Here is a 576,716-nt window from a genome sequence, read left to right as displayed (position 1 = left end):
TCCTTGCCCATGCCTATGTCCTGAATGGTATTGCTTAGGTTTTCTTCTAGGGTTTTTATGGTTTTAGGACTAACATGTAAGTCTTTAATCCGTCTTGAATTAATTTTTGTATAAAGTGTAAGGAAGGGATCCAGTTTCAGCTTTCTACATATGGCTAGCCAGTTTTCCCAGCACCATTTATTAAATAGGGAATCCTTTCCCCATTTCTTGTTTTTGTCAGGTTTGTCAAAGATCAGATGGTTGTAGACATGTGGTATTATTTCTGAGGGCTCTATTCTGTTCCATTGGCCTATATCTCTGTTCTTGTACCAGTACCATGCTATTTTGGTTACTGTAGCCTTGTAGTATAGTTTGAAGTCAGGTAGCATGATGCCTCCAGCTTTGTTCTTTTTGCTTAGGATTGTCTTGGCAATGCGGGCTCTTTTTTGGTTCCATATGAACTTTAAAGTAGTTTTTCCAATTCTGTGAAGAAAGTCATTGGTAGATTGATGGGGATGGCATTGAATCTATAAATTACCTTGGGCAGTATGGCCATTTTCATGATATTGATTCTTCCTATCTATAAGCTTTGTGTCCTCTTTTATTTTGTTGAGCAGTGGTTTGTAATTCTCCCTGAAAAGGTCCTTCACATCCCTTGTAAGTTGGATTCCTTGGTATTTTATTCTCTTTGAAGTAATTGTGAATGGGTGTTCACTCATGATTTGGCTGTTTGTCTGTTATTGGTGTATAGGAATGCTTGTGATTTTTGCACATTGGTTTTGTATCTTGAGACTTTGCTGAAGTTGTTTATCAGCTTAAGGAGATTTTGGGCTGAGATGATGGGGTTTTCTAAATATATAATCATGTCATCTGCAAACAGGGACAATTTGACTTCCTCTTTTCCTAATTGAATACCCTTTGTTTCTTTCTCCTGCCTGATTGCCCTGGCCAGAACTTTCAACACTATGTTGAATAGGAGCGGTGAGAGAAGGCATCCCTGTCTTGTGCCAGTGTTCAAAGGGAATGCTTCCAGTTTTTGCCCATTCAGTATGATATTGGCTGTGGGTTTGTCATAAATAGCTCTTACTATTTTGAGATACATCCCATCAATACCGAATTTATTGAGAGTTTTTAGCATGAAGTCCTGTTGAATTTTGTCAAAGGCCTTTTCTGCATCTATTGAGATAATCATGTGGTTTTTGTCTTTGGTTCTGTTTATATGATGGATTACGTTTATTGATTTGCATATGTTGAAGCAGCCTTGCATCCCAGGGATGAAGCCCACTTGATTAGGGTGGACAAGCTTTTTGATGTGCTGCTGGATTTGGTTTGCCAGTATTTTATTAAGGATTTTTGCATCGATGTTCATCATGGATGTTGGTCTAAAATTCTCTTTTTTTTGTTGTGTCTCCGCCAGGCATTGGTATCAGGATGATGCTGGCCTCATCAAATGAGTTAGGGAGGATTCCCTCTTTTTCTATTGATTGGAATAGTTTCAGAAGGAATGTTACCAACTCCTCTTTGTACCTCTGGTAGAATTCAGCTGTGAATCTGTCTGGTCCTGGACTTTTTTTGGTTGGTAGGCTCTTAATTATTGCCTTAATTTCAGAACCTGTTATTGGTCTATTCAGGGATTCAACTTCTTCCTGATTTAGTCTTGGGAGGGTGCATGTGTCCAGGAATTTATCCATTTCTTCTAGATTTTCTAGTTTATTTGTGTAGAGGTGTTATTCTCTGATGGTAGTTTGTATCTCTGGGGGATTGGTGGTGGTATCCCCTTTATCATTTTTTATTGCATCTATTTGATTCTTCTCTCATTTCTTCTTTATTAGTCTTGCTAGTGGTCTATCAATTTTGTTGATCTTTTCAAAAAACCAGCTCCTGGACTCATTGATTTTTTTGAAGGTTTTTTTGTGTCTCTATCTCCTTCAGTTCTGCTCTGATCTTAGTTATTTCTTGCCTTCTGCTAGCTTTTGAATGTATTTGCTCTTGCTTTTCTAGTTCGTTTAATTGTGATGTTAGGGTGTCAATTTTAGATCTTTCCTGCTTTCTCTTGTGGGCACTTAGTGCTATAAATTTCCCTCTACACACTGCTTTAAATGTGTCACAGAGATTCTAGTATGTTGTGTCTTTGTTCTCATTGGTTTCAAAGAACATCTTTATTTCTGCCTTCATCGCATTATGTACCCAGTAGTCATTCAGGAGCAGGTTGTTCAGTTTCCATGTAGTTGAGTGGTTTTGAATGAGTTTCTTAATCCCAACTTCTACTTTGCACTGTGGTCTGAGAGAAAATTTGTTATAATTTCTGTTCTATTACATTTGCTGAGGAGTGCTTTACTTCCAACTATGTGGTCAGTTTTGGAATAACTGTGATGTGGTGCTGAGAAGAATGTATGTTCTGTTGATTTGGGGTGGAGAGTTCTGTAGATGTCTATTAGGTCCGCTTGTTGCAGAGCTGAGTTCAATTCCTGGATATCCTTGTTAATTTTCTGTCTCGTTGATCTGTCTAATGTTGACAGTGGGGTGTTAAAGTCTCCCATTATTATTGTGTAGAAGTCTAAGTCTCTTAGTAGGTCTCTAAGGACTTGCTTTATGAATCTGGGTGCTCCTGTATTGGGTGCATATATATTTAGGATAGTTAGCTCTTCTTGTTGAATTGATCCCTTTACCATTTTGTAATGGCCTTCTTTGTCTCTTCTGATCTTTGTTGGTTTAAAGTCTGTTTTATCAGAGACTAGGATTGCAACCCCTGCTTTTTTTTGTTTTCTATTTGCTTGGTAGATCTTCCTCCATCCCTTTATTTTGAGCCTATGTGTCTCTCTGCATGTGAGATGGGTCTCCTGAATACAGCGCACTGATGGGTCTTGACTCTTTATCCAATTTGCTAGTCTGTGTTTTTTAATTGGAACATTTAGCCCATTTACATATAAGGTTAATATTGTTATGTGGGAATTTGATCCTGTCTTTATGATGTTAGCTGGTTATTTTGCCCATTAGTTGATGCAGTTTCTTCCTAGCCTTGATGGTCTTTACAATTTGGCATGTTTTTGCAGTAGCTGGTACTGGTTGTTCCTTTCCATGTTTAGTGCTTCCTTCAGGAGCTCTTGTAAGGCAGGCCTGGTGGTGACAAAATCTCAGCATTTGCTTGTCTGTAAAGGATTTTATTTCTCCTTCACCTGTGAAGCTTAGTTTGGCTGGGTATGAAATTCTGAGTTGAAAATTCTTTCCTTTAAGAATGTTGAATATTGGCCCCCACTCTCTTCTGGCTTATAGAGTTTCTGCTGAGAGATCAGCTGTAAGTCTGATGGGCTTCCCTTTGTGGGTAACCCGACCTTTCTCTCTGGCTGCCCTTAACATTTTTTCCTTCATTTCAACTTTGGTGAATCTGACAATTATGTGTCTTGGAGTTGCTCTTCTTGAGGAGTATCTTCGTGGCATTCTCTGTATTTCTGGAATTTGAATGTTGGCCTGCCTTGCTAGGTTGGGGAATTTCTCCTGGATAATATCCTGCAGAGTGTTTTCCAACTTGGTTCCATTCTCCCATCACTTTCAGGTACACCAATCAGATGTAGATTTGGTCTTTTCACATAGTCCCATATTTCTTGGAGGCTTTGTTCATTTATTTTTACTCTTTTTTCTCTAAACTTCTCTTCTTGCTTCATTTCATTCATTTCATTCATTTCATCTTCAATCACTGATACCCTTTCTTCCAGTTGATGGAATTGGCTACTGAAACTTGTGAATGCATCATGTAGTTCTCATGCCATGGTTTTCAGCTCCATCAGGTCATTTAAGGTCTTCTCTATGCTGGTTATTCTAGTTAGCCATTTGTCTAATCTTTTTTCAAGGTTTTTAGCTTCTTTGCGATGGGTTTGAACATCCTCCTTTAGCTCGGAAAAGTTTATTACCCATCGTCTGAAGCCTTCTTCTCTCAGCTTGTCAAAGTCATTCTCTGTCCAGCTTTGTTCCGTTGCTGGTGAGGAGCTGCATTCCTTTGGAGGAGAAGAGGAGCTCTGATTTTTAGAACTTTCAGCTTTTCTGCTCTGGTTTCTCCCCATCTTTGTGGTTTTATCTACCTTTGGTCTTTGATGATGGTGACGTACATATGGGGTTTTGGTGTGGATGCCCTTTCTGTTTGTTAGTTTTCCTTCTAACAGTCAGGACCCTCAGCTGTGGGTCTGTTCGAGTTTGCTGGAGGTCCACTCCAGACCCTGTTTGCCTGGGTATCACCAGCAGAGGCTGCCGAACCGCAAATATTGCAGAACGGCAAATGTAGCTACCTGATCCTTCCTCTGGAAGCTTCATCTCAGAGGGGCATCTGGCTGTATGAGGTGTCAGTTGGCCCCTACTGGGAGGTGCCTCCCAGTTAGGCTACTCGGGGGTCAGGGACCCGCTTGAGGAAGCAGTGTGTCCATTCTCAGATCTCAAACTTCATGCTGGGAGATCCACTACTCTTTTCAAAGCTCAGTTGGAAATGCAGAAATCACCCGTCTTCTGCATCACTCATGCTGGGAGCAGTAGACTGGAGCTGTTCCTATTTGGCCATCTTGGAACCTCCCCCAGCTATACCTACTTTATTGGATTTTTGTGTCTCCATCAGCTGACATGGTACTTACAGCCTAGAATGAGCATACAAAGGATACTCATTCGCTATTCGATGATGACTGACAAACAGTCTCCCAGGATCACCATGAAATAACTAAACTGAGTTTGATTTATTTAAAAATCAGGTCCAGGTAACAAACTGCACCTGTCCCCTTGAATTGATACAAATAAAAATAAAACAAAAAAGGACAATATTTTACTTTATGGAACTTTTTATTACAAAGAATTAAAAAAAAATAAAATAATAATACTTAAAAGAATACTTTGACTATTATTTTATCACCTAAAGGCTTCTCTTATTATTTTATTTTTGGAGACAGAATCTCTGTCACCCCGGCTGGAGTGCAGTGGCGCGATCTCAGCTCACTGCAACTTCTGCCTCCCGGGCTCAAGCAATTCTCCTGCCTCAGCCTCCCGAGTAGCTGGGATTACATGAGTGCACCACCACACCCTGCTAATTTTTTGTATTTTTAGTAGAGACAGGGTTTCACCATATTGCCGAGGCTGATCTCAAACTCCTGAGCTCAGGCAATCTGCCTGCCTCGGCCTCCTAAAGTGCTAGGATTACAGGCATGAGCCACAGCGCCCTGCCAACCTAAAGGCTTTTCACAACTGGGAATTCACTGAATGTTGTATCATTAAAGCTAATGTGGACCTTGGATAACTGTATGCCTGTTTTCTGGGAAATAATGGTGGAGCTCTTTGAAAGGGTAAAAATGGTGTTTTATCATACATAACTATGCCTGAGGTTTTTGTTTTGCATTTATCTTTGGGCAAAGTTGTAAAGTTAAGCAAATCTGGAATTGAAATAATTTGATAACATCAGCTAATATTTTTCAAAGTTAGATTTTTGAGGTATAATTTACATAAGAGTTACTCTTTCTAGAGGTATAGTTGAATGCATTTTCACAAATGTGTACAATTGGATAACCACCACCATAATCTAGATATATAGGTAATGTGTAATTATAATATATATGTACTATATAATATAGGATATTTATACCACCCAAAAAGTTTTCTCTTGCTTTTTATAGTCATTCCCCAAACCCCACGTCCAGTGCTGATTGTCCCTATGGTTTTGCCTTGCCAGAATGAATAATACATTAAAGATATAGCCTTTTGTGAATGGCTTCTTTCACTTACAATACTTTTGAGTTTTGAGTTGAATTATAAGTTTCACTTATAATACATTTTGTGTTATTGCATCTATTGGTAATTTGTTTCATTTTATTGCTTTTTAGTATTTCATTTTTTTCCAGTATGTCATTTTATGGACACAATTTGTTTACCCATTCACCAGTTGACTGATATCTGAACTGTTTCTGGGTTTCTGCTATAGAGAGTTGCTATAAACATTTTCATATAGGTCTTTATATAGACATATGTTTTCATTTCTCATGGGTAGATACTTAGAAGTAGGATTGCTGGGTCATATGGTCACTCTACTTTTTAACTTTATAAGAAACTGTCAAACCTTTTTCCAAAGTTTCTATACCATTTTGCATTCTCACTAGCAATGTATGAGAATTTAATTTGCTCTGCATCCAGGCCAGCATTTTGTATTGTTTGTATTTTGTATTTTATACATTCTAGTAAGTATGTAGTGTGGCATCTCACTGTGGTTTTACTTTTTGTTTCCCTAATGTCTAATGATGGTCATGGATCTTTTCACATGCTTATTGATCTTTTTGATTCTTATGAAGTGTTTGTTTGTTCAAATCTTTTGACCATCTTTTCACTGGATTGTCCTCTTATTGTGTTGTAAAGATTTTTTAAAAAATAATTTCTGGATACAAGTCCTTTATTTGATATGCATTTTGTACATATTCCCTTCTCAAGTCTGTGGCTTGTTGTTCTGTTTTCTTAACAGTTTTTTTCAAAGAGAAATTTGGTAAAGTCCAGTATACCATTTTTTATTTTATGCTTCATGCTTTTGTGGTTTAAGAAATCTTTGCCTAACGCAAGATCACAACTACTTTCTACTGTGTTTTCTTCTAGAAGTTCTTTAGTTTTAGATTTTACATTTAGTTCTATGATTCATTTCAAGTAGATGTTAGTGTGGTGCAGGATAAAGGTTGAAGTTTCTTGTTTTATGAGTGGATGCTCAATTGTTCAAGCATTCTTTGTTGAAAAGAATATCATTTCTCTTTTATAGCTCAAATTTTATTACTTAAAATTATTTTAAGATGCACATATTAAAGTGATATGTGTAAAAGATTATATATTTCTGGAAGCATGCCTATTTACACTAGTTATTATTACTTTAGGAGACAGATATTCTCTTTGTTTAAATTGTTTCCACAAAGCATACCACGAAGTACAGAGGGGACATTAGTAACTATTTTATGATGATTATGGTATTCATTTAGGCCAATTTAAGTGAATTGGAGATCCTAATTTTCTCTATAAGGAGACAATACTTTTTCATACAAGATTATTTTTGTGGAGGCTTCATTTATGTGAAGTTTTTGCACCCATTTATTGTCATGATTATTCTTCAGTGAAACAAAAGTCTGTAGTAGATATGCTGCTGCTGCTGGTTTTAGGTAAATTGACTAAATAGTTATACAAAACTCTGTCTCTACCATATATGAATTCAAACTGTATCAACAATTACAGAATACTATGCTAACATCTAATAAGAGAGTTAGCCCATGTAGAAGAGAAATATAAATACAGCTATCAGATCAGTCTCATGTTATTTCAGCTTCAAGGAGCCTCTTAGCAAAAATGGTTTCCTTTCTCCATACATGTTGCAGGTGTTTACTATTTTAAATGAGACTTTTTTGTTAAAAAAAAATTAAAATAAGATCATTTAGAGAACGATTCTCAGCTTGTTCAGATGATTATTTGGTTTTAAAAAAGCAGCCTGGAGTTCCTCTTAATCTCAAATCTCCATAAAACTTACAAGAGATGTTTTCATTTACTGAAAGGAATAGTTTTTTCTTAATCAAATGTAGAGCCATTATCACTAGAGGGCAGTAAATACAAACAGATTTAGTGGATTTACTGGCACTAACGATGTTTTCAGAATACTAGCATTAATCAAAGAAAGTATAGTTTTTATAATATGAAAATACATGTAACATTCTGTTATGTAAAATATTGGTTATGAATCAATTCTAGATTATTGTCTGCCTCTAAAATATTTTTAAGGCATTTGAAAGCAAAGGGAGGCTGAGAAACACTAGTTTTCTGTGGCTATTCTGTTTAATACTTGAAGTTTAACTTTGCCTCAGAATTCTTCAAGGGACATTTAAAAATTAGATTTGCATTTGTTCAAGCTGAACAGTACTGGATATATGAGAGACCACGTTATATAGATTTGCTTCTTGATTAATAACTACCACGACTTTTAATTTTAAGGTGAAAGGTGTAAAATAAATGTAGATTGATTATAGGATAAAATATTTTCCAATAATGTAAGTCCTACTGCAAACAGTGCTACTGCCTGGAAAACTCCTTATGTTGGAGAGGTCCAAGAGCTAATACACTTATTTTAAACAATATTTCTTAAATATTTCAAACACAGTAATATAATATACAGCTTAGAATTGATTATATTAACGGATCTATTATGTAGGCTCTAGGCTAAATATAAAATAATGCCTGAAATAGTTTTCTTTTTTTGGCAATTTAGAGTACTCTGAAACCAGACAGTCTGGGTTCAAATCCTGGCCCTGTTACTTACTACTGGCTTTGTGACCTTGAGCAAGACAACTTGACCTCTCTGAGCCTTAGTTTCCCCATAATTTAGTTTTGTTTTTCCCTATTCAAAAATGCATCTTTTCTCTCTTGACCTCTGTTACAAAGTCAATAATGACAGCATGTGTTAATGTATCAGCAGTTCAGCTCCATCAGCAGAATTTCAAATATCCTGAAATGTACTGAAATAGTTCAAAAAGATTGTTAATTGCTTGGGTATCTGGTAAGGACTGAGAAAACAAGGAATAGCAGGGAAGTGGCCTCTAGAAATTCTGAGGGGTATTTCTAGGAAAAGTCTGAAAAAGAGAACTAACTGAACATTATGGGAATTTTTTTTTTCTTTTTTGAGACAAGGTCTTGCTCTGTCATCCAGGCTGGAGTACAGTGGTGCAATCATAGCTCACTGCAGCCTTAAACTCCTGGCCTCAAGCCATCCTCCCACCTCAGCACCTCCCACCTCCCACCTCAGTAGTATCTGGAACTACAAGCACATGCCACCACACCTGGCTAATTTTTAAATTTTTTGTAGAGACGGTGGTTTCTCTATGTTGCCCAGGCTGGTCTCGACCTCCTGGCCTCAAGCAATCCTCCCGCATTGGCCTCCCAAAATGTTGGGATTACAGGCATGAGGCACTTCACCAGGCCAAGAAACTATTTTTTCTATTTCAACAAACACACTTGCATATATGTATATAAAATCATTTGGGCATTTGAGAGCAGTGGATTACAGATAAGAAACCTGAGCTCTAGCTGTAACGCTGTCCCTCAAGTTGTGTTGTCAGAACTTTTCTGGACCTCAGTTCCTTGTCTGAATGTGTCGTCATCATTACATCTGCATATGAGGGCAGCTGTGTGTTGTTCACATAGCGCTCCCAAACATAAGCGTGTCTCACTATATGGCAGGGCTGTCTGCCTGTGGGCACCTGCTTCCTCACCCTGTCCAGAGATCTGACCATGGTGATAGTAACCATGATTCTTTAATTCAAGGCACTGTAAAGTTAGCAAAAAGATTGAGGATAAACAAATCCACTCCTAGATTCATACTGTTTATCATAGAGTTTGCATCAGCCTAATTATATGATGAGCTGTCATACACCATTAAGAGCAAGGACTGGGTTTGCATTTCAATCCTGTCACCTATGGAGCAAGTTATTGAATATGTAAGAAGGTCCATCTTTTCATGTTAAAATAGGGATAATATTTATCTTATCAGAATGTTGCCAAGATTAGAAATGAGGTATGTAAAGTTCTTTGTGCATAGTAGGTGCCTAGTAAATGTTGTAACTTATTAAAGTTTCTTCATTAAATTTGGTGAAGCCAAGTCTGACTATAAGAATTGTATCTCTCTGGCTCTATTCAAATTTCTCTTCTAAATTATCTAGATTCTCTCTGCAGATAGCAGCTACCGTGGCAATAGGAAGGAGATTCTAGTCTCCTAGAAATGGAGATTAGGGAAAATGAAATGAATTTTAATTTGGCTCAGAGATTTTTGAAAAGATTTCTTATTCCCTAGAAATATGGAAACTTTCCTTGGTACTTTTTACTCAATATGATTAAATAATCTCCCTTATTGCAGCAAATTAGGGACTTATTTGAATAAGTTAAATCCTTTCACATCCAGCACCTATTAGAATGCCTGGCACATAATAGTTGCCAAATAGAAGTCTGTTGAATGAAGGGACCATCACTCACATTCAGCAGGGAGAAGAGGCTGCAGATTTTAGAGGGAAGGGAAACTGTATGTGTGTTTCTGCATAATGTTTTAAGACAAGGAGTATTATCTACTATATGTAATCTGTTTTAAATGTTTTTGATGATTTTGCTGAGGGTGAAAACCCTTGTCCTTTCCTGTCACCTATAATCAGTATAAAAATATTGATGTTTTGCATCTGCATCAGCCAACAATCTTTTTGTGGCAATAGTACACTACCTTGAGAAATACAGGGACATAATAAGATACTTTTCTGGCCTCAAAGATCCTCCACCCTGGATGAGGAGTCAAAGTTGAAGACAGTTGAAAAAAATAGAACAGTGATTCTTAACACTGGGGAACATTCAGGAAATTTCAGGGGACAGTGACTGGGGAGTACTCCTGGTGCTTGGTGGGCAGAGGCCAGGGAGGCTAGATGTCCTGGGATACATGGGACAGCCTTTCACCAGGGAGGTTTGCTGTGTGTCCCACACAACTTCCAAAAAGTCCCAGCAGCTATTCACATAGGTGAAAAAACAAAATGCATTTATAATTCTCTGAGCCTAGAACCCAACTACTTTTTACGTATAAGTATTAAATATTTTTACATGGTTTTAATCCACACCAAATTTTCTAGTAATGCAGCAATAGTGTATATTGTGAAGATGGCACTTTGTTACATTTGAAACCTTTCAAAGAATCATTCATCATATCAGGAAAAAGGAAAATTTTTCTAACATAACACCCCTGTATTCATTTTCATGCTACTGTTACTTTTGTGGTAATTCTCCCCATAAGAGAAATCATAGCAAACCCTTAGATAGCACTTACTGTTCTAAGAGCCTTATGTATATGCACTAATTTAATCCTCACAACAACCCTGTAAGGTAGAAACTATTATTCTCATTTTCCATGTGAGTAAACTGAAGTATGGGAAATTTAAATAGCTTCCCCAAGGTCACACAGCTAATCAGTTATAGTAGTTTTTGACTACTTTTTAAAATGTAGTTGTGTACAAGTATTTATATTTTGTAGTATTTGATAGAAATTACTCATTTCTCCTTTATTTCACTGATAAGCCATTATACTGATTTTTTTTTTAAATCTATGTAGGGAGTATTTAGCCTATATGTATTCAGTACAGTATTATGAAGGAAGTGTATTTAGGAATTTCATTTCAGGATGAATACTTGTTATAAAAAGTAAAAAGTAACTGAGTCTTAAGTTTGTCAAAGAATAAAATTGATGGATGGATGGATTTTTTTTTTTTTAAAGGAGGGGGAAGGCAGTGAGCCTGACTGCAGAGTGTAATTTGCATTTAAATGACAAGTGGTATGACACTTCCACCTGTTCTTCAGGGAGCCTCACCAAGTATGTTTTGCCTCGAGGCCTTTGCTTTTGCCATTCCTCACTTGGTTTTCCCTTCTCTACCCTACCTCTCACCCCGCAATCCACATGGCTTGTTTCCTTTCTTCAGATCTCCTGGTATACGTCATCTCATCAGAGGGGCTTTCCATGATCACCTTATAGCAACCTCTATCCGTAATCCTTATCCCTTCTTTCTCTCCATTGTGCTTATCACCCCATGACGTATTATGTATTTATTAACTTAGTTTTGGAATATAAGCTGCAGGTGAGAAAGCTTTGTTTCTCTTTCTCAGGCAGTGCCTGACATAGAGTAGGAGCTTAATAAATATTGAATGAAGGGGCAGATGTAGAATCGTTAGAATTTGGAAAAAGGCTGGAATATTTGGTCCTAAGATGTACTTTGAATGATTTAAATCTGACTGAGAAAACCAGTTTGAGGTTGGCAGAGTAGAAGAAGGAGGGTATTTTAGGCCGAGAATTTGGTAAGACAGAGATGGGATTGTCAGCTGTATGGTGAAGGTGGAGGAGTACTAGTCTTTCAGGAACAGAGCAAATGTAATAGAGCAGCTGAAAATAGGCTTGGCGTTGGGGATTAAGGTCAGATATGGCAGTCTGGAATTTACAGAGGGATGTGATGAAGCAGGCATTACTAGCTTTGAAGTAACAGGCTGCGGCTGGATTTGAGGAAAATTGATCTGGCAGTAGAGGTCAATATGAGACTAGAAGGGGAAAAGCCAGGGGCAAGAAGATGAGCTAAGAAGCAATTACAGCATTTTGGCCCTGAGACATGGAGTGCTGTGATGCAATTGAAAGGAAATATAACATATATATTTTAAAAACAAATGACAAACCAGAGAATTTTTTTAAATATTAGTATAATAGAATGATTATCATAATGATCATTGTCACTGTCATCTTTACTGTCTGATACCTACTTATCTTCAACTTTGTACCATTTGTTGTTTTAAGTGCTTTGCATATATGGTCTCATTTAATCCTCATATGTATCTGTTCTGGTTATTTATTGCTATGTAAGAAATCACTTCAAACCTAATACTTTGAAATATGAATGTATTTTTATTAGTTTTCATGGCTTTGTGGGTTAACTGGTCTTGGCTAGACATTCTTGCTTGGCATTCCTCATATGGTTGCAGCCCAGTGGGTAGCTATCTGAAAGCTGAACTGGCTGGATGGCTAGGATGGCTTCTTGCCCCTCAGGTCTGGCTCTGGGCTGGGGTGGCTGGCATTGCTGAAGACTGGCCAGGCATGTGTGCTCTTTCTTGTGCAAGTGCTCTCTTGCGCTTTCTCTCTTCACTGTCTGTGAAGTTAACATGGACTTCTTGTAGCATAGCCTCTCAGAGTAGTCAGACCTTTTTTTTTTTCAACCTAATGGCTTAGGGGTCCCAATAGCACATTCAAAGAAAGCAGGATGAGAGCTGCAAGATTTCTTATGACTTAGCCTCAGCAGTCATGCACCATCACTTGTTGGTTACACAAGCCAACTCAGATTCAGTGTAGGACAGTGTGGCTCATTAAGAGTATCTTTGGAGACTAGCTGCCACAGTAATCCACTTTACAGATGAGGAAGCTGACACACTAAAAAGATTATTTGTCAGTGATTGTGCACAAAAGATTTAAACTTGCAATTCTTGTTCTCAGTACCAGAGTGAACCTGGGAAAATCATTTTTTCTCTCTAGGTCTCAACTTTATGTGGAAATGAGGGAGTTAGAGGGGGTGATATTAAAGTTACTTTCTATTTCTCTCAGTCTTTTAAATATTTGGATTCAGATTACGGGAGGGGTAATGGTAAGGAATAAACTGAAAGAAACAGCTCTGGATAAAAGATAGGGCTTGCTAACAAAGTTGAATGAAGGAGGGAAGGTGATGCCGTATAGGGGAACATGCCGGGTTACTCAAGGATTCAGCTAGATGGTTTATATTAAACACCTGACAGTGTCTGACGCACATGAAACACCTGTTGAATGGTAGGAAAGAGTCATAGATTCCATCTGAGATACTGGAAGAAATATAGGCTCACTGACTGAAATGGAAGTAATTATACTAAGAACTACTTTAAATAGAAAAATGTCTCACAGTTTTGAAAAAGTTTGTCGTGACTAGCAGGGCATTCGAGAGGAGAATCTTGTATTCAGAAATATGGCACTGAAGTTCAAGTTAGAAGTGGTCATTGAAGATTGTGGGCCTAGGGAAAATTAAAGAAGTTCAGGATCCTGGGAGTTGAGGGAGAGTAGTAGGAATGATCAAACATGTGGAACACTTCAGAGAAGTAGGGAGACCAGAGAAAAGGAGGACCTTAGTATTCCTCTGGGGGTAGCTTTAGTGGAATGTTGGAGCTTTAATTTCTTCCTTTTGTAGAGGAGTAAGAGTGATGGAAATGAATACAACAGATGTTAACAAAAGCAGAGGACTGTAGCAGCTAAAGGCCAATAGAAACTCAGAGAGACACAGTGTTACAGGAGTGCTTATCAGAGAGCATGCTCTCTAAGACAGACATGCCACATGTGGAAATAGTTAAATGTCAGGAAGACTGCAGAGTAGCCATACCAGCAAGTTAAAGCACAGAGTAGTAAGCACAGGCTTTGAGATGGAGAGGAGGTAAAATGCACAGAATTATATGCTAAAATCAACTAAAACCTAGTTTTTCCTTGTTTCTCACCCACAAGACCTCTTTAGTATTAAAGTTACAGGGTAATACTACACCAAACCAAATAGAAAATGCTGTTTTTCTAGAAAGAACTTTGATTTCTCATTTAACCCTCCTCGTAAAATGTCTGATTACTCTTGAGCTCAATTCTGGATTCCTAAGAGCCACTCATTCCTTTCTTAACTTTGTGTACAGTTATTAAAATGTTCTGTTCTGGCTGGGCACGTTGGCTCACACCTGTAATCCCAGCACTTTGGGAGGCTGAGGTGGGCAGATCCCCTGAGGTCAGGAGTTTGAGACCAGCCTGGCCAACATGGTGAAATCCCGTCTCTGCTAAAAATACAAAAATTAGCCAGGCGTGGTGGTGGGCGCCTGTAATCCCAGCTTCTCGGGAGGCTGAGGCAGGAGAATCGCTTGAACCCGGGAGGCAGAGGTGACAGTGAGCCAAGATCGCACTACTGCACTCTAGCCTGGGCGACAGCGAGACTCTGTCTCTAAATAAATAAATAAAATATTCTCTTCTGATCAAAATACAGATCCTGAGTTCTATATACAAAACACTGCATTCCTTATGCATACACAGTGCCCTAGCTTTCACATTTCCCTCCCCCCAGAATTGCAAGTGGTCCCACCCCTAGATTTTGAAGGTTTTAGAACTCTGTCATACATAACAATAGAAACAAAAGGAGCTGAGAGCAGCCATGGCACACAGGTGAGGGAATGTGTCATTGCCATCTGTGCCATCTGTGAATTCTGGACATTAGTCGTATTGTTTAATCCCTATGCTTTTATGTTGGATGAGGGGAGAACTACAGTCATTTCTACATCACCAGGGAGCCACTTGTTTTGGATTTGAGAGAGGGAAGCAATTAAAATGCTCGATTGCCATTTTTGGAGCAGTTTTTATTTGGAAGGAAGGGAAGCCAGAGGACATTAAAATTCATAGAAAATGCCCTCCAAAAGGATGGGCAATTCTTAAGAATGAACTACGAATTTTGAGGAGTTTTATGGTCATTATTCATCACTGCAAGAGGGAAGCCCCGTTCATCTTTTCTCAGGGTGGCCTCAGAGCTGCAGGGATACCATTATTCAATGGCGTTTGTCGGGTGAGGAGAAAGCCTCCCCAGAGGCTGGCCCTTGCCAACCAATCCCAAAGCAGCCTGCACCGAGGCCACACCCCCTCGCCTTATAGGCTAAGAGCTGGAATGCAATTGGTGCAGAGTTGGGGTTTTATGGGAGGGGCTTCTTGTCACTCTTCCCGGCTTCCCTGCAGTTCCTTATTTGGTAGCTTTTGACAGGACTAGCCTTTCTTGCAACTAAGCATCTTGACATACATTATTCATTAAGCCCTGGAGCTCGGGAGAGAAAGATGCAGACCCTTAGATCTTTAGATATTCCTTTATCACGTGGATTTTCTTTATTCAGAATAGTTGCTGAATTTTGTGCCATTCTGGAGTCTTACAAATGGCATGTATTCGATGGGAAGACGGCTGGATGGGATTTAATGCGAGGCTTTCTTATGTATACTTAATTACCAAAAATCTTTAAAAACTCATACTCTGCGTGGCTTGTGGAGGTTGTTAAAGTGTCGAGATTTTGAAGCTAAATACATTTTAGAGCTTACTATATATATACATATATATATATATACATATAATCAATCAAAAATGCCTGAAGCAAACTATTTACTGTCAGTGTCTTGGGGCTACATAAAGGTAAGACTTACTTAGCTTTTGAAAACTCCTTACTCTGATTACAAAATTATTTAGAAAGCTTAGACTCTACTGTAATTTGTTCAAACTATCAGTTATGTATTCTTTCCTTACACATGAACTAGGAAGAAATACGTGTTAATAGTGGTCAAGATAAGATTGTATAACTTTCATCAGTTGTAGTTTGAGTGTTAAAATAGCTTTTTTAGATACGCAGTAGTTCTTCTGTTTGTCATGTGGTATATGTTTGAATTGTGCTTGAAAAATATATGGTAATTAAATACATTCATTGCAAATAAATTATTGGGCCAAATTACTTATACTGATTTATGGATTCCAGTTAGTATGTTGCACATAAAGTTTATAAAATTAATTTGTGGCTGTTTCTAAAAATCTATACTACTTTAACCTGACGAGGAATACGTTTTTTTCACCTTTAGCTATAAAGCCCTAGGTGACATTAAAAATTGACATTACTTAACTATGTAAGTGATACTAAAGTGAAAACTTGATTGTCTATTATACTTGCAAAACTGAACAAAGTTTTTATTACACTGTTTTGTGAATCTCAAGAAATGAATTAATAAACAATTCAATAAGATTGTGTCCATGCTTGGCAGGCTTTTTCCATGCCCTGTGGTAACATTAGCATTGTGATCCTGTCTCCACAATAGAAGGAGGTAGAAAAACCTTATTCAGTCCTAAATGAAACATCACTTCACAGATTTTTGGTATTTGAGCCACTCGCTTGAACCTGGGAGCCAATCACAACACATTTTAAAAGATTCATTTTCTGTTACTCTGAGGATTTTTCAGATTGGAGTGTTTGTCGTTTGCTTTGTTTCTTTCTTTTTGAAGGACAAGTTCCCCTTTGTTTTAGAGATTTACTTGAATTCTAAAAAAATTAGAAAACTTATTTCAGTCTTGGTTGTCCAAGTAGTCATGATTCCTTACCTCCCTTTAAATCTGTGGATGATTCAGATTTTTAAAAATGTTTTTAAAATATATAGACTTCCATTATTTGAATTTTGTTAGCCATTTCTTGGCTAAAAATCTTCAGAAATGCAGAAAAGTATAGAGAGTAAATATAAGAAGCCCTCATTATCCGCCAGAATTCAGCTCCTAGCTTTTAGCCAGCTCACAACTGATGTTATTTTTGAAGGGCTTCACATTTGTACTGTGATTATGAACCATTTGTACTATGATTATGAACAATATTGCCAAGAATCTACATATAGAATTTTAGTACGTTTCTTTTTGAGGAAAATTTTTCCTGGACAGCTTTATGTTTAATACTGTACCTTTAAAAACATGTAAAAATAGCAAATATAGATATATTTGGTCTTATGCATTTTGAAGGTTTTATTTTTATACCATCAATGGAGTATTTGTTTAAATAACTTTGAATACTGATATCTACCAAACTTGTAATGCATCACAGTGCAGCATATTCAAATGATTTTTAGCAGAATATTGTCAGGAAAAAATAAGAAAATTTTCTTACTATTGGACCCATACCACCTCCTTAAATATATATTGGGAGGATATATAATATACCCAGTAGCACACTGGCGTGATGTAGAAGTAAAGGAGATTACATTTAAGGACATTTTGTTTTATTATTTTAGTTTGCTTCCTGAACAATCTTAAATGCCTAATGTAAATTGAAGAATTGCAGTTCTGAAAAGCAAAATACAGTATTGAGATTCAACTGCATTTTTACTTTCCTTTATGCCTTAACTGCTGTACACAGACATTCTGATGTATAATGAGAACAAAGGATTCAAAAGCATTCACTTAGAAATCCTCCCGTTTTTTTAGTTGCAACCCTAAATCTGTGTATTGTTTTCAGACTACTTAGGCCAAAAACAATTAGAAATTCATCAATGGAAAATATTTAGAGGTCACTTAAAAAAATAAACTAAATGCTTAAATGGTTCTGCATTTTACAATCGGTTCGTTTCAAACAGCAGTTTAATGTTTTGTCCCTTCTAAATATATTAATTGAGAAATATGATGGGATTTCCCAGAAGAATACATTGTATTAGCTTTAAATCAGTCCTTCCCCCTTTGGTAATTTTATGTAGTTATCTTAGTAAATATTATATAATTATTTTTAGATGAGAGAAGTATCACATTTTTAAATGTTTGTTGAATGATCTAGTGCATTTTTTTAGTACATCTAGCTATGCACTCCAAAACCAATTTGTGAGATCAACTACCAGTTGAGAAAGCACTTATGGTAATTTTTGTGGTTATTCATTTAGCTTTGCTGGACTGAAACTTTTATATGGATAGCAAAAAAGGAAAACAATGTTAATTCCTTTTAGAAAATACCCTTGTGTTATAACTTAATGTACGCTTCAGAATTATCTTTAGGAAATTCCTTAGACCGTCTTCCTAGAGTAGAGAAGTAATTGCTTCAAATATTGTCTTTTATAATTATGTTAAAATGAAATGTTGACTTCCTTGGAGTCCCTTATAAGCCTTGGTAGGGAGGTGGGCATGTGATGGAGGATTTCTCCAATCCATGTTTTTGTGTTTTAAACAAAGGCTGGAAAGTACTCTGGGAATAATGTATATGACCAGAAAGATGAACATGCAGGATGTCACTTATCTAGTCTGTACAATATTTAGATTCCTTTCACTGGCTTTTTTCTTCAGTTATCTGTACTAACTGGCTATTTTGGTGAATTGTTTAAGCAAACTGCCAGGAAAATTATACTTCGTTCTTTATATTCTTTTAGAAAAATCCAATAATATATGTAGCATATCTGCAGGTAGCATCCACATGTTCTCTTTGGGCAACATAATCCTTATACTAGTTTGTGTACAAGTTAGAAGATAAACCTGTGATAACTGGGTCTCTATCTATCTTTATCAATCACTCCCAGAAGGCTTCCCTTGTTTTGCTTTATTGAGAGAAGTGCAAGGAGGGCAGCAGTTCCTGTATAGACTGCTGAGATTCTAGCAATGGTGAAAGCTTTGCCTCATCTCCTATCTTTTATGAAAAAAAAGACTTTGTCATGACCAGGTAGTTCTTAATAGCAACTTTTAGCTCATAACATGAACAATTTTAGGTCAAAGAGATATTTCATTGAATGTGTGTTTAAAATGTTTAGCAGACTCTTTTCTTTGGAATATGCTTTGCCTAATGAGTATATTTTTCCAAGTGTGAATTTATCTGTAAAGCAAATTTTTTTTAATTATTATACTTTAAGTTCTGGTATACATGTGCAGAACGTGCAGGTTTGTTACATAGGTATATACATGCCATGGTCGTTTGCTGCACCCATCAACCTGTCATCTACATTAGGTATTTTGCCTAATGCTGTCCTTCCCCTCCCTACCCGCTCATAGGCCCTGGTGTGTGATGTTCCCCTCCCTGTGTCCATGTGTTCTCATTGTTCAACTCCCACTTATGAGTGAGAACATGTGGTGTTTGGTTTTCTGTTGCTGTGTTAGTTTGCTGAGAATGATGGTTTCCAGCTTCATCCATGTCCCTGCAAAGGACGTGAACTCATCCCTTTTTATGGCTACGTAGTATTCCATGGTATATATGTGCCACATTTTCTTAATCCAGTCTATCACTGATGGACATTTGGGTTGGCTCCAAGTCTTAAGCAAAGAGTTTTTTAAACCTGTGTATGCATGACATTTTAGCTGTGCTTTTGAGACATAGCTATGGTTTCCCATACTAATGCTATTCCAAATTCTTTATGGGATTTGAGAAAGAGGAGCTAGCTATTTAAGTAACTATTTTTATGGTTATAACTACAGTCAAATCCTTCATCTGTCTGACCTGCAATGATAAAAATCAGCTATTACTTTAAAAGGCCCAAAAGTTATGGACCAAGTGCCAGAAAGTGAGCTGGGAGAAAGAACTCAAATAATATTGAGCATCTACTATGTGCCAGGCTAAATAGAAGACACTTCTATATTAGCTCATTAAATTATATGATAGCCCATAATTTACTCAAGAAAATATAACTTTGTAAAGAGGGACAGAAAAAATTTTGAACTCTATTATAAATGTCTACAAATATTCTTAGAAGGCCCAAAGTTTATTTTTTTCAGTAGGTTATAAGATATAATGCTGAGTGAACACAAGCAGTAACCTATGTTCTGTATACCACCTGATGCCAGTTTTAAAAATATGTATTCACATACAAGGGTAGAAAAAAGGCATAAAAGGAAATTTAACAAATTATCTGTGGTTATCTTCCAGCAGTGGGGATTTACATTATTTTCTTTTTTTTGGTATAGCTTTCTACATTTTCTATAGCACATGTACATTTTATAATTAGAAAGGAGTTATAAAAACATATGAACAAAGAAGTGAATTTAGTGTTCCTGAGTTTGAGACTAAGCTTTCTAGACCAGTAATTTAACAACCAGAATTTGTACTGGTCATGCCAGTTCTTTGTTTTTTTGTTTGTTTGTTTGTTTTTTCCCCAGCATTTATTTTATTTTTATTATACTTTAAGTTCTAGGGTACATGTGGGAATTGAACAATGAGAACACTTGGGCACAGGAAGGGGAACATCACACATTGGGGCTTGTTGTGGGGTGGGGGGAGGGGGGAGGGAAAGCATTAGGAGATACACCCAATGTAAATGACGAGTTCTTTGTTTTTGACTACGCTGGCATGCGAATACACATTTCTCTCATCCAACAGTCCATTGAAATGGTTGAGGGTTTTTTGTTTGTTTTGATAACAGTTAAATGCGGAGTTAAAACTTAATCTAGATGGTCTATAAGATTGACTTTGGAAGTTATTTAGCAAACGGTATAGAGTTAGGCCATCTTGGTATGAATTATGCAGAGAAGCAAAATAATTCTAAATAATTAAATACTAAGAATTATATTTCAAACATCACTAAAATATACATTCAACACTTACCTTCATACTTAAATGAGAATTTATGGTGAAATTTCAAATTTTAAAGGCTAATCTGATGATTAGAGTAAATGCATCTGACTTTTTTTTGTCAAGTATCTAATAGCAGTTACTCTATGTGTAGAAAAAATACATTGTTTCTGTATATTAAGGCAAATATTAAAGGCTTATTAAAAGGCCTCGTCGGGTTGTTTTCAGAGTCAAAGGACTCTGAAATGCTTAATGCTTAAGAAACAGCTGATGGGGGTGGGAGAAGTGTAAAATCTTTGGGAGATTTGGATACTGGTAATGCCATGTGGTGTTGGTAGGTTAATTCCAGTGTTTCTTTCAATGAAATAGGCACTATGGCATCAGTAATAAAAACTGTGAAGTAGATTGTTGAAAATTGACCTGTTTCCTATTTAGTGACTTGGGAAAATGGTAAATTTTGTGGATGTTGAGAAACAATAAGTGTTATACTCTTACTTGAAAAACAACTTTTAAAAGGAAACATTATACAGTATTTATTTAAATATTTTACTTCTCCATAGTCCTGGAAGAGTACTCAAGTCTATTAAGTTTTGCTTTGGAGTAAAAGACTAAATTTTGAGCCCTTGATCAGTATATATATTCATTTCTGCTAATGATAAATTAATTGAAGAAAGCATTCCATGTTTTATTGTATGGCAACACTTTTATGTGCTATAAATTAGTTTCTCTCTTCTCTAAATAACTAATAATACATCTTAATTTTTAATTCCCTTTTCTTTGCTTATTTCTCCTGATTTTCCCTTCAGCCCTTGGGAGTCTAAATTTGTGCTGGTCAGTCTGGTGGCCATGAGCCACATGTGATTATTTAAATTAAAAGTAGTTAAAATTAAATAAAATTCAAAATTTGGTTTCTCATTTGCACTAGCCACATTTCAAATGCTTAGTAACCACCTGTGGCTAGTGACTGCTATAATTGGCAGCACCGATTATGGTGTTTTCCCCTCATTGAAGAAAGTTCTGCTGGAAGGCACTGTTCTAAATTGTCAGGACAACTTAAAAATTCTTTGGGCATATCTTCCTGTATCTCAGAGTATGCATATATATTTCACTTAAATTTTCCTCTTCTATTATTTCATTTTACTTTTCTGTTTTTCAGTTTAAAAGGATGCTTAATCGGGAGCTCACCCATCTCTCTGAAATGAGTCGGTCTGGAAATCAAGTGTCAGAGTTTATATCAAACACATTCTTAGGTGAGAATAACAACATGCAATTAAATTTTTTTCTTCAGTTGTTTGCTTGTTTGTTTTTGTAGGAGGATTGGGGTGCCAACTCATTTTGGAAACCAAACAAGTGTTAGAAGTTCTATTTGTTTTCATTCGTCATATTAATAATTCGACACTATCCGCCTCTGAGTTTTAGAGTTGCAGGTGACAAGGTACATTTTCTTAGTTTTATTTAGGACTTTAGGAATTCTTGAATTAAGATTATATATTGCCATTTTTTCATAGTACCAAACTGTAAAATATATTTTATAGAGAGATCTATTCATATCTTCAACAAATTCTTATTAAATGCCAGCCATTGTTGGGCAATAGGTGTTTAATGATAAATTAGAAATGATTCCTGCCCTCGATGAATTTACCGTCTTGTGTACATCAAGCCTAGTAAACTGGTGGGCAGATAAAATACAATTGCTAAATAAAAGTTTGCTAATAATAGCTGAGTTTGGTGTCCTGGGACAACTCTTGTACCTCATCCACAGAAAGAAAATGCAGTAAATAAAGGTCAGTAATTTGAATGTATCCTGGACTTACTTTCAAAACAAAATTGCTGTTATATATAGTTAACATTTATTAAACACTTAGAATATGTTCTATATATAAGGATGAGTTAGAGTTGCTCATCACTGCCTTGAAATCGTGGATGAAAGTAAGAAGATATCTTAGGTCTTTTACTATAGAACACAATTAGCTTATGTACGTATTCACTTATCAGGTAATATTTATGATTCTCTATGCTCCCATAAAACCTGGGGATTTAACCCTTATCTCACTATCATACAGAAATAAAAAGTAGCAGAATTAATCTAAGTCATCCAAAACCTGCTGTTTCAGCTCCCACAGTGTTACCCATTTCAGTTAGCTGTTAGTTTTATATACTGCTGTTTTCATGACATTTGCGTATAAAGTTTCTACCATTTCAAAGTATGTATTGAAACTGTAGTCCTTAGTTGGCAAGAACAATATTCAGTTCATTAAGTCAGTTTCACAAAGGAATGGAATTGAACAGTGGAAATAACCACCTGTTGTGTATTCTGAGTCTGCTGTCATGCTAAGTCTTGCAGCATTTTTTATTAGGACATTGTATCAAAGAGGTAACCATGGAATACATTTGATATTATTATTTTGTAATGGAACTTATTTGCTTAATTTTGTGTTTGAAGACATCAAATTAAGTCCAATTCAAATGTAAATACTGAACTCTCTAAAAGGAAACTTTTTAGTTGGAAACATTTCCTGGAATATATAATGATCAATTATAATCCTTCCAATTATGCATATGATATAAAACAGATAGAATTAATAATAAATATAGAACATTTTCTAAATTTCTCAAGATAAGCAACATGAAGTGGAAATTCCTTCTCCAACTCAGAAGGAAAAGGAGAAAAAGAAAAGACCAATGTCTCAGATCAGTGGAGTCAAGAAATTGATGCACAGCTCTAGTCTGACTAATTCAAGTATCCCAAGGTTTGGAGTTAAAACTGAACAAGAAGATGTCCTTGCCAAGGTATGATGATTTCAAAGATCAGGATCATAAATATTAAATGATGCCCTTTCATGAATTTTCACTTCTAGTCTTTTAAATGGATAGAAAAGTTTATTAATTGGGGTTTTTTTTTTTTCTTTTTTTGAAGATGGGAAGGCATTTTATAAAGCTCCTTTTAAAGTGCCTTAGACAGGTGGTTTGGTATGTTTTAGGGGTTTGGGGGGTGATTATTTGCATCTTCATTTCATTGTTTGGCCTTAAAGAGTTAGAAATCTGTCATGTCTTCTGGGTTTTAGGAAAACAGTTAAGGTTTTGTGAATAGATTTTATCCATTAAAGAAGTGCTTTGTGATTGATACTTAAAAAGTACATAAATGTGTTGTAATGTCAAAGTCACAAGGTTAAGCCATACTGTTCAATTTTCAGTACATTTAAGTAAATGTGCCTAAAGTTTGCCTATGCTTACATGGTGTGTCTGTTAACATTTAAAATGAATCATTGTTTAAAACAATCTAACAATCTTTACACTGAAGTCTGTTTTGTTTTGTTTTGTTTTGTTTGTTTTGAGACATAGTCTCGCCCTGTCACCCAGGTTGGATTGCAGAATGCAGTGGCGCGATCTTGGCTCACTACAACCTCTGCCTCCTGGGTTCAAGCAATTCTCCTGCCTCAGCCTCCCAAGTAGCTGGGATTACAGGCACACACCACCACACCTGACTAATTTTTTTTATTTTTAGTGGAGATGGGGTTTCACCATGTTGGGCAGGCTGGTTTCAAACTCCTGACCTCAAGTGATCTGCCCGCCTCAGCCTCCCAAAGTTCTGGGATTACAGGCTTGAGCCTCTATGCCCGGCCACCTAAGGTCTGTAATTTTTAAATGATTGTGTTCATTGAGTCATATTTTACTCCACTTTCTAATATTTTAGTATCTTTTTTTTTTTTTCACTCCAGGAACTAGAAGATGTGAACAAATGGGGTCTTCATGTTTTCAGAATAGCAGAGTTGTCTGGTAACCGGCCCTTGACTGTTATCATGCACACCATTTTTCAGGTAAGGTGGTTGAGTTCTATTACATTTATTTTATTTAGGAACTTAATGTCCAGTCTGTAGCTTATGCATACATTTTGTCTTTTTTAATATTCCCCACCTTTTGCTTATTTTTATACTTTTATCCTTATTTGCTCCTTTGCCAAGGGACAAGTAAAGATACAGAAAGGTGGAGTGTGGATAAACCACAAATAACATCAATTTTGTTATTTTTTTTGCATTTAAGAAAAAGATGTGATATAGCCAAATTGAAGCAATTTATTAAAATAATAATTTAGACATCATCTTAGTCATCTGAACCTGACTGCATAGAGAATGGAGTACTAACTTAAAAAAAATGAATAAAGCCCCTGCTGGCTACTAACCTTAGAATATAGTTTTTTCAGTCACTTTCTTGTGTCCTGCTTCTTTCTTCATATCCATTTCTCTCTCTTATTGACCCTTTGCTCCAGCTTAGGGTGGGATTTAAATGAGAAGTTGAGGCTGCTGTAGATATCTCGGGACCGAAATGGGAAACTTCAGCCCTAGAGAGGACGTTGATTTTTAGTTGGTGTGATGCAGGGGTTGAGTTAATAGTGCTTGACTGGAGCTGCCTCCATGATAATGGGACATAGAAACTTTTAGAGTTGGCACCTCATTCCTGACACCATACAGCTAGGGCGTAGTATTCTTGGGTTCCAGCAGGACAACCCAACTCTGGTTTTGTCCCAGAGTCCCTGGATCTTCTCAGAGGTTCCCATTTTCCTCACTAGACATGTGAGAGTGCAGTTGCCATTTCCAGGTTATCCACTGGCAACACTGGTGTGTGATTTTTTTTTTTAAACATACTCTATGGAGAAATTTTTCACATAAAGACAAAAATGTTAAGATGATTTTTTTTCCTACAGGAACGGGATTTATTAAAAACATTTAAAATTCCAGTAGATACTTTAATTACATATCTTATGACTCTCGAAGACCATTACCATGCTGATGTGGCCTATCACAACAATATCCATGCTGCAGATGTTGTCCAGTCTACTCATGTGCTATTATCTACACCTGCTTTGGAGGTAAATCTGTTTCTGAAATTTCAAGAACACTAACTTGCCACTCATAAAGGTCTATTAAACTTTTATCTGAAGGGTTTTCAATGGAGAAGATAATTGGATTCATTGGAAGTATAACTTATTGACTTATGGGGGAAAATGCTATAGTTAATAGACAATCAAGTCTTTGATGGATTTTGCTTATGAAAGTTGGTCACAGATTTAGTGATTGATCTGTTTATGATATTGCTTCTTTGAAATGATCCACTGAACATTTCATAAAGCACATCTGGCTTACTCACTTTTTGTTCATTTGTTTTCTTGAAATCTAGTCTGACGGCTTTTATTTATAGGCCAAAGAACGTTTTATAAAACATAAGCAATATATTGATATTTTTTCATAGAATATATTAGAAGGACATACTTTAATTTTTCTAAATCCTAAGAAGTTATTTCATTAGTTGTTTACTAAAGCAATTTGATTTTCTTAAGAAATATATTTTATAATTCAGTTTGTTTTCATTATAAAATTATGTTAATACCTCATCATATGGGTGAGTGATTCTCAACTGGAGATGGTTTCTCTTCCCCTTTCTTTCCCTCCTGCCACCACCAGGGACATTTGGCAATGTCTGGAGGCATTTTTGGTTGTCACAACTATCACATTTTTAGTTGTACATGATACTGGCATCTTGTTGGTAGAGGCCAGGAATTCTGCTAAAAATCCTACAATGCACAGGACAGCCTCCCACGCAAAGAGTTATTGGGCCCAAAATGTCAATAGTGCTGAAGTTGAGAAACCCTGGTTTCGATGAAAGAAAATAATTGCTAATGTCTTACTAATTTTATGTACATTTTCAGAATATTCTTAGACATCTTAAATATTTAGAAAATAAACTATTATTTTCTTTTAAAATAATTTCAGAGTTTTAAAATAATATTTTAAAAAATACAGTGAATGGAAAACATTTGATCATGAGATGTAATAAAATTAGATAAAATATTTTCTTCCAAGATTATACTTTAAAAGTTCACAAGTATCTAAGACTCTCCCTTGACACATTGTAACACATTTTGAAGCTTCATTTTGTTTTCCATTTAAATTCTAGAGATTTCTTATTTGTTTATACTTTTAATTCATATCATTGTAGAATAGTAATATTATCTATATTGTCTGATTTTCCAGGCTGTGTTTACAGATTTGGAGATTCTTGCAGCAATTTTTGCCAGTGCAATACATGATGTAGATCATCCTGGTGTGTCCAATCAATTTCTGATCAATACAAGTAAGTAAACTTTATTTTTTCAGAACACATTTTTCCCTTGTACATTTTAGAATGACTAAGGGTCTTTATAAACTCAGAGTCTTCCAGAGCCATAATGTTCTTTTGAGATGTGTATATATGTGTTTTAGTGATAGTTCATGTTAATGTAATTTAACTGAAAATTATCATTATATCCCTTGAGGCATGTGATATTTGAAAAATGTGTTCCAGTTCTCTTTAAAAGTAATATATTGCTGTGTTACTAGACAAGGGTAATTAAAAATGAAAGTGTGCAGAAAGATTTAGAAAGTTGTATTGGCCCTAAAGTTTTAAATTAAAAAAAAAGTTATGAGAATTAATGGTAAGTGTTCCTCACTTTATGTAGGTCATCATTTAATCCTCTTCAGAGGCCATAGCTTCCCTTCCTCCTCCATGCCCAACCCCTGTTCTTTCCTTTTTAAAATCTTCTAATAAGGGTAACAGGAACTTCTTAATATTTTTTCAACCATTTGGTTTTTTCTCACTGTTAACATCTCACCTTATAAGAAGTCATCACTGAATTTGGAAATATAAGGAATAGTAGAGACTGTTTAATATGGAGCATCTCTGACATTGCCGCACAGAAAGCCTGTGTAGGGAATGTTTAGGTAATGCTTGAGCTATCCCTTGGTAAAGAGATTTAGGTTTATAGAAATTCTATTTGGTACTTGAAGTTAATTGGTAAGTGATTTAAGTGAACTATGACTTAATTCCCTCCCATATGGTAGATTATAAATTATGGTAGATTATAAAATCATAAATTCACTTTTATATATAAAAAATATGCAAAGTTGTTGAAAATGTTGTATGCTTAAGAATCCACCTTTCTTTCATTTTTGCTTGAGGCTATGAATAATAGTCTTCTCGTGCCTATAGCAATCTAGCTATAGAATTATTTATGAATTCACCATTCATTTCCTGTACTTTGCTGTAGCCAGATTTAAAGAAGGAATGTAGAGGTAACCTTGCTTTGAGAGATTTAATTCAGAGCTTTAGGATTATTTACCTATTTTTATATCTTATAATGGCCTCTGGACTATCCTATAGCAAAATATACTCTAATGACTCATCCATGTAGAGGACTGGAAAAGTCAGGGATTTCCTGAGATGTGTGGTTAGTCAAGTATTTTTTTACAAGTTTAGTTTAGGAACTTATTTATCCAGATTAGACAGGATAACATTTCATGTTCTACCTACCTATGAGCACCTATAATGAGGTACTTTTAGAACTCATCAAAGCATACATACAAATATTAATATACATTGGATGCAGCTCCCTGCATTTACATGGTATCAGTGGGGAGGTATCAGTGGGGAGGGTTCATTATGTCCTTTCTAAGAAGAGCAGGGAGGTCATGCAATACAGTGCATGCTGGCACTTTACATGAGCCTGGCCTGATTTATTTTGATGCTTATGAATGTCTTGAGATATTCTGAATTTTATCAATTTTTAGTAAATACATAAAATGTATTTTTACATAAAATTTTTGTGTTAAAGGTATATATATATATCTATCTTAAACACCAAACATTCAAACTGGTATGTTTTCTTTGCATTCTGTTATATAGCATATTATATGTTCCCTTAGAATTAAGAGTAGATTTAGAAGACAAATTAAAACAACTGATAGAAAGGTCACTGTCTTCCAAGTACTCTGATACATTTTTTAAGGGTAATGAGGACCTGCTCTATTCTTCATTCTTTTGAGCCCTTAAAGCAGCAGTCTCCAATGTTTTTGGCACCAGGCACCAGGTTTTATGGAAGACAATTTTTCCATAAACTGGGGGCGCAGGGAGAGAATGGTTTTGGGATGAAACTGTTCCATCTCAGATCATCAGGCATTAGTTAGATTCTCATAAGGAACGCACAACCTAGATCCCTTGCATGAGCAGTTCACAGTAGGGTTCACGCTCCTAGGAGAATCTAATGTCCCTGCTGATCTGACAGGAGGCGGAGCTCAGGCAGTACTGATGCGGGCTTGCCTGCTGCTCACCTCCTGCTGTGCAGCCCAGTTCCTGACAGGCCACGGACCGATATTGGTCCACAGCCGATGGATGGATCGGGGACCCCTGCTTTAAAGGGCACTTGGGCTTTGACTGGCACCTGGAGGACCCTGGCATCAGGGTCCCTGTGCAGTCTGCCATTTAAGCTAACAAGGCCTCAGTCTACAGATGAATCTGATACTCTAAAGTTTGAGAACCAATGAAATAGTGGAGGAAACTGAAGAAGATAATTTTATCTCCTTAGGATGTCTGTTTAAAGTCATTTTGCTGGTGACCTGCCTGGGATGGAAGGATAACTAATCCTGCCGCTGCAAATTCTTTCTTTGTTATTTAGTAATATTGCAATGATCTCCTTTCTGTGTGACCACAGCGACATAGGGAAGTTCACAGTTGCCAGAGTAGCTTTGGATTGCTAAAGTTTTTTTGACGATGAGGTGTGATGAGGCTGTGTTATTCCTGAGGGAATGAATCAGCATTGTCACTTTGTACAGGAAAGTATCCCAGGGTTGTTCCGGGCCCCAGGGCATTATCAAAATTACAGCCTTAGTTAGTTTGGTTTGGCTAGGGATCATGTAAGAGAATTATCTTCCCAGCATGCAGTAAAGGAATCCTTCTAATAACTTGTAAACTTGTGATATGTAGCTTCGTGAAATATTTTATCAAAATTTGTGCTTATTTTTAGTTTGCAGTAAACCTTTTTTAAAATTTGACTTTTTATATTTTATGGATGGCTTGAGCATCCATGTGTCAAGCCAGCACATTCTCAGCTCTTGCCTCAGAGCTGGAGCTGCCATCCTGTCCAAAGCCTGCAGCTGAATCCATATTTCTCATAATAAAGAATTCTAAAGACCTCTGATTATCAAATTTATAAACCCATAGTTGGTTACTTGTCTTACTTTAAGGAAGCTACGGAAGCACTGAGAGCTTAAGGCACATGGGGGGCGCTGGGGATTCCCTTGGCTGGTTCCCAGGGCAGTTAATCCTCCTGCTTCTTACATGTGCTCTTCGTTTTTCTTAATTATTTCAGTTGTTTTAGCTTTAGGTGCCAAATGATTTTATACTAATTGTATTTACACTCGTTGAAAGCATGCTGGAGGTTCTGCAAGCAGAGAGAACAATTCTACCTGGTAGAGTTGGTTAAGCTATAATAAATGATTTGAGTGTGGGTACTGTGAACAGGATTTAGAGAAATTGAAATTTCAGGCAGGAAGCTGCGTAAATATTTTTAAAGGATGATGCATATAAATAAATCCATAGGCCAGGTGCAGTGGCTCACTCCTATAATCCCAGCACTTTGGGAGGTCAAGATGGGTGAATCACTGACGTCAGGAGTTCGGAGACCAGCCTGGCCAACAAGGTGAAACCCTGTCTTTACAAAAAAAAATACAAAAAAATTAGCCAGGTGTGGTGGCGCATGCCTGTATTCCCAGCCACTCAGGTGGCTGAGGCAGGAGAATTGCTTGAACCTGGGAGGTAGAGGTTGCAGTGAGCCGAGATCATACCATCACACTCCAGCCTGGACAAGAGTGAAACTCCATCTCAAATAAATAAATAAATAAATAAATCCATAAAATGTAAATAGCAGCATGAACTTTTGAATATAAAATGCTGGAGGGTATATTTAACTTAGCTTTATTTTCTGAAAAAAAGTATCAAAAGTACAGAATATAGCATTAAATTTTACTTGGCAAATGAATTATTTTTGTTAATAGCAAAGATGCCTAAGTTTGGGGCAGAAAGATTTATTCACATTAGTGATGCATTCAAAGCATGCGGTTTTTGGTTTCCAAGAGCAGAGGCATTTCATTATATTAAGGTTAAGATGTATCTAGCTGTCAGTATACACTTTTTTATTTCTCTACTTTTATTTTGAAATTAAAATTTTCATAGCTACACTAGTAGATTGTATGTAGAATTTTATTTTTCTGTATAAACCCACACCTTCAAAATAAGGATAAATTCATGTTTATCAAATGTGATTATATAGATATAGCTACAGAGATTATTTTATTCAACAAAAATGTACTGCAAGCCTACTAAATGTTATAATAAATATTATTTCAGGCACTTAGGACACATGGGTGGACAAGACAAGACAAATCCCTGGCTCTTAAGAGCTGGCATTCTGCTAGAAAAGGTGGAGCATAATAAGTGAATTTATGGCATGTGATGGTACTAAGTGCTATGGAGGAAAATAATGCAGGGTGAGGGCATAGAGAGTGGAGTGATGAATGAGGCAGTTTTCTTGACAACTGAATATTAAGTTAAAACCACCACTTCCCTCTGTCATTTCATGGAGAAATGTTTGTTTCTGAAGTCCTTTTGAAGATTTATGTTTATTTCAGTTGTAACTTAGAGACATGGTGTAGCATGCTGTCATTTTCTAACTAACTCAAGGCTAAGCCTAGTAAAGCTGTAAGAACAGTGAGTGTAAGTCTTACTTACAGGATACATATCTATAGTGTCTGCCCCAGTCTTAACTGTTTCAGCTCCAGGTCTTAATATTGGCTCTGATCTGCCATGTGGACTCCATCATAAGACACAAAAAGGCACAATACCTAGTGGACTTAGTTGGATTTGGGAGGCAATGTATTCCTTCTTTGTGTGTGTTACTCTGGCCCATTTACTAAGTGATCTGAAAAGCTGCTAGTTTAGATGGGGCACAGAACAAGAGAGTGTCACAAAAACTGCTAGTTTTGAGTGGGGCTCTACAACAGGTCCAGCCTGCTGTGCAAGCTGCTCTGCACATGGGCCACATGATCCAGCAGATTTAATGGTGCTTGAAATGTCAGTGGCAGATAGGAATGTTGTTTGGAGCCTTTGACAGAGCCCTCTGTGTGAATCACAGCACAGACTCTGGAGCAAGACCCTGCCATCATCCAAAGAAAGATAACTAACTACTCTCCTTTTGAAAGAAAGATATAGGCCTGCTGCTGGGCCTTAGGAGATACTGACTGACTATGGGCCACCAAGTTTCCATGTGGTTTAAGCTGTCTGCCCATCATTAATAGGGTATTATCTAACGCGCCAAGCCATATGTTGGGCATGTACGACATTTCATCATCAAATAAAAGTAGTGTAATACACGATCTATCAGGTCCGAGCAGACACTAAAGGCACAAATTACATAAAGAAGTGGCCCTAATGCCACTCCTATTAATTACACTGCCTTCTTTCTCCCAGCCTACACATGTGGTCGCATGGAAAGTTCCCTGCAAGTAGTTGACAGAGGGCCTGGTTTACGGATGGTTCTGCGTGATACGCAGGTACCACCGGAAGTATACAGCTGCAGCACTACTGCCCCTCTCTGGGACATCTCTGAAGGATGGTGGTGAAGGGGAGTCTTTCCAGTGGGAAGAACTTTAGGCAAGGTGACTCGTTGTTCACTTTGCTTGGAAGAGGGAATGGCCATATGTGCAATTATATACCAGTTCATGGGCCGTAGCCAATGATTTGTCTGGATAGTGAGGGACTTAGAAGGAATATGATTGGAAAACTGGTGAGAAAGAAATTTGGGGAAGAGATATGTGAATGATCTCTCTGAATGGACAAAAAAGGAATGCTCACCAAAGTGTGACCTTGGCAGAGGAGGATTTTAATAACCAAGTGAATAGGATGACCCATTCTGTAGATACTAGTCAACTTGGTTCCCTAGCCACCCCTGTCATCACCCAACATGCTAAGAACAAAGTGGCCATGGTGGCAGGGATGGAGGTGGCAGGATGTGCTTAGAAACATGGACTTCCACTCACCAAGGCTGACCTGGCTATGACTATTGCTAAGTGCGCAATCCACCAGCAGCATAAACCAACACTGAACCCCCATATAACACCATTTTGGGGGGATCAGCCAGCTACCTGATGGCTGGTTGATTACATTGGACCACTTCCATGGTGGAAAGGGTAGCATTTTGTCCTTAGTGGAAAAGGCACTTTCTCTGGAAACAGATGTGCCTTCCCTGCAGTTTTTCTGCCAAAACTATGGTATTCCATACAGCATTGCCTCTAACCAGGAACTCACCTTACTGGCAAAGAAGAGCTGCACTGGGCTCATGCCCATGGAAGTCCCTAGTCTTACCATATTCCCTAACATCCTGAATCAGCTGGCTTGATAAATTGGTAGAATGGCCTTTTGAAGACTCAGTTACTCAGCTAGGAGGCAAGACCTTGCAGGGCTGGGGCAAGGTTCTCCAGAAGGCCATAAAGGCCATATATGCTCTGAATCAGCATCCAATATGTGGTGCTATTTCTCGCATAACCAGAATTCATGGGTCCAGGAATCATTGGATAGAAATGGGACTGTTACGACTCATAATTACCCCCAGTGACCCACTAGCAAAGTTTGCTTCCTGTTCCTGCAAATTTATGTGCTGCTAGCTAGAGGTCTTAGTTTCAGAAGGAGGAATGCTTCTATCAGGAGACACAACAGTGATTCCGTTGAACTGGAAGTTAAGACCTAGCCACTTTGAGCTCCTTATGCATCTGATTCAATCATCCAAGAAGGGCATTACAGTGTTGACTGGGGTGACTGATCCTGACTACCAAGGGGAAATTGGGTTACTACTCCACAATGAAGGTAAGGAAGAGTATGTGTGGAATAAGGAGATCCCTTAGGGCATCCCTTAGTATTAACCATGCCCTGTAATTAAGGTCAGCACAAAATAACCCAATCCAGGCAGGACCACTAATAACCCATACCCTTCACGAATGAAGGTTTCGGTCACCCCACCAGGTAAAGAATCATGACCAGCTGAGGTGCTTGCTGAGGGAAAAGGGAATACAGAATGAGTAGTAAAAGAAGGTAATTACAAATACCAGCTATGACCATATGACCAGTTATAGAAATAAGGACTATAATTGTCATGAGTATTTTCTTATGAATGCATTTATATGTATATATACATATATTAAGCATATATCTTCATTTTCTTTTTCTTATTCCCTTATATAACATAAGAGGTATTAACTTATCTTCATTTTCTTTTTCTTATTCCCTTATATAACATAAGAGGTATTAACTTTATATTAGTATTTAAGTATTTATTTTATATCATAGTATTTAAGTTATAGGCTATCAGGATAAGAGTAAACATTACTCAAAAACTTTACTTTCACTTCTGGGGAATGTGTTAGTGTGCTTTTAGTTGTATGCAGGATAGTTGTAGCCTGTTTGGTAGAATTATGGCCTTATGGAGATTAAATATGGTTAAAGGAGATGCTTATGGGTACCAGGGTGACAAGGGGCAGAATTTGTAATGGTTAATTTTATGTGTCAGCTTGACTAGGCTAAGGGATGCCCAGATAGCTGGTAAAACACTATTTTGGGGTGCGTCTGTGAGAGTGTTCCTGGAAGAGATTAGATTAGCATTTGAATTGGTAGACTGATTAAAGAAGATTGCCCTTACCATTGTTGGCAGGGATCAGTCAATCCATTGAGGACCTCAAAGAGAAGAACAAAACATTGGGGGAAGGGCAATTTGCTTTCTCGGAGCCTGGACATACATATTCTCCTGCCTCTAACATCAGGGTTCCTGGTTGATTCTCTGGCCTTTGGACTTGCTTTCCTGGTTCACCTTTGCAGACATGGGACTTCTTGGACTCCATAATTGCCTGAGCCAATTCCTATAATAAATAAATGTGTCTTTTTCTCACATACACACACACACTCATACATATGTCTATTCTATTTCTCTGGAGAACCATGATTAATACAGAGAGAGAAAAGATTAGCACAGATGAAGTACATGTTCTCAGTTATGTGGTAGTACCTGCCCACCCTTCCCCCCATTTCATTAGCACTCAGAAGAGAGGGACACAAAAGTGGTCTTCCTGCCTTCAGTAGTAGCATATGTTGGGCATAATTTAATTTATTCTTGATGATCCAGGGTAGTTGTAACAAATGAGCACAATTGATCTATATATAATAAAATGATGGCTTTGAGTTTGTAAAGGTATGCATGGCCTCTCAATAAAAAATAAATACTTACAAAGTTGTCTTTATAAATGTGTGCCAGGCACTGAGTGGACTGTGTTGATTTCCTGGTTCATGTTTAGTGTTCACTGCTCAGGTTTTCACCTCTATAAGGTACTTGTAATCATAGTCAGTATAAGGTGAGGGCTCTAGAAACTGCCTGGTTTTAAGTGCTGGCCCCAGCACTTACTGGCTAGGTGATGTTGGCAAAGTTACCTACCTTCTCTGAGGTACATTTTCTTCATTTGTACAGGATTATATGAGTATGTCTATGTAAATATTTATGTGTATAAAAGATGTCCCCAAGGGACATTTTCTATCCCCCAGCCTATCCCAAGGACACAAAGACTTACTTCCCACCTATATGGCTCCATGCCATCCATGAATGGAACATAGCCTTAAAATGTCGATAACAACAGTATCTTCCTAAAAGAGTTATGAGGATTAAATGAGATGATTCACATAAACCATTTAACACAATGGCACCTAAATCCTCTAAATGTTGTGCCTTGCTGTATTCCTGTTTGTACTTTGTAAGTTTGAAATAATTGAAGTGCCTAGGGGAAGCCAGATAACCAAACATATTAAATTAATAACCTTTAATATTTTGTAGGGGCTTAAGTCTCTAAGTAGGTTGGGAGGGTTTGGGGAGGAACGATTAAAAGATTTGTAGAGATAAAGACAAAAAAGGTAGAATGCGATACATGCTAAATGGGTGGTACAAAGTAGTATAGAAGTTTACAGGAGAAAGTGGGCAGTTTCATCTGGTAATTAAGAAAGACTTGATGGAAGAGGTAACTTATATTGGGCTTGAAGATGAAAGGGTTTCAACAAAAATGTTATATAAGCTAACCTCTTTGCCCCTCTGTGCTGTGCACTGTACCATCCTGACAGCAACTTTCTGATCATTCCTGAACCTTCAAGGACTCTACTTACAAGTAATGGATTAGTGTCTTTGATGAAAATCTGCTGAGGAGCTGCAGACTCCTACCTCCCAATTTAAATGTGACCATATGCCTTCAGTCCTAAAGAAGAGTAGAAAGTTAAATAACTTCCTTGAGATTCAGTTTCTTAAATGCTAACATTTGTTCATTTAAAAATCAACAGTCACCACCACTTTCCTGTAACAGCATCTGAGATGGAAGAGGCTATGGAGGCCTGCCAGTCCACTAAGGCATCCTTTCCTGGCTTTTCTAGCCAATCTGGACTCTTTAAGTGTCAGGAGATAACCACTCTCCAAGACAGGCCTTGCCAGTATTCTTGGACATCTGCCCTACATGAAAGGCCCTACTTATATCCAGTAGAACTCAGACTCTTTGTTGCACCTTCCATACAACAGATCACCCTTTTCCTTGAAGGAAGAGCTCATCATCTTATTCTTTTGCAGGGTCAACAGCCTTAATTTCCTTCACCTTCAGCTTCATATAAGCCAATTAGGGTTTTTGTAAGGCTAAGTCAATTCTGTTAACACTGCTTGTCTACATGCATATTTCCTTCCTTAAACGAACTCTAATAATTATCCAGTATCTAATAATTATGCCTTCCTTTCAATATATGTTTGTTTATTTGATTCCACTGTAGAAATACAATAATATGTGCTAAGAACCTATATAGTTTTAAATTTTTCATTTCTATATGCTTACCTATCTGTAGATAAAGGTTCATAAAGGCATTTATAGACACTATAAAAGTTCACCAGAAACTGCCTTTTAAAAGATAAACACTATTGTTTTATCTAAAGAAAACAAAAAATAACAAAAAAATACTGTACAAACCTACTCCCTACTAGTCTAAACAGCTCTGCTCCTGTAGTTTGGGAGCAGAAATTTAAGTGTGCAAATTTGTATTTCTATAGTTCCGATAAAATAATAGAATTTCTCAGTTGAAAATGTCTTAAGCCTCTCCTCTCCTTCCTAGCTCCATTAAAATAGCCATTGAATAGTATTGGGTATTTCTTTCTTAAAAAAAGATATATATTTCCAAATATATTTTCTATGCATTCGTTATATATTTTCTATGCATTCGTTAGAAAAAAGATCAAATACCTGTGCTTTTAACCTTTTTCTTTTCTTTTCTTTTCTTTTTGAAACAGAGTCTTGCTCTGTTGCCTAGTTTGGAGTGCAGTGGCACGATATAATGGCTCACTGCAGCCTTGAACTCCTGGGCTCAAGCAATCCTCCTACCTCAGCATCCCAAGTAGCTGGGACTACAGGCACGCCCTACCATCCCCAGATAATTTTTTATTATTTGTCGAGATGAGGTCTCCCTATGTTGACCAGGCTGGTCTTGAACTCCTGGGCTTAAGCAATCCTCCTGCCTCGGATTTGCTTTTAGTCTTTACAGTGATTAAGTGGAAAGAGAATAAAGCATCAAAAGTTTTTTAATGATTATCTTGTAGCTCTGGGTCTGCTATTTACAAGAAGTAGGAGAGAGGCAGAATCTCTCCCTGCCTAAAATTCACAGGTCTAGGGCAGTAGGGAGAGAGTGGCAGAATCTTCACCAGAGGGTATACAGACAGCCAAACACAACATCACTGTGAAGCTGTGAGCAAGCAGGCAGGAAGAGCAATATCCCTGTACAGTATACAATGACTGCCACGATACTTGGAAAAGAAAATGGAAAACAATGAATAAAGCTTGGACTTTCAGAGCTATACATGAGCAAATGAGCAAATCTAAACTTGTTCATATGATTCCTTATTGTTCTTGTACCCTCTTTGAGTACAAACAATCCTGTAACACAGGATCCTCACTTTATATAGTGCAGGGTAGGTAATTCACAGTTATCAGGAATACAAAACCTTATGCTCTGGATGTGTTATAGATACTAAGAATAATGTCATATTCTGCTGAGCTCATGGCAACTCTAGAGGAGAGGTTAAAGATCCAATTCTTTCACTTTAGAGAAAGCTGAGACCTACAGAGTGAAATGACCTGCCACATGTTAGTAGCATTAGAATTCACTCCCCAAGATTCATTCCAGTGTTGTTCCTGCTCTTATGTTATCTGATTTATTCTCTCCTGGATATTGTCAGGTAATGATAAGGGCAGCAGAGAAGTTTAGGGGAAATTACATCCTAAATCCAGAATTTTAAGAATCAGATAAACTTCTCACAAACAGTTTTGCTGATCTTTGGCCTTTTGTCTTTTTTACAGACTCTGAACTTGCCTTGATGTACAATGATTCCTCAGTCTTAGAGAACCATCATTTGGCTGTGGGCTTTAAATTGCTTCAGGAAGAAAACTGTGACATTTTCCAGAATTTGACCAAAAAACAAAGACAATCTTTAAGGAAAATGGTCATTGACATCGTAAGTAGCTGATAAAAGCCAAAGAAGAGAACTGTGATGCAAGTTGTTTATAATTTAGACATAAGAACAAGATGAGTATTAGGTAAAAGGAACTGCATTTCAAAACATATTATGGCCCTTTATGTTATAGAAGCTGCCCGTGATGCTGGCTGTGATGTTCTGTAATAGGTTTTTCACTTCTAGCAGTTTGGACTTGAGAATAATGTCAGCTCACCCTCATCATTTATTTTCTGGGCCCCTCCAGTCTGGTGGCGGGCAGAGAAAAATGACTAACAAAAGCAGATTGTGTGGGCCACAGCTCAAATGGATTTTTTCCCCACCTTTTCTCATCAGTAGACAGTGCCATTTAGACATCCATGACTTTACTCTTTTTTCTATGCATCTTATTCAGTGATTATGAGACACAGGAAAATCTCTAGCTTTCAAAAACTTATAAACTTGTGATGATGTCTTATCCATGGAGATGTCACCCATTTTTCACCATGAAAGTGGTTGTCAGTGCCTAGCATTTCTGTATATTACACACATTTATCTGGGCTTTGGGAAAACTTGATAGCAAAGGGGAAAAGACTCTGCCCCCAAGGAGTAGTAAGGATTTTCCACTGTCATTAAAAGGCATAGTGTTGTTTTATTCCTTTTTCATTCTTATATTCTGCGTAATATTTTCATGTGTAAATTCTGTTTTCTCTGAACTTAATAATATACTCTATATTTTAAGGTACTTGCAACAGATATGTCAAAACACATGAATCTACTGGCTGATTTGAAGACTATGGTTGAAACTAAGAAAGTGACAAGCTCTGGAGTTCTTCTTCTTGATAATTATTCCGATAGGATTCAGGTAAAGCCTTGTTTGAGTTTGCTCTGTGTGTGTGTGTCTGTGCACATGTGCACATGTCTGCGTGTTCAGCTTTGATAAGATGTATTTCTTCCTTCTCCCACCTTATACTTTCAGCAATTGTAGGCAGGATTTTTATCCAAATTTTTATTCCTGAGAATTAACCAGGTAAAATTCTACTGGTCTTTCTGTTTGCATCTACATTAATTAAAAAAACTAACAAACAAACACCCCACAGAACCAGCCACTTAAGCAGCTCTGAATCTAGTCAGCCATGCACATAAACAGTTTCTCTTAAGCTATTTAGATGCAGTAGAAGTGGCATAATTTGGAACTATTAATACAAGTGTGAACTATACACAGACACATCATGGTTGAGCTGTTTGGAATAAATCTTACACTACGTGTATTTTTAAGTGTTGCAGTCATCCAATGTGAATTTCTAGTTTTTTTTGTTTTTTTTTTTAAAAAAAAGGAACAGGAGTGAATAGAGAATGCATCCATCTATTTTAGGTTCTTCAGAATATGGTGCACTGTGCAGATCTGAGCAACCCAACAAAGCCTCTCCAGCTGTACCGCCAGTGGACGGACCGGATAATGGAGGAGTTCTTCCGCCAAGGAGACCGAGAGAGGGAACGTGGCATGGAGATAAGCCCCATGTGTGACAAGCACAATGCTTCCGTGGAAAAATCACAGGTAATGCATGAAGTGTATAGCTTTCAGAGAGAACAGAGCTACCGCTTTAGCATTTGGTTACTTTGTATTACATATGATAGTATTTTACTGGATTTTTAAAATTACTTTGTTTTTGACAAGCTCAATTTCACCTTAGTATTTATGATCCAAAGAACTTTCATTCTTATGACTTACATTCATATAGTCATATATATATTCTAAAGACATATTCATTTATTATGACTATATTCATTTAATATATTCATATACATAGAGCACATGGCATTATTTCAGTTATCTGGATTCACCTACAAATTGGTGATTGTAAAATAAGCCCTACCATGTCAACAACTGGAAAATTTTTTATGCTATAGAACATGCTCTTTAACCAAAGGTTCTAGAAGCTAATTTTGACCAGCTAGTAGCAATACTTTACTTTAAATGGTCTGTTGTTGTTGAAAATAGTGACAATTTTACCAAACTAAGTTTAGTAGTCTTCTGTTCAGTGTTTTATTTGTGGGCCATGATCTAATTAAGCTTTTCCATTGTTTCTTAGTCCCAAGTCCTCTACTCATACTGGATTTTTTTCTTAACTAGGTGGGCTTCATAGACTATATTGTTCATCCCCTCTGGGAGACATGGGCAGACCTCGTCCACCCTGACGCCCAGGATATTTTGGACACTTTGGAGGACAATCGTGAATGGTACCAGAGCACAATCCCTCAGAGCCCCTCTCCTGCACCTGATGACCCAGAGGAGGGCCGGCAGGGTCAAACTGAGAAATTCCAGTTTGAACTAACTTTAGAGGAAGATGGTGAGTCAGACACGGAAAAGGACAGTGGCAGTCAAGTGGAAGAAGACACTAGCTGCAGTGACTCCAAGACTCTTTGTACTCAAGACTCAGAGTCTACTGAAATTCCCCTTGATGAACAGGTTGAAGAGGAGGCAGTAGGGGAAGAAGAGGAAAGCCAGCCTGAAGCCTGTGTCATAGATGATCGTTCTCCTGACACGTAACAGTGCAAAAACTTTCATGCCTTTTTTTTTTTTAAGTAGAAAAATTGTTTCCAAAGTGCATGTCACATGCCACAACCACGGTCACACCTCACTGTCATCTGCCAGGACGTTTGTTGAACAAAACTGACCTTGACTACTCAGTCCAGCGCTCAGGAATATCGTAACCAGTTTTTTCACCTCCATGTCATCCGAGCAAGGTGGACATCTTCACGAACAGCGTTTTTAACAAGATTTCAGCTTGGTAGAGCTGACAAAGCAGATAAAATCTACTCCAAATTATTTTCAAGAGAGTGTGACTCATCAGGCAGCCCAAAAGTTTATTGGACTTGGGGTTTCTATTCCTTTTTATTTGTTTGCAATATTTTCAGAAGAAAGGCATTGCACAGAGTGAACTTAATGGACGAAGCAACAAATATGTCAAGAACAGGACATAGCACGAATCTGTTACCAGTAGGAGGAGGATGAGCCACAGAAATTGCATAATTTTCTAATTTCAAGTCTTCCTGATACATGACTGAATAGTGTGGTTCAGTGAGCTGCACTGACCTCTACATTTTGTATGATATGTAAAACAGATTTTTTGTAGAGCTTACTTTTATTATTAAATGTATTGAGGTATTATATTTAAAAAAAACTATGTTCAGAACTTCATCTGCCACTGGTTATTTTTTTCTAAGGAGTAACTTGCAAGTTTTCAGTACAAATCTGTGCTACACTGGATAAAAATCTAATTTATGAATTTTACTTGCACCTTATAGTTCATAGCAATTAACTGATTTGTAGTGATTCATTGTTTGTTTTATATACCAATGACTTCCATATTTTAAAAGAGAAAAACAACTTTATGTTGCAGGAAACCCTTTTTGTAAGTCTTTATTATTTACTTTGCATTTTGTTTCACTCTTTCCAGATAAGCAGAGTTGCTCTTCACCAGTGTTTTTCTTCATGTGCAAAGTGACTATTTGTTCTATAATACTTTTATGTGTGTTATATCAAATGTGTCTTAAGCTTCATGCAAACTCAGTCATCAGTTCGTGTTGTCTGAAGCAAGTGGGAGATATATAAATACCCAGTAGCTAAAATGGTCAGTCTTTTTTAGATGTTTTCCTACTTAGTATCTCCTAATAACGTTTTGCTGTGTCACTAGATGTTCATTTCACAAGTGCATGTCTTTCTAATAATCCACACATTTCATGCTCTAATAATCCACACATTTCATGCTCATTTTTATTGTTTTTACAGCCAGTTATAGTAAGAAAAAGGTTTTTCCCCTTGTGCTGCTTTATAATTTAGCGTGTGTCTGAACCTTATCCATGTTTGCTAGATGAGGTCTTGTCAAATATATCACTACCATTGTCACCGGTGAAAAGAAACAGGTAGTTAAGTTAGGGTTAACATTCATTTCAACCACGAGGTTGTATATCATGACTAGCTTTTACTCTTGGTTTACAGAGAAAAGTTAAACAGCCAACTAGGCAGTTTTTAAGAATATTAACAATATATTAACAAACACCAATACAACTAATCCTATTTGGTTTTAATGATTTCACCATGGGATTAAGAACTATATCAGGAACATCCCTGAGAAACGGTTTTAAGTGTAGCAACTACTCTTCCTTAATGGACAGCCACATAACGTGTAGGAAGTCCTTTATCACTTATCCTCGATCCATAAGCATATCTTGCAGAGGGGAACTACTTCTTTAAACACATGGAGGGAAAGAAGATGATGCCACTGGCACCAGAGGGTTAGTACTGTGATGCATCCTAAAATATTTATTATATTGGTAAAAATTCTGGTTAAATAAAAAATTAGAGATCACTCTTGGCTGATTTCAGCACCAGGAACTGTATTACAGTTTTAGAGATTAATTCCTAGTGTTTACCTGATTATAGCAGTTGGCATCATGGGGCATTTAATTCTGACTTTATCCCCACGTCAGCCTTAATAAAGTCTTCTTTACCTTCTCTATGAAGACTTTAAAGCCCAAATAATCATTTTTCACATTGATATTCAAGAATTGAGATAGATAGAAGCCAAAGTGGGTATCTGACAAGTGGAAAATCAAACGTTTAAGAAGAATTACAACTCTGAAAAGCATTTATATGTGGAACTTCTCAAGGAGCCTCCTGGGGACTGGAAAGTAAGTCATCAGCCAGGCAAATGACTCATGCTGAAGAGAGTCCCCATTTCAGTCCCCTGAGATCTAGCTGATGCTTAGATCCTTTGAAATAAAAATTATGTCTTTATAACTCTGATCTTTTACATAAAGCAGAAGAGGAATCAACTAGTTAATTGCAAGGTTTCTACTCTGTTTCCTCTGTAAAGATCAGATGGTAATCTTTCAAATAAGAAAAAAATAAAGACGTATGTTTGACCAAGTAGTTTCACAAGAATATTTGGGAACTTGTTTCTTTTAATTTTATTTGTCCCTGAGTGAAGTCTAGAAAGAAAGGTAAAGAGTCTAGAGTTTATTCCTCTTTCCAAAACATTCTCATTCCTCTCCTCCCTACACTTAGTATTTCCCCCACAGAGTGCCTAGAATCTTAATAATGAATAAAATAAAAAGCAGCAATATGTCATTAACAAATCCAGACCTGAAAGGGTAAAGGGTTTATAACTGCACTAATAAAGAGAGGCTCTTTTTTTTTCTTCCAGTTTGTTGGTTTTTAATGGTACCGTGTTGTAAAGATACCCACTAATGGACAATCAAATTGCAGAAAAGGCTCAATATCCAAGAGACAGGGACTAATGCACTGTACAATCTGCTTATCCTTGCCCTTCTCTCTTGCCAAAGTGTGCTTCAGAAATATATACTGCTTTAAAAAAGAATAAAAGAATATCCTTTTACAAGTGGCTTTACATTTCCTAAAATGCCATAAGAAAATGCAATATCTGGGTACTGTATGGGGAAAAAAATGTCCAAGTTTGTGTAAAACCAGTGCATTTCAGCTTGCAAGTTACTGAACACAATAATGCTGTTTTAATTTTGTTTTATATCAGTTAAAATTCACAATAATGTAGATAGAACAAATTACAGACAAGGAAAGAAAAAACTTGAATGAAATGGATTTTACAGAAAGCTTTATGATAATTTTTGAATGCATTATTTATTTTTTGTGCCATGCATTTTTTTTCTCACCAAATGACCTTACCTGTAATACAGTCTTGTTTGTCTGTTTACAACCATGTATTTATTGCAATGTACATACTGTAATGTTAATTGTAAATTATCTGTTCTTATTAAAACATCATCCCATGATGGGATGGTGTTGATATATTTGGAAACTCTTGGTGAGAGAATGAATGGTGTGTATACATACTCTGTACATTTTTCTTTTCTCCTGTAATATAGTCTTGTCACCTTAGAGCTTGTTTATGGAAGATTCAAGAAAACTATAAAATACTTAAAGATATATAAATTTAAAAAAACATAGCTGCAGGTCTTTGGTCCCAGGGCTGTGCCTTAACTTTAACCAATATTTTCTTCTGTTTTGCTGCATTTGAAAGGTAACAGTGGAGCTAGGGCTGGGCATTTTACATCCAGGCTTTTAATTGATTAGAATTCTGCCAATAGGTGGATTTTACAAAACCACAGACAACCTCTGAAAGATTCTGAGACCCTTTTGAGACAGAAGCTCTTAAGTACTTCTTGCCAGGGAGCAGCACTGCATGTGTGATGGTTGTTTGCCATCTGTTGATCAGGAACTACTTCAGCTACTTGCATTTGATTATTTCCTTTTTTTTTTTTTTTAACTCGGAAACACAACTGGGGAAATATATTCTTTCCCAGTGATTATAAACAATCTTTTTCTTTTTTTTAAGTCCTTTTGGCTTCTAGAGCTCATAGGAAAATGGACTTGATTTGAAATTGGAGCCAGAGTTTACTCGTGTTGGTTATCTATTCATCAGCTTCCTGACATGTTAAGAGAATACATTAAAGAGAAAATACTGTTTTTTAATCCTAAAATTTTTCTTCCACTAAGATAAACCAAATGTCCTTACATATATGTAAACCCATCTATTTAAACGCAAAGGTGGGTTGATGTCAGTTTACATAGCAGAAAGCATTCACTATCCTCTAAGATTTGTTTCTGCAAAACTTTCATTGCTTTAGAATTTTAAAATTTCACCTTGTACAATGGCCAGCCCCTAAAGCAGGAAACATTTATAATGGATTATATGGAAACATCCTCCCAGTACTTGCCCAGCCCTTGAATCATGTGGCTTTTCAGTGAAAGGAAAGATTCTTTTTCTAGGAAAAATGAGCCTATTTTATTTTATTTTATTTTATTTTTTGACACAAACTGTAGATTTTAGCAGCCCTGGCCCAAAGGAATTTGATTACTTTTGTTTTAAACAGTACAAAGGGGACACTATAATTACAAAAACATCCTTAACTGATTTGAGTTGTTTTTATTTCTTTGGATATATTTTCAGAGTGGTAAATTGTGTGTGAGAATTACAAATGATTATTCTTTTAGTGGTTTCTTAGCCTCTCTTACAGCCCACGGGGATAGTACTGTACATCAATACCTTCATATGAAATTTTTATATGCAATGAAAATAAAAGCATGGGTTGATTCTGCCTATTTATGACTCAATCTTTTACAAATAAAAGATTATTCATTTTAAATTATAGTTCAATCAGCATGTCTCTTAGGATACTGAACGTGGTTGAAATGAAAGGATAGTGACATCATAAGTTAGTACTGATATTCATAACCAAATAAAGCCAACTTGAGTAATTTTGCTACATTAAAAATTACCAAAATTACTTAGATGGCCTATAAGATTAAGCATGGTGTTTTCTAAGCAAGCTTTGAAAGGGGCCTTCCATACTTACTTAATTGAATATTCTGGGATATTGAAAATTATTCAGATACTTGACAATTATTTTTGGTTACCTACTCCGCAAACTACAAAGTTTTAAGGACTCAACAATAAGTTAATGAGACACAGTGTTTGCTTTCATGGAGCTTACAGTCTGGAGGGGACAAAGGCTTAAACAATACTCATATAATTATATATGTGATCAGTACAATGAAGGAGCTCAGTGGGGTAAATAAGCAGGAACCTGAACTTGATCTGTTCCGGAGGGCCACAGAAGGCTTCCTTGAGGCCTTGAGAAAGTGATTTGCATCTGAGTTCTGAAGGATTGTAAGAGGTAACTAGGGAAAAAGTTGACAGGAAGAGGAAGGGGATCCAGACAAGAAACATTTGCAAAGATCTTGAGGCATAAATGAGCTTGAGACATCTGGAGAAACTGAGGAAAAGTGAGAGAGTAGGCAGGGCCTGGAGCCGCAGAGCCATTGCTAACCATCCTGTGTGAGATATCCCCCATTCTGTAGCTTTATTCTCATAACCCTGCTCAATTTTCTTTATAACACTTCTCACAGATTTATATACGTGTTTGTTTTTGTTATCTGTCTCTCCCACCAGACCACAGCTCCATGAGAGCAAGGTCTTTGCTTACCAATATATCACTAGCACTTAAAACTATGCCTGGTACACAGTAGGTTCTTAATATGTGTTGAATATAGCCATCAAATTGATATTGGATATAATTCAATCTGATAAGATATTTTGAGATATTAAAGAGTTTTTAACTTGATACCATAAAAACTTTGTTTGTTTTTTGTTTTTGAGCTTACTAAGATCCTGGATAAAGAGTTTAGAGTTTCCTATCTCTTTGCTAACTAAAAACTCTGTTTGCTTATTCCTCACAAATTCTACTTTTTTCTAAATGACAATCCATTTGTCATGATAATGAGAGTAAAGAAATCAGCACAAATTTAATCCCCAGATCATCCCCAGACCATGCCAGCAGAATAAGGGTAATTAAACAGAGCATCTATGCTTAGCCTCTCCACCATTTCTCCTGCCACAACAGTCCTGACAGCCAACAGGTGCCAAATTTGTGCCTTCCTGGGAATAACTGTTTTAAACTCAAGCTCCCTTCCCCAAAGCCATGACCCCAAAGTGACACTATGGAACTAAGGAAGCAACTCCCTTCTTTTCCTGACTTGCCACGCTTGCTGATTTAGGCTAATTTGGGTGGTGGTGGGCCTGAACTCACATTAAAATCTCTGACCTGGAAACCTTTCCTCAGGCACACGGCTTTGGACCCACAACAGCAACATTCCACCAAAAAACAAACCAAAACCAAAAACATTCCCTGTTGCTAGAGAGTACCACCTGTCTACCAAGGGGAAAACAACCTTGTGTCAGGGGAATCATACCAGGGCTTTCCCATCCTTCTGATTTGGGTCCTGCATCCCACCCAGCTACTCCGAGAGCTCCAAATACTCTAGGTCAAACTCAGTGCTATGGGTATAAATCTTGAATTTGTACACATAGGAAATACTACTTTATTTCCTTTAAATCAATTAATCTGGACTCGGGGCTCCAGCCAATCACACTATTGGAAATTCCCATCTCTCATTACTGCCACAGCTCCTCTCTCTCCCAACATAAAATTTATCTTATCTCCAATATAATCTGAGTATCAGGCCTCTGTGTTGTTCCAGCAGAGGTTCCTTACAGTCCCTCAGCTATTAGCTTCCTGGTCACATGTGGTGTACCAGGAATATATGCTGGTTTGGGGCCCTGCTTCCACACAGTGTGTGCATCAAAAGAGCCTATCCTTCTGGTGTTTTATTACACCTTGCTGTGGTCTGAATGTCTGTGTTGAAATGCTAACCCCTAGGTGATGCTATTAGGAGATGGGGGCCCTTTGGGAGATAATTAGGTTATGAAGGCAGAGTCCTCATGAATGGGATCAGCGCCCTTATAAAAGAGGCCCAAGGGACCTTGTTCAACCTGGCCACCATGTGAGGACTCAGCTAGAAGGTGCCATCTGTGAAAATGAAAGCAGGTCCTCACCAGGCACCAAATCTGCCAGAACCTTGATGTTGGACTTCCCAGCCTCTAGACTGTGAGAAGTAAGTGTGTTGTTTATAAGCCACCCACTTTATGGTATTTTCTTATAGAAGTCTAAGGAGACTAAGACATACCTACTGAAATTACTACAAAAAAAAGCAGTTCTCTTCTTTTCCTAATTCTCAACATATTCTCCTTCTTCTCTCTCCTTCCTTCTTTTGCTCTCCAATGAGATCAGGCTTAAAAACAAAAACGAAACAGACTAGAGGTAGTTCTGACTTCCATTTGCTTCTGCTCTCCACTCTGCAAAAACCCTGGCTATTATTTGAAATATGGAGACGAAAAAAGATATTGGAAGAGCATACATTAAATAATAGTCCATTAACCTTCCACACATGGTTGGCAACATCTAGATCCAACAATGTTCACTGAACATTTTGAGATGTGGGAAGTTGAGGAAGTTGTCTCCAAGAGGAAGTCATCAGGAACTCCCATACTTCCTATGTGGGAACACAGGGAAAGAGGCATTTTTTCCTGAAGTCTCTGTGTTCCAGTGCTATCCCTGAATGTCTATTCCCAGCTCTCGCTTAGCTGTTTCAATGACAAGATATAGCACTTGAAAATTTTATAAAGTGAGAGTCATATTTGCTCCCTGCTGCAAGCCCCCACCCTGCCATTCCAGGACCCTGCTATGGTCCACAATTGGCATTATGATTCCCTCTATTTTGCAGCTATGAAAAGTGAGGCCCAAGAAGGTTAATTGACTTGGCTAAGATTATTCACAGGCTAAATACTGAGATTAATGATTTGCAAACTACAGATTTGACAGAAGTCCTAATGCTATCTCTACATCCTATTTCTGTTGAGGACCAAAATTGACTGTTGCATTGCCTTTGATTTCCTTTGACCATCCTTCATTACAGATTTCAGTAATTTTTATGGTCCAAAGCTAGGTGACAGATATTACATCATATGCATTTGTTAACTCACCCTATGTCTGCATAGCCTTGCTATATGGTCAGAATTCTCCAGATTGACTGGGGAACTTGGAGTTAAAGAGCCCCTGACCCCCTAAAAAATTATAGAAAATGAAAGAAGCTGTCAAGAAAGTAAGGAGCAGAGATAAGAGCAGAGATGGGAGCGTGCCTCTGCCCGGCAGAGACTCACAACATGAGGCAAGACAGATCTTAGCTGAACTTCTTGCAGGATGTATGCCTCAATGAAAGGAATGGAGCACGGGCAGCATCCGGCTTAGGCTGGAGCCCCTTCAACCATCATGGCTGTTTTAGCAGGGTGTTTGCCAGCTGCTTACAAATCCCAAGCCAACAGACATGGTTTCAGGACCTGAATCATGCAAACATATTTTCTGAAAGGTTCTATCACCTGAGAATTGCTTTTCCTTCGCTCCTTGTTTTTGAACCAAAAAGCCGACCAAATGTATAGTGGCAAACACTTGCTCAGCACCCATCCATGCAAGGCACTGTTTTACCACCAGGCTGCATCAGTTAGAGAACCAAGCCGTCTCTCACCTTGCAGCTTCTTCACACTTTGCTCATTTTCTCTCTAACACTGATGGTTTCTGTTTCCTGCTATTCAGTTACAGCATCTGGGAAGAGAGTGGCAGAGAACGCCAGGCAACTGCACCCTGCCACAGTGGGTCAAGCGGAGGCTGGGTGGTGACACCCGTCTCTACCCAGCAGAAGTCAGTGGTTCATGGGTGGAGAACAAAGCTCAGGACAGCTGCTGCAGTCCAGGGAACTGTCCACCATAGAAGACTCTTGGGAAGCAGCCCCTGACCCCAACCCCCTGTGCTTTTTGAAGCCGTGTCTGGTATCACATGGAATTATGCAGTAGTCATAGAATATCTTTGAAAACTTATATTCTAAAAATAATTGCTGAGATCAGCGATTAAAATATCTAATAAATGGACTGGAAAAGTTGAAAACAAGCAAAGGTGAGAGAAAACAATTGAGGAAAACTGGGAGAAAGTGAAGGAAGTTGGACCCTTTGTACTACAGCATCCAAGGACAGTGATGATATCTTCTGTTCCCCACAGGACCAGGTTCCTGGTGCTTAACGTAACACATAAGGCCCTTAAGGATCTAATCAAACTAAATCATCCCCAACTCCTCCCATCAACCCCACATAGATATCCCTGTGCCTCAGCTAAATGCTGCCTTTACACCTTGCCTTTACATCTCTCTGCCTGGAAAACAGCTCATCCCTCTTGATCCAGTTTAAATACACCTTTGTCTGGAAAGCCTTTCCCATTAGTATTTTATACACAACCCTATAATAAATATTTCCCCTAATATGTTGTATTTTTTAAAAAAATTCTTTCTCTCACTAGATTGTGAGATTTTTAATTTTTATTTTTTTAGACAGTCTCACTCTGTCACCTAGGCTGAAATACAGTGGCGCAATGTTGGCTCACTGCAATCTCTGCCTCCTGAGTTCAAGTGATTCTCCTGCCTCAGCCTCCTGAGTAGCTGGGATTACAGGCATGCATCACCACGTCCAGCTAATTTTTGTAATTTTTTAGTAGAGATGGGGTTTCGCTATGTTGGCCAGGCTGGTCTCGAATCCTGACCTCAGGTGATCCGCCCACCTTGGCCTACCAAAGTGCTAGGATTACAGGCGTGAGCCACCACGCCTGGCCTAGATAGTGCAATTTTTAAACATCAATGTATTCCTTTTTGCCTGCTAGTAAGGAATTAAGTCCGGATATTAACATTTGACTATTCTTTCCCCTCTAACACCAACTCTTCTCAAAATGTGGTCCTTGAGCTGACATTAACGTCAACTAGGATCTTGTTAGATTATAATCTAGCCCCAGACCAAGGCTCCAGGAAAAGACTCTCTAGGGGTGGACCCTAGAACCTGTGTTTTAACAAGGACTCCAGGTGATAAGTATGCTCCATAAAGTTTGAGAAACACTGTTCAAGACATCATGGAGGTGTTTTTCTATTTCTGTTTTTTTTAAGAAGCAAGTTAATAATCTCAACCACCTTTCTAATGTATTTCATTTAATCAAAGGGATACTTGTTGCTACAGGAGTTACAACAGATGACCTAGTGAGGGCCACAGGCAGTCTGAGGAACAGTAGGATCCCATGTTTGGCCAATGTCTATCAAGCAAGAAAGGAATAGTGAAGCCAGCTATTAGCTCCCTTCAGCAGAGGAAACCTGGGATTAGGAGTCGCCATCAGGCATCATGGCATCACAAGCAGGCATGGGTTAAAGATTTAAATGTTGCAAAAAGAGAGAAGAACCAGAAGGAAATTACGTCCACATTATCCCTGCAAGACCATTAATGTAATGAACAGAAATCAAACACCTTTTCAGTCTTCAAGTGCCGCATTCAGGTTCACTCTGCTAATCACACAGCTGAGTGGCCCTCTGCTTTCATAACTGGGTGAAACCACACATCCCACCCCAAGATGGCTTGGGATCTACCATCACAAGGGGCCACCAAAGGGCCAAATAACACAACCCCGAAATTCAGTGGTGGTAACTCTCCATGGGGTTAACTTTGATTACTGGGAAACTAGAAATGGGAAGGAGCCAGTAAATTAATTTCTTCTCTCCCAAGACTATTCTGAGGCATAGCCTCCCCCTTGAAGCCCATCAGGATGATCCTGCAGTTCCATGTCAGCAAGAGCGCCCTACCAAGTGACCTGCAGTGTCTCTTGGCTGCTCCTTGTGAGTCAGTAGCCAGCAGAGAAATGTTTTCCCTACTTTCCTTTATTTCTTTGTTCTTACTTGCTTCATTTTGCCTTGACCTTTTTTTCCTCACCCCTACTACCCAAAGGCATGTACTTCCCAAATAAAGTCTGTCACTCTGATCCCTCCCTCAGACTGTTTCCAGGGATGCTGAGCACCCTGTACATTCAGAAAAGCAGATGTCAAATTTCTGTATATATATTGGAGTGCACTAAGTATTTAAAATCAACCTTTGGCTATTAGAGGTAGGGACTGTGCCTTATGCATCATTGTTTTTCCAGGGCTTAGTTCAGTGTCTGCCATATAGCAAGTATTCATTTAACAGGAAAAGAGAAAGACAAGTGGGTAAGTAATTGCCTGAATGAATGAGGTTGATGGTGAAGAATGGGTGGGAAGGGCATGAATTGGCCTAGAATAGATTAGACATTAAGTAAGCAGGAGTCGAGACAGTTAAGGGGCCAAAGGCAGCTGAAAAGAATATGGAACAGGAATACAAGTTGAAGGAATCAGGCATTCTCCCTAGAAACAAAGGGTACGGGAAGGGTAAGAGACAGACACTTCACTGTCTGGGAATTTTCATCCATACTCGTTATTAAAGACACACTTGGTTGCCTACTTAATTATTACCAACCCTCCACCCCCACTTTATTCCTGGCATACATAAGTGGGATTTTGTTCAGGTCGTGTGAAGTCAAGTCTTCCAGGGAGATCCAGCCTCTCCTCAGTTCTGTAGGCTAATTCTGAGCCTTTTATGGTAATTCCTCTACCCTTGCCAGTGATTAGGTTAGGACAGGCTTGCCGTGCTGCAATAGTAGACAGTGAGACACAGGTTGACTTCTGGGAAAATATCCCCAACTCTTACAAAGAAAAGAGAGAACAGAACATTTTTTCTTCGGGGCTTTGGAAATTATTTTCAAAGATGTCATGGTTAGGCTATTATCTTGAGGCCACGAAAGGAACTATCTGAATACACAGACAACATACTGAAAATGGCAAAGCAGAAGTTAGATAGCACATGAGTCTTTGAAGATGTGTTTGAGCTGCTGAACTAATCAGCCCTACTTTGAAACTTATTAAGATAATAACTAGTTATTATTTAAGCCATTTTAGTTGAACCTGCTATTATTTGCCCCTGAAACAATCCTAACTAATATACTGTTAGTCCATTTGTATCGTTATAAAGGAATACCTGATGCTGGGTAATTTATAAAGAAAGGAGGTTTATTTGGCTCAGAGTTCTTCAGGCTGTACAGGAAGCATGCACGGCTCTACAGCTGCCTGGCTTCTGGTGAGGCCTCAGGAAGCTTTAACTCATGGCAGAAACAAGGGGAGCTGGCGTATCACATAGTGGGAGGAGGTGGCAAGTAGGCAGGGAGGAGGTGCCATGCTGTTAAACAACCAGCTCCTTCATGAATAGAGTGAAAACTTATACATTACTGCAAGGACAGCACCAAGTGGATCATGAAGGATCGTGACCCAAACACTTCCCAATAGGCCCCACCTTGAATATTGGGGGATCAATTTCAACATGAGACTTGGAGAATACAAATATCCAAACTATATCATACACCCACTCTTTGTTCCAACAATGTGCTGGTGAGTCTGGGCTGGGAGTGGGGGAGAAAGGTACCTGGCACAGTGGAAATGTTGGAAATTTGACCCCAAATTAGCTGGGTGACCTTAGGCATGTTAATTCATCTCTACTTTCTTTCATTTTAAATAGGGGAATTATAATATTGGAATCTTCTCTACATTCTTCACAGTATTAGAGCAAATGAATTTATAAATGTAAACTCAGTGTAAACTTTAGATAAAATTTTTCAAACACTAAGCTTGTGACCCAGAGTAGATAATAAAGTCAAAAGATGGTTGCCATGAGCACTAACCGTGAATTAAAATAGAATAGAGAATATCACTGTGTGCTGCACATAAGTTTCATTTTCTGAAATTGCTTCATTTACATGCATGCATGGGTGCACTTGTGTGCTTGCACACACATGCAAATGTTGCCAAGTAAACTATTTTTAAAAGCATACGAAGCATGGATTTAGAACAAAGTCAACACCAGAGACAACTAGAGGAACCTAAGTCTCTCACCAACCCCCACCCCTGCCAATTTACCTGTCATCCATGATTCAAAAATGGTTTCTAAAGGGAAATAAAAATTGATTCAAAAGGGAGACCTAATGAGTAACATAATAGGGAGCCATTGATTGTTTTAGAGTGGTATGACGGAGCAGTGGGTAAGTAGATCACTCAACACTGGTATTTCAGACTGCCAAGAGAGGAGAAAACAGACACAAAGTGATTTCTGGGCTTTTGACAACTTTTTTTTTCTCAAAGTAGATTGACAATATTATGTGTCATCTTATATATATTAATAGACAAAGGCAATATCTACACTTGGGAATACTTCATGGAAGGCTTGGCTGGAAACTAAAAACTGGACTATAAACTTCTTGGGGGTTAGATACGTATCTTAAGACTTCCTTGTGTCTTGAATTGTGCCTAGCCTAGTGCTGCATAGATATGTAAGCCACTCATTCTTGTGCAATTACCTATTGTAGAATTTTCAGACTAATATATTTCCTTTTCCTTGTTTTGATCCTCTGCTGAATCATGAGAATAGTTCTCAGGTGAACAGCAGTGATGTACAGTGTCTCACTGGAAAAGCAGGAAAATAATCAGATGTACCCCAGAACCTTAGGATATGGGAGGCTCTTCTACTGGCCACTCCATGGGAAACTCGCTTGCTTTGGGGGACAGTTTGCTTTGCTCTATTTTGTGGGCACAGGGTTTTGCCTTATTTTTCTACTCCCTTATTCCCAGCAAACATCCTAAAAAGATGTGGGTAAAAGAAAAAGAGAATAAATTTTGCAATTCTACTCACTGGCTAGAAACAGACAGAGACACATGAGTAGAGGCGGAGTTTACCATCACCCTTAATCATCCTGGGGCCCATGTGTGTATAAAAGGCAAGAAAAGAGCCATTACCAGGAGGCACTCACCTTCACAGTTTCCACCGCATAATTCCACCCCTCTGTATCAAACTACCCAAATTGCTACACCAATCACAACTGCCCTCTTGTTCAAAGAAAATAATATCATGGATTTCTTTCCTGGCAGTTCTGCTATTGATTGTTTTTGTTCTTTTAATAAGCAAGGTGAGAAGGTTAGAAAAAAATTATTCAGATAATTCACCTGGGAGTAGGGTAGGAACTTGAGGCATGCAGAGAGAATGGCAAATTCAAAATCAACTAAGCCATAACTGCCTATCCTACTGACCACTGTGCCAGGTACCTCAAAAGAGTAGGACTTGATTCTTCCTTTTGAGGAGGTTTCAGTTTGGTTGGAAAGGAATGGGGGAGGGGCCAAGTACAGTGGCTCACACCTGTAATAGCAGCACTTTGGGAGGCCGAGGTGGGTGAATTGCTTGAGCCCAGGCATTTGAAACCAGCCTGGGCAACATGGCAAGACCCCACATCTACAAAAAATACAAAAATTAGCTAAGCATGATGGTGTGCACCTGTAGTCCCAGCTACTCGGGAGGATGAGGTGGGAGAATCACTTGAGCCCAGGAGGTTGAGGCTACAGTGAGCTGTGAACATGCTTCTGTGCTCCAGTCTGGACTACAGAGCAAGACTCTGCCTCAGATAATAAAAAAATAAAAAAGGAAAAAAAAAAAAGAAATGGGGAATGGAAGAGGAAGGAATCCAGGGGAAGAATGATCACTAAGACTGCATCACACCTTTTGCTATCTCATTTCAACTCTACATCAACCCAATATTCCCTTCATTTAACAGAGAGGTCAAAAGAGGCTGGAAGGATAAGGTTGTCCAGTAAAAATGTCAAGGCTGATATGGGAACATAGCCAGTTTGTCTCTAAAGTGCCCTGTGTCCCTTGGGGAAGAGAATATTTAACTTGATTGTTGCTTCAGTTTTTTATTCTATGTCAGCTATCAGTTTGCAAGGCATTATTTAGGGGATTTCCTTTACTTTCTTTTTTTTTAAATCTCAAATTTCCCTCTCATTTAGTAACTGTAATTTCAGTGCCTAACATGTAGGACAAAATACTTTCCATATTTTTTTTTCAAAATTTTTGCACTGACTGTAGTCCCCTCACTGGAACAGCTTTATTTCCCTAAATAATATACAATGAACTTGTTCATATCGAAGACGTATGCCAATATTAAATACAAACAGCTCAGCTGGGCGTGGTGGCTCATGCCTGTAATCCCAGCACTTTGGGAGACTGAGGCAGGTGGATCACCTGAGGTCAGGAGTTCAAGACCAGCCTGGCTAACATGGAGAAACCCTGTCTCTAATAAAAATACAAAAATTACCCAGGTGTGGTGGCACATGCCTGTAATCCCAGCTACTCAGGAGGCTGAGGCAGGAGAATCACTTGAACCCAGGAGGTGGAGGCTGCAGTGATCCGAGATTGTGCCACTGCACTCCAGCCTGGGTGACAGAGCAAGACTCTATCTCAAAAAAAAAAAAAAAAAAAAAAAGGTGGCTGACCAGATGGCCAAAAGGAACAGCTCCAGTCTGCAGCTCCCAGCAAGATCAATGCAAAAGGTGGGTGATTTTTGCATTTCCAACTGAGGTACCCAGCTTATCTCATTGGGACTGGTTAGACAGTGGGTGCAGCGCATGGAGGGCGAGCCGAAGGAGGGTGGGCCATTGCCTCACCCAGGAAGTGCAAGGGGTCAAGGAATTCCCTCCCCTAGCCAAGGGAAGCCATGTGGGACTGTGCCTTGAAGAACAGTGCACTTCGGCCCAGACTACACTTTTCCCACAGTCTTCGCAACCCACAGACCAGGAAGTTCCCTTGGGTGACTATGCCACCAGGGCCCTGGGTATCAAGCACAAAACTGGGCAGCTGTTTGGGCAGACACCAAGCTAGCTGCAAGAGTATTTTTCATACCCCAGTGGCACCTGGAATGCCAGCGAGACAGAACAGTTCATTCCCCTGGAAAGGGGGCTGAAGCCAGGGATCCAAGTGGTCTAGCTCAGCGGACCCCAACCCCACAGAGCCCAGCAAGCTAAGATTCACTGGCTTGAAATTCTCACTGCCACCACAGCAGTCTGAAGTCAACCTGGGGCACTCGGGCTTGGTGGGGGGAGGGGTGTCTGCCATTACTGAAGCTTGAGTAGACTGTTTTCCCCTCACAGTGTAAACAAAGCCAAGGGGAAGTTCCAACTTGGTGGATCCCTCCGCAGCTCAGCAAAGCCATTGAAGCCAGACTGCCTCTCTAGATTGCTCCTCTCTGAGCAGGACATCTCTGAAAAAAAAGGCAGCAGCCCCAGTCAGGGACTTATAGATAAAAACCCCCATCTCCCTGGGACAGAGCACCCAGGGGAAGCAGCGGTGGGCACAGCTTCAGCAGACTTAAACATCCCTGCCTGCTGGGTCTGAAGAGAGCAGCAGATCTCCCAGGACAGCGTTCAAGCTCTGTTAAGGGTCAGACTGCCTCCTCAAGTGGGTCCCTAACCCCCATTGTAGCCTGACTGGGAGACACCACCCAGCAAGGGTTGACAGACACCTCATAGAGGAGACCTCTCGCTGGCATCTGGCGGGTGACCCTCAGGGACAAAGCTTCCAGAGGAAGGAGCAGGCAGCAATTTTTGCTGTTCTGCAGCCTCCGCTGGTGATATAGGTAAACAGGGTCTGGAGTGGGCCTCCAGCAAACTCCAGCAGACCTGCAGAAGAGGGGCCTGACTGTTAGAAGCAAAACTAACAAACAGAAAGGAACAGCAATGACATCAACCAAAAGGATGTCCACACAAAAACTCCATTCGAAGCTTACCAACATCAAAGACCCAAGGTAGATAAATCCATGAAGATGAGAAAAAAATCAATGCACAAAGGCTGAAAATTCCAAAAACCAGAATGCCTCTTCTCCTCCAAAGGAACAGAACTCCTCAACAGCAAGGGAACAAAACTGGATGGAGAATGAGTTTGACGAATTGATAGAAGTAGGCTTTAGAAGGTGGGTAATAACAAACTCCTCTGAGCTAAAGGAGCATGTTCTAACCCAATGCAAGGAAGCCAAGAACGTTGAAAAAAGGTTAGATGAATTGCTAACTGGAATAACCAGTTTAAAGAAGAACATAAATGACCTGATGGAGCTGAAAAACACAGCATGGGAACTTTGTGAAGCATATGCAAGTATCAATAGCCAAATAGATCAAACCAAAGAAAGGATATCAGAGATTGAAGATCAACTTACTGAAATAAAGCATGAAGACAAGATTAGAGAAAAAAGAAGGAAAGGAAACAAAGCCTCCAAGAAATATGAGACTATGCGAAAAGAACAAACCTACATTTGACTGGTGTACCTAAAAGTGATGGGGAGAATGGAACCAAAAGTTGGAAAACACTCTTCAGGATATTATCCAAGAGAACTTCCACAACCTAGCAAGTCAGGCCAACATTCAAATTCAGGAAATTCAGAGAACACCACAAAGATACTCCTTGAGAAGAGCAACCCTAAGACACATAATCGTCACATTCACCAATGTTGAAATGAAGAAAAAAATGTTAAGGGCAACCAGAGAGAAAGGTTAGGTTACCCACAAAGGAAAGCCCATCAGACTAACAGTGGATCTCTCTGCAGAAACCCTACAAGACAGAAGAGAGTGGGGGCCAATATTCAACTTTCTTAAAGAAAAGAATTTTCAACCCAGAATTTCATATCCAGCCAAACTAAGCTTCAAAAGTGAAGAAGAAATAAAATCCTTTACAGACAAGCAAATGCTGAGAGATTTTGTCACCACCAGGCTTGCCTTACAAGAGCTCCTAAAGGAAGCACTAAACATGGAAAGGAAAAACCAGTACCAGCCACTGCAAAAACATACCAAATTGTAAAGACCATCAACACTATGAAGAAACTGCATCAACAGGCAAAATAACCAGCTAGCATCATAATGACAGAATCAAATTCACACATAACAATATTAACCTTACATGTAAATGGACTAAATGCCCCAATTAAAAGAAACAGACTGGCAAATTAGATAGAGTCAAGAAGCAACGGTGTGCTGTATTCAGGAGACCGATCTCACGTGCAAAGACACACATAGACTCAAAATAAAGGATTGGAGGAATATTTACCAAGTAAATGGAAAGCAAAAAAAGCAGGGGTTGCAATCCTAATATCTGATAAAACAGACTTTAAACCAACAAAGATCAAAAAAGACAAAGAAGGGCTTTACATAATGGTAAAGGGATTGATGCAACAAAAAGAGCTAACTATGCTAACTCTCCTAAATATATATGCACCCAATACAGGACCACCCAGATTCAAAAGGCAAGTTATTAGAGACCCACAAAGAGACTTCAACTCCCATACAATAATAGTGGGAGACTTTAACGACCCACTGTCAATATTAGACAGATCAATGGGACAGAAAATTAATAAGGATATTCAGGACTTGAACTCAGTTCTGGACCAAGCAGACCTAATAGACATCTACAGAACTCTCCACCCCAAATTCATAGAATATACATTCTTCTCAGCACCACATCACACTTATTCTAAAATTGACCAACAGAATTGGAAGTAAAATACTCCTCAGCAAATGCAAAAGAATGGAAATCATAACAAACAGTATCTCAAACCACAGTGCATCAAATTAGAACTCAGGATTAAGAAACTGACCCAAAACTGCACAACTACATGGAAATTGAACAACCTACTCCTGAATGACTACTGGGTAAATAATAAAATTAAGGCAGAAAATAAGTTCTTTGAAACCAATGAGAACAAAGGCACAACATACCAGAATCTCTGGTACATACCCAAAATAGTGTTTAAAGGGAAATTTATAGCACTGAATGGCCACAAGAGAAAGCAGGAAAGATCTAAAATCGACACCCTAACATCACAATGAAAAGAACTAGAGAAGCGAGAGCAAACACATTCAAAAGCTAACAGAAGACAAGAAATAACTAAGATCAGAGCAGAACTGAAGTAAACGGAGACACGAAAAATCCTTCAAAAAAAAAAAATCAATGAACCCACGAGCTGGTTTTTTGAAAAGATCAACAAAATAGACCACTAGCCAGACTAATAAAGAAGAAAACAGAGAAGAATCAAATAGACACAATAAAAAATGATAAAGGGGATATCACCACTGGTCCCACAGAAATATAAACTACCATCAGAGAATACTATAAACACCTCTCTGCAAATAAATTAGAAAATCTAAAAGAAATGGATAAATTCCTGGACACATACATACACCCTCCCAAATCTAAATCAGGAAGAAGTTGAATCCCTGAAGAGACCAATAACAAGTTCTGAAATTGAGACAGCAATTAATAGCCTACCAACCAGAAAAAGTCCAGGACCAAACAGATTCACAACAGAATTCTACTTGAGGTACAAAGAGCTGGTACCATTCCTTCTGAAACTATTCCAAACAATAGAAAAAGAGGGACTCCTACCTAACTCAATTTATGAGGCCAGCATCTTCCTGATACCACAACCTGGCAGAGACACACACACACACACAAAAGAAAATTTCAGGCCAATATCCCTGGTGAACATTGATGCGAAAATCCTCAATAAAATACTGGCAAACCAAATCCAGCAGCACATCAAAAACCTTATCCACCATGATCAAGTAGGCTTCATCTCTGGGATGCAAGGCTAGTTCAACATATGCAAATCAATAAACATAATCCATCATATAAACAGAACCAATGACAAAAACCGCATGATTATCTCAACAGATGCAGAAAAAGCCTTCGATAAAATTCAACACCCCTTCACGCTAAAAACTCTCAATAAACTAGGTATTGATGGAAGGTATCTCAAAATAATAAGAGCTATTTATGACAAACCCACAGCCAATGTCATACTGAATGGGCAAAAGCTGGAAGCTTTCCCTTTGAAAACCAGAACAAGACAAGGATACCCTCTCTCTCTATTCCTATTCAACACAGTATTGGAAGTTCTGGCCAGGGCAATCAGGCAAGAGAAAGAAATAAAGGGTATTCAGATAGGAAGAGAGGAAGTCATATTGTCTCTGTTTGCAGATGACATGATTGTATATTTAGAAAACTCATCATCTCAGCCCAAAATCTCCTTAAGCTGATAAGCAACTTCAGCAAAGTCTCAGGATACAAAATCAATGTGCAAAAATCACAAACATCCCTATACACCAGTAACAGACAAACAGCCAAATCATGTGTGAACTCTCATTCATAATTGCTACGAAGAGAATAAAATACCTAGGAATACAACTTACAAGGGATGTGAAGGACCTCCTCAAGGAGAACTACAAACCACTGCTCAAGGAAATAAGAGAGGACACAAATGGAAAAGCATTCCATACTCATGGATAGGACGAATCAATATCATGAAAATGGCAAAATGGCCATACTGCCCAAAGTTATTTATAGATTCAATGCTATCCCCATCAAGCTACCGTTGACTTTCTTCACAGAATTAGAAAAAACTACTTTAAACTTCATATGGAACCAAAAAAGAGTCTGTATAGCCAAGAAAATCCTAAGCAAAAAAAATTAAAGCTGGAGGCATCACATTACCTGACTTCAAACTATACTACAAGGCTACAGTAACAAATATAGCATGATACTGGTACCAAAACAGAGATATAGACCAATGGAACAGAACAGAGGCCTCAGAAATCACACCACCCATCTACAACCATCTGATCTTTCACAAACCTGAGAAAAACAAGCAATGGGGAAAGGATTCCCTATTTAATAAATGGTGTTAGGAAAACTGGCTAGTCATATGCAGAAAACTGAAAATGGACACCTTCCTTATACCTTATGCAAAAATTAACTCAGGATGGATTAAAGACTTAAATGTAAGACCTAAAACCATAAAAACTCTAGAAGAAAACCTAGGCAATACCATTCAGGACATAGGCATGGGCAAAGATTTCATGACTAAAACACCAAAAGCAATGGCAACAAAAGCCAAAATTTACAAATGGGATCTAATTAAACTAAAGAGCTTCTGCACAGCAAAAGAAACTATCATCAGAGTGAACAGGCAACCTACAGTGGGAGAAAAGTTTTGCAATCTATTCACCTGACAAAGGGCTACTATCCAGAATCTACAAAGAAATTAAACAAGTTTGCAAGGTAAAAAACAACCTCATCAAAAAGTGGGTGAAGGATAAAAACAGACACTTCTCAAAGAAGACATTTATGGAGCCAACAAACATATGAAAAAAAGCTCTTCATCACTGGTCATTAGAGAAATGCAAATCAAAACCACAACGAGATACCATCTCATGCCAGTTAGAATAATGATCATTAAAAAGTCAGGAAACAACAGATGCTGGAGAGGATGTGGAGAAACAGGAACACTTTTACACTGTTGGTGGGAGTGTAAATTAGTTAAACCATTGTGCAAGACAGTGTGGCAATTCCTCAAGGATCTAGAACAAGAAATACCATTTGACCCAGCAATCCCATAACTGGGTATATACCCAAAGGATTATAAATCATTCAACTATAAAGACACATGCACACGTATGTTTATTGCAGCACTGTTCACAATAGCAAAGACTTGGAACCAACACAAATGCCCACCAAGGATAGACTGGATAAAGAAAATGTGGCACATATACACCATGGAATACTATGCAGCCATAAAAAGGATGAGTTCATGTCCTTTGCAGGGACATGGATGAAGCTGGAAACCATCATTCTCAGCAAACACAAGAACAGAAAACCAAACACTGCATATTCTCACTCATATGTGGGAGTTGAACAATGAGAACACATGGACACAGGGAGGGGAACATCACACACTGGGGACTGTCGAGGGGTGGGGGGCTGTGGGAGGGATAGCATTAAGGAGAAATACCTAATATAGATGATGGGTTGATGTGTGTAGCAAACCACCATGGCATGTGTATACCTATGTAACAAACCTGCACGTTCTGCACATGTATCTCAGAACTTAAAGTATAATAAAAACTCAAACAGCTCTACATTGTTATTTATTTAAAACTTCAATTTACTTGCTAAGAATTATCTTTTTTTTTTCATTCTCTCTTCACTTCTCTCACCAGCAATGGCATTTGGGTTTTTTTAAGGCCACTTTAAAAGACATTGAAAATAATACCTGTTTGTTTTCATTCTATTATTCTTATTACATTCATTTGTCTTTGAATGTTCCCAAGTTTTCTGGTATGACACTACGAATCTAAGTTATTCCAGACTTCTCTATTCTTTCATGTATTTAGAATACATTTTTCAAAATTCCTAGGCTGAGGTATTAATAACTTGCCCAAATTACCTTTCAAAATGTATTTACCATCCCTGTATTACTCAGTACAAAAATTTGATTTTTTGGAGACATATTTGTACATATTTATGGGATACATGTAGTATTTTGTTACATGCACAGAACATGTAATGATCAAGTCAGGCTATTTGGGCTATTCATCACCTCCATTATTGATTATACCTATATGTTGAGAACATCTTAAGTCCTCTTTTATAGTAAGTTTGAAACATATAATACTATACTATAGTCACCCTACTCTGTTATTGCATATTAGAATTTTTTCCTTCTGTGTGTTTGTACCCATTAACCAACCTCTACTTCATTCACCCCCCACCACCCACACACCCTTCCAATCCTCTGGTGTCTATCATTCTATTCTCTACTTCCATAAGATCCACTTTTTTAGCTCTTACATATGAGTGAGAACATGTGATATTCTTCTTTCTGTGACTGGCTTATGTCACTTAAGATAATGACCCTTCAGTTCTATCCAAGTTGCTGTAAATGCCATCATGTTAGTCTTGTTTATGGCTGAATAGTATTCCATTGTGTATATATATATATTCTTTAACCATTCATCCATGATGGATACTTACGTTGATTCCTTATCTTTGCAATTGTGAATGGTGCTGCAATAAACATGGGCTGCAGGTATTCCTTTGATATATTAATTTCCTTTCCTTTGGATAAATACTAGTTAGATTACTGGACTGTATGGTAGCTGTTTTTAGTTTTTTGAGAAATCTCCATACTGTTTTCCAAAATGGCTGTACTAGTTTACATTCCCACCAACTCCCACCAACAAGAATTCCCTTTTTTCTGCATCCTCACCAGCATCTATATTTCGTCTTCATCTTCTCCTTCTCCTTCTTTGACAGGGTCTTGCTCTGTTGCCTGTTTCCCAGGCTGAAGAACAGTGGTGATTCACAGGTGCAATCAGGATGCACTGCAGCCTTGAACTCCTAGCCTTAAGCAATACTCCTGCCTCAGCCTCATGCGTAGCTGAGACTACAGGCATCAGACTTTTGTCTTTTTAGTAATAGTCATTTTAACTGGAGTATGATGCTATCTCATTGTGATTTTAATTTGCAGTTTCCCGATGATTACTGATGTTGAGCATTTTTTAATATGCCCATTTGTCTTTTTTTGAGAAATATCTATTCATGTCCTTTGCCCATTTTTCTTCTTAGGCAGAGTCTCATTCTGTTGCTCAAACTGGAGTGCAGTGGTGAAATCGTGGCTCACAGCAACTTCTGCCTCCTAGGCTCAAGCAATTCTCCTGCCTCCCCTCCCCAGTGGCTGGGATTACAGGCGCCCACCACCATGCCCAGCTAATTTTTGTATTTTAGTAGAGACGGGGTTTCACCATGTTGGCCAGGCTGGTCTCAAACTTCTGGTTTCAAGTGATCCACCTGCCTCAGCCTCCCACAGTGCTGGGATTACAGGTGTAAGCCACTGCACCTGGCCCTTTACCCACTTTTTAGTAGGATGATTTGTGGTCTTTTACTGTTGAGTTGTTTGAGTTCCTTGTATATTCTGGATACTAGTCCCTTGTTGGATAAATATCTTGTAAATATTTTCTCCCATTCAACAAGCTGTATCTTCAGTCTGTTGGTTTCTTGTGTAGAAGAATTTTTAGTTTAATATAGTCCCATTTGTCTATTTTTCTTTTTGGTGCCTGTGATCTAGAGATCTTAGCTATAAAATCTTTGGTCAGACTGATGTCCTGAATTGTTTTCCCTATGTTTTCTTGTAGTAGTTCATAATTTTGGGTCTTATGTTTAAGTCCTTAACTGATTTGAGTTGATTTTTGTACAGGGTGAGAGATGGGTCCAGTTTCATTCTTCTGCATATGGATATCCAGTTTTTTCTATTCCATTTAGTGAAGAAAGTGTCCTTTCCTCAGTGTATATACTTGGCACCTTTATAGAAAATCAGTTGGTGGTAAATGTGGTATATGCTGGCATCAGTGTTAGTGTGTCCAGGCGGGCTGATCTGGGGGCTTCCAGTCAGCTTGCTGAGGTGCTGGCAATGGCAGCTGTGGGCCAGGTGGATGGGCAGGTCCATAGGCCCTGGGCATCAGGCATGGTGTGGGTGATGGCAGTTGCAGTGGCAGGACAATCCTCTGGTACCCAAGTAGTCCCAACTGATTTTCAAGGTGGCTGCAGGCCATTTCCCAGGCCCACAGGTGGTTCATGTCTGTGGGTGGGGGGTGTATGCTGGCTGTGATGGTAGTGGCAGGTTGGGTGAACCCATCTCCAGGCCTTCAGGATGAGTGCTCAGGCGCCAACAGGAATAGATGGGGCTGAGCAATCCCCAGGCCCCTGCATGGGCACTAGGGAGAAGGGAGACAGAGGTGAGCCTCAGGCCCCCCGATGGTATATATAGGCACTAGCTATGGTAGGCAGGGGCATGGTGATTTCCAGGCCCTCAGTGGAATGCTTGGATGGGAGGACCAGCAGCTACACCCTAGCCATGTTGCTGGGGTTGCTTTCATTGGCAGAAGCCTTAGGAGGGCCACTGGGAGCACACACTTTGGCCCCAGGTGGTAGTTGCTGGTGGGGTAGCCTGTTCTCAGGGTGCTTCTAAATGTACGGTACCCTGCTGATGGGGATGGTGGGTAGCTTCCAGTGGCCCCCACATTGGATATGGAGGCAGCAGCCAGCAGCAGCAGGGTCTGCGTTAGGGGGAGGTCAATGGGGCTCAAGGAATCTGGAGTTGCAAGGTCTGTGGGGTCCCAGGGTAGGATGCAGTCTGCTGGGCTTTCAAAATGGTACCTTGCTGGAGTGCCTTAAGAGTGGGGTAAGAGGGAGGGTGGGTGGGGTGACCCAGTGTGAGCTCCCCATATGAAGCAATGCCATCATGGGGTCTCCAGCCAGTGCCCTATGTCCTAGCAATTCATTCTTTGCGCTCCTGGCATTCTCAAATGTTTTGTAGATGCCTTCTTGTAGCAGCCAGTCTCGTCCCTTTTCTTGAAGTCAATGAGCATCAAATGTGTTCAGGATTCATGAAATAATTCTGACAATAATTAGTATTTTTTATAGGAATTGGAACATGGTTTATTGCAGTATACCGCAGTGTTTGTCAGCTCTAGAACTTACGAAGAAGAGGAAGAGGAGAACAAGTTTGACTCCTGTGAACGTTTTTCCTTTTTTCTCAGGGCTTGTGTGGGTCAAAGGACTCTCCAGTGGCTAGGATTGCAGGAGTCCATGGTAGGAAGGTGGGCCACTGGGGGCTACTCACCTACTCTTTCCTCACATTAGGGAGCCCCTCCAGACTCCCTGCTAATCCCAGCTGAGCAGGCTACTTCACTTTCCTCTTGTTTTTCATGCTAGGTGTCACTTCCGTGTTGAATTCCAGCCTTCTCTCTTAGGTGATCTATTTTTATTTTACAAGTTAGAAATATAAGTGCAGAGAAGTTAAAACAGCAAATCTGTGGCTTCCAAGAGTGGCAAAGCAGTTTCTAGCCTATGTTGGCTGAGTTTTGACCAAGCCTCTGATATGCATACACATATATACATGTTCATGTACGTGTACTTAAAACATTTTTATTCCCATGTTTAAGGCTAGTTGAATAGGGGTGAACACAGAAAATCCTAGCAATTCATTCTTTGCACTCCTGGCATTCTCAAATGTTTTGTAGATGCCTTCTTGTAGCAGCCAGTCTCGTCCCTTTTCTTGAAGTCAATGAGCATCAAATGTGTTCAGGATTCATGAAATAATTCTGACAATAATTAGTATTTTTTATAGGAATTGGAACATGGTTTATTGCAGTATACCCCAGTGTTTGTCAGCTCTAGAACTTACGAAGAAGAGGAAGAGGAGAACAAGTTTGACTCCTGTGAACATTTTCCTTTTTTCTATAATTTACGCATATGCTAACAAGCAGCTAGTTTCAAAACACAAACTTACCTTGACAGGAACTAGGTCTCACTGTTGAGAATGTAGTCTCCTCTCTCCCCACATAGCCCTAGGGTTATTCAGGATGAAGGAGAAGAAAAAACATACCCAAGAGCATTTTATAATTCCATCCTTCCTTCTTGTTATGCTAAGGTTACTAGTACCATGACCTATGTGAACTCGTTTTCTTGAATAAGAAGAATAAAAGCGTTCCGTCCATCAAGGAAGACCTCAAGAGAAATTCCAGGTTCAGGTCTCATGGTACAAGAGCCAAGTGTTTCTTCCTGAATCATTCCCAGGCCTGCTTTTGATCTGAGCAGTGGCTTTCAAAAAATATGCTGATGAGATTGCTCTCTCACTTAAGAACTTAAGAAAGAGTTGAAGTTCTTCAATGTATATCCCCAGCCTGAAACTTGTCTTGAGGAAGATTTGTAGTAGTAATGAAGGGTGACAGTAACCTAAGGGTGAAGAATGTAGAGAGATTTTTCCCAAGAGCAATCCAAGATACTGCTTGAAACATCCGGGGTCCACTGACATGCCCCTTGGACTCCAGGAGAAATCTGGAAATGTCTGGACCTGCAATGAGACACACCCAGCTTCAAATGTGTCACTCTGGGCATATTCTTTAATCTGAGCTCCAATTTTCTTTCTTGTAAGAGTCATTACACATGGCTGTTTTATTTACTAATTCGTTTTTTAAATTAAAGAAATAAATTTGTAGGAGTAATATAGTTACATTGTTTACAAGTCAAATTCTTACATGGCTCATTTCCATCCATTTCATGGATGTGTTACCTTCTGGTATTTATTAGAATTTGCTTTAGACTTTCTGTTGCTCACCTCACAGTTCTTGTGTCATCTTAGTTTCTTTTCTGTTTTTTGGTCTTTTATGCGAGAGGTTTTCCTCACATTGTCTGATAATCCTTGGCAGTCAGTTCGTATTGAAGAGTTAGACATTAGAAAGCCAAGTGAAAATCCTGTGTGTGTACAAGGTTTGTTGACTGGAAAGCTTCATGGGGATATTCTTGCTTGGACATTTCACTGAAGGACATCCAAAAACCTGTTGCCGTTTTTAGATTTTTTTTCTTGGATTGTTGGTTTTCCTGGTGATCTTACTCCAATCTCTTTGGTGCCATAATTCTACCAGCTGAGTATGAGAAGGAGCTGGGGTTTCTCAATGCAGAATATGTACTTGGTTCTAATATGGTAGTCTGGTTCTAATATTGTAGCCTTTTTCTCAGCAATGGTTGCCACATCTGAGTCCTGAATCCCTTTGGAATCAGCCTCTCCAGAGGGTGTATGTTTAGAACCGGCGTGAGTGAAAGGTAGTCATCCAATGACATGAGGTGGGTGAAAATATTTTAACTGCTTTATTTATAAATTTTCAACTGACCCTCCTGTTTTTGAAACCCACCAGTGTCCCCACTTCCATAAGTCCCTGGATCCTCAATTTTCCAAGTCTTCCTGGAATTCTATGGAGTAAATTAGCTTACTGATGCATTTCCCTTACTTGCCTTAGGTTTCTGCTCACTCTGTTCCCAAGTCAATTATGACCTACCTGGCTGCTTCCAGTTTCTGAAATGTTGTGTGTCAGCTTCTTTTCCATTGCCTTTGTCCTTGCAAGCTTATGCCATTTTAAAAAATTCTTTTGCTGTCGTTTTTGTGGAGAAATAGAAAAATATGTACATTCAATCCCCATGTTTAAGTGGAAGTCCCTCATAAAATTATATTAGAAATTTATTAGAAATATATACACACATATGAATATAGATAGATATACACTCTCTTTTTTAGCATACATAGTGCCTGTTATTTAGCAGGTACTAAAAAATAATATGTATATGTATATACATGTAGCAGAAGGCTAACAGGAACTTAGATACACTCAGGAATATATGATAGCATGGAAGGTTGGAACGGTGGGCCTGTGCACAATCAAGTCATGAGGACTTAGAAAAAGACGGAACCATGGCTGGGTGCGGAGGCTCATACCTGTAATCCCAGCACTTTGGGAGGCCGAGGCCAGTGGATTACCTGAGGTCAGGAGTTCAGGACCAGCTTGGCCAACATGGTAAAACTCTGTCTCTTAAAAAAAAAAAAAAAAAAAAAAAAAAAATACAAAAATTAGCCAGGCATAGTGGCAGGCGCCTGTAATCCCATCTACTCGGGAGGCTGAGGCGGAGGTTGCTGTGAGCCAAGATCGCGCCATTGCAGTCCAGCCTGGGCAACAAGAGCAAAACTCAGTCTAAAAAAAAAAAAAAAAAAAAAGAAAGAAAGAAAAGAGAAAAAGAAAAAGAGAACCTGGCAGGATTCAGTAATTAAGCCAGAGTCAGAAGGAGAAGTACTTCTCAATACAGCATGGTATCTTCTGTTTTTTAGACACGGCTCTACCCAGCTCAATTGATTCATGACTGTGTGGGTGTATTTTGTTTTGTTTTTTCTTTTTCAGACTTTGTCAACAGGAAGTAGGTGCCCATGTTGTTGATAGAAAAGCTTGTAAGTAGGACTGCACAGACTTGGTTTTGGTTCAGCATTTGGCAATAATCAGTCTTTCTGCTTCAGCCTTCAGAGAGCCCACTTCATCATTCTTTCTGGCATCCCTGTGATCATATGATTACATATCTAATCAGTGTAACAACAACAGCTACTTAAAGAAGGCATGCCATTAAAGATATTGTTAATATCTCTACATTGCCTTTCAAACATATGTAAGCATTCTAACTTGGAGTGAAATCTTCTTAGGTGCTTTATATGTTGAAATTCTACCAGTCAGCTGAGGAAGAAATGTATACGGCTTATCCCCAAAATAAGATATTCCAACAAATAATGTTTATGAGAGCTGTTAATTTATGTTAAAAAAAAAAGCTATTAATAAAATGTTTAAGTAATTAAATTTGGGAGCTTGATTGGCAGTAGGAATATTAAGAGGATTAGCTAGATAACTAATGTAGAAAATAATATAATTGTATTGAGTCAACAAAAGCTTATATAGATTTAATTACTATGATGATATTAGATTACTTCATAATTAGAATCTTTGTAGAATTGTTTTGGTATAATTGCATTCACAATACTCAAAAAGTAAGCTTAAAGAATGATATTTTTAATTATTTAATTCCAGTAAGTCATAAGTCTTATTTTTTGCATTATATGAGGCTGAATTAAAAGCAGAATGCCATCTGACATTTCAAAATTTCATGGAGAGAAATGTATCTGAAATCATATACACCAAAAAGATAAGTAAAATTTGATAGAAAAAAATGAATGTATTTTAGCTGAGTTCTGACATGCATTTTATTCACAAATCAAACTTCAGAACACAGAAGACAATTTCTTATTTTGAATTTATAGAGACTATTCTAATATTAAATTGATTTTTACAAGCTAGCAAATATTTTCAATAGTTGAAGCTTCGGAGTTTCTCATTTATCTAAGCTATGTAAATGCATGCAAAGTTTCTTCTAGAAAACAAATTACTGAAAGACATTTTCCTGATTTGTATTTGGCTGTGTTATTCCCCAGAAGGTGAAATTATTAAACATGCCATTCGAAAGCCAGTAACTCCTTAGTACAGGTTGAACATCCCTAATCTGAAAATCTGAAATCTGAAATGCTCCAAAATCTGAAACTTTTTCAATGCCAACATGATGCCACAAGTAGAAAATTTTACACCTGATCTCATGTGATGGGTACCAATCAAAACTTTGCTTCATGAACAAAACTATTTTAAAATATGTATAAAATTATCTTCAGGCTATTTGTTAGGAAATAAAAATAAAACTCTAAGTCCCTCCGACTGACCCAGCGGATTCTCTCTTGGCCAAGGGAACCCCAGCAAAACCTTGGAAGCTGAATTCATGGCTATGATGGGATGGGAGATTTGGCATATGCCTCATTATATCCCCACCCTCGCTAACAGTCGTTAGGTTTTCTTCCTTAACAGCTAAACAGAAACCAGCCTTTCCAAAAGACTACTAGCTTATCTTCCCAGATACGTAACAGTCCAGATGAGATTCATTATGTTCACCTTATTTTATGTAAGATGTAGATTTACCAGGCACTAACTAAAGTTTTACAAGTATGTAATCATTTGTCTCACTGCTGCCCCACCACCTCCCCTGCCTTTTAAGGAAAATATATAAATACTAAACCTCCTAAGAACCTCTTTGGAAAAAACAGTCACACATGCTTCTGTGACTCTCTATTTTCCCAGGTATGCCTTCAAGCTGGCTCAACAAAGCTTGATGCTTTGAAACTTATGCTTCAATTACTCATTTCAGTTGTCAGTGTAAAAGGTGTATATGAAATAGAAAAGAATTCTGTGTTTAGACAGTTCTCATCAGTGAGATATCTCATTGTGTATATCCCAAAATATTTCAAAAAAATGAAATCCAAAACACTTCCAGTTCCAAGCATTTAGGACAAGGGATATTCAATCTGTATCAGAAACATGCGATGGTGACCACAAAAGGAATCTGGCAGCTGAAAATTCTGAGTCACTATCATGTCAAACTATAAAAATTTTATACAACTTAAAAAAAAAACCTGCACTAATCATTAATTTATATTATTGTTAAAATTATCATACAGTAAAATTGATTTTTTTTCCTTTTGATGTACAGTTCTGAAACCACCTTTGCAAAAATTGCAACACTGAGAAAACTTTGACAGTGAAAGAAATTTGACCTAACCAACTCCACATTGCCTTTAACCTCCAAACTGCCCTTCATTCCTGGGCATGGCCTAAGCTAACTTTGGGAGAAATTTAGGTTATAGTTTAAATGATAATAGCTCTTTCCAAAACTAAACTGCCTTTGTAAAACTAATGAAAGGCCACCAGTTTACGAAGATAGGAGGGCCTGAATTCTGCTAAGATATAGGCATAGTTAAGTGATTACCAGCCATTATTCCAGAGGTCACAAGATTTTCAACTTCCTCAATTACTCCTGTAAATAACGTTACTATTGTAGAACCTAAAATTACTATTGTAGAACCTAAAGTTGACCTTTTGAGATGTCTTGTCAGGCTTTTGCATTTCTGATGACCCAGTGTCCTGAACCAGTGACTCCTCTGTGGACCCTTACTGGAAGCTGACTCAGGGCACACGAGGACCATTTTCCACACCCATATGATTGCATCCCCAACCAATCAGCAGCACCCATTCCTTTGCCCACCAAATTACTCTTGAAAAACTCTAGCCTCCAAATTTTCAGGGAGGCTGATTTGGGTAATAATAAAACTCTGGTCTCCTGTTTAGCTGGCTCTATTTGTATTAAACTCTTTCTCTACTGCAATTGCCCTATCTTGATAAATCAGCTTTATCTGAGCAGCAGGCAAGAAGAACCCATTAGACAGTTACAGTTCTGTAAATTTTAACACAAACATTGTTCATGTAACCACCAGTAGGATCACCATCTGGATCAGTTTCACCACCTAAAAAGCTTCCTCATAATACCCTACTCCATGACACTAGGAACAGCTACTAGTTCTCCATCCCAATTGTTTCATCTTTTGAGAAGTTTATATAAATGGAATTGTATAGTATAATCATCAATTTTAAAATAAAATTTCAGATGTATTCACATTCCATAAGTGTACTCTATGATGCTGATATTTATCTTTAGCCTCAGCTTATGCCAAACTACGCCTTTCCATATATGGCCAAAATGTGTATTCAATATACCTCTAACTGGGAGGATCAATTGAAAGTGTTGTTTTACTAAACTCTATAACACAAAGGAATTCAAGGATACCATAGGGATCATTCAACTGATTATAACACAAAATGGGGAGAGCCAATTTCCCTGTCCCCAGAGACCTCTGGGCAGCTCTAGCTCCCTGAGGGAGCCAGCACAACAGTGGTCCCTTTCTCAGGAGATACCTGGGACACCAGGCAGTTCCTCTTAGACCTTCTGGGAGAGGGGTTCCCAGCAGACGCTGGATAGGAGCAATAGCACTGAGAAGGGGTAGCAGAAGCAGCAGTGGCCTTGACTTGTGTATGTGCACATATGCAAGGAGCCCTTGCGAGACTCCCTTCTCCCCAGGTAGTAGGGTCTTGCTTGCCTTGCTAGTGGCAAGAACCACTAAAGTTTAGTTGTTACTGTTAACGTAACCCTATTTCTACTTACAATGTGGTGAGGCCTTGGAAAACCCAAGTTATATAAACATTTGTCTTAGTTCATTTAGGCTGCTTTAACAAAAATACCATAAACTGGGTGGTTTATAAACAACGAACATTTATTTCTCACAGTTCTGGAGGCTGAGAAGTCCGAGATCATGCTGCCAGCAGATTCACTGTCTGGTGTGGTCCCATCCCTACACAGTGAAAGCAGCAAGGTCACTTTCTGTGCCTGATTTATAAGGACACTAATCCCGATCATGAGGACTCAACCCTCATGACCTAATCACCTATCAAAAAGCCCCATCACCTTAGGGTTTAGGATTTCAAAATATGAATTTTGGGTAGACACAAACATTCAGACTGCAGCAACATTCAATAGAGGCAACTCACCTACCAGGAGGCAACTTTTCATTCTGATGCCCAGGTATGACAGACCTCAAATCTGTTACCGTCCCATGAACCAGGAATTATACAAAGGGTAGAGGGGCATAGCTCTGGGTGAAGAGCTGCACTCTGTTCACTCTGGGCTCTGTGTGGTGGTGTCCCAGGTAGTGTCAGTCCAGCTGTTAAGTCCAGTGAGGCTCAGAAAGGTGATGTCATTTGTTCAAATCTTCCAGCTAGTTTGTTGGTCAGATCATAACCAGACCCTATGAAGTCTAATCATACCCAGTTCTGTAGGCTTTCCTCTTCAATAGGTCCATTCTTATCTCTAACTGAGACCACCTGCATCCTCATAGCTTAACTATCAGTATGGAAAACAAACCATCTGTGTCACTATGACTTTACTATTTGTTCAAGAAAATTCTTGTCCAGGAAGATAAGACGGTGTACAATAAATAACATCAATGTTTACTTCAGAAAATTTCTGAAAACCAATTTATTCAGATGATAGATTGCTCATTTGAAAAAATAAACCCCTTTTCAGGACAACAGATTCCTCTCCAAGTCTAATAACTTGTTTATCAAAGATCTATTTTTCAGGACTTCAAGACCCTCTTATCACAATGTCCACCAATTCTAAACTATAATATCATGAACTTTGCCGAATTTCCACCAGATTTCTTCCTTGAAAGGCCTGACTTTAAACCACTTGAGCTCAGACCCTTAATGTTTATAAATATCTACCTGTGACCTCTCCCTTTTGAGAATTATAAGGACTTTTTCAAGGTGTTGCACTCTCTTACTGCAGGTTAATAAACTTAGCTTTGTTTGATCAATAGTTTATTCTGATGGTCTTCTTTGAAAGTCAGCAATCAACAGTTCTGGGGCCTCAGTAGGATTCACTCAATAATTTCTGCTCCTGCAGTTTAAGAACCTTAGCCCTAAACAGTGTGTTCTTCTGAAGTTTGCCATTTGGAAGCCTCCCCCACTGCAGTGTTAAGGTAAGTCTCTCATTGGATTTGAGTCCCGGTGTCCTTTCCATAAAGCTCTTAAATTGTTTATTTTTCTTCCTAGAAATAAGAAACTTTTAAGAAATTCCTGGATTATCTGATCAGATTTGAAAATGTTTATTCTTTGTGGAAATGTTTTATTACTAGTAACATTACTCTTTTTGTCTTTTATCCTATTTGTTGTGAGTCTATGAGAAGAAGCTCACAGGGAAGAAGACAGCCGTAGACCTGGCAATTTTGTCCTCAAACTGGCTCAAAGATACAATAATATCAGCGGGTCTCATCAAACTGGCATTCTTATAGAATAAACTTTGCTCTGGGTCACTTACTAATATCTTACAGAAAATTTATAGCAGCAGTTGTATATTGAGGGTGTGAATAAAAACCACCAGAGAAGCTTTTTGAAAAAATACTATGAATAGATTTCTGCTTCTGGCCAAAATGAAGAAACAGGGACCAGATTTACTCTCCAGTAAACCAGTGGAAAAAAAAACAGACACAATATTGAAAAATAAAAAGATTTTTCAAGACATCAGGCAATGAAGAATAGTGATCCAAGAGAAACAAGAAACAAGATGAATCTTATGTTCGCCACAGCTTACTGTCTGGAGTGAGTATCAAGACTGTGGTACAGAAAGGGAAAACCCAGATGGAACCCTGCCATCTCCCTAAGTGGAGTCTGGGGAGGGCAAAGTGAGTAGAGTTTGCAAGGAAAGATATGGGAAAGGAGACAGCTGTGCAGAGAGAACACTGGGGATCTGTACAGGGTCTTCAGCTGAGCATGAGTCAGCATATGCATGTGAGGAAACTACCCATGACTGGGGAAAGAATCAGCTGGAATGATTACGGGGTATAGAATCCAGGGCTCAGAATCATTCCTGTTTCTATAGGAAATGGGCATTGAGTAGCATACTTGGAAGAATTTTTGCTTCAGTCATGCAGTAACATAGAACTTAGACTAAATACTACTCTGATACCACATAATGAAACTCAAAATAAGACCCAAAAGAATCAAACTGTTTATAAGTAACTGAGTTTCAAAATAAAGTTCAAGAATATTTATAGAAATACCATCTAACAAAGCACAAAATTAAGATAAAGGGTCAAACTATTTGCAAGTAATTTTAAGTGTGTTCTAGAACAAAGTTCAAAAGTATTTATAGAAATACAAAAGGATCCAAAAACTGTCCACAAAAATATGACCCATAATGAAGAGAAAAATCAGTCATTTGAAACTAACCCAGAAATGACAAAGATGATAGAATCGGCAAAGACATTAGAAGAACTGTAATTGTACTTCGCATGTTCAAGAAGCCAGAGGAAAGACTGAACATGGTAAGCAGAAACATGGAAGATATAAAAAGACTAAAAATCAAACTTTAGAGATGAAAACATTATGTGAGATGAAAAACACACTGAGTAGAATTAAAGGCAAATTGGAAATTTCAGAAGACTAGTGACTTTAAGAATTGAGAGATAAAAAGTACACAAAATGAGAAACAGAAGTGTGTCAGTGAGTTATGGGACAACTTCAAACTAATGCGTAAATTGCAGTCCCTGAAGGAAATGAGGGATATGTTGGAAAAAAATATTTGAAAAAATAATGGCCAAAAATCTCCCAAAGTTTATGAAAACCACAGATTCAAGAAGGTCAACAAATTGCTTAAAAATAGAGAAAGTCTAATATTAGGATACAAGGTCTTGACCAGGTGTGGTGGTTCATGCCTGTAATCCCAGCACTTTGGAAGGCCGAGTGGGAGGTGAATCACTTGAGGTCAGGAGTTCAAGACCAGCCTGGCCAACATGGTGAAAGCCTGTCTCTACTAAAAACACAAAAATTAGCCCGGCGTGGTGGTGCACACCTATAATCCCAGCTACTCGGGAGGCTGAGACAGGAGAATCACTTGAACACAGGAGGTGCAGGTTGCAGTGAGCCGAGATTGTGCCATTGCACTCCAGCCTGGGTGACAAAGTGAGACTCCGTCTTAAAAAAGACAAAAACAAAAACAAAAACAAAAAAATGGAAATAAGGTCTCAAATTAATAACTTCAGCTTACACCTTAAAAAAAATTAGAAATATCATTAGGGTCAGCAGAGCATAGCCATATGTTCCAATAAAACTTTATTTACAAAACAGATGGTAAGAGAGCAGATTTGGCCTGCTGGCAATTGCTTGCTGACCCTGGCTTAATCTTGTAAGATTGTGCAGCAAACAAAGAGACCCTAAAATTAGGCAATTTGGATATTAATCCCCCTCCGCTGAGTATGGCTACTCTGGCTCTTCAAATTAGGGATGGGATCTGTTCTCTTGTTTTAATCTGGACACTCTTGGCTCCTGGCATAGAAGTCTCACCATGACTCCTCACTGTAGCATCACTCTGTGTTACAGCGCTCAAATGCATGAACTCAGTCTTAAAAATGCTGCTGCGCAGCCATAGCACTGTCAAATCATCCAACCAAATGTCTATCCGACAAAAAGCAGGAAAATTGCCTACCAGGAAACCTGATTCATGATCACACCACAAAGTACAGTGCAGATTCAGATGGATCAAGTCCCCACATGGTAATGGCTATCCTCCATCACAGCTGAAGAATGATCACACAGAGAACCGAGAAATGAGTCTCCCGCTTCCTCCTGTGGGTTAACTCATCGATACTGAAAACTGAGACCACTTAAACGTCAACAAGAATTGACTATTTGTTCCAGGAAATTCTAGCCCAGGAAAATAATTCTGTCTAACAATAAATTGCTGTTTCCTTCCGGAAATTCCTGAAAACCAATTTATTCAGACAACAGGTTGCTCACCTGGGGAAACAGCTTGCTTAAGCAACCACTGTTTACTGAATCAGGTAGCTTCAAGACACTCACCTTGGCTGTATCCATCAATCCTAAACTGCTATATAATAAATTTTGTCTAAGCCCCATAAATCCTGGCCTTCAGAGAGCTGCCTCAAAGCATTTGATGCAAGACCACAAATCCTATAAACATCTGTCCGTAATCTTTCCCCTTCTGAGACACCATGAAAACGCTGTCAAGGTGTTGCTCTCCCTCACTGCCATTGTTAGATAACTTTGTTAATCAGTGGCTTCTTCTTGTGGTTGTTTTTAAATGCATTGGAAATCGACATCTTCTTTAGGAAATTTTCCTTTTTTTCATATCCCAACTGTCGAAATGCCTCTGGACTGATTTCCCAGCGGTGCTAGACTCCTCTAGAGGACGCATCTCAAACTCTGATAAAAGGCCATTTTCCCACAAATTAATTTATTCATTTTGTAAAGTACAATGTTATGGTTTGAATGCACTTCCTCCACAGTTTAGATTAAAACGTATTCCCTGTTGTAATGATATTGACAAGTAGGGCCTTGGAGGGGCTCCAAGATGGCTAACTAGAGGCATCTGGTCCTTGCCTCCTCCATCAAGAAGTGAAACAGCGCATAATCACACGTTTAATACACCACCAAAAAGAGAACACTGGATTTAACGGAGAAGTGACAGAAAACACCTGAGGTGAGGAAGGAGCGCAAGCGGTAAGAGAGACAGTCTGCCAGGACTGGCTGGGAGCCTGGAGAGGCTCCCCAGTGTGAGGAAAGAGTAAATGACTTACCCACAGCGGTCTGCATTCCCATCATGGACTACTGCAATCCCAGCCCTACGAGAGCCCCTCGACCCACACAAGCCCTGTGACTAACATAGGGAGCGTCCTGGAGATCACAGATGGCATTGCTCCAGGGGGAAACTCACGCTAGGTCCCACACATCCCCTGAGCCCTAAGCAGCCACAGCAAGACGCCATTTTGAGAGCCCAGTCCCCAGCAGACTACATCCTGCCCTGAGGCCCAGCAACCCCTGCAACTCCGCATACCTGGAGCCCCACAGACATCCTCTGCTGAAAGCGGGGTGCTGCTGCCTCCAAGGCTGAAGCACAAGTCATTGACAGGGACCCAGGTGGCCCAGTAGCAGTCCTGCCATGCATTTACAAGCACTCTGAGGACAGACTACCCTACTTGTAGTTAGCAATTGGGCTGAAGCGAGCGCGCCCTAGCTGCCTATTTATGGCAGCTGCCACTGAAAGCAAGCCCGCCCCCGCCCCTCCCCTTCCCCTGCTCCCGCCCCCGCCCCTCCCCCTCCCCTGCTCCCGCCCCCGCCCCCGCCCCCAGTAGAAGGGCTGCCCTATGGCTGCTGCCTCCCACAACCAAATCATTTTTCTGGGAACCTGGGGATCATCTTGGCTCTGCCTATCACAGCCAGTGCCTGCACGCCCTGCTCCGGCATCCCCCTAGTGCCTGAGCACGCCATCCTCCTGTACCCTACTCCATTACGATGTGATTCCTTCGTGTTAAAACTGTGAGTACTTGCCAATGGCCCACCGTTTTACCCCTTTCGGGTAACACATGTGCATTCATACTAGGCACACGTTTTCTGTAAGGAACCAGATAGTAACTATTTTAGGTTATTTGGAGGAGGCAGGATACTCAAAGCAAAGCAGGAAGACTAATGCTGTGGTCAGGGGTGAGATCAGGTCAGGCAGCTTATGCCTGTAATCCCAGCACTTAGAGAGGCCGAGGCTGGAGGATTGCTTGAGCCCAGGAGTTTGAGACCAGCAAGGGCAACATAGTGAGACTCATCTCTCAAAAAATTAAAAAAGTATCCAGGCATGGTGGCACTTGCCTGTAGTATCAACTACTCAGGAGGCTGAGGTAGGAGGATCTATCCAGCTAGGGAGATCAAGGCTGCAGTGAGCCATGATCACGCCACTGCACTCCAGCCTGGGTGACAGAGTGTGAGACCCTGTCTCAAAAAACTAACTAAATAAATAAATAAAAGGCAAGATCAGCAGGGGTCTAACCCACAGAGCAACTAAGGCCAGAAGTAGAAGAGAAAATGGGGGAAAGGGCTGGACGATGAGATTGGTGTTACATGCAGAATTGTCAAGATTTGGCCGGGTGTAATCTGATAACTTCTTCTGTTGCTTCTTGCTTAAAAGATATGTAGGCCGGGAGCGGTGGCTCACGCCTATAATCCCAGCACTTTGGGAGGCTGAGGCGGGCAGATCATGAGGTCAGGATATCGAGACCATCCTGGCCAACACGGTGAAACCCCGTCTCTACTTAAAATACAAAAAATTAGCGGGTGCCTGTAGTCTCAGCTGCTCGGGAGGCTGAGGCAGGAGAATGGCGTGAACCTGGGAGGCGGAGCTTGCAGTGAGCCAAGATCTCGGCACTGCACTCCAGCCTGGGCAACAGAACAAGACTCCATCTCAGAAAAAAAAAAAAAAAATATGTAATATTGTCCCAGAGTCTACTGGAAGAAGAGTGATGCATTCCTGTTGCAGGAGGGCTACAGAATTTTGCATATTAGCTTACCTTATAAAAAGGATGCTCAGTGCAAGTGCCTCGGGCTGGGAGACACTGGAGGCAGATAAAAATGCAAGGCTAGATAAACTAATTTGCCATTCTCAATTATAGAGTTGATAATTAAAACCATGAGAGTTCTATAATATTTAGGATTTGCTCTATTAAGAGAAAGTAAGAAATTTAGGGGAAGATGGCCGGGCGCGGTGGCTAACGCCTATAATCCCAGCACTTTGGGAGGCCGAGGTGGGCGGATCACCAGAGGTCAGGGGTTCGAGATCAGCCTGACCAACATGGAGAAACCCCGTCTCTACTAAAAATACAAAAAATTAGGCGGACATGATGGTGCATGCCTGTAATTCCAGCTACTCAGGAGGCTGAGGCAGGAGAATCGCTTGAACTTGGGAGGTGGAGGTTGCAGTGAGCTGAGATCATGCCATTTCACTCCAGCCTGGGCAACAAGAGTGAAACTCCATCTCAAAAAAAAAAAAAAAAAAAAAAAAAAAAAAAAAAAAAAAAAAAAAAAGGAAAGAAAGGAAATTTAGGGGAAGATGCTAAAAGTTAATGGGAAAAGAATCAGCAAAATGACAGTTTTTAATCAACTCCACAGTGTTTCTTGACCATCTTTTGTGTCAAGACCCTAGAGAAGTGGCTAGAGAGGTGAGGAGGAAAGAACAAAGAGAGGGAATCGTATTCTGGATTTCCATGTCGATTGGATAATAAAATAGTGTGTTATGGATGACAAATCTGGGCAGAAACCAAAAAAAACAACAGTATGGAAATGGGATTTGGATTTGATCATGGGCAGGGATGTGGGTAAATTCAGTGATTTTGGAGTGGAATAAGATGGCTCAGGAATCTAGATGGTAGAAAATTTATACGTGTTTAATAATAAGCATACTTTGAATCTAATGGCAGAAAGTGATAGCACTGGTGACATAAGAGGCACAAATAACTGTGTTTCTTGAATAGATGGGCAAGCATGTTATATTTGGGGTAAGCACCATGTATCTGTGAATGGTGGGATTCTTCTTCCTGCCTCCTGAGGGACTTTACCTTGGACAATGATGTCATTATTGTTGGCTTCTTGGAAGGCGAAATCAAAGGATCTGAATGGGTTGAAATGACTTTGCGTTTATACCTAAATGTGAACAGTCCATTTGTAGACAGGCTTGTTGGTCTGGTAACTTCCCTTAGGATTTGGCTTTCTCCCTCTTTCTCTCTCTGACTCATTTGACCATCAGCTCCAGTTTCTCTCAAACTCCAGCTGAAAGCATTTATTTTCCTCCATTTCCCGTGCCCTTTAATTTGTGGCTCCATTTGCTCTTGTTTAGTATTAGTTACCCTTGGTGATTGTCTTTTCATTGGCAATAGTATGAAGTATTTGATGATACTGTTGTTTGGAGGAGGCTGGGGGAGGAAGTGAGTGATGTTATCAGAACTCCGGAACCTTTAAATCTGGTTTAATGCCACCGCACTGGGGGATTCTCAGGCTATGCAGGGACTTATGGGAGTACTTGATTTGTACACACTAGAAAGATCCTAAGAGATCCGTCCCAGTGCACGGTTCATAATATGACTTGGCTTTTAAATAGCTTTTCATTTGATTTGTAAAGAACTGATTCCCACAGTTTTGTGAAGGCATGGAAAACCCCTATTATTTTTCTGTCTCTGCACCCTCTTCACATGCAGCCCACGCAGTTCTTTGTTCTATGTGAAAGACAGAGGAATGGGTGGGGCTGGGAGGGGGAGAGAGAGAGAGAGAGGAGAGAGAGAAATAGAGAGAGGAACAGAGATATCACAGATCAAGCTTTGGAGTCTGTGATGGCCTTTTATTCTTAACTGCTGTGTGTAAGGCACTCCTTCACCTGATAGGCATAAAGAAATAATGGGTAGGTAGCGCTTGATTCTACACTAGTATCACCACCCCCACCACCCACACTACCACAGGATCACATTGCATAATTGCTTTCTTTTGCTTCCATGAAATATTTCTGATAATAAAAGTAATTAATAAGGAATACATGTTCATTTTTAAAAGTTTGGATAAAACCAAAAAGCATAAAAAGTCAAGAGAAAAAAAGTCTAGCACACCCAGCACAACCACTGTTAACACTTCATTGTCTTACCAATCAAGGATTGACTTAATAATTCATCAAATATTTGTTTAGTGCTTATAATATGCCAGGCATGATTTTAGTTGTGGCAAATACAGAGGTGAGCAAGCAAGGTCCCCACTGTTGTGAAAACATGTCCCTTGATCACTTGAGCCCAGGAGGCCAAGGCTGCAGTGAGCTATGATAGTGCCACTGCACTCCAGCCTGGGTGATAGAATGAGACCCTGTCTCAACAAAACAAAATAAAACAAAAACGTTCCCTTTTTTGTGTTCACCTCCTCCTGACTCTAACACCCTCCCCATTCTATACTTAGTAGACCTGGCTACAAAGGAGTATTAATGTAGGCTCTGTCTGAGATGTTTCCTGACTTTCTGTTTCCTGCAGAATCTTTTTTTTTTTTGAGATGGAGTCTCACTCTGTCACCCAGGCTGGAGTGCAGTGGCGCAATCTCGGCTCACTGCAAGCTCTACCTCCTGGGTTCATGCCATTCTCCAGCCTTAGCCTCCCAAATAGCTGGGACTATAGGCGCCCACCACCACGCCCGGCTAATTGTTTGTATTTTTAGTAGAGAGGGAGTTTCACCGTGTTAGCCAGGATGGTCTCGATCTCCTGACCTTGTGATCCGCCCGCCTCGGCCTCCCAAAGTGCTGGGATTACAGGCGTGAGCCACCGCGCCCGGCCTCCTGCAGAATCTCCTGTGTTTACTAGGCTGGACCTTTTCCTGTCCTTATACAAGTCTCTCCTTGTCTTATTATGCAAAATGGAGAAGGTCTACCTGTGGTTTTGGTGTGAACATTTATCCTGCAGAACATTTAACTAATCACTACAGCCTTTGGGGACTGACAAGGATTTATGGTGGAGTTGATGACTGACAAATAGAGAACTTTTTAATTTTCTTATGATTGTTTTTCGTTTGAGCCAGCAAGTTGCTGGAGTAGTTCTTGGGTTACTGGCCATGGTTTGTGGGTATCAGCTGCACTCTTAACCTGTCCATTTGTTTGTTTACTTATTTATTTATTTCACAAACTTCTATTGAGCACTAGTCAGTGTACTAGACACTGGTATTGCAGAGATAAGAAACAGCAGAGAATCTCCCTCCCCATTGTCCGGGGAGATGCCAGACAAGCAATGCATTGTGTTAAATGCTCTGACAGACACTGGTAGGACAACCAAAGGATGGTCACCCGACTTTGCTGCAGTTTGGGGACAGGTAGTTCAAAGAAGTCTTTTTGGAGGAGTGGTTGTCTGAGCTATGTCGTGAAACTTGAACAGAAGAAGCAGATGAAGGGTGGGGTAGCAATCCAGGAAGAAACAGCACATGCAAATACTAAGGAGCGTAAGAGAGCCTGGTGCATTGGAGAGACAACCAGTAATTCATCATGGCCAGATTTGTTTGCAGAGGACTAAATTGACAAGCCATGAAGCTGGGCAAATAGGAGTGATGTCAGATTAGAAGGATTGTTTCTGCTGTGCCCAGATGTTTCAATTTTGTCCTGAAGCCATTCAATAGCAACTGAAAGTTTTTTCAAAGACAGTGACAAGGATTGATGAATAGTATGAAGAGGGTGGGAAAGAGGAATTTTTTGTAGTAATCTAGGTGAGAGATACAGGACTAACAGAGGTAGAGAAAAGAGAAAAGACTTAAGAGATGTTACGCAAGGAGAAGCAATAGAAGTTCATGTCTGGCTGCGTGCTGGGGGATGATTCCCTGGTTTCTGATTGGACAACTGGGTGGCTGGCTATGCCATCCATTAACGTGTTGATATTGGTGGAGGTATTTACTTAAAAGATGGGCAAACATAAGGGATCTGTGGAGGAATAAGGAAACAAAAACAGCCAACTGGAAAGAAGAAAAATCAGGAACTAAGAGATCACATGTAAACCACTCAAGAATAATTTCAATGGCATGGTAGGAGCCAAAGAGAGGTAACAGTGGGTTAGGGAGTGAATGGGAGGCAGAGGGAAGAAACACCAGGAAGAGGAGGAGGGAGATTGTGCACTAGCAAGAGGAGTATCTAGTGTTATGGGGGTCATGGTGTTTTGTTTCGATTTAATTCTGAGATAGAATTCAGGACAAATGACGAGTAGAGAAGGTGAGGTGGAAGGATGAGACAAACGGAGAACTGACCAAACAAAGTCACTGAAGACAGATCCAGAACAGACCAGTAGTTTTCTACACAAAGGTGGCAGCTCTCTCCAGGGGGCATTTTGGAGATGTGTGGGACAGTTGGGGTTGTCACAGTGATTTGGGTGTCTTAAGAGAAGAGTCCAAGGCTGTGTTATGTCTTACAATGGGTAGCATAATGAAGAATAGTTCTACATTTAGAACAGTTCTCAAATGGTCCCCTAGGAAGTCAGGAAGGTGAACACCTATTTAGAATTATGTGAGTTTAGAAATTAACTCTGTTTTTCATATAAACAAAATGTAGTTTTTATACAGAATTAATGTAGACTACATTTTCCAAGGATGCTGCCACTGTGTCAATCAGGGAAAGATTGTACAGTGTTTTGCTGGGAGTTTTAGCAAGGGTTGTTTGTTGTTTTGGGAGGGTATTTTTGCTTCTATTTTTTGAGTTCTAATACTGAGCACCTGTATCAGTTTACACATTCATAACTGTCACATAGTGAGTCTACAGTAAGTGCAAGCATTTGTCTACTGAATTATGTATTCTGGCAATGCCTAAGCACTGAGCACATATTGAAATACACATTATTTCCCCCTTTATTTTATATTCACAGCATTAACTAAAATTAATTATATTTCTGGGTGGGTTATATTAATTTCTCAATAGTCAAGAGGAAGCGCGTTACAAAATATATATTTTTTTTTATTAAAAAAAGGTCACTGGGTCTGATCCAGTTGAGAATCACCAGCAAAGGTAGAGACATTTAGCAGGAGAAACCAATAGACACTGCTATACAGAAAGATTAAGCGAAAGAGATCCAAATAAGTCAAAGTTTGGGGGCCATGAAGTTGAATAAGTCATCCCATCCACCATCTTCTGTCAAATAGGCTAAGATGTGTGGAGAGTGGACAGTGAAGGAAGAAGTAAACTTGAGGAAAGTAACATAAGAGAGAGAGGAAGTCTGAAGAGCCACCCTGGTACGTGAGCACTGTTTGCCATGAGAAGGTTGCCAAGCAGTGTTGAAAACCCAGCTAAGGTCAGGGACCGTGGATTAGTCAAGAGTCTCAATCAGCACCATTGTATGACCTTTGCCAGAAGTACTCAGCTGGAGTATGTCTCTATGGGAGTAGAGAAAGAGGACGGCTGAACCAATCCAGGGTTGGAGTTTTCTTATGCAGGAGTAGCATGAGAATAAAAGGTTAAGACATTGAGAGCATTGACTGCCAGAGTGAGAGTGGTTTAATCAGTGAACTGTGATCGGGGCCCTAAGTGATAGTGAAGAGACCATTATGTCATAAAGGACCCTCCCGTTTATGTCCCTGGTCAATCTCAGGGGTCTCTAGTAGTAGTACATTCTTCCTCTTTCTATTCTAAGAGGGAAACCAGCTTTATTTCCTACCTGATGTGTTAGTCAGTGTTGCTCTCAAAAGATTTCCCTCTGTTTAGCTGCGTGAAATTTTTTTGCACTGATTTTCAGAGGCTGACATCTTCCTTAGACTCTGTCTAAGGTATTCCAATGGAAACCTCTTGGTTCGAAAACAAAAAGCTCTGTCAGTTCCCACATGTACTCTGAAGAGTCAGACATTTTAGAATCAGGAGGGACTGTAAGAGTTTTTCATTTAAGTTTCCATTTCTAAATGTTGAAGTCTTGAGTGTTAGCCTCTGGCTGCACAATTCAAACCCTGTCCTGTTACCCCCTGCTCCTTAACTGCAGAGAAGGCAAAGACGGACACAGGAAAGGAATCATGTTGACATCTTATGGCCACATTCAGACTTGAGGACTAAAATATGGAGAGAAGGGGAGGTGAATCACCAGTGGAGTGGTTGTAGGCTGAGGACACTTGGCAGCTCAGTGACACTGGAAATGTCAGGGGCATGACTAGGCTTGGGGTGAGGGTATACATCCACATGGGAATTGGATATGAGTTGCAGACTAATGTGGGAACTGATATCAAATGGCTACAGTGTCTTTATGAATAAGGTACAAAAGATATCTGCCTTGAAAGATCAGGGATGGAAGTGACTAAAAGCAATATGAATTAATCTCAAGAGGATACCAGGAAGTGGGAAAGGGGCAGAAAAGAGGGGATTCACAGAAGGGTAAACTCAAATGGTTAACAAGTATATGAACAGTTACACAAACACAAATAATCACAGAACGGCAAACAAAAATGAGTCGCTTGAGATTGGCAAAAATTAGAAACGTCCATAATACACAGCACAGGCAAGGATGTTGAGAAACAGGAGCTCTCAGGCATTGCCAACAGAGGTGCAGTCTGGTACAACCATTCTGAAAAGTGATTTGGCAGAACTTAGAATTAAATGTGGCAATACTCTATGACCAGCAATAATTCTCTTGCACACATACCCAAGAGAAACTCATTTAAAAGTTCATAAGGGACATCATCAAGGATATTAGCATGGTGTTTTCTGTGGTAGAGGGAAGTTGGAAGCGATAGGTGTCTATCACTAGGGGATTGTGTAAGAAAAGTGTAGTAGATGCACATAATGATCTGCTCTGCAGCTGTCAGAAGCAACAACTAGACATGCGTGACACAGAAAAGAGATTTTTTAAAATTATTTGTTTATTTATTTATTTTTATTATACTTTAAGCTTTAGGGTACATGTGCACAACATGCAGGTTAGTTACATATGTATACATGTGCCATGTTTCTGTGCCGCACCCATCAACTCGTCATTTAACATTAGGTATATCTCCTAATGCTATCCCTCCCCCCTCCCCCCACCCCACGACAGGCCCCGGTGTGTGATGTTCCCCTTCCTGTGTCCAAGTGTTCTCATTGTTCAGTTCCCACCTGTGAGTGAGAACATGCGGTGTTTGGTTTTTTGTCCTTGCAATAGTTTGCTGAGAATGATGGTTTCCAGCTTCATCCAGGTCCCTACAAAGGACATGAACTCATCCTTTTTTATGGCTACATAGTATTCCATGGTATATATGTGCCACATTTTCTTAATCCAGTCTATCATTGTTGGACATTTAGGTTGGTTCCAAGTCTTTGCTATTGTGAATAGTGCTGCAGTAAACATACATGTGCATGTGTCTTTATAGCAGCATGATTTATAATCCTTTGGGTATATACCCAGTAACGGGATAAAGAGTGCTGAGTGAAAAGCCTGAGAAGCAGAACAATACCATTTAAAATTTGAAACACATGCAGACATATTGGATGTCCTTACATATTTTGCAAAGGTATTGTATTTATTTAGGAAATGTGATCAATGGCTACAACAGGAGCACACAAAATAATAATGAGTTAAGCTGGATAGTTTTTTTTTTTTCCTGTAAAAACTCAAGTAGGCACTTCAGAGGCATATGGTGGTTCAACACCATCAGGGGCCCAAGCTGCTTCTATCATTTTCCTTTGCCCAGTTGACTGATGGCTTTTATTATCACTGCTTAATCTCCTGCCACCACAATCACAACCCAGCCAGTGGGAAGTGGGAAAAGGGAAGGGAAGGACACACTTCTGCCCTGTAAAAGTACAATCCAGAAAGTTCCACACATCATTTTTTCTCATATCCCACTGGCCAAAATTAAGTCACTTAGTCATGCCTAGTGCCCAGCTACAAATTCTATTACTATGCAAAGAGGAGGACAAAGAGCAGCGCCTGCCACAAACATGCATATTCAAGGAACACATATCAAACACATTAGGGTGGGGGCCTAAGGAGGAAGGAATGAGAGTGGGCACCAGGATAGCAGAGGAAGAATAACACGCAAAATAAAAAAGAGTTTCTGTGTGATTCCTAGTAGTGTATCATAATCTGAGACCTAGGCTTAAGACAATTATCTGCATCTGAGGTTCATGAGAAAACAAGAAGAGGGAGGTAAAAAGAAAGGAAGGAAAAACAAGAAAGAAGGAAAGAAAGATTGGGGAGGTTATGGTAATATGGGAGTTCACAGGAGAGCAGTGTGAGGGAGTGATAATTACATGTAGGTGAGTTTCTAGGTGTTGGCAAAATTGGAGGGCAATTTTCTCAATAGTTTCATGAAGCCACCAAAATGAAGCAGAGTTTGCCTCTGATGTCATAGGTCAGTTTGGCTACTGTTTTCCCTTCTGGTCCCTGAGCTGGTCATTGAGAAATTCCCATTGTTCAGGTACACAAACAGCTAATATTGGGAGGATGAAGGTGCAAGGTTTTCCAAGGCTGAGCATTCTGTGGGCTGATAAATTATCCAAATCTTCATTTACAAAGCCAGGGAAAACAGAGGGATTGGTAGTAGAGCAAGCACTAAGGCTGCTGCCATGCTCTGACGAAAAAAGAAAGAAGAGGAAGAAGCTGGCTCACCAGTCAGAAGACTATTTACCCAAAAGCACTGACTTGGGTTAAGAATTTAGTAAGTTTCATTTGACTTGTGCAAAGGAGAACAAAAGACTCAATAATGATTATGTAATAGGTAATTCTGAAGTGGCTGGAGTGAACATCATCAATTTACTGACTAACACACATGTATCATAGAAGTGAGTTACTTTCTATTTAACCCGTTGCTGGCAATATCCATGGTGAAATAGAAAGAGAATAAAAGAATAACTGTGAAATGATACAGATGCAAGTTCACATTTTTGCTTTAGTTTTGTAGGTTCACAGTCTTGGGGGAGTTACTTAACCTTGCAAAGCCTCCCTTTCCTCATTGGTTGCCTAGCAGAGTTACTTAGGATGCCATAGGTATTTTGCATAAAGTGTCTCCAATGCCTGGCTTATAGAGGTGTCCAACAAATGTTAACATTGTTCACTGAATATGGAATAGATCTGTGAAAGGGAAATGAAAATTCAGAACCCCAGTTTACTATGGCAAAAGGAAAAAAAATAATAAATTGAAAGTTGAATCATGCAAGAAACTGCATTTCCTTTTGTCTCTAAGCAGATAGCTCCGGAGAAAGAGTTAAATATTTCCACAGGTAGCTACTCTATGTTCACCTTATCTTATGTGAAGTGCCGATTTACTGGGCGCAAGACAAATACATAATCGACTATTCCCCTGCCTGCTCCTTTTGCTTTGCAGCACGTGGTTGACCCTGCCCTTCCTCTTTCCCCTGAAGCCTGTGTTTTCCCTTTAAATACTGAAGCCCTCATAAGTTTCTTTGGAGAAAGGCACAGACCACAGACTGTTTCTTTGATTCCACATTTTTTTTCCTCTGGGCATAACCTTAATCGTGGCAAAATAACCTTGTAAATTGATGGAGATCTGTCTCAGATACTTTTCAGTTTGCAGGTCTTTTCCCATTTTATTTTGTAGTTGGTTACTCGGATAAAGTGAAAGTTTTCTATATTTCTGGCCAGTAAATATGTGTGTGCATGTGTGGAGAGAGTGATAAAGAGAATTAATACTGCTCTACATATTTCATTTACATATATAACTCTCACTTTTAATTTTATTCATCCTTTTGGACCTGCAGGTTAGTCATTTTTGCCCATTGCTCAAACATTCTGGGAAATGTGACAACATCCCACAGAGCCTGGGGGGAAACATGTGAAATCGAGTGGCGTGATGAGAGGGCTTTCTTTTGACCAGGTAATTGGACAGCATTCACAATGGTTATGACATTAAAAAACAAATTTCACTGAGAACCTTTGAAATTGCTGAAGGAAAAAATAGTCAGTGGAACAAAGTCTTGAACTCAGAGAACTCTCAGCAGTCCAAAAGAACAGTCCTGCTGTTTTCTGGGAACACACACAAAAGTAGAATAAGGGGCCGTGTGCCAGTTCATTCAGAATCAGGCTTTGCACTAAGGGAGAGCCAAAGTGGAGCTTCACCTAGCTCAAGGACCAAATTAATCACCACCGAGCTCAGATTTCAAACATACTGATAGGGAAACCAGTAATTTTCAGTGAATGACTTTCTGCATGTACTTACATCCTAAACTGAAAGAAATCTAATAATAGCAAGGAGACTTCCCTACTTGGCTGGGGTTTTCATGGGATAATTACACCCCAGGAGGATTAAAGGTATCATCTTTGTTTCTTGCTGTGTAAGACCATAGGACTGATTGTCTTTCAATTACCACCCATAGCTGCTTCTCTGGCTCAAACACTTGAGAATGGGTAAGGGAGAATATATTTGCCAGTAAAATCATGCCTATGTTTTATCTGGCTCCTTATCACATGCCTTGTGTTTCTTTTCTTTTCTTTTTTTTTGAGACAAAGTCTGGCTCTGTCACCCAGGATGGAGGGCAGTGGAGTGATCTTCTCACTGCATCACTGCAGCCTCCATCTCCAGGGCTCAGGTCAGCCTCCTACCTCAGCCTCCTGAGTAGCTGGGACCACAGATGCATGCCACTACGCCTGGATAATTTGTTTTGGTATTTTTTGTAGAGATGGGATCTCATTCTCTTGCCCAGGCTGGTCTTGAACTCCTGAGCTCAAGCAATCTGCCCACCTCGGCTTCTCAATGTATTGGAATTACAGACATGAGCCACTGTGCCCAGCCCTGCCTTGTGTTTCTTAAGGATAGGATAACAATCACAGAAATCAGGGAATCCATTCATGAACTTTAAACTGAATCTCATTTCAGCACAGTAAGTTGTAGTAAAATTTTATATATGTGTTTATATGTGCATATATATACATATGTATGTAAACTTACATATACACCTAGAGAAATATATATGTCTGTATGTGTGTATATATGTATGTGTGTGTGTATATATATAAAACCGTATTTTCATAAGGAATCTTCATAGATTAATGTGATAAAAACTTCCATAGCTCACTTTCAGGAAAAAGTTTGTCTTTAAATGAGTTTGTATGTGTATACAGTGAAAACTAATGATGACTTCTTTTTTTGCTTTCGTTTCCAGTTGTAACAGTTCCTTTTATGCAGGAGCCTGGTAGCACCTACTCCTTTGTCTCTTTTATATAATCTCTTTTCTGTTCTTTAACCTTAGTTGTCCCATTTTTACATAATGTTTAATTTTATAAGATGCCTGGAATATTTCTTGGTATCTAGATGTTTTTAAATCAATCAAACAAACTCTCTCTTCTCTGAATGAGACAAGGCAAATTCCCTTAAATATTCCCTTGCCAAATCCAGAATTTTGCCACAATGTTTAGAGCCTTTTTCTCCTTATGGTAGAGTTGTTTCTCTGCAAACGGCTCTGTTCCCTTAAACTTTGTCATCCTGTCCTGGCTTAAGTAGCGACTTCATCATGCCTAGATTACACAGTCTCTACCCTGCCACCCTCTTCAGTCAATTTTCCCCTTCATTTAATCTCCAAAGTGATGCCAACTCGACGTTCTTTGTAGACAACTCAAGGTCTCTTTGGTAGTTCACTGAAGTGACTAAAAGCTAAGGTTATGTTGATTCAGCCCCAAACTTTAACGAGAAGTGGATGAATAAAGCCCAAGGGTGATGTGGTGAGTTTCCCAGGCCCTTAAGCCTAACCAGGTTTTTTTCTTTGGGATGATTAGAAATTCTCCTTTTGAAACCAAATAGAGATTATTGAGTTTTTACCCCCAAGGACTGTTTTCTTGTCCAACAAGTCTAAATCACAGGGAAAAGGCTCAAGGAGTTACTACATTTGTTACTGTACATTTGTTACTGGACTAGGTGACAACTATGAATACTTTTAGTCTGTTTGAGAGGAAAAAAGGATTACAAATCCCCTAAGGCCCAGTGAAGAAGAAGCCTACTTAGCTAGAAAACCAAAAAGCTTTTTTTTTTTTTTTTTTTTTTTTTTGGTACATGTTGTTTGCTGGGTGCTCCTGATGGGAAATTTAACTGGGATTGCTACCAGTTCTCTTCTGCACTTTTGCCAGCTTAGGGTGACAATGATCAAGCCATTGTTGGTTGGTAAATTAATTTCTTAGGGCTGCCGTAACAAAGTACAAAAACCTGGGTGGCTTAAAACAACCTAAATTTATTCTCTCTGAGTTCTGAAGTCGAGAAGTGTGTTGGCAGCCAAGGTGTTGGCAGGACCGTGCTCTCTCGGAGGTTCTAGAGGAGAATACCTCCTTACTTCTTTCTAGCTTTTAGCAGTTCTTGGCCCTCCTGGCATTCGTTGGTTTGTAGATGCATCACTCCAATCTCTGCCTTCACCTAACACATGGCCATTTTCCCCTCTGTGTCTTTATGTCTTCCCAGGATATTTTTCTCTCTTATAAGGACACTCAGTCATATTAGATTAATGGCCCATTCTACTCCAGGATGACCTCGTCTTAACTAATTACATCTGAAACAACCATATTTCCAAATACAAGGTCACATTTTGAAATCCTGGTCTTTGTTTGGGCAGGCTCAGTGGCTCACATCTGTAATCCCAGCACTTTTGGAGGCTGAGATGGGAGAGTTGCTTGAAGCCAGGAGTTTGAGTCCAACCTGGGCAACATAAGAGGACCCCATCTCCATAAAAAAAAATGTGAACTTCAATATTAAAAAAAACAAAACAGAAAAGAAGCACGTATCTTTGGGGGATAGGATTCAACACACAACATTTGGAATCAATTTAGCTTAACGCTTCCCAGGTATGAGGGATATCATTATGGTGTGATAGATAAGAGGGAAATAATTTCATCCTTAAGGTGGGCGGGGAGTGGGGGTGGTGCATCGTTGGGTTGGGATTAGAAGGTGTTGGAGCCAGCCCATGTCCTCACTCCTCTGCTGCTCAGAAGGGAGAATTACCTCTTGCTGTTTTTCTGAGCCCTATCTGCCAACTGGCACACACTGCAGCCAGCGTCCTGACAAAGGTTCCGTCCGTGTTTGTTGAGTGAGCAATCAGAGCTACATTTGCGCCGTAGAAATACTTGCAGATCTGCCAGGAACATGAACGACAGGCATTTTCCACAAAAGTTTCTCTCCCTCAGTCAAGCCAGGGACTGTTTTCTAAAAGCACCACAAAGGCAGTGAATTCTCTGGTTATAAATCTCCTCGCAGGCAGCCAGATTTGCAATTGAGTGCCAACTTCCTCTGCTTAAGTTTCCTCTGTCCACACCTCACGGGTTTGGCCTGGAAGAGTCTCATGGAATGTATGGCCTGAGGTGGACTTCAAGGGAGGATTTGACATCAATGTGTTTCTGCCGGGGGACCATTCCACAAGGTCATCCCTGGGACATCGGTGGGGCTGGGGAGGAAATGGAGAGGGTCTGCCCTTGACTTCCTCGTAGGCGGGCAGGGCCTGGAGTATTGGCAGCCAGAAGCAGTTGGACTTCCGCCTAGTCCCAGCTGCCACTGCTCCACTCCCTGGTGGCAGCTGCCCGGGTACTCCTTTGACGCAGGAAGAACACTGAGAGGGCCAACAACAAGGACATCAGGGGGGCTAGCCCAGGGTAGAACTGTGGTGAGGCAAAGTGTGTCAGGGTGCCTTGCCACACACACCTCCTTCTAGAACCCTCTGCCTGTCTTCAGCAAAACCTTGCTTTTACTCAGCTCTCACAGTTTGTGCTAAGATGTAGACAAAATTGAAGTCAATCTGAGCCTTTTTGCTCTCTCATTATCGTTTGTCTCAAAAGAAAAATCCAACAAAAAAGTCTTGAAAAACGGTTTTCCCCAAAATCTTTAAAAAGGTGGCAAAATGGGTGGCAGGAAAATATTTTGTGATAAAACAGCAAAATAGGTAAAAACTGATTTTCAATAATTGTCTCCTAGCTGATTCCCTGGACTCCTTTAAAGTGATCTCCTGGTTTTAAAGGGCAATTCACAGAACTAACTTAGATTGTGGACCTCCCCTGAGACTGGAAGCATATATAGTCATTTACTGCATAATGACATTTTGGTCAAAAATGGGCTGTACATATGATGGTATGATAAAAGATTATAATACAATATTTTTACTGTATCTTTTCTACCTTAAGATGTATTTAGATACACAAATACTTACCACTGGGTTACAACTGCCTGCAGTGTTCAGTACAGTAACATGTTGTATAGGTTTTTGGCTTAGGAGCAATAGTTTAGACCATGTAGCCTCTGTGTGTAGTAGGCTACACCGTATAGGTTTGTGTGGGTGCACTCTATGATGTTCACACAATGATGAAATTGCCTAACATTGCATTTCTCAGAATGTATCCATATTGTTAAGTGATATATGAGTTTATGTAGTAAAATTAAAAATATCACCCAGTGGAAAAAACAAAAATAAATAAAAAATAAATAAATAAAGTGATTTTCTGGATTCTGTCCTTCAGGATTCCACTTCTGGACCCTTTACCTTTTTATCATGGGAGCAAAGGCAGCAGAGCAGGGTAAAGGAAAGGGTGCACTCAACCAGCCCATCATCAGGGCAGGGAAGACATAGGATCCACAGGGAGGGCCTGGGAGGGTCATCTCTGGCTAGGGATGACATGTTCAGAACAAGTCTATGCATATAAATGTATGTTTATATCTTGGAGAAGTGGTCTAGCTTTAACTCTAGTGCTAGCTATCACATAATGAGCCAGTTCAGCAGCCACCACCAGATTTCCTTTTATGGACTTGACACTTCACACATTGTTCTTTTAACATTAGACATTTTGAATTGAAGCAAGAAAAAAAAAACTTTACTGATGTCTGACTCAGAGTAAAAGAATGAAAAGCTAAAAACAAGACACGACTTCAGCTGAAATAAATTTGAATACCCACCATGCTCTTTATTCTCAATAATCACATCTATAAACAGGCCAAAAGATCCCAACTGTTCAATAAACTGAGTAAATTTAACAGCAGTTGCTGTCAAATGACAGAGTTCTTGAGGATAAAGATAAACACAGTTGAATTCAGTGTTCCAGGAAAATAAAAGTGCTCATCTGGTTGGAAGGAGTAAGACATTAACAATTACATTCCAGAAAATTCTATGATAGTCCAGATCTGTTTTCTTGCCTTAAATTCTGCCAGGAAAAGTGTGCCAGTGACCTGCCATCCTTTTATGCCAGGCCGGTGCCCAGTCTCTACCTGCATGCACAGCAAACCTACATGCACCTGGCTCACAGGCCAGATGCTCAGCAATGAGCTGCTTGCCATGAAAGACGTCAACCCTGAGCCTGAGAGGCAAGGCTGGTTTACCACATTTACCCTTGATGTTTCCTGGATCAAAGCTCCAGACTCTCTTTTGACTTCATTAATAATGAAGAGGGATGAGAGGCTATTCTGCTGTGAAGTTTGATGATGCTGATGAGTTTTATTTTTGCACTTTAGGATTTCTTGTTCCTCCATCATTCAGGAAAGCTATCAGATAACACTGGAAGATGTCAATGTAAACCTACTCCTTGTCTCCTGATACTAGATATGAACAGCTTGAACTATTCTCCAAGGGATCAGCTGGGAATGAGGGAGGGAGGGTGGGGTGGCGAGCCAAGTTTCCACCCACCCATCCATCCATAACAAAGGAGAGGAAGGCAGTGGTGTGCCTAGGGGTAGGGGAGAAATGCTAAGAGTGGGGCTTCAAGTTCCCATTTGGGCTCTAGCTTAGTAGCTCCCCAGGTCAAGGATCTATGACATGAAAAGCCCAAAATCTCATCTTGGAAATAATTACAGACTCCCGAACAGAGCCAGTTCAGCTGTCTATATTTTGGAGTTCAATGCTTTGTGGTTTATAGTCCAAATAGCCCCTAAAAATCAGTGTGGGAAATAGCAGGTCAGGGAGTCAATGAAAATCGGGTGATGAAAGAGTCTGACATTTGAAAAATCCTTTGATAAGATTGGTTGAACTATCCCAGGGATCAAAATAGGTTATTTTTAACACCCAGCGCCTTGTCAGCATACACAGGGCACTCACCTTAGTCTGGGGAGTTTTAACATTTGCTTTATGAAGAAGGTCAGCATGTCCCGAGTGTGTGTAAGTGATGTCTATTTCAGCATTATTATGCCAGGTTTTGTTACCGTGGCTTACAGTCAGTGTGGCCAGAACCACAAATGTTTCTTATTGACGTCTGGCTTAGCTAGTGTATGAAGGCACACAAAAGCAGAAATCACTCTTCTGATATAGTTTTTATTTTCCCATCCAGGACCAGGTACTTCTCTGTCATCACACCCTGATTATAGAATCTGAACACCAGAGCACTATGCTTCATTTCAATCCAGTGACTTAAAAATTTCAATTAGCCACCTAGGCTCCTGCAGGTGGCATGCTGTGTCTAAGCATCTCTCAGTGAGAACCCTACTGGCATTGGGAGTGAAGGGTGGGATTGGGCAATTCATTGTATAGGGTTGTCCCTTGCAATGAAGAATGACTAGCATGTCTGTCCCCATTATAGAACCGAACTGAGGCTCGCTTGCCCCAGTGCTGTAGAACCAGGTCTCCACATTTGCAGTGACAGAAAGGAAGGCACTTGATTGCAGGGCACCAAGCAAGGAGGACCAGGAAGCCAGTGCTCAAATCCTGACCTCCCCAGTGGCTTTCAGGTAAGGCTTTTTAAAGGCAGAGATAAATTTCAAGAAAGTAGAAGTAACAGGCAAAATTGTAAATCAATACATGGAGGTTATGCATTGGTTTTGGCATAGAATGGCAAGATACTTTGAAGCAGGGGTTTACAAGTCATAGGTAGATTCAAAGATTTTCTAATTTGCAATTGGTTAAAGAAGAGAAGCTTTGTTTAAAAATTTGGGGTCCGCAGAATAGAAAGTTAACCAGCTCAGGGGGTGATTCCCTCCAGGCCCCTCAGCAAGAAATTTAGAACCAAGAATGATGGTCAGAGCTTAGTCTTTAGTTCCCTGTTACCTGAGGTCTACATGCCAGCCGATTTGTTTGGTGGGGGTCTGGGTTTCTGAAAAACAACTCAGAGACATATGTTAAGATGTTACCTTTAGTTTCCATAGGGGAACCAAACATCTCCTTACTCTAACTTCCTTGGTTATTGTTTTAAGCTCTATTACTTTCTTGTTTATTGAGTTGCTTATTTGCTTCTCAAAGATTGCTATGTGCCAGGAATTTCCCTTGAAGAAATCCAAGACTTTTCTTTATTTCCATGCTTGGGGGCCCACAGGCCCCTAAAAGTATGTCTCTGTGATGTCTCTTCCTCCCACCTCATACACATTTCCAAATGCCCCCCTGGAAAAAAGAAATTTGGTTAAGAAACTCTATATTAAAACAGAAGTCAGTAATAAAAACACAAGCCTCTTTCATAAGTGACTATGAAGGGTTGAAGAGTTAGGATACCACATGGCCGTCTGCATGAAACATCTCCTAAGGAAGCACTATTGTGTACCCAGAAGTTTTGCACTCCACAGTTTCTCACAAATTCCCTCATTTGTGGTTTCAGAGAAAGAAAAGACTCAAGCAGAGAAGTAGAGAGAATACACAGACCACACACTGGTGAATGCCCTTGGTTTCCAATGCTTCCCCTGTCTCTGGCTCTGCAAGGGTCTCATGAGACTTGTGTTCTCTCTTCTTGGATTCCATGGGATTGCCTCCAGCCTTTAAATAAATCTCCTTCCCCCTTTGTTTTTTAGATTAACCTTATTTAAGTTGTTTCAGTTCTTTTCAATCAAAAAAAAAAAAAAAAAGCTTGACTCAGAACTTACACTTGAAAGGATAATTAACAGTGCATGATACTCGTAAAACAAGCCATAAACACAGCAAGATCATTGAGGAAATGTCATACGTATGGGAACCAGGTTTATCTGGAAGTCTTGGTTTACACCCATTGCCCCCTTTCACATCCAACATCTCAGTTTGACAAGAAGTTATATGGTCACTATAGCCAGAGGAGCCAAGGCAAACAATGAAGTCTTTTTGAAGAAAGTTGACTTTAACAGAAAGTATCACTTCAGCAAAATGGAAGAGGAAATGCTTTGCCCAAACAAATTTCCTTTAGCTATGTCCCTCACTCAATAGAAGCACCTAAGCATGATTTATAAGGAAATATAACTGCCTCGCCCTCACCAACCAAACAAATTGTTGATAAATTAAAAATAGAGAGTAATATTTTACTCTCTCTTTTTCTTCACTGGCAAACTCATATGTTAAAATCTGTTACTGTGACACATGCAAGTAACTGATTCTGGTTTGACAGAATGGCAAATGTTTTAGGTTTTTTAGTCTATTAAGAGAAATGTCTAGTTACAGTGCTTGGATGATCCCATCTAATTGGATTGCCTTCCTGTTGCAAAAGAAGCAAAGAAGGAAAAGGAATCTCCCCTTCATGAGAGCGATGGTGATTTCCAAGGTTGAAGGACATATAAAGAGAAGGTCTATGTGAAAGTCCAGGATCCCATGGAAGCAGCACTTGGCAACAACTACTCTATTTTTGGTACCAGCCTGTCAGGTTGCTTCCATTTGAGGTCCCTTTGGCACTATCATGTGGAGTCCAAAGTCAGAAATTGCTTTTTAAAAAAAGTTTTATTTCATTAATTTTGAGTGCATGAATTGTATTTGGAACTCTTAATATTTGATCCTTTTTCTTGAAGCAATTCATTATATCAGCAACACTATGTCTAGTGAGTCCATTCCTTGTACTTACCTTTGGGGCCAAGTTGTTCTGCACAAAGAAGCCTTCTGACTTACTGTTCGGCTCCACTACCTTTAGCAAAAAGGGTTTTTCTACACTCTCTTTCTGTGTTATTTTTCTGTTTCACATTTATATGTCTAGGAACAGGGAGAAGAAAATAAAAAGATTGGGCCACTTTCTTCCATTTCAATCTTTAGAGAAAAGGCTGTGTATAAATAAATTAATGAAACAGTAGGAATACAGTTAACACAACCTTGGATGTAAACTTCTCACTCTGAGTTTGAATACTTCTCACGTATTTTCCATTCACCCTTTTTTTCTGCTGGGCTTTTGTATCTTCACTACTATGAGACTTCCAGTTGTGACTATTGTGGATGCTGTCTGTTACTTGTGAATTTCAGTCTCCTGTCTTTTGTTTCTGAATTCAAGGGCTTTATTATTATTATTATTCTATATTCAGCGCCTTAGCTACTCTCTTTCTCTATCTCACTCCTTCCTCTCCAGTGCAGCCCCTTTGCTCCTTTTGGCTTTACTATATTTAGAGATCCAATGTATTGTATGCCAACTTTATTTTAATAGTGCATTAGTTTCCTATTACAAGGTAACAAATTAACCACAGACTTGGTGGCTTAAAACAACATACTTTTATTCTTCTACAGTTCTAGAAGTCAGAAGTCCAAATGGGTTTCACTGGGTTGAAATCAAGGTGTGAGCAGCTTTGTGCTCCTTTTAGAGAGTCTGGGGGGAATTTGTTTCCTAGCCTTTCTCAGCATGGAGAGCTACATTCCTTGCATTCATTGGCTCATGGCTGTTCCCTCCATCTTTAAAGCCAGTGCTGTAACACCTTCTCTCTGACTCTGTTTCCATCACATGCTCTTCTGTGCTCAACTCACCACCTGCCTTTGTCTTATAAGGATGTTTGTGATTACATTTAGTGCCCACCTTAATGATCCAGGCTAATCCCCTTATCTCAAAATCTTTAATTTAATCACAACTACAAAGACTCTGTTACCATATAAGGTATCATTCACAAATTCCAGGGATTAAGACCTGGATATCTTTAGAGGTCTTTATAAGCCTACCACTGCTACTGGGGGGTCCTTGCTCCCAGAGCTCCCAAGATGGTGGTGGCTGCTTCCAAGATGGTGGCAAGCCTCGTGTTCTCTGCCCTGGGGTTCTTGGCCTCACAGATTCCAAGGAATGGAATCTTGGGCCATGTGGTGAGTGTTATAGCTCTATTAGAAGCCATGGGTCACGGAAGAGAACCATGGAACCCAGTGACTAGTGTTCAGCTCAATTAGGATGAACCTGGGCACTTAGCTGTGCAGGAACTGTGGCAAGCCTTTAGCCCAATCAGGAGTGGCAATGGGTGCCTTGCTGGATCAGGAGCACAGCAGACACCCTGCCAGATCCAGAGGGATAGAAGTCAGCGGCGGGTCTGCGACTGCGGCCGGCAGCAGTGGTGGACAGCGAGCGAAAGCTCAGCTCGAGCTGTAACAAACACGGACCAGAAGAGTGCAGTTGCAAGATTTAATAGAGTGAAATAGAGTGAAAACAGAGTTCCCATACAAAGGGAGGGGACCCAAAGGGGGTTGCCATTGCTGGCTCAAATGCCTGGGTTTATATCCCCATCCTTGTCACTCCCGCTGTGCTCTCAGGCAATAGATGATTGGTTATTTCTTTACCTCCTGTTTTTGACTAATTAGCATTTTAGTGAGCCCTCTTTACTACCTGATTGGTCCGGTGTGAGCTAAGTTGCAAGCCCTGTGTTTAAAGGTGGAAGCGGTCACCTTCCCAGCTAGGCTTAGGGATTCTTAGTCAGCCTAGGAAATCCAGCTAGTCCTGTCTCTCACCACAAATAGTTAATGCAAATCAGTGTTTAACCACCTTTGTCATAAAGTACTTTGAATTCATGATTTTTCCAATAAAATCAGAAACCCACAGCCTGAGATTGTAGGTCCCCACAATCTGCCCCCTATTTCCTTTCACACACTGAGTATGTGAATAGGGCCAGGATTATGGTGTAACAAATAGGGAACACAGGGCACAAAAAAATGGATGCTCACTCTCAGGGTATGCAAATGCAGAGCTGCACTTGCACAACCTTGAGAGTGTCTCCTTAAATTTTGCACCCAGCGGGGCATTGTGGCTCACACCTGTAATCCCAGCCCTTTGGGAGTTTGAGGCGGGTAGATCAGCTGAGGTCAGGAGTTTGAGACCAGCCTGGCCAACATGGTGAAACCCCATCTCTACTAAAAATACAAAAATTAGCCTGCGTGGTGGTGTGCACCTATAATCCCAGCTACTTGGGAGGCTGAGGCAGGAGAATCGGTTGAACCCGGGAAGCAGAGTTTGCAGTGAGCCAAGATTGCACCACTGTACTCCAGCCTGGGTGACAGAGTGAGACTCCATCTCAAAATAATAATAATAAGAATAATAATTTAAAAAATTGCACGCTATGCACTTTACTTGCTTCACCCTCGTTCTGGCCCCGAAGCAGATCACATATTGCTGGGGTTGTATGCATCCAATTCTTTTCTGCCTTTGTTCACGCCATTGTCTCAACCTGAAAATCCCAGTATTTGTATTCTCTAGGCTTCAAGGCACAGATATCAGTTCCTCCACAAGGCCTTATAAAATTGAAATGGAATGTCTTCTTTGCTCATTCTGGTTGAGATCTCTGTGGGATCTCCAAATATATAGATTCTGAACAAATTGAGATTAGACAAATCAATCATTGTGGGAAGCTTTCCTATATAAGCCTTACAATCTGGAGAATTGGAGAAGAACTCTGTGGTCAGCCCACATCACTGCAACCTCTGCCTCCCAGGTTCAAGTGATTCTCCCACCTCAGCCTCCTGGGTAGCTAATATTACAGGTGTGCACCACCACGCCCAGATAATTTTTTGCATTTTAGTAGAGATGGGGTTTTATCATGTTGCCCAGGCTGGCCTCAAACTCCTGAGCTCAAGCAATCCACCCTCCTCAGCCTCCCAAGGTGCTAGGGAGCCACCGCACCCAACCAGACTTTTTGATTTTAGTTTTGTTAGGATGCTGGTCAGGAATGACAATTTTCCAGACTCCAAGACCTGTAAACTTATATTCACTGGGGTAAAGTCTTTTTGGCACTGTACCTTACCTAATATTAGAAATAGAATCCAACTCTGTATATACTCTTGTCTCTGAAAGTGGCTTTTGAGATGGTATTGTTTTCTTTGAGAACTTAGAAATTTTCAGTGGAGGCAGCTGTAAAGGCAGAGGGAAAGCTATGTATTTGTCCACTCAGAGTTTGCCAAAAATAAACAGAAAGCAGACTCGTAGCACAAAACAGCATATAATATTTATTTAACATGTATCGATGAAAAGATTCAAACTCTGTAGAATATTTGAAGAGATTTATTCTGAGCCAAATATGAGTGACCATGGCCTGTGACACAGCCCTCGGGAGGTCCTGAGAACATGTGCCAAGGTGGGTGCAGCTTGGTTTTATATATTTTAGAGAGGCATGAGACATCAACCAAATACATTTAAGAAATACATTGGTATGGTCCAGAAAGGCAGGACAACTCAAACAGGGCTGGGCGGGGGCAGGGACGGGTGCGGGGGGAGCGGGTGCGGCTTCCAGGCTACAGGTGAATTTAAACATTTTCTGGTTGACAATTGATTGAGTCTGTCTAAAGACCTGGGATTGACAGAAAGGGAATGTTCAGGTTAAGATGAAGATTGTGGAGACCAAAGTTCTTTTGAAATCTTATAGTGGCTGCCCTTAGAGACAATAGATGACAAATGTTTCCCATTCAGATCTTAGATAATCTCTTTAGGACTGGGTGAGTCTGGAAGACAAATATCTAGCTATGCTAACAGAGATTCTTTACAGATGCAAATTTTCCCCCACAAAGAATAGCTTTGCAGGGCCATTTTGAAATATGGCAAAGAAACATGTTTTGGGGTAAAATATTTTGTTTTTCTTCCTTGTTTTGTAATGTTATGCCAGAGTCAGGTTGGAAAGTAAGTGACAATATACAGGGTTAAATAAAATCCTTCTGATGAGAATTCATTATTTGTAGACCATGACTCCCCAGACTCCTTAGATAGGAATTTGGGCAAGATAAAAAAATCAGAGGTTATTCCTCACCTGCAAGAGAGAAAAATCACAGGAGTGTGATTACCTAATAATCCCATGATGTCCAGATGCTTGTACAGCCTTCTTCATAGAAGGGGTAATGGAGGTTGTAGAAGTGAATGATTTTCAGGGGAAATGAGTATGAGCCCAAATAACAGTAGTCTGGGATAAAGTCTGTGAGCTCTCAGGTAGATAAGGAGTGGAAGTTCACTGTGAATAAAAGTTGTCTTATTATGCAGATAAAGCCTTCCAGATAATCTTTCACAGCAATTCTCAGAAGAATAGATGAAAAGTCTGTCTGGGCATAGTGACAACTCCCAGTCTCTTTTCTCGTGGTTAAGCTTTCCTGGTAATTTGATGAGATTCCTAGGAAGGAGGTCTTAAGACAATTGCATTTGTTTTGAAAAGAAGCTTTTTCAGTCAGATAAAAAAGTTCCAGAGATGTGGAATGATAATTCTAATTAGAAACTTAACAACAACAAAAAGTTCCAGAGAGGGTACCACATGGTACTTTGGGAAAAGGGAGGATCAGAGAGACAGGGAAGTTGGGGAGGACAGAGAGAGACTTTGGTTTTGTGGCTTATTTCTGAGGTCTTTCAATATTCTTTCATTCGAAGCAATCAGCATGCCAAGGTGGTATATTTTGGGGTATTGCTTTCTGTGCCCCAACACAGCCCTACCTACCACTTCTTATTTGAGTTGCTATTCTTACCTATCTACAAGTATCAAAATCTCTTAATTTTCATTTCTTCTTTGATCCCAGTGTTCCTGTTCTCTCTCTGATCCCCTTTCCCTCACCCAGGGCTGTGTGAGAATGGAAATCTGTCTTGTTTCCTTGCCCTTTCTATTACTATCTCTTGTAAAGAGCCTTCATGTGTTGATAATGAAGATGTGAAATGGTTCTGCTATTGTGGAAAAACAGTTGGGTAGTTCCTCAAAAAGTTAAAGACTTATCATATGACTCAGCAATTATACTCAAAATAATTGAAATCAGTAAGGTTTATTGCAACACTATATTCACAATAGCCAAAAAATGGAAACAGCCCAAATGTTCAATAACAGATGAGTGGATAAACAAAATGCACTATATTCGTACAATGGAATATTATTCATCCATAAAAAGGAAGGTACTGCAACACAGATGAGTCTCAAAAACATTATGCTAAGTGAAAGATACCAGGGCTGGGCGCGGTGGCCCACGCCTGTAATCCCAGCACTTTGGGAGGCTGAGGCGGGCAGATCACGAGGTCAGGAGTTTGAGACCAGCCTGGCCAACATAGTGAAACCCTGTCTCTACTAAAAATATAAAAATTAGCCAGGTGTGGTAGCATGTGCCTGTAGTCCCAGCTACTTAGGAGGCTGAGGCAGGAGAATCGCTTGAACCTGGGAGGCGGAGGTTGCAGTGAGCCAAGACCATGCCATTGTACTCCAGCCTGGGTGACAGAGTGAGACTCCTTCTCGAAAAAAAAAAAAGATACCAGATATAAAGTTTACATATTATATGATTCCTTTTTAATGAAATATCCAGAATAGATATAAAATATGAAATATATGTGAAATATCTATAGAAACAGAAAAAGTAGAATAGTAGTTGGCGGGGACTTGGGTGGTTTGGGTGGTGGATAGGGAATGACTGCTTAACCGGAACCTACTAGAAAGTCTCTTTCTCTTTCTCTACACGCACGCACACACAAACACACACACACACGTGCATAAATAAAAACAACATAAAAATTGACAATACCAAGTGCTAACAGAGATACAGAGCAAGTACAACTTTCACATAGTGCTATTGAGAATGCAAAATGATGCAATCATTTTGGAAAGTAATTTGGCAATTTCTTTTTTCTTTACTTTTTTTTTTTTTTTTGAAACTGGGTCTCATTCTGTCACCCTCGCTGGAGTGCAGTGGTGTGAACATGGCTCACTGCAGCCTCGACCTCCTGGGCTCAAATGATCCTCTCACCTCAGTCTCCCGAGTAACTGAGACCAGTATGCACCAATATGCTTGGCTAATTGTAAAAATTTTTGTAGTTGAAGGGTCTCGCCATGTTGCCCAGGCTGATCTCAAACTCCTGGGCTCACACTATCCTCTCACCTCAGCCTCCCAAAATGTTGGGATTATAGGCATAACCCACCATGCCTAGCCAGCAATTTCTTATAAAGTTAAACATACACTTACCATAAGACTCAGATTTTCTACTCGTAGACATTTACCCAACAGAAATGAAAACTTATAGTCACATGAGAACCTGTATGTGAATGTGATATGGTTTGGCTCAGTGTCCATACCCAAATCTCATCTTGTAGCTCCCATAATTCCCACATGTTGTGGGAGGGACCCAGTGGGAGATGACTGAATCATGGGGGAGGGTATTTTCTGTGCCGTTAGTGCTCATGATAGTGCTCGTGATAGTTTCTGTGCTCATGATAGTGAATAGGTCTCATGAGATCTGAAGGTTTTAAAAACATGAGTTTCTCTGCCCACGCTCTCTTTGCCTGCTGCCATCCATGTAAGATGTGACTTGCTCCCCCTTGCCTTCCGCCGTGATTGTGAGGCTTCCCCAGACATGTGGAACTGTAAATCCAATAAACCTCTTTCTTTTGTAAATTGCCCAGTCTCAGGTATATCTTCATCAGCAGTGTGAAAACAGACTAATACAGGATATTTATAGCAGCTTTGTTTATATTTTCTCTACTACCTAAATGGAAACAACTCAACTGTGCTTCAACCAGGGAGTGGATAAACAAACCATGCTGTACTCAGCAGTAAGAAGGAAGGAACTATTGATCCAAGCAACAACAGAAGAATGTTAGATGCACTCTGCTGAGTGGAAGAAGCCAGACTCAAAAGGCTACATACTGCATGATTACACTAATGTGGAATTCTGGAAGATTATTATGTAAATAATTATGAATATAATTATATATTCTGTAAAAGGCAAGACTATAGGGACAGATCAGTGGTTTCCAGGGCCTGTAGGTAGGGGCAGGAGTTGAGTACATGGGGTGAGAGAGATTTTGGGGCTGATGGAAATGTTCTGTGTCTTCATTGTGGTGATGGTTGTATAACTTATGTGTTTGCCAAAACTTCTGGAATTGTATGCTGAAGAGGGCTAAATTTTATTGTATGTAAATAATACTTGAATTTGAAAAACAGGGAAAAATGCATGCACATATTCCCTTATTGTAGCATATTACCTGACATATAATTAGGCACTCAGTAAATGTTGAACAAACTCTGCCTTCAACTTTATTTTTTAAAGCATTAAATGACAGAAGCAGTTACTTTAAAAGTTAAACTTTAGTTTGTAGGTTATTGAAACTGCCCCTAGCAATCCTACTGATAATGAGAAATTTGCTAGGGTTTTCAAAAAACTAGAAATTGAGAATGATTTAAAGGTTTCCATGACCTTTGGATGTCCTTTATTTGGGACAGGTAGTTAATTTGTTCTTGATTTAAGCTGGGCCAGAAGGAGCCCAGCTCTTTTCAGTTTGTATGAGAATGACAGAAGGCGTGAGCTTAAACGGGCTCAACTGTTAAACTGTGGTTCTCAGAACACTTAGAGTGCTGATGTGAGGTAAAATGAAAATGTAAGCAAATGTGGTGAGTTTTTTCTAAAACTAAATCCATTGATCTTGAAGGACTACCCTTTATTCTGGCATTGTGTGCTTTCTTTTTTTATGGGTATTCAAATGGCTTTTATTCATGAAATGATGATAATGAATGATTTTTTGATGTTTTGTTTTTAAATGTCCTTTAAACAAAAAAGAATGCAATGTTATTTTGGTCATTCTCTGACCTCCTCTCTCTTTTTCCCTCTCTGTCTCTTTGTCTCTCATGTATCTCTTACCAGTCAGGGAAATTCAAGGATATCTGTGGTAAATAAACACTGGTTAGGAACAGAGCCGAGGGTGTTCCGTGCTGGGGTCATGGGCACTGGGCAGGTGCGGCTCACCTCTCTGAGGCAGTGGCTTCATTTCTCCACTGTCCCCACCTCTGCTCTGGCCCTTGCTCCTAGCTGACTTCAACAAATGTGGCAGTCTAGCATGTTTCAGAAATGTTTTGAAAATTCATGAGGTATTTCCTAAGTTTCAAGGAGTTGCTCAGAAGTGTTGGATTTAAATGATCAAAATCTAGGCCTTGCAGGTCACACATTTCTACCGCATGAAGGGTGGAATTTGCACCTTTTTAGTTTTTTTTGCTGTTTCACTCTGTCTGCCTAAGGAAGAAACAAAACAGCCTGGCTCCATGTAGGCCATGTTTGGATCAGGTCTCTCATCCTTGACTCAAATAAGAATTTTAATGTGGTCACGAACCCCCACAGCAGCTGCTTTGCTGGGTTTATAGACTTCACCTGCCATGGAGGAGTCCCAGCAAAGCAGCCGCTGTGGGGGCTCATGACCCTCACCACTGAGGGGTCCCTCCATGGCAGGTGAAGTCTATAAACCCAGCAAAGAACATGTGGCCACCTCCACCTTTATGTAATGTCTTTTGAAGGCATTATCTGAGTTGAGCATTATTCCACTGATACTCTACTGAGGTCACGTTTGGTTTTGCAACCTGATTGGGATTTTCCAGGCTGCCATTCTATGTCACAGGCTAAGGGAACCAAGCTCAAATCAGAGTTGACAAACAATACTCATTGACTGCCATTTGGCCAACACATCAGGATTAATTTAAATTTATCCTGACAATATCTTATACTAGTTAAATTCATTAATTGTTTATATAATGCTTTGCATTTGTGGTTTTCTTTTATTAATCATTTCCTATAAGAAGTCCCTATTTTTTTGCCTGGGAGGCCATGATTCCCTGTCACCTTACCATCCCACTCCCATGCGAATCTCCCAATCTCTGAGTGATAAGGTGGGTAGAAAAAGGCTTTCCCCTTGACTCAAGGTGGGATTAACTTTGTGGTACAAAGCCTTTCTGGAGGATCAGACTGAAGTTAGTCTCTGATTGAGACCATACCTGGCTAAGTTTTTCCCCTGACTCCTGAGAGCATTCCCCAATCACTTATTTGAACAAGAATCCCTGTGTTAGGCTCTGCTTTTAGATAATCTTGTTCAAGACTGGCAGGACCCCAAAGTCACTACAAATCGTATGGATATAAAAGAATCCAGCTGCCTTCAAGATAATTTGTCAAGAGTACTGCCCACTGGGGATATTCCATATTACGTGGCAACAAACCAACCCAGCCTGATCTTCTTAGGCAGAAAGTTGGCTACTGCATTTCAGGTTATTTTCCAAAAAGATGTGAAAAAACATTGTTGAACATTAATAAGGCACACAGTACATTGTAATGTTGGATGTTCTAGGACCCAAAGGCAAAAATGGTATTGAGAGGTATATTAATTTCTTGTGGCTGTTGGAACAGATTACCACAAACTTGGTGGTATAAAACAATAGAAATTTATTCTCTCACAGTTTTGCAGTCCAGATTGCTGAATTCAGTGAGCATCACTGGGTTGAAATCAAGGTGGTAGCAGGGCTGCACTTCTCCAGAGGCTCAAGGAGAGAAATCCTTCCTTACCTCTTCCAGCTTCTGGTGGCCACCGGCATGTCTTAGTTTGTGCGGCATTACTCTGATCTCTACCTCCGTGGCTGCTTTGGCTTCTTCTCTTCTGTCTGTGTTTTATTTTCCTCTCCCTCCCTCTTATCAGAATACATGTAATCACATTTAAGGCCCACCCTGACAGTCCAGGAAACTCTCCCCATCTCAAAATCCTTAACTTAATTTTATATGGCAAGGTCTTGTTTCCATACAAAGTAACACAGTAACATTTACAGATTCCAGTGATTGGGGCAGAGATATATTTTGGGGGTCTGTTTTTCAGCCTACCACAAAGAGACAATTGCAGTGCTATCTCGCATTCCTGTGCTCCTTCACAATAAACCTCTATCATGAAAGATCGTCCAAATGCCCCTTAGTTACATGTTTTATACTTACACAATATATCCTATGCAGGATGTAGAGAAATGAAAACAGCCCTCTCTCTCAAGGCTCTTGCCATCTATTTTGGGAGAAATATACATTCCATGCTCAATTACAGATAATAATGCAGATTAATGTAACTTTTCACAAGGCAGTGCACCACTGACACTGGATTCTTGTAGGACTTGTATTCCAAGAGGAGGTGGAGAAAACCAGTGGGCTAGAATGTGAAGGGAGGCTTTAAAGAAGGGTAAGACTTGAGCAAAATCTTACTAAGACTTAAAACATGGTTGAATTTGGCCAAGCAGAAGGGAAGAGAGTTCAATTGATTTTCTCATTTGATGTTTATAATTGTCACTTAGGGTTGTGCCATTCAAACATTTTTGGACAACTCATAGTAAAAAATATACATCATGACCTAGCATGTGAAATATACTTATGAAATGAAAGTTTCACAAGACAATATTATTTATTCTTAACAATGAGTTCTGCTTTTTTAATTCAATTCTATTCCATTCCATTCCATGTCCCCAAAGGATTCTGATTGAAGCTCACCAGATCACTAAATTGAATCATAGCCATTAGACTGGACTGAGACACAGACATTTGAAAAAATGCCATTTGAAGGCAAATATTCTCTACCATAGTTTCTGACCATATTTGTTATTAGTTATCTATTGCTGCACATAAATTATTTCAAAACTAAGTGGCTTAAAACAACACCCATTTGCAATCTCATGGTTTCTGTGGGTCAGAAATCTATGCATTGCTTAGCTGAGTGCATCTGCCCCCCAAGGTGTCTTATAAGGCTGCAATCAAGGTATTGGCCAGAGCTGTGATCTCATCTGAAGGCTTGACTGTGGGAGCAGGAGGATTTGCTCCCAAGCTCCCTCACATGCTTGTTGGCAGAATTTAGCTCCTGGTGGGCTTTGAGGGCCTCACTTCTTTGGCCGAAGGCTTCCCTCAGTTCATTTTTGTATGGACTTCTCCAGAGGGCAACCAGCAACATGACAGCTGGCTCCCTCAGAATGAGTAAGAGAGAGCAAGAAAGGGTGAACAAGATGTAGTGAACATCTTCTTATTATGTAGTCTCAGAAGGGATATCCCATCACTTTTTCTGTATTCTGTTTTAAAAGAGAGTCATTAAGTACAGGCTGTACCAAAGGGGAGAAGATTGTGCAATGGTATCACTACCAGGAGGTGAGGATCACTGGGGATCATCTTAGAGGCAGCTGCCTGCCACACTGATAACTCTGAATCAGCAAGAGAAGAAAGAGTTAGTGGCAGTTGGAGGAATTGAGTATAACCTGCAGCCTAACTTGCACCCTCCAGTGAGCCATCTTGACTTGTGGGAGTGTATCCAAGGCATGGCTGTTGTCCACAGTTATGACCTTGAGGAATAAAATGCTGAGGACCACTGCTGGAAGGTAAACAAGGAAGCAAGAGTGTTAGCTTAATTTAACGTTTGGGGAATATGAGTTGTGGTGATTGATTTGCTCAGACTCATATGGTGAGGTAGTGACGATGCTGTAGTTGCAACCCAGTTCTCCTGGCTAGAGAACTTACCAACGTTTCCTCATTCTCCTAAATTGCTAAGTTATTAACTTGACGTTGGTTACATACACAGTGAAGTGTTAACACAATACCATACCATGTCTTATACCAACCTAGAAGATTGAATAAAAATAACTGATGTTATTTTTGAGTTTAATTTGCCAATTTAGGATTTTTTACTTTCCCTGAGGCAAAGGAGAGAGTATAAGTTTTACGAAGGAAGCAAATCATGCTAGGTTTTAAAGATTTCATCTCAAGTGGTTGGCTCTGTTAGTTTACACCTAATCACAGTTCATTCTTTACTGTAACAAGAAATTTTAATAGCCCTTAGAATTTTAATGATGTATATAAAACATTGAGATGTGTTTTATAGCATGATGCTATATCACACAAAATCTAAGGTCTTGCTACCTTTTGTTTATTTACTTTAGTGATTGGAAGATTGGCACTTGGGAAAATAATTTAAAATTCTTGGATTTCCTGTTTATCCTAAGGCTCCATTTTAATCATACATAATGTTTTAGGGATTCTCAGGTGAGTACCTGGTGATTTATGGATATATCTGTTTTATACATAGCATTTCTCAGTGTGCTGAATGGTACACTGGAGGGAGAAAGTAGCTGGAGGGAGAATGGTACACAGGAGGGAGAAGGTAGCTTCCAACAGCAAAAGGAGGTGAGAGGCCTAACAGGATGTAAAGAAGGATGAGTTTGAGGGCCCAAAGCCCTTTCTGCCGCATCACTCCACGAGGGCACAATAATGCTGTTCTTCTTAGCCCTGCTTATGTTGCCATGGTGGTGTCTATCCTCACTGTAGCCAGAGATATTGTGCTCAGCCTCATCAAGGATCCTCTCCTCGTGACAATCCACTAGAGAGATTTCAAGTGACAGTGCTCACCCGTGGTGCAGGCTGCATTTCAAATGATAGCATAAAATATTTGAATAGCAGGAGGAGTTGTCATGGAGTGACCAAAAGGGAAGAAAAATAAATTTTGTAAACAAAAAAATGTTATTTTGAACTAGGAATGACCCTGGGATGTGAGAGAACTTTCTATCCTCACTGCAATAGTATCTCTAAAATATTGAAAAAATTTTGTTCTGAGCTCCCAGTTTGGGGATGAATTGAGTGGGAAGGAGGATTGAGGCATGAAACAAATGAATATTTCTTTTTCTGTTTTTCAGAATTTTAACCAGATTATAAAAAGTTGTGTCTTTTATCTGAGAGACCCTCATTTTCAGGATGACAAGATGTGACAAAATAGAATAAAACTGGTCTGTGAGTTCAATGAAAAATACTGAGAATACCAAATAAGAATTTTGGAGATCTTAAAAGTAATAATAAAATTTATTAAAAATATAGTTGTTATTTTGAAACAGTTTAAAAAAAAACATACTCTTACCTTTTTATTCTTTGTTTTCAATTACTGCTGACCACTTTTAGCAAGGTGTCTCAAATTCAAAGGTCTTGCCTGACAGACATGCTGGTAAGAACCTCTACTCATGACCAAGATCTGGAAACTACTTGAATTTTCCTCCCAGGGCCTGCACTCCTGCCTATTTTCTTTTATCTTTCCTCCAAGTCTTTCCTTCTTCTCTTCCCACGTTCTTGTTAGTTAAGCATTTGATCACTTTCATTAATATGGACTGAGGAATTGAGACTCAAGTGTTGTCAACAGGAATCTTAGTCTAAACGTGGGTCTAGTGAAAACTCACAACATTGAATCAACGGGGCCGCACACAGCCCATGAGTCAGAAAGAGCCTTTGGAATCCCCAGGCACCTTCAAGCACCCCGGCAGCACGAGTTTCCTTTCTTTCTTTCTTTCTTCCTTTTTTTTTGAGACGGAATCTTGCTCTGTGGCCCTGGCTGGAGAGCAGTGGTGCGATCTCGGCTCACTGCAAGCTCCGCCTCCCAGGTTCACCGCCATTCTCCTGCCTCAGCCTCCCGAGTAGCTGGGACTACAGGCGTCCGCCACCACGCCCGGCTAATTTTTTTGTATTTTTAGTAGAGATGGGGTTTCACCCTGTTAGCCAGGATGGTCTTGATCTCCTGACCTCGTGATCCGCCCGGCTCAGCCTCCCAAAGTTCTGGGATTACAGGCGTGAGCCACCGAGCCTGGCCAACACCACTTTTCTATGGCTCCACTATGCTGTTTCTGATTGTCTTTGTGTCTTCCTCCTTTTTTTCCCCAGTGCTGATTATCCCGATATTTTCCCAGTCCAAATTCTTGACTTGCAACCTAATTATTATCATCATCTCTCTTTTCACAGAGCTTTTTGTGTAAAGCCACATCACAGGTCTAGGGCAGTCTAAGGACTGGTAGTTTTTGTGCTAGGTCAGGTCATGGGGCCCCAACATTGCTGGTCCTGCTGGAACTACTACTTGGGGCTCCTTTTTTCACTGGGGCAGTTTTTCTCAAAGGGACTGAAGGTCTCACACAATGGCTGTCTGCCATAAACACTGTTTTCAATGAAACCTCTCATAGCTCCAGCAATGTCTTGTCCCACATGTATTACATTAATTTGACATAAGAATGATTGATTACTCATTCACTTTATGATATTTCCTATTAGTGATCTATTAAGCTTTTTAAAGAAAATATGCAGGTGGAATTGAGAAGATTTTATTTCTTTACTCTCAAAGGAACATCATTGCAAGAAAGAGAATGCCATGAGATTTTTCGAGAGTGTGGGTGAAACCTCCTCTAACCTTGGTCTAGATTGTCAATTGCACTTAGCTAATCTCTTCCTTGGTATGTAAGTGGGCATTGAATAGGGAAGTGACCAGGACTTATGCATGGACACTGCCACCATCTGTTCAGTCAGTCAGATCAGCCAAGCAATCCATCGAAAATGGATAAAACTACAATGATCCCAAACCATAGTGTAATCTGTTCCCTTATGGGTGCTTCTCATCTTGGGGCAGTTTGCTCCTGTCTTCATTACATCATGTGGCCAGGAGGCAGTGTAACACAAAGGGGTAGGAAAGCAAGGTTGGGTATTGCAGAAGCTGGCTTGGATTTTATTCCTATGGTTTTCTATGCACAACTGCCTACATATCTTGTTTTAGGGGCAGAAAAGAAACCATTTGGGAAAAACATTCTTTCCTTTTGAAAATGACTAATCTGAAGAATAATACAGTGTTTGAAAAGTCAGCCATTTCAAAAGGTTTACTAGAGTTTCCTCCTTGACCCAGTTTTAAGTCCTCTGCTGTGTTTCCTATTTCAGCCTTTAAGATTTAGGTTGCTATTAAATGCCTTCAGTTTTAATTTGCTCCAGAGGCCAAAGCCCCAGCATCTGGTCCACAGCCAGTGACAGGAAGACCTAAATTGCTCCACTTGTCCTTGCATAACTAGTATCCCACTTCTCAGCAAGGCAACCAGCTTCAAGCCCTGCATTCTAAATGGGAGCTCATCCTTATACAGTGAGAGAATAAATTTCTGTGAACTTGTGTTCTACACCTCTATTTATACACCCACATGTTTTCTGCTTCCTTTTAAGATAACCAAAATCTGTAGCAGAAAACACAAATTGCCTAAATGACCTCATTTTTAATCTATTTATTTCTTCCTATTCTTTAAGGTTGTATTTAAAGAGTTAAACAATGGGAGGACAGGAGAAGATGCAGGTGGAAATTTCAGAGTTGTGGTCTTAAATGCAAAACAATAAAAAATATCTGGGCAAATAACTAACTGGTAATAACAAATGACGGCTAAATGCCCAAGGATATCTTATGAATCATTTTACATAGACTTATGTTTTTGAATTCTTGCTTAAAAGCAAAGAAGAATTTGAGCAAATTTATTTTAAAAAGAACTATAAAAAACTGGAATTACTTTAACTTTTTCATATCACCCTGGTGAATTATTTAAACTGTAATCCCTTGCTATTCAAAGTGTGGTCTGTGGACCAGCAGCTTCAGATTAATGTGGGAGCCTGCTGCAAATTCAGAATCTCAGTTTACCAGCTCAAAACTACTGAATCTGAATGTGTATTTTAAAAAGATATCCAGGTGATTCTTAGGAACTTTAAAACTCAAGAAGTGCTGGCCCAACCACTTTGTTAGGTGTTGTCCTAACAACCTGGTCACATCATTTCAATTGAATAGTTTTTTTTTTTAAAACTGAGCTTCACTCTTGTTGCCTAGGCTGGAGTGCAATGGTGTGATCTCGGCTCACCGCAACCTCTGCATCCCGGGTTCCAGCCATTCTCCTGCCTCAGCCTCCCAAGTAGGCATGTGGGATTAAAGGCATGTGCCACCACGCCCGGCTAGCTTTCTATTTTTAGTAGAGACGGGGTTTCTCCATGTTGGTCAGGCTGGTCTTGAACTCCTGACCTCAGATGATCCAGCTGCCTCAGCTTTCCAAAGTACTGCGATTATAGGCTTGAGCCACCGCACCCAGCTTTGAATAGTTTTTTATCCAGTCCGGTTGTTCATTGCTCAGCGGTCTGCTGGGCAAACTGAATCCAACTTTTCAGCTTAACCATAACGGCTGGGCACAATATCTCCAACCTGTTTCTGACCTTGCCTCTCATTACTCCCTCCATACACATGTTTATCTCAAACCAGACTGGGCTATTTTATCCATCCTGTGAGTGTGTGCGCCTGACCACACAATCACAGGGTACTTGCCTTTTCTTAGGCCATTCTTTCTGTCTGGCCTTCCCTTCTTTCCTTTCCTCTGTGCATGCTGATATCCTACCCAATATTCCAGGACTCTGCCAAATGGTACATCCTTTGGGAAGCCTTTCCATAAATGCATGGGATTCCTCTCTGTCTTTGAACTCCTATGATATTTTATAACTCTTTTGTGGTGTTTTTCTAAATGTTTCACTTGTAGAGTGCTTCTCTGAGCTGCTACTCCTGCTCCATATTGTAAACTCTTTGAAAAAATGGCTACACCTTAACTCATAATTGTTCTTCCCAAAGTTACGGGGTTAGTACCCTGTGCATAGTGGGTAGGTAATTATAATTTGTGAATATAAAATAATCCTATACTAAGCTTCACATATGAGGAGGACAATGCTGATTATCACTGCACACATTGTGAGCGGGGCTTGTAACAGCTGAAGAACATGCACTTGTTCAGTTCCCTTTTTGAGTAATTATTTTAGTCGCAAAAGACAAGAATGAATTCTTTGGCCTTAGAGTGTCATGGGGCTAATTGGCCTAGTATGCATTTAATTCATGGTCGGTCTTCATTAATGTGGGGTGCCAACCAGGATAAACAACCCAATATGTGAATCTTTGTTCTGCTAATTCCTGGATTCATCCCCTTAAGCAAGTAATTGAGCTTTCTAAGCCTCAGTTTTTCCTATAATAAAATAGGACACAGGAAGTGTTTAGCATAGTGTCTGGCACATGAAAAGCACTTAATAAACAGTCACTATTTTGATGATTTTAAAGATAATGATAATTGTGACTGGATTAATATGACCACCTATTTTATTATCATAAAACATTAAACTACTAGATCCTAAGAGAGTATCTGAACCTGCAGTGGTAATTTCTGATGTTCTGTGCTGGGGACAGGAGCGGACAGATTTAATCCTCTGTGAGATGCTTCTCCCATGCAGCTGGAGGATGGAATTATCCCCAAATGATAAAGTGCTATTCACTCAAATGTGGAAAAATAATTATTTTCCTCTCATATCAAATATCACCTACAGTCTCCAACAATTTTAAAGTAAGAGAAATCTGTATGGAATAAAGTAAATAAACGAAATTTACTGTCATCATCTTGAACTTTGAAAAATAATGAAGGTAGAGGAGAAAAATATAGATTATAACATTATGAATATAACTGTTTTTCACTTGTGACATTGTCATGGTGATAGAGGACTCAGTTAGTAGGGCAAAATCTTTTTCTTTCAGCCAGGCATGGTGGTTCATGCCTGCAATCCCAGCACTTTGGGAGGCCAAGGCAGGCGGATCACCTGAGGTCGAGAGTTTGAGACCAGCCTGACCAACATGGAGAAACCCCGTCTCTACTAAAAAAATACAAAATTAGCCGGGCGTGGTGGCACATGCCTGTAATCCCACCTACTAGGGAGGCTGAGGCAGGAGAATCGCTTGAACCTGGGAGGTGGAGGTTGCGGTGAGCCGAGATCACGCCATTGCACTCCAGCCCAGGCAACAAGAGCAAAACTCTGTCTAAAAAAAAAAATATATATTCTTCTTTCTTGCTTGGCTTGTTCGTCACTTGTCATGTTGGAAAAAGCAGCATGCTTGTTAGCACAGCAATATTAACATAGAAATCTTGATTATGTTAATTGATTTCTACTTTCTTTAAACATCCATCATTGACTGATTTTCCCATAATTGACATCTTGATTTTTAGAATAATTTTTTTCTGTCCTCCAACTTTGTTCATTCTCTTTGGCCTCAGATCTTTGGTAAACTGAATAATAGTCTCATCTTTTAGGTTTGTTACTTTATTATTAACATTTCCAATTATTTCAGTACATTATTTTCTATTTCTCATAAAATCAAGGACTCTACTTTCCTTTGGTCTTTCTTTAATTTGTTTCTTGTGTTAAAGTACACAAAATCCAGAAAAAGGAATCAGATATTTTTTCTGGCAGTTCTCATCAAGAAAGGTCTCACATCATCACTGCCATGGAGAAACCCAGAAGTTTGTAGGAAAAGTGAAGCCAGTGTGATCTTACTGGGTCTAAGTAGGTGGGATTAGGAAATTCTGTGGGGTTCTAGAAACTATTTTCCCCCTGCTTACTACACAATTCTTCCTTTGATAACAGCATCTCATTTCCCTTTGGAGTGCTAGTCAGAGTGAAAAGTAATCTAAGAGTTAGTCTAAGAGTAAAAACTCTTAGACCATGTAGACCATGTGATCAAGTGGGGTTGACTTTACTCCCTCTGGAGGGGCCCAGATCTAACAAATGGAACTCTTGGATAGAACTTTCTCTGAATCCACTGTGAAAGGCACTTTTCTAGTGGAAGTGGCTAAGAAGGTAAGCTGCAAGCTGCAGCTGCTATTGTCTAACCTGTCACCAGGGGAGAGCTCACTGCAGATAAGCCACACAGAGAGAGTCAAAGCAGAGATGGAGTGGGAGTGACCAAGGCCTTATGACCTACTGGGCTCAAAATCAGGCTTGTTATTTCCATGAGCCATTTAAGTTGTTGGCTTAAGTCACTTTGAGTTGTGTTTCTGTCATTGTGAGCTGAACTAGTCTTATCTGGTGCAAATAGTTTTTATTCATTCATAGCTACCTGTGATATGGAAGATTAAGGGGAGAATTGAAACCTGTTGAAATCTCCATGTGGGTTTTATTATATAGGAACACTAGGAAAGTCTGGTTTTACTTTGATTGTATAGACTTGGACACAGTTAAGTACAGTGGTAATTGCAAGAGCTTTGGGAACAAAAAATACCTGTTTTCAAGTTCTACACCTACAGCTCTGTGGCCTTGGGCACATTACTTAACCTCTCTGACTCTTGCTTTCTTTACATGTAAATATAGTTGTAAGAATCAAGTGTGATGCCGTGTAAAGGGCTTGGCATGTGAACAAGCCAAGGGTTGGCGGCGGGGGAGATAGGGTGGTGACATTCTAGGAATGTATTAGAGAAAACAGTGTCCCAACTGTTGGGAAGGAATTTGTAGCCTCCTGAGACAGGAGGAACCACAGTGGTGACCTCAATGTAGAGAACAATTTACAACCCTTGTGCTCATAGAATGCATATGCCGTTGAAACCTGTGACCTTCAAACACCCAACCTCACCATGCCACTCCACTTTTTAGAATCCTTTAACCTCTACTTATTGTCCACATTCTGAACATGAGTTATAAATAAAACCCTTCCAGATCTAATACAGAGCCACTGCTAACCCTGACTCACCTCTGCCTGTCACTTTGGCCTCATCTCTTAAGGAAGAGTCTCACCTTCCAACCCTCTAGCCACAATGGATTTCTTTTACTTCTTCAAAGGCCTGGCAGCTTTCTTTACTCTGGCCCTGTTACTTGAAAGCTTTCTCAGAAGCTCCCAGATAGAGATAAAAGAAAATGGAAAATGCCTACCTTTGTGCAGGTGTGAGCGATTCCCTTCGGAAGCATTCCCTGACCACATCTAAGCTAAGCATTCCCTTAGCATCCTGTATTTTTCCCTTCCACAACACTTACCAAATGCTATTTTTATAATTGCTTGTTGCATTGTCTGACTTGATCTCTAGGCCATTAGGTCTCAATACTTGTAGGAATTACAGTCACTTAGGGAACCAATTAAAAATGTAAAATTTGGGGGATCCAGGCCCAGAGATTCTGTTTCAGTTACTCTGGGCTGTAGGAATCAGTCTTTTTAATGTAAGTTAAAGGCATGGGGTTCCAGGTTAGAGTCATGGCTTTGCTGTTTTATAATAGTATGATCTTGGGCAAGGTAATTAGCTTCTCTTGTCTCAGTTTTCTCATCTGTAAAGTGGGGATAATAATAATAGGTCAAATATAGGGTTTGTCTGAGAATAAAATGATAATCCATGTAAAGCACTTAGTTCAGTGGCTGGCATATAATATGCTCTTAATACATGTTATTATTCAAGACTTCTTTGATGCAGGTGGTCACCAGACCACACCTTGAGAGACACTGCACTAGATGGTGGGTGCTTCAAGGTCAGCCAGCAATCAGGTCTGTCTTGATTACTTGAGTCTCCAGAACCTGGCACTGTGCCTGTCACATACGAGTCACTCAATCAATTCTCCTCCGACTCCATTGAGTACTTATGATCTACCCCAGTCATCTGGCACCTCTTCAAATGTTATTGTATATTATATATTATATATTATTCACTGTTTTGTGGTTTATAACTTGTCTATCATCCAAATCAGAAACATCCCAAGGGCAGAGAACGTGCCCAATGCTCTTTGGTGTCTCCACCCAACAGGGCTTTCCATAGTGATTTTTCATGGAAGCAGAGCTGAGCTCATCACTATACCTGGGGTCATCACACGTCTGACCCTTCTGGAGAACACAGACCTTGCAGCACCCAACATCTTTCTCCACATACTCTAGGACATTGAATTCTCATCCTTTATTCACTGCAACATGCCCAGAGGCAGAGATACACTACATTATCCTTAGTAACATGAGCCCTTACTTCAGTGTCTCAGTGGTAGGTGGCAGTGGTCTGCTAATAAATGTTTTATAAAGCAGCTCTTCAGGCCAGGCACAGTGGCTCACATCTGTAATCCTAGCAGTTTGGGAGGCCGAGGCGGGCGGATCACAAGGTCAGAAGATCAAGACCATCCTGACTAATACGGTGAAACCCCGTCTCTACTAAAAATACAAAAAAATTAGCTGGGCATAGTGGCAGGCGCCCGTAGTCCCAGCTACTCAGGAGGCTGAGGCAGGAGAATGGCATGAACCCGGGAGGCAGAGCTTGCAGCAGTGAGCTGAGATCGCGCCACTGCACTCCAGCCTGGGCAACAGAGCAAGACTCCGTCTCAAAAAAAAAAAAAAAAAAAAAAAAAGTAGCTCTTCACAGAGGAGGAGTGAGGAAGCCCTGATTTATAGTTATTGCCAGTTTCTATGTTATAAATAACCACACTATATCTGATTTCAAGCTACCAATGGGATGTCACTGCATACAAAGTTAGAAAAAGATGTGTACAATCTGCTCTTGTGAGCTGGTAGGAGCTATCTCTATCATGTCATTAGTGAGTGGGTAAATGTGGATTATAATCTCTGGGGCAATGTATATAGTATGCAGTTGAAAAGCACCCCAGATGATTCTGAGAAGTTCCTTTAAGGGGAGCTCTATCCTCCTCCTCTACCTCTGAGAATTATTTTTGTAGATTCCTAACAAATGCAGCAAGCTGCTGGTATATGTGGGAAGGGTATAAAGTGATATAGGTGCTAATTTTTTCAGGGTTTTATTCAGATGCTTTGGGTTGGGTGGCAGTGTAAGCCAGGATATTAAGAGCAGCTTGGGTGTTAAAACGTAGATTTATTGATAATGCTTCTGATGACGCTGATTGTAACCATCATAGCAAGTGTTTCCACTGTCATTGGTGGAACTTGGAATTCCTCAGATGGATTTTAAACAATTGGAGAGTTCCATTGTTAGACGGTTTTATGTTTTATCAATGTTTATTGATGAGGGCATGCAGTGAACTACCCAAATTTTTATTTTTAACTACCTTCCAACATACATGTGCATTAGCTCATTTAATCCTCAGAACAACCTTTATGAGGTAGGCACTATTACTGTCTCTTTTATAGACAAGGAAATGGAAGTGTCTTAGTCTGTTTGTGTTGCTGAAAAGGAATACCTCATACTGAGTAATTTATAAAGAAAAGAGGTTTATTTGGCTTATGGTTCTGCAGGATGTACAAAAAGCATGGCACCAACATCCACTTCTGATGAGGGCCTCTGGAAGCTCCCCCTCTTGGTGGAAGGTGAAGCAGAGCTGGCAAGTACAGAAATCACATGGCAAGAGAGGGAGCAAGAGAGAGAGAGGAAGGTGGTGCCAGGCTCTTTTTAACAACCAGCTGTCTTGGGAACTAACAGAGTGAGAACCCCCCATCCTAAAGGGAGGGCATTAATGTATTTATGAGGGATCTGCCCCGTGACCCAAACACCCTCCATTAGGCCCCACCTCCAACATTGGGGATGAAATTTCAACATGAGATTGGAGAGGTGGAATATTCAAACTATTGCAGGAAGCATAGGGAGGAAGGGCAAATTCCTCAAGTGCACACAGGTGGTTGACTGGAGAGCTGAGATTTGAACCTGGACCTGTGTGACCAGATGCAGAGCTCTGAAGTGCTCCATAGGCTCTCACTCCAGGCTGTGAATTGGGGCAGATGTTGGGTGAATGGAGACTGGTGGTGCAATGTCACCTTGCATTCGCTCATATGCCTTTAATCCCATATGAAAGGACTGTGCATGTCAGTAACTATGATGTTTTCTAGGAAGGCATTGGCTCTCTTGCTTCAGACTTCCTCCGGAGAAGACCCTCCTGTTCAGCCTCATTCTGTGAGACAGTAGCACTCTTTCCTCGAGAACTTCTCCAGTGGCCTAGTCACACCACACTAAGTGTGGCAGAGAGGGCTAGTTATCCTCCGATCTTCATTCTTTCCTTTTTACATATGAACAGAAGTTCTAGCTGGCTACATAGCTAGCAGAAGCCCTATTTCGCAGCTACCCTTGCAGCTTAGTGGGGCCCGATGACTGCTTTCTGGCTCACTGGATACAGAAGAGGTGTACTGTGCAATATCTGGGTTGTGCCTCCAAAGGGAAGTGTGTACCCTCTCCTTTCCAATTCCTTATTCTTGTTGGACAAGATGGTGGACATTGTGAGTTGGAAGAATGCATTGAAGCCTGGACTCTTGACAATTTTGAGGAGAAGAGCTACAATATCAGCTTGGATTTTTATGGAAAAGAAATCAACTTTGAGCTGTCTAATTTACTTTTAACACTCTGTGTCATAACATCTAAGTCTATCTAAGATGTCAGGAGATCTTGGCTTTTGGTATATTGTAGTGTTTACCTTACCTTCCTTATAAAGACCTTTCTTTTTTCTTTTGCTTACATAGGCCCTTTCATGCTCCCAATATGAGCTGCTCTCCAGTCAGCCAAAGAGCACCCCTGCCTTCAATTGTCCTCATTGAGCATTCATTTTTCCAATTTTCCATATAACCCCATTCCCAGAGCCCCATTTCTTTTGGTCTGTAGCTGAGGCAGAGCCATGTGTATTGAGATGAAGATAAGCAGGAGATTCAGCCAATGTCTAGGGAAGATAGTGAGCAAGACAAGGGACTGGATAAAAGCCAAATGTTAGATGAAGCAGCGAAGCAACTATCTGTTTGCAGGGAAGAGGTAGGGATCAGGAAGAAATGGGGGTGAATATAAAACTGAGCTTAAAATTCAGGCAGATAAATAGGAACAGAGACCAAGGAGAATTTGGAAGTTAAAATGCAGCAGTGGGTGAAAGTCAGATATGCAATGGGGAAACAAAAAATTGCCTCAGGTAGGAAGCACTTCAGAGCTTACCTGTTGTAGCAGGAACCCATAGCTGACTCAGGCTGAAATCCAAGAGCCCAGCCATGTAGCTATGACAGGTCCTGAACTAGCCTCCCAGAATTTTCCATGTGAGAGCTTAAAGTATGCATCGGCCTTTCTCCTCAAATGGAAACTATTGTAACAGATTCTATGCACAGACTCCTTCAACATCCCTTCCAGTCTCTTTTTCCTTTTTCCACAGCAGAGATAGGAGAGTTAGAGAGATTCCCCTGATGCCTGCTTCTGGATACAGCCTAGGTTCTGCTGAGCAGATGTAGCCACATGCTACAGTGAAGGAGGAAGCCCCGGCTTTGCATTGGTCTCTTCTTCCTTCATGGTAGCATGTGGCTGCATCTGTTCAGGGAGCTCAACTTTCTTTGCAAGTGGGGTAGCCAAAGCATGCCTCCCCTCGGTATCTTTAGCAGAGTTTGCACTCTCTGGTCCCTGGTGTCACTGGTGCAGAGTGATGGGCAACTGCATCAGTGATTTCCACCAGAATATCCCTTGGGTGGTTGATTATTTCTTCCGGCTACAGCACATTATCTAACCCTAGCTTACTGGTCCTGCAAGAAATTCTATAAGCCACCTAATAAATTCCTTTTTCCTTAAAATAATAAGAGTGGATTATATTGTTCACAACTAAGTTCCTGGCTGATACACACATTTTTTTCCCTGTCTCTTACTTTTTATTTTTTTCATTTTTTTAAGATTTTTTTTTAAGTTCCAGGGTACATGTGCAGGATGTGCAGGTTTGTTACGTAAGTAAATGTGTGCCATGGTGTATTGCTGCACCTATCAACCCATCACCTAGGTCTTAAGCCCCGCGTGCATTAGCTATTTTTTCTGATGCTCTCCCCCCGCCCCCCGCCCCTCTGATAGGCCCCAGTGTGTGTTGTTACCCTCCCTGTGTCTATGTGTTCACATTGGTTCAGCTCCCACTTAGAAGTGAGAACAATGCATATTGTTTTATACTCTGAATCTTTGACATCTGTTATAACGTCTTGCCTCAACAGCTATAGTATGTGAACTTGGTAGATTGAGAATATTTTAATCAATTTGAGTCATTTTTTGTCCCTTCTACAGTGCTGAGTACACAGTACATGCTAAAAAACATACTTGTTTTGGGCCAGGCATGGTGGCCCACGCCTGTAATCCCAGCACTTTGAGAGGCCAAGGTGGGCAGATCACTTGAGACCAGGAGTTTGAGACCAGCCTGGCCAATATGGCAAAACCCTGTCTCTGCTAAAAATACAAAAAATTAGCTGGGTGTGGTGGTGCACACCTATAGTACCAGCTACTTGGGAGGCTGAGGCAGGAGAATTGCTTGAACCCAGGAGGCAGAGGTTGCAGTGAGCCAAGATCGCACCAGTGTACTCCAGCCTGGGCAACAGAGCAAGACTCCATCTCAAAAAAATGAAAAACAAAACAAAACAAAACTTGTTTTATTGAAAAATAAAGGTCCTTTTGAAGAAGAGAAATATGAGGTAGATCAATTTTATATACCCTTGGATGTGTATAAAACTATTCTTTGTAGTACAGGAAGAAAGTATTAGAATATCTATATATATGGAACTTTGATTTTTATGTAAACATATTTTATGTTTTGCTAATATTTAATACAGACTGAGAGTAGTACATCTATATTTACAAATAAGTACATGTGGATGTGCATGGTCAAAAAGTTTTACTGATATGGATCAGAAATGAAAAACATTTGGAGGTCACTGGGCTGAGTTACTTCTCATGATGCTTTTCAGTGATCTGTTTTTTTTTTTTTTATATAATAAACAGTTGGTAATTTCTCATCAGAGCCGAGATGTGCAGGGAATTTAGTAGAGTGCCATCTGGCGGTGATTTCTGCCACGTGCAGCATTTATCCCATTGTTCCTCGGGGGTGCCATCTGTGAGCTTCCTCAGGCCACAGTATCATCGGTCTGGCCTTTAGGCTGAGGGTAACTCAGGGAGGTGAGAAAGGCAAGCTCATGGCGCGGCAAAGGTCAAAGGACAGAGTGAAATTCAAGTGGCTCAAAGAACACACAGGGGTGGAAAAGAAGCCAGCAACACGGGGGAGGGGCGGGGGGCACCAGATGCAAGAGTGAGATGGGCGGGTGCAGAGGAAAAGTGAAATAGAAATCTGTACTTAAAGTGCACAGTGTGACGACAGCAGAAACACATTGCCAAGAAGATTGTGCCTCCTGCATTCTCCACATCCACAGTCATCACTAAAAAAACAAAGGCTAGGAGGGAGGGTCCCCTGAGCATTTGCCAGAGCTCTCCCCTGGGGCCAGGGTGTCATCACAGAATGAGAATACTTTAAGGCTACACTTCACCTTCCCAAGCAATAAAACATCTTCAAAAAACAAAAAAACTTGCAACCTAACCACATAAAATCCAGCCTGAAATCCTCCCTCTGTACCGGATGAATGATGTGATTTTTGCTGCTCTTGATCTTATTCATCCTTGACGCAATTGCTCCTCTGGGGGAATTCTGGTCGCCAAGAACGTTAGAACAGACACAGCATTTTTCTTGGGCAGCTCAAGGTCACTTGCGATAACGTCAGAGGAGGCTGCTCCTTGGGATAATGGAACTGAGCAGTGACAATTATGCTTCCCAACAGATGCCTGTGTCCTTAATCTGTCCGCTGTGGGGTGAAACAACAAAGAGGACATTTTAATAGTCCTAGGATGTGGTGTCACAACTGTCCCATTTTGATTAGGATGCATTTGGGAACAGGGAGCTGAGGGCTTATCACTGGAAGCCCCCCTTTCTTCCCCCTTAAGAGCACAGAGGGCATAAAATAAGAAGAACAGGCAGAGGAAAGCAGGCAAAGAAGAGTATCGTGATGTCTGATGGAGGGAGGAGGACAAAGGGAGAGAAGGGAAGCGGGGACCGCACAGTCGGAGTCCCCTCTTCTCATCTGAGACAGAGAACTCCATCAGAATAGCAAGTAGGGGTGGGCAGAGGAGAGGGATGGAAGGCGTGCCCTGAAGAAATAGTCACCTTCAGAACAAAGAGAGAACAAAGATCTTGGGCTCCTCACACTTGGTGGCAGCGCTGTGGTAGTCTGTGCGAGCACAGAGGTAGCCAGTATGACAATTCCGTTTAAAAAATGAGAAGGAGCCCTAATGAGCAGATGCCGGGGGTTTCCTACCTGCGTCGCCGAGAAGATTCGACAGTGAATTGCCCCACTGGAGTGGGAGGAGGTGCTGGGTTAAAGCTGGTGCTTTGCACATAGAGCCTACTGTTTGCCAGGTTTGAGGACAGGTCATTCGCTGAGTGTCGGAGGCAGGACAGGACCGAGGTGACCGCACCTTGGCTTGCTGAGCTTTACCGGGGTCATCAGCAATGGGGTGACCATGTGATGTGGTGGCAGGGGGCCAGGAGCTGCTTTTGGGGCCTCATGTCACCTCTCACTAGTTTTGTAGCCTTGGGTGCACCCCATAACTTCTCTAGCCTCATTTCTTGATCTGCGAAGTGGGTACACCAGTCCCTGTTGAATTATTCATTCATTCATCCATGGTCTATTTATCAAGGAGCAACCACAGGCTCAGCACGGGGCTCACCCAGGTGCTGTAAATGTATCAACTTGCTTGGTCAACTAACCCTATGAGGCAAATGCTACAATTATCTCTCTCTCTTTTTTTTTTTTTTTTTTTTTGAGAGGGAGTCTCGCTGTCACGCAGGTTGGAGTGCAGTGGTAGGATCTTGGCTCACTGCAACCTCTGCCTCACGGGTTCAAGCGATTCTCCTGCCTCAGCCTCCCGAGTAACTGGGCTTATAGGCACACGCCACTAAGCCTGGTTAATTTTTGTATTTTTAGTACAGGTGGGGTTTCACCATGTCGGGCAAGCTGGTCTCAAACTCCTGACCTCAGGTGATCTGCCGGCCTCGGTCTCCCAAAGTGCTGGGATTACAGGCATGAGCCGCTGCATCCAGCCTATAATTATCTGTATCTCACAGATAGAGAAGCTGAGCACAGAATGGTTAGGCACTATACCTAAGGTTGCAGAGCAGCCAGGAATTAAAGAGGTCAGATTCCAATCCAGGCAACTCAGTGCCAGAGTCCAAGCTTCCATCTTCTGCTCTGCTTCCAGAAGATCACAGACCTGTCTATTTATCTGAAAACTGGAGGTGTTTAACCACACTGCCTCCATCCTTAAGGTTTAGTGAGTCCAGCATGCAGTGTCTTAGGTTTCAGGAAATACTGCCTGCACCCGGGGTTTATTCCCACGGGCCTGTGTCCAGCTTGTGTTTGTGTACACAGAGCACAGGAGCAGAGAAATTATCTCTAATTCTCTACAACTCTCCAGTCTCTCAGCAAAATTATTCACCTCCTGTTAGAGGCCAGAAGTGGATGCACAAATGGCATACATTTGAGCACAGTGGAGAGTCATTGTAGCATTGAGAGAAGACAGAGCACTGGATTTGGGGGCTACCATGGAGAGATCTCTCATAGAACTTTGTTTTTAAAATCTGCTCAATTAATTATCCTATTTACTAAAACTGTGGTTAAAGGACTGGCAAAATTGTATATTCCAGATGACCTGAAATCAATGGCAACAAACTATCCCTGAGGCAAGAAGCAAACACAATCAATTCCTCTTTGCTGTATGTATGTGCTTTTCTCTTTCTTTCTTCCTTCCTTTCTTCCTTCCTTCCTTCCTTCCTTCCTTCCTTCCTTCCTTCCTTCCTTCCTTCCTTTCTTTCTTTCTTTCTTTCTTTCTTTCTTTCTTTCTTTCTTTCTTTCTTTCTTTCTCTCTTTCTTTCTTTCTTCTTTCTTTCTTTCCTTCTTTTCTTCTCTCTCTGTTTCTTTCTTTCTCTTTCTTCCTTTCTCTCTCTCTCTCTTTTTTTATGGTCTCCTGGTCTCAGTGTGTAGATCCAGACTGGCAAGAAATGAGGTGACAATTTAGGGTGGGTAATGGAGGAATTTTGCAGACACATAAAAACCAGCACTGGGCTAACCCCAGGGATGCATATCCAAGACAGGATGGCTCATGTGGGTTTTTGTGTGTGTGGTTGGTTTTTGAAGGAGGGAAAAGGCTCTTGTAGTTGAAAAACAAGCAAATGGCCAACAATGCCCCCAACTCAAAGAGCAATTGTAGGCTCCACTATTTTCGAAACATTAAGGGGAGATCTTCAGGACTTCACAGGGAAAGATGATAGTTCCTTCCACAAGCATTTCTTCTACGCATTTCTACTACAAATCCCCACAGAGGGAGGTGGGGAAGGGGAGAAATGACTGGGAGGTGGGCACCCTAATGGGAATGCTTGTGACTTGGAATTCTTGTTAGGACGTTAATGGATTTTACAAAACTGATTTTTCTAAGGCAAAAAGAGGTTGAAGAGGTCTGTAGGTTGAGCAAGAGGGGCTGGGGGCCGCCCAGTGTCTGAGCCCAAAAGGAAAAAAGGGGAGAGGAGATGGAAAGAAACAGGGAGGGCATAACCCCAGCAAAGTGAGTCAGACTTCCCGAGAGCAGAGCCCAGAGGTCCAGCCGCCAAGTTAAGGCCAGCAGCTGTCCAGACATCATTTGCACCCAAAAGTCAAAGAGCTTGGACATGAGGCCAGCAGGGAAATGGTTCAGCCGCTTCAGAGCTGAAGGGGCCAGAACAAAGGTCTGGCTTCAGATTAGAGGATGGAAAACTGCAGTGGACTTTTGGGGTGACCTTCACCCTCATGGCAAGGCCTGGACCCTTACAGAGAGAAATGACAACAGACAGCCTCTCTCCGAGGCTGCAGACTGCTTTGCACCCTGACCTGGGAGCCAGCATGTGACCTCCCTCTGCCTCTACCAGTCTCTCTTCACCCCTGCAAGTCAGAACTGACCCGATGAAGCCAGGAGCTTAGTGACAGGATGTGAGGAGAACAGGAAGTCAGGGAGAGCGTCTTCAGTGAAGAAACTCCCCATACTTTTGCTCTTAGAAGTTCACAGAAGCAATGGGTAAGACACTTCAGTCTGATGATGATGACTGTTCTGGGCTTGGGGTGACAGTTGAAGATGCTGGAAGGTGAGAGTTGAAAGGAGTCAGCAAAAACAAAGCCTGTAAATCAAAAATTACGGCTAGGTTTTAAGATGTAAGTGCTAAATCAACCTGAGGAGTAAACAAGGAAATCAGATTCTTTCTCAGCATTTTAGATTTGGTAAGGAGAAGAGAGGGACCATGAAGGTTATGCCTGAGCAGGGCGGTGGGGGGTGATGTTGGCGCAGTGGGGCAGAGACATGGGCTTGGGATGAGGGCAAGCACATCCTCCATCCTTGGCCTGGGGCGCTTGGCTCTTGCCTCACCCTAAAGAGAACACACACATTTTGCCTGAAATGAACCCAGGCAGGCTGTAGGTGCTGTGCCACTTAGAGATTGGCAGTGCCCTCCCTGCCCCAGCCCCAGGCCCTGCAATTCTAAAAGAACACACAGTGGGTCAGGCTCCCAGAGTGTCCACAGTCCCCACAGCTCCCTCCATTTTGTCCCCACTTAGAAATGCACAGTTGTGGTTACATTTATAAAGGGGCAACTGTGACTCTGCTATCTTCTGTTTATCTATCTATCTATCTATCTATCTATCTGTCATCTATCTATCTGTCATCTATCTATCTATCTACCTATCTACCTACCTATCTATCTATTTATCTATCATCGGGAGTAGATGGACACACACACAGTCTCCTTCCTGTTTAAGTATCTCAGTCTATTGTCAGAGACACTCCACAACTGAGTTCTGAACACAGTGAAGAACAGCAGTTTCAGGCTACTTGAAAAGTGCCTTCCCACAGAAACCTCAGCTTAAGGAGGAGATCTGATCTGCAAATCCGTGGGCCTCAGCCTTAGGGTGTTGGGTTTCCTGTAAGGTCCTGTGCTTGCTGGTACCAGGTGGGAATGCCTGGGTATGTATCTGGGCTGCCGGGGCGCCCGGCCTCCACCATGCCAGGGTGACCTGAGAGCTCCCTCTAGTGGCTGTTCTGAGCACGCGTTTTTCATTTCCCATCCACCAAATTTCGAAAGAGGTAACTGCTAAGACAGGCCCTGTGTGAACTCATAGATCTGTGCTTAGACTCTTTTGTTGATAATGAAAATGAGAAAACTTATTGCATACCAGATCCCAAGTTTCATAATAACCACATGAAGTGGTATAATTGTTTCCACATTTTACAAATGAGGAGATGTAGCTCCCTAAATTGCCAAGATCACACAGATTGGGAGTTATGGCGCAGGATCTGACTGAAGAGCCGTATTCCAGGCCCATGCTCCTGGCCCTGTCCTCTCCTCCTCAGCCATGCAGAGAGCCCTGATCTGCCGAAATCACTGCCTCAGTCGCTTGGCCTGAAACAGAGGGCGCTCAACCAATTCCGCAACTAGCACTTTGATTTCTTTTTGAATCACCATTTTACTTGTTACCACATTTACTGTCCAAAGATGGTTCACTTTACAAAGTGAGCTCTTTTGACAAAGCTCTATGCTTGATTTTGTTACTATCACAAAAATCTTAGAAGTATTTTCTATTCTTCAGTTTCCTCCTATCTAAAATGTAAATAGCACATTCTTTTTTATTTCCTCCTACAGATAACTATTTTTTTTAGGCAAATGTAATGGACCTCTGGATTTTTGAAAGACCTCTATTAAATAAAGACCTGAAGCTGTTTTTTTTCCCCCTTGTTATTTGGAGAGTTAGATTCCTGAGGTTTGAAAGTACACTCATTTGGGAGCCAAAAAAGAATTATGTTGGCAACTGGGTTTGCCTTTTAGCAGCTGCCTGACCTGGGCAACACTTCACATTTCTGAATCCAGTTTCTTTGTATATATAAAAGAGAGGAATTTAACCAGATGAATTTTAAGCCTCCTACCAGCTAGAATATTAGGTGCTGGTGGGTTGTGAGAGAAAATATATGAAAACATACAGTAATGATTAGCAGGTGTTGATGACTGCCCTCGTGGAATAATGTACCACATACTCTACTTTCAAGCTATGGATAAATTGAGCCTATTTCTTAGATTTTGTGTGAAATGGGATGACTGGAACTGGCTTGGAATCCACAATAGGGATTATCAAATTGAAAATGAAATCCCCCAATATCCAGTTTCTGAGCAGTCCATCAGAACAAAAGTAAATTGGGATATATTCTGCAGTCCCTTGGGTTAAAACACTCATGTGCACATGGCCATATATATTAGTTGTGTATAGTGAAAACCTACAGAATGTGTTTAATAACATAGGTCACACATTATTTAGAAGGGTTTTTCTCCCCTTTCTTAATTTGAGTCACACTTAGCCTCCTCGGAAAAGCAGCAAAAGGCCAGGGTCAGAAATAGTCTTGTCAGTGTAACTCTTCATGGTTAATCTTTAGATAATGTGAGGGCAAGAAGTCAGAAGTAGAGTTTCTCTGGAAACCACTAACGAGCAGACTAAGGCCAGGGCTAATGAGAGGAGAAGAATGTTTGGATTCAGGACCTCCTGCAGACCAAATAGCAACTCTATTTTTCTAATTTCCAAGTGATCTACTTTTACAGGTTTATTATTATTAATATTATTTTTTAAGTCAAGTTATGTAAGATCAATCTTAGAGACTGGAAAAAAAGAAAACAATGTTCCCTGTAGGAATGAGAGGTATTAACATCAAATTTGCTCTCAACGAATCAGGTGTAAAAGGAATGTTTCGCAACACAATATAGGCTATATATGTCAAGCCCACAGCTAATGTCATACTCATCGGTGAAAAGTTGAAAGCTTTTCCTCTAAGATCAGGAACAAGACACGGATGCCCACTCTTACCATTTCTGTTCAACACAGTACTGGAAATCCTAGCCAGAAAAATTAGGCAAGGGAAAGAAATAAAAGGTATCAAAATAGGAAAGAATGAAGGGAAATTGTCTCTGTTTGCACTAAATATAATGTTATATATAGAAAATCCTCGACTCCACCAAAAAAACACTGTTAGAATTGATAAATGAATTCAGTAAATTGCAGGATACAAAATCAACTTACAAAAATCAGCAGCATTTCTATACACCAACAGCAAATGATCTGAAAAAGAAATTAAGAAAACAATCCCACTTAAAATAGCATCACAAAATAAATAAAATGCTTAGGAGTAAATTTAAGCAAGGAAGTGATGAAAACTGTAAAACATTGATTAAAAAAATTGAAGATGACACGAATAAATAGAAATATTTCCTGTGTTTACAGATAGAATTAATATTGTTAAAATGTCCTTATTATCCAGGGTGATCTATAGATTCAATGCAATCCCTATCAAAATCCAATGTGATTCTTCACAGAAATATAAAATACAAACCTAAAATTAATGTGGAACCACAAAAATCCCAAATAGCCAAGTAATCTTGACCAAAAAGAGGAAAACTGGAGGCATAATACTGCCACTACCAGATTTCAAAGTATATTACAAAGCTATAGTAATCGAAACTGTGTGGTACTGGCATAAAAACATACACATCAAATAGGATAGAGAGTTTATAAATAAAACCACACATCTATGGTCAACTGGTTTTTGACAAAGGTGCCAAGAACACATAATGCAAAAATGACAGACTCTTCAATAAATGATGCTGATAAAACTGGATATCAACATGCAGAAGAATAAAAATGGACCCTTATCTCACCCCTTATATAAGAATCAACTCAAAATGAATTAAAGACTTAAATTTAGGACCTACGACTATAAATCTACTGGAAGAAAACATACAGGAAATTCTCCATGACATTGGTCAGGGCAAAGATTTCTTGAGTGTGACCCAAAAGCACAGGCAACAAAAGTAAAAACAGACAAGTAAAATTGTGTCAAACTAAAAAGCTTCTGCATAGCAAAGGAAACAATTAATAGAGCGAAAAGACAACCCAAGGATTAGGAGAAAATATTTGCCAGTTGTACATAGGATAAGGGACTAATATCCAAAATATACAAGGAACTCAAACTGCTCAATGACAAGAACAGAACTCTATTAAAAAACAGACAAATGACTTGAATAGACAGTTCTCAAAAGAAGTCATACAAATGGCCTACAGAAATGAAAAAAATGCTCAACATCACTAATCATCAGAGAAATGCAAATTAAAACCACAATGAGATATTACCTTACACCTGTTAGATTGACTACTATCAAAAAGATGAAAGGTAAGTTTTGGAAACGTTGTGGAGAAAAGGGAACCCTTATATACTGCTGATGGTATTGTAAATTAGTGGAGCCATTTTGGAAATCAGTATGGAGGCATCTAAAAAAATTAAAAATAGAGCTACCATATGATACAGCAATCCTACCACTGGGTATATATCCAAAGGAATGGAAATCAGTATGGCGAAGAGATGCTTCATGTTTATTGCAGCATTATTCACAATAGCCAAGCTATGGAAACAACCTAAGCACTCATCAACAGATGAATGAATTTTTTAAAATGTGATGTAGATAGACAATGGAATAGTACTCAACCTTACACAAACAGGAAATTCTGTCATTTGCAACAATGTGGATGAACCTAGAAGATATTATGTTAAGTGAAAGAAGCCAGGCACAGAGAGACAAATGCGATATGTTCTCACTGACATGTGGAATCGAAAAAAGTCAAACCCAGAGAAGTAGAGAGTAGATTGGTGGTAACCAGGGGCTGCGGAGGGAGGTGGACATGGTGGATTGGGAAAAGGGAGACATTGGTCAACAGGTACAAAGTTAGAGTTGGGTGAAATCAGTTCTGGTGTTCTATTGCACAGCAAGGTGACTATAGTTAATAATAATGTATATTTCAAAATAGCTAAAAGAGAGGGTTTTAAAAAAGAGGATTTTAAATGCTTTCACCACAAATAAATGATAAATATCTGAGGTGATGGATATGCTAGTAAGGCTGATGTGATCATTCTGTAATGTATACGTGTATTGAAACATTACATTGTAACCCATAAATAATAAACAATTATTATTTGTCACTTAAAAATAAAATGAAACTATAAAAAAAAAGTCAAACTTAACCTACAATGAGAGAATGTTAGAAGAATCAGTCAGGCATCAAGAGTTACGGGATCAAGAAGAGGGCATTCTCAGTCATCTCAGCTGTCAACCGTGGAATTCAGTTCTGGCTTGGTGAAACAGAGGACATTATTTTCAGAATTCTAGCAGAGGTTGAAAAACTAGACTTAGAGCCTATACAGCTAGGAATTGATCAAACCTGCAGTCTTCCCCACCAGGTTGGATTCTATTCAGTTCATCCTTTTGCTCTTCCAGCTTCAGATTTAAACTCTCAGGTGGGTGCACCCCATTGGTGGAGCCCAGTTGCAAGGGAAACTGAGAAAAGGAGCATTGGGCTTCTATAAAGAGGTCTATGTCCCCCAAGGTAGGGGATTCTGCAAGCCTGATTTATTAGTAATATTCTTGTCAGGAAATAGATGGCACTCTCAACTGTGATGACTCAAAAGAGTTTAATGAAAAACTACCATAATTATAAGGCATAAGTAGGAATATGGAAAATGAACAGGAGACAGTGAAGTTCTCCAGGGCCAGCAGCTGTGAGAAGCCATTTCCACTCCTAGCCCTGAAAGGGTAAGGAGCTATTCGTGAAGTGTGGTGACACTGTAGAAGCTCTGGTACATGCGAAGAAAGGCAGCCACTTCCAACGCATGGCCTGGCAGTGGGGGCACTGGTCCTTTTCCCTTCCTTTCTTTCAGTCTCCTGCTGCTGCCTCCCATTGGCTAAACCAGAATCTAGAGGACCAGGGAGCCCACGGTGCCATCCTTGGAAGTCAGCCTTTCAAACAGAGCGAGGTGGAGAAAAGTCAGGAGTAGACATGGAGGGGCAAATGGACGCCATCCAACACTCTCAGGAAGGGGAATTAAGGGTGCTGGGTGCCCCGCCTATTTCAAAACAGAGACAAGTGCTTACTGCAAAGTTGTGGAACAAGGGCCCAGGTAGAGACACATGGTGTTGTGGCTGACGGTCTCCTCTTGGAGGTTCCTGCGCCGCTTGTCTCATCATCTATTAACACGCCTGCCCTTTACCTATTCTTCTGTTATATTTAGTCAACAAAAAATATTTTTCCTGTTTTCTCCTTTTCTCTTCTTGGCATATTTTTTCTTCTTTCACCTTTGCCCCACACCTTTCCCAACTCATTTGCTTCCCCTTTTACATTTCAATTTTATTAAAGTGAAATGTGTACTGGAATGGGAGTCCTGTAGCCCAGGTCCTAATCCTGGTCCTAACTCATTATGTTATGGGCAGAGGTTGGTGACCCACAGCCTGCCTCAAGTTCAGGACCGTAGTTTCCTCATCTGTATAGCAAAGGTCTTAATTTCATTACTTTATTCTATCATTCAAAACATTTACTGAGGACCTACCATGTGCCTGGCACTGAGCTTGATGTGGTTGACATAAAAACGATGAAAGCACACAGTGACCTAGCCCTCAAGAACCTTTTAGCTTACTGAGGAAGATAATCATCAATGACATAAATCAGTGAACACCTATGATTGTGGTAAGTACTGCAGAGGAGGGCTCTGGAGTGTGATGACAGTGTCTAATAGAGGTGAACAGTCCTGGCATGAGTATGTTGGGGTTGGAGGCAAGACTCACTTCCAGAAGCAAGCATGTGAGTCCCATGGGAGCAGAGATCTTTGTGTGCTATGTCCCCTGCTCCATCCCCAGGGTTTACAAGGGTTCCTGGCACATAGTAGATACCTAGTGAATACTGTGGAATGAATGAGTGAAGGAAGTGAAGCTAGGCTGAGACCTGCAGATGAGTGTGAGCTATTTTACTGAAGTTTGGAGGAGGAGAGCAGGAGGGAACAAACAAGCAGCACAATGAAGGGCCGTGCAAGAAGGGCAAGGCTGCTTTGGAGCAGAGGGGCGCTGTGGTCCAGGACGAGGCTGGGGGATACAGGGGTCCAATCATGGTGATCTCAGTCCATACTGAGAATTTTGACTTTATTCTAAGATAATAAGGAGACATTGAAACATTTAAGGAAGAGAGAGACAGAATGGACTTTGAGTTGGATTGGATAACCTCTAACATTTCATCCAGTTCTAAGATTTCTTCCACTTCAATAGATTCCTCTTATTTCCCAGCTTTCTCTTGTTTATAAATTTCTATGAATTGAACATCTATTATATGCACAATCTGATAGTAGTTTCCATGGGAGAATTAAAAATATTAAAACATTGTCTCTGTCTTCTATAGAAAGAATTTATAGAAACTCATACCTGACATAAAGCTGGGAACAATAAGCTAAGTGTTATAAAAGAAATCAAAAGGAATCACAACCTACTGAGTGTGTAAGATTCCAGGGAGAGAGAGAAGATATCCAAATATAATGATGGTGGCTCCATGGCAGGCAGTGGAGGTGGGAAGGGAATGGGAAGAGATGCCTAGTTTTTCAAGTAGGTAACATTTGATAAGATATTAGCCAGAGTGAAAATTTCAACACCAATGGAAGGTCTTCCAAATAAAAGACCGAGTATGAACAAAGACAGATGCAGGAAAATGATGAGACATATTTGGAGAAGGAGGCAGTGGCCAGTTGTAAGGGTTGGGGGAAAGGGAGAGAAGTAAGTGGGTCCAGGCTCCCACTGGGTTTGAATGCTCACTGGAGAGCTCTGGAGTCAGTTCTGATCCCTGAAGGTGTGTGAGCTGGAAAGGGATGCTATCCTAGGATGGCATTATCATCTAATGGAAGAGATGCTGTCATAGGATTCATTACCATATAATGAAGTGTATAGCTACTTTGGAAGGGGAATTCAGCATCTTGGATGAAGCTGAGGCCCATCTAGAGTTATTCCAGACCTAATGACAAGTTAATGGGGCCTAAACCAAGGGAGCTATGATGGGGACGAAAGGAGGGGATGTGATGAAGAACTATGGATTTATGGCCACGAGCCTTAGATGCTGCTTGTCCTTAGCAAATGGCAACTTAGCAGGGTAAAGGTCAGAAAAAATATAAGATGCCTGAGGCTTCAGGATTGTGTGGCTAGGAGAATTTTGGTGTCATTAATAAAAAGGCAGAACTCGAGGAGAAAAACTGGTTGGGAAAAGATGTACTGATAGCCATTGTTCAGGTTACAAATGTGATCTGCTACAGAAAGATGCAGAAAGACATAGTTCCTGCTTTTAGGAAAGATGAGGCACACACATACACATCAAAGCAAAAAGGACAGGGGTGGCAAGTACAAAAAGGGTGCTATGGGAATCCAGAGGAATTTCTGGAATAACTCTTGACTGGCCCCAGCTTCACCCAAGATTATGAATTTTCCTTCCAAAGCAGCTATAGGTATCATTATGTGATAATGAGTCCTATGACAGCACTTCTTTCATTAGATGATGATGGCATTCTAGGAGCTACATGTATCCACATGGATATATCACAAAAACATTGTAGTGAGAGATCAGGGTCCCATCAGGAAAATATGGCACACCTATGACATTTAACAGACGGTAATTCAATGAAGAGACCATGTGCAGAGGCATGGCTGTATGAATGGAACCAGAGAGTTAGTAAAACATGTGGGAATTAGCAACAGAAGGAAATGTTTACTGCCTCTAGGCTTGAAGTGAGAAAGGGAGGGATTTAGTGGTGATGGAACCTCCTGAGAGCAGAAGCCACAGAAGAGAACCTGCTAGAAGGGATCTATTAACTAGAAGGAAGCCATTCCAGAAATGCAGCCAGCTGGGAAGACATATCTTCTATGCATTAATTTCTTTTTTTCTTTTCTTTTCTTTTCATTTCTTTCTTTCTTTCTTTTTTTTTTTTTTTTTTTTGAGACAGAGTCTCGCCCTGTTGCCCAGGCTGGAGTGCAGTGGCTCGATCTTGGCTCACTGCAACTTCCGCCTCCCAGATTCAAGCGATTCTCCTGCCTCAGCCTCCCAAGTAGCTGGGATTACAGACGCCCACAACCACGCTAGCTAATTTTTGTGTTTTTAGTAGAGACAGGGTTTCACCATGTTGGTCAGGCTGGTCTCGAACTCTTGATGTCAGGTGATCCACCCGCCTCGGCCTCCCAAAGTGCTGGGATTACAAGCATGAGCCACCATGCCCAGCCTGCACTAGTTTCGTATAGGTGCAGTAACAAATTACCAGAAACTTAATGGCTTAAAACTTAAAATTTATTATATTGTAGTTCTGGAGATCATAAATGCAAAATAGATTTCACTAGGCTAAAATCAAGGTGTTGGCAAGGCTGCATTCCTTCTGGAAGTTCTGGGGAGAGAATCTATTTCCTTCACTTTTCCACTTTCTAGGAGCCGCCTGCATTCCTTGACCCATGGTCCCTTTTTCCACCTTCAAATCCAGCAGTGTAGCATCTTCTGATCCCTTTGTCTAACCATGACCCTTTTGCCTTCCTCTTATGAGAACCCTTCTGATGACATTGGGCCCACTCAGATAATCCCAGACAATCTCCCCATTTGAAGTTCTTTAATCACATCTGTGCAATCTCTTTTGTCATATAAGGTAATATATTACAGGTTCTGGGGATTAGAACATGGACATCTTTGGGAAGGCATTTTCTGCCTAGCACATCATACTTTCTCTTCTGCCTTTCTTCAATCTCCTTTGCTTTCCAATGGATAAATCCAATCTAACAAGGGAGCCTGCAGATGCAGTCCATGGGAGTTCCTCTTTTGGGGCCCATCATCATGGAGAAGGACAGAAAATGGAAGTGGGGTAGGCCATTGGAGACTAACCAATGGAAAATAAGTTGTATAACGAAATATATGCATGGTACTATTCACATGAGTTGGAAAACATAGAACAATCCTCACGGTTATATATATAGGTGGTATTAATATATTTAAAAAATATCTTATTTTAGAATAGTTATAGACTTACTGAAAAATTAAGAAGACAGTGCAGTTTCTGTATACTCCACACCTCGTTTCCCCTATTATTAGTATCTTACATTAATAGGGCACATTTGTCACAATTAATGAACCAATATTTATTCATTATTATAAACTGAAGTCCATACTTTTCAAATTTGTTTAGTTTTTAAATGTCTTTTTGTGTTCCAAGATTCATCTAGGATATCATATTAATTTTTTGTCAGTCGTTTTTGACCCCCTTTTGTTGTGACAGTTTCTCAGGCTTTTCTTTTGATGGACAATAATACTTAAAAATTACACAGGAATCACAAACACCACATTTAGGATCGTGCTTACCTCTGGGGACTTTGTGAGGGGAATGGGATCAGGAAAGGGACACACAGGTGCTTCAGATACTTTGGTAACATTTTCTCTCTTTAAAAAGATCTAAAGCTGGTGTGCAAAATGTTTGGAACTGATAGCACTGAATAGAGAGTAAATTTGTTATATGATTCTCTGTGATTATTTATTTATTTATTTGAAATAGCTCAGAGTTAAATTAAGGACTTGGTGGGGAGGGAGGAAGAAGAGGAAAGGAAGACGGAAGGTGGCTGCAATCTAATGAGCAATGGGGCGTGGCCTGATGGAGCTGGAGTTGGCAAACGTTGGTTGTGGGGCACGAAGCTAGAATTGCAGGCTAAGCCTATGGCAAGTGCCGATGATGGAGGCTGGATCAAACCTCTTTGTCAACTGAGAACCACAGACAATTTCTGAGCAGTGGAATGGGAATGGAGGGGTGATTCTTTGGGAGGTATAGGATATGTGGTGAAGAATAATTAAGGCAACTCCATTGGGCGGGTGGTGCAGAGGTAAAGATGTATACACATAAGGCCCTAAATATAAAATAGTAGCAAATATGTATCGAGTGCCCACTCTTTTAGTGCTCTGTGTATCTAATTTAATCCTTAGGACAACCCATTGAAGTATCACCACCTCTCTTTGCAGGTGAGGAAACTGAGCCACAGAGAAGTCAAATAGCTTTCCCACGGTCACAAATCTGGAAACTGGGGGCACTGGATGGGAATTAGACAGGCTCACTGCAGGGTACGTGTGCCTAAAATTTGGGTTCTGCTCCTGCCCTAGAATGTGAGTAGTAGAGGCGATGAGACCTGGGTATTAGGGGTGAAGGAGAAGTGGGTGTTGGGGAATGAATGGCTTCAAGCTTGGTTGACCAGAGGATATTATGACCACAGAGACAAATTTTAAACATCACGAGAAAGAGCTGGATTGAATAGTTGGCTAATAAGAAAAGTTATATTAGAGGAGCTGAAGAAAGGTCAAGTCAGCAAGCTGTAAAGCACTTTGTGGAGCAGCTGCTTTGGGCGTGAGAGTTAAAGCCACAGGAGTGAGGGAGGGCGATTTCTTTACAGAGAAAAGGAAGAAAGAAAAGTGAAAGGCAGGAAGCAATTAAAATTATAAAGATAGAAGCAATCTTATAAACTTGGTTTATGAAATATTTAGTAGGCTTTTTACTTAGGTATGCTCCTCCCTCCTACTTCTGTTGGGGCGAGCCCGCCTGAGAGGTGGTTTGTTTTTTCCTTTTACAAGTCCATCTCCTTACAGAAGGGGTTCTTGGCTTGATACAGTTTCTAGATGGATGAAATAGCACCCCCTTGCCCAGTTTATTTCTATTTATATTATTATTTCTAATTTGGCTGAGCACTTTTCACTTTCATTTAAAGATTTGAAAATGATATTCCCTTCCTTTTCAATATCTTTATGCAAACATGCTTACTTTGAGGTGTGATAACAAACAGGAGTTGAAATAAACATCTTGAAAATTTAAAATGTTGTGGGAAGAACATTGTTGACTTTCAACTTCTTGAACTGTTTGACTTTAAAGTGAAATTAGGATTTAAAATGCTTATTCCTTTTTGCCTCCCCCCATAAGGAGATAGCAGGGGAGGAGCTGTGTGGCTTCTTTCTTTGTCCTATAGGGGCTTAAATTTGTGTGCTCTTGAGATCCATTTTAAAACACAACAAGAAACATTCTTTAAAACTCAGTAATGTTTGACTACAAAATAGTGAATTCATGCATGCCATAATACATCAGATTGTGGTAAAACGTGAACTTTCCGCTAAAGTGTGTGGTAAAAGATGCATTTACTGCAACACTACATTAGGGGGCTATCAAACACAAGTCAGAACTGGATAGCAGTCTTTTTAGTTATTTCTGAAGAAATCTGAAAAGGAAAAGTTAGGGGAGAGAAACGCTGATCTAAAACTTGACCTGTTTTGTTATTTTCATAGGAAGTAAGCTTTGTAGAATATTAGTCTAGTGAGTCCAATCATTTTTACATATATAGAACTGCATGGAATAAGAGAGTAGAAGCTAGTAGTGGAAGATCATTGAACCAAGAGTCAGAAGACTTGGTTCAATCCCTAACTGCTATAATCCTGGACAAACTGGGGTCACCTGCCCTTACCCTCAGAAATTCCACTATAATTTATCTGTGGTGCAGCCTAGGCTAGGTGTTTTTAAAAACAGTCACCGGCTGACTATCCTGAACACCTAGGGTTGAGCGCCATTGCATAGTATCAGCTGTCAGCTACTGTTTGATAGAAGATGGAATGGCGGGACAGCCAGTGCTTATGTGAGAGATGAAGGCAGAGCTGGAGGGGGAATATAGTGGGCTTGCAATTGACCCTCAACATCTATTTCACTCTAAATGCTTGGTCCAAGCCAACCAGGGGACTCTTGGACAGTGATGGGTTCCAGGTAGAGCATATATAATCACATTCTGGTCAATAAGACCTAAGAAGCCTGGTCCTGCTGCTGGTTGGGGGTCAGGGGGTTTTATTCTAGGAAAGATCTCTCACTTAAGAGAAAGTCCCAGAGGAGATATTCTCTTTTCTTCCTTGCACTATTTTATCTGGATGTGATGCTTGGTTCCACTGAAGCTATCTGGCTACCTGCTTATAGATGGAATAGGCATCAAAGTTCAGAAGATCCTGGGTCTTAATTACATTGATAAGCCATTATATCAACCAGCCCTGAGCCCATCCTACTTCTGGGATTTTTGTTATGTTGGATTTTAAAAACATCTATATTTAAAATCACTTTGAGTTAGATTTTGTTATTTGCAGTCAAACATACTCTAAATGATACAGTGAAAGATAGTTCACTTTTGGCATAAAGTCAAAAGAGAGTTTTCTAATGAGATTCTCCCTGATACTATGCCAATCTTCTTACAGCTTCAGTGAAGGCGAAGTCTGGGCTGTGGAATCATAGAACGTTAGACCTAGCTATATGATTCAGAATCCTTATTTTTGATGAATAGATTAGAGTTGGGGAGGTAATATTACATTCCTAAGGTCACACAGCAAGTTGGTGACATGGCTACACCTAGAAAACCTGAATGATATTGCATAGTAAAACTCAATTGTAAAGGGTACATCCCACCATATTTTTAATATACAGCTAGTTTGTTCACAACCTCCATATGTTCAGTGATACTATGTCCCTTATATACAAAATATCAAGAATATTTCTCCCTAAACTTAAAGCCTGAAATAGGTTTTACAAATTATATTATTAAGCTTTGCTATATTAAAATTTCACTCTGAACAGTTCAGAATTGTCAATCAAGATAAATTAGATAATTACCCAAATTAGTTTTGCTCCAAATTAGAAGCCACTGGAGCCCCATGAAACTTGTGCTTTGCCCTTGGGCAAAGTGGGTGTCAGCCTCCTTTGCATGATTTTACAGAAATGTAAACATTTCATCTGCCCATCAAATTGCCTTCCCACCATTGATATTCAACTCTGTAGTTAGAGATTCATCCTTTCGGTGTAAGGCTCAGTCTGATATTAAAACACTAATAGCTCTGGACAGAATAGTACCCAAATCTATGCTTCTCATGCAGAGGTAATCATATGCAAATTTTCAGGGGGGAAAGATGGCACACCTTTCTGGAGAACAAACCTAAACTAATGGAAAAAAATATGTATATATAGGACAAAATGCAAAATGACAAGAATTTTAAAGACGAAATAGGAGATTGTAAATTTTGCATTACCTGTATACCTCTGGTCGTTTTATTTTGTTTAGGGGTACTTTGTGTGGAAAAGTTTGATAAGCACTAGTAAACTTTGCCTCACTTTGAATAAATTTTTTTTCTCTAGAATATTCACTGAATGTTAGCTAACATTCAATCTGCCTCTAAAAAATGTTAATGTTAAGGTAATGAAACATCAGATACTTAAAAATAAGCTGGATCCTGGTGTTGTCTTAGGCCTTCTGGATTTAAATTTCTTCATCCCAAATGGCAAAGCCTGGCTCTGTCCCCCTTAGAAGTTAGCATGACAATGTTGTGTGGTGGAAAGATCATGTTTTGGGGCATTAGACAGTCTGAATTCAAACCTTGACTCACTTTGCAAATCTAATCTTAAACAACCATATCATTCTTTAAAGCCTTGGTTCCTTGTCTAGATTATACAATAAGGATGCCAACAGAACCTACCTCATAAAGGATACATAAAGATTATGCATGTAAAGTAAGTGATACAAGTAGGGTTTTAAAGTTGTGGTTTTCTTATGGGACAGCTGTGATGGTTCAGTGGAAAAATGCATGTTAAGTTACTGTACACACAGTATACCCTGGACAAAATTTGGTATTCTTGTTATTATACCCAATTTGTTATATCTCATCTTGTTCAGCAATTCTGAAATTTGGTGTTTATGAGATTTATCTAACAGTTAAAAATGTAGATTATTGACATCCTGTGTGGGAGATTCTACTCAGTAGGTCTGAGGTTGGATCTGGGAATGTTGTGTAATTGTAGTAATCCCTATTCCTCCCCATTCCCACAGACACACTCACGTGATTCTGATGCACCTGTTGGATTCACAGATAGGCATTTGGTAGCCACTGAGAAGATCCCTAGGGGACGTGAGCCTTTGAGCAGTAAGGGTCATTGAGTGGACTTCCGCTTTGTATTGAGCAGTTTGGGGAGCTCCCCCTGCAAAGCCTACAGGAGTCGGAGGTGTCAGAGTGTCTGCACACCTGAGAGGAGTCATGGGAGGAGTGAGGCCAGACAACATAATGGAAGCTCTGTTTTCATGGCAGTCTTCCCAGAAGTCCATTAGCCTCATTGCTGTCCTGAGTTTAGTGGGTATGAGAGTTTGTCTGTTGTATCGAAAGTCATTCTTAGCTAATAAGGTAGAAAAATTACCTAGGACTTGATTTTTGTTTGAAAGATTAAGTAATTAAGAAGCAAAACACACTTTGCAGAATACCAATTTACATGTCAAGCATCGGTAAAACACGCTTTTTTAATAATGATTGGCTATTGGTTTCTTTCCAACCAATATCAAATCCAGTCAATAGATTCGATATTTCTGAAAAAGATCTATAACATTAAGCTGGCCACGGACACATCCGATTCCCCATAGACTCTGCCTTTCTGGAGGAAATGTATATGTTAATGTTAAGTGGTTACCACTGGGTGAGACACTGAAGAGAGGTCAGAAATGTTTGATTTTATTTTCTTTGGCAAGCATATTCCCTGGGCAATCTTTGATAACTCAGGAGTACCTATATTTAAGCAATTCTTTCAGTCTGTAAGAGTGTTGCCTGCCTCCATCCCTCCAGCAAGTTCTTACTTCTGTGGTATTTTCAGATTTAACACTTTATTTCTGGAAAATATTTTTCCACTTGTATTGCTTAACGGAGAGAGCGCTGTACTAGTATAATTTTTCCATCTCCCAATTTCTTCACTTTATCCCTACATCATATTTTAGAATAATTATAAGGATATTACTTTTCCTTGCTGATTACTTTTTCAACAGTAAAAATCTTCTCATGATGACTTTATATTTTTCCTCACTGCTAAACTTTCCTGCTTCAATAATATTTACATAATTGCATACATCAATTATATGAACTGAATTTATATAATATTTAGATTATTCTTCATGTATTTCTTTTGTATGTTTTTGCTTATTATCTTTTTAAGTCAATTAGATCCCTCTCTCAGGATCTAAGGATTGGTAAGTGGTGTGTAAATTATGCTCTCACATCACGTTCTAGTTTAACACTGACATAGAGAAAGACACAACAATTTTTACTCTGCCCTCTGGTGGTGGCAATTGGGTACAAAATTTCCTTTTCAGTCTTGTCCTCTTGGCATATAAATAATATACAAATAATAATACCTACTACATATTTTTTAACACTTTTTTTTTAAAGTTCAGGATTAGCTACTACATATTGAGTATCACATTGTCCTGGGCATTTTATCACTTCATCCTGACTCTAACGTGAGATGCTATTATAAGGAAACCAAAGATCATGGACATTAGAATCTAGCCTACAGGGGCAAGATTCAAATTCAAGGATGTCCAAATCCAAAGCCTACACTCATTTACTATGGCATGCCGCCTCCAGTCTAGTATCTTCAACAAAGAAAACAGTCTAATAAAACCATGAATTGAGTCTTTGATAACTATGTGCAGGTAAGAGTAGAGGGATTTGGCATCAGAAAGACCTAGCTTTAAAATCAATCCCTACTACCTCCTGTGTCTGTCACTTTGGGCAAGTTATTTGCTTTCTCTAAGCCTCATTTTTCTCATATATTACTATTTATGATGCTAGATAGATAGACTACATTTTAGGAGTTTGGTGAGAACTGAACAAAATAACTCAATGTAAAGCACAATGTAACTAATGTGTGATAGGTCTGATGACCACAGTCTTGTTGAAAAATATTGTGCATTCCCCAAACTCAAGTTTGTTAGACACACTTTATTTTGGTTCTTGTCTTTTATGTGACTGCCTCTTAAAATTTAAATGCAATTTTCCTAGTATAAAGGGGCTTATAGGCTTTTGGCATTCTCATAGAGCTAGCTCTGGAAACCTTTTCCTCAGTGGTTCTAGTTTATGTGTGTTACCTTCGATTTCATTAAATACTTAGTTTCAAGTGAGAATCTGGTCCTTGGGCCTTCACTTCTTGTATGTTATTCTATTCAAACCTATTTTAGACATTTATCTCGTATTAAGAAAAATTGATTAATTGAATGGTTTATTTGAGATTTGGTTACTAATTTCTATTTGATGTCAAATCACAGAAAATCAATGTTAATCTTGCTGTTTAAAAGGCCTTACCATGCTTAAAAAAGGAGTTACCTTCAAATGAAAATGTTTTCAATGCAGGAAACAAAAATGGTGTAAGGTAGTTGTGGGGATGGTAAAAAAGCTCTTTTAAAATGTTTCAGAAACTCAGGAAAAATAAATGGCACAATTAAAAAAATTCTACAGTCCTGGCAAGAATGTGGTAAGACAAGAATTTTATATCATGCCAATGAATCTGTAAATTGGTGTGGTGTTTTTGGAAAGCAATTTGGTAAGTTGTAATAAGAGATTTAAAATGTTCGTACACAGTGAAATTTCACTTTCAGAAATTTGTCCTAAAGAGAGCAAAGCTCTAGCTAGAGAGCTAGAAGTCACAGCCATACTGATGACCAAAAAGTTAGAAACAACCAAAATGTGAATAAAAGGGGACTGCTTATAAACATATAATATCTACACTAAAATCATTGGAATCTAGTCATTAAAAATAATGTCTCTCTGTGTTTCTCTCTCTTTTTTTATTAAAAATATTGATGTGGGGGATAACTTGGGAAGATGCTCATAATACAATGAGAGGTGGAAAAATAAAACTAACATACAAAATTACTTAAACTGTAAACTGTCTCTCTTCCACAATTTTGCTGTATGTATCTACTGCTCTCTCTCTATTGCTCTTTGTATCACATGTGCTTTCTCTGGCTCTGTCTTGCTGTCTCTCGTTTCTGTATCTCACTCTGTATCTCTCTGTCTTGCTGTCTGTCTGTCTGTATCTCCCTGCCTCTCTCTGTCTCTGTCTTGCTGTCCCTCTCTTTCTGTCTCCTCATTTCTCTCTCTGTGTGTATTCAAATTATATACATATACATTTCATTATAAATACAGTATTTCCTTCCCATGCCATTCTCCTTCTTCAAAATCAAACCTAATTTTCTGTGTTGTCCTAGAGCTGTTTCTTGCCTCCATTAGTTACTATAGTCAGAAATGGATTGTATTCAATTTAAAGCATCTCCACTACTGTTAGCTAGAAATTGTCTAGTGTCCACAGTTTCTTTTTAGGCTATTATAGGTTGTTGAGTTGAATAAGGAAAAGATATTGACAATCAACAGAAGTATGAATCCAGCAATAATAGCTGAATGTTTATTTCTAATGTGTAGATAACAGGTCACATCATTCTTTCCTGGAATGTTTTTTGTCTGTTTTACCAAAAATCTAGTTCTATACATGACTCTAATCTGCACATTGTCTTCTTAAAAGAGCCAAATACTCCTATAGTAATAGATCATAGTACTTTAATTCTGCGACATATCTTTTGCATTTTTAGCTTTTAGTTATAACTGGCAAATAATAAACTGGTCATATTTAAAATATATAATTGGATAAATGTTACACATATATACATCTGGTGTATTGTTACCTATTTCTGTGTAACAAATTATCCACAAAATTAGTGGCTTAAAACAAGAAGTACTTGCTATTTCACAGGTTCTGTTGGTCAGGGATATGGGAGTGGCTTAGCTGGGTGGCCCAGGCTCCGGACCTTTCATAAGGCTCTAGCCAGGATGCCAGGGTGCTGCAGACGTCTGAAGGTTTGAATGAGGCTGGAGGACTTGACTCCATCATGGTTCATTCTCATGGCTAGTGGCAAGAGGCCTCAGGTTTTTGCTTGCTGTGGACAAGAGGCCTTAGATTGCTTAAATGCCTTCACGACATGGTAATTTCCTCCAGAGTGAGTGATACAAAAGAGAACAAGCCTAAAGGAAACCACAGTACCTGTCATGACTTCGGCTCCAAAGGCTATCATCACTTTTTTCTTTTTCTTTTTTTTTTGAGACAGAGTCAGCCGGGTGTGGTGGCTCATGCCTGTAATCCCAGCAATTTGGGAAGCTGAGGTGGATGGATCACCCGCGGTCAGGAGTTCGAGACCAGCCTGACCAACATGGTGAAACCCCGTCACTACTAAAAATACAAAATTAGCCAGGTGTGGTGGCAGGTGCCTGTAATCTCAGCTACTTGGGAGGCTGAGGCAGGAGAATCCCTTGAACCTGGGAGGTTCAGTGAGCCAAGATCATGCCACTGCACTCCAGCCTGGGTAACACAGCAAGACTCTGTCTAAAAAAAAAAAAAAAAAAGATAGAGACGGAGTCTCATACTGTCGCCCAGGCTGTAGCGCAGTGGAGTGATTTCAGCTCAGTGCAGTCTCTGCCTCTGGGGTTCAAGCTATTTTCCTGCCTCAGTCTCCTGAGGACTGAGGTGCCCACCACCACGCCCAGCTAGTATTTTTTGTATTTTTAGTAGAGACGGGGTTTCACCATGTTGGCCAGGCTTGTCTCAAACTCCTGACCTCGTGATCCACCCGCCTCGGCCTCCCAAAGTTCTGGGATTACAGGTGTGAGCCACCGCGCCCGGCCATGTCACCACTTCTTTATCCTGTTCGGAGCAAGTCACTAAGTTCAGCCTGTAGTGAAAGGAAGAGAAATTCAGTTCTACTTCTTGAAGGCAAGAATGTCAAGATTTTTTGAGAACCTATTTTAAAATCACCTCACCTATGCAATCGGCAGTGTGATCAGGATAATGAATATATCCTATATTAATTAAGTTCTAAGTCAAATTAAATGTCACTGTCTCTAATATTTGCTATGTAGAGAAGTCATTAAATTGCACAAAGTGTTTTTCCAAATACCACTGCTACTTTGCATTTACAGAGAACATTCTAATCTGAATTATTTTTAAATAAATTTTTATTTTCAATCTAAATTATTTTAAGTTTTTTTTCAAAGTACTTTCAAAATTGCTGTTAAAGCAGTTGGCTCATCTTTCATTCCTGAAGCCAGCCAACATTCAGAAATTTCTGGCCAGAAATATCAGAATTCTTTATTTTGAGAATAAAGAAAAGGACAGGCTATAGCAGAGGAGAAATAAGATCATGCACACAAAGGATATTTCCTTATGTCACAGTGCTTTGACTTCCTCATAGCCTCACTTGAAAAGAAAATTATTTGGACATTCTCGAGAAATATATTTTTCTAATAAATACTGAAAATGCTCAACCAACATCTATCCAGCAAGCATATAGAGAACACATATTCCAGCTTCTAAGTTTCTCTGAGAGGATCATTGCTGCTGTCAGAAGCACCTTTGTAATAGCCATAGCAACAGCAATGCCAAGGTCACCCATTGTGAGCTGTGCACTTCTTGTGTACCAGGCACGGTGCTGTCGGACACACGTTATTAAGTCAGTTCCTTCTTACGTTAGCCCTGTAAGATAGGGGCTATTTTCCTAATTTTTTTTCTTCTAAGAAAATTAGTGAAATTAAAACTGTTGCCCTGGGTCATTCATTCATTCTTCATTCAACAAATGTTTTTGGAGCACCAGCTACAAGCCAGGCACTGTTCTAGGTGCTGGGGATTCTGCAGGAGCAAAATAGCCAATGTTCTCTCCCTCAGAGTTACAAAAAAAGAGGTGAGATTTGAACACAGATTGTTCAAAGTCTGCATTCCTAACCATGTGTCAGTGGTTCTCAAACTTTTTGGGAATGAATACTACCGGAGAAGCTTATTAGTAAGGTATATTTACTCCCTGGGGATTCTACTTTAGAAGCCCAGGAATCTGCAATTTAAACAACCATCATAGGTGATTCTAAAATAAATGGTCTGTGGACCACACTCTGGGAAATACTACTCCAGTTACGTGGCTCTAACTAAAAAAAGGAAAGGTGACACATTATCCTTATTGTACTCCATCATAGTGCATCTTCAGTTTTTTTCTCTACCAATTTATATAAATCAGTTTCCTTGGATGTAGAGTTTATGTGTCCCAAGTTCATAATAATGTGGATTTCTTTTGCCTGGATTCTACCTTCCTTCTCTTTATTTTGAAAATGTTGCACCCCAAGCAGGCTATAAGGGCCAATCCAATGGCTATTTGAACACAGAGACTTCTTGTTCTACATCTAAATATATCCAGTTTCTGTATTAACAAATGCTTTTCTATTGTCCACAATAATAGATCTTAGAAACTTCTAGCTGTAGACTTCTTTATACAATGATGAGAAATAAAGTGTCTCCAGTTTTAGAAAAGATCAGTCAGAGAGTCACTGGGTGCATTCATTATCTATTGCAGCATAATGAATTATTCCAGATTATAACCGCTGAATATAATAAAACAAAACACATTATCTCACAGATTCTGTAGATTGAGAATCCAGGAGTAGGTTAGCTGGGTATTTCAGGCTCAGAGTCTCTTATAAGAATGTAATTAAGTTGTTGGCTGGACCAGCAGATTTCTCAAGGTTCAACTTAGGATAGATCTGCTTCCAAATTCATTCATTGGCTGTTACCAGGCTTAAGAAGATCTGCTTCCAAACTGAATCCCATGGCTTTCTCCACTGTGTGTCTGCCTCAATACATAGCAGCTGGCTTCCCCAGAATGAGAAGTCAAGAAAGAATGAGAATGTCCAAAAGTGGAAGCTGCAGTCTTTTATAACCGAATCTTGCAAAGGACATCTCATAGTCTCTGCTGCATTCTATTTGCTAAATCCATTCCACAACGAAGGGGAGGGAATTGTGTAAAGGTGTGTGGTAGGCATAATAATGGCACATATTAAAGATGTTCTTTAATCCCTGGAACCTGTGGATATGTCCCATTACATGGCAAAAGGGATTTTGCAATTGTGATTAAGACTATGGATCTGAAACTATGGTGATTGTTCTGGATTATCCAGGTGGGTCCAGTGTAATCATACGAGCCTTTAAAAGCAGAAGAGGAAGTAGGAAGAGGAAAGCAGAATGGATGCAGCAGAAGAGGGAGTCAGCGAGGTTCCAAGGTTGTAAGTTATTTGACATACTGTTGCTGGTGCTGGGATATAACGGTGATGACTGGAGGGAGGCCTCTTGGAGCTCATCAAAAGCATGAGAAGGTGCATAGACAAGACTCCAGGAGCAAAGACTGTCCTTGGGTGACAGCCTGCAAGGAACTAGGGACCTCATTCCTACAATCATAAGGAGCTGAATTTGTCCATCATTTTTTTTCCATGGTATCAGTTGTATTGTCTCCTCTTTCATTTCTGATTTTATTTATTTGAGGCCTCTCTCTTTTTTTTTTCAGTCAAGCTAATGATTTGTCAATTTTATTTTTTAAAAAACAACTATTATTTCGTTCATATTTTCTGTTGTTTTTATTTCTATTTCATTTATTTCTGTTCTGATCTTTATTATTTCATTCCTTCTACTAATTGTGGGCTTTTTTTCTTCTTTTTTTCTTCTTCTTCTAGTTCTTTGAGGTATAACATTAGGTTGTTTGGAATCTTCTTGTTTGATGTAGGCAATTATTACCATCAACTTTTCTCTCAGAACTGCTTTTACTGCATCCCATGAGTTTTAGTATCATGTTTTTCCATTTTTGTTTTTCTTAAGATATTTTTAAGTTTCTCTTTCATTTCTTCTTTGAACAATTAGTTGTTCAGGAACATGTTTAATTTCCACAAATTCATGAAGTTTCCATTATTTCTTTTATTGCTTTCTAATTCATACCACTGTGGTTGGAAAAGATACTTGATATGATTTTAATTTTCTTAAAATTTTTAACACTTGTTTTATCGCCCAAAATATGATCCATTCTGGGGAATCTTTCCTGTGTGCTTAAAAAGAATGTGTATTCTACTGCTATTGGATGAGATGTTCTATATATGTCTGTTAGGTCCATTTCATCTAAAGTATAGTTTAAGTCCAGTATTTCCTTATTGACTTACTGTCTGGATAATCTGTCCACTGTTGAAAATAGGGTGTTGAAGTCCTTTACTATTATTGTATTGCAACATATTTCTCTCTTGAAATTTATTAATATTTGTTTTACATATTTAGATGCTCTGATATTGAGTGCATATCTAGTTACAATTGTTACATCATCTTGATTGATTGCTCTTCTCATCATTATATAATGACTTTATCTTGTTTTAGTTTTTGATATAATGTCTATTCTATCTGATGTAAGTAAAGCTACCTCCACTTTATTTCGATTTCCGTTTGCAGGGAATTTTTTTTTTTGTATCATGTCAGTTTCAATCTATTTGCATCTTTAAAGGTGACGCAAGTCTCTTATGCGTAGCATATAATTGTGTCTCGTGGTTTTTTGTTTTTGTTTTTATTTTTATTTTTTTGAGACAGAGTCTTGCTCTTTCGCCAGGCTGGAATGCAGTGGTGTGATCTCAGCTCACTGCAACCTCTGCCTCCTGGGTTCAAGCGATTCTCCTGCCTCAGCCTCCTGAGTAGCTGGGACTACAGGCATGTGCCACCATGCCCAGCTAATTTTTGTGTTTTTAATGGAGATGGGGTTTCACCATGTTGGCCAGGATGGTCTCAATCTTCTGACCTTGTGTTCCGTCTGCATCAGCCTCCCAAAGTGGTGGGATTACAGGCATGAGCCATGATGCCCTGCCTGTCTTGTGTTTTTATTTAGCCAGTTACTCTATAAACTGTACTTGGTTCTAATGATGAGATCATGGGTTGAATTTAGGGTGTTCTTAATACTGAATAATTTACATTTTAAATCCAAGGATAGGTTGTTTCTGGCTAAAACCATTATATTTATGAGTCTGGCCTAGAGATCAAATGGAGAAAACAAATAATAAATCCCAAAGAATTGTTATTATATTCTTCTATGGCACACTGCCCTCAGAAGAATCTTTTGTCTTTTCTACTGACAATACAAAAAAACTAAACAAAACAAAACAGCAACAACAAAAACAACCTTCTAGACCCTTACTGTTTAAGAGCAGACACATAAAAAAAAACATTAAAATATCTTTTACAGAGTTGTAATAATGTTAGGAGAGTGACTGTTAAGGAAAGTGCCAGCAAATGTATAGTATGCCTTAAGAGTAATTGTATTTTAAACTAGAACAAGAGAAGAAGAGAGATTTTGTGAGTGTCTTCTTCAGGTTGCATTCGGTTTTTGATAATATGCAAACAAAATCTTCAGAGTATTTTTGTGAAAACCCTAACGTATTGCTCTAGGATTTGAATTCATGGCACCCAAGAATCTAATAATTTCTAAGACCCCCTTCTAAGAAACCAACTTTTCACTTCTTGCTTATACTCTCAAATCTCTTATCAGTAAAAAATACTCTCTCCCTCCCCTCCCAGCTTCCATTGCAAAGCTTGACTTCCCTCTTAGCTCAAGTGTCAACAGACCGTCTTTTATGAAAGCCGTCTTTTTTCTTGCTAAGCCTGTGGTTATATGTCAGTTTCCAGAATTTTCATTACCAACATAACTCCTCCCTCCAAAGTTCTATTTTTAAGTGTCCTTTTAATTTTGGCTTGTTCTCCATTAGATGACCCTGTCTTTTGACTTTTCTGTTCTATGAATAGAGGCAAGAGCAAAAAGATGTTGAAGAGTATGCTAATTTATACTTGCTCTAAAGTGATATTGGCCGTAGGGAATGCATCACACCTGGTGTATCCCAATGAGTGGAGAAAAAAAGTTTAAAGGAGCAGCTGCCAACTTTTCAGAAACACGATCACCTTCCCTCCTCCTGCAAACAGGTTTGTGATTTGGTGAGATTTAAAATCGCAGCTCAGTTTGGCCTGCCAGCCACTTAACTGACTGCTTTCTGGATTCTATTACATTAACGATGTATCCATCACTGTTGAGATGAGATAGTCTTTTTCTTGGTGAAAATCATAAGAAATAAATAAATAAATTTAAGTGTCTGTCACAATATGGACCTCAAGAAAGATAGCTATTGTTGATTTCACTATTAGTGGTTGTTGCAAGCTCCATGCCCTACAGATAAGTAAAAGTATCAGGAGAGGACAAAATCAATTAGCTTGAGATAAGTGCATAGGAAACATTAATAAGATGCATAGGAAGGGGGTAGAGGAGATAGGAACAACAGTAGAAAGGAAAAATAAGACTTGGATGGAGAAGATAGCAATTTTTGCTTGTATCTTCAAACTCTACCTTTATTGGCTTTTAAAAACATATAGGGATATATAAGACTCTTATATGGAAATAAAACCCTCCTTAGACTACCCTCATTCAATAACCTTCTCTTTTATTTTTCTTTCAAAGTACCTGAAAGAATAGTGTCTCATCTTGTTCATCACCATTTACTTCTCCATTCAGTGCAATCTCTCTTTCTCCCTCATAACTACTCTAAAACTGCTTCGGTCAAGTTAACTTCCATCTTTTAAAAAAAAATTATTTTAGGTTCAGGAGTACATGTGCAGGTTTGTTGTATAGGTAAATTGTGTGCTGTGGGGGTTTTGTGTACAGATGGTTTTGTCACTCAGTAACAAGAATAGTACCCAATAGGTAATTTTCCAATCCTCATCTTCTTTTCACCCACCACCCACAAGTAGTGTCCTGTGTCTGTGTCCCTAATTTGTATGACTGGCAATTGTGATTCCACTTTACATCATCCAAAAATATGGATCACTCCTTCTTTCTTAAAACTGGCTCCTCTCTTGGCTTCTTGTGTCCCGTTCTCACTTGATTCTCCATCCATCCCTTTGACCACTCCTCTTTCAAGTCTCTTTGTGAACTTGTTTTCCTTGGCTGCCCATAAATATCGTGTGCCCTAGTTCTCATTCTGCTCTTCTATCATTTGAGACATTCTCTTGCACGTCATTTTCTCTACTCCCCAAGTCTTAGTTATCATCTACATACTAGAACTTTCCAGAACTCTCTTCTGAACTCTAGATCTGCACCTTCCAGATGTTCACTGGGTTGCATCCTTTGCACATCCTCTAGAAATATCAATCACAACACTGTGGATATGGAACTCATTCTCTTTTCTTTAAACCTACTGCTACTGTTGTACTTTCTCTCTTAGTTAATGGCAAAATCAACCAAGCCAGAAGCCTGAGGGTCTTCTTTGGTTTCTTCCTCTTCCTCTTCCCGAATCTTACTGGTCACCATTTCTTACCTTCTAAAGTGAACTTTCATGTATTCCCTACTCTTCATTTCTATCATTCTGCAATTAATTTAGAGATAAAACTTCTAGGTTACTATAATAGCTGTCTAATACTCTTTCTGTTTCTGTTATTGCCTCCCTTTAATTCATTTCTCATATTGCCAATTTTGTGATCTTCTAAAATTCAAATCTGTTCAAACTTCTACCTGGCTTAAATCTGTTCATGAATTCCCCACAGCTAGAGAATGAAATCTAGACATTTAAAGCATTTCTGATAAATGTTATGATCTCAGCCCTCGCTCTTTCTCCTTTTGTTTCATCCTGTGATCACCCTATGTGAATGGCTTTGAAATTCCATAAATACACCATGCTTTGCTAAACTTCCGTGGTTTGCTCCCCATGCTTGGAGCAGTCTTCTCTCACATCTGCCTCTGCATAATTCCTACATCTCCTGTATGTTTTAGCTCAGTCCTTGTTTCCTCTAGTAGGCCTTCTCAGAACATCCCAGCCCTTGCTTTCAATCTGGATTAATAATTGCTTCTCTCTGTGCTTTCACAGTAGCTTGTGTTTAACCTCTATATTGACACTAATCAAATTATATTGTAATTGTCTGCTTGGTAGAATATTGTTTTGAAATATTAATCCAGATTTTCATCCAACACTCACTTTCCATATATTTTCTATACCCTTTGCCTTTCTTCCACTTAGCAGAATTGCTTTAAGGGAGAGGCAATACTTAAAAAAGAGAACATAATTTTTAGATAAAATTTCCTGAGATTTAGAATTAATAAACAATGAGAAATTCTAGCTCAAAAGGACTCAGGTCATTAACAATAGATTAGGAAGAAAAGATGAGCAGGCAGTCTCTATCAGACTAAAGCTTCTTTGGACTGGGTGAGGGGTTGAGAAGTTAGAGGAGAAAGAGGAGAACCAAGAACCAAGAGGTGGAGTGTCCCTGAGAACTGTGCAAAGACTTTGTGGCCTTTTATATAGAAGGTGTCCTTTTCAAGTCTGTTAGGAAGTTGAGGAGAGAATGACTTAGCATTTTCTGAGGGTGACAGATGTTTTCTGTTTCATGCCTACTGTCTCAATGCTATTGAGTAAGTGGCCACATAGTAACTTCATGTTTTAAAATTAATTTTAAAAAAGCTAAGGGCATATTACTTGAGGGAATAGGGTACAGGCAGATTCCTGCTAAAACCAGTTGGATCTGGTTCTGCCACAAGAGCCTCAGAATAATCAGGAAACATGTGAAGTCTTTCTGGGCTCTTAATTTTTTTTTTTAAGTTTTGAACTGACTTTTATTGATTGTTATATATTTATCTGGGGGCAAAGGACTACAGTCCAAAAAATGCATTTTACAACATTTCAAAGAGGAAATTTTTGTGAGCTCTTTTGAAATGAAACAAATTTCCAATGTTCATTTTAAGTATTTATTAGACATATATATTAAGGAATATTTAGTTTATCAATGATGAGTTTTTTATTGATATTAACTTACACATTTTCCTCTATCACAATGGTTTAAGTTCATGGAGGGTCAGGACTCTATAGTATGTATTTTCATGTATACTGATAAATACTGATAAATTACTGAAATACTGATAAATACTGATAAATACTGATAAATTAGCATTAGAAGGCATTTTGTAAGTATTTGTTGATAATATAACTGGAAATCCCTTAATTTATTATCATTGTTTTCTTTTTTTTTTTTTTTGGTTTCTTAAGTGCTACTTGCTTTGTCTACCCAGGGAGGTTACCCTTCTATTACCAAGTTCAGTTCAGGAAGCTAATTTGACCCATGGGACTCATGTGGCTCTTCCAGGGACCTTCCCCCTTGACTGATTTTCAGTGCAGACTCCTTCCTGGAAATTGCCCTGAGGAACATTTGGAAGAAATTCCATAGAATCAGTGCTGTTAGTACAAGTAGAATGCTACAAGATTGCAAAATTAGTAGTAGGTCTGCTGTGATACAAATAGATTGGTAGCTGGGTGCTTCCCCATGCCTTGAGGCCCATGGCCAAGGAGATCCTGCACGGCATCCTAATCATCACTGCACCAAGCACTGTGCATTAAATGACACCCATTCCATTCACACATCCCATCCACATGTTTTCTCTGTTGACCGCCCTTGCCTCGGGCTATGCCAGTAGGGTGCTAAGTGATCATCAAACCTTAGACTTTTCATTTAGGGACACATGGTCTTCAAGTTGCAGACCTGAAGACCTTTATCTCCCTTAGCAGCTATTCTTGATCCTACAGCTAAGCTTTGTAACTCTGGAACCCAGTCAGTTGGGTCAGTTAGAAAGTTATCGACCTTGAAAGATTACAAGTATTAGAATTCATTCCTGTGCCTAAGTCCAAATTCATGTGTGAGATACTCAAAGCCCTAAATGTGTTCACTCTTCATCTTCAGTTCAAACTCAGTGTTGTACCTAAGATTATAGAAGTGGGAGAAGAAATGGAAATAAGCATCCTAGGATGAAAAATAATATGAATTGAAAGGAGATGAAAAACATTAATCAGACTAAGGCTAAGAAATTCAGGAATATAGTCTCTTAGATATTTATTGTAATCTTCAAGAAATAAAACAAACTCAAAGAACAAAAACCACTTTCTTTATAGAATTCACATACAAACTGAATACCTAATAGAGCACATACCATTTTTACACAATTAATTTCAATAAAGATAATTAAAACTTCACAATGTGAATACACTTCATAGCTTTAAACCCACACAAGAGCTCCTGTGGACACATGAAGAGTCACAATATTTGCTATGCAGCAGTAGTTTTCAACTAAATGTCGGTCACTATATGAAAGCATTAAGCTGTTTTCAATATTTTCTTAAGAAGAGTTCCACAGTGCAGTCACTGAGAAGGGGCCAAATGTGCCTGGTTCCAAAGGAAGATCTTCATCTGTGCATTTCCAATGCCCTTTATGGGAAACATGGAGCTACAGAAAAATCTCTGGGTACACATCTGCCAGGTGGCATTAGGTCGGACAATCTCTCATGGTTTGGTGCACTGGCAAATGTCTAAATCAACTGCCGTAATATGGCATTAAAGCAATTTGCATATTGTGGCTGAGTCTTGAGCTGCTCAGCACAGAGGAATATGATAATGCAACAGCTTGTCTTCCTCACGGAGACTAAAAGGTAGGGAGCTAAACTGGGGTAATTTGAATGGTTTCAAAGGGCCAGTTTGGCTGTCTTAAGAAAACAATGATCTATAGCTGATAGCTTTGTCTCTCTTCCATTCAAAGGAAACATAACTGTGGCCTTTCCCACTTATTTTCCTGGCACAATCTCCTCACTACCTAATTCTTTCCGGAATTATGTTTGACCTCTTCAATGGAGCCCTCTCTGACTCTTCCAGTTCTTACAGGTCCCCCATTCTCTGTGTTCCTATACCCTGACATAACCTAGCATTTAGATTATATCTGGATTTTTCCCCCTTGTTCTCATTAGGGGCAGGAGCCATACCTCTTCCATGTTTGATTCCCACAGCACTGAGCATATGAGGTTCAATAACTATGTGACAACTAACTAAAATTCAACCACACCCTTAAATTATCATTCTAATATTGGCTACCTGCTTCCATTTTTTAAAAAATTTGGCACAAAGTTGTCACTAATCTCCCTATTTTACCCACCTTCACTTGACTTCTTCAGTGGATTTTGAGAGCTAAGAACAAATTTCAGTCTATCACAGTTACATTCAGGCCACATATCACCCACATAGACCAAATCCATTTAATATGATTGGCACATCCTCACATGTCAATCTCCAGCCAAGCACCATAGAGAGAACTGAAGGTTTTATATGATGAACACATGGCCATGGTCATCTAGAACCAACTGTCTTGCATCAATTTTAGTGAATAAGTCATAACTTGTTTTTCTTCCTAAGGGTTTCATGACTTACTCCACTAACTGAATGAAAAGGCAAAGTACAATATTAAAATGAATGCTTTGCCTTAGAAATGGCAAGTAGGAGTTTAAGACGGTTATTCTAATTTAAAATTCACATACATAAACATTTATAGCTTTTCGTTATCTAGCAACTAGGCTTCAGTTCTTGATTTTGCATCTCAGTGAAGTTCCAGGCCACCAATTAGCATTAAACAAGGGAGTTTGAGGATGAATATATGAGTTTATGATGGCATTACAAAGTATTTAATGATTCTGATTTGTTCCTCTTATATCACCAGTGTGGACAACTGAGAATTGAAAGTGAATACAACATTAGCTACAACCTAAAAATACATTGGTATTTTAGAATTCCCAGGGTTGACAGTGTTGAATTTGTAAATAAAATACAAGATTGAGTAACAATAAAATATACATACAAGTACAGAGGTGAAAATTCTTAGTAGACATGTCATGTGATCAACCTTTCTGAGAAGAAAAACATGACTTTTCCTAATGCACATAGTTTTTCTTAGGTATCTAAATTAGTTGCTTAAAAGTAAAATGTACACTTTTATATGACACTTAAAGAAAATTTTGAGTTATAGAAGGAGATGCTTTTATAAAATAAATGAACAGCCATTCTGTCTTGACAATAAAATCCACAATTCTAAGAGATAAAATTGACACATATTTCCAGATACTAAATGTTTGGTTTTATAAGAAAAAAGTATTTTGAAGTAGGCACAGAGGGGTTTTACATGACACCAATAAGATATTTACTGTATAAATTGCACCACTAGACAAATACAGCTACAAGAAAATCATTTGAATAAGTCACACAGCTATCAAAGCATCTCACACATTCATTATAATTCACTCTTTCATACTAGTTTATATACACTGAGTGAGTCATTAAATATTGCACTTATTGGCCCATGAACCCTCAATTCTGAGGTGTTGAAAATAGAAAACAAATCTATTTTTATAACATATTTCATGCAACATTTAAGACATATCAGTTCTACAAACACCATTAAATTGTTGTACATTTGGACAGTCTAACGGTATCACATCACGTCTGACATTAACAATATATTAACAGGAATTACAGGACAGTTTTCCTTTAGCACGTATCCTAGGGATAATGAGACAATGCATGGAAAGCCATCATATTGATACAGCAAACAATACCCAAACTTTACTTTTACAAGAAGTATGGAACCACTTGACAGATGTAAGTCATGCTCACGTCCCTGAAAGGGCAGGTGTCTGAGGGGCTCAGGTACCATCTGTGTCTGTAAGAACAGCATTCACGAACCTAAGCAATACCTAGCCCCAAATAACATGAATGCAAAATAATTTGCCTCAAGAAATAAAGCCACAGCCAACTCTCACTTGTCCACGATGAAGGAAATATTAACACAGGTGAATGAAATACACAGGTAACCTCAAACCTCATTTCAGCAAGTAATGACTGTTTGAAACTCCACCAGTAATGGTTGCTGATGGGAAGTAAATGGTGAAATTTGAGTCTCATTTTCTATTCTTGGTCCTGTCATTCCATGAGGATAGTGTTTTGAAAAACTGCAGTAATTTAAAAGAAAGTCAGAAAGTAAAAGAGAACTGCAAATAGAAAGTTCAATTTGTCCACTAGCTAGATGGTCTGATCTTAACACTCGAGCTCTGAGTGAGGTTTTAAAATGACTCATTTCTGTTATCTAGAATGCTTGCAAAATTTATTTCCCCTCCACTCTCTCTGTTTGGAGGAAATTAATTACATGCACAGACTAATCAAACGAAATCAGTGTGAAGAACCGATTTTATGGACCTTATAAGTAAGATGTGAGTTATAGCTGGAACATAGTAAAAGCTCCCTTTTCCCTAGCACTGAGAAAGCACCATAGATGGAATTTTGCCTTCTTAAAAAAAAGTATCAGTGTTTGCCTGATACCTTTGTACAGGCGAGTGAGCGTGTGAGTGACTGTTGAGAAGGGCAGCACTGTATGTGTAATCTAAAAGCAAATATTTCAATCTATCAAAGGGAAATATTATTTGACCGGAGTGTCAAGCATTTCTGTAAATATTTTTAAGAAAAAAATTATTTGTGAAATACCAGTAACAATAGGTAGATACATTTTAGATAAATCCCCCAACTTGGTTTTTCCCTGTTAGGGGGTACTATATTTCTACAACCTAGAGCCCTTTAGATACAGTGCTGTGCAGGGGTAAAGGCTTTTTTATTCTGGTCATAAACTTCATCTTTTACTTAATTTGGCCCAGTAAATTCCATGATATAAAACAGGTTTATGTCTTTAATTGACTTTGGTCAAAAATTCACCTAAAATATGAAGAACTCCCAAAAGCTGGCTCAAAGGTTCAGCATATCAGAAAGACTTCACCATTTTACAGGCAAACTACTAAAGCGAAGGTAATCAATGCACACAGGCAGAGCTGAGCAGAGCTGTAGAGGTTGCATTTTCCAGGGAGTGACAGAAAGGCCACATGGGTGTAGTTGCTCATGTGGCACCCGGACAGCACACTAAGTGACTATACACGCAAAGGAACAGAGTTCCGGGTTCTAGTCATGCAAACTGTAATTGTGAGAGAAAGGGTTCTTCAGACGGACAGGCCAGCTCTGAAGTATGCCACACCAAAAATAACTGATTGAGCATTCCAGTAGTACTATGAAGATTATTAACAAACACACAGTAACTTTTTGGTCTAGAAGGGTTTTAGTTATGACTTTTTTATAAATAAGATTCATATCACAGTTTTTCACATGCAGGTGTTACCTACCTCAGCTTGGTATAGCTTGGTAGTTTGGATATGCTTTTAATATAGTCCCACAAATGCCACACTGTTAACTAAAATATCACATAGTACATCCTCAACCATGCACTAAGATACATGTTGGATAAAGCACATCACAATGAACCACTGATTATGGACTACCATGCTCTAAAATTAATGTTGCTTCATGGAAGTTCAGTTAATAGTGGAATGTATTTAACTTTTAAAAGAGAAGAAGAAGGTTGTATATACCCGAAAGTCTATCGTCAGCATAGATGTATTTAAAATTGAAAGTTTAAATTGGTTCCTTAAAAAATAACCAGTGTACTAAACAAAAGGCCTATAATTAATATGAATAAGATTTAAGTAGGTGAAATATATATATTTGTTTACTGAGTGTTTTGATGTCTTGTATAATTTGGGTTGTAACTTTGTAGATTTTGTTTATTATCACAATGCCACAACTTTCTGCTACAACTGAAGGCATTGTCATAGTTTTCTTTCCAAGTAAAAATCTTAGCACTTAGTTACCAGGCAGCAAAAAAATACTGAACTTCAAGTGACCCTAAGGAGGAACTAGAAGAACCTCCTAGCTTTCACAGTCATTAGAAGTTCATCAAGGCAGTTGGAGCTGTTCACTGGGGGCAGCAACAATGAACTGATTCATTGTCCTGAAGCAATTCCTCTTATGAGCATGTAGATGCGATGCTAACATTCAAACTGCCATCTTAGGACGCTTTGTGCACCTTCTACTTCCATCCCCATCTCCAAAAACTGAAATGCTGATTCACTCTGAGGATGGCTATTTAAGTCAAATAATTTTCAGTCTAATTTTTCAGTTGCATTAGGAAAAGAAAGGAAGGTACCAACACCAAAGCTCTTGGAAGAATCGATTTGGAACAGTTCAGGTTTATTCCTAAGGGTATCTAGAGGAGTGAAAGTGGTCAGGTAATGAGTAGCAAAGGAAAATAAATTCATACTTAAAACACTAATTTAATTAAATCAAAGACAAGAGATAAATGTGTATAACTTACAAACCAACAGGAGTATGTACTTTTTAAAAGTCTTGTTCTTTTAAATATAAATTTAGTTAGGCCATTGATAAAAATGACCTGCATTTATTTATGTATTTAGACTATTGATAGATGATGGTATAGTGTGTGTGTGTGTGTGTGTGTGTGTGTGTGTGTGTGTTGGCCAAAAGGCTGAAAAACCTTGGAACTATAGTGTTATAATTTATAAGTAACATAGCTCAATGCCAATGAAAGCCCACTTAGTTAACCTTGGGTTGGTCCCACCATTTGCCAAATTTGATGTTAAAACCCGGATTTTTTGATGCAATTACAGCAGGAGCATTTAAGTGTTCTTTCTCTTGAGCTCTGTGACTGTTTCTCTGGAAACCTCTCATTGAATTATTTGGAATGGAAATCCTAACAGGGTGGGAGTTTCAGAACTGAGAATCAATGAAAAAGGCCTCACTTCCATTGGGGTTTAGAAATTAGAAAGTATCAGATGTTTCTTGGCAATGACATTTGGGCTATTGTTGCCTGTCTCTCCCCTGACTGGCATAAAATGTTTCCACTTCGGGATGTTTGACACTGTGTAAGTGGGAGCTTGGCTTAGGGCTTCCCATCTAAGGGCCAATTAACTTCAACAGCAATCAGTTCTTCAGGGAAGGGGTTTTCAGCAGAGCAAAACTCTGCTCTTTCACTTTTAAATACTGTCTCATTTTGCTTTTCATTTTACCACAATACACACATCAAGGTCCTTCCTTCTGAAAAAGCCATCAGAATATTCTTTCTAAGCTTTTTACATCTATGTGTGGGATGAGGGCTGTGAAGGAGGATGAGAAGGGTTTCCTGGCTTTATTAGTTCCTTTTAGATTGTAAAAGTGAGCTTAATAGCTATATCATTTAACATGGCCACATTCTGGCCCAAGTTACAGAAATATTATAACATTGTACAAACAGACTACTGCTACAAACAAATCTGTTTTTATGCCTCCTGCTTCTTTCTCTCCCGTCACTGTAATTCCTGTGATTTTGAAGTTGGTTGCCCCATTAAAAACTAATAAAACATTAATGTTTTCTTGTCTTTACTATGCTAAGGTTTGCTTTGTAGGGCACCAAAGTAGAAATGTACTACTGATTAGTGGATCTTCAACTAGGAAGGTGAGAAATAACATGGAAATGCTTAAAGCATTCCAAATGCTCTCTCCCCTAATTTCCAACTTTTGACTTACTAATGTGTGTGACCTAGTTCTGTGACTTGTAAGGATTTATTCTCCAAAGATATCTTTAGATGTATGCCTGTTTCATTTGCATCCAATACTTTCATGGGAAGCCTCTCTATTTTTGAGAAGAGGAAAAAAATTCTTTGACATAACCACCAAAAAAGTAGAAAGTTCACTTAACGAAACTATCCTTCCAAATCTGCCAAATAATTCCTGCTTCCTTCCTAAATCCTAGCTTTAAATAATGCTGGACAGTGATACAGAGGCCAAATTTCCCTGTTGCTCTCTGTACAGCTGGTAGGATTTGTTGTTTTCTCTTTATTCATATAGGTCCTTTAGGAAGTTTGTGATACAAAATTAGAATGCTCCAGTGGTTTCCTCCCTCTTTTAAATTGCTATGGATCCTAAATATTTCTGAAATTGAAATACTACAGTTATAGAATGTTTCCTGTGTAACTTAAGCATTCACGTAATAGGAATATGCTTTAGAATTTATGAACATCTGGACTTAAAAAGATGATTAAAGATTAAAATTTTCCTTTTTCTCAACTGGGGACCCTTTGAAATCTGATTTAAATAGCATCTAAACAGGTAAAAGAACTTAGCTGAGGTTTGAGAAGATGGCCGTGTTTGGGGAGGCAAGTCTACATCCTACGGAAAGAGGAGCCCTAACAAGCTTCAACATAAGCTCTAGTCCAAGAGTTGGTGATGGTTCCAGAAAGTGATGGTGGTGGTGGTGTGCATTATGGGGGTTGGGGAAGGCAAGTCATTGAAAAATAAGGGGGCTTGGACCTTGGAATTCCATAGCTACTCATACCCTTCTTGGTTAAAATGCTTGTTGCATAACTGGCATTCAGTAGATATGTCTCAATCTGTTCAATGATGTTGAATATTCACAGAATTGGGAAGGATCAGTGGAAAAAGCAGTCCTGGGTAGATACTTGCTTATTTAAATGTGTAAACGAAGATTATTGTTAAATAGCCCCAGTCAGGTAATATTAATGACTTAGGAAAATTGCAAGGACCTTAAAAACAACATTTCAATTTCTTTATAGGCCAATGATCTCAGTTATTAATAACAGTGAAATAAAGACACAGTTCCCAACAGTAAACTGACCAGACTCGTGACAGCGTCCCTAATCATGAGAAAAACTTCCATTTGATTTTCAACTAAGAGTAAAGCAAATGAAGTCTTGTGACTTCTTCCTCTGCACGCATGCGGGCATGCGTGCACACACACACACACACACACACACACAAGCAATTCCTTGGTCATCATTCCTACAAGTGAATAGCATAATTTGAATCAATGGGACAAAAGCCAGTTGTAGTGAGATTATAGTCTGATGTCCCAGAAGTAGTCTGAGAACAAATTTGAAACAAAAAGAGCCTAGCAGACAAATAAATAACAAGTCACATGCAGGTACCAGATGTTTATAGATGGATAGTCCTTATAAATTTAAGATCACATATTTGCCACATATTAAACAGGAAAGCTCCCAAGAATTGAATGCGTACGAGCCATTGACATCAATTTATTCCTTCAAATAATTGTTAGGCAGTATAAATGAAGGCTAATAGACCATTTACAAATGCTGTTTGTTGGCAACCAGAGCCCCCTGGAGCTGCCTGTGTGCACGGGGACACTAGCAGGCACAGTTGGGCTGCGGTGGAGGAGGAGTTTCCTTGAGTCTCGTGTTCTGCTTTGCAGCAGTGATGGCAGGATCAGTCTCCAAACTCTCTGACATTTTGTCGCAGATGATATCCACAAGGCGCTCAAATGTCTGCTTGACATTAATGTTGTCCTTGGCACTTGTTTCAAAAAACTCAAACCCTGGAAGAAACACACAGAAACACATCTTGGTTATTTTGCATTTCTGAAATTAAATGGGACTTGATTATGGCTTTCAATAGTGATGAGGTGATGGTGAGACATCAGTGGGTGGTAGGTTTGGGGTAGGTAAGAGATTAGAGGTGGGCATGAGGTACCATTTAAGCAAATGCTACCATCTCTTACTCCATTAACCATGAACAAAAGAGTTATAAAGTGGAATTGGTGATGTTCACATTTTATTTTTCTCTGTTGATTCATTTGCATTATCAGCATGACTGAATAGATTAAAAATATTCTATTGCAAGAGTTAGTAATGACAACAGTAAGAATCCTCAATACCAAATCTATCTGTAAGAATCTTCAACACTAAATCTAGATTTTCCATCCCTTCCCTCAACCCCTAGCGCACCATGTAGACTCTTGCAATCTTTTCATGGCATTATTTGGCATCTTATTCTGTTTTTATTTCCAGATTCTACCAAAATTTTTAATTTCAATTTTTTAAATCAATTTAAAGCTCAGAAGGCTTGGTGTGCATATTCTGCTGTAAAAGGGAATACCAAGCTCCAATATAATCCAGCTCTAACTTTTCCATGTCTGCCCTGCTGCTGCCTAATGATCGGTCTGAGAGTGGGCTTCTAGTAAATTGTCAGTATCTAAAAGGACACAAGATGGCACTGAAGAGTCATAAGATTTACCTTAAACCTGCTTCAACCTCCTTCAGAAAATTTTTGAGTAGTGTTATTCCAACAGCCCTCCAGGGCTTTGTATACCTCTGCACCTATCAGCTGGGTGCTGATTTTTCCATAGCTTCTGTTATCTATCAGCAGGAATGTTTTTACCAACATCTGGGAAAGGGCACTTGGTAAATTTCAAATGAGCTGCCAGAGATTGTTAAGAAGTTACAAAATGCAGCAACAGTTTCACACTTTCACCTATGTGCCACTGTACCTGGGCAGAAGCAGCCTTAGTATGCTGCTCTGTACACAGTCTTATCACTCTATTGTTTGCATTCACATTCCACTGGCTGAGCTTGCCAGTCAGTTGCCATGACAACCTCCCCACTAGGCCAGCCAGAGATTGCTCTGGTCCATTCAGGGGACGTTGATTTAGGATGTGTTGGGCTGAACATAGAAAGGCTTTTCTAATCCATTCTGAATTTTACACCCTATAAATCCTTCTGGTTACATCTGGCCCTATCTCAGAGGAGCCGCATGGATTCAAAATGATGAAATCATGTGATTTCATCCCAGCTCCTGGGGCCAAAGGAAAAAGAACAGATTAATATTTTGCATCCATGTCAAAATCCCTCAAATAACCTAGAAATACTTATTTTCTTAAATAGTATTGAAGCTAGACAACAAAAGGCAAGTGTCGTGAGTTAAAATCTCCAACTTAGTCGTTATACTATTTGGTTCAATGACTACATCTGAGCTTGAATTTCACTAGCTACTCTCGTTAAAATCCACATGAATAACTGCAGGATTGGGGTTGAAGAACATCAGTAGAGTCAAGGTTCTATAAAATAGAGCTGGATATTTCAAACCATTGTGGCTTGTATTTTTCTTTCCTTTTGTCTCTCTGGACAATGCTTATATGGCTCTCTTATAGTCTACATTTTAAAAATCTGCAGATAAGGCCATCTGGTGTTAACAGAGCTCTCTTTTATAATGTTTGTGCAGTCTTTAGAGCTAGATCGTTCAACTTCCAGTAATTCAATCCAGATTTGGGGAAAGGCAAGCATGGATCTAAGCAAGATCCTTGTTGCTAAGATATCAGAACTATTGGCATGCTTGTGGTGATTTTCCCAGACCTAATGGGAGGATGCTTTATGTCATAAGATACCAAGAACCCACTGAAGAATTCAAGATCCCTGAATGAGCCTTTGAAGAAAAAACATCCAAGAATTTGGTACAAAGGTCTCATTTACAAGTTCAATTTTTTCATCTCTTTTGCTAACACTTCTTGTACTTATTAGTATGATTTGGGAAGTCACTGAGCTTGAACGGTATCATAAAAGATTTAGCCATTATGAAAAGATGATAATCCACACAAGGTTTTATCAAATGTGACTCCTTTACCCTGGGCATCTCAACACCCTATCATCATATTGGTATACAATTTGAGGTCAGTAAAATTATCTTTGATCTCAGAAGCCAACATGATCTCAGCTTCTCAACCTTAACTGGAACCCTAAGAATATGTGGCTATTAAAGAGACAATGTGCCAGAAATAATGGCACCTATTTATTCAGCATGCTGAGAAGGAGACATCATGATATGGTGAGAGATAGATTATCAGTCAAAAGATGTGGGATCTAGCCCCACTTAGCAACACTTCTAGCTTTGGGACCATGAACAAGTCACTTTAAAAAAAATCCTTAATTTCCTTATTTATGACATTTGCCTTACTTAACTTACAGGGTTATCATGAGGCTAAAATGAGAAAAGATAGGCATAAGTGCCAAGCAAACTAGAAAATGCTATGATAACAACAATAGCAATAATAAACTAACATTTGTTGAATGATTACTATATAATAGGTACTATTCAGAGCATTTTATACATTTTAACTCATTTTATCCATTAGTAGGTACCATTATTTTCTCCAATTTACTGATGAAATAGAGGCAGAAAATGGCTCCGTAATTTGCTCAAGTATTTCGTTGCTCAGCTAGTAAATGGCAAAGCTGGAACATGAACTACTAACTTGTACACTCTCCTGCTTCTCCAGATACACTGAAAAAGTAAGCTACCATTTTGTTTTGGCTAAATTGTAAGTCCTATGTTAATTAACAATCACAATATACCATAAACTTTCATCAAGTTAAATAATCAGAAAATAATTAACTAGATTTAACACTGCCAGTAAACCAAATGAAACAATCTTTCTTGGTGATTCCAAAAGTACTCTGATATCTTACACTGCTCAAGATTCATCAAGATGGTCATCATGACAGCTGTATTTCTATACAGAATTCTAGATTTATAGATATAAAAATTTATGGAGGCTGGGTGTGGTGGCTCATGCCTGTAATCCCAGCACTTTTGGAGGCTGAGGCAGGTGGATCACCGAGGTCAGGAGTTCGAGACCAGCCTGGCCAACATGGCGAAACCCTGCCTCTACTAAAAATACAAAAATTAGCCAGGCGTTGTGGCATGTGCCTGTAGTCCCAGCTACTCAGGAGGCTGAGCCAGGAGAATCGCTTGAACCTGAGATGTGGAGGTTGCAGTGAGCTGAGATCGCACCACTGGCACTCCAGCCTGGGTGACAGAGCGAGACTCCATCTCAAATAAATAAATAAATAAAGGTTCTGGAAATTAAAGTGCTTCTCATTGACCAGATATGCTGGGATCTCTTGTCATAAGTTTGTCATAAAATAAGATATTCAGGATCAAAATCAATATCATTAGTATTTTAGCATTTAGTAGTTTAGATTTGGGGTACAGGGATGTTTAGAAAATCAAGTGGGGCTTGATTTTCTATCCAAGCGAATCAGTCTTTTCATTCAATCACCTGTGTATGAGGATGCTCATGCCCTCAACTGTGTGTGCCCATGGGTGCTTAAAGCTCATGGCCTAAGTTATAACCACTAATGCAACCACTACAGCCTTTGTTCTTTCACTAACTCAGATTTTATGGCTGTTACCTCCCAGTATCTCTGTATTTTGAGATCAGTTCTCAGTATTTTGAGCTTGTTCTGAGAAATCTTTAATCTCCCATTCGTACACACCAACGTCAGTGGGAAGCTGGATCAATGATACTTCAGAAACAGAGTCTTATAACTTTGAAGATCACTTCCAATCTACTGGGTAGAAGAGTGTGGTTCAGCAAGATCAAATAAGTAGCCCAAAGTCACACAGCAAGCCGATTGTGAAGTCTGACAAAGACCTCCTGATAAATAAGTTACTGATTTAGCTTACAGCCTTGAACACCTGTCTCTCAGACTACATCATCCAGAATTAGTATTTTCAGCTCATGTAGGTTTCTTCATCAGCAAATCAGTGAAGCCTTTCACTTAACTGTAGAAACTCTGATCATTCTTTCTCATCCTTCCCTTAACAAAGCCTTTCTAATCTCTTTGGCAGAGGCAGGCGGCACTGTTCGTGAGATGCATGAGCTTTGCACTGTGGTCCAGCACATCTCTGTTGTAGGCTTCCTCATGCCTGATCCTGAAAGGGTCACTCCTACCCTTTCCAAAAACCACTACAGGTACAGCGGGACACTAATCCCTTCAGGTTCACCTGATGTTAGGGACCAAATAAAAGCTTGGAAAGGTTTTGTTTGATAAAACATGTTAGCTATGCTGAGGAAAGAGGAGCAGAAGCAAAAGCCAACCTGTGTCCTCTTCATGGTGGACACTGAAAGAGCAAGCAGAGAGAGGCAGTGTAAGCCAGACTACACTCTAGTGACAAACGGCTGTGATTCTACACCCTGACTTCATAGGATTGGAGGTTCACCCTCATTAGAATCACCTAAATTATGGGCTGGGTGCCATAGCTCACACCTGTAATCCCAGCACTTTGGGAGGCCACGGTGGGAGGATCGCTTGAGCTCAGGAGTTCAAGACCAACCTGGCCTACATAGTAAGACGCCACCTCTACAAAATATACAAAGATTAGCTGAGTGTGGTGCCACAATCCTGTAATCCCAGCTACTCGGGAGGCTGAGGTGGGAGGACCACTGAGCCTGGGAGGTCAAGGCTGCAGTGAGCAGTGTTCACGTCACTGCACTCCAGCCTGGGTGACAGAGCAAATCACCTGAAGTGCTTAAAAGTTTCTGAACTCCACTCTACACATACTGAACAATGGGAATCAAGAGGGGTGTATGGGGCTTCAGAATATGCATTTTTAACAGGCTCCTTGGGAGGTTTCTTACGCACATTTAAGGTTAAGATTTACCCTCCTCTGTACACCCATGTTCAGAGCAGCATTATTCACGATAGCCAAAAGGTAGAACTAATCCAAGTGCCTATCAACCTATGAATGGATAAACAAAATGTGTTATACATAAACAATGGAATATTATTCAATTTTAAAAGAAAGGAAATTTTCACACGTTATAACATGAATGAACCTTGAGGACATTATGCTAAGTGTAATAAGCTAGTCACAAAAAGACAAATACTGATTCATGCTACAACATGGATGAACAGTGAAAATAGTATTCCAAGTGAAAAAAGCCTGACATAAAGGACCATATCTCATATGAGACCATTTTATAAAAAATGCCCAGAATAGGTAAATCTATAAGACAGGAAGCAGATTAGTAGCTTCCTAGGCTGGGGTAGAGAGTGAGGGAAAAGGCAGAGTGAATGCTGATGGGCAGGGGGCTTCTTTCTGGGGTTATGAAAATATTCCAAAATTGACTGTGATGAAGGTGGCACAGTCCTGTGAACATACTAAAAACCACTGAATTGTACACTTCAAATGGGTGAATTTTATGGTATATGAATTATACCTCTATAAAACTATATATACACATATATACATATATGTATACCTATATGTATATATATGTATATATACATATACACACACACACACACACATATATATATATATATATAGTAAGAATCACTGTCCTAAATGAATGAGAATGTACGTTGCCCTTAGAGATTTTTCTGAGAAACCCCATGGCCGATTGGGGAAACCATTCTGGTGACTGGCAGAATCCCCTACCACAAAATGGTTCCCATGCTCAACAAGAACCCTTCTTACAGGTGTTTAAATCTAATCCTTTTTGCTCTGGTCTCAATGGAGATGAAAGAGCAGCTGCTTTTCAAGGAGGGCATTCTAATACCTTCCGGTGCACGTGAAGAACATGAACCCACACTTCCTGGCTGTGGCGCAGGCCTGATTTGCCGACACTCTTCTGTCCACTTTGCTCCCAGGAGGTCCTTAGAGCAAAGGAAGCCTCAGAGAAGGCTGAGGCCTTTTCACATTGATACCCACAGGGCAGCAAGCAGGGCCTTAGGCCAGAAGTGTGCTGCTCACTGAGGTGGCAGGCTCCAGGATGTCACTCTGGCGCTTGAAGAGTACTGGAACGTCAGAGCACCCTAGGGGACTCCATTCCACATGTGACTGCATTGTGTTAATGGTAATAATCACAATCACAGTATTGCACACTTAACCACCTCTTCCCCCGCTTTCTCCAGTGCATTACAACAATCTTACAGGAAACACTTGATTCATTTCCACCCATCAATAGCTACACCATATTGTGAAATGCCATTTGTTTTTATGAGATGTTCTGCGGCACTGTTGCTCCTTTTTTAACCCCAGGGAAACATCGCTTGGGGCACTCTGATCTTTTAAACTTTACTTTGAAAGAAAAATCACAAGTGATATTTTTTTTTCTGTAGAGAGGAAATAGCCACTAAAGTCACACTGCAATAAATTATTTTCATCTCCAATTGTTAAAAATCTGTGATTTGTTCTTAAGTTTCTATTCCCAAGCTCCTAAATGAGAAAATCTTCTTTTTCCAGATTCTAGTTACAGTTGCAATGTCTTGTCTCCCCTTTCCTGTGGAACTGGATGGGCCAGAACTGCAAGGAAAGGTCATTCTGCTACCGGGTGGGTGACATTTGAGCCAGAAGTAGGGATTGCTGAGCAGCAGGACAAACTGGCATATTAGCTCGTCCTCTACTGGGCCCCAGCCCAGAGACAGGCTTTAGGAAGAGAAGTGGGAGGTAAGGCTTTTGATCAATTTGCCTGAAGAAGGGCCAAAATTGCAGACCAAAGCTGTAGAAAAGCAAGAATAGGAGCTCAACCAAAGGCTAGTGCTACTAAAAAAATGGTATTTCAGCCCCTGAGTCTGTGTCTTTAGCCAGGCATGACCAGATGGTAGCATTTTCCTACTTCTGTTAGAATTCTGAAACTATGCAATGGTCAGTCTATGGCCTTAACAAATCCTGGTCCATAATATAAGAAGATGGACATTAGGGATGTACAAAGGTTAATCACCATGATCTAATTTCAGAACATTGTCATCACCCCCCAGAAAGAAACTTTGCATCCAAAAGCAAACACCCCTCATTCCTTGACCACCTCCATACTACGTGTGTTTTGCTCCGCAATTAGAATGTACATTCCACTGTGCTTCTCCATATCTCTAGAGATAGTAACATAGTGCCCAGCATGAGCAGGTGTCCAGTAGATGTTGGCTAATTAAAAGGTTTTTTTTAACTTTTGAAATTTTTGTGGGTATATAGTAGGTGTATATATTTATAGGGTTAATTAAAGAATAGATTTCTGTTAATTGGCTGGGAGAAGTAGTGGGGTTAATGGGGAAATGGAGAGAAAGAGAATCACTTTTCCTTTGTTTTTAGTTATGACGTGACTAAACCAGTGAACAATTCTGTCAGCCATATCATTTTTAGATGGAGTTTACCAAGCATGGAATTTCACAAAATATCGTTTTGGTTTTGCCCTGTGGGAAATTTATGATATAAAACAAATTAAACCAGCTCTATTTACTCACAAGGAAAGACATATTTCTGAAAAAATTTGAAGAAATGCAAGATCGTTACACTTCAACACCTGAACTAAGAACTATTAAAGTGCTGAGAAGTCAATGTTCTGTCATATTGGTTTTAATAAAGAGATAAGGATCATTTATGATTGGCAGAGTGGCTGCTTATATGCAAAGAGTGCTAAGTGTTTTAAAAGAGTTTTTTCTCTGAAATGGGTTAAATATAACCTTGTAACTTCTTAACATTTCAATAGGCTTTCAATGATAAAGGAGACAATTTCCAGCTCAGCCTATTTATGAATTGTCAACAAAAACATTGATAACTTCTGTCTGTTTAGGATTTTCAGGTTACAATAACATATGCATTATCAATTAGGAAGTTATTTTTGCTGTGGAGGATACATATGAAATAGAGCAAATAGTGTAATACATTTTTAATTACTAGGGCCCAAATGAATGAAATTTCATTGTGATATCAAAGGATATGGAATCTTAAATGTAACTAACATTTATTAAGTACATACTATATGCACATACTACGCTAGGCCTTTTTGCATTTATTTTCTAATCCTGTAACCAGCCCCATGAAGTAGATGACTTTACAAGGCTCATTTTACAGTTGCGAAAATGGTTGAGTCACACACTTGGTAAACCAGGACAAGATCTAAAATCTGACTCTAAAGTCCACACTCTTAACCTTTGTACATCCCTAATGTCCATCTTCTTATATTTTGGCAGTGTTCCACTAGCTGTTGGCTTCATTTACAAGTTCTTGGGATTTCTTATCCTTTCTAATATGTACTAATATCTGCCAATTCTTAAAATCAAGAAATTCTTCTCGAGGTCTATATCTACCTCCTTTCAATAGTAACACAGCCTAGACACAGAACACTATGTGAAGCTTCATACAAATGATTTTACTTTATATAGTGACAAATTCTGAAAGTCGTAATTAAATCATCCCTTGTCTTGATGAAGTTTGAATATGGAAAAGGAACTCTCTCCAGAAGCAGCTAGCTTTTTCACTGAACTCTCAAGGCAGAGGATGAGATGATGATGAATCTTTCTTAGGATGGCTACTTCCTTGTCAAATAAAGCCAAGCCATGCAAATGCCAGTTAAGTAAAGTTAAGGGTAAAATAGAGACAATAGGGCATAGTACCAAGATTTAGTGGAGAAAACTATTCTAATGGCTTACACGGATGAAATATCATGGGTCAGTCTGTACACAGCTGAAAGCAGGTGCCTACAGGCATCAAAGAGAGTATATCTTTGGGATTTGGGATTGAGACAAGAAAAAGTCATCCACTGAGAATAAAGTTATTAAGTAAGTGCCACAAAGTCCATGAGATTAGCCATCTGCAGAAGGAATTCACTCCAAGATAGGATGAACAAACGATTTTCTGGTGAGAACAGCACACTTCTCAAAATCCATCAAGGGACTAGAGTGTCTTCCAAATTTCTCAGATGGAGGGTAAGACTTCTCTTTTATCAGTAGTCTAATAAATGATAAAAATTTCAAGGTAAAACCATTAAAAGAAAATGGAGTTGATTTGTGTGAAGTCAAGGAAAAAAAGAGTCAAGGATTGAGATTATTTACTGCCCAGTATGGTCAATGGGGAAATGAGAGGATGCCTGCATTGAGTTGGCTGAGTATACAGGTTTACTTGCTCTGTATCCCAATAAAGAGCATTGTACTTACTCAATGGTATCCCTTAACATCACATGCCTGGCACATAGTGAGAGCTCAATAGGATAAGAAATACATGAGTAGAAAAGGACCAAGGCAAGGAACAGACAGCTACGATTTGTCAAAGGGAGAATGCTAAGTGCAGCAAGAGACTGCAGACACACATAGGGTGATTTGAAATCACCATAGGGCTGTGTAGAAGCACCCAATCTCTGCAGACTTGTCTATCCAAACTGGATCAGATCTGCCTGGAGTTAGGAAGGACTTTCCACTGAAGAGAAAATGTAAAATGATCCCCACCAGCCCCCACTGCCACCACAAACACCTACAGTCCTTATAAGAGGAGAATCCCAAAGCTCTTGCAAACCCTAAGCCCATTTTGGAGAGCCGCTAGGAATTCATGCAGCTGTATTGCCCTGTAGCAGGAGCACAAGGTTTGCACTCCCCATACCTCACACCCCTGTGAGCCAAGCTTCTGCAGCATAGCACCATCTTGAGACCAGAGCTACCTCTGGGGTCCACCCTTCTCTGGGGGCCAGTATCTACTGCACCTCTCCAGCACTGGGACTCCATTTTATTTCCAACAAGCTGATACAGGTAGCTGAATGCCACAACCCCAGCTGTGCAGAGCCTGGGCCCAGAATCAGCTATGACTCTGGTCCTGCACAGCAGGGAAAACAACTCCTGTCACTACACTTTCAGCTGGGGGAAGAGTATAGCAATCTTGCCCAGGGCAACTCTACTCTTGAGCCAGCCAAACTGCTACATGCCCTCCCCTAAATGGGAGAGGACCTGAGTCTCTGAGCAGCTGATCTGCCCCTGGCCAGCAAAGTCGCTATGTGACCGTGCTCAGGACCTGAGAAATAGCCCTGCAGTGCCCCTGCCCCCTGCCCCCTGCAGACATGGCTGTGGCCTACCCAATGGTCCTGTACTCTCCATCAGTGCCTAAGAAACAGCCTTGCAGGTTGCCCCTGGTGGGCATACCCCCAGGCCAACTGAAGAGCCTTGCACCTGCATGTAGACCTGAGAAATAGTTCCACGGACCACTCCTGGCAGGCACAATTCTAGGTCAGACAAGCAATTGCATGCTTGTGCCTGTGGCAAGAGTAACAGTACCATAGCTCCAACCCCAGTGACTCCAAGTTAGCTAGCACACTGTGTGCATATATATGCCTCCAACCTGAGAAACAGCCCAGCAACCCCAATCCTACAAAGCCACACCACTGGTGCCACAGACTCTCTCAGCCTAGACCACTGAGAAACTTGCTTATGCTACTAGTATGGATTATAGCTGAAGAAACTACATGGAGAGTACACTGTTGCATCCACCTAGAAGCAAAGCCAATGTACTCTACCAAACCAATACCCTAAAACTCATTCATATGAAACCTACTTCATAAAATTGGAAGAAGTGACTTTACCACGTGCATAGAAATCAGTGTAGGGACACATCAAACATGAGAAAGCAAGGAAACAAGACACTGTCAATGAAAAACAGCAATTCTCAAGTAACAGACCTCAATGATAAGAAAATGTGTGAAATCCCAGAAAAAGAATTCAAAACAATAAACTTAAGAAAACTGAGATACAAGAGAATATAGGCAATTCAATGAATTCAGAAAGACAATTCATGATTTGAATGAGAAATTCGACAAAGAGATGGGTATCATTAAAAAGAACAAGACAGAAACCTTAAAGCTGAAGAATCCAATGACTAAAATAAAAAAATTACCATTGAGAGCTTCAACAACAGACTAGACCAAGAAGAAAAAAGAATTTCTGAAGTTGAAGACAGGGCTTTTGAAATAATATAAGCAGAAAAAAAAAGAAAAAAGATAAATAAATAAAGCCTACAGGACTTATGGGACACTACTAAGTGAACAAATATTTATATTTTCAGTGTTTTGGGAAGCAGAAAAGAAGGGAAAAGATGAGGATAGCATAATTAATAAAATCATAGCAGACAGAGAAAGCATCAAGTCACATATAAAGTAACCCTCATTAGATTAATAGTGAAATTCTCACAGAACCCCTATAGGACAGGAGGGAATGGAATAATATATTTAAAGTACCAAAAGAAAAAAAAAAACCTCCCAACCACAAATATTATACCCAGCAAAGCCATCCTTTAGAAATGATGGAGAAATAAAATCTTTCACATAAAAGCAAAAACCAAGGAAATTCATCATTACCAGACTGGCCTTACAAGAAGTGTTCAAGGAAGTCTTACATTTGGAAGTAAAAAGATGATAAATGACATAATAAAAACTTGTGAAACTATAAAACTCCCTAGTAGAGGCAATATATGAAGGAAAAAAGAGAAAGGAATCAGGCTGGGTGCAGTGGCTCATGTCTGTAATCCCAGCAGTTTGGGAGGCCGAGGCGGGTGGATCACCTGAGGTTGGGAGTTCTTGACCAACCTAACCAACATGGAGAAACCCCATCTCTACTAAAAATACAAAATTAGCCGGGCATGGTGGTGCATGCCTGTAATCCTAGCTACTTGGGAGTTTGAGGCAGGAGAATATCTTGAACCTGGGAGGCGGATGTTGTGGTGAGCCAAGATTGTGCCATTGCACTCCAGCCTGGGCAACAACAGCAAAACTCTGTCTCAAAAAATAAATAAATAAATAAATAAATAAATAAATAAAATAAAAACTTATCATTACAGATAGGGACCCAGCCACAAAAATAAATAATAAAAGAGGAAATAAGAAACAAAAGATATATAAAACAACCAGGAAACAATCAGTAAAATGACAGGAGTAATTCCTCACCTATGAAATAATAACCTTGAATGTAAATGGCTTAAATTCTCCATTTAAAAGACATAGACAGGCTGAATAGATTAAAAAAAAATCAAGGCCCAATTATATGCTACCTACAAAAAACTCACTTCATTTGTAAAGACACACATAGACAAAAAGTGAAGGATTGGAAAAAGATGTTCCATTCAAGCAGAAACCAAAAGTAAGCAGGGATAGCTATACTTGCAGCAGTTAAAAAAAAATGCTTCAAGTCAAAAGCTATAAAAAGAGACAGAGGATACAATATAATAATAAAAAGATTGAGTCAGCAAAATAATATAACACTTATAAATATATATGCACCTGACACCACAGCACCCAGATACATAAAGCAAGTATTAGATGTAAAGGGAAAGATAGACCCCAGTGATATAATAGTTCAATAATATAATAGTTGGGAATTTCAACAATCCACCATCAGCATTGGGTCATCCAGACAGGAAATTAACAAAGAAACATCAGATTTAAACTATGCCACAAACCAGATGGACCTAACAGACATTGATAGAACATCTCACACAACAGCTGCAGAATACATATTTTTTTCATCAGCATGTAGAACATTCTCCAGGATTGACCATATATTAGAACACAAAACAAGTCTTAACAAATTTTTAAAAACTAAAATTATATTAAGTATCTTACCTGACCACAATAAAACAAAATTAGATATTAATAACAAGAAGATCATTTGAAACAACACAAATACATGGAAATTAAACAATATGCTACTGAATGACAAGTGGGTGAAGAAAGAAATTAAGAATAAAAGATTAATAAAAGATGAATGAAACAAAAAGTTTTTTTTTTTTTTTGAGAGGGAGTCTCACTCTGTCCCCAGGCTGGAGTGCAGTGGTGCAATCTCAGCTCACTGCAAGCTCTGCCTCCCAGGTTCATGCCATTCTCCTGCCTCAGCCTCCCGAGTAGCTGGGACTACAGGCGCCCGCCACCACGCCTGGCTAATTTTTTGTATTTTTAGTAGAGACGGGGTTTCACTGTGTTAACCAGGATGGTCTCGGTCTACTGACCTCGTGATCTGCCTGCCTTGGCCTCCCAAAGTACTGGGATTACAGGCGTGAGCCCACCGCACCTGGCCAAAAAGTTGTTTTTATAACACAATAAGCAAAATTGGCAAATCATTAGCTAGACGAAGAAAAAACGAGATAAGACCTAAATAAATAAAGTCAGAGACAAAAAGGAGACATCAAAATGTATACCACAGAAATATAAAGGATCATAAGAGACTACTATGGACAACTATATGCCAATACATTTGAAGAACTAGAGGAAATGAATGAATTCCTGCACACATACAACCAACAAAGATTGAACCAAGGCTGGGTGTGGTCACTCATGCCTGTAATCCCAGCACTTTGGGAAGCCAAGGTGGGTGGATCACTTGAGTTCAGGAGTTCGAGATCAGCCTGGCCAGCATGGTGATACCCCATCTCTACTAAATACTTAAAAATTATCTGGGTGTGGTGGTGGGCACCTGTACTTCCAGCTACTTGGGAGGCTAAGGCAGAAGAATCACTTGAACCTTGGAGGTGGAGGTTGCAGTGATCCTACATTGTGCCACTGCACTCCAGCCTGGGTGACAGAGTAAGACCTTGTTTCAAAAAAAAAAAAAAAAAAAGAGAGACTGAAACAAGAAGAAATAGAAAACTCGATCAGACCAATAACAGGCATTTCTCAAAAGAAGACATAAAAATGGCTGGGCACGGTGGCTCATGCCTGTAATCCCAGCACTTTGGGAGGCCAAGAGGGGCGGGTCACTTGAGGTCAGGAGTTCGAGACCAGCCTGGCAAACATGGCAAAACCCCATCTCTACTAAAAATATAAAAATTAGCCAGGAGTGATGGTGCACGCCTGTAATCCCAGCTACTTGGGAGACTGAGGCTGGAGAATTGCTTGAACCTGGGAGGCAGAGGCTGCAGTGAGCCGATATCACACCCACTCCACTCCAGCCTGGGTGACAGAGTAAGACTCTGCCTCAAGAAAAAAAGAAAAAAGACATAAAAATGGCCAGTGAATGTATCAAAAAATGTTCAACATCACCAATCATCAGAGAAATGTGAATCAAAACCACAGTGAGGTATCATCTATCTCACCGTAGTTAGGATGGCTATTATCAAAACACAAAAAATAACAAATGTTGGTGAGGATGCAGAGAAAAGAAAACTCTTATACACTGTTGGTAAGAATGTAAACTAGTATAACCACTATGGAGAACAGTATGAAGGTGTCTCAAAAAAACTGGAAATAGAACTACCATAGGCTCTAACAAACTCACTACTTAGCATTTATTCAAATAAAAGAAAATCAGTATATCAAAGAGACATCTGCACCCCCGTGCTTATTGCAGCATACTCACAATTGCCAAGATATGGAATCAACCTAAGTGTCCAAAAACAGATGAATAGATTAAAAAATGTGGTGTATATACACAATGAAATATGCCCAACTATAAAAAAATGAAAGCCTGTCATTCACAGCAATATGGGTAGAACTGGAGGGACGTTATATTAAGTGAAAAAAGCCAGGAACAGAAAGTTAAGCAGTGCATATTTTCAATCACATGGGGAAGCTAAAAAAAGTTGATCTTATAGTAGTAAAAAGTAGTCAGAAGATACTAGACATTGAGAAGGGTGTGGGGGAAGGGAGGCACAAGGAAGTATTTGTTAAAGGATACAAAATTACAGCCAGATAAGGGATGTAAGTTCTAGTGTTCTGTACCACTGTAGGATAACTGTAGTTAACAATAATACATTGTATAGTTTCAAATAGCGAGAAGGAGAATACTGAACGTTCCCAACACAGAAATGATAAATGTATGTTAATTACCCTGATCTGACCACAATACATTATATGTATCAAAAATTCACTATGTATTCTATGAATATGAAACATCATAATTTGTAAAAAAAATTAATTTAATTTTAAAAATAAAGAAATATATGAGTGAACATCATTGGATTCCCTTTTCTTTGATCTAGAACCACTAAGAAACCATAATAAATTGATAGCCTTTCTAAGGGTATTTTTTCTATTGATAAAAGGATACACTGATTGTCTAACAGGAATATTACCAACTGTGTGACATTTACATTTCGCAGAGCATGATAAAAGGCATTTTAAATTAGAAATCTGTCCCCTGTGAGTTTGGTTAGTGTGATTTGTTTCTCTACTGTTCCCCGCCCTAATAATTTTACCCTGGGAGAAAGGAAATAACACTGGCCAGTGTGCAAAGCTGATGAACAGAGATGGTTTCTGCCAGCTGCATCCAAGCACAGATTCCACAATTTAGTGTGAGAAAGCCATCCTTGATTTAATCTTTTTCAGCTCTCAACACTTAGCAGATTAATTAAATCCAAATCCAAATACTGCAGTTTATATTTCTTATATCTGACTTTAATTTTGGTAAGTAATACTGCTATTTATGCTTTTTTTTGTTAAAAAAGAAAAACAAATAAAAAATGAAGCTGGCAGTTTATACAGATTTCGGTTACATGGACCTGGATTAATTTTTAAACATTTCACCAAATGTGTTTGCAAGTTTGTGTGAATGAGAAAAGGGCACAGCTTGGAAGATCATTCTAAGAGAAGGAGCAAAGGTGAAGTTCTGAGCCAAATCCAGGTAGAAAAATGAGGGCTAGACAATTTTGTCTGTCGAGATGGGACAGGAGACATGTAAACATAACGTTTGTTAGAGGATAAGCTTTGATCCACAAGTAACAGATAGACAGTGGGGCTTTGGAAGCTCTTCATAATGAAGAAGGGCACTTTGCATATTGATGTCCCTTGGAGCTGTCAGAATCATGAGAATGGGGAAACTCAGGGGTCAAAGGTTGGTAAGATCTGGATTAGTAAGAAGGAGTATAGGAAAGAACACCTAGATTAGTGGAGTTGGTTAAGGAAGGCAATTAGTAAAATAGCGATGTGCCAGAGTCTCAGTAAAATAGGGATTTGCCAGAGTCTTGAGAGTTTATTCACTGGGGAATGTGAGAAAAAATAAGTAGAGGTTTAGAAGAAGGGCAGCATAAAAAACAAAGAGGAAGTGGAGTTTATCACTCAAAGATGCTGCATGGGTGGGGTTTCATGGATTGGATAACCATACCATTTGTTCTCCAAACTGAGTCACTTTTGAGATTGAAAGGGGATGCTATTAATACTTACACTGGGAAATGAACATAAACAGGACTGTCCTGAGCAAACTGGGATGCATGGTCACTTTATTCATAAGGAACAGACAGTTTCTGAGGAGTGAATTTCAGCTGCCAGAAGGGAGAGTGGAGATCCATAAGATTATGAAATAAAGATCAGGTTAACAGGAACTGGGAAGCACAAAAGAGACAAGAACCAGGGCAAACAAACAGCAGTCCCTTCCCTTCCCAGCCCATGGATATGACCACACCTAAACCAACCCAAACACATTAAAATGTACAATGTTGGTTTAGTTTATACCTCCTGGGAATACTTAGCCAAAAAGAAAGTGAGCCTGGGGATATAATGGTAGGGTGGCAGTGCTTCTCCTCAGAGGTGTGTGCAGATAGGTACTTAGAACATTTTAGTAGCATCACTGGGATTCCCTGCTGAACCCAGAGGTTGGCAATTTTCATTCTTTGAGAAATACTTCAATTGAGAGTTAAATAAATCTTTAAAAGCTGCTGAAGAACAGAGCTAATGCATATTTGGAACAGGTGGTTTGAGTTTTAAAAATAGGCTTTAGGGCAATGTTAACCTCATTAGAGTTTCTGGCTGCACAACCTGGCTTTATTACATAATTGTTTTTGCAGGGGTAAGAGGGAAAGGATTAAAACTGAAGGAAAAAACCATCATCCTTCATTAAAGTGAAGTGGCTGGAGGCAACATTGCAGGTCTGAGCTCAACAGAAAAGCTTTAAGATAGCCAAGGTGGGTGCATGCCCACCACTAGGGCTGTCCATGTTTCTCTGGCTTTGGTGCCCAGCTTACTAAATGATCCTTGGCAAGCTGGACTGAAACTGTAACGATAGGCTGAAATCTATGACATGAAATTAGCTATAAATGTGTGTGAACCACCAAACCATTAAATCAGCCATGGTCTTTTGCTAAAAAGAAGGTTAACAATGCAGACATAGGTAGCTACAATGGCCAGTTCTTAATGATGTTATTTACTTTTTTGAACTAATTTCTTGTGTTATCAAAAAGACATTGAATGAAGGCAACTCTTAGAAATCTATTTCGATTTCATTAAAAAGAAAGGGGTGGTCACCTCTCTATGCAATATGCAATGTTGTCTTTTTCTTCCTAAAGAGCCTCCAAATTCCCACTGTCCTCCTATGTGTATCACCTCATGGATCATTTGTGGATCAATGCTTATCAAAGCATTTAAATAGTAATTTACTGTCATATTTAAAATTATGGATTGCATTGCTTAGATTTAAGACTAGTTCTTTCAATGTATTTTCTAGATCTTGTCCCATTTGCCTTCATGACTGACCACCTAAGTATCTCCACTATCCTGACTCTCTACTCTCTGACTTTTCTGGATGTCTTCCCTTCTGCCTGTTAGTGTGTTGATTTTACTCCGAAATTCTCCCTCCACAATGATTTTAATCTGTTACTCAGGCCAGGTACCTCCATCATCTTTTATGCCTCTAATTCCTTGTTTGTATCCCCAGTGCCACTGCTTGGTTTAGGTCTGTGGTCCTCAACTTTAACACAATTGGGTGAGACATGGTGAGGGCCTAAATCAAGGGTTCTCAACCATGGCTGTACATTAGAATCACCTAAGGAGCTAAAAACACTCATGTTTGTACCTCAGCTTCAGATATTCTGATTTACTTAATATGTGTGTGTGTGTGTGTGTGTGTGTGTGTGTGTGTGTGATGGGGTCCGTGCCATGGTTTTTAAAATGCTACCTAGGTGGTTCGAATGTACAGCCAGGGTGGGGAACCCCTGCTTTAGGCCTCGCCATAATTTACCCAATAGCATCAGCTTCTTATTGGAATCTCTGCTTCCTGTCCTTACCCTCCAGTCTATCCTTTAGCCAGTGGTCTCCAAACATATGTTGTTTTATAATTCTTAGTTTCAAAAAACAGTACTGCCCTAATACATGAATATTTCATAAATTATATAATGTACTATTCCAGTAGTACCTTATAAAACATACCCAATAACTGAAAAAAAAATTGAGGTACGAATAAATAGAGCTATTAATATTTTCCTTTTGTACTCCTGCTGATCTTAAACACCCTAATTTCTGGAATATTGCCAGTGTAATTGGTCCAAAATGAAATCTGATCTTGTCACTCCAGTGTTTAAAACTTAGGATCCTCAGCATGTATAGGACAAAGCCCGAGTTTTTGATTCTTTCAAACAAGGTTCTCCATGATATATGATGTCAACTTTTCCAGGCTTAGATCCCTCCAGAATACTATTTATTATGCCTAGGGAGACCATCACCTGTTTGTCTAACTATCAAAATCCTATTCATACTTCAAGACATGGTTCAGACATTGTCTCCACAGTGTGACCTTTCTCAGAGCCTCCAAACAGGGACATTCTTAATCTTTTAAGCTCCTCTAGCACTGAGTCCATGCCTCTATTACAACAATTATATGCTGTCTTTTGAAAGTCTTTATGTGTCTCTCAGACTCTCCTTTGGGGTGACAGAAATTTGGTCTTATTGTTTCCTAACTCCTAGTGCCTTGACCAATAGTTGGTGCTCAATAATACTGAATAAATGAATACATTAGTAAATGAATAAAGTCCCGTAATATATTCATGAGTTCTATTTTGAAGTGTCTATCTCCTGCCCCCCAAAAGAAATAAACTCCTAGTGTGACCCCACTGTAGTTTAAGAAAAGAATCTTTGGCTCATTTATTTCAGCTCAGTGGTTGTTATGCAATTACAAGTGGACTTTGCTAAATTTACATTGGTCCTAATAATTACGTTCTGTTGTATAACCTCATACTCCTCTTCTGATCCCCAATAGCCTTCTGTAAAATCCATGCACCTATTGGCCACATGGGGACTAGACTAGGGTGCATGAAAGCTTCAGCATGAATCCATCCTGGAAGACCAGCTCCCTGTGGCCGGGCAGCACGAGCCCCACCATGAAGGGTGGAACCAATTACAGCTTCCTTCTGCTGGCTCTCTGGGCTAATCTGCCCCTTGTTTTTTCTGTAAATCAGTGGTTCTCAATCATGTCTACACATTGGAATAACCTGGGACTTAAAAAACATACTGTTGTCTGGGTCCCAGCCCAGAGATTCCAATTTAGTTGGCTTGGGATGCAGCTTGGTCACTAGGATTTTTAAAAGCTTCCCAACCTACTGAAATGTGTAGCCAAGATCGAGAACCTTTCTCTATATCTAGTCTTCCTTCTAGATTTGTTTCCTTGTCCCCGCCTTGGGTTTTCCTTATTTTATTATTATTATTTTTTTGAGAAATAAGCAAGGTCCCCTCAATGTGCTGAGGCCTAGCAGTGACTCCTGATATCCCTGCTATTCCCAATATCAGCAGTCTCAATGTAACAAACAAGCAAATAAAATAGCACACTCTCTAACACCTTGGTTTTTAGTTATTCAGATGAGAACCGCCTTAAGTAGTTCTGATTATAGCTTCCCTAAAGTGGTGCTCTAAAGGTACTGAAAAATTGCTGTACAATTTAGTGGTAATCATCTCAGTGTAATTTGGACATAGAGTGAGATACCAAGAATTTCCAGAGGTTTCTTATAAATCACAGCACACTTGGCTAAGGAGTTTTTCAGTTTATTAGTTGGGGAAGTTCCAGAAAGGTGAGCACATTTTGAAAAGAGAAATTATGAATTTGAGTATGGTTGATTTAGGATAATTTATCCTTTGTAATCATCTAGTTATTTTCTAGCATCTTCCATTGGATTGTGTGGATCACTGAAAGATTGTGGGGTCCAAGGTCGGAGTTTAAATAGGTTTACCAGCTACATATGCCCTACCTTCCTCCTGGACTTTAAGATAGAAAACTAAATTCAGTTAAGTCCTATTGTGGGCTAGGCACAGTGGCTCATGACTGTAACCCCAGTCATGGGAGGCTAAAGTAGAGTGGGAGGATTGCTTGAACCCAAGAGTTCCAGATCAGCCTGGGTGACATAGTGAAGACCCTATCTCTCAAAAAATAAAAAAGAATTAGCCAGGCATGGTGGTGCATGCCTATAGTTCCAGTTGCTTGGGAGGCTTGGATGGGAAGATTGCTTGAGTCCAAGAGGTCAAGGCTGCAGTGAGCTATGATCATGCTACTATTGCACTCCAGCCTGGGCAACAGAGCAAGATCCCATCTCTAAAAAAAAAAGACCTATTGCGTGACTCAAGATTGTCCCAAGGGTATGATGACTGAAGTGGAGCTTGGTGGTTATGGAAGGTATGATGATGCTGCTATTACAATTTTTCCTGGTGGAAATTGTATAAATAGAAATTGGTTGCTTATGGCCAGAGCACATGGATCCAAGTTCAGGGCTTCCACCACCGTATGATTTCACAGTGTAGTCAATGCCTTTCTCTCCCTTACCTGGGTTGGCAGTGAGAGACAAGGGTGATTTAAACTGAAAAGTTCATAGGAGTGAATCAGAGAATCTTAGAGTTCCCAAATCAGGCATGCTGGGGTCATTCAGGCTCAGTAGAAATCAAGAGCATGGTTCTTAAAATCCACTTTTCTGGCTAGGTTATAATGTTTCAGTCACTTCAGTCATCTTGTCTCTGAGAGTGGTACCACAACATATGATGTAGCATGGTCAATACACCCAAACTCTTATGCTTGGTGACACAGAAATATCCCACAGAATGCAAACTCCCCCCATTAGCCATGGTAGATCTGCCTGCATTGATTTATCTAGACCTTTTGGGAAGTAATTATATGTCCCGCCTGCACTACCTTCCACTTCCAGAGATAATTGGTTCCATTAGTATATTCTTTGTTAGGTGAAAGAATATCCTTTTTCATTTGTCTTAAATGTATCTCTTTCTACTTCAAGAGACTATTTCCTTGAAGAAATTGTTTAATTAAGCCAGTATTTATCAAATCAATATGTTTCGGAGTATATAGACATAGAATGTATCTTTTTGTCATTCTTCATTTTCCAAAAAGAGAAGTAACTACCCATTCATAGAACTTCATGCCCTTCCTTTATCCTCTGAGTTACACTCAGCCCTGTTTACGTGTTCATAATATTTGAGTCTATTTCTGAAACACAGTCCACACTTTAAGCTCCGTGAGAGGGAAGATACACGTTTTATGACTCCGCAGTATTATTATAGATATTTGTCAGATGAATAATCAAAAGAGCCATTAAATGGGAAAAGAAGGGAAGAAAAATTATAGAGCTTGGTAAAATGGCAAAATATAAGAATATTTTGTACTTTCAGAAATTCTCATGGGGTTCAGTGCTGGACAAGAAGGAAGGGTACAGGGGATGAATCTGGAATTTGGTAATACGTATGTTCAGAGGCTATTAAGATAATTGTTTGAGTGGAGAGAATTGGGAATATTATCTGTTACTTGTTTTAGGAAGAAATATTAATGCAAATTGAAAACGCTTTAAAATTGGCTCCTTACAAATTATTAATAATGACTTCTCCTCAGAAGCAATTATAGTTTCTCTGCAGTCTTTGGTTCTCTGACTACATTTTTGGAAAACAGGAGTTTCTGCATTTTCTGCCCTTTCCGAGCTTATAATAATGGTTCAAGTATTCTTTCACCTGTGGTTTCAAGGCAATACAAATCCATCCTCCTCTATAAATTTCTTTCTTTGTTCTTATTCCCAGATAAATTATTCTATTTTAGGAAAATCTATCTTTAATTGTATCTCCAAATTTTTTTCTCATTTAAAACAGTAGTTGTACATTTAAAACTTAAATTATGAGATTGTACATATATAAGTACCATACTATAAATTTAATATAGAATTTAAAAACATTCTTATATATTGTTATAGGTACATACATATAGACTAACTGTTAAAACACTCATGGAGGCCGGGTGCCATGGCTCACACCTGTAATCTCAGCACTTTGGGAGGCAGAGGTGGGCAGATCATGGGGTTAGGAGATTGAGACCATCCTGGCTAACACGGTGAAAGCCCATCTCTACTAAAAATACAAAAAAGTAGCCGGGCGTGGTGGCACGTGCCAGTAGTCCCAGCTACTTGGGAGGCTGAGGCAGGAGAATCGCTTGAACCCAGGAGGCAGGGGTTGCAGTGAGCTGAGATCACGCCACTGCACTCCAGCCTGGGTGACAGAACGAGACTCCATCCAAAAAAAAAAAAAAAAAAAAAGCATGGTAAAATAACACCAGCTATAGGGTAATGTTCAGCTCTGGCAGCAATAATTCCCTACCCTCTCCAAACACTCGCTTCCCACAAAAGCCAGTGTTCTGGAAATTTAGTCGTATAAAAGTCACAAAAATGCTTGTTAAAAATGTAGAGTCTAGCCTTCAACTTCAAAAACTCTGATGCAGCAGGTCTGAGTTGGGTTGATGAATGTGCGTTTGAAAATGAACCCCAGCCAATTCAGCTGCAGATGATTAGACCACTACTCTAAATCAGAAGTACTGAATATGCACAGCTGGCAGGTGGATGTTGGCGCCTGAAGCGCCAGTGTGAGGTCAGGCCTGGGACATGATTTGGCAGTCATTAGTCTGGAGGTGCAGTTAAAACCTTGGAGTGGATGGAAACATCCAAGGGAGGGTGTAGAGAGAGAGGAGTGGTGGACTGAGGATAGAAAGCCAGAGTGCAGGAGATGGATAAAGGAGGAGGAGTCTACCAAGGAAACTAAATGCAAGTCTGGAGAGGGAGGAGATGAACAGAGAGCACCACGTCATAAATGCTGACGAAGCAGCATTCAGTAAGGAGGGGTGCTCAAAGGATCAAATGAAACAAAATGGCTGAGAAAGGGAAAGCCAGAAAAATATTCTTTGTCTGTGTAGTCTATCTCAGGCATTACAATGTTTGCTCCTAGAAGGTAGGGTTATTTGTCATTGCATTCCCAGTAACTGGCATATTGTAAACACTTAATAAATGCTTGATGAACTAAACTGGATTGCGACCGACAGCTGCCATACAAGAATTTTTAAAGAGCTCCATTACAACTTGGTTCCATCAAGGACCCTCATTAGGATGAGCAAATGTTGTACAGAAAAAACAATCCACAATGGAGAATTAATTGCTACCAGATCGATAAAGCAGTTATTTCGAGCCATCTGCCAAGATGTGGTAATGACTTTTAAAAAACAATGTGCAACTTTTGTGTGTATGTGATGGTATTCTGAAGAATAAAATGTACAAGTAATTAAAAAACAAAGCAAAGACCTTTAAAATCTTTAAATTTAAATTGTGAGAGCATTTTTTAAAAATACAAATTGTCCCTCAGGATCATTTGTAGAAGCATGTGTAGCCATGAGGAGAACAAGCCACATTAAACGAGGTAAATGACTCTCCAAGAATGCACATGTGTTGGTTGCTATGACAACAGCTGGGTTTTTATTGAATAGAGAGCAAAAAATCAATTAGAAACCACTGGAAGAACTTGAACAGGAACATAAAACATTCTGCTTCACAATTTCAGGAACTTTGCTACATCTGTCTACTGAATGGAAAGGGTTTGTGTGTGTGCCAGTCGATGGAGCAGTGGGAAAGTCACCCTATTGATGCATTTCCATCATCCTAACATCCCTTTTCACAACCTGGTCTTCTCAATATCCAAGTAATTTATTAGAGTGTTAAAAAATTTAGCCAGTTGCCTGCCTCCTATGTATCAATGACATTAAACAATTCTTGGCTTGGAGATACATATATATATTTTTTAACCAAACAGTTTTCATTTTTATTCATAGAGACAGCCTACATCTGTGTAGCAGTTTCTTCCCCATCCTGGCATGTGCCCAGCTAGTTAAGAAAACACAGGAAGACAGGGAAGAGACCATCTTGGGAAGCCAACCTGCCAACCCTCTCCCAGGTTTCCTCCCTCTCTTTCTTTGGGGATCTATTATTTCCCATTCTTATCTTTCTGAGGTCCTAAGAGGATTAAGAAAAAAAATTATCATTTTTTCAGACTCTTCATATTGTTTAATCGGTAGAGTGGGAAGAGGCCCTGTGGCAGAGATGGTAACTTCAAAAGCTGCCACAGGAGACCGTACACCAGCCAGGTAACTTTCTCCTGGGTGGCTCTAAGAATATTTGGTGGAAGGGTTCTTGTGGCCATCCAGGGATAGATTTTAGTCTAAGGAACTCATTAAGCTCATGAGAAATGGTCAAACTTTCAGAGTGAACTGTATTTAGATTAGTTATGAGATGATCAAGAGGAAGAGTGACCCAATGAGAGGGACTTTGCTTTTCTGACTCATGTTGCACAACACCAGCAGATTAATCCCAAATCATCCCCTTTATAACAGTGTTTTTCAAATTATAGATTGAGACACATTACTGCTTCTGGGGATCAACTTAGTGGGTTGGGACCACCATTTAAGAAAAAAGAAGAAAGAAAAGTAAGACAGAAAACAGAGTGAATCTCATCAAGTAAAGTTAAAATGTGTTTTGTAAAACTTTTGTTTTACAGAAGTTTTATATATGTATGTATTGGGTTGCTAAATTGAAAGTATTTCTTACTGCAGGTCCTGGCCAAAAAGGTTAAAAGTCAAACTCTTCTTTGCTAAGAATGCCTCAATATTCTCAGTGGTCTACCAAAAACAAACAAAAAACAAAAAGAATTCCAACTCCTTCACCTCTAGGACTGGAGTTGTTCCCCAAATCCACAACTCAGTTCTGCAACTTTCTGCTAGGTTCTCACTTTTCTATTCACTGTCCTCTCACCTTATGCTCATCTCAATGTCCATGCATGACTGTGCCCTTTACTCATAATGCCTCATCTCCTTTGTAGTTGCAAATTCTACTCTCCTTCAGAGACCATTCAAGCTGTATCTTGCCATTTCACCCATATGATCTCCATCTCCCCTCATCACTCATCTCTTCCTCTTGGTGTATTCATTTCCACACCTGATCTCCCCGGGGGCCCTCTCTGCATTGCTCTTTATCTTCCTCCCATCACACTCCACTCCTACATCTCCTTCCGGCAATGTTTTTCCCCTTCCTGTGTCTGCCTCCCTCTCCCTGTTGCTTTCCTGTTGGCATCTGCCTTGCAGCTTATCTCCTCATTGACCTGTTTTTGTTGACTTGTATTTCTGCTTCCTTATGTATATCTCCAGTCTTCAGTGTCCACTCGATTGGGAGCAACTTGAGCCTAGGGACTGTGAATTACTTTTTTGTATACCCCATGATGTTTGGCATAATATAAAGCATACAACGAGTACCCAGTAAAAATTTCTTGGCTCAATCAATCAATCATCAATCATCAATCCCTCCTTTGTATTAAATCTCTACCCTTCTCACTCCAGCATTTTTCTCTTTAGATACAATGTTTTGTGTTTGAAATGGCTTTGCCATTTCTGAAACTTTCTCATATCTATTATCTCATTTGATCTTATCTACAAGGACTTGGTTAAATAGGCACGGGCTATGATACTCATTCTGGAGAGATGGGGTGACTAAGTCTCAAAAGGATTTGTAACAGTAACATGGCTTATCAGTGATGTCACTAGAATCAGAATCTAGGATGTGACCTATTCTGTGCCATTATCCTCCTCCAATGGAAACTTGAGAACAATAATCACACAATAAAATAAAGAGCTCACTGAATGCAAAATAGAGTATGGGGGAAAAAAACCAAAAATAACGGACAAGGCATAACCTGTGTTTCTCATGGAATAAGAATTTAAATACCTTGTACTAAGACCAAAATTCTGAGTATCATTTTTGCTTCTGTAATTGCGCTTGAGCTCTCATGATGCCATAGTAAGTGGGAGAAAATATATTGTCCACTTAGGGAGGATTATGTTGCTTTCCACTCTTAGATTGACAAACATTTCATTAACTCCACCCTGACAATTAGCTCGGACTCTGTACAGAGTTACATATAATAAGCAAATTATCTTTCTTTTTAACTTATTAATTTGTTTCTTACCAAGCTGTTCTCCTAAATGTTGACCTCGCTCAGTTGAGATGACCCGCTCGTCTTCCATGTCACACTTGTTCCCAACCAGAATAACTTGGGCATTGTCCCAAGAGTATGTTTTGATTTGAGTTGACCTAAAAGAAAAAGAAGAAGCATGACACAATCAGAGGAAAGCAGAACAGCATAAAATGAAGGAGAAGAAATACATTCCACAGATGATGATGGTAGCAAAAGGAAAAAAAAAACACGATGTCCAAATGCCTGACATTTAGAGTTAATTAGTTGAGTGCAATTTTACCCTTCAGATACTCATCAGAGATTGCATGAGTCAAAAATCAAGGGAACAGTGGTGTACTAATAATTCTTTTGTATTTAATGAGATTAATACCACTACTGATTCTTCCTTTCCTCTTTTACCCCACCTTATGTAATAGCTTTACAGTAGGATAGCCAACCATCCTGGTTTCCCCAAGACTTTCCCAGTTTAAGCAGTAACAGTCCCATGTCCTGAGAAACCCCTCCGTTTCAGGCAAACTGAGATGGCTGCCCAACCTATTTACAGCACATCACACGAAAACAATATTTTCCCTTATCACAGTAACAACTTAAAGAGCTAAAGAAATGGGGCTTAGGAAATCTGGGAGAAGTAATAATTTTTTAAAAAAAGAATCATGAGAGCTAATATGTTCATGCCTTACCTTTATAAAAGAAAAATGTCAGGTTGATTAATGTCAAAATTATAATACAATGAGCTGGCATTTTAAGTTGCTATAAACAGGATATTTAGAATTTAGAATAAGCCTCCAGTATGATTCATGACACAAATTAACCAACTTTTGATTTTGGAACTTAGATAATAAATGTAATAATTTGCTTCTGCAGGGTATTTTTTTTTTAAACCTGCTTAGCCAATAAGTTTATTGTTTTTGCAGGGTATATACCCAAAGGACTATAAATCATGCTGCTATAAAGACACACGCACACGTATGTTTATTGCGACACTATTCACAATAGCAAAGACTTGGAACCAACCCAAATGTCCAACAATGATAGACTGGATTAAGAAAATGTGGCACATATACACCATGGAATACTATGCAGCCATAAAAAATGATGAGTTCATGTCCTCTGTAGGGACATGGATGAAATTGGAAATCATCATTCTCAGTAAACTATTGCAAGGACAAAAAACCAAACACCGCATGTTCTCACTCACAGGTGGGAATTGAACAATGAGAACACATGGACACAGGAAGGGGAACATCACACTCTAGGGACTGTTGTGGGGTGGGGGGTGGGGGAGGGATAGCATTAGGAGATATACCTAATGCTAAATGACGAGTTAATGGGTGCAGCACACCAGCATGGCACATGTATACATATGTAACTAAGTGTAATAATAATAAAATAAAAAAAGTTTATTGTTTTTGTCTGAAAAATCATCCTAGAACATTGTTTTAGCTCTCAGAGCCTGCTCCTGAGGTCTGAGGAAGCTTCCCTTCTTTTGAGCTACCTGATCTTTCTTCTGGGCATGGGACATTTTGGGATGTTTCCACCTGCTGTTTTTAACTTCTTTCTTGGGCTTCTCATAGTTTGGATTCTCTTGTATAGCAACATGAGCTTTTTTGTTTTATTTATTTATTTATTTGAGATAAGGTCTCGCTCTGTCACCCAGGCTGGAGTGCAGTGGCATGATCTTGGCTCACTGCAGCCTCGACCTCCTGGGCTCAAGCAATCGTCCCGCCTCAGCCCCCTGAGTAGCTGGAACAACAGGTGCACACCACCATGCCTGGGTAATTTTTATAAATTGTTTTTGCAGAAACAGGGTTTTGCCATGTTGTCCAGGCTGGTCTCGAACTCCTGGGCTCAAGCAATCCACCCACCTCAGCCTCCCAAAGTGCTGGGACTGTGAGCCACCGTGCCCAGCCAATATGAGCTTTATTGTATATCTCCTCCATCAGGTCTGAAGTTTCGCTGTTCTTTATGAACGGAAAGAACCGTTTCTTGTAAGCATCTTCATCTGCTTCCATTAGGTAATGCATGTAATCTGCATCATTCTGACCCATGATGTGTTTCCCATGCGCTTCTGCATTAAATTCCTTGCTTTCAGAATCACAAGCAGGGAATCATCTGGTACTGTGAGGGACAGAACAGCCTTTATCAACAGCTCCCTTCAAGGCCCCAAAAACTTTATTGCCAGTGATGGTTCTGGCAAGGCCTACATCCAAATAGCAGGTGAAGGCACCAGGCTGACCATCAATGCTTTCCACATCACATTAATCTCCAGTCATCTCCACTTGGCCTTCATAGATCCTGTCCATGCCAAACCTACCGAGAAGCCCGTGGGCCAGTGGCAGGCCAGTATAATGTGCTGCAGCATAATTTGTCAGGCCAACCTTCACACCTTATTTTGGTAGTTCATGTACCATGTACATATGCTGCGCAGACTACCGTATCCCCTTCTATATGGGCATAAGTAATCTGACAAATCATATCTCTGTTTGTTACACAGACTATCACCCTGTATTTGAGTGTGTTGTATTTATTTTTATCCTGTATCACAGAGTGTTTCTGAGTATAGTAATCAGTTCTACCCTCTTGTCATTTCCTAAATTTCACTTGGTATCTCTTAAATAGGCCTCATTCTTAACAACTTTAACAAACCCCATTCTGCAGAACAAAGACCCTCATCCATGGCTTGACACAGACCTGCAGGCCCAGCAATGCCAGGCAGAGAAAAAGCGCAGGTATTTTTCTAAACACTTAATATCTGTTGCATTAATTTAATCCTTAGAATAACTTAAGGAGAATATTATTATGCCCATTTTACAGTTGAGGAAAATGAGGCATAGAGTGGTTAATTGCCCAAGATCACTCAGCCAGTAAAGTGGCAAATGTGGGAGTCACGTTCTGGCAGTATGGCTCTCAAGCCTGTGCTTTAAAACATATTTCCATGATACTCATTAAAAGTTCAAAAACTGAAGTTCTAGTGCATTTATTGTTATCTACAGGAAGCTGAGAGGAAGCTATGTTTTTTAATTCTCCCTTTATATCAGCCACATTTTTATTTAAGAACAGTCTAAGATAGGTGGGAAAGACATATTACCTGGTGGTGGTCAGGAGAGAAATATTGAAATGTTGAAACGTAAACAAATGATTAAAGTTTGAAAAAAAACAGATTTGTAACATGTCAAAAAGTAAAGCTTGGGAATGGTGTTACAAACAATAGTCAAGTGAAGGATCATTGAATAGAAAGTGGCAATGAGCTGTTCTCAACTTGAAGAGGGAATAAAAAGCAAATATTATAGCTTTTTAAACTACAGCAGGAGAGTTTTCAATGAGCTATGATCACTGTTTCTCCTTCCTGAGAAGAAAGGAAAGAGTGAAGAGGCAGATAGGGTTTTATTTCAGCATATTCCCCTGAACCAAGTACATCTAAGTTTTCAAATGAGATTAAATTATCTGGGGAAATATATTCTTGATTCCACCTGGACATCTCAGAGTCATAGCATATTTTATCAGAACAATACGACCTTTCTAATTCTGATACCTAAGTTAATAATATATTCCCTTAGCAACAGTGAGATTTGGCAGGACTGGAGAAATAAAGACAGAACTTCTAAACTCTATTCTTTTTCCTCACTTAATCTTATGTACACAGAATATGAAAAATGATGCATTCATAATGAATTAGGGTGTAAAATAAATTCCACTCTTGGAAACACTTTAAGTAACAAATGCTAATATATTTTTACAAACGAAGTCAAAAGTTTCTTTTAAAGGATCTCACATCCGATCAGATTTCTTCATGTAATTAAAAGAAATGATCTCTTGTTCCTATAGGTCTTGTAAGCCAGGGGCTTGGAAAGGCCCTGGGTAGAGAACACTTATGTTAACAGAAAAAGTTCTCATCCTGGTAGTAAAGCTAGAAATCAGATACCCAGAGTGAGATTAGTGACAAGGGGTTCACCAGAGAGTGTCACAGTTGTGTAAGGAAGGACCTGGGGCCAGGGTGTTAATGACCCAGCTTCTGAGTTTCCTGAGGACAAATGAGTCCTTGAGGAAATTTGGCACTCTTCTGACCTGGGCCAGTACATCCTACTGCACCCCTGACTGTATAAACCCAAGTCAGGGTGTCCTTTTGTGAAGGTCAGGAAGGTACATAACTCACAACCTACTAGCTGATTCATGTCCCTTAACCAAATTAATGGAATGCTTGCTTCTACCACTAAACACATCCGAGTATCTCAGTTCTGCTGACATAATAATAACCCATGGGGTCTCAGGCTGCTGTAATAGGTTATACATTTATGCACATACAACATTCCCTGCTCCTCAATGATTTATAAAAATATATGACCAAGAAGAATATACTTATTTGGCCATGATTATATGAGATCCATCCTCTTCATTTGCTCTTATATAAGAAATATTTCAATGTAACCTCAAATGTTCTAAATTGTCGGGAAATAATGTAAAATGAATATTTTCTACAATTGCTAGGGAATTACAAAGAATCGTTATTTTGAAATCTTAGAGAGCCAAAGGAGACCAGTTTTCTTTTTAATGAAATAAAAATTGTGGTCTAGAGCATTTGTGCTACGATGAACAAAAGACTGATTTGCCATTAGAGTTGGTTAATTTTATGATTGAAATTGGGGTTGCAAATGTTCAATGTTTGGCTTTGGTTTTGACTACTTGGACTTCCTGATGTTGTTCTGCACCAGCAGAGCAGGGAAGGGAGCTTTAGGCACAGTCCCACCATCAGCAAGAGGAGATCAATGCCATGTTGGGTGATTTGTGAATTACCACCTATCATAAAACCTAATATAAATGATAGGATCAAAACTATTTTACAATGGCCAAGAACAAAAGGATGTAGCAAATTAAATTATGTCAGCTTCTTGTTGCTTTGAAATTCCTTTCATGCATTCTGAAAGATTTAGCTTTTTTTTTTTTTTAAGTTTCAGTGCTTAGTGCATGGTAGGTTAACATACAAGATCTGTTTGTATCTTCCCTTCTTAGGTCCTGTAGAACACTATGTTGTTGCTTTGCAAGAAAATGTAAAATGATGGTCATTACTCCAAAATGAGTATTCATGTCACTAAAATGAAATTTATACCTCTTTCTGCATACACAATAACTTTCTATGCACGTACCAATAACTGTATGACTTTGGCAATATAAGCAGCTATGACCAAGTTAGTGCATGTACGAGCAATGAAATCTACATTTGGTCTTGCTGCATAGTGATCATAAGAAGCCATTGATGAAAAGGCATATCTCAATGTCACAGTTTTTTTTGAGGTGGAGTCTTGCTGTGTTGCCCAGGTTGGAGTACAGTGGCTCACTGCAACCTTCGCCTTCCAGTTTCAAGCAATTCTCACGCCACAGCCTCCCCAGTAGGTAGGATTACAGGCATGCACCACAACACCCCGCTAATTTTTTTATTTTTTTTAAGTAGAGACAGGATTTCACCATGTTGGCTAGGCTGGTCTTGAACTCCTGACCTTAAGTGATCTGCCTGCCTCGGCCTCCCAAAGTGTTGGGATTACAGGCGCAAGCCACCGTGCCCAGCCGTAGATGGGTAAGTAAGAAAAATTGTGCATCTTAGAATTCGTAAAATGCTATTGTGTTCTTGATATTTCTTTTATGTAGGAAGGTCTAGGTTGAAATAAGAGCTCGGAGTATTCCTTTAACCAAGGAAAACTTAGAGATGAGGAAGTATAAACTCCATGAGTTGAGAAAGACCCACAGTTATGCATATTTTGTCTACACTGTAATAGGAATTAGCATCAGAAGAATGCTGGGATAGTAATTCAGTTCCCATCCCTTCCAACTCAGACTCAACAATTTATTCCGCCAGTTTGAGAAAGCTCTAATACTTAGTGAGTATGGGGAAGTCACTCTGAATTGTTTAGTTCAGTATCTTCATCTGTAAAATGAGGCTATTATTTTACATGCTCTGGGGCTGTTGTAGGCCAAATATGGTTTTAGGTAGGGCCACACTGTACTTTTTAAGTTGCAACATCTCGTTACACATAGAACACATTATTAGTCTCCTCTTGGGCAGCCAGCTGCTCCTCTTCCCAAATCCAGCTTAATTCATCATTTCTAATTCCTATAATTGAAATAATAATTGGATTTTTTTCATTAAAGAGTCTCAAATTTTGTTTCCATTCCATATCTCCAGGCTGAGGTTCTATACAAATAAATTTTTAACTGGGAGTAAATGACCTTCCCCTTATGTGTCTATCAGGGGTATGACAAATGTTTGTTGAATAAATCCTCCTTTCACATGGTATTTATATGTATTTACCTTTTCACCATTGGATGTATTTTGTGAAATTTCTTATTTGAGGGACACATTTCCAATCATCTCATGAGAGAGACTGTCTTATTTCTTTGTTGGGTAGAGACACACACTGAAAGCGAGTGGCTGTCACCAAACAGTATACATGTGAAAAGATGATTTATTTCTGAATCACTGCAAAAGATCCTTTGGGATTTACTGTTAATCTCAACAAGATTAATGGAATCAGAAGCCATATGCTGGTCACCATGGTTACTCTGCAAATGGCAGTTAACTCAGACCTTACCAGTGCCAGATCATAGTTACTAAAAAGCCTGTTATTTACTTGCCATTTAGCTAAAACAAAACAAAACAAAACAAATACCTCAAGCTTTCTCTCAACATTTATGTATAAACGTAAAAAAGAAAGAGGAGGAAAGCATAATTTATCCCTATTTTGGTTCTTATCAAATATTAAAGAGGAGTCTCAAAAAAGCTGGGATGAGACATCAAGATAAAAGAGCTTTTGATATTTTATGATGTTTCACACATAAACAACTGAACTCTGCACAGAATAAAATAATTTAAGTCTGAAGAGCTATAAACAAGTGAACAAACCACATTTCTACAATATTTCTAGTATTCCTTCTCTCCTGTTCTGGGTGTGTAAGTAATCGCCTATGAGTTCAGCCTCTTCTCATGGAGAATGACAGACTTTTGCTTAATCACAATGTTCTGAAAAACAGTCCACAAAATGCACCTCAGTGACCCACAAAAACAATTGTCGATTAGGGTCTGATTTGGGATGTATGTGGGAATATGAGGTATCAGAGAGAATATGACTCACTCTTCCTCACCCAGCGAAGCTCGAACAGATCTTAATAGCAGGCCCTTTCTAATTCTGGAAGCTAATATTGCTCTACTGCATCCATTTCCCTTATTCTTTTTAATATTTGGGAGCTTTGGCTTTTTAGTATCACAGCCTACTTCAAGTTTGTAAAGAAACTTCCCAACCTGCTTTTGCTCTTCACATATAATTGGCCCTTTTGTTATTTTTTTCACTTAATTTAATCATTTATTTATTCAATTTTTCTCAACCTTCAGAGAGCTTTTAAAAATTAGCCCAATTCAGAAACATTAAATTAGAACCTCTAGAGTCTCCATCAGAGGTATTAAAAAGAAATCTCCAGGTGATTTGTATATGCTATCAGGGCTGCGTATTATTAGGATGATTCCCTCCAACTACTTTTCTTTCTAGTTTCTAAATAATCTATTTCTTTATTTCCTAGCTAACATCACAAAGTACTTCCAGGTGATTTACAAAGACATATACAAAATAAAAAAATTTAATGAGAGTAATACTAAGAAACCAGAAACAGGAACATAATAAAGTCTGATTAGTTACACATGCTATAAATGCTAATAGGTAGTTTTAGGAAGTTTAGGGGGTAGGCCTTTTATATGTATATTAATTCATTTATAAATAACACATTAAAAAAGGAAAAATTTAAAAAGATATCCTTAAAAATGCTCTTCAATATTTGATATAATCTTTTATTATTTAGAAGAATAGGTTCATATTTTTTGGTACAATTGCTACATTCTTATTACAAATTCTAACAATAGTGAAAAGCTAAAGGAAAAATGATCAGAAATCTCGCTATCTCCACTATTAACATTTTGGTGAAAATCCAGTAGTAGGCTGTATTACAGTTCTTACTTAGTCATTATGTCCTTCCCTGCAGGTGTACCTTGCCCTACTAACTTTGGATCTGGCCAATGGAATATAAGGAGATTTGACCTGTGCTGCTGTGATTAACAGACATCAGAGGCATGGTGAGCTTCCATCAGCCCTCTTGGGTTCTTATTCTTCATCTTGGGAAGAGCCCATCCCAGAAAGGGGTTGCTCTGTCAGTTTGTCCCAGAAATGAGATGCCCCAAGGAACCCAGCTGAGTTCTGCAGACACCAACAAATGTCAGCCAAATCTAGAAAAGCCCAGTTTAACATAGCACCCTTCATAGGGCCTTGGCTTACCTTTCTAGCTTCTAGCTTCAACTTTCTAGCTTCTAGTTTCATCTCTTGCTACCCTCCGTCTTCCTTCCAATTCTGATACGGGCTTTTAAATTTCTTTGATTTTCCCATACACTCTGTATTTTCAGCAAGTTAGGCCTGTCACTATAGGTGGTTTCAGGTTTTGTGAGGTCTAAAATTCATAAAAATTTGAGGGCCCAATTTAAGTAAAACGCAAATTACAAATACATAATTAAGTATGGGATAATCTGTACCAGATACTGTCTATATCCCCCAGGCCTTACCACTTCTGTGCTTGTTGGCTGACTTCCAACTGTCAGTATCTGCATCTCTTTGCTTTACAGCTTTCGTGAAAGCAACGGAAGGTCACTCCCCCTGTCAGGGAAGGTAAAATATGAAAGGAAAATAACACACTCAGGAGCAGACCTGAGCCAATGACTGACAGAAGTTGGAGTATAGATACCCCAGCTCCCTTTCTCCTCAGGTTGTTACCATACTGATTCTCAGAATTTTAAAGAAAGATTAAGCTCTGGTAACCCATAATGGTAGGTGGCTTGAACACAGACCTTTTATTGGCTGTCTTGCCTTTCACAGCCCACTTACCCTCTTGCTATGGGTATTTCTTTCACTTCCCACATAAACTACTTATGCGCAAACTCCTGTCTCAGAGCCTGCTCTAGGGGAATTACTAAGACACTAAGAGGGGATTTGTCTTAGTAAGGGGCCCAAAGTTTAGCTGTGTTCTGGAGCTGGCAGTATGGCTCAAAAGCACTGATTATTAAATAATTTCATCCTTTTTTCAAAGAGCCAGTTTATGGGTACACCACTAAACTTAAGCTTCATTAGTTTTGCAAGAAATCACCTGTAGCCATCACATGTACCATCTGTCTAAAACACATTTATGGCTTCTGTGTCAGGCCCTCTTAGTCTCTTCCATCTTCCTCTGGGTTAGTTGCCACTCATGCAGGCCCACATATGCCTTGTACATCACTCACTATAACTTTTTCACTTATTCACATCCCCCCTTGACTATAGGTACCATGAGGACAGAGACCTCAACTGTGTGTTCATCATTAAGTCTCCAGAATTCAGCAAAATATATGGCACATAGAAGGTACTCAAACAGTAATGTAGAATTAGAGATTGAATGAATGAGTGAATGACAAACTGAATACGGCAAAAATGCCTGACTCAGAATATAAGCACAAAATAAATTACCATCTTATGTGATGCCAGTGCCCCAATGCATCCCTTTTAGGGTGTGTTGCTGGCAGCTTCTTCCACAGAACCTTTTATACCCTGACACTGTCTGCAGTAAGGGAAGGCAAGTGTTCACCCCATCACAGTCTGCAAAGGACATCTGTGTGACTGGCTATTCATCCCCAGGCTGGAGAAGTCACATTTTCCTTTCTGATCTAGCACAGACAGATAGGATGAGGATATCTTAGGAGTTACTTAGCACTTTGACATTGTGGAAGAGCTGCTTTGAAGAACCCCAGTCCAGCACCTTCATTTTGGAGATGACAAAGCTGAAACTCCAAATGTGAGTGCCTGAGATAGCTCAACTACTTTGTGGCCAGTGTGGGTCTATATCCCAAGGCTCCTGTGAATGCTTGTCTTCAATGTGCTGTCTGCTTGCACAGGAGGGAAAGTGCCTACATTGTGTTGAATGTGGAACTTGGTAAGAAATTCATATGCTTGATTATCTTTTAAAGTAGAAAATAATATATCTCCTGGAAAAACCAAAAATGCTTCAATATGCATAGATCTAGGAGTGTCAATTCAGCTGCATGTGGAAGCAAGCAGAACTGGATGTTCTGGAAGGATCTGTTTGATCCACCTCTCTGTGGTAAGTCTGTTGCAGAGAGCCAGTACTGAGAACATATTTCGAGAGCTCAAGAAGCAGTGTTCTTGATCCACCTAGTCCTGGAACTACCTTGCACCACATCCAATTCTCCCTTAGTCTAAATCTAAACTTAGACCTATTTCCATCATGCCTGTCTTACAACTTCTGATCTCCTAATTTTATAAAATGTCAAATTCTATTTTTTAAACCACATGTGTGGTAGAAACAACTGGACATTTCTTTTCTTCTATGCAAGGAAGAAAAACAACAGTAACTAGATGAAGCAAGGACCACCCTTCTGGACAACAAAGGGAGAGGAATGAAAGTCTGACCTAGGAAAAGGTAAGACGTTCCTCAGCTCAAGAATGACTGGGTTATGCTTTCACAGGGCAAGGCCAAAGTCATGTTGTTAGAAATAAATATCCTTCTCTCAAATTAGACAAGATTTATATTGTCCTGGGGGAATTAGTGATCTTTGGCAAGATATGCTTCCTTCTTAGGTTAGTGGGAAGGCAATCAGGCTTGTTGAAGGGGAAGCTAAACTTAGAACCCAGTACTTACTTGCCCTCACTTAGGTACCAGAACCTTCTCTTCCCACTTTGTATTCCTGGTGGCTGAGAAAAGAAGCTTCACAGACATTCAGCCAAAGCCTGAACACCGAGGTTTGTGAGATATTAAGACAGGACCAAGGGAGTCCTATGGGAGAGTTGGGATTTCCAAGGAGAAGGAGTGGGACTTTGAGTTTGTGGATTTTGTAGAACTTTGAGATGAAATCTTCAGGAAAAGGGGAAGAGGGTATTAAGAGAAGAAGAGAACCAAAGAAGAAAACTCGCTCGGGCCTTTTGAAGACCAGGACTGTGAAGCCTCTTTTCTAGGCAGGGAACTGGATATAGTGATACCTTCTCTTCCTCCAACACTAAACTACTCTTTTGAGATCCCACTGTCAGGAAAGATTGCGAAAGACTTCAAAGTGGGCAGAAAAGATGACTGGGGGCCCTGTTCAGCACAGCTTTCCAGGTTATCTCTGCTTTTGTCATCTTTGAGCTATTTTATAGCTCTGTAGGTGGTGGAAAACCAATAATAATACAAGTTCTTGCAAATAGAAAGAAATGCCAATAAATTGTGTTTGGTGGCATGCATCTGATTCTTGCTCCATGGGTGTTAACCCATTTTGTAACTTGGTAAATTCATTTCTGCATTCCTGATTGCCTGTATGTGTGCATTCACTGAATATCCCCTTGAGCCTATGCAACATCTTACTGGTCCCTTCTTTAAGTCCAGAATTAAATAATATCTTTGACATGTGTTTATTTTATATTTGGATAAAAGCTGTGGTTCTACCATATGTATATGTGTGTGTGTGTGTGTATATATATATATATATATATATATATATATATATATATATAAATATAAATATAAATTAACCATAACAACTTAACAATACAATGGCTAAGGAAGGCATGTGCTTGGAATGACTAGGCAACCTGTCTATGAGAAAGGGTGGTAAGCACTGTGACCACAGAAGATACCCAACCTGCAGCGTGCATAAAGATCCATTGGGGAGCAGCAGTGAGAAACACTCCTGGCATGAAAGGCAGACTGGAGGCCTAAATGTCCTGTTAAGTTAGCAAGGAACACCTTCTGAAACGAGGAAGACCCCAGCCTTGCTAAACCATGTATGGAATATTGGTCACTCTAGTGGGAGTCAGTGTGGTGCAATAATCATAAATATATAATGATTGTATGAATAATATGTAAATTCAGACATATAACAATAAAGAAATCTTTGTGCCAGCCCTATGCTGAGTGCTTTACCTTTATCATTTCATTTAATTCTTACAACAACCTTTTAAAATAGGAACCATTGTTTTCCCATTTTGCAGATGAAGAAACTGCAAAATAAAGACTTACAAGGGTAAGTTACTAGAAACAATCCGATAACATATAACAGAACTGGAATACAAACCTTTCCAATGGAGTAGGAGCTCAAAGTCCTGGGTTCCAGTTTTTGTACCTAATTAGGAAAACCAAGACTATTTTCTCAGCTTTTCTGAACTTCTGCTTCCTCTTCTATGAGAGGAAAGAAAGAAACCTATACATTTTCCTGCCAAAATTTCTTGAGGATCAAATGAAAAATGTTCATGGAAGAGTTTTCAAAACCACAGAGCCACTATATGACTGGAAGGTATTAATATTACTGGTAAACTGATGTTATTAATTATTCACATGGTATTGATATATTATCTCAAAACCATTCTCTAAACAACACTCACTGTGATTTTCCTTGCTGTTTTGAAACTTTTAATTAGAAAAGGTTAAAGTGGAAAACAAAAACAAAAGCAAAATACTATCTGATTCTATTTCCCTTCAACAAATGCATTGTCAGGCATGAAGAAAGATATGGTCTCTGCTCTCAGGGAGCTTGCAGTCTGGGCCACACCAAGACCTTGCAAATATACTTAAATTAGCAAGTGTTTGTTTATTAAACAACAGTGCACAAGACACTGGTGTCTGCACCATATGGTGTTGCTTTTCAACTTTAGCAGGCATTAGAATCACCTGGAAAGTTTGCTAAAACCTACTCCTGTGCTCCACCCCTAGATCATCTGATTCAGGAGGTCTGGGGTGGGGCCTGAGATCCTGCTTTTCCAACAAGCACCAGGAATGGCATCGGGAGGAATGAGGAGCAGGGACTGGACCTCTGGGAAGTGGAGAGGTGGGAGTGAAGGCTTATACAACTCTTTCCACCCCCTTTTATGACCTTGGGCTGTGTCCTTTGTCATCTGCCCTCCTGCCTCCACCAGCCCCCATCTCTTTCTTTTTTCCTGAACACACAGTCACATCCAGGTTTTGTGAGAAGTAGGTTTGTTTTTCTTTTTTCTTACTTGCCACAAAAGAAAGATGAAAGGTGAGCAAAGCATTTTCTTTATGACTCCCTTACTATTTGTTGATGATGTTGGGCTCAGAAAGTCAGTAGCCTTCAAGGATTAAAAAAATCATGAGTCTTTAAATATTCATAAGTGAGCTTGAGCCTCCATGTCAGGAAAATGCCTAGACTGAAGCAGAGGACCATGGGTACTTGAATGGGGCTGGGGTCTCTGGGGTGAAGAGCTGGGGGGCTTTCAGAAGGGCTGAGGAGTGAAGGCTGGTCAGGGGGCACCATGCTCGGTAATGGCAGTGGGAACCTGTGGTGCAGTGGAGGGAGGGTGGGTCTGGGGATTGGTCCTGGGGCCTGTATCAGTGCTTCACCTTTGTGAGTTTAGCTCTGACTGTCCTGGGGCAAAGTGAGAGAAAGGGGGTGGGACATGGTTAAGCTGGCCTCCCAGCCAGCTCTGTATCTTGGGGAAAGGGGAGGGGAGAGAGGAGGAAAGGAAAATGATATGCAGGAAGGTAAGGAAAGATTATTCTCAGGGCCCAGTAATGGACTTCATCGAGGACTGTTGTCCCTTTCCTAGGCCTTGGGTTCTGGTAAAACAGATTTGGAAGAGCCAGAACTATCTGTTTCCTTTCAACACGACATTTACCTTTGTGACCCCTCTCAATAAATGTTTCCAAAGCATTTTTTTAATTGATTGTCATAAAAATCACTATAAAATCCTCTCTCTATCTTACACACACAGACACACACACACATACACACACATACACACACACGCAAAATCTAACCTTTAAAATGACATTGCTTTTCAAATGAGCCAGAGCAAAGAGGTTTTGTCATTGTAGAGAACTCTGACCTCAGGAAACCAAGAAATGAGAAAAGGCCAAGCTCCACAGTTGCCATTTGCCCTTGGTTGTAGAGAGTAATTGCTCTTCAGTCTTTCAGACCTCCTATCAAATAATGCATCCTGTAATGGGTTCAGCTGCAGGCTGTGCATACAAACCATAGCAGTTTTGCTAGTATACTTTATCACAGTGGAGAAGTGGTTCATTAAACCCTATGCTCAGTTCAGAGGCTCAAATTAAGTCCTGGTCTTACTGTGCCTCCGTATGGTTAGAATGATCCATGTTCACACCACATTCCTTGGAGGCTGACAAGGCCATGGTTGTGCCGTTTTGGTGGGAGCAAATTTCAGAAGTGCACCATTAAAATGAGTGAATAAGGGGCTGGGCACGGTGGCTCATGCCTGTAATCCCAGCACTTTGGGATGCCAAGGCGGGTGGATCACTTGAAGTCAGGAGTTCGAGACCAGCCTGGCCAACATGGCGAAACCCCGTCTCTACTAAACATACAAAAAATAGCTGGGCATGGTGATGCATGCCTGTAGTCCCAGTTACTGAGGAGGCTGAGGCAGGAGAATCGCTTGAACCTCGGAGGTGGGGGTTGCAGTGAGTGGAAATCATGCCACTATACTCCAGCCTGGGTGACACAGTGAGGCAAGCTACAACTGATGCCTAAGAGCAATACATGAACTAAAAGATATATCTCATGCATATATTACCATCCATTCTTGAAGTATACCAGTATCCTTCTATCACTGCTTTAGAAGGAAGTGTCCAATATTACCGGGCTTCTTGAGAAGATCATATTAAATAGTAATGATCATATCTCAAAACAAAACAAAACAAAGTAACTTCTAAGAAAACACACACACACACACACACACACACACACAGAGAGAGAGAGAGAGAGAGAGCACACAGAGTACTTTTGTACCAGTAGAAGCACTTTTGTCTCTTGACCACTATTTTCAAGGTGTGCCTGTCATTTGTTTGCTCTTGAATATGTTTCTTGCCCTCCCTGTGCTGTGTCCTGTATGCTAAGAGGCTGATCCTTGCAGTCTGTGTTTTCCTGGCTGCCTTGCCAGCTGGTTTCTGATGGGAGACACTGGCAGGAGACTGGACTGAAGGAGGAGGGGTGAAGCTTTGAGTGTTTCTCCCCGGCTTTCAGCAGCTTCTCTAGGAGGGGCAACAGCTCTATTGTTCCACTTCTGCTGGGTGGCTGCCCCAGCCTGTGGGTCAAGGAACACCACAAATACCTGGGCTGCTTTATTGCTCCAACTGTTCTGCAAGCTTCATCTGCCACAAACAATGTGAAACGGAAGAACAGTAAATAATAAAGTTAATATAACTATCAGCTTTCCTAGCTGTCTACTAGTTTGCAGTATGTCTTAGCACAGGCTGCTATAACAAAATGCTATAGACTGGGTGGCTTAAGCAACAGACGTTTATTTCTCTCAGTTTGGAGTCTGGGAATTCCAAGCTCAAAGTAAGACTGATTCAGTTCCTGGTGAGGGATCTCTCTCTGGTGCAGAGAGATTTCTCTTGTGTCTGTTCCTACAAGGGCACTAATCCCACAGTGGTGTGTGTCAGGGGGGCACCCACATGACCGTGTTTAAAACTAATTACCTCTCAGAGGCTTGACCTCCAAATACCATCACATTGGGTACTGGGGCTTCAACGTGTGAACTTGATGGGTGGGGACACATAAATCTGCATTCATTTTCAAGTTTCAAGGCCAGTAAGAGGGAAATATGAATTTGAGGAGTTTCCTGTAGTGTCTGAAATTCTTCCATTGCTTTTCTTGCCTAGCACTAACTTTTAAAAAGATTCAATGATCATATATTGTACATTTTTCAATTTGTGCCTCTGCTAAGGTTTTTTTTTTTTTTTTTTCTGAGAAAAAGAGCTTTCAAAACCAGAAATCCTTTTTTCTTTCATCAAAAGTGTGCCTTCAAGGAGGCTTCTGGCACAAATTCTTCAGTGACATTTTGAAGTCAAAAGTACCTTTTCCAGAGACAGCCACAGTTCTCCAGGATGTCCTTCTATTTTTATATGAAAAGAAACAATTTTTTGGTCACAATTAAGTATTTCAAACTCAAAATAAGTATTTTACACGAGAATTTGATATTCCTTTTCATTCATACATAGTTTTTCAGCTACACTGAATATTAGCATTCTCTGGGTATGTCACATCCTTGAATTTTGCTGGGCTTTTGCCCTTGCTGTGGCTTATGCTAGAATGTTATTTGGTAGAGAAGCTAGCAACATTATCATCTTATGTTAATGCAAATGCACTGGAGATAAAGAAATCCATGGCTACCAAATTTGGTACATGAAATTGGAGTTAGATGTTTGCTCTACAAATAGGATTTTTATGAACCTCACTTTTGAAATGCTAAGTCAAGAGAGTAGAAGAGTTATGTTGCTGATATTAAAAGCTGTAAGAAACTCTGTGGTTATGGCTAGACATGTTATTAAATACCATAATATTTCAAATAAAAGCAGACCATGGTGAACAAATAAGAAAGAGCATCCACCACGTAGCAGAAAATAACTCAGTCAGCACAAAGCTTTTCAAAGTGATTAGGTTTCAGTTTAAATCAAATACAAATGAGATATGATAATATCCCTTCTAAGTAATTCTATTTTTCACCTCATTATAAATTTCTTAATTGTGTTATAAGTCAAAGAAATTGGAAATTGAAAAGAATTCTTGGGCCACTTAATTTAGCTACCTGCCTGCATAAGATTTGCCCAATGGGTTTACTTAGCAGATCAACCTAAAATAATAAGGTTGGGGGATACTTCAATAATCTGATTTAAAATGTTAGTTTTATTTCCTGAAACAGATATCCAATTTTCTTGTCTTTAATTTTATCTCTGAGCAGTACCTTTTCTCATTTGGAGTCAGGAAAGAATATTTATTCTTTCTGCAACTTTTCTCTGTGTACTGTGTCAAATTCTCCAGAAATCCTGTATCATGTTTTGTCATTTCACAAATCATTTGTTTTGCCTATAGCCAACTAAAGTTATTTCTTTTTTTTTTTTTTTTTTGAGACGGAGTCTTGCTCTGTCACCCAGGCTGGAGTGCAGTGGAGCGATCTCTGCTCACTGCAAGCTCTGCCTCCCAGGTTCACGACATTCTCCTGCCTCAGCCTCTCGAGTAACTGGGACTACAGGCGCCCACCACTACGCCTGGCTAATTTTTTGTATTTTTAGTAGAGATGGGGTTTCACTGTGTTAGGCAGGATGGTCTCGATCTCCTGACCTTGTGATCCACCTGCCTTGGCCTCCCAAAGCACTGGGATTACAGGTGTGAGCCACCGCACCTGGCAAGTTATTTCAAATATCTCAGTAAACACTAGAGTTTTAGAATTTTGAATACATTGGTTTTGCTGAACAGAGTCTGTATTTTTCTACATTTACTATATTTCTTCTTAAATTTTTTTTTTTATTCTACTGGAGAGTACCCACTGTGCTATGGACTGAATTTTGTGTCTTCCCCCAAATTCATATGTTGAAGCCCTAATAATACCCAATGTGATGGTATATGGAGGTCAACCCTCTGGGATGTAATTAGATTTAGACAAGGTCATATGTTTTGCCCCCCCACCATTGTAGTTTTAATCCCTTTATAAGAAGAGACATAAATCTCCTACTCTCTCTCTACCATGTGAGAATGCAAGAAGGCATTTCTCTGCAAACCAGGAAGACAGCTCGTGCCAGGAACTCACTCAGCAGGCACCTTGATCTTGGACTTCCCAGACTCCAAACTCAGAGAAATAAATGTCTGTTGCTTAAGCCACCCAGTCTATGGTATTTTGTTACAGCAGCCTGAGATGACTAAGACCTACTGCATAGTAGCTGCAACTTAGCATGGGGCTTTCAATGTTCTCAGAGCTCACAACATATATCCATTTAGCTGAAATTAATCTTTCTAAAGTTGATACATTATGATGGGAAAAACTCTGGCTATATTAACTCTCTAGGCAGAGACAGATCACCTTCAGTCAGAAAGGTCTTGCTTCCCATCTGCAGAGACCATCCAGGCCATGATGTTTTTTTGTCTGATATGCTGCCTGCTGCTTTAAAAAGCAAATCATCCCAGGAAAAGCAAGAAGCAGCAAGTGTCTAATGGATTCACATGAGATACAGATTAAAGCAACCCTTTCTTGTTTGTTATTTTTATTTTCCCATTCTACAGAAGCACAGAGGTGATTATATTACTCAGGCGATTCTGGTTGCTTAGAAAATACCACTATTCAAATCTTGCTAAGTCACCAACGCATTTCCAATTCCTCCTCCCTGTTGGTACCTCTGCATTCTACCACTTACCTTCCTTTGACACTGGCATATGGGATGGGTGGTTTCTGCTCAGTGAGGTCCATTGTGATGAAAGCTGTCTGGTTTATTTGAGTGGGTGTAGGCTAAAGGTACCAGTATTGATTTTGGCTACATTCTTGTGTTTGAAAAACTCAAGCAATGGGTTTCCATCTGATTATTCTAACACAGTAGTTCTTGAGTGGGGGTGATTTTGTTCCCCAGTGACATCTGGGGAACAAAACTGTCTGGAAACATTTTTGGTTGTGATGACTGAGGGAAGGAGAGGCTACTGGCATGTCATAGATAGAGGCCAGAGATGCTATTAAATATCCTTCCATGCACAGGACATCTGCCTTTCTTTCCCAACAAACGTCCATAGTGTCACAGTTGAGAAACTCAGTTCTAACAGAACCAAGGGTTTTCTTTTCTTAAATAATCACGTATCCAGGGAGCTTGTGGTTCATCTTGGTATGAAGTAGTACAGTTTGATGAGCACTGTTTAATACTAAATGTATCCAAGAAAATCAGATTTTTATTCAGTTTCTTCTTCCTCCTCTCACCCTAAAATTGATGTATTGGTTGCCTGAGTTCCTTCTTCCTCATTAGAATAACAATAGCTACCATTTATTCAGCAGCACTTACTATGTACTAGGAACTTTTCTAAGAATTTTACATATTTGGTCTCAATATTCAGCCCTATGAGATGGGACTAACGTTATCATCATTTTACTGTTTAGTAAAATAAGGAACAAAAAGTTTAAACATCTTGTGTAAACTTGCAAGCCAGTGAATGGAAGTGTGGGGCACAAACCTAGGGAATCTGGTTTCAATGTCAGCACCCTTCACTTCTAGGCTAATGTTCAGTTCAGAGAATTAGATTCTCCTCCTCTTTCTCTTTTACATATTTTTTCCACCTTCCCTTACAAAATTTCTCTTGGCTACAAAGAATCTGTCTACCCATCAGAATGCTTAAAGGAACAGAAAAACAAAAAGAAGGGTGCTAGATACCCATTTACTAGAAATTAAAATAATTATGTTAGAAACCTGGTTATGTATACAGACTTCATATATATACTCCCTGCCCCACACCCCTTCCCTCCTATACTTTCTTCATGGTGGAGTCAGTTTTCAGGGTGATATACTTTGTAGCACACCACTTATACCTCCTCACCTTTGCCAACTCAGGCTGAACACACACTACCTTCCTAGGAATATTTCATGCTACTCCTCTGCTTTTTATGTTAATCACACTTCTTCATACAATCCCAACTCATCATCTGGGAACATTTTTCTATGTTCTCTGCCTTGAATACTATCTCTTTCTTTCCTTTTCTTTTTTTCTCTCTCTCTCTTTTTTTTTTTTTTTCAGATGGAGTCTTGCTTTGTCACCCAGGCTGGAGTGGAGTGCAGTGGCGCGATCTCAGCTCACTGCAACGTCTGCCTCCCAGGTTTAAGAGATTCTCATGCTTCAGCCCCCTGTGTAGATGGGATTATAGGCGCGCACTACCACACCTGGCTAATTTTTGTATTTTTAGTAGGGATGAGGTTTCATCATGTTGGCCAGGCTGGTTCTTTCTTTTCTACAAATTCACAATCTGTCCATCTTTCAACTCCCAGCTCAAGTTCCACCTTGTTCAAGTGCTATTTCCCATCTTCTTGGTATCTATACTGCCCATTTGGCTCTTAATTCTAAAGAATATTATTTTGTATTGCTATAAAAGCATTATATATGAGTATTTTTTTAAATTTCTGAGTTATGGAGTTAGATTCTTCAAAATAGGGAGACTTGCTTGTAGTCTCTCAAGTATTTAACAGTGCCTAATAAGTATTTAGTTTATAATTGAATAAATGAATGAATGAATGAGTACACTTTGGTGAAAATGAACCATTCTAGCTCTGAAATAAAATTTACATATCTGAATAAATTAAAGCTTAAATAAATTTAAAAATACCTTTGCCTCTCCCCAGTTTTGATCTTTTTACTACTGCAATATCTAGTATGTACAAACAACATGGAACATTCAGTATAGGTCAATGGATGTTGTGTTAAAAAAATAAGGAAAGTGACCACACAAAAACATTATCTTTAGGCATTTACTAGCACAAACTATTGATTAAATTTATTTTTATTTTATGTTTCTCATAGAGGAGTCATGGTTCCTATATGTGGGTGTTCTTTTTGCAAGAAAGGATGTTAGTTTAATGGTGTGTATGAACATTGCTCTGGAGAGAAGCTGCTGTTATTTTAATGATACATACATACATACACACACACACACACACACACATATGCACCCCACTGTGTACTGTGACTTTCTCTCCCTGGCATTCAGGCCAAACCAGCTTTATATTAACATTCTTTCCTAAACTTGCCTGTATTGCAAATAAGGTGCTAAAGATGTGTTAGCAATGGTGCTAAATAAGACAAAAGCCTCTCTGGGTGTAAGAAAGCAACTGTGAACTTGTGATTTAATGCTCAGTCCTGAGTGGCTTGCTCATGTCCCTCCCTGGGTTGAGAGTGTGCCTGTGAAGGAAGAAATCTGAATGGAACAATTCATTCCTGAATGGAGCAATTTCTGGGGACTCTGCAAGATTAGAGGCCTGGGGGAGGCAATAGGAATGCACAACACACAAGAAAGAAAACAGCCTGCTTCTAAAACCTGATTAAAATCCATGGGGCTCCTGGCATTTGAATGTGGAGACAATTAAAAAATATAGCTGGTCACTACTTATTGCCAGCTATCCTAGAAAGGAAAGGAAAAGAAAGTTGGTGATCTTAAGACATGCCACCAGTGATTTCTATTGAATAAATCTACCTACAGATAAAGGGATTTAGAGAAAGAATAATTAGCTAAAGATCCTGATAGTTTTTAAGAATTTCATTTTTTTTTTTTTTAAGATAGAGTCTCGCACTGTCACCTGGGCTGGAGTGCAATGGCACGATCTCGGCTCACTGCAACCTCCGCCTCCCAGGTTCAAGTGACTGTCCTGCCTCAGCCTCCCGAGTAGCTGGGATTATAGGTGCCTGCCACCAAGCCTGGCTAATTTTTTGTATTTTTAGTAGAGACGGGGTTTCACTATGTTGGCCAGGCTGGTCTCGAACTCCTGACCTTGTGATCCACCCGCCTCAGCCTCCCAAAGTGTTGGGATTACAGGCATGAGCCACTGTGCCCGGCCAAGAATTTCATATTTTTAAGAAGCCCAGAGAACAGACTGAGTTCTTTTAAAGTTCATTGTTCCAGATGCCTTTATCTTCCTGATCCCCTAGCCATCTTCTGTCAAGGATTGGTCCTTTTCAACCTGACTGCACAATCAATCACCCACCTCAAGCTGTGCAGCAGATATGACACTAACAAAGTCCCGGATGATTTGCAGAACAAGCTGTTCATGAGAAAATGGACTGGCATAGAAAAATCAGAATTTATTTTTATTTTTACAGACATAGAGCTGGTTTTCTAAGAAAATTAATTTATTTCTGGTAGTGAGCAGTATAAGTATAGTTGTAAGTTTGTTGAATACCTCAATGGAAGTCTAACTGATTCTCATATATCAAAAGCTACCTTTCACTTTTGACAGTCTCTGAAATAAAAATAAAAAAGCATTTTTAAGCTCATCAGTAAAAACCACAAACCTAAAATTTTAGCCTAGTGCAGCAAATCTATCTCACTTCATTAACAGCTTTTCCCAGAAATGGAGCTTGCCAGTTTAGTGCTTCTGACATCAGAAGCCCAGTTGAAAATAATACTGACTCAATAGTGAAAAGTCCAAGTCTGACAGTAGACTGCTATTTGTCTCTTCCAAACTAGTTTTATTCTTCTTAGGGGCATGGTCACCAGCCAGACACCATTTCCCAGCCTCTACATAGCTCAATATGGCTATATGACTAAGCTCTGGTCAATGGAATGAGAGCAGAATAGATGGGTACTACCTTTGTCTTACTACCCTCAAAGGCAAGTGTTTGCCCTGGACTGCCTCTGTGCCCTAGCCTTGTAGCTAAGGCTACAAGCCAGCTTTCGCCATGCAGATGATGTTAATATCCCAGTGAAGACTTCAGTAGCAAGCTGGAAAGAACTTGTGTCCCTGAATGATCTTGTGGACAATCTCCTAGCTTAGTCCAGTTGTCCTATGAAGTGAAATAGAAGGCAATGTCTTGTGTCATTTAGCCTTGTATTGTAGGGTCTTTTTATTATTGTAGCTTAGACTTTAAATCACCTAATTCAGGATTCTTATCTAAACCTGTGTGAATTCAGTACATACCCTTATGTGATCTCACCTATTGCTATATTTCACACCTAGAGCAATCCTCCGTACAGATTCTTAGCCCATCAAAAAAGGCTAGAAAATACTTTTTAGACCCATCTCTTAGTAGATGATGAAATCAAGCCATTAATTAAATACCTACTTCTAAGAACGGTTGCAACTTCTAATATGTACCAGTCTAATTATTGTCATTCTTATGTCAGCAGCCGTGGCCGTTAGGTATGAGTTGACATTTCTTTCTGCAAACTCTGCATGTGAAGTTTCTGCATGATTTCTCTGTCCTTTGGGAGTGTGCACACAGAGTCACTGCACTATAAATGCATTTTCTCAGATGCACAAACAATAAAGAACCCTGAAGAGGGTCTTTGTCTTCCTTTGAACCTGGAATTAATGTGTGCTCGCCCATTAGCCAGCCAGGAATACCAGTTCCATTATAAATAATATAACAATAAGAAGCTCTCTAATTCAAAATGAAGGTAAAGGGGGTTTGTGAGGATGAGTGAAAGTCAGATTGATTTAGTATAACTAAATGCAGTTTTCTAACTTTCAAATACAGTATTTTCTCATGCTTTAGATTAAAAAAAACTTCTAAATGTATATAATATTCTCTTAGTTATATTACTCTAATGATTCATTGAGAAAATATTTTGTCTAATGCTTTCCTCAGTAAGAACAATGTATGTCAGTGCTAAATGTTCACACATCCATATTAACGCAGTTTGGATGCTGGTTTTATGGAGAATGGAAAAGAATGCAGCTCCATATTTTTGTTCTTGTTGTTGTGGCATGAAGTCAGTAGCAGTTGCTAAAGGAGCCATAGCTAGAAAGCTGAAAGCTTGGAGGACATTAAATTTCTCAGGATTTACTTGAGGAGCAGATTCACTATATCCCTAAGCAGCCTTTGCTGGTTGCTGACAAAGTGGTCCTGGTATTACAAGTTATTTACATTGCAACATTTCAAGAGCTCTGCTTCAAGCAAACCAATGAGGGTCTCATAATCTGTTGGCTTTGTTACATCTCCAGAGAGTTGGCCTCTGGCCAGAAAATAGAAGATCCCCTTTCTGGGATTAAATTATAAATTTCAAATCTCATAATTTTCATACTTATCCATAACCATGGGTACGGGATGATGCCATGCTGTAGTCCAATGATAAAGAACTTCAGGATTTTAAAAATTCAAAGTCTGCATAGGAACCTAGTCTTTAGTGATTGGCTGGATTTTAATTTTACCTTTGGCTCTGAGATGCCCCAGATGCTCATATGCTTCCATCAGTTCTCATGTCATACAGGTCCTATGTAGTCTAGTGCCTCATGCTTCACCCTGCCACGTGTCAGTAGCTTCATGGATTACACTATGATGAAATACTGCATGTTGTCATTTCCTCATCCCATCGTTCATCGTTTCATGCAAACATGGCCTTGCTCAGGACTGTAGAGGTAATCCTTGGAACCCTGCTTGAGACTTCTGGTCCTAGCCTTTCTGCTTCTTATCTCAGTTCCTCAATGGCTTGTATCTTTGCTAGAAACTGTCTAGAGTCCAAGAAAGAAAGCAACCCAGCTGGTAAGAAGGAAGAGGTCTGGGGAGAAGAGAGGCACAGCCACATTCCTCATGAAGAGCGTAATATTTCCAAGTCTCTTTTGGGGCGGGGGCTTTTGCAGCCCCAGTGATATCCTGTTGTGTATCTTGACTCAGGAATGTACCCAAAGGCAAATGAGGGTATATGCTGCTGCATACACTGACTATGAGAAAAATGGTAATCATTCCAGGTGGGAAGAAAGTGACTCAGAATTGATGTGGGAAGTCCATATTTTCACTAAGAATGACTGGGGAAAGCCTAAGAAATCACTTAGTTGCATTTAGTTCCACATGGAGATGAAGCGATTCACCAATGGTCACTCTGAGCTACACTTGGCACCCTGGGGACCCTGACTCTGTCCAGTCTCCCACATTATTTTTTTCCTTTTCCTCAAGTTTGCCAAAGAATTCCATTCAGAAGAATGTCGACAGTCCCCCACAAAATGTGATTTTCCCTGCCCTTCACCCTCCACGTGTGGCAGCTGACAGGCAGCACAAAGCTATACCTGGATGCCCTGATGCGCGCGCCACAGGCAGCACAGAAGCACAGCGTTTCTATTATACTTACAGAGACAAAGGCATGGCAGGGATTTGCTTAAACATTAAAAAACACCCATCTTCAGGGGTGGAGAAAATAAGCATTTCCTAGTGGGAGGGAAGTACTAGCCTATAGAATTAATAGCTTAAAAACACTGATTATAGTTTCCTGTTCTATAAAGAACAAAATTGCTAATGACACCACTAGCTTACTGTGAGCGTTTCCCTCCTGCCTGCCTAAATCACTTTCCAAAAAAAGATCTGGCTGTTGTCAGCAATTTATAAAATTCAAAAACTAAATGTAGGGTGCAAACAAAGAGAGAAGTGAGGCTGCTTCTCATAACCACCAAAGAATGAGTTTGCTTTATGACTAGTTATATTGACTGAAGACATTTAAATAAGAATCTGGCTCAAATGCCAAAGAATTGTATTAGGTAGCAACATAAGGTGTAAAAATTTAAACTTCCAAACACCACTCACTGGGAAGTCTAGGCAGCTTAGTTGAAATTCATGGACGTGGAGCACGTATTACCTAAGATGGATACTGTAAGGTTATATGATTAATCACTTCATATATACCAGGTAAAATAAATCATTGTTTGCATAAATAGCTGATAATGTCTTTGAAGAAAGGGAGTCAACTGATTTGAAGAAATGCCCTTTTTCTCACTCTTTTTTTGTTCAGGTGTTATCAGTGTAACTACAACTGTATATTACATTGACTTCTATTAAAGCTATCTTTAAAGTTGTCTTCTCTTATCTCCTAGGTTTTGTGTTCTGAGATGATGAAAAGTCAGGATTCATTTAGATCCCAGCATGCTACAAGAGTTTACATTAGGCCTTAATGATTGACATGGAATGAATTCAGTAATATTCATATAAGAGGGAAGTGCCTTTCTCCTTCCCTGAGTGAGGAGACTGAGAGTGTGGGGGTGTGGAGGGGAGCACAGCACAACTGCAAACCAAACCCAATTCCTTGTTTGTTTCAGTCATGAGGGACTTAGAGAAATGAATGGCGTACATTTTAAAGACCATTTCACGTTGATTGTGTTCACATTGATTATTCTAAGGCCAAAATGTATTGAAGGGGTTAGTAGAGTCAGAAAGACCTGGACTTGAATATCAGCTCTAGCATGTACTAGCTGGGACACCTCAAGCTTGGTTTACATTTTGAAAAAGTAGGACCAATAATACTACCCTTTCTTCCCCAACTCTTCATTAAAAAAAAAAATTAAAGCCTGTAGACAAGTAGAAGTTGCCATACATCTAGTTTTCACTTCAGTTCCTCAGCTGTGGACATTTTGCCACATTTGCTTTGTCTCTTTTCATATAACACTTCGCAGTGGTTGTTGATCTATTTCAAAGTAAGTTGCAGACTTGATGACCCTTAAACACTTCACAGACATCTCCTAAGAATAGAAAACCATCTCCTCCATAACTTCAGTTGCACTAAATCAACCAGGAAACTCTGACTCTGAATACTGTAACATGAATATGTACCCCATATTCAAATTTCCCCAATTATCCCAGTAATGTCTTCATACCTAATGTTTCTTCCCCCCAGGATCCAGTTAAGGAGCACACATTATTACATTTAGCTATTGTCTCAGCAGTCTTTCAGTTTAGACTCCTCCCGAACTTTTTCATTTTTTATTATGTTAATATTTTTGGATAGTCCAAGCTAGTTGTGGCAAGTTGTAGAATGTCCCCAAATCTGAATTTGTCTGTTTCCTCACAACTGGATTCAGGTTAAACATTTCAATAAGAATACTACAGGTTTAGTATACCTTATCTAAACTGCTGGGGACAAGAAGTGTTTATGATTTCAAATGTTTTTCCAGATTTTGAAATATTTGCATAACTATAATGAGATACTTTCAGGATGGGACCCAAGTGTAAACATGAAATTCATTTACGTTTCATACTCAACTTATACACATAGCCTGAAGGTAATTTTATACAATATTTTAAATACTTTTTGTTCATGAAACAAAGTTTGAATCAGTTTTGATTATGACCAATCAAATGAGGTCAGGTGTGGAATTTTCTACCTGTGATGTCATGTTGGTCCTCTTTTGGATTTCAGAGCATTTTGAATCTTGGATTTTTGGTTTAGGGATGCTCAACCTGTATATATGATGATGTTGAGCACTTCCCATGACAAACCATCACGAGGCATATCAGGTCAGTTTGTCTCATTACTGCTGAGGTTAACTCTGCTCACTTGGTTAGTATATCATCAGCTAGATTTTTCTATTGTAAAAGTATCTTTTTTTCCCTTTGTAATTAAAAACTAACCTGTGGCATGACGCTTTGAGACTGTACCTCTTATAGTCTATCCTCTAGCAACTTTTAACCAGGATGTTTTAGCATCCATTGATGACCTCTGCCTGAATCAATGACTACAATCATGGTTGAAAAATTGTGATTTTCTATGTGTCATTTTCCCTATATTAGCTGGCATTCTTCTGTAAAGAGGAGGCCCCCCCGCCAAGTATGTTCTGAATGATTACTCTTTAAGTTTAATGTGTTATAATCTAATAGTCTAATATAATAACCTAATAGTATCTGCCATAAGACTTGTGAGAATTAGGACAAAAAAACTCTTGACACATGCCTGGACTACACCAGGCATTTGACAAGTGCTCTCTATTATTTATAATGCTAATTATTATTTTATCCTGTGCACCAGAAGTTAAAATGTCAATTTAATGTTGTTGTAGTCGAGCACAAATTAGTCGCCAAATCTTATCTTGCCTATGGGAGAAACCATAATGGGGATACCTTGACCATAGAATTTCCAGATGTCCTGTAGGCCTGTGGTTAAAAGATTTCCCTCTTTCTTGGAGCTCTAAATGATACTTCAAGACTGACCAAATGATTCACAGCGCTTGTTTTCCAGTTATGCCTCTGCTTCCATCTCAAGACCCACAGCATGAATAGCTTCTTTGCTGGTCCCTGCTATAGGCTCACAAGGTCCAGACATCTCCACCAATCTGACTCTTCTCTATCTCTATGGAGGGAAGGAGGACGTTTATCTTTTCCAACGGGAGGCAGCTCCAGTTGCTGAGAAGCCATTACCTAAAGAAGGAGTCCTGGGGAAGAACAGTGAGTGGGAAGTGGAGGCAGCAGCACTACACACTGAGCTCCTTGCTAATTTTTAAATTTCTCTCTCTCTCTCTGTGTATATATATATATATATATATATATATATTATATATATACATATTTTTTTTTTTTTTTGTCTTCCAGGGAGTCTGATATCCTTGGTGCTGAATTCACTCACTGCCAGTCAGTTAGTAAGGTCTTTAGGGAAGCACATTAACTCTCTCAGTGAGCTAGAGGATATTTATGTATCCAAAAAACTGGATTTGAGTCCAAGAGTTAATATGTCTTGCCAAGTACACATAGCCACTAATGGCCCTGAACTTTGGGAGAAGAAACAATATTTAGCTTGAATTCATTACTGGACTTAGCAAATAAACATTAGTGGAATTATTAGTTAAATACCACCTGCTTCTCACAATACTACATATGCAGTTTTGTTTGGAAATATGAGGGAAGGTAGGTGTGTGTGTGTGTGTCTGTGTGTGTGTGTAGTGGGTCAGAAATGAAAGGTAGAAATGACTTTATTGAATAACCCCTCTGCACCTCCTCCTTCCCATCCATTCCATGCCTATCTCTGTGCCCAGGGAAGATGACTGCTATGAACTCTACCATCTAGGCTTCTTTCTCATGTGCCTTCCAGTTGAGTTTGGCCATAGGAACCTCCAGCAGCAGCTCATACGCTGGGAAGAGGAAAAGGTCTCTTGCTCCTGCTTCTCTGGCAGTAGCTGGGTTTCTCCAGGCTATAGCTCTTACAGGCTTCTCCTCCACAGCTCCTGCACTCACCGGAGATAGATACTCTTTCTATCTTCTTTGCCTTCAGCTATGAGTAGTAATGGTTTCCTGCATGACAGTCTCCAGGTGCCTCGCCATCCCATTTTTATATTCCTGCCAACACTTTTGTAAATAATCTCTTTACAATTCTCTTCCATTGACTCATGTGGGATGGCTTCTGTTTCCTGCCAGGACCCTGTTACATCCTGATATACCTTCTATCTGTCAGGTTCTGTATTAAATAATTATTCACTTAGTCTTCTCCACCACTCTGGGTGGTGGATTATAACCTCCATGTTATAGCTGGGTAAACTGAAGGACAGAAAAATTACATGACATGCCAAGTGTCATGTATCTGCCATGGGTGTTAAAGCCCAACTTAGCATTTCTCTAATGCTACATATAGTGTTTCTACATACCGTGTTTCTGTAACCTGTGTAACACTTTCTTCAAAGATGGTCCAAGAAGTTTCTAATTTCATAGGTGAGGAGATTCCTAAAGGTATTTATACCACTTGGAGCAAACACCATAAAATCTAACACTAAAAGGCTTTGGAGAACCCCAGACCCTGTTAGATTTTTATTTCCCACCTTCCAATCACTTTATCTCAAAATCACAGGGAAAGGTCATCTGTTGGGAAAAGCTATGATATCAGTGAACCTGATTGGAGGAGATGCAGATCTGAGAGGAGTAATTTTCCTGGAGCTAGTAATTTGCAGTTGTCCTAGGAATTATAGAGAATACAGTCAAACCTTTGGTGGTCTGAACAATGTGCTGTTAACCTTAACCATGTTTCACTCTATTAACAAGATCCCCCCATCTACACAGCCACTGCCTTTTTTTCACTTCTTTTTTCCTGCTTTTTTCTCTTTCTCTATATCTTATGCCCACACTTCTGCCCTACCTCCTATCTTTCTTTCTACCACCACTGTAGAATTTCTTTGCATCAGCTCCCAGTGAGTGAGTGTGCTGCTGTTTAATGGAAATCACCATTAGAAGGGAATGGAAGGCCTATGGGTTGGGAGGCCCAGTGAGACAGATAAAGTTATACCTGTCTTCTTTTCTCCTGAGCCTCTTCTGTCAGCTCCCACTCTGTCAATAATTTTCACAACTCTTGGCCCTTCACCCAGAATGAAGTACAACATGCAGTTTCAGTAACCACTTTTTAAGTTACACAACTATAGTTAAGAAAACTTTTGGTTGAAAGTTACACAGCAGGCCAGGATGGGTAGGCTGGAGTGTGGCTTCCTATGGCCTGAGTTCTGAGGGGACAAATGCCAGGTGATAGAATGGAAATGGAACAGGGTGAGGACTTCCTTCATGTCCTGAACTCTGAGCTGTCTTTCAGAGTGGGAAACCCATAGTATTCTATAAGTATATTAGTCCGTTCTTATACTGCTAATAAAGACATACCCGAAACTGGGTAATTTATAAAGGAAAGAGGTTTAATTGACTAACAGTTCCACATGGCTGGGGAGGCCCCACAATCATGGCAAAAGGCAAAGGAGGAGCAAAATCACATCTTACATGGTGACAGGCAAAGAGAGCATGTGTAGGGGAACTCCCCTTTACAAAACCATCAGATCTCAGGAGACTTACTCACTATCCTGAGAATAGCATGGGAAAAACCCGCCCCCATGGTTCAAATACCTCCCACCGGGTGTCTCCCACAACACATGGGAGTTATGGGAACTACGATTCAAGATGAGATTAGGGCGGGGACACAGCCAAACCATATCAATAATCTTTTTCTAAATGAACTATCTGCATCAGGTTCACCTGGTGCTTGTTAGCAATGCAGATTCCTGGGCTCCACAGAACCTACTGAAGGGGAATCCCTAGGAGTAATCAGCATTTTAAATAAGTTCCCAGTGGTGATACATCCATACATCAAAATACAAGAAATACATTAGCTGAATCATTTGAGAAAGTAACTGAACTCCTCTGCGCCTCACTTTCTCCATCTGTAAAATGGGGGGAAAACCACTTTCATAGAGACGTTACGAGAATTAAAGCATCATTTAGTCCTTTGTCTATAATACTTAACACTTAATAAATGTTTTTTTAATAAATAATTAAAAACAGTGATTCTTACATGATGAAACTGAATAGATTGGTGAATATTCACACCGACTGGCATTTGAGGTTTAGTAAAGACACAGACAACAGAAGAATGTTTTTTTTTTTTAAAGCATAACTGGTTAGACAATCTGGACCACAACGAGCTTGGTCATGCCTGCTTCGGGGGGAAACTGGAAGTGTTATATATTGCTATTTTTTGTTTCATACAATCTTGCAGCCAGAAAAATCAGTAAGTTATCATGGTTCCCACAAGCTTCTGTGTTTTGTTTTGTGTCATGCCAGCTTTTTTTCTACTTTTCTTCCTCTGTTTTCTTTTAAATTGTAAATTCTGTCTGAAGAACCACAAAAAAAAAAGGAAAGAAAAGAAAAAGAAAAAAATGGGGGGCATTATTTAAGTAGAGAAAACAGTTTTATACACTTCTAAGGGAGAATCTAGTAATATATGAGGGTGTAAAAAGCACTGTGAATTTTCATTGCATTTGCTGGTATAACTTTAGTGACCTGCTGTAAGAATAGAAGGCCTTCCATTTTAATATACACCCTGCTGAGAAACTTGCTGCTGATTTATGACCTCTCAAACCGGAGGCTTCACATTCTGCATTTATACTTGGGAGAAATCATGGTTTCAGGAAAGGAGAAAGAGGATTTTATTCTCCTAACAATTAAATTCCAATTCTATATTAAGGTGATCTCCAAGATAAAATAAGAAGATAGACAATAAACTCACACAATAGAAATGTATAATCAGGACCATAGATATTTAATTGAAGTGGAATATTACAAGCATAGAGCTAGAAAAATGCAAATTCATCACCAATGATTCCTCCACCTAGATGACCATCAGAAATACACAGATGCTTTTAAAATGTAGATTCTTGGTCCTCATCCCAGACTTAGTGAGTCTCTCCAGAGATAAGGTTCAGAAATCAGACTTTTAAAAGCTCCCCACACTGGGACTACAAACTATATGTATGTGTGCATGTGTATATGTGTGTGTACATTTACTTATTCTGTACTCTGCCAAAGCAAAAAAAAAAAAAGTGGCAAAATGAAGTCTGTAACACTTAGGAATTTTTTTTTTTTTTTTTTTGAGGTGGAGTGCAGCGGCACGATCTTGGCTCACTGCAACCTCCGCCTCCTGGATTCAAGCGATTCTCCTGCCTCAGCCTCCTGAGTAGCTGGGACTACAGGCGTGTGCCACCACGCCCAGCTAATTTTTGTATTTTTAGTAGAGACAGGGTTTCACCATGTTGGCCAGGATAGTCTCGATCTCTTGACCTCGTGATCTGCCTGCCTCGGCCCCCCAAAGTGCTGGGATTACAGGCACGAGCCACCGCGCCCGGCCAGGAATTCTTAAAGTAGGAAACATAAGAGAAGCTTTTCCTCTGAGGGAATTCTGAAGAAATTTCTCTTTTGGTATTGTATCCACAGGCTGTACAGTTCAGCAAAGCCCTTAGGGCCCACTGAGAGGTTTGAGGCTGTGTGTCCCTTCTCTGCAGAGTGAACCAAATATTTTTCTGTTTGGGCTGCTGACTCCCCTCCATTTGTGACAGGGTTCTCCCTCAGGTACAAGCAATAAGAATGTGCATTGGACATACAGAATTTTAGAACAATAATATAACACTCTAAATATTTTTCTATTATTGCCATGTGCTAGCAAACATGAGAATCAAAACAATGTCAATGATAAAATACTCCTGCCCTCAAAAAATCTTTTCTTAGTGTAAATTCTAACAATTACTAACAATTAATTACATATATAATGATTATATATATATAAATCTTTTATTAAACTTTGTGTGTGTGTATATATACACAAGGTTTTATATATACACATACACACACACACACAAAGTTCAGTAAAAGAAGATTTTTACTGTGTTTGTTTCAGGCTATTATTATTCATTCCACATCACAATTATTAACGAAAATAGCTTGGCCATCTATAGGAAGGGTTGTTGGGAAACATTCTGCTCTGGAGTCGAATCTAGTAGGTATACTATCACTCCCCTTCATCTCCCCCCTCCCTCACCAAAATCAATGTTTCCATGTGTGGTTCACAGCTTCCGCCTCTGGCTCTAATTTCCACTGCACTGTACTAGTCCCTTGCATTTGCATCTGTTGCTCTCCTCTCTTTTGTTTCCACTTTCCCCTTTCCTTTGTAAAATTTCTTGCTTTTTTCCGTGCACTTGGTTCCTTCTTCAGATGGTTGGTTTGGACCATTTCTGCTAGCCTATGAGTAATCCCCATTACTGCATGAGGAAAAGGTTTTGCCCCCATAGCCATAGGGCTGTTATTGTTAGGTGCCTGGAAGCTGCTCCCTTCACCTTTTCCTTAATTCCTGGAAGTATTCCAGATATAGAAGCCACCAGGTTTATATATTTCCAAAGTAAACACTAACACAATTTTACCCATAATGCTAAATTATTATAATAAGCTCTGGTGGTGAATTTAATGAAGATAAAATGGAGATGGCTTGCCATGCAAAGAAACAAACCCTCCCATTATCAACTAATTTCCTCATATAAGATATTACTTTGAAAACTGTACAATGACACCATCTCACACTTATTTGTATAGTACTTGCTATTTCATTTGCATTATTTCCTTTGCCATTTACAACAACTTTATTATCAGTCATTGTTATTACTGGCCAATATCATCTCCATTTTAGAAATAAGTAAACCACTTAAATGACTTGCCTACAGTTACATGGAAGGCCAGTGCCAAAAATAAATATTTTCCCAACATCAAACTGCTTCTAAGTATCATAAATTCTCACTTTTTAGAGTTTCATGAAAATACTGGAATGCTCATGTGAGGAAATAATTACTAAAGTTTGGGAGGCTCTCACTTTAAAAGATATCATTATACCTGATGGTAGAGACCTGCTTATCTGAGTATCTGAATGATACAGTCTCTTTTATTATAAACAAAATCTTTATTTATGAAATCAAAACATTTTTATTTAAGCACCAAATAGATTAAGTAGCTTCTTAGATTCATAACTATGGAGGAGGTCCTGGAGGACATGAATTATGTTTCAACAAAATTAAATTTATTTTATATCTCCTCTTAACTAGCCAATCCTCCAAGACTCATCCCTAATCATACCTTCTTGAAAATCCTCTTATATCCCCAGATGGATGAGATCTCTTTCTCTCTGCACCTGCAGAGTTTGCACTGGGGATTCCTTACTTTGTCCAGCCCAACATCTAACTCTTCATGTTGTAACGGAGCCCACATTTCTCCTGTGTATTCACCCTTCTCCCATTGTGAGTCCCAGGTGGTTTGAGCACGCCAACTCTCTCTTGATTCCTTGGAAGGGCCCATGGTAAAGGCCTAGTCAAGGAAATCCCCCTGGCTACTGAACTTAGTTCAAGCCTGGGTCCAGTAAGCCTCAATCACAAGGCTTTTTGTGAGACTGCTGTAAGAAAGAAAATGACTTTGGTGGACTAAGAACTGGAGGGACAGAAATCGAGATTTGTGGAAGCTGCCATGGGTAAAGGGCTTGACTGAGAGTAAGCTTCTTCTTCATATATGTTTTTTTTTTTAATGTCAAAAATTATATGTAGCCAGACTTATTACTCATAACTTTGATCTCAGCTCTGAAATCAAAATAAAGCCAAATTTGAGGCAGAGCAGGACCAGACAGAGTGAGAAAGGAGGAACAAGAGAATGGAAGGGGGAAACTGATCCAGCGAGACAGACCTGTGTTGTCACCACGGGCCTTCTGGATTTATTTATGCCTGATGCTAGATCACCTCTGAACCCTTCAGTTATGTGGGCCAATGGCTTCTTGATTTTTTTTCCTTCAGGAAAATTGAGTTGGGTTTTTATCAAATAATTATAATAGAAATGATCACAGTTACTATAGAGACATCATTTTTTCTTCTCTTAGGCCATGTACCATTCTTTGCCATGTAGAGTGTGAACCTCTGAAAAAGTGCAATACCCTTGCATCAACGGGGAAGCAGAGAGTAGGCTCTAGTGGTCCTTGTTTGTTTTTTTCCCGCATAATATATTAGATTTGATTTTTATTGTAGAGCCTGCATATCAGGGCTAGTGGTCCTTGTTTCCCTGTGGAACCTGGCATTCCTTGCGGGTTTAAATGCTCCACACTCACTTTCTTATGGACAATAAGGCTCACATGCTCATTTAAATTAACTTCCTGATGTAGAGCATTTAATTTGAGCATTGTCTTCCTTTGGCATTCAGGAGGGAGCTATTACAACATTTCTAAAACTAATCAGGGTTTGAATTTGCTACTCTTTTGAAATCCCACAGATGCAAATATTTATGAATTTATATAGCAGCCATCTAGTGGTCAGGCATGCCTATTTTAATTTCAGAACTCAGATAAAAATATGACTAACTTAGAATAATAAGTCTAGTGATAGTGTTTGGCATTAAAAAATATCATATAGGAAGATGAGGGTCAGGTTTAAGTGAAAAGATGTAAAGCCCTATTTTGGACATGCTGAGTTTGAGATGCCTATGGGATATTAAAGCAGAGATAGCTAAGAGTTAGCTGAATTAATGGGTCTAGACTTTAGGAGAGGCCGTTAAGGGGAAAATACTTATTTGGCTACATATTAGGATCACCTGGGGAGCTTTTAAAACCCATAATGTCCAAGCCACATCTCAGACCAATTTAATCAGAAGCTCTGGGAGTGGAGATTAGACGTAACTATTTTTTAAAGCTCTTCAGGTTGGTAAAATGTGCAACCAACATAGAGAAATAATGCCCTGGTGTGTCTGGCTAATGTTTCAACTACTGGAAAATTCAGCCAACAAATCAAAACACTTCAGGATAGAATTATTTACTTAAGCTGTGGTTCCAATATTCCCAAGAAAATGGTTTTATTTGTATGTTCCTTTTCTCACTTATTCCTATCTTATAATTCTATGAATTTTTCCAATTAAATAAAGAGGCTGCTTAAAAGTGGAAAGAACATAAACTTTCCCAGGTATATGGATCTGAGTTCAAATCCTGTCTCCTCCACTCATTAACTGTGTGGCCCTGGCTGAGATACTTAACTTCCTTGAGCCCTAACATTTTTCTTATTTGTAAAAATGGGAATAGTATTGACTTTCAGAAGACTCTAGATAAATGAGATACTTCCAATAAAACAGAAAACACAGGGCCAGCTATTTTGTAGCTGTTTAATATACTGATAATAACTGTTGAAATAAGGTACACAGTTCACATGTATAATGATAGGAGCAAATGTCTGTTATTCTGCGGATAATAGGCTTAAGGGTATCTGGTTTGGGGTCTACAGCCATGCCTGAGTAGATATACGCACTATATCTCAAGCTTCTGTCATTCACTGTCAGGGTTTAATAATATTTTCACCTTGGTTAATGTTGTGAGAAGAACGGGCTCTAAATGAGGCAGCTGGTACCCCAAGCAGAACAGCGGTGATAAGGCATAACCAAATAAGAGTGGTTCCATTTTTCTCCCCACCAAGGCCTGGCTTAGCATCTAAATTTTATTTTCCCAATTTTGTATTTATAATGCATTTTCCTTCTCTCATGGCTTTTAATGACTATTTCTTTCCCCTGGCTGCATGCACGCATGCACCCCCATTCCCAGATTCACGTGCCCATGTTCCTTAGCATAGACTCCTAAAGCTAGCCTCTATTTTTAAATCTCCTCACTCTTCCCTTCGTCTGAGTGGTATCATCTGGTTTTGCAGATATTTCACAAAACCTTGACAGGCATTAAGCCATGGAAACCACTTAGGAAAGAAGGAATATGATATATTTACATACCATTATCCAAAATGTGAGATTTCTGTAGCAAATATTGCTTATTTATGATAACAACAAAATGGAGCCACCTACTTAACCTTTCAATAAAATTGTGATTATACATAGACTTTACCAGTATTTACTTAGAAAAGAACATTATACACAAGTGAGAAAATGTCCCTCCTTTCTCTCCCACCCACTGTTCAATTCTACACACTTTATTAGTGCATTTGAAATGCATATTTTACTCAGAAGTGTGCCTAAAGCTTTCACCAAATCTGCCTTAAGGTGCACTAAAGCAGGGTCCAGCAACATTTTCATGAACAGGAAATTATACACACATAAATGCATTTGTTTCTGATATAATCTATCAGACAGGCAAAATTAAAACTGACTTTCTTTCCCTTCATTTACATAAAAAAGTCTCAAAATAATAGAATTCAGCAGGTTCTCATTTGAGGATGAGATGGAAATGGACCACACAGGACTTACCTGGCAGGAGTAGGGGGCAAGGTGGTGGCAGTGCAGCTGGGGCTTTCAGCCTACAGCAAGTGCATTAAACACAAAGCCATCTTTGGCTGTTTTTCAAGACAGAGGTAGGGGTGCTGCAGAAAGATACGGTGAACTCCTTATATGGAAAGAAGCCAGACTGAAGCAGCATGCAGAGAGAGCTGAATTAAGTGTGCAGATTAAATGAACAGCTTGCTTTACGTACATCAGTTAAGTTCAAAGCTTTCAGACCTACTGCTAATAGCAGGCTTGGTGAAGAAATAAACAGTGAACTGGTGACATGGGCCTGGCAGAAGGCAGGCAAGAACTGCACCTGCCCTCTCGCTCTCTGTTCCTCCAACCTGCATTTCTGTGGTAAGGTTTTCTCTGTATTTTGGGCTTTATCTGCAGCACCTATTCTTGAAAAAAAGAAAAGTCTTGATGTCTGTTTAGTTTGGAATCCCTAGCCAACAACAGTGGAGGGAGGGGAGTGTTCCGCACCCAGGAAAAGGAGTTAGGACAGCTGAGAATCTAACAGCACTGACTTGAACGTCAGAACCTGAAGAATGAGGGTGTCATTCCCGCCGACCTAGGCACAGAGCTCTCCACAGTCCTTAGATGCAAATGGGACCGTGCACACCAAAGAACACAGACATCATCTGGTGTCATTAGTGTTACTTTTACTGTGCTTATTATTCATGGTATCTAAAGGTGATTCTAGTCCCAGCCCAGTGAGGCTGGCAGATATATCTCTCTAAGGTCTGTATGTAGGGGAAATAGCCTTCTCCAAACTGTTACCCTCTCCAATTCAAGCCAAAGAGCGTAAACTCTCCATAATTCTTCTTAAGTAATTAAAAACTTATTTTTCAAAGTATATAGACAAAACACATTCTTCTAGAAAGTGAGAAAATACAGAAAAACATAAAGAAAAAAATTACCCACAATTCTACTCCCAAATTAATCCCTTAACATTTTTCTGTATGTTCTTCTCAAGAGATTTCTTGAGTCTCAATCTCTTAATAAAACTGGATTTTATTACAACTTATGAGGTAGTCATCGACAACTGAAATCTACAGAGAAAATGCTTACAATTTACATAGAGAGTATTTCTTTGCCGTGGAAATCGTAAGGAACTCCGTGGTCAGGTTCAGAAAGGAAGCCAGCCTAGCGGCAGCTCCACGCAAAACTATTTTCAGCTCTGAGCTCCCGGGGCTTCCCATGGGGCAGGTGTGTATCATCCGGAGATGTGTGGGGCTCAGGCCTGTTGCCCAATGCGTGCTGTTGTGGGGCTGCCAGTAGTGGCCACTCATTTCACCTTTAAGATCTGAGAAGGAGTCTAGTTTCCAAGACATCGAATCTTGAAATGATGCATTGAACTTTCTGGCCCTGGTCGTCTTATCTCGGAGCCTCTTGTGCTCCTTTCAACTGGCCGCGGATATCCTTAGGAAGCCCGATGCCTTTCTACTTCTGGACGCGCTGGGCAGATGCGGCACATGTACCGCAGTAGGAACTTTCCTATGCGGGGGGCTGGCGGGGGGTGAGGGGGCGTATAAAAGAAACTTAATTGTGCTCACTTCTCACACATAAGTAGATTTTTTTTTTTGACAAACTGAATCATGTTCTTTACTTCCTAGATTGGGTCTGTTCCCTTTTTCCCCTACTTTGCGGTGGAGCCAGCTGGGCTCAGTGTCTCAGGCAAGCCGTGCGGTCCGAAAGAAAATAAAAATAACCTGCACATTTTCCTGAACTTTGTTTTCCAAAGCTCAAACATTTGGGATAATTTAGAGAATTCATAGAGATATACACAGAGCATGGAAGAACCAGGGCAGGAGAAGAGCTGAGACAAGCCACATTCTCCTGGGCTGTGCTGAAGGGGCGGGGAGGAGAGGCCAAGGAAAGAGAGTGGGAGGGAACTGTGCGTCCCTCCTGTCTGTCTGGAGTCGCCTGTTCCACCACAGGCAGCCCCCCACCAAGATTGCACCTATAAGTGTGCCACTGGGGAAAAGGATGATGGACCAGCCAGCTGCCTCCAATGCATCCCTAAACGCTGGACTCAAGAACTATAGCCAAATTTGAAGGTAGGGGTGGTGGAGTTTCAAAACCCCAGGAAGGGCTGAGGTTCAGGTCTGGGAGAATGACTCAGAGTGAGAAACTGGCTTAATGAACAATGAAACTGTGTTTACTGCTCTCCTGAGTTGTGGATTAATATCATACTTGTATTACTTTCCTATTGCTGCTGTTCCAAATAACAATAAAGACCTTGAAATGTTGCAAGTCTATTATCTTACAGTTCTGTAGGTCTAAAAGTCTGACAGAAGCTTCACTGGGCAAACATCAGTGTGTCCTTAGCAGGGCCAAGTTCCTTTCTGGAGGCTCTAGGAGAAAATCTGTTTCTTTGCAATTTCCAGCATCTAGAAGCTTCACAAATTTCTTACCTCTGGGTTCCCTTCTATCTTCAAAGCCAGCAATGGCTGGCTTCCTCGTATTGCAGCACTCTGAAACTGATTATTCTACATCATTTCCCCTGCTTCACGGACCCTTGTGATCATATTAGATTTACCTGAATAATCCAGGGTAATCTATTTTGAAGTCAGTTGATCTATTTTGAAGTCAGCTGATTAGCAACTGTAATTCCATCTGCAACCTTAATCCCCCTTTTCAAATAACATAACACATTCACAGGTCCTAGAGATTAGGATGTGAACACCTTGTGTGGAGGCATTATTTTGCCTACCACAAACTCAATTACACACTGGACCAACAGCAACAGCATCACTTGGGATCTTGTTAGAAATGTGAGTTCTCTAGCCACCTCTCATACCTACTGAATCAGCATCTTCACTGAACAAGATCCTTAGGTGATTGATTCCTATGCACTGATTCAGAACATTCCAAATAGTAGAAGCTTGAATATTTGTACAGAGGTAATATGCAAAGAAGTAGGGCAAATTTTTACCAAAAGAAAAATAGGCTCAGAGAGGTTAAATAATTTAGCAAAATCACTTAGTGCAGGGGTTGCCAATCTGTCCTGCACATTATAATTAGCTGGGGATCTTGAGGAGCTTTAAGAACTCCCAAGGGCCAGGCTGCATCCCAGACCAATGAAGTCAGATTTTATGGGGGGTGGGACACCCACATCAGTTGCTTTTAAAATGCCGTAGACGTTTCCATCGTGCAGATAATTTTGAAAGTATGGGTTCTAGAAGACTTCAATGATGAAGAGAACCTAAATCCTAGGTTTTCAGAATGACCAATTGTCTGGGTTTGGTCAGGAATGTTCTGGTTTTAAAACTATAAAATGCTGTGTCTTAGAAATTTCCCTCAGTCCTGTGCAAACTGGGACAGTTAGGCACCCTTGTTCCCAGGTGTAAAATCCAGCCTACCACAACTGCTGCATGATGTTGAGTTTAGCTTTTCATCCTTACCTTCTCCACTGCTTTCCTGTGGGATACACACCAGACACATGGATAAGCCATAAGGAGACAATGCTTTGACTGTGTGGGTGAGATAGATAATGCCGTGCTTTCCTTTAGATCTGAGGTCTGCTCTTAGACCTGCATCTCACACAGCCTATGGAAGTATGCTAATGATCCTGAAAAGCTCATTGACTCTTTTCAAGCATGGTGATGAGGTCGTGGGAAGAAGAGCAAAGGTAGATGATTTCTCTTTCTTTACACTTACCCTTTAGTCTTTTTGACTCCTCCCTCCCTTCCAGCATTCCCTACTTAGGAAACATATTTGGTAATAAGAGCAAGATCATTTATTGGTTATTAGTTGGCTTGTAACACATTTTTTTCTTTAATGAAAAAGCAGCAATACATGTAAACCGAGTGATATGGCTTGGCTGTGTTCCCAAATCTCATCTTGATTTGTAGCTTCCACAATTTCCACGTGTCATAGGAGGGACCCATAGGAGGTAAAGATCCATGGGCGTGGATCTTTCCCATGTTGTTCTTGTGATAATGAATATGTCTCACAAGATCTGATGGTTTTACAAAGGGGAGTTCTGACTTTGCTTCTCATTCGTCTTCCGCCATGATTGTGAGGCCTTCCCAGCCATGTGGAACTGTGAGTCAATTAAACCTCTTTCCTTTATAAATTACCCAGTCTCAGGTATGTATTAGCAGCATGAGAACAGACTAATACACCCAGGGTCTCCAAAATGAAAATGTGGAGGACTATATATTATATTCCTCACTTTTCATTGGGTGAGGCTTTCTGACCCATTTATTTTTAAGCCATGTTTTCAAACAGGAGAGGGGAAGGTGGGCCTTCAACCAATCAAGAATATCACTCTGGATTCTATGCATCCTTCATCCCTTATCTCAGGATGAGAACCAGGCACAATATACCAGGGCTGCTAATAAAAGTGCCTTCCCATATGCTCACCCACAGATTCCTGGCTCACAACAGAATATAGTTACCATTTCAACTTCTGGGTCTCCCAACGGACTTTTATATGGTTATAGGGGCAGGAAAATGCTTGTTTACCATGAAACAATTTAAGTCAGCCAACATTTAAGTCAAAAACAATAACTTCTCAAGGTTCCTGGTTTGCTTAGGAAATCTTAAAAACAATGTTGTTTGTGGATAAAGGGGAAGGAAAGAAGAAGGGAGAATGTTTGATGTTTAATACCTCAGTGCATTCTCAGGTCACGACTGGCCATGTGCCCAAAACTGCCTGTAGGATAAGCACCTTCATGGGATCCAAGCTTATTAGTGCATTTACTTTAAAAGTATTTGATCCAGAGCAAGTACTATATGGAAAATACTTGGTCTTTGCTCCCTCGGTGCAAAGTGAGACAACTACTTAAAATACAAATAATGGTTTTCTGTGTCATGTCCCCTTCAGCAGAAACACAAATTACTTACCTAGAATATATCCTAATAAAAGATTATAATTCTTTGGAAGAAAATACAATCTATTTTTGGTTTACCAGTTACAGAGGAAAAGCTTTCTGTTCTAAATGATACACACATGTTGTCTTTATTCCTGCACTTCAGATATTCATTATTTTGAATGATTGAAATGTCAATTTAAATTTTCTCACCATACATGAATAAGAAAATAAACGTTTTACTCAGCTGAGCTTGATGTAAAGATATCTTTTAGCCTTTAATCTAAAAAAATGTCCCTTGATCAGTATCTCATGGGGCATTTTCTTTATGATTGGGGAGCATTTGTGCTTTATAAGCGTATATTTATGTGGGTTGAGCTCTCACTAAATTAACTCCTAGCAAAGGGAGGATGGAATAAGGTTAGGAAAACACATTCAGACCTGCCAGTACTATATTAATGACAAAAATATATCCAAAGCAAAAAGGAAGAGTTATGAAAATGCAGTGTTACAGATCTGCATTCCACATCTCTCGGAAATCAAAAGGGGTTACATGGTAGTCTCCTACCAGGAAAGAATAGAAGCAATTAAAAAAAAAATAACATTATGGGACATAGTACAATCAAAGGCTGTGAAAATGAAAAGCCTTCATATTTTAAATCTGAAAGGTAAATGTGGTCCTAGATCCTGGCTCTTGAGAAATTATTCTTATCCTATCTTTTTTTCAGGTGGCAAAGGCTGTTAAGTGCTTTCTGGGTATAAAGCTAATATTCCTACTGAAGTGCTGACTGATTCATACCTTTGCATGACTTATGTTCCAACAATTCTGTAGAATTCTCAAATACAGTGTACTTTAGAAATGCAAAGTTTTAACACTATTATCATTGAAATTATTTCTGAGCAGAAAAAAATGCTTAATTTTCATGTTTCGGCTGATTTAGAAAAAAGTAACTCATTAGCAGTCACTAAAAAGGAATCCTGTGCATTATGTTTAAGTATAGGAATAAATATTTAACATTTACTGTCAAAGATGAGTAATTATATATATAATGGTGGGCATAATGAGTATTCACATTTGGAGATACTACTTAAATACTGTGTACAAGGTGTTAAAGCATGCGGTGAGAAATTCTGGAGGACAACCTAAGAGAAAAGATTTGGTTTAAGGCTCTTAGAGGAAGTAGGGGGGCATGTAGATTTTTGACGGGAGTTTAAGGCATCATACCATGTCATGTAACACACAAGCATGTAGAGAGAGAAAGCTCACTTATGTCAAGGATGCTTTCTCTTCCAAGCCTCGCCTGCTTAACCTGTTGAAGTCTGAACCTGTGGTATACCAGTAGACAAGTGCCAATGTATTCCGCTTCCCATTCATTCATTCATTCTTTCTCTCTCCAAAGCTTTATTGACCTTACATCTTTTAGTCATGGGGATAAGGGGTAAAAGAGGATGCAAATACACGTAAAACACAGTTTTACTCAGAGGACTTTCAGGCTGGAGCAGTTGATAAGATATGCACTCAAAAGATAGTGAAAAGTATTACAAAAATTTTTAAAAAGTAAAATGTGGTAGAGATTCGGTAGAAGGGAGAATCAAAAAAAAATTTATGTAGAATATAAAATCTAAGCTTGACCTTGAAAAATGAGTAAAATGAGACATACAGAGATGAAAGTCAGGGACTGGGGTAGTGGAGAGGGAGGAGGAAGTTGGAAGAGTACATTCTGGTTTGGTTCAGGGTGGGATGGAGAACTAGAGTGAAGCCCAGTGGCCCAGATAAAGAGAGAGAAGAGATACAGTGTAGGTTGAGTCCAGATTATAGGGAGCTCTACATGCTAAGGGTTTAAACCTAATTGTATAGGTACCAGGGAGCCACTGGTAGATTCTGCGCAGGCTGATGATGTGAAACATGAACAAAAGAGTAATCTAAGAAGATTAACATAGAGTTTCCATCCCAACCCTACTTTTTTTTTTCAACTAAGAATTAAGCCTTAATGCTTTCAAAGTATATATTTTACATAATAAATTAACTTGTTCCCTGTGCATCTAGAATGGTGCTACTGTAGTTAGGAACCATGCTTAGGAGAACTAAGAAAATAGTTACTTAAGTCATATTCAGATGAAGAACTCTGGTTAAGAAAGGAAATGCTCAGAAATACAGAAGCCAAATTAGAAGACTTTTACAAGTTTTAATAAAAGAAACTAAAGTAATAGTAGGGAAATACATATACAAGTATTAATTTTAACCAATCATATCTACCTAGCAGCAGATCATTCTCTCACCCAAAGGTTATATGCAAACATGAAATCCTAGAGGGCCATACTGTGTGGAGTCAGGTGGGACACTGATGAGCATCTATGAGTATTTTTGCTGGAGGTCTTAACTTTTTTTTTATTTGACTGATTTCCCATTTATTCATTCATTTTTAGAGGGGTTTCTTCTTGCCTTGAGAAATGATGCAGTTCTAGTTACTATTCAGAGATAGGGCTAGAGTCTAATTCAGGAAAAACAAAACACATATGGAATCCTAGACAGAAGCAAAGAGGATCTGAATGAAATTATAGCTGGTACATAGTTACAGACTACAAGATAGGTAATTAATAATAAAATACTAAATATATCATAGTAGTCACAAGTTCTTTACAATGGAGAAAGAAATTGTGACTACTATGATATATTTAATATTTTTTATTAGCCCCATCATTAAGGAAGAAGCCATACTTCCTTCAAAGGAGGGTTTGAAAACCTCCACCTAAGATCTCAGGATATTCCAGAACACTGATTATGCCAGCAACAAGTTGGCCACAAAGGGTCGTGAAACAGACATAGGCTCACCCTGTCTAGGGAGACAGAGTGGCAGCATCACACAGCCACAGTCTGAATTTTGCTGAATGCATTGTAAGCACTCAGTTCATAAGGTAATACCTGGAGCCAGTGCATAAGCAAATGACAAAACTTAGGTACTAAGGTCCCTGGAGTAAGAAACAAGATATCTAGACTTAGATGATTTGGGGACAAAGACTGCATGTAAGTTAGAAAGAAGGATCCAGACCAATATTTTTCTTTAGAAAGGAGAACCAGAAGAGATATTGGTAACCAAGGAGTGCTTTTAATAATTTGTTATACTTAAATACATAAACTATTAAGCCCCGGGCCACTCCTATTATCTTTCAGCGTTGCGAGGCACAATGCTTTGATTTTCAGGAAACCAAATTTAGAAGCTTTGTAAAAATTATTCACTCTAAAAATTCATTCTCCCTCCAGGAGAGGGGATGTCTCATTTAATTGGAGCTCATACTTCCACTTCTGCAGTCTCATCTTTTTGGAGTCTACAGGCCTTACCAATACAGGCCTTGCTATTTGACCACTGTTGCTGTGCCACCCACAATTTGCTGCCAATAGCATGCCCACGACACTGCTAACCTCTTTTATTCCTCTGCCCTCCAATGCTTTTCAGTTTTAGACCAGTAGGAAATACCTTTCTGATGTTCATGACCATCATGAAGATGGGGTCCCTGTGCCCGAAGCTTTTGGGCCAACTAACACAGTCCTTTCCATTTTTCCACAGCATCTCCCTTCCTCTGTGCAAAATGCTCCCAGGTGAGCCTCTTTAGATATTTGACCCTAACTGTGGATTAGGCTCAAGTTTTTGTCCACATTGCTTGCTGGCACTATATATCTCAAGAAATGTGGCTAAGTACCTTTTTTAGTGTTTCCCAAATGTTTTATAACCCTTCAATTCTCCCAAACACATTGTATAATTAGGAAGCTGGATAGCCCAGTACACAAAGACCATCTACCAGTGTTCAGTTCTGGCTCCTCTAATATCCCTTTAAAATCTTATATCGTAAAGGCTGGGAAGAGTGGTTCATGTCTGTAATCCTAGCAGTTTGGGAGGCCAAGATGGGAGGATATCCTGAAGCCAGGAGTTCAAGACCAGCCTAGGCAACATGATAAGGCCCCATCTCTACAACGAAATTTTAAAAAATAAGCTGAGTGTTGTGGTGAGTGCCTGTAGTCCTAGCTACTTGGAAGACTGTGACAGGAGGATCCCTTGAGCCCTAGAGTTTGAAGTTATAGTGAGCCATGACTGTGCCACTGCACTCCTGCCTGGGCAACAGAGTGAGCCACTGCCTGAAAAAAATCATATATATATACATAAAATCATATATATATATAAATCATATTTTATATATATATAAATTATATATGTATATATTTCCAACCATCTATAATGAGTTCATTCTTGAAAAGTCTACAAGTTCCTTTTTTGGAGTTGTTACAGATACTTAGAGCTGACAGTTAAGACAGTCAGGGGTGAAAAGCCAGAGTGAGAACTTGGATGGGATCAGTTTGTTGCTGTGATTCTGTCTTGTTGGCACTAGACTGGACTCTCCTTTTTGAGGCTGACATTATGAGTGTTCAGCTCTGGGCTGCCGGTAGTTGAAGAGGTTTCTCTAAAAAGAGTAACATGAATCTTACCATAAGTGAGTTAGCAGAGACAGAATGAACGTGGCTTACTAAGTGATTGTTGATGGGATATATAAGCTGTCAAAGATGACTTTGTGTTTTTAATCCTGTCCCACTTGGAGAATGACGCTATTATTAATTGAGCAAGGAAAGAGAGAAGTTGCAGTAGGCTTAGAAGTGAAGGTGATTCAGTTTTTGACATGCTGAATTAGAGATTCTTGTGGGTCATCTGAGTGGAAATGGCAAGAGTCAGTCAGATACAGTGCACATGGAAGAGGAGTCTAAACTTAAGACATATATGTGGGACTCATTTACATAGGCATGATAGATGAGGCCATGGCATAAATAATTTTAATTCACTACCTTCACACTCCATTTGGGTATGAGAGGTAGAGAAGCTGGTAAGCAAAATAGTGTTCTTGGCATATCTAATTCAATGATGGGCTCATTCCTAATGCTTCATGATAAGTAGGACAAGAAAAGCAAGGAAGTCTGAAATTACTAGGCAGTGCCAGAACCCATTCTATCCTTTATCCACTGTTTCAACTCATGCAGCACTGGATTAGTTGAGATTCACAGCTTTTCCCTGCCTTTGTTCCCTTTCTTATTGGGCATGGGCATGACTCTACATAAGATGAAGTGGAAGAAACAACCAGCTCCCAGATAACCAACAAAATGGTTCCTCTCTTTTAGGAGGCTCTAAAGGATTTTAAGATTGACAATTTGTAAAACTGATTAGACCAAGAGGTTAAAATCCTAGAAAACCCTGCCTCTTGTTGAAATGTAGCTGAGGATTTATTGTAAGATTCTATATAATCTTCAGAGAAAAATCTGCTAACTTGGCTAATGAAGAGTGCTGCTTTTGATAATGTTTCCTCCTAAATCCAATGATATTTAGAGCTAAAAACTCCTATAGGACAAATGATAAAACTCTGAAGTACAGAAAAATGATGGGTTAAGTTTTTTTCCAAAAATAAAAATATAGTGTTCTAATTTCCATTATAGTGATACATGTATTCATCAAACATCAAATGAGCACCCACAATGTACAAGCTTTGAACAGGACTCAGGGATTACAAATCTGGTCAGTAGAACTGTATACAAAACATGTTCTTTGGAATACTATGCAGCCATAAAAAGGGATGAGTTCATGTCCTTTGCAGGGACATGGATGAAGCTGGAAATCATCATTCTCAGAAAACTATCGCAAGGACAAAAAACCAAACACCACATGTTCTCACTTAGAGGTGGGAATTGAACAATGAGAACCTTGGACACAGGAAGGGGAACATCACACACCAGGGCTTGTCATGGGGTGGGGGGAGGGGAGAAGGATAGCATTCGGAGATATACCTAATGTAAATAACGAGTTAATGGGTACAGCACACCAACATGGCTCATGTATACATATGTAACAAACCTGCACGTTGTGCACATGTACCCTATAACTTAAAGTACAAAAAAAAAAAAAAAAACATGGTCTTTCCTTTCAAGAAATTCCCAGTCTTATGGGAGATATAGACATATAAAATTATCTATAACTAAATGTGCCAAGATGTTATAGTGCTATATGAACTGCTATGGACATTAATCCTAAGGGATTTGGTAAAGCTTCTTAAAAAAAGTAATATTTGAGGTGGATCTTGATGCTCAAAGAAGGTTTTTGAAGTGACCAAGGCAGGACTAGGCGTTCTAGAACACAGAACACCCTGGCATACACACAGAGCTTGGAAGCAAATTGTTTGAAGAAAGAAGGAAGTTTGGTGCATAGCATACAGTGAGTTGCAGGAGGGATTGAAGGAGAGAACTGAAAAGGCCAGAGCTGGCTTGGGCAAACTTGGACTTTCTCCTGGATGCAAGCAGTAGGAATCCAGTGAAGAGAGGAAAGCTGTGTCAAAAGTGCCAGTGAGAAGTGACAAGGATAGGGATTGCAAAGAGAATATGCTGAACTTTTCTGAGGTAGAACTACTAAGACCCAAACCTAAAGTTGAGGTTATCCTCAGGTTTCTATTTTGGAAGACTCAGTAGCATAGCTGAGAATCCTAGTAGTGTCCAATATTCTTATTTCTTCTTTTCTTTCTGAACATAGAGCTAAACTTGATTTCCCAAACTTTTGCAATTAGTTGGGATTATGTATCTGAGTTTTGCTCAATAGAATGTGGGCAGAAGTTATATACATACTGCTTCTGGCCCTATTCATTCTCTCTTCCCCATCTGCACTAAACTTCCGGGTAAGGTATTGACAATGGCCACATCACAGGATGGAAGGAATTTGACCCTAAAATGTGTATAGAGCGGAACCTCCCCAACCCCTGTGGGACTGCAATGGACTGTGATATCCAGTGGAGTGGGAGCAAGCAGTCAGGTTTTATTGTGCTAAGCCATTAAGATTTGTGGTTTATCTGTTTAAGCAGCGCGGGTTACTACTGTGAGCAATATCGCAGAGAAAAAAGGGGAGTGGTATAAATAAGATGGAAGATTAAGAAGAAAATAATAGGCTTAGTTTTATCTATGTTGAATTTGAGGTAAAACAGGGGCACCCAGGTGGTCAAGAGATCATTAGAAAAAGGAGTTTGAAGCTTAACAAACAGGCTAAGACTAGCTTTGTTGTAAGACCTCGGAATGGAGATATTATTTGAAGTTAAAAAAGTAAAAGAACCACCCTTGATGCATAGGCTCAGATGAGAACATAAAGGCAGAACTCTGGGGGAAACACCAATATTTAAGGTGTAGAAAGAAGAAGTTTCATCAAAAGAGTTTGGAAAAGAGTGGTATGTGGGGGTAGCGGGGAGGGAAAGGTGGGTGGAGGAAAAATCCAATTTATGATCTAGAAAATTGAGGCATGAGGAAGTTGTATGACATCCTTAAGCTTAGAATGTCTATTAAGCAAGTCAGCAGGGATTTGAATCTGGACCTATCTGCTCCAGGAAACTAGAAATGACCTAAACAGTGGCTGAGAGAGTGAGTTCCTGCAGAGAGAACCAGGAAGGAATCTGGTATGTCTGGTGAGAGGTGGAGTGAGCAGAAGAAAAGTGTGGTAGATTCACAGCCAGGGAGTGATGGGCCAAAAGGTCAGTATGTGATTGAAAATGCAAGTTTGTGGGACAGGCAACAGGAACTCAAAAAGAAAATGTGAGCAATAGAATGTCAAAACCTAGAGTTGCCTGCAGGAGTGTAAGGCTGAGAATTGGGGAAATGATGAGTAACACTTACCATCAGCATATCCACAGCATTTACAGAGCACCAGACCGAAGCCCGGAGGCTTCACCACTGCACTTAGCAATTCCTCTGTGAGGATTTGAAAACTGGTGGTCTGCAGTTTTATATGACTCACAGACAGGTTCTATTTGGTCTATAGGTATTTTAAAAAAAAATTTAGTTATCAATTTTTACAAATGGAGAAACTTCACTAAAACTTCAGATTTCAGGATTCTTTTGAAAAATTCCAAAGCCTGGCTACCCTGAGCCACTTTTTCACCTGGTACGTATCATGTGTAAGTGAGAAGCATTTACCACCTTAGAGGGGTCATCCCATTTCCATCCACCTTCACTCACGCCCATTACCTGTCAGCCTTTGTCAGATTTCAGTCTGCAAACCCTGCTTGAAGGAAATTAGAAAGGGAAATTCAAGTCTCTGTGGCTGTCATGATTTCATTAAACCTGCCAGGTGGGATCTTCTTACGTGGTGTTACTTTTATAGGTCAAGACACAGTTGGGCTTGCTTTGGCCCTGAGGTTTTATAAAGGAGCCTCAGATACTGAAGAGAAGCCCCTGGGTTTGACATTTGGTACTTAGGTCATTTGTGATCTCAGCCAAGAGTATTTTCAGAAGAGCACTGGGGGCATGAACCAGATGGGACTAGATGAGGACAGAAAGTATGGAGGCGATGAGTGAAACAGTCCTTTTGACAAATGTGGTGGCAAATGAGGATGCAATCGTGCACAGCACTTCTCTCTCAGATGATTGCAATCACTTCCTAACCAGGGTTCCCACTTCTTCCTCCACCCCACTCTACTCAATTCATAACACAGAAGCTGGAGGGATCCTCTTAAATATATTGGACCATGCCACTCCTCTACTCAAAACCTTCCCACCAGCTTCCCATTTTCCCCAGAGCAAAAGCCAAAGTCCTTAGTCACGATGCTTCACAAGGCCCTCAAGATCTGGTCCCCTGACCTGTATCCTACTAAAGTTCCACCTCTCGCTCAGCTCCTGCCACACAGTCTCCTTTGCTTCTTGATTTGTGCTAAGGACACTCTGCCCTGACACAGGACGTTCACATGGCTGTTTCCTCTGCTTTGAATGCAGAGTCTTCACTTGGCTTCTTTACCTCCTTCATATCATGGCTTGAATGTCACCTATATCTAGCTGCTTTATTTAAAGTAGCATCCCTACTCCCTCTCCCTCCCTAGTAGACTCTGCCCCCATTCCCTGTTTGTATTTTTTCTAAGAAATTTATAAACATCTATTTTAAATTCATTTATTTGTATCCCTCATTACCTTATTATCTGCATCCACCCACCTCCATTAAAGGGCAGATGTTCTATATGTTTTTCCCCACTAATATCTCTGTAGTGCTAGAAACAGTGCCTGGCACATAAAAGTTGCTCAGGACATACTAGTTGTAGGAGACAGAGACAGAGACTTAAGCATGTTTGTGGGCTAAAAGGTAGAAGATGGAAAGAGAGGTACAGAAGAAAGGGTATATAAATGATCCCAGAGGAGAGGGGAGCAGATATTAATAGAATCAAGAGCTTAGGTGGAAGCACTGGCCTTGGAAAGGCAGAGAATTCTCCCTCCCTCCCAGGTATGTGTACAGGAAGCAAGGATAGATCTGATACCAGGTAAGAGAGAAAGAGAAACTGGTGCTTACCAGTTACATTCATGAGTGAATTAATTTATTCATTCATTGATCCATTTCAACATACTATGTCTCAGGTGCTACACTAGGGAGTAGGGGTACAGAGTTGATGCCCTCTATTTTCTCAGTGATGTCAGAGCAAGGCCAGTAGCTGAGAATGCAAAGGGAGGAGAGCTCCAGGAAGCATGTGAAGAGTGTAGAGTTTGGAACAGCTGCTCTGGGCACTGTTAATGGAAGGTAGTTAGGACACGTGAAAAGACTGCTGAGCAGCATGGAGAGCCCAGCTGAGGTTGTCCTGGTGCCAGCTGGCAGAGGTATCCGATTTTCTCCAGCAGCATTTGCAACTTGGGAGCAGAAGCAGAAAAAAAGCAGATGGTTGGAATAAATTGGTCCTGGGAATTGCTAGAAGAGGATGTTGTAGGGGGACTAGGGAGTGATGGGATCAACTGATCAGCCCCTAAACCTAATGGTTCACTGCGTCTTCATCTTGATGCTGTTCACTTGATTTTGAGGAATGCCACTGATTGACAGCTGTGCCTCCTTTCCCCCAGAGCTCTTGAATCAGTACCAGCCTCAATCAAGGTACCCAGTGTGAACTGCTGCACAAACTCTGAATAACCAAAATGTTGGTATTTACTCATTAGAGCTCTTCTGACTCCTCACAAATTATTCAAGGGGAGTAGCCACCTACTTTCCACACAAACACACCTTGAAAGCTGACTCTTTGCTATCCGTTAGACATTTCTGGCCCACTCCTTGGTGAATTCTTACTTATTTTCCTTCTGAAACAGGTAGTTGCAGTCCTATGATGGGGAGTGACTTGAATGCTATTCCAAGTTCATTTAGGACAGTCCCTTATTTGGGTTCTCAGAAACATGCTTTTACTAATAGGGGTTCTTCCTTGCACCTCTTTCTGTGTATGAGTCTCTGCTGCCTTAACAATGAATACTAAGTAGGAGCAGTATGTACTCCATTCTAAGCCACATCTATAGTGGTTAGTCCCCTGGCCCTAGGCTTATAACTTGCCTTTATCTCTTCATGTGACTGGTTTACAAAATGCCACTAAGCTGAGCTAGGTTGGCTTATCCCACTGTTGGCCTAGCCCTCTTAGGACTTTATCTGAAATCTTTATGACTACTTTCCCAGATACATAGTGTGTGTCTATTGCTCTCCTGGGAGAATCTATGTAGGCTTCTAGGTCAGGTTGGTCAGACGATGCATGAAAAGCATAAAATGCCTGCTTCTTTTGGGTTGTTCTTCCTTCCTACCTAAAACCTGACACTTTCACCCTTGGCTTCATGGTCCTGTGAATGCAACATGATTTTTCTTTGTTACTGAAAAAGATTTTACTTCTCCACTCTTATGATTCTCTATACAATAGACCTATAATTTCCTTACCTGATATATAATCTTTAAGCAATTTAAGATTTTTGGCATATGAATGCTGAAAATTAGAAGAATGCAAAGATTTAGATTATTATGCTGAAATGCAGTCATCTGGAATAGTTAGAAATTTAGAATTCAAGGAAATAAGTTGAAGTGTGCTTTCATGGGATGCCCAGAAATAAGATAAAAATCAAAAGACAAGCACGATGAGCCTTCTCTCTCGTCTTCTTTGTTCTCATGACAATGAAAAGATTTATTCAACCTTGGAGAACATTCTCCAGGGACTTGGCTAAGGCTGTCCACCTCTGTCCATAGTGGTCTGAGAGAGCTGCTGCATCACTGTGGTGCATTAGTCTTTCTTCCCTGAAGTCCTTTCTTAACACACAGACTATTTCCAGTATTGATTTTCTGCCCTTCTATTCTAATGGAGAGACTCACTTAAAGAACAATAATCTCACAAATGTTCACCCTACCAGGATCTCCAAACACCCCATCCCATGTGACTTTATTTTAATACCATCATCAGGTTCATAGTCTTGAAGCACTACATTGGTCCTGTCAGTCCCTTGCTGAAAAACCTTCACTAGTTCCCTATTGTTAACCAAGTACAGTCAATTCTCCTGGTTCTGCCATTCAAGACTGCACTTATCAAGCCTCTGCTCACATCCATGTCGCATTAGCCCATGCATTTCATATAGCCAAGCCCAGAGTCAGCTTGAGAGGACTATAGAAGTGTATGGATACCTAGAGGTGTGCTTTTATTGGGAGTTACCAGTGCAACCACCTAGCATATTTCTGCTTTACTCAGTAGTATTTCAACGTTGCTCTTTTCTATTTCCATTTTATACACTTTGAGTTTACCAAGCCTTCTCTTATCTCTTGGTGCTAACAAATGAGATTGTAGTGCTTAGCCTTGAGAGGTGGACTTTGCCATTAACCTCTGCCAGGAAAAAGAATCTCAAAAAAAAAAAAAGAAAAAGAAAAAGAAAAAAGAAAGAAAAAAAAAGATGTTTTCACTTCTGCAAAAACAGATATTCAGATTTTATTTTGTAAAGAAAAATTTTGAACTTGAGACATTCACAACAGTCTAGATCTTAACTCTGGAGACTTGTGTAACTATAACCATTCTTTTCTGATTTCTGCTACTTTAAAACTTGTCCTTGCAACTGTTACAAAAAAGTTATTGACAATACCTAGACTCTGAAAATTATTGCTATGTCCTAAAAATTTTAACTTTTAACTTCTGAAACTTTAAATGTCTAATTGCTTCTCTTGCCTATTAATTTGTTGCTAAATAATACAAAATTTATAAATATATGTGAGTTTTTTAAGCAACCTAGAAAACAAGCTTCTTGAATTTTCCATTTTTCCTTTCATGCATTAAAGTACAATAAGCCCATGATTTTGATGGATTCTTTATGTTAACTAAGAGTTTAAAGAGGTTTTTTTAATCTCATTTAAATTACTAGTATTTAGCTAAATACTTATTCCTTGACAAAACAGAATCTCTTTTAAAGCAGGACTTCTTACATATGTATACCCATATTTATATAAATTATTTATTCATATTCTTCATCATAATTATTCATCTGGTATCTAGCATTGTCCCTTCTCCAACAAGCAATTGCTAAGTAAAATTTTAGGTAGCTTACTCATGGTTTTCCTACTTCTAAAGACATTTGTTCATTGTCTAATTGATCTTGGTAGAGCAGGAGCTGGTGATGCTAAAGTTGGGCGTTTGGCCTCTATATGTTCAGATATAATAGGGAAACATTTATTGCTCTATGGGCCAAATTACAAATATAGTGAAGCATTCTTAGTCTTTTCTGAAACACTTGAAGTATTCTTTAAATATTTTTAAACCATTCTTATTTAATTCAAAAGTGTAAATTTATTAAGTATTCTGTAATGTACATGTTTTTACGTGTGTGAGTATATATGAGTGTGTGTTTCAGAATCCAATCTCTTCCTATTGAGTTTTGTCCTGTTTCCTGTGAATTTTATGTAAATAAGAAGGTATAAAATAACACATGTAAAGTAAAAAAGATTATGACTAATTATGATAATTAATATTAATTATTGGCCCAGACTGTGTTGTTTGGTAAAATTCATGTTAGCCCTTCAAATTTCACTTCCTGTTTTAGGTTTAAAGAGATCCCAAGGTTTTTAAAGAAGGCAAAGTATAACAAGATGCCATTTATTAAACATATTTTCTTATAACAAGTTCAGGGAAGTTTATATTTTAGAAACTCTCAAAAATAAGAAACATAGAGGGGAAAAATTAGACCAAACTATAACAAGATGCTAGACATTAGAGACATTTTCTTATAACAGGTTCTTGGAAGTTTATCTTTTAGAAACTCTCAAAGATAAGAAGCATCTGAGGGGAAGAGGTAGGCCATCTCAAGGAAAACCCGAACTGGACTCAGGCTTGCATCAAGCCTGAAAAACCATATTTCCCCGTTGCATTTTGTCAGTCGTCCAGAATGAACACTATTTCAAGCTGTTTCAGTGATTATTCAGTTTCTCTGCCAATATCATTTCTGGGTTATAGATAGTAACTCCTTTTCTACTCTAGTTGAGAAAATGATGTGGATAACCCATTAGCAGGAGAGAATACCTAACAACCTGCTGTACTGCAACATCACTGAGCCATTCATAAAGTAAGAAAGAGGGTGGTTCATTAATTAAGCATCCTACTCTCACCCTGGGGCAGAACATATTAATAATTACCCTCCTTATTCTTTAATAATACTATTCTGTATTGAAGTGAATAATTAAATTACATAGAAACAACCCAGCAAAGATAATTACAATGATCATGATGGAATGGATTGCAGCACCATTGTCTGGACTACACTTTTCTAAACCAGATGCAACTAGATTTATTCCCATGGAATGTGATTTTAAGGTTTAGGAACGTTTTCGCATGTGACTTAGTTACTGTTTTTCAGTAACACTCTTCAGAGCTTCATATTTTATCAGAAAGAATCTGATCAAAATACTGTATATTGCCAATATTCCCTGGTGTAGAATATTAAATGTAAATTTATATCTTGAAGAATCTTGCAGATGATTACATTTCTCTTAAAGAAACATGCATAAACTATTTCACCTCCTGGTAGCAGTTATATATGAGGATGCAGTTGAATAGCAGGTTCATAAAATCAGAAAGACATGAAAAGTCCAAATCTAATAAAATTATACACTAAAAGACTGTCAGAATTTCAGAACTTTCCTCAGATCAAGTCAAACTCTGTCAGTGCTTCTATTCTTTTGTTAAAGATATGGTTGTCAGGATTCTCTTTATTTTTTCAAGCAGATGTAACGTTCCCAGTATCATCTACTGTCCCAGAGAAGGACATAACATAAGGAAAGAACAAACACATGTTCAGTGCACACTGCCCCATTACCCAAGTCTATGCTAAGAAGGAAGCACCAATGTACACATACTTTAATACTTTAATGCCAATGACTCCTTGCATCCTATCTTTAACTCTCTCTCTTTCCTGAACTACATACTCAAATATCTAACTGCCAACTCAAATATCTGCTTGGACATCCAATGGAAATTTCAAATGTGAGCTGTCCAGGATATACCCTGCACACTGCTATCTCTACCTTCACCCCTGGACTCTTCCTGCCATCCAAAGCTGCTCCTCCCTCAGTTACTGCTGCCATCATCTACCGAGAAGCTCAGGGCCCAAAACTAACGGCCATCCTCGGTTCTTCTTGGTCTCCCCTGTCATCAAACCCTGCCCAGTTTACTTTCAATATGTAGCCTGATTCTGACCACTTCTCCCTTCTTCCAAGGCTGCTGCTTTGGGCCAGCTACCATCACCACATCTTGTGTAGGTTCAAGTCGCAGCCTCTTAGTTGGTTTCCAGCTTTTCTTTCTTAGATTCCCCATCTAATCTCCACATAGCAGTGGGAGTGAATTTATTGAAATGCAAGTATTAAAATATGACACTCCTTGAGCTTCCCATCACACACAGAATAGCCGTGGCTCAAAGGGACCCCATGATCTAGCCCTGGTTACCTCTGACATTTACACCCTTACTTACTGTGTTCCAGCCACTCTGGCCTTTTTGCTGCTGCTTGGACTCAGCAAGCTTCTGGGGCAGTTCTTGCTGTTCCCTTCACCTGAGATGCTCCTCCCATCTCCCATAATCTTCATATGATCCCCTCTTTCATATGGCACCCTCCTTCTCATCATTCAGGTCTCTGCTCAAGTGTCACTTCCCAGATCCCTGATCTAAAATAGTCCTTGGGCTGTACTCCTTTATTCAGCCTTATTTTCTTCAAAGCACATATCACCATCTGATACTGCATATTTTATCTGTTGTTTGTACCCTTCTTATTTGTTGTCTGCCTCCCAGCTACACCTGTTTGTGGCTGGTACGTATTAGGCACTCAACAATATTTGTTAAATGAGTGATTAACTGATCCACTCAACTACATAAGAAATATGGCAAAGAAATTTATAAAATAAGCTTCAAAGCAGGATTTTAACTTTTCTCAGTGGTGCCATTGTGATTGCTATGGGGGAAAGCAGTGCTGGGATCAAGAGTCACTTCTTTTGTTTTGAGCACCTAGGTGATTGAGGATGCTCCCTGCCCATTCTCTAGCTTGGTGCTGCATGATCCTGTAGGCATTTCAAAGTCAGCATGTTCAAGACAGGTCTCTGCCTTCCACTCTGACCTGTCTTCTTCCACCCTTCTACTCCAGCCCCATTCCTCTTCTTGCTGTTCTGGAGGTTCACTACATATGGCCTAGCCTTGGAAGTCTTATACAAATGTGAGCTGGACTCCACTGTGTCAGGGGCTGGCTTTTTCTCACCCTTTAGAGTTCAGTTTAGATGTCAGAGAGGCCATCATGACCACTTAATCTACAGCTGCCTCTTGGACACTCTATCACATCATTATCATTTTAATTTTCTGCATAGCTCTTATCACCCATATTTTTCTTGCCTATTCTCTTTTCCTACTAGTAGGCTATAAGCCTCCATGTCTCTCGTGTTCTCTATTTTATCCCCTGAGCCTAGAACAATGCGTGACATAATAGTAGGTGATTAGTAAATATTTGGTGAATATGAATATGACCGTTGTCTAGCTTAGTGCTTCCAATCCACTGAGTACCTAACGAATGCTAGTAGCAATATCAGAAGAATGCTTATCTCTCCTCACCAAGTCTTCAACTGATTTGTAAAATGAGGTGAATCTTTGCCAAAAAAAGAGGAAATGTTTATCTTTTACCCCAAATACCTCTGCAGCCTCTTTTTCTTGCATTTATGGTACAGTATTATTTCTCTTCTTTTTGAATTCAGCAAGGACTGTGATTTATTTAACCCTCTGCAGTACACAGCAGAGTATCTGACACAGAGCAGGTGCTCAATAAATATTTATTCAAAGAATGAATGAATGAAATGAGTGTGTAGAATAAAGCTAAGAATCTGGTGGCTGGGTGGCTGCCAGAAATGCATAATGGAAGAAAACTAGAGTGCCTGTTTTCAGCCCACCTTTCAGAGCTGAGAATTATCAAGTGAATTACTTTGGCCAAATTTCTGAGGTTTGGCTGCCTGCATCACTTCAACTCACTAGAAAACTGCTTACCCTCTTTACAAAGTGTTGGCCTGTTGTAGAAACTGTGAAGACTCCACAGATAACTCAGTTTTTGTCTGAAATTAACAGCACCAGCAGAATTTTGCTTTCCCTGGGTGCCAGACCACATGTACTGGCACTGATCTGTCCACAGGGTGATGATTTTCACGGCAGAGGTTTGACAGCCCCTGTCTGAGTCCCCCCCGCTGGCTATATGACTATGTGGGTATACACTTGTGCTTTAGATTCAGAGATGCTGTTCTCAGTCTCTTGAAGTCTATTTCTCACTTCTTTCCTCTAACTTCGTGGTACTTAGACTCCTCACCTGTATGTTTGGAATCAGCTTCTGCCAGATGTCTCCTGGCTGGGGTGGCTTTGGTATATCAGATTCTACATGCTAGCCTGTGTTACTCTCTAAACCCTAACAGGTATTTCTTGTGCCTTTGTGCCCCTGCACCATGCCTTTATCTAACGAAGGCTCCGATTAAACCTTTAGCTGAGCTCTATCTACCTACCAGACTCTGAACCCCACCAGCGACCTCTGGTCACACCTGAGCTTCACTAACATAGTCATGGTGGCAATACACCCCATCTTCTAGAAACACCAGGACCTCTGGTGATTTCACCTCCTCATTTGGCCATTTGCTGACTTGAAAGGGCTTAATTATTCTTTCTCAAATTTCAAGAAATTTCAGGTGCTACGAGGCAGCTTTGTCTCTGAACTTCTGTCGTGGACATACAGCCTTATTTCTGGACTTTATTTCCGTATGTATTAATCTGTTCTCACATTGCTACAAAGAACTACTCGGCTAGGTGCGGTGGCTCATGCCTGTAATCCCAGCACTTTGGGGGGCCGAGGTGGGTGGATCACGAGGTCAGGAGTTCAAGAACAGCTTGGCCAAGATGGTGAAACCCCATCTCTACTAAAAATACAAAAAATTAGCTGAATGTGGTGGCACACGCCTGTAATCCCAGCTACTCTGGAGGCTGAGGCAGAGAATTGCTTAAAGCTGGGAGGTGGAGGTTGCAGTGAGGTGAGATCGTGCCACTGCACTCCAGCCTGGGTGACAGAGCGAGACTACATCTCAAAAAAAAAAAAAAAAGAATTACCTGAAACTGGGTAATTTGTAAAGAGGTTTAATTGACTCACAGTTCCACAAGCCATACAGCAAGCATGGCTGGGGAGCATCATGCGGAGGAAATGCATAATTATGGCAGAAGGTGAAAAGGAAGGAGGCACATCTTACGTGGCCGGAGCAGGAGGAAGAAGAGTGGGCAGGGGGAGGTGCTACACACTTTTAAACAACCAGATCTCACGAGAACTCACTCGCTCTCATGAGAACAGCAAGAGGAAATCTGCCCCCATGATCCAATCACCTCCCACCAGGCCCCTCCTGTAACTCTGGGGATTATAATTTGACATGAAATTTGGGCGGGGACACAAATCCAAACCATATCACCATATTATGTCTTGATATCATATATCAATGTGACGGATTAGATAAATGATGGATGATGCATCCACACAGTGGAATATTTTATGTCCATTAAAAGGATGATGTATGACTATATTGACATGGAAACATTTCCATGATATAACTTTCATAACAATATAAGGTTACAAAACAATATGCTTAATATGATTCCATTCACATGTGATTATATATTTACTTATAAAAAGAGGAGTGGAAGGTTGCACAGCAAATATTGATGGTGGTTAGATTAGGAGTATTTGGACTTTCCTCTTTACACATGATGCGTTTGTTACATTTCTAAAATGAGCGAGTTTTATTTTCATAAATAGGCAACAGAATTAAATAGAGAAAAGAAAGATAAGTCTTGTGGTAAGGACTCATTACATGACTGTTTCTTCTCTTATCTGTCATAAAGCAAGTCAAAAGAAAATGTAAGCTGAGGGAGGTGAAAATGGAAAAAACTGGGCCAGTCATAGCTCAATTTTTAATTGATTTAGACTACCAAAGGCACAATGGGACTCTGGGCCTGTCCTCACCTTGGGAGCAGGAGGTGCTGGCTAGAAAGTTAGGGGTATATTAATTATTAACCTTACTTTTCCCAAGCAATGCATGATCCTCAGTTGTTCGATCTGATTCTGTTTCTATTTTTAATTTTTTGTAAGAAGTTTCCTGCTTTCTAGTTGATTTTCTTGACAGTTTTGAAGAAAGACAATAGAATATTAAGATATATTTCACAAATACATCAGTCTTTTAAAAAAGCAAGTGCCTGAAAATAATAACTATCATATGCATGCAAAAAAAAGTCTTAAGGCCAGTATTCTCCTTAATGTTTCCTTCTGTTATAAGAAAGATCATAATAGATAACAGGAGGTGGTATTATGAGAATAAAGATCATTGATGTAACCAGTTCATGAAAATAGTTCAGTTCTTCGTGAAAGTATACAAATTGATGGCTTCAGATATAAGCTACTCGCCTCAGGTGTGGAAGCAAAAATAGCTCAAATGTGCCAAGTTATTATCGGCAGATTTTTTTTTAACCAAGAGAGCAGTCCAATAGAACTGCTATTTTATAGTGAGTGCTATCAAAATTGACAAACTAAATTTTATGCTCATTTAAAGTGAGAAGTTTCTGCCTTTTAACTGAAGATTTTCCTAGTCTAAGTGAATCTTCAACATTAAATGTTAGAGAGTATTCTGGATACTACATTATTTGCTTAATTGAAAATGGCTTGTGGACTGGCAGTGAAGTGTCTCTCAGTGAGTCAGAACCACTCATTCTGAAGAAAGAAAGTCCTCAGGTGGCTTCCAGTAGTTACCTCCCAAACAGAGGACTGGGAATTGCACAAGTGATCATGTGGGTTCCTTGCCTCTAGAACAAAGCACTGTTCATACTGCTTTCTAAATGTCTTGGCCCAGCTGAGTACATCGTCATGCATTAGGATTTAAAGGCCATAGCCGTGGGCACAAGGAATGGAGGCTAGATTAAGAAACATGCTCAGGTTAGTCTTTTTAAATTTACACAAAGGTGACGCATGTAGACCTCAGGATAAAAGAGTAACTGAAATTGTCCCCCTCTCTGAAGTTTGATACTGTACTTCTGCATCCTTACAGCACAGATTCGTGTGTTGAGTTCCACAAAAAGATATCAAAATTTGATATATGATACCAAATTAGGCTTGTTTTATGCTACCTGAATGTTTTTCTTCTATTTTTTAAAGAAAATAATTAAAAGTAAACCTTATTCAATGAGAAGAACATGATAACCTTCATTTAGGACAAGTTGAAAGGCTTCCCAGAAGTGGGTGCAGACCCTGAGATCCTGACTTCTAATCCATTGCCCTTCTATATATCACCCTCTCCTGCAAGGAATTTCTCAATAGTCCAGTGCATCCTATTATGATGCCATCAGCCATTCTCTCTGTGTTATAATATCCATATCACTCTATTACCTTTTCTGCTTTGCTAGAGTGAAAGTAAATAACTTTCTTACTCTAAATCACCATGCTTTTCTTTTCTAAGTTGTGGGGAAGGCAAATTTTATTATATATCTATCTTGCAAACCAGGGAAGGGGGAACTGCTTCTTTTCTGGGAGTGGAAAGAGTGGTAAGCACTAGGATGTGTGAGAACTTGGTCATCCTGTTTCCTTTTGACAACATGCAAACTTTTATAATGTGCATTTGATGACATCATCAGCAGGTGAGGAGACTGCCTCAGAAGAACCAGATCTACTCACTCAGTGTAGGGAGACTGATTTCTGAATGGGACCTTCTCTGCTTACTCTCTGTATATCCATGGGGAAAAGTGTTCAGATAAAAAGCATTTTTGGAGATCTTCCTTTTAAAAAGTCATATTACTGGAAAGAAGCTTAGAGAACATGTAATACCACTCCTTGGTTTATCAGCAGACATGAAGCATAATCTCTCTGACCTGCCCATGATTACTCTAAAATTCTGGGACAAAGCTTAAACTAGATGCTTATATGGCTCTAAATTGATTATCAGATTATGTACAAAATATTTTGTGTTCCAATGGAAAACCATGCATCATATATAGTATACCCTTTTGGATTATAGGATTCTAGCTCTACTCACTGTTTTTGAGCTATTTTGTAATTCATTGTAAGTTGTAGGTAACTGGTAGCTCTGTAAGTTCTGCCTTACCTGGTTGTAATTTAATTTACTTTTTCCCTCTTGTAGAAAAAAGTTTTGTTCCCATTTGGAATTCATCTCAACATTGCTCTACTCCATGTAAATTTATACTGTTTTGACTTTTCTTTTGAACCGGTTATAACAGCTACCTAGTTCTCTCATATCACGAGTAAAGAAAATTCTGTAACATATATTCATTTTATATTTGTATGAGAGTCATGATTTTACCTTTTTCCGAAAATTATCTTTTAGGAAATATTGAGTAAAAAACATATTGTAGTTTCCTCAGATGGCTAGTTATTAGTAGGAAAACTCTGTAAAAAGGATAAATGGACACCTATGAAAAGTGAAAATAAAATATTTTCAATTAAGCAAGTCAATTTAATAAGTTATTTATTTATATTTTTGAGACGGAGTTTCACTCTTGTCGCCCAGGCTGGAGGGCAATGGCGCTGTCAGCTCACTGTAACCTCTGCCTCCCAGGTTCAAAGGATTCTTCTGCCTCAGCTTCCCAAGTAGCTGGGATTACAGGCACCAGCCACGACGCCCAGCTAATTTTTGTATTTTTAGTAGAGATGGGGTTTCTCCATGTTGGCCAGGCTAGTTTTGAACTCCTGACCTCAGGTGATCCACTTGCCTCGGCCTCCCAGAATGCTGGGATTACAGGTGTGAGCCACAGCACCAGGCCCAATTTAATATGTTATTAATTAAATTTCAGGAAGAAAAGAAAATCCTGCAAAATAATACACTACGTCTTTAAATATCCCACTGACGAGATGATACTAACAGGAAGTAACAACCATTGTCTAGATCTTCACTGTCCAATATGGTCACCTTCAGCCACTCATGGCTCCTAAGGGTTTGCACCATGATTTGTCCAAATTGCAATGTGCTGCACATATAAAGTACACACCAGATATTGAAGACTTAGTACAAAAAAGTAGCTCATTAATTTTTATATTGATTATATGTTGAAATGATAGCTTTTTAGATAAACTGAGTTAAATAAAATACATTTAATTTTACCTATTTTTTTTTTTTTTGCTTCTAAAAGTGGCTGCTAGGGAACCAAAAATAACATATGTGGCTCAGATGATGTTTCTATTAGTCAATGCCATACTAGCAAATTAAGTGAAAAAATTTAATATTATTTTACTAAACATTATTGACATATTCTTGGGCTTCATATCTATGCTAGAGAAAAATAAAATAAAGAGAAAAGAATGATCATAAATTGAAGAGCAGGTACCTGGGAATTCATACAAAATTAATATGCTTTCTTTTATGAATAGTCACACAACATTTGACTGTCATCACTTACAGTATATAAAGACAGAAAAGATAATGAAACAGCTGCATTAAACAACTTAAAAATCAATGAGCATTTATTTGGTTTTGTTGTACCTTGTGTCCCTGATGGAAGGCAAGCAAAGTCTGGAGTGAGTGTGTACATGTGTGTGGGTATGTGTGTGTATGTCAAAGTTCAGGGTTTCCAGGAGGACATAAAAAGAGCTGAGCATTCAAAATGAAGAGATACAAGCTTAGCTAAGCTTTCTAGAGATATGATTGGTTACCTTGGAAACAGTTCAAATTCTTACATCAAACAAGATCCTAGAAGTTGACCTAGATTTTTCAGAACCAGTAACATAATGTATTTAAAATGTTTGTTACCCCCAAATTAAATTTAAAAAATATTTGTGGGATAGCAAATGCTTACTTTTATTAATTGTATAATTTTTATTTGTAAAGAAAGAACACATTATATAACTATCAGGTAAAAAGTCATTAATAGAAGATGAATTTAGCTTTCTCAGGGAATTATCTTCAATATATTTTACTAAAATAAATAATTCCATTGTTTTTTCTGATTTAATTGTAAAAAAATTCAATCAATACAAAAGACTGAAGAATAAAATGTGAAAAGTAGCCTTCCATTTGCAGTTCCAATGCTTTTGTCAGAGATATCCACAGTAAACAATGTGGTATATGGTCTTCTAAATGGTTTGTGCTGTGTGTGTGTGTGTGTGTGTGTGTGAGAGAGAGAGAGAGGGAGAGAGAGAGAGAGAGAAGGAATGTGATCATATATAACTCATGTTCTATAAACTGCATTTAAAATGCACAAATATTGTCTTCCTTTGGGAAATTAAAATGTTTAAGTGATGCTCGTTATCTATTTAACTGGAAGTCTTGCCATCAGCAAATAGACTCCACTGCCTACAGTGCTAATCATTTGACCTCCTGTACTGATGACTGATGTTTTTAGACACACGTGTTCCTGACATGTCTCCATTAACTAGACTGTAAGTTCCTTGGAGGCAGAAATGAAGTTGTTTTCAAGTGCACCATAGCATTTAGCACAGAGATCTGACCATCATGGGCTCTCAAAAACACTTTCTCAATAATCAGTATTTTTCATTTTTATCAGAGTACATTAGCTGATCATATAAGATATTCTAGGTCCTAAACATCAGACAAGAAGAAAGAACAGACTAGTTGTTTAATACCAACTGCTTACATGAATTGGCACTTGATTTTGGGGTGATATTCAGTTAAGTGTTTTGGTGATCCCTTTTTTGAGCATCATGATGCCTAAATGAGGCTTACAGTGAGCCGCCATGCTAAGTCCTTTACATAGATGGGCTTGCTTAATTCTCACAACAATCCTATGGTGTAGGCACTTTTAAACTTCCCATTTTACAGTGAAGAATCTGATGCATCCAAATCATTAAGTAGTGGTGTTGGGAAATGAATGCAGGCATCTAACTTCAGAACTCATATTCTCACATTCCATCCGGGAGCTCATATTCCAAAACTTTCATGACTTTTCTATATGGTCATGGTAGACAACAAGTAAGAGGCTAAATTTTTCATACAAACAAACACCCAAATCTGATGGACAAAAAAAAAATCCATTGCACATTTATCCTATGCATTATGTTGCCATTCACTGGGTCATACCCATCATGATCTAGTGAATGGCAATGGTCCCTTAGTGGGAGGGTCTCAAATAAGGGTGGACGGAACTAGGAGTTAGGATTGGGTAAGGTTTCTTATCTAGGTCAGGGAGACAGGAGAGGAAGGAAAGAACACTTGGCTTGATTCTCTCTGTTGCTCCTGTTAGTTCCACTTCGGCAGTGACATTTTTAGTTTCATTTTTAGTAACGAAGAACAACACTTACTCTGTGGCCTAATTTTCGTCCTGTAAATTTGCCATCAGGTAGTTTATGCTCTTATAGGCCAAATGACTCATCACTAATTAATCAATACCCATGATGCTAAATTTTGACCACAGAGTGAACCAAAGCCAAGTCAACCTGGCTTTCAGTTAATTGGAAAAATTAAATGGGTAAGAGAAGCCAGTTCTTCCAGGTATAAATAATGTGCTTTACAACTCATCTAGTTAAAGGCATCAGCAAAAATGTTTTAATACTAGCAGATTCGAAAACCACTCCATCCTCCTTTCTAATATGTAATTAAAGCTACAGTATGAATGCAAACTTGATAGGACAGAAATAATCTCATACATTACATGTTATAAAGAATTTGATATTAAATTTTATCATGGTTATCTTCTCTTCCGAGGACAAAATGTCTCTTTGGCATGTACCTACTCACTTGTTCCAAAATATTCACTGAGTGTAAATTATGTGCCAGACACTGGGGAGGCAGACAGTGGTGAACTAGGGGATCCAGGTATATGTGCCTAACTTCCTTGTGACGTTGCACCTATTGCATGCACCTGGATGCAGGGAACAGCTTGGGGTCTCTGGCTAACTTACATTTCTCTTTAAGTATCAGCTGCAACTCCAGAAAGGCTTTCTGTCCACTTGCCCCAACCCCACCACATCTGGGTTAGAAACTCCTTCTATAATCTCCCTCAGGACCCTGTACTAACCACTGTGATTACACTGACTACAGTATCTTGCCTAATTACTTGTTTGTATCCTTCACTGAAATGTACATTCCAATGACAGGTATTCCAGTGTCCTGGGACACAGTGCATTTTTATGAAATATTTGTTGAATGTTGGAGGGAGGTAATATTTAGTATAAAGCGGTTTGATTTGGCTATGTTATCATTTGTATCCTGGTGCAGAAGTTACTGATAGGTGGTCACTGGTTTGGAAATGTCAAATCTAAAGGCTGGATCCATGCAGGTGGCAACAGCAGACATGTGCCTAGTTATGAGGCTGCTGGAAACCAACTGGTCAAGGACCATGGAAAAGTATCCAAAAAAAAAAAAGTCCAAGGAACATTTACCCAGTGAAGCACCACTCAAACATTCATGAGAGATCACGATGAAGTGATCCTTCCAGATTTCATTTTACTTTAGTAATCACTGGCCTCTATGTTACTTTGGTCGTCATCCTTTATCTTAGCTCTGGTGTTTATGTTTACTTTTTTCCTTTTAAAACACCTTTCAAAACCTGCAATTCTTCTGATAGTGTATTTATTTCTTTATTATCTTCCCCATTTGATTGCAAATTCCCTAAGGATAGGGACCCTGTTTGTGCTCTCAGTTTCCAGAACGGTTCTCAACACACCAGTGTTTGACAGATCTATTGAAGAAATGAATTAAGGGTTTAACATGCGTATTAAAAAATATTCTTTTAGACTCTAGTCCTCAAATCTCTGTACATAACACATAAACAATATGTCTATATATATGAGGAAAAACAGGTTACATCTGTTTTGCCCACAGTTGTATCACCAGAATAGAGTATGTGGCATATTGTAAGTATTCAATAAATATTCACTAAATAAATGAGTAAATAAACCATTTAATTAAAATTTTATTTCCAATTATAAACTATTGGAAAAAATTTATAGGTCTATATCAATAATAAACAAATAAAGGCCGGGCACCGTGGCTCACGTCTGTAATCCCAGCACTTCGGGAGGCTGAGGCAGGCGGATCACAAGGTCAGGAGATCAAGACCATCCTGACTAACACAGTGAAACCCCATCTCTACTAAAAAAAATACAAAAAATTAGCCGGGCGTGGTGGTGGGCACCTGTAGTCCCAGCTACTTGGGAGGCTGAGGCAGGAGAATGGCGTGAACCCGGGAGGTGGAGCTTGCAGTGAGCTGAGATCGCACCACTGCACTCCAGCCTGGGCGACAGAGCGAGACTCCGTCTCAAAAACAAAACAAAACAAAACAAAACAACAACAACAACAAAAACAAATAAGTAGGGGAGCTTTTGCTTGAAGTAGAATTCTGAGAGCTGATGGCAGATGTGAAGAGAGTGCTGACACTGGAACATCATAATATTGCAACTGTTTTATTAAAGATCAGATCAGGCAAGATTCATCAATGGATGCTAAATCTAGAGGGAAATCTTGATGAGAAACTAGATACTAGCATGTTTTAAACTGTCTCTTTCAGACTATTTATTAGTTGCAGGGGAAAAAAATTATACAATAATTACCTAGTAGGGAAATCAGAAAACACTTGTATGGCTGATTAAAGTTAACATCACCAATGAAGGACAGATGGACGTGATGTGCTTTCAGATGTGATAGCCTGAGAAGGACACAACATCTCCTATGCAACATTCCAAAGAAGAATGCATAACTTGAAAGTGATCACGAAAGGCTATCTAAAAAACCCCAAACGGGAAATGTTTCATTAAAAAAAAGTTGGGGGCGGGTGTGGCAGTAATCCATTCTTCCAAAATGTCAATGTCAGAAAAAAAAGTCAATGTCAGAAAATAAAAAGAAAGGTTGTAGAAGTATTCCCTATTGAAAGTGGGTAAAGAGACATGGCACTTAAATGCTATACCTGATGACAGACTGGATCCTGTACCACAGAGGAAAATGCTATAAAGAACATTACTGGATCAAATGACAATACTGATGTATGAAAGGTAGATAAGAAAAAAGTATTCTATCAATGTTAAATATATTGAAGTTGGAGAAATGCAAATCAAAACCACAATGAGATACCATTTCATGCCAGTCAGAATGGCGATTATTAAAAAGTCAAGAAACAATAGATGCTGGTGAGGTGGTGGAGAAACAGGAACACTTTTACACTGTTGGTGGGAGTGTAAATTAGTTCAACCATTGCTGAAGACAGTGTGGTGATTCCTCAAGGATCTAGAATCAGAAATACCATCTGACCCAGCAATCCCATTACTGGGTATATACCCAAAGGATTACAAATCACTCTACTATAAAGACACATGCACACATATGTTTATTGCAGGACTATTTACAATAGCAAAGACATGGAGCCAACCCAAATGCCCATCAATGATAAACTGGATAAAGAAAATGTTGCAAATATACACCATGGAATACTGTGCAGCCATAAAAAGGAATGAGATCATGTCCTTTGCAGGAACATGGAGAAGCTGGAAGCCATCATCCTCAGCAAGCTAACACAGGAACAGAAAACCAAACATCACATATTTGGGTATTCAGACATGAGATTATCAGGCGTGACTTACAGTTTATAATGGTACCCAAAATATGATGTTCTCACTCATAAGTGGGAGTTGAACAATGAGAACACATGGACACAGGGAGGGGAACAACACACCAGTGCCTGTTGGGGGGTGGGGGGCCAGGGGAGGGAACTTAGTTGATGGGTTAATAGGTGGAGCAAACCATCATGGCACACGTATAGCTATGCAACAAACCTGCACGTTCTGCACATGTACCCCAGAACTTAAAGTAAAATTAACATACATATATATATATATATATGTTATATAGTAGTTATATATATATGTTATATATATATATAACATATATATGTTATATATATATATATATAACTACTGGGGCTAAGTAAGAGAATATCTACATTCTTAGGAAATATGCACTGATGTTTGGCGTAAAGGGCCATCATGTATGTGACACCTTCAATTTATTAAGAAAAAAATTAAGTATATAATTATGTGTATGTAACATGTATGGAGAGAGAGAACCATGGGGTGAGGTGGGTGGGGAAAGAAATAAACCAAAAAGCCAATTGTGTGAAATGCTAACAATAAGTCTTTCTGGGAAAAGGGTGTATGGGTATTCTTTACACTCTTTTTATATTTGCAACTTATCTATAAAATTTAAATTTTTTCCAAATAAAAAGTTTTAAAAAGTGTGCAAATGTCAATATGTATAATCACAGCAAATAAAAATTATTTCATTAAAAATACTTGTATGAGTTTTAATATTTCATCTGTTTAAGAATGTGATGTTAATTTGCATGGAAATTTTTTTAAACTGTCTTCTTTTGCATACTTAAAAATTGGTTTAAATTCAAAGGTGAGAGTAGAATAAAGTCAGTGATAATGTAAAAGTTTGCAAACTATTGCCTAGTACTCAGCAGTCCCCACACTTACCAGTTCTTTGGGATCCAAAATGCTGCCCAGTGGGCATTTTTAGAATGAGAGAGACTCTGACCTGCCCCTGCCTGGACAACACCATCATTAAGGAGAAACAGGTTTCTTTCCGCAGTACAAGCCCTGGCAGCAGCCATTCCCCTCCTCCAGTGCTGCAGTCTTGCAGATGCCATCAGCCACCCTTGCCTGGTCCTGCCTGCCCCGAGTCCTGATGTGTAGTCTTGTCTAGCCCCTAGTACTCTCTTGCAGTAGCCTATGGAGGTACACTCACTTCAGTATTCAGACATGAGATTATCAGGCGTGACTTACAGTTTATAATGGTACCCAAAATATGAACACCATTTCACAATACACATTACACAAAGTGTATCCCACTCTAAAGAACAGCAATCTATGTCAAATAAAAACAGATCACCAGATTAAAGGGAAATGATAATTGCAAGTAGACAATTAAGCTTTTATTACATCAGATTAGTTCAGGCTTACAACGGCATTGAATCAGGACATCAAAAGGCATTGCCCTAGAATAAGAAGTCAGAAACCAGCACTGTCTCTCAGTATCTTCTGGAAATTATCCACATTCCACATGTGCCCTTCTGTTATCCTCCTTGGAAATACAGCCCTCTTCGTTACAAGCCTCATGTGGCTGCAATTCTTTTGGAGTTGTTGAATAAGTGATCAGAGAATGATTTCTGGTTGATAACCTGTCAGCTGTCAGCTCCAACTGCATGTCTTAAATTTAGCATCTTAAAGCCAATGTGATTTTTTTTTTCACTTGTTTGTTTCCTTGCCCAAGTTGCTTGGAATTGGAATTTACCTGGGGCTGACAGAAAAGGCTTTATTGATTTGTGCAGAAGAAAAAAAAAAGGAGAATAAGGAGATTTAGATGTAGCTCTCTGGACGATGCTGAAGCCGTGGAGGTGGTCACAAGGGCGTTTGCAGTTAATAAATGGTAGATAGGATGCTGTGTGCAAATACAATTTGTTACTCTTTTTTGTGCCTCAGTTTTCTTTATTTCAAGAAAGCATAAAGTATGAAGAGATTGCGCACGATATAAACATTTGTTTGTGGTTCCTCTTTGGTGCTGTGGTTCTTTGTGGCTGGTATAGTTGTATGAGTTTTTGTCCTGTCTATACTTGGTCTGCGGTAACTGGGTAACTGGGTAATTCGCACTTTCAGTGTGTTGGGGAGTGGATGTTGCCTCCCAAAGGCAAAAGTTACCTCTCTTCCTGTCCTCCTTACTAAACTGGCCCTGGGCTGTATCCATATTCACGCTGAGTATGACGCTGACCTTGACCTCTTTTCATTTTGGCAAGCATTTACCTAATGCCTAATATATGCAAGCTACCTGGGTTAGGAAAGGCTGAACTAGAAACAAAAACAAGACTCAGCCCCCAAAGTAAGGAGCGTGCCCTTCCGACAATGATATCCAGACCACAATCATTATATTGTTTTGGTTACATACATTATTTAGTGACAGTTTCCACAAGACCTTTGTTAATGACATAGGCAGTATAATAATTGTGTTGTAAAGCACAAGTCTCAACCAGGGAGAGAGACAGTGAATTATACAGTTCACTTCACATAACAGAAATGAGGGCTAACCCTGTAAGTGCCAAAATTTAACCCTTTTGTGATGGAAAGCTTTCTAAAATGTATGTACACTTCTCTCCCCTCTCAAATAGAAGAATCTCCCACTTCCACCTATTGCTGTCTCCGACTTCCAACCCCCCGACCCCAAGCTGAAAGCAGCATCTGACACGTCTTGGCCCACTAATGTTGGCAAGCAATTATTCTTCCCTTCCCCTCAACACAGAAAATTAAACCTTTACAAGTTGCAATATTTAAAGGGCTACTGTTTGGAGACATTAGAAGGCAAGGGTCCCACTGCAGCCTAAATGGTTCTTGCCTCCAGGTCTCCTTGTATACAACTGTCCCGTCTGCCCTGAGACAGCCATTTCATCCCAGACACCACCAGCCTATAGAACTGCTGCTTGTCTGCCATTCCCTTGGTTCTGTTCTTGTCTCTTGTAACTTCTCCCATGCTACTTGCCTTTGTATCTTTCATGGACAGGGCTGGTAGGTGGGGGCTCTCCTTTCCCTCCTCTTCCTGTGAAGACAGCTGTGCAACTAACTGCAAGCATTTCTTTCCAGTTGGCCTCTCCTCCTCCTTAACGCTGACCTTTCCAGATGCTCCGGAGTTTCTTTTTGACTCGAAAGACTACTATAATTGAGGGAGGTAGATTATGGTGCAGGATTACTTCTCGATCAAGTTCAGGGAAACTGGAAGTTTTAGAAGTCCAGATTCTGGATAACTGAGGGGTTACTTATGTATTTATAAATGAGGGGGATTTACTTGGCATTTCTTAAAATTTACTTTTAAGAAATAACTGCTTCTTAAGATCTATGATTTGGGAATAAGGAAACAGCATATATCTCATTGAGATCTCTTGGTTTTGGGGGGTCAGAGAAAGTTAATTCAGCTAAATAATGCCTCTACATAGAGAAAGATCAAGCTGATAATCCCCATTAATTTCCTCGACACATTTAAAAATAAATGCAGGCTCCAGACAGGACACCCACCTTAGCAGATAATTATTTTCATTCAGCAGCAAAACATTAAGCTTCAAATAACTAATTGATTCAATGAATATTTATGAATCTTGGAGGAAGTTTAAACAGGCTCAAAACATCCTATTAACCATTTTTCTGATAGCAATGTAGATTTTTTTTTTTAATAATTCCTTTTCATTCTTTAAGGTCTCTGCTAAAATTGACCCTGCCTGGGATCCTGAAAGAATGGCTCTCATTCCAACTGTCATAAAGCAGTCATAAGCCTAATTCATTACAAGTAGTTAGATCATCAATAACTATTTTGAGATTGGGAGTGAATTTCCATAATTTAATCCTTTAGGCAAGCTAGCATATGATTACATTATTCAAATAGCATACTCTATTTTAAACTGATGAAAAAATCTGCATTTTAGGTAGTAGATGAAAAGTAATAAAATTGAGCAAAGTAAAGGAAATTCAGATCTCTATAATTCCCCCAAAGTTGCAATATCTATTTATTTGGTACTTCACTTAATAGCTGGAGAAAGTCCATCAGCAATCAGATTGTCATTTTTAATCAAGCAAAAAGGCCAACTATTAAGAATTTCCATTGACTCAAATCACTGATAATACACCACAAAACCTTGAACCCTAAAGAGTTCAAGATGAACTTATTCAAATGTTTAACACGGAATATGTCTTTCTCTTTGCAGATTTTTTTTTTTTTCTGTCATTGACTCAATAAGCTTTCCGTACTGTAGTTCTTAATCTATTCTGCCCAAAGCAATCCTAGAATTTGTTTTCAAGGATGTTCCTTTGGGACACAGTCTTGCTGGGAGTTTTCATGGTTGGCTGTATTCCTAAATCCCTTATATATAATTAGGGGCTGATAGCTTGGTCTTTTCCAAGCACTGAATTGCAGTTCTATCATTAAATTATAGAAGTAGTATTTTGTGAATTAGGGCCAATATTTCTTCTGGTAGGGGATACTGCTTAGTCAACAGATTTGTTGCCAAATAGTTACAGAGTTCAGGAAATTGAAAATTACTAAATAGTTTCAAGAAGTGATTTCAGTATGTAGTTATCTTGAATTTAGCTTATGTGCCATAGTATAAGTTAAAGAATAATTTTTTTTTGCATCTCTGTAATAATTTTGTTAACAGTTTAGGCAAGTCTGGAATTCTATATTCATTTATCTCCCCAAGTCAGAAAAAAATCCTACTGAGTCTGAAAAGTTGATTTCTGTATCCACTTGCATTCTGTATTGGGCTGAACTCTGCCCTTGCTTTTTTATGTATAGCTTTAAAGGCAGTGTTTGAGAGGCTTCAAATGAAGGAAAATCAACAATTCTCTGACCTACATTTAAGTCATTAATTCACAACTTTATTTAAAACTACTGAAACAGCAGATTTAATTCAGCATTCTGAAAAACAGTGAAATATTTTATCAAATAAAAAGTCAGCTCAGTCAAAATATACTCTTCATTCAAGTAATATGACTAACATGACTAGAAGTCGTTACCACTAAACAGTTATTTTATGATGTCAATGTACTTTCAAAAAATGGACTTTAGCCATATGACAATAGAAATCACAAATATTCTTTGTATCCAATGTGCAGATGTTATCCTGCCAGTCTTTATAAAGCCAAGGAGTCTATCTCCCTCTCCTTCACATATCATGTTCATGGCTTCCGTCCAAGCCTTTGACCCTAATCTATCTATAATCTGCTTTCTGACTTCCTCTCAGCCTCCCTGACTTAGACCCATGATTGCTCCTCAGTGAGCTGCTCTGCTGGCTGTGACTCATGCTTGACTCAACTTCGATCACTTGACAAATGTTTACTAAGTGCCTACTATGTGTCATCAAGCACTGCTCTGGTACTGGAGACATGGCAGTGAACAAAAACAATACTTCTCAATTCTACCTTTGGATTTCTGTCTCAACTGCGATAACTATGATTCAAATCTTTATTTTTTCTTGGTTATGCATGGTTGTAGTAGCAGATGTAAAAACAGAGTAAATGGTCAAGAATAATATATGACGGGTCCGGGCACGGTGGCTCATGCCTGTAATCCCAGCACTTTGGGAGGCTGAGCCGAGTGGATCACTTGAGGCCTGGAGTTCGAGACCAGCCTGGCCAACGTGGTGAAACTCCGTCTCCACTAAAATACAAAAATTAGCTGGGTGTGGTGACGGGCACCTGTAGTCCCAGCTACTCTGGAGGCTGCGGCATGAGAATCTCTTGAACCCGGGAGGTGGAGGTTGCAGAGACCCAAGATCACGCCACTGCATTCCAGCCTGGCTAACAGAGCAAGGCTCCATCTCAAAATGAATAAAAGGAAGGAAGGAAGGAAATGAGGGAGGGAGGAAGGAAGGAAGCAAGGAAGGAAGGAAGGAAAGAAAATACATGATGGCACATCCTTCTTTTAAAATGAAGAAATGAATTACAATAAACAACATAAGGTAAAAAGTGAAACATTTGCAATCTGATTAATACAACTCTATTGACTAGGGGAATCATTTCTACATATATAGAAAGAATCTAGAGTGAAATCTTATACTCAATAGTTTTCAAGAGAGTCAGAGACCTAATTTCTTTTCTTCTATTTCAAAACCTTATCAATCTAAGAGTTTCAATGTTTTCTAATGACTATTTCTTAGAGTTTCTATATCTATTTTAAACAGTGGCTGAATGCAACTCTTCCTCAGCTGATTCTTAAGCAGAGTTACTGCCACTCAAAGAAATGGGCCAAGGCCAGGCAATGATTCAATTCAACACATATATCATGCATTTATTTTCCAAAATCTTAAAGAGAATTAAGAAGAAAAATGAGATAGCTGCCCTTGAAGCACTCACAATAGCAAATAAGAAGTACCAACCATATATCTTACTATTGTCTTATTTTTAAAACCTCTCAAATCCTTCTTGTTTATTTTATTTGTTTTTAAACTTCTGGCTGTTGAGAATTGGTCCCTTGCCAAAGTGAACACTGTATTAGTTGAGAAGAGTCAGAGGGAAGACTAAGACTAAGGAGATTGCCCTGTAATATAGCAAAATATATTATAAAACACTAGTTTCAAAATTGTTTGATACAGGTTAAAAATAGAAGACTAGAATGATGAAAACAAATATACTATACATTTAATAAATTATAATACAGTATGAAATAGAATAATAGATAAAAAAGAAATGGCTAACACATAAATTAATAATGAATGACATCTCATGCTCTAAATAAATACTGGTTTATTTGTAATCACATACAACCATAAATTCTGGATAGACTAAAGAATGATTTTTCAAAAACATTCTCAAACTTAATAAAAATTAGGATGTGATTTAGATCATGTTTTGTTGTTGTTGTTTGTTTTACTAAAATAGCTGCAAGGCTAAAGCATGGTTATTGAAACAAAAAAATTAATAACAAAGTTAATAACTGAAAACTTTATTCAGCAAAAGGCTGAAACAATGGAAAGTTATTTTGATGAATATGACAAATTTTAATATGACAAACCATTACATTTATATTAAAAGTAATATTCTATCTTCTTTGTACAAATATTTAAAAATTGTAAACAGTTATTCATATCCTTTGACAAACCCCATATTTATCCTGTAAGACCTAACTCAATGTCACCTTCCCTGTGAAGGCTTTATCTTCTGCTTCAAGTAAAGACAACAATATTCTCTCCTTGCTCCTACAGACATATTCATATTGTTAACATTTTTATTGCATTCTCTTGTAATTTATCCTTTATATGTCTTTTTCTTTTGTGAATTCATCAGCTAATCAATTTTCATTCCCAAGGCCTAGCAGAATGTGTGCTCCACATAATGGATATTAGATAAATGTTAAGTGAAAATAAAATTCACACAGAACCAACCACATTGAAATTTTTTTAAAAATCACAATTTCTTAATATTAGGACTTTTCTAAACACTATGAAAGAAAGATGGTGAAGGGCAGACTATAAGAATACATAGTCTAAACTACTGCTTCTGGAGATTAGACAATAGAAGAAAAGGGAATAGGTGCAAAGTACAATTCTACTCATAAAATATATTAGGAGTAAGGGCATGATAGAAGTTTACTCCTTGTGTACATAGTGTCCCAAATTAATGTTTATGTTTGATGGCATTGGGGGAGGCTCTCTTTTCAGGGGTGATTCTAGAACTCAAGGTTTTTTTCAATTTTCTGGCTCTACTGTCTTTACTATATGGCCTCATTCTGCACCAAGCTCATTAAAGAGGAAAACAGGGATGGAGAAAGCAAATTCACTTCTTAACTGCCATGGTCTGGAAATAATGGCATACTTACTTTGGCTGGCATTGTTGGTGAGAACTAATCCCATGGCCTACCTATGTGCAAGAGAAGCTGAGAAATGTAGCCACTGACTGCAACCACTTCCCAGTAACTATGTTATAGAAGAAGGAGCATAAACTTGATGGACAGTTAGACATCTCTACCTCATAATGATTTCCTATACTTTGTTCTAAATTCTTCCTAAAGGAATATCTAGGACATATTATTTCATATGTATATATTTCATTTCTGGAAGGGAGATACGCATGTACATACATGCATGCACACACACACACACACCCATGGGACTTCAAGAAATATAAGGTTGGAGCTACAAGCAAGCCAATGAAATTAGAGGTATGATTCTTCCCCAGATTAAAGAGTTGAGTAGTTTTATCTCCCAATTCAATTATATTCTATTTTACAGCAATGGTTCTCAGACTTTTTGAGATAATTACTGCATGCACAATGAATCAGGGAATATGCTAGACAATAGCAACAAACAAAAATGAGCCAAGGTTCTTATGACCTCATGAGAATTTTCAGCCTAGTGGAAAGAAAGACACAAAGGCAGGTACATAATTAAAATATCAAGGATAAACACAATGAGAAAATACGCACAGTTTTAAGCTTTAAAGGGTAAGTTATCTCTCTTGTTCTTGTGTTTTGCCTGTATTTTCTCTAGATTGATAGATCATTTCCCCCCCCTTGAAATTCTTTCTGGGTAATGTGGAATGGCTTATGTGCCTTTTAAGAATTCTTTCATTTCCACTATATGAACAACAAGTATTGAGGATGGGAATAAAAAAGATAGCAGAAAGGTTCTCCACCTCCCAGACACACATTTTGTTATTATTATTACATTCTGCCATTCATACAGCAGATCTCTTCATGGCCACCTGCAGCAACAGCATAGACTCTTTTTTCTTTTCCCCAAAGACGACTCTAAATGTACTATTTAAATGCCTAAAAGAATCAAAGTGTTTATTTAATAAGGAAGGGGATTGGGCAAAGGCAATATAAAATCTCGTTTAGAATCATTTAAACCCCAGGTATTTTTCCCCTTATTTTAAGGTCTTAATTGTAATCCTTGCTGTTATGGAAAATAAATATTGACTGAATATTTACAATATATTACATATATATAACATATATATATAAAATCATATCTCCAGAGAGAGAGACAGAAAGAATAATAATAATATAGGTGGTTTGGCGCCCTGGTATAGATAGCAATGAATCCATATTGTGCAATTTTCTTTGTAAGAGTTTCTCACCACAGCCTTTGGAAGCTCACTTGCTTTTGCCAGAAATAATAAATATTTTGACTAAATAATAGCATGTTTTTGGTTACCATCTGTGACCTGCAGAAAAGGAAAGAGGCAGATGGTAGAAAGAAGTGAAAGGGAAGTTTAACGGAGAAATGTTAGAATGTGAGTGCTTTCACAAATGTTCTACTATTCTCCGGTTGCGTACATCCTAAAAAGTAGGATAACCAAATAAAATAGAGGACACTCAGTATTACATCTGAATTTTAGATGAAATATAAATAATTTTTAGTATATGTCCCACATATAGCATGGGAAACTTATACCAAAAATTTATTCATCATTCATCTGAAATTAACATTTAACTGGACAGTTTATAGTTTTATTTGCTATATCTAGCAACCTTACTAAAAGATCTATTAAAGATCCTTCAAATATTATCATAATCTATGTTTATTGTTGTTTAAAAACTGTATTAAAAAGAGATTTGGTCAGAAATAATGTTAGAAAAAAAACCAGAAGATTTTGTTGTTGGTTCTGGATCAGTAAAAGCTGTCTGTATTCAGGGTATGTTTTAATTCCTGAGAGGAATGAGAGAACTTAAAAGTTTCTGGCAAAATAATTAAGAATGTTAAAAGTCTGTTGCTTCAGTCCTAGTTTCCACAGCCTTCTAGCTAGCTTTGGGATGTGTCTCCTGATGGACAACTTAGCTATCAAGCTCAAGGAACCAATCAAACAATTTTCTTATCTAGAAATATGAATCAATAAAATATCAACAGTAGTTATTAAAATAATAAATATCTTTACATTTGCAAGGTGTTTCAGCTTTAAACATTTTCAGAATATGTCACCACATTTGATTTGCAAAACAACTTTGTGAAACTGTTTCCTATTTCAGAAAGATACACATGAGATTGATTTTAGAAAAATCATGTGAATTCTCTCTGCAGCTGCAGCAGTAGCATGAAATAAATACTGCTTTCCAGTCTAGCTGTCAAACATGCACTTTATGGATGAGTTAATTATTATGCAAGATGGAGCCGAATCACATCGATGTGTAGTGGCTGTTAATGAGAAGTCATAAATCAAAGTCCTTAATGTTAAGCTCAAGCTCCCACATGTAGTTCTCTAGAATATTATAAGGATGGCTACGTGTGTGTGCATATATGTGCAAGACCCTCTCCGTTAGCTGCTGCCTCATTCTCAGTCAAATTATTCAGCATATCACCCATTCTCTCTCCCCTGAGTGATGTTCTTTGTTGTCCTGAAGCCCCAAGTACTGGTAGAGCTCTTTGGAAAGGTGATAAAAAGTGTAGACTGCCTGATAATGCACAGGACAATGTTGGCTCCCTCACAGACTAGTTACAGGGAGGCTCTTGATTTTGCCTGGAGTGAGAGGTAGTTTCCTTTGCTTCAGCAAAGGAACAAAAAGACCCTTCTGTTTATATTCATCATCAATCCTACAGAAATTGGAGATTACTTTGAGGATATAAAACTCCTTTGAAAGAGCAAATGTTCCCATCTACTTTATCAAATAAATTATCAACTTACACATTCTGTGAATTGTCTTAATTTGATTAGTCTCTGGAAAGTATCAAAGCAGTCAGCTAAAAGGGACTGTTTAGATAAGAAGAAAACCCTGTAGGAGGGGTATTTATGTAGGATAAGATTGGGCTTGGGCATTTTCCTCATTCATTCATTCATTTGTCAACTGAATATTAATTAAGTGCCTAAGTATAAGGTTCTTTGAAATATCCTTGGGAAATATGAGGATAAATTTATTTCATATTCAACTATCAAGAACTTTACAGCAAAGTACAATAAAGGAAAAAGTAAACATTGGTAATACAAGGTAGAATATAATAAGTGCTTGTAAGATATATAAGGGACAGTGCTGAGGGAGCCCTGAAGAGGCAATTGATCCTGGCCAGGAGATCAGAAAGAAGGAAAGATAACTAACATTTAATAAATACCTGCCTCGTGGCTGGCCTCCGCCAGGACTTTACTCTCATTATCAAGGAGATGTGTCTGAGGTGAGCTTTAGGGGACAAGGAGGACTATAGAGACCGGCAGTAAGGAAAGGAGCCCTTTGTTCTGATGGAAGAATGGAAGTATCAGGGAGCACCATGCATTTGAATAACAGCTTGTGGTCTGGTGGGTCAGAATGAAGAAAGGTACTTGGGCTTATTATACCCCATCTACTTTCTTTTTTTTTTTTTTTTTTTTTTTTTTTGAAGCAGAGTCTCGCTCAGCCCAGGCTGGAGTGCAGTGGTGCAATCGGCTCAATGCAAGCTCTGCCTCCCGGGTTCACACCATTCTCCTGCCTCAGCCTCCCAAGTAGCTGGGACCACAGGCACCCGCCACTATGCCCGGCTAATTTTTTTGTATTTTTAGTAGAGATGGGGTTTCACCGTGTTAGCCAGGATGGTCTCGATCTCCTGACCTTGTGATCCACCCGTCTTGGCCTCCCAAAGTGCTTGGATTACAGGCGTGAGCCACCGCGCCCGGCCCCCATCTACTTTCTGAACAGTTGGTCTCGGGGAATGGGGGCTTTAAAAATCAGAGGGTGACATGAAAGTCCTGGCAACAAGGAAGGCAGAGAGGAAAGGCAAGGACTGAGAGATAGGCCAAAAAGGCAATCCTAGGGACAAAGGTTGATTCCCCAATAATGGCCTGGTGACCAGGGCACTACGTGTCTTATTTCCCCTGAAAAAAACTGAAATCGGAGAGAATAGGATATAATTCATTTTGACGTCTTTCACAGTGATTGCCGTGGAAAAACCCTTCAATTGCAAGCAAACAAATAAACAAATCCCTTGTTGGTTGAATAGAATCTTTTGTTGTTGTTGTTGTTGTTCTCCAGAGAAACATAACAGAACCTTGTATGCTATCTTCAACATACTGTGGACTTCATATCCATGTTTTTTAAAAAACATAATATTTGAAAAACCACAAACATGACCATTCCCCTGTGCCAATTCAGAAGCTTTCAAAGTTCAGAAACTATGGCCTTGCCTCTTTTCTACGCAGTTATGTCATCAGAGAGAAAAATGAAGCCAGCAGTGGGGCACATATGCACTGCGGTTTCTTTTCAAAAGACCTCTCCAGTTGCTGTTCATGCTCATGAGAAGGTGTCCTAGACTGAATTAGCTGGAGATGTCATACACTGCCGATGAATCGTGTGACGATGACTGCATGTTTGCAGATATATTTACCCCAGGCATGCAGAAGCCTTCTCCCTATCAGTCCTTCCTTGTCTACTTCCATTAATAAGATAGTCAAGGGGTCCCAGGAACCTTTGCAGAGGCAGCACTGATGAGAAATCTTTGATAGAAACAACTTCTCATCATTGCATTTGTTATTTCTTCCAGGGGACACTACTTGATTCAACCCATGAGTTGACGTCTGTCTTTCTCATCTTGAGACAATGTCTACAACAAACCCCTGCCTCAGAAAGCAGCTGGTTCCACTGCAGATCTTGTCCTTGTACATGACCAGGACTTGTTATATGAATCCTTTTGGCCCAAACACTTCAGTTTGAATTCCTGATCCATACACAGACTCTATGCCATGTGTCTATCTGAGTCACAAAATTTCTGAAAACACACTGGTAAACAATTAACATTAAGATCCAGTCCAAATTTTAATGTATTGGCCATAGAGGTAAGGGCATAAGAAAATAGTTCTGAAAATACAGCTATATGAAAGGTTAGGAAGCTATATAAGATCTATTTGTGTATTTTCCAAGAATGTTTTATTAACACTCGACATGAAAGTTCAATTCCAATAATATGTGACCAAAAAATTACTTTGGGAAAAGTTCTCATTTTTCAATGTGACCTCACATTGCAATCCACTTGGAGAGATTTTTTAAAAATCCTGATGCTGTGTCCTTTGCAGGGACATGGATGAAGCTAGAAACTATCATTCTCAGCAAATGAACACAGGAACAGACAATCAAATACTGCATGTTCTCACTCACAAGTGGGAGTTGAATGATGAGAACACACGGACACAGGGAGGGGAACATCACACACTGGGGCCTGTCGGGAGCTGGGGGCCAAGGGGGAGGGAGAGCATTAGGACAAATACCATAAGCATGAGGGCTTAAAACCTAGATGATGGGTTGATGGGTGCAGCAAACCACCATAGCACATGTATACCTATGTAACAAACCTGCACATTCTGCACATGTATCCCAGAACTTAAAGTATGATAATAATAAAAAAAAAATCCTGATGCTGGGGTCACAATGGCAGAGATTGTGACTGAATTGGCATAGAAGATAAATATGCCTTTAAAAGATCTCCAGGAGACTCTAATATATGGTCTGGATTGAGAACTAGTATCTTAAAACAAAAACAAAAACAAAAAACAGTGCCTACCCCATGATGCCAGGTACATTAGATTTTTCTCCTCTTTTCCTCATGGCCACCTTGTAAGTTAGGAATTCTTTTCTCATTTTTAAGATGGTCAATTAAGGCTGAGAAAAGTTAAGTACTGTCAAATTTCCAAGGTTGCACAGTATTTGGGTCTGACAGATTTCTCTAACTTTGAGGCAAAGCATTCTCAGCTCTCCTCATCAGACTCAGAGTCCCCAGCCTGGTGCCACTTTTCCTTCTCAAAATGGAGCTTTAATTAAGAACTCTGCTGTAACATGCACTCCTTTCTTTCTGCCTTTTTCATTCCCTCCCGTATCCCTATCTTTGTTGGCTTTAAATTGAGGGAATTAAAAAAAATTAAAAAAAGAAATTTTCCTCCCAGCTTAAGGAAATTTTTCCTACAAGAAGCTGTCTTATCTGCTACATAAATGAAATCATATTTGGTACTTTTTGATGCATTTTATAGGGTCATAGGATGTAAAACTCTGCTCTGTCAATTCAGAAAGCACTCATTTCCACAGTAGAAAATATGAAGGCAAAGATTTACATAAATTACCATATTGATATACATATTTAAAATTCACAGTTTATAAAAAACAGAATGATAAGGAAATAATTTAAATGATAACAAAGCATCTATGTTTTCAAGTTGCTTAGATATTTGATATGCAATTAGGAAGTGCTGGGTTTGGGGTGGAGAGCACAGCTAGTTTTTATTATACTTAACTCCTTGAATACCAGGCAGCAAATCTATCAAAAACGTCATGATTAGGATCAAATACTGTGAAATTCAGAGAGGGCCTAAAGCTGACCAGAGGAATTTGATCAGAGATAAGGTTATGGACAGAATAGGAGGTCAAAATATTTGTTGCTCTATTTCTTACTAATAAAAAAAGAACATTTTGACATGGGTGTTTTGATGAGGGCTATATAAAAACGACCCTGTCATACTGGCCTTAGCACTACGTTTAACTTCAGTGGCAATGAAGCCACTGATTTGAAAAGCAAAATTTGGGGAGCCAATAAGGGCAAAAGAAGGAAGGAATGTCAAGGGGAAAGTGAGATGCCAATAAAAGTATTGAGAGGGCCAGGGGAGACAGGTAGGCATGGCTTCAGTTGGTGTGCACCATTTTTTGTCAGCTTTACGGGGTATCTGGAGAATTTTCCACTGGTTTTATACAAGGGTGCTGGAAAACAATATTAAAAACTCTATCTTTAACTTATCCTTTTTTTTTTTTTTTAGACGGAGTCTCGCTGTGTTGTCCAGGATGGAGTGCAGTGGTGCTTTCTCAGCTCACTGCAACCTCTGCCTCCCAGTTCAAGCAATTCTTCTGACTCAGCCTCCTGAGTAGCTGGGATTACAGGCACCTGCTACCACACCATGCTAATTTTTGTATTTTTAGTAGAGACGGGGTTTCTCCATGTTGGCCTGGCTGGTCTCGAACTCCTGACCTCAGGTGATCCACCTGCCTCGGCCTCTCAAAATGCTAGGATTACAGGTGTGAGCCACCACACCTGGCCAACTTATCCTTTTTTTAACATCTAGTTTTCTGTGAGTGTTTTCTAATGTGCACTGTAGACGGACATAGTGGTATGTGATTACTATTCATAGATAAATAATAATTTGTTTATTATTGTGTAATAAACATTGTGTGATAAAGAATTTGGCTGACCTTTGTTTCTGGTTCTTGAGAGGTAATCTTTCAACCCATGGAGTTTCCCAAGTGATTGGAGTGTCTTTGTTCTTCAAGGTGGGCCCCATAGAGCATATTTGATGGTTTATGCTAATGTGATGACTCAGGATGGAAGCCGGCCATGTTAGGAAGACCAAAGACATGATGAGATGGTTGGGACTTTGAGCCAGGTGGCATCAGTTCCACTTCCAAGGAGAGAAGATGCATTGGAAATTGAGTTCAACCATTTGGGCAAGGATTCGATCAGTCATGCCTATGTAATGAACCTCCAATAAAACCTCTCTGGACACTAGAGCTTGGGGAAACTTCCCTCGTTGTCAATACTATGCATATTGTCATGCAGCCATGTGCCATTAGGGTAATGTCTCTGAGGACATCAGAAGCTTCTGCTCTGGAACACTGCCAGATCTTGCCCTGCCTATCTATCTTTCCGGCTGGTTCTAATTTGTATATGTTTTTTATAGCAAAACTGTAATCATAACTGTAGTGCTTTCTTGAGTTCTGTGAGTCATTCTAGTGGATTATCAAACCTAAAAGGGGTCACAGAAAACCCCAAATTTGTAGACAGCTGGTCAGAAGTGAGGGTGGCCCTGAGGACTCCCAAATTTGCAGCTGGTGTCAGAATTGAGCCAATCTTGTGGAGAGCTGTGTCCTTAACCTTGAGTTTAGTTAACTTTGAGTAGACACATATTTGATGATTTTTTTTTTCTGTTAAGATATATATTTTTCTGAGATGGAGTCTCACTCTGTTGCCCAGGCTGGAGTGCAGTGGCATGATCTCAGCTCACTGCAATATCCACCTCCTGGGTTCAAGCGATTTTCCTGCCTCAGCCTCCTGAGTAGCTGGGACTATGGGTGCGTGCCACCACATCCAGCTAATTTTTGTATTTTTAGTAGAGACGGGGTTTCATCATGCTGGCCAGGCTGATCTTTATCTCTTGACCTCGTGATCCACCCACCTCAGCCTCCCAAAGTGCTGGGATTACAGGCGTGAGCCACCACGCCTGGCCAAGATATTTTATTTTATAATCAAAATAGTCAATACAAACAAGTTGACATAACAGTTATATAAATAACTGGATATAAACTTTATGAGGAAAATTACCCATGAACATGGTGGCTGAGCTCCCAACACAGGATGGAGACCAACCAGGTGGGTCTGCTTTGAAGACGTAAGAGCCCAGAGGCTGGGATGGCTGGGTGGGGCTGCTCTGAATGGAAGGGATAAGTCACTCCATAAATAAAACACGAACTTGCAAAGACTCTTAAGAAAGGGCCTCATTCAGGCCCAGGCGTGAGGTCCAGGATGCTGCCAACAGCCCAAAACTTAGCAAAAATCCTGTAATAGCTGACTCTGGGCTCCTGAACTGCTTTGTGCTCTCCCATGCCCACACATGGCCCCTGCCTGGCCTGGCTCCTGATCTTGAGGAGGCATGGCTGGCCCAACAACCAGATACTAACAAGTGTGAGATGCTCCCTAAACCAGGAGGCAACAAAAACCAGAGGGCAAAGGGCCTTAAAGCCCAAAAAAGTCTTAATTACTAAGGGTATTTGCTTAAAACAAAGTTTGGAAACCAACTAAAAATACATTCAGGCCTTGTTACATCTCTTTCCTCTCCTACCATCCACTAATGATTGCTTTCAATATGCTGTAGAAAGGAAAAGTACAAAAAAGAATCATTTGGTGTTTATAAATAAAAATTAGGTTGTAGGATACAATAGGCTTTAAATGTGAACCAACTGTTATTCTGTAAGTAGAGACCATAAGATTGAGGCCACAGAAACTGTGACATATGCTTGGGCTGCTTGTAAGTTCTTGTACTTACACTATAATTTTTATCCTTGCTTTGAAAATTGATGGTCTAGAAAGGGAACAGTATGTGAGAATACTTAATATGGGCTCTGTCTAACATGAACAGAATCAGACATCATATACCATGACCTATCTTCTCTGGTGACCTCCCATGTCTAATGTTGTGCTGTTTTTTCTAATTTTTTTTTAATAGTTTCCTTTAATGTCTCTTTATTTTTTTGTTTTTAAGAAGGGGTACATAGGCGAGGTTGGTTCGTAATTGATAACTAGGATAATTATCTTAATTAACTGCACTGCAAAGATAAATTCTAGATAAGGACTCCAGAATTCTCCAGCTATAGAAAGGAATCCCACACTTAGCAAACAATATCAAAGACTTGAAAATACATAGAGAGTAGACTGGGGTCGTATCAATTTAGACTCAGAAGATTTGGCCTTTCTACTCATTCACAATGCAGTGATTGAGTGCATATTTCTTGCTGACTGGGCAAATAGAAAATGAGGGTCAATAACATGTATCATGAGGTACTGAACACATTGGCTGAGGTTAGGAAGCAGACTTGATGGACAGTGTATTCACGATGGTCCTGAAAATAACTGTAAGGTTCAAGTAAGTCACAAATGCAACTGTTATTTTTTAAAGCCCAGAACTCTGTTTTCTAAACAGAATAATCAACAATATTTGCTTTAAAGCAATCATTATAATGCCCACCAAAACCCAGCTGAATATCTAGGACTGGAAAATAGGCTCTTATCAAAACTTCTTCTGAGGAGTTATGTGACAGGTGTAATTATTGTCCTTTAAGACAAATCTACCCTCAAAGGCAAGTAACTAATTTCAAAGAAAAGAGGATATGCATATTGCAATAGAGGGAGACCAAGAAAAATGCTAGAAAATGCTAGTATTTGCAATAAATATTGTAACACATAACTGCATATTAAGAGTTGCGAGGGAGTATATTTTCAGAGTGCAAGTGAAACAGTACAAATAGCAATCATATTTACATAATACCTTTTATTCAAGAGTCTAAGTCTTTTATTTAATCTTCAAATTCCCTATATAGCCTGACTTGGGTAAGGCTGCATCTACATAATTTAGCTTCTAGCCTTCCCTGTAGTGTCAATATTTATGGAAATATTACCACTTCCAAAGTCCAGTGAGGCCAAAGTACAGTTGAGTTGACCAAAACACAAAGTCATAGAGGACAAGTGTCTCTCTCTATTCTCTTAGCTCCTTCTGTACACATAATCAGCACATTAACTGCTAACATGTGTTTCGAACTATTTGCTATTTCCTGAGTTACACGCATGCACACACACATGCACATGCACACACACACACTTTTCTGAAACCAGAATATAAGCCCAGCTTTGTCTGTTTGGTCTGAACAGAAACTTAGCAAAATGCTTAACTAAGACATCTTTAATTCAAGGCTTTACATTTTTTTTTCACATATCTTCATTCTTTAAAGAGCTATTTTCTCTCTCAGTGTTCAGCCTGGGGAATTTATTGAGACAAGCCAGAACCAAGTGCAGCAAATGAAGGTATGAGTGGGAAAAAAACAAGAGAACCCTGACTGGAAACTAAAACAGTAAGAGAAACTTTGAACGGAGGCCGTGAGAAATGAGCAGACATTTCCCATCAGGTTACATGGCATCTTTCGTTCTTTTCAGATGTCTGACATTTGTGCTGTACTTCATTGGCACTAACTTACTGCAAATATACCCCCATCCAAAAAATAAAATGCTGTTTTAGGGAAAGAATGTGCTACAGTAACTAATCAGATAACTTTAAGTCACATTGCTCACTATGTAAGATAAGACATTTTTTTTTTCTTTTCTCTTTATCAGTCCTACCCAGATATTCTCTCCACCTTACTGGGAAGAAGAGTCTCATATAAGCAAAGCTCTGGTAAAACAGGCAGTGCCTCCATATGTGATTTGAATTGAGAGCATTGGTTTGTTTTCATCATAATGATCTGATACTATTCCAGCTCTCAGTCATCATTTTTTTGTTGTTGTTGTAGAAAACATATAATTGATATGTGCCTGGGCCTATGCTAGACTATGGAGATACAATGTGAATAAGATCCAGTCTTATATAATTCTCATTCTGTCATTCATACAGTCATTCATTCAAGAAATATTTATGGAATACCTAGTACATGCCAGGGACTATTCTAGGCACAGAGAATATAATACTGCATAGAAGGGACAGAGATTCTTATCCCAAGAAGCCTGCATTCTTGTTAGGTAGACAGCCAATAAACACAGTAAACAAGTAAATTATATATATATATATATATATATATATATATATATATATATATATATATATATATTTCATAGGGTGATAAATGCTGTGAAAAAGACATAAAACAGAGAAAGGGAATAGAAAGGACTGCAGAAGGTTGCAATATGAAATAGGGTGGGGGAAGAAAAAAAGGCCTTCCTGAGAAGGTGACATTACAGCGAAGACATGAAGGAGGTATGTGGGCTACCATAAGGGTATCTGAGGGAAAAAACTTCCAGGTAGTGGGATAGCAGATGCAAATGTTCTTAGGTACAGGCATGTCTTGAATGTTCTAGGAATAGCAAAGAAGCCGGTGTGGCTAAACTTGGTGGCATGTGGAGAAGATAAGCAGCAGAAGACGAGGGTAGAGAAGCAGTGGGCAAATTGTACGGGGTCTGGTAGGCTATTGTAATGGCTTTGGCATTAATCCAGGAGATGTGGGATGCTGTGAAGTTTTGGAGCAGAGGGGTGACAAGATCTGACTTACAGTTTTAAAAGCTCACTCCAGCTGCTGTCCTGGGAAGATTCTGGGGACTGGACCAGTAGTAAACGCAGGAAGACCAGTTAAGCTGTTCCAACAATGTAGATGAGATGATGGTGGCATAACCAGGTGGCAGCAGTGTATTATGGGTTGAGTTGTGTCCTCCCAAAAGATGTTGACGTTATAACCCCAGGACCGGTGAACGTGACCTTATTTGGAAATAGTCTTTGCAGATGAAGTTAAGACGAGGTTATTAGGGTAGGCCCCAATCCAATATGACTATGTCCTTATAAAAAGAAGAAATTTGGACACAGAGAGAGCCTTTAATATAGAAAAGATAATGTGAAGATGTTTTCAATGGGCTGCACTGGTTCATGTTCTTGACTTCGCCACACAAAAGAATTTGAGAGCAAGTCCAAAGTAAGAGTAGGTGAAGAGGTTTATTGCAAAGCCGAAGTATACTCTGAGGCAGAGCGGGCTGCTCAGAGGGAGAGACAGCAGTGCCTTAGGAGGAATTCGTTTTATGGGAGCTGTATGGACATATTCATAAAATACTGGTGAGGTCAAGTATGCAAAGGTGGACCTGCAGTTGGAGAATGCGCTCAATATCTACATGCTTGAACACACATTGCATGTATCATTAGCATATAAAATCTCCACCTAGGGGTGTGCTTTTTACTATTAAAATTAGGGAAAGGTTACTATGAGCTAAACCTGGAGACCAGATAGGAAGGCAGCAAGATGGGGCCTAGACCATGGGGCCCTGCATGCTGTTAAGGTTGTGGCTAGGAATGGTGCAATGCTGCAGGAGCTGCAGGAAAGCAGGAGGGACAGGGCGCAGATTACAAAGGGCTATGTGCTAACACATTTGAAAACTTAGCTAAAAATGGTAAATTCCTATAGAAATATGAAACTTCAAAAATTGTTGAAGAGCCTAGGTGTACATGCAGGACCCCAGAGAAGCCCCTGGCTCTCACAAGGCAGGAATTTGTAGCTAATAGTTTCCTGGGCTTTCAGTGCTGATTGGCTGGAGATTGGGAAAGCTCTATCAGGAATAAGGGGCTTTTGTTCTCTTTGCTGTACTGGGTATTAGGAATGTATAACAATCTGGCAGTCTGCTGGGATCCTCTAGGACTGCTTACCTTGCAAAAGAGTTAGGTGCTGACACACAAGGGTGCAAGAGGTGTGGAGCCTGCTGAGAAAGGGGCCCACCGGGCTTCCCAAGGGGGCAAGTCAGTAGGGCCTCCTAATCTTACTTATCCTCCCTCAAAGACAAAAGAAGAATGCATTCAACAAGCCAAGGACTGCTTGAGGCTACCAGAAGCTAGAAGAGAGTCCCAGAACAGATTTTCCCTCAGAACCCTCAGAAAGAATCAATCTTGTGGACACTTTGGGGACTTCTAGCCTTCAGAACTGTGACATAGTATATTTCTGCTGTTGAGTCTACCCAGTTTCTGGTATTTTGCTACAACAACCCTAGCAAACTAATATGCAGTAGACGTGGTGAAAAATGGTGGGAATTATAATTCTACAGTTTGTCCTCGTTACTCACATATTCCAAATTTGCAGATTCACCTGCTTGCTAAAATTGATTTGTAACCTCAAAATCAACACCCATGATGCTTTCATGGATAGTTGCAGACATGCTCAGAGCAGCGAGAAATCTGAATTGTCTGACACACATGTTCCAGCTAAGGCTGAACAAGGCCCTGCTCACACTGTAAACAAGTGCCCTTTCACAGTGTATTTAGTGCTATGCTTTTCGTATTTTTGTGCTCGTTGCAGGTGACTTTGCTGCTTTAAATAGCCCTCAAGTAGAGTGCTGAAGTGCTGTCTGCTGTTCCTGAGCATAAGAAAACTGTGATGGGCCTCGCATAGAATAAACGTGGGTTAGACAAGCACCTTTCAGGCATGAGTCAGAGAATAGTTGGTCCTGAGTTCAATGTTAATGAATCAACTGTATATATTAAATAAGGTATATTTCTGTAGAAACTCAGACAAAACATAGTTATGTATCAATTAGTTGGCAAAATGTGATGGAGGCTTGCAGGACAACAGCCTTGTAATTCCCTTCTGGGACAATAATTCAGTATTTGCTAATTCAGTGTCTGTGGCAACTTTATAGGGCATAACTGCCATGGATAATGAGAATAGATTGTGTTTTGAAATCAGACCCAAGATATAACAGTATTTTTTGAAGAACTGGGTGTGCAGTCTGAGAAAATGAGAAGTTAAGATTAACTCCGAAGATTTTAGCCTGATAAGCTAGAAAGATAGAGATGTCATTTATTGAGATGCAAAGACAACGGAGGAAACAGGGTGTTTTGAGTTTTTGTTTTTGAAGGGGCTGAGGATTAGGAGCCCTCTATTTTCTAAATATAAATTTGAGTTTAAGTTGGGTTATCTGCACAAAAATAATGTTCTATGGTTGGGTCCGACCAGCAATAAGAAATGTATCATTAACATCCAGGGAGAAAGAAGAGACTCCCCGCGGTCCAGTGTAGGGTGGTGGTGAGAGTCTGGGGGCAGAATTCTGTGCTCTCATCCCACCACTGCCCCCTCTGAGCTGTGACACAGAACTGACCTTTTAGTTGATAGGAGCCTTGAGCTAGATTAGAAAGCTCTGAACAGAGGCTTAGCAATTGCTCCTCACATCTTAGTTGTTATTGGCAGGCTAACTTTCATGTTTAACATGAAGTAACCTTAATTTAAGACCACTATGTAGTTTTGGAGGGGAAAGAAAAAGAAAAAAAAACTGCAGAAGGGAACATTTGAAGGTGAAATTTCATTCTAGTTTCAGCATATCTGCAGTGGTACCCTGAATGTCACAGAAATGAATTATTTAAAACTGATAGGAAGAGAGTGTTAGACTTTTATCCTCAGCCTCTGATTTCTTAAAAAATATCAATCTGCTTACCAGAGTTCCTGCTCTTAAAAAACCTCTATATTTATAGTTCCTCATTGTATCATAAAAAGCAGAATGTAAATAAATAAGAGAGGGGGAGAAAAGCCAATGATATTCTTCTACAGGAAATACAGCAGCCTGTGGCCATGCCATACTTAGAACAGAAAGATGTTAAAATCGGGGATGGAGAAGATTTTAAATCAAGTTCAAATGCACTGCAATAGGTGCAGACCCTGAGCCACAGTGCTAGAAAGAGCCTGGCCAGGTACTTGAGGTCATGTTCTAATTGAAACCCAGTAAACTCTCTGGTCACAACCCATTTGAGAAACACTTCGAAGGAAGTGAAGTTTTCAGCGGTGATCTGGTATTTCTATACTTACTTAAGCCTATTTAGGACCTATCTCTTTAACAAATCATTCGTTAATTTATTTCTTAAATCAAACCCTGCTGGGGGATCCAGACACAGAATACTGTGTTTTTAAAAAAGAAGTAGCCTTTACTTTCCCAAAACCATGGAGCCACTAGATTGCTGCCTTTGCCTCTACAACTCTATGCTCCTTAACAAACTGTAGATTTAAGCCAATAGATATCTGGCAAATTAGCCTAGTTAAGGACCATGATGACACACATTTTTACCACATGGACAAGTCTGAAGCACATCGTAAACATCATTGCAGCTTCCAGTGTGATTGTTTATAGCCATCTAACATCCCTGTGATTTTTATAAAACACTCCAATTAATTAAGACAACTTCACTAGGTCTGCGTTTTCTATGTAATTTTACTCACTCATTCCATGAATATGGTCTGCGTTTTCTATGTAGTTTTACTCACTCATTCCATGAATATTGAGCAGCCATTAAGTGCCAGGCACTACAGTAGGCACTGGGATGTAAAAGTGGGGAAGATAAACAGACTATCTTCGAGGAAGTTAGAATCCAGCAGGAAAAAAGATAACCAAATAAGCAGTTTTATAACTTGTAACATATACTGGGTAGTATTGTTTCTAGAGCTCACTACATAAGCAACTAACCTACTCTGGGATTAAGAAAAGTTTCTCAGAAGAAATGAGAATCTAGCTAAAATCTGAATGATGACAATAAATTAGCTTGATCTGGGTGAAGGTTGAAGGAATATGGTTTGTTATGAAAGGCAGAGCCCAGGGGAAGAGAGACCCAGAGGTATGAGAAGTTCAAGGGACTGAAAGAAGTTCAGAAACTAGAAAGAATTTAGCAAATATATTAATATAAGGTCAGCATCTGGTTTCCAAAATATTGGATGGAATATAAGCACCTGAGGTCTTCCTCAGAGAGCATAACTTTACATATCAAACTGCCTATCCAGCTCCTATCAAAGGCATAAAGCAGAAAACGACATTTAGAGAAGATAGTCTAGGAAGCATGTAATCCATTCATTCCCTTGAGTGGTTACCATTCAGTTCTTGGATCATTTGAGACCACAAGAACTCTACGTGCTTGGATTATATTTGCCCAGCCACTCACAGAGGCCTTCACTGAAGGTGCGCAAATATTCTGTCTTCTTTAAGAAAGAAAAAAATGAGTCTAAAGTCATGGCCTTTTTAGTACTAGTTATAAAAGCTATTGTTAACATAAACCCAATGTGCCCCAAATAAAAAGCATTTCCATCCAAATTCAACAAAAACTGTTTTGAAGTTTCTTATTGCCCTGTAAGATTGATATGTTTTTTCTCCTTTCCTATAATGAGAGCTATATAATATATCATGTTTAATAAATAAAATATAAAAAAATTTTTTTGGCCTTGGTTATTACCTTGGTTTTCAGCAATCTCATAACCAAATTGTATTTCAAGCACAATAACCGTTTGACCCTTTGGATTTTCTTAAGCTTTAAAATTCATGGCACATGTATACATATGTAACTAACCTGTACAATGTGCACATGTACCCTAAAACTTAAAGTATAATTTAAAAAAAAAAAACAAAACAGAAAAAAATAAATAAATAAATAAATAAAATTCTCTATAAGACACCTTTTATGCAACCCCTCAGATCTTCCTGGACTCACCTGTCTGAAGGGCTCTTGGTCACTTGTTCATTCCTTCTGCTAACCACTTCTGCAAGGGCTCTTCTGGACTATCACCTGTGTTATCATGACATGGGCACAGCCCAAAGCAGCTTATCTCAGGCCAATGCCACAGACCCCTTGCCTCCCACACCAAAGTTTTCCTGCTGCTGCTGAGCCATGAGTCACCCATATATGTGTAACTGGGAAGTGTGGAAGAGTTAAAGTCCCAGAAGTGAACATTGGACCAATAGAAGAGAAAAGCTAGTGGGTCAGTTCTTCCTTCCTTCTACCAGATAGTCTGTCCTGAGATGCATTATTCATAAAGCACCTCTGAAGACGTTCCTGTGAGATCAATGGTCAGTTATACTTGCTACCAAGTAGAGATCAGTTTGCAAATCCCAACACCCTCCATGTTTGTTCTCTCTCTTCCCTGATGCTCCCTTTTCTCCTCACTCTTGCTTCCAGGCCCTGTATGTCCCAATAAACTATTAGCACATAAAGCTTTTTCTTCTCTGTTTCAAAGGAATGACAGCTACAAACCATCATCCTGATTCTTGGGAGTTACTTTCTGCTCATATTTTACTAACCACAGTGTATGCATTTTTTTATGTTGAGTTTCTCACATTCTTTTTGAAAATTTATAGATTCTACATAAATTCTAAATAGGCTTACAGTGAGCTTAATTTTGTATTAATTTTACAGAACTGGGGAATTTGGCCAAAGAGGATAATTTAACTCCTTAAATAAAATTCCACTGGAAAATTCAAAGCACAGTCTAATGTGTTTTCAAAAAAGAGATAGCTTCCATTTCCTCAAAATAATCTGTTAGCTCGCTGCTTGCTACTCTCTCTGAATCTCCATGCTTGCTGATATGGTTTGGCTGTGTCTCCACCCGAATCTCACCTTGAATTGTAATAATTCCCACGTGTCATGGGAGGAACCTAGTGGGAGGTAACTGAATCATGGGGTGGGTTTTTTTCCCATGTTGTTCTTATGATAGTAAGTCTCACGAGATCTGATGGTTTTATAAATGGCAGCTCCCCTGAACATGCTTTCTTGCCTGCTGCCATGTAAAATGTGTTTTTGCTCCTCCTTCACCTTCTGCCATGACTGTGAGGCCTCCCTGGCCATGTGGAACTGTGAGTCAATTAAACTTCTTTCGTTTATAAATTACCCAGTCTTGGCTGTCTTTATTATCAGTTTGAGAACAGACTAATACACTTGGCTTCTCCTTAACAGACCAGAATTTTTGTGTAATAAAATGTTTTTTGAAAAGGGAACTTTAATTCTTCCTATATAGTAAGACAGTTTTAGGATTTTGGAGAAATCACAGTCAGCAAGCTTTTTTTTCTTTCTGAATAATCAAAGTGCATTTTGTTGGGAAGAGTAGCTGAAACTTTAGCTGCAGCTCAGCTTTAATTAATTTTTCTTTTTGCTAGATATGTTTTTCTGTATTTTTTATACACTTAAGATCAGCACTTGGAGACCAGTAATTTAAAGAATGTGTTTCTTTGTGCTTATTTCTTTCAGAATACCTTATTTCCTGTTGTAGAAGGCCATCACTGAATATCAGCAAGCTTCCTCACCCACAACCACCATTCAATTATACTGTACATGTAGAGTAGGCTTTAGTAGCTACAGTGGAATGGTTTTCCCCAAAGGGCTTTTTTCTTTTATTATACAATTCTATTCCTATTCCTTAAACATTTCTTAAGATTTCTGATTTTTTTTACTTTTGAAATTAATAATAATTTTTAAAATATCCATTTTGTGCTAGTTATTATGTCAAAAAGGAAATACAGATAAATAAGATAGTCTTTCCCTACAAATAGTTTCTAATGTAGTAGGAACTTAAGACAAGTATACACTTAAGAAAAACGAAAAGATAAATATAATTGGTGCCATAGCGGCAATACACACACAATCTTAAATCTATTGTTGAGAGGAAGAATACAACCGTTAATTCCTGGCTATGTCAGTTTGAAGTAATTTCTGTATTTTTTGCTGGGAAATCAGGATGTAATTCTGTTTAGTACTTTAGATCATCTATTCAAAATATATATTAGATTAATATAGGATATGTATATGTGTATATATATAATATAAATATACATATAGTATATGTATATGTGTATATATAATATAAATATACATATAGTATATGTATATGTGTATATATAATATAAATATACATATAGTATATGTATATGTGTATATATAATATAAATATACATATAGTATATGTATATGTGTATATATATAAATATAAATATAAAATACAATATTTTTTGTGTTTATATATACACATACACACAATGTACATTATGTAACACGTATTGTGTGTATGTGTGTATGTATATTTTATTATATGTAACATATAAGTTATATATAATGTATATTTTATTACATATAATAAAATATAAAATGGAAGGACATTCTGACATGCTACAATATGGATGAAACTTGAGGACAGTATGTTACGTAAAATAAGCCAGTCACTAAAAGACAAATACTGCATGATTCCACTTATATGAGCTACTTAAAGTAGTTAAAATCGTAGAGACAGAAAGCAGGTTGGTGTTTGCTGAGGGGTGCAGGGAGAGAGTGATGGGGAGTTACCATTTAAATATAAGTTTTGCAAGATGATAAGAATTCTGGAGCTGGATGGTGGTGATGGTTGAATGTATTTAATACTACTGAACTACATACAGAAAAAATGGTTAAGACAGTAAATCTTATGTTATATATATTTTACCACGATAAAGAAATGAGAAAAAAATAAGAGTGCATATATTGTATTGTATTGTACTGTATTCTGTAATGGGGAAAAATGATTAATGAAAATATAATGAAATAATAGCAGAGTCCGCTAGGTCTTACGTGATCTGCAGAAAGTGCCAGGGTAGTGTGGGTGCAGAGATGAGGGTGTGGATAGTGTTGTCTGTTATGAATAAAGGTGGGAGCAGGTAGGAAAAGGGGTAGAGATATCTTTTAATCTTTTAAAGCTTTGTAAAAGAGATAGCCTTGAAAAGTAAATAGACTTTTTAAAGATGACAGAGGAAGTATTTCAGGCAGAGAAACAGAGGTAGTAAAAGGATGGAGTTCAGGTAAGCTGAGAAAATTTCTGTTTAGTTGAAACATAGAGCGTATGGAAGAGAGTCATAGGAGATGATGTCAGTGAAATAGATACCTGGAGGTTGCACTGTCCACTATGTTAGTGAGTTTGGATTTCATTATAAATCAATGGTCTTAACCAGAAATGGGCTTCAGAATCACCTGTGGAGCCTTGAAAAATTCATATGCCCGTGTATCTCACGGGAGATTTGATTTAGTAGATCCAGAGTGGAGTCTGGGCTTGTATATGTTGTCAAAGCTCTACAGGTGATTAACATGTGCTCCCAGAATCGCTACTGTACATAATAAGATATTACTGGAAGTTTTATTTTTAAGGCCCGAGATGTACTAAGGTTCACTTATGTAGCTCTGATGGCAATAAGATGGATCACCTGTAGAGGGTGGAACCTGAAGATAAGGAGAAAAGATAAAAGACTCCTAAATGAATGGTTTGGATTAACACATTGGCAATAGGAAGAAAAAAGAGCAATAGATTGGAGAGGCATTTAGAAAGTCAAAATGATTGGACTTGGTGGTCAATGAGATTCTATTTGTAAAAGAGGAAGAAATAAAAGACAGTGCTCATATTTCTACATCAGATAACTGGGTGATGGTGGATCTATTAACTGAGATAGTAAATGCTGGCATAGGTACTAAACGCTATGTCTGATGGATTGGCTGTCAAAGTTAGGTGCTCAATAAGTGCTTGTTGAATGAATTAAAAAACCCTAATAAATCAAGTGATCATCTAATTTTGGATGAAAAAAGTAGGTAAGGGTTTGTTTCTAGAACAGGCTTTTGTTGGTTTTTGACAAATCTATATGCCTTGGGGCAGATGGAGTAGCAGATTGAGGAAAGAGACATGCAAAGCAGAGAAAAAAAGGATAGAAGAAAAGAAGCACAAATGTTGGAAAGTTTAAGCTGGGCTTCAGAAACAATGAATGGTTTAGTTTGCTTCTAGAATAGTAAGAGATGAAGGCATGAAGATATAGTGGCACCATTACGTGGTATGTCTGAAAGTCAGGCTGAGGAAGTTTTAATTAATTCAGCAGGCATTGATGAGGCAGGAATTTTGGGCAGAGGTCTTCCATGTTTTTAAGATCTTGTTCTTTTGGAAAACTTATAATAGCACTTCTGGCCTGGGATTCCTGGATCTCAACATTTTAAGACAGGAAGTAGTCAAGGTTAAAATTACCATATTACATAGCAATATGTGTTTCAGGCTATCTGTGGCAATTAACTAGATATCATAACACTCTTAATTGAACCAACCTTTTTGTCACTAACTTGAATGCTACTTTTATCATCAACTATATCCTCATATAGATTTATGCCTATCTCTGGATTTTCTATTTCATTTCATTTTGTACAAAATCTGCTGTATTTAATTAAGATTGCCTTGAGTTTATAAATTAGTTTGAGAAATACTGGTGTATTTACAACATTCAGTTTACTAAAAAGAATAGTTACTTAAGCTTTCTTCTGAATTCCTCAGTGGAAGATACTTATGTTTTCATATACATCTTAAACTTGTCTTTTTTAGTTTATAACCCTGTATTTCTCTTTTGAATTGCTATTGCCAATGGTATTATTTCTTGCATTGTAACTGTGTGTGTGTGTGTGTAAATAAGAAGTCTTCCTAGATGAACAATTAAAATTGGAAAGAAAAAAGCAAAAGCAAATGGAAATATTTTTAAGAGTATCTGACCCTCACTGAACTGATATATATGTAAAAATCATTTTGGATAATATTATCATAGAAAACAAACAAAAAAAGAATGCTGTCTGTTTTGCCTATGTATTGTCAAAGTTTTCCTTACATAAGATAATATGTGATTATATTTACAGTTAAAGTGCGGTATTTCTTCAGTCAGTCCTAGCCACCACCAGTGGGAACTCCATTTTGGGAGCTCCATTTCCTTCCTAATGTCACACAAAGCCCTACCTAGATTCTCGCTCCTTCCACAGAAAAACCGTCCTCTTTAGCCCTGTGCTTGAGCTCATGACCAGATCTCACTGGCTTTTCAGTGTCTGCTCTCAAGGTGCTGGTGGGATAGAATGAAGGATACTGTAGCCGTAGGAATAACCCCCCACCGTAAACACTCATCAGGGTCAGAAGTATTTTCAGATAGTTTCATGCAGCTATGAGTCAGAAAAAGTTTTGGTTTTATCTTATCCTTTATCTCAGTCCTTCAAAATTTTTCAGTTTGAATAACCTATTTAACAAATCTTTTGGATAAGGGGTCCATAAACTTTTTTCATAAATGGACAGATCGAAAATATTTTAGGCTTTACCGGCAATATGGTTTCTGTTGCAACTACTTAACTCTGCTGTGGTGGTGTTAAGGCAGTCAAAGACAACAGTGAGGGGAGTGTATTCTAATAAAAGTTGATTTACTAAACAAGCAGTGGGCCAGATTTGGCGCAAGAGCCATAGTTTCTAGATCCCTATTTTAGATCAGTAAACTTCCAAACCATTCGTTATTTATATTTTAAAAAATCAAAAGCAATGCACTAGTTTCCATGGAAGCGATGATGACAAAATGCAAAGCACTGGAATGAACAAAATGCAGAAAAATCATCAGAATGACTTCTTATCAATCCCTGAATAATGCTTCTGTGCATAAACAGCATTTTTTTTTAAATGAAGCACAAGCGGGATTGTAGTGTAATGTAAACACATATATTACATTGCGGTATGGTCACTGCTTTGGGAAGAAAGACAGAGTTGACCGGAGAACCATCATTATCAGTAATAAGAGTATTTGCTCTGACTTACCAATCTTGTACTGCATTGAAGGATTCTTCATTTGTAATGTCATACATTAAAATAAAGCCCATGGCTCCACGATAATAGGCTGTGGTGATAGTCCTGTATCTTTCCTGGCCTGCTGTGTCCTAAAGAATAAAAAAAAAATGATAATCTCTCAGAAATAAGGCAATACATTTTTGGGAAGTGATTAATAATTCCAAAAAGAGTCACAATAGAGTCTAAAATGTACTTGTTGTGTATAGCTGTCTATCTTTTTTGGTCTTGTTTCCCCTAATGATTTTTAAAAATGATTTTTTTACTGATACATAATAGATGTAGATATTTTCAGGGTACATGTAATAATTTAATAGATTTATATAATTTGTAAAGATCAAATCAGTATAATTAAGATATACAACACTTTAAATATTTGTCTTTATGCAGAAACATTCAAATTATTCATTCCTAGCTACTTTAAAATATACAATCGATTATTGTAAATTATAGTCACCCTACTGAGTTATCAAACACTACATCTTATTTCTTCTACCAAACTCTATATTTGTACTTCAAATGACCAAATCTAAAAATTATTGGCATTCAAAAGAGTTGAGCAGGAGCAAGGGATAGAAAGCTTATTTAAAGAAATAATAAGAGAAAACTTTCCAAAGCTTGAGAAAGAGATAAATAATCAGAGGTAGCAAGGTCAGGGAATACCAAACAGATTTGACCCAAATAAGACTACCCCAAGACTTATAATAGTCAAACTCTCAAAGGTCAAGGACAACTGGAGAATCCTAAAAGCAGCAAGTACAAAGAAGCAAATAACATATAAAGGAGCTCCAATTTGTCTGACAACAGGCTTCTCAATGAAAACCATAAAGGCCAGGAGAGAGTGGGACTGCATTTTCAAAGTGCTGAAGAAACCTGCCATCCAAGAATACTGTAGCCAGCAAAAATATCCTTTATCTATGAAGGAGATGAAGTCTTTCTCAGGCAAACAAAAGCTGAGAAAATTCACCACCACCAGACCCATCTACAAATGCTAAAGGGAGTTCTTCAATTTGAAAACAAACTCCATTAATATGCAAAAAGAAGACACTTAAAGGTATAAAACCCACTGGTAAAATTAAGCGCATAGACAAACCGACAATACTGTACAATTGTGGTGGCAATCCCCTCATAACTCTAGTATGAAGCCCAAAAGACAAATCTATGAAAACAACAGTAGTTACAGCAACCTGTTAAGAGAAAGGCAATATAAATATATGTAAATTGTAATAACACAAAGTCAGAATGTGGGAGGATGGAGTTAAAGTGCAGAGGGTTTTTTTTTTCATTTGTTTCTTTGTTTCTGTTCTTTTCTTTGTGATCTAGGATAAGTTGCTACCTCTTTTAAACCACTTTTATGTCCTAATGATTTTTATATTGCAGTTCTGCAATATTCTGAAAAATTCTTTTTTTGGTAAAGAACCCGCTCAAAGTACCTTCTACATATGTTTACTTTCATTAAGCAGCATCTGACTATAGAAAACAAAATAAAAAGATAGATCATATTTATTTAAAATCTGAGCTTTTTATTGCAGTTTAAGATCAGAGGAGTATATTAGCTCCACCACTATGCATTTGTCTATCTACCAAGTACAAGCCACTGTGGGGGGAAAAAAGGAAGTTTATAAAAAGGTCCCTGCTTTTAAGAAGCTTGCAATTCAGTCTCAGTTTATTTAATTGTAAAATGGGAATAAAAAAACCTGCTTTGTATGTATGTTTGAGTCAGACAGATCCAGATTTGAGGTCCTTCTCTCCCATTAGATAGCCGAGGAATGTGGCCAAGTTACTGAACCTCTGTAAACCAAATCCCTCTAACATTTAGCATGCTTGTTAGGGTTCCATGAAGTAATTCATGTAAAGTGCTTCCCACAGAGAGCAGCACACAAAAATTGGTCAATAAATGGCAAGTACTAGCTTTTATTACTTAGATGTGGGACAGCAAGGCTAATACAAGATAAAGACAGCAGCTTACAAGTACAGAAGTTTGACATTTGCAAAAGAGAGATGGCATATAACAGTTCAATTTGGGAATCAGAGGCAGATACATTACCAAAATGGACCTGTATACATCACATATACCTTATAGTGTAATTAGAGTAATTGTTCCTCAACTCAAACTCCCTCCTCAGGACCTGGGGCATCACTTATAATTCAAATGCTCTTCAGTTTCTCTCTTCGCCACTTTCCCTGGAGATTGGCATCTAACTTCTCTTTCCTAGTACTCTTTAGATGCTTAGCAGTTTGGACAGAAATATTATCTTCTTTCTGACATCAATCTGGACTCTCTTATCCCAGAGATGCCTCCTTTGGATGCAGAGTGCATCCCAGCTACCCCTAAGATTTAACAGGCCTTGGAGGCAAAACTAACATGTTGCACACAGAAACAGCTCCCTTTACCATCAAAATGAAATTAACGTCTCATAAGGTCACTATTGGGAAGGGCTCATGTTGAATTTGCTGTTCTTCACCCATAGGTGTGTACCTGCTTAGATGCTTACACCCCACCATGAACAGCAGTGTGAAACTAAAGATTGCCTACAACTCTTTCCCAATTTGTGTGTTATATCCTATTCGGCTCCTGAAAGTTTAGAGAAGAGTGATCCAAGGAGGCTGGGAATCAGTGAATTATTCTGGAAGAATGTAGGCTATAAAATGGAACTGAAAATTAGCTAAGAGTGTGATTTTTTGTGAAGCCAACAATTATATTCTACTCTTGGAGCAGGGGTAAGGCTGGCCTGATTACAAGGTATTTATTTGGTAATTTTACAGAAAAGAAAGTTTCAAAAGTAAGATGAAAACAGATTATAGCACTCAAAATAGCAGAAATAATGTAGAACAGGTGAGGAAGATCTTTCAGAACATACTATCAATGGCAGAAAACAAAAAAGAAAGTAAAGATTTCACCACATGAAAATCTGTCAATCCCTTGAATATAAAAAAAGTAGAATTAAAATGATAGAACATCAAATGATAAACTGGGAAGTATATTTGCATTAGACCAGAGAGACCAAAGGTTAATATATTTAATATGTAAAACGGTGCTAAGAAATCACTAAAAAAGTTAAATATTCTAATAGTAAAAATTATTGAAAAGGTAAATAAATGGTTAATGAATTTAAGAGTTGAATCCCAGCCATAACAATGCAATGTTGCATAATTGCATGACTATATGATAGAAATTACTTGGCCACTATTTGAATATTTTATTATACTTTGCTTACTATTTTATAAATATTTTAAAATAAAAATGTAGATGCTAGGGATAAACATAGATGTCGTAAAGTGTATCTCATTGGGACAAATATACAAATTAGGCAGAAAGAAGCAACTCTTGAACTTATTTGGATATTCTTGTATATTCATTGGATTTAATTCAGTTAGCAGTATATCCAGCTGTGAAACAAAGAAGAAAGGTAGACAATATGGATAAAATGCCAGGACCAAACTTCAAAAGACTGTTTAAAATGAAAAGCATAAGCAAAGCTTTTGTGATATGTGTAAGCTTTCTGGGGAGCATAACCCCTTATAACTAGTCAGTCTATTTTAAAATTTTCCCACATTTGGCTTGGGTTCGTATTTTCCAGAACATATTATCTATAAATGTAATTTACCATTTTTATTTTGCCTATTGTAAAGTAACTTTAAATGGCTTTCTTTTTCTCTTGGTCACACTTTTTTTTTTTTGGCATTGATTACACAGCATTCTTACAGGTTGGGACCCCATGCCTGCTGCCTTCTCTGCACTACAATAGACAGCTTCCCCCTAATTTCTCAGTAGGGGAAAACAAACAGTATACCAAGACACTGCTAAAAGGTGACCCAGACCTTTTCTGTCAAGCATGTTTTCAGCACAGACACTGAATAATGTTGTATTGGAAAACTGACTTTATCTCTCTCTTCCTTCTTGACCTCTTCCAGTGATGGTGTCCCATTTTCATAAGATGTTAATTTCATTTTGACAGTAAAGAAACTTGTTCTTTGTTATAAAATGCATCAATTTCATATGTGGACATATTTAATCTTTGAGAGAGAAGAAATCAAGTCACCATTATATTCTGATTGAAATGTTACAGGAAACTGTTAGAACCCATGGATTGAATAGCCATTATGTATCAAAATCAAAAAAGAGAGAGGGAAAAACCAGCTTTTAAGAAAAAAAAAATAGAAGCTTTCAGATAGTACGTAAGTCACAGCAAGGGGCAGGATCTTCAACATCATTCTGATTTGAACCCAGAAATACAATCTAATTGGTAATATTTATCATTTAAAAGCTCTCAGGGAGAATAAGAAATTGCACTAAGTAGGGAAAATATAGTAAGAAACAAAATGAGAAAATTTGTTCTCCAAATATAAAGAATAAAATTAAGCTAATAAACAGACACCAAGCTGACTTTGTTTTGGCTTTGAAAACAATTTCAGGATTATAAACTCATTAGCATTTTCTTCCGTTATATCAGGAAGAAAAGGAAGTGGGAAAAACACTTCATTATAATTGACGTTTACTAATGATGGAAGAAGGTTATATCTGAAAGAAAAAAACATTTTATAATGTCAAGTGCCACTAATGTAATTAAACTTGAACAGTCTCAGGTAACTAACTAAAATGGTATCTTTTCCCAATTTGCCCAGGAAGCTGGCTCAAAATCCTGGCTTTGTGTTGTTCCTCTCCCTAGCTGATGCTAATAGCTGGTTATACTTGCTGATTTTCCATAAATGTAGGCTTCTCGTGACTGAAAAAAACAACTGGAAATATCAGAGAGAAAATGAGGGATAAAAATGTGATTAAAAAATAAAAACTTTCTTCCATGAGTGATACAGCTTTCATTTTCCTCTTTTTTTTTTTTTTTTGAAAAAAAAATTATTTCAGTTAGCTTAAATATTTTGATTTCCTAATCATGTTTTTAGGGGAATTTTGGCATTAATGGCAAGTTTGATTAACAAATACTTGAATATCTGTCAAGAAAAAACTATAAAATAGAAAACATTCACAGCTTGATAAGTAGTAGCTTAAAACTTTTTTGGTTTGAATTTTGGCACTCTGTTTCTGCCTTAGAATGTTTTTCTAATGAAATCTTTCTTTTTTAAAACTGTATGTACTGAATTCTTAAAACCTTCTAAGGTCATGCAGAAATAACATTCAGTTTTAAAACTGAGGAAATAGCAGTCATTTGTAAGGTAGGAGTTGTAATGTAATTTGTTTTTTGTTTTAGTGGTTACTTCTCCTTGTATTCAATTAAAGGGAAAATGGGAGTAACCGTTAGTAAAGAAATACAACTCAAATAATATAACCACGATCAAAATACATTTATTGGATACCTAGACAGAGAAAAATAGATCAAAGGACAGACAATCCTGATACATGATAAAGTAGACAATTTTATAGGTGGAGAAACCAAATCAGAACACATTGATGTTAATTGTTCAACAGAAGTAGTTTAATTAAGCTATAGAAAAGAATATGTGATAACCCAAAGGGGAAAGTCAAAAGAAATGGGGGCTGGGAACAGTGTAATCCAAGACAAAAAACCTAATGAGTTTCCAAATGGACATAAAGAAGTGAAATAGAATAAATACTTAGTCATTGAGCACTCAGGCAAGTGGGGATCTCTTAATTCATACCTAGTTACCTTTTGCCCAAAGAAAATGTTTTGAATCATTAAAGACAGATTAAATTATGCTCAGTATATTTTAATGTTAACACTGATTGATTCATTCAATAAACATTTAGTGGAACACCTATTACAAGTTAGGAACTGTGATAGGTATATATTCAATTTATTTTACCTATTCTAACCATATTTGTACATTTTAAAATTCTACACATTGAGAGCACTTAATTAGGAATACCATATTCTCTATATATCTACAAAAATTTAAAGTTGAAGGGAAAGGGAAAATGAGAGTAACCATTAGTAATGAAACATAACTCAAGTAATATCACCATTTATTTCCCTAAAGAACTAGACAGCATAGCAATTTAAAATTGTAATAGAGATAATTTATTTAGTGTCGAAGTCCCTCAATTCAGTTTCTGCTGTGGGTTGTATTGTGTCCCCCAGAAATATACACTGAATTCCTCACCCCAGAACCTATGAAGGTGACTTTATTTAGAAAAAGGGTCATTGCAGATGTAACCAAATTAAATGAGGTCTTCCTTTTTTAAATTATTTCAATAAGTTTTTGGGGAACAGGTGGTGTTTGGTTACATGAATTAAGTTGTTTAGTGGTTATTTCTGAGATTTTGGTGTACCCATCACCCAAGCAGTATACCCTGTACCCAGTAGGTAGGTCACTTTGGATTAAAATGGGCCCTAATCTTTATATACATAACACTTTAGAGATATAACACTCAGAGGAGAAAGCCATGTAAAGGCAGAGGCAGAGACTGGCCTGATGAATCTATAAGACAAGGACTGCCAAGAATTGGATTCTCCCCTAGAGCCTTCAGTGACAGCATGGCACTGCTAACACCTTAATTTAGAACTTCCAGCCTCTGGAACTGTGAGACAATAAATTTCTGCTGTGTTAAGCCACCCAGTTTGTGCCTCTTTGTTATAGCAGCCCTAGGAAACTAGCACAGTCACTGACCCCACTTTGCAATCTTCATGATCAGACTGAAGGCAATATAAATCTCAGAGCTACCCACACACACTGTTAGTACTTTACAGAAGAAAAAACTACAGAAAATTCAAGGTGGTCTATGGAGAAGTCAGACATAGTCTCACTGTGTGAATTCAGGAAAGATGTTATGCTAAAATCCACTACCATGTTCTACATTTAACTTACATTTAAATTAAATGAAACTCTTCAAAAAAGTTGGTTTGATATATCTTGTTACTTTAAAAACTAGATATCTATTTCTCTCTTATTCTAATGTATGTCCTATTAGAAGGACAGAGCAATGTTGCTTGATATGACAAAAAATATATATTAGTTTCTGTTGGAATTTCATCCCAAAATGATTGAGATACTGTTCCAGAAAAATGTAAAGTCATGACGCATATACTGAGACACAACTCCCCCAAACAACAGAAACAACAGAATTTCAATTATTACACACCATGTTGTTTGTGTAATGTCATTAATACTTCTCCCAAGTTGCATTTTTAGAAATTTCCATAAATAGGCACAAAACAGTATTGAATTTGTCTTTTAAAAATAGTAAGAAAAATAGGAAGCTTAAATATTTTATGCTTTCTTGTTTCATTCGGAATGAAATGGAAACTTTTTCCCTAGAGCAGTTAATCCTCCATTAAAATAAAATTTACAAACCACTTTTCCCAACTGATCTTGTGCAGTCAGCCTGGCTTCATTTATGCATATTCAGTTATACAAGCATCTGTGAAACAAGCCCACATTTTAGAAGAGTACTAATAAACCAGCCTCTAAATAGTTCTCCAATCAGTTTAACTCCCTACCTGTTGTCCTTTATCCAACCTTTTCATACCAGCAGATTTTATTGATCAGATTTTTCTTGTCATGATGTTTAGTTTTGAAATACCAAAAACCTTCATTTTACAATGGCATCCACTTCTAAGTAAAACCTAATAGAATAAGCCTGAGGCAGAAGGATAAAACCTGACCTATTATTTCATGGCAGTGTTACCATGGCAATTCATCTTTCCTGGAAGAGAGGAAAAGCCATAGATAGCTTTTTTATAAGGGGCCTTTGACTCCATTTTCAGTAATACCCTGACAGATCTAACAATTGCATGTTTCTGCTCATGAAAGTTGGAGATGGTTTTCAGTAAATGCTATTTAAACACTCAGAGGAACTCTCTTCAAGACCTTAATAAAATTTACAGCCGAAAGTATATAGAGGCATCTTTACTTATTTTATTTCAGTGCTTGTTTTCTAAGAATGTTTAACACAAAGGCAGGAGAAGACATCATTTTTGCTTTCCTTCTAATTAATCTTTTTGACATACTTTTTCCCAGTGGGATTTTGATTACACTCAATTTTTTCAAAACCTGCAGGATAAATACATAAATGCAGGCAGCTTACAGCTTTTAGTCAAGGTTGAGAATTGTTTTTCTTCACAGAACACAATAAGAAATGCTTGCATTAGATCAAATGCATTGCGTTTTAAAGGATAACAGGCTTTTGAATGGGACTTTTACTATTGCCCTAAAATAGGCAACTAAGACTCAAACCAGACTCTTTGTAAAGGGATGGGCACTTTCATGCACACAAAGCCATGTGCCGATTGGGCTCATTGAATAGTATCTGCTTAAACAATGAAATTTTGATCGGCTTTTGTGCAAGAGTACTTGATACCTGGAGAGAGACAGCAGGGTTGAGGAAGGGGAGGCAGTGGAGAAGCCTGATTTCCCACAGGCTAGCATGGCTAGATTATGTGAGTTTCCCATGGATCTGTAAACACTACAGCAGGTAGCTGCACTTGAGACGTTTTGCCATTAAGCCATCTCCAAGAGAGCTGTCTCCTGGATGAGGTGTGGAAAGCTATGATGTATATTAACAGGGGCAGAAGGGAGCTGAAGAAATTTTAAAAGAGAAGGAATCTGAGCAAATCTTCCATGTCATGGCACTATGCAGCGAGAGAGCCCTAACAGGCTCCCTGAAGGTCCTCCATAAGGGAACCAGCATTCAGATGACCAGCATTCAGATGTCTGTCACACAGAAGCTTGTCCTGTGGGTGGCAGGACAGGCTTCACTGAAGAAGCCAAGAAAGAATTGTAATTGCACATCAGGTTACGTACAGTCATCTGCCCTCCCTTCATCTCCCAGCTCTTCTTCATCCCTGATTTTGAAACAGCAAGAGCTACAAAAAGAAGGGACAGAAAGGGAGGATCAAACTGCTCTTTTGATTGTACTACCAGTCGCTGAGAATATAGTCAGATTTATGGTAAGGGAAGAATATTATTGTTAAACTGGATATGACAATTTTGCCTTTTTAAACTGGGCTCAACAGTACTGAGATTTGTTTCTGTCTTAATAATCAACTTTTTAAAAAGCAGTTTTAGGTTCACGCAAAACTGAACAAAATACGGAGATATCTCATAAACACCCTAGCCCCACACATGCATAGCCTCCTCCACTATCAACATCCCCCACCCGAGTGGTGCATTTGTCACAACTGATGAACCTACAGTAACACATCATTATCACCCAAAGTCCATAGTTTACATTAGGGTTCCCTCATGGTGCTTTACATCCTGTGGTTTTGCAGAAATTTGTAATGACATGAATTCACAATTATAGTATCATATGGAGTAGTTTCACTGCCCTAAAAGTCCCCTGTGTTCTGCCTGAGTTGTTTTTTTTTTTTTTTTTAATAAGAGAACAATGACTGGAAATACTATGAGATCTATTCGAGTCATGGTTTGGGGATGGGTACAGGTGACTGGGCAGAGCACGATCAAAAACAGGGTTTAGATAAAACATCAAAGTATACCACAAGTTTAGGCTTTTTACCGAGCAAACTACCAATAAAATATTATAAAAACAACATCAAGAATGTAGACTTAAACAGGGTGTTACATATATGCACATTCATATGTATCATGCCATTTATTTATTCTGAAGCAGTAGACCATTTTTTAGATGATGAAACTGAGAAATAAAGAGGTTAGGTGCCAGTTCTAAGTCACAGTGCTGGGAGGTGACACAGGTCATACCAAAGATCAGCTTTTCTCAAATATCCAAAGTCTAGTCCTCTTTCTGAATATTAGGTTGAATAGTGAAGAAGTTAGGTTATAGTTTTTTTTACTTTGGCTTTCTGTTTGATGTTATCATCTCGCTTTTGAACCTTTGTTCATGTATGTGCTTTAGATCTTTTTCAGCTTCGTTATTTCAAACCCCATTCATTTTTCAACCAATTGTAGCTGTGTCCAGTGCTAAGACTCTACTGAAATTGTTCATGCTAAAATAATCAATGACCTCATCACTACCATATCCAGCAGTTTAACTTTTGGTTCTCATCTTACTTGTCTATTCTAAAACACATGGTATAGATGATAACCCCTTATTTCTTTTTTTTTTTTCCTGCTGAAAGACTTTTATGTATTTATTTATTTATTATTTTTTTTCCTTTTCTTTTTTTTTTATTGTACTTTAAGTTATAGGGTACATGTGCACATTGTGCAGGTTAGTTACATATGTGAGTTAGTGGGTGCAGTGCACCAGCATGGCACATGTATACATATGTAACTAACCCCTTATTTCTTTAAATTCACTCTTCCAGGGCATGACGCTCTCCTGATTCTTTAGTCTCTCTAAGTTTTCTTCTTCATGTGGCGAGCTCCTCTTCCTGATTGGCAAGCTTCCCTTTCTGCTCACCTCTTCATGGTGCTGTACAGGCTTCTGATCTTCATTCTCTCTCATCGTCTTGTATGATGCTACCAGATACTACACTTTCTTCACAATTTGAAATGTAATCTATAAATATAATAGTCCGCTTACTAGGAAACCTTGACTACACTTCTGTATTCCAGAACCATATTTTCATCATGGGACACACAGATATCTCGAATTTAACTTGTGCAAAAAACTAAAGTCAATGAAATTCTCCAAAATCTACTGTGTCACCGGCACTTAAAATCTTTAATCACAACATCAAAACTCACAAATTTTAACAAGCTGAAAATGTTCCACCTATTCAAGATTCTTCTTCTTCTTCCTTCATTAATTCCCTTCCGTACTTTTAAAGATACAATTAGACAAGAAATTATCTTTCCTTAAGCTTAGGTCAGTCAAAGCAAAAGAAAAAAAATCACCTAAGATTTTTCTTTATTGCAATATTTTTATTCTCATCAGCAGTCACAACTTTGTCTACCCTCTAGGAAAAAAAAAATACTTTTAGTCCTGGAGAAAAGGCTAGTAGTATCTTCAAGAAGAAAAAAAAAAGATGCACAGGAAACTCAGCCTGTGGAATTAAATACGTTTTTGTGGAAAAGAAGACAAAAGTATAATTTAATAGATCATATAGTATTAGAAGCCAGGAAACTTAGATTCTGGTTGAATCTCTGGTACTTGTTAGAAAAGTGACTTTGGTTATCTCACTCGACTCTCTAGGCTTTGATTTTCTCATTTATAAATGAGAAACTACATTTTCTAAGTCCTTTTCAGCTCTGAATTAAAATATATTTTTCTTTCTCATAGTATTTTTGATACAGTGGATCAGAATCCTTTTATCAAGAAATTGGCCCACTAATATTTTCTATAATAACCACTATATTTATTTGTATATTTACTATCTTGTTCTATGACATTTGGTCTGATTATGTTATGTTTCTTTTTTTCATATCCTGCTTTCTCTTTGGTTGAAAATTTTCTATTTTGTCTAATCTCATTCATCTCTTTATTAATTTGGAAGTTATGCCTATAATAAAGTGATTATGAAAATGTAGAAATTTATATTTAAAAAAAACAAGCAATATCTTTAACTTCATTCTCCAAAATTCAATTTTTCAGTCATCCATTCCTATCATAAATCATAATGTTGTACAATGTTTTATATTTTAAACTACCTTGATTTTTTACTCCCTAAGTCAGACACTTTTTAACACAGACATTATTTATTTGTATTTATCCACATGTTTTCCAGTTTCTCTGCTCACAAGTTTTTCTTGTATCTCAAATCCTCCTTTCATGTTTTTGAAGTGCATTTTTTTAGAAATCCCATTGGGGAAGGTCTGCCGGTAATAAATACTTCTTTTGTATGTCCAAATATATTTTTGTTTAACCCTTACTTATGAATAATGTTTAGCTGGGTATATAATTCTAGTTATAGTCTATCTTCACTTTACCACATCATTCCATTGTCTTCAGGCTTTAGTTGATACCATTGAAAAGTCTGCTGTAAATCTAATTATTGTTCCATTTTAATCACTATCTTTATTGTGATAAAGACCTCATGACTTCCATCACCATCCATACTACCATTCACCTCTTGTTCAAAACCATGCTATGTCTTCCTATTGGCTAGGAAATAAAGTCCAAGTTTCTTAGGCTCTTTTCCATTTGTCCCCAACATATGAACTATCATTACTCTGAAGCTACTTTTAGGAGCTTCTTTTCATCTTTGGTATTCTGTAGTTTCACTGTGATGTGGCTACATTTACATTCTTTTTACATGTGCTGCTGGGGGAATAACTGTGCTTCCCAATTTTGAGGATTATTATCTTATAACAATTCTAGAAGAAAATTTCAGTTATTAACCCTTCAAGCTACTTTAACCTCATTTTAAAAATGTGTTTATTTTAGAATTCCAACTATATGTAAGTAGATAGGGTAACCATACGTCCTAGTTTGCCCAAGAATGTCCTGGTTTATGCCTGTGTTTTATCAATGAATACTTGGTTAATTATTGTCTCAAAAGTCCTCTAGCACCTGTTTAATTTATGTTTAAAGTCAGGTGAGGGTTTATAAAGCAAGTTCTTAATTTCTGATGTATTTTAAAGATTCTTGTTATATTACCATTGTCAATTCTAAAGAGTTGAATGTTTGCAAAAGTTCTAAAGCTCAGCTGATTTACACACTGTAAACATGTTCATTTTAAAATAAAACCAGTGAGTCTGCCTCTAAAATAAGAATATTTCTCTGCCATGTGCAGTTCTTGCCCTGATTCTGACCAGCTTTCTCTAGTTAACTATTTTGAAAAGTGATTGTGTCACTCATGTAGGTCAAGATCACAGGCTGGTATCTGCCTCACAGAAGTGGCCTGTTTGATTAACGTCGTGTTTAAAATTCCTTAAGCTAACATTTTAAAATGTAAATTTTTTACACAAAAGCCCAGATTTCTAATTTGTTTTGAAAAATTTCAAAAGATGGTAAAAATGGTTCCTGCATTGCTGTGTGGCCATGGAGGACTACAACTAGTAGCAGCTGCCACTTTTGTACTCTTATCTGGCTGTCTTTATGTTGTTGACTGGCCCCTGAGGTATTGAAGTTTAGAGATGACCCCACTACCTCCATCACCATCTGTACCACCACTCACTCCTGTTCAAAAACAGTCTATGTCTTCCTACTGGCCATAGAATAAAGTCCAAATTTCTTAGGCTACTTTTTATTTGGCTCCAAGATCCCTATCCAATTTTATATTTACATTTATACTTAGTATGTGTGTTTATTCTTTTGTTTTTGATCCCTTCATGTCAGAATTTGGCCATGTTTCCCAGCCTGTACCTATGTTTTCTTATCTTTGTCTTCTTCATTGACTACACTCCTCTCACCCATTTGACCTTGTGTTTTCATGTTCAAGAGAATCCACATATATCTTCAAAAATAAAAATAAAAACAAAAATATTCTAGGTCAGGCATGGTGGCTTATGCCTATAATCCCAGCACTTTGGGAGGCTGAGATGGGTGGATCACTGGAGGTTAGAAGTTCGAGATCAGCCTAGCTAACATGGTGAAACCCTGTCTCTACTAAAAATACAAAAATTAGCCGGGCATCATGGCACATGCCTGTAATCCCAGCTACTTGGGAGGCTGAGGTAGGAGAATCGCTTGAACCCGGGAGGCAGAGGTTGAAGTGAGCCAAGATCGCTCCACTGAACTCCAGCCTGGGTGATAGAGCCAGACTCTGTCTCGAGAAAAAAAAATCTATCAAATGGCTATTCTTTTTTTTGTAGACAGTTTTAAACCAAGAATAAAACTAGTTATTAACTTATCCCAAACAATTTAGTGCCTAGGTGAAATTGATGTTTGGACTCAAAATTGATACAAAGCAAAAATTATGTTATTTAATCAATATTCTTAACCTAACTTCTTAATGAAAACCAACCAAACATTAAATATCTATATACCTAGCATTGTGTGGGGTACTGAGAAAAATACAAAGTAAACATCTACGAGATACAACCTAGAAATCAGAAAATTTCTATTTCCCATAAACTGGCAAAATGAAGCACACAAAGCAATCTGAGAGCCTGGTTGTGTGTGAAGTGTTTATAGTATGACGTAAGTACTAGAGAAATCAGAGAAAAAACAAATCAATGTAAGCTGAAGTAAGCTCCAGGAACGGGGACGGTTGGTGCAGGTTTCCAGTGATGGGTAGATTTTGATGGGCTGAGGGGTGTTTGTTACCACACGAAAATCACAATCATGGCAAAAAGGCTGACACTGATGTTCATCTTTTGTGCATTTTCTACCATTTTTACATTGTAAGAACTGAAACAATATTCAGGTATTGCAGAGGCTTCTGTTTGGCATTGAAAAATTCACCAGGCACTGCACATGCACAGTATGATGATCACACCCTCCCTATCTTTAAAACTATAGTATCCGAGGGGATGGTGGGGTTGGAGGGAAGGTACCAAGAACAAATTCTTGTGTATTCCAGAGGAGGATCCACAATCTGTAATGGAGGAAAGAAAATGTAATATTTGACATGGTATCAGTTATATGACCCTGGGCAAGTAATTAAACCCCTTTGAGTTCTTGCTTTCTAGCTAAAATAATGATGATATCATCTATCTTCTCAAGATTACTGTGAGAATTAACGTATGTAATGCTTCTTGTGCATACTAGGTGCTCAATAAATGAGACTCCCTCTGCTTTTTTATTCAGTAATAGCAATGTGTGGCACAAAGAAAGGGCTTTGGAGTTAGAACACCTGGGTTCCTACCCTGGCTCTAAGACTCACAAGCAGGGTATCTTCAGAAATATCATCTAACCTCTCTGTGCATGTTTCCTGATTTCCAAAATGAAATCAATACCTAATAGTGAGTTGAACTGCAAGCCATAAATGAGAAAAGTTCTCTGTAAAGTGTAATATGCTAGAGGCAGCATCATCATTATTGATCATGTTAATGAGTAAAAAATCGAAGCGAGCCTGTCAGATCCCAGTAGAAAGTGTCTGTTAAGACAAAACTGGATTGCACAGTGGAACATTGTTTCTTGCTCATCCCACTCCCAGGGGAGAAGAGAAAATAAAGATATTTGTCCTTCAGGATCAGCCAGAATTCACATGCTCTCCTTTTCGCTCTCCATGCCTCCTTACATAAAAGGAGAACAGAATGCAAAGATGAAATACGCAATTAAATTCTTTTCATGACTATCATCTGATTATGCTTGCTGATTTCTTTAAGGTCTTCTGCACATTCTTATTTTTATGATTGCTTTGATCCTCATGGAAACAAAGGGCCTAGTGAATTATATGAGTGTTCCAAGATTAAAGCAGATTCCCGCATCTCACATTACTTTGAGTGACAAGAATCAGTAAGTATTATGTCTGGTGATGAACTCCCTAAAATAGATAGAAAGAAAAAGGGAAATGAAAATGTAGAAATCAGATGCTAGAGAACTAGAAGCTGCTGCAGCATCTCATCATGTACGCCATAGAGAGAGCGAGCACATAGCTGGCTGTGCAACAGATATGAAACAGGAGGATAAAATGGCTGCCTCTCGGAAGAGCAGGGGAAAGCCAGGGAGAAGATACCAGAGAAAGGGTGTCAACGTTGGAAAAGCTTCTCTTTTTTAAAATTTCTATTTATTTATTTATTTATTTATTTATTTATTTATTTATTTATTTTGAGACAGAGTCTTGCTCTTTTGCCCAGGCTAGAGTGCAGTGGCGTGATCTCGGCTCACTGCAACCTCCGCCTCCCAGACTCAGGCAATTCTCCTGCCTCAGCCTCTTGAGTAGCTGAGATTACAGGCGTGTGCCACCATGCTGGGCTAATTTTTGTATTTTTAGTAGAAATGGGGTTTCGCAATGTTGGCCAGGCTGGTCTCGAACTCCTGACCTCAAATGATCCTCCCACCTTGGCCTCCCGAAGTGCTGGGATTATAGGTGTGAGCCACCACGCCCGGCCTGGAAAAGCTTCTTGATTTGACCTGAAATAGTACTACTATTAATAATGATATACATTTCTCTTTATAAGTGGGTCCAATTTACTTATTAGTTGCTTTTAAAATAATATTTCATCTTAAATAATTCTAAAACCATAGTGGGATGATAGTACATTCAAATGGAGTATCTAAACATCAAAAGCAATTTTGAGTGGGCCAGTACTGTCTCACAAGTGGTTAACTTGGTAAAAAATATTAAGCCTATTTGTCTGGCATTTGGGAAATGATGACACTCAGACCAAGGCCTCAGACAGCCTAGTGTACTTTCATGTGTGAATTTAGTGACCTCACATTTCTGTATGAGATTATACAATATCAAACTTTACAAGGCACAAAGTTACCCACGGCCTCCTAAGATCAATGATAACAGCAAATGAGGCTTCACCATCACACAGCTAATTAGAGAGAAACCCTGGCTTTTCAATGACTTGTTTTTTGGATATGTTGAAATCATCCAGAAATGGCTTCAATTGCTGTTAAAGTAATTCTTTTCCGTTCAGTTCTGATCAGACACCAATGAGACTGGCGCTCGGATCCATAATTGGAGGACATGAAATCAGAGGCGTGGGTCAGAGGCCAGCTACAAAGAAGACGAAAGGATTGAGAGATGCACCTATGGAAAACAATTCAACAACAATTACGGGCCAGGCTTGATAAACCTCAGAAGTCTGAAGAGTGACTTCCTACCAATTCTGAGGATAGAAGTCTTTCTGATAGAGCATACAGCATGGGAAATGGCTTTTTTCATTTTATACATCTTCATTCAAAACAGAACTGGAATTTATTGGGGAGAACTGCGGCCTGATCATTAGCTGCAAGGATTAAGAAGCTAGAAAGGCAGACATCTCAGTTTGAGGACTGGACTGTGAATTGTGGACTCGCCTCTGTGGAGGAGGTGCTACCCCTCTGGAAGGTAGAAGGGCCTGGGTGGTGTACAGAGGGTGAGTCCCATGGGCACCCAGGGCCACTTTAACACTGTCACTTTGGGTGCTGCTTTTGAAAATGATAAAATTTGACTGAAATGCCAAAAGACAACAACATGTAAAATTAAGGCCAAACTCTTATTACAACTTGACACAATTTAAATATAGAATAACATCTACAGAATGTATTCAATATGAATTCTCTTTAGGGGTTAATTTCTCTGCTAAGGCAGAGAAAACAAATTTCCAGAAGTTATTACACATGAACCAACCATATTATTTCCAGATCAACAGAAAATAAGAGTAAAAAGCCACAAATGAGAAAGGACCTATATTGATTTATGTGTGAAAAAGAAAGCAGACAAGCAAGTATATGCTATATAGCATACATCTGTACATTGACATTTTAAATTTAAGAAGAAAGACGAGGTAGGACTAAGAATGTTATTGTTGGAGAAATAAAACCCATGTATACAGCAAAATTTAATTCTTTATTTTCATATTATTTTGCAGTTAACAAAAATCACTGCTTCACAAATAAACCAAGTAGACCTAAATCATTTGCCAAACAATCTGGCAGTCCATAAAAGCATTTTTCCCACATTTAAATTTCACTGACAACATGACTGTTGGCATGAGAAACCTGAAAGGGAATTAGTAGTCTGACTATAATTCAAATTCCTATTTCAATGCAAAAAGTTCTTTCAGGGATTGTGTGCCAGACAAATGTATTTTTCTTACCCTGTAAACAGACTCTACTGCTTGAATTGCTTGGTAGCAGAGTCAGGGAGCAGATGCACTGGCCTCTACTGATCCTTCTCCTACAGGAAAGACAGAAACTTCTCCAGCTGGGTGCCACTCTGTCTGGATTATGCCAGGCATGATGATCATGCCGTGCTAATAAGGTCAGGGTCTGATCCCTGTGTGTTCTTCCCTCTGCTCCAAGCAGCCCAGCTACATGCTCAGCCTGGTGAATTATTTCACAAATGTGAGAGCAGGCAGATGGGCAAGGGTGTAATGCTAGATTTGCCCAGATCCATCATCGTTCATAGAAGGATGAAGGAATGGGCCAGGCATGGTGGCTTATGCCTGTAATCCTAGCACTTTGGGAGCCCGAGGCTAGAGGATCACTTGAGCCCAGGAGTTTGAGACCAGCCTGGGCAACATCGCAAGACCTTTCTCTACAAAATGTAAACAAATTAGCCAGGTGTGGGGGTGTGCACCTATGGTCTCAGCAACTTGGGAGGCTAAGGTGGGAGGATCGCTTAAACCCAGGAGTTTGAGGCTACAGTGAGCTGTGATTGTACCACTGCATTCCAGCCTGGGCAACACAGAGAGACCCTGTCTCAAAAAGAAAAAAAAAAAAAAGGAAAGAAAGATAAGGGATGATTCTTAGTACCCAAAGATGGTTGCAAGCTGCTGTAGAACATGCCCAGGCGGGGCAGGGTTTCTTCTCTTTTGGAACCAAGCAATGAATCCTAGTAAAGCACAGAGCTGGCTGGGGGGAAAAATAGAGTGAAGAGTTTCCCTATCATTCATTTTCAGGGAAGTTTTAGGAGACCTATTCCTTCTAATGAATTTATTTATAAATTACATTTGGCAATTTAACATAGTGCTCCTCTCAGAAGTTCTCCCTTAGTAGATTTGGCAGCTGAGTCTGGGAATGTGTACCTTCTCCAAGCACCCTTGGTCATTCTGATGCTGGCAGTCTGATCAACGTGGGATAATTGTTAAGAGCAGGAATTCTAGGGCTGGATGACCTGTGTTCACATTCTGGCTCCACTCCTTACTGGCTGTGTGATGTTGGGCAAATCAATCAACCTTTCTGTACCCCAGTTTTCTCAACTGTAAAATGAGTTTCTCTGGAAACCTAAGGTTGCTATGAAAATCAAATGAGCTAACACAGGTAACTTGGTTAGAATAGGACCTCAGACACAGGAAGCATGCAACACCTGTCAGCTGTTATAACTCCTAGCTGCTCTTTCTTTATTTCTAAGTTTCTTTTTCATGTGCAATGTTTTATACATCAACATATTTCATGTTCATGATTTGGGTTTATTATATCTCTATAGAATTATCCAAATGTTATGTATGATATCTAATTTTTGGATGTCCTTTTTAAAAAAGGTGTGATTACAAACTACTGTTAATCTCTCTTATTTGAATAAAATTGTATTTTACAAGGAGTGAAGATACAGGTTGTCATTCTTTGCTCAAATATCATCTTTTTTCCAGAAATGGAAATAAGATTACTGCTATGGCCTTCCAATTTGCTTAAAGTTGACAAGCAAAAAACAATGAGCTTTAAAACTTCTGCCAGAGGACCCACTTCAATATGGAATGTCCAAGGCAATCGAACAACAAATTGAGACAAGTAAATAAAAACTGGAAACTGTCATGGAAAGAAAAGCAGGCAAAGGATGACTAAAATGTTGTCTGGGCTTTTCTCCAAACTGGCTTTGGCAACGGGATGAAAACCCTTTGTCTCAACGGTAAAAATGATTGGATATGTATAGATTTTGACTCAAGATAGAAACTAATAAAAATGGGCTGCATTAGAAATTGGTGAGTACTTTATCACAGGAGATGTTTGAACATAAGAATGTTAAGAATGAACAACATTAAGGATGTTGTAGAAGAGAGTTGTGCATTCTGTAAGAGGTTAGATTACACAACCACAAGAACACAAGAGACAAGTTGCAGATGGTATCAAGGTTGCAAAAATGAGGTATTGGAAGGCTAACATTATTAATCAATACAAATAAGTAGATAAGTTACTGCAAGTCTGTGGAAAGATAAGAAGCTCGAATGTTAGAGATACTTTATTTTAATCCTAGATGAAAACTTCTAAGGAGAGATATTCTAAAACCAACAATGTATAAATGGATATATTCTCATTATATTACAACTCTACCTTTTCTTCCAATAAGTCTGTTGTTACTGCTTTTCTGCTTTTCCTATCCTATAAATTTCAGTGTGTCCATGAGGGAGACTAGCCACTTATTTCTAAATAAAGATATGAATTTGAGACGAATGCCCAAGGTGGCCACCGAAAAAAATGCTTATCCAGAGGTGCTCAAACTCTGACTTCCGATGCTACTGTCCTACAACTTGTAGCTGTAACTGATGGATCTCAGTTCTCAATTAGTGGGATAGTAAAGCTTATCATTCAACATGGCCACCATAAACTATTCCTAAGCAACAACAACAAAAGTTTCTGTACTTGCCATCTCCTTTACACTAACTCCTAGATCACCCAGTGGTTGTTTGTACTTGATTATTTTTATTTGCATTTTTAAAAATTCATCTCAAGTAACTTTCAAACCATCAGAAAAACATCAACTGGATGTACCAAAAATGTAATATCCAGTATCTCCTAAGATTAAATGAACTGCAAGGGTACTAGGAGCAATATGAAAGTAAGGGGTGGTGGACTGGGCAACACAGGATCAAGTGCAGCCTTATCTCCCATCATAAGAAGATGGATACTCCAGGCATAAGCACATTAATGAGTAAAATTTAATTTGCTTCATTTCCAGAAACAAGTTAAATAAGGTTAGGAAGCAAAGGGCTCCTTTCTAAAGAAAGACAGAGGGAGGGATGAAGAGAGGGAGAGAGAGTGCAAGTGGGTAGGGGGAAGACAAAAGTGCTTGGGAACAAGTCATTGTAACCAAGGAGTCCTTTCAATAAAAAAATGTGGGCATCATCTACTTCTATTCCATAAACACAGTTGCAAGAGACTTATATTCTCCCTCAAAAGAAAATTTCTCTTTAACCTTATTAATATTTACTGAAACACATGTTTATCTTGGATTCTGAATTCAAGTACCTCTTAACTCCTTTCCTAATAAATAGCAAATCCAAATACCATAATGCAAAATTTGTCATCAAAATTTTTTAAGAATTCATAAAAGAAAGCCAATTATTTGTAGATTTTCAATAATGTCACTTAATAACAGTATTGCAAAACTCCTGACCATAAGACAGAAGAATCTAGTTCACATTTGGACTGGGCACTTCTTTCCAATTGGTGCAATGGAATTCGCTTGTGAGAAGCTGTTTTCTTCCTGAAGGTAAAGGTTGCTTTGCCTACTTATAAATACGAACTTAAAAAATACCAGATGTATAGTTATTCTACTAGTTGTTTATTCTAAAAGTATGTTGAAAGCAGAGATTCACTGAAGAAGTATCTTTCTACCTTCCTTTAGTGTTACATATAATGTGATGTCATAAATAACCAGATGGTTAAAAAAATTATCAAAGATCCAGGAAAAAAATTATCATAGTGATATTTAAAAATAATAAATTATTATCCTGTTTGCTTCAGTGAAATTGTCTCTGAATATAACATTGCATTATCACTCACTTTGAATCTACCATTCATAAATTTTAAAGTAAAAGGAAACTCATACAATTATTAATAGTTAATGCTGAAAGTGCTCTCTGATTTGATAACTTGAGTTTCTTATTGTGCTAACTAATGGTGAACAAGAATCAGCCTTTCTGGTGTTTAGCTATAAGATCACCACCCCTAACTCAAACTGGAACTAAATGTTCAAACAGAGAATGAATAAAAGATACAGAAATTTTTTAAAAAAGAAAGAAAGAAAAAGCTAGCACCCCTTTAAACTTCTGAAAATATGGCAACCAAAATAATTCAGATAAAGGAAAAGTCATTTTACCTGCTTATCATGTTTTTTATGACCTTTTAATGACTGTTGTTCTGAAATGGAATAGAATCTCAACCCCAGATACATTCAGCACAGATCATTTGTATAGCATTTCTTTTGTGTATCTTTACTAAAAAATTCTCAGTACTTTCAAGAATTCTGTTTGCGATTATATTCAGCTATTTAGATTACTTTTCACCTCACTAAACAAGCAGAATTTTTTCCTTTTCAGGAAATAGAGATATTGATGCAGTTTATTCTATCAGAGTCCTTTAATTTGGAAGTCTAGCTGCTTCCTCTTATCTGAGTACACCAGCAGGCAAACTTGAGCATTATGAACCACAAATTACATGCAAACTCCAAGCAGTATGCAGTTAGCAAAGGAGATTTCATGGCTCTGTAGTTTTCATAATTACATTAAAGCCAGGAATGTTTCTCTTCACACACCAAAATGCGTTTTTATAAAGAAATTGATTTCAGGATTTGTCATTAGAAAGTAAATAAGCAAAGATTAAAGTGGCATTTACTGTGATGAAATAGTGGCTTAAAATAGGTAAGCCAGCAGATATAGTAAAGTTTGCTCCAGTCTGGAATAGGGAAGAGGGCTTAGGACTTGGAATCAGAGATTCTTTCTGGGTAAAAGGTTCAATTCTTCTACAAACCTGCTCAGTGACTTGTGAGAGGTCATTTCATCTTTTTAGTTTCCTCATTTGCACAAAGATGTGATTAAATTACATATTTTAAGGTCTCGTTTGGTTCTAAAGACTCCTGAGGTTAAGCCTTTTTAAAGGAACTGATTTCTAGGGAGAATTTACATTAACACAAACTATTAGTGCTCCCAAATAGCTGTTTAGAACATTGATTTTTACAGTTTTATAAGTTTAGTGTAGTGATGCTCAAATTTTATTACGCATCAAAATTTGTTAAAAGGGGGACATTCCTGGGCTCCATGATTAAAGACATATTCAGTAGGACAGGGTAAGCATGGGAATCTGAGCTTTTAGTAGCCCTCAAAGTGATTCTCATGTAGTTGCACGGTGGACCTCACTTTGAGAATGGACTAGTAGCTTGAAAAAAGTAAAACAATTTCTCCAAATTCTGGTTTCGTCCCTGGTAAACTGTCTTAATAGGGTATTAAGGCACAATAATAATTCCAAATAAAAACTTGTTTTTCATCAGAAATATGATTACAAAAGAATAAACATGGCCAGACGCGGTGGCTCATGCCTGTAATTCCAGCGCTTTGGGAGGCCAAGGCAGGCGGATCAGCTGAGGTCGGGAGTTCAAGACCAGCCTCACTAACACGGAGAAACCCCATCTCTACAAAAAATACAAAATTAGGTGGCTGTGGTGGCACATGCCTGTAATCCCAGCTACTTGCGAGGCTGAAGCAGGAAAATCGCTTGAATCCAGGAGGCAGAGTTTGCGGTGAGCCGAGATCACACCATTGCACTCCAGCCTGGGCAACAAGAACGAAATTCCGTCTCAAAAACAAAACAAACAAAAAAAAAGAATAAACAAGATCTTATTCATCAGGAGAGTCCAAATTTGGCTGCCAAATATAATTTTGGTTGCCACGTATAATTTTGGAAGAATTCCTTACTTATTTTATTAAACGTTATTTACATTTCTTTTCATGGAAGTCATCTTTAATTACTATATATCCTGAATATTCATTAAACCAATATATAGGTTGCCTTGTATTTTTCCGTCAAAAATTGCTGGTTATAACTTATACTCACTATCCAGGTTAACGTCAAGTCCATCCCAACAGGTTCCAAAATTTTACAGCATGAACCTATTTCTGTTCAGTAAAGTGTGTAGATTTAGATATCAAAAAGATTAACTGAAAATGTGTAAATATTATTAGTTCTCTCTGGAGGGTTTGTTTAGAGGTAGGTTTAGCTTTCTGTTTATTCTTCTGTATTTTCAAATTTTTCTACAAAGGCTATTGTATCTCTTATTATCTTTCTTTTAGAATGAAATAAAAAGAAAAGGAGAAAGGGAGGAAAACAGGAAAGGAAGGAGGAAGGCAGAAGAAGGAGATGGAAGAGGAGGAGAAAGAGAAGGATGTGTGTGTGCAGGAGAGAGAGAAAGAAAAAGAAAGAGAGAGAGAGAAAGGAGAATGAGAGACTACCTGGCAAGTGCTATAACAGAGACAATACGGGAGGCTGGCAAGACGTAGGTGTGCAGGTGCCTGGAGGAAATCAATGGAGTCTTTCTAAAGAAAGTAATGTTTTGTGTTGAGCCTGTCAGCAGAAATGGCATGTAAGCTTTGTAGGGCAAGAATAGCCTAAAGTGCATGAGGCATGAAAGAAAACAGCCTGTTTGGGATCTAAAAGTAGTTTGCATGGATGAAGCACACACAGCCTATATGATGTTTAAACTGTGGTTTGAAACCCACTAACAGGCCAGAAACTCTGTGAAATGGGTCACGGACAGCATTTTACAAATTAATAGGCTATAACAGAAATTATGAAAGTGAATTACACATAAGAGTAAGTGCCAAATTTTGTGAAGATTTTCATGTGTGTGAGTGTGTGTGTAAATTAGATAATGATGTAAAATATATATTTTTAATTGTAGGTTGAGATCAGAAAAATTTGAAGCTGTTGCCGAGGCCTGGGAAGTCATGAGTGCTCCATGCAGGAAAATGGCAGGACCAGATTTGCATCTTACTAAAAGACATCACTTGAGTTCTGAATGATGGCTCTCCAAGGGGTCTACTTTCCAATCTCCAAACCTGTGAATATTACTTTACATGGCCAAAGGAATTTCATAGGTATGATTAAATTAATGATCTCACAATGAGGGGATTATCCTATAATTTCTGGGTGGGCTCAATGTAATCACAAAGGTTTTTATAAGGGAAAGGAGGAGGCAGGAGAGTCAGAGAAGAGGTGAAAACAAAAGAAAAGGTGAGAAAGAGATTTGATGAGGTGCTATCTTGTTGGCTATGAAGGTAGAGGAAGGGGCCATGAGCCCAGGAATGCAGGTGGCCTCTGAATGCCGGAGAAGGCAAGGAAGTGGATTCTCCCCTACAGTTTGCAGAAGGAACACAGCCCTGAAGACCCATTTTGGACTTCTGACTTCCAGAACTGTAAGATAATACATTTTTGTGGTTTCAAGCCACTAAATTTTTGGTAATTTGTTACAGTAGTAGGAAACAAATACATGTTCAATGGGAATGGATTTGCTACCAGGAAGCTAGAAGCTTAAAAATAAAGAGAGGCAATTGCAATATCCTGGGAGAGATAAGTAAACTAAACTATAATTGGAAAGGAAACTCATCTTCAGAATGAGAAAGATTCTGAAGGCATTTCAAAGGTAAAATTGATAACACCTGAAGAATAACAGAATTTAGAATGTGATTAAAAAATGAACTAGGCCGGGCGCAGTAGCTCACGCCTGTAATTCCAGCACCTTGGGAGGCCAAGGCGGGTGGATCATGAGGTCAGGAGATCGAGACCATCCTGGCTAACATGGTGAAACCCCATCTCTACTGAAAATACAAAATCAAAAAATTAGCTGGGCATGGTGGCGGGTGCCTGCAGTCCCAGCTACTCTGGGGGCTGAGGCGGGAGAATGTTGTGAACTTGGGAGGCGGAGCTTGCAGTGAGCCCAGATCACACCACTGCACTCCAGCCTGGGTGACAGGGTGAGAGTCCATCTCAAATAAATAAATAAATAAATAAATAAATAAATAAATAAATAAAAGATTTTTAAGCTGGAGTACCTCAAAAGCTACCTCCTTTCAACTATTTGGAGGTCTATCCATAAAGGAGGAATTAATGACAATGTTACCATAGCATTTTTTCTTGCCAGGCTCACCAAACCAAGTGCTCTCAATTTTTTTCCTCAGTAGCATGATTGTGAAATGGTTCAAGACCTCGAGTCGATTTCCTAGCCAACTGGAACAGACAGGAATATCTATTTTTAAATACATGTTACATATTTTATATACACACCTATGCATCAAATAATCATATTAAAAAACTTCACAGGGAAATAATGATGATGTTTTGCAAAGTGGTTCATAAACTACAATCACATTATCACCTCACTTGATCTTAGACAAACTTTGCAAGGGAACACACAATGAATGTTATTTTTGCTTTGCAGATAAACACCTTAGGGCTCTGAGTTGGGAGGACATTCTCAAGCTTATCCATTAGATCCATAAGTTAATTGTGTTTCTAAACAGAAATAAAAGTCTTAAACTGGATGTTACCTATTCAGTATTTGAATAGAATTCAAACTTAGTTCATGGAATTAATATCATGCACACACACAAAATGCATTCTTTGCTTCTCGCCATCCCCCTCATCACAGAACGTGAACATGTAGAGAATCAGGATGCTTTGGATTTTAATATTACCTGGAAGTTTCATAAAACTAAATCATATGAAACACATGTAAAGCACTGCTTTTGTCTTTTAAAGTATTTAATTAACTTGTAAGATAATATTCATAAAACATTTCCTGAGCACTTACTACCACGTGTCATGCACCATGCTGACTCATTTAAAAATTGTATAGATGGGGTCTACCTTTCAATTTAATTCAAAAACTGAACAGATTGGGGGCGTTCCAAGATAACTGAATAGGAACAGCTCTGGTCTGCAGCTCCCAGCATGATCTACAGAGAAGATGGGTGATTTCTGCATTTCCAACTGAGGTGCCTGGTTCATCTCATTGGGACTGGCTGGAGAGTGGGTGCAGCCCACAGAGGGTGAGCCAAAGCAGGGCATGGCATCGCCTCACCCAGGAAGCACACGGGGTCAGGGGATTTCCCTTTCCTAGCCAAGGGAAGCAGTGACAAACTACTTGGAAAAATGGGACACTCCTGCCTAAATACTGCGCTTTTCCCAAGATCTTAGAAACCGGCAGACAAGGTGATTCTCTCCCGTGACTGGCTTGGTGGGTCCCATGCCCATGGGGCCTTGCTCACTGCTAGCACAGCAATCTGAGACTGAACGGCAAGGCAGCAGCCTGGTTGGGGGAGGGGTGTCTGCCATAGCTGAGGCTTGAGTAGGTAAACAAAGCAGCAGGGAAGCTCTAACTGGGTGGAGCCCACCTTAGCTCAACAAGGCCTACTGCCTCCAGACAACACCTGTATGGGCAGGGCATAGGTGAACAAAAGGCAGCAGACAACTTCTGCAGACATAAACTTCCCTGTCTGACAGCTCTGAAGAGAGCAGTGGCTCTCCCAGCATGGCGTTTGAGCGTTAAGAATAGACAGACTGCTTCCTCAAGTGGGTCCCTGACCCCCATGTAGCCTAACTGGAGGACACCTCCCAGTAGGGGTTGACAGAAACCTCATATAGGTGGCTGCTCCTCTGGGACGAAGCTTCCAGAGGAAGGATCAGGCAGCAATATTTGCTGTTCTGCAATATTTGCTGTTCTGCAATATTTGCTGTTCTGCAGCCTCTGCTGATGCTACCCAGGCAAACAGGGTCTGGAGTGGAACTCCAGCAAACTCCAACAGACCTGCAGCTGAGGAACCTGACTGTTATAAGGAAAACTAACAAACAGAAAGGAATAGCATCGACATCAACAAAAAGGTCATCTACACCAAAACCCCATGTGTAGGTCACCAACATCAAAGACCAAAGATAGATAAAACCACAAAGATGGGGAAAAACCAGAGCAGAAAAGCTGAAAATACTAAAAATCGGAGCGCCTCTTCTCCTCCAAAGGATCGCAGCTCCTTGTGAGCAACGGAATAAAGCTGGATGGAGAATGACTTTGACGAGCTGAGAGAAGTAGGCTTCAGAAGGTTGGTAATAACAAACTTCTCCGAGCTAAAGGAGGATGCTCGAACCCATCACAAGGAAGTTAAACACATTGAAAAAAGATTAGGCGAATGGCTAACTAGAATAAACAGTGTAGAGAAGACCTTAAATGACCTGATGGAGCTGAAAACCATGGCATGAGAACTTCGTGATGCATGCACAAGCTTCAATAGCCAACTTGATCAAGTGGAAGAAAGGGTATCAGTGATTGAAGATCAAATTAATGAAATAAAGTGAAAAGAGAAGTTTAGAGAAAAAAGAGTAAAAAGAAATCAACAAAGCCTCCAAGAAATATGGGACTATGTGAAAAGACCAAATCTACGTTTGATTGTGGACCTGAAAGTGATGGGGAAAATGGAACCAAGTTGGAAAACACACTTCAGGGCATTATCCAGGAGAACTTCCCCAACCTAGCAAGCAAAGCCAACATTCAAATTCAGGAAATACAGTGAACACCACAAAGATACTCCTCGAGAAGAGCAACCCCAAGACACAAAATTTTCAGATTCACCAAGGTTGAAATGAAGGAAAAAGTGTTAAGTGCAGCCAGAGAGAAAGGTCAGGTTACCCTCAAAGGGAAGCCCATCATACTAACAGCTGATCTCTCGGCAGAAACCCTACAAGCCAGAAGAGAGTGGGGGCCGATATTCAACATTCTTAAAGAAAAGAATTTTCAACCCAGAATTTCATATCCAGCCAAAATTACCTTCACAAGTGAAGGAGAAATAAAATCCTTTACAGACAAGCAAATGCTCAGAGATTTTGTCACCAACAGGCCTGACTTACAAGAGCTCCTGAAGGAAGGAAGCACTAAACATGGAAGGAAACAACTGGTACCAGCCACTGCAAAAACATCCCAAATTGTAAAGACCATCGATGCTATGAAGAAACTGCATCAATTAACGGACAAAATAACCAGCTAACATCATAATGACACGATCAAATTCACATATAACAATATTAACCTTAAATGTAAATGGGCTAAATGCCCCAATTAAAAGACATAGACTGGCAAATTGTATAGAGTCAAGACCCATCAGTGTGCTTATTCGGAAGACCCATCTCATGTGCAAAGACGCACATAGGCTCAAAATAAAGGGATAGAGGAAGATCTACCAAGCAAATAGAAAACAAAAAAAAGCAGGGGTTGCAATCCTAGTCTCGGATAAAACAGACTTTAAACCAACAAACATCAGAAGAGACAAAGAAGACCGTTACATAATGGTAAAGGGATCAATTCAACAAGAAGAGCTAACTATCCTAAATATATATGCACCCAATACAGGAGCACCCAGATTCATAAAGCAAGTCCTTAGAGATGTACAAAGAAACTTAGACTCCCACACAATAATAATGGGAGACTTTAACACCCTACTGCCAATATTAGGCAGATCAACGAGACAGAAGCTTAACAAGGATATCCAGGACCTGAACTCAGCTCTGCAACGAGCAGACCTAATAGACATCTACAAAACTCTCCACCCCAAATCAACAGAATATACATTCTTCTCAGCACCACATCACACTTATTCTAAAATTGACCACATAATTGGAAGTAAAGCACTCCTCAGCAATTGTAAAAGACTGGAAATCACAACAAACTGTCTCTCACACAACAGTGCAATCAAACTAAAACTCAGGATTAAGAAACTCACTCAAAACTGCACAACTACATGGAAACGGAACAACCTGCTCCTGAATGACTACTGGGTAAATAACGAAATGAAGGTAGAAATAAAGATGTTCTTTGAAACCAATGAGAACAAAGACACAACGTACCAGAACCTCTGGGACACGTTTAAAGCAGTGTGTAGAGGGAAATTTATAGCACTAAATGCCCACAAGAGACAGCAGGAAAGATGTAAAATCGACACCCTAACATCACAATTAAAAGAACTAGAGAAGTAAGAGCAAACACATTCAAAAGCTAGCAGAAGGCAAGAAATAAATAAGATCAGAGCAGAACTGAAAGAGATAGAGACACAAAAAAACCCTTCAAAAAATCAATGAATCCAGGAGCTGGTTTTTTGAAAAGATCAACAAAATTGGTAGACTGCTAGAAAGACTAATAAAGAAGGAAAGAGAGAAGAATCAAATAGATGCAATAAAAAATGATAAAGGGGATATCACCAGCAATCCCATAGAAATACAAACTACCATCAGAGAATACTATAAACATCTCTACACAAATAAACTAGAAAATCTAGAAGAAATGGATAAATTCCTGAACACATACACACTCCCAAGATTAAACCAGGAAGAAGTTTAATCTCTGAATAGACCAATAACAGGCTCTGAAATTGAAGCAATAATTAATAGCCTACCAAACAAAAAGAGTCCAGGACCAGACGGATTCACAGCTGAATTCTACCAGAGGTACAAAGAAGAGCTGGTACTATTCCTTCTGAAACTTCCAATCAATAGAAAAAGAGGGAATCCTCCCTAACTCATTTTATGAGACCAACATCATCCTGATACCAAGGTCTGGCAGAGATACAACAAAAAAAGAGAATTTTAGACCAATATCCCTGATAAATATCGATGGAAAAATCCTCAATAAAATACTGGCAAACCGAATCCAGCAGCACATCAAAAAGCTTATCCACCACGATCAAGTTGGCTTCATCCCTGGAATGCAAGGCTGGTTCAACATATGCTAATCAATAAACGTAATTCATCACATAAACAGAACCAAAGATAAAAACCACATGAGTATCTCAATAGATGCAGAAGAGGCCTTCAACAAAATTCAACAGCTCTTCCTGCTAAAAATTCTTAATAAACTAAGTATTGATGGAACGTATCTCAAAATAATATGAGTTATTTATGACAAATCCACAGCCAATATCATACTGAATGGACAAAAACTGGAAGCATTCTCTTTGAAAACCAGCACAAGACAAGGATGCCCTCTCTCACCACTCCTATTCAACATAGTGTTGGAAATTCTGGCCAGGGCAATCAGGCAAGAGAACCAAATAAAGGGTATTCAATTAGGAAATGAGGAAGTAAAATTGTCCCTTTTTGCAGATGACATGATTATATATTTAGAAAACCCCATCGTCTCAGCCCAAATCTCCTTAAGCTGATAAGCAACTTCAGCAAAGTCTCAGGATACAAAATCAATGTGCAAAAAACACAAGCATTCCTATACACCAATAACAGACAAACAGAGAGCCAAATCATGAATGAATTCCCATTCACAATTGCTACAAAGAGAATAAAATACCTAGGAATCCAACTTACAAGGGATGTGAAGGACCTCTTCAAGGAGAATTACAAACCACTGCTCAACGAAATAAAAGAGGACACAAACAAATGGAAGAATATTCTGTGCTCATGGATAGAAAGAATCAGTATTGTGAAAATGGCCATATTGCCCAAAGTAATTTATAGACTCAATGCCATCCCCATCAAGCTACCAATGACTTTCTTCACAGAATTGGAAAAACCTACTTTAAAGTTCATATGGAACCAACAAAGAGCCTGCATTGCCAAAACAATCCTAAGCAAAAAGAACAAAGCTGGAGGCATCACGCTACCTGACTTCAAATTATACTACAAAGCTACAGTGACCAAAACAGCATGGTATGGTACCAAAACAGAGATATAGCCCAATGGAACAGAACAGAGGCCTCAGAAATAACACCACACATCTACAACCATCTGATCTTTGACAAATCTGACAAAAACAAGAAATGGATTCCCTATTGAATAAATGGTGCTGGGAAAACTGGCTAGCCATATGTAGAAAGCTGAAGCTGGATCCCTTCCCTACACCTCATATAAAAATTAGTTCAAGATGGATTAAAGACTTAAATGTTAGACCTAAAACCATAAAAACCCCAGAAGAAAACCTAGGCAATACCATTCAGGACATAAACATGGGCAAAGACTTCATGACTAAAACACCGAAAGCAACGGCGACAAAAGCCAAAACAGACAAATGGGATCTAATTAAACTAAAGAGCCTCTGCACGGCAAAAGAAACTACCATCAGAGTGAACAGGCAACCTACAGAATGGGAGAAAATTTTTGCAATCTACCCATCTGACAAAGGGCTAATATCCAGAATCTACAAAGAACTCAAATTTACAAGAAAAAAACAAACAGCCCCATCAAAAAGTGGGCAAAGGATATGAACAGACACTTCTCAAAAGAAGACATCTATGCAGCCAACAGACACATGAAAAAATGCTCATCATCACTGGTCATCAGAAAAATGCAAATCAAAACCACAATGAGATAGCATCTCACGCCAGTTAGAATGGCAATCACTAAAAAGTCAGGAAACAACAGATGCTGGAGAGGATGTGGAGAAATAGGAACACTTTTGCACTGTTGCTGGGAGTGTAAATTAGTTCAACCATCGTGGAAGACAGTGTGGTGATTCCTCAAGGATCTAGAACTAGAATTACCATTTGACCCAGCAATCCCATTACTGGGTATATACCCAAAGGATTATAAATCATGCTACTATAAAGACACATGCACATGTATGTTTATTGCGGCACTATTCACAATAGCAAAGACTTGAAACCAACCCAAATGTCCATCAATGATAGACTAGATTAAGAAAATGTGGCACATATACACCATGGAATACTATGCAGCCGTAAAAAGGATGAGTTCATGTCCTTTGCAGGGACATGGATGAAACTGGAAACCATCATTCTCAGCAAACTATCACAAGGACAGGAAACCAAAGACTGCATGTTCTCATTCATAGGTGGGAATTGAACAATGAGATCACTTGGACACAGGGCAGGGAACATCACACACCAGGGCCTGTTGTGGGGGTGGAGGGGCTGGGGGAGCGATAGCATTAGGAGAAATACCTAATGTCAATAATGAGTTAATGGGTGCTGCAAACCACCATGGCACATGTATACCTACGTATCAAACCTGCATGTTGTGCACATGTACCCTAGAACTTAAAGTATAATAAAAAATATAAATTAAAAAAAAATTGAACAGATGGGAACGTATGGGATAGTTGGATGGACTGGGTTGTCAAGCATATCCAGGAAAGCCCCCAGATGCCTGTGACTCTGGCTTTTCATTCAGAGGGGCTCTCCCTGCATAGACTAGAATTGGCATGCCATCAGGCAAACATTTATTGAGCCCTGCATGTTCTGGTCACTGGGTTAGGCAGTGGGTTTACAGAGACATATGTATATGAAAAGGTACTGTACTCAAGGGCTTAGAGTTTAATAGAGGAATGTGTGGGGCGATTTATGTTGGACCATCTATGGTAGCTTTTGCTGAATAGAAGTCACTTGGAGTCACTTTTCAATTTCTCAGCTCTACCTCTTGGCTGAATTAATATCTATTTTAATCAAAGAACAGTAAACAAAATATTGCAGTGTTTTGTTACATTTGGGTAAAAAGAAGGAAACCTGATGGTTTGTATTAAACAAGATATATTATGACCTACCTCTCATAGTTTGAAACCAAAAATGTTTATTCCCAGGTTATATTATAATTCAAATTCCCAGTCCAGGTGAATTGCAAGGTTTTAAGAAATTTTATATATATATATATATATATATATACACATATATATATAATTTCTTAATTTTATTTATATAATTAAATTTATATAATTATAACTTTATCTTAATTATATTTATATAATTAAATTTATATAATTATAACTTTATCTTAACTATATTTATATAATTAAATTTATATAATTATAAACTTATCTTAATTATATTTATATAATTTATATAATTATACAAATATAATTTATATATATTTTTATATTTATATACATATTTTGAGACGGAGTTTCACTCTTGTTGCCCAGGCTGGAGTGCAATAGCACGATCTAGGCTCACTGCAACCTCTGCCTCCTGGGTTCAAGCGATTCTCCTGCCTCAGCCTCCTGAGTAGCTGGGATTACAGGCATGCACCAACACTCCTGGCTAATTTTGTATTTTTAGTAGAGAAGGGGTTTCTCCATGTTGGTCAGGCTGGTCTCAAACTCCCAACCTCAGGTGATCCACCCACCTCGGCCTCCCAAAGTGCTGGGATTACAGGTGTGAGCCACCGTGCCCAGCCAAGAAATTATATTTTGAATCTCTAAAGGATTATAAAATTATAGGTGCCAAGGACTTACAACCATTGTCTAAATACTTTATTTTGGAGACAGTAATTGAAAAAGGAATAGAAATGGAAAAGCAATGCCAGAAAAGTTGGCCCAAGAAGAATCCTCAAACACAGGGCATGGATAGGGAACTATCTGGGGGTGGGGGTGGTGGATATTGATGCTTACTTCTATTTGAATGAAGTGCTATTATCACCTCAATGTTTACAGTAAAAATGATGCATATGGGCCAAAACTCAAGAGAATATGTAACGTTCTAACTGTCATAATGTTTTTCCCACTTAAATTTAATGTTATCTTGGTGGTAGTAGGCTAAACTTTATGCTTAACATCAAAATAAAATCCCAGCTACTGGCAAAAGATATCATTACCTATCCTTCCTATTCAATTATAAATATGAGGTCAGTCTATTCTTTTTTTTCTGAACATTATTTTCTTCCTAGCAAATATGTATTTGCATTTCTGACTAATAGTATACTAATTCATTGTGTTTTTTAAACAAATGCATTATCGAAACGTTTGAACAAACAGTGAATATTCCATTAGCTAAACTTTGAGTTTATAAAACACTGAGATAAAAATGGACGTGGCTATATTTTAAGATCTATTTAAATTGCATATACAACCTTATTCTTTCATTGCTGTGACTATACATACTTTCAGATTTTAAGTGTCCAACCATTTGGAGCTATTTTCATGCCAGATGTATCAGAAAAGAACCATTGTACAGCAGGCTTACTCATCCTTGGGTGTTCTGACCTTGAAGAAAAAGCGTCACTTTATTGCTTTAGCTGAAGTCTAGACTGTGATCCCCTGGTCTAAAATATGCTTGGGTCCATGAATCTTCAGAACACAATCACATTTTGTGAAGGGAAGAATGGAAGATTCACTTATGATTAAAGAACAAGAAGACCAGTTCCACACACTAATCGAATCATGGTATAAATGTGATTTATCTGGTGTGTTTTTTCAGTGACATCACAGGTGAGCAGAAAATAGATAAACTCTAGTCCAAAAGTGCATTATGCAAAAAAATATACATTTTGAGATCAAACACCCACTTGTATTCATTGCATGTCTGGGTTCTAGGTACAGGCACAGTACCAGAAGCTTTCAGTAATATGACATTATTATGTATATTCCCTGAAAAGACATTTTGTACCAAGACTGTTCCGTCTCAGTCCCAGTCAGTGTCTCTCAGAGAGTCTATTATGCCTGGTAATTACCCACATTTTCTCCTTCCACACAGATCTTTTAATTAGTGGATTTAAAGATGTAAAAGTGTTTTGGCTGGTTTCTCCTTACGTCTGTGTCAATGCTAAGAAAGAAACATCTCTTCTTCCCTTTCTTGCTTCTTTCCTTGGCTTTTCATTTCCTGTTAATTAAACCAATATTTATCCAGAAGACACCCCATCTATACGTCTCCAACACTCTCCGGTTGTTAATCTCTTCTCCATTTGGAGAAAGAAAACTCAGCCCACTTATGAACAAATGCAGAAGAAACTTCATTATACATTCCCCCACAGCCTAAAGACTAGATTCAGTAAGACAAGAGTGGGTGTGGGAATCTGTACTTTTAGTAGCCCTATGGGAAATTCTGATGTAGGTGCACTGTGGACCTCATTCTAAAAATGAACTAGTGGCTTGAAAGAAATAAAGCAATTTATCCATTTTTTTTTTTTACTGGAAATTGTGTGAACTATCATAATGTATGTGTTTTTGGTGACTTAAATATACAGTTCTTAGTAATAAGCACATACAAAAGTGGCTTAAGAGCAACTTATCACGAAACATGAAAATCTTCTGTAAGCTATCATCAATGATAGCCTCTTATCTTATGATCAATTGCTATACTTTTTAAATGTGGTAACTGGATTTATTAGTTATTACAAATCTTATTAGTTATATCACCATATTATAAACTAATAGAACTATAGTAATAAGAAATATTAATGATCTCCACCTAACTATACATCCTGCTTTCATCTTTCATGCCTTTCTATAGTCTGCTTTTTTTTTCTTTAACTACAAAGGCAGCAAAGAACCTTGTGCCATTTCTCAGCCTAAGCAGAAAGTAGACCTGACAGTTTCAAGTTTTTTACTTTCCAGAGGCCTAAGCTGCTGCGTAAGAAGCTGGATTGCCCTGTTGGAGAGACTATGTGAAAAGATACAGAGAGACAGAAAGACCTAGAGACTGCATGGAGGAAAATTAAAGAATCCAGCTGACAGAAATCTGTGGCCCCAAACATACAACCCCAGTTAGGTTATTGCAGCCAACACTAGCTGTCTAAGCCACCCCAGTTGAGATATCAGACATGTGAGTACAGAAGCCATTTTGCACATTTCACTCCAGCAGACATCATGTGGAGAGAGATGAATTCTCCACACCATGTCCTGTCCAGTTTTTTTACATAGGAAACCATGAGAAGTAATAAAATATTTTAAGCCTAAAACTTAGTTTTGGTATAGTTTGTTACACACTAATAAATAACTGAAACAGGAATGAATTCAGTTACCATTGTTTCAGTTTTAAAAATAATATTTTAAAATTAGAAAACATTAAGACCATCTCAAATGGCTATAGAATTCTTAACTAGAAGTACCTATTTCTAATGCCAAGAACTGGGTCATTCAGGTCTATATAGCTTTTCCTGTTGCTTCTCAATAACCTTATTTCTGCCTCTAGAGAAGGGTATACATTTTAAAAAGTAATTCTTATAGGAGGAGGCAGTTTGGATGGATGCCAGTATGCATAACTCTAGGTATAAATTGTAAAGTAGTTTAGAGGAATTAGTGAGCCATATAAACTTCGAGATATCTCCCCTAAGTATTGCTTCACACATTGGGCTTTTGCTAAATATTGAGTGACAGAATATTAGACAAGAATTTGATCTGGAGTACAGTTTGTCTATTATACCACTTAACACTAAGCAGTGTACTTTAATAGTCATCTGAACAAGGAGAAGAGTTGCATCCTCTCAGGGCTTTGAGGAGAAGTTGAGGAGGCTGTCAGGAATAACGGCCTGAACAGAGGACATTTCCACCCCACTTAACTTGTGTCAAGGGAATGAATGGAAGGAGGAAAGGCCATGATTCTCTTTAAGAAATAATTTTGGATCTGCTCTCCCACTAGACAAATGGATAGTCAAGCCTCATTGTCTTCACCATCAGGCATGGCAACACTGATTTTAACCACCCCCACAATCCAAATTTTGGAACGGTCACAACCAGAAATTAACCTGGGCCATACACTTTTTTTTCTTCAACAAAACATCTACAGTAAATAAAATAAAAATAAAAATAAAATTATCTTGAGCAGAATTACTTCATGGGATGCCCTCTAAATTATCTGGTTACAAAATAGACATCTACATAACTGAAATATTTAAATTGCTGTAGGATCTCATACTTAAGCCAGTTAAAAGTTAGGAATTCATTGTGAAAATTACCTTTAGTTTTATTGTCTGTTGTGAAATATTGTGTTGGCACCAGGGAGCAGGATAAGTTGTCCATACCAAATCTAAATTAAGAAAACAATATTATCTTCGCATAAGAGGTAGTATATAGTAATAATTAAGAGTTCAGGTTCTGGAGTCAGATTTTCTGACTCGAATTCTGGTCTCGTCTCATAGTAGCCATGCTACCTGTGAAAAGTTACTTCTATCTCTCTAGGCTTCAGCTTTCTATTTGGAAAAATGGAAATAAAAATGGCATCAACTTCATAGAGCTTCTGTGGGGATTAAATGAGAATAAACTTGGAGATGCTTAGCCTAATACCTGGCACAGAGTAAAAGGTCAACAAATGTCAGCTATTTCTAGTCCCTATTATGGAGGATGTATATCCAACTCACTACCAAGTGTTAACAAATTATTAAGGTAAAAATTACAAAAAAGGCAAAAACAAATCAAATACATGTTTGACTTCACAGAAATCACGATTGGATCCATCAAGAGACCATTTCTACTGATTTTCTAAGTAGTATTAAGGTGTCAGTATTAATAATCTAAGATACGCAATATCTTTATGGAGTTTAATCTGTAATCAACTCCTATTCACAGATTCAAAGGCCAAAGAAATATCAATAAGTCACACAAAGTAATTAAAATGGATTGCAAAGTGATAAAGAACACAAATCTTTCCTGGTCTTTCTGTAGAACCTATGGCCTGAGAAGACAGTAGAATTGACATGTTCTTAGGAGAGTTGAGGAGCTAAACCTTTTGAGCAGATTGTTACTTTATGTAAAGGCTTCATAATTTAGTGGCATAAAACAGTTGGCTTTCAAAAAGTGGGATAGACTATGCCCTGAATAGAATCAGAAGAGAAGATTGTCTACAGATCTGATGGAGGTCAACTCATTGTCAAAAATTTAAGTATGCAATTTAGAGTTGTCTTTGACCTATTCTGGGTCCTGGAAATGCTACTACTTATATTAAACAGTAAGACAGGGAGAGGTAAGGTTATGCCATGGTACACATGGCTGCCATAAACAACATGCTCTTGGGTCAAAAACCTTCAGCCAGCCAGGCTTGAGCTATGAGGAGCATCTCCTATGTAGAAGATGGAAAAGAAGTGAGTGGGGAAAAGTCAACAGTCAACAACATCTTTACGAGATTCCTTCTTTATGGGTGCTCTGGAGAAACCATTAGAACAATAAACAGGTTATTAAACATCCATACCTCTTGGCACCAAGTAAAATGATTTTTGGTATTATATAGAAACAAACATTTTGGCCTCTCTAAAGCATTTACCAGAATTAATTAAAATAGTTCATATGTTGGAAATATCATATTCATCTAGTGTCTAAGATGGTTAATGGAGGTTGATAGAGAAGGAAATGTTGAATAAACCAAATAAAATTTTAGCAAGTACATTCAGGGACTCAGCTCACAAATTTTTGATGGTCTAAGTCCAAGGTTTCATAAACTGAAGAATACAAAATAATACAGTAGTGACTAGAAAGGATACTAGTGTATCTAAATGCTGAGTCATATTATTTCTTTAGTATATCTTGAGTGCATCTTACATGTAGGATGAACTGCACTAATGTTTAGATTAGGCTCATTATATTAAATGCAATTTATGCCAATATTAAGCTACCTCCTCTCTAGGTGGATTGGGTCTTCTTATTTTTTGCCTTGTATCTCAATTGATGCCACATTCATATAGGCCAAAATTTATTAGGTGTGATTTGCTAACATTCATATAATTAATAGTTCCTAAGCACAAGCAAAAAAATGTCCACTCCCCCACCAAGCAAATTATTACTGAAACGTTTACTGGGTTTTCTTTACTTGCAATTACTTCTGTTGTTGTTGTTTTTAGTCCACAATTAGTTACCTTCATTTTTAGCCCTATTCTATCTAATTCATATCTGAAAAGAAACAGTGTCAAGGAAGAAATCAACTTAAATGGAACTATCCTCCAGCTGTCTACCATGCACTAGCACTAGAAATAGCAAATAAAACTTGGTTTAAAATGAATTCTGGCATGGTTCCCTCTCTTTTAAAACTTGGCATAAAATATGATTTGGGGAATAGATGCACATTTTGCGAAGATAGCAGGTTATTTTGGTATCTTGTGGGTGGGCAAAACAAACCACAATCATTTCTAGAAGGGCTTCAACTCACGAAGATGGATAAAATGATCCTGCTCCCAATTAACCACTAAAAGAAACAAAGATGATTACATTGTCTTCATTATTCACTGGGGAGCTGGGTGGTTGGAGTTCTTAGCAAAGGAAAAAGTCCTTGAGCTCTAGGTCACCGAGTGAAATGACTTTGAGGTTTTAAAATGGAAAGTTTTTCTTTTTTTCAACTCTATTTGGAGGGTAACTGGGCTTGTATCAAAGTTGGTAACGTTGCTGGAGAGATGTTGTTAAATAGGCAAAGGCTTCTACCCTCCTCCAAGGGACTGTGTTAGTGGTCAATGGGCTGGACAACTGGATGGGCCAAGAGGATACCCTGTTACCTATAAATTTATTTCAAAATTAAAGTTATTGATAAGAGTCTGTCCTCCCTTTTACTTCCATTTGATTAAGAGAGCTGGCTCTAAGAATTAACTGCATGCGTGTGTGTGTGTGTGTGTATGTGTGTGTGTGTATGTGTGTGTGTTTGTGTGTGAGAGAGAGACACATAGAAAGAGAATCAGAATTAGAGACAGCTATAGAACAAAGGGCAGTACAGACAGCAACAGGACTCACAAGCCATAATCAGTCATAGCAAAACCAGTTGTTAATATTTTTATTAATTATACCTAAAATGGGAGACATTTAGAAGTAACTATTGCTAATCTATTCCTAGAGAAGGAAATCTGGAATAAAGTGAGATAATAAACCAAATAAAACTTTAGCAAGTCTATTCAGGGACTTAGCTCATAAATTTTCAATGGCCTAAGTCTAAAGCTTCATAAACTGAAGAATACGAAATAATACAGTAGTGACTAGAAAGGATACTAGTGTATCTAAATGCTGAGCCAATCTATGTGTTGTTTGGGTATTTGTCTTTGATCCCTTTTGTCTTTCACTCTTTCCTATCAACTTTGTCTCCATAGGTCACTCTACAAATGTCATGATGATATTTTTCAACTTCTTTGTGCTGCCTTGAATTATGGTACTTCCTGCCTCCAATAGCATCCAGTGCTATTAACCTAATTCAGACTGTCATCACTTATCACCTGGATTAAAGCAGCATCTCCTAATTGGTCTTTCTAATTCCAGTCTTGTTTCCCTCTAATTCACATTTCACCCACAGGCATCTTCATAAATTACATATCTAATCATGTCACCTGCTTTTCTTTTAAAATTATTTCCTGCAGATTAAGTATAACCTTTCTAGCATAGCTCACAATAACTTCATTTCTTTGTATTCTATGCTACTGCCATATTGAACTATGCGTCCATCTCTGAAAGGTGAACACTTTCTATATCTACGTTTTTTCCATGTGCCTGGGTTTTTATTTATACATAGAATCTAAGCCCTTAGAGAACACGGAACTTAGTGAATGTATTCACTATGGTATTCCCATTTTCTGAGCTCCTAGAAGAATGCCTAGCTCATAGTAGATACTCAATAACAGTCTGGTAAGTATGCCAACTAAATGAATGAATGATCAACTGTATTAGCTTAACTAATGTCAGCTTGAGCCAGTTCTCTCAGAGAAGAAGTTATTATCTGTTGCAGGCTGAAAAATACCCCAAGGATGTATACATCCTATTTCCTGGAACCTATGAATATGTGGTCTTATTTGGGAGAAGGAAATTTGCAGATATAATTTAGTTAAGGATCTTGAGATGGAGAGTTATTCTGGATTTTCTGAGTGGGCTCAATGTAATCACATAAGTCTTTTTAAGTGGGCGACAGAAAGTTAAAGAGAGAAGATTCTGGGTTTGAAGATGGAGGAAGAGGCCATGAACCAAAGGATGCAGGCAGTTTCTGGACACTGGAAAGCACAAGACAGGAGATTCTTCCTGGAACCTCCAGAACGAATGCAGCCTAATAGATTCATTTTAGACATCTAACCCCAAGAACATAAGATAATACAGTAGTTGTCCCTTATCTGAGGGAAATATGTTCCAAGACTCCCCAGTGGATGCCTGAAACCATGGATAGTACAAAACCCTATATAGACAGTCATCCTTTGGTATCTATGAGGGATTAGCATGTATCTGTATGTGTCTCATGAAAGTTAGGGTCAATAAAGATTCTATCACATTTTCTTATTAAACATAAGCTTAAGGATTTCTCTTTTTAAGTAAAAACTGCCACACCAATATCTTCAGTAACATATTATCAGTAACATATTGCAATATATTCAGTAATATATTACCAGTAACACATTGTGATAATCTGTAACAAATGTTTCCCAGTGGGCAGAACTGGGCCTCTAAAACAAGTGGATAGCATCACTGTCTTTTTTGACCCAGGAGCCCACATGGCGGTAAAATCTTCCCTAATGCATGCAGCCAGCCAAGGGCAAAAGTAGGATTGCAACTCCTGGTCACCAATTTGAACAATGATATCTTGCTATGATGACTTCTGATCCCCCAGAAAGCCAGATAACGGTTTTATTTGGCAGTGCTATTCCTGCAGACATTGCCCTTTCATTAATTAATACTCCCCTCCTATATGAGCTGCTAAATTCAAACAGGCCTGAAAATGGCCTCCATTAAGAAGATCCTTTACCTTTTTCCTATGAACCAGTGTGGATATGGGGGTCAGGTAAGAATGTTCAGCTAAGCCACAGCCAGAAAAAAAGACACTATACACTTCCTAGAGCTGCTCACTTACTTGGCCTGATAGCCTACTAACTGTGGCACCCCATAACCTAAGTTGGCATTCCAACTGAGGCCTGTGGATCTCTAGGCTGCCTCAAAAGAAGTGATAAAGACTGCTTCTGTCAATCCCAGGTCCTGTTCCAAAATTAAGTTGATTCCAAAACCTGAAGAAACAGAGTTGCATGTTTAATGATGTACAGACACTGAAATCTGTACAGGCTCAAGTCCCTGGTATAAAATGGCATAGTATTCGCATATAACTTACGCAGATCCTCCTGGATACTTTAAATTATCTCTAGATTACTTATAATACCTAATACAATGTAAATGCTATGTAAATAGTTGTTATACGGTATTGTTTAGAGAATAATGATAACGGTAAAAAGTCTGTACATGTTCAGTGCAGATGCATGTTTTTCTGGATATTTTCAGTTCATGGTTGGTTGGAGTCATGGATGTGGAATGCACAAATATGGAGGGCTGGCTGTACTATATTTTTCCTGTACATATTGATGATAAATTTTAATTTATAAGTTGAGCGTAGTAAGAGATGAACAATAATAATAAAATAGAACAATTATAAAAATATGTCAGCATCAATACTCTTGTGCTTTGGTACCATTAGATTATTAAGTTAAGTAAGAGTTACTCAAATGCAAGCACTGCGATATTGGGACAGTTGATCTGATAACCACAGTAGCCACTATATTACTAACAGGAGGGTAGTGTATGCAGTGTGGATAGTATGGACAAAGGGATGACTCATGTCCTAGACAGGATGGAGTGGAACAGTGTGAGATTCCATCACACTACTCAGAATGGGATGCAATTTTAAATGTATGAATTGTTTATTTCTGGAATTTTCCATTTACACTTTTTTAACCATGGTGGACCACAGGTAACTGAAACTATAGAAAGTGCAACCATGGATAAGGGGGAACAACTATACATTTGTGTTTTTTTAAGCCATTAAGCTTGTGGTACCCGGTTATAGCCGCAATAGGAAACCAATACATCATTCCTGTATTCCCAGTGTTCATGTGCCTGTATGCAGATATAACCAAAATGCAGACGTGTACATAACTGGTTCCATGTACAATTCTAAGTGGTTTACAAAGTATATGAAAAAGATAACTTTATTTTTAAACAGAAAAATAACAAAAAAGAATTGCAGACCAGGAGGAAAAGTATATAAGAAGAATGAAGCCAGGAATTCAAATTTAAATTATTATCTAAATCACATATTTTCAAGCTTTAAAACTTATAAAAGTGGGCATAAATTTGTCTCTAGGCTTTTCTGTAGCTAATGCAAAGAGATATACATGGTGTAAAGCTATATAATATTCAATATTTGGGTCATAAAATAATAAACCATGTTCATGAGAATCACATATTCCTAGCCCTGAGAACAGAGAGAAATTCCTCCAGTAAATCCTCATTTCTCAAAGTAGGCTGAAGGTACAAAAAAGATAATTCAGTAAAAGCAAAGAGAAAAAATATACACTTCAGGCAAGGAAACATCGTTTGTTGCATGTTTAATGATGTACAGAACACTATAGAGCTAAGGAAAGTACTAGTTGATAATACAGTCTTTTGTGTTATAATTTTGCAAACTTGCAAACTGTCAGGAACATGTTGAGTAAATCCCCAAATCTTGAGAAAATATATGGATTCATGGAAGGGTGATCCTGGAATAATTTCAGATGCTCTCAGTCATTTAAATTCCTTCTCTTACACTTCCCTCATAATAGTTATATACCATACAGTATTTCTGAAATCATCTTAAAAACTGTCTTTTTTTTTTTTTTTCTTTTTTCTTTTTGAGACGGAGTCTCACTCTGTTGCCCAGGCTGGAGTGCAGTGGCACGATCCCGGCTCACTGCAAGCTCCACCTCCCGGGTTCACGCCATTCTCCCGCCTCAGCCTCTCCAGTAGCTGGGACTATAGGCGCCCGCCACCACGCCCGGCTAATTTTTTGTATTTTTAATAGAGACAGGGTTTCACCATGTTAGCCAGGGTGGTCTCGATCTCCTGACCCCATGATCCACCTGCCTCAGCCTCCCAAAGTGCTGAGATTACAGGTGTGAGCCACCACGCCCAGCCAAAAACTGTCTTTAAGTAATAATGCCTCAAGAATGTCTTTTTCATTCTATTTTAACATAGTGGCAGTGGCAAAATGACCTACGTACAAAAAAGCTATTTGACGATAAAATGAATAAGAGTCGACCTTACTGCCACTCTCATGTTCAGTCACATAAGCATATAACCTCTAAGTTAGTTGACTCATATTTTCTTTCTAGCCTTGACCTGTCTTCCTGAGCTTTCTGTCTAGCTCACTTGACATCACCATTGTCATGTCTGTAGTCACCCCACACTCAATACTTCCAAACTGAAACTTCACGTGCCTCACCTCAACCATACAAATGTTTCTCCTCATGACATATCACTTCTTGATAATGCCAACATCAGTTACAAAAGCTTGAACTTTGGAAACCTTGTTTTCCTCTTTGATTCACCCCTTCGACCCACAGCAAATCAGCTGATAAATCACAAAGGTGTTTCCTTTGCACAGCCTCAAATCTGTTCCTTCCCTTCTTCCAGCATTATCTCAGCTACAATTTGCTCACTTTTTCATTAACTTATTTTCCTAATCAACCTGCCTCTAAAAGAATGGTCAGATGAATCTTCCTAAAATATCCCAATCTTGCTTAAAATCCCCAGTCACCACCCTACCATTTCCTATTCAACTAAGAATTCTTTTCTAGTCTAGTATTTATAGGTCCCATGCTATGGCTTCAGGTTCCATCTCTAGCTTTTTCTTGTATGTATCCTCAACTCCAGCCACTATTCCCAAATACAAATGATTCCTCTCTCTTCACTGTGGCTCAAGGCAGTTCATACTAAAGATTTGTTCTTACAACTATAAACTTATTCCTGCAGGTAACAGAACAGCAAAAGTAAAAAGTATTCACTCAGGTGTTCTATGACACTTCATCTTAATTTTTGTGAGATTGCTTAATAGTAGCCATTTAAATGTTAATTTCTCTCATGGGAACAAAAAGTACTTCATCACAATACAAATTTTCCTCTGGCGTAATTGCCTGTCCAATTTTCCAAAATGACATTCTAGTTTAGTACCAGTTTCATTTCCTTCTTTTCAAGGATAAGGCAGATCTTCACATTGGCAATATCCCAATATTCATCTGTAATGATTGTGGAAGTCCTTGATTTATCATGTTTTGCACCTTGAATAGATGCAGCTTTTATTTGTCGATTAAATTTTTTAATGAAATAAAATAAACATGGGAAGCAGTGCCTCACTATTTCCTTCTTTGGTCATGTCTTTTCTGATACTTTTAATCTGTTTTAAGGATTAGAAACAAGCCTTGATATAAACAATATTTGCATAAACAGCATATATTTTCTTCATGAACATAATCAGTTCTCTATTGATGGACCCATTTTCCCACAAAAATTAAAAAAAATTTTATTAAATAAATTTAAAAATTAGCCCTTATTCCATTAAGATTTATGTACTTGCTGTTTAAACAGCTGAGTGAAGCAAGGGGGATGTGGTGGGCTGAATAATAGCCCTTTAGTGAAGTCCAAATCCAAATCCCCTGAATCTGTGAATGTGTTAACTTACAGGGCAAGAGGTCTTTAGAAGATGTGATTAAGGGTCTTGAGATGAGGAGAGTATCTTGGATTATCTGAATGGGCCCACAGTAATCACAAATCCTTATAAGAAGGATACCGGAAGGTCAGAAGAGAAAGAGATGTGCTGATGGAGGAAGGAAGTGGCCATGAGCTTAGGAATGCAGAAAATCTCTACAAGCTGGGTAAACACAAGGAAACCTGTCCACTTCTAGATCCTCCAGCCGGAAAGAAGCCCTGCCAACACCCTGACTTTGGTCCAGTGGGACTGATTTTGGACTTCTAACTTCAGAACTATAAGATAATATATTTGTGTATTTTATGCCATAAGTTTGTGGTGATTTGTTATACTAGTAGGGAATGAATACAGAGGATAACTAAATGTTTTTCCTAATAAGTTGCTGAGCAATTTTTTGTTTTTGTTTCATATAACATACAAGTGTCCAGGTCATTTTATTCTTACAATTCACTTCAATAATGCCACATGCAAGAAGTGTAGCTTTCTGTATCATTCTTGATCTGGTTTCTAGGCAATATAAGTTTTTCTCCTTCACTAATGGCCTTGCAAAGCTAATTATTTTTTCAGATTCTAGGATCTCAAAGGAAAGTTCAATGGCCTAATTAACAAGTAGCTAAAGTGTTGGTATTGTTTATGGGTTATCTCATTTTTTTTAAAAGGGAAACTTCTGAATCCTCACTCAAAAATGAACTCCTTCCCTTTCTTTGATTCTTTTATTTGTTGTAAATTAGTGCCACATTTCCCTTACTACCATTCATTAACAAGGTTAATTTCCCTGTTTATTTCAGTTTATAAATTTTGGCCCCCAATCATTTAAAATATACAGATGGAGAAATTTTAGATTCCCAAAGAAACAAGCAAAAATTAGAATGACACAAAAATCTGCTGACAAACTGAACCTCTAAAAGAAAGAGCATAGCACACATTTCCGCACTGAAAATCAAACAGTACATTGCCTAAAGGATATGTGTACTGCTCACTGATTCTGAAGAAAATATTGCCTCTGCTTATTTTACCGTGCAAAGAAAAGCCTGCATGATTTTGCTGAATAATTCACATTTGGATTCTCTGATTCTGATTCAGATTTTTGAATCAAATAACCGTATTAACTAGCTTAATTTGAGGTTAAAAGCATTCAAATACAGCAAAGATATATGAAGACATCATTTTCAGGGAGAAAGCTACAGAAAATATGTTAAACAACAACAACAACAAAACTGCCTTTGGTCAGATAAACAGCATGCTATGAGACTATAAAGAACTGAAATGTATCATTCCATGTGGAAAAACCATAAGGTGAAGGCCCTTGATCTACAGAATTACCATGTTCTAGATAAAGACACAGGCTTGTACTATAACAGAATTGTCTACCTCAAAAAAATTGAGATTGAAGCGCTCCAAATATTATGTCTTCAGTGAAAGCAAAGATTCTCCTTTCAGAGTATTCACAATTAAGCTTAAGAGAAGCCTAGCATCCTAGAGATGAAAGGGGCTCTAGAGAAGATGTAGTTCAAATTGTGCAATGAGTCTCATAGAGATCAAGGAATCTACTGAGAACTACCAAAAAAAAATGAGCCAAGTCCCAAGTCCTGGACCATGACATTCACAGAACCCTCAATCTCTCTCCTTCCTGATACCCCCACCCTGCTGCTTCTCCTTCAAAATTTTCCTCACTGTTTCCTCCTTTCCTCCACTCCACACTGTCTCTTTGCTTTACACTACCACATCGTGTTCTTGTTCATAGGACTTGACACTGTGTCTCTGTTCTGGCTTGCATCATTGGGGTGGAAGAAGATGACAGGGGCCAAATACAACCAGCTTACAGTCCATCAGCTCAGGAAACATATATTAGCCAGCATCTAAAATGTGAATGTTCCCTAAGCTGGAAAAACAAAAAGTCTTTTTGGACACGTAATAGCCTTTCCCTGGTGAAATAGGGTTTTTCTATTTATACCCTACATCCAGCAAAGATAGTAAAAGATTAGAATATGCCCTTTTAGTCAATAATAAAAGAGCTTAGCATGATTCATATAATTCTAAGCTTTTCAAAAAGAAGTTACAATTATATGGGAATTGGAGTGACTTGCAGTTGGGTTATTGTTAAAATGTAGAGAAAATAGAGAATGGGTGAATTTAAATTTTTATTCAGTTTAAAATAAATGTCTTAGGCAGAGTTGGAAAAAATATTTATTAGTAATTCAAAAACTGTTTGTTTCTAAAAGCTAGCATATTAATACTTTTCTCTGAAACATGCAGGGAAGACTATGTTAAAATATAAACAATATATAGTGTTTTGCTGAGAGATAAACTCTTGATATATTTTTTTCTAATGACTTTCCTGATGTCAGTGACTTATCTTGCCATCTTGTCCCATGAAATAGCTTCACTTGACACTAACCAATGGTCAGGCAGACTCCATGTGTTCCCATCAAAATACAAATTACTATCTGTAATCACTCTGAACATAAATATAAATTAAATGTAAAAATTTCAGCTATTTGTAGCATAATATCCAAGTACATATCTATGTGTTATCAAATACCGAACATGGACCTACATAAGTTTCATTCCTAGCCACCAAAACTTAGTTTTCAATATTTTTTATATCTTTTTTGTCTTATATGAAAAATACTTAGGAATTTAGCATCATAAAGAAGGAGATTGTTCCCTAAAACTTAAAATTTGGAATAGACCCCAAACAATCATTTACTATTATTGCTCTAAAATGTTGCTTCTAAATATTTTCATGAGCTTCCATGGCTGTTCCTAGGATTATTTTCCTTGCCCACTTCCCCAACATATGTACCTTGAACACACACACACACGCATGCACACACACACACACACACACACACAAAATAATCTAGCTACTACCTGCCAGTAAAAGAAGAGCTCTGTTTTATAAATCATTCTTTGATTCTAGGTCATTACCCTGTCCTCTGTGCTGGTACAAAAGATATGTCACAGGAACTGTATTCATTTCCTTCAATAAACAGAAAATGTTAGTATTTTTTTAACCCAATATCCTTTCAGATCACTGCAGCTATAGGCTTTGTCAATTCTCTAGGATATCTTCACTACCTGTGATCAAATTTCTAGATAGCCGCTATCAGTTCAAATAAACAAGCTATCTTCTAGTTATAAACTTAACAATTCAGTTACCTGGTAAGTGATGTGATTCAATCTTAAAGAAATTTATTGAGCATTGGTGTCAATATTTTTATATTTATTTATTGGGTATCAATCATTTTGCTAGGCTCTGGAGAGAATAATATAATGGATAAAACACTATAATTAGCACTAACTATTCAGTAAAATATCCATGTGCATTCTTCCCCCTGTCTTATTCCTTAGACCAAGTAAATTTCAGGTGAACTTCAGATGAGGAAAATAAACAAACTAAAACAACAAAAATTATCTATCTAGTTAGCTAGCTATCCAAAAGACTTATAAGAAAGCCAGGACAGTGTGTTTAGTAGAGTGTGTATAGATTGTCTTGTGCCCACTCCCCGAAATTTATATGCTCAAATCCTAGTTGCCAGTGCCTCAGAATATAACCCTATTTTGAAGTGAGGTCGTTATGAATATAATTTGTTAAGTTAGAATGATGTTATATCTAAGTAGGATGGGTCCTTAATCCAATATGACTAGTGTCTTTATAAAAAAAGGAAATTTAGACACAGACATGCACATTGGGAGAACACCACGTGAAGACTGGAGTTATGCTGCCTCAAGCCACAGAATAACAGAAGCGAGGAGGCAGGCCTGGAAGAGATCCTTCCCTAGAGGCTTAAGAGGGAGCACGCTCCTGATAACCCCATAATTTCAGATTCTGGCCTCTAGAAGAGTGAGGCAATAAATTTCTGTTGTTTAAGTCACCCAGTTCATGGTACTTTTTAACAATAACCCCAGTAAACTAAAATAGAGTGGGAAAGGCCATTCTAAGCAAACATAAAATCTAGAAGCCAGAAAATACATTGATAATTTTGAGTACCTAAAACTTTTTTTAAAAAAAGTCTGCATGACAAAGGAAAACAAAACAAAACAATGTAAAACAAAACAAACAAAATGAAACTTCCTGTTTTGAAATTTCAGCTGAGGTCCCAAAGCTGAGGAAAACAGGTGTCAAATATCCTCACATGCTAATGAAGCTGCCAGGTCATCAATGCAGGACATGCTAAGGGGGTGATCAAAACTGAACTCTGCCAAGACCAACCCACCTCCCCTACCACCCCGCACCTCCAGTCTGAATTCTCAACCCTTGCCAGTCCAGTCTAGCATGTGTTGAGAATTTGGGGTGGCAATAGGTTCTTTTTTATTATTTTTTTTGGCAACAGAGTCTTGCTCTGTTGCCCACATTGGAGCACAATGGCATGATCTGGGCTCACTGCAACCTCTGCCTCCCAGGTTCAAGCGATTCTCCTGCCTCAGCCTCCCAAATAGCTGGGATTACAAGCGCCTGCCACCACACCTGGCTAATTTTTGCATTTTTAGTAGAGACAGGGTTTCACCAAGTTGGCCAGGCTGGTCTCGAACTCCTGACCTCAAGTGATCCACTCCCTCGGCCTCCCAAAGTTCTGGGATTACAGGTGTGAGCCACGCCGCTCGACCCAGCTATAGGTTCTTTAGAGTTTAGAGAGAAGGTTGTCTGAATGTTACAGAATTTCCTTGGTCCTTGACAGAGTTTGAATAAGGGAGGCTTCAGAGAACCCCTCAGAAAGCGTGACTTATGTCCTCTGGGATTTGGGGAAATACAGGGACTTTTTCTTCGAAATGAGTCTAAGGGCAAAAGGCTGATGGGAGGAAGCTTCCTGGGGCAGCAAAGAGCCAAGCTGTGCCAGGAAAGCCCTGCCCTTCCACAGTGCCACAGGGTAAGGCTGCACAAGGAATTTGGTGGGCCAGCTGGGGCCTGCTGAAAGAGCTAGACTTGAGCAGAATGGAAAGGAACCCACCCAGGAGACCAGAGGGGAAAGCTGACGCCAACAGAGGAGTCAATGAGTAGGAAATGAGAAGGCTGGGGAAGAATCATAGCAAGCTTAGAAGATACATTCATCTCAGATTCACCATGAGAAACATTTTTAATAGAAATCTTAACCCTTCCATGATCCAATGTAATGCTTTGTGCAACAAGGGTTGGAGTGCTACTGATTTGGGTTTTGAGAGACTTTCCTTTAGCAGTCATTTGCTGAAAAGCCAAAAAAAAAAAAAAAAAAAAAAGACAAATGGCCTCTGGTTGGAGATGCTGACGCTGTGTTGGGAAGCACATTTCCTTCTCATTTCAGTACAACTGTGACTCCCAGTTGCTATGCTTGAATGCCTTCCATGTGTGGAAATGAAGCAATGGTGAGGTTTTCTGCTGAGAAGAAAATTTGACTAGCAGATGGGAGAAAGAAACAGAAAACTTAAATTACAATATACAGAAAGTTTAAAATGGATCTTTGCAAAGGAACTTCAAAAGCCTTGCAGACATAGGAGTTAAGTAAAGGTATAGCCAAGGAAGAATTGATAGAGGTGAAGAAAATTAGGTGTGGAGAAAAAATGTTTCTCTTTTTAGAGATATATGCAACGCCATGTAAGAGATATATTCAATGCCATGTCTCAATGAGCTGAAAATAACAGGATACGAGATGGACACAAAGCCATTTTCATAAAAAATGTTTTTCAGAAAGGTAGATATTGAGCCTGAGACAGGTTTGTGCTTGCAGCAAATCTTGCCTGCGGGGAGCATGAGAAAAGTACTTAGGAAAAGAAAAGCCTAAGCTGTAGTAATGGAGTTTTTAGGCTCAGTTTAAAAACTTCAATATGATCCTCAAGGTGCTGGATTCACCACGAGGTCTGAGGAATGCATTCAGAGGGATCCTCTGAGCTTCAGGGAAACAAATGGAGGTGCATAAAGTCATGGTGCTTTTGGTTGTCTATCATGTGACTCAGGATTGAGTTAGACTTCAGGTTTATAAAGACCTTTTTTTTTTTTATGTATGTTTCATCTCAAGACTTGTCCTAGCTTGAAAGAGAATTCAAATTTCTAAAGACCAACACAAGATACATCTTATACTTTGTGTCTTTACCTTCTAAAGTTTTCCGTGCACTTTCTTTGTAAGAAAGACCTCTATGCACTTAAAATACACTGTATTATTCAATTTAAAGCATCTCAACACCTATTTCAACTTCATACTATTGGAAACTGTATTACAGTATTAAATATTGCATTATTGTATTGTATTGACCACATGGTCATCTGTACTCCATTTGTAGTTGAACAGATCTTTTTGACAGTCATCCATATACTTTTCACATGGATTAAGCAGGAAACATGATTTCTTGGCATTATATGCCATTTCCCACTGCTTTCTCTTCTGTAGGAGAAAGAAAAACTTTCCAAGTGGCATCCATTAGAAATTGGTTGGTTTATATCCCACCATAATACTTAGCTTTCAATTAAAAACCCAGGAATCACTGGATTTACTAAAAAACATATTAATATATACTTCAAAAATATAAAGCAATGACTCAAGCTCTAAATCTAGTTCCTGAAGAGTGAGAGAAATGATGCCTCGAAGTCTAAATCTTTGTGTAATACTCACAGGGATGATTCACATAGAACATTCAAATACTCATTGCTCTCACTAAATAATAAACATCACACACATGAAATTACCTCACTTTCAATTCTGATCTCAATATACCATTTCTATATTCCCTTTCTAGAGTCCTTCAAATATTTATGAGTCGGATTTTATTCTGAAAAATGCCAACACCTTGTATCCTCCCAAACTTACTCTTATCTATTCTGCAACTTGCCTGTACTATCATTGTGCTGCTTCCTAATCCACTAAATGTACTTTAACAATTATTGATTGATTTATGTCATCTACAAAATGATTTCTATATATGACATATATTTCTCTATGTTTCTTATGTGCATGTGCTGGTGCTGGACAAAGTATCTACATTTTACCGCAGGAGTCACAGCCATCCTCTGCATCAATCCTGGATACCTCTGAGTTATGAGAGGCATGTTCAGGGTGAAACAGCCTTGTGCCTCATCAAACACATGCAGATACACAAAAAGTATTTCAACATAACTAAACTATTTGATCCTTTTTCATTGGGAAACGTAATTTAAGAGAAGCAAATCCAACCACCACATTCACACCACACACGTCAACCATGTGGGTAACTGACATTTTGAGAGGTAAAAGAGGGCAGTGGAAACAATCTGCTTTAAAATCCTTGGGTCAAACCCTATAAAATGTATGATGTCTTTTTAGTTGTAGTTTCTATAAAATGGGAACAGTCAAGCCTACTTTAAGAGATTGTCATAAATGAGGATTGAAAATTGTATGTGTGTGTGTGTGTGTGTGTGTGTGTGTGTGTGTGTGTGTATAACTAGTTCGTTGAGAAGAAGAAAGAAACCGCTCCCCACTTTCCCCCTACAGTTTCCAAATTGGACCAGGCTTGATGGGGAAGAAACTTTGAATTGGGTCTCTGATGAAAATTTTGTTTTGGATCAGGTTGGACTTTTTAATACCTTAAAGTGAAATTACTGTAATATCTGAAATTACTCAAAGAATCTGTGGTGCTGAATGATGCAGGGGCAGGACAGAGGGAACCCATAGAACATGTTTTAAGGGTTGTGGGTTTTTCCAAGGCTAGTCTACTCACTAAATAGGTTTCTTCATGCAGAGCACCTTGCCTAATGCCTAGAACACAATAAACACTTTTGAAAGTGTGTATTTTATTTTAGTAATCCTCTCTGCCCTGCCAATTCCCCTCACCCCAACAAAACCCAACTCCAAGAATCTGATCTGTTTACCAGAATTAAATACTAACATATATTTTTGGAATATCCTTAGAGAGAAAAGTAAAGACAAGAACAACTGAATAACTGAAATGGGGTAGACTTTAACAAATGACAACCATTATATATAGTTTATTCTTCTCCTAGCATATAAATGTGGCTGATGCAGGATAGAAGACCCACAGAGCATTATTCGAAACTAAGTAGGTTATGTTTTCTCAGAGTACCCACTGACTTAAAAGAGAGCTAATGGTAAAAACAAAGGTTATCTAGGTTGTCACAAATGGCAGAATTTTCTTCCTTTTTATTGCTGAATAATCATTTCATAAGGCTTATGTATATCACATTATCATGTATACCTTGAATATATACAACTTTTATTTGTCAATTATATCTCAATACAGCTGGAAAAAACAACCAACCAACCAGAAGTCCTTCAATAAGAGGCATGAATTAGAATGATACACGACAAAGACACCTTTCAGAGTTTAATTCCTCACATAATTTTAGACTGAAGATGGGAATGCTGGACATAGATATGACCTTCGAGAACCATCCAGTCCCATCTCCTCATTTTACAGGTGAGATAAGTGAGCCTCAAGGAAATAGTTTGGCAAGTTAACAGTGCAGGTATGAAGTTGACTAAACTGTTGTGTATTCCACTGCATTAGAGGTCCATGACCCCGCTGAAGAGCTTAGAGTCTAAAGGAGAGAGTGCTGTGGAGCAGGGCAGTGGTTCCCGTGTTTGTCTAACCCCAGGGGATCACCTGTGCCCCTTGCTTAGTGTGCCGTTTCTGCAGTTCTTGGGTCCTTCCAAAGAGAGACATCATACTCCTGACCCCTCATCCAAATGCTGTTTTTACTTTATCCCATTATCCAGAAAACATTGAAACAGTCTACTTTTAGTATGTTTTGTTTTCGTTAGTAACCCCTCTTGAAAGCTCTATAGTGAGACATCTTAAAAGTATATTTACTATAAAATTCTGGGATGATGGCCCCTAGTTTATAATATGCCAAGCTGAAAAGATGAATGAAGAGTACCTGATTGGTATATAAGTAATTCTTATTTAAAATTAAAGTTTTTTTTCTAGAACTTTTCTTATGTATCATGTCATTGTTTACGTGTATTTTAATTCAGTTTAGTATCTTAGCCTTTCTCCTGGTGGAAGCAGTATATTCTCAGTATTTCTAAATAAACTTGTATTTTGCTAGTAGCCTATTTCTTATAAAAAATGAACTTGCAAAGATCTTGGCTATCAGCACACCTAAAAGCTGAATGAAAAGTGCAACCTCAAAGTTTGGTCACATAAATAACAACCGAAACTTTCCAGTTCAAATTATATTTTGTTTTGAAACCCTATGCAGCCAGCAATCAATGTATCTGTAACAGAAAGCTGATATGGAGACATGGGAAGGACTTAGTTAAAAGCAGATATGCTTGACAGGGGAATTAATTATATCAGGTGATTTTTAGGGGCACAATTTTTTTTTATGGTTCCAGTCCAAAGTGTGTAAATTTTGGTTAAATGTCTCAAATCCAAGAAAATACACTGGAAAATACGCAAGTTGATGTAAGAATCCTAACTAGAAACAATTATTGCTTTGCTTCAACAGTAGAGTCATTATTTGTGCTGGCTCTGGAACGAGACAGCCTTCGTTTTGAAGCCTCACTGTGCCTCTTGCCAACTGTATGACCTTGAGCACATTATTGAACTTTCCTGATCTGCAGGTTTTTTTCATATTTCAAAGTGGGGGGAGAATGAGAGCACCTATGACATAAGGTTGTTGTGAGAATTTTTTTAAAAACATAGCGTGCTTTGATCAGTGCCTGGTATTGATACATCTCAGGCTTTTGACAATTATTATTATCTTTGGGAAAAGAAACAACAGGCAATCAATCATCAGCCATGATGATAAATCATTAGGAAGATCAGGAAGAGCATCACCTGGGACCTGAGAGGTAAGTAATTCAATCTGGCCACTTTACAGAAAAATAAACTGGGGCCCACAGAAGTTGTGACTTGCCCAAATAGAAACAAGAATCCAGTTATCCCCTACTCCAACTGCCTACCTGAAAAACATATGATGGCCAGGGGTTTGACATGAGTTTGATTTCACAGATCTCATTGCATACTGACTAGATATGGCACATGGAGTGAGCTCTGTAAGTCATAAATAAGGGCAAGTCTGAGTCAATAGTGGAAATGAGATCATGATTTCTGACTTTGACCTTGAAGTTGGCCAGGTTCTGTTATGCAGTCTATGAAATAAAAATGTCCCAGCTGTCATCCAAAGCAGACATAAGGCCTCTGCTTAATGTACTTTAACAGTTACACTTCGGGCGGACAGTCTAAACAAATAAGCACTGCAGTTCTATACTGTCTGGATTTTGAAGTGATAAATGTATAATTTGTCTTTGATAACATTTCCACACTTTTCAGCATGTTTTCATATGCACCTTAACTTTTTCTTCTGTTGGAAATACATAATTACATAACTTTGCTTTGAAAATTGGCAGGTCCTTAAGAGAGATTTGGCTAGCTTAGAATATTATCACATTCAGCATAGCCCAGGAAGTCCAAAATCACCAAAAAGGAAAAGATAGTTGAAGAGAAATGTGTCTTTTCTTTAGATGTTGAGCACAAATCACTTATGTTCTTTCACAAATTTTTTTCTTAAATTATATATGAGCCAAAGCTTAAATTAAAAAAAAAAACTATCCTTTGGAGACCGTCTTTATTTTAAGAAGCGTATGTAGGCATAGAATAGAAGACTTTATCACTACAGACTTTTCCAGAGGGTCCATGAAGGCATCAGGAAGTGCTGGGCCTCTAAGATCGTATGTCAATTGTTCAGATATGTATGTGGTAGTAGTGTTGGTGGGAGAGAGAATAAGAACTGCTACTATCAGATTCCCCAAAGACTCAATGACCTCCACCCTCAAATACAGGCAATTCTCAGAATATGGAGAAAGGCACACAGAATGATTTATAGACACGTGCATCAATAAGAAAATATTCATGCAGATGGTGAAAATGGCTGAGTATTGCCTACTCTCCAGATCTTCAAAACAAACGGGAATGAGAGCGAAACAAGATTAAACTATTCAGAAGTCACCAAATCCATCCATGGAAAAAGCATTGGTTAAGGAAAAGATATGTGAAGAGTTCATCTTTGATGGGAACTGGATGATGAGTTCTTGGTTGTCTTGAGCCTTGGTCTTGCCTGCATTTAGGATTCTAACAGACTCAGTGCTAGTATCAAGCTGGGATCACACTTACATGAGTCATTCATTTGATCCTTTTAACTCTATGGAGTTAATATTGTTAGATCTGTTTTACAGATGAAAAAATCCAAAGCACAGAGACAATAAGTGACTTTCTCAAAACAAATTTAAAAACGAGTTACTAGTGGAGCCGGCATGTGATCTCAGCTGCACTAGTGCACACCTAAACTACTGCCTTCTGTCTACTGCCTCTAAGGAGCCACTGGCTGACCTTGGAACTGGGATTTACACCATCACTGTTAGTGTTACCTTGAATTTGAGGCTGACGGAGGTTGTTGGGAAGTGGGTTGGATGTAAGCTTAGCCCATCCCTCTGGGCTCACTCTTTTCCACGTTGTATTAGTCTCTGGGTGTGGTCTGGTGTGACCTGGGCAGCAGGCTCTTTGAACATGAGGTTGCATCTCAACAGGGGTATTTTCTACATTTTTCTTGATGGGAAATGATACCATATGTGACCACATTTGGGATAGGGATTTGGTTTTAGCAAAAACACAGGACACATTTGAAAGTTACTCATTGCTTGTAATTATACCCATCTAGTGAGACTTAGAATATGAAAAAAATACTAGGGAAATTGCTATGGCTAAATTTTGTCCCCCCAAAATTCATATTTTGAGCCCTGACTCTCAATGTAATAGTATTTGGAGGCCTTCAGGAGGTAATTAGGTTGTGGGGGTGGAGCCCTCATGATGGGATTAGTGCCCTTATAAGAAGAGACATGAGATAGCTCTCTCCCTCTTCCTCTGTATGCAGCAAGAAGATGGCCATCTCCAACTGTAAGCCAGGAAGAGAGTCCTTTCCAGGAACTGAATCAGCTGGCACCTTGATCTTGGACTTCCAAGCCCCTAGAACTGTGAGCAATAAATGTCTGTTGCGTAAGCCACCCAGTCTATGGTATTTTGTTGTAGCAGCCAAACTGATTATGGCAGGAATCTTTCATGGGAGACCATGAGTGACTAGAAATTAAGACGTAGGAGCCCCTAACTCTATTTTTGGCTTAGGTACTAGAAAAAAAAATGATTAGAACATTAAGTGGAGGGGTGACTTCTACCTCTCAGCTATATTATTTTCATTTCTAAATTATTACCTTAAACTAGATACTATGAGGTCTTTAAATTTTGGTGATTCTCTGATTTGACCCTGATTATGCCTCAAATATACCTAATGTGGACTCAGAAGACAGGATTTGAAAACTCTGTGATCTCCATATAGGGGACTAGGCTGTGGGACTCATGAAAACCATTGGTTGGGCTTTAATAATGATTTTGTGGAACACTGAGTGCCACAGAAATTTTCAGTTATTTTGAGGATAATTGACTAGAATTTCAGTCTGATATTAAATCTAATTTAAAGCTAGATTCTCAATTTGTCTCCCAAGACCCTAACCTCCCACCCTCATATTTAAGCTGCAAATAAATTCTAGATAGTGTGAACCATTTCTTTGCAAGCTAATTTATTCCTTTATTTATCTCTGAGGGTCAGGTCAGTTTGCTCCACTTAATGTTCTAATCACTTTTCTCTGAAGAGGAAAGGAAGGAACATGACAGCACAGACAGATTTTTAACATGGGCAATTGCAATACAAAAATAATGAAACTGTCCAGACCACTAGAATATAATATTAATTTCAGGACATGCATGGGTAAGCTATGTTATATATCATACTTACAGCATCTACAATGAGGTCAAGTCTACTCAACCCAGATTCTCTCCATAGTTTACACCCAAGTTACAAGAATCAAAACTGGGTTTTGTTTGTTTCTTTGTTTTTGGTAGTAAACTTCACCTGTTTTTGAGCCCAATGGAGGATGAATATTAATAATTTCAAGTCCATATAAGAGGCATAGAATATAATCACCATAAAATACATTATGTGTAAAATAAGTGTCAAGAGACTATCTTAGGAGAGGAGTTAAGTCAGGTTAAAGTAAATAAAATTTAAACTTACACACAGAAATTTACCCTGGCATTATTAAAAGTCCATTTTAAAATGCTATTGATTCTTCTTAGAGCTTTTGGTAAAATAGAACGATATATCTCACGGGGCCACTGTCAGAATTCAATGATATATAATATATATACAACTTTTAGAAAAGTGGCTAGCATGTAGTAAATTCTTAACAAATCATATCCATTTCATCTGTTAGGAATTTTGTATGGCTCCATATAACAGGCACACAAAAGCAGCTGCTTAAGCAAATTAATATACTCTTCCTAGGCAACAGGAGTCTGGGGTAGGCAGCCCGGGGCTAGTATGGAAGTCCCAGGCTCCCTCCATCTTTTCATTTGGCTTTTGTCCTAATGCTTTCAGGATGGCTCCTACACACCCAGGCCTTACAACTACATTCCAGGAAAGGAGGGAGAGGAAATAGCAAAGGGTGCAATGCAGCTAAGTCTGCCCTTTCATTTCCTTAAGTCAGGAAAACAATAGATTCCCAGAAGCCTGCTTAGTAGAGCTCTGGTTATCTCTCACTTGCTAGAACTCTGTCATGCAGATCTATGCAGCTTTAAAGGAGGCTGAGGAATCAAATTTTATAACTGGGCAAATTGCCAAGCTCAGTAAGGCCTACCCCCATTGTTAGTGTCATCAGTGCGTAAAACCAATTCTCATTTGTTTCCAATTGATATGATATGGTGGTTCTGTTGGTAAAGGGGTGAAAAGACATTGGGAAAGCAACTTGGAGAGTCTGCCACAACTATCACCATGATTCATTTACACTTCACATAGTCTGTCTAAAAGCATCAGATAATTTTGTTTTCCAACATTAATGGCAATTGGTTGTCTCCCCAGGACAAAACGCTCAAATGTTCAGATGCAATAAAAGAAATTTTTGGCTCTGGTCTGACGTCCCACGCACGTCATCACCTCACTGCTGTTTTCATATTTCCACCCAGTTTTGTAGCACAACTTTCCATAAATCATCTCCATTATCCTCTGAGTCAACTCCCATATAATTAGCTTCACATTCATCATCTGTCTTCAGAGAAGTCGCAGTTTCTTCCTGGGGAAGATGCAGGCCTTCCTGCCCTGACCGCAGCTCAGGCTTCCAGCTGATTTCCACCTAACTTCATCCACATGTGTGACCAGCAGCCCCTATCTCTACTAACTGGTCAGCCTAGTGTGGTGTTACAAAGACTGTGGTGTGTGAACCACCATTGTTTGGGAGCTTGTTAGAGATTCAATATCTTTTGCATGCTTTGATCCTCTGGAATCAGAATCTATGGAAATAAGGCCTAAGAATCTTGAATTTTAACAAATACTCCAAGTGATTCTCATTTATGCTCAAATTTGAGAAAGACTGTCCTTGTCCCCCGCAGTGGTTTTCAACATATCTGTAATATAAACACTTGGCAAAACTAGAGATGTGAACACTTCAAGCTATCCACTCATACAGAGTAATAGCTTGTTCACCTTCTCTGTCAACAAATACTTTACATATTTTTGGTCTCAGTGCAATCAAATAAAGCACAGCTGACTTGGGGAAACATGAACATTACAAACAATAAAATAAAGCCAATTATATTGTGTTGTGCCAATTTCCTGAGGGACATTGAATATTACCCTATGCAATCCCTAACCAAATAATTATAGCTGTCTACTATTGTTTCATCCTCTTACCCCTGTGTGTTGGAACCTGCCAGAAGCAAGGAATTAAAATATAGTACAGCCCATCATCTATTCACAGAAATCTATTGCAGAAACAGATGAATTTGCAGTGCAGGCAATAAAAGGGTTCTTTGTGTCCCTCAATATTTTAGTGCAGTGTATTGGCCTTCATGATCCTCAGTAGATATGCACGTTTCCCACTGACTCCTACATTAAAGGATTTGTAGAAGTGTAGTATTCCATGACTTCATTGAGTTTCAAAGAAAATAAGCTTATCAAAGATCCCTATTCCTAAATATGTAAAATAAGATTAAATGTCCTTTGTTTATTCATTTCTTTGTTCTAAAATACATGTATGGGATACCTTTAACATGCAAGGCACTATGATGCTACCACGAAGATAGAAAATGAGTAACACGGAGTTTGAATGACCTCAAGGAGAAGCAGTCCCAGGATTTGCATTGAGAAGATGATTTTTTCCAAAACAAGTGTCCATCAAGGAGTTAATGAAATAACAGCAATAAAATGAAAGCACGTAAATTCAAGAGCATTTAATGGACCATTTATTGTACTACTTCAATCTGAAATCATTAGTACCTTTCTTTGGTACTAATAAATAGTCTTCTGTTTCCTGGTAGAGCCCAAGATGTAGTGTTTTCTGATAAGGACAGGCACATAGCAGCTCATTTCTCAGTAGGACTACTTAAATAAATAGAAACTATATTGCAACTGAAAGAAGTTGCTACCAAATTTGCACGCAAAACATTTTTCTTAGGTCACACACTCACATTTTCTGCAAAAACACTAATGGCTATCAGGTATTACTTATCTCTTATCTTACTCATAATGCAGTATTCCCCCATAAAAGCCTTATCCACTTACCTGCCTGGTAGGATTAAACAATATATAATGATTTTTTTTGTGCATTAAATTTTACACACAAATGTTCTCATAAAGATATGAATACTTTTCCGACTTATTTTTGCTCATCAGAAAATACAGAAATATGTGTGCTGTTTTAGACAAACTGGTCAGGGAAGTCCTTTTTCAGGAAGTGATATTTTAGCAAATAACATTAAGGGAGTGAGATTAAGGAGGTGACGTTAGAGCAACTATATTAAGGGAGGGAGTAAACTAGACTATGATCTGGGAGAAACATATTTCAGAGGCTGGAGGCATCCAGCGCCAAGATCCTAAGGTGGGAACACCTTTGGAGTATTTGAGAAACCAAAAGAAGCCAAGTGTGGTTAGGAGCAAAGTCAGCCAGAGGGAGAATAGTAGGAAATGAGCTGGGAAGGGACGTCAGGAGCCAGCTCCTGCAAGTCCTATTAGGCAACATTGAGGAGTTTTGGATTCTTAGTATATTATGGGAAGCTACTAGATGGTTTGCAGGAGAGCAACATGATTTAATGTACTTTATCAAAATTAAATGTTTTATTTTGAATTAAATGTAGATTCACATGCAGTTTTAAGAAATGATATAAAGAGATCCTGTGTACCCCTCACCTAGTGTCCCCTAATGGTAACATCTTACAAATCTATAGTACAGTATCACAACCTGGATATGGACATTGATACAGTCAAATGTTACAGAGCATTCCCATCACCCTCATGTTGATTACTCATGTTGCCCTTTTATAGCCACCTCCACTGCCTCCCTGCTCCTCTGTCCTGACCCCTAGCAACCGCTATTCTGAAATGGTTCGCCATTTCTATAATTTTACCATTTCAAGAATATTATATTAATGGAATCATATAATATATGACCTTTGGAGATTGGCCTTTTCACTCAGCATAATTCCCTGAAGATTCATCCAGGTTACTGTGTTATCAATAGTGCATTTCTCTTTATCGCTCAGTTGTATTCGATAGTATGGATTTGCCACATTTGTTTAATGATTCATCTATTGAAGGAAATCTAGGTTGTTTCCAGTTTGAAGCTATTAAAAATAATGCTGTTATAAATACGTACGTACAGATTTCTATGAAAATGTAAGTTTTCATTCCTCTGGGATAAATGTTCAGCAATTGATTGCTGGACTGCGCTGAATTTCTATAAGTGTAATTCCATGACTTCATGGGGTTTTAGGAAAAATAAACTTATCAAAGGTCCCTATTCCAAAATATGTAAAATAGAATGAAATGTCATGCATTCATCTCGTTATTCTAAAATACATCTATGGAAAGCCTATCACAGGCAAAGCACTATTACGATACTAAGAAGATATAAAACATGCACTTGCTTAGTTTTATAAGAAAGTGCCAAAGGGTTTTTCAGGATGGCCATACTATTTCACACTCCTGCCACCAATTGCTTTGCAAGTTTGCCAGTTCTTATCATTTTCAGCTTTTTGCCGTTTTTTGTTTGTTTTCATTTTTTAATTTTTGTTTTCTACTGCATCCATTCTAATATGTGTGTGGTGGTATCCCACTATGGTTTAATTTGAATTTCCCTAATAACTAATGATGATAAGCAACTTTTCTTACCCTTATTGGCCATCTGAATGTCATCTTTGGTCAAGTGTCTGTTCAGCTCTTTTGCCCAAGTAACATTTACTTTTAGCTAATAGTTACATTTGAATAAATCTTTCCCTTCTATTTCATCCAAATGAATTTAGTTACATTTTAATATTTTAAACTTGAAATTCTTAGGAGTAAGATGATCAAAATTAATTTTTCAACAAATGATAAAGAAATTTTTATCCAAAATCACTTTTTGAAATGTGTTTACAGGACAGAATGTCTGCCCAAGGATGGATCTACTAATTCTATCCCTTTGATATGAATTGGTATGAATTTTATAATACACATTTGCCAGTGGGGTCGCCTAGGCAGTGGTCAACAAAGCCTTATCTTTACATATATAATGTCTACAGATAAAAGCAAAAATTAAAGCAATCATTTGAATATTTTAATTCTCTAAACCATGCTTTCTTTTTAATTTGAAAAAAAAAAGAAGCGAAGGAATGCCTGGATTCTTCACTTTGCATACTTTGTATATTTAGACATAACTTTTCTGTCCCTATTAATTAAATACAATGAAATGTTCAGTAGTTAACTAGAAAAATGCAGAAGTACTATTTATATTATTGACACAAAAGAAACATAAACAGCTCTTTCTTCAATGGCAAGCAATTCCGTGCTTATATTCTCCTTGAGGGAAGAAGATACAACATTGACAGGATCATAGCCTTCATTGTGTTAAAACTTACATGCAATAAAAGACATCCATTTTTACATACAGTTCAATAAGTTCTGACAAACATAATTGAACTACCACAATTAAGAAATAGAGCATATCCATCATCCAAAAAGAGTTCCCTCATACCCCTTTGAAATCAATCCCCTCCTACCCCTCACCCAATTAACTGCTGATCTGGTTTCTATCACCACAGCTTACTTTTTGTCTGTCCTTGAATTTCATGTAAATGGTATCTTGTGGTATATTCTCTTCTGTGTCTGGCTTTCTTTGTTTTGCATGTTTCTGAGATTCATCCAGCTCAATGGATTTGAATCTCAGATCTTTTTTATAAGATATACGACATTTGGGCCAATTATTTATCTTCTGCTTTCTTAGCTGATAAATGGTCTTATTAATACCTTCCCCATGTGGTTGCTGTAAGAATTAATTTTAATATACTTGGCTTGGTGTTTAATAACTATATCAGTATGGATATAAATAATATAATTTATATGACTATGATTTTTTCCTTCAACCCCTCCTTCTCACCAGAGGAAGAATCTGCTGTAAGGCTTATTCAAGTTCAGCATGTTCTGTGAAAGGAATCAGCATGAAGAAAACTCTACAATCATAATTTTGTATTATTGAACAACAGCACACCCCTCTATTTCTGCCGCCTCCTTTCCTGTCTCCATGGGCTCTGACAAATTGGCAGCAGTCAGCTCTGCTTTCTCTGCTCTATCTACAATTTTGCCCCTTCCAGAGTCTAATAATTTCCAAGAAAAGGGCACAATATCCTCTTCCCCACTATCCAGAAATAGAGAGAGTGAGCAGGATCTAAGACCTAAAGGAGACCTCCCACAAGAGCTGATGTAAAAGACTAAATTAAAAAGGACCTCCCTTCTAAAAAAGATCTCATCACTCCTGACCTGATTCCATCAAATAAGGACCTGGGATGTGGGAGAGAATGAGCAGTGAGAAGGATTAAGTATCTCTTCCCTGAATATTTACCTCTGCTAAGTCTTTTCCTGCTCACACTAAAAATGATTAATATTCTAGTTTCTTTTTGCTTTTACAACTGTTCATTCTGTTTTGCATGCGTTCTCTAACCCCTCTGTCCATCTCTTCCTCAGTGTGCATACATAATAATATCATGTGAGCTTCAGAGGAAGCTAAGGAAAAGGGAGGTAAGACAGGGCCAATAGTTCCAGCAATTAGCAGCTCTTAGAAATAGGGTTAATGGATTCAGTAAACTAGCCTTGTCTAACCTTTAAGACCTATCTTGCAGTGTCCCTGCTCTCAAGCATTGCCACCACACTAGATACAGGCAGGTCATCAATTGAGAGACAGATCTTGTGTGTTTGATCAAAGCTAGATCTATTTCATCTAGGACTTCTCTAATCAATCAGCTGCATTGTCATTTGCTCCAATGGGTCTTTAACCCTTAAATTATTGGAGCCACTTAGTCAGGCATGCAATAGCAAATATGAAAAAAATGTAAACAAAGAATATCTTTAAGCAGCCAATGTTTGGTTCCAGGAAATTAACAATTCCTTTGGGTTGCTACAGACTGTCTGCTATGAATGGCATATTATAAACATGGAAATGTATATTAGAAATACCATGGAAGAAAAAAAGATATCGGCACATGATTTCAAGTGATATTTTGATGCAGTCATTTATAATTCCTGAGTTTGCTTATTTTACTGAGTATAATAATACCTGCAGTAGGTCACAAAATTCTAATGAAAAGCCCATGAGACATGACTATACTTTAAGATATATTCTAGTTTCTTTTTTTTCACATAATGAATATCCCATGTTTATTTCCTGAAAGAAATGAAATACCCACAATTAATACTTTAATAGGACCTTAAAATAAGAGATGAATTTTGGGGAGGCAGGAACATTATCATGTTTTGATTTTGATAGAGTCCGTGTTAATCAAGCTTGTCTGCATACCTCTCTGTGTGAGAGAGGCTGTTAGTTCCCACCTAATTTGCATGTGCTCCTCTGCATTCCCCCAGCTTCAAGCATCCATGGTAGATGGGTCCTATGACTCACTCTTGCCAATGGGATTTGACAATAGTGAGGTCTCACTTTCAGTCCATGCCAGGTAAGAGTGCGCCCTCTCCATGCTCTCTCTTTTTTCCTTATGATTAAAATAAAGGAATCTAAAATGGCAGACTTGAAAGATGGAAGTAGCCTGCAGCCTTGAGCTTCAAGGAAAACCATACAAAAGGGCTACCCAACCTGCTTCAGATAAAGAAATAACCATATATTCCTTTAAGTCACTAATCAGCGTTGGTCTATCTTGTTGGCATTAATTACACTGACTAATGTGGGCTCCTTCTCTCATCTGATTCATGTGATAAAATGGGGCTGCCATTGGCAGATCAAAATAAAGAATATTTGCCAAATTTTTGTTCTTAAAAAATACAATATGGTATGGAAAATATATGAGATATATCCCTCCAACTCCAGGCAACAGGATGAGACATCTTTGCAAGTCTATTTACGTCGTCCTCTCATGTTGTTTCTGCATGGCTTGGGGTGGGAGTGAATGGGAAGAAGAATAAATATTATACTTCTCATGATGGAAGTTTATACCACATAGTAACTGTCAGTCTCAGGGACTATTTCATCTTTTACTTTTCAAATCCCAGGCAAGAAATAACAATTAGAATTTCCATAATGCACTGCTAAAATATCATAGGCTTAGGCAATCATCTAATATGGTTCACATCTATCTACCTTGCATAGATAGGAAGGGGGTATTAAATTTTTTGTTTGTTTGCTTTGTTTTGTTTTATTTCTTCATCCCAAGGTAATTGCTGTATTAGGAATTTAAGAAAAGCCAGGTGTGGTGGCTCACACCTGTAATCCCAGCACTTTGGGAGGCCGAGGCGGGCGGATTGCTTGAGTTCAAGAATTCAAGACTAGCCTGGGCAACATGACCAAATCGCTGTCTCTACAAAAAACACAAAAATTAGCCAGGCATGGTGGCATGTGCCTGTAGTCCCATCTACTCAAGAGCCTGAGGTGGGAGGATGGCTTGAGCCCAGGAGGCAGAGGTTGCAGTGAGCCGAGATCATGTCACTGCATTCCAGCCTGGGCGATAGAGCCAGACCTTGTCTCAAAACAAAACAAGCTTAAGAAAAAAAGGGATCATCATAAGACTGATGGTCAGGGGATTACAACCATTTTTCAGCTGCTTGAGAAAAAATTAATTTTATTATTTCTTTGAAAGTTTAATATTGACAAGTTTTCAGACTTACTTTCTTTTCTATAAGAAAATCAGTGGGGGAAATGAAGCTTGGTTCTACTGGAGGAAAGTAGAAAACTAACTGTTTTCTTGGTATAAACACAAGAGCATAACTGAATATTCTACTTACTTCAGATTCTGGAGGGATACAGTATCTGCTACTTAGAAAAGCAATGAAGTCTATTCCTTTCATTGGCAAATGAGTGATATAAAAATAAAAGATTGCTTATTTTTCCTCTGGGGCGAAAGGGAGAAAAAGATTACATGATGCCTGCAAATAACTGGTCATCCAATCTCTGTTGAGAGTTTATTGTGTGCCAGGCATATTCTCAAAGGAACCAAAGAAAAAGCATATAGTGAAGGCATTACCTCTTTCAGAAGAAGACATATAATTTCACTTCAGTATATTTTAAAATTTGAAATAAAAACACATAATTTGGACATATAATTTATATATGTGCATGTGTATATATATATATACCTACATATCTGCACATGCATGGGCATATGTATATATCTCAAACAGCAGTATTGAGAATTGTTTTCCTATGTGATTAATTCACTGTGTGATTATAAAAGTTTTTTTGCCTAACATGGTAGATTGCGAAAATAGCCATGATTTTCAAAACCTACCCGTCTTCATTCCCCTTTTATGATGTGACTTTGTGGCTTCTCCCATCTCTCCTGTCATAGAAGTGACAGCTATTTCCCTACTCCTTTGAATTTGGGCTGGACTTGCGACTTGCTCTGGCCAATACAAATGACTACAGTGATAATGTTCCAGTTCTGAGTCTAGATCTTAAGAAGCCTTGCATGCTTCCTCCCTCTCTCAAAATTTTGGCAAATCTTCATCTAGACAAACCCAGGGTGGTCTGCTAGATGATGAAATACACTTGGCTCAGTAACCCCATTGCCTTATTGCTCCACTGCCCAGACAATAGCCAATTAACTCTCAGAAGTAGTGCTACCCTGCTGCTGATCACAGATGCATCATGATTAGAGAATCTAATCAGGACCAGAAGAGCCACCCAGCTAAACCCAGTCCAAATTGCTGACCCACAGAATAGTAGGCTAAGGAAATTGTCATTTTACGCCACTAAACCTTACCATGGTTAGGCTGTAAGAGATAACTGATGCAAACAATAAGGAATGTTTTTATCTTTTCATTAACCATGGCATAATTTCCAGTAGGCTGCTAAATCATATTCTATTGATTGTTTAAAAGTAAAGTTCTCCTTTCTCATTTCTAAACCACAATCCTTTCCCACAATCCTTTCCTGTTTGCAGATGACATGATTGCATATCTAGAAAACCCCATCGTCTCAGCCCAAAATCTCCTCAAGCTGATAACCACAGTCCTTTCCTCCCATACTCACCTTGGTGAATACGGAAGCAGGACTGGGTTTAAATCCCAAATTTCCCACTTCTTTAGCAGATGAACATTGTGAAAGTCGCTGGGTGGGTTTAGGTTTTAGTCTGTCCTACTATAAGTTAGGGATAATGTAATCTCACAGAATATTTTTGGGAGGATTAAATGACCCGATATAGGCAAATTGTCTAATACTATACCTGCAACATAATAGACACGTATGAAGCAGTTTTATTCTTCCCAAACTTTCTTTCCTTTCTCTGTATTTTTAAGTGTGCAGTGATATACAGTGTCCCCTTCTTTCACTAATTAGTTTTGGAGCTATCATCACTCTGAGATAAAAACGTAGCTAATTTTTATTCTGGTGGCTTACTTTTTGCATTTAAAAATAAATTTTTCATGGGCCTTTTCACAAACTAGATTTATTGCATTGAATACTTTCCATAATTTATGTTAAGGATAAAACTAGCAGTTAAAGAAAAAGCATAGCATGGACAAACAACAGCAGTTTTAGGGGGGATAAAACTAAGAGAAAAACAGAATAAAAGTCTATCTTGTGTGAAGGTACATTCTGTGAGATCATGTCACTCTTCTCCTTGAAATCCTCCAGAGGATTCCTTTGGCACTTAGAATAAAATCAGACCTTCTCAGCACAGCCTATATATAAGGCCTATTATGGTCTGGCCCTTGTCTGCTTCTCCCACCTCACCATCTGCCATTCTTTCCCTTTCTAACTTTGCTTAAATGCTAGTGACCTTCCTGCGGATCTGTGAGAACTCCAGGTCTTTTCTCTCCTAAGAGCTATTGTACTGCTGCTCTCTAAGTTCAAATGTTGTTCTTCCAATCTTCACATGATGCACACATCGTCATTCAGATCTCTCTCAAATGTCATCTCTTTGGAAAGTCCTTCCCCGAATACTCTTTCCTTTTTTTTTTTTCTATAAATTATTGGAGTATAGGTGGTATTTGGTTACATAAGTAAGTTCTTTAGTGGTGATTTGTGAGATTTTGGTGCACCCATCACCTGAGCAGTATACACTGCACCCTATTTGTAGTCTTTTAGATAAACCTCACCCCCTTCCCATTCTTCCCCCCAAAGTCCTCAAAGTCCATTGTATCAGTCTTATGCCTTTGTGTCCTCATAGCTTAGCTCACACATATCAGTGAGAACATACAATGTTTGGTTTTCCATTCCTGAGTTACTTCACTCAGAATAATAGTGTCCAATCTCATCCAGGTTGCTGAAAACATTGTTAATTCATTCCTTTTTATGGCTGAGCAGTATTCCATCTTATAAATATACCACAGTTTCTTTATCCACTAGTTGCTTGATGGGCATTTGAGTTGGTTCCACGATTTTGCAATTGTGAACTGTGCTGCTATAAACATGCGTGTGCAAGTATCTTTTTGGTATAATGACTTCTTTTCCTCTGGGTAGATACCCAGTAGTGGGACTGTTGGATCAAATGGTGGTTCTGCTTTTAGTTCTTTAAGGAATCTCCACACTGTTTTCCATAGTGGTTGTACTGGTTTATGTTCCCACCAGTCGAGCCCTGACCACTCATTCTAAAGGGACTCCCACAGTCACCCTCTGTCCCCTCTCCTCACCTTTGTGTCATTTCCTCTTATAATGTATATGCTTACTTCATTTTTATCCACTTAACCTATCTTTTAGAGTATTACTAGTATGTTTCTGTGTATTTCTACTTTATAAACATGTTTATGTTATTTGAGGCGAGATATTAAAAACTGCTATAACTTTATTGTGACTTATTGACTTTAGCATTACATTTTTATTTTTATTTTTTAAAATGTTTTTAATTGCCAGATACAAATGTACACATTTTGGGCATACAATATGGTGTTTTGATATATGTATACATTATGGAATGGTTAATTCAAGATAATTAACATATCCATCACCTCACATACTTATTTTTTGTGTATGTGGTGAGAACATTTAAGATCTACTCTCTTAGCAACTGTCAAATACAAAGTACATTATGATTAGTTATAGTCACCATGCTGAAAAATAGAGGTCTTTGGTATTATGAAATGTTTTATTTATCCCATTCTGTAGGTTTGGGCTATAAGTCTACTTTGTGTGTAAACTAGATCAAAACTTCTAGTTGTTTTTGGTCAGCGTCTGCCTTACGTATCTCTGTTGATACCTTTATTTTAGCCTTTCTAAGTCTCTTTGTTTGGTGTGCCTCTTATCAACCATGTAAGAGTTAGGTTTAGGGCCGGGCGCGGTGGCTCACGCTTGTAATCCCAGCACTTTGGGAGGCCAAGGCGGGTGGATCACGAGGTCAGGAGATCGAGACCACGGTGAAACCCCGTCTCTACTAAAAATACAAAAAAATTAGCCGGGCGTGGTGGCGGGCGCCTGTAGTCCCAGCTACTCGGAGAGGCTGAGGCAGGAGAAAGGCGTGAACCCGGGAGGCGGAGCTTGCAGTGAGCCGAGACTGCGTCACTGCACTCCAGCCTGGGTGACAGAGCGAGACTCCGTCTCAAAAAAAAAAAAAAAAAAAAAAAAGAGTTAGGTTTTACTTTGTCAGCCATTCTGAAACCCTTTTCTTTTTAACAGGTGATGTGACCATATAGTATTGATATGGCAAATATGCTTGATCTCAAATCTGTCATAATATTTTGGGTTATATTTACCATGGCATTGTATTTACCATATTTAATTCTCCAAATAATGTTTCCTTGCTCTTTTTAAAAAAAATTTTGTTAATTAAGATGGCTTGTTGCAGTCATTAGTTTTACTCTTTACCTTTCATAATGACCTAGTTCTTAGTTCCCTTAACATTCTACTATTTGGTTTGTCAGCCTTAAACTAGAGCCTTTGCCTCCCAACAATTACACGACAATCAAAGAGCGATTCCGGTTTTATCTTTCTCTGTCTCTTCTCCATTTCTTAAGTTTGCTATTTCTAGATTGTCAAAACATGTCCTTTTATACAATTCTTCCACACTTGTCCCATCTTTGTTTTTAATGTATTTCATTGGTCACTGCAAAACCTTTTGCCAAAGACTCCTCATTCATCTCTTGACTGGATGAGGCTCATTTTTAGTTGGTGCCACAGGAAGAAAACTTGACTAAAGTATTCCCTGAGGTTTTGTATCTTGCTATCTTAATTATGATGAGAACTTAAGTTGTAGATGGTTTATTTGTTCTTCTTGCTGATCTGCATAACTTTGGAGGCATGAGAGCAAAGCTGTGTATTTAGCAACCCTGATCATATAGGTCTGTCTTTGTCCCTTGTATCCTGCTTTATTTTCTGTATAATATCTATCATAAATAAAATTATAAGTACAGAGAAAAAGAGTATGTATATATGTAATTTATCACTACCTAAAATTATATGTGCATAATTTATATTTCATCACTTACTGTTTGTCTCACCTACAGAAATATAAGCTCTCTGAGGCATTTGTACATTATATCCCCACTACCTGGGATATTGCCTGGGACGTAATAGGCACCCAATAAATGTTGAATGAAGGAATACATGAACAAATGAGTCTGAATCATCACTATCAAACATGTTTAAGCATTTTTGGAAAGACAGCTATACAGTAAAAGATTTTCAAATGCAATTTTGGGATACATTGGAGAGAGAGAGAGGGAAAAAGAGGAGAAGAGAGAGTGAGAGCATGATATGAAAGGACTTCACTGCTGCTTGCTTTACACAAACCTTATAATGACTTTTTATCACAATGGGAATTTCCTGAAATTTTTCTCATCTAAATATGAAGATTTCATTTAAAAATGGGAAAAGTAATTATATAAGTAATTATTTAAGCAACCTCTTTGTAATAGAGATTGTTCCTGTGACTTAAAAACATTTAAATTATAATTAAATGGCATAATCACATATATACTCTGTCATATAATCTAGTTGAGAAGTTGGATTTGAATCTTGTAGGGTAAAGTAAAATTGTTTTGTAATTGTTTCTTATTTCCCCATTTAAAATATAACTTAACTTGCTAAGCTCTTTGGAAAGAATCCATAAATCCTCTACCAAGAAAACCTTTTAATATCTGCCTTTAAAAATGATTTCCCTTGGGTACATTGCACACTCCAAGCAATACTTCATTACCTACATGATATATTATAGTCCAGTAGTGGACCTAAGAATGCTTTAGAAACCCTTAGATTGCTCTAAGCTTTAAAATCAAATGCTTAGACTAAGCCAGCTCATCTAACAAAAAGTGCCACCTGAAGAAATTAGGCCAGCAAGGTGATGATGAAGAAAAAGAAAATGCAGAAAACATTAAATTAGTCAGAAAGTCAGAAAATATAAAGTTTTATAGTTTTGGGATTCAGTTCTGGGGTTATTTAATGTAAAACACTTTGTATATTCTTAAGGCTGCTGGTATGATATGAATAATGGGCACCATAAGTAGATTACATGTGAATAGAAGATTGTGGGAATTAGGATGCACAAAACTTGATGATAATTGTTTTTAAGTTGAGATAAAATGTATCTTTCTATGACTTCAACTATCAGCTCAAGACTAATGATGTCCAGATCTTTGTTACTAGTTCCTGTATCTCTCATGTGCTTCAGTGGCCATCACCAAATAAATGTCTTACCAACACCTCATCACAATATTGTGAAAATAGAGATTTTCTGCTGAGAATGATGGTTTCCAGCTTCATCCATATTCCTGCAAAGGACACGAACTCATTCTTTTTTAGGACTCCATAGTATTCCATGGTGTATATGTGCCACACTTTCTTTATCCAGTCTATAATTGATGGGTATTTGGGTTGATTCCAAGTCTTTGCTATTGTGAATACTGCTGCAATAAACATATGTGTGCATGTGTTTTTATAGTAGAATGATTTATAATCCTTTGGGTATACACCCAGTAATGGGATTGCTGGGTCAAATGGTATTTCTGGTTCTAGATCCTTGAGGAATCGCCACACTGTCTTCTACAATGGTTGATCTAATTTACACTCCCACCAACAGTGTAAAAGCATTCCTATTTTTCCACATCCTCTCCAGCATCTGTTGTTTCCTGACTTTTTAATGATCACCATTCTAACTGGCGTGAGATGGAACTAACACAGGAACAGAAAACCAAACACTGCATGTTCTCACTCATAAGTGGGAGTTGAACAATGAGAACATGTGGGCACAGGGAGGGGAACATCACACACTGGGGCCTGTCAGAGGGTGGGGGGCAAGGGGAGGGATAGCATTAGGAGAAACATCTACATTAGTAGATGACGGGTTGATGGGTGCTGCAAACCACCATGGCACATGTATACCTATGTAACAAACCTGCACATTCTGCACTTGTATCCTAGAAGTTAAAGTATAATAATACAAAAATAGCTTTTTTTTCCCTAAATTGCGTGCAAATTCAACGTGATTTTTAAAAAACCCAACAGATTTTTATTTTGAAAGTTATCGAATTTTTCTAAAGTTTATCTGGAAAAGTAATAGAGGAAAATTTCTAGCAATAAACAATATGGAGAGAAATAGTATCCTTCCAAATACTGAAACTATTATAAAGCTACAGTAATTAAAGCCAAGGTACTGGCACAGAATTAACAAACTGTCATCAACACATTTATTTCATCTTTTCTCTTGTTTTTTTTTTTTTCCTTTATCAAGATAAAAACCCCTAAACATCTAAATATATAGATGTGTATATGTGTATGTACCAGTACCAGAGGTTTGAAACTGCAAGTTGCAATGTATAATTAACTGCATCTCTCCTGTTATACCCTGGTGGAATAATAGCAGCCTCTGGACAACCTGCTCTAAGCTTAGATATAATAATACTTCTGACTGTACAGTTCATGCAATAATGATTTCATCTTTATAGTAGACAATGGAGAAAAGAAAAAATATAACTCATTACATTTTAAGAAAAAAAATAAGTTTTAAGAAAAAAAGATAAGTTTCTCCTCCTTGGAGAATATAAATTGATTGTAGACACTATATTAATGGTGATCATTAATATTCTCTAAGTATAGCATCTACAATCAATTTATATTCTCTAAGTATATAGACGCTCCATATACTTAGAGAATATAAATTGATTGTAGATGCTATACTTTATGGGACAATTCCTTAGAGAACATTGTAAAATATTTTCCAACTTGAAAAGAAAACTATACAAGAATAATAAGTCAGAAGCCTTCCTTGACAGCTCCCAATCGCAGACTAGGCCAAGTGCCCCTATTATAAGATTACATAGCACTTATCACCCTTAGAATTACAGCCTGCCCTCCAGATCCATCAGTTCTGCAAACATGGATTCAAACAACCAAGTATGGAAAATATTCAGGACAAAGAAACCAATAAAAGATAATAATACAACAATAAAATAGAATACAAATAACAATACAACATTATAATTATTTACATAGCATTTACATTGTATTAGGTATTATAAGTAATCTAGAGATGATTTAAAGTATGCAGAGGATGTGCGTACGTTATATGTAAACACTACACCATTTTATCTAAGAGACCCGAGCATCAGGCAATTTTGGTATAGGGATGGGGGTGGTCCTGGAACCAGTCCTCAGTGGATACCGACTCTACTACTGAATGTAGGACTTGGGTTTATCTTGATTACGATCATATTCTCAATGCCCAGCATAGTGCTTGGAACAAAATAGGTGCTAAACGATGTTTGTTGGATGAATGAATAATTAAATAAATTCATTGAAGTTGAAATCAAGTCCATATAATGCTTAGTTTTATTTGGATTGCATACACATGCATACATAATAAATTATATATTACTACTGTACTAATATCAGAAATATGTGCAAACAAAAGAACATACATAAAAATAGATTTTAATAGTATAAATAGATTTTCTAACATTTCATGCTAATGTATTATCTCGTGCACCCCCTGGAGTGAATATCACCTCTACCATTACCATCACCTCCACCATCCTTGTCACTTTAAAGACAACTGATCCAAAGAACCACTAACAGTTTCAAATATTGACTCATTTAATGGTGACAGAAAACATGAAAAAGAGATAGGAAGCTAGAAAAATACACTCAGTGTCAGTCATGATTAAGCAAGTGGTCAATGGTACTGTGGCCACAGCTAGTGCAGATCAGCATTTCTACCTCACAACTCTGTGATGTGACATAGTTTATGTGAAAGCACTGGGGTTGCTACTTCTATTGCTGATCCTGCAGGTTGCATAGTGAATAGAAACAACCTGATTTTAAATAGGGTCTAATTTGCCCAAGTTCAATATTCTCATGTCAGTGACACATTACAGGCTCCAAATGTTGCAAAGACATTACCTAGCTCCTATGGATCCAAATGCCCAGTTCAGTCTTGGCACAGAGAAAGTGATTTCTCTGAATAATGAGTGATCCTGCTTGATAAAAACATTCAAAGCTGTTTTCTATTTCAGGTCCTAGTTTTCCCCTTTTCTTTGCCCTTGAGACTGGTCTTTTAGACTTGTATATTTTCTTACCGGAATGTACAAGAATGTTGTGGAAGTTATTTACCAAATAAGTCTCAGAAATTTCCTAGCCAATTCTCAGTAATTCATAGGGGGAATCATGGCTGTTAAAAGCCTGGACTCAAACCATCTGCAGATACACCTTTAGAGATGATAAAAGAGGCTTAGCAAATATGACCATATGTATTTATACAGGAGTAGTTTCCTTAGTATAATTTACAACTATAATTATGAAAGCTGATAAACTGAGGTATGAAAGGACTCCATCATGCTCTATTGATAATGTTTAGCACACGTATGCCAATTATCACATGTATCAGAAATTCTGAGGGGTTCTCCTTATTCAACCAGTTAAACCGTATTACTTGCAAATTCATTCATTATTATTTGTCATTCATCATTCAAAAACCAGAATTTTACATTTTGTTCTTTTCAAGTTTCTTGACTGCTACTCTTTTCTGTATGCTAGCCTTCTCTCTCCCTTCCCTCTTTTTACTGTCTCACTTCATTTCTCTTATTTCCTCTCCTTCTTCATAGACTCTGATCTCTTACCTGATATTACTAAATCACTAGCCCCAAATATATATCTTGCATCTTAAATTTGAATGGAGACCAGAGTTAGAAACCCTCATATCATATTTAAGAAAATGTTAACTGGTACAAAGCCAGTATTTAATGTTTATTTATTTAAAAGGTCCCTGGCTACATGAGTTGGGATTTGTAAACCCACTTAATTCTAGGTCCAAGAGCAATATTATGCAATTTCTTTCAGTTTGTAATGGTCAGATGTTGAAAATTCTTTCCATATAAATTGTAAATTATAAACAGAAAGGCAGAAAGTCAGAAATGCAAGGAAGAAAGAATTAGAGGTCACCATAGACAGGGGAGGAAAAGTGCAGTTTGATGCTGCTGTAGTGCCTGAAAAAACAACAGAGAGTGCTGCTTTTTGAGCTAAGGCTTTATCTTCAGCAGTCTCCAGATGTCAGGCAAATGTGCTGTCTGTGATGGGCAGACCATTAAAACGTTAGCAGAGATGTGTTCACTGCTTTGGCTACAGAGTTCAGAGTTTCCTGGAAAGATAATATTGGTCACCCAGATTTCGATGAGGTGGGGATGAAAATCTCTCTTTGTGGGAGGAAGACTGAGAGGGAAATCGTAAGCAGGGAGAGACAAGAGCTTGTCGGGCTTGGTGAAGCGTGACAGTAAGAGACCCAGAAAGGGAAATTATGAAGATTCTGGGTGCCTTGGAGCCTCCTCTGGGGTGGTTAAGAGAATGTGGGGCTCCTCTGGGGTGGTTAAGAGACCTGGGAGGGGAAATGGGCAGACAGTAAGGTGGAGATGGGTCGCCTTAAGTGAGGGTTTGAGAGAAGTAGGTCTGTATCCTGGCAAGGAAAGATGAAGCACTTCAGGAAGGTACCAATCATCAGGTCCAAAGGAAGAGATCTGAAATTAGAGGTCAGTGACCACAGCAAGCAAGTTAGTGCCAGTGAGTTTGGAAAATGGAGCTTGCAAAGATACTAGATGCTGACGTGCTATGTCAAATATTTAATAATCAGTACTGAATAGGCATCAACTAATCAGAAGGGATTCCAGGCAGAACTTTGAAACAATGTCTTAGATCCTACTTAGTTTTGGGCATTTGGTCACCAGACCGTAGGGAGGTTCAGGAGCTCCCAGTGGACCAGCAGGTGGTAGAGCAATTGCGGGACTTGAGACAGCAACTCTTTACCATAACATAACCAACTAAGATGTTTACTGGGAAGTGGCTGTCTAGCCAGGACATTTCTAGGCTTCCTTTTCAGCATGGTGGGACCATGTGACCAGTTCTTGCCGAAGGAATGTGAAGGAAACTGATGTTTGGTTTATAACCTCGGTGATTAAGCACTGGGTGTGAGATCATTTTCCCAACAACAGGGAAATCTTGAAGCTACAGGATGATGAAGCCTTGAGATAGCCACAAGCCATAAGACAGAAGCCCCATGGGGCTGCTCAGGAGAACTGTCCCCCAGGAGAAAATCAGAATTGGACTTTACATGACTCAGAATTAAATTTTATTGCATTAACCTCCTTAGATTTGGAGGTTTTATAGCATCTTTTAAGATCTTTTGTATCTTTTATAGCTTGCTCTGATAAAAATATGGCATAAAATACTTGAGTATTTTAATGCATCTATTTTACACTGATAAAGATGAGCAAATTCTAAGTTCAGACTTGTCTCTCTTAGAGGCTATGAAATATTCCACAAAGACCTTTAGGTTCTTTTCAAGAAACAAGTTTCCAGATCTTGTGGTAAAATCTTTTCAAGAAACAGGAGAATATTTTGTTTTTATTTTCTACTTCATTACATTTTGAAGCATGATTTCCCTTTACGTTACAGAAAACTATGAGAGATTTCCATTTATATTGAGAAGCTCATTTCACAAACTCAAAACCCAAGCAATCACATATTAGATTGTGATCTCTCTAAGAGAAGACACTAAGCAGGGAGTCTTGTTCATCTTTGCACACACAGCACAGAATCTACGGGACTCATCGAATAAGTGTTTGTTGAATGCATGGATGGGTGGATGGGTAAATAAACAAAATCATTACTACTAGAAAAGCAGTGTGCTGAGAAAAAGTAAATTAAAACGCAATTAGGGAGGCCAACCTGGGGTCTTCTGTTAATTAACTTTAGGATGTAGAATTCTCCATGAACCAGTGGACTTTATTTCTTAGAAGGACTTTCATGACTTTTTAGTTTTAGCTCTCATTTTCCAGTGAGGAAACTGTGGCCCAGGGAAGCAAAGTCATCAGCTTATACCCATGGAATTATTTCATTTCAAAACTTAGATAAAAACTGTGGTTTTTATAATCTAAAAATGATATTATATTCCCTATACTATGTCACATTTTTTTATTCAGCTGTTTTCCATCTTCAAAACATGATAACCACATTGATTTAACCCCAAACAGTTGTTGTAAAGAGAACAAGAGTGTCAAAGTGCTACATCATACTCATTATCAAAGGAACGTGGATCCTTTCACTATGGAGACCTGGTTAGTTAATTCAGGTTCATGTGAGATTGTGTGCATGATTACATCCAAGGGTTAGGATTATTGTTAACTTCAACGTGTCATTGAAAAAATTTTATGGTGGTTACTTACCCTGGATGCAACGCAATACTGTCTGTTCTCAGATATTCTTGTGAGGCTGCCTGAAGGCACGGACTGTCAGCCAAAGTATAGATCTCAAAGTTTTGGAGAGAGAAAATGATTATTCAGTTTATTAAAAAATAGCTAAAGTATCTGATATGGTTTGGCTGTGTCCCCACTGAAATCTCATCTTGAATTGTAATCCCCATAATCCCCACGTGTCGAGGGGGGCCCAGTGGGAGGGAGGTGATTGGATCATGGGCGTGGTTCCCCCATGCTGTTCTCATGATAATGAGTGAGTGCTCACGAGATCTGATGGTTTTATAAGTGTTTGGCAAGTTCCTCCTTTTCTCACTCTTCTCTCTCCTGCTCCCATGTGAGAAGGTCTAAACTTGCCTCCCCTTCACCTTCTGCCATAATTGTAAGTTTCCTGAGGGCTCCCCAGCCATGCAGAACTGTGAGACAATTAAACCTTTTTCCTTAATAAAATTACCCAGTGTTGGGAAGTTCTTTATAGCAGTCTGAGAACGGACTAATACAGTATCTTTGTAGCTACAAAGCTGTTATGTTGGGATTTTTATCATCCTGAGAGCTGACTTTACTTTTAATTGGCTTAAGTGCCTTATCCAGTAGCTTTTCAAAACAGAGGATCTACATTTGATTTGAGGTCCAGTTTCTAAAGAGGAATATTGGATCAAGCAATACTGTGCCTCTATATCTGGATACTTTATAGGTGGACCTAGAACTAATAATTCCAGCCTGCAACACAGGATAAGCAATATAGAGTGTGATTACTATTCTCCTTAGCTGATTCTGTACACTTTAAAACTATACAGCAGAAGGTGCCAAGGGGCAGCTTGAGGAGAATTATTTGCAAGACTCCTAATTGAATATGTCGGCCATGACTGATCACTGGTCTTGCCATTTAATGAATGCACTAAAACCCACCCTAGAGATGCATGGGGCCGGCTTTCCCTGCCCCCACAAGTGGTGAGAGAGTGTGATCACAGAAAGCTGGAGGCAAAACTGGGCAGCACGCAAAATTGATTTCAATGCCTCTATTTTCACTGTGTGCCCTGCCCTCCACGTACAGCACTCCCCACCCATCTGAAGGAGCTTAGTGTACACCAGTGAAAGGTTTGTTCTTCCTTCTCACTCTAACCCCACAGCAGGCCTGGGAGTCTGTCAAGTGCCTAGAGAGAACATTGTACTTTGCTCGGTGGGTTACTGGTGTGAAGCTTGCGCTGTTAATGTTTTCTTTTTTTTTCCACCGAGAAAACCTTATGTATAATAGATTTTCTTAAAATTCACCAGAATATCTAACTCATGTATTTGTAGACTAATTGTTTCAATGAACCTTTATCAATGCTTAGTGTGTCAGGCACTGTGCCGAGCATTAAGGATGCAGAGGTATTAAATAAATACATTGTTTTATGCTTCTCGAGAGACTGAGATAGAAGCTGTTTGTGTCAGTTACAACACACTATGCTAGGTGCAGTGAGAGAAGACGCTATGAGAACAGAAAGGGGGCCCCTAACTCAGCCTTGGGATGAGGATGGGTGGTGCTCCAGAGGCTTCCTAGCACTCAAAGAATGAAGCCAAAATAGAAATCAGGCATATCCCAAAAGGAGAAAATCATTCGACTTCGCTCCTTTTGTGAAACTTTTAACCAAGGGTCAATAATGAGGTTCAGTGCGGGTAGAATGTCCCGCACACTCCAGAGCCCACTTATGGCCCTGTCCAAATCCTAATAGGCAACACTGAATGTGAACGACATTTGTTTCTGGAATCAGTCTCTCCTCTCCTAACGTGGGAAAGAGTGTCCTTAGTTACTCACCTCCAGGCCCTACCTGACCAGTCAGGTCCCAGTTATCTGTGGGCCCCAGGTCCACTTCACCTCATTCTGCTCCCTCTGCCTGGAAATTCCTGACCCTCAACACCAATCCTTCACTCTTCAATTAATTCGTTCTTGACCTCAGGGCTCAGGGAAGTTATCAGTTTTTCCAGAAAGCATTCCTGCACTCTTCCATGAAAATGCTATGATATCCACTGCTTAGTTACTTCCAGTCTTTCACAAATTACACTAATGACCCTGTCTTATATTTTCACTTGTCTGATTTTGAAAAGGCAGATCTTTATCTTCTTCCTCTTTGAACACGATGCCTGGCAAAGGGTGGATGTTCATGACGGTGGGTAGGTGGGTAGGTGGATGAATGAATATTGTGCCCTTACTTTTTATCACTTTTAAAACTTCCAACAATTATCTTACTCAAAGAGTAATTGGTGCTACATTTCTTCTGTATTTCCAGCTAGTTGTATTTCATGCATCTTTGTAAATCTGAAGCATATTTTCTTCTATTAGAAGTGAGACACATGATTGGTCATGGAAATACATGCTCTACACATTCATTTAGGAGAGGTACAAGAGAAAATTAGAATCTGGTGATCTCTCAATTTATATACTGTGGTGCTAATAATCAGCCCCTGGCACTTGCTGACGCACTGAAGCCTAATAAACCTTACAGAGGGAAATGTGTTCAGTCTCATTTGACCCTGAATGATCCTAATATGTCTACTGACTACCTTGTAGCCATATTCAGGAGCCTTCATCTGAATCACATCTCCTTTCCTTTCCTAGTGTCTCCACTACCTCAAACACTCTCTGGGAAATTCTGTTTCCCAAATGATAGCTGCTTTGATCATAAATCACTTTCTCATTAATATTACTTGATTCTTGAATTACTCGGTTTGGTTATTAACCAAGAAATAGCCAAATCAGAATTTCATTTGTTCTCTGTAAATGCACTGCTTAAGGGACAGGCTGTTCTCACTGTGTGCTCCTGTTTAGCTTTTCCAGTCCTCCTGCTGTGGCCCACTTAGGGATGGGAAAAAGATAGAGTGCAGAGAAGCCTGCCATCATGGTAGCTCTGCAAGTGTGCATGGTAACGCTTTCTTTTTATATTGGACAAAATATTTTAAATAATTTTTATACCAGAAATAGCATGAAAATAAGGAGCTAAACTTTAAATGAAGAACCAGGAGAAATAGTTAGGATGGGAACATTTCTTCTTGATTCTCGATTCAACCTATTTATAGCTCCAAAATCTTAATCTTTAATCTTGACCTCTATGCCAGGCTTGAGACCCACTGACAACTCCACTCCACAGAGACTCAAACTTTACAGTCTAAAATGGAACTGAGTTTCCTTAAAAGTGACTGGCTTTTTCTCCCGGTGCCTGATGTCTCAGATATCATAATTATGAGTTATTTGTATCTTCCACCTACCATGCAGGCACGGGGCTAGGCATCTTACACAAATTATGCCATCAAATCCTCTCAGCACTCTGAAAAGTTGGTATCATTACCATTATCCCTAGAAGAAACAACTGAAGCTCAGAGAAGTAATTCCATTACAGTCATCCAGCTAATACGTGGCAGAGCTAGAATTGAAATCCAATTCGTAGAATCCATATTCTTAATCTTAGGCTACTATCTGACTCAATTTCTCACAAAATAATTAATAGAATGTTTTGTTGTTCTTTTATTCCACAAATATTATGTCATAGAGGGCCAGTATTTGTGGAAAATAAAACCAGTATTGCTCGGCTGGGTGCAGTGGTTCACGCCTGTAATTCAGCACTTTGGGAGGCTGAGGCAGGTGGATCACCTGAGGTCAGGAGTTCGAGACCACCCTGACCCACTTGGTGAAACTCTGACTCTACTAAAAGTACGAAAATTAGTCAGGCATCATGGCAGGTGCCTGTAATCCCAGCTCCTCGGGGGCTGAGGCAGGAGAATCTCTCGAACCCAGGAGGCGGAGGTTGCAGTGAGCTGAGATCACACCCCTGCACTCCAGCCTGGGCAACAGAGCGAGACTCCATCTCAAAAACAAAAACTAAAACTAAAACAGTATTGCTTTAGCAATTTAAACACACCTTGATATAGATGAAAATCAGTGATGTCCTCATTAGTATTTTGCAATCTGCATTGTGAGCTTTCTGACTTGGTAACATTGTGACCAATTTAACCTGGATTCCAATTTTTTTGAGACAGAGTTTCTCACTCTATCGCCCATGTTGGAGTGCAGTATTGCAATCTCGGCTCACTGGAACCTTCACCTCCCAGGTTCAAATGATTCTCATGCCTGAGCCTCCCAAGCAGCTGGGATTACAGGTGTCCACCACCATGCCCAGCTAATGGATTCCAACTTCTAAACATAATTAAATAGAAGAATAATTCTAAGCTATATAGAAAGAAAAAAAAAGTTATAGTTTACTAGGGTCCTAAAAATAAATGCCACAGGTGTCACCAGAATCAGAATAGCTGAACATGCATAAAAATAAGCCGGCCAACTGATACTTATGTCATTTATCCTAAATTCACTGAAAAAGGATTATTCCATATTGAAATAAGATTGAGGATTTTAAAAGGACAATGTTCTTTCAGCTTAAAAGGACAATGTTCTTTCAGCTTAAAAGGACAATGTTCTTTTAGCTGTTATGACTCTAATTATCTGCTAGTATGCTCAGCCACATGCCCCATGCTTGGGAAATCTGTTACAACATGACAGGTATCAGATTCTTTATGATATGTAATTGGTAATTAGCTATACAGGCAGACTGTTGGCAAATGTATCACATTTTCCTTTTTGAAATTTAGGCAAACTGCTCTCAGTTGAAAACATACATTAAAGAGTCTGATTTGGCTTCCAGGTTGATGCATGATTGAAAGTAATGATTTTCTACCTTTCAATTCATCACATGTGACCTTCTAAGATCCCTATTATAAATTGCCCATTTCTAAAATCTTGCCTCTGTGTGGCCACAACCAATTAATTACACCACCACTACTGAAATGGTTTCCTGCCTTACTTTACATAAAATAGTTCATTAGCTTTGCAGGGATTTTACTTCAATACTGTATTTAGTTTGCACTCCCCGCGATGTTTCAAACAGAAGAGTGAGTTCTCTAGGGAGGAAGAAGTGAAGTTAAAAGAGCAATCAAGAAATACATATATGACTTTAAAAATGTTCTTGGTTATAAAGGAAAAACCATCCATCACAAGTCAATAGCACTGTTTTTCTAGTAGGCTTTTCTTACATGATTACTTCAGGCAAGTCACAACTCAGCTTTCTCTAACAGGAAAAATATACTGTGAATCTCAGGGAGCACTATCTATTATTACTGTTGTTGTTTTATAATGCTTAAAATTTTATTGAGGCCTGGTATAGAATCCCTTGTAGGTAGAATGTGGTTGGTGACTAGACTTAGTAACTGCATTAAATTGGAAGAGTGAATGTGAGGAGAGTAGTCGACAGAAATAGTTATAAGAGAGAAAGAAAGCTCAGGTAGAAGAAAAATCAATAGATCTGGAGTCTGGTCAGATGGAATGTCCAGCTTTGGTGCTACCGTGTACAACCTCCCATGAATTATTTCAGGTCTGGGTGCCTCAGTTTTATCTTCCATTGAACTAGAACCTAAAGCTAAGATTGCTTAAGTCTCACTTGGTTCTAGAGTTCTATAGTTCAGTAATGGTTCAAAACAGTTCACCATGTTTAGAATCAACATTAGGCTGACAGCAAATGCAGCTCATCATGCAAATGGCATGGCTTGATAATAGAAATGGCTCATAGAAAGGAAGTTAGGCTAGACAAGGTGCAGTGTACCCACAATAGCCAGCCCTATGCACAGGTGTTACTACTATTGTCCTTATTTTCTAGAGGAGAACTGAGGCACAAGGGAGTTATGTTATGTGCCCAAGGAGCCTGTGCTCTTAACAACTACACTTGCCACAAGCCAATATTGGTCAGACATATTCCAGAAATTTTACAACACAAAAAAACATAAATAATAACTCTTTTTTAAAACAAAAAGTGGAGAAAAAGAACAAAACAGTTAATAGATGAGGCTGACATTGGAGACAGCGGCTTAGGTGTGAAAACCCTAGAGGTAGACAGACTTCTCCCCAGTCATAGAAGTTACTGGTCCACCTAGATGGTGCTGAAGGGACAGGTCTTCCTGAAACCTGCAGCCCTGAGGAACAGAGCAGACAGCAAACTCCTGCAGAAGGTTTGTTTGCTTGTTTTGTTTTCTCTCCCAACTCACTAGTCAGATGTGCCACTCTGGGTAATGCTGAGTAAGGAGTAGAAGAGAGGCCAGAGTGCTCCCATCATGGGTGCCAGTTGGAAAGAAAAAATCAGAAATGGAGAAGAAATGTCCCATCCTTAGCATTTCTCCTGGTTTTTCATTTATAATTTAGTTCCCCATTTCCATGCTATTTCTGGTGTTAAAATTATTTAGAACATTTTGACCAATATGAAAATAAATTGTTACCACGCACACTGGCGGAGCTACCATGGTGGCAGGCTTCTGTGCACTCTCTTGTTTTCTCCTTCGTAAGTGGGCCACAGCAGGAGGATTGGAAAAACTAAACAACGGTACACAGTGAAAACAGCCTGTTCCTTAAATACCACATTTACAGAGACTCTACGCATTCTATTGACTACTGAGTACAGCCTGCACCAGCACATAGCACACCTCCATTCTTTTAGGGGTCAACTCTTTTTGCACTCACACATTAACTTTGCTCTGATACAAACTGACAGAGCACACCAGATCTTATTATATGAAGTTGCTGACAGGTGATGACAGTCAGCCTGCAGGAGAGATCAAAAGCAGCTAAAGCAGTTCATTTATGAACATGGCTCCAGGATGGTTGGTTTGATGGGATAAATCACAATCCAAGGAATGATCTGATTAAGAAAAATATGTATTTCTTTATTCCTAAAACAAGAGTACAAAATACCAAAAAGGTAACTCAACTAAAACTGTCTTTTGGAAGCCTCTGTTGTCAGATGATCGGAAAGTTAGTATAATTACAATATTGCACTAGAGTACCAGTTAACAGCAGAAGAATTGATGTCCTCTTTATAAAATGATGTTAAGTGTGATTAGCATCCTACAGAAGACACCTTCTCTGACAACACTGTCTCTGAAAGACATCTGATTTTCTATTCTACTGTTTCATTTCAGTATCCTTTGGCCACACTTATGAGAGGATTTTTAGGGTCAGATATTTCAGTGGCATCTTATATACCACCTGACACAAGATAGTCTCAAAACCAGCACTGAGCATCATGGAAGTAATTATAAATAATAATTATGTCCTCACAGTATGTTGGCTCATAAATTTTAATGGAGCACTCTCTACAATGGTGATTGCCAACTTTCCTGGCATTTGTGGGATCAATGTTTATCCAAATAGAAATAATATAGTCTGAATAATTGCATAGTCAGCCTCAATCTTCCCTTCCTCATTCCACACTCCGAGTTATTTTAAACGCGTAAGGTTTGGGGGAAAGGCAGAGGGGAAGGCTATCCTACTTTACAAGTTCTGATGTACATTCCTGACATTCATTTTCCTGGCAGAGATATAGGTCATGAAAAATAGCTCCAAAGCAGGCAGACATATTGGCTGCCAGCAGCTGGAAGTTCCTCCTTTCCAAGAGGCCAGAATGAGCTTGACTTCAGGAAAGGAACCAGGAGAGGCTGCTCCCCTTTCTCTCTCTTTAGTCTTTGTTGGTTGGAGAGAGGCTGGGAAAGAAATCAAGCCCACACTTTAAAAAGGCACTGGGAATACCCAGCATGACTGCACTTTTATATTATGCCCCTGTGTGCAGTAGATTCCCTTTATGTAGTAAGCTTCCCTAGTACATTTAAAAAATCATTGATTAATTGACAGAATCTGTGGATAAAGAAAGAGAATGGAAATGTTAGGAATTCATGACAATGAAACATCACTGGGGAAGGAAGGGTAACATCTTTACAATTATAAAATAGATCTTTGAAAAAACATGATTTTATATCATCCAAGCACAGTTAACAGATAAGTTTTAGAGAAGACACTATTTGAATTTGAGTTCCTTTAAAAGTGGAGCCTGAGGAGGGAACTTGTGGTGAGCAGGTGGTTTATTTGGGAGGTGATTCTGGGAAAAAGGAGTGAAGCAACAGGGAGCAAGACTGAGGAGACTGAAAGTTTGTGTTCTCCCAAAATTCATATATTGAAGCCCTAATCCCCAGCGTGATGACATTTGGAGGCGAGGCCTGTGGAAGGTAAACAGGCTTAGATGAAGTCATGAGGAGGTGGTCCCCATGATGAGATTATTGTCCTTAAAAGAAGAGAGATCAGGGCTCTCTCTCCTCTCTCTGCCATGTGAGGACACAGAGGAAGGCAGCTGTCTACAAACCAGGAAGAGAGCCTTCACCAGAAACTGAATCTGCTGGCACAGGTATCCTGGACTTCCCAGCCTTCAGAACTGTGAGAAAATAATTTTTGTTGTTTGAGCAACTTGTTTATAGTATTTTCCTATAGCAGCCCAAGCTGACTAAGACAGGGAGGGTGAGACAGGAAAGAAGAAAAAGACAATGTAAAGATATATCATGCATACCTTCATAATGTATCTTTAAAAAAAATCAAGGTCATCGATAATGTATCTTTACATTGTCTTTTTCTCCTTTCCTAGCTCACTCATTTCAATGAGCAAGGGTGTTTCAGTACAGCTATTATCTGAAAAGCATACAGAAAGCTTTCCAGAATTGTCCATTCGAAAGAGGGAAGACTCAATAACTTATCTCCTGGCTCTGGTCTTCTATCAGATGAGGGTTAGTGTGAGAGTGGCAGTGTTTCAAGGCACTGCACTTCCAGGCCACACTTGCAAGTGTAGATCTAGGGAGCTGTGCCATCAGAAAAGCCTTGGCAAATGCAGTAAGGCAGGCATGGTGTGCTTGAGGTGGGATGCTGACTGTGCACAGACCTGCCCACGCTGCCATTGGGGCTAACATCAGATGCAGGCCAAGGAACCTTGTAGGGAACTCAGAGGCACCTGCTACACACCTGTTACTATATTTTGATCTACTGAACAAAGAAAGATCATTTCCTAGTGTTGATGTCAACTGCTTCAAGAGCTTCTAACAGTGATCCATATACAGCTTGCATACGTTCAGTGCCCGAGGTGACATATAATGTCTGTTTCCTGCTATTTTCAATTCTGAACTTTGTTTCTCTGTTCTGACATTGCTTTTCTACAGGTTCTTAGTCTGCTGAGGTTTCTATTATACTCACACCTAACATATATCTATGTGAGTTGTAAAGTGGGTTATAATTATAAAATAACACGGACTTTAGAAAATGTTATAATGGTTTTAACATTAGTATGGCTTGTCTTTTGGATACATTTATTTTTAAGAAAATAATTGATAAATATAACTCCATGAGAATAAAAAAAATTAAGGATGACCAAAACATGCCATAAACAAAATGCAAAGAATTAGAAAAGCTTATTTTCAGGAAAAACAAGCTTATTTATAAGAGGAAAAAGCCTCACAAATCAATGAAAATAAAGATGCACAGAACAATAGAAAAGTTAGTAACTTATAAAGAAAAAAATGCAAATGAAAAGACACCTCAAAAGATGAAAGGGAAAATATAATGAATTCAAAACTGGCAATCAAAAGAATAATTATGACAAGCATTGCAGGGTTCAAAGAAATAGGCATCTCATGCCCTCTTGTTGGAAGTGTAAAATCACAGCAATTAGGATGTCAACTAGGCAACATAACTGTAAGAACCTCAAAATTCTATTTTCTGGGACTTATCCACCCAAAGAGGTATTTATACCATTGAAAATTATCATTATTTATAATGACAAAAATAATCAGGAAAAAAGAAAAGCCAGTAATAAGGTATTGCTTAAATAAATTACTCCTGTGTTGCTACTTATAACCAGGATTTCAATGTATATTTAAATATTTTAGAAAAGATTCATAACATATATGTGAAAACACAGTTGGTGATATCATATGTATATTTTCTTTAAAATATGGAACATATATATAGGGAAAAATCGGAAAGCTGTATGCCAAATAGTTACCTTTGGGTAGTAAGATTTCCAGTGATGTCTTTTTCTTTCTACTTTTTGTATTTGCACATTTTCTACAATGAACATATGTACTTTTAAAACACTAATGAAAGCTAATCATCTTTCCAAAAAATCTACTTCAGTATTAAAGTTAATTATGACTAAGCCTTGAGTGGGTAGCTCCAACTACTTTTTCTGTCTTTCCACCTTTCCTTTTAAAAATTTTTATCTTTCAAAGGAATATATTAATTTTGGAACTTATAGTATATCCAAAATTTAAAGAGTTTCTCTAAATCCTGTCTATTCTTCTTCAGTTAAGTCTTTTTATAGGAAAATCCCAGAAAAAATCTGGAGTCTTCGGGGATAGAAATCACAGATCTTTTACTGTTCCAGCAACAGAATATATCCGGATAATGAATATCTAGTCATTTAGAGAGAGAGTGAGTGATAGCAGGAGAGACAAAGGGAAAGAGGAAGACAGAAGAACAAAGGAAGAAGAAAAGCAGGTAAAAAATTACAGAATACAGCTTGAATGTTCAACACTTGTTTTGTTTGATTTTCTTTCTTGAGTTCAGGAAGCCAGAAAGGCTTACTAAAAGATTATTAAACCTTTTGGTTTTCCAAATATGACACTTTTGTGACATCAGGGATGGGGAATTGGAAGAGATTATTAAACCATTCAAACTGAATAGTAAAAAAAAAAAAAAAGTTCTTTGAAATAAAAAAAAAATGATAATGCTCTCTCAACATGCCCATTCTTTCCATGGTTACTTTCCACTAATTGTGAATTTAACAACAACAGCAACAAATAACTAACCTATTATTAAAAGTTTCTTTCCTATTCATGCTTCCAATTTTCATATGCTCCTCATCAGGTTTTCCAAAATTTTTTATGTGATGTATTGAATATGCAAAAATTTTACAAATGCAGGAACTTTAAGGACACATATGAAAGGCCTTGACATCACAAAAATAAGGAGATTGAAATTCTCATATGCCCTTCCTATCTTTTTGGTGGTCTGTTATTGCCTTCTCATTGCAACAATGTTCTTCGGGAACGAAAAGGAGACAATTCCAAGGCTTATGATTCACCACTTTCTGGGTGATTTATTTTTCATCCTGGTCAGGCACATTTTGTTCCTCTTTATTTGTTCTTTTCTAATTAGAGGAGGCTGGCAAAATGATATTAACATAATTGAAAATAGACTGGAGAAAGCATTTGGTGGATATAAAATCCAAACGATGGACTGGGATATAGGGAGTCAAATCAGAAGACTCAAGAACACAGTGCAGGCAGATAAATAAGGCAAAAGTAAATAAAGGGGCAGAAATGCAAAAGCAAGGTGATGGCTAATCAAGAGGCATCCACAGTAGGACATGAGTCAAAAGACAGGATTCAACGTTCCAGTTATGATGGATACTTGACCAGAACCCAAACTGAATACAGAGATTAGCATTCACATCAGGAATGTAGTTTCTAAAAGGACTGGGATACTAGGGAAGCACATTTGGGCAGGAACCCATCTACTAGAGAGCTGGGATAGAAGAACAGGGAAACCAGTTTCTAGGAAATTGGGATACCAGGAAGACCAGACAGAAGATCTCTTTGAAACTGAGCAGGTGAACAAGTATGTTTTGATTTTATATATTCTCTTCATCCAAGAAGGATTGGTTTTCAAGCTGGGGTGGAGCCAAAATAATAAATACAGTAATTATTTCAGCTGCCTCAAGTTTGCTGGCTTGAGCGCAATGAGTCAAACAGGTAATTAATGTAATACTATATTCTCTTTGGCCCGTTCTTTAACTTTCCTAATTTGACAGCATTTTATTTTTAATATACTCAGTGATTTTCAATGTGTTCTTTTCTCTACTTCCCAAATGCAGGTATAAATTAGTAACCAGAATTAAATAACCTGTTAACACAAATTTTGCATATATCTCCTATTACCAAACACCACGCGTTGTCCACCATCTAGTGAACTCTTCCCTCCTGAGCACCTTATTAGCTATATCATGATCATGGACTGCCTTCTCAAACTGTGACAGAACAGTATTTATCTTCCTTCCTGTGTCAGGAAAGAAAACAAATGCTCAGGGGACAACTACTCTAGAGGTAAAGTATGCTCTAGAGCACAGCCTCTGGGGCTAGAGGAGGAAGAAAGAATCTGACGATGTACAAACCCTGGTCCTGACAGGCACCTGCACTAGCCAAGTCCCAGGAGGTTTCTAGGTCTGGAAAAAATTAGTCTGATTTTGACTCCCAGGATGACAATTCTCCGTCTGGCTAAAAAATATCTGTAGAAATCATTCCTGTAAGCTCAGGGAACTATTCTGTGTGCCAGATGACACCCTTTAATTTAAAAAGGGTTTTTTTGGAGGCAGGAGCCTTTATAAGTCACCAATTCACTGCTTTCTTTCTTTACACCATTGCACCCAGATTAAAATGCATTCCTTTGGAAAGTTCCCATTAAGAATGGACAGCAACCTCCCCATGTAACTTCCCATGTTTGACAAAACAAGACAGTCTTCCTTATGCATTTGATCTTAAACTTTTCCTTTGCCATTTTAGCACATCTCTTCCCACTTTGTCTTCAAGAAAAACAGAGGAGAGCTGATAACTTTTACATCTAGATGGGTATTCCAGTGTTGTGACTCTGGACACGTGATAGCTCTGATGACTTATCCCTTCACTCACTGAACACTGGACAGAAAATATTCTTGTCACCTCTTTGAGTGTTTTTACATCAAACATCAACCTTACTGTGGTACCTTTAGTTAATTGAATTCAATAATGCACTTGTATCAAAAAGTGCTGCTTTTTTGCTTATATTATCTCACATTCTGTCTTTACCTCACTATCTCTATCAGTTTATTTTAGTCCAATTAAAAGTCTTCATCTTGAAATAAGTCTTCATCTTCTTCTGCGAAGAGGATCAGCAACCTCCAATATATTGTTACTACACTGCTTCAGCTTTTCTCCCCCACTGACTTGGGAACTGCCACAGACCCAGGTTCTGTGGGGCCCAAAGTTTATAATATTTGGGAGGCATCTTGCACAACTTTCTATTTTTCTCAAGGAGAGAGTCAGGGAGGTGTGACCTGAGGTGGTGATGGTGGGGCACTCTGATTTAGTAGTTTTATATTAACAGGGGAAAGTTTCAAAGTGGCAAAACACAACTTTCTGAGATTGGATGTTGAATTTTTTCTTGGTCTAAGCCACAAATAATAACAAGAACTAATATTTCTTGAGTCTTACCATTTATGAGGTTCTGTGTTAAATGAATTGCATGTTTTATCCTGATTATTCCTCATAACCATACTATAAGGGAGATATTCTAATATGCCCATTATACAGATAAAGAAACTAGAATTGAGAGAAGTTAGGAAGCCTCTAGAATGGAGCTGATTCAGCATTTGAACCCAGACAGTTTGACATCAGGGCCTGTGCTCCTAACCAGAATGCTACACTTGCTTCTGGAAGGCAGAGTTCTCCCAAGTGATCTTATTTCCCTGTATAATATTTCTTTAAACTTTTCAATGGTGTGAATAAATATCCCTCAACCTGAACTCCTGAAATAATGGGAAAGAAGAACAGTGATGATTGTGAGAACTAAAAATATCTAAATAAAATTTAGGAGTACAAACAAACAATTTTTTTTTTTTTTTGAGATGGAGTCTTGCTCTGTTGCCCAAGCTGGAGTGCAGTGGCGCAATCTCAGCTCACTGCAAGCTCTGCCTCCTGGGTTGACGCCATTCTCCTGCCTCAGCCTCCTGAGTAGCTGGGACTACAGGCACCAGCCACCATGCCCGGCTAATTTTTTTTTTTTTTGTATTTTTTAGTAGAGATGGGGTTTCACCGTGTTAACCAGGATGGTCTCAATCTCTGGACCTCATGATCCGCCCACCTCGGCCTCCCAAAGTGCTGGGATTATAGGCGTGAGCCACCACACGTGGCCCAAACAAACAAATTTAACAAGTAAATATGTATAGGGTAAACGAGCATGATCATAACTCTGTTAGATATTACTATACCCATTCATTAATTCAATATGTACTGAGATCTCCTGTGGGCCAATAATGCTAGATGCTGAGACTCCTGAATTAAATAATGTCCAGCCCATAACCCTTAGGAGCCCATATAACTTAGTGGAAGAGGCAGTTAAGAAAAATCAAAATCTGAACGATAGATTATTCATGTATCTCTTAATAATATGACTTTTATTCAGATATGGAAAGTTTTAACTGTTGGTCTCATCTCAATTTTTTTCTCTTCTCTACCTGGAGAGAATGTCCATATTAAATGTTTTTCCTGGCACTATTTACTAATGAATCCTTATCACACAAATACACAAGTTATGTTAGAGTTACGGCAGATTCCCTGTGGGCTAGATGTCTTTACGTTTGTGCCTCCCCCTCTACTTTCCTTCCTATAGTCTAGTTTTAAGAGACTTTATGGGCTCTTTCCATAAGATCTGCCATCTCTAAAGGGGCTTACCCCATGGATGGAGTCTGCCAGAGATGTGTCTGTAGGTTCTTCTGCCCTCATTCTAAAAGATGTTGTAGAGCAATGGTTTTCCAGGATGAGCCCTCTCTGCCTTCCTCTAGGTAAGGGGTTGGGAAGTTGAAGAAATGAAACCGTATGCTTCCTAGCCTGCTGAAAACAGGTCAGTTCCCTCTAGTCATTGGAATTTTCCATATGCCTTCCTTTAAAGACATGACTCCATGACATAAAAAGAAATTTGCAAATCACTGTGGGAAATGCCAAAAAGCTTAAGGAGACAAACATCTCTTTGGTTGAGACAGAGATAGTATTAGAACCTCCCATTTTGCTTCATGTCCAGTTCAGAGACTAGAATAGAAAACTGAGATGAAGGTGAATGGAGAGAAAATGCTTCTAAACTTCAATAGCTAAGAATGTAGTGAATAGGAGGAAAGAGAAAGAATCCAAAGCAAAGTTAGCAATCAGACAGAAGTGGGACTGTATTCAGTCATGGAGAGAGGGAAGGGGATGGTAATAGGCTGGTAGGGAAAGAAGAGAAGGGGATGAAAGAGCAAGTAGAACCATTGTCAAATACAGTATGTCAGAAGCTCTTAAGCTTTGATGCTATTCTCCAGGCACATATACCCTCTGTCCACAGCCACTCGAAGAATAGGCCTACAGCCTGCTGCCATATTTGGGCCAATCTAAGACTGTTATCTGGCTACAGAAAACAGAAGGAGGTCTGAGAAAAAGACCTTGGTCTGCCCCTTCCCCGATCCATCATCAATGTTTATAGACTGAAGTAGACCTCCCTTCAGCCCTCCGTGAACAGACACAATATGACAGGATGAACTGTTTCTCAGAATGGCAGTTATCACCTGGGAAGTTTATTAGAAATCCATATTCCCTGCTTCTGTTTACAGAGAGATATGAATTCAGTAGGCTTGACATGGGGTTCAAAATCTACAGTTATAACAAATTCCCCAAGTGATTCCGACAAGGGACTGACTCTGGGACCACACTTTGAGGTCTGTAGAGACCATGGTTCCTATGTTAAAATTATTGACCAGACACTCCTCTGGGAGACAATGGTTCTGATAAACCCCAGCGTAAAAAACTGTTCACCCAGGCTTCTAGTTTCTACAGCCTTCTTTGTCTGGTTGCTTTCATATGTGAATCTCTCTCATATTGTGAGATCAGGCCATCTGCAAACTTGAGTGCCTCCCAACTGTAGAATCACTTTCATGTGTCACCATCAAGGCCAGGCTGAAAGGTCTCAGCAGATCTGGATTTTCACCAGTCTCTGAGTAAGAAGCCTCTCTCCTTTAATCTCTGCTTTCAGCCTTTATGTCATTATAAAACTCAATTTAGAATTTCATTCTCAAAACCACATGTACAGAACTTGCTACAGCATTTGCAGAAGCTAGCCATACAGCAAAGTAAGAAAAATGCTTTCAATTCTCACTCTTTTATTATATTTCCAATTGACTGTAAATTTGTGACAAATTAAGTGGTAGAGATAAAATATTCTGAGTTTTGTCTTAACCTGAAGGTTAATTGCTTTGCAAAATTTGAAGAGAGGAAAAACCCCAAAAAACAAAACTATTACCTTTTTCCTTTCTTATAGTAGGAGGACAGATCCATTGTTTAATTAAAATGAAATAATTTATATCAGTCCATTTCTCCCCCTCAATTACAGTAAAGTGTCAATAATATGCCTTGTGAGTCTGAGTCAGCCTTCACACAGGGACTCTAATCTGAAGAGTCCAGGGAAGATGACCCATGATTTAACTTGTTGCTGAAAGCTCATTCATTCCTTTGCTTCACAAACTACTATTTTAAAATTTAAATACCATTAAATATTTGAGACATTAGCCTATCAGTCATGCATAACTTCATGTAATTGAACATTTAGCTTCTGATAAACTTTGAAAGACTGGGATTTCAGATTCCAGGAGCTTGTTTTCACCAGCTATGCTCCCTTTTTCAGAATTTTGCCAGAAAACCCAATGGCTTCTCCACTCAGTTGCCCAGTTTGTAAAGCAAATGGAGGATGGAGGAAGGAGGATTCATCATATTTGTCACCTGCCTCTCTTCTCAGAACTGGGAAGACTGTTGCTCCAGTGAGCCAGATTTGAGCAGTGAGGTGGGGCCACAGGACCTATTTTCCAGTCCTTTGCACTTGCTGTTGCCATATTGTTGAAAATAACTGGTATAAAGGGTGTGTATTTGTGTTTTCATTTACTCATTCTCTCACTCAGATACTGCTGAAAAATAAGAACTTCTCTCTGGTTTAGTCTTCATTTGCAAGACCTGCACTCTTCGTCCTGAGCCTCAGACCTGGCTTCCAGGGAAGCCACCTATTGTCAGAAGATCTCCTGCCTTTAATCTGCCAGCATATAGGAGTTTTCCAATCATTGACAACAACAAGGCCTCTTTATCAAGACAGACCTCTATAAAGAAGTGCCCCTTGTGATAAATGCCAACACTGCTGTAGTCTTCTGCTAATATTATTAATGATTTATATGAGTGCCTTCTATGGTCTAGAGCAGTGGTATTGAAAATGTGGTCTGAAGGTTCCTAAAGTCTTTCAGAGGGTCTCTGAATTGAAAACTACTCTCACAAGAATACCAAGTTTTTATTTGCCTTTCTCATTGTCTTTCTCCCATGAGTGTACAGTGGAAATTTCCAGAGGTTACATGATGTGTGATACAGCAACAGGTTGAATAAGGAAACAGATATGAAAAATCAGCTGTCTTTGATTAAGCCAGATATAATGAGATTTTTTTAAATGCCACTTTTCTCACTAATTGTACTGTCTTTCAAAATGCAGTTATTTTTCATTAAAATATGTTCTTTATGTGTACATACAATGGGTTTATTGTTATTTTAAAATGAAAATAAATATTTTTAATTTTCTTCATTTTAATTTATAATACATTAAATATCAGTAGATATAACCCACATAAAAACAAGGTCATTGATGACCTCAATAGTTTTTAAGGGTGAAATGAGTTCAAAAAATATGAGAACACCAAAAGAGGCACAATACACATGTTAGGTAATTCCTTAAAACAGCCCTACAAGCCAAATATATTTTGCCTGCAAGGCAAATATTATTATCCTTATTTTATAGAAAATTAAAACCAATGCATTACAGAGTTTAATAACTTGCCTAGAGCCAAGCTATCAGACACCCAAAACCCTTTACTTTTTCTTGTGCTATCTCTCTTGCTGCTCTTATTAAAGTTGGTTCTGAGTTAGGTATATTTGTGAGACTCAACGTACAAATAGACAACACCCAGAACACATGTAAAAGCAGAACTTTGACCCACAACCTGCAGCAACCTTCCCAGGAAACCAACCTCCTTATCTACAATAAACACCAGGAAAGCCAGCCTGTTAGAAGTCAGACTTGCGGGAAGCCACACTGCTCTAATTAGTGACAATCTTGGAGGCTTAGCAAAAACTTTTGTAATAATTTTCCCAAAAGGTCCAGGACTTGATTAATCACTGACAGCTTCCCCAATTTTTGTCCCTGCTTCCAATTTAGGATCAATCAAAGAAAGCAAAATATGCACCACCAGCCAATAACATAGGATGTCTCACTTCTTGTTAGCATGCCTACAGTTTCCCCATGCTAACAGCCTGCAACCAGGGCATACATAAACGCTCCCCTTTTTTCCATTATAAAGCTTTCCCACTCCTCTGCTTGCCTTTGAGTCTCTGCCAAAATGCAAGTGATGGTGGCTGATCCCTTTGCTATAGCTAAGCCTATTCTCATTTGGCTGGTCTTTTGTTTATTTCCACGCCTGTTTCTATGTCATTATTTAGTAAGTTACTAGAAGATAGGAAGCTTAAAAACTCTTGGCTCCCTCTCCTCCATGGCCTAGCACTTTGCGTAGCACACTGCAGTCATTCATAAATGTCTGGTGCTTTAAGCTGCACCAGGAGTTGTTTGACTAAAATACAGCCCCTGCCTGGCTCTCCAGCTGCTTCCTTTATACTGTCCAGCTATACATAGCCCAGGGGCGTCTATACTACCCTCCACATCACTGAATCCCAGATATTTGGGCTTCCAAAACCAAAATAATGTTAATAAATAAATACAAATGGGTAATTGACGGAGGATTGCCATCTCCAACAAAAAAAATTTAAAAAAATCTACCACCTGCCAGATTACCAAAAGAGTGAGAAGAATTTAATTATAACAAGTAATATTCTTTTCAAGTGTTTTTAAAAATTAAATAAATAATTAAATAAATTTCACCTTTTTTTTTTTTTTTTTTTTTTTTTTTTCCAGAAGTGAGGTCTCACTATGTTGCCCAAGCTGGTATTGAACTTCTGGGTACTCAAGCAATCCTCTCGCCTCCACCTCCCAAAGTGTCAGGATTACAGGCATGAGCCACCATGCCCAGCCCTTTATAAAAAACAGATTGACTTATCTTTTGGAGGAAACATGTTTGTCAGAGGCCAGTGTGGGTCGGCTGTTGTTGTGTGGGAACCTTGCTCAGGCAGCAGGGAGCGTGCTCAGCCTGGCAAGGCGGAAGGCACCCTCTGAATCCCAGCCCTTCTTTCTTGTGCTGGATATGTTTCTTTGCTTTCCAGATCCACTCCTTACCAAATCTCACCCTACCCTGTGCTCCGGGGACTAAGTTTTGTGAACTGCTAAAACAGAGCAGTTGCCACCCTGTTCCACTAACCTCAAGGTGGGTTCAACCCATGAGAAGCACAGGCAAGAGATCAGAAGGTGGGATGAATGAGAGGTCCAAGGCATCTGTGGCCCCTTCCATGATGAGCTACTGATTGGCAGTGGCTGTGTTCTAAAAGGCCAAGGCTCTAATGTAATGTCCTTCTCCTATTACTACAGCTACAGGTCTTTCCTAACTGCTCTTTCTCTGTTCCCTTCAGTCCAAGGGGGTGGTAATGACTCTCTGATGCTAGCTCTGGAGTCTGCATCTTCCCTTATTACTTCCCTAAGCCTGCACACACCTTTGTAAAATCATTAAACTCCCTAAAATTATCCTCTTTGTTTTTCTCCAAAACCCTGTCTCATACTTTACCTACTTCAACTCTTTTTTATTTTATGTCTCCTTTGTACTTTTCTGTTGTTTCTCTATTGTTTCTCACACGATGCTTTGTAAACTGTTTTTTTTTTTTTTTTTTTTTTGAGACGGAGTCTTGCCTTGTCGCCCAGGCTGGAGTGCAGTGGTACGATCTCGGCTCACTGCAACCCCTGCCTCCCAGGTTCAAGCGATTCTCCTGCCTCAGCCTCCCAAGTAGCTGGGACTACAGGCGCCTGCCACCACGCCCAGCTAACTTTTTGTATTTTTAGTAGAGACGGGGTTTCACCGTGTTAGCCAGGATGGTCTCAATCTCCTGACCTCGTGATCTGCCTGCCTCAGCTTCCCAATGTGCTAGGATTACATGCGTGAGCCTTTGCGCCTGGCCCCGATGCTTTGTAAACATTTTTAAATTGATTTAGTTGCTCCAGAGATAGTAAAACAAGATGGAGACCTTGCTTTCCTTCCCTTCATATGCATCAGCACCTTCAGCAAAGTGATTTGTATCAAGTGATGCTCACATTTGCTATCTCTTATCTCGCTGTTTAGCTGCCACAGTGGCAATGTTCAGGACTAGCAAAATTAGTGTTAGGAAAGTAAAAGCACAAGGAAAAAGAAGAATATGCCTACTACTGAAAATAAGTACTATCCAACTAGAAAAATGCTGTACTTTTTTCTTAAGTCTGGCTTGAAAAATAAATATGGGGTAATTAAATGCTTAATTTGCACCGAATTTAAGCTGTGTTTTTTTTTTTTTTTTTTTTTTTTTTTTTTTTTTTTTTTTTTTTTTTTAAGACGGAGTCTCGCTCTGTCGCCCAGGCCGGACTGCGGACTGCAGTGGCGCAATCTCGGCTCACTGCAAGCTCCGCTTCCCGGGTTCACGCCATTCTCCTGCCTCAGCCTCCCGAGTAGCTGTGTTTAATGCCAGAAAAACTGGTCAGTTCAGTATAACTGTAAATGAATCAATAGAAAAATAACTACAGGTGACCTGGTGGCATGGACACAGCTCACATCTTAGACCAGAAGCTGCTGACATCAGTAGGCAATATCCTGAGGAAATCATATCCCAATAGGTGAATTACAGCTCTCTGTGGATCCAGTGATTTATAATTGTTTTGCTCTAGGGCAGGGCATCAATTTTATGAGCATTTAATAAATAAGCTGTATGGTTTTGCCTTTCCTGTGCAGTTGATGACTCTATTTAAATGCATAGATGGCTCCAAAACACCAGGAAACACCTCAACAACACAGCTCACTGCACTTGGGCATATTAAAATTTACCAGTGGTTGGTGAGAGCAATCCAGGTGATCCAGAGAGCAATCCAGAAGATATGCCACCTTGTCAATATGCTTGTATATATCATTACTTCAGGACACCAAAATTGAAGTTCTTCATATAAATACCTGCCTGCAAACTGGCAATTTATTTACCAAAAAAAGTACTACTACTTGCTATTTCAGAAAGTATGGCGTTAAATAGGTTTGGCCCATAAAATAAAGGCTGTTGAGAGAAATAATAATGATTTGTTTCTTGAGTACTTACTATATGCCAGGTATTGTGCTAAGAACTTTGTAAATATCATTTTATTTCATCTTTACGATAAGACTATAAGCAAAATATTATTATTGTCCCCAGTTTACAGATGAAAACACTGGCATGGAGAAGTTAATTAACTTGTCCAAGGTCATAATATCCACAAATCTTACAGCCATAATTTGAACTCAGACAGCCTGGCTTTGGGGCCCATTCTTGATCACAAAACCACTGTGTGATATTTTTGTCTTAGGGGGATTTAGAACCAAGTAAGTCTAGAATAGGCCTAATATAAAAGTAACACCAATGTGTTCAGGCAGATTAAACATTTTGGTTGGTAAATTTATGAAGATTACAAAACAGTGCAAAGGGAGGCTTCTGTGAGACTAAATTAGATCTCCCCAGTGCCCCTACTACAAAGCTCATGCATACTAATTTAAAAGATCTTCATACCTACATATTGAGCCACTTTCCTCTCAACTTGGCTAACAAATGACAATGAACATGGTTTATAAGAAAAAAGAAACTTAATGAAAGCTAAAAATTAGAATGAGAAAGGAAAGCAGCTAGAAACATGAAGACGGACAGTTTGACACTGAAGAAAGAAAAGAAAACATACTAAGTAGAACCAAGTATACAGAAAACATCATCAGATGCTGATAATCCTGAGCGTCAAGTTGGCTTATCTTTCATGTTCTTTTTTTCCCTTATGATAAACAAATGTGCAGCACATATTAGAAGAATTTTCATTAAAAGATTTAATTGGTTTAAAGTTCTCATAATGTGAAGCTTTACTTACCTGAAATTTCAGTTACACAGAACTGCCGTTCTCTGTTACCAAAACTATGGTATTCCAATTTTTTTTTTTTTTTTGAGACAGAGTCTCACTCTGTCACCCAGGCTGGAGTGCAATGGCGTGATCTCGGCTCACTGCAACCTCCACCTCCCAGGTTCAAGCGATTCTCCTGTCTCAGCCTCCTAAGTAGCTGGGATTACAGGCGTGCACCACAACACCCGGCTAATTTTTGTATTTTTAGTAGAGACGGGTTTTCACCACGTTGGTCAGGCTGGTCTCAAACTCCTGACCTCGTGATCCACCCACCTCGGCCTCCCAAAGTGCTGGGATTACAGGCATAAGCCACAGTGCCCGGCCGGTATTTGAATTTTTAGAAGCTTTGAGAGCTGCTTAGCAGTCTTGGGATAGAAGTCCTGTAGGAATTGGGCTGACTAGAGGATCATGAAAGAGATTAATCTGGATGGAATATAATGTCATGATTTGTCCATTTTACCTTATGTATTCCTGGAAAAACTTTTTCCTCCATTGATTGTTGGCTACCATTTGATTTATTATTTTAATCAGTTATAAGGCTTGAAGTTACTCTATAAGCAGTATAAAGAGTTATGTGACCAGGGGGGAATTATTTAAACTCTCTGAGTCTTGGTTTCCTCTTACCTTATAAAGAGCAATATTAATACCAACATTTTGAGGTTAAAAATAAAATTTCCAGCATTGCAAATAAAATATGCACAGTGGCTGGTCGAGAGCAATTACTCAAATGTTGTACTTATAGAGAAAGGGTGCAGCAGAATGGATTAAGAGAAAAAGCTCCAAAGCTAGGTGGTCCATACTTAAATCTGCTAGCCACTTCTTGTCTATGTGACCCTGGGCAAGGTATTCACACACTCTATGCCTCAGTTTACTCATTTGTAAACTAAAGACAAGAATAGCATCTATCTCACAGGGTTTTTGTGAGGATTAGATAACTCACTACCTATAAACCACACACAGCTGTATGTGGCACATTAGGGATCACTGAATGCCAGATTGGGGGTTTTTTTTGTTTGTTTTTTTTTCAGTTGAGTGGATCCTCTTCATTTTACAGATCAGATAACTGCTTCCCAGAAAGGTGAAGTCATTTGTCCCAAGGTTACACAGAGAGGTCTCAAATCCAGTCTCCTGCCCCGATGCCTCTTCTTTATCCCACTGTCTTCACACATCTTTGCCTGCATGTTCCACTGTACATTGCTCTTTGGTACTAGTTGTCAATGTTTCCCATCTCCCACATGTGTCTGTCAGTCCCTATAGAATCACAGGTAAATTTTCGACAAAAGTAGAGGTGGATTTCCATGAAGCTGATTAAAGATTAGGCTTTGGGTACCTTCCAAGTGGGCTTTAGCAATGTGTTTGTATGGTCACCTGCTTTCTGTCACTTATTCATAAGAAAGACATTGTGTATCTTTTTCCTTAAAGAGGACTGGCAAACTGTAAAAGCTTCAAGCCCCAACAGTATCAATCCACCTCTGCTCAAACAGGGGCAAAATGGGAGGAAAATCAGGCTTTGTTAGCTCAGTTAGCATCTTGTATCAATCCGCACTGATCACCTAAAATAGGCTTCCCCTTCCCATTGTTGTTACACCCAGGAAACCTTCCCGAGTCCCCAGGATGGTGTTGGGCATCCTCCCTGTGTGTGCTGTGCTCAGGCCTTTTGGACCATTTATAGCAGCAGTGGAATTCGATCTCCTTATGGCTCCATATGGCAGACCCTTGGCGTGCTCTACCATTATATGTCCAATGCCTGGCACAGTGCCTGGCACACAGTAGGCACCAACAAGTATTGGATTCAATTAAATTACTTAATTGAATACAAAAGTCTGAATTTTGGTACACTATTTTTAGAAAAGAAGAAAACTAACATTTGTGAGTGCCTGGTTTGTGCCCAGTATTGAACTAAGTATAATTTACCATAGCAAATACTTAACAGCTCAGGGGTAGGTGTTATTTCCCCCCACTACATAAACGAGGAAATGGAAGCACAGAGAAGTCAGGGCTTGAGGTCAAACCCTAGTGAGAATCAGGGACAACATTTGAACCCTGGGTCACCAGACTCCAAAGTCCCTGCTCAAGCCACTAGGCCACTCTACCCCTTGGCAGAACACAGTTACTGATCCACAGGTTGATCCTTTCTTCTATGTTTGTTTTCCTGTCTTCCCATGCAGTTGGTAAGCTCTATTAAGCCAGGAACAATGCCCGTACCATCCTTTGTATTTTGTCAATGCTGAGAAGAGTGGTTAAACACAGTGGGATGTAGGAGCTCCTGCGTTCAGCTGCCTGACAGAGTGAATGTTTTCAGGCATCTTGACATTTCAGACACAGTATCAGCTTTCTCTCAAGAGTAAAACTAAATCTTGCCTTTCTCAATCTCTCAGGAAAAGCAGATGCTAAGTTAGAAGAAATGTGATGGGGGAAAAGAGCATACAAATGACAGCACCAAGAATGGTCTTGGCAGCTGTCACTGGCTTTGGTGGTTTTCTTAAGAAGCTTGCCTGGGCAGAAAGTGTTGTTTCCTTATAAATAGACCAGAGGACCTGATTGTTTTCCTGGAATCAATGGGTAGGGTGACTAGGCCACCTGAGCACCAAATGCAAAGATTATAGGCAGAAATATTTTCCTGTAGGTATTTATGCCATTAGACTCCTTCTTTCATGCCCTTTTCTTTATGTTCACGTTCTCCAACAGCAGAAACAGCATTCCAGAAATGTGCAGGAAGAAGTTAGTTGAATGTGTTCCAGTCCCTCCTTCTGTGCATATCTATGTGTTTTAAACACAAAACAGATAATGCACAAAGTGCTCATGCTGCCAGATAGTAAGTTCCAAGCAAAACAACTGGTTCTTTTCTGTAACTATAAATAATATCTTGGACAGGTCATAAGAAACTACTGAAAGATACTGAGTAATTATACAGCATGGAAAAAGTACTTGCTATGAATTAAAATATGTGGAATTTAATATCAGATCTGAAACTTCTGACAAATCACTTGGCCTCCCTGGATCTCTTCTACCATGTGGTCAAGTACATGGGCTTTGCGCTCAGTGCCCAGGTTGGAATCCTGCTTGTGACTATAACCTTGGGCAAATCACTTTGTCTTTCTGGTTTTCTGTTTCCTTGCTATAAAAGAGAGCTAATAATACCACCTTGGTTTATTTGGTTGTTGCAAAAAATAAATTTTAAAATGCATGGAAACATAAAGTGCTTATTTTATGGGTCAGCACTGGGCTTGATAAATGTTGCTATTATTAGTAGTATCATCAAATGAGGAGGTTGAGCCAGAAAATCTGTCAGATCTTTTCCTGACTCAATGTACTAGGTCTCCAAATACTGAGACCCAAAAATATACCAATCCTGTAGTGAGACAGTTGGGAATCACAGCATTTGTCAGAGTGAAATTAGTGACAGAGACTGCCCCTGAGGCCCCAAGAACTTTCCCTCCATATTAACCATGTCTTTTATTTTTAGATTTTTTATTTTTTGTATTCTGATGCTTTGACATTTGGGGCCTCACTGATTCTGCAGGGACTGACCCTCCCAGGATTAGCCAGTTTCTAGAGATAGTAAACAACTTACTGGAGCACTCTTTTCAAAGGCAAACCAACCAATCCAGAGCACACACTCCCAACCACCTCCATTATAGGGCTTTCACACTCTGGGCCACTATCCACCTGCCCTAATCGCTCCAGGACTTATTAAGTGCCAGGCAACTGAGGGATCGTTCCTGTGTCCCAGAGTAAGTTGAAGTTGTTCAAACTAGCTAATCTGAACCCTGCGTACTCTGACCCTCCCATTCTTTCCTGCTTCCACAGAGAGGAGGTGTAACGCATTCAGGAAGTATAAATGTGTCTATTACTTGTTAAAATGCTTTATTTGAATGTAGACTGTTGCAAATCTACTAATCCAGTTTGAAGAATCAGAAAATCCCTATGCAGCACGTGACAAGAAAGCAAACCATCAAGTAGAAAATGAGGAGCGCTTTCCCACTCAGGCTCTTCCTTCCTGACCCAGTAAAAATGCCACTTGAGGCCAGGCGTGGTGGCTCATGCCTGTAATCCCAGCACTTTGGGAGGCTGAGGCGAGTGGATCACTTGAGGTCAGGAGTTTGAGACCAGCTTGGCCAACATGGTGAAACCCCATCTCCCCTAAAAATATAAAAATTAACCAGGTGTGCTGGCACACACCTGTAATCCCAGCTACTCTGGAGGCTGAGGCTGGAGAATTGCTTGAACCTGGGAGGCAGAGGTTGCAGTGGGCCAAGATTGCACCACTGCACTCCAGGCTGGGCAAGAGGGTGAGACTCCTTCTCAAAAAAATAAAAATAAAAACAAAAATCATACTTGAAACCTGGCCTCAAGTTTGATTTTTTTCTATAGCTGGAGGATTCCACTGACAACCAGGTTGAGATTTATTACAATTTTTGTCATACAACACTTACCTTGAGAAGAAGTATAATGTAGTAGAAACCAGACTAGCCCACCTAGCAGGAGACCTGGATTTTAGGCTCTGCTCTGGTACTAACTGTAAGGTAAGGTCAAATCGCTTAGCCTCTCTATATCTTGGTTTCCTAACTTAGAAACAGTTCTATTTGGGGGCAGTTTAAAATGAATAGAGTGATCCAAATTAAATCAATGTCTGAAACCTGTCTTGGTAGAGAAAATGGTATAGTGTTTCAACCCACGATGGCTTTCATACTATGAAACCATTTTGCCTCTTTTCTTTGAAATATATAATAGGCTAAGATGATGTGGATCTTAATGAATTATTTACACATAATATAAATGCATAAAAATACTATAAGTTGGGAAGAGCAGTTCACTGCTTGGTTATTAAAGCACAATGAGATGACAAGCCATCTGTGCTAAATATATTTCCAAATAAGTGATTTGTGAGAGTTGTTAAACAATCATAACTACCTACAACTAAATAATTTCCAGCACACTTATATTATAGCATAATGCAAGGATTCCTGGAATTATCATAGGAATGCCTATACTTAAGCATACCACTGTTGCTCCTCATTATTTCTTCTCCTGCATGCCTTCAATGTGAACTCTTTCAAAAACATTTCACCATCCCAGATGCATCACTCAAGATTGCCATTTTCAAAAAAAATAACCACCACATTAGTCAAGAAGACTCTTAATTAGCGCAGTGTTAGAATGTGATAGACCTAGCTTGGAATCCCCTCTTAGCCATTCAGCATGTGCAACCCTGAACAAGTTATTTCACTTATTTAACTGTCCTACATGCAGATTTCTCAGGTAAAATAGGATAGTAATAAATTAAAAGTTGGGTTGTGAGAATTAGAAATAAGGCAAAGATAATGCCTAACATATGGTATGTATTCAATAAATGCTAGCTATGCATAATATTTATACAATTTGATATTTGCTTATAGAAGTACATAATTATCCAACGAGTGTTAATTTCCTTTTCTAACTATACTACAAGTTCCATAAGCACAAAATCTTTGTATTGTACTTCTTTTAAATGTTTCACAATCTAACAGACCACAATAGTACATATAATAGTATACAGTATTGTATACACTATTATAAAACTGATTTTCACACTCCTAAAATCAGATGTGCCTTAAGAGCTCCTAATGTACCTAAAGAGGAAGAAATTGGATTATGTTTTAATTGCAATGATAGTAATGGCTATTAATCTACTATTGTGACTGACGATGGGGGAAAGTGAAGGATTCCCAAGTGGCTGAACCCTGATGGGAGTGTGGGCATCCACAGAGCAGGAGAATGGAGGCCCTAGAATGAGGTCCCAGGCCTGACTGTCTATAGACTTAAAGGGTTTTTTTTTTAATAAGAAACTAGTAGATTGTAGAAGATTAGAGGCAAATCTGAAGATAATAATATTTCAGAGACTTTTTCATGAACTTATGGAAACTGAGCAGCATGAGGAGGTATTAGAGTAGAAGCAGCTCAGGGATCTGAGCTTTGGTTGGCTCAGAGAAGAGCTATATTCATCCAGAAGTGAGATGTAGACATAAATAACTTATTTCAATGCCAAAAAAAAAAGGTGAGTGAATTAGCACTGGCCTGGTACCAGCATTGTTTTAAAGAAAATAATTTTTAAGTGTGAAAAATAATTTATATTATTTGAAATATATCTGATTTACATTGAAGATAGATAATTTTGCACCTCAACAAAGAATTTCTGTCAAAAACCTACACTGAAAATTTGCCAGAAATTATAAGACTGGCTTAACACACCATGCTGATGCTTTATCTAAATGATTCTAACCACTATTTTTAATTATCTCTATGACAGAAAGAAGAGAGGAAAAAGTGGAGCTATCAACCAGAGGAATGATTGTTCTTTCATATTAGTAAAAAGAACATTGTCATGGAGTTAAGGGATGTATCGTTTCCAAATTAATTTAATTTTCCATTCACCAAAGCCCCTGAGAATTAAGGAACCTTCCTTAAAACTTAATACGAAATGTATCATATAACAATTGGATTGCCTGCAATTCAAAAGGAAGAGAATGAATCAGGACCCATACTTGAAGCAATGGACAAAGCTTTTTCTGTCTCCATACAGAGGAGTGTGTGATAGGTATCTCCATTAATTGAGGTCAAGTTTCTGAAAAGGAACACTCCCAATAAAAATGGCTTTGGGGAATGATGGAGCAGGGAATATGCCCAGCCTAAGGTCTACTTGTACAAATTCTTACGTGATTTATAATTAGATTTGAAAGACTCTAGAGTTAGAACAAGTAAAATAGTAACAGCCTATTGTAAGCTACATAAGAAGGTACCTGTCTGTGTATATACCTGCCTCTTTAAATATTACTTTAAATTTCTACTTTAATAAGACCTTTAGGATGTGTAAAGGTCATTCAGTTTATACAGATTTTTAAATAAAGGGCTGTTTTCTTTTTTAAAAAAGTTAAAATCCTCTACTCTGCGATTTGTTTGTTTTTTGTTTTTAGCTTTCCATATTTATGAAGGGAGGGTTATTGTCAGTCCTATTGATCAATCCTGGCACCAGCACCAAATGGTAGTAGCTGTTGTAAATGTCTCAGAAGGAGCTAGAAAACACCTCTTGGGAAATGCCTGATTACAGATCAAATCAATTTGAGTGGCAGAGGTACAAAGGAATAGGAAAAAGGTGCCAAAACTTACTGTAGAAACATTCTTCCTATGTACATATTACGATGTCCATAAAATATTTACTACATCAGTCTTTTTTGGTGTAACAATTTTTTTAAATTGGCTGCTCCATCTTTTATATTGCCTTGGACCTGCTATCCACATAGATTTTCCTCTGTTTTTTGCTCACTGGTCTCCTAAATTTATCCCACCAGTTTGGCTAAGCTACCTCTGATCTTCTTCTGGAGGTAAGGAGAGGCAAAAAGCTAACCAAATGGTCTCAAAACTTTGGGAGAACCTTCTACTTTGGAAAGACCCTGTTTCAAATAAATATTTCATTTCATTTGTTTTATTTGCATATATAAACATAGCTCTTAGAGTTGAAAACAGTTTGCACAGTATAAATAGACCATCTCTGAAGTTCTATCTGGAGCTTTATGAAGGGTCTAAACCTACACTTTTCCTATATTTGGTTGTTTATCTTCTTCTTTGAAATGCCCAGGAGAGGCTGCTTTCTGTGACCTAAAAACCCAGAACCACTTAGCTTATTTTATAGATTACAAAAATGTCAGAGAAGGAGTCACAGACTTTCTCAAGGTTACAGAGATCATAAAAGGCAAAGCCAGACTTAAAGTGTTCCTTCCACCACCAACAAGATAGAGGTTTGGATTTTTTTTTTATTCTGAAGACTCTTAAGGAGCACCACATGACAACAAGGCATAATAATAATTCACCCCTCATGTCTTAAAGAGGCATCACCACTACTTTCTTTGAAACAGAATGTTCTGCAGCAAAGAAGCTGGAAATTGAGGCTTGTGGATGCCCTGGGGATAGAACAAGGCAGAAAGTTTCTCCCTTACAAATGGATATGTTCAACACCCCAGCCTGAAGAACACTGCCAGTTCAAAGCCACTTACCCAAATCTGAAGCTTGATTCTCTTTTCATTTTTGAATACAGTTTTTACTTTGAAATCGATCCCAACTGTGCTGACGAATGCAGATGTAAAGGAGTCATCTGCATAACGGAATAGAAAAGATGTTTTCCCCACACTGCTATTGCCGATGATGAGTAATTTGAACATGTAGTCAAAGTTCTGATCAGAGGAGTCTTTCTGGCCGTACCTGGCATCTTGGGCAGAGGCCATCTGTGATAAAAACAAAACAAAACAAAAACAAAATAGGTGTAGATCAGACTCTCATTTGATATGAAGCTAGCAGCATACTCATTATTGGCCTTGCCAGAAACAGATGTCAGACACTCAGGAGGCGAGTGGTGAGTGCTCCCCAGTCTTCCTCTGATATTGGTATCCATGGCAATAATTCCCTGCTGGAAGACAGAATAGCAAATCTTACAGGCCTTTCCAGCTGTGTTGGTGCATGTCACTGCTCAGCATTCAGAACCAATCAAAGACACCAAAGGGGATGTCTATAAGGGTAACATGACAAGCAAAGAGATGAGAAATTGGCCAGGGCATGTGGGCTCTGAAACTTTATAATCCTACTGACAGAGACACCAAAGTGGCTGAACAGCAGGGTATTTCTTCCTGAATTATCTGAATGATTCGAATCTCTCTTATTTCATAGGGAAGCACACCCAAAGCATATCTCTACTTCATTTATTATCATATCAAATCAACATCCTAACATAAAGGGCAGTGTCTTTTAAATTAAAAATAATTATGATGGCAAATATATATAGTTCAAACAATGTGCCGGATACTAACTTATTTAATCCCTCACAGTAACCCAATGAGATGGGTACTTTTAATATTTCCATATTAAAATGAGAAAATTGAGGCCCAGAGATATTATTAAGTAACTTGCTCAACTTCATATAGGTGTTAATAGTAGAGGCAGGATTCAAACAAGCAGTGTGGTGCCAGGGCTCATGTTCTTGACACCTGCCCTACTTCCAAATGACGACTAGGGAGGCATGCGCAAGTGCCCTAGAAGATCATGTCGGAAATATTCATTGTGAAATGCATCAAAGGAGAGCCTGACCTGGGTTCAAAACTTGGCTCCACTCTTTACTGGCTGTGTGACCTTGGTTTGTTATTTTAAATTGGTGTGCTGCAGTTTCCTGCCTTAGATGAAATGGGAAAATATAATATCTAACTTGGAATTCTTGTGAAAATAATAGATGATACAGCTGTAAAGCGATATGTAAAGCATCTAGCATAAAATAGAAAATGGTCTCTACAATCAATTACAAATGCTTTAGGTGGATATTGGCTTTTATTCATCTTTTTTGATGATCATCTTAACATCTATCAAAAATGATATTGCATTACTTCTAAGTACCATTTGGCTCAATATAGAAAAGAGGTATTTAGAATGTTGCATCCCACTGATTAGTACATTTGCTCAGCACAGTTTCTGATGCTATAAATTATTTGGCAATTGTTATTCTGTTTAATATGGTAGCCACTAGTCACATATGGTGATTTAAATTTACATTAACATGAAACAAAATTAGAAATTCAGTTCCTCAATCCTACTAGCCACATTTCAAGTGCAAAATAGCAGCATATGACTAATGGCTACTATACTGGACAGTGCAAATACAGAACATTGGCATAATTGCAGAAAACTCTATTGTACAATGCTAGGCTAGAGAGTCTATTTTCCATTTCCCATAAAAGCTGATTAATAGTTACTTGTTTCTCTTTGGGGTAGGGGGAGGAAAAGGGAGAGGCTCCAAGAGATGGAAAAATGTTAGAAACAGGAAACAGTGCTCAGCCTCATCTAGGACAACACTGGTTACCTGAAGTCAGGGGTGTGTGTGTGTGTGTGTGTGTGTGTCTGTGTGTGTGTACACGTATGTTTACAGAAAACTGAGGAAAAAGGAAAAAGGGAAATGGTGAGATTGTGTATTTCTCTTCTACAAATACTTAATGCCAGCAAGATAACACAATTTTATGTATAAGAATAAGGACAAACAAAAAACCCGTGGGTATTTCATGAAAGTTAAGGATAATAAAGACTCAAATTGCATTTTACATTTTCTTATTAAACATAAGCTTAAGCATTTCTCTTTTTAAGTCTATACAGCCACACAAATATATTTAGAAATTGTGAAAACCTATAACAAACGCTTCCCAGTGGGCAGAGGTCGGCCTCTAAAACAGGCAGATAGCATCACTTTCTTTTTTGGCCCACCAGCCCACATACTAAGGTCAACTTTCCCCAACACATGCCGGCCAAAGGGCAAAAGTAGGATTGCAACTCTTGACCACTAGTTTGAACAATGATCTTTTGCCATGATGATTTCTGGTCCCCCAGAAAGCCAGTTAACTGTTTTATTTGGCAGTGCTATTCCTGCAGACATTGTCCTTTCATCATTTAATGCTCCTCTCCTATATGAGCTGCTAAATTCAAACAGGCCTAAAAATGGCCTTCATTAAGAAGATTATTTTACCTTTTTTCATATGAACCAGACTGGATTTGGGGGTCTGGTAAGAATGTTCAGCTAAGCCACAGCCAGAAAAGAGACACTATATATTTCCTAGAGCTGCTCACTTACTTGGCCTGATAGCTTACTATCTGTTACAGCCCCATAACCCTACGGTGGCATTCAAACTGAGGCCCGAGGATCTCTAGGATACCTCAAAAGTTGTAATGAAGACTGCTGCTATCAACTTCAGGTCCCATTCCAAAATTAAGTTGGTTTCAAAACCTGAAGAAACATAATTGTCCCTCGGTATCTATAGGGGTTGATTCCAGTACCTCCCATGGACACCACAATCTGCAGATGGCTCAAGTACTTGATATAAAATGGTGTGGTATTCACATATGACTTATGCATATTCTCCTGTACAGTTTAAATTATGTACAGATTATTTATAATACCTAACACAATGTAAATGCTATGTAAACAGTGGTTATTATTCTGTATTATTTAGGAAATGATAACAAGAAAAAAAGTCTATACATGTTCAGTACACATGAAATTTTTTCCCAAATATTTTATATCTGCAATTAGTTCACTCCACACACGGGAGCTCATGTATATGAAGGGTGAACTATATAGATATCACTAATATATAGTCTTTTGGAATATGACTGTATGCATTTAGGTGAAGACAAGCACAACTGGGACAGCAACATCTTTAATTTCAAGGGCTAATATACCTTGTTGTGGTAGCAGCAAAGAAGGTAATGGGGGCAAAAGAGGGGGTCTAGGAGGGACACAGAGCTGGTGGACATGTGCACCCAGCAAAATTCTTCTCAGGAAGAGCCTCTAAAGAATTAATTAGGAAAAGTTATTAACTCACTTACTCTTGAAGACTGTTCATGGGTTTTTTTTTGTACTATTTCCTAATTTAACACACCTAATAAGATTCCACAAAGAGCCAAAAAGATATGCATTTGGAATGTATGTGTGTTTTTGTATAACTTCAGAATAATGAAATAAATCCTAGCTCAGAGGATGAAGAAAGAAACAGCCCTAATCTTGCTGAGACCACAAGTGAAGCAATTTGACAGCATACGAATGTCAAAGAGGTTTACAGACAGGCACTATGTAAGTTTACTGATATCTCTAAATACTAAAGTCATGTGAACATTCTCAAAATTTTCATGGGGAAACATAGCTGAAATTTGAAAATAGGAACAGTCAAGGGGAACATCAAATTTCATAAAAGATATACAAAAATAACTCTTCAAATGGCATTAATCTTGAACTTCAAATAACAAATAACCATAGAGTTGGAAAGAATCTTCAAAGGCCGTGCAACTTCCCACCCATCCCATGTCCCTTTCATGGCATCCATCATCTGAGGTTGTTGTCCTAGCTTCATCCTTCACACTGAGCAGCAAGATGTTTACTATGCTGTGAAGAAGCCTTTACAGCATAGAGAGAACTTCAGGTATCTGAAGGAACCCCTCGGGCTCCATAAGCTTTCTCTCCTCCTGCTTGGATGATCCCAACTGATTTAGCCTCTCTTCCACATAGGACGTGTCTGAAAAATTGAACACATCCTGCTAGGTTAAAACTGACACCTCTTCAGATTTTCAAAGTCCCATGTGTGGCTTTCATAATTGGTCACAATATTCTAGATATTTACCTACTTAGTCCAAAGTAGAATGAAACCATTATATCTTATCACACTTGACTTAAAATGCTCATCACTATTTTCACATTAACTGTTATGAACATAGGTTTCTTCTATTCCCATTCTATATTTGACAACTTATTTTTTTATGAAAGTGTCAACCTTTATGTGTATTCTGTTAAATTTCCTCTTGTTTGCTTTGATTTACAATTCAATTGTGATCTGACAATCCCTTCATCAAAAATATTAGTTATCTTTTTCAGATTTGTCATTCCTAAATTTGATCAGTATGTATTTTATGTGTTCATCTAAGGCCCTCATCAAAATGGTAATCACTTTTTAGACAAATAACAATTAACTTTTTAGCCTGTTGAATATATAAATCTACGGGTGAGACCTCAACAGAATGTCATTAAGGAATTCAAAATGTGAAGCAAATTCTTAACCTTTAAAAGTTGGTGTCTTGGAAAGCCACTGTGTTGTTGCTCCAGGTAGGCCTTGGTTCAATAGCAGTGAATAGATCATGGATTTAATTGTTGTGTCATTTTAAATTTTAACTACTGTTTTCCCAGAAGTTCTATTGACCAGGAACCAAATCGGTTACCTCTGATTAAAACATGTAACCACAGCCTCCTTCAGAGTTGTTCACATTTGTTTTTCAAACAACACAGGAAAAAGAAATTACTTACAGGAATTCACTTGGCCACTCACAAATCTAAACTGTACTAAGCCATTCTGTGGATCTGATGAGGAAAAACAAAAATAAGTTGTTTCAAAGTTATTACGTTTCATACTGAATGGGCAAAAGCTGGAAGCATTCCCCTTGAAAACCAGCACAAGACAAGGATGCCCTCTTTCACCACTCCTATTCAACACAGTATTGGAAGTCCTGGTCAGGGCAATCAGGCAAGAGAAAGAAATCAAAGGCATCCAAATAGGAAGACAGGGAGTCAAACTATCCCTGTTTGCAGACTACATGATCCTATATTTAGAAAACCCCGTAGCCTTGGCCCAAAAGCTCCTTAAGCTGATAAACAACTTCAGCAAAGTCTCGTGATACAAAAATATTAATGCGCAAAAATCACTAGTATTCCTAAACACCAATAACAGTCAAGTTGAAAGCTACATCAGGAATACAATTCCATTCACAACTGCCAAATATATATATACATATATATATATATACATATATATATATATATATATATATATACACACACACACACACACACACACACACACACACCTAGGAACACAGCTAACCAGCTAACCAGCTAACCAGGGAACTGAAAGATTTCTACAAAAACAACTACAAAACACTGCTCAAAGAAATCAGAGATGACACAAACAAATGGAAAAATAGTCCTTGCTCATGGATAGGAAGAAGCAATATCATTAAAATGGGTATACTGCCCAAAGCAATTTATAGATTCAATGATATTCCTATTTAACTACCAATGATATTCTTCACAGAACTAGAAAAAAATATTTTAAAATTCATATTGAACCAAAAAAGAGCATGAATAGCCAAGGCAATCTTAAGCAAAAAGAACAAAGCTGGAGGCATCATGCTACCCAACTTCAAACTATACTACAGGGCTATAATAACCAAAACAGCATGATACTGGTACAAAAACAAGACATATAGACCAATGGAACAGAATAGAGAACCCAGAAATAAGACCGCACACCTACAACTGTCTGATCTTCAACAAACCTGACAAAAACAAGCAATGGGGAAAGGACTCCCTATTCAATAAATGGTGCTGGGAGAACGGGCTAGCAGTATGCAGAAGATTGAAACTGGACCCCTTCCTTACACGATATACAAAAACTAACTCAAGATGGATTAAAGGCTTAAATATAAAACACAACTATAAAAACCCTGGAAGACAACCTAGGCAATACCATTATTGACATAGGAGCAGGCAAAGATTTCATGACAAAAGATGCCAAAACCAACTGCAACAAAAGCAAAAATTGGCAAATAGGTTCTAATTAAACTAAAGAGCTTCTGTACAGCAACAGAAACTACCAACAGAGTGAACAGACAACCTACAGAATAGGAAAAATTTTTTGCAAACTATGCCTCTAACAAATGTCTAATATACTGCATCTATGAGGAACTTAAACAAATCTACAAGAGAACAATTAAAAACTCCATTAAAAAGTAGGTAAAGTGCATGAACAGACACTTTTCAAATGCAGACATACATGTGGCCAACAAACACATGAAAAAAAGGTCAACATCACTGATCATTACAGAAATGCAAATCAAAACCACAATGAGATACCATTTCACACCAGTCAGAATGGCTATTACTAAAAAATCAAAAAATAACAGATTCTGGCAAGGCTGCAGAGAAAAAGGAATGCTTATATACTGTCGGTAGGAGTGTAAATTAGTTCAACCATTGTGGAAGACAGTGTGGCAATTCCCCAAAGACCTAAAAACAGAAATGCCATTAGACCCAGCGATCTCACCACTGGGTATATACCCAAAGGACCAGACATTGTTCTATTATAAAGAGACATGCACATATATGTTCATTATCGCCCTATTCACAATAGCAAAGATATGGAATCAACCTAAATGCCCACCAATGGTAGACTGGATAAAGAAAATGTGGCAATCCTATGCAGCCATAAAAATGTCTTTTGCAGGAACATGGGATGGAGCTGGAGGCCATTATTCTTGGCAAACTAACTCAAGAACAGAAAACCAAATACTTCATGTTCTCACTTACGAGTGGTAGCTAAATGATGAGAACACACGGACACATAGAGGGGAACAAAATACACTGGGGCCTATAGAACAGTGAAGGGTGGGGAGGAGGGAGAGGATTAGGAAAAATAACTAAGGGGTACTGGGCTTAATACCTGGATGATGAAATAATCTGTACAACAAACTCCATGACACAAATTTACCTATATACAAACCTGCGCATGTACCCCTAAACTTAAAAGTTAAATAAATAAAGTTACTATGTTCCAGCTACTACTATTGATAATAGTCTAAGTCATTCCCTGCTAAGGTAAAGAATGGAAGGAGGAACTAGGGTAAATTATCCAAAAAAAAATGCAATTATTCTTTGAAATTAGAAGGGTAAAAATAAGGATGGGATATATGTATTGGAAGTGCAGAAACACATAAATTCAAACCTCAATCATTGTCACCTGTGAAAAAAAGAAAAGAAAATGGCAAATTGCAAACAAAAAACATACTCAACATTGTTAATATTAGAAAATGTAAATTAAGACCCCAGTGAGATACCACTGTATACCTATTATAACAGCTACAATTAGAAAAAAAAATTAAAACCTGACAACAATTGCTGGCAAGGATGTGGAGCAACTGGAATGCTCATAAATTGCTGCTGAGACTGTTTAAAATGGCACAGCCTCTCTGACAAACAGTTTAGCAGTTTCTCATGAAGTTAAATTGTATTTACCATATGACCTAACAATCCCACTCCTAGGGATTTGCCCAAGAGAAATAAAAACGTATGTACACACACACACACACACACACACACACAGAAAAACAAAAATCATTTTTTTCTGACAGCTTCAAAGTAAAGGCTAAATTTTTAAAGCCAAGAAAGAAAACATTTCAAGTTAGCATTTCCAAAAGTCTGTCATCTGGACTCCAGGCGATTTCTCCTGGTAAAAGTCCTCATCTGTGCACAGGTTTGCAGGTCTCCACGTTTGTCTCTCAGAATCGATTAGAATTGTGATGTGCTTTGCAATCTCTGGCCAGCAATTTCTCCATGTATCTGCTACTGTTTGCTCTTGCAGGAACCAGTTCACTGCTTACAACTCACCATCAAGCTGAAAGGGCTGCCCAGGGAACAAGAAGTGGCCAAGACGCTGGAAAGTTTAAATCCTAATCCTGGCTTCTGAAGTAAAGGGGCCCGGAAAAGGTCAGATTCAGAAATTTTATTTATCTTTTTTCTTTACCTTAGCAGGGAATGAATAACTATTTTATGGGATTCATAGGAGAATGTATACAATAGTATGCCAAATTATGGTAATGCTTTCAAGATGCAAACCACTATACATTTTAAAGGTATAAAGGCATTCCTCCAGCTAAATTTCACCTTTCTCCTTTCAGCCTTTCTCTGGATGTCCAACTCATGTGTAGCTTCTTTAGTAGAGGTGAATAACCCTCAGCTTATGTATAGGAATATGGCTAAATAATAACAGCAGCACGGGTCTTACATGCTCTATGTGCTTTACATGTATTATCACACCTAATCTTTGCACTATCCCTAGAAGGTGTAACTAGTTCAACCATTAGCATCCCCCTTTTAAAGGAACAGAACCTTCTGGTACATTTCAAAGGCTACTTCCCCCTTTCCCCTGCTGGAAAAATGAGACATTTTTCTCTGATCTTCACTGGAGGACCTGCTAGGGCTCCTGAAGGTAAAATGTAAAAAGTATGAAGGGGCTCCCCAAGACTGGCACCCCCTGGAATTTTTCTCTCTGACTGGTCCACACTGAGCATCCAGCAATGCAATTATAGTTCAGGTTTTTCTTTTCTTTATTATACTTTAAGTTCTAGGTACATGTGCACAACATGCGGGTTTGTTACATAGGTACACATGTGCCATGTTGGTTTGCTGCACCCATTAACACGTCATTTACATTAGGTATTTCTCCTAATGCTATCCCTCCCCCTCCTCCCCACTCCCCAACATGTCCCAGTGTGTGATGTTTCCTGCCCTAAGTCCAAGTGTTCTCATTGTTCAATTCCCACCTAAGAGTGAGAACATGCTGTGTTTGGTTTTCTGTCCTTGTGTGATAGTTTGCTGAGAATGATGGTTTCCAGCTTCATCCATGTCCCTACAAAGGATATGAACTCATCCTTTTTTATGGCTGCATAGTATTCCACGGTGTATATGTGCCACATTTTCTTAATCCAGTCTACCTTTGATGGATATTTGGGTTGGTTCCAAGTCTTTGCTATTGTGAATAGTGCCACAATAAATATACATGTGCATGTGTCTTTATAGTAGCATGATTTATAATCATTTGGGTATATACCCAGTAATGGGATCTCTGAGTCAAATGGTATTTCTAGTTCCAGATCCTTGAGGAACTGCCACACTGTTTTGCACAATGGTTAAATTAATTTACACTCCCATCAACAGTGTAAAAGTGTTCCTATTTCTCCACATCCTCTCCAGCATCTGTTGTTTCCTGACTTTTTAATGATCGCCATTCTAACTAGCATGAGTTAGTATCTCATTGTAGTTTTGATTTGCATTTCTCTGATGGCCAGTGATGATGAGCATTTTTTCATGTGTCTTTTGGCTGCATAAATGTCTTCTTTTGAGAAGTGTCTGTTCATATCCTTTGCCCAATTTTTGATGGGGTTGTTTTTTTCTTGTAAATTTGTTTAAGTTCTTTGTAGATTCTTTGTAGATTCTGGATATTAGCCCTTTGTCAGATGCAACCCCTGCTCTTTTTTTGCTTTCCATTTGCTTGGTAGATCTTCCTCCATCCCTTTATTTTAAGCCTACACATGTCTCTGCACATAAGATGGGTCTCCTGAATACAGTACACTGATGGGTTTGGACTCTTTATCCAATTTGCCAGTCTGTGTCTTTTAATTGGGGTATTTAGCCCATTTACATTTAAGGTTAATATTGTTATGTGTGAATTTGACCCTGTCATTATGATGTTAGCTGGTTATTTTGCCCATTAATTGATGCAGTTTCTTCATAGCATTGATGGTCTTTACAATTTGGGATGTTTTTGCAGTGGCTGGTACCGGTTGTTTCCTTCCATGTTTAGTGCTTCCTTCAGGAGCTCTTGTAAGGCAGGCCTGGTGGTGACAAAATCTCTCAGCATTTGCTTGTCTGTAAAGGATTTGCTTGTCTGTAAAGGATTTTATTTCTCCTTCACTTATGAAGCTTAGTTTGGCTGGATATGAGATTCTGGGATGAAAATTCTTTTCTTTAAGAATGTTGAATATTGGCCCCCACTCTCTTCTCACTTGTAGGGTTTCTGCCGAGAGATCAGCTGTTAGTCTAATGGGCTTCCCTTTGTGGGTAACCCGACCTTTCTCTCTGGCTGCCCTTAACACTTTTTCCTTCATTTCAACCTTGGTGAATCTGACAATTATGTGTCTTGGGGTTGTGATTCTTGAGGAGTATCTTTGTGGTGTTCTCTGTATTTCCTGAATTTGAATGTTGGCCTGCCTTGCTAGGTTGGGGAAGTTCTCCTGGATAATATCCTGAAGAGTGTTTTCCAACTTGGTTCCATTCTCCCCGTCACTTTCAGGTACACTAATCAAACGTAGATTTGGTCTTTTCACATAGTTCTATATTTCTTGGAGGCTTTGTTCATTTCTTTTTACTCTTTTTTCTCTAATCTTGTCTTCTTGCTTTATTTCATTAATTTGATTCTCAATCACTGATATCCTTTCTTCCACTTGATCGAATTGGCTATTGAAGTTTGTGCATACATCACAAAGTTCTCATGCCACAGTTTTCAACTCCATCAAGTCACTTAAGGTCCTTTCTACACTGTTTATTCTAGTTAGCCATTCATCTAACCTTTTTTCAAGGTTTTTACCTTCCTTGTGACAGGTTAGAACATGCTCGTTTAGCTCAGAGATGTTTGTTATTACTGACCTTCTGAAGCCTACTTCTGTCAACTCGTCAGTCATTCTCCATCCAGCTTTGTTCTGTTGCTGGCAAGGAGCTGCGATCTTTTGGAGGAGAAGAGGCGCGCTGGTTTTTGGAATTTTCAGCTTTTCTGCTCTGGTTTCTCCCCATCTGTGGTTTTATCTACCTTTGGTCTCTGATGTTTGTGACCTACAGATGGGGTTTTGGTGTGGATGTCCTTTTTGTTGATGTCGATGCTATTTCTTTCTGTTTGTTAGTTTTCCTTCTAACAGGTCCCTCAGCTGCAGGTCTGTTGGAGTTTGCTGGAGGTCCACTACTCCAGACCGTGTTTGCCTGGGTATTACCAGCAGAGACTGCAGAACAGCAAATATTGCAGAATAGCATATATTGCTGCCTGATCCTTCCTCTGGAAGTTTCATCCCAGAGGAGCACCCACCTGTATGAGGTCTGTCGGACCCTACTGGGAGGTGTCTCCCAGTTAGGCTACATGGGGCTCAGGGACCCACTTGAAGAGGCAGCCTGTCCATTCTCAGAGCTCAAACCCTGTGCTGGGAGAACCACTGCTCTCTTCAGAGCTGTCAGACAGGGACGTTTAAGTCTGCAGAAGTTTCTGCTGCCTTTTGTTCAGCTATGCCCTGCCCACAGAGGGGGAGTCTATAGAGGCAGTAGGCCTTGCTGAGCTGCGGTGGGCTCTGCCCAATTTGTGCTTCTCAGCCACTTTACCTATTCAAGCCTCAGCAATGGTGGATGCCCCTCCCCCATCAGGCTGCCACCTTGCAGGTCAATCTCAGACTGCTGTGCTATCAGTGAGCAAGGCTGCGTTGGTGTGGGACCTGCCAAGCCACACACAGGAGAGAATTTCCTGGTCTGCCTGTTGCTAAGACCGTGGGAGAAGCACAGTATTTGGGCAGAGTGTCCCATTTTTCCAGATACAGTCTGTCATGGCTTCCCTTGGCTAGGAAAGGGAAATCCCTGACCCCTTGTGCTTCCCAGCTGAGGTGATGCCCCACCCTGCTTCAGCTCACCCTCCGTGGGCTGCACCCACTGTCCAACCAGTCCTAATGAGATGAACCAGGTACCTCAGTTGGAAATGCAGAAATCACCCGTCTTCAGTGTCGAACATGCTGGGAGCTGCAGACCAGAGCTGTTCCTATTTGGCCATCTTGGAACGGAAGACCTCTTTTTTATTTTTTGAGATGGAGTTTCACTCTTGTCACCCAGGTTGGAGTGCAATGGCACGATCTTGGCTCACCGCAACCTCTACCTCCCGGGTGTAAGCGAGACTCCTGTCTCAGCCTCCCAAGTAGCAGGGATTACAAGCGCTTGGTGCCCACCAACACATTCGGCTAATTTTTGTATTTTTAGTAGAAACAGGGTTTCACTATGTTGGCCAAGATGATCTTGAACTCCTGACCTCAAGAGATCCTCCTGCCTCGGCCTCCCAAAGTACTAGGATTACAGGTGTGAGCCACCGCGCCCAGCCAGTTCAGGTTTTTCTACTTCAGTGCTAGTTCCCACAGAAGTTTCTGCTCCGTTAAGTTGTGATATTCTTTATCTGCCTGTCTGTCACTCCAATTACAAGGGGCAGTGATTTGCCCTGTGACTTCATTTCTCTGATAGATATAAGAAGAGTTGTTGATTTTTAGTTTGTTCAGCTTTTTTCTAGTGTGAAGATGGAAGTGATGACTTCCAAGCTCCTCACATGCAGAACCAAAATCATCTCCATTTTAAAGATGAAATTAAGGGAATCTGAGAGGAGAGATAATCATGGTGCATGGGAGGCAGGACTAGATTGCACCTGTACAGAGCAGTGTATGGAGGCTTGCACTGTGAATTTTAGCTCCAGATTGACCGCAAGAAAAAAACAGCAATTCTGAGAGGACCCACAGACCCTCTGATGGAAGCAGACTGCTCCTGCAGGACCCAGGAGACACCCCAAATACTGTGAGTGCCCCAACTGTAGAAGTGAGAAAGGGAGGCCCTCCTCTCCCAAACACACCCCACTGGAGAAGTTGAAGGTTTGCTTGTGGGAGAAGTTTCAGACTTTACCTGGAGCTGAGTTAAATTAGAGAGCCAAGCCAAGAGAAATATAGGGGTAGAGGAAGCAGCAGAAAGGCCCTGCGAGCTCTCTGGGTCCCCAAGCAGCCCATTCCTGCCTGGCACCACAGGGATCCATCTGGACGGTGGCCAGAGGAGCAGCGGTTAAAACTCCACAGGGAGAAGGAATTCTCTAGGTGAACTTTGTAACAATTTTAATAGGGCAAAAATCTTCCTGGCCAGAACTCAGGGAAGAGCACAAATCTGAATCCAGCTTGCAGACTTCACAGGCTGGGGAAGAACTAAAGCCTTTTTCTTTCACAGCTGGGAGGCAGACAGCCTCGGGCAAGTTTTCAAGCCCATCTTGCCCTCCACCTGGAAACAGAATTGGGGCTGTTGTTGGGGTCACAGTGTGAGTGAGACCAGCCCTTCAGTTTGCACAGGAGCTGGGTGAGGCCTGTGACTACCGGCTTTCCCCTACTTTCCTGACAACCTCCATGACTCAGCAGAGGCAGCCATAATACTTCCACAACTCCAGTGTCCTGGAAATCTCACCCCCATGCCCCACAGCAGCTGAAGCAAGACCCACTCAAAGAGAGTCTGAGCTCAGACAGGCCTAGTCCCACTCCCCATAGTCCTTCCCTACCTACCCACCTTTCTGGTAGTGGAAGACAAAGGGCATATAATCTTGGGAGGTCTAAGGCCCCGCCTACCGCCGGTCCCTCTCCACACTACTACAGCTGATGCTTTCTGCAAAGTGCCACCTCCTGGCAGAAGGCCAACCAGGACAAAAATAGAGCATTAAACCACCAAAGCTAAGGACCTTCACAGAATCCACTGTACCCTCTGCCACCTCCAGTGGAATAGGCACTGATATCCACACCTGAGAGACCCACAGATGGTTCACATCACAGGACTCTGTGCAGACAACCTCCAGTACCAGGCTGGAGCCAGGTAGACTGGCTGGGTGGCTAGACCCAGAAGACAGACAACAATCACTGCAGTTTGGCTCACAGGAAGCCACATCCACAGGAAAAGGGGGAGAGTACTACATGAAGAGAATACCTTGTGGGACAAAAAAGAAATCTGAACAACAGCCTTCAGCCCTAGACCTTCCCTCTGACAGAGCCTACCCAAATGAGAAGGAACCAGAAAACCAACCCTCATAATATGACAAAACAAGGCTCTTCAACACCCCTAAAAATCACACTAGTTCACCAGCAATGAATCCAAACCAAGAAGAAATCCCTGATTTGCCTGAAAAAGAATTAAGGCAGTTAGTTATTAAGCTAATCAGGGAGGGACCAGAGAAAGCTGAAACCCAATGTAAGGAAATCCAAAAAATGATACAAGAAGTGAAGGGAGAAATATTCAAGGAAATAGCTTAAATAAAAAACAATCAAAAATTCAGGAAGCTTTGGACACACCTTTAGAAATGTGAAATGCTCAGGAAAATCTCAGCAATAGAATTGAACAAGTAGAAAAAAGAAATTCAGAGCTTGAAGACAAGGTCTTTGAATTAACCCAATCCAACAAAGACAAAAAAGAATAAGAAAATATGAACAAAGCCCCCAAGGGGTCTGGGATTATGTTAAATGACCAAACCTTAGAATAATCAGTGTTCCTGAAGAAGACAATTCTAAAAGCTTGGAAAACATATTTGGGGGAATAATTGAGGAAAACTTCCCCAGCCTTGCTAGAGATCTAGACATTCAAATACAAGAAGCGCAAGGAACACCTGGGAAATGTATCACAAAAAGATCTTCACCTAGGCACATTGTCATCAGGTTATTCAAAGTTAAGACAAAGGAAAGAATCTTAAGAGCTGTGAGACAGAAGCACCAGGTAACCTATAAAGGAAAACCTATCAGATTAACAGCAGATTTCTCAGAAGAAACCCTACGAGCTAGAAGGGATTGGGGCCATATCTTCAGCTTCCTCAAACAAAACGATTATCAGCCAAGAATTCTGTATGCAGCGAAACTAAGCATCATATATGAAGGAAAGATACAGTCATATTCAGACAAGCAAATGCTGAGAGAATTCACCGTTACCAAGCCATCACTACAAGAACTGCTAAAAGGAGCTCTAAACCTTGAAACAAATCCTGGAAACACATCAAAACAGAACCTTATTAAAGCATAAATCACACAGGACCTATAAAACAAAAATACCATTGCATGATGAATACAATGGTACCTCATATTTCAATACTAACATTGAATGTAAATGGCCTTAATGCTCCACTTAATAAAAGATACAGAATCGCAGAATGGATAAAAACTCACCAACCAACTATCTCCTGCCTTTAGGAGACTCCCCTAAAACATAAGGACTCACATAAACTTAAAGGGCTGGAAAAAGGCATTTCATGCAAATGAACACCAAAAGTGAGCAGGGATAGCTATTTGTATATCAGACAAAACAAACTTTAAAGCAACAGTGGTTAAAAGAGACAAAGAGGGACATTATATAATGGTAAAAGGCCTTATCCAACAGGAAAATATCACAATCCTAAACATATGCACCTAATGCTCCCAAATTTATAAAACAATTATTAGCAGACCTAAGAAATGAGATAGATAGCAACACAGTACTAGTGGGGGACATCAATACTCCACTGACAGCACTAGACAGGTCATCAAGACAGAAAATCAAAAAAGAAACAATGGATTTAAACTATACCTTGGAACAAATGGACTTAACAGATATATATAGAACATTTCATCCAACAACTGCAGAATACACATTCTATTCAACAGCACATGGAACTTTCTCCAAGATAGACCATATGATAGGTCATAAAAGAAACCTCAAAAAATTTAAGAAAATTAAAATTATATCAAGCATTCTCTTAGACCACAGTGGAATAAAACTGGAAATCAATTCCAAAAGGAACCTTCAAAACCACGCAAATACATGGAAGTTAAATGACCTGCTCCTGAATGAACACTGGGTCAAAAAAAAATCAGGATGGAAATTTAAAAATTCTTTGAACTGAATGACAATAATGACACAACCTATCAAAACCTCTGGGATACAGCTAAGGCAGTACTAAGAGGAAAGTTCATAGCCTTAAACACCCACATCAGAAAGTCTGAAGAGCACAAACAGACAGTCTAAGGTTGCACCTCAAGTAACTAGAACAAGAAAAAAACAAACACAAAAGCAGCATAAGGAAGGAAATAACCAAGATCAGAGCAGAACTAAATGAAATTGAAAGAAACAAACAAACAAAAAATACAAAAGATAAATGAAACAAAAAGCTGGTTCTTTGAAAAGATAAATAAAATTGATAGACCATTAGCAAGATTAACCAAGAAAAAAAGAGAGAAAATCCAAATAATCTCACTAAGAAACTAAACAGGTGATATTACAGCTGACACCACTGAAATACAAAAGATCAGTCAAGGCTCTATGAACACCTTTATGCACGTAAACTGGAAAACTTAGAAGAGATGGATAAATTCCTGGAAAAAATACAACCCTCCTAGCTTAAATCAGGAAGAATCAGATACCCTGAACAGACCAAAAACAAGCAGTGAGATTGAAATGGTAATTAAAAAATTACCAACATAAAAAAGTCCAGGAACAGACAGATTCACAGCAGAATTCTACCAGACATTCAAAGAAGAATTGGTACCAATCCTTTTGATACTATTCCACAAGATAGAGAAAGAAGGAACCCTCCCTACTTCATTCTATGAAGCCAGCATCACCTTAATACCAAAATCAGGAAAGGACACAACCAATAAAGAAAACTACAGACTGATATCCCTGAAGAACACAGATGCTAAAATCCTTAACAGAATACTAGCTAACCGAATCCAACAACATATTAAAAAGATAATCCACCATGATCAAGAGGGTTTCATACCAGATATGCAGGGACAGTTTAACATACATAAGTCAATAAATGTGATACACCAGATAACAGAATTAAAAACAAAAATCACATGATGGTCTCAATAGATGAAGGAAAAGCATTCAACAAAATCCAGCATCCCTTTATAATTAAAACTTTCAGCAAAATTGGCATACAAGGGACATCCCTCAATGTAATAAAAGCCATCTGTGACAAACCCACAGCCAACATAACACTGAATGGGGAAAAGTTGAAAGCATTCCCTCTGAGAACTGGAACAAGACAAGGATGCCCACTCTCACCACTCCTCTTCAACATCGTATTGAAAGTCTGATCCCAAAGTAATCAGACGAGAAAGAAATAAAGGGCATCCAGATCAGGAAAGAGGAAGTGAAACTGTCACTGTTTGCTGATGATAAGATAGTTTACCTTGAAAACCCTAAAGACTCCTCCAGAAAGCTCCTAGAACTGATAAAAGAATTCAGCAAAGTTTCCAGATAAAAGATTAATGTACACAAATCAGTACCTCTTCTATACACCAACAGCAACTAAGCAGAGAGTCAAATCAAAAACTCAATTCCTTTCACATTAGCTGCAAAAATAAATAAATAAAAATACTTAGGAATATACCTAACCGAGGAGGCAAAAGACCTCTACAGGGAAAACTACAAAACATTACTGAAAGAAATCATAGATGACACAAACAAATGGAAACACATCCCATGCTCATGTATGGGTAGAATCAATATTGTGAAAATGACCATACTGCCAAAAGCAATCTGCAAATCCAATGCAATCCCCATAAAAATATCACCATTATTCTTCACAGAATTAGAAAAAAAAATTCTAAAATTCATATGAAACCAAAAAGAGCCTGCATAGCCAAAGCAAGATTAAGCAAAAAGAACAAATCTGGAGGCATCATACTACCTGATTTCAAACTAAACTATAAGGCCATAGTCACCAAAACATCATGGTACTGATATAAAAATAGATCCGTAGACCAATGGAACAGAATAGAGAACCCAGAAATAAACGCAAATACTTACAGCCAACTGATTTTCGACAAAGCAAACAAAAACATAAAGTCCCCCTTTTTCAACAACTGGTGCTGGGATAATTGGCTAGCCACATGTAGGAGAATGAAACTGGATCCTCATCTTTCACCTTAAACAAAAATCAACTGAAGATGGATTAAGGACTTAAACCTAAGACGTGAAACTATAAAAATGTAGAAGATAACATTGGAAAAACCCTTCTAGACATTGGCTTAGGCAAGGATTTCATGACCAAGAACCCAAAAGCAAATGCAGTAAAAACAAAGATAAACAGCTGGGACCTAATTAAACTAAAGAGCTTTTGCACATCAAAAGGAACAGTCAGCAGAGTAAACAGACAATCCACAGAGTGGGAGAAAATCTTCACAATCTATACATCTGACAAAGGACTAATATTCAGAATCTACACAAAACTGAACTTAAAGTATAATAAAAAAGAAAAAAAAAAGAAAAAGGAGATGAATTTTATCAAACCATGTGAAAACTGTTCCTACTAGTATCAAAGGCCAGTGTTCTTCTCTCAGCCCATAGTATGTAGTTTACTTCCAGTTTGGTTCCAGCGGTTTCCCAGAGTGGAGATAGCCCACACTGAGTCTTGGCAGCAGCAGAGTAAAGGAGAACCCCAGAACACAGAGAGAGGATTGTAAGCAAGGTCTGCTGGAACAGGAATGACAGTGGCTAGGAGAGCCCCTAGACCCTGACAATGCAATCCTGACAGCTGCAATGATATGGTCCTGAAGCTCAGGACTAGATTCAGATGTAGTCCTGAAGCTCAGGCCCTGGTCCCTGCTCAGAAATGTGGAAGCTTTGCAGTCCTGGGATGGCAGACAGGACCCAGCTACTGGTAATCCAGGCCTTATAAATCACAGTGTAGTAAGAAGTAGGAAAATACCATTCCACCTATTTTCTATTTCTAAAGTTACGTGCATGCAGATGCATCTCTGAAAAAGAGCATTCCACATTCTTAGTGGGATGTGAGTATGGATAAGAGCACATGCCCTGAGTCAGGCTGCCAAAGAAGGAATCCCAGCCCTGCTATTTGCTCCTTTGCTACTCATGAACATTTAGGCAAGGTTTTTGTTTTATTTTGTTTTGTTTTTACCTATCCTAAGCTGCAGTTTCCTCATCTATAATAAGAATAGCGAGATGAGCAAAGGAAAAGTGTTGGTATGTGTTAAACGCTCAAGTGAGGCTTCCATGATTATCTTTGATATTCTTCTTCTTGAATTCCCACCAATGCTATTCTCTGAAATGCAAATGGTTAGTTTTACAGAATATGCTTTCTCTTATTACCTAACTTCAGAGGGCAAAAGGTTTTAACACCCAACACTTTCCTGAGACTTTCATAATTTCTGAAATAGATGACTCAAATTTTCTCCTATTTTCAATTGTTATGATATGCCACAAAAAGTATTTATCAATATACCTCTTGGGGTAGAAGCTAAGACACTGAGGCATCTGTGTTTAGATAGAAGTGTTCTGTGATCCAGACACACTACAAGGAGGAGAACGTAGCCAAAGGCCATATTCCCTGTGATAGGACCTGTCCTAGAACACTGCCTGACACTGAATAACTTCTAAAAATCTGCTAAACTCATGAAATCCTTAAGAGCAAGTGGAATTTTGTAGAAACCTGGAGAGAGCTGAGTTTCATGTCTAGACTAATAAGGGGAAGAATCCAAGTGGTAAGAAAAGATAAGAAAGGGAACCCCAGGAACTCAAAGCACTGTAGGAAAACTGTCCTCTCCTACAGCTTTGAAGTGTGTTTGGGTAAAGTTTAACTTAATCTCTGATACTGAATTTGGAAAATCACCGAAGTCTACAATATCATTATTTCAATATTGGGAATCATTAAAAGGCTTTCAGCTATATATATATATATAATGTATTACATATTATCATATACTTATATATAATGTATTACATGTTATCGTATACTTATATATAATGTATTACATGTTATCGTATACTTATATATAATGTATTACATGTTATCGTATACTTATATATAATGTATTACATGTTATCGTATACTTATATATAATGTATTACATGTTATCGTATACTTATATATAATGTATTACATGTTATCGTATACTTATATATAATGTATTACATGTTATCGTATACTTATATATAATGTATTACATGTTATCGTATACTTATATATAATGTATTACATGTTATCGTATACTTATATATAATGTATTACATGTTATCGTATACTTATATATAATGTATTACATGTTATCGTATACTTATATATAATGTATTACATGTTATCGTATACTTATATATAATGTATTACATGTTATCGTATACTTATATATAATGTATTACATGTTATATACTTATATATAATGTATTATATGTTATATACTTATATATAATGTATTATATGTTATATACTTATATATAATGTACTATATTATATTATATACTTATATATAATGTACTATATTATATTATATACTTATATATAATGTACTATATATTGTTATATGCTTATATATAATGAACTATATATTGTTATATGCTTATATATAATGAACTATATATTGTTATATGCTTATATATAATGAACTATATATTGTTATATGCTTATATATAATGAACTATATATTGTTATATGCTTATATATAATGAACTATATATTGTTATATGCTTATATATAATGTACTATGTATTGTTATATGCTTATATATAATGTACTATGTATTGTTATATGCTTATATATAATGTACTATGTATTGTTATATGCTTATATATAATGTACTATGTATTGTTATATGCTTATATATAATGATTATATAATATATATTGTGTATTACATATTATATAATATATATTGTGTAGTATATATTATATAATATATTGTGTAGTATATATTATATAATATATTGTGTAGTATATATTATATAATATTTATGTAGTATATATTATTATATAATATATTATGTAGTATATATTATTATATAATATATATTATGTAGTATATATTATTATATTATATATTATGTATTATATATATTATATAATATATATTATGTATTATATATTATTATATAATATATATTATGTATTATATATATTATATAATATATATTATGTATTATATTATTATATATTTATATATTATATTATGCATTATATATTATTATATGTTTATATGTAATATATTATGTATCATATTATTATATATTTATATATAATATATTATGTATTATATATTAAAATATAATATTATATATTATGTATTATATATTAAATATAATATTATATATTATGTATTATATATTATAAATTTATATATAATATATTATGTATTATATATTATAAATTTATATATAATATATTATGTATTATATATTATATATTTATATATTATGTATTATATATTTATATATTATGTATTATATATTATATATTTATATATAATATATTATGTATTATATATTATATATTTATATATAATATATTATGTATTATATATTATATATTTATATATTATGTATTATATATTATATATTTATATATAATATATTATGTATTATATAGTATTATATATTTATATATAATATATGTATTATATAGTATTATATATTTATATATAATATGTATTATATAGTATTATATATTTATATATATATTTACTATATATGTAAAATCTTGCATATGTGGCGATCACCATCCTTTCCCTAAACCTCTCTACAATAATAGTAAAGGGATTTCACAAGAGCAAAATCTTTATAGACAGAGAGAAGTAGACAGGAGACAAGAGTAGAAAAGAAAGGTCAACAAAAGTTTGGAATCTGAAAGTGAATAGACTTGAGAAAGCAGAATCCTAAGCCTGCTGAAAAACCTCACAAGAACTCTTGCCTGGCAGAACCTGGAAAGGCCTTGGAATTGGAGATACCAAGTGTCTTGATTATAGGGTATGGGTAGGGTTACCAATTGTCCTAGTTTGCCTGGGAATGAGGATTTTCATGGTACACAGCAGAACTTTCAGTGCTAAAACCAGCCAGCTAGGTGGTGGGTCACCCTAGTTTTGGCTGGGGCATGCAAACAAGAGAATTGGTTGAAAGTCCAAACCCCACATCCCTCCCAATAGCCAAGCAGCCATCTTCCCCTTATACAACTTAGATAAAACAAAAGTAAGTTTAAAACATTAGAAAAAACTCATCAAACATTCTTGACATTCACACTTTCTATATGCAGATGTCAATTTGTAAAAATGAAGGGCCTCTCTCTTAGCAACAAAATGTAAAGAATCGTTCAAAACTTTTCTTGTGGATATGATAAAATATACATAAGGTTTCTCATCATTTCTTGGCAGCAAAAAACACCAGACATTGTGTTTTCAAATACCTGTTCTCTCCAGTTGGATACATTTTTATTTAGGAATACAAAATGAAATACTTTTAGGGTACACTAGAACCAAAATTCTCAGACATGCGGAACTCCCCTGAAATTCGGGAGAATTAGAATATTTAGAGTGAGGCCAGAAATCTGTCATTTTTTCAAACACTTCATATATTCTTTTCATCAGTCAGGTTTAGAAATCACTGGATTAACAAACGTTCATATGGAAGCCAGGACACATATATGTGGTCAAGGCCTCAGGGATATACTATGAGGTGACTGAGTAATCTGACATTTAGGCCAAGATCCCTGGGAACATGGAAATATGATCCTAGAGCTCTCCACCAGCTGCTGTCTTCACCAGACACCCTTCTTGGTGATATAGCTCAGCAGATCTCACCATCATGATGTTGACTCTTGCAGAGAAGGGTCTATACCCTACAATGCCCAGTCTGCCCAGTCAAGCTGAATTCTGAGAAATGTGTTTCATCAATTATCTCTGCCCTGGTAAAAGCCAGAACCTTCTGAGGACCAGTGATATAACTCACTGCAAGCACCCTACTAGACTTTGAGGAGGGACAACCTAGTAGGAAACAGTAAATATGTTCTCAAAGCTATGCAACTCTGCTCTGCTAAACTCTGTGGAAGAAGGCCTTGACTTTCTCCATCAGTCATTTTTAAAAATAAACACAATCGGGCTTTACTTCCCCCTCGCTCCATTAGAAAGCATTGACAGCTAAAGGAGACCTGTGTCCAAATGGAGAACACAAAATGAGGAATAGCTCTTACAAGAATACCTCTTCCTGAGGAGAAAGAGTAAACAGAATGGACATATCCAGTGCTATGTGGTATAAAGAAAACCTCTCCTAAAAATATCTAGTAAGGTACTCTAAAAATTCCCACTGGGGTAAAAAAAAAAAAAAAAGCCTACATGTTAATATTAATACATTTGTTTCCCAATAAGTTTTCATCATTAAACATTTTTAAAAACACTAAACATTTAAAAAATATCAAAACATTAAAAAAAGAGCCATTGAAAAATTCCTCCTGAGATTTGCTATAAATATTGGTTCTAGATCTTGATATCTTGCCTCCCTTATTTCATCCATCAAGGTAGGTCATGTATAGGAACAAGCACCTTGTTGTCCATGCACTTACGAGACAAAGGAATATCTGGATTATCTGTGAAAAACTTGGTGTATTCATAATCTACATGTTTTTGTTTCCAAATTGTATAACTGTACCAATTAGGATGACTTACAAAGCCACTTTCATAGTCATAATCATCCCTGCTTTCCATTCAAAAGCTACTGCTACTATTATTTATTACAAAGAACAAACCCACCCATGCACATTCATAAAAGAATGTTCACATCACAGGTGTGCTGTGTTTCTGTTATTCTTTTTCATCAGTCCTGCCACTCAGACAGGTGTTCAGTGGATCAAACATTCTAAAGAAAAACTATCTTCTATTAGAGCTAACACCAATAGGTGAGAGTCACAGGAGGGTCATAATTTGCCAGTTGGTAAACATATCTGTTCTTCAGGCTCTTTAGTATCCCTTGAGCTATGGCCACTTGAACAGAAATTATTCATCAGTGTTGGCTTGTAAGTTTCTCTATCATCCAAGCCACTTGGTGGCTAGCAAGTAACGCCCATTGATCTTTGATGAGCTAGAGTTAAACAAGTGGCAGCAGACAAGTGATGAGAGGCTGATGACCTTACCTCTTACCGTTAGATTATGATTCGGGTAGCCAGACATAAAAAGCTAAGACTGTAGGAGCTAAGTGGCTATGATTCCATGTTTTTCGCAGATAGGAGGCCAAGGAGGCATAAAATGTGGTTTTTTTGAAGGTCGCTAGACCTAAGTTACTAATACTATCCCCAAGCCAACCAGCTTGCTGGAGAGTACAGCAAGGAACCACTGACCCTTTCTTTTCACCATTCACTAGAGGACTGAAGACCTAGAATACTTACTCCTATGGCTTCATTGTTTAGTGAATGCAAAAATACTTCATTATCTCAACAGAACTGACAGCACACTTCAAACCAATCTGAAACATGTTGGTGTTGGAAAAGGCATTTTGTTTCTGCAGAGTTGACGCCATTAAGGAATACATAAGTTGGCAAAAGAAAGTAATTGTTAAAGTTATTTTATTTTTACAATTTTGCACCTTGTTAAAATTTCAAAAAGTATCTTGAAGCCCACAATTTAATTTGAAAAACACATAAAAAAGTACAGTATCACAAGAACAATGCTCAATAGAAATGTAATTAAATGACATGGAAATGTAAACATAAGTATTTTTCCAAAAATATCTACAAAAGATAATCAAAGCACTAATGTTATTATTTACATTTCTCTATCACCTTTTTTATAAGAAGCTCAGTTAATTACTGTGCTTCCTTAGTTTCTGCACACTATTATAAATTAATCTTATTAACCTCTTTCAATACTCAAGTACCTCATCCCAAGAGTTAATATCTGTCTTCACTTGGAAACAAGTTTCTAGTGTAAAAAGAGCCACTACTGAGCCTAAAAGGAAAAGTACAATAACTAAAATGAACAATTCCTGGACAGGCTTAACAAAAGACTGAAGATGACACAAGAAAAAGTCATTGAACTTAAAATAAATCAATAGAAATCATACAATCTGACAAATATAAAGGAAAAATTTTTTAATGAACCGAGCCTCAGTTAGTTGTGGGATGATATTAGAATTCTAACATACATGTAATTGGCAATATCAAAAGGAAAAAGAAGAGAATAATTGGATGAAAAAATACTTAAAGATGTAATGGCTAAATATATTTCCAATTAGGGAAAAATATAAACTTATGTATCTGAGAAGCTTATCCAATTCGCCAATCTGACTAAATATAAATAAAACGACATCTAGGCACATTATAGTCAAATTGTTTAAACTCAAAGTTAAACAGAAAATCTTGAAAACAGTCAGATGAAAAAAATGACATTACATACAAGGGCACAATAATATGAAGAACAGCTGAACTCACATTATAAAGGAGATCAGCAGACAACGAAACAGCATATTTAAATTGCTGAAAAAATCAACAAGAAATTTTATATGCAGGCAAAACTCTTATTCAAAAATGAAGGCAAAATTTTAAAAAACCATTATCAGATGAACAAAAACTAAGAGAATGAATTGCCAGCAGATCTATCCTACAGGAAATGCTAATCGAGGTTGTTCAGGCTGAAGAAAAATGATACCAGATAGAAACTATGTACCAGAAATGGTACATAGGTGAAAGACAAACACAAATAAATATACATTTTTTCTTCTCTTAATTAAAAAAATACAGATTGCTATTGAAAGCTAAAATTATAAAACTTTATTGGAGATTTATAACAAATATAGATGTAACATATGACAACAATTTCACAAAGAATGAGGTAAATGAAATTATATCATAGCAAAATTACTATATTTTATGAGAAGTAATATAATATTAACTCTAAGTAGACTGTATAATAAGTTAAATATGCATATTGTAATCCGTAGGATAAACACCAAAAATACACAAAGATACACAGTTGAAAAGCCAACATAGAGGGCTGGGTGCAGTGGCTCACGCCTGTAATCCCAGCACTTTAGGAGGCCGACGCAGGTGGATCACCTGAGGTCAGGAGTTCGAGATGGGTGTGGCCAACATGGTGAAACCCTGTCTCTACTAAAAATACAAAAATTAGCTGGGTGTGGTTGCACATGCCTGTAATTTCAGCTACTCAGAAAGCTGAGGCAGGAGAATCGCTTGAACCCGGGAGGCAGAGGTTGCAGTGAGCCGAGATCGTGCCACTGCACTCCAGCCTGCGCAACAAGTGCAAAACTCCATCTCGAAAAAAAAAAAAAAAATAGAAAAAGAAAAGAAAAGCCAATACAGGAATTGAAATACCTAAAAATATGTAATTAAGCAAAAAAGAATATAAAAACGAAACAGAGAAAGAAAAAGAAACAGAATAAATTAAAAAAACAAAATGGTAGACTTAAATTCAATCATACTGATAATTGTAATATATGAAAATGGACCAAGAAAAAGGCAGTGATTTTTCAAACTGGAAAAAAATGAAAAGCCCAACTCTATACTGACCACAAGATTCACACTTTAAATATAGAGACACATATAAGTTGAAAATAAATAAAATTATATATATATATATATATATACTATGAAAATACTATTAAGAAGGCAAGAGTGTCTGCATTCTCTATTAATATCAGACAATATAGACTTTAAGACAAGGAGTATTGCTGGAGATAAAGTGGGACATTTCATAATATAAAAGGAAAAATTACTCAGGCAGACACATTTAAAATTATGTGTGTATACCTAATAACAGAGTATCAAAATATATGAAAAAACTCAAAAGAACTAAAAGGATAAGTAGGCAAATTGACAATAATAGCTGGAGATTTGAAAACCTCTTTAACAGTAATTGATAGTATAAATAGACCAAAAATCGATAAGGATATTAAAGGTCTTAGCAACACCACACAATGCCATAACCCTAATGATATTTAGAGACTACTACACTGCACAACTACAGCACACACAAGCACACATGGAATGTTCATAAAGTCAGTCCACATGCTGAACTAAAAACAAGTCAACAATTTTAGAAAATTAAAATCTTAAAGAATATCTTCCATAGTAGCAATAGAATTTAACTAGTCATCAGTATCAATAAAATATCTGTAAAAATACCCAAGTATTTGGAAATTAAATATACTTTTAAACCCATGGATTAAACAAAAACATCATAAGTGCCAAATAGTTTGAAATAAAATGTAATGTAAATACTACATTCAGAAATTTGTGCTTGCCAGCTTAAGCAGTACTTAGAGGGAAATTTATGATTTCTAGTGCTTATATTTATTAGCAGAAAAGAAATATTTAAAATCAGTGACCTGACAGGCACAGTGGCTCACACCTGTAATCCCAGCACTTTGGGAGGCTGAAGCAGGTGGATCACTTGAGGCCAGGAGTTCAAGACCAGCCTGGCCAACATGGTGAAACCCTATGTCTCTACGAAAAATGCAAAAATTAGCTGGGTGTGGTGGTGGGCGCCTGTGTTCCCAGCTACTCAGGAGGCTGAGGCAGGAGAATCGCTTGAACCCAGGAGGTAGAGATTGCAATGAGCTGAGATCCAGCCACTGCACTCCAGCCTGGGCAACAGAGTGAGACTCTGCCTTCAAAATAAATAAATAAATAAATAAATAAGTGAACCAAATTTATACCTTAAGAATCTAAATAAAGAAAAGCTTCTACTAAGTAAGTATAAGAAACACAAATATAGTTTTTAAAACAACAGCTAAAATCAATAAAATACAAACTAAATAAAATTAACAAAGGTAAAAGTTGACATTAATACTGATATAAACATTTAGTAAGACTGGCATGAGAGAGACGGAGAAACCTCAGATGATCAGTATTAGGAAAGAAAGGGGATATCACTACAGATCCTAGAGATATTTAAAAGGTATTAAAAATGTTTTTAACAACTTTGTGTTAATAAATTGGAAAAATGAAGTGAAAAACACAATTTACCAAAACTGACTCACAATGAAATAGAAAAATTTTTATATGCATATTTAGTTTTCGATTGCAGCTATAATGGATATTTAAAACCACACCCACTTATTGTTTTCTGAGCCAGAAATCTCAGCTAGGTCCTCTGCTCACTTTGCTCAGGTCCACCCAGCTAAAATCAATGTGTTGGCTGGACTGGCCTTTGATCTGGACAGTCTAGGAAAGATTCCACTTCCAAACTCATTCAGATTGTCAGCATAATCCAGTTGCTGGTGGTTGTAGGACTGAGGTCCCTGCTTCCTTGACACACAGCCTTCTTCATCTTCACCCCAACAATTCTTTTCATGTTTTGAAACTGACTTCTGCCACAACACTCTAAATTCAATGAGAGAAAGTTCTCTACTTTTAAGAGGTATTGTAATTAGATTGGACCAACCTGATAATGCAGGTTAATCTCCCTATTTGAAAGTTTATAATATTAATTATACCTGCGGAGTCCATTCTGTTACAAAATGTAACCTATTCACACGTTACAGGGTTAGGCCATGGAGAATTTTGGGAGGGATGCTATTCTGCCTAATACAATATACTAAAGGGAGATACATAGATAGATAATAGAGATATTAGTATATCAATGAAATCTTTAAAAATTAAAACTCTTATTTAAAATTTTCAGAAAGAAAACTCCAGGCTCCGCTGGCTTCATGGTGAACTCTAGTAGACATTTAACAAACCAAACTATGCTAATCTTATGCAACAAAATTATTCAGAAAACTGAGGGGCAAAGAGTACTTCTCAGCTTGTTTTATAAGCATAATTCCAATACTATAACTTCATGAAGGCATTAAGAGAAAATCATAGCCCAATATCCATCATGACTAATGCAAAAAAATACTTAACAAAATATAATCAAGCTTAATCCAGCTATATATAGAAAGGACAATATATCATGACCAATAGGGTTTATCTAAGGAATGCCAGATTAGCTAAAAAATCCATCCATGAAATCCAACAAAATAAAGTAGATAAACCACACAATCACATCAATAGATGTAGAACAAGCATTTGACAATATTTGACACCCACTTATGTTAAAAACAAATTTTCTCATCAACCGAGAAATCAAATTTGTTCAATATAATAAATAATATCTATACCAAAACAAAGAAACATAGTAACAAAACCCTACAGCTAATTTCACACTTGATGATAAAAAACGGAAGGTCTTCCCTCTTAAAATGGGGAACAAGATAAGGATGTCCGCTGTCATCACGTCTATTCAACATTGTACTGGTTGTTCTATTCTATTCAATAAGATATGGGGAAAAAAAGAGAGTCTTTGGGAAGGAAGAAATAAACTATCTCTATTTGTAAATAATATGATAGTTTATGTTGAAATTCTTATGGAATCTTAAAGAAAACTAGAAATAAATATAGCAAGGCCTCTGGACGCAGAGTCAGGACAAACAGATCAGAGTCTGGATACAGACCCCAGGTATAATTAATTAACCTAAATTTCATCAAAATTCAAAAAAATCCTCACCAAAAGGCACTATTTAGAATATGAATGTACAAGCCACCAACTGGGAGAAACCTTTATTTATATATCTACCTGACTTGACAAAGGACTAAACTGAAGATGAAAGATCTCTTGCAACTAAACAATAAAAACAAACCCCCCAGATGCATAAAAGGTTAAAACCCATGATTCACAAGGGAAGATATATAAGTGGCCAATAAGCACATAAAAATATACTAAAAACCGTTCATCATTAGGAAAATTCAAATTTAAATCATAATCAGATACCAGAAAACACTCATTACCAAGTGGCCAAAACTAAAAAGACCACTGACATTACATGCTGTTGAAGATGTGGAGCCACTAAAACTCTCTCATACATTGCTGGTGAGAATTGCCGGTCCTCCCACTTTGGCAAAAGATTTGATTGTTTCTTATAAAGCTTAATATATACTTACCATTTATTCCAGCAATTTTACTTTTAGGTATTTACCCAAGAGAAGTGAAAAGATATTATCATAAAAAAGAACAATAGAAAAAACATTTATAGCCTTATTCTTAGTATCCCCAAATTAGAAATTACCTCCAAGTTCATAAACAGGATAATGAATTTTAAAAGTATATTAAATTGATTTTAAAAGTATAATATTCAGCAATAAAATGGAATGAATTATTGAAACATGCAACAACATGGATGAATCTCATACACATTATGCTGAACGAAATAAGCCAGACTCAAACAAGAACATATTTTTTTGTTCCACAGTATGTTCATACTGCATGTTCTACAGAACTATATGAAGTTCTAGAACAAATCAAACTCCTATGGTTAAGTCACTCTGCAGGGCTGAGTGACTTTTGAACCTTCCCAGGGAGAGAGGAGACACAGGAAAATCCCACAGCTAACCCGTGATTGGTCAGGAGAACCCAGGGATCTCAAGTTCAAGTCTCACCTAAAAAAGTTTACTGCATAGGTATATTAATTAGGAAAAACCATGAAGGAATACTCAGGGATGATTAGAAATGTTCTATATCTTTATAATGGTGTGTGTTACACAGATTTATACATTTGTCAAAATTTATCAAATTGTTCACTTAAGATTTGTGCATTTCAATGTATATAAATATTATCTAAAAACCTATAAACTAATGAACGAAAAATGCTAAAGATCTATGTTATTCTGAATAACTCTCAAAGATTTAATCTTCACAGGCTGTAGTATCCTTGGTAATAGACTGACCTGCTAAGATGATTCCCACAGAACCTCTGAGCCACATTAATTTAAGAAAGGGAAAAATGGTTGGAAAACCTTTAATCTATATAAAAGAACATTTTTTTGAGGTGGCCCAGCTGCTTGTATTTAGCGAGTTGAGTGGGCAAGAGTAGTTTCAAGAAAACCTATTCCTCAGCATAAACATATATTTCCTTCCTGGAATATGATGGTGAAGAAAGGACTTGCCAATTCCAGTATAAGCTTAGAATGGTGGCAGAAAATTATGATAATTTTGCAGTTTCAATGGAAAAGCATTCTTATACTACAAAAGTGAATTTTTGCTATAGGTTAAGTTTTCTTGCTATCCTCCACTTCCTTTTACAGAAGAAAAGTGGATACTTGAGCAATTAGCCCAAATGGAGTAAGGAAGAATTTCTCATTTCTCTAAAGTCAATTAGGGATTTTCTGTTTCTGTAAAGGATGAGGACTACATGTCCATTTCTCAGAAAGATAGAGGGATGATCACTGAGGATGGATATGGTTAGGAATTCAACAATAATGAAGTGCAAAAATGCCATGTACTTTCCATAGCCAAATAAAACAGTGATATTTAGACTTTAATTCTTTGTAATTTGGTGTTGTGTACAGTATGGCTAACTTTAATATATAACTAATGGTTTTTAGCTCCACTTCATCTTCAGCCTACATCTATAGTCCTTCTTCAATCCTCCTCATCTTTAGCCAAACATTTTTTTTTGGCACTCTGCTCCATGTTTTGGGTAGATATATTTCTTTGAATTTTCCTCAATAGTCAGAAGACTGCATTTATGAAGTGACCCCAAAAGCTTGTGGATAACAAATTGGAAAAGTAAGCATTTAGTCAGAGACAATGAATTCCACTTTGGTCCTGTAAGAGAGTACGTGACCCTGCCAGAAATTATAATAGATAGAAGCAAACCATTTTTAAAACATTGCCCCTTTTCAAATATTCTGTTTAGTTTATGCAAGTTTATTTTATAAGAAGAAGATAGGGCCAATTTTTCTTTCTTCTGAACCAAATGAATGACTCAAATTATATCAATAGTTGTCTCATTCTTTACACCACCAATTTATGTCTTCTTGGGGAATCAAAAGTAACAGAGGAAAGAACGTGGGTTTTCCAGACAGAGAGATCTGGCGGAAATTTTACTCTATCCTAGTGGGAAAGTTATTTAGTCTTAATAAGTTCGAGTGATCATGCCTATAATTAGGGTAATAGTGACTGCTAGGATTTTTAAATATATTTGTAAATACTCTTGTAAAATATATCCATAGATATGTATGATTGTTATATAGTATATATACATATAAAAATTGTTTTATACATACACACAAATACAATGAAATCTAAGTCACAGGGCTCAGCACAGGTAAAGCACTAGATAAACTAGAATTTGTTCAATGTGGCTCCTGAATCAAATGACAATTTGTTAACCAGAGTCTTGTCCTCAAGTCATGAGAACTGTTATTTCTCATCTCATTTGGCCTTCAGGATTCATGTATACACTGAATGAGAAGATACAAATGACCATCTCCTGCATTAGAATTCTAAGCCTATCACTTGGGACACTTACCAAATGCTATTCCTGGTTATTTAGATTAGAAAGGAAATAAAGATGTCAGAGATTATCACTGTATATTATTTTGGTAGTTACTATAAAAAACAATTATCCCTCATTTTCCCTCAATTCAGAAAGAAATACTCTTCATAAAATAGGCACATATCAAAGATAACTACCTCGAACAGAACATCAACTTATTTATATAGATACATCAAATGCTTTTTAAAAGACCTTACATGATTTTTAAAAGGATTCTTTGATTTAAGAAAATACAAGAAGTAAATTGGGAAATAAGCAAATACATTAAAAAGCTCATTTTCTTTCACATCAACAAATGAACTAAATATTTTTTAAAAGCAGAGAAGAAATCTCTTATTTTATGGAACCATAAAATGAGGTTTTGCTTGTGAGTCATCTTCTACAGACCTAAGTAAAAAAATATTTGGGGCATATATTTAAAATGATGATGTGGTTCAGTCTTTAAATGAAAAAAAAAGTCAATTATTTATCTTGTTGCATTGTCATATATCAAAGTCACGTGAAATGTGATTACAATTCAGAAATATCGGTGCTGAAACATTACTTGTTACTTTAAAATATTCAGAGTAAGCTTATAGTTTTTATCCTATCTATTATTACATATTTTTGAAAATTGATAATAATGGAGATGGGGTCACCATAACAACAATTTATTAGTTAAATTGAATTAATGTATGTGCTTTAATTAAATATGCTAAAAAAGTCTTTGATTTCCTAAAATGTACATTACTCATGACAGCATTTGGAAATTTTAAATTTCAAAAACTTAGTCCAACGACTAAAAATACATTATAAATATGACAATAACTCCATCCACAAGCAAATTAATTTCATTTTACCTTATTTTTATTTTAGTTCTTCATTAAAGTTTTGACTAAAATAGAAAATCACAGTGCCTACTACATAGTTGGTGAACACAAAAAATAATTTTAACTGTTTCCTGAAACATTAATACAGTTCTGTAATATTTTAATGACCTTTCTGAACATTCTAAGCAACTCTGTAAGAAAGCAAAATTGATATACAGTGTGGTTAAATTTTTCGTAATTTATTTTGATTGAAAAAATATCAGTGCATACATAGTTTACTTTAAATATTAACAATCTACTTTATTTTTCAAAAATTCTTGGAAATCTTTTTTATTGTGTAAATTTAAGATGTACATGTTTTAATATACATATACATAGTGAAGTATAATGATCTACTTTTAAAGTCTACAATTAGTGTTTACTTATAATTAAATATGATTAATTTAGCCAGTTGGCTCCTGGTAGTATCTCCAGTAATAGAAAATTATCATAAACCAATATATCTTGATTGCAACAGCCTGTACCTTTATTGTCTGTTCAGATTCTTTTCACATCAGGTCTATAATGAAAAGCTAAGTCACAAATAGAGGTATTAGAAGACACACAAAGGGGCCACTGTTCCCTGGAACAAATCAAATTTTCAATAACTCATAGGTAATTTGAGGACTTCCCTTATATAATCACCCAACAAACAATTAAATTCTATAGATTTTTCATCTAACAGTCCAGTAAGGGGTTCTTAATATACATAACCCATAAAATAAATTAAAAGTAAATCAAAGCATATGTTTAAAGTCCTTGATTCATGAAGAAACCAGTTGGAAAACGCTGAAGTCCGAATTAATGTCAAATATTTATACTCTTGGGTTTGGCAGCAGAGGTGGGTTCTCAGGAGAGACAGCACATTCCAAATGATGTTTTCTATTCTTCTCTCAACCCCACTCATAAAATGCCTTTCTGTTACACAGTAGGATCACTGCTTGATTAATAAACACAAGCTGATGTTTAACGTTAACTGGTAGTACATAGAGACGAGAATTATCACTCATCTTTACTTAAAAACAAAACTTAAGCAAGATGCTTAGGCAGTGGTACTTCTGCACCAGAGTCCTTTGCATTTCTCAAAGGAAACAAACCTAAGAATGTGATTGAAATGGGGAATCGGAGAACAAATGGGCACATAACACAGGAAAGCTCAGAGGGGGCTGTCTCCAAAACAGAGTAAACCAGTTGTGTGGACAGTGATGCTGGCATAGCTCAGGGATATGCCAAGCCCCGATGTGTTTGCTATTTTTTGCTGATACTGGGAGCCTAACTGAAGAAAGGGGACTTTGAGGAGCCTAACATTGGCTTCTCTTTATTTAATGCGCCTTTAACCAAGCGGAATTCGCTCTATGCCGACTCCAGTGGGGAGCCTTCAACCCCGAATCTGATCTATCTGCCTTAAATCCGTGAGTTTTCACCGCGATCTCAAACCCCGGATGCCAAGAGAGGAGATCAATGCCAACACGAGATTGCATGCTCCTCTGACTTTTGTTTGCTTGGGTTTTCATTTTAGACAGACACTCTTATCCTCTTTACAGAGCCTAGAAAGATTGCGAATAGCCCGATCCCTCATCAAGACAGCCCCAATCACAGCCACACAGAGCGTAAAGAAACCCAACTCTGTTCCCAGGGTCATGTCACAGAGCCGCATCTCCGCGGGTGACCGCCTAGACCTTTCCTTACGTTGAACTGCTTGTGCGCGGAGCAAGGGGAAAAGCATCTCTTTCAATTCCTCCCGAGGCCACTCTTTCTTTATGGACCCACCTGCATGGGCGCTTCGTGTCTCATTGTTGGCAAATGTCCTTTCTCTCTGGCTAGGACCGCACTGGTCTGGGCTTCCGGTCAAGCGTGCACAGTCCCGGCGCTCCACGCTCCACACTCTGCACTCTTGGGGTTCGCTAACCGGCTCCAACATCAGCACTGGAGCTGTCCTCTCCTGGCGCCGCACACGCGTACTGCCGAGGAGCCCCGTGCACTCCTGGGAGCTGTAGTCTCGCCCTCCGGGTGTTCCCGGCAAACGGGCGAGCGGTGAACTACAACTCCCGGCAAGCAAGCAAACCATTAAACAGGCTCGATCCGCCAGTCGGGCTCGGCCGCGGAGCCTCCCTACTCCTTTCCAAACGCTCCTGGGTTACCTCTCCCAGTCTCCCCTGCTCTTTTCCTCGCCAGGGGCAGGCGAATGTGACCCCAGCTTATCTCAGCTGGAGATTTTTCTTTGCTAACTATCGCCTTCGGAAGTAGATGGTGATTTTCTGATTAGGAAACAACACTACCTTGTGCTAATTTCCAATGCAAACGAAGCCAGAGCTGGTCTCTGGGACTCTCCGCCCTACCCCTCCCCATCCGAATCGGGAAAGTTTCTACGTTTCCTTAGGCAGAGTGGGGCAGTTTTACAATCTCATTCACCAAACGTAGGGGAGAAAGACGATTAACGGTACACACATAAGGAAAGTGGTTTATCCGCATAATTGCACTGAGAAGTCGCGCGCGCGTACATAGTCACACACACAACCCGCACACCGAAGTGCGTGAAAGCGAGATTTCTGGCTAAGCACCCCAAGGAACTCCTTTCGCCTGCTTACCTTTCCATACAGCTCCATTACAACTCGAGGTTCAGAAATTCTCAAGTGCCCTCGCTACAAAGGAGGTTAGGGCTCTACGTAGGAAGCGGGGCTAAAATGAAAAGGCACAACACAATAGAAGGGGTAGGGGTGGCGTCTGGCGGAGAGAAAAAGGAGGGATGTGGAGAAGACAGCTGATTTAGATGGAGGGCTTCTTTCCTCTGGAGGGAAAGCGTGGAATCCAAGCTGCAGCTGCAGAGAAAGGGCTCAGTCTCTTAGGAAGTGCCAGGGGCGCGATAGCGCTGGCCAGCCCCTCCCCAGGCCCTCCCCCAGGCACCTTCCGCCGTCATTAGCGCGCACACACTGCCGCTGGCCGCGGGCTGCAGAGCTGATAGGGCACTGGGTTATTTACCCAGAGCAAGCCACATAAAATGAACACATTCATCACCGGAACCCAAAAGCACCGTGACAGAATGAGATGGGAGACCTCTATTAAGTTATCCTGTCCTTTCTTTAACACAAAGTCATTCCTTATATTACAACTATACTCCTCCCAGATTAGTTCAAAAAAATGGTTTTGAAATCTAGGAACTGTACTTTTGTTAGACTTATCCTTTTCCTGTCAGTTGACTGATAGGTATGACTATCCATGTCCTCTGTAACTATCTAGAGACAGCCCTCTCTACTTAAAAGTAAACGTTGATCATCCAGCAAATCAGCCCTGCCTTGTCATGAAGTCAAAATTATAACGGAGGCAGAGTGAAAAAGGAATGATTGTGATATTGGCATGGAGGTATGGAAGGAATAACTTGAATCAGCTTTAAACTTCATTGCAGCAGTAGAACAGAGGTTCTGAAACTTAAACGTACTTGAAAATCTGTTGAGACGGAGGTTAAAGTTAAAATTTTTAAGCCACAGGTAGAGATTGATTCACTAGATCTTTTGAGAGGTCTGGAAATTAGCATTTTAAATAAACACTCCAGCAATTCTGATGCAAGTGGTTCCCTTGCCATAATTTGAGAAACATTGTCTTAAAAGAATCTATGTGTAACACTTTTTCAAAGGTGCAAACCTCAAAAATGTCACGGTATGGACTCAATAATGCAACAGTCTAATATTGGGAACCTACCATATTCAATATTTCCATTAATTTTAGTTGATTGTATTATTTAACAACTCTATAATCTGTCTTCTAATCTTGCAATTAGTGAGAATGTAATGCGATATCACCTAGGTAAGTAGTTTTTATAACTATTCAGAAAATACATTTAAGCCAGGTGTGGTGGAGCGTGCCTGCAGTTATAGTTACCCTAAAGGCTGAGTTGGGAGGATCATTTGAACCTAGAAATTCGAGGCCAGCCTAGGCAACATAGTGAGACACCCCCATCTGAAAAAAAAAAAAAATAGAAAAGGCATATATTTAAAAACATAAACCTCATAGTTGAGAGTAGTGTGATGCTTAGAGAAGTTTCGTGTAAATTAGCTAATAACAAAATGGAAAGTTAAAAGAAAATCCAATACCAATACGTATCACAGTAGCAACTTATTAGAAGTATGACTTCTGCAATTTTTAAAATTAAGATGTATCTAAAGATGCATCTCTTTAAAAATTGTTTTCAAGAGAAATGCCAACAAAATAATCCTGACATTTAAATGTATAGAATTGTTTGGCATTTAATAATATTTGCTTAGCTACTTAGAGCCTGCCTTTCTTCAGAACAACTTCTTATGTATATTGTACTATCATCACTTTCTGAAATTCTCAGAATTCAGTCTGATATAGAACATATTTAAACCTTATAAATATTTATCTTGCAAAATTACTGTTCTTTGAGAAGTTTATCCCTTCTCAACATTTCACTAAAATTATATATATCTTCGGATTTTTTAGTATGTCTTTTATTTGTGGAAGAACCCATGAAAGTTTAGTTTAAAGCTGGAGTTTTTAAAAAACATTGGGGGGAACTTAATTTTGTCCTAAAGCTGGAGTTTTTAAAAAACATTGGGGGGAACTTAATTTTGTCCTGTTCATAGTGTCTTAGTTGAGAATTTAAGGTGTGCAAAGAGGAAAAAAAATCTAGTCAGGAGTCAGATAAACCAAGAAAAGTGGACTGAAGATGACTAGCTAAAATCAGAGCAGGAGCACTGTAGCTTTGCTTGAAATCAGGCCACCATCCATGAATTTCATTCCTAAGGTCATTAAATGGCTGCTTGAGCTCCAACTCTTACATCCACATTCCAGCTAGCAGGAAGGACGAAAGGTGAAGGGCATTTCTTCATCACTTTATGTACACCACAGCTCTTATATTCCAGTTCCTAGAACTTAATCTTATGACCATACCTTTTACAAAGGAGGCTGAAAAATGTCATCTTTATTCTGATTGGACATGTGCCCAGTTGAAAGTCACAAATTCTGTTACAAACGGGTTTTCACTACTTTGGCCACGCTGGTCTCAAACTCCTGGCCACAAGTGATCCTCCCTCCTCAGCCTCCCAAAGTGCCAGGATTACAGGCATGAGCCACCTCACGTGGCCCTTCCATAGCATTTTAAAAAGACTAGTACACTAAGAAGGGATCTTACAGATAATGTAGCTCAATTCTTCCATTTTCTGAGTACAAAATTAGATCCCAGAAAAGTGAAATAACCTGCCTAAAGCCCAAGAGTCATCCAGTGCTGTTACAAATATTGGAAAAAGACAACTATTTTGAGAGTATATTGCAATTTATTAATATAATCAAATTTTAAGTGTATCAACTATTTTCATTATAGTTAGGGTTATCTATTATAATTTCAAATGAGGAGGGTCAAAAAGACAAGACACCATCTTCATCCTTAAGGGGACTACAAACTAATTCTGGAGACCAGATAGATAAATAGGTAACATAACAATAATAAAAAACATGAGTGGCAGAACAGTGCCTGATTAACTGCTTGTCCACTCTTACCAGTAAATGCTTTAAGGAGTTATAGGAAAGAGTAATCAGATCAATGATATTCTCTGGGAAAGTATATTGTACCCCTAAATATGTTTAAAAAGATCATCTAATTATAAATGTAGAATGAGAGACATTGACTAGAAGATCTTCAAAGGAACCTAAATATCATTTTGTTCTTCTTTCTTAATTTGCAGATAAAGAAATAAAGACCCAAAGATGAGTAATGACTCACATAGCATCACACTAATTACAAACAGAGACAGAACTAACATACAGTTCATGTGACTTCCAGTCCAGACTTCTTTGTAAATACATGACATTTCAATAATCACTACTTTGGACATGAACACTTATTTGCTGTCTCATAATTTGACCATACTTTTACTAAGAAATCATTAAAATTACCAAACATTAAATTATAAGTCAAATACCTCATTCAGAAAGATATGCAATCTGATAGTTATCTCTCCTTTGCTGGTTGAGAAACAGGATATAAGATCTAAGGATAATTGATTATACTTTCTTCTTCAAGTAAGGTGTTGGAAAATATTTTACTTTTTTTATTATTATTATACTTTAAGTTTTAGGGTACATGTGCACAACGTGCAGGTTTCTTACATATGTATACCTGTGCCATGTTGGTGTGCTCCACCCATTAACTCGTCATTTAGCATTAGGTATATCTCCTAATGCAATCCCTCCCCTCTCCCCCACCCCACAACAGTCCCCAGTGTGTGATGTTCCCCTTCACGTGTCCATGTGTTCTCATTGTTCAATTCTCACCTATGAGTGGGAACATGCGGTGTTTGCTGCTTTGTCCTTGCGATAGTTTGCTGAGAAAGATGGTTTCCAGCTTCATCCATGTCCAAACAAAGGACATGAACTCATCATTTTTTATGGCGGCATAGTATTCCATGGCGTATATGTGCCACATTTTCTTAATCCAGTCTATCATTGTTGGACATTTGGGTTGGTTCCAAGTCTTTGCTATTGTGAATAGTGCTGCAATAAACATACGTGTGCATGTGTCTTTACAGCAGCATATTTATACTCCTTTGGGTATATACCCAGTAATGGGATGGCTGGGTCAAATGGTATTTCTAGTTCTAGATCCCTGAAGAATCGCCACACTGACTTCCACAATGGTTGAACTAGTTTACAGTCCCACCAACAGTGTAAAAGTGTTCCTATTTCTCCACATCCTCTCCAGCACCTGTTGTTTCCTGATTTTTTAATGATCGCCATTCTAACTGGTGTGAGATGGTATCTCATTGTGGTTTTGATTTGCATTTCTCTGATGGCCAGTGATGATGAGCATTTTTTCATGTGTCTGTTGGCTGCATAAATGTCTTCTTTTGAGAAGTGTCTGTTCATATCCTTTGCCCACTTTTTGATGGGGTTGTTTGTTTTCTTCTTGTAAATTTGTTTGAGTTCATTGTAGATTCTGGATATTAGCCCTTTGTCAGATGAGTAGGTTGAAAAAATTTTCTCCCATTCTGTGGGTTGCCTCTTCACTCCAATGGTGGTTTCTTTTGCTGTGCAGAAGCTCTTTAGTTTAATTAGATCCCATTTGTCAATTTTGGCTTTTGTTGCCATTGCTTTTGGTGTTTTAGACATGAAGTCCTTGCCCATGCCTGAATGGTATTGCCTAGGTTTTCTTCTAGGGTTTTTATGGTTTTAGGTCTAACATGTAAGTCTTTAATCCACCTTGAATTAATTTTTGTATAAGGTGTAAGGAAGGGATCCAGTTTCAGCTTTCTACATATGGCTAGCCAGTTTTCCCAGCACCATTTATTAAATAGGGAATCCTTTCCCCATTGCTTGTTTTTCTCAGGTTTGTCAAAAATCAGATAGTTGTAGATATGTGGCATTATTTCTGAGTGCTCTGTTGTGTTCCATTGGTCTATATCTCTGTTTTGGTACCAGTACCATGCTGTTTTGGTTACTGTAGCCTTGTAGTATAGTTTGAAGTCAGGTAGCATGATGCCTCCAGCTTTGTTCTTTTGGCTTAGGATTGACTTGGCAATGTGGGCTCTTTTTTGGTTGCATATGAAATTTAAAGTAGTTTTTTCCAATTCTGTGAAGAAAGTCATGGGTAGCTTGATGGGGATGGCATTGAATCTATAAATTACCTTGGGCAGTATGGCCATTTCCACCATATTGATTCTTCCTACCCATGAGCATGGAATGTTCTCCTATTTGTTTGTATCCTCTTTTATTTCATTGAGCAGTGGTTTGTAGTTCTCCTTGAAGAGGTCCTTCACATCCCTTGTAAGTTGGATTCCTAGGCATTTTATTCTCTTTGAAGCAATTATGAGTGGGAATTCACTCATGATTTGGCTCTCTGTTTGTCTGTTATTGGTGTATAAGAATGCTTGTGATTTTTGCACATTGATTTTGTATCCTGAGACTTTGCTGAAGTTGCTTCTCAGCTTAAGGAGATTTTGGGCTGAGACATTGGGGTTTTCTAGATACACAATCATGTCATCTGCAAACAGGGACAATTTGACTTCCTCTTTTCCTAATTGAATACCCTTTATTTCCTTCTCCTGCCTAATTGCCCTGGCCAGAACTGCCAACACTATGTTGAATAGGAGTAGTGAGAGAGGGCAACCCTGTCTTGTGCCAGTTTTCAAAGGGAATGCTTCCAGTTTTTGTCCATTCAGTATGACATTGGCTGTGGGTTTGTCATAGATAGCTCTTATTATTTTGAGATACATCCCATCAATACCTAATTTATTGAGAGTTTTTAGCATGAAGGGTTTTAAATTTTGTCAAAGGCCTTTTCTGCATCTATTGAGATAATCATGTGGTTTTTGTCTTTGGTTCTGTTTATATGCTGGATTATATTTATTGATTTTCGTATGTTGAACCAGCCTTGCATCCCAGGGATGAAGCCCACTTGATCATGGTCGATAAGCTTTTTGATGTGTTGCTGGATTTGGTTTGCCAGTATTTTATTGAGGATTTTCGCATCAATGTTCATCAAGGATATTGGTCTAAAATTCTCTTTTTTTTTGTTGTGTCTCTGCCAGGCTTTGGTATCAGGATGATGCTGGCCTCATAAAATGAGTTAGGGAGGATTCCCTCTTTTTCTATTGATTGGAATAGTTTCAGAAGGAATGGTAACAGCTCCTCCTTGTACCTCTGGTAGAATTCGGCTGTGAATCCATCTGGTCCTGGACTTTTTTTGGTTGGTAAGCTATTAATTATTGCCTCAATTTCAGAGCTTGTTATTGGTCTATTCAGAGATTAAATTTCTTCCTGGTTTAGTCTTGGGAGGGTGTACGTGTCGAGGAATTTATCCATTTCTTCTAGATTTTCTAGTTTATTTGTGTAGAGGTGTTTATAGTATTCTCTGATGGTAGTTTGTACTTCTATGGGATTGGTGGTGATATCCCCTTTGTCATTTTTTATTGCATCTATTTGATTCTTCTCTCTTTTCTTCTTTATTAGTCTTTCTAGCAGTCTATCAATTTTGTTGAACCTTTCAAAAAACCAGCTCCTAGATTCATTGATTTTTTGAAGGGTTTCTTGTGTCTCTATTTCCTTCTGATCTGCTCTGACCTTAGTTATTTCTTGCCGTCTGCTAGCTTTTGAATGTGTTTGCTCTTGCTTCTCTAGTTCTTTTAATTGTGATGTTAGGGTGTCAATTTTAGATCTTTCCTTCTTTCTCTTGTGGGCATTTAGTGCTATAAATTTCCCTCTACACACTGCTTTGAATGTGTCCCAGAGATTCTGGTATGTTGTGTCTTTGTTCTCATTGATTTCAAAGAACCTCTTTATTTCTGCCTTCATTTCATTATGTACCCAGTAGTCATTCAGGAGCAGGTTGTTCAGTTTCCATGTAGTTGAGTGGTTTTGAATGAGTTTCTTAATCCTGAGTTCTAGTTTGATTGCACTGTGGTCTGAGAGATAGTTTGTTATAATTTCTGTTCTTTTACATTTGCTGAGGAGTGCTTTACTTCCAACTATGTGGTAAATTTTGGAATAGGTGTGGTGTGGTGCTGAAAAGAATGTATCTTCTGTTGATTTGGGGTGGAGAGTTCTGTAATGTCTATTAGGTCCGCTTGGTGCAGAGCTGAGTTCAATTCCTGGATATCCTTTTAACTTTCTGTCTCGTTGATCTGTCTAATATTGACAGTGGGGTGTTAAAGTCTCCCATTATTATTGTGTGGGAGTCTAAGTCTCTTTGTAGGTCACTAAGGACTGGCTTTATGAATCTGGGTGCTCCTGTATCGGGTGCATATATATTTAGGATAGTTCGTTCTTCTTGTTGAATTGATCCCTTTACCATTATGTAATGGCCTTCTTTGTCTCTTTTGATCTTTGGTGGTTTAAAGTCTGTTTTATCAGAGACTAGGATTGCAACCCCTGTTTTTTTTTTTTTGTTTTCCATTTGCTTTGTAGATCTTCCTCCATCCCTTTATTTTGAGCCTATGTGTGTCTCTGCACTTGAGATGGGTTTCCTGAATACAGCACATTAATGGGTCTTGACTCTTATCCAATTTGCCAGTCTGTGCCTTTTAATTGGAGCATTTAGCCCATTTACATTTAAGGTTAGTATTGTTATGTGTGAATCTGATCCTGTCATTATGATGTTAGCTGGTTATTTTGCTCGTCAGTTGATGCAGTTTCTTCCTAGCCTTGATGGTCTTCACAATTTGACATGTTTTTGCAGTGGCTGGTACCAGTTTTTCCTTTCCATGTTTAGTGCTTCCTTCAGGAGCTCTTTTAGGGCAGGCCTGGTGGTGACAAAATCTCTCAGCATTTGCTTGTCTGTAAAGGATTTTATTTCTCCTTCACTTATGAAGCTTAGTTTGGCTGGATATGAAATTCTGGGTTGAAAATTCTTTTCTTTAAGAATGTTGAATATTGGCCCCCACTCTCTTCTGGCTTGTAGAGTTTCTGCCGAGAGATCAGCTGTTAGTCTGATGAGCTTCCCTTTGTGGGTAACCCGACCTTTCTCTCTGGCTGCCCTTAACATATTTTCCTTCATTTCAACTTTGGTGAATCTGACAATTATGTGTCTTGGAGTTGCTCTTCTCGAGGACTATCTTTGTGGCGTTCTCTGTATTTCCTGAATGTGAATGTTGGCCTGCGTTGCTAGATTGGGGAAGTTCTCCTGGATAATATCCTGCAGAGTGTTTTTCAACTTGGTTCCATTCTCCCCATCACTTTCAGGTACACCAATTAGACATAGATTTGGTCTTTTCACATAGTCCCATATTTCATGGAGGCTTTGTTCATTTCTTTTTATTCTTTTTTCTCTGAACTTCTCTTCACACTTCATTTCATTCATTTAATCTTCCATCACTGATACCCTTTCTTCCAGTTGATCACATTGGTTACTGAGGCTTGTGCATTCATCATGTAGTTCTTGTGCTGTGGTTTTCAGCTCCATCAGGTCCTTTAAGGACTTCTCTGCTTTGGTTATTCTAGTTATCCATTAGTCTAATTTTTTTTCAAATTTTTAACTTCTTTGCCATTGGTTCAAACTTCCTCCTTTAGCTCAGAGTAGTTTGATCTTCTGAAGCCTTCCTCTCTCAACTCGTCAAAGTCATTCTCCATCCAGCTTTGTTCCGTTGCTGGTGAGGAGCTGCGTTCCTTTGGAGGAGGAGAGGCGCTCTGATTTTTAGTGTTTCCGGTTTTTCTGCTCTGCTTTTTCCCCCATCTTTGTGGTTTTATCTACTTTTGGTCTTTGATGATGGTGATGTACAGATGGGTTTTTGGTGTGGATGTCCTTTCTGTTTGTTAGTTTTCCTTCTAACAGTCAGGACCCTCAGCTGCAGGTCTGTTGGAGTTTACTGGAGGTCCACTCCAGACCCTGTTTGCCTGGGTATCAGCAGCGGTGGCTGCAGAACGGTGGATATTGGTGAATCTCAAATGCTGCTGCTTGATCATTCCTCTGGAAGTTTTGTCTCAGAGGAGTACCCGGCTGTGTGAGGTGTCAGTCCGCCCCTACTGGGGGGTGCCTCCCAGTTAGGCTACTCGGGGGTCAGGGACCCACTTGAGGAGGCAGTCTGCCTGTTCTCAGATCTCAAGCTGCTGTGTGCTGGGAGAACCACTACTCTCTTCAAAGCTGTCAGACAGGGACATTTAAGTCTGCAGAGGTTATTGCTGTCTTTTGTTGGTCTGTGCCCTGCCCCCAGAGGTGGAGCCTACAGAGGCAGGCAGGCCTCCTTGAGCTGTGGTGGGCTCCACCCAGTTCAAGCTTCCAGGCTGCTTTGTTTACCTACTCAATCCTGAGCAATGGCAGGCGCCCCTCCCCCAGCCTCGCTGCCACCTTGCAGTTTGATCTCAGACTGCTGTGCTAGCAAAGAGCGAGGCTCTGTGGGCGTAGGACCCTCTGAGCCAGGTGCAGGATATAATCTCCTGGTGTGCAGTTTGTTAAGCCCATTGGAAAAGGGCAGTATTAGGGTGGGAGTGACCTGATTTTCCAGGTGCCGTCTGTCACCCCTTTCTTTGACTAGGAAAGGGAATTCCCTGACCCCTTGTGCTTCCCAGGTGAGGCTATGCCTTGCCCTGCTTTGGCTTACTCACGGTGTGCTGCACCCACTGTCCTGTACCCACTGTCTGGCACTCCCCAGTGAGATGAACCTGGTACCTCATTTGGAAATGCAGAAATCACCCATCTTCTGCGTTGCTCATGCTGGGAGCTGTAGACTGGAGCTGTTCCTATTCAGCCATCTTGGCTCCACCCCGATATTTTAAATTTTATTATTAAAAAATGTCAACAAATTAATTCAGCTATAGAACCAAAGTTTCATTATTTTTATAATTAAAATTAAATTTAACCCTACTATCCACATGTTAAGATGGTCATAAAATCCTGTATCAACTGATGTGGCAGAAGTAACATAGGAGTTTGTCTCTTCTTTCTCCTTAGATGGCACAAGAACCCTGAAGCATAGGCTGAATGGGAAAATGGTAGATGCCAGGCATCTCTCTCATCTTTGATGGTTGTTAATATGGCTCTTTTCAGGTCAACATGGCTCATTTGCATGCAGGTAGCTCCAGTCTCCTCATGCAAAGCTAAGCCACAGAGATCCTGATTGAAGTCCCAAGACCACAGGCACATAGTGTATCAGTTAGCTTTGCTGTGCAGCAAGCAACCTCAAAACTTAATGATTTAAACAACCACATTTTTGGTTCATGATTCTGTGGGTTGAAAATTGGGCCTGGGCTTTGCTGAACAGCTCTTTCTGCCTTGATTTGTGTCATGTATGCATCTGTAGTCAGCTAGAAGTCAGCGAAACAGCTCTGCTTCTTGCAGATTGTCTGGCTGTTGGCTAGGGAATAGGACAGAAACAGTTATACATGTCTCTGATCTTCCAGCAGGGTATCTCAGGTTGCATACATGGTAGCTTTGTAGGGTTACATGGGAAAAATAAGAGACATACAAGGCCTCTTAGAGCCTAGATTCAGAACCAGCATAGCATAATTTCTGCTGCATTATTTTGGCCCAAAGAAGTCATAACTCAGGTCAGATTCAAAAGATGGAACAATAGACTTCAATTCTTGATGGAAGAAGCTTCAAAATCACATTCCAAAAAAACTTGGATACAGGAAGGTATGGAGAATGTGGCCATTGTTGCAACCTACCACACCCAGGCAGGCATCCCCATGGAGGCTCTGCCACTTCAGAGACTGTGCATTCTGATGAGCCCCTGCCTCTGCTGTTCTGAAAACCATAAATCTCACCACCTTCCTGGTTTCAGGGGTTTTATCAACCTCATAGGGGACCTCTTTAATCACAGTACATCTGCTGATTAATTTTCTCCTTGAGAAATACAGGTTAATTATTTACGTGGACCTAAACCTTTAGTAGCAAAGATATATATGGGAAATTCCCTCCAGCATACCATTCACAGTGGATTGCTTCTCTTTCTGGCTGTTAGCTACATCAGGAAGGTGAGTCTTCCTGGACAGAAGGATCCGAAGCCTGGTCATCATTACTGCAAAAAGAGAATATCTTTCATTCTTCCATGACCCCCCTACAGAAAAAAAAAGACTCGGTCATTTCTCAATAGCCATTCTGTCACAGTACATTTTCATTTAATCTTCTTGGCACAAAACTTATAAGAAACATGAGGTAGAATTATTAGTCATTCTCAAAACAAATTTTTGTAAGCAATATTTTGTCCACAAAGGCATTATCTATGTCAAATAAATATGACCACTCACAACTTATTTTTTTTCTATCTGTTCTTTTAGCTTGTTTATAGTCTGAGTATATATGTGTCTCTTAGAGAAGGATAGCATATCATTATAAAACACACATTTAATTCTAGTTCAAACAATTATAGTTGAAGTACACTTTTCTTTATATTGCCAAGACTTTTGGAACATGCATTTTCTTGATTTATTGGGTAATGAACCCTACATAAAAAATAGTTTTCCTTTATAGTAACAAAAGCCTTTTCACATAGAAGCTTATTAAGCTCTTAAAAGTCACACTAAACACAAATTCCCTAGTACCATAGAGGAATATCATGTCTTTAAGAAGGCCAGAGTAGAAGGAGAAGGAGAGTGTGAAAGTCGTGTTTATCTAAGACTTATTTTATACTAGGGGCTGTGCTAGACACTTCATATGGTTTAAATTAATGTTTACACTAGCAAGAAGTAATTATGATTGCCTTCTGTATTAACAGGAAAAGAGGGCATGGTCAAACTGGGTAATTTGTAGAGAATTTAATAAAGAGACTATTTACCATGAGCAGCGTTAGTGGAAACACAGAGGGCGAGTAGAGTACCCTGGGAATATAAGCAGCAGAGAACTAGTGAGAAGTTCTAGACAGAAGGGTCAAGGCCATGAAAAACAGAATCTACTGAAAAGACTGTTGAAAATGGAATCTACAGTAGAAGGAAATTAACAACACTCCCACCCTCTGTCTCCTGCTAGCTCCCCACTGGCTGAACCTGATCAGAATCCAGAGCCTTGGAGCCTGTTGATGCAGTCCAGGCACTCAGCCTCCTAAGACAGAGCTGTGTGGAGAAAGGAGAAGGAGGCAAGCCAGGAGACATCAGCATATTTACCCTGTATCCCCCCATTTTAAAGATGAGCAAGTTGAGAGTCAAAGAAAATAGCTTCAGGAGGTCACCGAGGTAAAACAGAATGTAAAACCAGATCTTGTTCTCTTTGAATAATATGTGTTCACTACCCTACTGAGTTTGGTAAAGAGAAAATATGTATATATATTCATCATAACAAGTATTTTCCAAACCAATTCCATCCCCCACCACCCCCACCTTTAACTTCCATATCCATATCATCACCAGGACTACCCAGTGAGGGATAGTTACGTTATCATCACATTTTAATGGAACCCTTGAATAACCTCTATATTTAATACCATTCCTCTTACACTGCTTTTATTTCCTAATATGAATAATTCCACTACTAAGCATTTAAATTAATTGTCAACAAATATTTATTAACTGCCTAATATGTACCACAGCTATTTTTTTTTTGACACTGTAGAGGATACAACTGATGTCTATATAGACATGGTCTGTACCTTTAACTGGTTATACTCTTGTTTCTGTTTTTTGTTTCTTTTTTCTTTCTTTTTAAAGCACTATATGCTCCAGGAGACCAGGGATCATTTGTGACTTGTTTGCTACTTTTTAGCGGTACCTGGAATAGTGCCTAGCACATAGTAAATGCTCAAAAAATATTGTTGGCCTAATGAATAATAGTTTTAAAATACTGGAAATCAAATGTGATGAAACTCATAAATATGTGACACACATAGTGAGGAGTTTGGAGGCGCAGGAAGATGAAGGCCAGGAATAATTAACAAAGACAGAGGAAGCTTTGTTGAAAACGGAGATACCCAGAGGAGCATTGAAGGGTGGATTGAGTTTAATAGACGTATGAGAGAAGACTTCAAAACGTCCACGGAAATATGGGATTAAGAGATAAAAATAAAAAATATAAAATTCATTTATCAACATAAACTTCATCAAATTCAATAAACTTTTGTAAGCTATGATACCAGCCATTTAGTTCATCCCTTAAGAACTAACGTTCCTGGAAATCTAACCATGTTAATGCAATCATTTTTACATTATTAACTAAAATGGGTGGCTTTTAAAGCTTTTTTTAAGATTACGAGATACAAAGTAGTCAGGAGATCATATTAGGACTGCAATGTGAATGCCTAATGATTTCACATTCAGACTCTTACAAAATTGCCTTGTTAGATGAGAGAATGAGTAGGAGCATTGTTGTAATGGAGAAGGACTATTTGGTGAAGCGTTTCCAGGTGTTCTTCTGCTAAAGTTTTGGCTATCTTTCTCAAAACATCTCATAATAAGCAGTTGTTATTGTTCTTTGGCCCTCCAGAAAGTCAACAACAAAATGCCTTGAGCATCCCCAAAACCTGTTGCCATGACCTCTGCTCTTGGTTCACTTTTGCCATGATCTTTGCTCTTGACTGGTCCAACGGCTACCAAGAGATAGCCATTGAGATGTCAATTTTAGCCAAGTGAGATGTCTATGGTGTTGGCTATTGTTTCTGTTGTTAATCGTTGATCTCCTTCAATTAGGGCACAAATAAGATTAATTTTTTTCTTGCCAACTGATGCGAATGGTCTGCTGTTCATCTCCAACATCGTCTTGTGCCTTATCTTCAACACTGTCTTTTTCCTTCTTAAAAAGAGTTATCCATTTGTAAACTGCTGGTTTCTTTGGGACATTGTCTCCATAAATTTTTCATAATGCCACAGTGATTTCACCATTCTTCCACTCAAGCTTTACCAAAAATTTAATGTTTGTTCTTGCTTCAATTTTAGCAGAATTCATGTTGCTTCTATAGGGGCTTTAAAAAAATTAATGTCTTATCCTTCTTAGTGCCTCGAACTAGACCTTGTTCAAACATGTTAAACAAGTTAGTATGAGTTTGGCTTGGTGCAAAAAAATGTTGAAGTCTATTCATAGTTTTTTCATAACACTTATTTTCCATAAACTTTTTGAAGATCCCTTGTAAATGGTAGGGCTTGTGGGTACTTTAAGCTTAAGGGGAAATGGCTCAGGCGACTAGATTTTTTCTAGAGGAAATCAAGACAAATGTGATAAAAGGGTAAAGTTTGTTCTGGAGGAACCAACTATACCCCTTCTGGTGCATTCATTGGTCTCTTTCTCGTTGTCTCTCCTCCTGCCACTCTGGAGCGCCTCCTTACCTCAGCAATGTCTGCTGTTTTAAGTTGCACGATACAAAAAAACAAAAACAAAAACAAAAAAACACCTGCCCAGCTTGCCCAGCTGTCCCTCTCAGCATATGGCTTTGTTTAGTGACTTCTACCACTACACTAAGAATGTATTTCTTTGTTTTAAGATTTCAGTTTTGCTATCACTCCCATGGGAAGTTTTTCCCAACCCTTCCAGTTATATTCCACTATGTCCTCCTATAATGCTCATAGCTTCTGCCATGACAGCAATTATTGGGATGTATTGAAGTGGTTTGCATTGCAACCCCTTTCTCTGAAGTAAGGGGGAAGAGGTCTGAGACTGTCTTGCTGTTGTCATGTGATGTATGAACAACTATGTCTACCCAATAAGCCATAGGGAGGATTTTCAATCATTTTATGAATATAATTTTACTTATCTCTTCTCAAATGCTGTATTTCATGCTGATAAAGGTGCTTTTCTTGGTGAAGGAGTTTTTGGAACCCTGAAAATTACTATGTAGTTATACCAAGAAATAGGACTAACTTGATTTGAGAAATACGATTGCCAATTATCTTGGTTTAACCAGGACTCAAGAGTTTTTGGGACTTGGGGATTTTCAGTGCTAAATCCTAGAAAGTCCCAGGCAAACCAGGGCAAATTGGCTCCACCATGTTGGAAAATAAAAAACAAATAATAATAAGCTTCCTCTGGGCACTATGCTAGGTCTATAAATACTAGCCAAGGTTATGTTTAATGCTGCAAAATTTAATTTCTGATCTCAATTTTTCTTCCCTTGAGTAATAGAACATTATGTCTTGGCAGGAAAGCACTCACCCTGTGCATGGTGAGTTGAGACAGAGAATTCATAGACTTTGTCAATTTATGTTGCTTTTAGCATACCACAATAATTGGTTCTGTCAAAGTCACCCTTTATACCTTGTGCTATAACTGACTGGAAAGACTCTCAAGTAGAGAGCTTTCCCTTTAGATGTTTTATTACAGATGAATTCACAGGAAATCATTTTTGTGGTTGTTGGTTGTTCTTAACTCTCAGAAGCTCCTTGAGAGAGAATTACTTTCATCCCTCAAGAGGAGATACTGGGTTGGAACACAGCATTCATATCGAGCACTTCAGCACTATTTGGATTGAACCAAAATGAATTTAATTCTTGTTCGACTCTTTCCATTATTTCCTTATTGTGTTCCTTGTTTTTGCCTGTAGTAAAAGGAGTTGGTGGGTGATAGAACAAAGATAAAAAGTAATACAAGATTTTAAGGAATTGATTTTCCTGTTCAGGAAATAAGGTGGATGGAACACATAGTATTGGAAGTACTCTGCAGTCTAACACTCAAAGCCAGGAGGGGGCAGCTTCTTGGCACTTTCATTAGCTTGGAAGCCATAGAATGGTTATCAATTTAACTTACATAGCTCAAATGATTTTCTGGAACATCAGGGATAAGATAAGGATACACAAGAAAAAATTTTGCTCTCTGTGTACTTTATGTTTTATAGCCTCATGAATGATTGGGGCTTAGATTGCTCATTTATTTGTTGTCTCATTCTCACAGATCATAGGTACGTATCAGACAAAGGCAAACCTAGGTCAATCCTTTTAGGCAGAAGTCAGCAAGTGCATTTAATAGCCGGCTTCTCAGGAGCATGCATGAAGCTTTTTACATGTGCTGTTTATCATTTTCTTCCCACATAAAATCTACAAGGTAGATATTATGATGGTTCTTGTTTACAAGAGAAAATCAATTGAGGAGTGGAAAGTTTAAGAAGCTTGCTTTTCTGTAAGCAAAGACATAGATAGGTGTTCCAATCCACGTGATCTGACCCCAGAGCTACATGCTTATTTACCATGCCAGGACTTGCATAGGTGTGAACACGTATCCTTACCCTTTTTTTTTCTTTTTTTGAGACAGAATCTCACTCTGTCTCAGGCTGGAGTGCAGCAGTGCAATCATAGCTCTCTGCAACCTTTGCCTCCCAGGCTCAATCAATCCTTCCGCCTTAGCCTCCAGAGTAGCTGGAACTACAGGAGCATGCCACCATACCTAGCTAATTTTGTGTGTGTGTGTGTGTGTGTGTGTGTGTGTGTGTATGTATGTATATTCCATATGTGTGTGTGTCTGTGTGTGTGTGTATGTGTGTGTGTATATATATATATATATATATATATATATATAGATAGATAGATATACAAAATTAGCTGGATATGGTGGCATGCTCCTGTAGTTCCAGCTACTCTGGAGGCTGAGGTGGAAGGACTGATTGAGCCTGGGAGGCAAAGGTTACAGAGAGCTATGATTGTGCTACTGCACTCAAGCCTGAGGGACAGAGTGAGATTCTGTCTCAAAAAAGATTTTTAAAAAAGGGTAAGTATACACACACACAAACACTTTTTTTTTTTAATTTTTTTTTGGTAGAGACAGGGTTTTGCCATGTTGTCCAGGCTGGTCTCAAACTCTTGGGCTGTAGCCATCCACTTGCCTTGGTCTCCCAAAGTGTTGGGATTACAGGCACAAGCCACCACACCCAGCCTCCTTACCCTTTTATAAAGAGAAATGGTCTCCAGTTCTTAGATAATTCCTCATAATATCACAGGAGTAGGTTTTTACCCTTTGTAACTTTAGAATTTCTCAGTGTATGAATTAAGAAAAAATTATTCCCAAGCTAGTACACAAATTGTCAATTGTCCTAATTAGACGCATACTCAGAAATCAAATCTGGCAGTTTTCCTGCCAAGAATTTCAGTCCTAGCTTCCACAATCTAAATTTTGAATTTAGGAAATAATCAATGAAAAGATAATGAAAATAGAAACATAATATGAGATAAACACTTTGAGGGAGGAAAACATTTATTAATTTTAAAAGTTACTATTTTCTGAGATTCATTAGGCTCGTGGTCTTATACACAAATCCCATATGTTTCTTTTTCTCATTATATTCTTTATACCCAATGAAATACTTTCCTTTTAATAATCCTGTAACATTGCATTAAAACAACTTTGAAATGAAAGATGTATCATAAAACCTCAGAAGAAAAAGTAAAGTAACAGAGTAATAATTTTTTTATATCTTGATGATAACTGTGATGTAAGAATTATTATTATAGCTCCCCCTCCCCCTCCCCCCCCCCCCCCCCACTCTCCATCTCCCTCTTTCTACAGTCTCCCTCTCTTGTGGAGACTGGACTGTACTGCCATGATCTGGGCTCGCTGCAACCTCCCTGCCTTGGGCTCCAGTGATTCTCCTGCCTCGGCCTGCCGAGTGCCTGGGATTCCAGGCACGCACCGCCACTCGTGACTGGTTTTTGTATTTTTGGTGGAGACGGGGATTCGCCATGTTGACCGGGCTGGTCTCCAGCTCCTGGCCTCGGGTGATCTGCCCGCCTCGGCCTCCTGAGGTGCTGGGATTGCAGACGGAGTCTCACTCACTCAATGCTCAATGTTGCCCAGGCTGGAGTGCAGTGGCGTGATCTCGGCTTGCTACCACCTCCACCTCCCAGCCACCTGGCTTGGCCTCCCAAAGTGCTAAGATTACAGCCTCTAACCACCCGCCACCCCGTCTAGGAAGTGAGCAGCGTCTCTGCCTGGCCGCCCATCATCTGGGATGTGAGGAGCCCCTCTGCCTGGCCTCCCCGTCTGGGAGGTGAGGAGCGCCTCTGCCCGGCCGCCACCCCGTCTAAGAAGTGAGGAGCGTCTCTGCCTGGCCGCTCATCGTCTGGGATGTGAGGAGCGCCTCTGCCCGGCCGCCCCGTCTGGGAGGAAGTGAGGAGCGCCTCTGCCCAGCTGCCCCGAATGGGAAGTGAGGAGTGCCTCTGCCTGGCCGCCCGCTCTGGGAAGTGAAGAGTGCCTCTTCCCGGCTGCCCTATCTGGGAGGAAGTGAGGAGCGCCTCTGCCCGGCTGCCCCAAATGGGAAGTGAGGAGCGCCTCTGCCTGGCCGCCCCCATCTGGGAAGCAAGGAGCACCTCTGCCCTGCCGCCACCCTGTCTAGGAAGTGAGGAACATCTCTGCCTGACCACCCATCGTCTGGGATGTGAGGAGCGCCTCTGCCTGGCCGCCCCGTCTGGGAAGTGAGGAGAGCCTCTGCCCGGCCGCCCCTCTGGGAGGCAGTGAGGAGCGCCTCTGCCTGGTTGCCCTGAATGGGAAGTGAGGAGCGCCTCTGCCCGGCTGCCCCATCTGGGAAGTGAGGAGCACCTCTGCCCGGACACCCCCGTCTGGCAGGAAGTGAGGAGCGCCTCTGCCTGGCTGCCCGGTCTGGGAGGTGAGGAGCGCCTCTGCCTGGCCGCCCAGTCTGGGAGGTGAGGGGCGCCTCTGCCCGGACACCCTGCCTGGGAAGTGAGGAGCGCCTCTGCCCGGCCGCCCTTCGTCTGGGAGGTGGGGAGCGCCTCTGCCCAGCCGCCCCATCTGGGAGGTGGGGAGCACCTCTGCCAGGCTGCCCTTCATCTGGGAAGTGAGGAGTGCCACTGCCCAGCCGCCCTTCATCTGGGAGGTGGGGAGCACCTCTGCCCGGCCGCCCCATCTGGGAGGTGGGCGCCTCTGCCTGGCCGCCCCGTCTGCTAGGTGAGGGGCGTCTCTGCCCGGCTGCCACCCCGTCTGGGAAGTGAGGAGAGCCTCTGCCTGGCTGCCGCCCCGTCTGGGAGGTGAGGGGCGTCTCTGCCCGGCCGCTCTTTGTCTGGGAGGTGGGGAGCACCTCTGCCCAGCCGCCCCGCCTGGGAAGTGAGGAGTGCCTCTGCCCAGCCACCCTTCATCTGGGAGGTGGGGAGTGCCTCTGCCCGGCTGCCCTGTCTGGGAGGTGAGGAGCGCCTCTGCCTGGCCACCCCGTCTGGGATGTGGGGAGCGCCTCTGCCCAGCTGCCCATCGTCTGGGAGGTGAGGAGCGTCTTTGCCCCGCCACCCCACCTGAGAAGTGAGGAGTGCCTCTGCCAGGCCGCCCATCATCTGGGAGGTGACGAGCGCCTCTGCCCAGCCACCCTGTCTGGGATGTGGGGAGCGCCTCTGCCTGGCCGCCCATCGTCTGGGAGGTGAGGAGTGTCTCTGCCCCACCACCACGCCTGGGAGGTGAGGAGCGCCTCTGCCCGGCTGCCCCATCTGGGATGTGAGGAGCGCCTCTGCCCGGCTGCCCCGTCTGGGAAGTGGGGGGCGCCTCTGCCCGGCCGCTGTTTGTCTGGGATATGAGGAGCACCTCTGCCAGGCCACCACCCCGTCTGGGAGGTGAGGAGCGCCTCTGCCTGGCAGCCCCATCTGGGAAGTGAGGAGCGCCTCTGCCAGGCTGCCCCGTCTGGGAAGTGTACCCAACAGCTCCGAAGAGACAGCGACCATCGAGAATGGCCCATGATGACGATGGCGGTTTTGTCGAAAACAAAAGCGGGAAATGTGGGGAAAAGAAAGAGAGATCAGATTGTTACCGTGTCTGTGTAGAAAGAAGTAGACATAGGAGACTCCATTTTGTTCTGTACTAAGAAAAATTCTTCTGCCTTGGGATGCTGTTAATCTATAACCTTACCCCCACCCCCCTGCTCTCTGAAATATGTGCTGTGTCAACTCAGGGTTAAATGGATTAAGGGCAGTGCAAGATGTGCTTTGTTAAACAGATGCTTGAAGGCAGCATGCTCGTTAAGAGTCATCACCACTCCCTAATCTCAAGTACCCAGGGACACAAACACTGCGGAAGGCCGCAGGGACCTCTGCCTAGGAAAACCAGAGACCTTTGTTCTCGTGTTTATCTGCTGACCTTCTCTCCACTATTATCCTATGACCCTGCCACATCCCCCTCTCTGAGAAACACCCAAGAATGATCAATAAATACTAAAAAAAAAATAAAAAGAATTATTATTATAATCCCATTTTATAGGTGAGGAAACAAAGCTAAAGGTAAAGTGAATTGCCAAGGGTCACATGTCAACCAAATTGGAGACCAAAAACTGGAACCCGGTTTTTCAAAAGAAGCAATGGCTTACATGGGACATAATAGCCATTCAAGGAAATACAAGGTGATTCCCTGGGTCATCACTCCAGCACTTACACTGCTAGGAAAATTGAACAGTTAGACTTGGAGAAATAAATATCACCACTAAAAGGAAGTTACTCACGTAACCCTAAGCATTCAGCAAGGCCCTGAGTTTCTTTCTCCAGTTACATCAGCCTTCTATACAAATCCTAAATCTGGATATTGTTTTCATTGATGCTGGAATTACTCTGGGTTGATTAAATTCATCTGGATAAAAAAATATTGCTCATGTAGAATTTTCAAGCAGTGATACATTTTGTGACAAGATGGTCCTGCTAGACTGAAGTAGAACCTAGATTATTATCATTAATAAAATAATAAGAATAACTTATCATGTGGGAATTTGCTATTTACTAATCACTTTCATATTGATTAGGTCATTGATCTCCAGACAATCTTTCAAGTGGAGGATATGCTGTTTTCAATCTTATTTTGTACTTCTTTGGTCGAGGGTGGGCTAGTAAGACATTTGTAGGTGGATCCGTCCTGCAATGATTCATAAATTTATGTATAAAAAATTACAAAGGTCTTTCAGTATTATTGCATTAAGTTTTGAATCATACTGTTGTTCCTTATCAATTCCCTTGAAACTGATTATTAGAATCCTGGTGGCAAATTTTAGTAGCTTTCAGGTTCCAAAATAATATCTCCATATTTTAATTTTATGGTACCAGAGAGTCTGGAACTAAAGAAGAAAAATAATCATTAGGGTTAATATTTATTTATTACTTTGTTTTCAGAAGGGACTATACACCTTCTGGCAAAATGTTAGTGAGTTCCTAGAACAATTATGATGCTTGCTGTGGATAGACAGAGGACCAATTTCATATTAAGACAAAGCAATATAAAAAAAACAAAATGTTATTAAAGTCATAGACCATAAAAATTTACTACATAGTTACTATGAGTCAGCAGGTACTAAGAGCTGATTCTATGGCATCAAAAGACCTACATGCAATTTCAGCTACTCCATTTTTAGAGCAGAAATGTTGATTCACCATTTGGCTCCTGTAAACTTTTATGTTCCTACTTGTGATAGAGGGTCAGCCATAGCTTCAGGGCTATTTTTGAATGTATGCCACTATAAAAGGCCATACTAAAGGGACTGATGGTCAGAGGCACTAGGATGGAGCTGGGTGAGCTTGGACAAGTTGAAAATATTGAACTTCTGTAAGCCTCAGTGTCCTTGTCTGTAAAATATGAGTAATGCTAATAACTACTTCATAGGTATTACCATTATTTTTGCAGAATTGAATGAAGAAATGAATGTACGCGGAAATGCTTTTCAACCTGTAAAACAAATGCTAGCCAGATCGTGTTAGTATAGAAAGTGAGTGAATCTACAACTGAAAACATTGTGCTGTCTTTGGATCTTAATAAATTTTCATATTCACCAGTGAATTGTGGAGAAAAACAATCCTAAGGAAGGCCATATTCTAAGTCATGTTTTTAACCTGATTTTAAAACTACTGCCTTCTATTGTGAGGGATCTTCTTTTCACATTGGACATGTTGGGGTTGTTCCAGGGTATACGCCAGTATTTTTCCTGCCCTCTCTCTGCTACCTCCCTAGGCAATCTCATCTGCATCCTAGCTTCAATTTCCATTGATACAGTAATGCCTCTTAGATCCATATTTTGAACCTAGATCATCTCCTCTCCTTTAAACTGGCATAGCTAACTGCTGACTGGTGATCTCCAACAGTATGCCCGTAAGTACCTCAAACATAGTCTTCCTCTGCTCCACACTTAATCCTTCTTATTTCTCATCTTTGTGAATGGTCCCATCATCCACCTACTTATTTAGGTGAGAAATCATGTTTTGACAATGACTTTCAATCTCCATCATTCCTCAAATTCAATCAATCACCACGTATTGTTCACTCCACTGTCTAAATATCTCTCCAATGCAATTCTCTCCATTCCCACTGCTTTCACCCAAACTAGGTCACCATGATTAGTCATTTGAATTATTTCTTCTAGTTCCCAATCTTTATTTTCTCTCAATCAATTCTCCACATTGCATTCTGAATGATTTTCCCCAAATCTAAAAGTGATCAAGTGTTATCTATACTAAAAACCCTTAAGTGGCTTCTGTGTGCCCAGCAACTTGACATGACTCTCAAGACTTCATGATCTAGCTTCTGCTCATTTCCATAGTTTTTATCTCTCAGCACTCCACCTTCACTCTCTGTGCACCAGTTTTGCAGAAGTTTCTACCAGTCTTCCATTGTACCATGCTCCCTCTTACCTGTAGCCTTTAGCACAGGGTAGGTATTCTGCTAGAAATGCTTTATCACTGTACTGCCTGCAACACGCATGTGCACACACACACTTTACTTTCTTAATTCATACTCAGTTTTTCAACTCTCAAATTAAACTTCAGTCTTCCAGGAAACTTTTCTTACTCGTAACACTCTGAAGTCTAAGCTAGGTATCTGTACTTTTACCTTCATAAGGCTGTCTTGTAATCACTTAGCTTCTCCTGTAACATTTCCACTAAACCATACAATTGGTAGGAACAAGGCCTGAGTCTGTCTTGTGTATCCCTTGCTTCTCATATATTAAGTCAGGGTTCAACTAGAGTAACGGAACCAGTAAGAAATAGATGTTAAGTGATTTATTGCAAGAAATAGACCTAAGTGATTTTGGGGACTGGCTGGACAAGTCTGAAATCTGTAGGGCTGGATATCAGGAGGGACAGTTTGGAACTTGGGCATGAGTTGAACTGAAGTCTGCAGATATTGAACTCTAAGCCTCAGTGTCCTAGTCTGTAAAATAGGAATAATGCTAATAGCTACCTCATAGGGCTTGCTTTTCTTCTTCAGGGAAGCCTTAGCTTTGCTCTCAGGGCCTTTAAATGGACTGAATAAATCAAGCCCACTCAGATTATGTAGTATAATCTCCCTTACTTAAAATCAATTGATTGTGGACTTTAATAACACACAAAATGCCTTCATGGCAACACTTGGATTAACATTTGATTGAATAATTAGGGACTGTGGTCTAGCCAAGTTGACAAATAAAACTAATCATCACATCTTCATATTAAGTATAGAGTGGGCACTCAGTAATTATGAGTGAAATGAACAGACACCCAGACTATTTTGTTCAACAAGAGCATTTGCTGGGTACATCTGAAGTGTTCCACTTTGTACTACTTAATGCAGCACTATCATATTATTTATGTCTTTTACTTATCAAAGTTTGTGATTTTTTTTTCCTCTTGGTACATCTGAAAGAAAGAAAATTATGTGCCCCATGCTATTTATGACCCCTCAGATTTCCTTAGAAAGAATACATTCAGGCCAGGTGCAGTGGCTCACACCTGTAATCCCAACATTTCGGGAGGCTGAGTTGGGAGGATCACTTAAGCCCAGGAGTTTGAGGTTACAGTAAGCTATGATTGTGCCACTGCACTCCAGCCTGGATGACAGAAGACCTTTTCTCTTACAAAACCAAAAAAGAATCCTTATCAATTCATGTCATTAAATGTGACAAATGTTGAGCTTCCTGAGGTTGGGGCTGCATGTTAACATTTGTGTGCTTTCTCAGCCTTACCACAGTGTATGTGTGCAGTAATTGTTCAATGCAGCTCTGTTGTAAAAAACTAAACCTACTAAGATTTCTTTAAATGATCAATTTATAGCATTTCCTATTGCATTTATGAATACTTGCAATTGATCTTGGACTATTATAATAAATGCCTTAAAAGAAGTGAAAATATACATTTGGGAGTAAATGAAAGATTTTTTCTCCAGCATCAATGCAATATAAGATTACATGTTATAATTAATAAATGTGAAATAATGTTTAATGTAAACATTATATATGTGAACAATACTGTGAATACAATGTGATGCTTATCAAAATCAGCTAAAATAAATGTTTTTAAGATTACATATTATGTGACTTGATCAGAAGAAGGAGGAAGGAAGTTTAGCATATTTTATCAATTCTAAGATGTCATCAATTGATTACGAGATACATCATTATTTTATTTACCATTAAGAACAAAAGAAAAGGGGGGAGGAGCCAAGACGGCCGAATAGGAACAGCTCCGGTCTACAGCTCCCAGCGTGAGCCACGCAGAAGACGGATGATTTCTGCATTTCCATCTGAGGTACCGGGTTCATCTCACTAGGGAGTGTCAGACAGTGGGTGCAGGCCAGTGGGTGCGCGCACGGTGCGCGAGCCAAAGCAGGGCGAGGCATTGCCTCACCTGGGAAGCTCAAGGGGTCAGGGAGTTCCCTTTCCGAGTCAAAGAAAGGGGTAACGGACGCACCTGGAAAATCAGTTCACTCCCACCCGAATATTGCGCTTTTCAGACCGGCTTAAAAAACGGCGCACCACGAGACTATATCCCACACCTGGCTCGGAGTGTCCTACGCCCACAGAGTCTCCCTGATTGCTAGCACAGCAGTCTGAGATCGAACTGCAAGGCGGCAGCGAGGCTGTGGGAGGGGCGCCCGCCATTGCCCAGGCTTGCTTAGGTAAACAAAGCAGCTCGAACTGGGTGGAGCCCACCACAGCTCAAGGAGGCCTGCCTGCCACTGTAGGCTCCACCTCTGGGGGCAGGGCACAGACAAACAAAAAGACAGCAGTAACCTCTGCGACTTAAATGTCCCTGTCTGACAGCTTTGAAGGGAGCAGTGGTTCTCCCAGCACCCAGCTGGAGATCTGAGAACCGTCAGACTGCCTCCTCAAGTGGGTCCCTGACCCCTGACCCCTGAGCAGCCTAACTGGGAGGCACCCCCAGGAGGGGCACACTGACACCTCACACGGCAGGGTATTCCAACAGACCTGCAGCTGAGGGTCCTGTCTGTTAGAAGGAAAACTAACAAACAGAAAGGACATCCACACCGAAAACCCATCTGTACATCACCATCATCAAAGACCAAAAGTAGATAAAACCACAAAGATGGGGAAAAAACAGAACAGAAAAACTGGAAACTCTAAAACGCAGAGCGCCTCTTCTCCTCCAAAGGAACGCAGTTCCTCACCAGCAACGGAACAAAGCTGGATGGAGAATGACTTTGAAGAGCTGAGAGAAGAAGGCTTCAGACGATCAAATTACTCTGAGCTACGGGAGGACATTCAAACCAAAGGCAAAGAAGTTGAAAACTTTGAAAAAAATTTAGATGAATGTATAACTAGAATAACCAATACAGAGAAGTGCTTAAAGGAGCTGATGGAGCTGAAAACCAAGGCTCGAGAACTACGTGAAGAATGCAGAAGCCTCAGGAGCCGATGCGATCAACTGGAAGAAAGGGTATCAGCAATGGAAGATGAAATGAATGAAATGAAGCGAGAAGGGAAGGTTAGAGCAAAAACAATAAAAAGAAATGAGCAAAGCCTCCAAGAAAAATGGGACTATGTGAAAAGACCAAATCTACGTCTGATTGGTGTAACTGAAAGTGATGGGGAGAATGGAACCAAGTTGGAAAACACTCTGCAGGATATTATCCAGGAGAACTTCCCCAATCTAGCAAGGCAGGCCAACATTCAGATTCAGGAAATACAGAGAACACCACAAAGATACTCCTCGAGAAGAGCAACTCCAAGACACATAATTGTCAGATTCACCAAAGTTGAAATGAAGGAAAAAATGTTAAGGGCAGCTAGAGAGAAAGGTCGGGTTACCCTCAAAGGGAAGCCCATCAGACTAACAGCGGATCTCTCGGCAGAAACTCTACAAGCCAGAAGAGAGTGGGGGCCAATATTCAACATTCTTAAAGAAAAGAATTTTCAACCCAGAATTTCATATCCAGCCAAACTAAGCTTCATAAGTGAACGAGAAATAAAATACTTCACAGACAAGCAAATGCTGAGAGATTTTGTCACCACCAGGCCTGCCCTAAAAGAGCTCCTGAAGAAAGCGCTAAACATGGAAAGGAACAACCGGTACCGGCCACTGCAAAATCATGCCAAAATGTAAAGACCATCGAGACTAGGAAGAAACTGCATCAACTAACGAGCAAAATCACCAGCTAACATCACAATGACAGGATCAAATTCACACATAACAATATTAACTTTAAATGTAAATGGACTAAATGCTCCAATTAAAAGACACAGACTGGCAAATTGGATAAAGAGTCAAGACCCATCAGTGTGCTGTATTCAGGAAACCCATCTCACGTGCAGAGACACACATAGGCTCAAAATAAAAGGATGGAGGAAGATCTACCAAGCAAATGGAAAACAAAAAAAGGCAGGGGTTGCAATCCTAGTCTGATAAAACAGACTTTAAACCACCAAAGATCAAAAGAGACAAAGAAGGCCATTACATAATGGTAAGGGATCAATTCAACAAGAAGAGCTAACTATACTAAATATATATGCACCCAATACAGGAGCACCCAGATTCATAAAGCAAGTCCTGAGTGACCTACAAAGAGACTTAGACTCCCACACATTAATAATGGGAGACTTTAACACCCTACTGTCAACATTAGACAGATCAACGAGACAGAAAGTCAACAAGGATACCCAGGAATTGAACTCAGCTCTGCACCAAGTGGACCTAATAGACATCTACAGAACTCTCCACCCCAAATCAACAGAATATACATTTTTTTTCAGCACCACACCACACCTATTCCAAAATTGACCACATACTTGGAAGTAAAGCTCTCCTCAGCAAATGTAAAAGATCAGAAATTATAACAAACTGTCTCTCAGACCACAGTGCAATCAAACTAGAACTCAGGATTAAGAATCTCACTCAAAGCCGCTCAACTACATGGAAACTGAACAACCTGCTCCTGAATGACTACTGGGTACATAACGAAATGAAGGCAGAAATAAAGATGTTCTTTGAAACCAATGAGAACAAAGACACAACATACCAGAATCTCTGGGATGCATTCAAAGCAGTGTGTAGAGGGAAATTTATAGCACTAAATGCCCACAAGAGAAAGCAGGAAAGATCCAAAATTGACACCCTAACATCACAATTAAAAGAACTAGAGAAGCAAGAGCAAACACATTCAAAAGCTAGCAGAAGGCAAGAAATAACTAAAATCAGAGCAGAACTGAAGGAAACAGAGACACAAAAAACCCTTCAAAAAATCAATGAATCCAGGAGCTGGTTTTTTGAAAGGATCAACAAAATTGATAGACCGCTAGCAAGACTAATAAAGAAAAAAAGAGAGAAGAATCAAATAGACACAATAAAAAATGATAAAGGGGATATCACCACTGATCCCACAGAAATACAAACTACCATCAGAGAATACTACAAACACCTCTACGCAAATAAACTAGAAAATCTAGAAGAAATGGATAAATTCCTCGACACATACACTCTCCCAAGACTAAACCAGGAAGAAGTTGAATCTCTGAATAGACCAATAACAGGATCTGAAATTGTGGCAATAATCAATAGTTTACCAACCAAAAAGAGTCCAGGACCAGATGGATTCACAGCAGAATTCTACCAGAAGTACAAGGAAGAACTGGTACCATTCCTTCTGAAACTATTCCAATCAATAGAAAAAGAAGGAATCCTCTCTAACTCATTTTATGAGGCCAGCATCATTCTGATACCAAAGCTGGGCAGAGACACAACCAAAAAAGAGAATTTTAGACCAATATCGTTGATGAACATTGATGCAAAAATCCTCAATAAAATACTGGCAAACTGAATCCAGCAGCACATCAAAAAGCTTATCCACCATGATCAAGTGGGCTTCATCCCTGGGATGCAAGGCTGGTTCAATATACGCAAATCAATAAATGTAATCCAGCATATAAACAGAGCCAAAGACAAAAACCACATAATTATCTCAATAGATGCAGAAAAAGCCTTTGACAAAATTCAACAACCCTTCATGTTAAAAACTCTCAATAAATTAGGTATTGATGGGACGTATTTCAAAATAATAAGAGCTATCTATAACAAACCCACAGCCAATATCATACTGAATGGGCAAAAACTGGAAGCATTCCCTTTGAAAACTGGCACAAGACAGGGATGCCCCCTCTCACCACTCCTATTCAACATAGTGTTGGAAGTTCTGGCCAGGGCAATTAGGCAGGAGAAGGAAATAAAGTGTATTCAATTAGGAAAAGAGGAAGTCAAATTGTCCCTGTTTGCAGATGACATGATTGTATATCTAGAAAACCCCATTGTCTCAGCCCAAAATCTCCTTAAGCTGATAAGCAACTTCAGCAAACTCTCAGGATACAAAATCAATGTGCAAAAATCACAAGCATTCTTATACACAAATAACAGACAAACAGAGAGCCAAATCATCAGTGAACTCCCATTCACAATTGCTTCAAAGAGAATAAAATACCTAGGAATCCAACTTACAAGGGATGTGAAGGACCTCTTCAAGGAGAACTACAAACCACTGCTCAAGGAAATAAAAGAGGATACAAACAAGTGGAAGAATATTCCATGCTCATGGGTAGGAAGAATCAATATCGTGAAAATGGCCATACTGCCCAAGGTAATTTACAGATTCAATGCCATCCCCATCAAGCTACCAATGACTTTCTTCACAGAATTGGAAAAAAATTACTTTAAAGTTCATATGGAACCAAAAAAGAGCCCACATTGCCAAGTCAATCCTAAGCCAAAAGAACAAAGCTGGAGGCATCACACTACCTGACTTCAAACTATACTACAAGGCTACAGTAACCAAAACAGCATGGTACTGGTACCAAAACAGAGATATAGATCAATGGAACAGAACACAGCCCTCAGAAATAACGCCGCATACCTACAACTATCTGATCTTTGACAAACCTGAGAAAAACAAGCAATGGGGAAAGGATTCCCTATTTAATAAATGGTGCTGGGAAAACTGGCTAGCCATATGTAGAAAGCTGAAACTGGATCCCTTCCTTACACCTTATACAAAAATCAATTCAAGATGGATTAAAGATTTAAACGTTAGACCTAAAACCATAAAAACCCTAGAAGAAAACCTAGGCATTACCATTCAGGACATAGGCATGGGCAAGGACTTCATGTCCAAAACACCAAAAGCAATGGCAACAAAAGCCAAAATTGACAAATGGGATCTAATTAAACTAAAGAGCTTCTGCACAGCAAAGGAAACTACCATCAGAGTGAGCAGGCAACCTACAAAATGGGAGAAAATTTTTGCAACCTACTCATCTGACAAAGGGCTAATATCTAGAATCTACAATGAACTCAAACAAATTTACAAGAAAAAAAAAAACCCATCAAAAAGTGGGCGAAGGACATGAACAGACACTTCTCAAAAGAAGACGTTTATGCAGCCAAAAAACACGTGAAAAAATGCTCATCATCACTGGCCATCAGAGAAATGCCAATCAAAACCACTATGAGATACCATCTCACACCAGTTAGAATGGCAATCATTAAAAAGTCAGGAAACAATAGGTGCTGGAGAGGATGTGGAGAAATAGGAACACTTTTACACTGTTGGTGGGACTGTAAACTAGTTCAACCATTGTGGATGTCAGTGTGGCGATTCCTCAGGGATCTAGAACTAGAAATACCATTTGACCCAGCCATCCCATTACTGGGTATATACCCAAATGACTATAAATCATGCTGCTATAAAGACACATGCACACGTATGTTTATTGCGGCACTATTCACAATAGCAAAGACTTGGAACCAACCCAAATGTCCAACAATGATAGACTGGATTAAGAAAATGTGGCACATATACACCATGGAATACTATGCAGCCATAAAAATGATGAGTTCATGTCCTTTGTAGGGACATGGATGAAATTGGAAATCATCATTCTCAGTAAACTATCGCAAGAACAAAAAACCAAACACCGCATATTCTCACTCATAGGTGGGAATTGAACAATGAGATCACATGGACACAGGAAGGGGAATATCATACTCTGGGGACTGTGGTGGGGTGGGGGGAGGGGGGAGGGATAGCATTGGGAGATATACCTAATGCTAGATGACGAGTTAGTGGGTGCAGTGCACCAGCATGGCACATGTATACATATGTAACTAACCTGTACAATGTGCACATGTACCCTAAAACTTAAAGTATAATAAAAAAAAAAATTGAAAAAAAAAAAAGAACAAAAGAAAAATCTGTGTCAATCAACCATGACTCCTATTATTTATAAATTGCATCCCAAGTTCAGATAAGTTACAATGTGAAAAAAAAATTTTTAAAACTGCATCTCAGAATTGATTAAATGTGACGTGTTATCCTGATTAGTAGTAACCATGCCCCATCAGAGTGGTGATCAGGTATCTGTTTTGTTTTGTCCAAAGTAGAACAAAAAAGCAAACTCAGCCATCATCAAATTATGTTCATCATCTGGTCATTATATTTTTCTATATTGATGGGTGAGCTCCCATGTGTTTTAATTAATTTCCAAGAGATCTATCATTTTACCTTTGAAGTAAAATAAAAATGTTTCTAGATCATAAACTTATCCATAACACTGAAGGTGCATTTTGTTTCAGGATGATTCACATGAATTTTTCTTTCCTGGGAGGCTATAAAGAACAGTGGTCTAGAGTGTAGACCTTATAACCTGACCGACAAATCTTGGTTCTTCCTTTCTAGCTGCAATTTAACTAATCTCTCTTTGCCTTGGTTTCTGCAGCTGGAAGATGGAGATTACAATAGTGCTACTCATGGTACATGATGATGCAATGAGTTTACATGGGTAATGTGCTTAGAAAGTGTCTGATACATATAGTATGTGCCAATAAATGCCAGCTATTTTTTTAGTGTTACTATTGATTCTCAGAGAGGTTGAAGAACTTCAAGGAAATTTTTTTTCTTTTCTGATGTTGCTACTGTAACCTCCAAGTATACAGACTAATGAAGAAAAACTGGCTTCCTCCAATAGAACAATTCCTGTTGCAGGTATCTGCTATTGTGCTATTCCCCGCTAGGAATTCAGAAGATGAATTCATTTGAAGCCATTACTATGATAATAGCATATTATTATTATTGCCTCCCTCTTAGCCTCTGAATTCTCAGTATTTTTGTAGCATTTTTCCAGTGTTGGCTGAGCTGCTTTCATTAGAAGAACAGTTATATTAACTATCTACAGCATTATTTTTGCTGCTTACCCTCAAGAGTGACACTTGAGGCAAGAGACAGGCTATTGGACTAATGGTGTGGTGCAGCCCAAGTCAGTGAAAAGAGTGTGATCTTTGTAATCAGACCACCCATTGGAATCCTTATTCTATGCATGCACTAGCTTTCTGACCCTGGGGAAAGTATTTCAGTTCTCTGAATCCTAATTTGGGGGGTAATTTTTTTGATTGGTATAATTTTGAACTTACAGGAAAGTTGCAAGAGGGATACAAAGAAATCTCATGTTCTTCACCTTCATTTATTGTTAACACTTTCACATCTGCTTTATATTCTGTGTGTGTGTATATATATATATGTGTGTGTGTGTATACTTATAGATTTTTTTTCTGAATCATTTGAGAGTAGATAAGAATATTCTGTTATATAACCAGAGTACATTTATCAAATTTAGGAAATTTAGCATCGATATAATTCTATTACCAAGGCCATATTCGAAATTCACCAGTTGTCTTAATAGTGTCCTTTATTGCCTTTTTCCCAGTCCTAAATCTAATCACAAGGTTCACACGTTTTATTTAGTTGTCAAGACTCTTCCATCTTCTTGAATTCGATTTTCATTAACTTTTTTGAACTTGACATTTTTGAAGAGTACCGGCCAATTATTTTGTAAAATGTTCCTCAGTTTGAGTTTGTCTGAGGTTTCCTTAAAATTATACTCAGGTTAGGCATTTTGGGCAGGAATAGTACCTAGTGATATGTACTCAGGACATCACATCAGGGGGCATGAGAATTTAATTTGTTTCAGAATTGTTGATGTTAACTTTGATCATTGATTAAGCTTTTTACATCTTACACTTACTATTCTCACCTTTGTAATTAATAAGTAATATGTGCCAATATACTTTTTGGAATATGTGGAGCTATCCTGATTCTCATCAAATATCCACCAACCAGGTTTAGAATCCATTGATAATTCTTGCTGGATCAATTATAACTACGGTAGAAACAAAATGGTAGTTTTTTCCAAAATGATGATTTTTCTTTAAACAACTCTATTATTACACCTACATTTATTAGTTGTATTCTATTGTAAGAAAGCTTTCTCTTGTCCCCATTTAGATATTTAATATTAGTATGAACTTAGTATTCTTATTTTATTCAATTAGTTATATTATTATTATTATTAACTTTAATATCCCTTAACCTGGAATCAATTTTCAGTGTCGTAATTTCCAAAGGAAACTTCTTTATCTTTTTGAGACAGGGTCTCACTCTGTCACCTATGCTGCAGGGCAGTGGTGTGATCATGGCTCACTTCCACCTCAAATTCCTGGGCTCAAGTGATCCTTCCACCTTGGCCTCCCAAGTGCTGGGATTACAGGCAGGAGCCACTGTGCCTGCCGAAAGGAAATTTCTTAACTAACCCAGTTTAAGACAGAAGAAATATCATCCCACTATACATCACAAACAGGACTGTGCTCATAGGACAAGTGCCCTATCTAAGCTAAATGATTACTGAACGCCAAGTGAGAGAAACAGATTTTTTTTGGTTTTTTTTTGACACAGACTCTCGCTCTGTCACCCAGGCTGGAGTGCAGTGGCGCGATCTTGGCTCACTGTAAGCTCCGCCTCCCGGGTTCACGCCATTCTCCTGACTCAGCCTCCCCAGTAGCTGGGACTACAGGCGCCCGCCACCACGCACGGCTAATGTTTTGTATTTTTAGTAGAGACGGGGTTTCACCGTGTTAGACAGGATAGTCTGGATCGCCTACCTCGTGATCTGCCCACCCCGGCCTCCTGAAGTGCTGGGATTAGAGGCGTGAGCCACCGCGCCCGGCCGAGAAACAGTATTTTCAAAGCTGTTCTGGGTGTTGCGGGTGATGTGTTTTTTAAAAATTAAGGTATAATTTAGATACAGTAAAATTCACCCTTTTTAATGTACGCTTCTGAGACTTCTGACAAATGTATTGAGTGGTTAATTACCTAAAAAATTACCTAATCCACCTTTATAGTCACACCTCCTACCCTTGCCAACTCAAACCCTGGCAACTGGTGTTTTCCATCCTTAAGGCTTTGCTTCTTCCAGAATTTCATGTAAATTGAGTCATAAAGAAGGTAGCCTTTTGTGTCTGGCTTCTATCACTTGGCAGAATGCACTTGAGATTTCATCCGTGTTTGCTGAGTAGTATTCTACTGTGTGGATGCATCACGGTTTCTTTATCTTCATTGTGGGCCCTGCTTCTGATTACTCGATCCTTCGTTCCTCCCTTCAGTCTTCCTCAATCCTTTCTTCTTTTTTCTTCCTACTCATCTCTATCTCTACCCTCAAGGAGATGAAGTACTCTTCTCTTTGGTTAGATTTGAGGATTCTTATTTGACCCTCTTTTGTGGTTGGAGCCTTGTGGATAGATATAAACTTACACTAAGCCATTTATTTCTCTCAAAATACAATGCGAAAGTTGAAAGAGAAGGCTTTGTCTGTTAGTATCCCAGCTCTGCCACTTACTAGCTGTGTGATATCAATCAAGTTACCTAATATCTCTGTGTCTGTAAGTCCTTATAGGTGAAATGCGGAAGAAAACAGTACCTACAGCCTTGGGCTGTGAGCATTAAATAAGTTCATTCATAATTGTAAATGGCTTACAGCAATGCCTGGCATATTGTAAACTCTTAATAAGTGTTGATTACTTAGAGCCATTTTGACACATGGGAAGGCTTTTGAGTAAAAATATAGTATATATAAAACTTACTTGGAGTTTGGTCTCGCTGTAGGAGAGTGGTCCTATAGTCTTGGGAAGGTGGGTTTGGGCTGAGGGGACAGGAGGTAGAAGCTCTGTACATCAATAAGCTATGTGGTCACCCTATAGGTGGTAGTGGGAAGTTTCCATATTTTTTAACCTCATTTTGCTAGTGGAAAGCTGCCTAATACATCCTGATGCACTTTCCCCATTGTCCCTGCTCTGAGATAATTGGATTGACCTAGCCGGTATAAAAGCTGTGTCTGGGTGAATTACGAGTTTGGCATTTATCTGACTTACACAGCCCTTTTAGCAATAGAAGCACAGGCTTGCTGGAAAATATTGCTGCCTCAATCCTTGTGTGGGCTCTCAGGTCATGTCACTCCTGTGGACACCTTGCCACTACCCTCAACAACATTATTCTGTGCACATCTTTAATCTTTGCTAGATTGCTCCTGGAAAAGGACAAAAAGAATTATGGGCAAAAAAAAAAAAGATCTTCTTTTTCTTTTTTTCTCACCTCTTTCAGGCTGAAATATAAAGTAAGTTCTTCCAGCCTAACTCATAGTTCCCGTGCCTCAATAAGTTTTATACGTTTCACCTACTGTGCCCACTCTACTGGAAAATAATTCCTTATTTCATACTATTCTATAAACCTAGTATTTACTTCATTTATAGAATCTTCCTTTGAGATTTTAGAGACCCATTTTTCTAGATGTGGATCTGTATTTCTTGGGCTTCTATTTTTATAAGCAGTCTAAGCTTCTGCAAACCCTGCGGTAATTATAAAATAGTATCAGAATAAATTATCACTGTGTTTATAAGCTTCTGATATAAAAAACCTCTTCAGTTTCAGCCTTTTGTAAATGATAAAGCATTTTTATACAAGTTACATGAGTATAACTTATATTTTAAACATTCAGATAAACAACAGGAAAAAATTAAAGTGACCCAAAGTGCCACCATCTGATGATAACCCCTTTTATCATTGTTTTTTTCCATAATTACCTATATGTCTATCTATGTGTAAAGCAAGAGTGTCTTACCTTAACTTCTTATGCCAATAAATATGTTTCTACATTTTATTTTCTTTTATTATTATTATTATTATTATTATTATTATTATTATTATTTTGAGTTGGAGTTTCACTCTTGTTGCCTAGGCTGGAGTGCAATGGCTCAATCTCGGCTCACCGCAACCTCTGCCTCCTGGGTTCAAGCGATTCTTCTGCCTCAGCCTCCCGAGTAGCTGGGATTATAGGCATGTGCCACCATGCCCGGCTAATTTTGTATTTTCAGTAGAGATGGTGTTTCTCCATGTTGGCCAGGCTGGTCTCGAACTGAACTCCCGACCTCAAGTTATCTGCCCTCCTCAGCCTCCCAAAGTGCTGGGATTACAGGTGTGAACCACCGCGCCGGGCCTGTTTCTACATTTTAATGGCCTCATGATTTTATGTCATCTTTATCATCTGCTAAATAACATAAAATCCATACATAAATGTGTGTATACTTGAATATGTTTATTGATTTTTTTCTATTCATTTATCTCTCTGTGTATTCCAATGCTACTCCCACGATACTTTAGTTTTTGTAACTTTGTTCTACTTTTTAATGTTTGATAGAGCAAGCACCTTCTCATTGCTCATTTTTAAAATTTCCAACTAAAGAATTATTATTTAAATCACAACTATCTAATCTTAGAAGATAGCTGTAATTTTAAATATTTCCCTCACTCTCTTACACAGATTGTGCAAGTGCACACACATGCACACACCTTAAGGCAGAGCTATTAAAGGAAAATGATGAAGTAAAGAGAGCTGGTTTTCAGCATTTTTACTCCTTTTTTTCATATGGGCTTCTCCTAATGCTGAGAGTCTCTGGAGATTCCCAGTGTTCTTGATCTCTCTACCAATTCCCCATCAGATAGATCTTCCCTTCAGTTAATAGTCCAGCTAGAAAGGAAAGGCAATCCCATGTCAGACTTCCCCCTTAGGGACATTTGCATTTTAATGTTCTTTGCTTCTTTAACCCAACGAAATGAAGCCTTGATTTTGGAATTTCAGTTTTCTAGACATGAACCACCAAGTGAGAAGTTTTTCATCCCACTTGGGTAGCCACATAGTTTACAAACTATGGACCTGGCTCTGACCCTGGAAATCTAGGCTTATATATATTTTGCTATGTGTCAGTTTTTAAGATTCAAAATATTTCCCTAGTATTAAAATTAATATTAAATGCTGTCTATTATACTCAATGATGCCTTCCTCACTTATAGAAGTTACTGCTTAAACAGTTGACAATGGTCCAGTCATGGGGAGCAAGTGAAGGAACTGAACAGGAGAGTGATGTGATAAAAGTTTTTGGGACTTTAACAGGATGTCAATGTGCAGGAGAACTTGCAAGAGGAAGTGGCTAACAGAGACAGGAGTCAGCTGGGTCAGAGGTTAGTAACCCTGGGGACATCTGAGTCATCTGTAGAATGTTTAATAAATACCTATGCCTTCCAGGCAGGGGCAATTAAACAATATCATCTGGAGGTAAACCTGGGGTATTTAAGTTTTATTTGTTTTAATGGTGATTTTTAAAATTATTTATTTATTGTGGTAAAATATATATAACATAAAATTTACCCTTTTAACCATTTTCAAGCACATTTACATTACCAGGAGATTCTATTTTGGGCTCCAAGTGTGCTCTAATTAAAGAGATGGCAAAAGGTATATGTACTGGGGAGGTAGAAAGCTTTCGAAACAATGCCACTTATCCTTACATGTAAATTAATCTATGGCATCAGTGGTTTTTAGCAAATTATCTGATAAACTTGTGAGGACACTTACTAAATGATAAAAAAAAATGAGCTATCAGGCTTAAAAAAAGTACTGAATTAAAGCTAATCACTTATGTAGGCAAAAGCAAAATTTTTGCATAAATGATTTGTTCACCTCAGGGCTTCTTTTGATTTATAAGTGCGTCCCAGCATAAGTAAGCAGGGCTTTTCATGCTTGGTAGCCAACATCATTTTACTGAGTTATAGCCCTACTTTCTGGCAAATGCTACGTTTTAGATCTCACACTGTGTGTCTCTGTGTGCGTGTGCGTGTGTGTGTGTTTCTCTGTGTGTGTAGTTCTCTAAATTATTCCTCAGATTATTAGCACCAAATATAAATCTTGAACTAAAATATCACTTAATGTTGCTACTACTGTTAAAAGTTAGTATGCAAATGCCTTGAAGCAAGTCGTCCCTCCACATATGTTAAATCTGCAAATGTAAAATTTTTCATTTTTTCCCTTTTCTTCCACTTAATTTCCCAGCAGTAGCAACTACCACCTCACAAAAACAGCAGCCAGTATTAATAATAATATTTTTTCCCTCAGGTTCTTTCAGTGGTCGTTAATTGTGCAGCATCAGAGGTTGCACAATAGAAACAAACTTCTATGCCCTGTTAAAATTACCATGTCTGAAATGTGGTAAGGAATAGCTCATTTTGATCTTTGACTTCTAGAATAAAAATAAACATTCTTATAAAGCAAGTAGCCAATGGACCACTAAATTAAGGTCCAAGGAATCAATTTCAGGCAGCAGTTCATCAAAGTTAATGTGAAAAACATGTTATTTAAGATGTAGGAAGTTACAATAGCTAGGTTGATTCTATACAAATCAAGGTCAAAATTCTGAAAACAACTGCTTCTCTGAACTTGTAAAACATCTTGTGGGAAATAGAAAGAAGGTTTTAAAAAATCTGAACCGGGTACTTCCAAATTTTTTCCTAGGATAGAAGTAAGTTCGTTTGATTAAGATAAGAATCTTGATATTTTGATATCTTGTCATGAACGAGACTAGTGTGATCAAAAATCTAAAAACACTTTTTTTCTTGAAGACCTCTGAACATATTCTCTCAAACAACTTAGACAGTTGGGCAAATCCAAAACACAATGTAAAGGATGTGTTTAATCATAGAATGAATAGGTTGAATTAATGGCAAAGAAGTAGATAGCTATCAGAACTCTCCTTTTTTGAGATGATTACAGTTGTATGTGCTTTTAGGGAAGTTAAAATAACTGTGAAAAACGGAATTTCTCAACATTAAAATTTACATGCCATAATCCTCACTTCCTCTGTAATGAAACATTGTGAAATGTCTCAGTGCTCTAGAGTATCTTGCAAAAGACAAATAACCTTAACTAAATGTGGCAGCTTAGGTCCCTGGAAGGCAAGTGTATTTGCCCTCTTGGGCTTTTAGAGTCTCACTGGGAAAATAGGTTAAGAATAAAATCACTCTCAATGACCAAAAATTTCTCCTCTTGTGTTCCCACTCCAAGAGACACTCATTCTGTAGTTGAGTAGAGTCCTTGTTGTTGAAAACTGTGAGAGAATTTCAAGTGGGTGAACTGCATCAACAAAGATAAGCTTTGGATAGAAATGCCAATGAAAAGAAGAGAAGTGGAAAATATACTAGAAAAGTATTGACTGGGGAAAAACAATGGAGAACCTTGAATATGATATTGAGGAAGGCTGGCCTTATCCAAATGATTCAATAGAGAATCATCGCAGTACCTATGGCAGAGGAATGATGAGATAATGCCTTTTTTTTTTTTTCTGAGACAGGGTTTTGCTGTGTCATCCAGGCTGGAATGCAGTGGCACAATCACAGATCACTGCAGCCTTGACCTCCTGGGCTTTAGTGATCCTCCCACCTCAGCCTCCCCAGTAGCTGGAACTATAGGCCTGTGCCACCACACCTGGCCGATAATGCCCTTTTAAGGAGGATAATATGGTATCTTGATGAAGATGGGTTGAAGGGGAATTGACTCCCAGCTGAGTGATCTGTCTGCTCTGAGACATTCTGGAAATGGGATGAATTTTATTGAGGAGCGACTTGACAATATAAACATGAAACACTGAGGTGGCAGACTGTAGAGAGGTCTTTAGCCCTCCTTATTCCTGGCCTGGGAGATTTGGGTGGAGGATGTTTCTTTAGTTCATAGTTATGCCACATTGGCATGTTCAGCAGGTTGTTTGGCTCCCAACCTTGGAAGGATCGAGCCATACAAAATGGTCTTCTCCTGCTGTTGGAGCCTGTGTGGAGAACAAGGCAGACCATTAAGTTCTTTCCTGGACTCTTCCATAACTAGATCTCTGAGTACCCAGATACTCACAAAGTAGACTGTGGAGGTATAACCCAGGCCTCTCAACCTCAATCACTCATCCGACTCAGTAAATCAAAGGCTCAGCATTATTATTCATGGGATAAAGTAAAATCTTTTGTTGAATAACAGTGAATATTATCAGCACCAAAAAAGCAGAGTCATCTTTGCCAGTATGAGATTTCCCTCACAAGAGACAGTGAACATTGAGAATTTGTTTTGAGGCAGAAGAATATTGAGAAAATAATTTCAGGTAAGGAATAACAAGTGAACAGATTAACCTAAAATGGTTGTTGACATTAAGACAGTACTCCATAGAAAAGAAGCCTATATAGACATGGAGCAGACTGCAGGTGCTTAACATACCAGTTGTGGACATGACAGGCAAATATGTGCTTTCAGAATGATCGATCACCACCAGATTTACCTCTGGGCTGATGCACTGTTGAGAGCTCATTAGCATTCCAGTTCTATTGTTGAGTTCTGGAGTTGGAGGGCCTCTGGTGGCTGTCAGCCTCATTAGGAAAAGAAGGAATAACTGCTATGTCATCTGAAGGGTTTTGTGCCTAGAATTTAAAATGTGACATCTCTAGGATTGCCCTCTTTTGTGGCAGTTAAAGAGTTTTGGAATAACTAAAATATGAGTGGATTCTATAATAGAGAAATGACAACACTGGTACTTCTTGACTTTATTTGTATATGTTATTGTGTTAGTAACACAAGAGGTTTTTTTGCTGAAAATAAAAGATGATCAGTGTACACTGCTCCAGAAAATATAATTCTATCATTCTCTCATTCACAACATAATATGCTGGGTAAGTGTTTAAAAACCTTTTAAGTAGATTTAATTTAGTTAATTACATTATCTGCCTACTTCTCATCCATTGCACACCCAGAGAGCCCTAAGAACTTAAAGAGCAAATAGCACAGCTTTTGGTGGGAGCAGCAAAGTGCATCCAAGCTTTTTCCTATTTGACTCTTACTATCTCCTTTTCCCTTTCAGAATAGAAGGTGGGACTGGAGGTGCATTCTGCTGAGAGGTGCTCAAGTGAGGAAAGCTGACAAGAACTAGGTGAGCCTGGACTAAAAAGAATCCTGTAGGGTGGAGCCAAGGTGGCCGAATAAGAACAGCTCCGGTCTACAGCTCCCAGGGTGAGCGACACAGAAGGCGGGAGATTTCTGCATTTCCATCTGAGGTACTGGGTTCATCTCACTAGGGAGTGCCAGACAGTGGGCACAGGACAGTGGGTGCAGCACACCATGCGTGAGCCAAAGCAGGGCAAGGCATTGCCTCACTCGGGAAGTGCAAGGGGTCAGGGAGTTCCCTTTCCTAGTCAAAGAAAGGGGTGACAGAGGGCACCTGGAAAATCGGGTCACTCCCACCCCAATACTGTGCTTTTCCTATGGGCTTAAAAAACAGCACACCAGGAGATTATATCCCGCACCTGGCTCGGAGGGTCCTACGCCCACGGAGTCTCGCTGATTGCTAGCACAGCACTCTGAGATCAAACTGCAAGGTGGCAGCAAGGCTGTGGGAGGGGCGCCCGCCATTGCCCAGGCTTGCTTAGGTAAACAAAGCAGCCAGGAAGCTCTAACTGGGTGGAGCCCACCACAGCTCAAGGAGACCTGCCTGTCTCTGTAGGCTCCACCTCTGGGGGCAGGGCACAGACAAACAAAAAGACAGCAGTAACCTCTGCAGACTTAAATGTCCCTGTCTGACAGCTTTGAAGAGAGCAGTGGTTCTCGCAGCACGCAGCTGGAGATCTGAGAACAGGCAGACTGCCTCCTCAAGTGGGTCCCTGACCTGTGACCCCCAAGCAGCCTAACTGGGAGGCACCCCCCAGTAGGGGCAGACTGACACCTCACACAGCCGGGTACTCCTCTGAGACAAAACTTCCAGAGGAACGATCAGACAGCAGCATTCACGGTTCACGAAAATCTGCTGTTCTGCAGCCACCGCTTCTGGTACCCAGGCAAACAGGGTCTGGAGTGGACCTCTAGCAAACTCCAACAGACCTGCAGCTGAGGGTCCTGTCTGTTAGAAGGAAAACTAACAAACAGAAAGGACATCCACACCAAAAACCCATCTGTACATCATCATCATCAAAGACCAAAAGCAGATAAAACCACAAAGATGGGGAAAAAACAGAGCACAGAAGCTGGAAACTCTAAAAAGCAGAGCACCTCTCCTCCTCCAAAGGAACGCAGCTCCTCACCAGCAATGGAACAAAGCTGGACGGAGAATGACCTTGACGAGTTGAGAGAGGAAGGCTTCAGACGATCAAATGACTCTGAGCTACAGGGGGAAATTCAAACCAAAGGCAAAGAAGTTGAAAACTTTGAAAAAAATTTAGACGAATGTATAACTAGAATAACCAATACAGAGAAGTGCTTAAAGGAGCTGATGGAGCTGAAAGCCAAGGCTCAAGAACTACGTGAAGAATGCAGAAGCCTCAGGAGCTGATGCGATCAACTGGAAGAAAGGGTATCAGTGATGGAAGATGAAATGAATGAAATGAAGCAAGAAGGGAAGTTTAGAGAAAAAAGAATAAAAAGAAACGAACAAAGCCTCGAAGAAATATGGGACTATGTGAAAAGACCAAATCTACATCTGATTGGTGTTCCTGAAAGCGACGGGGAGAATGGAACCAAGTTGGAAAACACTCTGCGGGATATTATCCAGGAGAACTTCCCCAATCTAGCAAGTCAGGCCAACATTCAGATTCAGGAAATATAGAGAATGCCACAAAGATACTCCTTGAGAAGAGCAACTCCAAGACACATAATTGTCAGATTCACCAAAGTTGAAATGAAGGAAAAAATGTTAAGGGCAGCTAGAGAGAAAGGTCGGGTTACCCACAAAGGGAAGCCCATCAGACTAACAGCGGATCTCTCGGCAGAAACTCTACAAGCCAGAAGAGAGTGGGGGCCAATATTCAACATTCTTAAAGAAAAGAATTTTCAACCCAGAATTTCATATCCAGCCAAACTAAGCTTCATAAGTGAACGAGAAATAAAATACTTTACAGACGAGCAAACGCTGAGAGACTTTGTCACCACCGGGCCTGCCCTAAAAGAGCTCCTGAAGGAAGCACTAAACATGGAAAGGAACAACCGGTATCAGCCACTGCAAAATCATGCCAAATTGTAAAGACCATCGAGGCTAGGAAGAAACTGCATCAACTGACGAGCAAAATCACCAGCTAACATCATAATGACAGGATCAAATTCACACATAACAATATTAACTTTAAATGTAAATGGACTAAATTCTCCAATTAAAAAACACAGACTGGCAAATTGGATAAAGAGTAAAGATCCATCAGTGTGCTGTATTCAGGAAACCCACCTCACGTGCAGAGACACATATAGGCTCAAAAATAAAAGGATGGAGGAAGATCTACCAAGCAAATGGAAAACAAAAAAAGGCAGGGGTTGCAATCCTAGTCTCTGATAAAACAGACTTAAACCAACAAAGATCAAAAGAGACAAAGAAGGCCATTACATAATGGTAAAGGGATCAATTCAACAAGAAGAGCTAACTATCCTAAATATATATGCACCCAATACAGGAGCACCTAGACTCATAAAGCAAGTCCTTAGTGACCTACAAAGAGACTTAGACTCCCACACAATAATAATGGGAGACTTTAACACCCCACTGTCAACATTACACAGATCGATGAGACAGAAAGTTAACAAGGATATCCAGGAATTGAACTCAGCTCTGCACCAAGTGGACCTAATAGACATTATAGAACTCTCCACCCCAAATCAACAGACTATACATTCCTTTCACCACCACACCACACCTATTCCAAAATTGACCACATAGTTGGAAGTAAAGCTCTCCTCAGCAAATGTAAAAGAACAGAAATTATAACAAACTATCTCTCAGACCACAGTGCAATCAAACTAGAACTCAGGATTAAGAAACTCACTCAAAACCGCTCAACTACATGGAAACTGAACAACCTGCTCCTGAATGACTGCTGGGTACATAATGAAATGAAGGCAGAGATAAAGATGTTCTTTGAAACCAATGAGAACAAAGACACAACATGCCAGAATCTCTGGGACACATTCAAAGCAGTGTGTAGAGGGAAATTTATAGCACTAAATGCCCACAAGAGAAAGCAAGAAAGATCCAAAATTGACACCCTAACATCACAATTAAAAGAACTAGAAAAGCAAGAGCAGAAGGCAAGAAATAACTAACATCAGAGCAGAACTGAAGGAAATAGAGACACAAAAAAACCCTTCAAAAAATTAATGAATCCAGGAGCTGTTTTTTGAAAGGATCAACAAAATTGATAGACTGCTAGCAAGACTAATAAAGAAGAGAAGAGAGAACAATCAAATAGATGCAATAAAAAATGATAAAGGGGCAATCACCACCGATCCCACAGAAATACAAACTATCATCAGAGAATACTACAAACACCTCTATGCAAATAAACTAGAAAATCTAGAAGAAATGGATAAATTCTTCAACACATACACCCGCCCAAGACTAAACCAGGAAGAAGTTGGCTCTCTGAATAGACCAATAAGAGGCTCTAATATTGTGGCAGTAATCAATAGCTTACCAACCAAAAAGAGTCCAGGACCAGATGGATTCACAGCAGAATTCTACCAGAGGTACAAGGAGGAACTGGTACCATTCCTTCTGAAACTATTCCAATCAATAGAAAAAGAGGGAATCCTCCCTAACTCATTTTATGAGGCCAGCATCATCCTGATACCAAAGCCGGGCAGAGACACAACCAAAAAAGACAATTTTAGACCAATATCCTTGATGAACATTGATGCAAAAATCCTCAATAAAATACTGGCAAACCGAACCCAGCAGCACATCAAAAAGCTTATCCACCATGATCAAATGGGCTTCATCCCTGGGATGTGAGACTGGTTCCATATACGCAAATCAATAAATGTAATCCAGCATATAAACAGAACCAAAGACAAAAACCACATGATTATCTCAATAGATGCAGAAAAGGCCTTTGACAAAATTCAACAACCCTTCATGCTAAAAACTCTCAATAAATTAGGTATTGATGGGACGTATCTCAAAATAATAAGAGCTATCTATGACAAACCCACAGCCAATATCATACTAAATGGGCAAAAACTGGAGGCATTCCCTTTGAAAACTGGCACAAGACAGGGATGCCCTCTCTCACCACTCCTATTCAACATAGTGTTGTAAGTTCTGGCCAGGGCAATCATGCAGGAGAAGGAAATAAAAGGTATTCAATTAGGAAAAGAGGAAGTCAAATTGTCCCTGTATGCAGATGACATGATTGTATATCTAGAAAACCCCATCATCTCAGCCCAAAATCTCCTTAAGCTGATAAGCAACTGCAGCAAAGTCTCAGGATTCAAAATCAATGTGCAAAAATCACAAGCAATCTTATACACCAATAACAGACAAACAGAGAGCCAAATCATGAGTGAACTCCCATTCACAATTGCTTCAAAGAGAATAAAATACCTAGGAATCCAACCTACAAGGGACGTGAACTACCTCTTCAAGGAGAACTACAAACCACTGCTCAATGAAACAAAAGAGGATACAAACAAATGGAAGAACATTCCATGCTCATGGGTAGGAAGAATCAAAAAAATGAAAATGGCCATACCGCCCAAGGTAATTTATAGATTAAATGCCATCCCCATCAAGCTACCAATGACTTTCTTCACAGAATTGGAAAAAATTACTTTAAAGTTCATATGGAACCAAAACAGAGCCCGCATCTCCAAGTCAATCCCGAGCCAAAAGAACAAAGCTGGAGGCATCATGCTACCTGACTTCAAACTATACTACAAGGCTACAGTAACCAAAACAGCATGGTACTGGTACCAAAACAGAGATATAGATCAATGGAACAGAACACAGCCCTCAGAAATAACGCCGCATACCTACAACTATCTGATCTTTGACAAACCTGAGAAAAACAAGCAATGGGGAAAGGATTCCCTATTTAATAAATGGTGCTGGGAAAACTGGCTAGCCATATGTAGAAAGCTGAAACTGGATCCCTTCCTTACACCTTATACAAAAGTTAATTCAAGATGGATTAAAGACTTAAACGTTAGACCTAAAACCATAAAAACCCTAGAAGAAAACCTAGGCATTACCATTCAGGACATAGGCATGGGCAAGGACTTCATATCTAAAACACCAAAAGCAATGGCAACAAAAGCCAAAATTGACAAATGGGATCTAATTAAACTAAAGAGCTTCTGCACAGCAAAAGAAACTACCATCAGAGTGAACAGGCAACCTACAAAATGGGAGAAAATTTTTTCAACCTACTCATCTGACAAAGGGCTAATATACAGAATCTACAATGAACTTAAACAAATTTACAAGAAAAAAACAAACAAGCCCATCAAAAAGTGGGTGAAGGATATGAACAGACACTTCTCAAAAGAAGACGTTTATGCAGCCAAAAAACACATGAAAAAATGCTCACCATCACTGGCCATCAGAGAAATGCAAATCAAAACCACAATGAGATACCATCTCACACCGGTTACAATGACAATCATTAAAAAGTCAGGAAACAACAGGTGCTGGAGAGGATGTGGAGAAATAGGAACACTTTTACACTGTTGGCAGGACTGTAAACTAGTTCAACCCTTGTGGAAGTCAGTGTGGCAATTCCTCAGGGATCTAGAACTAGAAATACCATTTGACCCAGCCATCCCATGATTGAGTATATACCCAAAGGAGTATAAATCATGCTGCTATAAAGATACATGCACACGTATGTTTATTGCAGCACTATTCACAATAGCAAAGACTTGGAACCAACCCAAATGTCCAACAATGATAGACTGGATTAAGAAAATGTAGCACATATACACCATGGAATACTATACAGCCATAAAAAATGATGTGTTCATGTCCTTTGTAGGGACATGGATGAAACTGGAAATCATCATTCTCAGTAAACTATCACAAGAACAAAAAACCAAACACTGCATGTTCTCACTCATAGGTGGGAATTGAACAATGAGAACACATAGACACAGGAAGAGGAACATCACAGTCTAGGGACTGTTGTCGGGTTGGGGGAGGGGGGAGGGATAGCTTTAGGAGATATGCCTAATGCTAAATGATGAGTTAATGGGTGCAGCACACCAGCATGACACATGTATACATATGTAACTAACCTGCACATTGTGCACATGTACCCTAAAACTTAAAGTATAATAACAATAAAATAAAAGAAAAGAAAAAACAAAAAAAATAAGAAAAAAATAAAAGACAGAAGCAGGTATTTGAATGATGCATCTACAAGCCAAGAAACACCAAGGATTCCCAGCAGCCACCAGAAGGTATGAGAGAGGCATAGAATAGATTACGTCTCACAGCCTCCAGAATGAACCAACTCTGCTGACACTTTGATTTTGGACTTCTGGGTTCTACTACAAGAGAATAAATTGCTGTTGTCAAAGCCACCTAGTTCATTGTACAGCAGTGCTACCAAATTAATACAAACTATTATACATTGGTATAAAAAAAAAGAATCCTGTAGAACAAAGTTCTACAATGATAGGGTCCATGTTTGTCCTGTTCACTGTATCTCCTATAACTCACATATAGAAAATATCCAAAACATTTTTTTCCAGTAAGAGAATGAAAAACTACTAAGTGAGTTTCTTAGAACTAGCGCAGTTCTAGGCTATATGGAATGGTATTTCTAGAAAGTTCTTTGTTATATGGCCCATATCACCAGGGTAAGAGACTAGATAAACCTTTAGGGCTTATGATAGTTAGCAGTAGACAGACACACATTACCAATTGCACAAGAATTATAAGTTTGGGGGGATGCTATAACAATCAAAAGGATACTGAATAAAGCCTGAGGCCAACAAGGAAGAGCTTCCTGATACCTAGGAGGCATGAACTTCAAGCTACCAAAAAAACAACAAGAGGTCACTATATTCCTTAGTAGTCACAAACTCAGAACAAATGCCTTTACAGTTTAATATTCCTTTTTACATATCATACTTTATTACTGGGAATGTGAGACTAGCTCATTAAAACCAAAATATGTCAAAATGAGGCTGAGGCAAACCAAGGGATCCTTTTAAAATACATCTCCGACAGTGCTCATTAAAGATGGCCGACTGGACTTCTGTATTTATCTTTTCTTCCTCCCAAGTCTCCATTCAATCAGTAGGACAGGAATAAAAAAATGCATTTGTCCATAACAACAGATAGAAGAAGAGAGAGACTATTAATGGAAAAGCAATTTCAATGTTTCTGGAAGGCAGAAAGATAGAGGTGATGTTGGCTACAGAGACTGTGTGGGAGGAAGCTGCAGCCTAGAATCCAGGCTATATGTGCAGCCACCAAAGAAGCCCACGACTTTTCCCAGGGGACACTGGCAAGGCTTCAGACTCAAGGCCCCATGGAAGGAGTAAAACATGTGGGACTAGTGGAAGGTCTGAGAACAGAGTAGCTGGCTTCCCCACTCTATTCATCCCGACAGCCAGAAAATAGGCATTTATCTCAGAGGGGAGACATGAGGGCTCTTCCCTAAAGATACTGAACAAAAACTGTCTGGGAGAACCACAGCAGCCCATGTGAATATTGTCATACTAAAGGAAAGTACACAGTCACCTGGAATTTGGGGGCTATAAGACATAATGACCAGCTTCTTGCCCATTACCCCTAAAGCAATAATAATTATTAACATATAGCACTCCGGTTCACTGAATCCCAGGTTAGACATTATATGACCTGGTTCTGAAATACAGAATGACCAATTAAAGCTTACCAGGACCTTTAGGAAAGATTTCTAAATGAAGGCAAAAGTAGACAATAAACACATTTTAAGAGTCACTCAGAAAGAAATTAAGATTATTCAGGGAATAGAATGTCAACTTGGCATCTTCAGAGAAATTTGAGAAGATATGTATTCACAAAGCATGAACAGTATGCTATGAAGAAGAAACCATAAGAGAACATGAAGAGATCATAAAAATTAAAATATGATTCAAAAATTCCAAGTCATTAGCAGCTTTTTAAGATAAGGTCAAAAACTTTTCCAAATAGCTTAAATTTTCCAAATAGCCAGGAACAGTTCTAAGTACTTTAGTGACACAGCAAGCCTATTATATAAATAGTATGAGGTTCTTCCTTTATAGCTGAGGTACAGAGAAATTAAGCAACTTTCCCAAGAACACTTAGCTAAGTAGCCAAAATTAAAAGCCAGTCTAGCTCTAGAGTCCATGAGCTTAACTGCTTTGCAATACTATTTCTAGTAGTATTATAATAGCTAACTTGCATTAAGTGATTACTCTGTGATAGGCACTGTTATAAATAAAGTAACTCATTTAGTCCTCTGAACAATGCAATGAGTAGACATCACCATTAGTCCATTCTATAGATAAGGAAATGTAAGCAAGAAAGGGTAAGAAGCCACCATGGGTCACATATATGATAAGTGGGGAGACAGGATTTAGCCCATGAAGTCTTGTTTCAGAATCTATTATGTTACCTAAAATGCAAGGTGGTAAAAATATGAAAGGAAAGATAAGATATGGTATGTAACCATGCCATTTAATATCTGTCTTAGGGTAGTTTCAGAAAGAGCAGATAAAATAGAGGTGAAGAAATCATCAAATAAATTTTATAAGAAAAGGTCCCAAGTTAAAGGAAGACAAAAATTTCATATTGAGAAAGCTTACTAGAATACCATGGAAGCTGTAATAGTCCATTTCCACACACTATAAAGTTACTACCCGAGACTGGATAATTTATAAACAAAAAAGGTTTAATTTGCTCACAGTTCTGCACAGCTAGGGAGGCCTCAGGAAACTTACAATCATGGCAGAAGGGGAAGCAGGCATCTTCCTCACAGGGAAACAAGGGAGAGAAGAGCAAAGGAAGAACTTTCAAATACTTATAAAACCATCAGATCTTGTGAGAACTCACTCACTGTCACAAGAAGAGCATGGGGAAACCACTCCCATGATCCAGTCACTTTTGTCTCTCAATAGCTGGGAGTTACAGATCCCTCCCTCAACACATAGGGATTACAATTGGAGATGAAATTCGGGTGCAGACACAGAGTCAAACCATATCCAAAGCTGATTTTAAAAAGACACCTCAACTTACCATTGTGAAATTTTAAAGCAATAAAAGAAAGAGAATGTGTTAAAATTTCTATTGATGGTAGAGGAATGATGATGGAACAAGGTAGGAAAAAAACACATAAAATGAGACTTGACAGAATAAATATCTCATGTACTGTAGTGGGTGCTAGAAGACAGGGAAGCCAGACTTAAGATTCTGAGAGGAGTGGTGTTCAATCTAGAATTCTGTTCTCAGCCAAATTATAAAAGTGAATTTTGAAGGTAAAGAGGACACAATTTAAATGTGTAAGAAATGAGAAACTTCATCTCTTCTGGTGAGTAGCTACTTGAGGCTCTGTTCCAACCTGGCAAAACCTGACAGTAAATTAAAAACAAAAAGACTTGGGATCCAGGAAATAAGGCTTCAACCTAAGAAAACAATTAGAAAAAAAAAAAGCCCACATGCAGCAGGTGCCAAGATCAATTAGTCTAGCTTGAAGCAAGGGCTAGAGAGCTCCAAATGAGAAGAAGAAAGGAAGAGAGGGAGAGAATAAAAATTAAAAATGGCAATTTTGGGGAAACAAAAAGCTATACAAAAGAAAGGATATATAGTCATAATTGGTTTTCCTATGGTGAATGATACATTGGTGTAGTAATGTAAATGTTTTGCATTACATTTAACTGCTATACAAAACACAAATGATGATGCTTTCAAAGGAGAATGTAGAAGTTAAAAAATGAAGTACATTTGATAAAGTGTGAAGCCAAGCCAAGCCTTCATTCTGCCAGTCTGCATGGCTGCAGGGTTAATACCACATGGAAACCCCCAAGGCTTACAGCCTGTGTTCTCCAAAATGGCAGCTTGAGCTGCACCTGAGTCCCTTTGACCTTGGTGGGAACAGGAGCTGCTAGCCAGAATGTGGAAAGCAGAGTCCCAAGGCTGTGTAGGGCAGTGGGGCCCTGGGCCTGGCCCATAAACAATTCTTCCTTCCTAGACCTCTGGGACTGTAATATAAGGGGATGCTATGAAGGTCTCTGAAATGCCCTTGAGGTCTTTTTCTCATGGTCTTGGATATTCGTACTTGGCTCCCTTTTAGTTATGCCAATATCACAAGTAAGGGGTTGCATCACAGCCTCCTTGAATTTATGTCCTGAAAAAGCTTTTTCTTTCTTTGCCACATGACTAGGCTGCAAATTTTCCAAACTTTTATGTTCTGCTTCATGTTTACATATAAATTCCAAATTTAAATCATTTATTTGCTCCTGCATCTGAGCATAGACTGTGAGAAGCAGCCAGGTTATATCTTTAACACTTTTCAGCTTAGAAATTTCTTCCACCAGACACCATAAATCATCACTCTAAAGTTCAAATTTTCACAGACCCCCAGGGCATGAAGACAATGCAACAAAATTCTTTGCTAAGGCGTGACATGCATGACTTTTGCTCCAGTTCCCAATAAGTTCCTAATTTCCATCTGAGACTTCATCAGCCTGGACTTCATTGTTCATATCACCATCAGCATTTTGGTCACAACCATTTAACCAGTTTCTAAGAAGTTTCAAACTTTCCCTCACCTTCCTGTCTTCTCCTAAGCCATCCAAACTCTTCCAACTTCTATCCATTACCCAGTTCCAAAGTGATGCCCATATTTTTAGGTATTTTTATAGCAATATCTCACTCCTTGATAGCAACTTTCTGCATTAGGGCATTCTTTCATTTCTATATAGAAATACCTGAGGCTGGGTAATTTATAAGAAAAGAGGTTTAATTGGCTCACTGTTCTGCAACCTGTAGAGTAAACATAGCACTGACATCTGCTTCTGGGGAGGTCTCAGAAAGTTTACAATCATGGTGGAAGGTGAAGGGGGAGCAGGAATCTCAAATGGCAAAACTGAGAGCAAGAGAGAGAGGAGATACAGGTGCCATACACTTAAGCAACCAGGTTTCATGAGAACTCACTCACTATCATGAGGAGAGCACCAAGCCATGAGAGGTCTGCCTCTATGAACCAAACACCTCCTACCAGGCCTAATATGGTTTGGCTTTGTCCACACCCAAATTTCATCTTGAATTGTAATCCCCATAATCCCCACATGTCATGGGAGGGACCTGGTGGGAGGTAATTGAATCACAGAGGTGGTTTCCTCATGCTATTCTCATGATGAGTGAGTTCTCACAAGATCTGATGGTTTTATAAGTAGCTGGCATTTCCCCTGCTGGCACTCATTCTCTCTCCTGCTGCCCTGAGAAGAGGTGCCTTCCATCATGATTGTAAGTTTTCTGAGGCCTCCTCAGCCATGTGGAACTGTGAGTCGATTAAAACTCTTTTCTTTATAAATCACCCAGTCTCTGGTATTTCCTTACAGCAATGTGAGAATGGACTAATTCAAGGCCCTACCTCCAACTTTGAGGAGTACATTTCAACATGAGATTTCAGCAGGGACAAATATCCAAACCATATCAGACATGTTTTCTTTGTACCAAAGATCAAAAACCTATCATCCATGCCCATATGAGTTGAGTCCACCTGAAGCAGCGTCTTTTCCCAATTGACACAAATATTCAATATGTATTCATAGGTGCCTTTAGGTGAAAGTAATGTGAAGGGAAAATAAATCTCGTAGCCCCACAATCACTAAGCTAAAGGGAAAAGTCAAGCTGGGAACTGCTTAAGGCAAACCTGCCTCCCATTCTATTCAAAGTCACCCCTCTGCTCACTGAGATAAATGTATATGTGACTGCCTCCTTTGGAAAGGCTAATCAGAAACTCAAAAGAATGCAACCATATGTCTCTTATCTACCTATGACCTGGAAGGCCCCCTCCCCACTTCAAATTGTCCTTCTTTTGCTTCAAGTTGTCCTGCCTTTTCTGGACTGAACCAATATTCATCTTACGTATGTTGATTGATGTCTCATGTATCCCTAAAACGTATAAAACCAAACTGCTCTGACCATTTAGGGCACATGTCGTCAGGACGTCCTGAGGCTGTGTCATGGGTGCACATCCTCAACCTTGACAAAATAAACTTTGTAAATTAACCAAGACCTGTCTAAGATTTTTGAGGTTCACAGTAATGATAGGGGCACTTAACTTAAAAATGTTAAGAGGTACTATTTATAGGTGAGATAATAAAAGGTTAAAGCATGCGATGTAATGTTACAATGGCAATTATTATTAGGTTTGTGCAAAAGTAATTGTGGTTTTTGTCATTTAAAAGTAATGGCAAAAACTGCAATTACTTTCACACCAACCTAATATTAAATAACATCTGTATATGTAGGAGGTAAAGGAGAGATCATGGATGGTAGTCAAAGTAAGCTAGCACCTCATTGATCACATGAAGACCCAATTAATTATGATATCCCCATATTTAGAAATGTGACAGTATCTATAAAAAGATCTAAAAACTGTTAAAAGTGGTTGCAAGTAGGGAGAGAAAATAGGGCTAGCAAAAGACGTGGGGCCAATTATTTCTTTTTACCAAAAGCTCTTCTATACAACTTGATTTTTAAAAAATGACTTTGGATGTATTATTTTGATAAAGTAGGTATTTTAAAACAGTACAAAAAGTATTTTAAATCACTATATTTTCTCTGAGCAATTTTTTTCTCTTTATTGTTATATTTTAAGTCTAGAAATCTGAAGATTAGAGGATATAGACATAGAGCAGGATCATTTAGTCAACAAAGATTATGTCAGAAAAAAATATGTGAAAGCGAAGAACGTTTAGTGGCAGATTTGTGTAGGAAAGAATAATAGTAAGAGAAAAACACAACAAACAATCTAGACAAAAAAAGGCAGGAAATTCAATTTTTTTTCATGTGATTATTCATGCATTCAAAAGACATTTATTGTGTACTTACTCTATGACAGGTGCTGTGATGATAAAAAAGTTGACCAAGAAATGATTCCAGACCTTTAGAAACCTGTAATTTTATAGGACTGGTAAGAATAGACCCCAGTATGGACAAGACAAGCCATGAAGTAAATATCACAAAACAGGTACAAACATAGTACTGGAAGAGTTCAAAGGAAGGGAATAACTCTTGATGTGACAAATTATTAATACAGCTGTTACTAAAAGTCAGGGAGACATTATAGGACAAGATAACCATGTAATGGCCAAACATCTCTATGAAAAAGAATGTTTTCCTCAATTTTTTAACCAGGGCTGGCTGCAGAATATTTGAAGGCATCTTACAGGCAAATATAAAAATGATTAATACTTTTGAAAATATATGCCAAAATAGTGATAGATGGTAAAAGTTCTCATGCCAGGAATATCTGTTGGACTTTTAAACACTCTTCCCAAACCACAGTCAATATAATAGAAACAATCCTTCTCTAAAGCATCAACTATTAATAAATGTGCCTGAACCAAAAAGTAAATCCAGCTTCTCACCAGCCTCAATGAAAGCATACTTCTGGGGCATCTTCTCTTTTTAAGGCCATGAAGCTTCCCCATGACACTGAGATATGATGTTAAGCAAAATTCAAGGCACCTTTAATGGGGTCAATAGAAGAGTCTTCTAATACAGTAATAATAAATATGGCATCTACTCTAACAACAAGACCAATGGCTAGAATTGTGATGTTGCCTTTCTTTTAACTTCCCAAGTAAAAGCTTCCATTGGTCATTTAATAAGGGTACTTTTATATCCCATTCATTTTTCCTTCTATGTGGATGGAAATTCCTTAGTTCTTCCCTTCCACCCTCTCACTCACTCTTCCAGGGATATTGGTGAGCAGGGAAAGAGAAACTGGACATAAATGTCTCAGGCCCTTTCCTTCTTTTTCCTCTTTAAGATCCAGTTGCTCACAGAAAATCACACATTTTACTTAGAATTTCTAAGCCCAATGTTTACAGGGGCAAGTTCTTACAAGGAAGGTTGGTGGATATCCAGTTGTGTTTGTGACTGGGTGTGTAAATCTTTCAATTTGTGGGTAGAGTATTAGGAAGCCCACTTAACTAACAGGACCCAAAACACATTTCTAATTAACCAATGTCAGTAAGAAATGATGGACTTTACTCTCTGTCTTCCTTATTCTTCTGATCTTCATAATCAATTCATAATTTGGATGAGGAAAGGGATTGGTATTTCTTGACTCCCCTCAAAACCCAACAATTTCTTACCAAATATACACAGGATGAAGCAATAAGCCTGGAACCATCAGAATATTATGTTGCACTAATGATACAATCAGAGCTACAAGCCTAGTTAATTATACATTAAGAGGTCACTCCATTTTTCCTATTCTTCCCCTGCCTTTAATGACACAGACACACAATCTGCTTTTTATTATTCCTGCATACATATATACATAATATACACATATATGTGTACGTACGTTTACATGTAAACTATGTATATATTACATACGATGAAACACTTCAAATAAATAACAAAAGAAGAGAAAATGGTATAGTGAACCCTATATACTTGTCACTCAGCTTCCACAATTAAAATAACTTTAACAAATGACCAATCTTGTTTAAACCACCTTTTCCCTCCAACTTTTCCCATTCATACCACTCACTCCCTATCTCTTCTCTCTGTGACCTCCAGATTCATTGACAGAAAATAGAAAAGTCGGAAAGATGAGAAGGATGAGTCTGGTGGTTTGGATACAAGTAGGCACTAGCTGAACCAGACACAATCCCTGCCCTCAGGCAGCTTACGCCATACAGTGAAAGAGTGTGGAGAGATTTGAAAGAAATTATATGGCACCCAGGGTGTACTTTTATCACCAACAATATTTTGTCCTGCATAATCCAAGTTTCTAGGTAGATTTTTGAGATTTTCCTAGCAGTTGGAATTGTCTTGAAGTTGGTAGAAAACTGTTATAGCCAGCATTTACAGACCTGTGGGAAATATGGTATTACTAACACTGTTTTATATAGATGAGAAAACAGGCTGACAAGGTAAAATGATAGGTTCGAAATTACATAGTTAAGAAAGATCAGGCTAGCACTTAAATCCAGGTCTGTTTGACTTCAAAAGTCATGTTCTTAACCATTCAACTTATTTTCTCCCATTGTACAAAAATAAGTTTGTTTGATTTCCTTAGTGGATGGCCTGAACTTGAAATACAAGTAAAAGCAATGTGGATTACAATAGGCAGTTAGGAGGAGACACATGCTGGCCCCTCCTAATGGAATCCTGGAGTAAGTGTGGATGAGAGAGAAATCCAATGGTGGTAGTAAAGAGAGAAATACTGAGTTTCCGTTTATTTTGAGAAGTGAAAGAAATGTAAAGAAACAAATCAGGATAATAGCACAGTATCACCAACTTTTTTCAAGAGTTTTTTTTACATTATGTAAATTTAATGATGAGTTTTTATATTAAATATTTAAATGATGTGTTCTAGCCACATTTTTGTTATAATGACAACCTCAATCCCTTCTCCAATGAATCTAGCAAGGATTAGGCCCAGCCTAATGCATTGGTGAAATAGTTAATAGTCTATACATTTTAACCAGGGAAAGACACATCCTTTTCCCTGGTCCCAACCCTTTCCTTCTTCCTTTCCTTATTAACTCTCTACCAAGTTGTCAAAGATGTCCAAATTCCACAACTGGTTGTTTAAATCCTTTTCAAATGCAGACTGTCTTTCCTGGTGGCAAACAAACACATTTGATACAGAGGGAGTTAGCATTTAGGCCCAGGAGTTAGAGATGGAAAAGAGATGGGAATATAAAGTTAGAGAGGAAGGAAAAAGATATTGATGCTGAAAGGGAAGATAAGAAATAGAAAATATAAAACTGCTTGCTTCTTTTCATAATTTTGCATAAGATATTTGGATATGTCTGTAAAATAATACACTTTCAATCTTTTTGAGACCCTCAAAGCCACCAAGCGTAATTATTTAGGAAGGAAATCAGAAATGTTAATCAGAATAAAGTTAGTTGGGAGAAGCAGTATCACCAACACTCGGTATGGAGTCCTTTTAGTTGTATCCATTCTAGTGAGCATGTAGGGTAACTTGTTTTAATTTGTATTTCCCTAGAATCTAATAATGTTGTGAAATTTTTCATGTGCTTATTTGTCATCCACATATCTTCTCTGGTGAAGTGTTTCTTCACATCTTTTGGCATTGTTTTAATTGTAATTTTTGTCTTCTTATTCAGTTGTAAGAGTTTATTTTATGTTCTGGGCACCACCCTTTATCAGATGAGTATATTTTATTTATTTTCTCCAACTCAGTAGCTTGCCTTCAAAAATTCAGCTTTCCTCACTGTATCAAAAATTACAAGTTGAGTTCCACAGAACCTCCAAGTTCTGCAGCGCTGCTCTGAGTTGCTGAGGTGGATAAGAGGCAGAGCATTTCTGCTACCTTCCATCTTTCCTCTCTCTCCGTCTCTCTCTCTCTGTATGTTGATCAATCTATCCATTTACGTATTTAGTTTCATTTTATTTATTTTTGAGGCAAGGTCTCACTCTGTGACCCTGGCTGGAGTTCCGTGGTGCAACCATGGCTTACTGCAACCTCTAACTCTTGGGCTCATGCAATCCTGCTACCTCATCTTCCTGAGTAGCTGGGACTACAAGTGTGCACCCACATACCTTGCTATTTTTTTTTTCTTATTTTTTGTAGAGACAAGGTCTTACTGTGTTACCAGGGCTTACATATTTTTAATATTGGGGTACTGCATAAGATTTTGTTTGGGCAAAATATTTGAAATTACCATGACCACATAGCAGGTTGTGGTAATTGTTTACTATGTAACAATAATCTGACTTTCCAAACTCGTATTAAAGCCCTGATGTGAACCTAATGGAAACTTACCCTAATGGGGATATTTGAGGACATTAGTAGACTTCGGCATTCTTAAGTTTGATGGTGTCCACATATTATATGACACATATTAAAATTATCCATTTGCCACATTAAATATATTTTAATTTTGTATAAACGACTTATTTATGTTAGTATGGACTCATGGATATTTATTTTATACTTTAGATTATAATCTAATACTATTTTATTTTGTTGTTCAACTTGTTTGTTTTTGCTGCTGGGAGTTCTTTCAGGTTAGCTCCTATGCCCTAAATATATTTTTTTGCATTAAAAAAACTGAAGTGAATTTTATGACTTTGTTTTTGAAATGATTTGGCTATAGGTAATGCATTTAATTAACATTTGGCTATGATTTCTCAGTAATCATCATGTATACTCTAAAATTTTTGCAAAATGAGGAAAAGCTAAGCTACAAATTACAAATCACATTCAAATGTAATGCAATTTTTGTGATTATTAGTAATAACAAGTAAATTAATATATATTTAGTTAGTTCTTATTAATATGGATTTTGCAGTTTTATTTGGTGCATTTTAGAGTCAATGTTTGTTTCCTTTGTTGTTTGTCTAAGGTCCTGGTTCCTTGCAAAGCTCATAGACCCTAAGCTCTCTACCTAAATGAAAGTTCACAGGAGGAAATAATCCACCCCTTGTGTGGTAAGCATGCAGAATAAATGTCAGCAGGGAATCAAGAACTTCACAGGTGTCCATATGAAATGCTACTTCTGCTTCTGCTTCGCTAGGGTCTTCTGTTCTTTTTCCCCCACAAAAATGACAAGGCAGAACAAAAGAAAGTAACAGCTGTAATTAAGACCAGATTCAGGAAAGAGAAAGGGGAATAAATTATAATGAATTAAGCCCATATAATTACCACAGGAAATAGAGAAATAAATGGGAGGGGTGATAAAATTAGAAATTAGAAATGATTTATTCTGCCAATATTTTCCTAGAAGTTTTAGCTAAGCATGATTATAAGAGCTAAGAGATCTCACATCCACAGTAAATGGGAATAGTAGCTATTAACCTTCTTGGTAGGTACATGGCTGGTGGATTGGAAACAGGGAGAAACTACATCAGGTTAATACCTAATGGGAGCTAAATTTGGTATCACGAGCCTCTCACATCATACATTTCAACAGCCTAATGAAACCTCTTGCTTCATGCTCCCAACCATTTAAAAACAAACAAACAGACCAAGGGAAAAGAGATTTTTTAAAAATACAGATTTCTGTTTCAGCCCAGAAGATTTGAATTCAGTCTGGGGAGTAGCTCAGAAATTTGTAGTTTTAAGTCTCCCAGGGGCTTTTAGTGAGCAGGCAAATATTTAGAGAATTCATGATAGGCTGGTTTATCTGTCTGTGATGAGACATTTTGTACAGGATTTGAATCACAGTGGGAAATTGTGAGTCTCTGGAATTTAATATAATGTGTTATTATTTGGCAGGGCACATGCTAAGAATAAAAGGGTAAAGGAATCATGACCTTAAATTCTAATCTAACAGCTTATGCATTATAGGCAGGACTAGCTATATAATGTGCAGAGCTCAGTGCAAAATGAAAATGTGAAACCTCTTGTTTAAGAATGATTATTAGCTGGGCATGGTGGCATATGCCTATAGTCCCAGCTACTCAGAGAGGCTGAGGCAAGAGGATCACTTGAGCCTAGGAGTTCGAAACTGCAATGGGCTATGAACATGCCACCTCACTCCAGCCAGCCTGGTGAAAGAGTGAGACCCTCATCTCTAAAAAAATAAAAAATAAAATGATTGAAACTTCCAGGATAACAACAACAGAGCCTTAAACCAAGTGTGAGGCTCTTCTGGTTATAAGGCCTGGAGCAAGTGCACAGAGGTCACCCATGAGTGCCCCAGTGGTGGGATTAAGATGCTGGGAAAAAATGCATTCTGTAAATATAGTCATCAGAATCAAAAATTGAATTGCTTAGAATTAAGGTTAGACTTAATCATTTAGCAGGGACAGTGTAAAATGCTCAACATTATCATTAGCCTAAGCATTTTTTTCTCTAACATATAATATCTATCAGGGTTTTTGAACATTAAAATGTCCTTTGTGTGAATGTAGAAGAATGTTTTAGCTGTTTATAAAACTTTATATGTTTAATTAGAAAAATCAGTGTGAAATCATGCATTAAAAAGAAATATACGTGTATACATATATGTATACACACATATAGACACATACACACATATTTTATCTGTTTCACTAATGAAAATGAATCATATGAAGAAGAAACACTTTTGCCAACCACCAACACTCTTGTACAATCCTACTGCCCAGTTTTTTTCATTCTGTTACCATTCTCAACTAAGAGTCAAGGGATATTATTGGAAGGTAATGGATTTCCTGTCTTAGAGGAGAGAGCTATCTGGATATGTCCAATTATTATCAAAAAGCAGGACAGTGCTAAAGGGCAAAGTGCCTGCATAAAGGGATTTCTCTGGTCAAGTTGTGATCATTTGAACTTTAAATAATAATAATAGTTGCTATCGTGTTAATTTGAACAAGGTTTGCTGTGAAATTCAATGAGTTCTTAATGCCATTCCAAAAAGAATAACCTGTATAACCTTTATAAAAAGATGCTCAGAGTATAAAAACAGTGAATATAGTAGAGTATAAGTTTCACATTTATTTTAACAAGTACAGAAAAGTTACTGCTATGTGTAAAGGTACTCAGCTTCCTATGTTTTCTTACTTAACAATTCTTTATGTCTGTTTCTAAGGAATAGACTGGATTTTGCTTCCATCAGTGCATAATGAAAAGAATAAGGAGAAAAGCCTGGGTAAAGCCAAGAAGCTCTGGAAAAATATTTGAATCTGTACAGAACTAGGAAGGAATGAGCAGTACATGTGAACCAACTCAAAAATTAGGTGGAAAGGGAACAAAACAGGTAGTCAGAATCAGTGGTCACAAAAAACCCCAGATAAAGAGTGATATTAACATTGTTTCAGGACAATAAATAAACCAATATTCTTAATAAGGGGAGCTGATTACCTAGAGTTAATCCCTTATCTCCTAGAAGTGAAGCCCCCAAACAGTACCATTGAAGATAATAAAATTCTAGCAAGGAATACATCAGGACAGACAGGTCTATGTATCACAGTGACAAGATAGTGGGTTGTATAATGCTAGCCAAATGAGTGTTTTAAAGTGTATTATGTCTGGGGAAGACATCAGGAGACACAATAATGGTAATAATAATATCTATACCAGAAATGATGACTTAAAAAGAGGTATTGAAATTACAAACAAAATATGTCCACAGAGGAACCACACTTTGGGAAAAGTTAGCCAACTTCTTTGTCCCATTTCATGATAATGAAAATCCTTGGCTGGTCTGAAAAGGTATTTTTCTTTTGGCTTTGGTAAAATTATTCTACCCCAAGAAGTTATCACAATAATATGACCACGGCTCTAGGTATCTAACGAAATTGGTATAGCTATACCCCTAGGAATATATTAACATCAAGGGCGAAACAATAAAGGAATTAATTAAGCCCATAGTATTGAAGCTGGAGGATAGGTTTAAGAGTTAGTCGAATAATAAATGTGCTGAGAGTGTGTGTGTGTGTGTGTGTGTGTAAATTTTGTCTTTTTAGTTTGAAGTACTGAAAATAATAAGTCACAGTAAATTTGAATTTCTAGTTTAAGTTGAAAAGAAGTGTAATTATTTGTGTTATTTATATTTTCATATTTACGAAATTTTTAAAATTTTTGTTTATTAAATATATGTTTTATAAATTGACAGTTAAACCAACTATAAGTAGTCTTGGGTGTCCTTCTCCATAAGGTGTTCCCTTCAGTCATTCACTGGGGCCTAATTGAGGGTGGAAGTTTGGAGGAGTGTGAGGATTGAAAAACTACCTGTTGGGTACTATGCATATTATTTGGATGACAAAATAATCTGTAGACCAAACACCCATGATGTGTAATTTACCTATCTAATAGAGCTACACGTGTACCCTTGAACTTAAATACAAGTTTTTATTTGTTTGTTTGTTTGTTTTAAGAATGAGACAGATCTGTGTGTGCTGGCTGGTATGGCAAGACTCCTAAAATAAATTTTATTTTATTTATCTATTTTTATCTTCAACTTTTAAGTTCAGGGATACATGTGCAGGGTGTGCAGGTTTGTTACATAGGTAAACGTGTGCAACGGTGGTCTGCTGCATACATCATCCCATCACATAAGTATCAAGCCCAACATTCATTAGCTATTTTTCCTGATACTCTCTCTTCTCCCATGCCACCCCCGACAGACCCAGTGTGTGCTGTTCCCCATCATGTGTCCATGTGTTCTCATCATTCAGTTCCCACTTACAGGTGAGAACATGCAGTGTGGGGTTTTCTGTTCCTTTGTTAATTTGCTGAAGATAACAGCTTCCAGTTCCACCCATGTTCCTGCAAAAAACATGATCTCATTCCTTTTTATGGCTGCACAGTATCCCATGGTGTATATGTACCATATTTTCTTTATCCAGTCTGTCATTTATGGGCTTTTGGGTTGATTCCATGTCTGCTATTGTGAATAGTGTTGAAATGAACATATGCATGCATGTATCTTTATACAAGAATGATTTATATTCCTTTGGGTATATACCCAGTAATGGGATTGCTGGGTCAAATGGTATTTCCGCCTCTAGATCTTTGAGTAATCACCACACTGTCTTCCACAATAGTTGAACTAATTTACACTCCCACCAAGAATGTAAAAGTGGTCCTTTTTCTCTGCAACCTCACCAGCATCTGTTGTTTTTTGACGTTTTAATAATCGCCATTCTGACTGGCATGAAATGGTATCTCATTGTGCTTTTGATTTGCATTTATCTAATCATCAGTGATGTTGAGCTTTGTTTTCATGTTTGTTGGTGTTCTTTTGAGGAGTATCTGTTCATGTCCTTTGCCCACTTTTTAATGTTTTTTTTTTTTCCTGTAAATTTGTTTAAGTTCCTTATAGACTCTGGATATTAGACCTTTGTCAGATTGATAGATTGCAAAAATTTTCTCCCATTCTGTATGTTGTCTATTCACTCTGATGATAGTTTCTTTTGCTGTGCAGAAGCTCTTTAGTTTATGTAGATGCCATTCATCAACTTTTGCTTTTGTTGCAATTGATTTTGGTGTTTTTGTCAAGAAATCTTTTCCCATGCCTATGTTCTGAATGGTATTGTCTAGATTTTCTTCTAGGGTTTATATGGTTTGGGGTTTTACATTTCAGTCTTTAATTCATCTTGAGCTAATTTTTGTATCAAGTGTAAGGAAGGGTTTCGGTTTCAATTTTCTGCATATGGCTAGCCAGTTCTCACAGCACCATTTATTAAATAGGGAATCCTTACCCCATCCCTTGTTTTTGTCAAGTTTGTCAAAGAGCAGATGGTTGTAGGTGTGCAGTCTTGTTTCTGAGTTTTCTATTCTTTTTCATGTGTCTATATATCTGTTTTGGTACCAGTACAATGCTGTTTTGCTTACTGTAGCCTTGTAGTATAGTTTGAAGTCAGGTAACATGATGCCTCCAGCTTTGTTCTTTTTGCTTAGGCTTGTCTTGGCCATTTGGGCTCTTTTTTGGTCCCATACGAATTTTAAAATAGTTTCTTCTAATTCTGGAAGAATGTCAATGGTAGTTTAATGGAAATATCATTGAATCTATAAATTACTTTGGGCAGTGTGGTCATTTTCACAATATTAATTTTTCTATCCATGAGCATAAAATACTTTTCCATTTGTTTGTGTCCTCTCCGATTTCTTTGAGCAGTGGTTTATAGTTCTCCTTGAAGAGGTCCTTCACTTCTCTTGTTAGCTGTATTCCTAAGTAATTGATTCTTTTTGTAGCAATTGTGAATGGGAGTTCATTCATGATTTGGCTCTCTGCTTGCCTGTTGTTGGTGTATAGGAATGCTAGAAATTTTTGCACATTGATTTTGCATGCTGAGACTTTGCTGAAGTTGCTCATCAGCTTAAGAAGTTTTTGGATTGAGACAATGGGGTTTTCTAGATATAGGATTCTGTCATCTGCAAAGATAATTTGACTTCCTCTCTTTCTACTGGAATACCTTTTATTTCTTTCTCTTGCCTGATTGCCCTGGCCAGAACTTCCAATACTATGTTGAATAGGAGTGGTGAAAGAGGGCATCCTTTTCTTGTGCTGGTTTTCAAGGGGAATGCTTCCAACTTTTGCCCATTCAGTAGGATAATGACTGTGGGTTTGTCATACATGGCTGTTATTATTTTGAAGTCTGTTCCTTCAATATTTAGTTTACTGAGAGTTTTTAACATGAAGGGATGTTCAATTTTATTGAAGGCTTTTTCTGCATCTATTAAGATAATCATGTGGTTTTTGTCTTTAGTTCTATTTATGTGATGAATCACATTTGTTGATTTGTGTTTGTTGAACCAACCTTGCATCCCAGGAATAAAGCCAGCTTCATCATGGAGGATAAGGTTTTTGATGTGCTGCTGGATTCGGTTTACCAGTATTTTATTGAGGATTTTTGCATTGATGTTCATCATGGATATTGGCCTGAAGTTTTTTTTGTTGTTGTTGTATCTCTGCCAAGTTTTGGTATCAGGATGATGCTGGCCTCATTAAATGAGTTAGGGAAGAGTCCCTCCTTTTCACCTTTTTGAAATAGTTTCAGTAGTAATGGTGCCAGCTCTTCTTTGTACTTCTGGTAGAATTCAGCTGTAAATCCATCCGGTCCTAGGCTTTTTTTTTTTATCAGTAGGCTATTTATTACCGCCTCAATTTCAGAACTCATTTATATAGTTTATTTAAGGACTCAATTTGGTTTATTTAAGGACTCAATTTCTTTCTTTTTTTTTTTGATCAGTAGGCTATTTATTACCGCCTCAATTTCAGAACTCATTTATATAGTTTATTAAGGACTCAATTTGGTTTATTTAAGGACTCAATTTCTTTCTAGACTGAACTAGAGTGAACATGTCCAGGAATTACCCATTTCTTCTAGATTTTTTAGTTTATGTGCATAGAGGTATTTATAGTATTCTCTAATGGTTGTTTGTATTTCTGTTGGGACAGTGGTGATATCCCCCTTACCATTTCTGATCATGTCTATTTGATTCTTCTTTCTTTTCTTCTTTATTAGTCTAGCTAGCAGTCTATTTTATTAATTTTTTCAAAAAATCAGATCCTGGATTCATTGATTTTTGAAGGGATTTTTGTGTCTCTATCTCCTTCAGTTCAACTCTGATCTTGGTTATTTCTTGTCTTCTGATAGCTTTGGGGTTTGTTTGCTCTTGGTTCTCTAGTTCTCTTAGACATGGTGTTAGGTTGTTATCTTGAGATCTTTCTAAGTTTTTGACATGGGCATTTAGTGCTATAAATTTCTCTCTTAACACCACTTTCCCTGCATCCCAGAGATTCTGGTGAATTGTCTCTTTGTTCTCATTAGTTTCAAAGAACCTTTTGATTTCTTAATTAATTTTATTGGTTGTTTAATTTCCATGTAGTTGTATGGTTTTGGGTGAATTTCTTAATCTTGAGTTCCAATTTGATTGCACTATGGTCTGAGAGACTGTTATAATTTCAGTTGCTTTGCATTTGCTGAGGAGTGTTTTACTTTTAATTATGTGATCAATTTTTGAGTAAGTGCCATGTGATGCCAAGAAGAATGTATATTCTGTTGCTTTGGGGTGAAGAGTTCTGTAGACATCTATCAGTTCCACTTGATCTAGAGCTGAGTTTAGGTCCTAAATTACTTTGTTAATCTTCTGTCCTTATGATCTGTCTAATATTGTCAGTGGGGTGTTAAAGTCTCTCACTATTATTGTGTTGCAGTCTAAGTCTCTGTGCAGGTCTCTAAGAACTTGTTTTATGAATCTGGGTGCATATATATTTATGATAGTTAGCGCTTGTTGTTGAATTGAAACTTTTTCAATTATGTAATGCCCTTCTTTTTCTTTTTTGATCTTCATTGGTTTAAAGTCTGTTTTGTCAGAAACTAGTTTTGCAACCACTGCTTTTTCTTGTTTGCCATTTGCTTGGTAAATTTTTCTCCACCCATTTATTTGGAGCCTATGTGTGTCTTTACAAGTGAGATGTGTCTCTTGAACACAGCATACCAATGGGTCTTGGCTCCTTATCCAGCCTGCCATTCTGTGTCATTTTATTGGGGCATTTAGACCATTGACTTTTAAGATTAGTATTGTTATGTGTGAATTTGATCCTGTCATCATGATGCTAGCTGGTTATTTTGCAGACTTGTTTATGTGGTTGCTTTAGAGTGTCACTGATCTGTATACATAAGTGTGTTTTTGTAGTGGCTGATAATGATTTGATTTTTCCTTCCTATATTTGGTGCTTCCTTCAGGAGCTCTTGCAAGTCAGGTTTGGTGATGACTTCCCTCAGCACTCACTTGTGTGAAAAGGATCTTATTTCTTCTTTGGTTTGAAGCTTAGTTTGGCTGGACATGAAATTATTGGTTGGAAATCCTTTTCTTTAAGAATGTTGAATATTGGTCCCCAATCTCTTCTGGCTTGTATGGTTTCTGCTGAGAGGTCCACTGTTAGTCAGGTGGGTTTCCCTTTGTGGGTGACCTGGCCTTTTTCTGTGGCTTCCCTTAACATTTTTTCTTTCATTTTGACCTTTGAGAATCTAATGATTATGTGTCTTGGGGTTGGTCTTCTCATGGAGTATCTTACTAGGGTTCTCTGGATTTCCTAAATTTGAATGTTGGTTTTTCTTGCTAGTTTGGGGAAGTTTTCCTGGATGATATCCTAAAGTATGTTTTCCAACTTGGTTCTGTTCTCCCCATCTCTTTCAGGTACCCCAATCAGACCAATATACAGATTTGGTCTTTTTTCATAATCCCACATTTCTCAGAGGTTTTGTTCATTGATTTTTATTCTTTTTTCTCTATTCTTGTCTGCCTGTCTTATTTCAGAAAGACAGTCTTTAAGCTCTGAGATTCTTTCCTCTGCTAGATCTATTCTGCTATTGATACTTGTGATTGCATTGTAAAGTTCTTGTGTTGTGCTTTGAGCTCCATCAGGTCAGTTATGTTCTTCTCTAAAGTAGCTATTATGGTTTTCAGCTCCTGTATTGTTTTATCATGATTCTTAGCTTCTTTCCCTTGGGTTACAACATGCTCCTTTAGCTCAGCAAAATTCCTTATTACCACCCACTGAAGCCTACTTTTGTCAATTCAGCCATCTCAGCCTCAGCCCAGTTCTGTGCCCTTGCTGGGGAGGTGTTGTGGTCATTTGGTGGAGAAAAGGCACTCTGGTTGTTTGAGTTTTCAGTGTTTTTGTTTTGATTTCTTCTCATCATCGTGGGCTTATCCACTTTTAATCTTTGATGTTGCTGACTTTTGAATGGGGTTTTTGTGAGGTCTTTGTTGTTGTTGTTGTTTTCTTTTTTTGTTTGTTTTTCTTTTAACAGTAAGGTCACTGACTGTTAGCAACCATAGGGCTGCCGTGGTTTGCTGGAGGTTCCACTTCAGACCCTAGTTGCCTTGGGTTTTCTGATACCTGGAGCTATCACCAGTGAAGCCTGAGAAACAGCAAAGATCATAGCCACCTGTTTCCTCTGGAAGCTCCATCCCAGGGGTGTAACTGACCTGTTGTTGGCTGGAACTCTCCTGTAGATGTCTGGAAACTCCTGTTTGGGAGGTCTCACCCAATCGGGAGGAACGGAAGAGGGACCCTCTTACAGAAGCAGTCTGGCTGCTTTCAGTAGAGCAGGTGTGCTGCACTGGGGGGACCCTTCCTCATCGAGACCACCTGGACTCTCCAGAGTCAGCAAGTTGGAACAGTTGAGTTGACTGAACTGCAGAGATGGTGGCTGCCTCTCCCACTGGGAGCTCAGTTCCAGGAGAGATCACAGTTCTGTCCATATAAGCCTGACTTGTAACTGAAGGCCCCACCACAGGGAGGCCCCTCCCAAAGGGGAGGAATGGATTGGTGTCCTGCTTACAGAAGCAGGTGGAGCATAATCTGGCAAAGCAGGTGTGCTGCATTGTGGGGGACTCCTCCTCATCTGGACTACCTGGATTCTCCAGAGCCAGGAGGCTGTAATGCTGAGTCCACTGAACCACAGAAATGGTGGCCACCCCCCTCCCCGGGAACTCCCTCCCATTTCAGGCAGACTCAGCCTTTTGCCATTATCTGATTGGAAGTCCAAGCCGGTGGGTCTTAACTTGAGGTGCTGTGGAAGTGGGCCACAGAACAATGCTGCTTGGCTCCCTGGATTCAGCCACCTTCCTAGGGGAAGGTACAGATGAATCTGCCACCTTGCTGGGAATCCGAGGCCAGAGTATGTAAAACTCCTGGGTCTCTGTGTGTGCCTGAGTAGATGCTCTGCCAAAACTCCACACAGCTCTGTGTATCGGACCCAAGACCCTGGTGGTGTGGGCTCAGGAGGAGATCTCCTCATCCATTGGTTTCAAAGATCTGTGGGAGAAGTGTGGTTTCCCAGGCAAGGTCACACAATCATTTACCACTACCCTTGGCTGAGAGGGCTTCCTTTGGCTCTGTGCTGCTTCCAGGTAAACTGTTGCCCTACACTGCTTTTCTTTATTCTCCTTGGATTCAGTTGATTGCCTAGTCAGTCCCAATGCGAGAACCTGGATATTTCAGTTGAAGGTGATAAATTTACTCACCGCTTTCATTCCTCTCCATGATTGCTGCAGACCATAGCTGCTTCCGATTGGCCATCTTGTAAATAAATCTTCTAAATAAATTTTAAATAATTAAAATGTGCAAAATTTTGGGAAAATAAAATTTAAAAAATTGATCATTGCTCCCTAAAGAAATAATGTTTATGCCACATCACAATGTAACATCTTAGTGCTCTAGAGATTTTTTTTCATTAATTATCCACATGAGGCAGAAAATGAAATATCATAGTCCATTAAATTGTGTGACAGTTCACAAGTGCATGTAATAATGTAAACTCTTCATATTTTTATTAAAAGAGTAACAATCTATGAGCTTCATCTTCTACTAATGTGATTTGCCCCTAATGTGTGAGTTATGTTCTTTCTGGTGTCAAGAGCTGAAAGTGGGAATATGGAACAGGGCTAAAAGAAAAACTTCAGTATAAATTCTATTGTACCTTTTGAATTTTGAACCATATAAGTATATTATTGGGTGAACACGCCCCCAATATTTCAATGTAGGTTCTTTCTATTTTCCATAAGTGTCAGCCAGTCTGAGAAATAAAGAGAAAGAGCACAAAGAGAGGAATTTTACAGCTGGGCCACCGGGGGTGACATCACATATTGGTAGGACTGTGATGCCCACTTGAGCTACAAAACCAGCAGGTTTTTATTAAAGATTTCAAAAGGGGAGGGGGTGTAATTACAGGGAGTAGGTCACAAAGATCACATGCTTTAAAGGGCAAAATCAGAAACTCCTAAGGGTCTATGTTCAGTGGTGCATGTATTGTCTTGATAAACATCTTAAGAGAAAACAGGGTTTGAGAGCAGAGAATCGGTCTGACCAAAAATTTACCAGGCTGGAGTTTCCCAATCCTACTAAGCCTGAGGGTACTGCAGGAGACCAGAGTGTATTTCAGTCCTTATTTCAACTGCATAAGACAGACATTCCCAGAGCGGCTGTTTATAGACCTCCCTCTGGGAATGCAATTCTTTTCCCAGAGTATTAATATCAATATTCCTTCCTAGGAAAATAATTTAGCAATATCTTCCCTACTTGCATGTCCATTTATAGGCTCTCTGCAAGAAGAAAAATATGGCTCTTTTTCCCGACTCCACAGGCAGTCAGACCTTATGGCTGTCTTCCCTTGTTCCCTAAAATCGCTGTTATTCCGTTCTTTTTAAAGGTGCACTGATTTCATATTGTTCAAACACACATATTTTACAATCAATTTGTACATTTAACGCAATTATCACAGGGTCCTGAGGTGACATACATTCTCAGTTTATGAAGATAACAGGATTAAGAGATTAAAGTAAGACAGGTGTAAGAAATTATAAAAGTATTATTTCAGAAGTGATAAATGTCCACGAAATCTTCACAATTTATGTTCCTCTGCTGTGGCTCCAACCGGCCCCTCTGTTCGGGGTCCCTGGCTTCCCGCAATGATATATAACAATTAAAATTTAAAATTTAATCTCTTAAAATGTCACTTTTTAGTCAATTGATGTATAATGATTCTTGTCATGTTACATAAGTGTTAGTTATTATTATGAAGTGAATGAAGTAGTCTGACCAATGGGGTACTGGCCTTGAAGAAAGTGACAGAATAGCCTAAACAGATACCTGGGGCAGAACATTCCAGGAAGAGGAAATAATTAGTTAAAAGGTCTGAAAGACACTATTCTTCAATGTGTGAGGTCACTTTTAGAAATGAGATTATGGTGAGTTCCTTAAAAATGTTGTATCAGTTTGTTTACACACTGTTGATAAAGACATACCCCAAACTGGGAACAAAAAGAGGTTTAATTGGACTTAAACAGTTCCACATGGCTGGGGAAGCCTCAGAATCATGGCGAGAGGTGAAAGGCGCTTCTTACGTGGTGGTAGCAAGAGAAAAATGTGGAAGAAATAAAAGCAGAAACCCCTGATAAACCCATCAGATCTCGTGAGACTTATTCACAATCATGAGAATAGCATGAGAAATACCAGCCCCCATGATTCAATTACCTACCCCTGGGTCTCTCCCACAACATGTGGGAATTCTGAGAGATACAATTCAAGTTGAGATTTGGGCAGGGACACAGCCAAACCATATCAAATGTCCATTAAAAGTCATTGTCATGCAGATTGCCACCCAAGTATCCAATAGGATGATTTTATAACATTGCAAAGTAATGTAAAGTAAGTACTTTTGCTTTATTCTCTAAGTCCTTTCATCACTTGATTTCTCAAACTCAACTTCCAGTCAAGTGGCACCAATTGTCATTTTTAAAATGCCTGAAAGAATACTGTATAGCTGTGTACCATTAGTGTGCTGTCACTTTTTTAAAAATTATATCACACCAAGGAAATAGAAACATAATACAAAAGCACAATTTTTTTACTGTTTTCACCTTAATTTTAAAAATTAATCTTTTAAATAGCAACAAATGTAATTATTTTAAAAGCAGAACTCTTTCACAAATTAAATTGAAAATCCAAACTTCTTTTTTTGGCTACATAATCTATATTGCTCTCCTACTGAGTTTTTCAGTTGTTATTATGCTCTAATCATTAGCCATTTAATCTTCTTTTGAAACAAATGCATCTTATTTTTCTGTCTCAATATGTACAATCAAGCATACTTGAACAACCTATATAGCTGCTTATTAGGTTTAACTTTGTCACATTTTATTATCAGAGATAGTTGGGTTGGAAAAATGCAACTTATTTTCTATGAAAATTTTTAATGGTGGAAGCTAAGCAGATATGATGACCTAGAAAAATGAAAAAGAGAACATAAATTTATAAAATAAGCAAACTGGTGTTTTACTTGTGTTGGTAAACAGATTGGGAATGGAGGAGACCATTATTTTTCTAATAATTTTTACTAGCCTTCTCTACTTGTTTTTAAAGGTTTACTCTTTAACAGCATCTCTCCTATTTATTTAAACTTTTCCTTACTTATTTCCAGTACATACTTAGAAGGATTTCTATTTCTCACAAGTAGACATGACTATGCAGGTAGATAATGATGAAAATAAAAACCAGTGTGTGTGTGTCCTCCGTCTTGCTCTTTGTTGATGGATACCTGGAGGGAGGTGAGAAGGGAGGCAAGGGAAGTGGATTCTTAAGCCAGGACATGTGGCTGCTACATTGTGTCTATTATCTCTTGGCTCTACAATCATTTTTCTATGTCTTCTCTACCACTGGAGATGGGAGCCTACAAACTGTGTTTCTCCAACTCCTTTGACAGTGGGCTTTTTGTTAGATTAGAAGGTGGGATGAAGCAAGAAACCATTAGTTCTGCTTTGTTGGAATTCCCTGTGGTGATGGCAGCAATAGTGGTGGCTGGTGCCTGTCACTTCTTGGGTTCCTGCTCATGCAGCTTGCTTTTATGAGCTTGTCTCAGGATCATGGTAACTGTGGACTCTGATCATGTCCACTTTGCTTGAGCTCTCCTTGCTGCTGTATAGAAGAGAATAGATTTTTTTCAGTTCCTGATCTTTTGAATAAACTCGCCTTCTCCTTTTAGTTCCATCAATTCTCCAACACCTTAGTAACCAATTCCTTTATCAAATTCCCTGTATTTAAAATGCCTATATTCACTTTCATGTACATCTTCTACAAAAAGACTAAGAAAAAAGGTGCATTAACATTTATTTTGCCAGCTTCCCACATCTTCTTCTTGAATCTCTTTCCCACTTTTAGTGTTCTCCAAACCTCAAAACTCCCTCTGATCTCCAGCTAACCAGAATTTATTATCATACTCCTTCTTTGCTCATGATGCCTTGATGGGAGTCCATAGTTCCGATGCTCATATTATCTTTCATATCAAAAGATGTATATCTTAGGCTGAGGCAGGAGGATCTCTTGAACCCAGGAGGCGGAGGCTGCAGTGAGCCAAGATGGTGCCACTGCACTCCAGTCTGGGCAACAGAGCGAGACTGCGTCAAAATAAAAAAAAAAAGATGTGTATCTTTTACTTAATTTTTCCAGAAAGTTCCAAGGTAATAAAGTTTTGTGTTGTATCCCAAACTCAGCTCAACATGAATTTCTTTCTGTAGACATGTTTTACTCTTCAGACAGCAATAGATTTCCTCATCTTTGCTCATGAAGCTATGAGTTTGCACTTCTACTAACAATATCATTTATTACATTGTACTAAAATCGTTGGTTTATTTATATGATATTTGCAGTCATCTATGAGTTATTTGAGATTATCTTTGTGTGACTATGGCCTAGAATGGTTCCTGGCATATGCACACTTGTATGCATGTTGTACTAGAATGCTACTGGGCTCCAAGAGTTTACAGGCTTAACAGTGCAAATCAGATGATGGGTGGCAATATTAGTATATGATATAAGGTTGAGTAGACTGTAAACCCTCAAGAACAGAGACTTGCCCTTCACCTGTCTGTATTCTTAGCTTAATACTGTGCTGAGGAATTGAAAGGGTGAATGGTGTGAATTAGGCAGACATAATGACTAAAGTCAGGGATTAAAAAAAAAAATCCCTGGCAAGAATTTCAAAGCAGTATGAGGACATTTGGCTAAATCCTTTAATAGTATATTTTTACCCCGAATTATCTAATCTTGTATAGTATTCTCGCCTTGAACTAAGACCAGACTCCCAGAAACCCTGCACTAAGCTACCATTTTTCTTAGAAAAAAAGCAGTTGTTTCTCAAATGGTTGATACTGCTTGTCCAAATCCTTGTAACTTACCTGAAACATTAACTCTTCAAAGTAATAGGTTGTGAATAATACTTAAAAAGCACATCGTATGAGGATATGTACATTTAAATAAAGAAATACTGGAGACTCCTGGCAGTGGAGAAAAACTCTGTAATGGCATGAGTGTCAGACTCTGTGATAGGCAGTAGGGATCAGTAAGTGGGACTTTTGACACCCTAAATTACCTAGACTCAGCCAACAACCTCTTCTGCCAATCTTATTCATAGGCAAGCACACACACTCACAGTAGCAAGTCAGCAAGGGGGAAAATAGATTATCACCAGTTGTGATAATTGAAAAAAGTCTCATGCCATCATGTTGTGACCCAAATAAAGGCAGATACAATTTTTTAAATTGCTATTTCAATAGCTTTTGGGATACAAGTGTTTTATGTTATGTAGATGAATTATATAGTGGTGAATTCTGAGATTTTAGTGCACTTGTCACCAGAGTAGTGTACTTAGTACCTAATGTATAGTTTTTTTAATCCCTATCCTCCTCCCCACTCTCCTGCTTCTAAGTCCCTAAAATCCACTATACCACTCTGTATGCCTCTGTGTACTCATAGCTTAGCTCCCACTTATAAGTGAGAGCATACAGTTTTTGTTTTTTTACTCCTGTGTTACTTCACTTAGAATAATGGCCTCCAGCTCCATTCAAGTTGCTGCAAAAGACATTATTTTATTCCTTCTTATGGCTGAGTAGCATTCCATGGTGTATAGGTACCACATTTTCTTTATCCACTCAGTAGTCTATGGGCACTTAGGTTGGTTCCACATCTTTGCAATTGTGAATTATGCTGCTATAAACATACATGTGCAAGTGTCTTTTTCATGTAATGACTTATTTTCCTCTGGGTAGGTACTTAGTGGTGGGATTGCTGGATCAAATGGTAGATCTACTTTTAGTTTTTTAAAGAATCTCCATACTGTTTTCCATAGAGTTTGTACTAATTTATATTCCCACCGGCAGTGTATAAGTGTTCCCCTTTTTCCACATCCATGCCAACATCTCTTGTTTTTTGACTTTTTCATAATAGCCATTCTTGCAGGAGTATGATGGTATCTCATTGTGGTTTTAATTTGCACTCCCCTGATGATTAGTGATGTTGAACATTTTTAAGTGTTTGTTGGCAATTTGTATGTCTTCTTTTGAGAAGTGTCTATTCATGTCCTTTGTCCACTTTTTGAGGGGATTACTTGTTTTCTTTCTTGCTGATTTGTTTGAATTCCTTGTAGATTCTGTATACTAGTCCTTTGTCAGATGCATAGTTTGCAAATATTTTATCCCATTCTGTGGGTTGGCAGATACAATTTTTAAGGTTATTTTCTCTTTACTTATTCTTTCTGCATCCATCAAGAGAAATTCTCAAGGCACTCAGTAATGCTCCAAGAAGAGAAGCTCACATAATGTAACAGCCAAGGAGAGGCAGCAAGGCACACAAAAAGCTGATGACTTTTGAGTAGAAATATAGACCTAACTGTGAATATTTTTGATATAGTTTGTGTTGGAACTCATAAAATAATATGTGACAATTTTCAGAAAATGAGAGTTCATTGTTGTAACAGAATCAGGCCAAACATTTGAGTCAATGACCTAACAGTAGAATCAACAGAAACCTCAGAAACAATGAAGAATACGGTTTTGAGTTCAAATGCATATGATTTTCCTTTGACACATATTGAAACTAGGGATTTAGCTGATCTCTACTGTGCATAGGAACCCAACTGAGGTCCTCAGTGTTATTGGAGGAGCACCTATCTCATCAATCTCCAACCCAGCACCCCTTAACTTTGCTCTGGCATCAGCATCCTTACCCTTGATTTTTTTCCTGGAAAGGAATTTGGACAAGAGCTGCTTTGAAGGGACTGTTAACATGAGTAGTTATTTTGAATGTTTTAAAAATGAAAATAGTAAAAGTAGTTCTTTCTGTTTTTAATGTGAAAATGTATAAAGTCAATGTAATCATGTTGATGAGAAGCTCTGGTTGTGGGTTAAAATTACATAATTATAAAAAATGTTTGAAATATATTACATATTAAAGTTCAGTTTGTAAGAAAACATTTTAAATGATCCATTTTCAAGGCATGATAAATCTAAGCACTGGCAGCCAGCCTGCAAATGTAACAAACCACATGGCTCATGCCCTTAGAAGGTCACAATAAATGAACAGAATGTAGAGGAGGGGTCAGCCCACAAAAGGGAAGAAACTTTTGTTATTCGGAAGTTGAAATTGAAGCAGGGAAGGGGGATAATGAAACTTAGGCGACAGCTGGTAAGACTGTAACCCCATAGTACTTGACCAGTGAGGAACTGTGGGAGGGACTTGCGTGCTAACAGATAAATTACCTGTTGTAATTGCCCAGGTGTGCATGTCTTCCAGACAACTGATCTTGCCAGAACGTTATTAAAAGTCTCACCTTCACTGTTCTTCATGCCTCTAAGTCCATTCTTTGGGTTTGGACAGGTGGGCATATTTCTCACAATTTTATTAAGCAAAATGTTTGAAAGCAAAGAATCTTTGAAGAATAAAATCATAAAAGGTAGTCGTTAGTGGTGAAAAGTCCAACAATAGGTAGGTAATGTAACTGCGTCAAGTAATACAGGAAATTAATGTTTCACATGCATCATTGTTATGAATAACAATAGTGTTTAAGGCATTTTCATATGTTATCTCATTCAATTTTTACAGTAACCTGGCAAGGTTCTTATTATTACCATTTCTTAGCTGTGGATTTCCAGGTTCAGAGAGGATAAATAATTTCGCAAGGCCACATAGCTAATATCCGTCAGGAGTGTGATTCAAATATAGGTCTGCTATATGTTATTCATTAATTTTTTGCACTCTGTTAACACTGCCTCAACATATTTAAGTTCACACCAGACCAGACCTTTAGAGAAAACTAGTCTTTATGAAATTTTCTCAACCAATATTTTTGTTTCTTTCAAATTATTATTAGTAGCAGTTTATAAACCCTTCAAAGCAATTTGAGATTTTGCCCTTTCTTTTAAATAAACAAGCCAACACAGGTGATAAAGTTCTATAACAATGGGCCTCCCCCATAGCAAGCAGTCACTAACTTTTGTTTTCTTTCTAGGTAAATTCTGTTTATATAACTAATACATTAATAATCCAGTTTAAATAGCCTGCCCTGACTGCTTGAATAAGTCAAGTTTAAATTCTTCAATTAAAAGCTTTCAAACCACCAGGTTTATTTTCTTCACAGCATTTACTTCTGCTTCTAATTATGCATTTATTTGTGTGATTTTTTAAATATATATTTTATCTAGGCTGTTGGCATGAGGTGTTCTTATTTACGTTTGAGCCCTCAGTCCCTATCACAATGTCTGACAGCAAATAGGTTCTCAATGAATATTTGTTAGGTGAGTGTATGGCTAGATACATGGAAAAAAATGGATATTTAGATTAAAAAAAGAAATCAGAAAATGAATAGGTTATTTGTACCGCTGTTTTTCAGAAGCCATCATAAATGAGCTGGGATTTAATCTGGACCTTGAAAAGGAGGCAAGAGTAAGACCTCAATATACATGTTGAAAATATACAATCTTTATTATGGTTTTCATTTTTTTCCACTAAGTGCAACCAAGAAGATGCATTCTAAATTGAGCCTCAAAGCTTTCTTTTTAAACATATGTGGAAGAAGGTATTGCTATATTAAGCAATGCAGCTAATTAAAAGAGGAAATGAAAAATCGTTCTTAAATGAACCTCTCACTTCCCCTCTGGTTTCCTTTAACACTATGTATCTTTGAACTATAAAATGTTTTATTACAAATGACTTTTACTAGAAGGTTAAATTAAAACTGTATTTACCCTTTCTGTGCTTGCTTGCTTTCTTTTCTTTGTTCTTTTTTTTTTTTTTTTCTTTTTTTAGAGAGAGACGTGGAGCCTCATTCTATCATCCAAGCTGGAGTGCAGTGGCATGATCACTGCTCACAGCAGCCTTAAACTCCTGGGCTCAAGAACTCCTCCCATCTCAGCCTCCCAAGTAGCTAGGACTACTGGCATGCTTCATCATGCTTGGCTAAGTTTTTTATTTTTTGTAGAGCTATGCTCTCTCTATGTTGCCCAAATTGGTCTAGAACTCCTGGTCTCAAGTGACCCTCCAGCCTTGGCCTCTCAAAGTACTGGGATTACAGGCATGAGCCATGGTGCCCAGCTAATTTGTTTGTTTTTGTAGAGAGAGGGTCTCTCTCTGTTGCCCAGTCTGGTCTCAAACTCCTGGCCTCAAACAATCCTCCCTCGTCTGCCTCCCAAAGCACTGAGATTGCAGGTGTGAGGCACCTTGCCCAGCCCACATTTACTCTCTCTACAGACGTGCATGGTGCATTAGGAATGGCGGAAACAATTAAGTACATCTTGGTTAGAGCTAAGGTACATATTTGCTTGATTATTGTTTGGCTTACATAATGTCTGAAAAGATAATACAACTAGGGCAGCTGTTTTACTTGCTCAACATGCAAGACTCTTTGCACCACTGCCTTTCAGCAGGCCTCTTTCATAACTATATGTCCACTGCCTAGCCCTTGTAGATGTCTGAGTTTTTAATTTTTGACAGAATGTTCTCTTTTGATTACAATCAAAGAGATTATATGACTCCATCAAAGCCTTCTTTATTTGTACATCTCTTCATTTGTCCTTTTCTAAATTTTCACCCTCCCATTTACTTTTCTTATCATCCTTCAAACTTGTGCTCTAAGCTTTAATTGGCTGTTCTAGTAAATGAAACAGAAATTATTGCTTTGCTATAGCATTTTCATCATTTCATTTTAAAAGGAGACTCACCTGGGCATATCACAATATTCGCCTTGATTTTTGTCTGGAACAAAGAGACTGAAGATAGCTTTCAGACCCTCTTCATGCCAGCTTGGAGAGGATATTTACTTTGTCACTAATTGTTCATTCAAATATTCTCTTCAATGTTCTTGTTGCAATGCAGTTGTTATAAACATATTCGCACCCCTCCCTCTTCCCCTCACCAGGAATGTTCCTCTTCTGTTGGTTATGTTTTTCTCTTATCAGATAATTGAGTTTAAAGTGTATATAGTCTAGACAAATACTGCCAGATGAGACAAGATGACAAAGGAGTACATTTTAAGAAATAATGACCAGAAGAGGACATATTGTACACCACTCCACTCCTGATTGATTGCCTTCATTACATAGCTCCAGCAACACAAGAGTCACATGCACTAAGAAATCTGTATACTCAGCTCTCTTACGACTATCTTTACTTAACATTTGGAAAAATCAGCATCATTTCTAGGTGTAGGGAAGAAAACGTCCAGCTAAAATAAAGTAGATAAAAAACAAAGGTCCTTAGAAATGGGATTCAAAGGGATGCTATGAGGAAGACTTGAGTTTAAAAACAAAAAACAAACAAACAAAACAAAACAAACACATTTTGTATTTTTACAGTCAATAGAATAGCAGCAAGATGTACTGAAAATTACCTTGGAGCCAGGAGCCCTGAATTCTTCTTCTTTTAAAGTAATTACTCAGTAGCGGGATTGCTGGGTCAAATGGTAGTTCTATATTTATTTCCATACTGTTTCCCATAGAGATTGAATTAATTTACATTCCCACCAATAGTGTATCAGCATTCCTTTTTGCAGGAGCCCTGAATTCTGATCTGGGTTAGTCATTGATTCAGTGTGTGAACTTAGGAAAGTCACATAAACTTTCTGGCACTCAGTGTTATCATTTTCAAAATAAGAAAGTCAGTCTAGATGATTTCCAAGTTATTTTCTAGATTCAAAATTCCATGATGTGAAGACAAAAGATATTATCATCTACTAATAATACTATTAAAAAAAAAACTCGAGTAAGTCAATCCCATCAGAATGCCTGGATTGAAATATTGCCTCTATTTCTTATTCACTCCAAGATCTTTGGTCCAATTTTAACTTCTTTAAGTTCAAATCATCTCACCTGTAAAACGGGAGTATTAACAATATCTGCGAGATGAAATTGTTGGTGATTTAAGACAGATACTTCACATAAAGCCTAAATACGGTGCTGTTGCACAGAGGGCACTCCAATGCTAGGCATTTAAAGTGAACTACAGTCTTCTTGGAAATACCTAGGAAGAAAAACACCAAACATAAATTTGTATGTTTTTAAATGAGTTTCATATCTCCTAATATGACATTTTAAAACTCATTTGTTAACAGATCAAACCTAGCTCATTGTATTCCTCTTCTATGTCAGTCCAGTTTAGTCTAGGGTGGAGCTGGGAAAGTGAGCCTGAGGCAACAGCTAAACTCTGCCCTTTACTGAGTCTCAGTCTTACGCTTTTGACAGCCTCTGGGCTGCTGGGGAGTTCACCTCAGACCCAGGTAGCCATTGTCTCCGTCACTAACAAGAATTTAGAATACATGTGACAATGGATGATCCAACATCCATAATTTGCAGTCTTAACTATTCTCTAAAGCCAATCTGTCCTTTTAAAGGGAAAGCACTCCAGGACCACCGAGCTTTGGTTTCCATGGCAACAATGTGGGTCAAGAGCTGCAGTCACACCTTCACCAGCCTTGATTGCATTTGGCAATTTACCATCTTCTGTGCTTCCTTTTGTTTGAGGCTCTCTCATTTGCTTAATTCCCTTCTCTATTGGGAGAATCTTAAAATGCAAAACTACAGGAGCTGAATTTAAATTAAAACCTGCAGAGGCTTAAAGAAACACACCTCTGGAGAGCACTATTTATCTTATAACTCATTGACATGTGCTTCTTGAAATCAAGTCTTACGTCCTCAACTTCAAAATCTTGCTTCCCATATTCTATTGCAGCTCGGAAATTCTTTGCTTCCAATGCCTTGTGGGTTTTTTTTGGAAAAATCAGCAGCATTTCTGCCTTCTCAGATCATATTCTGATATCATAAATGTCACAATTACTAGGATAAAGTCCAAATTCCTTAACTTCTTATTTAAAGCCCTGAATCACCTGAGCTTTTCTCACAGCTTACTGCCTTCCTCTTACCCTTCTTTTACACATGATGCTCAAGTGTTTACTTTCTTTCAGATTCTTGAACACGCCCTATGCTCTGGACCCTCACATGTTTTCCTCCCTTATTGGAGGACCATTCCCTCAGCCTCTACCTGGCTATCTCCTACTTGTCCTTCAGATATCAGTTTAGGTGTCACTTTCCATGGGAAAGCTTTCCTACACCCTGGCTTTGGTCTTTTGTTACACCATGTGCTTCCTTATTGTACCATTATTGTACTTCAGTAACCCCTGTAAATAGCATACCTCTTTTGTAGTTTGTGAACATTCTGAGTATTGGGGCAGTGTCCATTTCTCCAACCTTCACCCAACAACCCCACTCCTGAATCCCCAGTGCGCTCCTAGGCCTTACTACGTCATAGGCATTTGATAAATATTTGTTACATGACTGAAAGCACTTTTCCCTGCTAGATCATCTAAGCCATTTGCTGTAAGTCTCCTAATCTTGATATTCTGCAACCTCCTTTCCATCCCACTATGGGTGTTCACTAGCATGTGCTTTTCATTCAAGATATATTTGCAGTCTTCCTATTTTTTACTGATATCTTAGATATTCACTGATACTCAAAGTGAAAAAATTCCAAAATTCTTGGTCATTTTCTTTTTCATGACATATTCCATTGAACGTCAATTTTTAGCTTCTGTTTAATACAACTATCCTAAGAAGATTTAAAAACAAGCAGTAAATGAAAGTGTTGAATTCAATAAAATAAATGGCTTTACTAAGCCATGCACCTGTAGTTGTCAAACAAGTCCTCTAGCCTGCTGCCTAGCAGGCCCTGGACCCCTTCTTGCTGCTACATACACAGTGGTGCATTTTAGAGCTTCTCACTCAGAAGCCAGGGAAGAGGAAAAACACACTGTTTTCCAAATGTGACACCACCTGGCTTCAGGGACTGGGAATCGCAGTCACACACTGTTTGTTTGAGTCAGGTATTGATGTTGAAGATGCCACTACTCAGGACAGCAGTCCCCTCTTGCCTGTGGTTTCACGTTCCTAAGTTTCAGTTTTCAGTGGTCAACAATGATCCATATGTATTAAATGGAAATTTTCAAATAAACAATTCAATAAGTTCTCAATTGTGTGCTGTGCTAAGTTGTGTGATGAAATCTTGCCTCATCTCACTTTGTCCTGCCTGGGATGTGAATCATTCCTGTGTCCAGCATCTCCATGCCATAGATGCTTCCTTTCTCTTTGTCACTGAGTGACAGGCTTGGTTATCAGATTGACTGTCACATTTCACAGTGTTGGTGTTCAATTCATCCTTATTTTACTTTAAAATCACCTAATGCACAAGAAGAGTGATGCTGGCAATTCAGATATGGCAAAGAGAAGCTGTAAAGTGCTTCCTTTCAGTGAAAGGTAAAAGTTCTTGACTTAAGGAAGAAAAAAGTTGTATCCCGAGTTAGCTAAAGTTGATGGTAAAAATGAATTTCTATCCGTGAAGTTTTGAACAGAGTATTGGCGTAATTGTTCCATTTTATTATTGTTGTTAATTTCTTACTATGCCTAGTTTATAAATTAAACTTTATCATAGATACAAACATATAGAAAAAATATAGTGTATATACACATCCACTGGAGGTGCAGGAACATTTTCCCCATTAATAAGGGAGACTACCATACTTGGTATACTGATACCATGATATTTTGAGGTTGATGTTTATGACACTTGAACATTTTGAATGGTTAAATTTTTAAAATTATTATTAAGTAACCTATGCAATGGATATCCTCCCTTTATCTCTGAGTCTTCTATTCCATCACAGTTCCATCTCTATTTCTGAGTGACACTCCAATCTTGACCCCAATCCATTAGTTTGGCCCATGTTGGATTTCAGATATCTGAAGGACATCAGGTAAAAATAAGTAGTAGATGCTGAGCTATATGGTTAAATGCTTCAAAAAAATATTGGAGCAGAAGAGTTCAAATACAAATGTCTTGATCACCGAGGGAAAGAGGAATAGGAAAAGGAGCTGGGAACCAAGGAAAGATCATGAAGAACCACTCCACTGAAGGTTGTACAAGAGAAAAGCAAGCTTCAAAGGATGTTAAGTGGGGAAAAAGAGGGAGCAAGAGTACAATACCAGAAAGTGATCATGTAAGGTAAGCACTAAAAATTAAATATTAGACTTGTCACTCTCTGAATTTAAAGAAAAAGTTATTACGGCTTAGAATAGCAGTTTAACATGTGTCTGCTTGGGCTGCTATAACAAAAGACCATAGATTGGGTGCCTAAAACCATAGACATTTATTTATTACAGTTCTGGAGTCTGAGAAGTCCAAGGTCAAGGTGCTGGCTGATTTGTTTCTTGGTAAGAACCCACTTTCTGGCCTGCAGATGGCTGCTTTCATGTTGTGTCCTCACATGGTGCTGGGAGGTGGGGGCAGGGGGTGGTGGAAGGAAGGGAGGAAGAGAGAGAGAGAGAGAAGGAGAGAGAGAGAGAAAGAGAGAGAACTCTGTTCTCTTATAAGAGCACTAATTCCATCATGAGGGCTGCACCCTGATGACCTCATCTAAACCTAATTATTAATTCCTCTCAAAGCCCCACCTCCAAATACCATCACGTTGGGAAGTAAGGCTTCAACGTATGAATTTCAGAGAACACAAACCTCCAGCCTGTAACAATGTGGATACAGGCATCACCTCCCCTTTTTGATTTCTTTTAGCTCTCCTCCTTGGAGCCCAGTATCCCAATCTGCCCACAGGCCCTGGTCAAAGAAGTAACTGAGAGGTTGTAAAGCAAGGCTTTCAATGGGCTTATCAGGGATCCAATTGTTGTGGAGATCAATAATAGGGTGAGAAGTGAAGTATAAAGCAAATTGCAGTAAAATGTTTCATGTTGGAGGCTGAAAGCAAGGTCAAGACATCAGGTGCTCATTGTTGCTGGATGCTGGCCAGTCTTGAACTGGCTGTAAGTCATGGAATGTGAACACACCTAAGTGTGTCTGTAACAAAGTCATACTCAGTATATTCGATGCTACTGTCTCTTTTCCCCCACCCCCAACATCCTTCCTTTTAAATTGTTTACATGTGGTTCCTTTTTTAAATAGTGTAACCCAAACGAGAAACTGCTGCTTTCAACTGATGCAGACAGACTTTATCATCTTTATTTCCTGTGCACAAGCTTTACTTTTGAGATTTTGAGAAGGCAAAGAAATGCTGTAATAAAGAATGCAGATAAGAGATAGGAATTTGAAGGCAAGAGAAAGATAGAGTTAGAAAAAAGAGAAGAAAGAGGTGGAGGAAGCATATTGATGAAGGAGGAGAAATGAGAGAGGGAGGGAGAGAAGACAGGATAGGAGAGGGGGTGAAGAATGGAGGGTATGTATAGTAAAAAGAGAAACTTGAATGATGTATTTCTTTATTCCCCTCAGCAATTGATAAAGAACTTACAATTAATTTTAAAAGGAAGTCAAGGTAAGAATTAGGTAAAGAACCATTGACTAAATACTTCTTTTACTATCTTTTCTGGTCAAAGAGAGTAAACAAACGTCAAATATTCACTACATCTCTTGTTAAATGAAATTTATGCGAGTCCATTGATTAGATTAGTGAGCTTTTGCACTAGATTCCAACAGACCAAATGTAAATGGAGTCACTCAGGCCAAAGCTCCATCCCACCAAACTGAAACTTGTTTATCTGACTTTCTGAGACATCAGAAGAGAGATAATAGCCAAATCCCCAAACAGACCAGTTTTAGCCTGAATGATAAGGAAGTCCCCTGTGCTTCAGTAATTGCAAGAAAAGTAACCTAAAGTAACCTGATGTTAACCAATCCTCTTTTTTATATTATACTGTTTTATCGTCCTTGCTTAAGTTGCCTTATGAAAATGGACTCTTCTGCCAAGCCCAATGGAGTACCTGTTTAAACCTTCAAATGGGATGCTGCCAGATTTATGAATTGCTGATAAAACTAGCTCAATCTTTAAACTTAATCTATTGAAATTTCATCTTTTGACACTTTGGATAATCAATTATAATGGACAAATGTCAATACATCACATATTTTACAACACAAACCACCATTCTTAGAGATCATAGGACTTTACTTCTTTTACATTTAAGCTTTTACATTTACATTAGACTGGAGTGGCTGTAGCGCAGATAAACACATTGACAATGCTGCCCATTCTTCAAGAAAATGGCACAGGACTTACTGATGAACTCAGTGTGTGTGTTTGGTAGGGAAGGGGTAAGACTGGGAGTGTGGGAAAGAGAAGAGTATACAGGGATAATTGCAAAGTGCTTTACAGAGATGAGGAAGACTTACAGAAGGAACAGGTTTGGAGGCTGTATTAAGAATGAGTTGAGCTGTCAATGATAGAAAACTACACTCCATGGGCTTAGACACTGATAGTCCATTCATTTCACCTAACAAGGAACCTGCAGTTAGGCTTTTGATGGCTAATATCAGCTCAATGATGCCATATAGAGATCTCCTAACTGGCCACTCTTTCTCAGCCACCTATACCAGAGTCTCCTCATTAATTTATCCTCAAAATACTACAATTTCTGGAAAACTTCTAGATTCCTCCCTTTCCTCCTTTCTTGATTCCCGACTCTGTGCTCCCCCTGGTGTCTTCCCAGGAGATGGCATCCATTCTTATTCCTGTAAATACCACCTAAATGCTCATGACTGTCAAATTTACATCTCCAGCCAGGACCTCTCCTCTAAAATCCAAATGTGCACATACAACGGCAAACTGGATATTTCTACTTGGGTCTCAGGACATATTTCAGGAAATGTCAAAATAAATATGTTCAAAACTGAGTTTTGCCCTTGTCGCAAGAATTAGAGGTTGACTGAGTCACATTCTATTTTCAACTCCACTTTTCTTTTTCTGCCCACTCTATGAGGTTACCAAAGGTAAAAATTCAATTGTCCATGCACTCCTACACCAGATGGTGTCTGTGTGACACAATTCTGAGCAATGAGATAAGTAGATATCTCCTGGTTCTGCTCTTTCCCCTCATTTCTTCTTCATGGCTGAAGCATGAATAGAAGGCTTAAAGATTCAGCAGCTGTATGGTGGCCATGAGGCAATAGAGATGAAGATAAAAGTTGAAACACTAAGGGTGGCAGAGAGGAAATAGAGAAAGAGCCTGGGTCTTTCTATATGGTATCATTGAGCTGATGTTAGCCATCAAATGCCTAACTGTAGCCTCCTTGTTAGGTGAAATAAATGGAACTATCAGTGTCCAAGCCCCTGGAGTGTGGTTTTCTGTCATTAGCAGCCCAACTCATTCCTAACTGATGTGGCCTCCAAGCCTGTTTCTTCTTTAAGTCTTCCTCATCTCTGTAAAGTACTTTGCAATTATCCCTGTAGACTCTTCTCTTTCCCACACTCCAGTCTTGCCCCTCCCCTATCAAGCACACACACTGAGTCCATCAGTAAGTCCTGTGCCGTCTCCTTGAAGGACAGGCAGCATTGTCAATGTCTTTATCTGCACTGCAGCCACTCTAGTCTAACTTAAATGTAGAAGCTTCTTAGCTATCCTACCCACTTCCATTTTGGCCTCTTTCCAGTCACTTCTCAACCCAGTAAATCTTTTAAAAATGCTAGTGTCATCATCACGTCTCTGCTTAAAACCCTTTACTGATTCCCGTTGCACCTATAATAGAGTCAAAGCCACGTACTAAGACTTATGAGAAGCTCATGGTCTCCCATTCCCTCCTTCACCAACGCAGCAGGTGTCACTCCAACCCTTCCTCAGGAAACTCCAGCCACAATGGCTTCCTAGAGCACCATAAATTCTCTTAGGCCCCAGATTCTTTTCACGGGTGGGTCCCATTCTTACTCTCTGCCCATCACATTTATTATAGCTTCCTTCTGCCTTCAAGTCTCAGCTTAAATGGTCTCCAGTGAGGCCTCCTTTGACCACCCTATTAAAATTAAAACAGTCTCTCCTACCCAACCCCATTGGTTTCAAAAACAGAAAGAATTTTTTATAAAGCACCTACTACCATTTTGATATGTATCATCCCGGGTACACTTAGAAAACAGAAACCATATCAATTTGTTTTAACAGAGAGAATTTAATATAGATAATTGGCTAAACAGGCATTGGCAGGATGGAAAAACAAAAAAGGGGACACAGGTACCACAGAGATAGTAACTGTAACAATCTTGGCTGAGAGTTACCAGACCTCAGAGGAGGAGCCCTGCCAGGCTGGGACGCAGAACTCTGAGGGTACCACTTGTCTCCTGCACCACTTCAGGAGGTTGAAGGAGAGTCTGGCTGTCAGAGTCTAAGGGAGGGTGCCACCTGGCTGGTGCTGGTGCTTCTGACAGGTTGCAGAGAAGCTGGTCCTGGGAATGATGGAAGAAACTAGAAAGCTGCAAACAACCAGTGATGCTGGAGTAAACCACATGGCAATAAATTCCTGCGGGGGCAACAGAAAGAATAGGCAGGAGCAATTCCCTGTTGCCTCCTACTGCCTTTCGGTCTTCCTTAGTGCCCCCTATTGGTAGAGAATAGAATGGATCCACCTGGCAAAAGAAATGTTTGCAGAGGCCCAGGTCAAGCAATTCAGAGGAGCAAATAAAAGAGTGGATTTAGAGATGAGCTATCATAGCTTCATGAGCAGCATCGTATTCATTTGTTTACTATGTTTTCTTTCCTACTAGACTGTATGTGTTCAGGATCCATGTCTCTCTTTTTAATTTTGTAACCCCTCCACCAACCCATGTCCCTCAGGTGCACAGCACAATAGCAAGTAGATAGAAGACACAACAAATATTCCTTGTATGGATGAATAACAGATGAATTTATTAGATTTTTTTCTCAAAACTACTCAGCAAAATGTACAATTCAATTCCCGTCAGTAAAACATGAGGCATTTAGTGCCTTATGTGATGTTCTAGGCATTTGGGCAGTTTCTTTTCATTTAGGTGGGAATTTAAGACATTTTCATATGAAGCTAGGTAATAAAATGCTGTGGCAACATTCATATGTTTAAATGTCCTAAGAATTGAAGAGGCATCAAAGCTTATATCAGAAAATAAAAAGGTAAATGCGGGTTTGGAGTGATTCAGGAGATGTGTGGAAGAACTTATGATCTGAAGCAGGCTTGAGAGAAGAGGCAGAAAAGCAAAGCTGTGAAGGAAGGATAAGTTTGGCAGGTTTTAAGATGATTCTGCTGAAGGCAAAGAAATGAGAGATAGTAAGAGAAGTCACTGGAAAAGTGAATTGGAACCAATTGTGGAAAACCATAAATTTTGGAGTTCAAATTATGGGTATTATGTCTTTTGCAAAGAGGGGGCATTAAAACATTTTAAGTGAAAGAAATAATGTGGCTGTTAGGAATATTTTCTGAAGATAAATCTGGCAACACCATCGGTAATTGATTGAGTGGGTAGAAACTAGAAGCAGGAGGAACAGTTAGGAGCCTATGACAATAATTCTGAGCCAGATAAAGATAATGGTAGAAATAAAGGAAAGAGATAACGGGTAATATTTAGAAGGAAGAATCAATATCACATAATACAGATTTAGTCTGGTGCAAGGAGGGTGGAGAAGATATCTAGAATTAATCCACAGCGATACACATAGGATTCAGAAAGGTGGAGATAGGCAGAGACCATCCACTTATCAGAACTTGATTAAGAATGGCATCAGTACAATAAAAATCACAGTGAATTATTTTTAATATTTTAATTATAATTTTATGTTCAGGGGTACATGTTCAGGTTTGTTATGTAGGAACACTTGTGACTTGGGGGTTTGGTGTACAGATTATTTCATCATGTGTGTACTAAGCATAGTACCTGATATTTTTTTTTTCCCTGAACCTCTCCCTCCTTCCACTGTCCTCCCTCAAGTAGGCCCCAGTGTCTGTTGTTCCTCTCCTTCTCTCCATGTGTTCTTATTATTTAGCTCCCACTTTTAAGTGAGAATATGTGGTATTTGATTTTCTGTTCCCATGTTAGTTTTGTTCTTTTTTTACGGCTGCATAATATTCTATGGTGTATGTGTACCACATTTTCTTTATCCAGTCTACAGTTGATCAACATTTAGTTTGATTCCTTGTCTTTGCTGTTGAAAAATTACAGTGAATATTTATCATCCAATAACAAAAGTCAATATTTTGAAAAGCTAATATGAATCTGGAAGAATGTATATATCTTCATCTTGAGGAACTTCAGAAGGACGAGGCTTCTGGAAGTTATAATAGTCAGAAGATGTCTCATTTCCATAGATATGCTCCTCGAAATTAGACTGCCCTGTGTTTTCATATAGTTCCTTATCGGTTTTTCCTTTAGCTTTGGGAGGACCTGCTTCCACATTTTCATAGTTGTCGTGTGTGTTATTTCCCCTGACAGCAGATTTGTGGTCTTGGGTTTCAACTGAGATTTCATGCCTTAAGCCAATGATGCGGGGGCCCAAGAATGTTTTAGTACAGACTTTTCTCCTGCTGCTTCTCCTTTGTAAAAACCTCGGTAAGGTAAATCGTGTGGCAACACGGTGTTTCCAGTGCCAAACACACCCAATTCCACAAACCACTAAGAGTAAAAGAAGCGAAATTCCTACAGAAATGGCCGCTAAATTATTTCCACAGCTTTTCGACATTTCTGTACAAACAGTGCTGTTTAGTGATTTGGTGTTACCCTTAATGAATTCACAGTGTAATTCTTTGTAGCCTAGTATTATTCAAAAATGAGTTTGGAAGCTCTTTTAGGCATTTTCCTTTTCAGATCTGGAAGAACATTATCTGGTAAAGTCCTGATGCAATTAGAGGAGAGAGTGTATAAACTTATTTCTGGAAGATGGCTCTCTTCGTGTGTGATGCTCTTCACATTACAGCCATTAATGTATAATTGTACTGTATTGGGGGATTTTATTCCATTCCACTTCCTTTTCTGTTAACGAATCACAAAATGAAGCAGAAATGAGTGGAAGATGACAGCAGAGTAGAAAACTCAAGAAAAAGAAGGTTGAATGATCTGCCATCCAGAAACCTGCTATAAATTAAAAATATGTTAATTGCATACTTATTATCTAACATAGAAAAATTACTGATTTTCACCAATGCATTAAACACCAGCATATAGTGAGCTTCTGCTTTTAATATAAAATATACTACCCGTTGTGATGAAAGGAAAAAGAGTTAGAAAAATCCTGTCCCTGCCCAACCCTGAGTGGTTTTATCACTTAGATCTCCACATAGTTTTTGACAATTAGGATAACAATTTTTGAGTGAAAGATAATGTTCTGAGCACAATAGAAAAAAAGGGACATATACAGACACGTGCAATCATCTTTATTACCTGTCACCTCTTCTGTGAAGCCCTGCTTATCCTTTTTTGGAGCAGTCAGAGGCCATGTCTTTTTCTTAACCATTCCTTCCTCTGTAATCCCATATTAATGAGTCCATTCTCTATTATAGCGTGATAACCTAAATGAGAGAGAATTGTATTCTTACTTGGTTAAATGGTGGGCAGGGTTCAGGTCATTTCATCTGTATGTTCCCAGAGAATGGCACAACACCTAGCACAGAAAATGCATCCAATCAATATTTATTGAATGAAATAATGCATTTAAAAATGACTGCAAATGTCAGCATCTAATTGCTTAAGATGATAGTTTAAAACTCAAGGGTGTAGTTTATACTTAAAACATGAAATGAGATCTTTAAAGTAAACCAATGTATTTTCAAAATCCTTAGTATCACAGGTTTTCTCATAGCTTTCAGAAAATAACTTCCATGCAAGATGATTTTACATTGTTTTCTGTTGATGCTTTAAAATGGCAAGGAGACAAGAAGGGGAAGTGTTCAACTGGGCTGCATGTTCCATTGTGATTTTATCAACAAAACATTATTACTGTATATTTTCAGTCTAGACATAGACATAGATCCAACAGTGCCTGTGAAATGATTATTATCATCTATGGAATGTTATTATCATCAATAATGTTTAGTTAAGAGTTTCAGCTTTTAAAAACTGTTACAGGGATTATCTCATTTAATCCTATAGCTGCTATATGTAGTGGGTACTATTCATATCACCATTTTATAGATAAGAAGAGAGGCTTAAAGAAGTTAAGTAACTTCCTTACAACCAAAATGTGACTGAATGAGAATTCAGGTAAAAATTTCCCCAAAATATTATTTATCCAAATATCTGTAACATGCTACTAAGTGCATCAGTCAGAAAATTTGTATAGCTTGATTAGCTCTGAGGTTCTCGAAGGTTGGAAATCATATATTATTTACCTTTGTATTACCAACACCAGCATTAGACACAGAATGACTAATCTATTAGACATTTGTTAATGAATGAAGTAATCTCCTTATGGGATAATAATAGTAACAATGAGAAGAAAAATAGAAATTCACAAAGTGGTGCTCTGCTTTCAGTGAGTTTTCATGAAAAGTTTAATGGTAATGAACGTTCATAAATTTGTCCAAGGTTAGAATATATTAATATGCAAATATTTAATTTGACATTTCATAAAAGAAAATTAAATAAGATGTGCAGCTAATTTATACAATTTTTTGATAAAAATACAGGGACAAGCACCCCAGATGCAGAAACATTTTAATCTCCTTGGAATTTTTGGGAGTAATATTGAGGTTGAGAACTGTATGGTCCGCCACATAAGATTTACAATCTGCAGGGTCCCTCCTTTATAAGGCCAGCCGTGCTTGTGTTCAAGGACAAAAGTTTAGCCAAATGACTTTAATCATTAGGACCTCATTTCCTGTCTGAAACAGATGAGCACCAATTATCTGCAAGATATTTTATGGTATACATGGTTAATGATTTAAGAAGTTATTTGCCAGAATATTTGAAATAAATTTACAAAATACACTTTAAGTATTGATTGAAATTAATCAACTTTTTGAAAGATACTAGGCCTGCAACAGAAGTCACGGTGAGGGTTGAGGAAGGCTAACTATTGTCACTTCTGTAGCTGAGGATAAGGCAATAAATTACTCTCTTAATTTTTAAGAAGAAAAGGCATTTTTACCATCTATGTTATTCTATGTAGAGTAGAAATTCTGGTACATCCAAAATATTAAAATTGTTTGTCTAAGAGATATTTACCAAGATAAAGACAAGAAGACTTTTTACAGAAAAAGAAATGCATCATTTTCTTCGAAATAACATTAGAGGAAAAAACCTGTGAGACATGAACAAAGACCTACTATAATGAAAAACATATTTTAAACAATAACCATTCAAATATAGTTTAACACTTAAATAATGTTCACTTTGACCAGTTTGAAAGAAGACTCTGTTTTCATTTTGGAAAGCAGTTCCAACAGGTTACCTAACAATTTGACATTTTTCTTAAAATCGCAAATTGTTGAGAAACTTCAGGAATTTTCAAGTAAGAGAATGCCCTGCTGTTTGGAAACAAGGTAACAGCAAAGCATAATCATATTGTAAAGAAACATTAACATCACTCTCAGTTTGTAAATTGGGTTTCCCCCTTACAGCTACGTAAGGCATTTTTTTCTAAAAACTGTAGTAAGATAAAAATCATTGATTAATTAAAGACAAACTTGTTTCTTATAGTGTTTAATCATCCAAATACCTTAAATCAGGTTCTTACTTACCTCAAGATTGGTGTGTCAAGCTCTCTCTTTTGTTCTTTTGGTTATGTTTTAAACCTGCATTGGGTTAGAACTTGTTCCTCTTTTTCACTTTGGTGGGTTACTTCCTTCTTTCCCTCCTTCGTTCACGCTATTTAATACTTGCAAAGTTTCCTGGCTCTAGAGGAAGTCAGTATCAGATGCAGCAGAATTAAGATAAATGGCGTGAGGTTTTGAATAAGGAAGTCTGGCCCTTCATCTTTGTCAAGTAATAGTTTTTTAACTGTGTCAGAAAATAATACGTAAAGCCTACATGGTTTTTTATTTGGGCCATATTTGCAGTTCCCACTTTAATATCAATAAAAGTCACTTCACTTGTACTTTGATTTTTTAAAAAAAGAAATATTTTAATTGTAGTAACACATAGGTCTTGGGCTTTTATTATTATTATTATTATTTACTTGTGTTGCTAGACCAGTCCTCTCTTCAAATATTAATATTATGTACCAATGCTCCCAAGTTATAGCCATACAGGTCAAATCAGTGTCCCAATTTGGGTTTGGAAAATGTTAACGTTCTTTTAAATTTATAAATAGGAATTTCCTAAGGTATGTTTTGAGGCCCATTACCCCTGAGATATGCTAGCAGCTCTTCCATCAAGTAAATGTGGGGAATACTGCTTCCCTGGAGATTCATGGGTACATCAGCATGCTAAAGGCTCTCAGCAGTCTTACAGCCAGCAAACAAAATAAAACCAAATAAGAAAAAGAAATTGTTTAACTTTGCTTAATAATAGTAGTCAGTATGTTCCTAGCACTAAGTACTCCAAACCTTTTGTGTAATACTCAGCAAATCTTGGCAACAACCCTGTGAGGGAGAAAAACTGTTATTAGTCCTATTTTACAGAAGAGGAAACAGAAGCACACAGAATGATCACTTGCCCGACAGAGCCTGCAGTTTGCCCCCAGCACCTGTGTGCTAAACCACTGCACTGGCTGCCTTGCTAGATTGAGTAACATGTTTCCCACATAGATACGCTTACCAAGAGCATCTCTTGGAGTCCAACTCATGGGAACACACACAGTGGGAGATGCTGAATTAGACAAATTACAGATGAATTCGACAGATGAGATGACAAAGTAATGGAAAATTTGTCTTTTAAGTTGTCTTGGAACTTTTTGAACCACAGAGGATTAACTTTGCATAAGGTGGTTTTAAAAAAGAGGATTTAGTTACTGAAATAACTACTGGACATTGGAAGGACAGGACGTATTATTAACACTTGCTGAGCACTGACATTATGCCAGGCATTGTGCTAAGAGATGAGGATGCAAGAGTGAATAAGCTCCCTGCAGCACTTAAAGCCAAGTAGAGAGGCTGCTGCGCCCACAGAACATTTCAGATCAAAGTGATAATGCCTAAGAAAGACAGGATTATGGACAGGGACAGTGGAGGTAAAGGAAAGAGGCATCCAGCTCAGAGGGTGGTCAGGGAAGGCAAGACCTGAGCTAAGCCTCATAGAATAAGGTGTTAAGGCAGAATAGGGGTGTCCTGGACAAAAATCTTACAGTGAAGGAGGTTATGAAGTTGTGAAGCTATGAACTTGATGTGCTCCACATTCTCACCACTATATTTAACTTCAGTATTAGCCACCCCTCCAAATAATATACACACTCACCTGCCTAGGCATACATCTGTAAGAAAGGCAATTTATACAATGTTTGTATAAAATTATGATTTTCTCTAGAAGGCAGGACAACTGGTGCTCATTCAGCTTTTGCCCTTTGAAGTTAAAAAAGTTGCTTAACCCCTTATTACTTTAGTTTTTCTAACGGAAAATAAAATGGAGGGAAAATGACTGGCACTTTCCTCAAATAGAATTTTTTTGATGTAATGGATATAATTATTCTTCAAGTTTATAAAAGAAATGCTGTATATATTCAAAATAGAATTATTGGATCATTGTCATTTGTAGGGATTATGTTTTATGTCTTGAATTCTATATTTTCCTACTTCCCAATCTTTGGCCTCGCAAAATACATATTTATTGTCTCCTTTCAGTTCCTTTTTAATCACAGCAATTATGTCTAGGTTTTCTTTTCCTGCTTTTTCTTCTACAGTTATACGGTTTGGGTAGTAAAGGGCTTAGGAAGTAGTTTATTGTTCTGTAGTGTAATATGGACTGGATCTTTCATCTAAGTAAATCTTCCTCTCCTATTAATTGGTGATAGCAACCACTTTACTTAATTGTGATTTAAGTTCCCAGCAATTTCTTGTGTGTCAGTTAGTATCCATTTCTTTTAACCCATGCCCTTTTTCAGATACTTGAACTGAGTAACATTAGTGACGGTAAAAATGAACAAATGTTTGTGTATGTGAATTTTATTTGAAAGCTTGCCAGACTAAAAGCATCTTTCTGGCTATTTTGGAAGGAGCCGCCAAACCCCATGCTACTTGTTAAGGGTATCATGGGAATTTACATTTTAGCATAAAGCATTATGTTACCTCGGAAAGGTAATGCATTTAGTAGCTAACAAATTTATTAACACTAATCGGTTTATGGGATTAACCAAAAAGTAACTAGAGTTTTAATAGAATGTGTCACTACCTTCCAACTAAAAGTTTTTCACTCTGTGGCCCAAAGAGTTATAAAAATTTTAAAGCGGCTGGGTGCAGTGGCTCACGCCTGTAATCCCAGCACTTTGGGAGGCTGAGGCGGGCAGATCATCTGAGGTCAGGAGTTTGAGACCAGCCTGACCAACATGCAGAAACTTATCGCTACTAAAAATACAAAATTAGCCAGGAATGATGCAGCATGCCTGTAATCCTGGCTACTCAGGAGGCTGAGGCAGGAGAATCACTGGAACCTGGGAGGCAGAGGTTTCGGTGAGCTGAGATAGCGCCATTGCACTCCAGCCTGGGCAACAAGAGCAAAGCTCCGTTTCAAAAAAAGAAAATTTTTTTTTAAAGCAAAAAAACTGAGCAGCTAAAGATGAAGAGAGAAAACATGAATAGGAACAGGTAAAAATAAAACCATTGTTGCTTTAGTTATGCTTAGGGCCAATCCTGGTAGCAGTTGGCAAACTTAAATCACATAATTTGTAGAGTGTAGGGGATGGATTTTACTGAAATGGGTCTCAGATGTTCATCAAGAGATTCATTCCCAAACTTGAATGTTTATCAAAATCATTTATGAAGTTTTAAACAAATACGTAAATTTCTAGGACCTTGAAGATTCTCCTTCATTACTTCTGGAGTGGGGCCCAGAGATCTTTATTTTAAAACCTTAGAACAACATTTAGGAATTTATGGGTAGGAAAATGAGATATTATGCAGACTGTGAGGGGAAAGATGTTTACATTTTATTTTACAGTCTTTTGTGTTATTTGATATTTTCCACTAACATATGCCACTTTTGTAACAAAACAAACTTTAAAGCCTCCCCAAGTGATTCTGATTTGCAGCCATGTTTGGAAACCACTGATGCAAATTAACCCCCTGGCTGAAGTGCAGATAACTGATGTGATTTAATCCATAGCCTCCAGCCTAGAAAGCAGAAGCCTGGTCTGGATATAAAAATCCAGTCCCTTCATTCTGACCCAGCACTTCTCTGTTGTACTACAACACTATCTCAATGCGGAATAGATGAGAAAAACATTCTTAGATGTCCCCTTCAATAGTCTATCTTTTTTTTTCTTCTTCTTCTTCTTATATCATGAGGAGTTGGGGAGATATACATACACAAATAACAAGAAGTTGGGGAGAAGGAAAAAGGAGAGCAAAATCCATCAGGGTTCCCATAGGAATGAGCTACGAAAAGCATAACCCTACTGGCGGACCCTTTTAAGACATGAAATTTGCCACCTGGAACACTTCTCTGGCCTAAAATGATAAACATTATTATGGTTCATATGACAACTTAGAAAGGTTAAATTATGGTCTGGGACTAAAAGAGAAGATGCCGAAAGAAAAAGTAAAAAGACCCAGGAATTTCATTCATTGAGTGTACACACCCAATAGAAATAAGTATCACTTCTTTTTATAACAGCTTTAGGCATAATAACTCAAGGCTCTAGAAATAACCCAAAGGTCCATCAATAGTAAAATGAGTGAGTAAAGCATAGTAAATTCATGTGATGGAATACTACACAGAAATGAAAAAGAACAAACTATAATACTAATATACACAACATCAGGATGAAGCTCACAAACAATGCAGAATTAAAGAAGCCACATACACAACACTATACACTGTATGATTCCATTTATATGAGATCAAAATTACATAAAACTTATCTATGGATATATGATAGAGGTCAGAAGAGCTGTGGTTACTATAGATCTAGTGATGCATCAGAGAGCCTTCTTGGATGCTGGGAAAGTTCTGTATCTTGATCTTTGTAGCAGTTATGAGATGTATTTTATGTAACCATTCATTAAGCTGTATATTTAAAATTTGTGAACTGTATGTAAGTTGTATTTTAATCCAAAAAGAAATTGGGAATGAATAAGAGAATTCTTATATGTTATAAAAATGGAGATAATTAGATATATATTTTTATTCATCCAGATTACCATCTTCTTTGGCAAGCTGGTCTACTAGTTTGAGCGAAGGAATTCTGTGCTGAATTTGAGGTAGACTTTAAGCTATTTGAATTCTAACTTTATTTGGAACTTCCTGAGCCTCGGCCTTGGTGAGGCTGGTATGAAGATGAATTACTAATGAGTTACTAATGAATATTGAGCTTCAACCCAGTCAAAGCAAGGGGTCCTATTTTCTGAGATCAAAAATATGATCATAAATACTTTGACTTACTCAAGGGATATGTTCCCCAAGATCACATACAACCCAAAAACATATAGGTATAAAACGATTTATACCTATTTCTTTTTCATCTTGATTAAGTAACACAACTGTGAATCTTGCTTTCTTTGTCCATGAGATAGCAATGGATGGGGTATCCCTGAGCTTCCTTCAAATCTACTAAGTACATAACAGAAATTGGTCATCAACACAATCAGAACAGAATGTTTGAAATTGGTTTTCGTGTTTAGTATGTACTTCCCTTTAGTCCAATTCCCTTTTTTTTTTGGTCATAAGTCTTTCCTAATTGGTATGCAAATCAGATAACATGGAGTGAGGCTTGCTTTAACTTTAGTTGAACAACACTGTCTCTTCTTCCTTCAGTATTTCCCCTTTTATTCCTTCAGATAAAACTAAATGCACATTGAAGAAATTGAATAACCATTTAATATGAAACAATTTTTGAAACATTTTACTTCTTCATGAATAAAACTGAAAACTGCATCATTCAGTATTCCTATAGCAGATACATCATCCATCTCAGGCTGTGTATATAATTTCACAGGTCATATAACCCATAAACTATTACAATGACAAGTTTTTTTGTTCATTTTAGAAGAGTTCTGTGAACTAGTACATAAGACACCAAATAAGTCATTGTTTGATTCTGCCAACTTCTTCAGTAAATGTTGAAAGGCATAGTACAACATATTATAATTTTTTTTTTTTTTTTGAGACAGGGTCTCCCTCTGTCACCTGGACTGGAGTGCAATGGCATGATCTTGGCTCACTGCAACCTCTGCATCCAAGACTCAAACAATCCTCCTGCCTCAGCTTCCCAAGTAGCTGGGACTACAGGCATGAGCCACCACGCCTGTCTAATTTTTGTATTTTTTGTAGAGATGGGGTTTCACCTTGTTGCCCAGGCTGGTCTAGAACTCCTGGACTCAAGCGATCTGCCCACTTTGGCCTCCCAAAGTGCTGAAATTACAGGCTTTAGCCACCGCACCCAGCCACATATTATAATTTTTACATAACTAGGAATGTTTTGAAACTGCGCATGTAGCCGGGCTAGATGAGAAAACTGCTGGATTCCCAGGAACTTTTCTCCCACAGAGAGCGTCAATCACTATTACCATTTCAAAGTGGCTGCGTTTGGGGGCTAGCTCATTAAAGAAAAATATTACCCTAAACCCTTTGCTTTAAGACCCTGCATGATCTCAGGTGTACACTGATTCCGAGAATCAGTGAAAGGGAGGCAGAGAAAAGTAACAGCTTTAGATCTTCTCTTTTTACAAAATGGGATGGTGCCCTGCATAAGTCTATTTTGATAAGGAGAAACAGAGGGTGAAGAAAATAAGAAAACAAACACTAAAAGAGTGGGTGGGGCGGGAGATCTGTCTAAATGGGACCTGATAATCAGGCCCCCGCCTTTTATTCTCCCATGGGAAACATGCTTTGAAAGCCAATTCATCTTTAGATGAACACTGGTAAACATTCACCCAGAACTTGAGAGCACTGGTGTAGAGCATAAATGTTCCATGGTCTCAGGCAAGCCAGTGTGATGCTCCTGCTAAACCTGCTTTGTGCTTCCACGTAGACATCACCTTCTCCTTGGATATATTAACTATAGATTAGGCTAAAGTCACAATGGTCTTTCTTAAGAGATGTATCACTTACTATGACGTGCTCCTTTTATTAATGCATTAGAATTTTAAGACTATCTCTGTGTTGTCCTCAGAGTCTATTTCTATCCCTGACATTGATTAATTTGGGCCAGTCATTCAATCACAGAGTATCTCAATTTCCTCATCTGTAAAATGGATTTTAAGAAGTCAAAGATTCTTAGGTCCAGTTGCCCACTGGAATCTCCTGAGGAATTTTTAAAAATATGAGTGCTTAGGTTACAGACCATAAAAATGAAAGCAAAATCTCTCAGGGTGTAACTCAAGCATTAGTATTTTTTAAAGTCCCTTGGGTATGTAGATGTCCCCTGCTAATATTCTGTGACTCTCTGCCATACCTTCTTCAGTAAACCACTTAACTCTTTACTTTGGGTTTCCTCACATGAAAAGGGAACTTGAGAGACAGTGTTGCAAGAAAAACAACCTGCAAAGTGCTTAAAGTTCACCAGAGGAATATATATCACTGAAAAGAAAGAACCCAGGGCCGGGCGCAATAGCTCACGCCTGTAATCCCAACACTTTGGGAGGCTGAGGCAGGCGGCTCACCTGAGGTCAGGAGTTTGAGACCAGCCTGGCCAACATGGTGAAACCCCGTCTCCACTAAAAATACAAAACATTAGCCAGGCATGGTGGTGGGTTCCTGTAATCCCAGCTACTCGGCAGGCTGAGGCAGGAGAATTGCTTGAACCGGCGAGGCGGAGGTTGCAGTGAGCCGAGATCCCACCATTGCACTCCAGCCTGGGCGACAAAGCGGAACTCTGTGTCAAAAAAAAAAAAAGAAAGGAAGGAAGGAAGGAGGGAAGGAAGGAAGGAAGGAAGGAAGGAAAGAAAGAAAGAAAGAAAAAAGAAAGAACCCAGGAATTTGCATACTGGTTAAAATGGCACTAATACTTCACATTTATTGGGCACTGAACATAAGTCAAACATTTCTCTAATCCCTTTACATGGGTTTCCTTTTTTAATCCCCACAACAAGCACGTGGATGAGTATTATTCACTAGTTTGGAGATGAGGAAACTGACACACAGATCAGTTAAATTACCAACCCAAGTTCACACAGCTTATGCCAGAGCTTAAATTCCAACTTGGATCACACAATTTGAGTCTAGAGCCTGTGCTTTTGAGTCTAGAGCCTGTGCATAGTACCTCTGCGGTACTATGAACTACCCTCTTATTTTTACTTTGTTTATCTAAATTCCTGTAAAGAAGTCCCAGATTAAAATCTGCTTTATTCCAAAGGGGATAAAGTCAAATTCCTATTTATTTCACACCATCCAATCTGAGCTAAAGACAGTGCCCTGACTGTGGAATATTGACGGACTAGAGCAGGGCTCTTGCCCACGTTTTAAGAAAGTATGAGAGGTTTTAATAAGTAATTGAGGAGACATAAAAATGAGAGGCTGAGCTGTAAGATCATGAAGCTCGTGATTAGAATTTTTTTTCTCTACAGTTCACAGTTGGGGAGTGACATGCTCAAAACCGGGCTTAAGTATGGCCACTCTTGCTACTATTATGCAGAATCATGGAAACGACCTCATGTTTACCTTTGACTGGACTTAGCAAGCTGCTGCAAGTAGAGGCGGCCCATGTCTCTGCATACGCAAGGACATGTCTGTACCTCACATCACACCATCTCTTGCCTGCACAACTGCAATAGCCTCTTCCTGCTCTTCTTACACTGGCGATGCTACAATACCTCATCCTTCGGCTGGCAGAGCGATATTTCCCAAATTATAAATCAGATCACATCAGCCCCCCTGCATAAGACCCTTTACTGGCTACTCATACTCTTAGAATTAAACCCCAACCCCTAATACAGGCTATAAGGCTCTCCATGCTCTGGCGGCTGCCTGTTGCTATTATTTCCTCCTGTGTCCTCCCCAGGTCACTAGCCTCCAGTGACCCTTGTTTTCTCTGCACCTCCTGTGCGCCCAGTTCTTTCCTGCCTTAGGCCCTGCACTAGCTATGCCCATTACCATGCTGCTCTTCTCCTAAATCCTCCCATGCCTGCATCCTTCTCACTGAGGCTTCCTCTTCCATATCCCCTCCCCAGCGAGGATTTCCGTGACCTGCCCAGTTTGAAGTGCACCCCAACAGATGCTGTCACTCACTATCAACCCATACACACTGTCATGGTCACCCACACACAGACTGTCACTCACTCTCAACTCTACATACATTATCATTCCTACACATGCTCTCATTGTTATCACTACACATGCTGTCACTCCATCTCACCTTCACACACATGCCCTCACTGACACCCCTACACAGGCTGCCCCCCTCTGTCACCACTATACATGCTGTCATTCACTGTCAAACCTACACATGCTGTCCCTCCCTGTCACCCCTACACTTGGTGTCACTCACTATCATTCCTACACAGGCTGTTCCTCACTGTCACCCTTATACAGGCTGTCCCTCACTGTCACCTCACATATGCTGTCCCTGTCATCTCTATACATGCTGTCCCTCACTGTCACCCCTACACATGCTGTCATTCACTGTCACGCCTACACAGGCTGCCCCTCTCTGTCACCCCTACCTAAGCTGCCCCTCACTGTCACCTCTACACATGCCATTATTCCCTGTCATCCCTAAACATACTGTCCCTCATTGTCACCCCTACACATGCTGCCCCTTATCATCACCCCTAAACATACTGTCCCTCACTGTCACCCCTACACATGCTGTCATTCACTGTCACTTCTACATGTTTTCACTCACTGTCACCCCTACACATGCTGCCCTGCACTGTCACCCCTACACATGCTGTCATTCACTGTCACTCCTACATGTTTTCACTCACTGTCACCCCTACACATGCTGCCCTGCACTGTCACCCCTACACATGCTGTCATTCACTGTCACTCCTACACGTTTTTGCTCACTGTCACCGCTACACATGCTGTCACTTGCTATCACCCTAACACATGCTGGTCGTCACTGTCACCCTTATACACGCTGTCCCTCACTGTCATCCCACATATGCTGTCATTCACTGTCACTCCTACACATTTTCACTGACTGTTGCCCCTACACATGCTGTCCCTCACTGTCACCCCTACACATGCTGTCATTCATGGTCACTCCTACATATGCTGTCCCTCACCGTCACCCCATACATGCTGTCATTCGCTGTCACTCCTACACATGCTATCACTCACTGTCACCCCTACACATGCTGCCCCCTCTGTCACCCCTGTATAAGCTGCCCCTCACTGTCACCTCTACACATGCTGTCACTCCCTGTCACCCAACATACTGTCCCTCACTGTTACCCCTATAGAGTCTGCCCCTCACTGTTACCCCTACGCATGCTGTCACTTCCTGTCACCCCTACACATGCTGCCCCTCACTGTTACCCCTACGCATGCTGTCACTTCCTGTCACCCCTACACAGGCTGCCCCTCACTGTCACCCCTTCACATGCTGTCCCTCATTATCATCCCTATGCATGCTGCCCCTCACTGTCACCTCTAATCATACTATCCCTCATTGTCACCCCTACACATGCTGTCACTCACTGTCACCCCTATACATGCTGTCCTTCACTGTCACCTCTACACAGGCTGTCACTCACTGTCACCCCTACACATGCTGTCCTTCACTGTCACCCCTACACATGCTGCCCCTCACTGTCACCCCTACACATGCTGTCACTCCTACACACATTATCACTTGCTGTCACTCCTGCACATTCTCTCATGCACTGTCAGTTGTACACACATTGTCTCTCACTGTCACCCCTATACACATTGTCACTGACTGTCACCCATACACATGCTCTTACTCACTGTCACCCTACATATACTGTCATTCACTGTCATACCTACACACACTCTCACTGTCACCCCTACACAAATTGTCTCTCACTGTCACCCCATATATATTGTCACACATGGCCACCTTACACACACTGTCACTCCCTGTCACAGCTACACATGCTCTGTCACCACTACACACATTGCCACTCACTGTTACCTCTACACACACTCACTCACTGTCACCTCTAAACATACTGCCACTCACTGTCACCCCTACACATACTCTCACTTCATGCCTATGCCGATTATCATAGTTAGCCCTACACACAAACACGTCACCCCTACACACATTGTCGCTCTCATCTCCGCACATGCTCTCACTGTCACCCTGCACATGCTGGCACTCCCTGTTACCCCACACACACTGATGCTCACTTTCATACCAACTTGTTCCATTTTTATAATAGCTTGTAGCACTATCTAATACTTTGATATTTTGTGTTACTCTTATCCCTCCTAAACTTAGTGCTAAGTTCATGAGAAGATGGGTTATGTCTTTTTTGTTCACTGCTGTCTGATTTATCAGGGTCTGTCATATCATGTAAAAGGGGTTCAATAAATGTTGCTTATTAATAAATGAAAAAATAGGGATTATTCTTGGAGAGTAATCTTGGGCTAAAATAATAGACTTTATGGTGCTAAACATAAATACACATCACACAGCATATGCAGCACTTGTATGTGTATTATATATATACACACAAATATTTACACACATACAAATGTACCTATATAGTTTAGAGAATAACAAATAAGTACACTCAGGTAAAGAAATTGAAAAATCACCACTACTTTGGAAACCCCAATTTGCCCCACCCTATGATGTTCTCATCTTTCGTCTCCAGAGTAACCATCATCTTGGTTTCTTTTTGTTCATCATCCTTGTTCTTTTTAAGAATTTGATCATCTAAGTGTGTGCCTGTAAATTGTTTTGGAAAACTAGAGGGCAAGTGCAGGCTTGGATAGTGTAGAAATGGCAAGATCCCCACTCTTTGATGAGGCTCTCAGGAGAAGTGAATCCACACTGAGCTTTGAGACCAGCTTGTTGAGAAATTACAAAGCCCATTCAGGGGGGCTCCGAGGTCAGCAGAACAGGTGTGGAAAGTGCCATGAGAAATGCACAGCTTGTCAGGAAGCTGGCAGGGCTGTAGTGTGGACCAGACACTGGATGGCTGATGGAGACAAGGTCAGAGCCAGGGGTTGTTTCGTATTTTCTGCTTCTAAGTATGGCCTTTAGGCTTGGTCAAAAAAGAACATTTCTGTGGAATAAAAAGGGCTTTCAGCTGATTCAGGCAGCAGAATGTCAAGACAAGACAATTGTAGGCAAGTATAGGGGCCAGGGTCACTGGGACCTCAGGTTTAAAAAGGGTGCAAAGTTGGCTGGGTGCAGTGGCTCACTCCTGTAATCCCAGCACTTTCAGAGGCCGAGGCAGGTGGATCACTTGAGGTCAGAAGTTCAAGACCAGTCTGGCTAACATGGTGAAATCCCATTTCTACTAAAAATACAAAAAATTAGCTGGGCGTGGTGGCACACACCTGTAATCCCAGGTATTTGGGAGGCTGAGGTAAGAGAATAGCTTGAACCTGGGAAGCGGAGGTTGCAGTGAGCGGAGATGGTGCCATTGCACTCCAGCTTGGGCAACAAAAGCAAAACTCCATCTAAAAAAAAAGGTGCAAAGTTAGCTGGAATAGGGTGCATTATTTCCAACAAAAACTCTCTGATACCCTTTGCTTTGATTGGTTGATTCATTTAATATTTATTTAGTTTTACACTTTGCCTCTAGATTGTCTTTTGGACAGGCTTTATTGCATACATATAAACTCCGTTTGAGTTCTTTTGTTTCAGGGGACAGAGCCACAACTCAAACTGACTTACACAAAGTGGATTTACTGACCTATCTAACTAAAGAGTCTATGTGCTTACTTAGTTTCATTGGCAATCTTTTATTTCTCAAACTGCCTGAAGAGTACATGGGTATTCATTATAATAATCCTCTTGAATATCTGAAATATTTCATAATAAACTAACATAAAACAAACATGAAATGATTGGATCCAGGGTTTCAGAAATGTCATCAGGTCTTGGTCTCTCCTTTTTCTGGTTGGTACCCTTTCCTCTAGGAAGTCCCTACAGCTCCAGGCTCCATACACTGGCAGGATAGTAGCAAGAATGCTTGTCTTCTCTACACTTCCAGAAGTCCTAGAGTTGGTCACTGGCCTGAGTCAGGTTCCAAGCCAACTGTTGGAACATCCTGTGGCTAGAGATGTGTGATGCTCTGATGGGTTGAGCCAGGCTCACACACCCACCCTGAAGCTAAGGAATGAGGCCAACAAGTCCTCCCTACTCCAAAGCATGGTTTGCCAACAGCTAGCAATGACATTTTGACTATAAGAAGGGGAAGGGATGCTGGATAGGAGAAACACAAGTGACCACTTCAATTCTTGAGGGTTGTTTAAAGGGATAAGGGCAAGACAAAGAGTTCCCTTAAGAGAAAGATAATAACTATTTCTCAAGTTGTCTCCCAAATTCTGTTGAGGACCTAAGGCAGCCCCTAAGCAGAATTACTGTCAATAAGTCATAAAGAAGCACTAATATTATCCTATTGGTAGAAGGAAATGGTGGAATTATGCTTTTGTCAATAAAACTAGTATTGATACTCTCCACTGTGACTAAGACTCTCTTCTTGACCAAACTCTCCCCAGGCTTTGTTGGGCCTTTTCTCTACTAGGTACCAGCCTTGGCCTATGCAGACTTGGAACAAACGCTAACAGTTTCTCACAGCTCAAGGCCACATCCCTAGGATGACCCTAGCTGCCCCTTAAAGTGTTGCCTGAAAAAACCTCAAGCTACCAAAAGAATCCACTGTTTGTTCCAGCCAACACCTGAAGATAGAGCCCTTGTCTCCTAGTCTCTGTGGAAGAGTAGGAGCTTAACTTTGATCATGTCAGTAGCAAACTCAGATGGGTTTCACATGGAGCAACTCCCCTTTTCCTGCTTTTTGTAATTTTTTCCCTTTCCTGGCTCTGCTGAGCCTCTGCTCACTCACTCCCTATTCCCTCATTCTCCCTTAAGATGCTGAGTCAACTTTGTGCAAATCAAACTTGACCACAGTTCACACTGGGCTCTTTTCCTCATTGCTATAGTATATTACTGATTAGAAATCTGTCTTTTTCACTTTACTAGTGCCCAGTGTTGTTTATATCACCTGCAGAAAAAAAAAAAAATTACTGTAGAAGTTAAGGGCCAGGTTGCTTTGGGAGCAAATGTTTTAAAACCAAAACTTAAGAGAAGGCTGCCCTCTGCTGCTTAAAAATCTTGGTTTGGCAATGTGTGTGTGTAGTTTTGTTTTTGATTTCTTTCGTTTGTTTTTTACTTTCTCACCCCCTATTTTTGTACATATGCCCAGTTACTAGTGTCTTTGTTATAAACATGATTTCTATGAAGCTGATTTTTAGAAACCATCATACTCTGGACCAATACAACTTAAGCAAGATTGAATGGCTGACCCTTTCAGCTGGTTTGCTTGGCTATGGATAGACTGCCTGAAAGTACTAGTCGATAATTTAAAAGGACATCTCTATAAGCACTTAAGACTGATCAAATGAACTAAAAAACATTGAGTTACTCCATATAAATGCAATAAACTCTTCCTTTACGTTACAGTACCAAGAGAGCTTGCTCGTGACACTGTTTGTCCACACCTCCTTGATCTTTTTCTTTGGTGAGTGTGAGGAGCCTTTATTTAAAAAAAAAATTATTTCTTCCTTTTTCACTATAGAAAACTGGACAAATATAGAAACCTTAAAAGTGAAGTGTTGATAAAATTTCACTTTAAAAACTCACCAGAAAGCTAGGATGAGCAATGATCCTGAAGTGGTCCTCTCTCCAAATCCTCTGTTACGGATTTCTTGGCAAGTTCTTCCAAATAGTCCCTTCACTACTTCTCTGCTCTCCACCCAAATAGCTACTCTCAGCACATGACTTCATTTTGTGCTTTACTGAGAAGATGGTCACCTTGTGGTGGAGGCTCTGGCTTCTTCCTTCCTCTTCAGCTGTCTCCAAACTCCTCTTCTCATTGCCAGCTTCAGAGAACAGCTGTCTTCCTTGTCCCAAAGGTGAATTTTTCTCCTTCTGCCCATTCCCCCAGATCATATTCCTTCAGTAGTCCTCACTCTTCAACATATTGAAGTGCTTTTTCTTTTTTAAGCAGTTATAACCCCAATGATCTTGCTGGATAATATTCTAGATAGAACTCAGTTTTCATCACCATCACTTCCCAACTTTTTGAATGACCTAAATAGACTGTTCACTCTGTCCCACCTACAGAAACTGCATTCACACAGATTAGATTACCCTCTAATTATTGTTCTACTTGACCTCCCTGCAATGTTTTACACTTTACTTCCTGGAGTCTTTCCTGCCATCTCTTCTGGTTTTCTTTTATGCCTCTGACATTTTCTGGTTATTTTCTGTCCCTTCCTATCTTCTGACTCATAGGACTTTACATGTTTTGTTTACTGGACTCCCTAATAAAATACTTTTGAAAATTATGTACCTCTTCACACACTTTTAAGTTGACATGTAGATTTTGTCATAAGATTAAAGAGTGATATGGTTTGGCTGTGTCCCCACCTAAATCTCATCTTGAATTGTAGCTCCTATAATTCCCATGTGTCCTGGGAGGGACCCAGTGGGAGGTAATTGAATCATGAGGGTCGGTATTTTCCATGTTGTTCTTATGATAGTAAATAAGTGTCACAAGATCTGATCTAAAGGGGAGTTCCCCTGCACACACTCTGTTGCTTGCCACCATGTAGGAGATGACTTTGTTCTTCATTTGCCTTCTGCCATGATTCTGGGACCTCCTCAGCCATGTGGAACTGTGAGTCAATTAAACCTCTTTCCTTTATAAATTACCAGTCTCAGGCATGTCTTTATTAGCAATGTGAGAACAAACTAATACAGTAAATTTGTACCAGTAGAGTAGCGTGCTGCTATAAAGATGCCTGAAATGTGGAAGTGACTTTGGAACTGCATAACAGGTAGAGGTTAGAACAGATTGGAGGGCTCAGAAGAAGATAGAAAAATGTGGGAATGTTTGGAACTTCCTAGAGACTTGGAAGGCTCAGAAGATAGGAAGATGTGGGAAAGTTTTGAACTTCCTAGAGACTTGTTGAATGGTTTTGAGCAAAATGCTGATAGTATGGACAACAAGGTCCAGGCTGAGGTGGTCTCAGATGGAACTGAGGAACTTTTTGGGAACTGGAATAAAGGTCATTCTTGCTATGCAAAGAGACTGATGGCATTTTGCCCCTGCCCTAAGATCTGTTGAACTTTGAACCAGAGAGAGATGATTTAGTGTATCTAAAAGACAGTTAGAAATTTCTAACCAGTGAAGCATTCAAGAGAAAGCAGACCACAAAAGTTTGGAAAATTTGCAGCCTAATGATGCAGTAGAGAAGAAAAAAACATTTTCTGAGGAGAAATTCAAGCTGGCTGCAGAAATTTGCATAAGTAGCAAGGAGCTGAATGTTAATCACCAAGACAATGGGGAAAATGTCTCCAGGGCATGTGAGAGACTTTGTAGCAGCCCCTCCCATCAGAGGCCCGGAGGCCTAGGAGGAAAAAATGGTTTCCCAGGCTGGACCCAGGACTCCCTTGCTGTGTGCAACCTAGGGAGTTGATGGCCTGCATCCTAACTGCTCCAGCCACGACTTAAAGGTGCCAAGGTACAGCTTGGGCCGTGGCTTCAGAAGGTGCAAGCCCTAAGCTTTGGCAGCTTCCAAGTGGTGTTGAGCCTGTGGGCACACAGAACTTCTGCCTAGATTTCAGAGGATGTATAGAAACTCCTGGATGTCCAGGCAGAAGTTTGTTGTAGGGGTGGGTCCTCATGAAGAACCTCTGCTAGGGCAATGGGAAGGGAAATGTGGGGTGCAAGTTCCCACACAGAGTCCCTACTGGGGCACTGCCTACTGGAGCTGTGAGAAGATGACCACCATTCTCCAGACCCCAGAATGCAGATCCACTGACAGTTTGCACCATGTGCCTGGAAAAGCTACTGACACTCAATGCCAGATGTGAAAGCAGCCGGCGGGGGAGCTGTTTCCTGCAAAGCCATGGGTGGAGCTGCCCAAGGCTGTGGGAGTAAACCTCTTGCATCAGTGTGACCTGGATGTGAGACATGGAGTCAAAGGAGATCATTTTGGAACTTTAAGGTTTAATGACAGCCATATTGGATTTTGGACTTGCATGGGGCCTGTAGTCCTTTTGTTTTGGAAAATTTCTTCCTTTTGAAATGGCTGTGTTTAACCAATGCCTGTACCCACATTGTATCTAGGAAGTAACTAACTTGCTCATAGGCTCATAGGCAGAAGGGACTTGCCTTGTCTCAGATGAGACTTTGGACTGTGGACTTTTGAGTTAATGGTGAAATGAATTAAGACTTTGGGGGACTGTTAGGAAGGCACGATTGGTTTTGAAATGTGAGGACATGAGATTTGGGAGGGGCCAGGGGTGAAATCAGATGGTTTGGTTGTGTCCCCTCCCAAATCTTATCTTGAATTGTAGCTCCCATAATTCCCACATGTCCTGAGAGGGACCTAGTGGGAGGTAATTGAATCATGGGGGCAGGTCTTTCCTGTGATGTTCTTATGATAGTGAATAAGTCTCACAAGATCTGATGGTTTTATAAAGGAGAGTTCCCTTGCACACACTCTCTTGCCTGCTGCCATGTAAGACATGACTTTGCTCCTCATTTGCCTTCCACCATGATTGTGAGGCCTCCCTAGCCATGTGGAACTGTGAGTCAATTCAACCTGTTTCCTTTATAAATTACCCAGTCTCGGGAATGTCTTTATTAGTAGCTTGAGAACAGACTACTACAAAGAGTAATAAAATATATATCTGATATGGGGAAAATTATATGTGCCTCTTAAATATATTTTGCCCAAAACAATGGAGCTGCACTTTCAATTTATGAACAACTTCCACTATAATTTAATTGACAAACATAACCTTCATTGTCAAACTAATCAATCAGAAAATATGACTTTGTGTTTCAACTCAAACAAATGTGCTAATACCCGTATCTGTGACAACCATCTTGTTGCCAAATTCTGTCTTGAGGGAAAAAAAAAGAAAGGAACAACAACAAAAAAAACCAAAACAAAGAATGAAGCAGGAAGTCTTGCTATAGGTTTGTCACTCAGAGGAAGTAAGACCCATGCACTTTAATATTCCTTAAAGAAACTCTACAGTTTCAAATTTTCCCTTTGTTCTTGGGGCTCAAATGGTGTTTATAGCTAGTGAAAAAATGCACCAGGGAAAAATATTGTATGTTTCAATGAATAGATGGATGAATGGATAGATGGATGAACAGATGGATGGGTGGGTGAAAGGTATGCCCTCCATTTTTTAAATTAAAGAAGGATAATTGTGGAAAATAAATTGGGAAAGGAGAAAAAGCAGACATGTGGTACCATCAGATCAGTTTTAGAAAAGAATACGTAACAGCTGATTATCTGTAAACTAATTCCCTTAGAAGTCTCTGTGGAGCCCAGTACGCCTTGAAACATTTTCAGAGGTGTGCATATCCTCATTCAAAGGGACTTTTCTTTCTTTTTTTTTCTTTTCTTTTTTTTTTTTTAGATGAAGTCTTGCTCTGTCACCCAGGCTGCTGGAGTGCAGTGGCATGATCTTCGCTCACTGCAACCTCTGCCTCCTGGGTTCAAGCAATTCTCCTGCCTCAGCCTCTTGAGTAGCTGGGATTACAGCTGGGCTAATTTTCTTATTTTTAGTAGAGACGGGGTTTCACCATGTTGGTTGGTCAGGCTGGTCTTGAACTCCTGACCTTGTGATCTGCCTACTTCGGCTTCCCAAAGTGCTGGGATTACAGGTGTGAGCCACTGAGTCCAGTCTCTTGTTTTTTCTCTTTATTTTTTTCTCTTGGAGAATTGACTCAGTCTCAGAAATCTAATGATCACCTCTAGGTAAAGCTGAGAAATCTACTGATTCTTTCTTGCATTTAAAAGCACCAACAATGCCTGGCTGCAGTGGTTCATGCCTGTAATCCCAGTACTTTGGGAAACTGAGGCAGGTGGATTGCCTGAGGTGAGGAGTTCACGATCAGCCTGGCCAACATGGAAACCCCATTTCTACTAAAAATAGAAAAATTAGCTGGGCATAGTGGCTCGTGCCTGTAATTCCAACTACCTAGGAGGCTGAGGCAGGAGAATAGCTTGAACCTGGGAAGCAGAGATTGCAGTGAGCTGAGATCATGCCACTGCACTCTAGCCTGGATGACAAGGTGGGACTCCATCTCAAAATAAATAAATAAATAAATAAAAGCACCAACAAGATATTTCTATTTGAAGATCTCACACTTAACTGCAGACTTTCACCCCATAGTCAGCATGATAATAAAATCTATAATTTTTGTGGAAAGGTGTTTTTCAAGTCCCAGTAGTCTGAGATAAAATTTAACTATAGCACCAACAACCTAATTATCTCTTCCTTGAAGTTGCACTGGATAACGCATAGTCTGACTGTGTCCCCCAGAAGTCCTCTGTTACAGCTTTATTGTGAATGTGATAGTATTTATAGGTGGGGCCTTTAGGAGGTGGTTATGTCATGTGGGTAGTACCCTCAAGGGATTAGGGCCCTTATAAAAGCACTTGAGGGAGCAAGTTTGTTTTCTTTTGCCTCTCCATCATGTAAGGACACAGCTTCCCTCCCCTCTGGAAGATGTACCAACACAGTGCCATCTTGGAAGCATAGAGTGGTTCTCACCAGACACTGAACCTGCTAGCGCCTTGATATTGGTCTTCCCAGCCTCCAGAACTGTGAGAAGTAAATTTCTGTTTTTTTTTTTTTTTTTTTGAGACGGAGTCTCACTCTGTCGCCCAGGTTGGAGTCCAGTGGCACAATCTTGGCTCACTGCAAGCTCCGCCTCCCAGGTTCACGCCATTCTCCTGTCTCGGCCAGCCTCCCCAGTAGCTGGGGCTACAGGTGCCTGCCACCATGCCCGGCTAATGTTTTGTATTTTTAGTAGAGACAGGGTTTCACCACATTAGCCAGGATGGTCTCGAGCTCCTGACCTCGTGATCCGCCCGTCTTGGCCTCCCAAAGTGCTGGGATTACAGGCATGAGCCACCGCGACTGTCCCAGAAGTAAATTTCTATTGTTTATAAGTTACCCAATCTGTATATCTTATTACAGTAGTCCAAGTGAACTAACACAAGGGCAAAATCCCAGTCTTTTAACAGGCCCTTCTGTCTCTGAATAACTTCTGAGTGATTCAAGAATGAGCCTCAGGAAGATGCAGAGAGACTAATAGATATGTTATCTTGTGTGTGAGAAAGGAGGAGAAATAAGGAGAAATAAAAGTATATTTATGTAAGTATAATATACATGCATACTGGTAAGTAAATAGGCAGAGGTAGAGTGGTGGATCTGCTTATGTTTGCAGAAAACAACAACAACAACAACAACAACAAACACAAACAAACACTGGAAGGTAGACCAGAAACTAATGAAAGTACTTACTGTTTAGGAGTGGGGGTGGGGACATAAATAGGATTAAGTGACCAGAAATGAAAGCCAGGCTTATTGGAGTATACTTTTATGCAATTTTGACTTGAGTATGTAAATATTTTACATGTTCCAAAAAATCCATAAAATTGAAAATATTAAAAGAAGACACTATATATCAAAATCTAACATAATCATATAGAGGAAATAATTAGATGAATCTAGAAAATAGTATTCTTTCTGAAAACTCTTGTAAAGCTATATAGTCTAAGGACAGAAAGGGCTTTAAATTCAATAGTTTTATTGTTAATAATGATATTGGTATTGTTATTTTGAAATCGGTTTGTGTATGGTATATAGATAAAGCAAATAAATGATGGTCACTATTATTATTCATTTTAAGAGATAGTAAAAAAATTCAAAAGAATTAAATAAAATTCTATAAGCCAAATTTGAACCAATAAATACCAATTTAAACCCTGATTTTAAAAAATGTACCTCCTACAGAGCTATAGAAACTAAAACAGCATGGTACTGGCATAAGAACAGACACAATGACCAATGGAACAGAATAGAACACCCAGAAACAAATCCACACACCTACAGTGAACTCATTTTAGGCAAAGGTGCCAAGAACATATATTAGGAAAAAGACAGTGTCTTCAACAAATGGTACTGGGAAAACTGGGTATCCATATGTACAAGAATGAGACTTGATCCCTATTTCTCACTTTACACAAAAATCAAATCAAAATGGGCTAGAGACTTAATCTAAGACCTTAAACTATGAAACTACTGTAAGAAAACATTGCAGCTGGGAGTGGTGGCTCACGCCTGTAATTTCAGCATTTTGGGAGACCGAGGCAGACAGATCACAAGGTCAGGAGTTCGAGACCAACCTGACCAACATGGTGAAACCCTGTCTCTACTAAAAATACAAAAATTGGCTGGGCGTGGTGGCAGGCACCTGTAATCCTAGCTACTCAGGAGGCTGTGGCAGGAGAATCACTTGAACCCAGGAGGTGGAGGTTACAATGAGCCGAGATCGGGGTCCTTGCACTCCAGCCTGGGTGACAGAGTGAGACTTCGTCTCAAAAAAAAAAAAAAAAAAAAAAAAGAGAGAAAAAAGAAAACATTGGAGAAAATCTGCAGGACATTTGTCTGGGCAAAAATTTCTTGAGTGACACTCCGCAAGTACAGGCAACCAAACAAAAAATGGACAAATAGGATCACATCAGGTTGAAAAGCCTCTGCACAGCAAAGGAAACAATCAACAAAGTGAAGAGCAACCCACAGAATGGGAGAAAATGTTTGCAAACTACCCATCTGACAAGGGATTAATAACCAGAATATAGAAGGAGCTCAAATAACTCCACAGGAAACTCTAGTAATCCAATTAAAAAATGGGCTAAATATTTCAATAGACATTTCTCAGAAGAAGATGTACAAATGGCAAACAGGCATATGAAAAGGTACTTAACATCATTGGTCAACAGAGAAATGCAAATCAAAACTACCAAGAGAAATGCAAATCAAAACTATCTCACCCATTTATATGGCAAATATCTAAAAGACAGACAGTAACAAATGTTGCCAAGGATGCGGAGAAAAAGGAAGTCTTATACACTGTGGGCAAGAATGTAAATTAGCACAACCACTATGGAGAATGGTTTGGAGGTTCCTCAAAAAACTAAAAATACAGCTATCATATGATTTGGCAATCTCACTTTAGGTATATACCTCCCCAAAACGAAATCAATATATCAAAGAGATATCTGCATTCTCTTGTTAAAGCACTGCTCACAGCAGCCAAGATTTGGAAGCAACCTAGGTGTCCATCAATAGCTGAATGGATAAATAAAATGTGATACTTATAAACAATGGAGTACTATTCCGCCATAAAAAAGAATGAGATTCTGTCATTTGCAACAACATAGATGGAACTGGAGGTCATTATGTTAAGTGAAATAAACCAAGCACAGAAAGACAAACGTCACATGTTCTCACTTATTTGTGGGATCTAAAAATCAAACTCATTGAACTCATGGAGATAAAGAATAGAATGATGGTTGCCAGAGGCTACGAAGGGTAGTGGGGGGATACAGGGGGTCGGGGGGGAAGGTGGGGATGGTAAATGGGAACAAAAAAAATAGGAAGAATGAATAAGACCTAGCATTTTAGTATTTGATAGCATAAAAAGGGACTATAGCCAATAATAATTTAATTGTACATTTAAAAATAACTAAAAGTGCATAATTGGATTGCTTGTAATGCAAAGGATAAATGCTTGAGGGGATGGATACCCCATTTTCCATGATATGATTATTACACATTGCATGCCCTGTACCAAAATATATTATGTACCCTATTAATATGGGTACCTAGTATGTACCCACAAAAATTAAAAATAAAAAAATAAAAAATGTACTTCCTATTTCTGTTGTCTGAATGGGCCTAGACTAAAAAATAGCGAATAGAGTTTATTAAAACACTTGAAAAGTATAAAAGTCCATGAAGCCACAAATGATATTAAAAAAGCAGTAAATGTGAAAACAAAAAGTTTTTGCCCACATTGGATATTACTATCATACCAATCTTTATTTGAAAAATTGGTAATTAAAAAGAGTGAATTAAACATTTATTCTGTTTGTAGTGCAGGGTAATAAAACAGCCTCAGTTGCTGAGGAAATACTTTTATTGAAGAATACTAAGTAATAAATGGACAGTATCAGAAAGTCACCATTTTGCAACCACAAATGAAATAACTGATTCCATTAAGAATTATCAACATGGGATCAAGTCATCTGATGAATGGCCAATGGAAACATTTTCCCACATTAGCTCACATATTATCTGCCAATAACAAGGGAGGCACTGCACATCTACAGTGGTGAGACTGGGCTGCCACCTTCCTAATACTGTAATCAAATTGACTCTCAGGAATAGTAAGACACTATATATCTCCTGATGGGATATTGTGGGAATTATGGAGCGTTCTCTATGACATATACTTACTAAAACGTGCTTAACCCAAATCTAAATCAGTCTGCATTTCTAACTAAAAGTTTAAAAGACATACAGAATACAAAACAATACATTAAATTAAACCAACAGAAAGCAATAAAACAAATCCAGAAAATGAACATTTTGCAAGGTATCTGGCCTGGTCTCTTTGAAAAGTCAAAAGCAGGGAGTAGTGACTCTTGCAGATTGAGTTAGGAGTCATAGCAGAATGCAGTCTAGGGTCCTTCATTGGCTCTTTGAACAAATCAGTTATAAAATGGACTTTAGGAACAAGTGGGAAAATGTGAATATGAACTAGGTATTAGATATTTAGGAATTATTGTTTATTTTATTAATACAAGGTGTGTAAAAGGTATTATCGTTACATGAAAATCTCCTTTTTTAAGAGATGCATGCTGAAGTATTTAGGAATAACATGTTATGATGTTTGTAACATAAGTTTAAATGAGGAGAGAGAATTGTTGACTTTGGAGGTGGATATATGAATATTCACTGCACCCTTCTTTCAACTTTCCTATGCATTTTAATAATTTTCAGAATTTTTTTTAAAGCCTCTCTGCTGCCTTCTTGTCATTGCAGCTCAGCTTTATTATTACTGTGAAGAGACCAGCAGCCCATTCTTTCAATCTCTGCCAAGTCCAAGTCACTGCCATCCTCAGAATGCCATCCCTTTTCCACATATCTGTTTGGTCTTTGTAGTCCTGAAGTCCCAAAGACTCAGTTGGGTATGGAAGGAAGAGGGGAACACTGTTTGGCCAGAGTGCATTTGGGTTTCCCACGTACAGCAGATCATGTCTATAAAACCAAAAAGTATCTGAAGCAGGTCTTAATCAATTTAGAAAGTTTATTTTGCCAAGATTAAGGACATGCAACTGGGAGGCAGGTCTGTACCTTTCTTCAAAGATGATTTTGAGGGCTTTAATATTTAAAGGAGAAAGGGTGGACATCAGGGAAAGGGGAATAAACTTTTAAGAGTTGTGGGTAGATAAGAGACAAACGGTTGCATTCTTTTGAGTCATTGATCAGCCTTTCACTGAATATACAATTTACATGTGAAAGGGAGGTAGAGGAAGAGTCACTTATGCCTTGTCTAGCTCAGTGAATCTACATTTTTTACATCAGCAATCAGATATGCATTTGTCTCAGGTGAGCAGAGAGGTAACTTTCTGTCCTGCACCTCTGAAGATAAACTATCAATTTACACTGTCAGGGTAAAATTCAACAAAACTGTTTTAAGGTAAAGATCTTGGGGCTCACAAGGAATTTCCTAGTGGGCCAATTGTGAGGGAGGTATGTAGCTTCTTTTTTTTTTTTCTTTAATCTCTGTAGCTATCTTATTTAGGAGTAAAATGGGAGGCAGGCTTGCCTGAAGCAGTTCCCAGCTTGACATTTCCATTTGGCGTAGTAATTTTGGGGCCCCAAGATTTATTTTCCTCTCATACGTCCTATTCACACAACCACTCACAGGCACATACTCATGGCCACATGTTCTTTAAGGCTCACTCGAAGCCTGTACCATTGTGGCCTCCCAGGCAGAGACTGAGAGTAGCACACCAGCCCCTCCCCTTCCCTCACAGCAGCTAGGAGGCAGCTTCCTTCACTTTCGAGGTCCAGAGCTGAGTCATCTTCTTCATTGCCTGGTGGTGACAGCCTCCTAGGTGCTTGTCCTCTCACTGTCTCTCTCTTGTCAATTCCCCAAGTCAAAAGCAAATTTTTAGAAAGGCAAACAAAAACAGTGCTTATTTGTTGTTCTTTCTCCCTGTCAGTTCCGTTCAGTTTTGTTGAATTCCTTTCAGTAAACCAGATGCTGGGAACAGTATCTCTCCACTCTACCTTGGGTTAAACTCCTTCTTGTCCATCTCTCCTGCCTTTGGTAGTTTTTCTTCTTGCCCCTTCCTTTCTCCTGAATATTAAATAATAACTAGCATTATAGATTTCCCACCATGTGACAGGCACTGTTCTAAGCACATTCTATGCATTGGCTTGTTTAATCATTATAACAATTGTCTTAGCCCCTCTGGGCTGCTATAACAAAATATCACAAAACTAGGTGGCTTATAAACAATAAATTTATTTCTCACAGTTCTAGGAGCTGGGAAATCCAAGATCATGTTGCTAGCAGATTTGGTATCTGGTGAGGGCCAACTTCCTCACAGATGGCACCTTCTTGCTGTGGTCTCACATGGTGGAAGGGGCAAGGAGTATCTCTTCAGTCTCTATTATGAAGGTATTAATGCCATTTATGAAGGCTCTAACCCCATGAGCTAATCACCTCCAAAGACCCACCTCTTAATACCATCACAATGTAGGTGAGAATTTCAACAAATGAATGTTGTGGGAACAAAAACATTCATACCATAGCAACAACCTTATAAAATGTTGTCATCCTCTTGTTACAGAAGAAGAAACTGAGACATAGAGAGTTTCAGAAATTTGTGCAAGATCAAATCTAAGAGGTATCTTGTTTTCTCAATAGTTTTATATTTATAAATGTGTCTATCTAACAAATAATTGAGTTTTTACTCTGTCATGTACTATTCAAGGCATGGGGAATATAGCATTAAACTAAGAAATGTACCTGTCCTCATGAAGCTTTCATACCTGTGGGGAAGAAAAGTAATAATCAATTAAGCAATATAAAGTATTTTCGCTGCACCCTATACTTATAGTATAAAGTGTGTATTGCAAACCTTGATGAGATGATAGAATGTAACAGAGAGTGGAACACAAAGTTCTCTTTGATGAGCCAAATCACATCCTTAAAAAATGTTTTTATATGTATTTTTAAATAGTAATGTATTCTTCTGGTTCAGACATTAAAACACATAAAAATGATCAGAAAAGTAAATAATCTTCTCACAAAAATATGTAAACAAGTAAACAGAAGAAAACCTATTATTATTAGTTTGCTATTAATCCTTCCCAAAAGTTTATGCTTTATGCATAATTAAGGCTATAAAAATATGTTATTTTCCCCTCATTTTTTATTCCAAGGAAACATATTTTACTATACCATACACTATCCTATACTTGCTTTCCACAGTATTTATTTTGGAGATTTGTGTGTGTGTGTGTGTGTGTGTGTTTTGAGGCGAAGTCTCACTCTTGTCCCCCAGGCTGGAGTGCAATGGTGTGATCTCGGCTCACTGCAACTTCCGCCTCCCGGGTTCAAGCGTTTCTCTTTTTTTTTTTTTGTATATATATTTATTGTACTTTACGTTCTAGGGTACATGTGCACAACATGCAGGTTTGTTACATATGTATACATGTGCCGTGTTGGTGTGCTGCACCCATTAACTGGTCATTTACATTAGGTATATCTCCTAATGTCAAGCGATTCTCTTGCCTCAGCCTCCTGATTAGCTGGGATTACAGGCACCTACCACCACACCTGGCTAATTTTTGTAATTTTAGTAGAGACGGGGTTTCACCATGTTGGCCAGGCTGGTCTAGAACTCCTGACCTCAGATGATCGGCCTGCCTCAGCCTCCCAAGTTGTTGAGCCACCGCGCCCGGCCTATTTTGGAGATTTTTTTCATATCAATACTTAAAAAGCTTCTTCATTTTGTTTTTACAACTGCCTACATTTTCACGGCATGAACACATCATCATTTAACCAGTTTTCTATTGATGGCCACTTAGGTTGTTTCTAATCTTTAATTATTACAAGCAACACTGCAGTGAATAACCTTATACATGAGGGGTCAGCAAACTGTTTCTGTAAAGGGCTAGGTAGCAAATATTTTAGGCATTGCAGGCCATTTGGTCTCTGTCACAGCTGAACTCTGCCATTGTAGCATGAAAGCAGCCATAGACAATATATCTACATAAGCAAATGGGCATGGTTGTTTTTTGAAAATTATTATTTTTTCTTTTAATAGGTTTTTGGTGAACAAGTGGTATTTGGTTACATTAAGTCCTTTAGTGGTGATTTCTGAGATTTCGCTGTACCCATCACTCAAGCAGTGTACACTGTACCCAATGTGTAGTCTTTTTAAAAAAAATTTTTTTATTATACTTTAAGTTCTGGGATACATGTGCAGAATGTGCAGGTTTGTTACATAGGTATACACGTGCCTTGGTGGTTTGCTGAATCCATCAACCCGTCATCTACATTAGGTATTTCTCCTAATGCTATCCCTCCTCTAGGCCCCCACCTCCTGATAGGCCCCAGTGTGTGATGTTCCCCTCCTTGTGTCCATATGTTCTCATTGTTTAATGCCCACTTATGAATGAGAACATGCAGTGTTTGGTTTTCTGTTCCTGTGTTAGTTTGCTGAGAATGATGGTTTCCAGCTTCATCCATGTCCCTGCAAAGAACATCAACTTATCCTTTTTTATGGCTGCACAGTATTCCATGGTGTATATGTGCCACATTTTCTTTATCCAATCTATCATTCATGGGCATTTGGGTCAGCTCCAAGTCTTTGCTACTGTGAACAGTGCTGCAATAAACATACATGTGCATGTGTCATTATAGTAGAATGATTTATAATCCTTTGGGTATACACTCAGTAATGGAATTGCTGGGTCAAATGGTATTTCTGGTTCTAGATCCTTGAGGAATGGCCACACTGTCTTCCACAATTGAACTAATTTACACTCCCACCAACAATGTAAAAGCGTTCCTATTTCTCCACATCCTCTCCAGCATTCGTTGTTTCCTGACTTCTCAATGATCGCCATTTTAACTGGCGTGAGATGTATCTCACTGTGGTTTTGATTTGCATTTCTCTAATGACCAGTGATGATGAGCTTTTCTTCATGTTTGTTGATAGCATAAATGTTTTCTTTTGAGAAGTGTCTGTTCATATCATTTGCCCACTTTCTGATGGGGTTGTTTTTTTTCTTGTAAATTTGTTTAAGTTCTTTGTAGATGATGGATATTAGCCCTTTGTAAGATGGATAGATTGCAAAAATTTTCTCCCATTCTGTAGGCTGCCTGTTCACTCTGACGATAGTTTCTTTTGCTGTGCAGAAGCTCTTTAGTTTAATTAGATCCCGGCAAATGGGCACGGTTCTTTTAAATAAAAACTTATTGACAAATGTAAGAATTGGGCTTAATTTGGCCAGGGTTTTTATCATTTGTTGATGTGTCATGCATCATTTTATATATGAGATTATATCCATAGGATAAATTCCTAAGTAAGAGAATACATTCATTTCTAAATTTGATAGATTTGGCCAAATTACTTTTCACTGAAATTATATCAATTTCCATTCCCAACAGCAATATATGGAGTGCTGCTTCCTCAACACTTCAGCAGTTGAGCATGTTCACGGCAACTTTTGAGGGTTTTGCCAATTTTGTAGGAAAGGGTGCCTCAGTATATCTTTCATTTCAATTTCTCTTCTGAAGAGTGAAATTGAGCAAATGTAAGAACCATTTGTTTTCTGTTGGATAATTGGTATTTTATCCAATTGTAGGAGTTTTTATATAACAGGAAGATAAGCTCTTTCTCTGTGATGAGTTGAAAATAATTTTTCCAGTGTTATTTATCCTTTGACTTTATTTGTGGTGTTTTGTTATTTTAAATCAATGAAAGGGTTTTGTTTCTATATAGTTACATTAATGAATCTTGCTTTTTTTTTTTTTTTAGGGATTCTAGATTTTGTAAATAGTTGAAAGTTCTACCACATTCAGGCTATGAAAGAATTCTTTCATATTGTCTTAAAATTTCACGTATTTCAAACTTTCATTTGCTTGAAAATAAGCCAGATATGAAGCATGGATCCATTTTTTCCTTCCTACTGGTTACCAAATTGACTCCATGATATTTAGTAATTAGTCTACTTAATAGAAAGCGCATTTATTTCCTTTTTTGTTCTATAGACTACAATTTTGGTTCTGTCCACATGATGGCACCACAACCCCAAAAAAATCATGTTCTCAGTCGGAAAGAAGACAACATAAGATTTACACAGCGTTAATATTTTATTAAATGCCTCCATGTTGTGGCAGACAGACCTGAATTTCACATGGAATGTTCAACAGTTTATCAAATACTGAAGTCCATTTGGTAAAGATACATACCATAGTGTATGCTAATCAAAGAAGAAATTGACATTTAAAAAAAAATCATGACAATCTATTCTTCAGTTTTTTATCTTAGGCCACAAATGAATACACATACACATACACACATATGTATACATATACAGTTTATTATCAACCATAAAGACATGGTGTGTAAACTAGCTTTGATAAATTCTAGTAATATTTTCTAAACCTGCAAGCCTTCTACATCTTAGAGAGTAGGTTTGCACAAATCTGGGAAGCAAAGGTCACCCCTGGGCTTATGAATAAAGAGGATAATTACGTAATTCTGAATTTCCACCCCTAAGCCCCACCCCTTATTCCATCCCTGACAATCTTGGGGTTAAAGTCTATTGTCACTTATGAGAAACATGCCTGGACTTGCCCTGCACTCTTTAAAGAATCAAAAACGGAAGTGACAGCAAAGACTTTCCCTTTCTCCTCGCTAATGGCAAAGCCTTTCCCTTTCTCCTCTCTAATGGCAATAAGCCTCTTTTCCACATTATGCTGGAAGTATTTGAGACACAGTATTTTTGTAAATGTTCGATTAATGTTGATACCACACATACCTAAATTTGACAGTGGACTGCAGCAACTTTTTGTATGTACCTTCCAGGGATTCAATAATCTGGTATTCTAAATTTCTCTGGAATTTAGCTTCAAAAAACTATTTACCATATCCTGTTAACATAGGTAAAAAGATTCAAGTGTGCTGCTAATTAACCTAACCTCGATGATCTAGTAAAAATATACAATAATTACCTAAGTTCTCCAAGCCTCATCTATAAAATGGGAATAATAATGTAGGAGATGAGAATATGCCACCCCAAATATGGCCCTGGGATAAAGATTATTTTAAGATAATTATTTTGAGAACCAGCAGACCCAGGAAATGCTCTAAAAATGGCATATTACCCTTTCGTAAGGGAAACGTACATTCACTAAAAAAAAAAACAACAAAAACAAAAAACAAAAAAACCCCACAAAACTCCATTTGTAAAAGTGTCTCCTCTGTACCAGGAAGAATGACTCTAAATCATGAAAAACTTATCAATGAAGAAATAAGAAACCCCACTCCTGTTTACCGTACATTTCCTGGTCATGATTCCTTAACTTGCCTGCCCCACTCTTTTCTTTTGGTTTAGCTAAAGATAGTATTTAAGCCCGATTTTAAACCATCTCTAATTTTCCTGGTTATCTCCCATGTATATATGAGACGTATATGTTAATAAGCTTCTTTGTTTTCTTGTTAATCTGTCTGGTTACAGCGACCCAGGCCAAAACTTTGAAAGGTGGAAAATTATTTTTCCTTCCTTACAATATTTCTCTCAGAATTGTTGTAGGATGAAATAAGGCATTTAAAAATACTGCACAGTCCTCAATAAATGTTACTCTATCGTAATTAGAACAAGAAAAACAAACAAAAAAACGTGTTCCTAGATTAGTCAAACTGCACAGCAAAATCTGGAAATGGGAAACTAAGCTGTGTTTGCACTCACTGGCCTACGCTCCTCTCTTCATCCTACCAATCTCCCTACCCCAGAAAGTCTCAGATTGACTCTCCAGGAACCAGGGCAGCTCATGAGCCATCTCAACAGATGCATTCGGAAGAAGTCATAGATGACTCTGATTGGAAACTCACAATCGGCATCGATGTTTAGTACTAGTAACTGTCAAAGGCCCACGGTTGTCAACCGCTGCCCACTTCGACACCTAACGGCATTCCGGAACATTCCACAAGATGGCGCCCTTGCTTTCCAATCTTCGGGCTACGGGCGGAGGACGCCTTGCCAGGACGCCGACCTCGCTCTGCAAGGTTCAGGGGCCGACCTCAGACAGAGGCTCGCTCTAGGGGCATGGGCGGGGGCCAGACGGGCCTCGAGTGGGATCCTGGCACGGTTGGCCGATCGGCCCGGGATCCCGGCTGCGGGCCCGTGTCTGCCCTAGCGCGATGGGCTCGAATGCCCGGCTCCACGAATCCCGGCCTTTCACCCCCACGGCCTCTCGGCACTGCCCCAGCTAGACACCAGCGAGCTCGTCACAGCGCGGGCAGGCACTGCGGGGCAGCTGCAGACGAGCCCTGTCATACGGCCGGAGGAGGCCTCGCCTGCCCGTGCGGCGGGCTCCGGGCACCCTGATACCTTGACACAGGAGGCCCCGGGCGGCCGGGAAGGGCTGTGCGGGGGAGGGACTGCGTCTACACCCGCGCCCGACTCGCTCGGGTCACGGCACTGCCCTGCCACCAGGCGGCTGGGGCGGGGGTGAGGCCAGGCGTCGGCCCTCGCGATTCTGTTTTGTACGCTGAGGCTCGGAGCCTTCGAAGAACGGGACAGCGGGGCCCACGGACGGCTCTGAAGGCCTTCCCGCGGCCGCAAGAGATCTCGGCGGCCGGCGTTTGAGGCGCGCGGCTCCGCTGGGAAGCGAGACCCGGGTGGCGGGACAAGACTTGCTTCCCGGCCACGCGCGCTCGGCCGGCCGTGGGGCGGGGCATAGGCCGTGACGTGATGTCGCGTATCGAGTCTCCGCCCCCTTCCCGCCTCCCCGTATATAAGACTTCGCCGAGCGCTCTCACTCGCACAAGTGGACCGGGGTGTTGGGTGCTAGTCGGCACCAGAGGCAAGGGTGCGAGGACCACGGCCGGCTCGGACGTGTGACCGCGCCTAGGGGGTGGCAGCGGGCAGTGCGGGGCGGCAAGGCGACCATGGAGCTTTTGCGGACTATCACCTACCAGCCAGCCGCCAGCACCAAAATGTGCGAGCAGGCGCTGGGCAAGGGTTGCGGAGCGGACTCGAAGAAGAAGCGGCCGCCGCAGCCCCCCGAGGAATCGCAGCCACCTCAGTCCCAGGCGCAAGTGCCCCCGGCGGCCCCTCACCACCATCACCACCATTCGCACTCGGGGCCGGAGATCTCGCGGATTATCGTCGACCCCACGACTGGGAAGCGCTACTGCCGGGGCAAAGTGCTGGGAAAGGTGACAAGCGGAGGGCGCCGGGCTGCCGGGCGGGCGGGAGGTCTGTCCGGGCGACCCCAAGCCGGGCAAGCCCGCGGGGTCCCTCGCCCGCCGCTTCCGGGTTTTTCGGGGGTCCGATCCCAGCGCGAGGTGGGCTCCTCACCTGCCCTCTGGCTTTTGTGCGCCGGCAGCGCTGGGGATCGGCTTTGCATTCTTAGCCTCAGAACTGTGTGTCTCCCGCAGCCCAGAGAAATGCATCTTGAGTCTGGAAGCGAGGGCTTTCTACATCAGACCTCTCTCCCTCTATCTGCTCCCAGGGAATTTTCCTGACAAGTCTCATCAGAGATTATTTTTCATGTCTCCCCGTTCCAACTCCCTCCATAAAGCTCCCCTTTATAAAAGAAGAAGAGAAACTGTTTGAACTTGCTGTTTCCAGCAATGCATTTCTCTTCATGAGGGAGCTTTAACGAAGTCGAATGCCTCCCTCTGTCCACCCTCCTCCATTCCTCAATTTTTTTTTTTTTGCTTTTCTTTCTTCCCATTTATTTATTTATTTAAAATATCTGCCGTCCATTTTTGTGCCATCCTCAATTCCGTCTCGGCTTTGTTTCCTTTCAGGGTGGCTTTGCAAAATGTTACGAGATGACAGATTTGACAAATAACAAAGTCTACGCCGCAAAAATTATTCCTCACAGCAGAGTAGCTAAACCTCATCAAAGGGAAAAGGTGCGTATGACTCTTGAGTAAAGTATTTTCTTTGTGTGCAAGGATGGCCCTTCCCTGTTAGGAAAATGTCTTCTGCATGTGTAATCACTGGCTTTTCCGAGGTGACTGGAAGCTAATAAGCCTTACCTTGCTTTTTCATTTAGATTGACAAAGAAATAGAGCTTCACAGAATTCTTCATCATAAGCATGTAGTGCAGTTTTACCACTACTTCGAGGACAAAGAAAACATTTACATTCTCTTGGAATACTGCAGTAGAAGGGTAAGTGTCAACTCCTATTTGAGAACATTTGCTTACCCCGAATTAACATGGTATTCAAAGAGTATTTTATCTGGGATTTTAGCTGTGGCAGCACTTACACTGCAAAGTTAACTTTCATTGCTCATCCTGCAAAGGGAAACCAGTGATTTTGATAACTGTTTTGACAGATTCTCTTTTTTCCTTCTCCTCTTCTTAGTCAATGGCTCATATTTTGAAAGCAAGAAAGGTGTTGACAGAGCCAGAAGTTCGATACTACCTCAGGCAGATTGTGTCTGGACTGAAATACCTTCATGAACAAGAAATCTTGCACAGAGATCTCAAACTAGGTAAGTCATTGACGCCAAAAGCTGAGTTTTGTGTTAGAGTTCTTTTTTCTCTCTCTGTTTTTTTTTACATATTAATGTTCTTAATTGGGATCTCGTGTCTGCAATCTTGCTTTTGAATGGGCGACTTTCATATAACAATTGGCTGCCTGGCTCCAAAGTGGATGTGTGTGTACTTGGTTAGAACGCATTTTCAAAGGGATTCACATTTTGTTTTGTTTATCGTCTAGGGAACTTTTTTATTAATGAAGCCATGGAACTAAAAGTTGGGGACTTCGGTCTGGCAGCCAGGCTAGAACCCTTGGAACACAGAAGGAGGTAAGAGTCAGAAAGATGCATCCTAGTAGACTTTTGTGGAGACCAAATATGCCTTCATTATTTTGCATTTAATGTTTCAGAGGTCCGGTAATAAAATCTATAAATCATAGCAATGTTAATTTAAAGAAATACTTATTAAATGCCCACTATGGACTAGACAGAGCACCCTGTGCCTCTAAATTGATTATGAAAGCAGTCAATGAAGTCTTTTCTTGGCTTAAAATGTATAAAATGCCACGACGTCCCTGGCTTTAGTTGGTTAACAACACTTTGCATGTGGGCTAAAACAACGTGTGTGCATTTTTAAAAATTACCAAAACTCATTTGGTCAGATCTCAATTGAATTTTCAGATGCCAAAAGTCAAATGTTTCCAAATAGAAATTCAGTATAGATTTTAAGATTTTGTTTAAGATTTTGTCTCCCATCAAGTCATGTCAAGAGAACCAAGTTTAAGTAGTGGAATAGTTCCTAACACGATCTCAATATTTTGTCTTTCCAGAACGATATGTGGTACCCCAAATTATCTCTCTCCTGAAGTCCTCAACAAACAAGGACATGGCTGTGAATCAGACATTTGGGCCCTGGGCTGTGTAATGTAAGTAAATGCAGCAGAATAATTAAAAAGCAAATTCGGATTTAGATTTTAACACTTGAAAAGAGTTGCTTTATGACCATTGCTAAAGATGTGTTTCTTTGCACACAGGTATACAATGTTACTAGGGAGGCCCCCATTTGAAACTACAAATCTCAAAGAAACTTATAGGTGCATAAGGGAAGCAAGGTATACAATGCCGTCCTCATTGCTGGCTCCTGCCAAGCACTTAATTGCTAGTATGTTGTCCAAAAACCCAGAGGATCGTCCCAGTTTGGATGACATCATTCGACATGACTTTTTTTTGCAGGTTGGTGCACTATCTTTTTTTTTTAATTACCTGGTATTGATCCCAGTTACCTGACAGGTTACTGAAGGCTTTTTCTAATATTCCACAGGGCTTCACTCCGGACAGACTGTCTTCTAGCTGTTGTCATACAGTTCCAGATTTCCACTTATCAAGCCCAGCTAAGAATTTCTTTAAGAAAGCAGCTGCTGCTCTTTTTGGTGGCAAAAAAGACAAAGCAAGATATATTGACACACATAGTAAGTTAACAAGACTTCTTTTCCTTTTTCGTACCCAATATTATATTTAAATTTGGTAAATTAGTTAAAAGAGAATTTTATATTAGCATAACTTGGCCATATTTGCGTATTCTTAAATGTTGATATTTATAGCATAATAAATCCATACCTTGAATTGTGATTGATAGCTTTTTATTTTGCAAACACTAAAGAGGGCTTTTGGGGGTAGCTGCAGCTAAAGGCAAAGGTAAAATGCTATTTTTGCCCAGGATGCTCATAAGTTGGTCAATAATGCAAGAAGGAGAAAATATGACTAACCCTGTTCCTACCTTGTTAAGATAGACTAATGTTTGTAATTCTGTTTCTTGATATACAGATAGAGTGTCTAAAGAAGATGAAGACATCTACAAGCTTAGGCATGATTTGAAAAAGACTTCAATAACTCAGCAACCCAGCAAACACAGGACAGATGAGGTGTGTTGGGAAAGAGTAAAGTAGATACTCACGCTTTACGTTATTTCCACTCTTTATTAATTAGCACTTGGACTATGATTATCATGGTTCAAATATGTCATATTTACTTAAAGTTTTTCTTCAAACCCTTTGAAAGGGAAGTTAAAACTAAAAGGAAGTCTTTTAGTTTTACAGTGCATGCAAGTGAGTTTACTGCGTTATCTTTTATCTGGCTTGTGTCCATTGCTTTTTGATGAGCTTTCCCAGCAATTGCCTCACTCTCATCTTAATCTGGAATTCTCACCCTTAAATGAATTTAGATGCTTGACTCATTGCATAAATCTTCTCTCTTCTAAGGAGCTCCAGCCACCTACCACCACAGTTGCCAGGTCTGGAACACCCGCAGTAGAAAACAAGCAGCAGATTGGGGATGCTATTCGGATGATAGTCAGAGGGACTCTTGGCAGCTGTAGCAGCAGCAGTGAATGTAAGTGGTTGTCAATCGTATTTTAAATAATGAAACTCGAAATGCCAGTGCTAAATACATAATAATTTAAGTCAATTTACTTTGTAGCTTAATTTAACATAGAAGTAGTAAGATTACAGGAATTGGAAAATAATCTTGAGTTCTATGTCTTTCGAATTAATGGAGTGAAACTTAGCATCTACCAAAGCCTGAGGTTTTATTGCTAAAATATTGTATAACTTGAAACATTTCTGTCTGACTTTTCAGGCCTTGAAGACAGTACCATGGGAAGTGTTGCAGACACAGTGGCAAGGGTTCTTCGGGGATGTCTGGAAAACATGCCGGAAGCTGATTGCATTCCCAAAGAGCAGCTGAGCACATCATTTCAGTGGGTCACCAAATGGGTTGATTACTCTAACAAATATGGCTTTGGGTACCAGCTCTCAGACCACACCGTCGGTGTCCTTTTCAACAATGGTGCTCACATGAGCCTCCTTCCAGACAAAAAGTAAGTGTATCAATTAATGAAATCCTGTCAGTTCTCTAGTCTTGCACTAAAGAAATCTAAAAACAATGATTAACTGCTTCTATTTTTTTTTCCTCTTCTCTCCCTTTCGTTCCTGTTTTTATAGAACAGTTCACTATTACGCAGAGCTTGGCCAATGCTCAGTTTTCCCAGCAACAGATGCTCCTGAGCAATTTATTAGTCAAGTGACGGTGCTGAAATACTTTTCTCATTACATGGAGGAGAACCTCATGGATGTAAGTACTGTGGCTTTAGAGTGGTGACATTTGAAGTGTAGGCCACAAAGCAGTAGTGTCTGCATCACTTTGAAGCTTGTTAGAAACAGATTCTCCTGACCTACCGTTGGTGTACTGAATCAGAATCTCCGGGAGGTGGAGGCAGGGATTTCCAAAGCCATTCTGATGCTTGCTTAAGTTTGAGAGGATTTTCTTAGAATAATAATAGAGTGCATGCTACAAAATCTTTGTAGGCACTAACTCACTCTCCTAATCTCTTCCAGGGTGGAGATCTGCCTAGTGTTACTGATATTCGAAGACCTCGGCTCTACCTCCTTCAGTGGCTAAAATCTGATAAGGCCCTAATGATGCTCTTTAATGATGGCACCTTTCAGGTAAATGAACTCTTCAGGAAAGTGCACGTTTAGGTCCTAAACAGAAAGATTTGTACCTAGACAGTTTAGTGATTGACTGAACTTTTCTAATTCTCGAATATTTTGAGAGATCTAATGTCTATGTTTATTTTTTAAGGTGAATTTCTACCATGATCATACAAAAATCATCATCTGTAGCCAAAATGAAGAATACCTTCTCACCTACATCAATGAGGATAGGATATCTACAACTTTCAGGCTGACAACTCTGCTGATGTCTGGCTGTTCATCAGAATTAAAAAATCGAATGGAATATGCCCTGAACATGCTCTTACAAAGATGTAACTGAAAGACTTTTCGAATGGACCCTATGGGACTCCTCTTTTCCACTGTGAGATCTACAGGGAAGCCAAAAGAATGATCTAGAGTATGTTGAAGAAGATGGACATGTGGTGGTACGAAAACAATTCCCCTGTGGCCTGCTGGACTGGTTGGAACCAGAACAGGCTAAGGCATACAGTTCTTGACTTTGGACAATCCAAGAGTGAACCAGAATGCAGTTTTCCTTGAGATACCTGTTTTAAAAGGTTTTTCAGACAATTTTGCAGAAAGGTGCATTGATTCTTAAATTCTCTCTGTTGAGAGCATTTCAGCCAGAGGACTTTGGAACTGTGAATATACTTCCTGAAGGGGAGGGAGAAGGGAGGAAGCTCCCATGTTGTTTAAAGGCTGTAATTGGAGCAGCTTTTGGCTGCGTAACTGTGAACTATGGCCATATATAATTTTTTTTCATTAATTTTTGAAGATACTTGTGGCTGGAAAAGTGCATTCCTTGTTAATAAACTTTTTATTTATTACAGCCCAAAGAGCAGTATTTATTATCAAAATGTCTTTTTTTTTATGTTGACCATTTTAAACCGTTGGCAATAAAGAGTATGAAAACGCAGAAATAATGGTCTCCTGTCTTTAGTAGAACTCTTCACCACATCGTTACATTTTTTGATAAGATCGTGCCAAGCAGTGCCAAGAAGCCACTGAGTATAGAAGCATACTAGAGAGTTAGATCTTTAATTTTTTCTAACTACAGTTTCTAGGAAGTCTAATACCTGAAGTACAATCATAAACTTTCAGAGTAGATCTAGCTTAAGAACACCATTCTTCTTACAACCAAAATATAAGCCTCCTACAAAATCCAAACCCAATTTCTCTCTGTAGTATTTCTTCAAAACTTGTTTAGCTTGGAGGTGAAGCCAGATTAAATAGATCTCTGTTATTCAGTGTCAATAGGTACAGGAAGTTTATCTTAATATGGGCAAAACTCTGAATTAGAATACATGCACCACCTAAACATATTACTCAGCATAAACCTGCCTAAACACTTCCAGTGCCACTGGCAGTACTAGCACATAATTCCAGTAGTGAGAAATACTTTGTGAATAAGTCATTTTATTTTCCTTCTGGTGCATGGTAGTTGAGGAGTGGTATGGGAACCAAGTTGTGGTTTGGGGTCCATCTTTTAATCTATTAAATTAAGAGGTAAATTTGAGGTTTTCTTTTTCAGTGGGATCTACTCTTTGACAGGTGTAGTAAAGGAAAGCTGCTCATCCTGTTACTCTGAACTTACAGGCATCTGCATAAGATGTAAATATTTTTTGTTCAATTGTAATCCCACTATAAGGAAAATACTGTCCTATGAAAAGAAGTGCTTTGGTTTGTTAAGGCTGTGTTTACATTGTGGTCCTGTACAGCATAGTATAGAGATGCTAGTTGCACTTTTACATTTTTCTAAAATTGTTAAAACTCCACTTGGTATATTGTATTAATAAAAGCCAAATCCAGGGAATATGTTATGAGTATTTCACAACTCCTAGATTAACTCCTGCTGGCTGGAGTTCTCTGGCCATGTATACAAATTCAGTTGTATTTTTATAAGCAGAGAAGAAACAATAGTTTCCAAACAGAAAATGTTCCTTCCTTTTGAGTTTCACAGTGGAAGATTGTATACTACCTCATGATTTCAAAATACACACTTACCCATTCTTATATGTACTCAGCATCTGCTGTGTGCCACATCCAGGGCCTGGCATTGGAGACACAGAGTGAACCCGAGGCCCCCCTGCCCTCAAGGAAGTCACAATGGAGTGGAGGAGACAGTGCATTTACCTATTAGTGTGACAAGTGGTGTGATTTTACGATAAAGGTATGTACTGGGTGTTGTGGGAACTCAGCAGGAATCATGAGGAAGAAGCCCCAGGCATGGGCTGGGCTCAGTGAATAGATTCCAGAAAAGAAATTTGTTTTTACTGTGTTTGAAAGATGAGTGGGGGTTAAATAGAAATATGCGATAGGGAAGAGTGTTATAAGCAGTGGGAATAGCACGTATAGAAGCCCGGGGGATGAAAGAGTTCACAGAAGTGGGTGTGCAATCTGAAGTATTATAGGAAAAGGCTGGAAGACATGAATGGTGCAACCCATGGCTTTTAGGCTGCATTTTGAAGGCTATGCCAAACTACTGAGAAATTTCAAGGAGGAAAGTGACATAGTACTTCAGATTCCTAAAATTTATTCTGGGAGAAGAGGAGACGGGGTGGGGAACAAGATGGAAACGGCCCAAACAGTAAAGAAATTAATGCTGTGACTCAGGTGAGAAGGGACCTGAGACAATGAAAAGGAGCAAAAGAAGAGCTAGGCAGTACCTCATTTGGCCCTCCTGATTCATTTCAACGTTCCCAGTACTGAGCACCAGATCTGGTACTGGACAGTCAACTATCGAATGAGTAAATGAAGATTGATTTTGGAGGAACTTAGAAAGTTGATTTTAACAGGATCTAGAGCCCGGTTGAATGTGGTGCCTAAGAAAGTAGATGAGGTGCAGAAGGATTGGCTGAGGCAGTCAGTGGGGGACGGGTTGCATTCTTGGGCCATTAACTATAGTAAATTAGGAATATGGAAGGAAGAGCTTGATGGAAAAATATAGTGAGTTTTAGACATATCTAATCAGATTTGTATGAGGATGCCCACATAGGTCCAGTAAACAGTGGATATGCAGGTCTACATCTCAAGAGAAAGCAACATTTGGAAGTAACTAAGTTTTGGAAAACATCATGGGAGTGGATGAGAACACATAAGGATGGATTTCTGTCACCCCTTCTACCCAACTGCATTTCTGGGGGAGGAGTACAGAGGACATCTCCATAAAACATAACAGTGTTGATAAATCTTTGCCATGGGAGAAGGAGAATAAAAAATTCCCAAATAAATTACCCTTCCAAATAAGGGTACCCTGAATTCCACAAAAAACAACTGTAAAATAATAGATTTCTTTAATGAACACCTTTGATCCCCAGGAACGTTTCTCCATTAGCCCTCACAAATTCTAAAGATTTAATAGTTTTGTTGCATGTCTCGGCTATGGGGGAGGCTGAGGCAGGAGTGTCGCTTGAGCCCAGATGTTTGAGGTTGCAATAAGCTATGACCATGCCACTGCACTCTAGTCTGGGTGACAGAGGGAGACCCTGTTTCTTAAAAAATAAAATAACAGATACCCTCAACTAAACTTGGTGTGGCCATGACAGTGAACTTGATCTTAGGTTATTTAACATTTACGACTTTTATCTCTTAGTCCCATCAAGCCTTCAAGAACTATTTCTGAATGTAATCTCATGTCAGCTAGGGAAATCATACTCCAGTGGAAAAGCTTTGGAGTCAAATCTTGAGTCCAAATTTCTGTGCAACCACATGTTAATAATGCGATCATTAGTAAATACCTAATCTCTCTAAGCTTCTGTTTTCTCATCTGTGAAGATAAAACGATAATAAAACACTTGCACAACAAAGGTACTCAATAAGTATTTCTTCCTGTTCTTGTTCTGTTTTTTTTTCTGCCTCTTTCCACATCTGTAATGGCAGGGACCGTAATTATCTAGAAAAAAAAAAACTGTCTCATTCTTGTTTCTCCCACTTTCAGTTCTGTGTAAGTTGTGATCGAGTCTTCAGTTCTGTGTAAGTCGTGATCCAGTTGGGATCATTTTGGGACTTTCAGAGAGAAGGAATCTAATGGAGATTGTTGGTTATACAGATGATGGAAGAACTCGGTGGTGAGGCAACCCAGAGATTCACTGCAGCAGGAAGGCACTACTCTCCCAATGGCTAGAGAGACCCAGAGAAAACGTCATGTTACCAGAGCCCAGAACTGAGTCTTCTGGCAGAAACTAGAATCATGATGGTCACTGCTTACCAGGATTTTGAGATCATGGGACAAATGTCATCACTGCTTGAGATGACCCCTGTGCCTTTTTGGGTGAGAAAAAAGGGGGACAAAATATTTTGAATTCTTTCTTCCTCTTGGCCTCCAATCTCCCATTGACCAAATGAGCTGAAAGGCAGTCGAAAAAAATAGCCTTGGAAATACAGTTGTTAGGGTCATTGTAATATTGCAAAATAAAGCAGAAGAAGGGCAGAGAATGAATCTGAGCCTTAACCAGCATATTAACTGCCTACCTTTCTTTCTTAGTTTTTCTCTTCCACGAATTTTCTACCATTTCTACCTTCTCCTTCTCTTAAATACCAAAGTGACATAATTGCTAAGAGCTATAGTTAGCTAGGCAGCAAGATGATAGGCAGTAGAAGGTTGGAGAAGGAACAAAATTGCGTGGGTGGGCATGAAGAATGGAGTCATTCCTGCTTTAGGCCTCTGTGATTCGTAACATCTTCAGACCATTTTTGCCTTGTAGAGATTTTAATCTACTGAAAATAGGTGTGACTAAAAATGCATAGCTGCATCTCCATAAGGTACACAGAAAAACCAGTGTTGGTATTTTATGGCTATTCAATGCATGAGAGAATCAGTATATTTCTAAACCTTGTAACAAACTGTTGTATAAAAAGAAACCTGTAGATTCCACTTTGTTTTTCCTGACTTGGGAGAGACTCTGGTCTATATGTTTAGATTCATGCTTTGTTCTAGCCCTTCGTTATGTCTTATTAACTTTACTAATGGAAGGCATCTCTTTGTTTGAATTGCCACAATTTAATTATATTAGTGAACTCAAATTAAAACGGTAAATTTCCATATGCAGTGTTAGAAAATAATATCATGGTTCATCAATGTCTGGAATTCAACTGAATAGAATAAATAGATTTTGCTCTAGGATTAGCCTGATAATATGTTTATATGTAAAACAAAATTGATTTTAATGATTGCAGTACAAAAACTTCACTTCTAAGTTGAGTTAAATTAACAAACTCCTGATCTATCTCTGCTATGAAATACTAAATGATTAGATATTTTAGCCCAGCCATGCAAGTTGGAACACATTCTCTGTTCCAAGCCTATAAAAAAATTAGTACTGTAAGAAATCAGACAACAGACCTAGGCCAGGGGCGGTGGCTCATGCTTGTAATCTCAGCACTTTGGGAGGCAGGAGGATCACTTGAGACCAGGAGTTCAAGACCAGCTTGGGCAACACAGTGAGATCCCATCTCTACATAAAATTTAAGAATTAGCTGGACATGGTGGTCCATGCCTATAGTCCCAGCTACTTGAGAGTCTGAGGTGGGAGGATTGTTTGTGCTCAGGAGGTTAAGGCTGCAGTGAGCCATGATCACACCACTGCACTACAACCTGAGCGATAGGGCAAGACCCTGTTTCTATAAACAAACAGACAATAAATAAGCAACAGGCCTCAGTGAAATAACTAAAATTGTCTTTCTTTTATACCCCTTTGAAATCAGTGGCAGCAGGATGACCTTTAAACTTATGATCATATAGACATGTCAAAAGAGTTTCAATGAGACATAAATTTATTATGTGATTTATGTGATCCTACTAAATAGAAAAAATATGATAAGTACAGAACTATATGAATTTTGAAGAACTTTGGAGCTACATAGAAGATCTTTAAATATTTCAAGAGATAAAGAAATGCAAAATCCAAACGTGATAGGGTATTCTGGAGGGGAGTGCAGACAAAGAATTAGATAATAACATAACTACTGATATACTAATAAATGTTTAGCAGTCAGCTTTTTCAGAGGTGGCCAGAACCTTGATTTGTTTCATTTGCCAATTTCTGTGGTATAATTTCTTTTACCATGATGGACTTCTCACTACCAGAGTGATGTCGCTGAATGTGGAGTTGGAAAGAGATGCACAGCAGTACATCATTATAAAGTATTTCCAGCATATGGATGTAACAGACATAAATAACCTCAAGAAATAGATAATAATAAAATGTAAGGAAACAATTAGTGATGAGTTTAGAGTATTTATTGCCTTTGTTTTTAACATAATTTATTTAATTGTAAGTTTCTATAATTACATAATGGTTGTGTTAACAACTGGCTTGCACAATTCCTGAAATTTTAACAATCACTCCTCACGAAACTTTTAAAACCAGCTCCAACATAGCAATAATAATAATTTAAGCCTGGGGATGTGAACTATATGTGCTCTGAGAAGAAGGACATCACTCCTATATTCTGAATAATTAATAGGGCTTGGTATATTCTTTTAACATCTCAGACGGCACTGCAGTAAATATCCCGGTCTACAGCTGTGGTTGTGTATATAAAATCTCAGCCAGCCTAGGTTACAAACAAAAAGTTTAATTTAGATAGCATAATAGCTTCTTTAGCGAAGTACCATTTCATCTTAAGAAGACTTAGTTAAGTATTTAAGATAATCTGAATGATTGAATTGATAATTGTTGTTACAGAAAGAATCTCTATATTTAACCCTAACATTGAAACTGTGTGTTAATACTTCACATATAGTAATGTATTAGTATTATAATCCCAATTAAAAACTGAAATTTAAGTAACTGATATTGCCTTAGAAATTTAAGCTGAAGGCTTGTGACATTTAAATTTGGTATTATAATATATGATAAATTTATCATCTTTTAAGCTTAATTTACTCAATTTATAAGAATGTTTATATACTTAAGAATACTTGTTATAGCAGACAATTGCAAAACAGTATTTAAAAAGGAAGTCAAGTATATTATAAATGCAATATAAAATAGTAAAGGGAAAGTTATTAAGTTTTAACTGGGATCCTATAATACAGTCCTCTTAAAGTCTTTTGTTGAGATATAAAAACAGAATGTAAATTTTTAAAATTAAACTTAAAAATGCAAAGAAGAACTAGATGTTTAAGTATACTGAATGTCAGATTTTTAAAACCAAATCCACTTCTGAGCATAAAAGTCAATCTCAAAAAAAAAAAAAACCAAAACCACAAAACCTCATTTGCAATCTGTTTTCCTGGGAATTTGTGTTTGTAGATGAATGTCAATACAATTTTCTGATACAAGCATGTAATTTTATTCCAGTAATATTCTTTTGAGAACATGACATGAGTAGAAATGAAAGGCAAAGATGGAATCCATGTAGAGAATAAGGCAAACCTTTAGAGCTGAGATTGTATATTGCCAGAGAATAGACATCTGCTTGAAGTACAGCGAGTTTTAGAGTGGGTTTTAAAATATTTTCCAGCAATTGTCATCAGTTAGTCATTGGGAGCATTCAGATGAAAATTAAAACTTCTGACTTCCTTTGCAAAACTTCATGATCAGACAATATGATCAGACATTTCTACATATCAACAATCAGCTGGAGCTGAGAAGTGCCTGCCCCCAGAGAAGAGACAGCCCTCTCCATGGACCTTGCTTGCCTGATTCACTCAGCTGGTGCCTCAGACGTTTGAATGTGAGCCTAGTGCAGAGTCAGGTGAAACTTTCAGGGGGCCTGTCTATTTCCAAGTTGTTTACAAACGCTGATTTTAATTCCAGAAAGTGTACTTTGGGTGATTTTAGGGAAAGTGTGGGCTTCATCCAAAGCTACCTTCTGCCATTTTTAAGCATTATTGGTTTAAGTGGAGTTAAAGGTCAGGTACTAAATCGGGCTTGGGGCACGGAAGTACTGGATAGAGAAAGGCAGGTCCCTGGCCCATGTGTGATTTGACTCTTTTGGCTAGGGCTCCATATCTAGGCCTGTGCCCACGGACTGAGGAGAGGACAGACATTTCTGTTTTCCTGCCCAAATGTCACATTTCTCAAGACCACCCTAGCCCACCACACCCCTATCCTGTGCCTATAAAAACCCCGAGACCCTAGAGGGTACACACACAAGCACCTGGATGTGGAGAGAAACACACGGGCGGAAGAAGACACAAGCAGCTGGATATTGAGAGGAACGCACCCGGAAGATCACATCAACAGGCACCAGCAGAGGCTTGCAGGCCATCCATCCGCAGAACGATGAGGAGTTTGGCCGGGTGGTCAGAGGAGGGCCACTGAATGGCCCGACTCCAGGGGATGACCACCTTCCTACTCCATCTCCCTTCTGGCTCCCCCATCTGCTGAGAGCTACTTCCACTCAACCCTTGCACTCTTTCTCCAAGCCCATGTGTGATTTGACTCTTTTGGTACACCAAGGCAAGAAACCCCAGGATACAGAAAGCCCTCTGTCCTTGCTGAGAGGTGAAGCCAGCTGGACTTCCTGGGTCGGGTGGGGACTTGGAGAACTTTCCTGTGTAGCTAGAGGATTGTAAATGCACCAATCAGAGCTCTGAGTCTAGCTAAAGTATTGTAAATGCACCAGTCAGCACTCTGTAAAAACGCACCAATCAGCGCTCTGTGTCTAGCTAAATGATTGTAAATGCACCAATCAGTGCTCTGTAAAAACGCACCAATCAGCCCTCTGTAAAATGGACCAATCAGCAGGAAGTGGGCGGGGCCAAATAAAGGCATAAAAGTTGGCCACCTGAGCCAGCAGCGGCAACCTGCTCGCGTCCCATTCCACGCTGTGGAAGCTTTGTTCTTTCCCTCTTCACAGTAAATCTTGCTGCTGCTCAGTCTTTAGGTCTGCACTACCTTTATGAGCTGTAACACTCATGGCGAGGATCTGCGGCTTCATTCCTGAGATCAGCAAATCCACAAATCCAGCTGGAGGAAGAAACTCTGAACACATCTGAAGGAACAAACTCCGGACACACCATCTTTAAGAGCTGTAACACTCACCGTGAAGGTCCACAGCTTCATTCTTGAAGTCAGCGAGACCAAGAACCCACTGGAAGGAATAAATTCCGGACACATTGCCATAAGTCAGGGGGTCTGATTGAGCTGCTAAACACAAGCCACCTACAGATGGCAAAACTAAAAGAGCACATGGTAACACATGCCTGCGGGAGCTTCCGGTGCTGTAAACATTCACCCCTAGATGCTGCTGTGAGTTCAGAGCCCCAGAGCCTGTCTGCATGTTCCCCCTAGAGATTTGACCAAAGAAGCAGGACACACCCCCACCGCACACCCTGCAAGGGTGACGAGGGAACTTTTCCTGTTTCGGTAGCACTGAAAAGAAATGGAAGAATAAGTCTGACAAATAAAGACCTACCAAAGTTTTCATAAGCCAAGGCATCCACCGCGATGTAGACGGCTTCTTTTCTTCCTGAATTTTCACCTGATCGACATAAGGTTATTAAATTCAACTCATATCATTCTCTTAAATTCATAATGAAATTTAGGATAAAGGTGAATTTTGCAGTTTAGTCAACTAGGAACAAGAGATCATCCCTCACTTAATTGTATTGTTGGTTGAAATATAAATTTCATTAGCAGTTGCCATAATCTATCCTCATTTCCTTTGTTAGGCTTGTGAATAGACTCACTTTACTGATTCTGAAATACCTGGACTATGTGAGCTTATGTGGCTAATCTCTTCATTCTTTTTACCACATGGGGAGAGAGAATAAGATAATCATCTGAGGCAAAGCAACATATATGGGTGGCAAAAGGGCAGCTATAGCAGCAAGTTGCACCTGCTACATATGGATTTAACCTCATGAATTCTTTAATGAGGCAAACCTTTCATGTTTCTATTCACTATCCTGTAGGTATACCTGGCAGTTTTGCTACAGAGTGACTCAGGATTAAACTCCAAATATCCTCAATATAGATTAGTCATAGGGAAGGGCCAGTGACTGACAATAGGCACAAGAGAAGCACTAGGCTTTTTGGTTTTAAATAAATAATATACTCTGAGTTGAAGCAATTAAATCTTCCTCCAAATACAACTTTCTACCTAGATATTAAAGAAACAGAATAACAGTTGAGTTTTGTAGAATCTGATATATTTCTCTCAGATTTTTTCTCCTTCAGAGGTACACACACATATGCTTATTTTAAGTCAATCATCCTACAATTGCTCAAGTTAAAACCATATAGCAGAAAACATTTGGAATTTCAATTAGATATGTCAAGATTGAAGCAACTGGGTCAATTGCTTGCTGAACAATCATGAACATGACACTGATCCTATTTTTTATATTATAAAACAAATATAATAATAAAAAGTGTCTTAGAATTCATTAGATAGAACAATATAATATTGAGAGTATTTGACCATTTTGACCTACAACAAAAACCATTTCTTATTCGAAAATATAGCAAGAGGAGAAATTAGAAAGTAAGCTTCCTCCCCTCTCTAATTATTTTAATATTATATCTTTATTATTTCTCTATTCATATTACCTCTTTGTTTTATATTGATGTCAGTAGTTATTGATATTTATGTCATATTATACTGTTGTCATTCAATAAAGAGAATATCTTATACTTAATTTATCATTAGAATTTTTCAATTATTAATTGTTTCCTTCATCATGCTCCTGGGGGAATCAAATTGAGGAATATCCCAAAGAGAGAGCAATTTACTCTTTTTTCCTTTTTTTTTTTTCAAGATGGAGTCGCGCTCTGTCACCCAGACTGGAGTGCAGTGGCACGATCTTGGCTCACTGTAGCCTCTGTCTCCTGAGTCCAGGCAATTCTTGTGCCTCAGCCTCCTGAGTGTCTGGGATTACAGATGCATGTCACCACAACCAGCTAAATTTTGTATTTTTAGTAGAGACAGGGTTTCGCCATGTTGGCTAGGCTGGCGTGGAACTCCTGACCTCAGGTGATCCAACCGCCTCAGCCTCCCAAAGTGCTGGGATTACAGGCATGAGCCACCACACCCAGCCAGTTTACTCTCTTATGACTGACAAAATCAAAGGTAAGTCATATAAACATTTCCTACATTTTGACTCCTTTTATGTTGCCTTTTCTTATTATTGTCCCTTCTCAACTATCTTTAAAAAATTTCCCCAACTGTATTTTCAGGAATTCCAAATATCTTTGATATTATAAAATGTTTCCTGAAAAACATATTAACTGGCAAATTCTTTTGGGAATTGGTGGCTTCAATAAAATGAACAGATTTCTTTAAGTCAAGATTTTTCTAGAACTTCCATATCCTAAATTTGCGTTATGAATCTCCAAGAGAGAAATAGAGTGCAAAAGTTTTTCCAAACTTATACACACTGACACATTATTTTGCTTTAGAGTGCCTTTTAAGATCACAAAGAATATTCCCTGGAACATAGTTTGTCGATATATGTAAGTAATTGTCCTTTATAAGATACATTTAATTTAAAAAGATCCTGAACCTGTCAGATAGATTGGAATGTAAGTTCAGATCTTTCTTGTAGTAGGACAATAATTAGGTAAACAGGAAATTTAGCACCAACTTTGACATCATATATCTTAGTCTGTTTTGCATTTCTATATTGGGATATTACAGACTGGGTAATTTTTAAAGAAAAGGAAGTTATTTCTTACAGTTCTGGAGGCTGGGGAGTCCAAGAGCATGGAGCTAGCATCTGGTGAGAATCTTCATTCTGTGTCATAAGATGCGGAAGGCATCACATGGTGAGAGAGCAAGAGCATGTATATAAGCTCAGGTCTCTCTTCCTCTTCTTTAAAGCAATCAGTTTCATCATGGGGTCCCATCCTGATGACCTTATCTAATCCTAATTACCTCCCAAAGTCCCCACCTCTAATTAACATATGAATTTTAGGTTTCCAACCATGAAATTTGGGGGATGTATTCAAACCATTGCATTGTGGTTCCAGAGCTGTTACATGTTTTATCCACAACCTCACTCAGCAAGAAAATCTCCCTTCTAGAGGGAGAAATTTATGGTGCAGAGATCAACTGGATGGCCAGGTAGCTAAGGTAACTTTGCAATGTAGATATTCCATCTCCAGATCATAAAGAGTGGTTTCCAGTTGCCTTTTGCAAATTTCTATTTTCTTATAATGGCAGAACTGAAATGTTTTAAAATAAATTTTTGTCCATGTCCACTTTGGTTTGCAAAAGGCATTTTGTGTTTAAAAGAGAGCATGTTGGTAGTCCTTTACACTGAACAGGACAGATGTAGAAGCTATAAAGACTTCTTCATAAACCACTTTTGGGGAAGAACCTAACAAACAAAGCATGAGGATATATCACACTGAGTACATTAGAGCAAGACTTTTACACTTGTTCTTTGCCAAAAGGCCAAGAAGTGATTAAAGCAAGATTTTTTAAGTTAAAATTTAATATAGTTGTAGAAGAGTAAGCTTCAATTGATTTACTTTAATGGCATGAAGAAAGGAGTTATTCCTCCTCTATGTCCAAAAGTGACATAGAAACAAAATTTGGTAGGAAAATCAAGAAATCTTAATTGAATAATTTTTAAACAGTTTATTATACAAAATTATAAAGCATAACTTTACAGTTATGCTTTATTCAATTCAACTGAGATGCATCCTTCAATATCCACTACATGGTTTGGAACATGTTAAGCTTGCTATTGATAAAACAGTCCGTTTTTTTTTTTTCTCACAGTACTGAACAGCTGTGTACTGCCAAAGGCACAGTGCATATATACGGATGGTGACTACACAGTTTACCTGGGAAACTCTTAATCATGCCTTGTGTCAGTTAAAAATCTTTGTATTTGGCTGGGATTGGTGGTTTACTGCATAATATCAGCACTTTGGGAGGCTGAGGTGGAAGGTTTGCTTGAGCCTAGAAGTTCAAAACCAGCCTGGGCAACATAGCGAGATGCTGTCTCTCCAAAAAAAAAAAAAAAAAAAAAAAAAAATTACCTGAGTGTGCAACTGGTGTGTCAGGAGCCTGAGGTGAGAGGATTGCTTGAGTCCAGGAGGTGAAGGCTGCAGTGAGCCAAGATCACACCATTTTACTGCAGTTTGGAGGACAGAGAGAGATCCCATCTCAAAAAAAGTATGCATTTCTAAGATGAATTATATGGTTATCCCATGAAATACTCATTGCTATCCCATGTGAGTTTAATGTAGCTAAGATGCATTTAGCATGACCCACTTATGTTACCACACCTTTGATTTCAATTGCTTTTCCTATAAAGGTAGGTTAAATTTTTTTCATGCTATAAGCATTTATGACCTTATTTTTAGGCTTTATTAAGCACAACAGCAGAAAAATGAATTCGGGCTATGTACATTTATTCAGATCCTACTACACATTATATTATTTTTTTACTTTATCTGCTTTGTTGACCACTATGACTGTGGTGGTAAAAATTGTTAATGACAGTCAGTGACACAAGGTACCATCTGGTTTATGAGAATGAAAGAAATGTATTTAAGCAGGATATGGTTTCTCTAATCACCAATCTTTTGCAGACTGACTCATAATCAATTACCTGTCATTTCAACTTGGAAGTATATGGTTTGTTGTATTACATCGCAACGTTATTTCATCCTGGCTTCAGAGAGGAAGGACTGAAATAGAAATATGAAATCTTTGTTTCAAATAAAAGTGATTTGCTACAATTTTGGCAGACATAACTGGAAAAACAATTTGAGAGGAAAAATGAATGAATTTGAAGTGTGCTCTGGCAATAATAGGTCTCATTCATTATAAAATACTTAAAATGTGCTGTGATGTGGTGGTGAAACTCTGACAGAGTTTAAATATAGCCACACTAGCTTCTTTGGTCAATATTAGCTGAAATGCCAATGCTAACTAAACACACAAAGACGTCATAATTATTTATCTAGGAAAGGAAGTTGTAAAATAATGTTCTTCTGGATTCCTAGATACTTCAAAAGAATTTCTCCTTGAACTTAGTAACATTACCAATTTGCTAATACATTTAGAATTGCAATTGAATTGATATATTTTATGGGGTTCCTTGAGAAGTAAAAGTAAGAATGTGCTTTATGCCAGGCATATAACAAGTGGTTTGCTTTAGTGATGTAAATAATACACTAGTGTACTACATCACAATTTAAAATATTCATTTGGTCTTCCCTGATTCTAAGTGGCTTTTCTCTTAGCACTCATGACATAAGAATGGCATATTATGATTTCTTGAAGCCACATTTTAATTTTATTTGTGAGAAAAACAAAAACAGAAATGAAGACTGGGAGCTTTAATAACTTAAAATGAGACTTTCATTGTATGTATTTAAAGATTTCCAAGAATTAATAATCAAAAATATAGTCTTAAGTATCTTTAGGATATGTCAATATATTTATTGAAAATTAAAAAAAAATTGTTATTTTAAAAAATAGCAGATACTATAGGTTGTATCACAGTACCCCAGATTCCTGTAAAGCAGACTCAAGCTCTCATTCTTCTGCTCCATTAGTGAGTTCAGCATTGAAATGCCTAAAGTAACTGATTTTTTTAAAAAAAATCATTTATTTCAGTTACACAGGCAGTGTCTTAATTTCTCTATGTGTTTGAGTGACTTTTTCAGTGAAGCACAATGAGCTTTTCAGAAAAAGTATTACACATCCTGATATTTGACCTAGCACTATTGCTGTAGTACCAGTCTGATACTAAAACACACCAAATGTCTGTAGGGCAAGTTTCTTGTGACCCTGAAGGAATTTCAGGTCAATAAATTAGAGAGAATCTCAACATTTGGTTATATTCTAACATACTGATCCCATTGAAATTATTGTAGATTGTTTTCCAAACATCGTGTGCTTGTTTTTGTGGGCATGAGATGAACAAAAGAACAGTTTCTTGACAGGTTAATGGAAGAATGTTGCTCACTTTATAAAATAAAACAAAACAACACAAAAAACACATCTCTAACCAAAGCATGCAAAATATGACTGGTGCCATGAGGAAGAATCATTTAAGCTAGAACTTCCTGTATTTAAGAAAGTTAACAAAATTGTTTGAGGAATGAACTGGTTTTGTGTGTGTGTGTGTGTGTGTGTGTGTGTGTTAGACACTGCTTATTACAACTAAGTGAAGAACTTTGACAGGTGCTTTGCAGAGTAAAGTTAAAAATTACTTTGCAGAGTAAATATAATTATTTCTTAGAAGACTTTTAGCAGTGTATTAGTTTATTGTCTTCCTTAAAACAAAAGAAGGAAAAGCTAAATGATACTAATTAAATTTAGAAAAAAATTTCCTCCCCGATATAGTTGATAAAGTATAATATTCACAAAAATTCTTATTTGTGAATTTCAGATTCTTTGAGAAAAATGCTTTTGTATCATTTCAAAGTCAACTTTGATAGCCAATAACATCTTTATGGAAAACATTTTATTTGTTCAGGTGCTTTGGACAATCCAACCCAATGTGGAAGTTTGCATTTCTTATCTTAAAATGTCCTCTCAAGAGTTAGCATACCACATCAAATTTAAAAGCCATAGCTGTCTCTGTGGCTTAATGGTTTTATCCCTGCGAACTCTGGCTTGTTGAAGTATTCATTAGGAAGACCTCAGCTGTCTGGCTGCTGTACCTCAGGGACTGTTTGGAGAGCTTACAAACTCTCTAGTTCCCCTGCGCAGAAAGCCTGCCAGCCAGTCTGACTAATGAAGACAGTCAGACTGTCCAGTAAGCCTGTTGTGCCATTGCTGGATTATTTAGCGAAGTGGCGCTTTTAGTGTCCAAGCAAAGCCTGTTTCATCATTTTATGCAATTTTCTTGGCCAGTTTCTATAGAATATGTTGTTACCTGTGCGGAGCAAATGATCAATGTTTATGTCTATAGCTAGAACAAATCAGGTAAAACAAAGCTTCGGTGGACAGTATAAGATAAGGGGATTGTAGCCCTCAGCAGTTGTCTGTAAAACGGTAAGATCTATAAAATTGGAAAGTCTATTTGCTGCATTGGCATTCAAAGTAAAACAGGAAAAATAGTAATAATAATAATACAAATTGTGATGAGTTCAGTGTAGCAAGAATCTTTGATAAAACCATAATTTCAGTTAAAAAGCACATTTAAATGTGTTCAATAAAAGCCTCATATTTCTATTTCTAGAGCATCTCTTTCACAACACTTTAGAAGCATTAGTTCCTTCATTCTAGTGATGGTAGTGGGTGACAAGTATTATCCTCTCCATTTTAAAGACAGAAATTGATCATCAGATAAGCGAACAATTTATTCATCATTGCAGAGTCAGAGGTAAATAGAACCTGGAGACAAAGAATATGAATAAACTGAGTTTATCTCTTTGTTCATTTCATCCATAATTTTTTGAAGAAGACATACTGCCACTAATTCATCTGGAAAAAAAACATAAAGATGAGTCCTCCCAGCAGCTTAGATATTAATTT

General features: G+C 38.8%; 4 protein-coding genes, 1 long non-coding RNA gene, 1 other non-coding gene and 1 pseudogene across 40 annotated transcripts in view, besides 24 other annotated features; 4 read left to right on the top strand and 3 right to left on the bottom strand.

The window, feature by feature from the left end:
- Window positions 1-46,182, top strand: part of PDE4D (phosphodiesterase 4D) — a 1,553,091-nt gene extending 1,506,909 nt beyond the window's left edge. For 27 of the 28 annotated variants that reach the window (XM_024446112.2, XM_024446110.2, NM_001364599.1 and 24 more), the window contains 9 exons: window positions 21,755-21,848; window positions 23,216-23,388; window positions 24,318-24,416; window positions 25,301-25,465; window positions 26,628-26,727; window positions 37,875-38,029; window positions 38,748-38,870; window positions 39,381-39,563; window positions 40,140-46,182. In XM_024446112.2, the coding sequence (XP_024301880.1) occupies window positions 21,755-21,848; window positions 23,216-23,388; window positions 24,318-24,416; window positions 25,301-25,465; window positions 26,628-26,727; window positions 37,875-38,029; window positions 38,748-38,870; window positions 39,381-39,563; window positions 40,140-40,556 (1,509 nt within the window). In that variant the 3' untranslated portion in view covers window positions 40,557-46,182. Of the gene's footprint in view, window positions 1-15,321; window positions 15,732-21,754; window positions 21,849-23,215; window positions 23,389-24,317; window positions 24,417-25,300; window positions 25,466-26,627; window positions 26,728-37,874; window positions 38,030-38,747; window positions 38,871-39,380; window positions 39,564-40,139 lie in introns of those variants that run through there. The other variant, NM_001197223.2, reaches the window with a different exon arrangement.
- Window positions 11,413-12,308: an enhancer, noted in NCBI's record as "H3K27ac-H3K4me1 hESC enhancer chr5:58298739-58299634 (GRCh37/hg19 assembly coordinates)". NCBI's record gives its function as "activates a minimal SCP1, AML or CMV promoter by ChIP-STARR-seq in naive H9 embryonic stem cells {active_cell/tissue: H9 hESC(naive)}" and the evidence as "EXISTENCE:reporter gene assay evidence [ECO:0000049][PMID:30033119]".
- Window positions 33,864-34,448: an enhancer, noted in NCBI's record as "OCT4-NANOG hESC enhancer chr5:58276599-58277183 (GRCh37/hg19 assembly coordinates)". NCBI's record gives its function as "activates a minimal SCP1, AML or CMV promoter by ChIP-STARR-seq in primed H9 embryonic stem cells {active_cell/tissue: H9 hESC(primed)}" and the evidence as "EXISTENCE:reporter gene assay evidence [ECO:0000049][PMID:30033119]".
- Window positions 48,944-49,238: a silencer, noted in NCBI's record as "tiled region #1719; K562 Repressive non-DNase unmatched - State 24:Quies". NCBI's record gives its function as "represses a minimal TATA promoter and a strong SV40 promoter by Sharpr-MPRA in K562 cells {active_cell/tissue: K562}" and the evidence as "EXISTENCE:reporter gene assay evidence [ECO:0000049][PMID:27701403]".
- Window positions 76,996-77,594: an enhancer, noted in NCBI's record as "H3K27ac-H3K4me1 hESC enhancer chr5:58233453-58234051 (GRCh37/hg19 assembly coordinates)". NCBI's record gives its function as "activates a minimal SCP1, AML or CMV promoter by ChIP-STARR-seq in primed H9 embryonic stem cells {active_cell/tissue: H9 hESC(primed)}" and the evidence as "EXISTENCE:reporter gene assay evidence [ECO:0000049][PMID:30033119]".
- Window positions 77,595-78,195: an enhancer, noted in NCBI's record as "H3K27ac-H3K4me1 hESC enhancer chr5:58232852-58233452 (GRCh37/hg19 assembly coordinates)". NCBI's record gives its function as "activates a minimal SCP1, AML or CMV promoter by ChIP-STARR-seq in primed H9 embryonic stem cells {active_cell/tissue: H9 hESC(primed)}" and the evidence as "EXISTENCE:reporter gene assay evidence [ECO:0000049][PMID:30033119]".
- Window positions 123,352-124,551: an enhancer, noted in NCBI's record as "P300/CBP strongly-dependent group 1 enhancer chr5:58186496-58187695 (GRCh37/hg19 assembly coordinates)". NCBI's record gives its function as "activates an origin of replication core promoter dependent on BRD2, BRD4, P300/CBP, MED14 and CDK7 cofactors, with strong dependence on P300/CBP, by STARR-seq in HCT116 cells {active_cell/tissue: HCT116}" and the evidence as "EXISTENCE:reporter gene assay evidence [ECO:0000049][PMID:35650434]".
- RAB3C (RAB3C, member RAS oncogene family) lies at window positions 155,826-433,068 on the bottom strand. Of its 2 annotated transcripts, none has more exons than NM_001317915.2 (5): window positions 432,806-433,068; window positions 397,350-397,577; window positions 289,100-289,218; window positions 190,058-190,182; window positions 155,826-164,056 (listed from the first exon to the last, which is right to left on the bottom strand). In NM_001317915.2, exons 1-5 carry the CDS (start codon window positions 432,821-432,823, stop codon window positions 163,869-163,871), a joined length of 678 nt encoding a protein of 225 aa, NP_001304844.1. In that variant the 5' UTR covers window positions 432,824-433,068; the 3' UTR covers window positions 155,826-163,868. The 2 variants fall into 2 exon arrangements, with proteins under 2 accessions (NP_001304844.1, NP_612462.1); NM_138453.4 differs by lacking the exon at window positions 432,806-433,068 and adding an exon at window positions 431,988-432,145.
- Window positions 176,995-177,164: an enhancer, noted in NCBI's record as "experimental_86681 CRE fragment used in MPRA reporter constructs". NCBI's record gives its function as "activates a minimal promoter by MPRAs in K562 erythroleukemia cells, with activity observed for the non-introgressed 5:58133968 variant allele {active_cell/tissue: K562}" and the evidence as "EXISTENCE:reporter gene assay evidence [ECO:0000049][PMID:34662402]".
- On the bottom strand, window positions 191,972-192,779 carry RPL5P15 (ribosomal protein L5 pseudogene 15; annotated as a pseudogene).
- Window positions 239,362-239,411: a silencer, noted in NCBI's record as "silent region_16035". NCBI's record gives its function as "represses an Ori minimal core promoter by ATAC-STARR-seq in GM12878 lymphoblastoid cells {active_cell/tissue: GM12878}" and the evidence as "EXISTENCE:reporter gene assay evidence [ECO:0000049][PMID:35858748]".
- Window positions 296,858-297,839: an enhancer, noted in NCBI's record as "OCT4-NANOG hESC enhancer chr5:58013208-58014189 (GRCh37/hg19 assembly coordinates)". NCBI's record gives its function as "activates a minimal SCP1, AML or CMV promoter by ChIP-STARR-seq in naive H9 embryonic stem cells {active_cell/tissue: H9 hESC(naive)}" and the evidence as "EXISTENCE:reporter gene assay evidence [ECO:0000049][PMID:30033119]".
- Window positions 309,498-309,667: an enhancer, noted in NCBI's record as "experimental_86593 CRE fragment used in MPRA reporter constructs". NCBI's record gives its function as "activates a minimal promoter by MPRAs in K562 erythroleukemia cells, with activity observed for the introgressed 5:58001465 variant allele {active_cell/tissue: K562}" and the evidence as "EXISTENCE:reporter gene assay evidence [ECO:0000049][PMID:34662402]".
- Window positions 404,194-404,363: an enhancer, noted in NCBI's record as "experimental_86582 CRE fragment used in MPRA reporter constructs". NCBI's record gives its function as "activates a minimal promoter by MPRAs in K562 erythroleukemia cells, with activity observed for both the introgressed and non-introgressed 5:57906769 variant alleles {active_cell/tissue: K562}" and the evidence as "EXISTENCE:reporter gene assay evidence [ECO:0000049][PMID:34662402]".
- Window positions 432,139-432,338: a silencer, noted in NCBI's record as "silent region_16034". NCBI's record gives its function as "represses an Ori minimal core promoter by ATAC-STARR-seq in GM12878 lymphoblastoid cells {active_cell/tissue: GM12878}" and the evidence as "EXISTENCE:reporter gene assay evidence [ECO:0000049][PMID:35858748]".
- Window positions 452,265-452,790: an enhancer, noted in NCBI's record as "NANOG hESC enhancer chr5:57858257-57858782 (GRCh37/hg19 assembly coordinates)". NCBI's record gives its function as "activates a minimal SCP1, AML or CMV promoter by ChIP-STARR-seq in primed H9 embryonic stem cells {active_cell/tissue: H9 hESC(primed)}" and the evidence as "EXISTENCE:reporter gene assay evidence [ECO:0000049][PMID:30033119]".
- On the top strand, window positions 456,977-473,653 carry LINC02108 (long intergenic non-protein coding RNA 2108). The gene is made up of 4 exons (NR_109904.1): window positions 456,977-457,034; window positions 467,849-468,085; window positions 469,061-469,128; window positions 472,833-473,653. It is a non-coding gene; the product is annotated as a long intergenic non-protein coding RNA 2108 (long non-coding RNA).
- Window positions 470,748-471,947: an enhancer, noted in NCBI's record as "MED14-independent group 3 enhancer chr5:57839100-57840299 (GRCh37/hg19 assembly coordinates)". NCBI's record gives its function as "activates an origin of replication core promoter dependent on BRD2, BRD4, P300/CBP and CDK7 cofactors, and independent of MED14, by STARR-seq in HCT116 cells {active_cell/tissue: HCT116}" and the evidence as "EXISTENCE:reporter gene assay evidence [ECO:0000049][PMID:35650434]".
- Window positions 483,783-484,391: an enhancer, noted in NCBI's record as "OCT4-NANOG hESC enhancer chr5:57826656-57827264 (GRCh37/hg19 assembly coordinates)". NCBI's record gives its function as "activates a minimal SCP1, AML or CMV promoter by ChIP-STARR-seq in naive H9 embryonic stem cells {active_cell/tissue: H9 hESC(naive)}" and the evidence as "EXISTENCE:reporter gene assay evidence [ECO:0000049][PMID:30033119]".
- Window positions 484,413-484,914: an enhancer, noted in NCBI's record as "NANOG hESC enhancer chr5:57826133-57826634 (GRCh37/hg19 assembly coordinates)". NCBI's record gives its function as "activates a minimal SCP1, AML or CMV promoter by ChIP-STARR-seq in naive H9 embryonic stem cells {active_cell/tissue: H9 hESC(naive)}" and the evidence as "EXISTENCE:reporter gene assay evidence [ECO:0000049][PMID:30033119]".
- On the top strand, window positions 485,111-485,177 carry MIR548AE2 (microRNA 548ae-2). The gene has a single exon (NR_039639.1). It is a non-coding gene; the product is annotated as a microRNA 548ae-2 (primary transcript).
- Window positions 508,738-508,907: an enhancer, noted in NCBI's record as "experimental_86555 CRE fragment used in MPRA reporter constructs". NCBI's record gives its function as "activates a minimal promoter by MPRAs in K562 erythroleukemia cells, with activity observed for both the introgressed and non-introgressed 5:57802225 variant alleles {active_cell/tissue: K562}" and the evidence as "EXISTENCE:reporter gene assay evidence [ECO:0000049][PMID:34662402]".
- On the bottom strand, window positions 518,130-523,785 carry GAPT (GRB2 binding adaptor protein, transmembrane). Of its 6 annotated transcripts, none has more exons than NM_001304429.2 (3): window positions 523,679-523,785; window positions 521,382-521,601; window positions 518,130-520,973 (listed from the first exon to the last, which is right to left on the bottom strand). In NM_001304429.2, the coding sequence occupies exon 3, from the start codon at window positions 520,681-520,683 to the stop codon at window positions 520,210-520,212; it is 474 nt and encodes a 157-aa protein (NP_001291358.1). In that variant the 5' UTR covers window positions 520,684-520,973; window positions 521,382-521,601; window positions 523,679-523,785; the 3' UTR covers window positions 518,130-520,209. The 6 variants fall into 6 exon arrangements, with proteins under 6 accessions (NP_001291358.1, NP_689900.1, NP_001291360.1 ...); NM_152687.4 differs by having other exon boundaries at window positions 521,537-521,601; NM_001304431.2 differs by having other exon boundaries at window positions 521,382-521,509.
- Window positions 546,324-546,493: an enhancer, noted in NCBI's record as "experimental_86533 CRE fragment used in MPRA reporter constructs". NCBI's record gives its function as "activates a minimal promoter by MPRAs in K562 erythroleukemia cells, with activity observed for the non-introgressed 5:57764639 variant allele {active_cell/tissue: K562}" and the evidence as "EXISTENCE:reporter gene assay evidence [ECO:0000049][PMID:34662402]".
- Window positions 548,197-548,246: an enhancer, noted in NCBI's record as "active region_22583". NCBI's record gives its function as "activates an Ori minimal core promoter by ATAC-STARR-seq in GM12878 lymphoblastoid cells {active_cell/tissue: GM12878}" and the evidence as "EXISTENCE:reporter gene assay evidence [ECO:0000049][PMID:35858748]".
- Window positions 554,637-554,816: a silencer, noted in NCBI's record as "silent region_16033". NCBI's record gives its function as "represses an Ori minimal core promoter by ATAC-STARR-seq in GM12878 lymphoblastoid cells {active_cell/tissue: GM12878}" and the evidence as "EXISTENCE:reporter gene assay evidence [ECO:0000049][PMID:35858748]".
- Window positions 555,134-561,238, top strand: PLK2 (polo like kinase 2). Of its 2 annotated transcripts, NM_001252226.2 has the most exons (15): window positions 555,134-555,422; window positions 555,465-555,530; window positions 556,128-556,235; window positions 556,379-556,495; window positions 556,692-556,821; window positions 557,049-557,136; window positions 557,637-557,732; window positions 557,841-558,039; window positions 558,128-558,275; window positions 558,631-558,728; window positions 559,065-559,194; window positions 559,441-559,681; window positions 559,806-559,935; window positions 560,199-560,309; window positions 560,446-561,238. In NM_001252226.2, exons 1-15 carry the CDS (start codon window positions 555,261-555,263, stop codon window positions 560,635-560,637), a joined length of 2,016 nt encoding a protein of 671 aa, NP_001239155.1. In that variant the 5' UTR covers window positions 555,134-555,260; the 3' UTR covers window positions 560,638-561,238. The 2 variants fall into 2 exon arrangements, with proteins under 2 accessions (NP_001239155.1, NP_006613.2); NM_006622.4 differs by having other exon boundaries at window positions 555,134-555,530.
- Window positions 556,844-557,138: a silencer, noted in NCBI's record as "tiled region #13863; K562 Repressive non-DNase unmatched - State 24:Quies". NCBI's record gives its function as "represses a minimal TATA promoter and a strong SV40 promoter by Sharpr-MPRA in K562 cells {active_cell/tissue: K562}" and the evidence as "EXISTENCE:reporter gene assay evidence [ECO:0000049][PMID:27701403]".
- Window positions 557,790-558,989: an enhancer, noted in NCBI's record as "BRD4-independent group 4 enhancer chr5:57752058-57753257 (GRCh37/hg19 assembly coordinates)". NCBI's record gives its function as "activates an origin of replication core promoter dependent on BRD2, P300/CBP, MED14 and CDK7 cofactors, and independent of BRD4, by STARR-seq in HCT116 cells {active_cell/tissue: HCT116}" and the evidence as "EXISTENCE:reporter gene assay evidence [ECO:0000049][PMID:35650434]".
- Window positions 564,815-564,984: an enhancer, noted in NCBI's record as "experimental_86531 CRE fragment used in MPRA reporter constructs". NCBI's record gives its function as "activates a minimal promoter by MPRAs in K562 erythroleukemia cells, with activity observed for the introgressed 5:57746148 variant allele {active_cell/tissue: K562}" and the evidence as "EXISTENCE:reporter gene assay evidence [ECO:0000049][PMID:34662402]".
- Window positions 568,508-569,707: an enhancer, noted in NCBI's record as "BRD4-independent group 4 enhancer chr5:57741340-57742539 (GRCh37/hg19 assembly coordinates)". NCBI's record gives its function as "activates an origin of replication core promoter dependent on BRD2, P300/CBP, MED14 and CDK7 cofactors, and independent of BRD4, by STARR-seq in HCT116 cells {active_cell/tissue: HCT116}" and the evidence as "EXISTENCE:reporter gene assay evidence [ECO:0000049][PMID:35650434]".

This window comes from Homo sapiens, chromosome 5, assembly GCF_000001405.40.
Source record: "Homo sapiens chromosome 5, GRCh38.p14 Primary Assembly".
Taxonomy (NCBI): Eukaryota; Metazoa; Chordata; class Mammalia; order Primates; family Hominidae; genus Homo; species Homo sapiens.
The sequence above is the reverse complement of the archived record's forward strand: the minus strand, read 5'-3'. Positions and strand labels throughout refer to the sequence as shown.

What these genes read in the sequence shown, in the direction of transcription:
- RAB3C (NM_138453.4), bottom strand. Translation starts at nt 432,011, where the DNA reads ATGAGACACGAAGCGCCCATGCAG. An exon ending in GACACGAAGCGCCCATGCAG is followed by an intron (nt 397,578 to 431,987) that starts GTGGGTCCATAA and finishes TTTTTATCACAG; the next exon opens with ATGGCCTCTGCCCAAGATGC. An exon ending in ACATTTAGGAGAACAGCTTG is followed by an intron (nt 164,057 to 190,057) that starts GTAAGAAACAAA and finishes TGTTTCTTCCAG; the next exon opens with GGTTTGAGTTTTTTGAAACA.
- GAPT (NM_001304429.2), bottom strand. Translation starts at nt 520,683, where the DNA reads ATGTCGAAAAGCTGTGGAAATAATTTAGCGGCCATTTCTGTAGGAATT.
- PLK2 (NM_006622.4), top strand. Translation starts at nt 555,261, where the DNA reads ATGGAGCTTTTGCGGACTATCACCTACCAGCCAGCCGCCAGCACCAAA. An exon ending in AGCCTCCTTCCAGACAAAAA is followed by an intron (nt 559,682 to 559,805) that starts GTAAGTGTATCA and finishes CTGTTTTTATAG; the next exon opens with AACAGTTCACTATTACGCAG. An exon ending in TGGAGGAGAACCTCATGGAT is followed by an intron (nt 559,936 to 560,198) that starts GTAAGTACTGTG and finishes AATCTCTTCCAG; the next exon opens with GGTGGAGATCTGCCTAGTGT.